Source organism: Mesoplodon bidens (assembly GCF_964165515.1).
Source record: "Mesoplodon bidens genome assembly, chromosome: 3".
Lineage (NCBI taxonomy): Eukaryota > Metazoa > Chordata > Mammalia > Artiodactyla > Ziphiidae > Mesoplodon > Mesoplodon bidens.
In genome coordinates, this window is record NC_138178.1 from 29,244,618 (window position 1) to 29,713,267 (window position 468,650).

General features: G+C 43.9%; 1 protein-coding gene across 4 annotated transcripts; it reads left to right on the forward strand.

Annotated features, from left to right (window-relative positions):
• Window positions 1-90,379: 90,379 nt before the first annotated feature.
• Window positions 90,380-449,668, forward strand: DIP2C (disco interacting protein 2 homolog C). 4 transcript variants are annotated; one of them, XM_081228458.1, is made up of 38 exons: window positions 90,380-90,615; window positions 262,131-262,202; window positions 263,781-263,948; window positions 273,164-273,274; window positions 300,930-301,055; window positions 311,912-312,121; window positions 323,088-323,222; window positions 325,730-325,849; window positions 327,010-327,207; window positions 333,662-333,753; window positions 340,549-340,659; window positions 346,435-346,558; window positions 346,864-346,973; window positions 347,096-347,198; window positions 348,970-349,034; window positions 351,765-351,858; window positions 351,942-352,061; window positions 353,342-353,456; window positions 373,551-373,690; window positions 375,867-376,003; window positions 377,181-377,389; window positions 378,413-378,530; window positions 378,999-379,200; window positions 381,150-381,259; window positions 382,564-382,644; window positions 388,898-389,021; window positions 389,566-389,687; window positions 390,562-390,673; window positions 390,762-390,871; window positions 402,735-402,865; window positions 414,273-414,441; window positions 416,687-416,857; window positions 431,810-431,871; window positions 440,137-440,194; window positions 441,619-441,693; window positions 443,524-443,698; window positions 445,314-445,437; window positions 448,085-449,668. In XM_081228458.1, exons 1-38 carry the CDS (start codon window positions 90,531-90,533, stop codon window positions 448,335-448,337), a joined length of 4,842 nt encoding a protein of 1,613 aa, XP_081084584.1. In that variant the 5' UTR covers window positions 90,380-90,530; the 3' UTR covers window positions 448,338-449,668. The 4 variants fall into 4 exon arrangements, with proteins under 4 accessions (XP_081084584.1, XP_081084585.1, XP_081084586.1 ...); XM_081228459.1 differs by having other exon boundaries at window positions 90,381-90,615; window positions 378,413-378,527; XM_081228460.1 differs by lacking the exon at window positions 263,781-263,948 and having other exon boundaries at window positions 90,381-90,615.
• The last annotated feature ends 18,982 nt before the right edge of the window (window positions 449,669-468,650 follow it).

Consider the following 468,650-nt stretch of genomic DNA (forward strand, 5'->3'; position numbering starts at 1 on the left):
TTGGAATTCCACTCACACACCATTCTGCCTTCCTAGGAATTTCCTTCGTAGGACTCATCACAAAAATAATTCGATGTGCTCCCTGAAGGTGGGAACCAAGCCCGTCTCTATCACCCTTGTATCCCCTGGTATCAGTACACTGTCTGCAACATAGTAGAGGCTCAGTAAATATCTGTGAAGTTGAAGCTTCTACTGACTCTGTGTTCTCCATGCACAGCCCTGGCGTAGGAAATTAGGGGAGAAATGGGGTGATGTGTTGATTTGCCTTTTCCAGATAACTCTTCACAAACTCAGTAGCTTGAAATGACAAGTCATACATCGGGACTGGCAGATGTAGGCCAAGCTTGGCAGCTCTGCCAGCCCTCGACCCCTCTTGCTCCCAGGTGCGCGTCAGCCGCTCTGGGCCTGGCCAGGGACACACAGCTCGTGGCCATGTGTGTCGTCCGCGGGCCAGCCGAGGCATGTTCTCTTGTGGCTGTGGAGTGGCACAGAGCTGAACCCCGAAGGACCCCAGATGTTTGCACCTCCCCCTCCACCAAGAAGTTGCAGTCGTTGCATTCCGTTCCTTGGCACGTGCATGTTTTTTTTTACTAACGTTAAAGCCCTCTGTTTATCTAAATCACCGGGTAAAACCAGCAGTCGGAGGAGCACCCGCAGCACCGAGGCAGCCGGGCCTGACGGGCCACTAGCGCTTCCTAATCCGGGTGAAGTGCTGGGCCACTTAGATTGAGGTGTGGGGGGCTCTTCCCCTTTACATACTGTGTTCCCAGTCCACCATGGGTGGTGGGTGGGGGAGATAAGAGAAAGACAGCACTGCAGGAGGGTTTGGGGGTTTTCACAAGACTTCCCACAGTTCTCAGAGCCTGAGCGCTATGGAGCGTGGCCAGCGTGGGTGCCCAGCTCAGTGGGCCTGGTCCGTGTCTTCCATGTCGGGGCTATGCCATCTGTGGGTCCCACTGAAGCTGAGGGAAAGGATGGTTAGCAGGACCCACCAGGTTCAGGATGGTGTTATGGAGGAGGCCGTCTGGTACCGACGGGGAAGGGCTGTCATGGCGGGAGCCACGGGGCAGGGATGCAGCCATGAGCTGGATCCCCTGCGAAGCCAGGGTCCACTGTGGTCAGACAACACGCTCTGTGTGATCTGTCCATTTACGTGTTAGGGCTTGTCTGTGACCCTGGATGTGGTCACCATGGTGACTGTTCCACGGGTGCTTGAAAAGAACATGCACCGGGTGCAGAGCTTGCTTGAGTGTGTGTAATGTGGGTCCAATCCTGGGGGGCGAGGTGCCGTCAGGTCCACACCCTGGCTGACATTCTGCCTGGTTCTCTCAGTCACATCCCTAACCAAAGTAACAGATTTGTCTTCCTGTGTTTCACTCTTTCTCATTCCCCTCAGTTTTTGCTTCGTGTATTTTGAAGCTGTGTTGGGTGCCTGCACTCTTAGGATGGCTGTGTCTTCTTGGGGGTGTATCCTTTAATGTCAGTAATCTCCCTTTTGGTCCCCAGTAACTGTCTTTGCTCTCAAGTTCTCCTGTATCTGACATTAATATACCCATTCCTGCTTTTCTTTTCCTTTATGTTTGGAGAGGCACCTTTTCGCACCTTTACTTTCAACCTGCCTCTGCCGTCATATTTAGAGCGAGTCCCTTGTAAGCAGCATATAGTTGGGTCTTGTTTTTCAATCCACTCGGCCAATCTCTGCTCACTAGTGTGTGCAGACCATTTACACGTAAAGTAACTATTGACTGGCCTACGCCGGCCAGTTTGTTTATTTTCCACTTGCTCCCTCTGTTTCTTGTTCCTCTGTTTCTTTTTTCTTGCCTTCCTGGGAGTTATAATTTGCTGATTCTTAACTCCCAGATCGGGAATTATTTTAAAAGACAATTCTATGCCTGAAGATGTGTTTGCTAGAGTGGGCTCTGCAGGAGGTCAGTCTCTCCTCCAGGGAATCCTCTCCTTACAGATAACTTGGGCGAGTTATGTAGTGTTGCTAAGCCTGGATCTTTATTTTTTAGTGTGACTCTCGCAGTGCCTACCTCCTCTGGTTGTTATGAAGACACAGCGAAGATTGAAAGTGCCACCCCCTGCACCTGAACGCATGCCCTAAGCAGCCAGGGCCCAGGAGTTAGAGAAACTGTCCCTCCTCCTTTCTCAGAGGCTTGGGTGGTATGATTCCCAAGTCTGGGTACTGGCATGTCCCCCTGTTGGCTAAACGAGAGGGCATACCACGCCCCTGGCCATGGAGATTGGCCTAAGGTGGACGTGTGACCAAGTGCAGGTGAGTGAGACCCTAGGCACTCCTGTGATAACCTGAAATTCCTCCTCTGCCTCTGGGTGCTCTGGGCTGAGGACGTGATGGAGCTGGCGGGAGGACAACACGAGGGGGAGCGGAGCCTGGAGGACCTGTATCCTTGGCATCACCCTGTTCTGCCACATCGGGGTCAGTGTCTTCCTTGGACAGAGAGCAAGAATGCTGTGGGCAGACCCATTAGCATCTGGGGGGATGTGTGGCCTTTAGGAATAATGTCAGAGCTGCCAGTAAATTTCACATCTCGGCCAGAGTTGGGACCCATTTCTATTCTTGACCCAGTGACTATCAAGGGAAATGGGCTTCCAGACCAGTTAGGTCACCCTTGGGGCTCTGGGGTGGGGCCCTGGACCCACCCAAACTCTGTTAGGAAAGACGAGGTGGCAGCCAGCTGCACCCACTGTTGACCCTGGAATGTACCCCAACCCCACTGCCCCTCAAAAGTCCAGACTTGTGGCGTGGAGTCAATATCTGAATTCCGTCAACATCTCAGACTTGATATGCCCAAAGTAGATCCAAAATAGGGCCCTTGTTACCTCCACAAAACACCATCTCCACTGGTACCACCATCCACCCAGTTATTCCAGTCAGAAAGCTGAGCCACCCTCCGTCCCCCATTTTCTCTCTCCCAGATCTAACCCATCAACAATGCTACCAGCCCTGCCTCCACATGCTCCCCAGCCCTCTCTCGCCCTGTCCAGCCATGGTTCTCTCTTACCAGTGCCTCATAGGGGGCTTCCTCTGGTCCCCCGATGCCCAGCTCTGGAGCCTTTCATGGTTCCCTGGCTCAAAACCCCATGATTGTTTCTCGGGAGACCGAATAAAGCCCGAGCACCAGTGTGGCCTCCAGGCCCCTCTCCAGGAGCTGTCCACCCCCCATCTGAGCACACCGGCCACTCCGCACACCCGGCTTGCTCTCAGCGCCTCCTGAGCTAGGAATCTCTTCTTCCTCATTTTTCCCGTTACTCGAGTTTCATTTCAGATCTTGACCCCTCGCAGGGCCTGTGCTGAGCACCCTCTCCGATAGCCCCACCCGGGGCCCCCTCTTATCTGGTCCCTCTTATTTTATTCCTATTCCTGCCTTTGGCCCCAATTCCTCAGACCTTGTCCGCGTCTACACCTCTGTCTCCCCAAGGCCGGGAGCACCGCCGGGCCCTGGAAGGATGGATCACAAACCCACTCACGTGTTGATTCAGCAGCCATGTAAGAAGACCTGCTTTGTCCCAATCACTGTCACCCACGGGGCCCCCCAGACCTCTCCTAACTGCCAGCTCGCCGGCACAGCTGCGGTTCGCATTTCTGTGAAAACCTCAATGCTTACATTTCAGATTTTTACTCTTTTTTTTTTGCTTTTTGGTCCTGTACTGCGGAGCCCGCAGACCTGGGACGGGGTCGGAGTTTCGGAGAGCGCAGGGGTGACCGCGGTGGGAAGGCGCCCCGCGGGGACCCCCAGACACCCCCCCGCCAAGTCTCCCGGAAGGAATCTTGTGGGCGCTTCAGTCGCGCGTCCAGAGCATCCTGGGCAGAGGGAGGAGGGGGGAGCCCCGCCGCGGCCACGAGCTTTGGGGGCGCTTTTGGCCTCTGCGCACAGGAGCCGAGGTCACAGTCCTGGGACCCGGAGATCTGACCTCCTGGGACCTCTTCGGGCCGGACACCAGCCTGTGGGGTCACCCCTGGAAGGTGGACCAGCCGGGGGGCTGGCCTCTGCGGACCCAGCCCGCGCCGCGCGTGTCGGCGGGGGCCTCTCGGCGGGTCCGGATCGTGCTGCGGCGCAGGTGCGGAGGCGTGGGGGAGAGACTGGGGCGGGGCCGGCAGGTGCCCTGACCTCCCGGAGGCGGTGTCGGCGTCTGGAGGAGTCAGGCGGTGGGGGGGAGGGGGGGCGGGGGCGAGTTCTCCCCGAGAAGAGCGGGGATCCCGGTGCCGTGAGTGTCGCACACGGGTCGCCTCCTTCCTCCTCCTGGGCCCCTTGTCTGCGGCGGCACCCGAGGTCCTGAAACAAAATGGGCTCCGCCCGGCTGGCTGGGCGCTCGCGGCTCGACACAAAGGGCACCTTTGAAGCCCCTTTCGGGTCAGAGACCCTAGACCGGAGTCAGGGTCGGGGTGGGGGGCACTTGTGCAGACGGGGCACCTGAGCAGGATCTGGGCGCCTCTGTCCGCGCCCCCCAGGATGGACACCTCGGGGCAGTGCTCGCGCCTCCGCGGCTGCGCCCCGGGAGTGTGTGTGGGTGTGTGTCGGTGAGAGTGTGTGTGAAGGAGGCAGGGGGAGGCGGCTTCTCTCGGCCTTTTCTACAGACCCTGCCCAGGCTTTTCGCCAGCTCCATAGGCCCAGCTCAGAGCCCCAGTGGAAGTGCCACGTGAGCCCCCCCGTGTTGTTTTTCTTGTGTTCGTGTGTGGAGTGGATGTGAACATTTATTTCTCCCGGTTCTGGAGCCTGGACGTCCAAGATCAAGGTGCCGGCGGATTCAGTGTCTGGTGAGGACCCTCTTCCTGTTTCACAGACGGGGTCTTCCTGCTGTGTCGTCACCTGGAGGAAGGGCTGGGAGCAGCCCCTGTAAGCCTTGACACCAGACAGAGGCCCCCACCAGATTGGGGGGGAGGGGCGTTGACAACCGCAAGCCCCAGGCCTGAGCTGCAGCCTTCGCTCCTGTGGACCCTGAGTCTGTCTGTGTTCTGCGTTCCGACCCTCTGCTGGATGGACCCACTGCAAATACTTCTCCGGCTGTCATTTGCCTTTTCAATCCTGGGTCTCTAAGAGTAGAACTTTGCCAAACCCAAGATCACAAAGGTTTCCTCCATGTTTTTCCTGGAAGTTCTACAGTTTTAGGTCTGTGACCCACTGTTTTTACTTTTTGCATATGGTGTGAGTGTGCAGTGGGTACTCCTGTGGACCTAGCATCAGTTCTTAAAAACATCTTTTTCGTGGTTTCTTTGGCACCTTTGTTGAAAGTCTGCTGTTGGGGTCTGTGTGGATCTGTTATGGATCGTTTGCGTCCCGTGGATCCATATTTCCATCTTCACGCCCTCTTGTTTACCATAGCTTTGAAACACATCTTGGAATCAGGTAGTGTTCGTCCTCCAACGGCATCCTTCATTTCCAAGGTTATTTCGGCTATTTGAGGCCCTTTGTATCTCCATGTAAATTTTAGGACCAGCTTGTCACTTTCTACAGAAAGCCTTGCTGGGATTTTGATTGGGATTCTGTTGGAGTTGTCAATCTCAACCATGTCAGGTCTCCTGACCCTTTACTGAATTCTTCTTGACTTCCCTCAGCGATGCTTTGTAGCTATGATGCACAGGTCCTGCATGTCACTTGTTAAGTTTCTCTCTCTATATTTCATATTTCGATGCTATTGTAAATGGTATTTTTCCAGTTTCTTATTGTTCCTTGATAGCACACAAAACTACAACTGGCTTCTATATATTGAACATATTTTCCTTCGACTGTCAGAGCTGATTCAAAGCCCAGCCCCACTACTTCCTGTCGCCCATTTTGACACTTGGGACAAATGTAATCTCGCTGAGCCCTTATGAATCTGTCTTTGAAGTGAACATAAGTGGCCACCCCTGCCCATTTTACAGAGTCAAATAAGCCCCCTGAAGAATGGACATGTCCCCAGAGACTGATGGATTAAATTGTGCACACACACAGCTGCGGACACTGCCCTGCCGTGAGCAGCCTGCCCGCAGCCCTCTCCCGTATCCCTCAGGAGCCTCCCCCTCAGCCCAGCTCAGGGATTTGAATATTAAAAATATTCAACAACACTGTTTAAAGTCTGAATAATGTGGCTTTCCCCAGTTTTCCCTCAGACTCATCCACTTTGAGGGAATGAAAGTGGAGCCAAATGAGAGCCAGTGAGGCCAAGCAGAAACACCAAAGAGAAACCACAGTTTTAGCTCAGTTTCTGAACATCTGGGTCCCACCATTTCCCCCCATCCCAGCCCCATCGCATCCCATTTGTGTGTTTCTCTGGAGTGTGTTGACGCACCAGAAATCCGTGAAAACACAGGCTGCCACTGTGCAGAGACCCTGCTCAACAGAGCGGCCTGGAGTCCAGGCTTTGGTGTGGCTCCCTCAACAGTAACCATGAAAAGAAACAGAGAGGTTTTTAGACTTTTTAAATGAAGTTTCAAATATGTAAAACATACTTTTACTTTTTCATACATATTCCAGGTGTGGATGGGCCACGCCTGCCTTCCAAGGGCTGCCCACAGGCTCCTGCCCAGCTAGCTTGAGGACCAGACCACGCATGTATCCTCCTCCTGGGTAGGGCTGCAGAGGCCAGACTCAGCCCAGCCCACAGCCAGCCAGCCTTGTGGAGTCAGCCAGCACCTGCTGGAGCACAGGCTCCTGGGCCTCACCCCGGAGTTCTGGCGCCGAGACCGTGGCTCCACCAAACGCGGGAATCCAGGTTTGTTGTTGTTTAGCATGGTAGGTGTTGTCCACAGTAGGTGTGTCCCCACCGAATTTGCCTGAGACGGCTGTGGAGCCTGCACACACACACGTGTGCACATGGGATGAACACAAATGCACACCTGCAGAATTCCAATGCCCTCCTCAGCAGCATCACCTGATTTCAAGCAGCTCAACATTCTCAGAAGCACCTGGGACTACTTTGAAGCTCCGCCCCATCCTGCGGAGCCTGATTTAATTGGTTCAGTGGGGCCAGATGGGTGAGGCTGCCTCCACAGCTTCTCTTTGGTCTGTGTATGTCTGCTGACCAGGTGAGCTCAGGGCTCTGGTCAGGATGGACTCGCCTGCCCCTAGCCCTTCATCTTTCTCTTCCTACCGTGGAGTGCTCACGTCCTTCTCAAAGTGGGGTCCCCAGGCTGGCTCCCCTGGAACCTGTAGAAATGCAAGTTCCCCAACCTGCTGGGTAGGACCTGTGGGCAGGCCCAGTGACCTGCAGGGTCAGCCCCCCACTGCCAGACCCACGGGCCAAAGGGCGACTGCTCAGGGCATAACGCCTGAGCCTAGAGAGAAGGGCATCCGGGAACACAGCTCCCAGCACCCACCAAGCAACGATGCTGGCAGGTGAGGAGCCATTTTTGGGCAAATGGTTCTTGTGGGGACTTCTCAGATGGCCCCCAGGGCAGCTGTGCACTCTGCCACCGCAGTGGGCAGGACTCGGGGACAGGATGCCCTAGGTCGTGGGCAGCTGGAGGAGACCCAACCCAGGTTCCCAAAATCACACCTCCCCAGAAGTGGGTGGAGGGTCCCGAGAGTCAGAAAAGAGAACACCAAAGATGGGGAGTAAAGAGGGCTGGCGTCGTGTTTGTGACTGCCGCGTGAGAAGGGGACAGGCTTTGTGCCTCTCGGGGAGAAGCATGAGGCCTCTGGTCTCCAGCCTTTTTGCTGACTCATATCGATGCCATGGCCAATGTCGGGTGTTTCTCCGGAGGATTACATTTCCTAAGAGGTGGAACTAAATGCTTTTTAAATTATTGAGATGTAATTCACAGTTAACATTATATTAGTGTCAGGCTTACAGCATAGTGATTAGATACATGTGTGTATTGTGAAATGATCACAGTAAGTCTCGTCAACATCCATCACCTCATATTGGTTCAACTTTTTTTTTTTTTTTTTTTTTTTTTTTGCGGTACGCGGGCCTCTCACCGTTGTGGCCTCTCCCGTTGCGGAGCACAGGCTCCGGACACACAGGCTCAGCGGCCATGGCTCACGGGCCCGGCCGCTCCGCGGCATGTGGGATCTTCCCGGACCGGGGCACGAACCCGTGTCCCCTGCATCAGCAGGCGGACTCTCAACCACTGCGCCACCAGGGAAGCCCCTGGTTCAACTTTTATATCTTTGTGATTAGAATATCTAATACTTACTCTCTTAGTAGCTTTCAAATACACAATACAGTATTGTTAACTATTGTCACCATGCTGTACATTACAACCCCAGGACTTAATTATTTTATTTTAACCTCCTTCACCCATTTCACCCACCCCTCACCCCCACCTCTTACAACCACCAATCTGTTCATTGTATCTATGAACTTGCTTTTTTTGTTTTTTGTTTTGTTTTTAGATTCCACATATAAATGAGATCATATGGTATTTGTCTTTCTCTGACTGACTTATTTCACTTAGTACAATGCCCTCAAGGTCCATCCATGTTGTCTCAATTGGCAAGATTTCATTCTCTTTTATGGCTGAATAATATTATCTTTATCCATTCACCCAATTTCTTTATCCATTTATACATCAATGGCCACTTACGTTGCTTCCATAACTTGGCTATTGTAATTAATGCTGCAGTGAACATGGGGGTGCAGATATCTTTTCGAGTTAGTGTTTTCATTTTCCTAAGATAAATACCCAGAAGTGGGATTGCTGGACCTTATGGTAGTTCTGTTTTAACGTTTTGTTTCCCATAGTAATTGCACCAATTTACATTCCCACAAACAGTGTATGAGGCTTCCCTTTCCTCCACATCCTCACTAGCACTTGTTATTTGTTATCTTTTTGATGATGGCCATCCCAGCAGGCGTGGGGTGATATCTCACTGTGGTTTTGATTTGCATTTACCCAATGCTTAGTGATATTGAGCATCTTTTCTTAGACCTGTTGGCCATCTATGTGTCTTCTTTGGAAAAATGTCTATTCAGATTCTTTGCTCAATTTTAAATTGGATTATTTGGGGTTTTTTGCTATTGAGTTGGATGAGTTACTTTATATTTTGGATATTAACCTCTTATCAGATATATGATTTGCAAATATTTTCCCCCATTCTGTAGGTTGCTGTTTCATTTTATTGATGGCTTACTTTTCTGTGCAGAAGCTTTTTAGTTTGATTTTGTCTTACTTTCGATGTCAGATCCATAAAATCATCAAGACTGATGTGAAGGAGCTTACTACTTATGTTTTCTTCTAGGAGTTTTATTGTTTCAGATCCTATGTTCAAGTCTTTAATCAATTTTTTTTTCTTTGCGGTACGTGGGCCTCTCACCGCTGTGGCCTCTCCCGCTGCGGAGCACAGGCTCCGGACGCGCAGGCCCAGCGGCCTTGGCTCACAGGCCCAGCCGCTCCGCGGCATGTGGGATCCTCCCGGACCGGGGCATGAACCTGCGTCCCCTGCATCGGCAGGCGGACTCCCAACCACTGCGCCACCAGGGAAGCCCCTTTCATCGATTTTGAGTTGATTTTTGTGTATGGTAAAAGAAAGTGGTCAAGTTTCATTCTTTTGCGTGTAGCTGTCCAGTTTTCCCAACACCATTTATTGAAGAGACTGTCCTTTCCCCATTGTATTTTCTTGGCTCCTTTGTCATAGATTAATTGGCCATGTATGCTTGGTTTATTTCTAGGCTATTCTGTTTCATTGATCTGTATGTCTGTTTTTATGCCAATACTATACTGTTTTGATTACTATAGCTTTGTAATATCAGGGAGCATGATGTCTCCAGCTTTGTTCTTCTTTCTCAAGATTGCTTTGGATATTTGGGGTCTTTGGTGGTTCCGTACAAATTTCAGGATTGTTTGTTCTACTTTGGTAAAAAATGCTATTGGTATTTTAATAGGGATTGCACTGAATCTGTAGATTGCTTTGGATAGTATGGACATTTAAACAATATTAATTCTTCCATCCATGAACACAGAATATCTTTGCATTTATTTGTGTCGTCTTCAATTTTTTTCATCAATGTTTTATAGTTTTCAGTGTACGGGTCTTTCACCTTGATTAAATTTATTCCTCGGTAATTTAGTCTTTCTGATGCAATTGTAAGTGAATTGTTTTCTTAATTTCTCATTCTGATAGTTTGTTATTAGTGTATACAGTATACTCCTGATTTTGTATATTGATTTTGTATAAACTTTACTGAATTTGGTTATTAATTCTAACAGTTTTTCTGGTGGAGTCTTTAAGGTTTTCTAAATATAAAATCATGTCATCTGCAAATAGAGACAGTCCTACTTCTTCTTTTCTGATTTAGATGCCTTTTATGTCTTTTTCTTGTCTAATCATTCTGGCTGGGACTTTCAATACTATCTTGAATAGGAGTGATAAGAGTGGGCACCCTTGTCTGTTCCTGATCTTAGAGGAAGGGCTTTCATCTTTTCACCATTGAGTATGTTAGCTGTGGGCTTGTCATATATGGTCTTTATTATGTTGAGGTATGTTTCCTCTGTACCCACTCTGTTGGAAGTTTTTATCATAAATGGATATTGAACTTTGTCAAATGCTTTCTGCATCTATTGAAATGATGATGATTGATTTTTATCCTTCATTTTCACATTCATTGTGTATCACTGATTGATTTGTTGATGTTGAGCCATCCTTGCATCCCAGGAATAAATCCCACTTGATCATGGTATATGATCCTTTTAAAGTATTGTTGGGGCTTCCCTGGTGGCGCAGTGGTTGAGAGTCCGCCTGCCGATGCAGGGGACACGGGTTCGTGCCCCGGTCTGGGAAGATCCCACATGCCGCGCAGCAGCTGGGCCCGTGAGCCATGGCTGTTGAGCCTGTGCGTCCGGAGCCTGTGCTCCGCAACGGGAGAGGCCACAACAGTGAGAGGCCCATGTAACGCAAAAAAAAAAAAAAAAAAAAAAAAAAAAAAAAAAAACCTGCAAAAGGGCCTCCCTGGTGGCGCAGTGGTTGAGAGTCCGCCTGCCGATGCAGGGGATACGGGTTCGTGCCCCGGTCTGGGAGGATCCCATATGCCGCGGAGCGGCTGGGCCCGTGAGCCATGGCCGCTGGGCCTGCGCATCCAGAGCCTGTGCTCCGCAACGGGAGAGGCCACAACAGTGAGAGGCCCGCATACCGCAAAAAGAAAAAAAAAAAAAAAAAAAAAAAAATAAAGTATTGTTGAATTTGGTTTGCTAGTATATATATATATATATATATATATATATATATACACACATATATATATATTTTTTGGCTGCTTTGGGTCTTTGTTACTGTGTGCAGGCTTTCTCTAGTTGCGGCGATTGGGGGCTACTCTTTGTTGCGTTGCACAGGCTTCTCATTGTCGTGGCTTCTCTTGTTGCAGAGCACGGGCTCTAGGCGCGCGGGCTTCAGTAGTTGTGGCACACGGGCTCAGTAGTTGTGGTGCATGGGCTTAGTTGCTCCACGGCATGTGGGATCTTCCCAGACCAGGGCTTGAACCCGTGTCCCCTGCATTGGCAGGTGGATTCTTAACCACTGTGCCATCAGGGAAGTATGGTTTGCTAATATTTTATTGAGGATTTTTGCATCTATATTCATCTGGGATATTGGCCTGTAATTTTCTTTTCTTGTTATGTTGTTGTTTGGTTTTGGTATCAGGGTAATGCCAGCCTTGTAAATAAGCTTGGAAATGTTCCTTCCTCTTCCATCCTGCCCCCCCCCAAATTCAGGTCCTTTTCAAATGCAAAATATGTTCACCCCATCCCAACAGCCCCCAAATCTTAGCTGGTTCCAGCACCAACTCTAAAGTCCACAGTCTCACAGAAACACCATCCATGTCAGGTCTGAGTGAGACTCCAGGTACCCTTCATCCAGATGCAAGATTCCCCTCCAGCTGTGAATACATTTAACCCAGTGAACTGTGTGCTTTTGAATTAGGATGATGGGCCAGGCATGGAATAGACGTTCCCATCAAGAAGGGAGAGATCAGAGGAAGGAAGGAAGGGCGACAGGTACCAAGCAAGTCCCACGCGAAGCAAAGAAATTCCATCAGATCTCAGAAATGGAGAATGCTCTGCCCTCCAGGCTGCTGGGGTACACCAGCCCCCTCAGCCCTGGGCAGTGGCATCCTGGCCTGTGAAACCAAGGATGAGGCAGCCTCGCCCTGTGCAACACTCTGGGCCTGTGGTGCCCGTCCCTGAACCGCCAGGGGTCACTCTCTTCTGGAAGGATGGAGCGTGTTTGTGGCTGTCTGGTCCTGGAGAATCTGAGAGCCTGCCTTGATCTTGTCCTGTCTTTGTCCCCTGGAGCTAAATCTGTCCGGGTCTCTGCTGGACGGGGGCGGGGGGGGGCGCGTTCAGCTCCCACCCTGGCTCCCTCTGGGGCATGGTTCATACTCAAAATCTCTGCCGGTCCAGCCACACCCTGGCTTCCCTCCACAACACACACTCTCATTTTTCGCAATGCAGACAGGTTGAGAGTTTTCCAAATCTCCAAGTTCTGATTCCTTTTTGCTGAGCAGCCCCTTCAGTTCAGCCTCCTCACATTTTACCACCACCAGAAGAGTCTGCCCCTCCCCTACCCGGGGAGACGCCCAGTCTCATCTCTGCAGGTCCACCTCCCACGAAGCTCTGGGGGGCCCAGCGGAGCTCTCTGCCACTTCCTTACGAGGACCGCCGTCCCTGGCTCCATGTGGCCTCCCCACTGCACCCGCCAGCATTCCCCTGTGCCCATCCCCTTCGTGGTGACACGTGCTCCCTAAGTGACGGACGCCACCTGTCCCCCTCCTCTGCTCTCCCGAGCTCCCACCTGAGCCGCCATTATTTCCACCAACAGTCCATTCTTGCCATCTGGGCTTCTCCTAATGAGCTCCCCAAGGTTCCGGCGTCCACACTCACCCAGGCCAGAGCCACTTCCTTGTGTTGAGGTATTTGTTACACAGCATCCATTCCAAAGTGTCTCAGGCAGCTCAGCTGCTGCAACAAAACACCACAGACACTGGCCTAAACAACAGATGTTTATTTCTCACGGTTCTGGAGGCTGGACTCTGAGGCCTCGGTGCTGGCTGGGCTGCTTCCTGTTCCACTGTCTCCCCAGTCTGAAGACGGTGTCTTTGTGCCGTGTCCCCCACTGCAGACAGCACGCAGCCCGTGGGACCTCAGAGTGCACATGGCGGGGGGGTGTCACCATCCAGCAGGTCATGTGGGGAGCCACCCCGGTCCTGGTCCCGGTGCAGTCGCTCAGGGAGATGGAAGCTGGCCAAAGACCAGCCCAGGCAGGTGCAGGCAGAGGGCCTGCGTAGATAAGAACATTCTGCACCCAGCAAGGTCTTGTGCTTGCTGGGAGAAAAGGAAGCCTCTCCTTCCTTCCACACCACGGGAGATGGAGCAGGACAGCAGAAACTGGCCCTGTGGTGGCTTTTGGGGAGGGGGCTGGAGGGCAGGGAGGGAGGGAGCCCCCCCTCTACCTGGGGTCCTTGGCACCTGCACACTTTTTCATCTATGAAAAGTAATTATGTTCTGTCTCAGTTTGTACAGGGAAGAGCCTGAGAACTGAGTTTTCACATTGAAGCATTCTAATCTGTGCTTTCAATTAAAAGCTCTTAAGTGCCACCCTCTGTGTTCCTCCGACCTCTGACCTCAACCACACCACACGATGCCCCGAGGCCCTGGATGGAGCTGGGAGCTCTGTCCCCCCATCTCTGGCTCCATGGGTGTCTCTGAACTGGGCATTAACTCTCTTCCCTGGTCAGGATCCACTGCCCGTTTGCTGTAAAGGCGCCCACAGTGTCCCCGATTATTCAAAGCCTATCCCGATGTTCTGCATGTCCTCTGTGGGGAAAAGCCTGACCTCTGTCTCCTCTCTATCCTCCTTCCACGCTGTCCCCAGGCCTGGACCCGCGGCATCCCTGCTCAGCGAAGTGTGCGTAACGAGCCGGTGGCTGCCGCTCGCCCTCCTTCCAGGTCAGCCCCGCCCCCATCCGGCTCCCGGGAGAACCCCCTCCCCGGCGCCCTTTGACCAGCATGAGGGAGCTGGGCGACGTTTCCCCAAGGGGGGTGTCTAAGAGCTGTATCCTGATTCTCAGGTTCCTCCTTGGCCCATGTGTGCACGTGCAGCCTCGGAGGTAAGACAGGTGAGCTCAGCTGCCCTGGAGTGCCACCCGTGTGAGCCAGCGGGAGAGCGGCCGAGTCCGGGGTGCTTGTGACGCAGCATAGCCGGCTGTCCTGGCAGCACACGTTGGCTCCCCCCTTCTCCCCACTCCCCCAGCGGCTCTGTCACACCGGGACCCTCCTGCCTCCTTCTGGAGAGACTCAGAAATGATGCTTGTGCAGGCGGAGGGCGGGCAGGGACCAGTGACGACACGGCCCTCCTCTGGACGGGAAGCCGTGTGCTGGGCGTGGGGCTGGGCTCGGAGCTACCCGTGCACTTGGGAATGCCGCTCTCGGGAGCCTCGGCTGACCACGCTGACAGCAGAAAGGACGCCCTGGAGCAGGTGCCGCAGCGGCAGGTCCTCGCGGAGCTGGGAGGGGTTCTGGTTTCTATAATTGGGAGAAAGCAGGAGCTGACGGGAAACAAGCGGCTGTTAGGATGAGGAGCCTGCACATTCCATCCGGTTTCAACCGGGTCGTGCGCTCAGAAGCGTCAGGTGCATTTCCTGGACGAGCGCCACCTGAATGCAACCGCTTCCAAGCACAGACAGCGTCATTCCCCCATTTATGGGTGATGAATTCCTCTAATGTTTTGCCAGTTACTCTCTGGTGCTCATTAGAGCTAATCAGCTGAGTACATAATAGAGAAGGAGAAAGGAGATCAGCAATGAAATACTAAAAAATAACTGCTTTGGTGCAGTGTTATAATTGCGTTCTCTGCTTTTTGAACACCCGCATTAGCTCTGGGGGAAGAAAACAGCCTAGTTCCATAAGTCAAACGATTTACTGCCAACCTGAAATGATTCAGGATTGGCTTCCAAAAGATGGAAAGCATCACAGCTGTGTACACAGCGTTGCAAGGTGAGTGGAGCTACAAGAGCGGCGAGGATGCGAAGGCAGGTGATTTCAGCCCCTGATCCTGCAGCAGAAGCTGACAAATGAAAATGCAGGAGCAGTGGCTCTGGAAGCGCAGAGGAACGCTACTCGGAGGCGCAGAGCTCCGGAGGGGAGGGAGCCGAGCCGAGCTGCGGTGTAGAGGTCACGTGGGGCGGGCAGGAGGGGCTGGACCCTCGCTCGCGGAAGGAGGCTGCTCCCGGCGCCCCTGGGCCGCAGCCCTTCTCTCTGCAGCGCCGGCGCCTTGGGAGTCGCGGGGGTGGGGGGGTGCTAGGTGACTCCGTGACTCAGCGCCTTCCTCGCACCTCTGGCTGAGGGCGGCTTCCCGCTGGAGGCATCTGTGCTCGGCGCCTGGCGACCGAGGAGGGCCGTGGGCTGGCTTTCGGGGGCCGTGAGGGCAGCAGCGGCCGCCTCCCCCTTTCTGCACGAGAGAGGGTCGGCCCACCGCCCAGCCCCTGCGTCTCGGCGCTGCTAAGGTTCTTTTCAGCTTCAACGATCGGCTCTGATTCTCGTCTGAGAAGCAGGGACAGGCTGACCGAGCGTGACGCCCTCTGTGGATCTGGGCAGGGGGCGGGCAGGGAGGCCAGAGGGTGCCACGCCGCCCCATCCTGGAGCCCCGCTTCCTGCACAGACGCACGCAAAGTGGCTGCAGCAAGTCCTCCCGCCAATCCCACGTCGGAGAGCTATTTCTGGAGCCTGGGCCCGCGCCCCCCAGTAGAAATGTAGTGCGAGGCATTGGTGTGGCTATAAACTGCCTCGGAGCCAGGCTACGCTGATTTTAATGAATTTTATTTACTCAGTACGCCCCAAACACCATCACTTCAACAGGTAGTGAGTATCACACTATCCACGAGGGCTCACGCTTACCTTGGGGAGCAGGTGTGTTTCACAACGGCCGGGCCCCGCCTCTTCTCAAGAGCCAGCAGCCCAGGGCCAGTGGCCACCCCTGGGCAGCGCTGGTCTTGCTCGCCCTGAGATTGTCTAAAACCACAAGTCAGGCATCTCACGGAGGTGCCCTCCCCACCACAGCCAGGTGTGGCTCCACCCAGAGCGGGGCTGCGGTAATGGGGCGGGGAGAGGCCAGTGCGGCCACCTGGGCTTTCAACGGAGCAGGGCCAGCCCACGAAGAAATACCCAAGGAGGAAGTAAAAAGCAAGCCTGAGCAGGCGACAGGCAAGTTATGGGCACAAATGGTTTTCTTTGTAGGTAAAGCTGTGTGTGTGCATGAGTGTGTATGTGTGCGTGTGCATGTGTGCCTGGGTGCGTGAGACAGAACAGGAGGTGAAGTGTGAGGGACTCGTGTTTGTTGCACTGTCTAATGATTTCTCCAAGGAGCTGCTTTGGGAGAAGGTGCTGCACTGGGTGGAGCTGCTTTGGGAGGGGGCACTGGAATGACAGCTCCCCGGGGAGCCTGTCCCCCTCCCTGGAGGATCTCTGGGGCTCGTCTGCGCAGTGAGACCACTTTGTCTCTGTGGGTGCAGGCCAAATGCCCCATTGTGCTGCGGGCCCTCTGCGAGACCCCTACCTGGGCTCTCTCCATCCAGACAGCCCGAGGTGCAGAGGGCTTGCAGCCACAGGCTGAGTCGCTCCCCTGAGTGGCTGCCTGTGGCCAGCCCGCTCCACCCACCACAGTCTGTCAGGCCTGGCACGTGGCTTCCCTCAGGCACTCACAAAAGCCCGTGACCTGTGCGCGGCAGTGCTTTGTCCTGACGGTGTGGACGGGAGGGCTCTGCACTTCTCTGAGCTCTCCTGGGCCAAAGACAGGGTAATCCGGGGGTATGAGCCCCTTCAAGGCGTGAGTGTCTCCAGTACCCACAGGGCCCCACTCTGATTAATCATCCCAGGGGCAGCCTTTACCGTCCCCTGCGTGATGGGGCATTTCCCCGGGAGGCCGAGTGCTTCAGGATGACAGAGGGAGCCCCAGCCTTTGTCCAGAGATTGCCCCGAGTCACCAGGCCACCAAGACCAACCTCGGACACCCGGCCAGTCCTTAGTGTGTCCTGGAGGGGACTCCCACTGAGACCCTGTCAAAGTGCAGTAACACTTCTCTTGGGAAATCAAGCCTCACGCTGTGGAGAGCACCCTTCTAAGTCCAGGTGTCACTTTGAGCCTTGTGAGTGCAGTGTGAGCTGCAGACGTGCCATGTCCCCTCCAGCCCGCTGACCAGGGCGGCAGGGCCTGGCTCCAAGTTCTCACCTGGCCTCACCCAGAAGACTTTGGTTGTTGGGGTCAATAGTCACCCACCAGTGTGCACACAGACACAGCTCAAACCGGGCTCTGCAGACCTGAGTCCCAACCCTCTGTGGAGACCTGGGTCCCGTCCCCGTGTGGACCCTCCTTCCATATGCTGGATCTAGTTGCAGGGCTGCAGGCCCTGACCCCCTTGGAAGAGGCTGGGTCCCAAAACCTGTGTGGGAGTCTTCATTCATCGCGTGGGCTCTTTCCCTTCCTGCTCTGCCTGCTGGGAAATAGCGCTTCTGCAAATTCTATTTCAATAGTGGAAATTCTGATTCACTGGCACTGAGCCCTCAGTGAGGCTCTAAAAACGGCATTTCCGAGCACCGACTCAGTGGTTAGGAGGCATTTGCCATGGAGGAAGGAATGACTCATCCTCCCTGCACGGGGACTGGGAGGGTCTTTTGACCCAACTCAGGAGTCTGATGCCAACTCTGGGCTGGTTCCCACCAGGTGAGGGCAGAGGAAACCCCACCACAGATCCGTGTGTGCAAAGGGGCGTCCCTGCCCCCAGGAGGGTTGGGATCCCTTCACTTCTCCCAGGTAGAAGGCAACCTTCCCCCAGAGGGGGTGACATCGGGCCAGCATCTGCAGGAGGTGCTCCTGGCCACAGGGGCTGTGATGTGTCGGGATGGATGCAGAGAGAGGGCAAGTCCTGGGCCCAAAACAAAACATGCTTAAGTTCTGGTTTCCAGCTTGACTCTCATTTGCTCTCTTGTCTTTTCTCCCCATGGCATTCGGACAACAGAGTTACAACTTCCCGAAAAAGTCTACTTAAGGTGAAGACCCTCCCATCCCCCAGGCCTCAGCCCATGTGTGGATCCCTGATTAACCCCGTTCCCCCGCTGCTGGCCCTCCCTGCTGCCCAGGCCTGTGGTGGGGCGGGGAGCCAGGGGGACTTGAAATAACCCACTTCTGTTGGGAGCCCATGTGCACGTGACTCAGGCTGGGGCTTCCCCGAAGAAGAGCTGAGGCGGGTGTTTGGGGGCCCGTAGTTTATTTGGGAGGTGGTCACAGAAGAGCCAGTCGGGGAGACGGGGAGGGGGACAGCAGAGCCCGGGAGACTTGTCCAGCCTCTGGACAGTCATGGGCAGGCCTGGGGTCCCTGGAAGAGAAATCTGAGATATTACCTCCACCTCCACACAGGAGCCCCTCCTACAGCCCAGGAAAGCCGGGCTGGGTCTCGGGTGATCAGAGGGGGATGCTGGCCAGCAGGTGGGACCCAGGTGGCCACAAGGCATCCAGCCTGTGCCTTTCAGCCATCTCAAGAGCCTCATGTCAGACGGTCCTCCTTTTCCCATCGAGGCAACGAGAGGGTGAGCTGACTAGACTTCTCAACACACTTGGCAAATGTCAAGGGCCCATCACTGCAGGATAAGTAGGACAAACGTCAGCGGGACGGTGAAGGCGGGGAAGCACGTCTCTGAAACCCTCCGGCCGCAGGTCTGCCCAAGGATGCTGGGGGGGGGCTCCATGGGGCACCCTCCTTCCACAGGGACAAAGTGCTCCCAGCTTCCAGCCTCCCTGGAAACGGTGGCCATGGCCTGAGTGTTTCCCTGGCCACCTGCCAGGCCCTGGAGAGGAGCTGCTGAGGGCTTAGTGGGGGGTCTGCACCTGACTTATCAATAACCCAGGAGAGCGAGCTGTCTCTGCAGGGCTGCCGGCAGCCTGGCCCAGGGTGGAGCTCTGCGGACTCTGGGCTTCGTCCTCAGAGAACAGGGCAAGCCTTCCCAGCTTCAGGGAAGGAGTCCTCGGCCGGGTGTGGATTTACAGCAGCTGCCTTGGAATTAGGTTGAAGGCAGAAAGCTGGTTTCAGACCAGGGCTTCTCCCTGACGACGCATTAGAATCTCCTGGAAGCTCTCTGCTCTGCGGCTCCTGGGCCTGGCCCTACAGGCCGAATGGAGCCCAGGGCACCTGGAGCTGGGGCCATGGGCTGCCCTCCCAGAAGCTGTGGAGCAGCTTCCTCTCTGGCGGCCAAGCTGTCAGGGAGGACGCAGGGCTCATGTGCAGGAAGTAGGGCCCTGGGGCCCCGGCCCAGCTCGTGGGGTGGCCTCCCCAGGTGAGCACTGGGTCTCCCGTGAGCCCCCAGGTCAGGGTCAGGGAGGCTTGGGGAACGTCCTGCAGCATCGCCCCCTCTAGCACATCCTGTGAGGGGCTGTGAGCTGCTCGCCTCCCTCGCAGCCCCTGGACACCCCCCACCCCACCCTCGGGCCACCCAGGGGCCTCGCCGTGGCCCGGCCGCCCCGCCTGAGGCCCGAGCCAGGTGGGCCTCGTCAGGCTCCCCCGGGTTCTCTCCTGGAAGCCTCACCAGGCCCCGGTTGTAGGTGGGCGGGAGCAGACACAGGTGGGAGGGAAATTAAAGCCTCGCCCGCTGCCTCTAAGCCCGCCTCCAACGCCAGCCCTCACAGGCCTGATTGTCTCCAGGTGGGGCGGAGGAGACGCCACTGCTCTGGAGACTGTCCTGGGGTCGCCCTGCAGGTAGGGAGCTGTCACTGCATTGGGTGGGGCGGGGTGTTGCTGACACGACAGCCTCTGGGGTGCGGGGGTCCCAGCGTGTAGGGGTGGCGCTGGCGGGGCAATGGAGAGGGGAGTGTCCCCTCCTTTACACCGACCAACCAACCCAACCGGCCGACTGACCGCAGGCCCAGGGGACGTGTCTTGCCCCGGGGGGTTGGGGAGGGGGCTTATGGGCCCAGGAGCTGCTGTGTGTGGGTTTCATTTCAGCAGCTCTTGTCCCAAGAGGCCCCACCAGCTGCTAAGATCAGAGCCCCCCGCCAAACCTGATGCTGTCCCCACCCTGTTTAGCGCCCTGAGGGCCTCCCAGTGCACCACCCCCCTCTCGGTTCCACCTCAGACAACAGACCCCTCTCCCTGCCCTTGGCGTCTGGGCTTATGGAGCTCTCTGACCTCAAAGCCTTTCCACCTGCTGTTTCCTCCGCTTGCAGCCCTCTTTGCTGGTTTTGGATTTCATCTCAAACGCTGCTTCTTTGGAAGCCTTCCCTGACTTCTCTGACTGGGGAAATCTCTACTTCCTGTGCTGAGAGAGCCGTCTTCTGCTCTTTCACATGATTAGTGCCATCACCTTTTACATTTGCTTGTGTGACTAGTTACTGCTTATTGATCACCATCAGACTTGCTTCGGTCACCAGTCACGGCAACACATCCACCTTCAAAACTCGTTCTAGTCTGCCCATGATTCTGTGGGTCAGGAATGCAGGCAGAGCAGAGGTGTCTTAGCGGGGGTAGCTTGGTCCTTGGGGCCAGCTGTCTGCCGGGTCCCTCCATCTTCTCCGTGTCACCTGTGCCGGGGCCCCCCTGTGTCCACACTGCCTCCACACAGCCAGCCTGGGTTTCCTCCCTGCCTGGGGCAGGCAGACTCGGGGTGGTGTCTGCCTTCCCCAGAGCAGGATGGCAGCTTCAGGGCTTCCAACCCATCTGGAAGTTTCCACTGTCTTCTGCTGGCCTCAGGGGGCTGGCCCAGTGTCAAGGGGAGGGACCACTTGGGGCACGTCCATCGGGGACATCTTTGCAGTCCAGCTGCCACAAAGCTCCGCGTGAGCACTGAGCTTCTCACTGTTAATTTTGCTTATGTGGGAGTCCTTCCTGCCTGTGGATTAGGGTTGGTGACTTGGGAAAACCACACAGGGATGAGACGCGAGTCCTCCTGAAAGTGCTCGGCCGTCACTGGCCCACTCCTGCCATCCTCCCAAGCAGCGCATGGATTCAGATTTGGGCCCCAAGCAAACATCTAGAAAGGCCACTCCAAACCTCCTGTCAGAGCCAGAATTTGTGAGGGCGCCCTGGGGTTTGCACAAAGCATCCCGAGGAGAAAAATAATACCACTCTGAAAAGATCGTGCACAATGTTCAGCTTCCTCGCTCTTCACAGCCACTCTCTAGGCCTCCCCTCCAGCTGCTGGATGACACAGAGTCCAGGTCACGTTGTTCTGCTCAGTTTGACCCACTCTGCAGCACAGGCATCGCCTGGGGTGGGGGAGGGGGTGTCGGAAATGCAGACTCTCAGGCCCCATGACCAGCTGGTCCACCACTACCTGGGCCAAGTCTTGTAGGGATGGGCCAGCACAGTGAAGTTTGAGGCAGGCTGGCTGGGTCTGGGCTCGTTCCCCTCCCTCCCCCTCCCCTCCCCTCCCCTCCTCCTCCTCCTCCTCCTCCCCTCCCTCCTCCTCCCCTCCTCCTCCTCCCCTCCTCCTCCCCTCCTCCTCCTCCCCTCTTCCTCCTCCCCTCCTCCTCCTCCCCTCCTCCTCCTCCCCTCCTCCTCCTCCCCTCCTCCTCCTCCCCTCCCTCCTCCTCCGCTCCTTCCTCCTCCCCTCCCCCTCCGCTCCCTTCTCCTCCCCTCCCCCTCCGCTCCCTTCTCCTCCCCTCCTCTCCTCCCCTCCTCTCCTCCTCCCCTCCTCCTCCCCTCCCTCCTCCTCCCCTCCTCCTCCTCCCCTCCCTCCTCCTCCGCTCCTTCCTCCTCCCCTCCCCCTCCGCTCCCTCCTCCTCCCCTCCTCTCCTCCCCTCCTCTCCTCCTCCCCTCCTCCTCCCCTCCCTCCTCCTCCCCTCCTCCTCCTCCCCTCCCTCCTCCTCCGCTCCTTCCTCCTCCCCTCCCCCTCCGCTCCCTCCTCCTCCCCTCCTCTCCTCCTCCCCTCCTCTCCTCCCCTCCTCTCCTCCTCCCCTCCTCTCCTCCCCTCCTCTCCTCCTCCCCTCCTCTCCTCCCCTCCTCTCCTCCTCCCCTCCTCTCCTCCCCCTCCTCTCCTCCTCCCCTCCTCTCCTCCCCTCCTCCTCCCCTCCTCTCCTCCCCTCCTCTCCTCCTCCCCTCCTCCTCCTCCTCCCCTCCCTCCTCCTCCGCTCCTTCCTCCTCCCCTCCCCCTCCGCTCCCTCCTCCTCCCCTCCTCCTCCCCTCCTCCTCCGCTCCTTCCTCCTCCCCTCCCCCTCCGCTCCCTCCTCCTCCCCTACTCTCCTCCTCCCCTCCTCTCCTCCCCTCCTCTCCTCCTCCCCTCCTCTCCTCCTCCCCTCCTCTCCTCCTCCCCTCCTCTCCTCCTCCCCTCCTCTCCTCCCCTCCTCCTCCTCCTCCCCTCCTCCTCCCCTCCTCCTCCCCTCCTCCTCAGCTGGTCCCACTTCAGAAGCCACCCCCCACACACACAACTCCTCATCCCTCTCCGTCCCCTCAAGCTCCACTCTCCTGGCCTCTCCCATGGGCTGTGTCCTTCCCCACATGCCAGGCCAGCCCATCACTCCTGACCCCTGGGCGCAGGCCGGGGTCCAGCACCTGGTGGTCGAATGAGGGAACGAACAGCAAATATATTTCAGCTACTGCCAAGGTGATTGGACTCTGGTCAAAACGACCCTCCCCTCCCCGCACCATAAGATCCCCAGCTTCTTGCCCATCGCCAGGAGCTGCGTCTCCTCCATCACCCACACCTGTGCTGTCTGGGGTTGGCTCAGTGCTGAGACTTGCCTGTGTCTCTTGAAATTAAATCTCTCCAGATTCAGGATCTTTTCAGAGATTGTGTCACCTGAGCAGGCTGACCCCGCCTCCGTTTCTGCCCTGACAGGTCCCAGGGGGTGTTCTCGTGTCACCTGGCTCCGACACAGTCACCTGAACGCTTGGCACGGGGCCCAGGGCTGCCCAGGCGATGGCAGCCTTTAATCAACGGGTGGCCAGCCAGGCAGCCTGGCGTGTGCAACGGGGACAGGACGTTTGCCCTCCGGACATTTAAAGTTCCCTAGTGGTCACATTTAGGAAGTTAAAAACAGGTAAAATTAATAAAATATTTTAGTTAAACATTGTATCCATTATATTGTTTCAACATGAAATCAGTATAAAAATTATTGTTGAGACAGTTCATGTTGTCTTTCTTGCGTGTCTGTGTGAGCCTGTCTCACCTGTCTTTTGCGGTGCTTTCTTCAGCCCTGGCGTCCCCCGAGTCCGGGTCCCAGTCTGTCACACCCGCCGTCTCCTCTCCCACAACGTGGCCGCGGCCCTGGGGCTCTGTCTCTGCTCCACCCCGCCCAGCCCTCCAGCCCGTCCTCCTCCGCCCACGTGCCTGGTGGGAACCGCCAGCACCTGATGCCAGAGCCTCAGGGGTGGCGTCTGGGAGGCCCTGGCCCTGTGGGTGGCGGGTACCAGAGTGACAGTCAGTCCTCCTGTCCACAGCAGAGCCACAGGGCTACCGGTCCCTGGCACCTGGGCAGAGCACGCCCCAAGTGGCCGAGGGCCTGTGGTGCTGCTGGGGGACTTGTGTCCTGTGGGGACGGGCGGCCGAGGTCTTGGGGCAGCCGCGCCCCTATTTCTCCACCTTTTCTCCTTCCACAGCTGCCCTCCCACCATTGCTGCCAGCCTCTGGGGACTGTTTAAAATGCACCTGCACATAGTAGAGGGGGCCTTCCACATCGAGGGAGTTTGACTGGTTTCCAGATCCATTCAGATGATAAGAAATACCAACCATTTGCATTGCCATCCCCAGTGTCCAGGGCTCCAATCCCCCACAGGCTGTACCACATGTGTAACAGCCCGGGCTTGGCAGCTAAAATCTAAGAGGACAGATCTTGTGTTAAGTGCTCTTACTACAGTAACATTTTTTTAAATAAAATTTTAAAAGATGCCCATGTTACAGGGAAAGGAAGGGAGGTACCAAAATCTTAGATGAAATTCCAACTTTTGACTTTTAGGTGGTTACAAAATTGGCTCGAAATTCTCCTTGTGCTTCTCACTTCAAGCGGGTGTCAAGACTTGGAAGAGCGCATCGTTAGAAGGTCTCGGTAAGGACTTACGTGTGGCCATTTCGAGGCTAAATCCTGCTGTGAGGAGGTTATGTTTTTCTAAATCAAGTTTTACAGGGTTTTTTGAAACGATTTCATTTGGAAGTTTTATGCAAAGTCAATATTTTTTCTTGTCACGTCCACATAATTACAAAGAAAATGCAGTGTATTTTTTTTTTGCCAAGCTCCATATCATGACACCAAAGTCCCCAATTCACCCCAGTTTGCCCCAAGTCACCTTGCCAACAATGCCATTGTCCACATCGGAAAATCGCTGGGCAGTGTGGTGCCAGGCCCAGGTCGGTACCTGCCCCTCAGGATCTTGAATCTGCCTTTTCACCCCTTCTGTCATGAATGCGCTTTTTGAACAAGTGCACTTTCCTCTCTGTCTGCCACGCAGCCAAGGGGGCTTTAGAGACCACCCAGCCAACATTCCTCTACCCTCTCCTGTTTGTTTCCCAAAATAGCCAGTACAGTGGAGACCCCGGGAAAGCCTGGCAGGGCTGTGATTTGCTCTGCATCTTAAGGGGGAGAGCCCAGGAGGTGTGAAATGGCCCTTCAGAGAGCCCACCAAGTGGGGCTACAGCAAGGCAGGGAAGGGAACTTTCAGTTTATTTGGGGGTGCTGTGAGCTTTGCAGTTGGGTGGTTACCGAGAGCACATGGCCCTCTGAATCTCCCGGGAAGCGCTGGAAGGGGATGACATGCCGAGATTGCTCAGGTCAGAGTTTCAAAGTTTGTCTGATATCTCACTGCACGTACAGACAAACGCTGCTACAGTGTGAAATTTAAGATCCATAAAGATGAAAAGAGGGAATCAAAGCCAAAATGAATTTCTGGGTGTAAAAATAGGAAAAGTGTTGGATGTGGGATGTCCTCTCTGAGCCACCAGATTGATTTCACCAGAGTCTACCATACTGTTAGCTGCGGTTTTTAAAGCTAATGATGAAATCAGAGATTTTACCAGTATCCACATTGTACAGAAAGTAATTTCCTTTTTGCAGGAAATTCAAGAGAGAATACCAGTTAAACTTCTAGTGGAAAGATGCTTCTGGGGGTGGTTCCAGATACCCAGGGCAAGCAGCTGCCTCAAATCCTTTTTCGGAAAGAGGCAGAGGAGAAATGCGTGAAGCACAGGACACATATGGGGCTCAACCAGGGAAGGGAAGGGAACTTGGACGGGACCCGGGCCAGAGCTGTAACTGATAGAAGCTCTCGCTCGGCACCAGCACCTTCCCGTAGATAACGATGAAGGCTTCCTTTAGTCTAACACTGGGCAGAGGAGGGGGCTGATGGTGGGTGTCCTGGCGCCCTGCATGCTCTGTCCACTGGGGCTTCTCCCTGAGTTCTCATCTTGACCCCAACTGGCCAAGCTGACCGGCCCCTGGGGACTCCAAAGGGGTCTGGGTGAGGTCTGGGAGAGAGAGGCCCGGGTGTTAGCTGGAGGGTCCAGGGCGTGACCCCTGCTGCTGGGCAGAGGCCCGGGTGAGCTGTTCATTCCTTGGGAAGAGTTGTCTGTGTGAGGGCTGGACGGCTGATGGACACTGGCTGCCTGGGCCGGGGACTGTGTCTCCAGCTTCTCAATGACACTGTCTTCTGACCTGTGCTTGTATGTGTGGGACCTGGAGCCACCTGCCCCTCTGCCCCCTTCCTGCATCCTCCCCGGCCCCCACTGCTGGAGCCTGGGCCCGGCTGAGCTGGGTCACACTGACCCCTGGTGTTGCCATCTGCCGTGGGCAGGGGCCCTTTTCTCCTTCCAGCCCTCCCCAAGTCTGGCCTGTTTTGTCTCTGCTGGTGGATGGAGGCATCGTCCAGGGTTGAGCCAACAAAGAGAATTGCGTCATTTCAGTGACTCTGCATGCAAGTTAAACACTCTGATGTTGGCATTTAAAACTGTATTGCACAACATAAAGATGAATAGTAAAATTCATGCTAATAATTGAAATTCTTAGATTTTCTTAGAACAGTGATGAATAGCAAATAAAAAATATAATAAGTCAAGAGAACAACCTTGGAAGAAAGAAAAGGCTCTAAATGTAGCTCTCACAGCACTTTCCCCTGGTGTTTTGGACGAGAGGCCTGTGTTTTCACCCTGGCCGAGGACGTTGTAACACAGAGCCCTGGCTTGTGTGTCTGTGATGGAGACACACACACAGCACACACTCACGCATGTGTGAAAGAGAGTGAAGACACTTTTCCAGAGCTGCATGTTAGTAAGAGCAGACACACAGAGAGAAAGCTCTCCAGGTGTCATCTCAAGCTTCCCAGCACCGAGGCAAGAATCGGAAGCATTTCAGAGCTCGATGCTTGACGCCATCAGAGCTAAAGGAATTTCTGAGAGATGAGATTAATGTTGTTTTCAACACTTAATGTTTTTCTTGATTCAAAAAGAAACACAGGGGGCTTCCCTGTGGCGCAGTGGTTGAGAGTCCGCCTGCCGATGCAGGGCACACGGGTTTGTGCCCCGGTCTGGGAGGATCCCACATGCCGCAGAGCGGCTGGGCCCGTGAGCCATGGCCGCTGAGCCTGCGTGTCCGGAGCCTGTGCTCCGCAACGGGAGAGGCCACAACGGTGAGAGGCCCGCATATCGCAAAAAAAAAAAAAGAAACACATCCCAAGTATCCATTGACGGTTGAAGGAGTAGACAGAACGTGGCCCATCCGTACAGGGAATATTATTCAGCCTTAAAAGGCTGCAATATGGATGAACCTTGAGGTTTTATTCTAAATGAAATAAGCCAGTCACAAAAGATAAATACTGTATAATTCCACTTCTATGAGATATCTAGGGCAAATCCATAAGGATAGAAAGTAGGATGGTGGGTGACAGGGGCCAAGAGAAGGGAGAATGGTGAGTTAGTGTTTAATGGGGACAGAGTTTGGGAAGATGAGAAAGTTCTGTAGATGGATGACAGTGATGTACATAATGCCATTGAACTGTGCACTTAAAGTGATTAATATGGGACTTCACTGGTGGTCCAGTGGGTATGACTCCAGCAGGGGGCCCAGGTTCGACCCCTGGTCGGGGAACTAGATCCCACATGCTGAAACTGAGAGTTTGCATGCTGCAGCTAAGACATCCACATACCACAACTAGGAAGTCTGCATGCCACAACTACAGATCCCGCATGCTGCAATGATGATCTCGTGTGCCACAACTAAGATCCGGTGCAGCCAAAATAAATAAATAAATATTTTAAAAAACAAAAAAAAAGGTTAAGATGGCAAATTTTACGGTATGTATATTTTACCACTATAGAAAACAGTACCGCATACTCATTGGAAGAATCAAAAGCAGACACCATAGGAGAAGCTGCAAGTGGAGGGCACAGGTGGGAAGGATGGGCAGGAAGGACCCACACAAACACATCCCATGTCTGGCTCACCAGGTCCCACCTGGACCAGCCAAGGCCCTGGACTCCATACAACACAGATCTGTCAGCCTTCATGGCTCAAGTCACTGCTCAGGAATAATTTACACAAGTCCATGAGCAAAGAAAAGTCCTGCTTCCAGCCTTGAGCTTTCTCGAAGGTGATTTCCTCACAGCCACTCTCTTTGGAAGGCAGCTTCCAGAAGACTTGGAAATTGGAGAAACGAGGGTCTTCAGAGGACAAGAGAAGAGCACGGCTAAGGTAATGTGCTGTGATATCCCAACTCCTCCTCTGGTCTCACAGTTTAACTTTATAGGAAACTGACAAATTGATTTCTAAAGTGTCTGCACCATTTTATTTCCCCACCAGCAACATACAAACGTTATAATTGTTCTGCATTCTCATCAACATTTGATGTTTTCAGCCTTTGAATTTTAGCCAATTAGTGGACACGTAGTAGCATCTCATTGTGGGTTTGACTTCCATGTGCTTAATTTGCACAATGTTAAGCATATTTTCTGGTACTTATTGGCAATTTGCATACTTTATTTTATGGACTGTCTGTCCAAACATTTTTCCCCATTTAAAAAATTGAGTTGTCTTATGAAACTGTAAGAGTTGTTTATATATTTAGGTGCAAGTCCTTTGAAAGATATATGTATTAAATATTTTCTCCCAGTCTGAGGCTTGCTTTTTCATTTTCTTTTTTAATAAATTTATTTATTTATTTATTTTTATTTTTGGCTGCATTGGGTGTTTGTTGCTGCACGCAGGCTCTTCTCTAGTTGTGGCAAGCAGGGGCTACTCTTCATCGCGGTGCACGGGCTTCTCATTGGGTGGCTTCTCATGGTAGAGCATGGGCTCTAGGCGCTCAGGCTTCAGTAGTTGTGCATTCGGGCTCAGTAGTTGTGGCTCATGGACTCTAGAGCGCAGGCTCAGTAGTTGTGGCACACAGGCTTAGTTGCTCCGCAGCATATGGGATCTTCCTGGACCAGGGCTCGAACCTGTGTCCCCTGCATTGGTAGGCGGATTCTTAACCACACGCCACCAGGGAAGCCCTTCATTTTCTTAATGGAGTCTTCAAAGTACAGAAGTTTTTATTTTGAAGACCTTTTTTTTAAATTGTCTTTCTGTAACTATTTTCTTTGGTTACTTTTAAGATTTTATATTATTGGTTTTAAGTATTTTCATTGTGATATGTCTCATGGTTTTGTTTGTGTTTATCTTTCTTGGGGATTCATTGAGTTTCTTGGATCTATAGGTTTATATATTTTATCAGATTTGGAAAATTGCATCATTAAATACTTTCTATGTCCCCCACCTTTTCACTGGGCTTCCAGCTGCACACGTTAGACCACTGGATGTTGCCCTTGGTGCAATAGGCTTATGCTCACTGTTTTTCAGTGTTTTTCTCTGTACTTTGTTTTGGATAGTCTTATTTGCTACATCTTCAAGCTCATTGACTTTTTTTCTTCAGTGTCTAATCAGATGTTAATGTCACATAATAAAATTTTTATTTTAGCTTTTGTATTTTTCATCTCTAGAATTTCCATTTTGTTCTTTTTATATCTTTTATATCTTCCATTTCCCTCCTCACTAGGTTCATGTGTTCCATTACATTCTTGATCATATTGAATGTATTTACATTAACTTTTATGCTTTTGTGTGAAAATTCCATCACCTCTATCATTTCTAGGTCTGTTTCTATTGACTAATTTTTCTTCTGATAATGTTTCACATTTACTTGCATTAGTGCATGTCTAGTAGTTTTTTTATTGGATGCCAGTCATTGTGAATTTTAGATTGTAGATACTACATTTTGCTGTATTCTTTAAAAAAGTATTGAAACTATTTTCAGTCCTGCTTTATCCTTTTAAGGCTTTTTTTTTGAGGTGATTTTAAGATGGGTATAGGTTAGTCTTTTCTATAGGGCTAGTTTAGCCTCACTACTAAGGCACTTACTGAATGCCCATGTACTCAACAAGGTCTGACTGTAGGGGATATGAACAGTTCCTTGTCCTGTATGAGCTCTGGAAATTGCTCTGCTTGTAGCTCCCCAACACCTCTTCTTTCCCTGGGATTTGCTCTTCATAAACCAAGGAGTTTTACCTTGATCATGAGCAAATGATTTCCAACTGAAGACTCAGAGAACCCCCGTGCAGATTTCTGAGCTCTTTGCCTACAACCCTTCCTCCTCTTTAGTACTCTGCCTCACATATTGTAGCTACTTCAGCCTCATCTGGCTCCCACCTCTGCCTCCTCAACTCAATGAAACCACCTGGCCCTACTTTCCCTACCTGTGCCAAGATCATAAATTGCCTTCAGGCAGAAATCTACGTTGCTTGAAGGGCTCATCCCCATTGGTTTCCCTCTCTTAGGGATCACAGTCCTGCACTGTCTGTTCTTTAACATCTAAAAGTAATTTTATGTACCCCGGCTATTTTGCAGATGGTTTGTTTAACATATTATGTCTATGTTTCAACAGAAAGACAAGTCTGGACACTGTTACTCCCTTATAGCCAGAAGTAGAAAATTTGGTTTTATATTTTTAGATAATTTTTTCTTAATTATAAAAATAACACATGCCCATTTTAGAAAATTTGAAATTACAAGTAGACACAAAAATGAAAATAGAAATCACACACACCACAAAAAATAGCCACTAATGTTGTGGTATATATCTTTCTGATAGGGTCCCTGTGAGTGTATGTGTGAGTGTGTATATGTAATTTTTTTTTACAAAAATAGGATGATAGGGCTTCCCTGGTGGTGCAGTGGTTGAGAGTCCACCTGCCAATGCAGGGGAGATGGGTTCGTGCCCTGGTCCGGGAAGATCCCACATGCCGCGGAGCGGCTGGGCCCGTGAGCCATGGCCACTGAGCCTGCGCGTCCAGGGTCTGTGCTCCGCATACGGGAGAGGCCACAACAGTGAGAGGCCCGCTTACCGCAAAAAAAAAAAAAAAAAAAAAAAAGGATGATATTGCACATACTATTTTATAATCTGATTTTTTTTTAAGATTTAATTTTATTTATTTTTGGCTGTGTCAGGTCTTCGTTGCTGCGTGTGGGGGCTTTCTCTAGTTGTGGTGAGCGGGGGCTACTCTTCATTGCAGTGCGTGGGCTTCTCATTGCGGTGGCTTCTCTTGTTGTGGAGCATGGGCTGTAGGCGTGCGAGCTTCAGTAGTTGTGCTGCGTGGGCTCAGTAGTTATGGCGCATGGGCTTAGTTGCTCCACGGCATGTGGGATCCTCCCGGACCAGGGCTCGAACCTGTGTCCCCTGCATTGGCAGGCTAATTCTTACCACTGTGCCACCAGGGAAGTCCCTAATCTGATTTTTTCATTTAATATTATGTCAGAGATATTTCCACTTTATCACAGTCCTGAGACTGTCTCATCTCCTTACTTATGAATACCCTCTTCATCTACCTTCCTTCCCTACTTCTGTCCTTTCCTCCAACTCTAATTCTTCCTCAAAGTTCTATAGAGTCTATTCCACTGCTAATACCATCCTAAACATTGCAGTGTACCCAAAAAATAGACATCATGGTCTCTACGCTTGAGGAATTTAGTATCACACTGGTAAGAGAGATAAATGCTGTGTCTATTTGGAGAGCAATAGCAAATCAATGCATAGACAAGTACCTTATAGACTGGGGTTAGCTGTGTAAATGTAGAATGAACAGAAATGGAAAAGATTGTTTTTTTAAAAAAAGAATCACAGACAAAAAAGAAATTAACTCTGAGCTCTCACAGAATTTACCTCTAGAAATTTTACAGTACTGGAGTGATGTCATGAGTCATCAGTTTTGTGGGGACTGGTTTGCGGGATAGTTTCCCTCTTTTTGTAAAAAAGATTGTTTTGCGGGCCTCCCTGGTGGCGCAGTGGTTGAGAGTCCGCCTGCCGATGCAGGGGATACGGGTTCGTGCCCCAGTCTGGGAGGATCCCATATGCCGCGGAGCGGCTGGGCCCGTGAGCCATGGCCGCTGGGCCTGCGCATCCGGAGCCTGTGCTCCGCAACGGGAGAGGCCACAAGAGTGAGAGGCCCGCATACCGCAAAAAGAAAAAAAAAAAGATTGTTTTGCTGAGCTTGAGTATCAAAATCTGCCATGATCCTGTTGATAAAACTAGCCAAAACAAATTTAAAATCCTACTAATAATTCATTCACTTAAAACAGAAGGCAGAAGACAGCCTATCCTTCTGCTATAGTATTTTGATAACACAGTTATTAGGACTCCTAGAAATGTGAATGTGAGAATTTTATTTATGGTTTGGTAATCACAAAGGGTAAGTTAATTATAAAAAGCAACCACCGAATTACGTGGGAGGTAAGGTAAGGTGAAAGGCTAGTATGTGGATGTCTTCTTTCCTTGGGGTATATTCTTTAATGTGCCAATTAAATTAAATTTCTGTTTTTTATGAGTCAGATAATTTTATATTTTTATCCTATTCAGCAATAGGTATTTGTATTTACAAATTATAAAAATTCAAATTTGCAAATATGCACATGTCTATTTCTGAACCATTGGTCCATCCATGAACCAGTATCACCACACTGGGTTGATTACTAAAACTACGTAAGTCTTGGTATTGGGCAAATCCCCCACTGTATTCCCTTCAGGAACGTCTTAGCTATCCTTGGCTCTTTGCCCTTCCATAGAAATTTTATAATTAGCTCATCAAGTTCCACAAAATCCCTCTAGGGCTTTCTATTAAAATCACATTGGATCTATATATCAACTGGGGGAAAAATAAAATCTTTATGATCTTGGGCCCTTCTATTCATAAATATATTTCTTTATTTTAAGGTCTTCTTTAATGGTTTTCAGATAAATTTCAACATTTTCTCCATAATAGTCTTGCAAATAATTTTTTACATATATTCAGAGTTGCTAGAGGCGCATCAAATACATTTTTGCCAAATACCAAATAGCCAAATGCCAAAGCAGATATTTGGCCAAAGCCATGGCAAAAACTGATTTCAGAAAACTAAATAAATGTCTGAAATACATCCATAAATACAAAATTTTATCAGGAAATTTATGTTATGAAAAATATTTCAATTTTTAAGTAAAATTTTTGTTTGAAAAGTTTGATATTGTGATGCAGAAACAATCAGTTCTCAGAACCGACAGTGGTTAGATTGCTCCCACAGCTACTAAATGGCACGTCAACAGCACTCTTGCCCTCAAATGAGGTGAAGGGAAAAGCAAGATGTTTTTGAGGATATCTTTTTCTTCTCTAAAAGTTTTATCTTCATATTTTTTGTGTGTTTTATTGGCTAGATCTTTTCTTCCTAGGGAAAATTTGAAGTGGCAAACATAACAATATACTTTTAATTTATCTTCATGAGATGTGAGAGATTGCCAAACAATAATTTTTCTCAAACATCTCATGGTTTAAATGAAATTAAGTAACTGAAAATTAAATGCAGGTTTTAAAGATTATTTTATTTAATGTAATGGGTGCTAGTATGCCAAACAATTCTATGATGACTAGAATAATTACATAATCTAATTCTTAGTACTGTGCTTGTATAATTACATAAAGTTTTAGGAACACTTCTTAGTTCAAAAATGATATAATGTTCATTCTGAATTTATCTAGCTAATACATTCTCTTAATATTCATATTAATCTGCAGTCTTTCCCCTTATTTATTTAGCTATTTGGAAGCTCTTGATTGTTGTTTTTCCACATAAAATTAACTGCTTTTGCAATCATCATTAATTATTGTGGAATTTTACTCCTGCAATAATAAATGCACAGTTATACTACAACCAGCATTTCAACATGGAAAGAACCTAAGATTTCCCCTCTAAGTTACATGTAGAATGTTTATCTATATTTATAAAGATTTAGATATTAGCAAAAAAATCTAATAACAGGCTTTGTATTACTAATACAGAGTCTATGATCACACACAGGTTCAGGGATACAAGAAATGACATTAAAGTAGACATTTGACCTTCTTGCATCCAAAGCTTACACCAAATACCAGATTTGGGCCAAAAACAGAGATTGAAGGCCAACTTCATTGATAGTAGTTCTAGATAACTTCTTCTTAATTGCTATTACAAATGGCATTTTAAATATGTTTCCTATATATTAATAGTATATAGAAATGCAGTTGAGTTTTGCATATTGATTTTAAACTTTTTATTTTTTTTATTTATTTAATTTATTTTTGACTGAGTTGGGTCTTCATTGCTGCGTGCTGGCTTTCTCTTTTTGTGGCAAGTGGGGGCTACTCTTTGTTGCGGTGTGCGGGCTTCTCATTGTGGTGGCTTTTGTTGTGGAGCACGGGCTCTAGGCATGTGGGCTTTAGTAGTTGCGGCACACGGGCTCAGTTGTTGTGGCACATGGGCTCTAGGGTGCAGGCTCAGTAGTTGTGGCACACGGGCTTAGCTGCTCCGTGGCATGTGGGATCTTCCTGGACCAGGGCTCGAACCCGTGTCCGCTGCATTGACAGATGGATTCTTAACCACTGCGCCACTAGGGAAGTCCCTGCATATTGATTTTACATCTATCAACTTTGTCAAAATTTCCCATTAATTTTAATACTTTGTCTATGTATTTTGGGGGTCATTTTGAAGACCACCATAACAGCTGTGAATAGTGACAATTGGTCTTTTACAATGGTAAAGCGTTCTTTATAATGCTTTTTCTTTAGTGTAAGAGCCTCAACAATGTTGAATAGAAGCAGAACTAGCAGGTATCTTCTTGTTTCTGATTTTTAAAGAGAACTCTTTTCAACACTACTTCATTCATAATGAAGTTTGCTGAGTTTTTTCAGAGATACTATGGAAACAAAATTTTAAACCCTGTATTCTTTGATTCAAATCACATATTCAGTGAGTTCCATAAGCTGAGATTCAGCCTGGCTTAAAAAAATCAAGCATATGCCAGAGATTAGGAGCCTCTTATTAGCATTTATTAGCAAGAACCTTGGGAAGATGAGGGCTATTGACTCAGAGAGGAGAAGAAATCAAAGATAAAGTTGGCAAATACTTGCAAGACATTTAAAGATGCCAAGAATGTAAATCTTTGTTTTTTAAAAAATTGTGGTGAAATATACATAAGGTAAAATTTGCCATCTTAATTGTTTTAAACTGTTCAGTTCATTCACATTAAATGCATTCACATAGTCGTACAACCATCACTACCATCCACATCTAGAACTCTTTTCATCTGAAGCTGTCCTCATTAAACAATAACTCCTCATTCTCTGCTGGCCTCAGGCCCTGGCAATTACCATTCTACTGTCTCCATGAGTTTGACCACCCTAGGTACCTCATATAAGTGGAAACTTACAATATCTGCCTTTTTGTGACTGACTTATTTCACTTTGCATAACATCATCAAGGTTCATCCATGTCGTAGCATGTATCATAATTTCATTCCTTTTTTTTTTTTTTTTTCTTTTTGCGGTATGCGGGCCTCTCACTCTTGTGGCCTCTCCCGTTGCGGAGCACAGGCTCCGGATGCGCAGGCCCAGCGGCCATGGCTCACGGGCCCAGCCGCTCCGCGGCATATGGGATCCTCCCAGACCGGGGCACGAACCCGTATCCCCTGCATCGGCAGGCGGACTCTCAACCACTGCACCACCAGGGAGGCCCAATTTCATTCCTTTTTAAGGCTGAGTAATATTCCATTTTATATATAATACCACATTTTGTTTATCCATTCATCCATTGATGGACACTTGGGTTGCTTTCAACTTCTGGCTATAGTGAATAATGTTGTTATAAACATGAGTGCACAAATATCTGTTTGAATCCCTGCTTTCAGTTCTTTAGGTGCATATCCAAAAACGGAATAGCTGGATCATATGCTAATTCTAAATGTTCTATTTTTTGAGGAACCATCATACTGTTTTCCACAGCAGCTGTGTCATTTTACATTCCCATCAAGAGTGCACAAGGATTCCAATTTCTCTGCATCTTTTTCAACATTAGTTATTTTGTTTTTGTGATGGTAGTCATCCTAATGGGTGTAAGGTGGTATCTTATTGTGGTTTTGATTTACATTCACCTAATAATTAGTAACACTGAGCATCTTTTAATGTGCTTTTTGGCCATTTATATATCTTCTTTGGGGAAGTGCCTTTTCAAGTCTTTGCCCATTTTTTAATTGGGTTGTTTTTTGTTGTTGTTACTGAGTTGTAGGAGTTCTTTATGTATCCTGGATATTAACCCCTTATCAGATATGTAATCTCCAAACATTTTCTTCCATTCCAGGTATTACCTTTATCACTCTGTTGATTGTGTCTTTTGATGTACAGAAGTTTTAAATTGTGATGTAGTCCACTTTATCTATTTTTCCTTTTGTTGCCTTTTGGTGTCATATCCAGAAATCATTGCCAAATTAAAAATTGAAAATTTGCTCTATGTTTTCTTCTAAGAGTTTTATAGTTTTAACTCTTCCATTTAGGTCTTTGATTCATTTTGAGTTAATTTTGTTTGTAATATATGTTAGGGTCCAATGTCATTCTTTCATTTGTGGATATCCAGTTTTCCCAACACCATTTGTTGAATATATTGTTCCTTCCCTTATTTAATGGTCTTGGCACCCTTGTTGAAAATCATTTGACTCTATATGCAAGGGTTTGTTTCTGGGCTGTCTATTCTATTCCACTGTTTTATTTGTCTTTTTGCCAGTACCACGTTGTTTTGATTACTGTAGCTTTGCAGTAAGTTCTGAAATCAGGAAGTTTGAGACCATCAGCTTTGTTCTTCTTTTTCAAGATTGTTTTGACTATCAGAGGTCCCTTGACATTTCCATATACATTTTAGGATGGATTTCTCTACTTCTGCAAAAAAAAAATGTCATGGAGATTTTGACAGAAATTGCATTGAATCTGTAAGAAAATAAATCTTAACTCAAGTTATGTTAAGGTCCTTTTGTGTCAACATTTATACCTGTTCTAGATCTTATCCTAGTGACTTGGAGAATTTATTTCCTAAAAGTTACTTTTTGTGTCATCTAGACTGTAAATATTTAATTGCAAATACTTAATATCCTGTGGAATATAATAACTTTGAGGCTATATACAGTAACTTGTCTTGGGAAACTGAGTTTTCTGTAACTCACTTGTCTATAGGGAGATTTGGAGTCTTTTGATAATGAGAAATGTTCAAGACCTTTGCCTGGCTTTCTCATTTCAAGCTTGATTGCAATAAATTGATAAATCTTGCAGATTCAGTATGTAAAAGCACAGGAAGTATGAGTCATTTAGCTTTGTTCTTTTGTCATTTAGCTGAAGTCTAAGTGGGTTGTTTTGGCCTTTCAGGGCCCATTACAATTGCATATTAATTTGAGGATCATCTTTTTCATTTCTGCAAGAAAGGTTGTTGGAATTTGATAGGGATTGCATTGAATCTGTAGATCACTTCAAGTAATATTGACATCTTACCCATATTGTCTTCCTACCCGTGGACAAGTGATGTATTTCCATTTATTTAGGTTTTCTTTAATTTATTTGAGCAATGCTTGTAGTTTTCAGTGTATAGATCTTTCACCACCTTGGTTAAGTTTATTGCTATGTATTTTATTCTTTTAGATGCTATTGCAAATTGAATTACTTTTTACATTTCCTTTTTAGATTGTACATTGCACATGTATAGAAATACAACTGTTTTTTCTGTGTTGACCTTATACCCTGTAATTTTGCTGAATTCCTTTATTAGCTTTAGTAGCTATCGTGTGGATACTTTGGGATTTTCTAAATATAAGACTATGTTGTCTATAAATAGATATAGTTTAACTTCTTTTCCAGTTGGGATACCTTTTATTTCTTTTTCTTTTCTAATTGTTCTGGCTAGAATTACTAGTACAATGCTGAATTGAAAGATTGAAAGTGAGCATCTTTGTCTTGTTTTTAATCTTGGGGGGAAATATTTTGATCTTTCACTATTGAGTATATTAGCTTGAGTTTTTCATAAATGTCTTTATCATGTTGAGGAAGTTCACTTATATCCCTAGTTTTTTTGTTTTTCTCATGAACGTGTGTTGTATTTTTTCAAATGCCTTTTTGTGTCAGTTTAGATGATCACATGGCTTATTCCCTTTGTTCTATTGATGTGATTTATTATATTGATTGATTTTCTTATGTTGAACCACTCTTACATTTCTTATCTAAATCCCACTTGGTCATGGTATATAATCCTTTCAATATGCTCTTAGATTTATTCTGCTAGTATTTTATTGAATATTTTAGTATTTTATAGTTTTAAAATCAATATTGATAATGGATATTGGTCTGTAGTTTTCTTTTCTCATGATGTCTTCATCTGGCTTTGGAATCAAGGTAATGCTAGGTTCATTAAATGAGTTAGGAAGTGTTCCCTCCTTTTTAATTTTCTGAACAAGTTTGAGAAGGATTGGTGCCAATATTTCCTTAAATGTTTGGTAGAATTTACAGTGAAGCCATCTGATCCTGGACTTTTCGTTGTTGGGAGATGTTTGATTACTGATTCAATGTCTACTTGTTATAGGTCTGTTGAGATTTTCCATTTCATATTGAGTCTGTTTAGGTAACCTGTGTGTTTCTAGGAATTTGTCCATTTCATTTAGGCAATTCAAGTTTTTGGCATATAATTGTTTATAGTGTTCTCTTATAATCCTTTTTATTTTTGTAAGGTCAGTAGTAATGTCCCACTTTCATTTCTGACTTTAGCTATTTGCATTCTATCTCTTTTTTCTTTGTTAAGTCTAGGTTTGTCAACTTTGTTGATTTTTTCAAAGAACCATCTTTTGGTTTTATTGATTCTGTTGTTTTACTATCCTCTAGTTTATTTATATCCTCTGTAATCTTTATTAGTTCCTTTCTTCTGCTAGCTTTGGGTTTAGTTTTCTCTTCTTTTACTAGTTCCTCAAAGTATAAAGTTAGGTTATTGATTTCAGATATTCTTTTTTATTTATTTATTTTTGGCGGTACGCGGGCCTCTCACTGCTGTGGCCCCTCCCGCCACGGAGCACAGGCTCCAGACGCGCAGGCTCAGTGGCCATGGCTCACGGGCCCAGCCGCTCCGCGGCATGTGGGATCCTCCCGGACCGTGGCACGAACCCGCGTCCCCTGTATCGGCAGGCGGACTCTCAACCACTGTGCCACCAGGGAAGCCCCAGATATTCTTTTTTAAACTTAGGCATTTACAGCTATAAATTTCCCTCTGAGCACTGGCTTCACTGCAGCCCATAAATTTTGGTTTGTTGGATTTTTTTTCATTCATCCCTGAGTATTTTCTCATTTCTCCTGTGATTTCTCTTTTGATGCATTTGTTGTTAAGACTGTGTTGTTTACCACATATTTGTGAATTTTCCAGTTTTCCTTTTGTTATTGATTTCTAGCTTTGTTTCACTGTGATCAGAAAAGATACTTTGTATGATTTCAGTTCTTCTAAATGTATTGAGACTTGTTTTGTGGCTTAACATATGCTCTATCCTGGAGAATGTTCTACTGCACTTGGGGAAAATGTGTATTCTGTTGTTGGGTAGAGTGTTCTATGTATGTCTGTTGCATATAGTTGGTTTAGAGTGTTGTTCAAGTTCTCTATTTCCTTATTGATCTTCTGTATAATTGGTCTATCCATTATTGCATCTGATATATTGAAGTCCCCAGCTCTTATTTGTAACTGTTCATCTCTCCCTTCAATTCTATCAAGTGCTCACTTCATGTTGGGGCTCTGTTATTTGATGCATGTATTAATATATAATGTCTTTCTTTGCCGCTTTTAACAGTTTTTTAATTTAGAGATTATTTTGTCTGACGTTAGAATAGCTACTCCATCTCCCTTTTGGGTACTAATTGTATGGAATATCTTTTCAATCTTTTCACTTTCAATCTGTTTGTGTTTTTGAATCTCAAGTGAGTCTCTTGTAGACGGCATATAGTTGGATCATGTTTTCTTTTTTAATATTTTATTTATTTATTTATTTTTGTCTAGGTTTGGTCTTTGTTGCTGTGTGCAGGCTTTCTCTAGTTAGGGTTAACCAGAGCCACTCTTCACTGCATTGCACAGACTTCTCATTGTGCTGGCTCCTCTCGTTGCAGAGCACAGACTCTAGACGCGTGGGCTTCAGTAGTTGTGACACACAGGCTCAGTAGTTGTGGCACATGGGCTTAGTTGCTCTGCAGCATGTGGGATCTTCCCGGACCAAGGCTTGAACTCATGTCCCCTGCATTGGCAGGCGAATTCTTAATGACTGTGCCACCAGGGAAGTCCTGGATCATGTTTTTTTTTTTTTTTTTTTTTAATTCATTCTACAATCTCTGACTTTTGATTGGACAGTTTAAAGTAATTACTGATAAGAAAGGACTTACTTCTGCCATCTTGCTGTTTGTTTTCTGTCTGTCATATCTTTTTTGTCCCTCATTTCCTCCATTACTGCCCTTGTGTTACATTTATTTATTTATTTTAATAGTAAACCATTTGACCCCCCTTTCATTTCCTTTTGTGTGTATATTTTTAAAGAGATCTTCTTTGTGGTACCCTGGAGATTATGTTTAACATCCTAAATTTAAAGTAATCTTTTATGAGCTATCACCAATTTATATTTAAAAGTATACAGAACTGCTCCTATACAATTCTGTCTTCCCTCTGTTCTGTTTATATTGTTGTTGTCACAAATTACATCTTTATACATTTGTGCCAAATAATATAGACTCATAAGTACATTTTTAAATGTTTTAGGAAAAACAGTAGAAATGTAAACCAAAATACCATAATACTTGCTTTTACATTTGTACATGTATTTACCTTCACTGGAAGTCTTCATTTCTTTATACAACTTTGAGTTGCTGTCTAGTATCCTTTTGTTTTGTTCTGAAGGACTATCTTTAACATTTCTTGTGGGCAAGTCTAGCAGTAATGAACTCCCTCAGATTTTGTTTTTCTGGGAATGTCTTATTTCTACCTCATTTTTTATGACAGTTTTGCCAGATATAGAACTCTCTGTTGACAGTTTTTTTTTTTCTTTCAGCACTTAAAATATGTCAACCCTCTGTCTTTTGGCTTCCAAGGTTTCTGATGTGAAATTGGCTGAGGAGTCCATGTACTTGATGAGTCACTCCTCTTTTCTTGCTTTCAGTGTTCTCTGTGTCCTTTCACAACTTAATTATAATGTGTCTCTTTGAGTTTAACCTAGTTAGAGTTCATTGAATATCCTGGATTTGTAGGTTCATGTCTTTCATCAAATTTGGGACATTTTTGACCATTTTTTCTTCAAATATTCTTGCCGCCCTTTCTCTTTCTCTCTCCTTCTGGGACTTCTATACATATGTGCTGGTTCACTTGATGGTGCTCCATCAGGTTCCTTGGGCTCTGTTCATTTTTCTTTATTCTTTTTTCTTTCTAGTCTTTCAGACAATAATTTTCATTGTCCTATCTTAAGTTTGATGATTTGTCTACCTGCTCAAACCTGCTGTTGAATCTCTCTAGTGAATTTTCATTTTAATTATATTCTGCTCCATTTCTTTTTGGTTCCTTTTTATGTTTTTTTAAATCTTTTTATTGATATTCTCATTTTGTTTACACATCACTTTCCTGATTTGCTTTAGTTCTTTGTCTATATTTTCCTTTAGGTCATTGAGAATATTTAAAACAGTTATTTTTAAATCTTTGTTAAGATTTCTGGACCTCCACAGAGATGATTTCTGTCATCTTTTGTTCCTTTGAATGGGCCATGCTCTGCTGTTTCTTTTCATGCCTTTTGTTGTTGTTGCTGCTGCTGCTAAAAAGGACATTTGAATATTACAAAGTGATAACACTGGAAATCAAACTCTCTGACTCTCTGCTTTCCCCAGGGCTTGCTAGGTTATTTGTTATTGTTGTTCTGTTTTGTTGTTGTTTTTGTTTGTTTGTTTGTTTTTGGTTGTTGGAAGTTGTCCATTTGTTTTGAGACTTCCCAAACTGTTATTTCAAAGACTGTATTCCCTGCTGATGCAGTCACTGAAGCCTCTGCTCCTCAGCTTGTGTTCAGCTAGTGTTTTGACAGAGATTTCCTGGAATGCCAGGAACTAAGAACACAAACAAACAAAAACAGAGAGAGATAGAGAGAGAAAGAGTGACAGAGACATATAGACAGAGATGGAGAGAGGGAGACAGAGAAGAGAGATAGAGTCAGAGAGAGAGAAAGACAGACCTTTCACAGTCTTTGAAAATTGGTGCTCTGTTAGGACTCTCCTTCAACTATTAGCCAGGCTTGCACTGTAAGCCCAAGTTGAAAATTTAGGGTTTTCTCAGGTCTCTTCTGAGCATGCATCTTCGCTGGGCATGTGTGTTTCATTCTAAATTCCTTAGTATACACAGTTGCTTTTCACTGTCCTTGTTTCCCTAAGAAACTCTCCCCAGTTTACGCTTTAGGAAGGTTGTTGTATGTTTACTGAAATCTTTTGTCTCAAATGTCTGAGTGTTGTTAGTCTGGCTTGTAGTGTTTTCAAGCCATTCTCCCCACTTTTCTAGCCTGGGTTCTGAGTTAGATGAAACTGACACAAGTACCTTGTATTAGTCCTTCAGGTAGACCCCAGAGAGATGAGCACAGACATACACAGTAATTTGCTATTAAAGTTTTCTCTGCCCCCATTCAGGACCAGGGAAGTAGTTGTGTAATGGGAGCAGGGGGTGTTGGGGTATCACTGTTTTAAAACTGCTATCACTTTAAGACTGCTGCCGCACCAGGGAGGGAGTGGGGCCAGGGAAAGGAACATCACCACAAAGGTTTCCTACCATTTTGAAGTGCCTTTTTCTTGACATGGCACTCACATATTGTAAACTTTTAACTATTTTCCAGGTTCTCAAAAAATTGGTCCTTACAGTATCTGCTGGTTTACAGTGTTTCTTTGGGAAGATGCACATGTGGAGCTGCCTACTTCACCATTTTGCTGATGTCACTTCTGAGCTTTATTTTTATTGAAATTTTTATACCAAATTTTTTCTATTCTTTCACCTTTAAACTGACTGTATCAGTATACTGGAAGTCAGTTTCTGGTAGGCAGCATATAATTAGGCCGTCTTTTCTGTATTCTAAAAATCTCTGTCTTTTAATTGGTGTGTTTAGATGATTTACATTTAATGTAATTATTGATATGCTTGGATTTAGGTCCATGATTTTATTGGTTGTTTCCTGCTTGTTCCCTCTGGTTTTTATTCCTCTATTTCCCCTTTCCTGCTTTCTTGCTTGTTATCTGAATATTTTAATATTTATTTTAATTTATCTGATGTGGTTGTATTTCTTTGTATAGTTTTTTTTTAAGCAATTCTCTAGGGACTAGAATACACATATTTAACTTTTCACAGTCAAGTTATAACCACCATTTTACCACTTCAAATAGAATGTAGAAACCTCATCACCACATAGGTTTCTTTATTCCCCCACCCCCTACCTTTACGTTACAATGGTCTTATATACTACATCTACAAACTGAGAAACGAGTCAGACAATGTTTTAATTTTTGCTTTCAACTGCCAAACATACTTCCAAGAACTCAAGAGGAGAATAGTTTATTATATTTACCCAGATGTTCCAGCGTTCTTTCTCATATCATTTTCCTTCTGTCTAAATAACCCCCCATTTAGAATTTCTTTTGTAAGAGTCACGTTGGCAATTAATTCTAATTTTGCTCCATCTGGGAATGTCTTTATTTTATCTTAATTCTTGAAGGATATTTTTCACTGGATATAGAATTCTGAATTGACAGTCCTTTCAGCACTTAAAAAATGCTTTGCTTTCTTCTGGCCTCCATGGTTTTTGATGAGAAATCTGCAGACATTTGAATCCTTGTTCCCCTATAAGTATTGTGTCATTTTATTCTGGTTGCTTTCAAAGTTTTTTCTTTGTCTTTAGATTTCAGCTGTGTAATTATGATGTGGTTGAGTGTGTATTTCTTTAGGTTTATCATGTTTTGCATTCACTGAGTTTCTTAAAACTTCAAAGATATGGAAGTTTCTGTCTTTTGTCAAATGTCATAATTTCCAGTCATGATTCTTCAACTATCTTTTTCTGCACTGCACTCTTTCATCTCTCCTGGGACTCTGGACATATGCCAACTCTCTCTGGCATAAATGTTGGACATATTGATGTCATCACACAAGTCCCTGAAACTGTCATTTTCTTCTCAATCTTTTTCCCTCCAGTGTTCAGATTGAATAATTTCTATTGATCCTTCTTTGACTTCACTGTCTCTTCCTCTGTCATCTCCATTCTGCTATTAAGACCACCCATTGAGTTTTAAAATTTTCCATGATTATATGTTTCAGTTATAAATTTTCCATTAGTTTTTACTTATTTCTTTGCTGTGACTCTCTGTCATTTCATTCATTTTAAGAGCATTAACCTTTACTTCTTGGAGCATTTTTATTGATTTAAAGTCTTGTCAGGTAATACCAACACCTGTGTCATCTCAGCACTATTGTCTGTTGATTGTCTTTTCCCATTCAACTTGAGATTTCACTGGTTCTTAGTCAAGCAATATTTAGATTGTATCCTGTATAATTTGAATATTATGTTATGAGACTCTAGGTCTTATTTAAATCCTCTGGAAATTGTATGCATGTTTAAGGGAACATCTATGTTCCTTTAAGGATGATCCCAGATATTCATAAGCAACTTTATGGATTCACTTTCCAAAGATCCCCCTTCTCCTCAATTTTCCTGTAATTTTCAAGTTCCCTGGAGCTTCCCACTTCAATCCTTCAGCCAGAAACTGGGACTTTACTTACCTTCCTCTGCTTACATTTCATGCTGCTGACCATGTGTGCAGGACCAACTGAAGAGAGGAGAGAAAGTAAGCAGTGATGTGTGCTACGCTCTTCCCATCATGGCTCCTCCAAGTGGAAAGGAAGGTTCTGCTCCCTCCAGTTTTAAGCTCCTGTAGGCAGGTCTTTATTATTGATGTTGCCACTGCCACCACCATAGAATTGCTTAGATTGGGATGTGTGTGACTAGATGAAAGAAAAAATGGGAGATTTCTGAGCATTAGGAAACTTTCCATCACTCAGTCCAGAACTATACAGCTTATTCTGGGGCCCTCTCTATTTGTACTCTGGATTTTAGGCTACATTGAGTCCAGGCTGGATGACACTGAAGGAAAAACATGGTAAACTCACTGCTAGTTTGGTGATATTTCAAATTCTTCTCTTCTTCCCTAGTCTGCCTGCTACTATTTATTTCCAGGGACCTCAATTAGTTGCTCCATGCATTGTATTCAGGTTTTGTTTCTATGTATATAGCTGCATTTAGTGGAGAGACAAGGTGCAGTGTGCTTACTCCATTAGAACAGAAACTTCTGTTTTACATTTGTAACTTTTCACATTCTAATTACAGTTACAAATTTAAAACTTTACATAAAATGCAGAAATCTTGCAATTATAAGCCAACATTTCTCCCACCCCACATTCTTTATGCTATTGCTGTTAAATATATTTTATCTGCACATATTATGATTTCCACAAGATACGTTATAGTATTTGCTTTAAATAGTCATAAGTAGTATAAAGAAATTAAAGGCAAATAAAGCATTATACCTTTTGTATTTGGTCAGATATATACCATTTCTCATGCTCTTCACTCACTTCCAACAATGCAGATTTCCACCTGACATGAACTCCTTTCATTCTGAAGAACTTACTTTCTCATTTCTTGTAGTGTTAATTTGCTTGTAACAAAGTATTTGTTACATGAGAAGGTATTTTGTTTTGATTCTTCTTTTTTTCTTAAAATATTTATTTATTTATTTATTTGGCTGCACCGGGTCTTAGTTGCGGTACACAGGATCTTTTAGTTGCGGCATGCAGGCTCTTAGTTGTGGCATGCAGGATCTAGTTCCCTGACCAGGGATTGAACCCGGGCCCACTGCATTGGGAATACAGGGTCTTAACTGCTGGACCACCAGGGAAGTCCCCTTGATTCTTCTTTTAACATTTTATTTTTTAGAGTAGTTTAAAGTTTACATTAAAATTGAGAGGAAGGTACAGAGATTTCCATATACCCCCTGACACCACACCTGCATGGTCTCCCCCATTATGAACATCTCTCACTAGAATGGTACTTTTCATTTATTATTTATTTATTTACCAAGGATGAACCTACATTGACACATCATAATCACCCAGAGTCCATAGTTTACATCAGGGTTCACTCTCAGTGGTGTACAGTCTATCGGTTTGGACAAATATATAAAGACATGTATCCATCATTATAGTGTCATACAGAGTAATTTCACTGCCCTAAAAATCCTCTGTGCTCCACCCACTCATCCCTCCCTGTTCCCATTCCCTGGAAACCACTGATATTTTTACTTTCTCCATAGTTATGCCTTTTCCAGAATGTCATTAAGTTGAAACCATGTAGTATGTAATCTTCCAGATTTCCCCATGTCTCTTTATGGCTTGATAGCACATTTCTTTTTAGCACTCAGTAGTATTCCATGTCTGTATGTGCCACAGTTTATTTATCCATCACCCACCGAAGGACATCTTGGTGGCTTCCTTGTTTTGGCAATTATGAATAAAGTTGCTATAAATCTGTGTGCGGGTTTTTGTGTGGACGTAATTTTTCAACTCCTTTGGGTAAATACCAAGGAGTGTGATTGCTGGATCATATGGTAAGAGTATGTTCAGTTTTGTAAGAAACTGCCAAATTGTCTTCCAAAGTGCCTATTTGAGTTTTGGCAACTATGAATAAAGCTACTATAAATCCATGTGCAGGTTTTTGTGAGGACATAAGTTTTCAACTCATTTGGGTAAATACCAAGGAGCACAATTGCTGAATTGTATGGTAAAAGTATGTTTAGTTTTGTAAGAAACTGCCAAATTGTCTTCCAAAGAGGCTGCACCATTTTGCATTCCCACCAGCAGTGAGTGAGGGTTTGTGTTGCTCCACATACTTGTCAGCATTTGGTGTTGTCAGTGTTCTGGATTTTGGCCATTCTAATAGGTATATAGTGTTATATCATTGTTGTTTTAATTTTCATTTCTCTGATGACATATGATGTGGAGCATATTTTCATGTGCTTTTTTGCCATCTGTGTATCTTATTTGGTGAGGTGTCTGTTCAGGTCTTTGTCCCATTTTTTAATCAGGTTGTTTGTTTTCTTATTGTCAAGTTTTAAGGGTTCTTGTATGTTTTGGATAACACTCTTTTATTAGATGCCTCTTTCACAAATATTTTCTCCCGGTCTGTGGCTTGTCTTCTAATTCTCTTGACATTGTCTTTCACAAAGCAGAAGTTTTTAATTTCGGTGAAGTCCAGCTTATCAATTCTTTCTTTGATGGATCATGTTTTGGTGGTATTGTATCAAAAAAGGCATCACCAGGCTTCCCAGGTGGCGCAGTGGTTAAGAATCTGCCTGCCAGTGCAGGGGACACAGGTTTGAGCCCTGGTCCGGAAAGATCCCACATGCCGCAGAGCAACTAAGCCTGTGCACCACAACTACTGAGCCTGCACTCTAGAGCCCACGCACCACAACTACTGAGCCCATGTTCCACAACTACTGAAGCCCACGTGCCTAGGGCCCATACTCCTCAACAAGAGAAGCCACTGCAATGAGAAGCCCGCGCACCGCAACAAAGAGTAGCCCCCACTTGCCACAACTAGGGAAAGCCTGCGCACAGCAACGAGGACCCAGAGCAGCCAAAAATAAATAAATAAAATAAATAAATTTATTTTAAAAAAAGCATCACCATATCCAAGGTCATCTAGGTTTTCTCATATGTTACCTTCTAGGAATTTTATAGTTTTACCATTTGCATTTAAGTCTATGATCCCTTCTGAATTATTTTTTTATGAAAGGTGTAAGATCTGTGTCTGGATTAAATTTTTTTGCATTTGTATGTCCAGTTGTTTTAGCACCATTTGTTGAAGATGCTGTGTTCACTGCATTGCATTGCCTTGCTCCTTTGTCAAACGTCAGTTGACTATATTTATGTGGGTCTACTTCTGGCCTCTCTGTTCTGTTCCACTGATCAATTTGTCCGTTCCTTCACCAATACACATTGTTTTGTAGTCTTGAGGTCTGGTAACATCAGTCCTATAACTTTTCTCTTCTTCTTCAATATTGTGTTGGCCTTTCTGGGGCTTTTTGCCACTTCAGGTACAATTTAGAATCAGTTTGTTGATATCCACAAAATAACTTGCTGGTATTTTGATTGGGATTGATTGAATCTGTAGATCAAGTTGGGAAGAACAGACGTCTTGACAATATTGAATCTTCCTATGAATATGGAATATCTATTTAGTTCTTCTTTGATTTAGTTCATCAGAGTTTTATAGTTTTCTTCATGTAAAATTCTTGTTATATTTATACCTAAGTATTTCAGTTTTGGTGGTTCTAATGTAAATGATATTATTGTTTAAATTTCAATTTCCACTTTTTCATTGTTGGTACATAGGAAAGCAACTGACTTTTGGTTTTTTGGTTTTTTTGTTTGTTTGTTTGTTTTGGTACGTGGGCCTCTCACTGTTGTGGCCTCTCCTGTTGTGGAGCACAGGCTCCGGACGTGCAGGCTCAGCGGCCATGGCTCACGGGCCCAGCCGCTCTGCGGCATGTGGGATCTTCCTGGACCGGGGCACCCGTGTGCCCTGCATCAGCAGGCGGACTCTCAACTACTGCGTCACCAGGGAAGCCCTGACTTTTGTATATTAACCTTGTATCCTACAACCTTGCTCTAATCACTTATTAGGTCCAGGAGATTTTTGTTGATTATTTTGGATTTTCTACATAGACAATTATGCCATCTGCAAACAAAGACAGTTTTGTTTCTTCCTTCTTAATCTGTATACCTTTTATTTTCTCTTTTTGATTTATTACATTTGCTTTCTATGAGGTGACAAAGGAGTGGTGGTGACAGTGGGGAGGTCCTGTTTTGTACCTGATCTTAGTGGGAAAGCTTCAAGTTTCTCACCATTAAGTATGATATTAGCTATAGGTCTTTGGTAGATAGTCTTTATCAAGTTAAGAAAGTTTCCCTCTATTTCTAGTTTACTGAGAGTTTTTATCATGAATGGGTGTTGGATTGTGTCAAATTCTTTTTCTATACCTATTGATCTGCTCAATGATTTTTCTTTTTTAAACTATTCATGTGATGGATTACATTAATTGATTTTTGAATGCTGAACCAGCCTTGCATACCTGAGATAAATCCCACTTGGTTATGGTGTAAATCGTTTTTTTGATTCAACTTGCTAACATTTTGTTGAGGATTTTTACATCACACATACGTGTGCACACACACACACACACACACACTAATGAGACTATCAAAGGCATTCTTCATTTCTGTTACAGCGTTTTTGATCTCTAGCATTTCTTCTTGGTTCTTTCTTAGGATTTACATCTCTCTGCTTACATTGCCTTTCTGTTCTTGCATGCTGTCTACTTTATCCATTAGAGCACTTAGCATACTAATCATAGTTGTTTTAAATTCCCAGTCTGATAGTTACAGCATTCTGCCATGTCTGGTTCTGATGCTTGCTCTATCTCTTCAAACTGTGTGTGTGTGTGTGTGTGTGTGTGTGTGTGCCTTTTGGTATGCCTTGTGTTTTTTTTCTTGGTATTTGGACATAATGTCCTGAGCAAAAGGAACTGCTATAAATAGGTCACTAGTGATGTGATGGTGAGGTGTGGAGGGAGAGGAAGTGTTTGATAGTCCTATCATTGGGTCTAGGTCCTTTAGTGAAGCCTGTTCCTCTGGATAAGTGTGTCTCAGTTTTTTCCTCCCTTAGGTGGCACAGAATGGGTAGAGTAGACTGCAGTGGGTTTTCCTGTCCCCTGGGTCAGTTAGGCTCTGATAACACCAGCAGGTTAGGCTCAGGTTAGCTAGTCTCCCCTGAGGCAGGCCTTGTTAAGAAGAACACAGTGCTCTAGAGTGTTTTTATTTAAAAAAATTTTTTAAAAGCTTGCAGGTCATTTTTATTTCTTATTTTATTTTATTGAGGTATAATTGACATCTAACATTATATTGGTTTCAGGTGTACAATATAACGATTTTTTTGTTAGTTTGTATTTTGCCTGCACTGCACGGCATGAGGGATCTTAGTTCCGCAACCAGGGATCGAACTTGCACCCCCTGCATTGGAAGCGAGGCATCTTAACAACTGGACCACCAGGGAATTCCCTCTAGAATTTTTTTAAATGGTTCTTTTCCTCTTTCTCTGCTGGAGACCTGAGGGGACTTTCCTCTGCTCCATATTCACTGTGGGAACCTGGTAGTGCTCCTGGAGGTAGATTTCATGAAGTATGTAGCCCCTATGACTGGATCCCCTGGAGTTTTTAGCTCTCAGAGTTGTCCCGACAGAGCCTCCAGCAATCCATCAATTACATTTAGGCTTTCCTACCCAGCACAGGTCCCTGCGTGGTGTCTGCCCCTGGGTTCCTGCTCCAGTAAGTTGCAATCTTTTATATTCAGTGTCGGTCAGTCTCTCCCATATTGGGGGCAGCGGTTTGCCCAGTGTTATTCCCTCTCTTATGGATCCAAGAAGAGTTGTTGATTTTTTATTCTGTTCAGTTTTATACTTTTTATTAAGACAGTATGGCAAATTTGAAGCAGAATTGGAAATCAGAAGTTCCCAGCTGCCTTTTTGCAAAAACAAACTTAACTTTGCCTTGATTCTTGAAGGTTATTTTCACTAGAGAATTCTGGGTCAACAGCTTCCTTTTCTCCAGCCTCATTCACATCTGATGAAACATCATCCAATAATTGAATTATCATCCCCATATTTAACACATTGTGTTTCTCCTTAGTTTCACTATTTAGTCTCCACATTTAGCTTCAGTAATTTGACTGTGATGTGCCTCTTCATATTTGTCCAGCTTGGTTTTTATTGAATGTCTTAAATCTACAAAGTTATGTCTTTTATAAGATGGAAACATTCAGCCATTATTTCTTCAAACACTTTTTCTGTCCCATCCTTTCTCCTCTCCTTCTAGGTCTTCAGTTATTCATACATTAAGATTGTTTGATCTTCCCTAATAGGTCCCTCAGGATTCCATCGTCTTTATCAACCTGTGTGCTCTTGGTTCTTCTCACTGGTCATTTCTATTTATTGACTAGGTTTAGTTATTCTTCTGTCATCTCCATTTGGCTATTAAGTCCATCCAGTGAATTTTTTGAGATATTAAGATTTTTCAGTTCTAGAAATTTTCTTTTGGCTCTTTTTTGGTCATTTCTATTTCTCTGTGAACATATTTTGTCTCACTGAGGTTAGATATAATATCCACTTTAAAATTTTTCCTGTTAGTTCTGAATCCAGGTCATCTCAGGCTTTATGTCAATTTCTTTTCTTTTATCTGGAGGGTGAGTTCCATTTCCCTGGGTTTTTGTTTGTCTATATGGTAATTTTGGAAATCCTGGACATTCAAAACATTAAGCTGGGAAGACTCAGGATTCTGTTCATTTCTTCTGGAGAGTGTTGTTTCTTGGTTTTAGAAGACAGTTATGTTGTTGGGCTTCAGAACCAGTCTCAGCTCAGATCATCTCTCCTGAGCAGATAATCTCAAGAGTCTGTCCAACACATGTGTAGTTCAGAAACAGATAGATAGATTTGGGGATCCCCTCTGGATTTACCTTCTCGGATTCTCTCTCTCTCTCCTTCAGGAGGTCACAGTCTCCCTGGATTCTGCTGTGTAGCTCTCCAAGACTAAAGAGTGGGGTTTTCCCACCAACACCCTCAGGGCCCTGGGCACATTGCTCATTGTGTCTGGCCCTGCCAAAAAGCTACAGAGACAGGCACTGACTCATACAAGTGTATGTGGACTCCTGCAGAATCTACATGCTTCTTTGGTCCTTCAGGCAGCTGACGTCTGAATGTTATAGTTGTTTCCTGTGAGCATGTGGTTCAGTAGTTATTATCACTATTAGTATTATTATTAGTCATTATTGAAAACAGGAGTCCTTCCTTTTGTTTTTGTGGCTGAACCACATGGCTTGTGGGATCTTAGTTCCCCAACCAGGGATTGAACCTGAGCCCTCAGCAGTGAGAGCATGGAGTCCTAATCACTGGACCACCAGAGAATTCCCAGAAGGCCTTCCTTATCTCATAAAAATACTGTGTAGTTTCTGTCACATATGCTATTCACCTTTTTCTTTAAACTTTTCAAATATATTTATATTTTTAGATCCTGTCAAGAATGGTAGCATGTGCGTGCATTCTCTCTGTCTAATTAGTCATTGTTGTTAGTATATATAGGCGTGCTATTGAAATTTAAAAATTAAATTTACATGCAGCCACTTTTCCAAAATTTTAATTTTAATTTTATTTCTTTTTTATTTCAATAGGGAAATTTGTAGCTCCTGTAAATAATGATTGTATCTTTATTATCTTTATTTCCCTTCTTATTGGAATAATCTGTCTTTTTGCTTTTTACCCTTGACTGGCATCCCACTGCCCCCCCCACCACACACCTCCTGACCTCTCCCAGGGTCATTCCTGACCCCCCAGAAGATGAGATAATGATTTGGAGGAGGTGGAACAGAGCTGAATTTAGACCCAACTTTTCTTCCACAACTTGACTCACTAGTTCAACCAAAATGGCCAAAAAGAATATGCCCAATTCAAAGCTTTAGAAGATTTTAGGTAAAAACAGTAAGAAAGGCTTTGTTAAAAACACCTACTGAAAATAGGAAGGTGGAATTGATTTCTAGTGTTAGATTGTTGTTTTGTTAAGGACAAAGTGGAGCCATATTTCATTTTTAAATTCTTCGAAGTACAGTGGAAATAATATAATTTTTCTTGTTTGAACTGCAAAGTAAAGCAGAGAACTCAAGAAATTATAGAGATAATTCATATCAAAATTTGCCCTTGGAATATCCAGATAATTGAGCACAAAGTACAGATTTCATTTGGTTGAATTACCTGCAAAGTTGTTTTATCCTCCATTTCACCTTTATGAATAAAAGAGCAGTCTAGGGAAGGAAAATTGAGACCTCTCTCTTTTGAAAAAATATTTAAACATTATCTTAAAAAGAAACCAATAGAGAAATAGAAAAAATATATGAAGAGGCAATTCACAGAAGAAATACAAATAGCCAGCATACACATGGAAATAAGATACACCTCACTAGCAGTGCAGGAAATAAAAATGAAAGCCATGATTAATATAATTTTTTTGCCTACCAAATAGCATAAACTTTCAAAATTCGTAATATCCAATGTTAGTAAGCCTTTGGTAAAACAAAGGTTCTTACCTGATATTGGTGTAACAAAAGTTCTTATCTGTTATTGGAAGGACTGTGGACGAACACACTACTTGGAGGGGCAATAGCTCAGGTGTCCTCAATTCTACACCCTCTGTAAACTGACGTCCCTTTCCTCCTGGCTTCATGGTACTTGCCCATTTGGATCCAGGCTCAGCTGTGTGACTTGCAGCAGCCCACCGGGTGATCGCAGAGTGCAAGCAGGGACTGGAAAGGCATGTGACTGGAGTTGGCCTCTCTCTTTGCACCTCTCTCTTTGCACCAGGAGAACATGCCCTGGCTACCCTGCTGGAGGGCAAGATACATGTGAGCAGAGCAGAGGACCCGGCATCCCAGCCAGGGCCACCCAACCTGTCTGCAGACATGCAGGCGAGCCAGCCAAGACCAACGAAGCAAGAGGTGATCACACGAGCAGGAGGTGCTTATTATTAGATCTTTAAATGTAAGGTTTGTGGTTATTTGTTATGTAGCATTATTGGGGAATGAGATAACTGAATCAGGAGATAGTAGGCTTAATATATCAAGATTTTAAAATGCATAACCCTCAACCCAGCAATTATATTTCTGGGGAAAAAACAGATGAACTGAAAGCCTTGCAAGAGGATGTCCATGAAGGCATTATTTATTATACAAAAATTGTTTAAATATTCTAAATTCTATCAGCAGGGAATGGCTAAATAAAGTAGGACATGTCTTATTAAGAGAATATTATGTAACTATTCAAAAGAATAAAGTAGATTTATATAAATTGGTGTGGAAAATGTTTATAATATCTTAAGCTAAAAAAATGTTATCAAGCAATAAGTGTAATAACATATGGAAAATTATAAATGTACAAGCATAGAAAGAGAAATGGACAGGAAAAAATTTATAATTTCTGAGAAGTTGCATTTAGGGGAGTGACTTTATCTGTATGTACAATTAGCATTTTTATAATGACCATGAATTACTATTATATTTCAAAACAAGTGGGAAAGATATCTATTAGATTTTTTCAGCTTATTTTTAGTTTTTTTCAATCTTACTGCAATATAATAGACATACAGCACTGTCTATGTTTAAGGTGTACAGCATAATGACTTGACATACATATATTGCAAAATGATTATCACAGTTAATTTAGTTAAATCCAATATCTTGTATAATTACACAACAATTTTTTTCTTTCTGATGAGAACTTTTAGAATCTACTCTCAATGACTTCCATTATAACATACTGGAGTGTTAATTATATTAATCATGTTGTACCTTACATCCCTAGTATTTATTTATCTTATAGCTGGAAGTTTGTACCTTTTGACAACCTTCCCCCTCCCCCCACCCTCCACCTCTGGTAACCACAGATCTGATATCTTTTTCTGTGAGTTTGGGTTTTTTATTTAATTACACATATAGTGAGATCATGCAGTATTTGTCTTTCTCTGTCTGACTTATTTCACTTACCATAATAGCTTCAGTGTCCACCTGTGTTGTTGCAAATGGCAAGATTTCATTCCATTCCTTCTTATGACCAAACCGTATCCCCCTTTATATATATACCACATCTTCTCATTTCCATATCTTGGCTATTGTGAATAATACGAACATGGGGGTGCAGATATGTCTTCAACATTGTGGTTTAGTTTCCTTTGGATAAATACCCAGAAGTAGAATTACTGGATTATATGGTAGTTCTATTTTTAAATTTTTGAGGAACCTGCATACTGTTTTCCATAGTGGCAGCACCAATTTATATTCCCACAAACAGTGCACAAGGGTTCCCTTTTCTCCTCATCCTCACCAGCACTTCTTATCTCTTGTCTTTAATGATGGCCATTCTGATAGGTGCGAGGTGATAGCTCATTGTGATTTTGATTTGCATTTCCTTGATGATTAGCGATGTTGAGCATCTTTTCATGTGCCTGTTAGTCATCTGTATGTCTTCTTTGGAAAAATGTCTATTCAGATCCTTTGCACATTTAAAAATTGGATTATTGGGGTTTTTTTGCTTTTGAGTTGTATGAGTTCTTATATATTTTGGATATTAACCCCTTATTAGATATATGATTTGCAAATATTTTCTCCCATTCCCTAAGTTGCCTTTTCATTTTGGTGATGGTTTCCTGTAATGTGAAAAAGCTTTTAGTGTGTTGTAGTCCCACTTTATGTTTTGTTTTCATTGCTTGTGCTTTAGGTATCACATCTAAAAAATCATTGCCAAGACCCAGGTCAAGGAGCTTTTTCCTGTTTTCTTCTAGCAGTTTAATGGTTTGAGGTCTTATGTTTAAGTCTTTAATCCCTTTTGAGTTAATTTTTGTGAATGGTGTAAGATAGGGATCTAGTTTCATTCTTTTACATGTGAATATTCATTTTCCTCAGCAGCATTATTGAAGAGACTGTCTTTTCTCCATTGAGTATTGTTAGCTTCCTTTTTAAATATTAGTTGAGCATATGTGTGGGTTTATTTCTGGGCTATTCTGTTCCCTTAATCTATGTGTCTGGTTTGTTTTTTGTTTTTTGTTTTTTTTGTGTGGTACACGGGCCTCTCAGTGTTGTGGCCTCTCCCATTGCGGAGCACAGGCTCTGGACGTGCAGGCTCAGTGGCCATGGCTCATGGGTCCAGCCGCTCCGTGGCATGTGGAATCTTCCTGGACCAGGGCACGAACCCGTGTCCCCTGCATCGGCAGGCAGACTCTCAACCACTGTGCCACCAGGGAAGCCCTCTATGTGTCTGTATTTACACTAGTACCGTACTGTTTTGATTACTATAGCTTGCAAACAGAAGAATGATGCCTCTTGCTTTGTTCTTCTTTCTCTGGATGGCTTTGGTTATTCGAGGTCTTTTGTGATTCCATATACGTTTTAGGATTATATTTTATACTTCTGTAAAAAATGCCATTGGGACCAGAGGGCAGAGAGCAGAAGCAAGAAGAACTACAATCCTGCAGCCTGTGGAACAAAAACCATATTCACAGAAAGATAGACAAGATGAAAAGGCAGAGGGCTATGTACCAGATGACAGAACAAGATAAAACCCCAGAAAACGACTAAATGAAGTGGAGATAGGAAACCTTCCAGAAAAAGAATTCCAAATAATGATAGTGAAGATGATCCAGGACCTCAGAAAAAAAAAATAAAGGCAAAGATCGAGAAGATGCAAGAAATGTATTAAAAAGACCTAGAAGAATTAAAGAACAAACAAACAGAGATGAACAATACAATAACTGAAATGAAAAATACACTAGAAGGAATCAATAGCAGAATAACTGAGGCAGAAGAACGGATAAGTGACCTGGAAGACAGAATGGTGGAATTCACTGCCGTGGAACAGAATAAAGAAAAAACAATGAAAAGAAATGAAGACAGCCTAAGAGACCTCTGGGACAACATTAAACACAACAACATTCACATTATAGGGGTCCCAGAAGGAGAAGAGAGAGAGAAAGGATCCGAGAAATTTTGAAGAGATTATAGTCGAAAACTTCCATAACATGGGAAAGGAAATAGCCACCCAAGTCCAGGAAGCACAGAGAGTCCCAGGCAGGATAAACCCAAGGAGAAACATGCTGAGACACATAGAAATCAAACTGACAAAAATTAAAGACAAAGAATAATTACCGAAAGCAACAAGGGAAAAACAACAAATAACATACAATGGAACTCCCATAAGATTAACAGCTGATTTCTCAGCAGAAACTCTACAAGCCAGGAGGGAGTGGCATGATATATTTAAAGTGATGAAAGGGAACAACCTACAACCAAGATTACTCTACCCAGCAAGGTTCACATTAAGATTCGACGGAGAAATCAAAAACTTTCCAGACAAGCAAAAAATAAGAGAATTCAGCACCACCAAACCAGCTCTACAACAAATGCTAAAGGAACTTCTCTAAGTGGGAAACACAAGAGAAGAAAAGGACCTACAAAAACAAACCCATAACAATTAAGAAAATGGTAATAGGAACATACATATCAATAATTACCTTAAGTGTGAATGGATTAAATGCTCCAACCAAAAGACACAGGCTTGCTGAATGGATACAAAAACAAGGCCCATATATATGCTGTCTGCAAGAGACCCACTTCAGACCTAGGGACACATACAGATTGAAAGTGAGGGGATGGAAGAAGATATTCCATGCAAATGGAAATCAAAAGAAAGCTGGAATAGCAATACTCATATCAGGTAAAATGGACATTAAAATAAAGAATGTTACAAGAGGCAAGGAAGGACACTACATAATGATCAAGGGATCAATCCAAGAAGAAGATATAACAATTATAAATATATATGCACCCAACATAGGAGCACCTCAATACATAAAGCAACTGATAACAGCTATAAAAGAGGAAATCGACAGTAACATAATAATAGTGGGGGACTTTAACACCTCACTTACACCAATGGACAGATCATCCAAACAGAAAATTAATAAGTAAACACAAGCTTTAAATGACACAATAGACCAGATAGATTTAATTGATATTTATCGGACATTCCATCCAAAAACAGCAGCTTACACTTTCTTCTCAAGTGCACACAGAACATTCTCCAGGATGGATCACATCTTGGGTCACAAATCAAGCCTCAGTAAATTTAAGAAAATTGAAATCATATCAAGCATCTTTTCTGACCACAACGCTATAAGATTAGAAATCAATTATATGGGAAAAAACGTGAAAAACACAAGCACATGGAAGCTAAACAATACGTTACTAAATAACCAAGAGATCACTGAAGAAATCAAAGAGGAAATCGAAAAATACTTAGAGACAAATGACAATGAAAACACGAGGATCCAAAACCTATGGGATGCAGCAAAAGCAGTTCTAAGAGGGAGGTTTATAGCAATACAAGCCTACCTCAAAAACAAGAAAAATCTCAAATAAACAATCCAACCTTACACCTAAAGGAACTAGAGAAAGAAGAACAAACAAAACCCAAAGTTAGCAGAAGGAAAGAAATCATAAAGATCACAGCAGAAATAAATGAAATAGAAACAAAGAAAACAATAGCTAGTATCAATAAAACCAAAAGCTTGTTCTTTGAGAAGATAAATAAAATCGATAAACCATTAGACAGACTCATCAAGAAAAAGAGGGAGAGGACTCAAATCAATAAAATTAGAAATGAAAAAGGAGACATTAAAACAGACACCACAGAAATACAAAACACCCTAAGAGACTACTACAAGCAACTCTATGCCAATAAGATGGACAACCTGGAAGAAACACACAAATTCTTAGAAAGGTATAACCTTCCAAGACTGAACCAGGAAGAAATAGAAAATATGAACAGATCAATCATAAGTAATGACATTGAAAATGTGATTAAAAATCTTCCAACAAACAAAAGTCCAGGACCAGATGGCTTCACACGTGAATTCTATCAAACATTTAGAGAAGAGCAAACACCCATCCTTCTCAAACTCTTCCAAAAAATTGCAGAGGAAGGAACACTCCAAAAGTCATTCTATGAGACCACCATCACCCTCATACCAAAACCAGGCAAAGATACTACAAAAAAAGAAAATTACAGACCAATATCACTGATGAATATAGATGCAAAAATCCTCAACAAAATAGTAGCAAACAGAATCCAGCAACACATTACAAGGATCATACACCATGATCAAGTGGGATTTATCCTAGGGATGCAAGGATTCTTCAATATATGCAAATCAATCAATGTGATACACCATATTAACAAATTGAAGAAGAAAAACCATATGATCATCTCAATAGATGCAGAAAAAGCTTTTGACAAAATTCAACACCCATTTATGATAAAAACTCTCCAGAAAGTGGGCATAGAGGGAACCTACCTCAACATAATAAAGGCCATATACGACAAACCCACAGCAAACATCATTCTCAATGGTGAAAAACTGAAAGCATTTCCTCTAAGATCAGGAACAAGACAAGGATGTTCACTCTTGCCACTATTATTCAACATAGTTTTGGAAGTCCTAGCCATGGCAGTCAGAGGAGAAAAAGAAATAAAAGGAATACAAACTGGAAAAGAAGAAGTAAAACTGTCACTGTTTGCAGATGACATGATACTATACATAGAGAATCCTAAAGATGCTACCAGAAAACTACTAGAGCTAATCAATGAATTTGGTAAAGTTGCAGGATACAAAATTAATGCACAGAAATCTCTTGTATTCCTATACACTAATGATGAAAAATCTGAAAGAGAAATTAAGGAAGCACTCTCATTTACCACTGCAACAAAAAGAATAAAATACCTAGGAATAAACCTACCTACGGAGACAAAAGACCTGTATGCAGAAAACTATAAGACTTTGATGAAAGAAATTAAAGATTATAGGAACAGATGGAGAGATATACCATGTTCTTGGATTGGAAGAATCAATATTGTGAAAATGACTATACTGCCCAAAGCAATCTACAGATTCAATGCAATCTCTATCAAATTATCAATGGCATTTTTTATAGGACTAGATCAAAAAATCTTAGAATTTGTTTGGATATGCAAAAGACCCCGAATAGCCAAAGCAGTTTTGAGGGAAAAAAAATGGAGCTAGAGGAATCAGACTCCCTGACTTCACACTATACTACAAAGCTACAGTAATCAAGACAATATGGTACTGGCGCAAAAACAGAAATATAGATCAATAAAACAGGATAGAAAGCCCAGAGATAAACCCACGCACCTACGGTCAACTAATCTATGACAAAGGAGACAAAGATATACAATGGAGAAAAGACAGTCTCTTCAATAAGTGGTGCTGGGAAAACTGGACAGATACATGTAAAACAATGAAATTAGAACACTCTCTAACACCATACACAAAAATAAAATGGATTAGAGACCTAAATGTAAGACGGGATACTATAAAACTCTTAGAGGAAAACATAGGAAGAACACTCTTTGACATAAATCACAGCAAGATCTTTTTTGATCCACCTCCTAGAATAATGGAAATAAAAACAAAAATAAACAAATGGGACCTAATGAAACTTAAAAGCTTTTGCATGCAAATGAAACTACAAACAAGATGAAATGACAACCCTCAGAATGGGAGAGAATATTTGCAAACGAATCAACGGACAAAGGATTAATCTCTAAAATATATACACAACTCATGCAGCTCAATATTAAAAAAACAAACAACCCAATCCAAAAATGGGCAGAAGACCGAAATAGACATTTCTCCAAAGAAGACATACAGATGGTCAAGAAGCACATGAAAAGATGCTCAACATCACTAATTATTAGAGAAATGCAAATCAAAACTACAATGAGGTGTCACCTCACACCAGTTAGAATGGGCATCATCAGAAAATCTACAAACAACAACTGCTGGAGAGGGTGTGGAGAAAAGGGAACCCTCTAGCACTGTTGGTGGGGATGTAAGTTGATACAGCCACTATGTAGAACAGTATGGAGGTTCCTTATAAAACTAAAAATAGAATTACCATATGACCCAGCAATCCCACTACTGGCTCTATACCCACAGAAAACCATAATTCAAAAAGACACATGCACCCCAATGTTCATTGCGGCACTATTTACAATAGCCAGGTCATGGAAGCACCTAAATGCCCACTGACAGATGAATGGATAAAGAAGATGTGGTACATATATACAATGGAATATTACTTAGCCATAAAAAGGAAGGAAATTGGGTCATTTCATTGTGGATGTTGTGGATGGATCTAGAGACTGTCATACAGAGTGAAGTAAGTCCAAAAGAGAAAAACAAATATCGTATATTGATGCATATATGTGGAACCTAGAAAAATGGTACAGATGAACTGGTTTGAAGGGCAGAAATAGAGACACAGATGTAGAGAACAAATGTGTAGACACCAAGGGGAGAAAGTGGCGGGGGTGATGGTGGTGTGATGAATTGGGAGATTGGGATTGACATATGTACACTAATATGTATAAAATGGATAACTAATAAGAACCTGCTGTCTAAAAAAATAAATAAAATTCAAAAAAAACCCTCATGGGTTATCAATTATTTAGTTTAAATTGTCTATTATGTAGGCAAAGTAATACAGAAAAAAATAATGCCATCGGAATTTTGATCAGGATTGCATCAAATCTATGGATGGCTTTGGTTAGTATGAGTATTTTAACAATATTAATACTTCCAATCTGTGAACATGGAATATCTTTCCATTTATTTGTGCATTTTTCAATTTCTTTCATCAGTGTCTTGTCATTTCCAGTGTAGAGATATTTCACCTTCTTGGTTAAATTTATTCATAAGTGTTTTATTGTTTTTGATACTATTCTAAATGCGATTGTTTTATTTCTTTTTCAGATAATCTGTTATTGGTATATAGAAATGCTACTAATTTTTGTATGTTAATTTTATATCCTGCAATCTTACTGAATTCATTAATTATATCTAACAGTTTTTTGGTGGAATCTTTAGGATTTTCTCTATATAAAATCATGTCATTTGCAAACTAAGACCATTTAACTTCTTCCTTTCCGGTTTAGATGCCTTTTATTTCTTTTTCTTGCCTTATTGTTCTGGCTAGGACTTTCATTACTATGTTGAATAAGGGTGATGAGAGTGGGTACCCTTTTCTTAGTGGAAAAGATTTTAGTTTTTCATCTTTGAGTGTGATATTAGCTGTGGGCCCAGCATATATGGACTTTATTATGATGGGGTACTTTCCTTTTGTAACTAATTTGTTGAGAGTTTTTATCATGAATGGATATTGAATTTTGTCAAGTGCATTTCCTGCATCAATTGAGATGATGATATGATTTTTGTATTTCATTCTATTAATTGGTGTATCACATTTATTGATTTGCATATATTGAACCACCTTGCATCTCAGGGATAAATCCCATTTGATCATGGTGAATGATCCTTTTAGTGTGCTGCTGAATTTCAGTTGCTAGTATTTTGTTGAGAATTTTTGTAGTATTTTGTTGAGAGTTTTTGTATCTATATTCATCAGGGATATTGGTCTGTGGAGTCCTTTTCTGGCTTGGGTATTGGGGTAATGCTGGCCTAGTAAAATGAGTTTGGGAATGTTCTTCCTCTTCAATTTTTTGGAAGAATTTGAGAAGTATTGGCATTAACTCTCTTCTAAATGTTTGATAAAATTCATCAGTGAAGCCATCTCGTCCTGAGCTTTGCTTTGTTGGGAGATTTTTAATTACTGATTCAGTCTTCTTAGTCCTTATTGATCTGTTCAGATTTTCTGTTTCTTTCTGATTCAGTCTTGCTAGGTTTTACGTTTCTAAGAATTTATCCATTTCTTCTAGGTTGTCCAATCTCTTGGCATGCAGTTGTTCATAGTAGCCTCTTATGATCCTTTGTATTTCCGTGTTATCAGTTGTAATCTCTCCTCTTTCATTTATAATTTTGTTGATTTGGATCCTCTCTTTTTTTCCTTGGTAGTGTACCTAAAAGTTTGTAAACTTTGTTTATCTTTTCAAAGATCCAACTCTTAGTTTTGTTGACCTTTTCTACTGTTCCTTTTCTCTACTTTATTTATTTTTGCTCTAATCTTTATAATTTCTTTCTTTCTGCTAACATTGGGCTCAATTTGTTCTTCTTTTTCTAGTTCCTTGACGTGTAGACTTTTTAGAGCATAAGAAACTTACAAATTATAAAAGTAGTAGATACCATACATCCAAGTAGATGGCTATTATTTAAACACGCACACACACACACATTTCGTTTTTTTTTTCAAAAATGAAGTTACATTAGCTATTATTTTACCAATTTGTTTTTACATAAAATACCATAAATATTTTCTGTCTTAGGCTAGCTCTCATTTAAAATTGTTTCCTTAACAGGTATCTAGTAGGGCCTAATCCCCAAATGCATCTCCTCAGAGCCTAGAACGGTGCCTGGCACACAATAGGTGATGGGGAAGCTGGATGAATGAGTGAATGTCAATTATAACAAAGGCGTCAAAGTGACTTTGTGTTAATTACTGTTTATAAATCACACAGTCCAACCACAATGCTAGCGTGTCCTTAGTGGAATAATTGAAACCCTGGTGTATTTCAGGTACTTTTAAAATTTTTTCTAAAAAGCTTAATTTAAAAGTATTCACTTTGGGCTTCCCTGGTGGCGCAGTGGTTGAGAGTCCGCCTGCCGATGCAGGGGACACGGGCTCGTGCCCCGGTCCGGGAGGATCCCACATGCCACGGAGCGGCTGGGCCCGTGAGCCATGGCCGCTGAGCCTGCGCGTCCGGAGCCTGTGCTCCGCAACGGGAGAGCCCACAACAGTGAGAGGCCCGCATACCGCAAAAAAAAAAAAAAAAAAAAAAAAAAAAAAAAAAGTATTCACTTAAAACCTATGGTTCACGCACATGGCATTTAGACTCTGAATGTACAATTCAATCTTATTTGGAAGGACTCACCGTGGTCTCCCCTTCCCTTCAGAACCCCAGAGGCCTCCTTTTGTTGGTCTGTGGATATTAAGAGAGAAAGTGACAACAGTGATCTAAAATCTGAGATCCTCATTCTATTCTGGGTCTGAGTGCCGATAAGGTTTTCAACTTTGGGGAAATTGCCATGTCCCTGTGTGTCTCCTCTTTTTCCGTTTAATGGTGGATGATGGGGATTCTCTCTGAAGAGCTCTGAGGTCCTGGGATGGAAGTGGAAGCCGCCTCTGGTCTGGGGCGCGTCCCAGCTCCTTCGAGACTTGGAGCCCTAGGTACCACATCCCCTGGGCTCTGCTCTCTGCTCCCCCTCCCTCTCCTGGGCTCCCCATCTCTCCAGCTCCCTCTCTTCCTCCTTCCATCTGTGTCCCTTTCTTTCTCCCTCTCTGTCTCTCTTTCCAGACAGTGGACACAACAATGTCTCTAGCAGGGTCTTGGGAGCCTCATGCTCCCAGGAACTCATGCTCCATCTTGGACTTCTGGAGTTCAGACACATGGGAAGAAGCCCAGACTAGCTTCTAGAGACACGTGGTCCCCCCAACAGCCAGAGCCACCTTCCAGCCAGGAACAAACCATCAGAGACCATGCAGCCACATCTCTGCCTGATGTCCAAATTACTGGTCATGGAATTGGGGCAAAGAAAGAGGCTGCTCAGCTCTGGAGGGATGGGGTAGTTTCTGTACAACAGCAGACAGGGACTCAGGTATGTTCCTCTAATTTGCATGTAGGTACTAATCGGGCTATACTTTAACATTCTCTGTATTTCCATCTCTGTCTCTTTATTTATTTATTTTTAATTTATTTTATTTTTGGCTGCATTGAGTCTTCGTTGCTGCATGTGGGCTTTCTCTAGTTGCGGCAAGTGTGGGCTACTCTTTGTTGTGGTGCGGGCTTCTCATTGCAGTGGCTTCTCTTGTTGCAGAGCACGGGCTGTAGGCGCGTGGGCTTCAGTAGTTGTGGCACACGGGCTCTAGAGTGCAGGCTCAGTAGTTGTGGCACGTGGGCTCAGTTGCTCAACGGCATGTGGGGTCTTCCTGGACCAGGGCTCGAACCTGTGTCCCCTGCATTGGCAGGCGGATTCTTTTTTTTTTTTTTTTTTTTTGCGGTACGCGGGCCTCTCACTGCTGTGGTCTCTCCCGTTGCGGAGCACAGGCTCCGGACACGCAGGCTCAGCGGCCATGTCTCACGGCCCCAGCCGCTCCGCAGCATGTGGGATCTTCCCAGACCGGGGCACGAACCCATGTCCCCTGCGTTGGCACGCGGACTCTCGACCACTGCGCCACCAGGGAAGCCCCTCTGTCTCTTTTTATTTACACAAAATGCCATGTCATCACTTAAGTGGTACTGAGAACGAAATATTTAAAAGCATGTACTTCTGATCACACTAGAAAGGCTTTTTCCTTTTTTTTTTTAGTATAAAAATGATTCTGATCTTTGAGTAGAAATTCATAGAATTAGTTCAAGACTCCCTAAGTTTATCAGTAAACATCATCTCTTTCAGTGGCTGTGGACACTGGTGCAGTGGACAGAGAGACAGTCGAGCCCATGTCTTCTTCAGCCACCAGACATCATCCTCTGAGCAACTTCATAGCTTCTCCACGTAGACCTGCATGTCTGCTCATCAGTGATAAAAGAAAAGGTAAATTCCAAATTTCATTCCTACTCATTGGTCCATTTGTCCTTTGCTCCCCAAGTATCTACCGGAACACCAGGGCATGTGAACTGATCTTTGCAACAGCTTCTGGAAGTGGAATTAAAAGTTAACGGTGAATGTCAAAGCTGTCAAGATGCTCTGGAATCTAGCCTGTCGACTTCCTGGGAAGTTTAGAAACTGAAACTTATCTTCTAGGCAGGACCACCGGCTAGTGGACAACAGGGCCCCTGGGCGTGGGTGCCTCCTGTTGGACCCGCTGCGCTCTAACCCTCCTCCTTGCAGCTGCCCTTTCGATCGTGTAACTCAGCCCATCACTCACAGCGAGCCGCCCTTGCTGGTGTCGGGGGAACAGGGCACTCTCCTGCCCAGATGAGTGTAGCCACCATGCTCCGACGGTCACCGGCTTCTTCCCTGTAGACCTGAGGATAGCAGAACAGCAGTTCACCTTCTGAAAGGTTCTTTTCCATGATACCAAGTCCTTAATGTTTACAAGTTGCCTTTTTCCTGGACACTCTTTCCTTAAGCTTATTTACAATAAGCACCCACCAAATGGGGCAATGCTCTCTGCAAACATCACGTGCTGTGAGGTAATCCCCATAGAAGAATGTCTGTGAGCAGTTTACACACCCAGACAACCTGCCTGTCCACCTACTCTGCACCAACACTTAACAGGAGTAGGATTTTGATTTACAAAATCCACTGCATATACTTTAGAGAATCTCTTTCCTCTCTCTCTCTCTCTTTTTTTTTTTTTTCGGTACGTGGGCCTCTCACTGTTGTGGCCTCTCCCGTTGCGGAGCACAGGCTCCGGACGCGCAGGCCCAGCGGCCATGGCTCACAGGCCTAGCTGTTCCACAGCCTGTGGCATCTTCCCAGACCGGGGCACGAACCAGTGTCCCCTGCATTGGCAGGTGGACTCTCAACCACTGCGCCACCAGGGAAGCCCTCTCTCTCTCTCTCTTTTTTTTTTTTTAAAGTAATAATGACTTTGGATCCAGACTGAGGGAAGTCTGTATTCCTTTGTAGTGGTAAAAAAAAATGATACCTACTCTTGTTGATCTATGCAGTGTTCCCACAGCAAAAAGCAACAGAGATTCAGAAACATCATCAGATTGCCTTTCTTTATTCAAAGAACATTGAAAATTGTGTATATTTACAGACACCAGACCCTAGAAATTGGAAAGAGATAAAATTTACTGGCATATTGTTGAAAGCCAAGCATAGCTGGAATTTTTCTTTCTTCTTGCAAACATGTAAGCATATATACAATCATAGATTTTGTTGGTGCTTCTGATTTATTCAACAGTGTTCCTGATTCCTATTCTATTACTCTTAGATGTGCATCTTGAAGACATTCATTATAAGACTTTCCTCAGATCAGAGAGATGAAAAACTGTTTCCATTTTTAGTCATTTAAAAAGGCCACTAAGACATGTGCTCACTCAAAAAATGTTTAAGTCTGAGCTTGTGTTAGTTTCGCAGCTGGGGCCCATCTGACTGGAATTTGTGATTGATTGTGAAGCCGCACCTCCCTCTAAGGCACTGCTGATGCTTTTCTGTAGAAAAGGAAGAAAGTTCCCTGCCACCTCTGTTGCGTCAGTGGTGAAAGCAGATGGCTTGGCTTTGCGGACGTGTCATCTGACGTGACCAACAAGAGTGTCTGACGTGCTGGTGTCTGTGATGTCAGTAGGCTAGACCATCCTGCCGAAGTGCAATGACACGAAAAAACTGCACTTAGGGAAAGAAAATGCCACGAAAGCACTAAAGATCTGAAGCAGGGGGACCTCTGGGTTCAGTGACAGGGTGGAGACAGAGAGGCACAAGGAAGCCAGCACGACACAGCTGTCCTGTCCCCAAGCAGCGAGTGCAGTGTCCCCCGTGGTGGGAAGTCTTGTGAGGGCCACACCGTGTGAAGACAGGCCCCTCGCCTGCTGAAGCCCTGGGGACGCCCAGAGAGGTGCCCTGGCACTGCATGGAGCAGAGAGGAACCGGAAGATGGGTCCTCCCTGAGAGCTGGACTCAGGACATGCTCGGTGGAGTGCCGGCAGGTGGTGATCCTGGTGAGGTCTCAGAGGCCTTTCAGGAGTAACACTGGTCTTACATAAGTGATTTCAGAAAACAGGAAAGAAAGAAACATCCCAACTTGTTGTATGAGACTGGCAGAACCTTGATACGAAAACCAGATAAGGACATCACCAGAAATGAAAATCACACGATGAACATGGATGCAGAAATCTTAGGCAAAATATTAGCAAACTGAAATCAGTAAAATGAGAAGGAAAAATACCATATTGTCAAGGTGGATGTGTTTTAGAAATAGATTATCATTAGAAAATCAATCACTAAAATTCAATGTATTTACATGTTAAATGAGAAAAATATTAGCTCACCTAAGTAGACTTATAAAATGCATTGGATGGAGTTCAGCATGCATTCATAATTTTAAAAAAAGCACACCTCTTACTTAGCAAACTAAAAATAGACAGGGACTCCCTTAATCTGATTAAGGATAGACCTGCAGCAAACACCGTACTCAATGGTGAAATGCAGAGAATTTGCCTGAGAGGTGAACAGAGGACAGGGCTGTCAGCTAACACCACTTCTATCAACTCTGTGTTGGATGGCTCCTCCAGAGCAATAAGGACTAAAAGAGTTAAAGTTATGGGCTTCCCTGGTGGCGCAGTGGTTGAGAGTCCGCCTGCCGATGCAGGGGACACGGGTTTGTGCCCCTGTCCGGGAAGATCCCACATGCCACGGAACGGCTGGGCCTGTGAGCCATGGCTGCTGAGCCTGCGCGACCGGAGCCTGTGCTCTGCAACGGGAGAGGCCACAACAGTGAGAGGCCCGCGTACCGCCAAAAAAAAAAAAAAAAAAAAGAGTTAAAGTTATAAAGACTGTAAAGGAATAAATAAAATTATCATTCCTCACAGATGAATGTGCACATAGAAAAACCAAAGTAAATCTATAAATAAGTTACTAGAATTAATAAGTGAGCTTTGCACTGTTTAATATACGAAAAATTGCACATTGTATTGCATTGTATTTCTTTATCCCCCCTTTTTATTTTTATTTATTTATTTATTATTTTTTATTTTTTGCGGTACGCGGGCCTCTCACTGCTGTGGCCTCTCCCGTTGCGGAGCACAGGCTCCGGATGCACGGCTCAGTGGCCATGGCTCACGGGCCTAGACGCTCCACAGCATGTGGGATCTTCCTGGACCAGGGCACGAACCCGTGTCCCCTGCGTCGGCAGGCGGACTGTCAACCACTGCGCCATCAGGGAAGTCCCCCGCCTTTTTATTTTTGAAAATTTTTTCTGAGTTTTTTTAAAATAAATTTATTTTATTTATTTATTATTTTTGGCTGCGTTGGGTCTTTGTTGCTGTACGTGGGCTTTCTCTAGTCGCAGCAAGCGGAGGCTACTCTTCGTTGCAGTGTGCAGGCTTCTCATTGCGGTGGCTTCTATTGTTGCAGAGCACAGGCTCTAGCACGCAGACTCAGTAGTTGTGGCACATGGGCTTAGTTGCTCTGTGGCATATGGGATCTTCCCAGACCAGGGCTTGAACCCGTGTCCCCTGCATTGGCAGGCAGATTCTTAACCACTGTGCCACCAGGGAAGCCCTTTTTGAGTTTTTTGCATTAATTTGTTTTATTGGAGTATAATTGCTTTACAATGTTGTGTTAGTTTCTACTGTACAATGAAGTGAATCAGCTATATGTATACATATGTTCCCTCCCTCTTGGACCTACCTCCATCCCACCCATCTAGGTCATCACAGAGCACTGAGGTGAGCTTCCTGTGCTTTATAGCATGTTCTCCCTAGCTACCTATTTTACACACAGTAGTGCATATATGTCAATCCTGATCTCCCAATTCGTCCCACCCTCCCCTTCCCCTCCCTGTGTCCACATGTCTATTCTCTGTATCTACATCTCTATTCTTGCCCTGCAAATAAGTTCATCTGTACCATTTTTCTAGATTCCACATATATGTGTTAATGTACGATATTTGTTTTTCTCTTTTTGGCTTACTTCACTCTGTATGACAGACTCTAGGTCCATCCACATCTCTACAAATGACCCAATTTCGTTCCTTTTTATGGTTGAGTAATATTCCATTCTATATATATACCACATCTTCTCTATCCATTCATCTGTTGTTGGACATTTAGGTTGTTTCCATGTCCTGGCAACTGTAAATAGTGCTGCAATGAACTTTGGGGTGCATGTGTCCTTTTGAATTATGGTTTTCTCAGGGTATATGCTCAGTAGTGGGATTGCTGGGTCATATGGTAGTTCTATTTTTAGTTTTTTAAGGAAACTCCATACTGTTCTACATAGTGGCTGTGTCAATTTACATTCCCACCAACAGTGCTAGAGGGTTCTCTTTTCTCCACACCCTCTCCAGCATTTATTGTTTGTAGATTTTTTGATGATGGTCATTCTGACTGGTGTGAGGTGATACCTCATTGTAGTTTTCATTTGCATTTCTCTAATAATTAGTGATGTTGAGCATCTTTTCATGTGCCTCTTGGCCATCTGTATGTCTTCTTTGGTGAAATGTCTATGCATTGTATTCCTACAGTCAAGAAAGAAAAAAAATAAACATTTGTAAAATATACCATTAAAGTAGCATCAAAAAATGTCAAACTCTCAGAAATCTAACAAAAGACCTCTACAGGCAAAATTATAAAACTTCTTTGTGAGACACCAAAAGAGCCTAAACAAATGGCAAGCTAGGGAGGCCCATGAATTGGTAGATGCAACACTGTGATATAAAGTCTTCCTGGGCTTCCCTGGTGGCACAGTGGTTAAGAATCTGCCTGCCACTGCAGGGGAAACGGGTTTGAGCCCTGATCAGGGAAGATCCCACATGCCACGGAGCAACTAAGCCCCTGCGCCACAACTACTGAGCCTGCGCTCTAGAGCCCGCGAGCCACAACTACTGAAGCCTGTGCACCTAGAGCCCGTGCTCCGTAACAAGAGAAGCTACCACAATGAGAATCCCGCGCACCACAACGAAGAGTAGCCCCCACTCACCGCAGCAAGAGAAAAGCCCGCACAGCAACAAAGACCCAACGCAGCCAAAAATAAATAAATAAAACAAAATAAAAAATTTATAAAAAAAAAGTCTTCCCAAATTGATGAGTGTTTCCAAGTAGACTCAATAACACTTCCAACAGGTTTTTGTTCATTTTATTCTTTTAGTGTAACTGGATAAGTTTCCTCTAGAATGTAGGTGGAGTTGCAGAATGAGGTGGGAAGGTTGCTGTGTCAGTGGTGCTGGGGGACAGGTGAGCCCACCAAGCAGAAGAGTGCAATGTAAATTCCAACATCTGGAACCAACCTTGGAGTCAGACTCAATGGTTTTCTTGTCCCTTGAGAATGTGTCCTATTGTCCTGGTTCTTCATGGGCTGGGTGGTTTGGGATTGTATCCTGGTCGTGTGGAAAGGAAGCTGCGCAGGTCAAAATTCTGGCATTTTTCTCCATAGGATTGTTTCCTTTGCTTGGTAGGTGTTTTCTTGGCTGGGCTGGAGCTGCAAACAGTTTCTTGGGTGGTGGTTTCAGTCCATTCAGATTTCTTGTCTTCAGCGGACTTTGAGCTGTCGCACGTATGTGAGATTTCCCTGCAGAGAAACGGTATTGTATAAGTTTTCTCCACAAACTTGATGAGTTGTCTGTTACATGCAGCTGTTAGGAGACAATGGCCTGGATGGAGAGGACCAGCCTCTCTTGAAGCTTTACAGTTTACCATTGCAGCCACGGGACTTCCCTGGTGGTCCAGTAGTTAAGACTTTGCCTTCCAATGCAGGGGGTGCGGGTTTGATCCCTGGTTGGGGAGCTAAGATCCCACATGCCTTGCGGCCAAAAAACCAAAATATAAAACAGAAGCAGTATTGTAACAAATTCAGTAAAGACTTAAAAAAAATTGTCCTCATCAAAAACACTAAAAGAAAAAAGAAAAACCCTAAGGGTCCTTCCAGCTGGAGTCTCTGATTGCACAGAGGTTCACATTTCCCCGTTCAATGTGAAGATGCTGTGCGGCAGCTGAAGGTGTTTACTGAAATCCAACTTAGTGACTGTTCTGTTTAAACTTGTATTATCCTCATTCCATGAACTATTTTAAAATAGAGTAGTAAAAAAAGCCAACTAGGATCTGGAGGCCTATCAAACAATACTTTTCACTTTTCTAACAGCGTTTATTCAAAGAGAAGAATATATTTTAATAGCTGTTGAACTGGGTTCTTGCAGACCTCAACCTTTTCTCCTGGAATAAGTTAGGCATTTTAAGAACCTGCATTAACTCCCACAGTCCGTAATCCAGAGCAAACAGAAGTGGTAATGCAGACCTTCTGCGGTGTCCAACATGTGATTTTCTTTCCTCTTCCTCTCACCACCCATTGAGTGTTGGCCTCCAGGTTCATTCCTGGATCATTGATCTCACTCTACCTGATTTAGCAGCCCAACCTCATCCTTTCCCAAGGTTTCAGTTACCACTTAGGTGCTAATTACTCTTAAATCTTTATCTCTAGTTCTACGTACCCTTCTAGTGCTGGACTTAGGTATCCAACAACCTACTGAAAATTTCAGTTTCTCAAACTCTACGTGCTTCATATTTAACTTATCATCTTCTCTCACAAACTGCTTCTCCTCCTTTCTCTGAATCTTGGCGATTAGCACCACCGGTTGTCACAGGAGGGGCCATAGTGATGCAGTATGGTTGGCATCAGGGCTTTAAATTTAGTTTGAAAACCAACTAAGGGAATCAGGACCAGAAAGAGCCAGAGGGTGAGTGAAAATCATGAGAGGTTCAGGACTGGTGCAGGAAAATGACTTCTCCCATCAAATCTGATGAGCAGGGGCAGGGCTGAAACTGGGAAATAATGTCAAGAGTCAGGTCAGTCAGAGGCAAGGAGGAAGTGACTTTAGTAGGATGAAGGAGAGAGTGAGGTTGGAAGGGCACCAGTGCTGCGGTGTGGGCATCTTGCCCTCTGGGCTGTTGGCTGCATGGTGATAGCCACACCGTGACACTTCCCTGAACACGCCGTGCTCTCTTACTCCTCTTGCTTTTGTACTTGCTGCTTACATTTCCTGATGTGCCCACATTTTTGTCTTTGTCTGAACTTTTCTTCTAATTGTTCAAGACTCAGCTGAAGTATCTTCTGTGTGAAACCTTACCTCGAACTCTAGACAGAGCCACTCTCAGCTCTGTGTCCATCTCGTACCTAGCTGTTTTTCTGCAGTCCCCACATTTTTTATGTCTGTTTATGTTTTTCTTTTACTTTACTTTTTTTTTTTTTTTTTTTTTTTTTTTTTGCGGTACGCGGGCCTCTCACTGTTGTGGCCTCTCCTGTTGCGGAGCACAGGCTCCGGACGTGCAGGCTCAGCGGCCATGGCTCATGGGCCCAGCTGCTCCGTGGCATGTGGGATCTTCCCGGACCGGGGCACAAACCCGTGTCCCCTGCATCGGCAGGCGGACTCTCAACCACTGCGCCACCAGGGAAGCCCTACTTTACTTTTATTTTAATAAAAGTAATATGTAAAAATATTTTGAAGTTAAATAGTGGTTTCTGATTTCCAGAAACAGCAGACTGGATTAGTCAGATTAACTCTCCATCTAAAGACTACGAAAAGTATTATATAACATAGCTTTATATAATAAAAAGTAACTTTAAAAGTATCAGAAATCTGAAAAGACAGTAGGAACTCCAAATTATGGTATGAGAGTCTGTAAAGAGAGTTATAAACATACATATATACTGTACGTGAGAGTGTACATGCTCATCAAACGTGTTCATGCCCTGAGGGCATTTCCTACAGGACTGGAGAGTTTTGGCTCTACATCCACAAAGGAGAAGAGGAACAGGGGCTTCCCTGGTGGCACAGTGGTTAAGAATCCACCTGCCAATGCAGGGGACATGGGTTCAAGCCCTGGTCCAAGAAGGTCCCACATGTTGCGGGGCAACTAAGCCCATGCACCACAACTACTGAGCCCGCATGCCACAGCTACTGAAGCCCGTGCACCTAGAGCCCATGCTCCACAGCAAGAGAAGCCACTGCAATGAGAAGCCCGTGGCAATGAAGAGTAGCCCCTGCTTGCCACAAGTGGAGAAAGCCCACGCGCAGCAACGAAGACCCAACGCAGCTAAAAATAAATAAATTAATTAAATTAAATTTAAAAATAAAGAGAGAAGAGGAACAGAAGTCAATCCCAGTATCCGAGGTCTTAAAGGAGACAGTCCTGACGTTAAGCTGGTTCCTGGAAAGGGAATCACACTCAGAGTAAGGGTGAATCATACCTAAATCCGCCCTCTACCCCAACCATGGGAGATTTTAAAGAAAGCTGCCTTGGAAAAAAAAAACAGAACAGGAGAAAAAAAAGAAAGAAAAAATTCCAGAGAGTCTGGGACCACAGATCAACTCTTACAAAGATTTGCACGTGGGCACACACAGTCTAGAACTCAGAGGCCAAGGAAGATCAAGCTATGGAATTGGTTTGAGATGGTTGCACCTGTTAGTATGCCCTAACATTTTTAGAAAGAAATACAAATGCTCTCCAAAGGAGGGCATATCCATCCTAGACTTTGGGTAACCAACAAGTTCAAGTAATTTTCAAGGACAGTGACAAGCAGGAAGTCAGAAATAACAAGGCACCAAAGTGAAAGTGGTGGCGGCTGGTAGGGAGACAACATGAATGAGAATTAGAAGAACACAAAAATAACAGAAACATAACTGTACAGATGTCAAAGAATGAAATTACCAAACACACATTTTGAAACAACTAAATATATCATGTTTAAAGAAATAAAATGAAAACTGGAAATATATCCAGGAACCATGAAACTCTGAAAATAGAACTTCCAGAAATAAATACAATAACCAAAATTTAAAACTTAATGGGTATCTTATAAGACAAAAAGAAAATTTTCAAATCAGCTAAAGAAAATGGACAGATCACCTTCAAATGATTGACAGTTACTCACATCTGGATTCTCAATTGCAACATTGAAAGCAGAAAACAGTTTATTGATATCTTCAACTGCCAACCTAGAATTCTATATTTAGTGAACCTGTATTTCATGAATGAGAGTGGAGTAAAGACATTATCACAAGTAAAAGCTGAAATAATCACCAATGAATTCCTCACTATAGGGAATTCTAAAGGAGATACTCAGGCAGAAGATAAGTGATCCCAAACGCAAGTTCTGAGATACAAAAATAGAATAACAGGGCTTCCCTGGTGGCGCAGTGGTTGAGTGTCCGCCTGCCGATGCAGGGGACATGGGTTTGTGTCCCAGTCCGGGAGGATCCCACATGCCACGGGGCAGCTAGGCCTGTGAGCCATGGCCACTGAGCTTGCGCGTCCGGAGCCTTTGCTCCGCAATGGGAGAGGCCACAACAGTGAGAGGCCCGCGTACCGCAAAAAAAAAAAAAGAATAACAAAGAGAGAAATGAACAAACAGGTAAATGTAAATGAACATTGACTGAATGCAATGTTAATAATAATATTTAGTGGGGCCTAAAAAGGAGAGATAAATTATGGGGTATACATGGAGTTAAAGTGTTCTAAAATCCTTGTATTATCCAAGAAAGTAATAAAGGTTTTTTTTTGATAATCTAATCATTGGTGCTATAATTTCTAGAGTAAGATAATTAGAATGCATAACTTCCAAACTAACAGAGGGAAAAATTGAATAATAAGGAATTCTTAGCCAATGAAAACACTACAGAAAAGGAAAGAAAAAATAGAAGACATGAAACAAGTAGAAATCACAAAATAAGATGGCAGATTTTAAAATATTATCTTAATAAGTACATTAAACATAATTCAATTCTATGGTTTAAATAAAGACAAATAGTGCTATACTGGATTTTTAAAAATTGAACTCTGTATATCATGAGAATAAAGGGAGAATAATAGTAAAAGGATGGGAAAGATGTCATTTGTATTTGCAAAGATATTTGGTATAAATAGATTAATACCAGACAAAATAGATTGTATCAGGCAAAAAGTATTGTGAGAGATAAAGAAGGATACTTCATGATGATAAAAATTTAGATAGGATTATCTAAATTTGTAGGTACCTCATAAAAATATATAAAGCAAAAATTTGATAGAGCTATAAGGAGAGATAGACAAATTCACAATTATAGAGGGAAACTTTATTCTTCTCATGGATTGATAGATATAATGAGACCAAATAAATAAATAAATAACCTGTTGGTTAAGATACAAAAGACTGAACAATGTAATTAACAAACTAGATTTATGGCATCTATTGAACACATATAACCAACCACAAACCTCCTCATATTATTTTAAAAAACACACAAATAATTTACAAATAATGAAAAAAGGCAAGAATTAAAATATTTCAAGGATTGAAAGAATCTTCAAATATTTTCTGGTCATAACATTAGGGAGAAATCAATAACAAAGAGTAGGTAGAAATTCGTATGTCTTTGGGAATGAGGAACAACATTCTAAAGCATATGTCAAGTAAGAAATTATAATGAAAATTAAATTTTGAACTGAATAATGAAAATGCTACATATTACAACTATAGATGAAGTCAAATAGAGAAAAATTTATAGGTTTGTATCCACATGTTAGAAAAGAAGACAGGTTAAAAATTAATGAGGTTAGTATGCATCAAAAAAATTTAAAAAGCAACTACAAAATAAACACCAAAAAATGAAGAATAAAGTAAATAATAAAGATAAAAACAGTAATTAAATTAAAAAAACAAACATACAGTAGGAAGGCTCTAGATGGCTAAAAGTTCTTTCATAAAACCAATAAAGTTGATAAAACCTCTTGTGAAATTGATAAAAAATAGAGAAGGTACAAATAAACAATACTGGAGTAAGAAAGAGAATATAACTACAGATGCCAGACATCTTAGAAAGGAAATATTATTATCAACTTTATACCAATACATTTGAAAATATAGATGAAGAAGATGAATTTTAGGGGAAGGATACCAAGACTGACTGGAGAAGAAACAGAAAACTGCAACAGTCCCAAGTCTTTAAAGAATTAAATCAGTAGTATGTGTGTAACCTGAAAGGAAAGCCCCAGGCCAGCTGGCTTCACTAGGTAGTTATTCTAGACATTCAAGGAAGAAACAGTTTCATTCTTACCTCACACCTCCAGACAACAAAAGAAGAAGAAACATTTTATGATAGAGCAAAACTTGAGACCAAGGACAAATAGGTAAGGAATATTTCCAGGCTAATTTCACTCATGGACATAGATGTAAAAATTTTCAAAATGTAGTAAAGCCCCATCACAATACAATAATGAGATTCAAATAAAATCAGTTGTGTAGACATAGGTCCCATGATTATGAAGTTCATGAGTGGCCACATCAGACTTGCACACATGCCTCAGGCCCTGATGTTGTTTCATATGTGTGTGCTGGGGGGGGTTCATATTTTTCCTTTATTTATTAAAAAGTTTTTTGATGTAGACCATTTTTAAAGTCTTTATTGAATTTGTTACAATATTGCTTCTTTTTTTTATGTTTCGGTTTTTTGGCTGTGAAGCATGTGGGATCCTAGCTCCCCAACCAGTTATCGAACCTCCACCCCCTGCATTGGAAGGCGAAGTCCCAACCACTGGACCACCAGGGAAGTCCCCCCCCCTTTTTTTGTCTTTTATTTTCCCCCCTTCACCTTTGTTTCTGGCTTTTGTTTGTCAAATTTTGGCTTCAATATCAGTGGAGAAAATTTTGATTTTTGTGGTGATGGGGCTGTCACAGACACTGACATAGATCTCAGAAACCCACTGATTAGGCTGGAAGAATACTGGGGATGCAGGGACCTGCCCTCTACTCCTCCATCTCCCAGGAAATAAATGATTACCTGCAACTGCCCTAGCCCCCTACACAACCCCTGAGGAGGTTAAGAACTTTAATCAGCCTCTGTTTGAGAAAAGGAAGGAAAATTGCCAATGTATTACTCTCAATTTCAGATTATTTTGGGGAAAATATTGATGAGTTTTACATAAAACTAATTCAGCAGTAAAAAGGATAATACATTTTGACTAAGTCAGATTCATTCAAGGAATGCAAGGTTGGTTTAACATTTTTTAAAAATCAGTTAATTATTTTCCATATTAGCTAGCTAATACAGGAAAAATTATATGATCATCCCAGTAGGTGCAAGAAAAACACTTGATAAAATTCAGTATCAGATTAAAAACTGAGTAAACTAGGGCTTTCTTAATCAGATAAAGAGAAGGTGCAAAAATCTACAATAAACACCAATTTAACAAATATGTTTTTAAAAAGTATGAAAAATTTCCATTTGAGATGATGAACAAGAAAAGGACACCTCCTATCACCACTATCAGCACTGTTGCTCAATACTGAACAGGAGGTCCTGGATGTACAATATGACAAGAAAAAAATCAAGACTAGTAACTTTAGAAAAGCAGAAACCAAGCTATAATTGTTTTCAGATAAAAAGATTCTATATGTATTAAATAAAACATTTTTACATATAAAATATTAGAACTAATAAGAAAGTTTATGGCAAGGTCACCAAAAAATGAAATCAGTATAAAAATTCCATTATTTTTCTATATAAGAGCAACAAATAGAAAATGTTAATTTTAAAATATACTACTTACAGAGCATCCAAAAATAGCAACTAGGATAAATATAAAAGAATGATGTGAGGAAAATTTTATGAGGAAAATTCTACAACTTTACTGAAAGACGTGTAAATGGAGAAATAGGCCATGTTACAGAATGGAAGATTCAAAATGCAGAGGTTATTCATCTCTGAATTGATCTCTGTATTCAGTGTACTCCCACTCCAGATCCCAATAGGTGTTTTGGGAAAATGACATGTGACAACATAATTCAAAATGTGAAACAATTCCAGGGAGAAAAATAGCTGAGGCAGTGAAGAAGGAGGAGAAGGAAGGATGGGAGGGAAGAGGTCAAAGAGGGAATGAGAAACCTCAGTTTGTCAAGTGTTCAGATATTGTAAAGCTATGTTAATCAATACCATGCTGTATTGGTGCAGAAATAGACAGATGAGTGAAACATACAGCCTGTATGTGCGTAGTCATATTCGGCATAGGGAGCAATTCAGAGCAGTGGGGGGAAAAGTTTCACTTATGTTCACCAAGATATCATATATGAGATTATATCAGATATGTATCAGATATAATCATATAATACTAAATGATATTATTGTATTTTCCCCATAATAACCCAAGTCTGGAAATAACTCAAATGTCCATCAACAGTGGAATGGTAGAATGGATCAATAAACTTTTTGGGGCTCCCCTTGTGGCACAGTGGTTGAAAGTCTGCCTGCCAATGCAGGGGACATGGGTTCGTGCCCCTGTCCGGGAAGATCCCACATGCCGCAGAGTGGCTGGGCCCATGAGCCATGGCTGCTGAGCCTGCGCGTTCGGAGCCTGTGCTCTGCAATGGGAGAGGCCACAACAGTGAGAGGCCTGCGTACTGCAAAAATAAATAAATAAATAAACTTTTTGATATAGTCATTCAAAAAATATTTACTTAGAACCAAAAAAAAAGAGTAGGTTGGTTACATGAAACAATATGAATGAATCTATAAACCTAAAGCTGAATGAATAAAAACTAAAACAAAAATTATACTTACAGTATAATGCTAATTATATAAAGTTCAAAAGTAAGCAAAATTAAAATATATTTTATAAGCATGCATTCAAGGATGCTTATGAAAAGCAAGGCTAGAATTACCATAGAAGACAGGAGGATGGTCTGCCTTGGTGGGAATGAGTGTATTGTAGTCAGAAAGGACCTTTGGGGTATAAATAATATTCAATTCCTTGACTTGGTTCATGGTTACTTGGCCTTATAACTGTTTGTTATGCACCTTTTGTATATTATATTTTGCAATAGAAATGTTTAAAATTAGAAAAATTAGACTTCCAATGAAAATTAATTTTCTGACATAGTTGAGAGTTAGTTGACTTTCTACATATTTGTCAAATGCTGAAACATTTATGTACATTCCTGTATATGTTATCTTTCACAATAAAAGTATATCCTTGTATAATTAGGCTTCTAATGAAAAATGGCAGTCGTCAGACCTAGCCCATCTTACTACCTAGAGGCAAGCATGGTCAGGTTTTCTTGTGTTTCTTTTGGTGTTTACCTCTATATTTCTAAATATAAGCTTACAGTTCTGTATCTTTAATTTTCATCTTTAGATACTATTTATTGGCTGTCTACATGATAAGATGTGGACATGGATTTCTTATCTACCGTTTTCTCTCTAGGCCCACACACACGTTTCTTATTTTCTTCCTCCCTAACTATATTGTTTTTCATTTATGTCAATATCCAGAATTTACCTTATTATGACTATGTAAATATCATTCATCACCAAAATAATTCAACTCCAAACTCCTCTCAGTGTGTTCATTCTGTTAGTTTCATTTTTTTTCTTGGAGACATCCCCCAGAAGCCCTCATTTTTCTCCAATTTGGACTGCTCTTTACATTATCATGCTTATGAAATAGTTTTCAGAGACTTCTACTACCAGCCATGAGAGAGTAAATGCTCTCCATTGCCAACAACTACAGTACTGGACAATACATGGTATGATTCTTTTCAGGCTTTGAAAAATGAGCATCACAGAAGAAGAGACACCCCTGAGGAGAGCACAATGTTGCCCCATGGCTGTTCTGCCCATCAACCTGGAGGTGGTCTCTCTGAACTGAGCAGGAAGATGCTGAAGTTCAGATCTTTGAAGTGGTTGGAATTTGTTTGGCAGGGTTTCTGAGGAATGAATGCTTCACAGAGAAGTGCTCCAAGAAGTCTGCATGAGGATTCTTTGTGAGTCTTTAGCTTAAGACTGGGGTGCACAGGCAAAGGGCGAAAATCCATGAGGCTTAATAGAGATCACCTGCAGGCTGAGAGCAAAACGGTGACAACAGACAGCACGCGGTTCTGGAAGACATTCACACACCAGCCAAGGCAGTGGAGAGACCTCACTGAAAAGTTTGGAACAGAACTGAGATTCCAGAAAGGCCAAAATGTAAGAGTAAGCTTCACACTCTACAGTATGGGACACTTCCTATACATGAGTTCTAAACCAAAGTAGGCCCACTCCAAGAAAGAATAAAACCAAGGCTGACAAGACCATAAGTAGGTACCAATGATTTCACTGTCTGCCTGAATAAACTGAACACCTATATAGGAAGAAGACATGACTTTGTCTCTCTCCAACACATCATACACAATGTCCAGCATACAATAAAAAAATTACTGCATATGCAAAGAAATGGGAAAATAGGAGCCATAAGAGAATATGCAGTTTTTGGAAACTCATTCTTGGTTTCCCAGATGTTGGAATTAGCAAGCTAGAACTTTCAAGCAGTGAACACAAATGTACACATTTATAACAGCTGTTTGAATACACGGCCATGATGAGTGAACAAATGGGGACTCTCAACAGAGAAATGTAAATTATAAAAAAAAAAGAACCAGAGGGAAGTTAGAAAAATGCAACATATGAAATGAAAAAGTAATAAGATGAGCTTAACAGTGGACTGAAGGAGTTAGAAGGAAGTGTCAATGAGCAGTTCAATCTGAAAAATAGAAAGAAAAAATATTGGGAAAAAAAAAAGAAACATGGACAGAGTCATATTGACCTGCAGGACCATATCAATCCATGCAACATAAGTGCAGAGGAACCCAGGAGAAGAGGACAGCAAGAAGGAGCAGGAACAATATGTTGGAAGAATAGCTGAGAATCACCCAAATTGTATGAAAAGTGTAAACTTATAGGTCAAAAAACTCAGCAAACTCTATGCAGGATGAATACAAGGAAAACAAGACACACTGTGGTCAAAATGTTGAAACCAAAGATAAAAATCTTTTTTTTTTTTTTTTTTTTTTTTTTTTTTGCAGTGCGCGGGCCTCTCACTGCTGTGGCCTCTCCCGTTGCGGAGCACAAGCTCCGGACGCGCAGGCTCAGTGGCCATGGCTCACGGGCCCAGCTGCTCCGTGGCATGTGGGATCTTCCTGGACCAGGGCACGAACCCGTATCCCCTGCATCGGCAGGCGGACTCTCAACCACTGCGCCACCAGGGAAGCCCAAAGATAAAGATCTTGAAAGCAGCCAGAGGAAAATGACAATTATATACAAGTGAGTGATGATAGAAACTATGGCTGATTTCTCATCGGAAGCAGTGGAGGCCAGAAGACAATAGAACAAGATTGTGAAATGCCAAAAGAAAAAAGCTGTCAACCTAAGATTCTAACTCCAGCAGATTTTCAAACATCATTCAAAATTGAAGATGCAGTGAAGATAATTTGTTGCCAGCATTATCACACTATAGGAATTCTAAAGGAAGTTCTTCATGACCCTAGATAGAAATTCAGATCTGCAAGAATAAATAAAGAGCATCAAAACTGGTAAATAGAAAAGACTACACACCTTCTAATTTTCTTCTCTTAAGAAGACATATAACTGGCAAAGCAAATATTGTCCCACTGCTTTGTGGCATTTGTAGTATATGTATATGTAATGTGTGTATATGACAGTGATACACAAAACAATGCAAAGATGTACAGGAAAGTGTCCGTGAAGGAGTTCAAACACAATACTAAGAAAATATTTGATTAATCCAAAATAAATCAGGAAAGGAGGAACAAAGGAATGAAAGACAGAAAACTAATTGCAAAATGATCGATCAAGTCCAACCACCCTAACATTCTATTACAAGCAGATATTGCCCACAATTCATCCTTATGGTGTACTGTGAACCTGGATCCTTTCTTTTTGTTTTTCCTAAAAATAACTGCCTTATTTCTTCTATCAGATTAGCTTTTTGGAGTAACCACTGGTAATTTTCCCCATCCCTTACAATAGTCTCTCACTAAAATTTTATGCAAGATCAATCACAGCAATTAATCTATCAATTCCATTTTTAACTTTTTTGCAGCGAAGACATCTCCACAAATCTTGTGTTTCCTCCATATGGCGTGGCTCTGTTCATGTAACATTCCTAGGCTTCCTGTATTTATAACCAGAAACACACACAGGTGGACACACAGGTGCACACATGCATGCACACACTCTGCGCCAGAGAGCGAAGTATCTTACCTGACTAGTGAGAACGAAGAAGACACAGCACAGCCTGGATGCTGGCTTCTGTTCCTCTTGTGGGTGAGCTCTGTGTGGAGGACACACACTGCATGCTGGTCAGCAAGGGCGGACTCTGCCTGCAGGAGGAGCCTGCCAGCCCCAGGCGGCTATAGGAGGACATTTCCAGGGCCCAGTACTGGGGAGCCCATTTGCCTGCAGGTGTAAGACACATTCACCAGCAACAGTGTTATTATAATAAAAGTGAATATTTGGTCTCCTAAAAGATTATAGAATCAGAGGCCCTATCAGAACAGGGATTCATCTACTAATGTGATTTAAGACATGCTGATATTAAAATGAAACTATTTTAGGTGACAAAGAAAAGTAGCTTATCAGTCAACTGAGTCAATTACTGAGTGCTACCCATTTCTCTTGTGCTAGACATAAAGCTAATCTCTTTTATAATCATCTTTTATTGCTTTTGTTTTAGTTTAGTATTTTTTGTTATTCAAAAAAAATTGAAGTTGTATATATATCCGTGCCACTAATGATTTCTTCTGCTGCTTCAATCCCAGTTCATGATTCTGGTCTGTTCATTTCATAATTTTCTCTTTAGTACTTAGTCCTTTGTAATTTCTTGGTGTTCGATTTCTTGGTAAGTTTCTATCTAGATTGGTTTTTTTCCCATATCAACAGCTATTATGTTCAGTTGAGTTGTGTCCCTCAAAAGAAGGTATGTTGACGTCCTGGCCACCAGTTCCTCAGAACGTGGCTTCATTTGGAAATAAGTTCTTTGCAGAGTCAACCAAGTGAAGGTGAGGTCACGAGGGTGGCCCTGATCTAGTGACTGGTGTCCTTATTAAGTGGGAAACTTGGAGACAGACACAGACGGAAGATGAGGTACAGAGGCCAGTGTGACAACGGAATCAGAGCCTGCAGTGATGCAGGACAAGCCAAGAACCGCCAGGCACCAGGAAGAGGCAAGGAGGGGTGCTTCCCCAGCTGACACCCTGATTTCAGACTTCCAGCCTCCAAATGTTGAGACAGCATGTTTCTCTGGCTTAAAGCCTCCCAGTTTGTGCCATGTTGTTACAGCAGCCCTAGGAATCCAAGGTCTAATTTCCACAGCAACATTTCAAAGTACCATTTTGCTTCCCTATTTTTAAAATTTGTATCTGGTTTATTATATCTTAAAAATTATTCATTTTCATTTGCCTGTATTTGTGTTTTGTTCCATGAGTCCTCTTTCCTGTTTTAACACTGTTCTTCTTCCTTGAGTGTATGTTCCTTGAAACGTTAACTTGTCTGTGTGTGCACCTTCCTCCTTCCTTGCTTGCAGCCTCCGTCTCTTTCTCGTACTCTTCCTCTGCTCATTGTCTTTCTCTTTCCATCTTCAATCTTTCTTGTGCTTAAGAGGATTTTCCTCTAGTTTTGTGGGGAATCGGGGTCAGAGAGAAAAGACCACGTTGCATCTGAACGAGAGCCGAGCAGCTCTTGTTGGACACAGCTTCCACAGTTAGAGATCAAAGCCACACCTGAAGATTAGTGAATTTTTCTAAATTAACTTCCTCATTCTTTACCTTCTTCAGAAACACACTGCCCATGTGGCACTCATTAAATTCCTCTTTGTTCTACTGTGACTTGCACCCACGTCCTCTTCTTCCCAAGGTCTGAAACCACTGCGAGAATTTGTGGAGCCTTTGGGAACAATGCCTGCTTGCATAGAGAGGATGCTACAAGGGACCACAGGTTTGGGAAGTCAGGTGGGTGAGAGAGCCACTCCAGCCCCTGCCCCTGCCAGCCTGGGTGTTTGGAGGTGGCTGGGGACAAACATTTGGTCTAGAACTTAGTCAGATTCTCAAGAGGGCCGAGGCCTCCATGCTGCTATTATGTGAGGGCTGAGTGGTGAGGCTTTCCCTGTTCACTCATCGAGAACTGGGGGCTCTGAGGGGCTCCCAGCTGGGGCCAGGGTGGCAGGCCGAGAGAGACTCGAAGGAGACAGATCTCAGGAACCTGTCCAGAGTGCATGACACCCCAGGGTCCCATTCCCCTCCACCTGGGGTCTTCCCACGCCGACGCCCGAGGTCAACGAGGTGGGGAAATGCCAGCTGCACAACATCTGGGAAGGGAATTGGGGCAGCTGGACGTGCAGCTGCCGGCAAGAGGCCTGCCTGTGCTTTGAAGGCTGAGGGAACTCGAGGTACAGCTGGGCAAGGTGCTTGGGATTCAGATCTTTGGAAGATATGGGATACTTCGTAAACTCTGTCAGGTGTTCCAGACCAGGACGGCCTGTGGAGACAGCTCCCGCCTACTCCGTTCACACCTGTGTCTCACTTGGCCCTGAGCCGGCCGGACAGTAAGTTCCTGGAAGTACGAGCAGCATCGTACATGGCGCCCGGCAGGGGCTTCATGCCCGTCGCTTTGTAAAACTTTCCATGAATGATGGACATCGTCTGAAATCCTTCATGACCCCATGTAAAGCAAATGCAGTCATTTTGAATGATTCTTTGTCTTATTAAAAAAAATCCTAAGAATATTAACATACAGAATAAATCCAAAACACTCAATCGCCCAAGTCCAATTTTCCCCCCTGAGATTCTCCAGGTTCCTGACTTTCTATCATCTGTCCGCCCAGACCAGCTTCAGGGTGGATGTAGCCACTATGGCTGAATCAGTGGTAACTCAAATGTCTGCCCCACAGATGTGCAGGAGGGGACATGTTGCCGACCTGGAGCCCTTTACGGGCTGAGTGTGCCAGTCCTTCGGGGCTGTAAGTGTTTGTGCTAATGGATCACAGCTACTCACTTTCCTGATGGGATAAACTGTTGGTGGGTCCCCAGTGGGGGCCAGCGACTGAGTGACACAGCTGTACAAAGGCTGGCCACCAGTTCTGTGGTGCCCCTGCCCCATCCGTCTGTGGACCGGGCCACTGAGGCCTGCTCTTTCCCTCCTGCCCTGATGTGCTCACTCCCGAAAGGCTCCATTTTTAAGAGGATGCCCTCAATAAAGCATGTGCCCTGAACCCTTGTCTCAGGCTCTGCTTCTTAGGAACCCACCCTGCATCACCCGGTCCATTTACACAACTGTGAGCATTGCAAGGAGTTGAAGCCCCAGTCCTGACTAAGGTAAAACCTCCCGGTAACTGGGATCTGGCTGTGCTGTGCTGGTCCATCCTCTCCTGTTCTGCCCTGTCACACAGTCAAAGCATGAGGTTTGTCTTCTGATTCGGGGGAGGGTGCCGGCTGGGATGCCGAGGCCCTGGAGTCGTTGGGACCTTCTCAGACCAGCTTGTGGTCAGTGGTGGACAGTGTCAACAGCTCAATCTTTATTTTTATTTACTTTCATTGAGTGTGTGTGTGAGCTCATACAGACTGACTGAAAAGCACTGCTTTTAATTAACTTCACAACAAGATTCTGCATGTTACACAATTAAATTTTTTAGACTCCACTTATGAACCTCATGGTGGAGTTTTTCTTGGCAGAGCAGATGCCCTTCAGGAATGTGCCTGACTCTCTCTATGTATCAATATATGCTTCCATTTTGAAGGGATGAGGTCAATTTTATAACTTTCTTTTATGATGCTATTCCACTTTGTGGATTTTTGATGGCAAAATTTTAGTCCTCAACCACTCCCTTCTTTTCTACTTCAAAAGCTTATGTTTTAACATCCAGTAAAATCTTATATCTTAGAATATTTGGTAAAATATTTTTTAAAAACCTATGTGTCACTTGTCTCAGCCATTAATTGATATGAGTTCTGGGAATGACAATTAATTTTAACATTACCTTAATTAAGCCAGAGTGTAGTCAATCATAATTGGCAAAGGAAATATACTGTAAAAATATGATGCAATCTAAGACCAAACAGGAGTAATTTTTGGCTAATTTGTTGTTTTGTGCTATTCACATCACCATTAGCATGAGTGATTAGAATTCACTAAAATGATCAGAAGTAATTACATTATTGGTAATTGTGTATTGATTTGTAATTACATATACAAGGATACACTCAGACTATTTGTCCAAGGTAAATTTCACACACTTGTTTTTCCATCAAGACACCTTTGACTCACAGTTGAATTCTCAGCACTTCCAGTAATGGTCTGGAAAATTAGACTAATTTGCCGTGGGATTCTGTGGGATTACTTCTTTTTATATATATAAATTTATTTATTTTATTTTTGGCTGCGTTGGGTCTTTGTTGCTGCACGTGGGCTTTCTCTAGTTGCGGTGAGTCGGGGCTACTCTGTTGCAGTGTGCAGGCTTCTCACTGCGGTGGCTTCTCTTGTTGCTGAGCACGGGCTCTAGGAGCGTGGGCTTCAGTAGTTGTGGCATGTGGGCTCAGTAGTTGTGGTGCATGGGCTTAGTTGCTCCTCGGCATGTGGGATCTTCCTGGACCAGGTCTCGACCCCATGTCCCCTGCATTGGCAGGCAGATTCTTAAGCACTGCGCCACCAGGGACGCCCTCTGTGGGATTACTTATTACTCCTCTTTTGTGGGTACACTTGTTCTTAGGTGAATAGGTTGGATAGCTCTTACTTCTAGAGGAAGACAGTAGCCATAACAGAAATGCAAACACAAGTGTGATTCAGTGAATTCAGTCACATACACATTGTTTAGTTAATTCTATAGTGATGTGAAAAAAAGTCACAAAAATGTTAACGATCTCTTTCATGCATAGAGTAGTTTCATTCAAGGGTTCACGCTGCTTTCTAAGTACTAATTCATTAAACCCAAACTTTCTGTGTCACATTGCTCACTTTTGCTCTTTCTTTAAACCTAACACTCTACCCAAGCTGAATTCCTGATAATATGTTAAGACCGAAATGAAACAGAACTAAAACATAAATTGCCAGGCATAGTTCTGTAGGGAAATTCCAGCTTAAGAAGGTTCTGTCGTAACAGGGGCGTGAGCCCCCTCTCCCTGGATTTACGATGTGCTCGGAGAATCCGAACAGAGTATTTGACAACCAGCTCTTCCTGGTCACTTCAGAAAAGGTATAAATTTCTCGGAACTGGGATCCATAGGAGAGAGCACAGCATGAACAAATTCTGTAGGAATCTGACTAGGAGTGAGAGGATCAACTCTCATCAGCAACAAGGCTTCGGGGCATCACCCGCGAGTTACCTGATTAATCAGCACCCCTTTACTACCCTCTTCCACCCCAACCAGGTTTTCTCAAGTCTAGAGCCCCAATACAGGTGAGTAATGAAGTTTTCATTCAGAATTCGCTTGGAATTCGGTGAGACAGAACAAAATAGAGGTGAGGTACTGCAGGTCGGCAGAGGGGTAACAAATCCCCCACAGCAGACAGTCAAGCAAGACAGCGACAGAGGTCCCCCAGTGCTGGCTGTCACGGGGTTAATTACTTAATTACTGTTCCGTCCCTGCCCCTCTGTGGAACTCTGTGGAACTCAAAACCGTGGAGGAGCAGAGGTAGCTCACGTATCCCGTGTCAGCGTCCCTCAAGTCCCGAGGCCTTGGGCTGGCTACCTCTCCAGCTTTTCTCTCCTGGACACCTACAGGTTTTGTACATGTCTCAGACCCTCTGGGATTTGTTATGTAAAAGCTGGCTTATTTCACAAATTAAACCATGCTAGTGTGTTGATACGTGCTAATGATGCCTAACTCTTCCCAAGTAGCAGTCATGAGATGTCACAGTGGCTTTCTGAAGATAAGTGACCATAGTTCACAGGTGTAGCTCTGAGGATGGAATTTCAGGGCTTTCGGAGAGCTTTGGAAGCAAACAGCCCTTAGCAGGTATTCAATTCATTCTAATAAACCTCTGTTGGGTATCGTTATGCCCACCTTGACATCCACTTGAACCAGGTTTTTATACATGTAAGCACACAAAGCATAACTGGGTTTTCACTGAGCGCCACTTTCATTGAGACTGGCCAGGACTGGAGCAAAAGGAGATGAAGGGAAATAGTCTTTCCCCTTTTCCAAGGCTGGATTGTACTTTGAGAAACAGTGTGCTGTTTATATGTCATTCAACACAGTGGGGGAATCACAGGTGGACTAGCTGCCCAGTAAGATGCACATGTTAACTACAAGCCCCAGGAAGAACAGGTGGGAAGAGAGGTGTGTAGTTCCAGGTGGAAGATTAGGAAGGAAGCCTTCATGGAAGAAGTGGCATTTGACCCTGGACTTGGATGGGTGAAATCCGACGTGTGGCCGTGACTTGGGTGGGGGAATAGGAAGAGGACAGGCACACGTCAGCAAAAGAGACACAAGAAGGGGAGATGCCCCACAGGCAAGTGAGAACTCCTCAGGTGACCGCAGGTGCATGCAGGGAGCGCAGGATAGAAAGTAGGGAAGGAAACTTTGTGTCTGTGAAGCCTTCGGTGTCAGATCAAGGAGTTCTTTGGTTTGTAGGCAGAGAACCATTGTAGACTGTAGAGCAAGGGGACCGTAACCCATGGCAGCCCCAGTAGGAAGATCAGAAGGGGAAAAACAGGGTAGGGGCTCTGAGGGCCTGAATTAGGCAGTGGCAGTGGGCCTGTCGGGTGGATGTTACTGAGCTTGACAACGGCGTGACTCAAAGCACAGAAACCAGGAGAAAGGGGGGCTGCTCTCGAGTAAGAACACAGTAAGGGTGGGAGGCAAGCGGAGTTTGATCTCAGACATAACGTGTTTTGAAGACGTGGCAGGACTTCCAGATAAAGATGTCTCTCAGGACATTGGAAATGCCATGAACACTCTCCCAAGTGTACTTAGTAGTCATACAGAGACCTGCCCAAATGAAGACGCATCTGCTTGGAATCCAAGTAGACATTTGATGTGTTTAGTGTAACGTAGTGGTTTTCTTTGGAACCAACCTCAGTTACAGCATCAGACGTGGATGATCAAGACCCACCCAGGAATTAAAACAGAATACATACTTTTATTCTGATACCATCTGGACCTAGACTGACTTGACACACTCGTTGTGTGGAATGCGCAGGCCCACTTTGCTGTAATGAAACGAGCGCAGAGATTTGGAGACTGGGGTTTGAATCCTGGTTCTGCTGCATTTTATTTCTCTAAGGCCTTCACCTGTAGCCCCAGATCCTCTTGAGGGCTCTCTACCTCAGTGGTCTGTTTATCTTGAAAGGGGGAGAGACTGTGGTGGAGCCAAACCGATGTGGCCCCCCACGTCCACTGGCTTTACGTCCAAGACCATAAAGCAGAGGCGTTTGGGGTTCACCCGTTTCAAGCTCATCATTGATCCGTATTAGATCAGTGAGACCTATGTAAGAAATACCCACAGCTCTCTAGTGGTCACTGTTGTCCTATCAGTGGGAAGAACAGAGAAGAAGAAGGCTTGGTCCTTGTCCCCAGAGCTGTCACTCAGACTAATGAGAAAGATAAAGGCCAAGGAGATAAGGGCAGAGACAAGTAGATAAGATAGTGGGAGCACAGTAAGGGGGAGGAGAGATTTTTCTGGAGTTGATGTTAGAGACGCTGTGGGAGCGTGTGGGCAGAGAAGGGGGGCACTCAGGGTGAAGGCCACTAGGTCTTCAGGAACCAGCTTGTGTGGGGTGCATGGTGTGACTGCAGATAGGGGTCAAGTGGTGGAGGGTCTGGAGTCTCCCATTAAGAGGTTGGACTTGTATTCAGTAGACAATGCAGGAAGTATTAAATTGCCTATTTTTGAAAGGGGAATAAATGCCACTGTGTTTCCGGAGCCAACTTCAGCCCCTCCTGCCACAGGGTCAAGCAGATGGTGGTGGTGGGGCCACCAGGAGGTCTGCGGTAGGGGCTGAACTGGGAGGAGTGGGTCCGGAATGAAAATGACATGCGAGAGCCTTGAGGGGACAGGGAAGCAGAGGGTGCGTGAAGACAGACAAACACTCCCAGGACCCTTCCCAGCCTGGATCATTAAGAAAATGGTGGAAGTTATTAGAAGCCAGGAGGAGGGGCTTTTTTGTGGAGTTCGGGGTTTGGGGGCATCTGGGTGATGTTATTCAGTTGGACAGTCGGAGGGGTGAGTTAGCCTCCCCAAACGGTCAGGACTGGAGGCCCAGGTTTGGTGATGCCCCCAGAGGTGACACCGGTGCGGTGGGGGCGGAAGAGAGAAGCGCGGAGGACGAGCCGTAGGGCCCTCGGGCGAGGGCGCGGGAAGACCTGCTGAGGACACGGAGCCCCGGGCTGAGGACGGGCCGGGGTATCGGGGCGAGCGTGGTCGGGCTGACCGGGAACGTGGAGATTCGGTGACCCATCTCTCCTCTAGCCGCCTTCACGGTGAGGAGACGGAGCCGAGAGGCACTGATTGTAGCCTCAGGGCCAGGCTGGCAGGTCCTACATCAACGCGAATTAGGAACTTCCAGCCTACTCCTCTTTCCACAGCCCACGCTGTCTTTTACACCTCCCGCCCCCAACAAACAACGCATTTATTAAAAAAAAAAAAATTCATCCCGCAAAGACCCGGAACGCCGAGGCCGGGGCTCCAGCAGGTATTTTTCTGCCTCAGGCCTGCGTAGGCGAGGGCCGGGCCGGGGTGGGGGAGGCCCCGCTGGGCCGGTGTGCGAGCCCCGCGCCCCCGGGAGCGCGCGCTGCGCCGGCCCGCCCTCCGTCCCCGGTGCGCGTCCCCGCCCGGCCCAGCCCCGGAGCGCGTGTCCACGCCGCCCCCGCCCCGTGCGCGCTCTTCGCCGTCACGCGCGCGCCGCGGAGCCGCCCGGTGGAGTGGCGGCGGGCGCGCTCCGGGCGGGACGGGGGCGCGGGCGCGGGCGCGAGGCCTTCGTGCCGGGGCCGCGCGGAGGAGGCACCGGGGAGGAGCGCGCTGCGCCGCCGCCCGGCCTGCCGCCGCTCGGTGCGGGTCCGCGGGGCGCGAGGAGCGGCGAGACCGCGGCCTGGAACAAAGGGAGGCCGGCTGGGGCGGGGGCGTCGCGAGCATGGCGGACCGCAGCCTGGAAGGCATGGCGCTGCCCCTGGAGGTGCGGGCCCGGCTGGCCGAGCTGGAGCTGGAGCTGTCGGAAGGTAACAGGCCCCGCGCTCAGCCGGCCGCGCTGTCACGGGGGCCGGGGCGCGGGCGGGCGGGCGGGGGTCTCGGCGCGGTGCGAGCGCGGCCCCCGCCCTGCGGCTCCGCGTCGTCGGCCGCGGCCCCGGCGCCGGGGCCCTGGGGAGCCGGACGGGGCCGCGGGGCCGGGGGCGCAGCCGGGGCGCAGGACGGGGCCGCGGGGCCCGGGGCGCAGCCGGGGCGCAGGACGGGGCCGCGGGGCCCGGGGCGCAGCCGGGGCGCAGGACGGGCCGCGGGGCCGGGGCGGCCTCGCGCGCGGCCTGGCGGACGGGGCCGTGTCCTTGGTGCGCGTCCGAGCGCTGCCCACCGCGGCCGGGCCGGGGGCGGTTCCGCGTTGCGCGGCCTGAGGCTCCGCGGGCCTCGTTCTAATGCGAAACTTGTCTTTGGACTTGAGGTTTGACCGCCGGTGTCCGAGGCATCCTGGCTGGACCGGGATAGTACTACTATTGTTCCCGTCCGCTGGGATGCGAAGGTTGGGTGAAATTGGAAAGCCTCCTCCCTCAGGCCAGGGTCTGTGCCGCGTTCCCATCGTCCCATACTTAGAATTTGTGACAGATTTTCCACAGTGATTTCATGGAGTGTTATATACGGTTTCTTATTTGCTCTTAATGGTGGGATCATGTGCTCAGCTGTCATAAGTTTCAGATCGGATTTTGCTATGTCTTAAAAAAAAAAAAAAAAAAACCACTGAAGTTCCGAAATGTTGAATGTTTAATATAGATTTAGAATTCACCCAGCTCACCCTGGGAAGGCCACTAATACACTGTGGGGTGGGGATAGGCCGGCTTGTCTCGAATTTATATTTGGAGCAGTTATAGTGGTGAACTTGTATGTGTGTGTGTGTAACGGTTTTGTGGGGCTGGCAGCCAGAAAGTAAATTCATTCGTGCCAGTTTTCATCAGCAGGGAGAAGCTGGTGTTGACCGTACGGTTTCCTTTTTAACACTTTCAGGGCGAAGAAGGGGGTACAGGTGGGGGCCTGGGGTGAAGTGTCTTTTCCGATGTCACAGACTGGAGATGTTTCTGTTTCACATTTGGGGTTCTGCAGGGTTCTGTAATGCTCAACTGTCCCATAGGAGGAGACTGTTTCCTGGACTCTGCTCAACAGACACTGTTCTGAAGGGTTGGAGATGATGAGGGTGTTGATGGTACCTCAGTGCAATTCCCAGCTGGGCGAACAGTACTTAGGTCTACACTGGTGGATAAGGTGTGCAGTGTGGACAGATTGCTTGGAGGGATGAAGTGCCCATTGGGAAATATTTGCCCAAGTTCTTTGATTTTGTCAACGTTCACATGGGTTTTTCTCCCTCACTTTACAGGCCCCCGTAGCTGTGCACCACAGTTGTGTTATTTACAACACCGTATCATTCATGCATTCTCTCCAGACAAGCACTTCTGCTATGTCTGTATTATACTGTTGTTAAGTGTCAGTACCCTACCTGTGTTGGCAAAGCAGGAAGCCGTCTGAACTCACCTCCACCTCTCCCGTCAGTCTGGGATGGGCTCACATTTGCTTCTGCACATCTGGGACAGTGCGTGGCCCCTGGTGGGAGGGGCTGCTTGTGGATGTGGACACTCACCTGCTAGATTGCACTCACCTGTCACCATCAGTCACTCCTAGAATGTGTCCCTGTTGACCAGGGTATGACAAACCACTTTAGACCAAGGTGTGCTCAGCCTAGTTCTCTGTGAATTCCTTGTGTCCCTACAGATTTTTAAAAAGGGTTTAATGAGTTTCTTATTGAGTGTCTGGGCAGAGAAAGGGGTGTGTGTTTGCATATGGGAATCACATTATTGTTTTTCTCTCTCTCTAAACTCTGCTAGGTCTGGCTGCCTCACCCAAGAGTAAGAGTCAGAGGGTTGTTGCTTTGGCCACCCAGCCTCAGCCTGCCTCTCCCCGCTTTAGCTGTGTCATCTTTGACTTGCTTTGTCCATGCTGAGTCGATTGGGTCTCTCTTTAAGGTCATTTGGAATTTTGTGTCTTGTGACTATGTAGAGTAGTTTTACTGTCTTAAATTAGATGTATCAACTTGTTTTCCAGTATTGCTTAATAGCAACCAAAGAATGGAGGGATCAGAAATCTGTGCCTCTTTACATTTTAGAACTTAAAATCCCCCAACATAGCCACTTTCAAAGTGAAAAGTTAAAACAGCTTTTAATGCCGAGTTATTTAAGCATATTGCTTTCATATTTTATCTTCAATCAGGATTCATGTGGAGAGAATTCTTTAAATTAGTCTTCATCGTTTTATTAAAATATCAGAACATACTGTGGAAACGTGTGGATGTTCCAGTGCTCAGTTCCTACAAAGGAGCATGGGAAAACAATTCCATTTTAAGCACATAATGTAGGTTGAAAAAAGAGTAGACTCTTCTTTCAAAGTTCCTATATGGCCTGCCAGCTGTTAATGGTTGTATATCTTATCTAGATTAGTAGACGCTGGTCCAGTTTTGGTTTGCACTGTCTGCTGGTGCTGCTAACAGACACTTAGGTTATTTTATTTTATGGGTCACTGTTTGGTAGAGGGTTGCAGATTGACTTCTTGGCTGCAGAAGTCAGATTTTCACTTTCCTGCCCTGCTGGTTGCCTCCTCTTTTCTTTCCACTGTCTGTTGCTACCCAATGCTTCCCTCTTGGGGGAAAACTGGGCTGCTCTCCCTGCAGAACTGGTGCCAGCAAAGAACAGGAGATTTCTGTGGGGAGATGTGGTGGCTGTCCCTCCTATGGGCAGTAATGGCCTCCAATCCACAGGTCTGGGTAAAGTCTTTGGTGTGGAGCCAGGGGTTGTCGGTCTGGTGAATTCTTGGGACTCGATGTGAAATGGAGAGGAAGCCAGTGAGCTGGCTGGTTGCTGGGTGCCAGGTGGGGTAGCGGTGGCTCTTTTCTTCACACACTTTTCCCTAAATCATTTTTTTCTTCCCTTCCCTTCCCTTCATTCTTGCCTTTTGGAATCATGCATTTTTCTGTTTGGCTTTCAGAGGGCCCCCAGGTAGTTTCATTAATATGTAAATAGACATTATTCGGCTTAAGGAAAAACTTTAAATGGAAACACTGGCAAAGCAGAGAGGAAACAAAATTTCTCAATAAAGACAGACTCATGTCTTATTAAAAAAAAATCAGTTGTTGATTGAACTTCAGCAGTAAGTTTCTGTGTTAACTGACGGCTTGTGTCCTGGGCTGTACACACCCTGGACTTGCAACTGTAGACGATATCGTCCCACTGTTTCAGGAGCGGTTGCATTCTTATTTTGGTAGGACTTTGGGAAATTGCCTTGTGATGTAGCCTGTGAAAACTGTTTGGTGTTTGCAGAAGAGAAGTCCGTTAGCTTTCTACTTTGTGCCTTTTAAATTGTGAGTGTGCTTACTAACTTCCTAACTCTTGCTTATGGGAGTTACTCAGTTTGTAAGGTACATAATTACTGCAACTATTAGTTATGTTCTGTAATCGAGTCCAACTTAACATTTTCTGGTTAGTGTGAAACTACTCAAGGAAGGAGGTGCATGCTCTCAGTTCTTTGTGTTGATCAAGGAACCAGTCATTTTTTTAATTGCAGATGAGCAATTCACACGCAGCTGGCATAATCCTGTCACCAGAGTAAAATCTTAAAGAGATGGCCAGTTGGAAGGTTTGTAGATTTGGGGGTGTGTGGCATTTTCAGGGCTGCCAGCACAATATAGCAGATACGCTTAGCCCTAGAACGTGAGTTCTGTCCCCATCAGCCCCTGTGCTGTTCTTGGAGGTCCCTGTGGCTGCAGAGGTGGCCACCCAAACTGAAGCCTGGGACCACCTTCCAGGGTCAGGGAGAGACCTGCTGTCTCTAATGCAGCCCAAATGTTCTCATTGAAAGGAAATAGTGGACGCTGGAGAGCAAATGTGTGAAAAGATGCTTTCTTCTAGAGTCTTGTTGATAATTTGTTGTCATTGGGAGGGGAGGAGGGAAGGGGTCAGCAGATTCAGGGAATAATAATAGCTGAGCCGCTTCACCGGGGATCAGACCTCACCATTGTTAACAAAACCTGTTCACTCTGCCACATCGTCTCAAAGCTGCCCCCAGTAGCTGTACGTATTGTGGTGAGTGAAATGGACTACTTGGCTTGATACATCTAAAAGATTGTTATCTGAATTAAAAATATGTACAAAATGGCAGCATTGATATGTGTGGGATGTGAAATGTGTGGACCTGAATTTTAAGAGTTCTTCAGAGTTATGAAAATAGTTAAATTTGAATGTTCTTTTCTTGATGAATAAATATAGATGTCAAATTTAGCCAGGAAATTAAAGGCACTGATGTGTAAGGTTGATCCCAATGCTCAAAAGATCTTTGTGGTGCTGTAGTCATGCTTAGAGCTGAATGTTGTGAGGTCACAGCTGTAACAACGACTCTATTTTGTTTCATTCTGGGCCCACTGGCTTTATATTCTTGTTATGGTTTAGAGGCTACAAGCTGTTGGATGATATGAGTCACTTTTTGCCTTCCTCCTCCCAGCCTTTTTCAAATGGGTTGTCTCTTTTTTTAGAGCTGATTTTTTTTTTTTTTTAAAGCAGTGATTTATGGGATGAGTTGTAGCATTCTTCTGAATTGCAAAGAGAATGTATTGGATAATCTTCATTTTGATGTCATGTATATAGACTGACTCACCAGTTCAAATCCTAGTCATATTAAGATTCTCATAATTACTCAGGTACCTTACTAAAAGCAGATGCTCACCTGCAGTTATTGGCTTGGTTTCGCACATCACTGTTTATCCTGGTACATGGAAGGCACCTCAGGGGATGCGATGGGCTCTGGCCACTGTTTACTGTTCCTGTTCTCTGGTCTCTCTGTCTGCATGCCTCTACTTCCAAGGTTGCCCGTGTTCATTTTCCTTCTTTCATGACCTGTTTGTGTGCCCTACGAACGTTACCTGCTAGCATTGCCAGTGCTCTGTTCTGCTGAGAGGGTCAAAACCTCGTCACGTCTCAGAAGAAGCAGTTGCATCCATTTGTTCTTGATAATAAATAGCGCTCTCAAAGGGGAGAATCTAATTGAGAATCCCAGCTGGCGGGGGTAAGAACATACGAGTCAGGTTGGTACGTATATGGCACTTTCTTCAGGACCCAACAGGGTGTTAATGTTCATAAGCCCTTAAGACAAATAAAGGCTAAGATATTGAGTGTAAAAGTCAACATGACAACAAGCAGCCTTCTTTTGTGGGGTGGGGGACTGGGGAGGTTGCTCTTTAGTTTTGTTGCTGTTGAATATCGTGGAGAATGAAAGGTGCTCTCTGTGCTGAGAATCACAAATTGAGGTGGTTCTTTACCAAATGCTTTGTGCCATAGGTATGAAAAATCCGGGAAAAAATGACCGAAGATAGTGAGGACTGAGAGATTCTGTGATTGATAGTGGCTTAAATAGATCTTTTTCTTCTGGGCTGCCGGTTTTAAATCTTTTTTTTTTTTTTTTGCTTATTAAGTTGGAAACTGTTTCTGTGTCCTCATGAAAAGATTGAAGACTGCGGGCCAGATCCAAACTAGTTCTCTCGGCACCAGCGAGAGCAATTCCTTAGATACTTGTCCGCAATTATGCACAATTAATTTTTTTTTTTACTGAATTATCTGGTTAGTCAAGTCACATATTCTTCTATTTTTTTAATTAGAGGAATACGCTAACATTTTAAAATTATGAAGTTAAAAAACTCATATGTAAATATGTCCCCTCTTCAATGTGGGCTGCTTCACACCCACCAGCCTCAGGTCTGAGGCTCTGGCCAAGGAGGAAGGCAGTTCCCTGCTGGACACTCGGTCCTGAGTGTCTAATTAAAACCAGAAAAGTGAGTCTCTCGTGTTCTGACCATGTGTCTTACCAGTGCAGCTTGCCATGTGTCAGGAGTTTATAAAACATGTTAAGCTTTAGTGGGGAGAGGCCCACACATCTCAGTTTCCGTGCGGCAGGTCTTAATCCGCCTTCGTGGCTTTGTTCCTGCCACTCCCTCGAGTTGGCAGAGCCACATGTCTGGACCGCTTCACTCTCAGGAAGAACACAGACCTCCACATCGAGCCCTGTCCCCTTCCTGGCCAAGCCCAGAGTCATGTCCTTGTGAAGATGCAGGTGGCGTCGGTCTAGCTGACTAGCTCTCTAAGGAGGCGCTTCCTGGCCAGCTTACCTGAAATGAAAACAGAAATGTAAACTGTGTTACTAATTAACCTTATCAGGAGATTCTGGGTCTTTATGAATACAGTAGTATAAATGGAGATTACATGCTTTATTGCAAGTAGAGCACATCCAGTTATGTCACTGTCACGATACCTGACAAAATATAGCTTATAAACCTTCACAGAAGGATAAGAGAAGTCGCAGAGCCTGATGTCGTCAGGGGACAGGAACGGGTGAAATCTGGAGTTGGCCAGATGCTTTAGGAAGGACAGGCTCACTCTGGAGCCATCGGTCTGAGGGGCTGGATTTGGTGCAGTGGGCACTGAAAGCACAAAAATCCATGCTTAACTTGTGTGTGACCTTCTTCTTTGCTTCTTGAACCTCTTTGGGTCTTTTTCTAAATCCTGTTTGGAGATTTATGTGAAGATCTTGAGAATTCTCATGCGAGTGTCCACTGAGAAGTCTTTCTATGGATTTTCCTACGTTGGGAGGGCCTGTCCAGGGCTCTGCAGTTGTGGCATCACCCCAGATAAACCACCAGGCTCTCCCAGTTTTGGTGTCCTCGGCTGTTAGATAGGGTTAAGAACTCTGCCTTTGGGATAGTAGTGGGGATCAGCAAGGCAGAGTCACAGTATCTGCTCCATAAATATCCAGCCCTGCAGTTTCCCTCTGAGGTGCTGTCCCTGGGACAGAGTTCCCTGCCCTCCCACCTCCCACTTTATCCAGGTGATTTGAGTTACAGTGGCCTTCGGAGAAAAGCAGTGGAGAGGAGGCATAGGCCCGGGTACGGGAAAGCACTTTCACTTTCCTGTGCTTGGAGGGTGCACCTCTTAATAGATGCTACCTGGGCACTTACCCTGTGCTAGGATAGCTTCAGAGCTGCAATGCCTCTTTTTTTTTTTTAAAGATAAAACTTCCTTTCTGGTGGACTCTTTGTGTCAATATTCCTGGAATCCCTTTTTTCAGCCCCTTTACTTTTCAAGAGAATAATTGGGGAAAGGTGTCCTAGGTTAGATTCAAGTCCAGGTGTGTCCGGGAAGGACGTCCTATTAGGCTGTAATCATCGAATCTCAGGACCATGTGTGGACCTCCAATCAGAGTCGTCCCAGCGCTTCGTGGAGGAAGGGCTTGACCATCTCCTGCAGTCCCCTCACCACAATGCCCCCAGGACAAAACACAGAGCTCCACCGCTGTGACTGTGGGAATTGTCCTCCTGGAGGTGTGTGTCCCCCTGCCCTCAGTGTGTGTGGAGAGGGACTGAACTGGCACCCCTCTCGTCATGCCCCCGTGTCCTGTCCCGAGACAAGTGCACGTGGATGCTACCCAACAGGCCACACAGGTAGGATTGCGTGAGCCTGGGCAGCTCTGAGAGGCCAGGTCAGAGCCAGGGCTCACAATGGCAGTGGACCCGGGGCTCTGTGCCCCCCCTCCCAACACCTGTAACAGGTCCTGGGCTTTTATCCTTTACGATCACCCTGGCAGTTATGTCGGTTGAGTGCCGTGTGGGTTTGTGAGTGAGTGGGATCTTTTTCTTATCGACTTTCATAAGCTGCTTCTTTTAAAATAAAAACCAGAGATAGTTTGAAGCACCCCCCCTGCCCCCGCTGTGAATTTAATGGTATCACAGAAGTTATGGCTTCAGTTATGTGTAAAAACAACTTAAGAGTAACACCAAGTACTAAGGTGGAGCTGTACTTCAGGATAGCTTAAGTGAGCATCATTGGGCTTCGAAACATCTTTTGTTTTTTCTTGTTTTGATGAACGTGATGGATGCTTGAAGGCTGTTGAGATTTAGTAATATAAAGTAGTGTTTAAGGAGCTCTTTAAGGAAGGGTGCAATTCCATTAAACTTAAGTCATTAAAATACACCTATTTAGGGACTTCCCTGGCGGTCCAGTGGTTAAGACTTAGCCTTCCAATGCAGGGGGTGCGGGTTCAATCCCTGGTCAGGGAGCTAAGATCCCACATGCCTTGCGGCCAAAAAACGAAAACATAAACAGAAACAATGTTGTAACAAATTCAATAAAGACTTTAAAAATGGTCCACATCAAAAAAAATCTTAAAAAAAAAAACACCTACTTAAACCCAAGGAAATAGTGTATCAACTTGCCAAGGTGGAAACTTTGTTAGTAATGTTACTAAGGTACATTATAATGTACCTCATGCTTACAAGTTACTGTTGCAGTGCCTGTCCTGTAGGGAAATTCTGTCAACCTGAGACTTGGTGTTTGGGTGGGTTTTGTTGTTTCATTGTGCTTTTATCTCAAGTGAATATAGTCTTATTGCAAATTGTGGGGCTAGGCTTCCCCCACGAAGCACAACATTGACCTGGGCCAAATGAGAAATAGCGCTTGGGGTTATTTTGCTGTTGATATCAGAGTTCAGACTTTGAGAATTTCTGTTACTTGTACATACATTAATATGAAAAGGAAGTAGAATTCTGCCTCCGTGTTTTAGATGGTAGCGAATTATTATTTAGCTATCATACCAGTAAAGGATTTTCTAATGGCTGTTGGTATTTTATAATTTCTTTCCTGTTATTAGGAAGATCTGGCCTGGGACATGGGGAAGAAAGTAGCCTTGATTTTGCTGTTTCCTTCATGACATGTTGAATTTGACACAAATAGGATTCTGGATGAAATCTGCCCTTTATGGAAAGTGTCTAAGTAAAACAGGCTTTCTGAAAGTGTTGTACAATATTCTGTCTCCCGTGGATACAGAGGAGCAAAGCCTTGGGGAAGGAATGTGGGCAGAGGTTCCTTGGATGAGCTGCCATTCCTCGGGTGATGGGGGTGCCTACCACAGATGGAAAGCTCACAGGCTGACTGTGTCATTGTGGTCGTAGGGCAGGTTTGATCCCTATCACTAATTCTTGAAAGATGATGTGGGGTGGGGAGCAGTATTTAGAACACTAGCATTCCTTGAAACAAAGATATGAAATAAAGCTTATCCATCTCATGGTGCCTTATAGCTTTTATCTGCTTTCATATTGACCTTTTTTAGTCCTTTGAAAATATTTTCTAGGGAAATGACATTAGCTTCTCTGTATAGATGAGGAGACTTCAAATGATCAGAAACTCATCACGAGCCTAGAATCTTGGCTTCCCGACACATTTTCACCATCACGAGTGAACTGAACCACCGAGCTGCTTTCTTTTTTTTTTTTTTTTTGTGGTACGCGGGCCTCTCACTGTTGTGGCCTCTCCCGTTGCGGAGCAAAGGCTCCAGACGCACAGGCTCAGCGGCCATGGCTCACGGGCCCAGCCGCTCCGCAGCATGTGGGATCTTCCCGGACCGGGGCACGGACCTGCGTCCTCTGCATCGGCAGGCGGACTGTCAACCACTGCGCCACCAGGGAAGCCCGAGCTGCTTTCTTTTGAAGCATGATGGGGATCCCGTCTTCTCCTGTGAGATCAGCAGCGGGAGCTCTGTGGAGTCCTGGGTGCTCACAGGAGTGTGGGCAGTGGGCAGTGGGCAGCGCCCTCCCCAGCAGCCTGTTCCAAGTCAGTGAGGAAATCGGACGAATTTCCCTTGCATGTGGTTGTAACGGGTGGAGGTTTATGCTGCATGTTTTCTTAGCTGGCTGCCCCTAAACTTTGCATTTAAGATCGAATCTGTCATCTAGGGGATGAATATATGGGTGTTCGCTGTACAACTCTGTTTGCTGTATGTTTGAAATTTTTTTGTTTCTCATGGAAGATGAACATCCTTTATTTATTAAAAAAATTTTTTTTGTGTGGCTGAGTTGGGTCTTTGTTGCTGCGCGCGGGCTTTCTCTAGTTGTGGTGAGTGGGGGCTGCTCTTCGTCGCGGTGCGCGGGCTTCTCATTGCGGTGGCTTCTCTTGTTGGGGAGCATGAGCCCTAGGTGTGCGAGCTCAGTAGTTGTGGCTCGCGGGCTCTAGAGTGCAGGCTCAGCAGTTGTGGCGCACGGGCTTAGTTGCCCCGCAGCATGTGGGAATCTTCCCAGACCAGGGCTCAAACCCATGTCCCTTGCTTTGGCAGGCGGATTCTTAACCACTGCGCCACCAGGGAAGCCCTGGAACAGCATCCTTTAGAATCAGGAGGCTGGATATGGTATGGCTTATCTGAAATCTTAATCGTTCTGGTCAGGAGACGATGCTGTTAGTTCTTATGTTGTTTCTGGGAAAAATATTCTACATGAGGTTCCAGGAATAACCTCTTCAGTGTCTCTGCAAGAGTGACCTCTCTCAAAGCTTCCTATTACTAACCAGGATGATGGCGATCATGTTTAAGCCGCCACCAATCACTTACAAGGCAATCAATCTTAGGTCTTTTATGTAGAGTGCTTTTATTCCAAGTGGAGTGCCTGTCTGACCTTCTCCAGGCCTTGCAGGGATGCAGGCCACATCTAATGGATGTGATCCACCCTCATCTCTGGTCCCCAGAGAACCGGAGTCTTGTCAGTAGGGGTGGACAGTGCATAACTCGGATTTTTAAATCAGACGTTGTAAATTGATGTCTTTTTTGGCGTGAACAAAGTCTGTTATCTCTGTTTATGGGGGAGGATGCTTACATGTCTCAGGCCACCACTCACTGATTGTTCACATGTGCTAAGCACTGCATTAGGTGTCTTACATAGATTACCTTTTTTTTTTTTTTTTTTTTTTGCATTACACGGGCCTCTCACTGTTGTGGCCTCTCCCGTTGCTGAGCACAGGCTCCGGGCGCGCAGGCTCAGCGGCCATGGCTCACGGGCCAGGCCGCTCCGCGGCATGTGGGATCTTCCCGGACCGGGGCACGAACCCGCTTCCCCTGCATCAGCAGGCGGACTCTCAACCACTGCGCCACCAGGGAAGCCCAGATTACCTTTTTTGAAGGACAGTTGTCTTACAAAAAGGGAAGCACGTTAGTGAGCTTGCCTGAGGTCACGTGCCTGAGTGGTGAGTGCGAGTCGGCCAGTTTGCCCCGGATGCTCTCCTGGCACCAGCCTCCTCCCTTCCAGCTCCCGACAGGACACCACCCTCATGTAGTGAGTTAGGAATCCAAGTCAGAAATGGAATGTTGAAAGAGATGCCAAGTTTCATGGTATGTGTGGTGACTTTTCTTTTTTACGTATTTACTTTCGCATACCTTAATGATGTGTTTTTTCACCTGATGTAACAATTAACTTAATTACCAGCCATTACTGGTACAGAGTTCCATGAAGGATATTTTAGGAACCTGTGGTCTCAAAAAAGAGCCTTTATTTTCATAACTATAATATGCTTAATTAAGTTGTTGGGATTGTGGCTTTCTTTTGTTATTTTATTTTTTGTTCCTTGAGTGGAAGCTATTTAGTGATAACGCATAATTGTGAAAATAATCTAGTGATTAGAGGATCTTGTTAGGACAAATCTATGTCTCCTTTCTTTTATGTAAATACAAAAATCTTAATCCAGGTAAATGTCGGCAGGAATGACCATGTATAAAGTGGATAAGATTTTTGTGTGACGTGGTCACCCTGGGATATTGTCTCAGGAATTTTCTAGAGCATCCATCTTTATTCTCACTAGTTTACACCCTCCCCGTTCCCTGATTATTTCCATTTGCACCAGAAATTTGAATACAAGTGTGTCCAAGATGGTACTTGTATGTGTGTGCATGTATCATGCCTTTTTGCTATAAGATGGACTGTTTGAATAGTGCTTTTGGACACTGACAACTTGGTCAGAAAACCGGTAGCTCCTCATTAATAAAGGTAGATATTCTAGTATCAGGAAGCCCTGAATACGTTCTGTGTTATATTAAATAAATCAATCCCAGAACAAAGATGGTTTTATGTACTGTGTATTTGCCATGTCTTTCTTGTAAGAAGTGTGAATGTTTCACCCACTTATCGGAAATCCCATGACTAGCTTAAACAGAGAACATGGATTATTCTGTCTCCAGATCATTTTCATGTATTTATGATCGCACCTGTTCTATTAGCTGTGAAAGCCATCAGTCTTGGCCTAGCTGGGCCCATGCTGATAGAATTAAGGGAAACAAGGTCATTTCCAGCTTGTTTTAAACCTAAAAGCTGCCCGTTATCTGCATAATAGCCCAATCTTTAAAAATGATACAATTTGACTTTTAGTGGATTATAATTAATTTGGTTATCTATGGCTGAATCATTTCACTGCATTGTGAATTAACTATTTTTTCATAATATGGATCCGATCCAGAAGATGGGCTGTAGGCTCGGAGTGATGACATTGTTACTTGTAACTTAGACTAACTCTTGGTTTCTCTGAGATGATAACCATACAGTCGTATATTTAATTCCCGTTTTTCACGTTGTTCTCAATTCTGAGTCCCTACTGGTCATCCCTTTCACTCACGTTCTTTCCTTTCTTCTCCCTTCATCCTTCTTCTATTTTGTTGTCTTTCACCCACAGACCCTCACTATATGGTGGATGTGTGTGTGTGGTGGGGTCCTGACTGCTGTGACTTTTTGATAACCTGTGGAAAGGACTTTTTTTTTTTGAGCAAGACACCTCTACACCTCTAAATGAACTTTCAGTTGCCTAAATATCACCTGTTTTGTGGACTGTCTGTGGAAATTTTAATTGTTTTTTGTGGGGTTTGGCTGACCTTTCTCTGCCCCACCAATTACTCCACCCAGCCCACGTGTACTCAAGCTCTGCAGGCCTAGTTCAACACTGCTTATATGCAAAATAATTAACAGAGCTCTATAAATAAGAAATCACATGTTGCCACATAAATAGTTTCCCTGTCATTTGAGTGTGGATTGTTTTTGCTCCTGTGGTGGCCCTGAGGATTCTGGCCTTTGTTTGGAAGCACCTCACATTGAGGTGGGTATGAAATGTAAAACTGATTACAGTATTATTATCACTCACAAGTGGACAACAAAGATGCTTTCATCTGAACAGCAGCTGAAAATTAGGGTGCGTTCGGTTTGGATGTTGGATGACCTTTTTGAAAAAAGCATCTGGCTTTTGTCATACTTTGAAAGCTGTGCTTATACTGTTTTCTGTGTTTTACTTAGAGTGTCTATAGTTCCTAAAGGAGATATTTGCTTATTTTAAGAGGATAAATTACTTTACAATAAAAATACTCTCTGGGGATTTAGATGGAATAGCTTTGCCATATTATTTGTTGTTCACTATTTAATACTAAATATAGTGGACTTTCAAGTGGCTGACATGCCCCACCCCCTTGCTGGTGTGTATTTAGGTGGAAGAGTGTATGTGCGTGCGTGTGTGTGTGTGTGTGTAGGTGCAAACATACACATGCATATCTAACTGGTTCAGTCACATTTGATTCCAAAGTTAGGGGTTGTTTTTGCCACATGAGAACTTTTGAATTGTTCTGTTCCTTAAGCATTTATTTCATTTGCAATTTATTGAGCGAGGGTCTCTTGGGAACTATGGGAGTGGTGACAGCTGTTTTTATAATCCAGGAGATAGGATGGAAGCCAGTGGGAAGCTCAGTGTCGATAGACAAATAATTAAGAAGGATCTACTTCGAGGCCATGTGCAGTCAGACACCCAGTGAGTGGTCTCAGCAAGGAGGGTTCTGAGTGCCGAGAAGGGAGCAACTGGATGCTGGGGGGCAGCCCTTCCCTCGTTGTGCCTGGAACACCTGTGTTTGGGGTGGGCCATTCTGACCCTGCTCCCAGCCTGGCTACTCCCGGCCTGACTGCTCTGGCTGAGCTGTGGGGCTGGGGCCAGGGGCTCGGGCACTGAGCCTAGTGGAATGATGGCACCGGGACCTTTCCTGCTTCTCAAAGGCACACGTGAGTGATTGTTTTTATTTCTGCATGCGTCCTGTCCCCCTCCCCATTTTTCCTTTGGGACCCTTGCCCACGGCCTGGGAGCGAGCCCCCTGCCTGTTTCCAATGTGGGGAGCACAGTGCTTCTCAGGCAGACATGACTGCAGGGGTGGTTCCTGGCTGGGGGCTTCCTCTTTGTCTTGTGGGCCTGGGGGAGCATGATGGCTCTGACCACGTGCCTTAGCCTAGGCACCTTCCCCCAGTCCCCCTGCCCAGACCGCAGCCAGCCAGCGTCCTGGCACCTGAGGCCATGGCCCTCGCACAGCCCGGCAGCCACCCGAGGAAAGCCAGTTCAGCTTGCGACTGTCACTGCCCTTGAAATTTGCACAGGTGTGGCCAGCACTCGGACGGCCAGGCTCTGTTTTACCATCTGTTGGTTCTTTCCTGCGGAAAACAGGCAGTTTATTGCAGTCACCTGGGAGGCTGACTCCCTGCCCCAGCTCCCACCTTCTGAATGACGGTCTTGGGCGGGGCAGGGGTGTGGGTCTCCAGGCAAGTCCAGGGCAGCTGGCCAACCTGTGGGACCCTGGGGCCTCTCCACCCACTCGAAGTTTATAGTACATTTCTTGGTACAGAGGTATCAGAGTGGAAGGAAAAGAAGTAGGCAGCAGGAAATTCTGGTTTAGTCTTGACTCTGGGAGCATTTGGGGTAGGTAATTGTGTCCTAGGCTTTATTTTCAACTTTCCCAGTAGGTACAAAAAGAATAATTGCACCCAGATGGCTGGTTTGAAGAAAAATGAAATCCAGAATTGTGTTATGTGAACTTTTATTTTAAATATATATTACCCCCCCCCATTAATGCAGAGGAGGAAGGATGCTAAGAGCTAGGCTTACCTCCCGCATCCCACCTGAAGTTGGGGTGCACATCAGCGATGGGGGCAGTGATGCCAGATGTCTGCCAGCCTCAGGTGGTAACTGCGGGTCCTTAAAAGTTCAAGCCCTGCGTCAAAGCTGAGGTGGAGCCCGAGCCTCTGCGGAGAGAGGAAAGTGGCTTCTGTGAGGGATTTGCATCCCACTGCTGACCTGTACCAGCAGATTGTGTTCAGGGACCAGGGATGCTGAGTCCAGGGTCAGCTTTATGGACTGTTCCTGGCATTAGATCCTGTAAGAGAGAAGCTCAGCTCCTGTTTTTATTTGACTCTCACACATTTTACCCGGTTCCTGTGGTTGATGGTTTTCCAGGGAAGTGGTGTGAGGCTTGCTCAGGGCTTCCTTGAGGGAGAGGCTGAGTTTCATGGGTGGTGGGCCATCATCCACGCCTTATCACACAGGGGTCAAGATGTAGACTCTACAGACTTTTTAGGAAAAACTCAGAATCTTCTGAGCAACTGTGTGTGTTTTTCTTCTGAAAAGCTTACTCATATACTGTAAAGTTTTCTGGAACTTTTAAAAATATTTTCCCTACTAGATGGTATCATTAGTGGACTTGTACAATTAAAAACCTTGTTCTAGATTACATAGTTACCATTTATCCCCTTCCCTCTTTTCTTTCCATGAAAAAAGTACCATTTAGCTTTGGAATTAAGTTAATAATGAAATAAAGGTCACAGATATGTAACATTATGTGTTAAAATATGTTAAAATATGTATGTATACTTTATATAAGTCATCAAAAGAAAAAAGGAAAAATAAAGATTGAGAGGACCCACTGGTGCAGAAACGTTACAGTGATTTTCTGTTGTATCCAGGAAACCTAAATTTTCAAAGCTCCGTGTTTACTTTTTCAACCTCAACTTCCCAGGCAGATCTGTCTTCACCAGCCCCAGGGTAAAGAGTGAAAGATGGAAAGATGATTTTGGCATTTGCCAGTCATAATTCAACAGACATTTTCTTATTAGTTGATAATTCAAAGCGTTTCACAGTTATAAAAATTTGCTAACATACTTTTTTTGAGTTTATTACTATATGTTTCTTCAGGAGTCTGTGAGAACTGTGTAACTTTTCTGCTATTCTGAATTATAATGTGTTGAATTAGGAGTTGTAATTCCTCTGCCATAATGTTTATTAAAAAGTTCCCTATGTATTTTTTTTTTTTTTGCGGTACGCGGGCCTCTCACTGTTGTGGCCTCTCCCGTTGCGGAGCACAGGCTCCGGATGCGCAGGCTCAGCGGCCATGGCTCACGGGCCCAGCCGCTCCGTGGCATATGGGATCCTCCCAGACCGGGGCACGAACCCGTATCCCCTGCATCGGCAGGCGGACTCTCAACCACTGCGCCACCAGGGAGGCCCCCTATGTATTTTTAGATGTATATTTGGAACAGTTTAAAATGCTTGATACACTACAGTTTTAATACATCACAAATATTATTTTAGAATATAAATTGATATTTAAAAAAAATCTGTAAGTAACACTATAAAAATTGGGGCAAAGATTTTTAAAAATCTGTAATTTTACAATTCAATGTAATACCAATACATTTTATGTCTCCATGTCATTTTAATTAGTCCAGAACTATAACAGTGGTGAAACAAGGTTGGTGCTGTCTAGTTTATAACAGTGTTTCACATGTATTGTTGTATTACTTTATGGGGGGGAATCCATTAACCACATGAAACAGGTTTTTGTTCTTTCTCAGTAAAAACAAGGTTCGAGGTTAAACATCTTGTCCAGGGCTCACAGTGGGTGAAGGTGGGCTAGGACCCACACTCAGGATTGCCGACTGGATAATTGCTAGTCAAGAAGTCACAGAAGTTCAGTGGACTTTCCCAAGGCGGTCCTCCCTTTCTCCCTCCTGGAGCAAAATAAACTTGATAGGTCCTATGTTGTATCATATAAAGGTTTATCTATTACAGGGCACCATACTTTGTTAAAGAAAAAAAAGGTAGAAGAAAGTTTACATGTTAAGATGACTCAGAATTGAACTATGTTGAAAACACAAAACTTAATCCTTTCTATTTTGGATATTAACCTCTTATCAGATAAAAGGACTGCAAATATTTTCTCTCACTCTGTAGGTTGCCTTTTTAATTCACTGATGGTTTTCCCTTGCCGTGCAGAAGCTCTTTAGATTAATGTATTCCCACTTGATTTTTGCTTATGCTGCCTGTGCTTTTGGTGTCTTATGTAAGAAATCATTGCCAAGACCTATGTCAAGGATCTTTTTTCCTCTGTTTCTTTTAGGAGTTTTATACTTTCAGATTTTTAATCCATTTCAGGTTAATTTTTGTGAGTGGTGTAAAATGGGGTCCAGTCCATTCTTCTGCTTCAGTAAGTGGTGTTGGGAAAACTGATCGTTTTCCAGTTTTCCCAACACCACTTATTGCAGAAACTGTTTTTTCCCTATTGTCCTCATATAGCAAAACAGCAAATAATCCAATTAAAAAATGAACAAAGGACCTGAATAGACATTTTTTCAAAGAAAACATACAAAGGGCCAACGGGTACATGAAAAGGTATTCAACATGACTAATCATCAGGGAAATGCAAATCAAACCACAATGAGATATCACCTCACACCTGCCAGAATGGCCATCATCAAAAAGACAACAAATAACAAGTGTTGGTGAGGATGTGGAGAAAAGGGAACCCTTGTGCACTGTTGGTGGGAATGTAAATTGGTGCAGCCACGATGGAAAACAGTATGGAGGTTCCACAAAACATTAAAAATAGAACTAGCATACCATCCAGCAGTTCCACTTCTGGGTATTTATCTGAAGAAAATGAAAACACTAACTTAAAAATTTATATACCGCCATGTTCATAGCAGCGTTATTTACAATAGCCAAGATATGGAAGCAACGTAAGTGTCCAGTGACGGATACATGGATAAAGAAGTTGTGGTGTGTATGTGTATACACACACACACACACACAATGGACTATTACTCAGCTATAAAAAGAATAGAATCCTGCTCTCTGTGACAACATGGATGGGCATTACACTAAGTGAAATTAGCCAAAAACAAATGTTTCATGGTATCATTGATATGTGGGATCTTACCAAAAAAAGCTGATTTTATAGAAACAAAGTGGAATGGGTGGTTGCTGGGGGTGGGGAAATGGGGAGGTGCTGGTCAAAGGATTCAAACTTCCAGTTATAAGATGAGTAAGGATCTGATGTACAGTGTGGCAACTGTACTTAACAATTAGGTATTATGTACTTGAAAGTTTCTGAGAGGAGATCTTAAACTTTCTCACGAGACACACACACACACACACTCTCTCTCTCTCTCTCTCTCTCTCTCTCTCCTGGAGTTAACAATGTGAGGTGAGGGATGTGTTAATTATCTTGACCTCGGTAGTTATTCCTCAATGTATATGTATGACAAATCATCACATGTACACTTTAAATATAGATAATTATATTTGTCAATTACACCTCGTAAAGTTGGGGCAAGGAACTTGATTCTTCGGGTCGGGCTTCTCAGCCTCGGTACAATTGAGTTCTTTGTGTGGCAGCCGCCCTGTGCATCTTAAGACACTTAGTATCATCACTGCCTTCTACCCATCTGATGCCACTAGCACCCTCACGCCCAGCAACGTTGCCCCCTGCGGAGAATCGCTGCTTTTGATGGCACAGTGAGACATGCACTTTGCATTGCTTGATTAATAGCTGTTTCTAGTTTTTGAAAATCTAGTTGTGTGACAGACCTGGTCGAATATCGGTGTTTGGTTAGACAGACATGTACACCTCACTGTCCAGACCTCAACTGGTGCACGGGTTTGTTTTACAGGAATGTGGCCCGTCTGATGCCTGGATCCTGAGGTGTTTGTGTGTCTGTGGACGTGTGTGCTTCTGTGCTTTTGCCTCACGTGTGTTGGAGCACATCTGACGTTCCTGTTGCCCAGGGTGCAAGATGCAGGGCTCTGGGGATTTCTGCTGTGTTCCATGGCAGGAGTTCTGGGGTTGGAGATTCCAATCCCTCTGTAAAGACTCTTCTCACCTTTTGGTTATGGTGGAGGGTGACACCCCCCACCCCCCGCCGTGTTCCTGGTCCCGTTGGCCTTTGCTGTCCCAAACCAGGTCCAGTCTGTGGACGGTTACCCTTCAGGCCTTTCTATTCGTTTATCAGTTCAGTTGCCTTCCTTTACCATACCTGAGTTTCCCACAGTTTAAGCTGGATGTAGAATTACAGCAGAAACGCGGCCCATGCCAGGGCAGTGAGGGGGTCACCCCCACGTTCCCCCCTGCCCCCCGCCCCCGGAGGGCAGTGCTGCCTAGTCGTGGTCAGCGTCCATCCTGATAGGGCCCAAGGTGTTTAAAAATCTTCCCTAGTGAGGAGAAACCCATTTGTCTGATCGGATCACAGTCTCCATTCAGTTCACCGAGGAGCCCTGAACCGGGACTCCTGGTGACAGCGTGTGGAGACGCGGACGCTCCCATCTCTGGACGTTGGGCGGGTCCTTGGAGTTGGTTCCTTGGTTTTGGGCGACTGTCTTGCCTGAACCACAGGCGCGACATGGTGCCTCTCACTGCCGAGTTGCGATTTCTCAGAAAGAGAGCAAGCCAACATTTGAGAGACAATCTCAGTTTAGAATCTCAGATTTAAAGCATTTATTATTTCGTGTAATATTTTTATCATTGCTTCACCCACACCTAATTTGAAGGCAACATTTGTTTTTCTATATCAAGTCTTTGTAAAACATTCCACTTAGTTTTCATGGAAGCAGTTCCTCTCTTCGAGTCCCATTTTATTTTTGGGGTGGAGTAACCCGTAACGGGTACACCGGCAGGGACAGACGTAGGGACAGATGCACCTGTTTTGTGATCTGCTGCCGCTCGGCTGGCGAACAGGAGCAGGGTGGCTTCGGCGGCCGTGGCCTCGTGAGCCTGTGGTGGGGACGGTGGGACGTAGCTCGTGGGGGGACAACGCCGGTCATGGTGGACCCTTCACGCTCGTGGGCCTGAGCTCTTGTTTGGCAGCCATTCATCGTGTCTTGCAATGTCACCAAATTATCAGGAAAGGTTTTTTTAAGAACATATGTTCGCTTAAAATGTGAAAGTTTTAGGTATTCCACACAGAGCTTGTAGGAGGAGCTGGGGCCTAAGATGAAGGCAGGTCTGATGCTTACAGCTTCCTGGGAGATAAAATGTGTGTGAGCACCACTGGGGCCAGAACGTGAAGTCCTCACCTGTCGGGTTACTGCGGAGCCAGGAAGGGTTCTGGGGGCATCATGGCTGATCCCAGCGGTGCGTCTGCCAGGGCAGCACGTGCAGGAGGGGGGCACGGCCTGGGTGGTGACGCACTGGCTGGCAGAGTGCATGCCAACAAGTGAACTGACAGCCTGACAACTGAGTTGGGGGAGGAAAGAGGAGAGGGAGGGGGAGTGGGGTTTGAAGCCGGGGTTGGTGGTACTTGGGGTAACAGGAGCAGGTCTGGGAGGAGGGTGACAAGTTCATTTCAGACTGGACTTTGAGATGCTCTGGACACCACGTGAGCTGAGAGTTTGGAAACGGGGAGCGAGGCCTGGGGAGGCACCTGGCCGGAGACGGGGTCGGCGGTCCCCCAGCGGAGGTGCAGTCAGTAGTGAGTGGAGGAGGGTGCAGGTGGGAAGCAGGGAGGCTGAGGAGGGTGCACGGCTGGTCGTTTAGAAGGAGAGTTGGGAGCAGTAGGGGCCATGGCGCCGGGGTGAGCCAGTCACAGCCCCGGGGAGACGGAGCCCCAGTGCTACTGGAGCAGGAGGCCAGGCCTTGGGCCATCGGTACCGAGAAGAACGGTCAGGATGGGAGGTGGGTCTGAGGGTGACAGCATTTCCCTGGGGAGGACATGCCTGCAGACTAGGGGGGCCGTGGAGGGAGAGGCCGAGACCATCAGGAAGGCGCCCAGTGGAGCCGGGTGCCCATGGAGGGCGTGGCCCCCGCCTTGTGGATGTTGTCTGTACCCGGTTCCTGGGGTGACCGCCTTACACAGTCGGTTCCAGGGCCCCTGGCGGCATCTCATGCTCTGGGACCCTGTGCGCTGAGGTCTGGCGCCCTTGGGACGCCTGAGCCCTCAGTCTCCGTTGGGAGCATGGTCCCCAAGTTGTCTAGTTCCATTTCCGAGGCAACCACATCCGGTGGGGGGCAGGTGCATGGCTCCCCTGGCCCTCCTTCAGTCCTGTGTGTCCCTTCCTCTCTGGTGACAAGTGACGAGTGGGAGTTAGCCGTGGAATCTGCAGAGCTCGCCCAGTCACACACGGCACCTGGATGAGAACTGGAGTCAGAGGTGGGGGGAGGGACGACGGGGAGAAACATGGAATTTTCACAGTGTGGACAGTGGGTCTTCATGGAAGAGAAGATCGTGGGATCTTTGCCAAATTATTTAAATATTCTGACTGATCATTTTCGTCATCATTATATGGGAGCTGGGGGTGAATATAGCTGAAGGAAGAAAAAAGGTTTAGGAGAAATTCAGGATAGAACTTGCATTCTTCTGATTCTGGGGTTTTGTCTGAAAATGCCACTTTTATTTTTGGTTGGATGCTTTTTAGCACTTGTGTTGCAGCATTTGGAACACTGTATTTTTGTGATATGTTCGCTGGGAGGCGTTTAAAATTAGATTCCTAGAAATTGGCTGTGGAAATCACGGCCACACTTCGTGGATCGTGTTCTGAGCACCTGGTCGTGAACCTGGCTGTGCAACTGTTTCTAGTGTTTTCAGGACGCCCGACACATGGGGTCTTCTCCCCAGGTCTAAGGACTTTGTAGCATCCTTATAGCTCCTCTCTGTCAAGCGCGAGCCTCACTGTCCTCATGGCCCTGTAAGGCAGACGTGCATTTTAAATGTCATCCTGCTTCCTCTCTCTGTCCGTTGAGTCTTCCCTGTAGCTGCGTCAATAGGAAGGTAGGAAGGTGGGATCTTCATGTAGACGCCAAGCTCCGAGCTGAATGTTCCCGGTCACATCTGTGTGTTTCTGGCGTGAGAGGAACCCAGGCCTTGGGTTCAGTTTTGTGCATTTTCCCCTCTGGTTCACTTTGCTGTGGTGTTATTTCTGAAGGCTGTTTCTTTGCCTTCAGTTTTGACAACTGTGGTTTAATGCCTGAGATGATGAAGGGTAGTGAACAGGGCGTGGAAGGAAGGAGCAGGAAGGGCAGGAATTCTCTCATGGTTTTGGTCAGAAGGAAATCAGTCCGAGAGAGAAAACATCGTAAGTGGGTCAGGCCCCAGGAAGTCCTGGGAGTAAGTGGCCCCACCTTCCACTGCTCCTTCCTACAAGCCTTGTCACCAGGGGCCCAAGAATGAGCACACTCAGTCTGAGGCCGAAGCCACGTCTCTGCTGCCTCTGACCATAACCTGCAGCTTAGCTCAGTTCAGGTTTGAGGTCACGGCAGGGCACGGGGCATGGTGAGGCTATGTCATTCCAGGTGAGAAACATGCAGTAAAGGGGGCTCATTAGCTTTAAGGAGGTGCATTTGGGGGATGGGAGTGAATGATTGGGCCCCCTGAGTGTGTGCATGTGTGTATGATTGTGTGCACATGTGTGTTTCTGTGTGTATGTGTCTGTAGGCATGAATGTGTGCAGATGCATGTGTATGTGTTTCTGCGTATAACGTGTGTGGTGTGTGCTTGTGTGTGAGCGTGCGTGTGCGTGTGCTCATTCTGTGCGTGTTGAGGGACTGGGAAGCCCTCTCTGGGGGCCGCATCACTGGACAGCCTCTCCCCTGATGCTGCAGCCCTCTCTCTGGCCGTCTGGCAGAAGCTCCTGAAGGTATAGAGACTTTGTCTATGCCCATCGCGGGAGTAAACGGTTTAAATGGGGGCAGCCGTTGAAATACAAATACCATCAGGGCCTGCTGGTTGTAACCTTTGCAGAGAATTTCCTGGATACGACAGAAGACAAACATGGGCCTGTTGATAGTGGTGTTTGGTTAATTGGGGGGGACTGGTTAATGGTTAGGGTTTCTGTAACAGAGGCCTTGTGGACTTTTGTAGGATGTGGGAGAGGCACCCGCCCCCTGCTGGTTTAGTGACACCAGGGCTCCGTTTCTCCTGGTGACTTTGGCCAGAGCTGGGACAGCTGCTCTCAGACCCGCTTTACTTTCTCCATGAACTTGAATGTGTCACTTAAAGACCAGTGGAGGTGGCGACCCCTCCATGTGGCCACGTGGAAGCCTGACTCCTCCCTCTTTAAAGCTACGGCTGTCAGGAGTGCAACTGTGTCAGCAAGGCTCCAGGTTCCTTAGGATGGCGCAGCTCTGTGCCCTTCTGTCTGAGGTGCCAGGCATCCCCCCGCCTCAGTTCTGCCGTCCTGGAGTCTGCTGTGTGTTTCATGCCTGCTGTCCCCTGATGGGAGTCCGGGGAGCCTCCTGCTATGCCGGTGACGTGAGGCCGGCGGGTGTGCCGGATGATGATTCTTTGTCGATGTCGGTTTTCCAGGATCCTGCTGTGGACCTTGCTCTTGTCTTCATAGGAAACCAGAGGCTCCAAAAGAAAAAGCCCAGAGAGGTCTGGCTATAAGATATGGTTAATTATGTAGAAGAGGTAATAACACTGGTTATAGCAAAATGTGCATTCACATATAGATAGACATTATTACTTTAAAACATGATGTTTATAAAATCACATTGGAGTATTGCACTTGAGAAGAGCTTGGAGAAGAGCTGCTGTGAAGTGTAACCGGCTTCTCTCTGGGGCGGTGTCTGTAACTGGTGGGACAGTGCGTGTAGCAGGCCGGGCGGAGCACCCACCTCGGGCCCTTGATGGTTCTTCTTTGCTTTACGATGAGAATCAGGACTGAGCCTGATGAGAGGGTGGAAAGGCGGTTTTCTCTTACTTCTAGGGCCCTTTATTCTCAGCAGCATTTGATGGCCCCTATTTGCTTTGTAGTATCTGTGGTGCTCTGTGCATGCTGTGTAGTAGGAAATGGATGTTTTGTGTAAACAGGTGCATCATGCCTGGTACATGTCAGCTGCTCAGTGGCTTTTAGCTGTTGTTAATATTCCAGTTATGTCTCTAAAGTACTTTCCCTCATTCGAAAAGAGACACGTATGTATAATACATACCAAACAATGTGGAAAAATCAGAGCCTTTTCATGAAGCGAGGTTTCATTTTAACAAAAGCAGAAATGTATTGGGAAAACCCCCCAAGGACTCAGGATGCAGGGCCCTCTGGACGTTTTGTACTGTGAATGGTTTTATGTGTCCAGCTGCTGTGGAAAGGACTTCTGATTGTTCTGCCTTTTCTCCCTTCTTTCATCTGTGGTCTTTTTAGGGAAACCCTTAGTTACCAGAGAGCACCAATGAGTGTGTGATTAAAGGCAGCTGTGATGAGGCAGCTTTGGGGAGGCGCTATGCTCTGCCAGCCCTGGGGCTGCTTCGGGCGCCATGCGGGGGCTGCCCTCATCTCTGGCCTGTCCCTCGGCTGTGGGGCTCCTTCGTGGGACCCTGGCCGGACACCTCCTTGCGGGAGAGTGAGTGGCACAGCCAGTGCTGGGTCTTCCCGAGGAGCGTGTGACGTGCGGCTGGCAGCTGTGACCTGGTCCAGAGAGACATGTCTGCAGGCATCTGCGAACCCAGACACACCAGCAGGAGCCCTTTCAGGAGGAACCAGGACCTTCTCTGCCGAGCTGTTCTGGTCTCATCCTTTCGGAAGTCCTTCACAAAGAGAACTTGGGTTTCTCAAGCTTAAGAATTAGTCACAGGACAGTTTAATGTCCTTTTGGAGTTGCTGGCCTTGCTGGGAACCCCATCCAGCTGTTGACCATTAGAGTCCTATGTTCCCCATCCCAGTGGAGGACTCTTAGCATTTCTGAGAGAATGCTGACTCTCATTTTAATTCATAACAGATGATCACTCTAGCAAGCTCCAGAGTCGGAGCTGTGACACGACGGGTATAAACCCCGAGTGTAAGCAGAGGACCGGGAGTGGATATACTTTGCCTTAAATCCCATTTGCCCCTCAAAGGCCCACCTCCCTTGCCAAGTCCTCTCTGATTGAGACGCTCCAGGTCACAGGATGTCCTGGAGTTTTCGATGACTTTTGTCCTCACACAGTTTAGATGGTGGTGCAGGACCTGGACCCACTAGAGGCAGAAATCCCATCTCCTCTGTCCGGGGCCCAGGGCGACTGTCCACCCTGGGGGCATGCTTGCTGATTTGGGGATCTCTTTAGGATTTCATGCAGCTGTCTTTGTGGGAAGCCCTGTTGCTTCTGCCCGGCCTGGAATGAAGAGGGATCAGGAGAGGGAGTGGCTGGGGCTCCGTGGAATTTCTCAGAGGCCTTTGGCTTAAGGGATGTACTTCAGTCAGAAGCTCGACTCGACACCCCAGTCTTTGTGTTCCCCCAGTAAAACAGTGGTTTAATGTAGCTTCTTTCCTGTCTCCTCGATTACGGTGTCCCTCACGTGTTTTACACGCTACTTTGCTCTTCTGTTAACTAGCTAGTCGGTAGGGAGATTCCTGCTCACAGTGGTCTGGTGACTGGTCTCTTGAACTGTTCCTGGAAAGATTGTGGATTCAACCGCAGCAGCGCCCTGGAGAGAGTGTCGTCCCAGGAGCAGTTCTCAGGCCGTGGAGAGGCGGTGTTTGTGCACAGGGTGGCCAGGCCGGGAGGATGCTGTCCAAGGACCCCGAGGCTTATCAGTGAGCCTTTAAGGGGATTGTTGATTTGCTAAGTGCACTGAGGATTTCTCAGCCATCAGGGCGTTTTAGGGGATCTTGGTGGGGTTGCTGGTGGAGGCCCCCAGGCCGGCCAGCATGTGTGTGTTTGTGGCTGAGGGCAGTGGGCCAGTCACATGCACTCAGGTGTGTCTCTTTTCTCCACAAACACTGTCCAGCCTGAATCCCTGTCCTTCCGAGTCCTCTGCAGGACACTCCTTCTGTCAGGAAATGTACCCCTTTCCAGCGGCACCCGGGGAGGGTGTGGGCATGGCCGGAGAGGACTCAGGGCTGCGTCGTGGCTGAGGGAGGGTGTCTCCTGAGCTCCAGCCCCGACAGCTGGGCGGGCAGTGGGAAGCGGGATGGGGTCACGGAGGGCAGCCTCTGCCTCTTTTCCTTCTTTACACGCTGCAGGCCCAGGAAGGTGGTGTCACGCCTGTCGGAGGTGGAGGGGAACCAGCGTCTCTGACGTGCATGCACACGGGGACCCCGCCCCAGGGCAGCACTCTGCCCTCATCCCTGCCCCCACCCCCACTGGTAACCAGCCCTACCAGTGGCCACACAGCCTGGCCAAGCTGGTGGCATAAAACTGAGGAACCGTGGTGCATCAGCCGTGTTCCCTACAGGGCTGCCCCGCAAAACCATGGGGTCGGGCGTGGTCCTCAGCCTCCAGCGTGATGTTGGCATTTTGGGTCTTAGCAACATTTTTCTTGGAAAATTTCAGTCTCTAGACATCCAGATGTTGTCTTCTAACCAGAAATGAGTGGTTTTCAGTAGGAGGAAACATGCACGATGGTTCTCAGTGACGTGCTTACATCCCGAATCTGGAAACACTTAGTATTGAACGGAGATGCCAGGGCCATCCTCCCACACGTTGGGAGACATCCCGCCGCAGGGGACTGAGTCTCGTGGCCCTGGGTTTTGGGTATTCAGCTCACACCCTGTGCAGGGGAGTAGGATGAACCGTTTGTGTTAGCAGACAAAAATTGCACGGCTCCAGAATGTGAGTGACGGACTGTGCCCACAGCTGGAAGACCCCCCTCCCACGTGTGATTGTCCATTTTACCACCTGAGGTTGTGGCTGGTAGATTTCCTCCTGCCCCACGTCAACTGCCCCTTTGGGCTCCATGCCGCCTGCCACTCATGGATGCACAGTGACAGATGAAGGCACCCTGTGGGCGAGGAAGTGGTGACCGTAACGTCAAATGCGTGCCTTTTTGTTCCTCACTGTCCAGGCTGTGCCGGGCTCTGGGGGACCTCCAGGTTGCCCCCGCTTGGCTGAGAAAGGTCTGGCTGTCCCAGCTTATGGCGGGGGGGCGCCCCAGGAGTCATGACCTGCTGTTACATGGCAAGGGTTTGAGGCGTCTAGGGAAATACCCGCAGTTTAGCAGGATGGAAATTACAGTGCAGCCTGCACCGCACCGGAGCAGCTAAGAAAGAAGGAGCAGGATCTGTGTTTGCTGGCTGGGAAAAGTGCCCAAGAAAGCAGAGAAACGGGACAAAAAGGGTCATCTCCCATGATCCCATTTCTGTCAAAAAAAAAAAAAAGATGCAATCTTTATGGGTTCATGTGAGTGGGGAAAATGTGCACTCACATTTTCCAAGATGCTTGGAAGTGGGGAGGGGGTTTGGGAGTGGGTGCGAAGGGGTGCCTACCTGTTACTTTTATGTGATTTTATTTTTCAAAGCAAATGATTGAAGTGGGATTTGAGTGGTGGGTCGGCCTGGCTGCGGTGACGAGTAGATGTGAGCGTGGAGCAGCTTCGACCGATGACGGTTTCTTGGTCACGAGAGGTTGGGGTCCCAGGTCTTGGGCAGAGGTGGCCGGGGCTCCTGGTGTGCCTCCTGCACAGCAGTTGTGGCTTCCCGAGGGGAGGCGCTGCTCCGGGCCCCAGCTCCCAGGGCCCCACCAGGGCTCACCCTGCGTGAGGAGGCAGATGAGCAGTGCAGGGCGGCGGTGGAAGTGGGGTGGTTGGCTGTGGCCTTTCCTTGGGGGGGGTCCCCCCGGGATGTACAGCAGTCGTTGAGATGCACCCCATTCCAGTTCTGGGATCTTGTTCATGTTATTATGGTGCCAGCTCTTGGAAAGTAGGGTTAATTGTATATTTCAGGACTGTTAATATGGTATTCCTCAGGAATGTCCTAATGTTTCCTTTTATTTTGTACCCTTGAGTTCTAGAGATTCCTTCCTTTCTGTAGTTTCCTTCATAAGTTACTCTTCACTCGTCCCTTCACCGTGGGGACAGATCTCGGGTGGGGATTGCCGTACTGCTTGTCTAGCAGCTACACGCCCCACGACGCTTAAATGGAGAGATTTTTTCTGTGCCAAGGATGGTATTTGGAAAACTCCCAGATTTTTGGATAAGGAAAAATTTTGAGGATGTGAATTCATTTGAATAAATGTTCCAAGTTGCTTTCAGGGGCATATACTCTTATAGTATAAAAGATACACCTTTTTGGGGAAATATTTTTTAAAAATATATTTTATTGGAAAGGCATTGAAACACAGTTAAAGACAAATTTAACTCTTTTGCATACTACCTTTCATATGGATCCTTATTGTATAATTGTAATGTTCACATACATTCTACCATGTCTTCTGTTTTTTACCGACCATTTTTATTTATTCAGTCCATCATTCCATCATTCCAGAGTTTTGTGGTGCAGTTCCTTGAGCTGAGTGCTGGGCCAGAGATAGAAATGAGAGACAGATGTGGCCCCTGATATAGTGGGGGATGGCGTGCCTGGGATGAAAGGGGCTGGTGGTGCTTGGGGGGCGGGGCAGAGGCGAAGGCTCCCAGTGTCTGGCGCCGAGCGGGAGGGCCTCTGGGTGGACCTGGAGGCGGCGGGCCCCCTCCCAGATGGAGAGTGAGGGCTCTGCCCATGAGGAAACCGTGTGCCCTGCTGGACGGCTGGGGTGGACCCGTGCTCGGGACCACAGGTGCCATCTCCACCCCCTCCCATGTGGCTGTGTTACTGGGGTGTGACAGGGCAGTGCCACACTGGAATGTTGGTGGCAAATGGTCACCTACGGGGGCCGTGAGCATGTTCGGTGTAAGCAGGGCATTCTCTTACCTCACATAAAAAGTTTAATGATTTTCTGCCAGAAAGAACCTGTTCTTTATTTAAAATAGAGGATCATTTGGCAAGTGATTTGGGATTTTGGTTTAAACTAAAAGTAAATTAATTTCATCTTATGGCCCTCTGAACATGATCTTTAACTTAATTATTCATGGAGAATTCGAATAACACTCACATGCTGTGTTCTCTGACTTCTGATTTCCCTCTAATTCATGGCATTTGCTCTAACATGACAAAACTCTAAATCTGAGAATTATTGGATAATGTGAGAAAAGAAAAAGTTGGTTCTCTGGTGTTTTGCTTTAAGGGAGTTGCATTATATTACATTTATTTAATTTTCTCCTTTTCAAGTAGGAAGACTTATTTCCTTATCAGATATAAACTTATCTGAAAATTAATAAAAATAAAGGTAACACACTTGGAAGTGCAGTATTTTAATTTAAAAGTATTTTTACTCACCTTTTTCCTGTCCTTCCCCACCTCTGGCCTCATTGCTTATGTTCAAGCTTGCTTATGAAAAACAAATATTATTATTCATAAGCATTAATAAAGTGGTTTTCAACCCAAGGAGTAGGATGTAATTCCAGTAATGGAAATTCTCAACCAAGAGGGTCTGTGGGAAGTTCGGAAGTAAAAAAAAGATACCTTAAACTTCTCCCTTGTGTTTGCGCCCACCTCGAGAATCAGACAAGAATCAGATTTAATTAGCTGAATTTCCAATTTAAAATAATTTGATAGTCTAACGTACACTATTACAAACATATAAAATTCTACTTGTGCGTTTTGGTTTTTTCAGTTGCTTGGCTTAATATGGCAAATGCATCATGAATCATTTTAGTAATTACTGTAAAAATTAATGTATGCTATAATCAAGTATTATAAAATTAACAGCAAAGATAAAATTGCACTTATTTCTTTTGTAACGAGGTTGTCTTTTCTTAGAATGTCTATGTGTGCTTAGAGAGTGGACAGACCACCCGGTGCCTTCTGGTCCCGGGGGTCCTCATCCCTACCGGGTGTAGAGGTGGGTGTGGGTGATTTGGGTTCGTTGCGATTATCAGCGGTCGAGTGGCTCCCGGGTGTCTGTAGGTGGCTGGCGTTCTGCTCTGTTCCCGGGTCCCCGTCAGGGCTGGGGAGGGTGCAGACGGGGCTCCTCTCCCTCATGGGCATCCAGCCCACACAGGGCCAGTGTCTCCTGGAGAACAAAAAGAGTGTCACCCCAGCTTTTACACATCCCCTTTCCAGAATGTATTTGAGTGAGCATGAATGTTAATTCACTTTAATTTAAAAAATAATTATACTATGTGCTACTTTCTAGGAAAAAAGTCCAGTTGATTTAAAACATGAAATCAGAGTGACAGGTGGGATAGCATTTTGAAGGAGGAGGGCTTATGTGCTGATTGCCAGTGTTTCCTAAACTGTGGAGTTTGTTTTACTTTGCATTTCAAAAGTAGCACACTTGTTAATATAGGAAAATAGAGGGAAAAACAGTCCTCCGCCTTCCCTCCATTGAGAGAGAAACATCATCAGCATGTTGATGTCCTGGTGTTTGCTGTTTATTTTTTATTGTACGGTGATCATATTGCATATATGTCACTGTCCACGATGACTTAAAAAACACTTTTACTGTTAAAAGTAGTATATGTTTTATCGTAGAAAATTGAGATGTTTTTGTTTAAAAATTACTCGTAATCCCACCAAGTCATTCATGCCCTATAATTTTTTTGGTTTTCTTATATACTTAAATATAAATTTTTGTAAAGAGTAAATAATTTCCTAAACACTTCTTTGATGTGGGGATGGGGCAGACAGGCACGCCGGGGAGAGACCTGGGGTCAGAGTCTGTCTGAGCTAATTTCTGAGTTTGGGGTCCCCTCGGGGAAAGGAGACCCCACAGTCATTTCTGAGCTTTGATTTCCTTTTTGATGAGAGCGTGTCCTTGGGTCAGTGTGGCAGGAAGGGAGCTCGGGTGACATGGGGCCGCTTTGCCAGCCCTCGCCCGTCAGAGCCTGTGCCTGCCACTTCTCTGGGGACTCAGTGTCGTGGAGGCGAAATATGAGGCGGCTCGACTCTTGTATCGTGGAAGAGAACCTCTGTTTTCCTCCTGACTGTTTTCAGTCTTTTCTCCCTTTGTCTTCATGATGACAGTGACGTTCGGCTCCGTCTTTCTGGATTGTGCTCCTCGCCAGCTGAAGCCCTTCCCTCTCCATCCTTGCCGTCAATCCGTCCCTACCATCACTTCACTGTCGCTCACGTTTCCAGGTGCATTTGGCCCGTGTCCCATGGACCCTGGGTCTTGCGACGCCGGGTTTCGCAGCTTGACTGTGTCCGAGGCATTGGTGGACGCGTTAGTTTACTTCCCTGTCTCCATCAGGACTTTTGAGAAGCAGCGGAGCTTATAGCGAAGCTGCCGTCTGGATGCCGTTTCTACCGAGCCGCCCGGCTCCCAGAAGCGAGGGGTCCTGCATGCGGTGCCCCTGTGGGGGTGGGGTGGCTGTCGCCCGGGCAGGAGCCGGTTCCAGTCCACCCTCTGGAGGTGAGTCTGCAGATCGTGTTCTTCACTAACACGTCTGGAACGCTGTCTGGAGGGGTAGGGTTTCACCAGTGAGTCTCACTCTTTTTAGAGCCCAGGACACAGGTAACTTTTTAAGACGGAATCGTTGTCAGCGTCTGGTTGTTAGGAATGTCCGGGAAAAGCTGCTGGATGGCTGCCTTCCCAGCACCCCTGCTGCTGCTCCTTGCCCTGGACCGAGTTCCCCGTCCTGTCCCTGAGGGTGGCACGTCCTTTGTCCTCTGAGGTGTGCCAAGGACTTTTTTACTACAGTGTCTTTTCTCATTTTAAATAACAAGTCAGCTTACATAATCAGTCTTTTAAATTGTTTTATCTTTTAAGACAGCGTCCTGCGCTGTCTCGTGCCTCCGCACTGTGTGAATTGCTTGTCCTTCTCCACTGTGAGTGGAGTTGGAGTCGTTGGATCCAGGTGGAGAGAGCAGTACAGCTGTTTCCCTGTTGCACGTCCTCCTTGTGTTTCTCTCAAGTAACACGTGTGCTTCGGCACGTTTCTCTCCAGTTCTGTGACCTTGCTCCACCCTCAAGTGAGCCTTCTACTTCTTATATTTACCCCCGACTTAAAAACATGAAGTAAGATGTAATAAAGCAAGTGCATCAAATGAGAGTTCTTTTGAAAACTGGGGGGATAAACGGTAAAAAGTATTGATACGTGTAACATCACAGAGCGGCCAGAATTCAGTACTGAATGGATAGCATTGGGTGGCCAGAAGGGATTCCCTGTGCATCATCGGTGCCTAATGTGTATATATTGATGAAAATGGACTTGGTGGAAGCGTCATGATGAAGACACATCCCTTCCAATTCAAATGGTCTGTGATCAGAATGATGAGTCTGGTGAATTAGGTCTGAGACCGTGACCTCAGCGCTCTGCTGTGACGTGTCGTGTGGGATGGCGGGCGGTTTATTCCATGGGCTCCCGTGTTGAGTGGTTAGATCTGTTTTTTACTTTCCTCCGTGGAGTCCGTGCAGAGTGTGGGGAAGGTGGAGTTCACACGTGTCTGTATTATGTTCCTGTCCTAAATTAGCCTCTGGGGAACACCAGCTGTGGTTTAGAGTAAAGGCAGAAGCGACTGTCCTGTCTCATGGAGACTTGGGAGGCCCTGCAGGCCCCACCCTGCGACGTGCCAGGCCTGAGGCTGTTACTCTGGACAAAGAGAGAAGCTGTTCTAGAGGGAGCTGGTACCAACATGTCATTAGGGACACAACCTGTTCAGGGAAACCTGCTTCTTTTTTTTTTTTTTTTTTTTGCGGTACGCGGGCCTCTCACTGTTGTGGCCTCTCCTGTTGCAGAGCACAGGCTCCGGGCGTGCAGGCTCAGCGGCCATGGCTCACGGGCCCAGCCGCTCCGCGGCATGTGGAATCTTCCCGGACCGGGGCACGAACTCGTGTCCCCTGCATCGGCAGGTGGACTCTCAACCACTGCGCCACCAGGGAAGCCCTGGGAAACCTGCTTCTTACTTTGGTGTTTAAATTGGCACCCGGTGGACATGGTCTTCGGACATTTGCCCTGTAAATGTGCCCACCTGGTTTGCTGCAGTGGTTCCAGGGCTCTTGTTAGAAATGCAAACTTTCTGGTCCCACCCAGGCCTTCAGAATCAGAAATTTGGGGGAGGGAGCCCCCTCCCGCCTTTGATACGCCTTTTGCCCTCTGGGCAATTCCAGTGAAGCTCAGGGTTCAGAAGCTCTGGTTTACTGGCTGCGAAGAACCAGGCTCCTGCTGAATTTCCAACATAAAGAGGCCAGGTTCTGAAACAGCTAGTTACAGTATTGTGCGGCAGAAAAATAGAAACGTTTTCTTAAAACAGGCATGGTAAGAAAAATGATTTCTTTCATCGTGTTTAGAAAAGATTTCTTGAATGGAAGTGGTGGGTGTGGATCATTGGCCCTTTGGGAAGATGCTTGCGTTCATGTGTCTGAAGCCTCTTTCTTTCCACGTCATCCTGAGCTGTCTCAGAAGCACAAGCACTGTCTTCTGCAGATCGGTGGCCTTTTTCGTCAGGTGATGACTTCGCTGTCACGTCTTGTTGCCTCAGCCATCCAGGAGGACTATGCCGCTTCCTTCCCTGTTTGGGAACCATCTAGAATCTGACGTAACAGTATGATCTGACCTGGTTCTTGCCCCGTCTTTGAAACTTGACACTTATTCCGATGGGCATCGTGTAATTTGTCATGGAGGAAAATTAAGGTAATATTGTATGAGGAATATAAAAGTATTTGGAGAAAAAAACATGTGGATGAAATCTGTGACCGTAGCCATTGAAGAATACTGAGAAGGTTGGAAGGAAATCTCGCAAATATCTGTGGGGGGCGGGAAACCTTGTGGAGAATGAAGACCCACACTGCTTGTGTGTCTTCCACATCAGCATCTGTGGTTGAGTGTCCTACAAATGCAGGTGAGGGGCCCTGCAGCCTTGGCTGTGCTCTCTTTTCAGGAGAGTTTTATGGCACGAGGGGAACGTTTACCAAATACTCAGATAAATGCCTCCCCCACGGGCCTTGGTGTGTTAGTGGTGTAGGAAATGGGTCTGGAAAAAACAGCCCTAAGTCCTGGAGAAATGCAGATTAGGATCACTTAAATCATCTTGTGATACCTAAAGCCTTGTAAATATGCCTTGTAAAAATAATGTACATATCACCTTATTACATGTTATGTTTTCACAGCAATACTTATACAAGAGCAGAAGTTAATGCCAAATTTTGTGTGTCAAAACAGTGATTATTACTCACCACATGGCACTGAAGAAATAAAAGTTCACAAGTTAAAAAAAACAAATAAAAGTCCACATTTAAAGCAAAAGGGAAGGGGTGAGCTGGGAAAGGATCTCTTATTTACTGAGGCTGGTCCAGGAGGAAGTGATGGAAGTGGTCAGTCAGCATCTTTAAGCCCAGCATGGCAGCTGATTCTGGTGAGGGTCTTCCCTGGATGCTGGAAGTGTGTGTGTGTGGTGGGTGGATAGGGGTGGTAGCTGGGAACTAACTGAAAAGAGGGAAATGCCCTTCTCAGTAAAGAGGCTGCTGACTACTGAGCAGGCAGCCCTGGTGCCCCGACGGGGCAGCGCCCATCTCCGGTGGGATGCAGCGTGAAGCACGCCTGAGCTTTTCAGACTTTGTGGGCAAGACACCCACCTAGCATCCCTTGAAAGCTATTTGTGATTTTTCAGGGTGGAGTGGCCATGATTCTGCACTGTGGTAGGCAGTACGTGACCCTAGTCAGCCAGGTTGCTCTGAAGAGTTTACCTGGATTCTTGTGAGCAGGAGGTGTGGGTGGGGAGAGGAACAGTGTGGTGACTTCTGAGGAAGAGACCATCTCGAGTAGTGACGTTCTTCGAGACACTGGGACTCATGAAAAAGTGAGGACCATGGGAAATAGAGAGTGTGGGGTGGGGTACGGGGAGGGGCGGGGACTGTTACCAGTGAAAAGAGAATAACCAAATGCAGCTGTGACCTGGGTTGCATTGGTTTGGAGAAGAAACAGCTGTAAGAGACACTTTTGGGTTAATTGAGCTAGTTTGATTATAAACTGGACAATGATAATATGAAATTATTGTTAATTGTCTTATGTGTGATGATGGTTTGTGGTTGTATAGTATCCTACTTCTTAGGAAATGTCTGGCTGAGGAGTTGGGGGTGAGCAGTTAGAAGTCTCCCACTTACCCTTCAGTGGGCCTGGGGGAAGGGGGATGCTGGTTGGATGGCGGGTGGGTGGGTGGGTCAGTAGATGACAAAGTAAACATAACTAAATAGTAACAGTTGTCGGATCTACGTGGAGAAAGTTTGGGTACTTTCATTGTAGCGTCCTTTCAATTTTTTAGTATGTTTAAAAGTAGGAGAAAATAAGAAATCTGGAAATTAAGAGAAAATATCAAGCTGCACTTTCGGATTGAGATATAGGGTATGTCTGTGTAAGTATTTGTGATGTGGTTCTCATGATTCATTGTAGGGTTTCTTCCCTTTGGGTTTCCCACGTAGTTTTCCTTTCTCATAAAGTTATTTTGTGCGTAGTTAAAAGTGTAAATGATACTAAAAATATCTATTTAGTGTGGATTGTCTTAAAAATTGGAGAATTGGTTAGAGAAACAATTTATAAAAATTTAAGCACTGCCTGTTTTAATGTCTATATTAACAGTTTTCCTCAGATACAGACATTTTGTTTGAGTTGTTCTGTGTTGACGGTCATCTTTACACCCTGGGCTAGAAACGACCGTGCTTGGCCCCTGAGTGTGGCCCTCTGTGTGCCCTCCCTGTGCCCTTCACGGTGCTGGTGTCTGTGCCTCGCTCCCCACTGGACTGTGCCTTCCTCAGGGTCAGCCAGAGCCGGGGTCACCCAGCTAGAGCATTGGCTGCAGTGAGTGCCCTGTAACCGTGCCCTGGATGGGTGACCGAAGGAACTGTCTGTTTCCTCCCCCAGGGGGCTCAGGACCCCCTCTCCCTGGGGGCTCTGAACCCCTCCTGGGCATGGCTCTCAGGACCCACTGGTTTGTGCAGCCCCCAAGGTGGCCTTGGCTCCAGACTCCAGGGAGGCGGAGGGTGATCCTGCTTGGTCTGTCTCTGTGCCTTTCCTGACAGCGGCAGGCCTATGTCCTGTGGTCACTTCCTCCCTGTTTGGAAGAACAGGAGATACCCGGGGCAGACATCTCCGTTCCAGCTCAGCTCACTCAGTGCTACAAGTGCTCCTTCCCTATTCACTGTGATCCTGCCACTCTGCTGCTGCTTGTTTTTGTCTGAGATAAACCACCGGCCCCTCTCCTCTGCCTGAGCCCTGGGTCTTTGTTCAGTGTCCGACTTGGACATCGGTCCAACCGTCCTAGACATGCTGCCCCAACGCTGGTGATGTTTTCTGTCTGTCAGGAAGAACAGAGACAATTTAGCCACCTAAGTGGGCCTTTGGGACAGGGTTTGTACCTGTAGAAAATCAGTCCCATAGCTGTAGTTCCTTTATATCAACAACCTGTTTATAAACAGCCAGGAAATTGTCAGACCTACTCCTGGTATGTGTATATAGTTTTTTTTCGGGGGAGTGAAGAGTAACCTCTTTTTATTACGTTAAATCAGGACCACTCAGCAATTTATATTGTGACTTTCTTCAGCATTAGTGATGATAAAAATCTGTGACATTCTCCCTGTCTCCCTGTTTCTCTCAGGTTGGAAAGGGGGGTGTCTGCTACCACCGTTTGTAAACTCCTCTTTGTGTGTTTTGTGCGTCAAGGGGACCACTCTTCTCAAGGTGAATTCCTGAGCTAGATTCAGTGAAACTGGAAAGTTTGCTTAAATCTTGCATGTTTATGATTGCTCCTAGAGACCATCATCGCAGGCTGTTTGAATCTTGAAGAGTTTGGGGCCAATTTGAAATAAAGATTTACGTAGGTGGATCGTTGAGGACGGACTTTTCATCAAATTTGCTTCACAATATGCAATGCTTCTGTGCTACTTTCAGAAGAGTTTAGTATGTTGACAGTTTCATGAGCATCTTTTCCTAAGGAACTTTAGTTTTTTGGTGGTTCATCATTTCTACATGAATGTTAAGCAGTGGCCTGGGCTAGATTGAAGGTTAGTTCAGTGCCGATACCCTCAACCACTGAAGAGGCTCACTTGGCATCCCTGGAAGAAAGGGAGGGGGGACATTTCCAACTAGGACCTTCCTACTCTCTGGTGTCACTTTGAATTTTCATGAGCTGCTACCACTGTGAGTAGAGGCTGGTTAGTGCAGCTGGTTCATACAGGCAGGTGGAAAATGACACATTGTGAAGCTCAGAGATACGATGCCAGGAGAGGTTAGAAGTGAAGGGGACAAAGCAATTCCCCTGGGTGTGCTGTGAGTGTGGGGTCTGAGTATCTAGAAGGAGGCATTATGTAGACACTGATATTTTTGTTGGTGTTTCTGCCAATGAAATACTGCTAATTTGGTTACTAAAACAAGATTTCCCAGATGGGAAGGCTTCATGTTCTTTGATTACTAGGGTTTATAAATGTAAGGCTCATCACCAGTGGAACTCAGGCCCGAGACAGTTTGAGATAGTGGAGACTATCTGGGGGGACCTTCTGGGAGGAGGTTGGTCTGCTGGGACCGTAGAATCGTCCTTACAAGAGGCGAAGCCAGGAGAGAGTCAAGGGTTTAAGGAGAAGAGCTGTGTATGTGCCTCTCTTTGGGGATTTGAACACATTTCTTCACATTGATTCACAGGTACCCTTTGTGGCTCCCTCCCCGTGTGCCAGCCACCTGCTTTGGGTGGGGTTTCCCAATGAGTAAGTCACAGTAAAATGTCCTGGTGGTGACGGTGGCATGGTTGTCGGTCAGAACATCAGCTCTTTTCATTTTACCAAGTGTCGAGAGAGATGCTGTCCCCCGGTGTCCCTCCTCCTGCCCAGTGTCTGCATCCCAGAGCACACATGGACCCAGGTCTCCCTTGAAAAGGCACCCAGGACAGGGATGTGACATGTGCCCAAACATTGAAGTAACACGAAGGAATGTAGAGTCATTTTAGGATAAAGTATTTTATTAAAAGTGTCCTAAAAACAGAGCCATCACCAGCTAGATCTCCACTGAAATGGAAGGACTGGGTGCTTGTCCCCTTGAAGGCGCTTCTGCAGAAAGTTTCGAGTTCAGTGTGATGATAGGTGACTAGGTTGAGCAGCTCCCAGGCAGAAGCCACCCAGCTGAGCTCTGGCCCTGCCCCGGGTGGTCCTGCCCCCGGTGGTGCCGAAGTTAGTGGGCTGGTCCTCACTACCTTTCTGAGATAAGAGTTATAACTCACCCAAATAACATTCTTCATCTTAATAGTTTATCTCATCTCAGACCTCAATAGAAAAGGGACCCTCCGTGTTTTTATGACCTCAGTCAGCCTTTTCTGAAACCTGCTTCAATGTTGCTTTATAGAATTACACCATCTCTTTTATTAATTCCATTATTTTAATTTACTCATGTGCTCTCAATTCTCCCCAACCCCAAAATTAAAAATAACATTTGATCCTACTTACTAGTTTCTAAAGGTTTCAAAAGTCCTTTGGAATATTGGTTATGGAATATTGGTGGTTTACTTATGGGAAAATTACATTTTAAGTAGAGTATTCGAGTGGAAGTGATGCTTTGTTTTCTATCCTGGATCTGTATAAAAATATTAAAATGCCTTCACTGAACTTCATACTTAGTGATGTGGAGGTGAAAAGCCCTCTGCCTCGGAATACATCACTGAAGTACATATTGAAAAGGTTACTCCTTTCCTGAATTTTAGATGCCTCTTAAGGGGTGGCTGGAGAAGGGGGTGTTTAGCATTGAGTGAACGTTTGATAAGATTTGTCTCAATGTAAAGTTAGTTTAAAAAAATCCTTAGCGTTCCCTCTAAAGGTCCACTCCTTAAGGAAGGCTCTTGTGAAAGTGTTTCAGGACCTTCTCTGTGGACTGTTCTACTCCTGGTGTAGCTGCTGGTTGTCACAAAGTGACACATTAAAACAGTATTAACATTGATCATTAACTGTGTTTCACATGTGATCATGGGTGTCACTCTTCTTGAATCAAAATAGAGTCCCTGCTGATGATATATTCTTATGCAGATGAAATTAAAATGGAGATTGCTACAAAGCTATAAATGCCCCAAGGGACAGAGAAAAGCCTGCGAAAATAAGATTCCAGAATACTCACTATGCTTCCCCTAGAAGATGTGAAATGCAACAAATAGAAAGTTCCAAAGAAAATGGTACTTTAAAAATTTGACTTATTTTACTACATTAATTAAATAATTGAAACAATTTGCATTAATTTTAATTACTTAAAATTAAATTAAATTCATAATTGAAATAATTTTAATAATGTGAATTATTTGAATTAATTTGTTACTTTAATTAAATTAATAATATATGAGATAATTTTAATTATTGATTTGAGTTACGTGAATTAATTATTTTACCCACTAAGAAGTCTTAATGTTCTTTGAGGGCAAGGTCCCTCCTTGCTGCTACTTTCATGTTTACCACATTGTCTGTTTCCTGAAGGTTTTCATGTCATGTGACGACCCTATAACACAGTCTAGCAGGATGTAGAAGGGAATCCTAGAACATCTGCCACAAATATATTGTCTTTGTTCTGTACCACAAGGTACGTTAGTCACCATGCCTCACTGTTGGGATATCTGTTTAAGTATGAAACAAATCAGAACTTCTTACCTTTATTTTTAAGACAAGGTTAAATGCTTATTATGAACTCCTGCTTTTGGTACCAGATATTTGATTTATGTAGTGAGATTGTCCCCATACCAAAGAGACAGAAGGAGCCTGTTAGCTCTGCAACCCTGGTCTGAACCAGATCAAAGAGGTCTTATTAATTATTCATTATGACATTTTATATGTTATTTTACTCTTCATAATTACCAGAGTCTGTATAATTAACCTCTCATTTAGTTGAAGTGCTTAACATGAAATAGGGCTATAATTACAACTATTAAAGAAAGTATATGGAAGAATTTAAAAATCTTTAATTAGAAAGAAAATTGTTTTTTTTTTGTTCAGCTCCATAGTGCAGTTTTTCCTTGTGTACAAGTATCTTTGATTATTTAAACAAAGAGAAACACCAGAAAAGCAAAGCAGTCAGTTCTGTTCTGATTGGTGCTAGTTGTGTGGTTTCATTAACCTCATGTTGTGTTTCTTGGGATAGAGATGTGGGCCGAGTCTGTGAGCACCTTTGATTTTACAACACAGATTTTTACAGTGCCAGGATAGTTGGGTCCAGCTTTGCTGTTTTATGGATGAGAAAGCAAACGCTCTTCAGCAGCCCCTTGGGGAGCAGGTGCCACCCCTGGAGATGGATGTGCCAGGGTCCACTTCCCAGCATGGAACCTGTCTCTTGCCCTCAGCTCAGGGTACCAAAACTTGGGAAGAATTTAGTGCAGATCTAGTTAGAATGAACTTAACACAGAACTGGTGGTTAGCTTTCCATAAAGCGCTCTGGTCTCAGCCCCTCCTTGAGGACACCTCCTGTGACTCACGTTTGGTGACCCCCAGGTGGCAGCCCAGCAACGACATTGAGTCTGATCCACAGGAACAGTGGACCCATTTTCCACATAGTCAGGCCTGAGCGTCATCCTTCAAGCCCAGGTCCATCTATGAAGTGTCTGATTGGCGGTGTCTGTGTGGGTAGCCACCCTCGACCTGGCCTCTGGCAGGTGGAGGGGGGTTGGATCTTGGACTTCCCACCTCCATTCTTGCAGCGCCAGGGGCAGGTCTGTGTCCAGGGTGGCCCTGATGCCCAGGAGGGACCCAGGCTTTGAGATGAACCCGTATCCTTGTGTTGATTTTGGACCAATTTCTTCCTCTGGAGAAAGGGACAGTCACAGCCACCTCTCAGGGTCACTGTAAGAATCCCCACACCAGGTGACCGAGGGCCCCTGGCATGCGCAGACCTGAGGGTCAGGCATGGTGGCTCCCACGGCCCGTGTGTTCTCTGGCTCCCCACTGTCATAATGTGTCGAGCCTCTGCCTCCTTTTCCGTGGACCCAGGCGATGAGGATCCAGATGGGCCATCTCTTCTGTAATCTCTTCCACCCACTGTCCTAAGGAGAGAGCTGATCATGCCATTCCTGGGAGCAAAACCCACAGAAACAAAAAACACATTTCTTGTTAAGCTGCTCAGAGCCCTCCAAGCCCACACTCCACGAATCCACCTCGTCCACCTGCTGGACCCAGTGGTTCCTGGCCTTGGCGACCTTGATGCCCAGGGCAGGGGACATGGGACGTTTCTGGAGGTATCTTTCTAAAAAATGTATTTATTTAATTAATTTATTTTTGGCTGCATTGGGTCTTCGTTGCCACGCGCAGGCTTTCTTTAGTTGCAGTGAGCGGGGGCTACTGTTCGTTGTGGTGCACGGGCTTCTAATTGTGGTGGCTTCTCTTGTTGTGGAGCACGGGCTCTAGGTGCTCAGGCTTCAGTAGTTGTGGCACGTGGGCTCAGTAGTTGTGGCTTGCGGGCTCTACAGCACAGGCTCAGTAGTTGTGGCACACAGGCTTAGCTGCTTCTTTGCATGTGGGATCTTCCCGGACCAGGGCTTGAACCCGTGCCCCCTGCATTGGCAGGCGTATTCTTAACCAGTGCTCCACCAGGGAAGCCCTGGAGGTATTTTTGATTGTTGGGGCTGCGGTTGGGGTGACGCTGGCACCTGTGGGAAGAGAGAGGGAAGCTGCTACACACCCTGCAGAGCAGAGGACGCCTCCACGGCAGGTGACCAGGTGTCGGTAGCCCTGAGGCTGAGGAACCCTGCAGGTTTGGCTGAAGGAAACTGTTGGTGGTTCCTGGAGACTCAGGATGCTCCCTTCCCCTCTCTTTAATCAGGCGCTTCCTTTTCTCTCACAGGGTCCCTGCTCTGCCCATTTTTGCTGGGTAACATTTTTCCACCCTGCAGGGCTCCTGAAGGCTGGCTGTGTGCCTTGGCCTGTCTGACCCTCCGGTTTGGACCTGCCCTGGACGAAGGGTGTGGTCCCCGTCTGCACCTCCATCCCGTCCCCACCTGGCACAGAGCCTGTTGCTGGGCAGAGCAGCAGGCTCTCAGTGGCTAGAATATGCTTGTTTGGGCTATTTAAACATTATTGGATGTGTGAAAAGTTTGAGTTTGGTGCTTGCAGACTTGAGCTAATGGGTCTCAGCCTGCAGTAAAGAAATAAGCCACGCCAGGTGTACTTAGAGGCCACCTTTGCTCTGTTTACGTAGTGATATTTTATCTTGTTAATTCTGGATGTTATTTCAGCCTAGAGAACGAGGTCAGCATGTGGTTAACATTGTCTTGAACCCCAGTTCTGCTACTTAGCAGTAGTGTAATTTCTTGCAGTTACTAAACCTTTTTGTGTCTTGGTTTCCTCCTCGATTAAGTAGCAATAAGTTATTACATGTGAGGGACTCAGAACTGTGCCTGGAATGTGGTTGAGGACGATGTTAACAAGCTTTCAGATTTCTGATTCTGCATGTTAGTATCTGGGTAAACCCCTAAGTCATGGGAAAAAACTGTGTGTGCAAAAAAGCTCCAGTCAGGTGGGGATGATACAGTGAGGTGGACCTGGTGGGCCCAGCCTGCGGTGCATCTGTGCACACGAGCGTTGCCCAGGAGGTGCTTCTGTGCCGGCTGCAAACGGTCGTGACCGAGAGACGCTGTCTTGTTTGTGCCCGGCAAGGGTGGACCAGGCCGGCGTTGCAGGCATCTTTGTTGGTGACCTCACTCTCTGTTCACCTGGCCTTAACGGAGGCTAAGGATTTCCAGTAGACCATGGCTAATATGTGAGGCAAACCCACCTTCCTCGGGGGCTGTGGAAGCGGAAGCAGCCAGTGCCCTCGGTTGGGGGGAAGATGAGATTCCTCGCAGGGGCTTCTCGGCTTCTGGCCGCCAAGAAGATGCCCATTTTCCCTTCTTCCTACGAACAAATCCCTGGTTTTGCTCGGGGAAGCTGTGGGCTCAGCTTAAAACTCAGTTTTGCAACGAGCAGTGGCTGGGAGACAGGTTCTAGGGAATGAGGCGTTTGTCAAGGTTCCTGGGGAGGGTGTCCCTTTTGGGATAAAAAACCAAACAACCCCCAGCCCTCTCACCCTCTCTTCTTGCCCGGGACATGCCCATGATGCCCAGTGGCAAAGCAGCTTCTTGGGGTGTAGGAGGAGAGCCACGTGAAGGCTGGTGGGTGACAGTGTGGCCCGTGAGGGTGTTGTGCGCGCTGCTCCCCGAGGCCCGCTCCCTCGTACCACAGGGCGAGGGCCCTTGTTACGTGAGCCACTGCCGGGTTTCCTCTTGAGCCAGAACTCCTGCCTCAGCGAGTGACGTGATGAGATCTGCCTTAATGACAGGAGGACAGAGCGATGAGCTTTGTATGATATAGAAGGCTTTTGATCTTATCAGTAACTCATAGGAGAATGGTGTCTGTAGCCAAAGAATAAATGCTAATGGTTCTTGGGGGAAATTAACAGATTGGCTCATGAATGGTCTAAAATGGGAGTTCTAGCGAAAAAGCAAAAACAGGTTTTAGTTCGACTCACGGTCTGTGACCTTGGCTGTTCTCCCCTGAGTGGGGCTCAGTAGGTGGTCTCGGACTCTTGTTCTGTGCTGGCACTTCCCCCCCTCTCCTATCCTGTCCCAAATAGGCCAGAGCATCTTTGGGGGCAGCGCTGAGCCTCTTTAAAGTGGTGGAGCCACTTCATGGGCCCTGGGTACAAAGGAGCGGAAAAATGAAATGTGTGGGGAGGAGAAAGAGACCAGAAGCGGAGGTGAGGTGGAGAGAGGAGGTGGCACTGTGACTGTTCCTCCAGGGGCTGCTAGTCAGGTGGTGTCCCCCGCACCCACTCCAGCCCCCTGTGTGGATGCACCTGATGGCAAGTGGTGGACACAACTGAGTTCCGTCGGGGGCGGTGGGTGGTTGGTTTAAAGGGATGCATGGGCCCAGGTCCTGGCAACCGTTGTGGCTGCTCTTTACCAGCTGTGTGGCTGTGGCAGGTTCTGTGACCTGTCCTTACCTCTGTTTTCCCATCTGTGAAATGGGGTCATAGTTCTACCTCAGTCATATGGTGGCTGTGAAGATCACAGGTACGCACGTCACAGGTTCTCAACTAGTGTGGCCATTGTTTTTGTTTTTTGGCCACACCGTGCGGCTCTTAGGATCTCAGTTCCCCAATCAGGAATTGACCCAGGCCCCAGCAGTGAAAGCCCGGAATCCTAACCACTAGGCCACCAGGGGACTCCCCATGGCCGTTTTTAATGAATGTTTATGGTGACAGGATTGAGGGTTAATTGAAATTTGGGAGCAGCATCCCATCAAAATCCTGGTTCCTTATTTGTTTTCATTTATTCACAGTGTATCAGCTTGCTTTACTTTTGAGTACAATTTGAGTAGTTTGTTAGTTTGGGATGAACCCAGCGGCTCATCATGTGTTTCATTAGATGCAGCTCTTCTCGAGTCCAGTTTATGGAAATCTTGGCATGTTGCTTAGAGTCCCTTTTCTGGGGGCTTCTATGGTAATTCATCTTCACTGTTTTATTCTATTACTGTCTAATGCAGTATCCTTCAGTATTTAATTCTTTTAAGCTGAAGGGTCGTCATTTAAAAATAAATTTTATTATATACAATTTCAGGTTAACTTTAATTTTGGGGGGAGGATTTTAGACAACTGTTTGCCATTTGTAAGTAATAAAAAATTCGGTGCAATTTGGGAAGGTGGCCTCTGTATTTATTTGGACACATTAGGAGCTACTGATGTCCCTGACCCGAAGGAGACAGCAGGATGTCTGGCAGGTATGTGTGAGGCCGTGCGCAGCTTCACATCTTCTGTCAATTCAGGAGCACTTTTTCCTATTTCCCTCCGAAACTCCTCCTCCTGTTCATAGCTCCCATGTACTTCGCCAGCCCTCGGAAGCTGTGGAAAGCGATGTCTTGTCGGCTGCTGGTGGCTCAACCTACAGGTCCAGGTGGAGCCCAGCTACGTTTCCTTCCCCACGGAGCCACGCCGGCCAAGGAAGCGCTCTGAGCCACATTTTTATTATTTTTTAATTTTTTATTATTTTTGGCTGCGTTGGGTCTTCGTTGCTGCACGCAGGCTTTCTCTAGTTGTGGCGAGCGGGGGCTACTCTTCGTTGCAGTGCGCGGGCTTCTTACTGCGGTGGCTTCTCTTGTTGCGGAGCATGGGATCTAGGCACCTGGGCTTCAGTAGTTGTGGCTCACGGGCTCTAGAGTGCAGGCTCAGTAGTTGTGGCGCACGGGCTTAGTTGCTCCGCAGCATGCGGGATCTTCCCAGACCAGGGCTTGAACCCATGTCCCCTGCATTGGCAGGTGGATTCTTAACCACTGCACCACCAGGGAAGCCCCTGAGCCACATTTAATCCAGGAATTGGCTGCAGCCAGCTGCCTGTTTTTAAGATGTATTTAACTGTTTACATGGTGTTTCCCGTGGGCTGAAGCTGGTGTGTGACTGTCTGTTAGTCATCGTCATGGGACTTCATGTCACTCTGACCAGCACGGGCAGGTGGAGGGATGCTGGGCAGGTCCACCAGGCTGGTGGGCCAGTGGATCATAGAAGGCTTGTTGTCCACCAGCTGCAGTGGAGTTCAGGTTGTTTTGTAATTATTAGTATAAATAATGGCCAGCTGAAAAAATGCCTGTAAATTAGGTTGACATTTTTATTTTCAGAGTTGTCATCTGGAGCCTGGATCTAAAATGCAGGAGATTATCTAGCAAAAGTACAGTTTGAGGTGATCTTTCCTGGGTGTCTGCTTTAAGATAGACAGTGAGTCCTAGTGGTGTTGGTTGTGCTGTTAGAAACCTCAGTGGGTGAAGGTGGGGGCTGCTGACCAGGCCTGCAGGGGTGTGGGTGCAGCCTAGTGCACCCAGAGAACATCGGAGGCTGGAGGGTCTTAGGGTTCTCTGGGCTCCTTGGGACCCAACTCTCTGGCTCAAGTGCAGTTGTTTCCGCCTCTGTGTTGTCATGGTGACGCAGGTGCATCTCCATCTTAGCACTGTTAACATTATTTTGTCATTTTCTTTGTGCCCACTAGGGTGAACGCTTGCTTAGGGTTTGCTCAGTAAATCCTTCCTGAATTAGTAAGTTACTTAGTTATGTATCTTGGATATTTAGTGTTTATAAATGGGCTTTGTCAAGGCTTCTGGCTGACTTTGGAAGGCAGTCCTGTACTAGGCTGGGTGCAGAGCTGGGCTTGCGTTGCTTTGCTCTTTGCTAGCAGGCGGGAACCGCATGCCTGCCTGGTGTTGGTTGGAGTGGATTCCAAATCACGCAAGGGTGTACTCCTTTTACATTCATATACTGTGAAAATGCAACTATATTAAAATTTAATACAGCATTTCCTGTGCCTTTTGGGTGAGGTACACATTAAGTGGGGAAGCAGCCGGGCCTCCAAGAGGAGCTGAGGAGCCAAATCTGTCCCTGTCTTTATGTCACGTTAGTGCTTTGAGGCCTCGGGAAGCTCCTCATGTGTGGTTTCATATGCTCTTCATGGCCCATTGGAGTAGAAAGGGGAGATGCTATCTCCGTTTTACAGATGTGAAGGCAGGACTAGGTTTTTGGACTCAAAAGATACACTTTCCCACTGTGTCACACTGACTCTGGGATAAATGAGAATGAGCATAACCAATAAAAAATATCTGATCAAGAAGCTTTAGGAAAGCATACATTTCCTAAAACATTTTCAAACAAACTAAAAACAACTGATTTTTTCCTGTTATTAAGTAGTATTAATTGAAAATTATTTGGCAAAAAATACAAATAATCTTACCGCCAGGAATAACCTCTTTTAATATTGTATCTCCTTCCAGGGATTTCTCAGTATCCACCTATCTACCCATCCACCCACCCACGCACCCATCCATCCATCCATCCACTCACCCACCCACCCACCCACCCATCCAACTACCCATCCTTCCATCCCCTTACCCATCCAACTGTCCATCCATCCACCCACTCACCCACCCACCCAACTATCCATCCATCCACCCACTCACCCACCCACCCAACTACCCATCCATCCATCCACTCACCCATCCAACTGCCTATCCATCCAGCCACCCATTTATCCATCCAACTACCCATCCATCCACCTATCTATACTTAAACCAATACTTCTGTATTCTGAAATAATAATTTAAATAATAAACTTTATTACTTGCTGTTTTTTCTACTAGTATCATATCATGAAAAATTTCCATGTTAACAAACATTCTTAACAAATGTCACTTTTAATGGCTGCATGCTATGTAGCAAACCTGAATCATGAGAGTATCTACGTTAGATCAGGTAGGTGGGACTTCATTGTTGGAAAGAGTGAGGGAGCCTCATCACACAGTTGGCACTACCCGTGCAGACTCAGGAGGGCATGAGAAAGAGCAGGAAGTAGCCAAACTAAAGCCGCAGTTTCATTCCTTGATGTCCTGCCAAGGGAGGGAATACCCCAGGAAGGTGGTTTGGAGATCAGCAGCGTTGCTGTCAGCTGGGAACTTGTCAGAAATCCTGATGCTGGACCCCACCCCAACCCTATTGAATCAGAAACTCTGGGGTGGGAGGAGCCCTCCCAATCTGTGTTTCATTAAGCCTTCTTGGGGGTTCTGTGCAGATGAAGTTTGAGAACCACTGCTGTAGGATTCAGCCAGTCAGGTTCAGACCTACCTGAGAATACCAGCTTGAGGTAGAAGGTTCCTGGACATCTTGCCATATCTGTAAAGCCTGCTGTAAGGAACTCTGGCAGCCACGGTGGCCCCCAACTATTTCAGAGAGCTAGCTGCATGGTTGGGAAAGTTGGGAACGTAGGGCATGAACCCAGAAAGGTAGATGTCGGTAAATGGAACCATGCACGAGCTTGAACAGGGCCAGAGGTCCACTGAGAGGGCTTATGGGCTTTGGGTCCAGATCTGCCAGCCAAAGGAACCAAGATTCAATTACTGCCTGCTGTGTTGTAGGTACTATGCTAGAAATTTAGACTAAAATAATTTGAATGGATTTTAAGGCTTTAATAATTAAAGAAGAATGTGTCAACTTTGATCTATTTCCTCGGGAGTTATTTCACCAATACCTTTATGTTTTGGGATAAATACTGTGATGTCAACCAGGATTATGAGAGATTTGCCCTTTAATGGAGTGATTGCATCCTTTCACTCACTGACGCAGGCAGGCAAATGCAAACCATGGGGTTTCAGACCTAGAGTCAGTCCTGGGTTTTATCTCATCAGCACGGGATTTTATAAGAAACTCATACAACTAAAGAGAAAAAAAATGAAAGAAAAAAGAAAACCAAAAACACAAACAATCCATTTTAAAAATGAGCAGAGGATGTGAATAAACATTTTTCCAAAGAAGACATACAAATGGCCATCAGGTACATGAAAATATGCTCAACATTACTAATCATCAGGGAAATGTAAATCAAACCACAATGAGATATCACCTCACACCTGCAGGAATGGCCATCATCAAAAAGACAAGATAACAAGGTTGGTGAGGATGTAGAGGAAAGGGAACCCTTGTGCACTGTTGATGGGAATGTAAATTGGTGCAGTCATGATGGAAAACAGTATGGAGGTTCCTCAAAAACATAAAAATAGGGCTACCATATGACCTAGCAAATTCTCTTCTGGGTATTTTTCCAAAGGAAATGAAATAAAAATCTCAAAGATATCTGCACCCTCATGTTCATTGCTGCGTTATTTGCAATAGTCAAGACATGGAAGCAAGCTAAGTGTGAAATCAGTGGATGAATGGATAAAGAAAATGTGAGGTATATATATTATTTAACCATAAAAAGAAGGAAATCCTGCCATTTGCAACATGGATGAACCTGAAGGACATATTGCTAAATGGAATAGGTCAGAGAATGGTAAATACTGCATGGTACAAACTGTTATATATAGGATGGATAAACAACAGGGACCTACTTTATAGCACCTGGAACTATATTCAATATTATGTGATAAACCATAATGGAAAAGAATATGAAAAAGAATATGTATATGCATAACTGAGTCACTTTGCTGTACAGCAGAAATTAACACTGTAGATCAACTATACTTGAAGAAAATAAATTTTAAAAAGACAAATACTGCATAATCCCTCTTATATGTGGAATTTAAAAATGCCAAACTCATAGAAGCAGAGAGTAGAATGGTGGTGCCAGAGGCTGAGGGAGGAGAAACGGGAGATGCTGGTCAAAGGGCACAGACTTCCATCGTAAGATGAGTAAGTTCTGGGGATGGAATGCAGTGACCATGGTTAACAACAACTTTCAAGTACTGTATTATGTACTTGAGAGTTGCTGAGAGAGTAGATCTTAAATGCTCTCATGGCAAAAAAAAGACAGAGTGAGACTGTGCGGTGGTAGAGGTCTTCAGCTGCCCAACTGTGGTGTCACACGTGATGCTGTTTAAATGTATCAGATTGTCAGGTCACCCTAAACTGACACGGCATCACACCTCAGTTACATCTCAATAAAGAGGGAAAAGAACTTTTGTATTTGTGTCCTAAGAAGGGCACCCAAATTCCAGTTTCCCATTTACCCACCTGCTGCTCCTGAAGGCATTGATTTGATGCCTTGTTCAGGCCCCTGGACGCCTGTTCCCGAGACCTGTCCCCATGGTGAACTGCTACGTCACAGGAGGGACATCCCACTGGCTGTGTATCCACTCTGGCCGGCTCAGCACTGCATCCTTCACGTGCGTGGTCACATCAATCCCCTGAGGGGCACCGCATGGGTGGGGAAACTCGGAGACGTTGTTTCTGTGCCCCAGGCTTGATTCCAGGCCTGTCCCTTGGTCCCATGTGTGGTTTTCTGTGCTGCTTCACTCTGGTGGGTGGGCTCACCAATGGGAGGCTTAGGAGAGTCTCACTGTGCCACCTTCTGAGAAGGAAGGACACAGACCTAGTCAGGAGGAATGTAGATTTATGGCATTTCCTCCTATGACCATAGGTTTAAAAATCCATACTGGCAAAGAAAAAGATCTTTTATAAGGGAAGCAAATTAATTTGCATTTGACTGAAGACACTCTCTTTGCTTGAATAGCTGGTTTGTTTATGAAATTGGTCCCACAAACAATATACACAGATTAGTTGAAGTTTTCATCTGTGTTCATCTGTAATGTAAATAGGAGCTGTTATTGCAGTCCAAATTGCTTGTGAATTTGCATCAGATTGTGGTCCAGATTACAAACTGCTGCTTGACAATTTAATTGATAGAATTGTTAGAAATTATGTACTTGTTTTGGAGCCCAAAGTAAAAAGAACTGATTTTTTTCCCACAAAAGCCTATAATCGAGGAGTAGACAGTGTCGGGGTGGGGGGGACGTAAGCCCGAGTTGTTATACTGAAGAGGGAGAAGGGCCCTATGCCATTTCTCAGGGGTCTTCAGGATGGCACTGGAAGAAAAGGGCGCTCGGTGTGCAAGAATTCCACCAGGAGTTTCTTCCCTCAGATCCTGAACCTCTCATGTGCTCATAAAATCTGACTCAGTTGGTCAGTGCAGCCTACTGGCAGACAAAAAGCAATTAGTTTGGAAGTAGGATATGTGGTAGCATTTGGTAGTGTTTCATTCCAAGAGCCCTTTTGGATCATCTGGTGTGAGCCACAGTTCCTACTGTTTGGAGGCTGTTGTAATCCAATGCGTGGTAGAGATTTTCAACACCATAGCCCAGGAACTTTTCCAAGTGGATGTTTGCTCCATTGGTTAAATCTGTCAGTGACATTGTTTCAGGTGAGTAAAGAGTTCCAGCGAAGAAAGAGCTCAGGACACCTGCCATTAGCCGTCTTCTTCCAGAATCCCAAGAAAGTGGACATTTTATAAACATTTATACGTTGGATAGGGGGTGTGTCTTAGAGAACTGAAGTTTGGTAATTCAGTGTCCTTACTTCCCTTCTGTAGTTGCAGATAAGTGACTATAAATGACCTTGAGGTCTCAGTGGTGAAATCTCGATGAGCTGAATGTATCCGAGGAGACAAAACCCTGTTAACAGGCACAGTAACCTCTTCCCTGTTATATACAACCCGGCCCCAATGAGAATATCTGCAAGTTTCTGGGCCCTGCAGAAGGGGCCATGTGGTCCGTGGGGTTAGATCGAAGACATACACCATTTGATATCTTCTTAACGGCTGTGCAAATGACTTCTCCTGAAACACAAAGCAAGTGGCATACACACGATTTCTATTTTTGTCACTTGAACGTTGGCAGAAGTGGCTGCTCAAACCTGACGCCCTCCACGGTAGGATTTCCACTCACGTCCCCTCGAGGAGCATGAGATGTGTCGTAGGAAGTGTCTCCTCATCACTCCTTTGTGGGAGGGCCCTCTTTCCAAAGGGTGACACCTGGCTGGCTGGGCCAGCCCATCTTCCCTGTCTTGCTACCTGTGCAGGTGGGTGTGATCACCACTTTCAGAAGAGGAGACATGCTGGGGATCAAAGCCAGGTCTGTCTGACTCCAGAGACCGAGTTCTTCTCATGGCCCCTGTTGTCCAGGTTACTGAGGAGATTTTATGATCACCTCTTGAATTACTTTGAAGAAACCGTAAGAGCTTGTGGTCACGCTGACTCCCTCAAGCTGTGACGTACACTCTGGTAGCCAGTAGCCACAGCTATTAGTCACATGAATTAAAGAAATACATTTGGAAAAGAAGTTTATTAATTGAAAGTTCTGTCCTTGAGTCACACTTGCAGCCTCTCAGGCGTTCAGCAGCCCCACGTGAGCATTGGCTTCTGTTTGAACCAAGAGGATCTGGGACGTTTCCATTTCCATGGAAGTTCTGCTGGCCAGGGCCGTCCCAGCGGGAGCACCTGGACAGGAGGGCCACGTGAGGTCCTGAGGTCTCTGTTGTCCATGAACCTCAAGGTTCGTGCAGGCCAGGGCGGCTGCCTGCTGCCTGGGCCGCTTTCTTAGTTGGTGCAGGGATCTGGTGGGGGCCACGGGCCGTGCCTGTGCTTCCCTGGCCAGGCCCCACCTCAGTGAGTCCTCGGGAGGCCCCACCTCAGTGAGTCCTCGGGAATATTGTGGCAGGTCCCACCATACACACAGAGGGCAAACACAGCAGAGTTCCCGGTCATGTGATCTCGAATTGTGGGCACAGGTGGGGCTGAGCATGGATTCCTGGTCAGGTGCAGAAGCTGCATCGTCGTTTGTGTTATTTGTGTGGCAAAAAGATGTGGTTGCTAATGTGAATACAGACATACGTGCATCCTGAAACGAGAGAGCCTGGGAACGGCTGCTGAGTTAGCTTTCCTGGTCCTCAGCAGCTGTCAGAGTGCTGTGGGCTGGTTTGAATGCAGTGGCTGGTCTGGATAACCCAGGCTCCCTGGCCATCTATGCTGAAAAAAAAATCCCTGAGTCTCTTAGGCTGGAGGAAGGTGGGGGCAGGGGACTGGTTTGGATGGGCGAAGGTCAGACATCAACACATCACAGAGTGGCGGTCCGGGCCTCTACCCTCCAGGGGCTGCAACCCGGGAGCCACAGGGAAGAGCCTCTTGGACTCCATTTCCAGGCCACAGTTCCTGGTATAAAGTCCACTTTTATTAGAAATGTGTGGCACGGTAATTCAGGAGCAGATGGTACAGTGGCTTTAATTACCTGCTGTTAAATTCCCCTTCCAATTATCATGAATTAGAAACAATAGTAATTATTAAAAGAAGTTGGAATCCAAGCCATCCAGGGTGGATGCTGACGTGGTGTTTGCCTGGTCCGGCCTTGCCAAGAATGTAAACCTGTGGAACCATTTGATGCCTTAACTTTCCTCCTAGTCGGTTCCTGGGCTGCTGGTGCCGGCCCCTCCAGGTCTGCCAGGCACATAACTCAAGTGCTAGGACAAGCGACTATTTATGGAAGTAACACCACATTATTTTATCAGTCGGGTTGGCATTTTATAGGTGTGGACACTGAGGCCGAGGGGAATTACATCTTCGGTTGTTTTTAATCTCTTCTGAGTGAGTGGTAAACACCTTCCATGGGAGCAGAGTGCACAGACCTCAAACAAGTCACAGGGGGTCCCTTCTTGAACCCTCTCCCACGCAAGATAAGCTGGCGGCCCCTGTGCTCGCTGATGTGTGGGCCTCGCCAGGAGAAGAGTCCAGTCAGGAGGCTGCGGGTTCCCACGGATGCTCTTTCCTGACACTCTGAAGTGTGGAGATGTTGGCACTGGGCAGTTGCGGGCCATCTGGGGGATGGACGGCGGCCTTTACCGGAGGCCTTCCATAACTGTTCTTGGCAGGGGAGCTAAGATTTCTTGCTGGTTTTCTAGTAGGTCCCACACTGGGATGTGCCCTGTCCGGGGAGAGGGTTTCTGGAACTGAGTGTCCACTCCGGGCTCAGCTGGAGCAGAATGGTGGTGAGGTGTTAAAAGGCGTTGTTTTCTCGTGATTGGCTTCTGGGGATCCATTGGCCCTGATGCTTGTCAGTCTTACACTTGAATGAGTTTGAGGATGGCCCCGGGCCCAGCTCCAAAGCTTCTGCGTCCCTGGATTTGGGTGGGGCTCAAGCGTGTGCCAGTTTCCAGCTCGGAGACGCCGGTGCCCTGCCTGCCTTTCTTGGCTCTGGCCCCCACCCCCACCCCCACCCCACCCTCTCATGGACTTGCCAGGAGCAGGGGTACTTCATTTCCTGCACACCTGCTCTATAAAGTTCTTACGGAACGGAATTAGAAATCTCCTGTGAACTCTTAACTCCTTTATTATAAATTTTTGCAGCCATTTCCTTAGAAATAGGAGCACTGTTCTTGCACATCTGAGACAGTCGGCACACATTTCTGCTGTCAACCCTCCGAAGCCACAGGCGCTCCTGTCCTTTGACCCCCATTTCACATGTGTGGGATGTTTCATTTTAGGCAAGATGAGGGAAGCATGTGGCTGAACCTTATCCCTACGACAACCAACGCCAAGTGCATGCCTGCTGAGAAGGGCTGTCCTTTAAACTTCTGAGTTTACTTAAGTATGAAACCAGAACGTAAGCATTTCTTTCGGTAACTAAAACGGCCCTTTTTGACTTGGAAGAGTGGACACTGGCTCCGTGAAGCACCAGCATCTGTTTTGTTTCTGGAAGCTGCACCTGTGCTAAAGCAGTGAGCAGACGTGTAAATCACGGTTCTTTCTATGGAGGACGTGCGTGGCCCCTCCGTACGGCTGCTGGTGTGGAGGAGTCAGGCTGAGAAGGGTGCTGCCTGAGCTCACATTTTAGGTGTCTCTGCTCTTTTGAAATCAAATTCAAAGCAAAATTGTTACCTAGGGGTCTTTCCTCATCCTTCTTCATTCTTTCTCCTTAAGGTTTTTAGATTATCTAATAACTGAAGTTTCCCCATCCTAGGATAACTTTCCATCTTCATATCCTCATTTAAAGATATCACTAAATGCTGTATTGGATTTATTAATTTAAAAAATAAATAAATAAATTTATTCATTTATTTATTTTTGGCTGCATTGGGTCTTTGTTGCTGCGCGTGGGCTTTCTCTAGTTGCGGTGAGCGGGGGCAACTCTGTTGCGGCGCGCGGGCTTCTCATTGCGGTGGCTTCTCTTGTTACGGAGCACGGGCTCTAGGCATGTGGGCTTCAGTAGTTGTGGCATGCGGGCTCAAAAGTTGTGGCACACAGGCTCAGTAGTTGTGGCTCGCGGGCTTAGTTGCTCCACGGCATGTGGGATCTTCCCAGACCAGGGATCGAACCTGTGTCCCCTGCATTGGCAGGCAGATTCTTAACCCTGCACCACCAGGGAAGCCCCATGGATTAAATAATAACTTTCCTATGATTTTTCATCTTCTTTTAACATATATTTGACATTTTATTTGCAAAAGTTAATTGGGTGAATTAGTTTATTCTTGGTTGTAACTGATGTAATAGATCCCCTAAAAAATAATAAAATACAGAAAAGGCAGCTGTGTTTGAAAAGTCCTGAAAATAAATGAATCACTTGGACAGGGATTTGGATGCCAGTTTAAAGTGGTTCCCGTACAAATACCAGTTGAGTGGGCCACCTGGAGAATCCAGCGGGGTTGAAGTCATAGAGATGCTTGTATTTCAACCTCTCGACGTAATGCCAGTCATATTAATTCAACTACTGTGTGTTGAGTGAGGAGGGACCAGGCCCTGTTCTAGGAGATGGGGATTTAGTCATGAATAAGAAACAGTCCCTGCCCTCAGGGGCCTTTCTTTTTTCTTTCTTCCTTTCTTTTCATTGAATAGAAAGCATAAAATCTTTTCTCATCCAGAATAAGTGAAGTCAAAGGACATGCTTAGCTTTTCTACTGCTAAATCCAGAAAGACTTTGTGGAGGGAAATATTAGAAATTGTTGGTGAGAGGGATGGCATTCCAGGCCCTGGGGCCTTTGGGAAGAGCTGTAGTGGACAAATAAGTTGGACAGACTGCCTGAGGTGGGACGGTAGGAAGACTGGGGGTGGACTCAGGAATTCTGGCAGAGGGCTTAAAAACTAGGCAGAACGTATTGAGCTGACATTCGTTGGCTGGTCCTGGGCCTTTGTGCCACCTCCTCCTGCATGGCGGCCTGTCTGGTTAGTTTTAGGCTCTCCACAGGAGCTCAGAGCGCCACGCACGCGAGACCCACGGGAAGTGAGGTGGTGGGGGGGAGCTGCAGGACACGCACTTTGGTTTCTGTCTTCCACTTGGGCGCCGGCTGGATCTGACCCAGGGGCAGATGAGGCGGAAACTGCACAGACAGAGCTTCATGTCAGCCCCAAATATGCAGGTAGATTTTTGCTCCCTTTAAAGTGCCTTCAAACCTGGCTATAAACTGTGGGGTTATCTGTTAAGGTTTTGGTATTGCAGATATTTTATTTTCTAAGAAGTCAAGGAACTTGAGAGTATCCTGGCAAATACTCTCAATCTTAGATTAAACTAAATCATTTGAAAGAAAGGGAAACTATTTTTGGGAAAAATCATCCTCTTATTTCAAAGATGAAAAGATGACTTATGTTGTTTCTGAATTGAGTTAATTATTAGGTGGTATGAAATAATTTTGAAAAGACCTATGGTGCTTAATTCCTTAAAGAAACTGCTTTGATACAATATGCTGCTGGTATTTACACTCGGCCTCAACATTGCTTGCTGGACTGGAAGTGAACGTAAAGAGCATGGGATGCTTCTCCCTCTGTGGTAGTTTGCAGAAGAAAAGTTCCTGACAGCTGAGAGAACAGCCTTCCACCAATTTCTTCCTGACTCCACCACCAGAAAAAGTTGTCATCTTGTTAATTCTGGAGTTTACTTTTGGAAAGTTCGTATAATGAGAGAAAAGGTCAAGTGCTTGAACAGAGACCTGAAGTTGGGGGAGGTTGTTAAATATGTTCTAATCGTTATTTGTTTCTTGATATTTTTAGCTATTGTACATTAAATTTAGAGCAGTGAGTCAGAACAGCTGGATGTGTCCTTACCTCTTCCCTTTGTGATACAGTATTCCTTTGTTTATGTGACTCTAACAGCAGAAAAATGATGATGGAGGAGTTACGCTCGTGACATAGGAGTTGGCTTTCTGCTGCGAATGTGTTAGGATTTTTAGGGGAACAAGTCAGTCATACTTTCAATGTTGTGCTGCACATTGGGGAAACCATTGCATTAATTGTTCCTGTAATGAAACGATTCTGGTTTTATCCAAAACACCCTTTGTGTTGTGTCACATGAGAACATGCAGCAGTTGGAGGAGAGGTTTATCTCCAGAAAGTCTGTCCTGAATGGGCAGAGTTGAAGGCAGTGTTAATAGCGTTTTGAGATGAACTGTGTTTGTATGCAACGGGTTCTTTTTCAGGCTGTGGGAGGGAGATCTGGGAGGCCTCTGTCAGATCTGCTGATGAGCATTTGTGTGTGTTCCAGTGAGACTCTGAGGATTTGGGTTTGCGCCCTGCAGGGGTGTCTGCGAGCCCAGCCTTTTCCTTTGGACCACTCACCCCACGGGATTGCACGAGAGTCACTGTCATCACCATAGATTCCCGTGTCTTAATGAGAATGGCACCAGTGGCTGACTAAACCTAGTTTGGTTTTGGTTTGGTTTTGTCTGACCCTGTAGAATGCTGAGAATTTTATCCCTTTTGAGGATTGTAGATTGTGATTCTTGTCTGAGAAGAGGTTACCCAAGTCTCTGTTGAAGACAGCAGCCATACTATTATTGTAAAATGATACCACAGGGGTGTGTGACCTGAAAAGTCACCTTCAATCTGAGCTGAACCAGAAGGGGATTGATGTGGGCGGCTCCTGGAACACGTGTTCCAGGGTCACCAGTTCTTGAACGTGTCCTTGCAGTAATCGCATCTACGTTTTTATCTTAGCTCAGTGAATTATTAACTGCTTTCAAGGGGCAAAATGGTCAAACAGGTTAGAGGTGAAGTCTTGCTGTGTCTGCGAGTCGTGCACATGCTCGACCGTCTACAAGAGGCGGGTTGGCCCTGACACTAGTGTCTTTAAGGCCTCCTGGTGCAGAGCCAAGTTCCAGAACTTTAAGTCTTAGGCTTGAGGCCCTCTTCCCTGGGGCGGAAGAGCCCATGTAGAGTAAAGAGGACATTGTAGGGCCTGCTCCGTGCTTGGCTCCACACTGGGCCTGTCACCTCTCCATGCACAGCGCGTGCGCGTGCGTGCGTGTGTGTGTGTGTGTGTGTTAGTAGCCCTGGCATGTCCCTGAATATGGAAGGTGGTGGTTTGGGCTTTTTTTGGTGCGTTCTGGCTGCCTGTCCAATAATTGCTAGAAACACCTCTTCAGACTGTAGTCTGACTCCCTGTGATAAAGCTTTCAGCTTTACGCCCCCAAATGGAGCAGACTGTGAGGATTTGACATGATTAACAGGTCAGGGATCCTACAAATGTGCCTCATGCATCTCCCAGGCTTTAGGGTGGGTCTGGTTTCTGAGATGGCAGAAACATTGTTCTTTAAGAGGGGTTTTGGGTGGAGTCCTTAGGCAGTGGGACCCTCGTCCTAATTAAGGAGAACTCCAGATCCCAGAAGAGAAGTGTGGAGGGTGGTGGCTGCTGGGGGGTCCCCTCCGCCCCACCCCCAGACAGGGGTGGAGCCCGAGGGGGCTGGGTGTGAGGTTCATTGGCCGAGTCCTTAAACGCTGAGGCTGCGATAGAGTGGGTCTGACTTCCTTACTTAAATGGAATTTATTCTGAAGAGACGCTTAGGAGTCAGAATGAAGCAGAGGGAAGGAAGGGGTTGTTGTTCGTGTGCTTTCACCCCACATTCATCCGTGCCTCCCAGACCCTGCGGCAGCTCGGGGCCCGACAACCCTGTCCCGGCATGCAGCCTCGAAGGGTGCCCTGGGGACCAGAAGTGGGGAGTTGAGTTTTCGTGCTGCGAGGAGTTTCACAAATGGAGACCCCCTAGAAAGACCCGTAGATGGTGCGTTCTTGGGAAGGGGGTGGCACAAGGGACTGTGTGTGGGCTCTGCGCCTTACAGCGACTCACCTCCTGTTTTCTTGGGTTTTGATTGGTTTGATGGAGGACCTTTCCCCTTTGTTAGCCTCATAGAGCATCCTCAGCTTCCTCGTTTAGTTACCATTGTGTCAGCATGAGAGTAGTTCCCGAGAAGGCATTTGTAGTGCATAGCCGTTGTTATTTTGTGGCTGGAGAAATGACCTGCAAGTATCAGTGACCTATTGTTAGTAGTTTTGAGGGGGATCAGTACCCTCATCAGGTGGACAGGGAAGTGAAACACACGTTCTACTTTAGAAACGTGAGGCCTGGTTCAGTGCAACCTGCACGTTCATTCCAAAATGGGGGTAATGAAGCTTCATGGTTTCTAGTTTCTGCTGAGAAGAGCAGTCTTGTATAAATTCAGTTTCTGTATTTAGGCGAGTGTATCAGTTGATCTTGTTCTCTGTGGTGTTAATGTTTTTTGGTAGGAAATTTAGACCTTATCAGATCCCTGAGTACAAATTGAAAGAATGTTTCAGGAGATTCTGGAATCTATTGTGATTTTAATAGATTGGGATTCTCATGATTTCCTAAGATCCCCCAAAAGCCAGTAGTTGAGATAGTTGTAGAAATCCAGTTGTGCTGCCCCAAATCCAATTCCCCATCTTAAGAGGAAACACGGCTTGAATCTAAAATGTTCCACGTTGAAGCCCTGATGAGTGATGCACCGGTGGCGGAGGTTGTGATTCCCAGGGAACATCACGAGGAGGGTCCTGGCCAGAAGGAGAGAGTGAAGACCACGCCCCACGCCAGGTGTAGGCAGTCCTCGCTGTTTTTTGTAAGCCTCAGGTGTGCAGCTTAAACCTTCCGAGTTATCTTAAACAATCTCATTGTTCATGGCTTTTGATTCACCTTGTAGTTTGTAGATTTTTCAGATGTTGATGGCCTTCTCTGCTTCCTTGAACTCTAGTTTTTGTAAGAGACTAGAATTGAGAATGTGTAGGAAAAGCAGCAAGCCAACATTTTGAGGAGAAAACCTGGAATATATGGCCTGATCCCAAGTGAAGATTCCCATTTTTCTCTCCCCCCAAATGTTAGCGCTGCTGCTCCCTAAATGGCCAGGAGTAAATCATGCTTGGCCGAGGCATAGGCAGCTCCCCTAATTAGCTAAATAGTTCTTGTTTTTTTTCTTTAGTGCACCTATTTGTGGAGGAAATTCATTTCTGTAATTATGGAGATACCTTTTTTTCGGGGGGGATAGTTACTTTGAAAAGAAACATGGAACCCCACACTATAAAAATTTATGTATTCAAGAGCCTGTTTTATTGTAATAAGATTTAGTTAGAATATTAAAGTTGAAAGCTCCTTATATTCGACTTTAAACTTTTGTGGGTGTGCACATGGGTCTGTGGGTTTCTCTGTGTGCATGTATGTGTGTGTCTGTGTGCATGTGTGTGTATCTCTGTGTGTGTTCCTGTGTGTGTGGGTCTGTGTGTGCGAACATGCTCATATTCTCCATCACACCATGCAGCTCTGGAAATACGTTGGCCCCTCAGTACTTGTTGGTTGGCTGATTTTTTTTGAAGTCATGTTGGTTGACATCCCATGACTGTGTGGTTAGTGATTAATATGGTTGTTGTGTGATGTAATACTTGGGTCCTAAATTTAAAAGTTAAATAGAAAATTAACCACAGACATTCTCTAAGTAATTTTTACTCATCAGCACTTGTGGTTGGCAGAATAATGGCCCCCCAGAGATGTCCACATCCTGATCCCCAGTGAGAATGTGTCACCTTCCATGGCAGAGGGGACCTTACAGATGTGACTAAATTAAGGATCTCAAAATGGGGAGATGATCTGGGTTATTGGGGTGGACCAGTGTCATCACAAGGGTCCTTATGGGAGGGAGGAGGGTCAGAGTCAGAAAAGGGGATATGATGGGGTCAGAGGTTGGGGTGGTGATGCGGTGCCTCCAGAAGCTGGAAAAGGATGAGGGACGGACTCTCCCCGGAGCCTCAGGAGGAGCCAGACCTGCCCACACCTCAAGGTTCGCCCGGTAAGACTTCTGACCTCCAGAACCTTAGGAGATAAATTTGTGGTGTCAGAAGCCACTAAATTTGTGATAATTTGTTACAACAGGAGTAGGAAATTAAAGCAGCGCTTCTGTTCATTGCCTCTGAGTGTTTTAGAAATGACCAGGTTGAATCAGCCTTTCAATGTGCCTTAAATTATAGTGAGAGGTGGTTTCTAGGAGATAATAGGTATTTAAACTACAGTGGAAAAGAAAATTGGACAGAAATAGTTATCTTCTCTGAATCTATTATTTGGGCCTTTAAAAATGACATTAGGATCACATAGTTTGTTCTTGTTAATAACATATTGTGTTGGAAACACTTGTTCAGATCTCACTGGGGAATTACTATGCATTGCTTTTGAGAATAAGGAAGGAAAGTAATATGAGAGGTAGAAAAAAGTTGTGGATCAGCATTAATCCGTGTTTGAGGACTGGGACGCAGTGAAACTGCGTACTTCGCTGAATGTTCTCACTCTGCAATTTTGTGTACTTTGTAATAAATAATGTTCACATAGATTTCATGTACTGATTGACGTGTTGGAACTTCAGTGTGAACATGGGACGTTTTCCCAAGCACAGTGGTGTGGTAGGGCATTCCTGGGGCAGGTTTGTTTGTTTTGTTTTGTGGGGTGTGGGGCAAGTTCTTGGCCAGTTGCCCCTGAGCAAACCATCCTTAGTGTGAGCACAGTGAGCTCTCCCGCAGACCGTCTGGTGGGTTGTATCGCCACTGCTGTCACGGGGGGCTTAGGAAGGCGGGCAGTGCCCCCACTTAGGAAGTGAGGGAATGCCTGGTTTGGGTGGGGGTCATCTTTGCTTACCCGTCTCACCCACCAGGGAGCTCTGCGAGCCTCTCTGTGGGGTTTCCGTTGGGGCCCATCGAGAGGCAGCGATTAGTGGTGTGCTGACCCGGGCTGCAGCGTCAGGGCTACTTTGGTCGTGTGTCTGTGCCAGAACCGAGCCCTTTGCCTCGCGTGTGCTGTGAGGACTCATGTGGGCCGGGGGTTAGTGCAGAAACCCTCTGGGAGCTTCGGCGGAAGGAGTGGAGCCAGGACTGCTGGGCTGTGCTCCAGGCCGTGGAGACCTCGGCTGACACCTGAGTAGTCCTGAGCCCTGCGTCTTGCCAGGCAGGGTGGCTGAGAGGTCCCCCTGCCCCTTTACTTACCTCAAAGAACACCCTTCCGATGAGACCTGGATGAGACCCCGATGCCCCCCGTGAGCCTGGAACAAGCCCTTGCAGACCGTCCCAGATCCCACCTTGTCTGCTAAACCATGAGCTGGGCTGCTCCCACCACTGGTCAGTGAGAAGAAAGTGTTAGCCTCTCTCCACCCCCAGGTCCTCGAACCCAAGCCCCTCTTCAGGGTCCCCCAGAGCAGCTGGCCTCAGTGAAACGCTCTCTGACCTGAGTCTGACCAGGCCCTTTGCATCCCATTCCCCACACTCATCCTTCCTGGCCTTGCTAACTCCTCCCTGTAAAGGAAACACCCTTCCCGCCTCACGCTTTAGGTGCTGGCCGATCTCGGGGTCGCAGTGTTCTGACCCCTGTTGTAGGAGTCTCCTCTCCCCGCAGCAATAACCCCTTTGAAGAAAGTCTCTCCTCCCCAAGTTCAGATTTGTTTTTCACCTGCCATGCGGCTTCAGCAGAGAATGGCTAGAGTGGGCGGGAAGGAATCCTCTGCCGTCTGCATTCCAGGCGTGTTTGAGCACATGGGGAACCCTTGTGTCTGGAAAACCTATTTTTAGTTTTCCAGCTTCAGATGGAATTGAAATTGAGTAAGCCAATCCTCAGCATCTGTCTGGAACCATGAACTATTGTAGTTATAAAAGGAGTTGTTTCTTAAAATAAAAAAAATTTTAAATAATAAAAGTGGTCATTTATAAGTAAGGTTTTTAAAATATTGAGGGTGTTTCTACTTCTCTTGTATGCATTTTGGTGTCTAAAATAGGAATGGTGATTTTTGAAGCACAGGTGTATCTTTAAACTACTGTTGAGTGTTATAAGCCTTAATTTTTTTTTTTTTTTTTTTTGCGGTACGCAGGCCTCTCACTGCCGTGGCCTCTCCCGTTGTGGAGCACAGGCTCCGGACGCGCAGGCTCAGCGGCCATGGCTCACGGGTCCAGCCGCTCCGCAGCACGTGGGATCTTCCTGGACTGGGGCACGAACCTGTGTCCCCTGCATTGGCAGGCGGACTCTCAACCACTGCGCCACCAGGGAAGCCCCTTAATATGGTTTTATTTTTGATTTTTGCCTCATTATCTGTGAAGCAGTCAAAGTGTTATAACTTAAAGTAGGTAACTGCCTGAAAAAAGCCATCTTTTTGGTTTTCTTTCCTTTGTAACCACGCGAGGAAGTACAGCGAGTGTAGACGGAGTGGTGAATTTATTTCAGGGCATGTGAGCAGACTGGAAGGGTACAGAAGCTTCCAGGAGTGCACTGTTTCGCATGTTAATCTGAAACACACCCTGCATTTTGGCAAAGCTGGTTACTGAGATGCTGTTTGTCATCACACATTGGAGAGAGATTTTAATGAGCCTTAGAAAACCTTGGTTCATTCCCCAACTTCGGTGTAGGAAGGGCTACGAGGAGGAGCTCAAAGCCTGGATCCTGTTGTGTCTTGACTCAGTTAGGGAACAGCTTTCCTGTGTGCCGTCAGAATCTGTACTAGTTTTTATTCTTCAGACTTCGCTGAGTAGTTGCAGGACCAGAGGGACACCAGGCCTGTGCTCCCCGGACACACGGCTTACTCCACGTGATCAAATGGTTCCCCTTTCAGTTCCAGGAACCTCCTCTAGTCCTGCACCTGCACCGAGGCTGGCTGTGTCCTTAGACACTCCTCTGGTGGTGACGGCACCATGGCCCCCGTGCGGCCTGCAGTGGAGCATAGACTGCATCTTGCCCCTTCGCTGGAACACCTTAGTTTTTATTTCAACTAAGGTGGTGGGGGTTATTCAATAATAACTTTTATTCATTATAATAAAAAGTTAAATTAAAAAAAATTCTGGAAAGGTTTAGAGAACTCATTCATAATAATTAAAGGCATTTTTTCTATCAGAGCCCACACTTGGATTCTAAAAATACGCAAACCATTTCTAAGTTTATAAACTCTTCAGCCTAATTTCAGTGGAATCAAAGGCTGAATGTGTTGAAATGATCTTGCAGCTTTCATTGGTCAACGGCAATAAGAGGGAAGCAGTTAAAAATAACTGCTCATCTGAGGGATACTTTTCTTTGTTTTTGGTGGACATGGCGGGGCATTTACTTGGCTTTTTCGCAGGATGAAGACAAAGAATCTTTAGGTGATCCACACCACTGTATCTTTTCCTCTTGCTGTTAAAATGTGTTCTGTGGGTTCTAAGAGCTCAGACCAAGTGTTTCATGATGTCCTCGTGTCTGTTCACATAAATGCTGTTTAACAAAAACTGTATTGTACACGCTTAAAGCTGAATACCCCTTTTATTATAAAACAGAGAGAGATGAACAATAAGCGTTTTGTGGGAGGGACTTTAAGAATGATTTTAGCCTTTTCCCTGAAATGAAATAACTTTTTCTTGGATTATTCATGTATTAAAAGGGAAGAAGGAACTAGATCACTCCAGATTCTCAGTGAAATTTAAGAAGTACTTAAATTCATCTGATCTCCTTTTGGAAGATGAGTTTTGAGTTTGGATATTCAGTAAACTGTATTGAGGTTAATTTCCAAAGTTTCCTACCATTCACCTTTCTGTTTTTAGCTCGCATTTCTTGCTCAGAATCCAAATGTTTTATTTGGAAACTCATGACTTTCATATTCAGTAAACACCATGAGATATGAAAGGACAGATGGGAGGGGGTGGTGAGCAGTTGGGACACGTGAGTTACAGGGCTCGGTTTGCCCCAGTTCACACTGAGCTCTGGGCTTTACGGGTCTGCAGTGTCAGCTGCGGCAGCTGGATGAGATGAGCTGGGAGGTTCCTTCAGCCCTTTTTAGGTGAGTACCTCAAGGTGCCCCTGGGTGACCCAAGGATGAGCAGCGCGCTGGCGGACGGCAGCTGCACTGCCCTCCCTTCAGCTGGAAAGCGGGTGGTCAGACTGTGCTTTGCTGTGGTTTTGTCTGTTCTTGACCTGTTGAGCCTTCCCTTTTCTCCCTGATCTTTATCATTCTGCAGTTTGGGAAGGGCCTTGTGATTCCAGGAGCTGGCTCACCAGATATGTTGCTAAATATCACACAGATAGTAGGAGCGGAATCACACTCAGATTAAGTTGACACTTCTGTGAATTCCTTTAACTTTTGTTTTTGCTGGGTATTGTGTTCAAATGGATGTCTTGGTTAAGTCTTTACCTTTTCTGTGTGCGTGGTTGACTACTTCTGACCTTTTCAGGGAAGTCTCACTTCTGCTGGAATCCGAGGAAGGGAGAGGCTGCCGTCTCCCCAGAATGAGGGGACATGGCCTTCATCTGTCCTCCTACGGAGCGGAGTCCAGATTCTGCTCTCCGAATGCGGTTCACAGCCAGGAGAGCTCGTGGTCTGTGGAGCCCGATTTGGGCTGACTTGTCCTTTCTTCTACTTTGTTTCCAAGATCCCGGTTTCACAGAGCCTTTGTGAAGCAGGACGAGGGTCCACATTTGTCTCTGATGCAGAAACTTTCAGGGCATGGGAAGGTGCCCGTGGGGGTGGCCTGTGGTGAAGTTTTCCCTGCTTTTGACAGAAAGGCAAACATCCATGGGCTTTTATTTTGCCAGTGACAGTTTAAAATAAAATAAAGTGCAAATTCACCAATGGTGCCGGGGTGCCTGCAGCCACTCCCTGCCTGGCTTCAGGTAGTTCACTCTGCTTCACATGCTGTCATGTGTGGGCAGCAGTGAAGGTTCTCACTTTGTTATTCTTGTGCTTAAGAAAATAAACCCTCGTGCCCTTCATGCTTTGGATTTGAGGAGCAAGTGCTTGGGACAGGTGGGGTCTTTGGCACAGCAGGGGGCAGGAGGGGATGAGGAGTCCAGGGCCAGCATTCCAGTGACTGTGTCCCCCTGGTGCCCGAGTGGGGTTTGGATTGTTTCCCATGGGAAATGCGTGTCTTAATTGTTGTATGTGTGCTTTGTGAGGGTGGCCTTTTGGATCAAGGGAGAGGAAGTCCATATTGTGATTCTTCATTGATTTAAAGCCTGAATTTATGATTTTTTGTGTATAGTATCATGTCATCTGCAAACAGTGACAGTTTTACTTCTTCTCTTCCAATTTGGATTCCCTTTATTTCTTTTTGTTCGCTGATTGCTTTGGCTAGGACTTCCAAAACTATGTTGAATAAAAGTGGCGAGAGTGGACATCCATGTCTTGTTCCTGATTTTAGAGGAAATGCTTTCAGCTTTTCACTATTGAGTATGATCATGTATGGCCTTTATTATGTTGAGGTATGTTCCCTCTCTGCCCACTTTTTGGAGAGTTTTTATCATAAATGAGTGTTGAATTTTGTCAGAAGCTTTTTTTGCTTCTACTGAGGTGATGATATGGTTTTTATTCTTCAGTTTGTTGATGTGGTGTATCACACTGATTGATTTGCGGATATTGAAAAACCTGCATCTCTGGGATAAATCCCACTTGATCATGGTGTATGATTCTTTTAATGTATTGTTGAATTCAGTTTGCTAGTATTTTGTTGAGGATTTTTGCATCTACGTTCATCAATGATATTGGCCTCTAATTTTCACTCTTTGTGGTATCTTTGGTTTTGGTATCAGGGTGATGGTGGCCTCATAGAATTGAGTTTGGGAGTGTTCCTTACTCTGCAATTTTTTGGAATAATTTCAGAAGATATGTGTTAACTCTTCTTTAAATGTTTGATAGAATCCACCTGTGAAGCATCTGGTCCTGGACTTCTGTTTGTTGGGAGTTTCTAAATCACAGTTTCAATTTCAGTACTTGTGATTGGTCTGTTCATACTTTCTATTTCTTCCTGGTTCAGTCTTAGGAGATTGTACCTTTCTAAGAATTTGTCCATTTATTCTAGGTTGTTCATTTTGCTGGTGTATAGTTGCTTGTAGTAGTCTCTTACGATCCTTTGTATTTCTGTGGTGTCCTTTGTAACTTCTCCTTTTTCATTTCTAATGTTATTGATTGGGGCCCTCTTTTTCTTGATGAGTCTGGCTAAAGGTTTATCAATTTTATTTATCTTTTCAAGGAACCAGCTTTTTGAGTTTCATTGATCTTTTCTATTATTTTCTTTGTCTCTATTTCATTTATTTCTGCTCTGATCTTTATGATTTCTGTCCTTCTACTAACTTTGGGTTTTGATTGTTCTTCTTTCTGTAGTTGCTTTAAGCATAAGGTTAGGTTGTTTATTGGAGATTTTTCTTGTTTCCTGAGGTAATATTTTATTGCTATAAACTACCCTCTTAGAACTGCTTTTGCTGTATCCCATAGGTTTTGGATCATTGTGCTTTCATTTTCATTTGTTTCTAGGTATTTTTTTATATCCTCTTTGATTTCTTCAGTGATCAATTGGTTGTTTAGTAGCATATTGTTCAGTCTCCTTAGTTCTCTAAGTCTCTAAGCCTCACAGACTTAGAGAATGAACTTATGGTTACCAGGGGGGAAGGGTGGGGGGGAAGGATAGATTGGGAGTTTGGGACTGACATGTATCACTGCTATATTTAAAATAGATAACCAACAAAATTTACTATATAACACAGGGAACCCTGCTCAATACTCTGTCATAACCTCAATGGGGAAAGAATTTGAAAAAGAATAGATACATGTATATGTATAACTGAATCACTCTACTGTACACTTGAAACTAACACAGCATTGTTAATCAACTATACTGCAATATAAAATAAAAATTTAAAAAAAGAATAGGCTGAATTCTTCTACTTTAAGAAAACTATTTGCCCATAAAACTCAACTATGAAAATTTATAATTGGCAGTCCCTCAGATAGTATCCTATTTACCGATAAAAATTATAATAATATAGTGTCCCAAATATTATATATGTCAAACTATTTACTAATGCAGACTAAGCTTTCTTCAAATTAGTTAGAATTAATGACCTTTGCTTATGAAGTCAAGAATCTTTTATTTGAAGAAATAAGTTGAAATCTTGTGATTCAGGGAAATTAAAAATTTCATGCTTAGCTAAACACATAGAAGTTAATTTTTAAAGTTGTAAAGTTTAGCAATAGAAAAGGTTGAGTCCTTTTTTTTTTTTTTAATAAAGCCTGAATTTATGCTCGATTTAGGAATCTTGCAAAGTAGGGATGGGACGGGAGGCCGCCCACGAGTGTCCTCAAGTAAACGCTGCTGTAATAACATTTTCGTTTTTGTGTAAGGACTAAACACTTTACCCCTGTGGTGATTCACTGGGCACCTTTGGTGCCTTGTCTGGAAAGACACGTGGAGTTTTCCTTGGGGATGACTGGTTATCCATCAGCTTCTTCCAGTGTTGACTTGACTGCAGCACTGATGGGGTCCAGGGCAGCTGCCGTGGGGTGAGGGCCGAAAGGAGGGCACCCCTGCCCTGTAGGGCGTGTGCAGGGGAGGCAGCAGTGACGCGTGGGGACATGGGGCGGGGGCAAGCTCAGTCCTGACTGATAGTTTCTTCTGTATTTTTATAAACAGAAAGGAGAGAAATTGGGGTCAGTCAGTACCTGTGGGTGTAAGTTCTGCCCTTGTGACGTCCCAGCTGTTGTCAGTAATATTATTTATATTCCTCTAACCTTAGGCTTCTTTGGTATAAAAATATGAGGGGACAGAAATAGTTCACGGGCATATAAAGACTTACATAATCATCAATAGGCCTCATTTTATCATGAATCATGTATTATGAGCAAATCATGAAACATTCATTTAAATTTAAAAAATATATTTACTGTTCTCATTTTTGTGGCAAACATTGATTATTGGTTGATACTCGGTAAAATGTTTCACATTTTTGTAACTAGGGCCATTCTGTCTCTGTGTGTCCTGGTCAGTAGGTGTCTATGCTCGAATTCTGCCTGTAGCCCAGGAAGGGTAGAGGGTGTTGGGTCTCAGGGCTGGGAGGAAACCTACAGGTCACTTCAAGGAAATAACCTGCCGGGCTTCCCTGGTGGCGCAGTGGTTGAGAGTCCGCCTGCCGATGCAGGGGACACAGGTTCATGCCCCGGTCCGGGAAGATCCCACATGCCGTGGAGCGGCTAGGCCTGTGAACCATGGCCGCTGAGCCTGTGCATCTGGAGCCTGTGCTCCGCAACAGGAGAGGCCACAACAGTGAGAGGCCTGCGTACGGCAAAAAAAAAAAAAAAAAAAAAAAGGAAATAACCTGTGGTTATGGAATAGCTTCCAAGTGTTGTCTGCTGTTCCTTTCCCTCTGTGTGTTTGTTCACCTGCTTCACTCTCATCTCTTCTCTTAGGTTGTGAACTTGTCTGAGTGGTTGCTTTGTGTCTTTATCAAGTGCTGGTAATGGTGGCTCATGAGCAGGAGCTGGCAGGGCTGTAGGTGGAGGCTGTCACCAAGGAGCTCAGACAGGGTAGCTGTGATGCCGCTGACACCTCTGCCGGGATCCCTTACACTGGTTCAGTTCCCAGCGTGTCCTTTCCGCCTGGACTCCCATCTTTCTTCAAGAAGAAATGGCTTACTTGTCTTTGTCTCCTGAAGTATAATTTTTAAAAATAGTTGAATAAATATATACAGAATAAATGGGTGAATAAATGATATGTTTCATAAGGAGGAAACTTAATATCAAGTATTACATGACTATCATGGACTTATTAAATATTTACATTAATATAATGAATTTCATTAAAAAAAATGAGGGTATTTTGTTTATGCGATCTTTCTGTTTTCCATCATGCTTATTACTTACGTCTCCTCCGTGCTCTTCAGAGTAGGGAAGGTATTATCGTGCCTTTGACAGGGAAACTGAGGAACAGGCCGTAACTGCACATCCAAGCAATTCGGCAGCCAGTGTAGGGCCTGTGACCCTCGGTTCTTGGAGTTTGTATTTGTGCCCCTTTTAACACAACAGGTCCAAATGTGTCAGGGTCCCCTTTTGATCAGGGGAGGATAGTTAATTTGTTTAGGTGTCAGAAATGATTGCTTTCAGACTTAATGATGTTCATAACACAAACAGTAAACAGTTATATAACAGTTAATATCCTGCCTGCAGGATGGTCCTGAATAGTAGATTTCTAAAATAAACTAGGCAAGAGATGATGAAAGCACTAGTTTGAAGGGCAGGGGATGCGCTGAGAGATACTTAGGAGGTGAAATGAATGGCAGTCGGTGGTGACTTGAGGGTCTTAGAAACGAACGGTGGAGAATCAATTTTCCTATTTGGGGCAGTTGGTTAGATGATAGGTATTATTTTCCAACAAGGAAGATAGGAGGAAATGGGGATGGGTTAGGTAGTGAAGGAGACAGGGAGTTTTGTTTGGGGGAAGTTGTGTTTGCGGTTGGGGGCATCCCCAGTAGGAATGTCCAGTGGGATGTGGGCAGAGTGACCAGAGTGGAAGAGGGTGCTATTGAAGTCATCTGGGAACACAACATAAATCAGGACACTGGGCAGACACGTTCTTACTATCACCCTAGGTGTGGGCATCTTGGGGTTTGAAGATGGAGATTTATGAATCCTTAGGGTGGAGTTGGGCCAAGACAAGGGTAAGACACCCAAGTGGAGTTGTCTGCTGAGGGAGGGCAAGGGATAGAAACCTGGATGAACATTATGGGCCAAGAAGGAAAATCGGCAGAGGACACAGAACCCCTTAAAGACCCCAGTAACTATGGGATTCAAAGGCTAAATAGCATAATTCAAAGTTGCTCTTAGATGTTTACAGGATTTATAGATACACACAGAGGCAAGAAGAGCTAGTCAGTTTATCACAACTTGGAAACTATAAGTTTTAAATCACAGGGTTAGCAATACTCTTTTTAAGCAAACATTTATGATAGATGCATTCCATCTAGTAATTTCCCTTAATGAACTTAAAACATGTTTTTCTTTATTCCAGTTAATATGATAACTCTAGTTTGTTTGGCTTTCACTGCTGTAGAAAATTCCATTATTTGAACATAATTCATCCATTTTCCTGTTGATGGGCATTTGGACTATTTGATGTGTGTGGGTCTATTTAGAACTTCAGGATTTCTTCGTAGACGCTAAGAATGTTATAATGTGATAACATTATCTGCCATTTAACCAGCATGAACTCTGATTGCAGCCATACAAAAAGACTGTTCTAGTTTATTGATAATACATAGAACCATTTTATATTCAAATACACACAAATGTGGAGTCTAACGTCATCCAAATGGCTCCTCAGATCTTAAGTTTGTTTATTTTGTTATTAAAAATTTCTGCTAATTCAGCAAATGTATTAATTATACAAAAATCTGAGAATGTGAAGTTATATATTTAGAACTGAAATAAACCGCATTTTGATTAATAATCCCAAATATATGGCCATGATGTTTTTTCTTTTTACATGACCAGTGTTCTTCAATTGAAAAGTGAAATTATATTTTAACGTATGTTTTCTATCTCCACACTTAGAATGGCACATAGTTGTTTAATGAAATGTAAAAATTTATTGCACAAGAATATTCCCATTTGTGGAACATAATTTCCCAATAACCAACTTGCTGTAGATCTACCTTAGATGCTTCAACTGTCATTGGATGACTTACCATTCACCTCACCTTTAACACATCGGGATTATTAAACAGAGTGGGTTTCTGACAGAGGTCCCTGTTTCATTGTCTTGAAGTCTTTAAGTGTGTGTTTGTGGGGAGGGAGTATGTAGGATATTGTAGCATCTTTCTGTTTACATGTGAAGTTTTTATTTGAAAGTTTTTTTTGCCTGATGTTTTCCCTATTTCTATTTCATGGACTTCATGCTTTCATCTAACTCATAAAGTAAATAAATGAAAAGGAAAATTTCATTTGGTCACCAGCATGACTTTATTTGCAAGGCTCAAATCAACTGGGTATTTGGAAGTTTCTGTGCAAATTGATAGTATTTTTTTGTTTTAAAAAATAATTGTGGTTATTTGTCCTCCAAATGAGCAACTGTCTGGTGGTTCTGTTGAGAAAAATGCAGCCATGAAACTGGTTTTAAAAGATGCGGGAGTGGGTGTGAGAGGTTGGCTTACAAATTATACCAGGATTGGAAAAGCTCCTGCATCATCTGTGGTAAATGGAGATAATTATTTCACATCTAGTGGTGATGTGCACGGAATCCCTGTTGCAGCATTGATCTTGACAAGTGAAAGGTAAGAACGGACACTTTGTTCAGCTCGAGCCTTACCGCTTGTAGATGGTTTTCGTGGGTCCCTTTGAGGACAGAGTAGGGATTCCGTGACTGAGGCGTAATTAGCGGGCAGTGAAGAGGGGACAACGGCTGCAGGTCCTGGTGGATCCAGCTGATCGAGAGCCGTTTCCTTCGGGCTCCTCAGGTCCTGTGTATGCGCTGACCCTCCTCACATGCCTGCAGATGACCTCGAGAGTGGGGGTGACTTGAGGGGAGAGAGCAGGGGGCTCATTCTGGTCACTGAGACCCCAGAATAGGACAGACAAGGTCTGGGGCCCTGAAAGCAGCCAGCCTTTGCTCCCGAGAATAGGGGAGTTTCCAGAAGAGTGCACTGTCCAAATGAGGCTGAGCAAGAGGAGGGGTGGGATGGCACTGGTTTTCCACCACCTCCCATCCTCCATGGTCCAGAGGGGTGACGAGGAGCCCCTCCCTGCAAAGATTGTCCCTCGGGCATCAGATTTGCACTCCCAGCCCTCAGGAGGATGGGCAGTGCTGGCCGAGCTCAGCCCCTTCCATGACACCCAACGTTTGCTCCATTTTTAAGTCCAGTTTCCCAAAGGTGTCAGATTCTTGGGTCACAGGACTCAGTTTCTTCCTGTCTGTCATCCCTTTCATTCAGTTTATCCACCATATGTGAAGAGCCAAACACATTAATTTGTATTCATACCTGGTGTTTAATTCACCAGAAATAGTTCTCTCTCACTCTGGACTATTTATAAAAATTTAATCCTTCATAGAATGAGGATTGCCATTACTAGACACAAGATACAACAGGTCATAAGACAACTGGTTTGGGAATCATTTACTTTACCTCATACCTGAGCAGAGAGTATTTATGGTTAAATAAGGAGATCTCTGAGGTCCTTGCCAGTTCAAAGAATTTTATGAATTTTGTTAGACCACTTTATTCTTTTTTTTTTTTTTTGCGGTACATGGGCCTCTCACTGTTGTGGCCTCTCCCGTTGTGGAGCACAGGCTCTGGACGCGCAGGCTCAGCGGCCATGGCTCACGGGCCCAGCCGCTCTGCGGCATGTGGGATCCTCCCAGACCAGGGCACGAACCCGTGTCCCCTGCATCGGCAGGCGGACTCTCAACCACTGCGCCACCAGGGAAGCCCTGGACCACTTTAGACAGAAGGAAATGTTGCATGAAGAACAGTCCAGAACTGTTTGGTGCCGTGCCATTAATTCATTGGAATGAATGTATACTTTTCTGTGGAGCCCTTTTGAAAGGGACAACACTTTGAATACATACCTTCCGGTATGTTTGTTACCGAAACGTGACCATCCCATGGGGTTTTGCACTGTATGGTTGGCATACCTTCTGTACTATTTTGTGATGGTGGGGTGAGGAGGGTTTAGCAGACTAGCATTTTGATAACAGTTAGTTGGTGTGGGTTGATGTGTGTGTATATTTCTGTCTTAAGGTGGGAATATTTCCCACCATCTGCCAGACATCTGATTCTTATTTCGTAGAGTTTCTAAGTTCCTTCTCCTTCTATTTTTAATTTGATTTCTAGTAATCTGAAGGCAAAGAAATGGAAAATAAGAACCATCTAACTCACAGGGACCGAACCCTATGGAGGAATAGACAGTAGCCTCTTTCTGGCTCTGTGTTTGTTTGAAGACTGCAGTAAACTCTTCTGTTCACCAGTCAGGGCATGAGTTGTCTTGTTTAACCTAGATGTGAGTCAATCAAAGCTGGCACGTGCCTTGTTTATGATGTCCCAGATTTAAAGGAGCGTGTGCTGCCAAAGGGGTCAGCATCCAAGTTCTTTACTGAACCTCTTGGGTTAAAAGGAGCTGTGGGGCCTTGAGTCACCCGAGGGTCATCACCAAGAGACGATGATCAGTGTGGGAGTTAATAATTCCAGCCTTTCCAGGGCTGAATAACAGAGCTTGCGTGTTTGTAAGAACCTTGTGCTTTGTATCACGGTGTGTTCCACTTGAGGCACTGTACTACTTAGCTCCTTATTTTGCACCATGCACAAACTATGCCTTCTTCCAATAATTACTTACCCTTTGCTCTTGTCCCAACATCGGGCCCTCTTGTTAATGGACCCAAGAGGCCATCTGGTCCGAGGCCTCCATGGGGCAGGCCCTGGGCTGCCAATCTGGTCCCCGGTTTAGTGCATCTCAGTGTGGTTGTGGCCTTGTTCTCAGGACCTGCCATTCAGAGAGAGTGTGTCTGTCGTTCCTGCAGGTTAGATAGCTGTGTAGGGCCACTCTACTGGAAACCACCTCCAGTTTTTCACCTGTTTGTGCTGCACCTTGAAGGTACTTATTATCTAGTCAGTGTTGATCCAACCATCTTAATGTGAGGATGTATTCATATTATAATTTTAATTAAAATATTTTCAGTAGTTGTTTATGAATGTCATTCTGTTGTTAAATTGTTGGAGTTTTTATGGAGAAATTGGTGCCATGTTGATAGCCTTTGGAAACTATTTTTAAATGAATTGCTTTCTCCCTAAACGTATTCAAGTTTTACATGTATATTTGCCTGGAAGCTGTTAAAGCATTGATCTGTTTACAGCTGTGCTGCCTCATACCTTCCTTACAAGAAGAATAACATCATATAGAGCATTATTAGTTTGTTTTGCTTCCAGACAAATTTTTTTTTCCACAAAGAAACATTTACTAAAGTAAGTAGTAAATTATAATATGCTCAGGATACAACATGGATCAATAGACAGAATAGAGGGTCTACAAATAGAACCACACAAATATGGCCATTGATTTTTGACAAGGTGCAAAACCAATTCAATGGAAAATGGATAATAGTATTTTCAACAGATGGTGCTGGAAGCACTGAGCATCCATACACAAAATAAATGAAAAACACCTTATACAAAAGTTAACTTTAAGTGGATTCAAACTCTCAATGTAAAACTCTGAAACTTCTAGAACTAAACATAGGAGAAACTCTTCTTGACCTGAAGTTAGACAAAGACATAATAGTATGATTCATAAAAGAAAAACATAAGTGGAATTCATCAAAATGAAAAACTTCTGCTCTGTGAAAGATACTGTTAAGGAAAATGCAGAGACATTACACATTGGGAGAAAATATTTACAAATCACGTATTCTACAAAGGACTTGTATCCAGAATATATAGAGGACTCTTCAAATTCAGTACTAAAAAATCAAACAATTTAAGTGGACAGAAGACCTGAACAGATATTTCATTGCAAAGGATATAAGGATGGCAAATAAGCACATGAAATGGTCAGCGTGACTAATCCTATTGAAAGGCAAATTATTATACAACCATGGTGAGATGCCCTAATAGAATGGCTAACATAAAAAACATTGACAACAGCAAGTGCTGGTGAGGATGGGAGACTGCAGCTCTCCTGCATTGCTGGTAGGTGTGGAATGGTCCACTCTGGAAAACAGCTTGGGGGTTTCTTACAAAAATAAACATACACTTAACACTTGACCCAGCAGTCCCACTCTGGATAGTTACCCGAGAAAATCAAAAGCTGAAGATCAACAAAAACTTGACCTTGAATGTTTATAGCAGCTCTATTCATAGTTCCCCCAAACAAATGAATAGTTAAACTGTGGTATATCCATAGCATGGAATGCTACTCAGCAGTAAAAATAAGCAAATTGTTGATCCACACAGCAACTTGGATGATCCTCCAGGGCCTTTTGCTGAGTAAAAGCAGCCAGTCTCAGAATATTACATTCTGTAAAATGCCATCTACATGATGTTCTGGAAAAGAGAAAACCATAGGAATGGAGAACAGATCACTGGTTGCCTCTGGCAATCATCATTCTACTCTATTTCTATGTGTTTTGCTTTTTTAGACTCCATATATAAGTGAGAATATACAGTATTTGCCTTCCTCTGTTGGCTTATTTCACTTGGCATAATGCTCTCAAGGTCCATCCATGTTGTTGCAAAAGACAGGATTTCCTTCTTTGCTATAACTAAAATTCCATTGTGTGTATATACCACATCTTCAGCTGTCAGTGAACATTTAGGTTATTTCCATGTCTTGGCTATTTTAAATAATGCAGTAATGAACACGGGGTTGCAGATATTTCTTTGAGAAAGTGATTTCATTTTCTTTAGATAAATACCAGCAGTGAAATTGCTGGATCATATGGTAGTTCTATTTTTAATTTTTTGAGGAGCCTCCATACTGTTTTCATAGTGGCTGCACCAATTTACATTCCCACCAACAGTGCATAAGAGTTCTTTTTTGTCCACATCCTCACCAACATTTGTTTTATATAATCTATAGATATATATTTTTTGATGATAGGCATTCTAACAGGTGTGAGGTGATATCTCATTGTGGCTTTAATTTGCGTTTTCCTCATGATTAGTGATGTGGAGCACCTTTTCATGTACCTGTTGGCTGTTTGTTCTCTTAGAAAAATGTCTATTCAGGTCCTTTGTCCATTTAAGTGGCTTATTTGCTAGTTTGCTATTGAGTTTTATGAGTTCCTTACGTATTTTGGATATTAGTTCCTTATCAGATAGATGGTTTGCAAATATTTTCTCCCATTCCATAGGTTACCTTTTCATTTTGCTGATTGTGTCTTTTGCTGTGCAGAAGACTTTTAGTTTGATATACTCCTACTTGTTTATTTTTGCTTTTGTTGCTTGTGCTTTTGGTGTCTTATCCAAAAGTTTGTTGCCAAGAACAACATCAAGAAACTTTCCCCCTGTGTTTTCTTCTAAGAGTTTTACAGTTTCCAGTCTTACATTTAAGTCTTTAATCCGTTTGAGTTGATTTTTGTGAGTGGTGTAAGATAGGGGTCCAAATTCATTACTCTGTGTGTGGTTATCCAGCTTTCCCAGCACCATTTGTTCCCAGCATACATTTCCCAGCACCATCTGTCTTTTCCCCATTTAGTGTTCTTGGCTCCCTTGTCAAATATTAGTTGACCGTATATGCATTCATTACCCTTCTCGGTTTTGAGGGCATTATCTCTTTGGAGCCTTCTGGGTCTCTTAAAGAGCTATGTTTCCTGGTTGAGCAAATTGCTTTTCCCTTTTATATGGCAGTTAGGAATGTTAATGCAAACAAGAACTCCCTCCCCCAACATTTTTGTGTGGTGATTAGTGTATTCAGGTGTAGATCAAGTTCATTCTTTAAGGGCCACAAGTTTTGCAGTTAGTGTTATTTTAATTATCCCTCACTTTTGAATGGCATTTTTCCAGTTGTGCCTTGAAAGGCATTGTAAGCCCAGAGGGAAGTTAGGGTATTGCTGGTTTAGAAGCATCTAGTTCAGCCAGTTTTCCTGTATCCCTGTGAACTGCACCAGGTTTTCACTGGCTCCACTTTGGCAAATAGAGTTTTAGGATGTGCATCATCTCAGCTGAAGCCTTGGTTTGTGGTTCTTGGTTTTATACAATTATTCACTCAAGTATTAAAAATAACAGTGCCTGAGAGACATTTGAATGCTATTTGCTGAACACAATCTATGTCCATTTCTTCAGGAACATTTCTAAGGTGACGTGTTAACCTGCCATTTTCTACACATGTGCTATTTAGTTACCTCTACATTTAGATTGGAAATTTCTAAGATGGTCTTGTCAGTCTCCTCCCAAGTTCTCTTATTGTCTGAAGCCAGAAGAAGATTTATTCTCATCCTCCCACTTCTCAGGCTCTCTATTTTCTCAGTCTGTTTGGGCTGCTGTAACAGAACACCATGGACCGGGGGCTTAAACAACAGACATTGATTTCTCAGGGTTCTAGAGGCTGGAAGTCCAAGATCAAGGCACTGGTAGATTCCGTCTGACGAGGACCCACTTCTGGTTCATAGGCGGCGTCTTCTATGCCCTCATAGGTGGAGGGAGGTCTGTGGGGTCCGTTCTGTAAGGGCACTAGTCCCATCATGGGGCTCCACCCTCATTACCTCATCATCTCCAAAGGTCCCGCCTCCTAATACCTTAAGGATTAGGGGTCAGCCTATTTGTTTGGGGGACGCACATTCAGTCCACAACAACTATAGTGCATGAGGCCTTTCCTCATCTGCGCTGGACCCCATACACCTGAAAGTCTGCAGAATTTCCTATCCAACCACCCACCTCTCAGGTGCTCCCTCTACTCTCCGGGCATGCCCTCTGTTTCTCAGGTGCAGCTTGTATTACCCCGAGCATGCGCTCTGGGGCTCACGTTCCCCTGTGCTCTCCCGGCATGCCCTCCGCCACTCATGTGCGCCTTGTTTTCTCGGAGCATGCGCACTGGGGCTCACGTGCCCACGTATTCTCAGTCGGCGTTGTGCGACCCTGCTGAGTGAACGCGGGATTGCTTGCTCCGCCATTGCAGCGCGGTACTCTGAGAGGAAGTAGGATCTTAATCCCCTGTGAGGACGTGTGGTGAGCCTTCTGGCCTCCCTGGAGGTGAAAGAACAAGGCCCACGCCTGCACCTTTCCTCAGAGTGGTCGGCGTCCGCGGGCCTCAACCGTCTGCCAAGACCACCGTCCGTCAGCAGTCTTCTGGCGCCCAGCTCCTCGCCCCCCGGGACATGGCCGGCTGAGGTCCGCAGACCCAGTGAGCCATGAGGAGACCCACCGTCAGGTCCCTGCGTAGGGACCTCCTTGGATGTGGGCTCAGGTGTCTGCCCTCCGGCGTGAGGGAGCCCAGTGGAGAGTTGGCGTCGTCGCCAGGTGAGCAGCTGCCCTGCTTCCCACCTTCCGCTTCTGCTTTCCTGGGGGGCACGGTGTGTGTGTGGGTGCGGGCCGTGGGGGGCGCGTGAGAGGGCCGGGCGCGCGGGCAGCGCCAGGTGTGTGTGGGGAGCGCCGGCGCTGGCGGCTGGGCGGCCCACACGAGGTGCTCTCGCAGCTCCTGCTGATTCCAAACCGAGAAAGGAGCCGGCAGCTTTGGGGGAAGGAATTTTGAGCCGTTATTTGACCTGGGTAATCAGAGGATAGCCTTTTGTGCTGCACCCGCCTCTGCCACGGGAGGCTGCATGCCTTTTTCAGGTTTGGGAACGCAACTTCATTCGTCTTAAAGTGTGTTATTAAATTTTAATGTTTAAATTGCGGAGTGTATTTTATGGCTTTTGTTTGATCTCTCTCTCAGTTGATTTTTCTTTTCGCCGTAAGACAGGAGGCGTTTTGAGGGAGATAGCTAGATGTAGTCCCCATTCTGAAGATTTAAAGTAAATTCTGAAAGTACTTTGTATAGGTCGTAAAATAATCAGTTGTGCCTGTGAACGTAAGGTGTATGTGACTCCTGAGCAGAAAAAGAGCCCAGCCACTGGAGGGAAAGTAGATGTTTGTGGCGTTTCTGCTTCCTTTCAGCCAAGAAGCTGGGCAGGAGGGAGTTACAGATAAGTAAGCTTTTCATAACCTTGCACGCCTCTTCCCCTGCGTTTAGTGCCCGGTGGTTCTGTCCTCTGGTTCTAAGTGGCCAGGATGGTTGTCTCTGACCTCGTGTTCCCAGACCGAAGACTCGGGGTGTTGAGGCGGGAAGTGTCTAGCAGGCCCTCGAGACCTGGTTCGTTATGAGCTGATTCAGCGGAAATAAGCCAGGGAACCTTTCTTGTCCTGCTTCTCATGGGCCTGGAGACTAGATCCTGACACACGCATGCATGTACATACTGCTTTCAATGGAATTTAAACAATAGCATTAAGTATAGAAAACATTAAATGGGTCAAACTTTGTTCTCACTTGTACTAAGTGTTGTGGGTGTTTTGCTTTCTCCCTAGAAAATCATCATCAGGGGCACCAGGTCCCCCTGCCGTGGTAGACGGGGTGGTCTTGGTGGAGGAGAAAGGTTTGCATAGAGCTGAGAACTGCAAACAAATCTCCTCCCAAATCTTTGAGGTGTGCTCCTGTGTTTAACACGACATTCAAACTGTGAAGTTGTAGAGGAGGAATTGTCACCACTGTTGAATGTTTGAGGTCTCACCCCCAGGTTGAAGGGGCGATGAATGGTTTGCCAAGTCTTCTTGTCAGGTCTGGGCACAACCGGGTCACATGCAGAGTTGTTGGGTTCTTAGATATGTGTGGCTCAAGTTTTGGTTTAGATGGCAATGTCTCAGACACATTTTAAAGTGCTCTCTTATCAGAAGGAGATGGATGATGAATCCAGCAAGTTTCTTTTATTCACAGGGGAAAAAACAGTTTGTTTTTCTCAGATGATTTGTGTGTGTGTGCTTTTTCAGCCTGAAATGTAACTCATTAAAACAGGCACATTTCTGAGAAATGACTATTTGTTTAAATTACAGGTAAGAACTTGCAGTTAAATTTTGTACAGTCTGTGTGGGTGTCCAGACTTCCTTCTTTGGTTGTATTGGAGCCTACATGACTTGTGGGTATTCCTGAATTAAGGAAATGTGACGTTCCCAGAGAGTGGGTTTTAGGATCGTGAAGCAGAGTTTAGGGTGGTAACTGTTTCGGAAGTGAATGTGTCATTGTGTCTCTGGTGCAGAGAGCAGCCTGGGTTGATTTCATTGTGATGTCCATAGAGACCAGAGAGAAGGAGAAGGAAAGGATGCTAACCAGTGCTTGTCCTGTGGCAGCAGGTGGGCAGGAGCATGCCTCCAACCCCCATCGCCATGTGACTGCTGACTCTGCTGGCAGCCACTGAGGACAGTGGGCCTTGGGAGTTGGGGCAGTTAAGAGTTGAGGAGGAGAAGGAAGTGGTACTTTTTCTGTTTTGGAGAGGCTGGCTGGTTAATTCACATGGGTCAGCTCAGGGAGCCCTGACTGTGGGAGTGAGGGGTCCCTGTTTGCTGGTCCGCAGTGAGTACCTGACCCCTAGTCCTCGAGGCAGATCCAATTGTTCTCCACTGGAAAATGGGTTGAAGTAGTTTTATAGAAATGCATTTACCACCATTTGGCTGCACTGTCTCTTTCCTGACAGAGCCTGGTGTGCTTATACTCACCACCAATGGGAGAGACTATGACAGTGGCTCTTCCTTGCAGAGTGAACTCAGTTTGTGCAGGTTTCAAAGCAGGTGATTTTGCGAATGTGAAGGGTGCTGGTGCTTAGGATGCTTACTCCTAAATTGTGGCACAGCATCAGTACAGCAACAGGTGCTCACACCACATGGCTAGCACTGCCTCAGTTTGTGGGAAGCCAGGCTGCCCCAGCTCTCAGAGTCTCTTCATTTAAGCGTATCTGTTAGCATCTAGTCTGATCAGCTTTGTACTTTGCTTATTCTCTGTTTTCTTTCCTACTTGTGCCTTTTCATAGAACACTAGGATGAATTCCACTTCACATTCTTTGTGGAGATGGAGCAGTCTATCTGGAAGCTCTTTATTACACAATGAAAAACAAACTTAGGTGAAATACTTCTTTATAAAACCCTCTGTGCATACAGGTTTCCCGCCCTCACCGCAGGCTTGTTTCCACAGTGATAATTCGTTGGGTCTCTACCAGCAAAACTGCAAAGGAGCAGTTGGTGTGAATTTTTTTTTTTTTTAAACTAGAGTAAACATAATGAAGGAACCATAACCTGTTGGACCCCTTTGTGAGATCTGATTTGAGGTATATCAGCTTTTTTTCTGTGCTATGGTAATAACCTTGTTTTTTTCATCTGAAGTGGTGCAAAGCTAGTGGGATGAATTTATTTTTATTTGAACTCCTAGGAAATGTTTAAATAAAACAGTTAACTAATTGTTACCATTTTCTTATCACATCAATATACTGCCTCATCAAGTTTATCCTTATAAATTATTCCCTCTACTTTTCTGAGTACTGTCATATTAGAGAATTCAGAAGAAGAATCTCCAGAAATATGTATGCTGTCATTTTATCTATTTCTTTTTTAATAATTTAAATAAACTGTAACTGACAGAAGACTTGTTGCATTGTATCCTTCCTTTTGAATATTCGCAGCGTTCTATCCATGATCTTCTCCTACTGTCATTTCCTTGTTGCAGAGCAGCAGTAGCTTGTACTCAGGTTGGTAATGTTTTTCTGTGCATTGCACCTTGCAAAACATGCTTCAGTAAACTTCTAGCTGGAATCGTGTAGTGTTGTAAGTCCCAATTAAAATCATCTCCAGAGATGCCTTTGTTTCTTCCTACTGTGGCAGGAGAACTCTCAAGTTGGTGTTTCAGCTGTAGGACGTAGCTACCAGCATCCACATCATGGGCTATTGTGGAAATCAGGCAGCTATGTGCCCATGCTAGCTGTCTCTGGTCACCAGTGTTAGGTTTCTTTTATTTCATTCAGAAGGTAAGATTTCAAGTGCTTTGCCCTCTGACGGCAAGATGTTTTACCTCCCAGAAACGTCCAACCGCTGCTTTCTACCTCATGATAGGTGGCATTATGGAAATAAGAGAAACGCACATTCCACGTGTCCTGAGCAGCCCTCCTGTTTTCTTCTGCAGCTGTGAGACCTGTTAGTTTTACTGGATTGCGAAACTTTGTCAGTGTAGACCGATGCACCATGAGGCAGAGACTGGCATTTAGGAGATTGTGAGGAACATCTAAATGAAACCGACTTGGGACTGCAGTTCTGCTTAAGAGATGGAGGCTTCCCTGGGTGTCAGACATTACCACGTTAGATGTCTCTCAGTGTTGATGTAACACGACAAGAGAAGTGATGTGAGAAAAACGCAAAGCTTGTGGTTGAAGGTTGACAATTTCTAGGCTGGTGTGTGTCTAGGTTATGCATGTGTGCATGTACTTGAAGGTGTGCAATTGATGTGTGTCTGGGGTGTGTGAGGGAATGTGCACATGTGTGGTGTGCACACACATGCATGCAGGAACCCCTCTGTGGTTTTCTGAGACACACATGTGCTGCCCATGGTGGCTATCTGACTGGCACCCTGGTGCCTCGGTGTCTGCATGGCCAGTTGCCAGCTTTCTTCCTCAGCTCAGCCTCTACCTCATATTTGCCCCACTTCTGTTGTACTGGCTTCTTGACAGCTTGATGTATTCTTGACTCTGAAAAAATCCTGCATTGGGGCCCTGAAGCAGTTACTATGGAACCTTACAGACCTGGAACAAGACTTGTTTGTGTCCTTTGGAGAAATGGGCTCCAGGGAGGTGGCATATGTTAGGGGAGCAGTCGGCGGTGTTCAGCCACCCCCCAGGATGGTCACTTGGATGGGTTCTCCTGAGACGGCTCCTCACTGCCCAAGAGCAGCACACGTCCAGTGGCCTGGTCAGTGGATGCTGAGCTCCGGGAGGGTCATCTTGCCTCCCCAGCTCCTTTCTTGACCTTCCTCCCGTTTTTCACGTTTGGGACACCTCCGAGAAGCAGAGCACAGGACAAGACCTTCCCCCCAGCTTCCTACTGGTGCACCACCAAGTGTGGTGGACAGGCTGGAGGAGTCCAGCTCTTGTCATTGGCTTATGACGGGCAGCCACCTCCAGCTGAAGTGCCTTCATTCCTCTGAAGTTTTGTTTTGTTTTGTTTTTTGTTTGTTTTGTTTTGTTTTTTTGATTAGATAGTGCTTCTTCCTAGAGTCATAGACATGGTTTCTCGGCACAGTCCTCTCCCCACTATGAAAGTATATCCATGGGCTCTTCTTCCACTTCTCTGCTGTTAAAAAAGTAACAGTGCTTCTCAATACTACAGTGAGTTTTTTGCTTATATTAACAACCTATAATCAAAGGTTGTTTGATTACAGTTTTTTGCTTATACTAACAACATGTAATCAAATATGCTTTTTTCCTATATTGCAGATGATTTCTTTGATAAAAATGATAGTATAATTACTGGTCTGGAAAGTATGCAGATTTTCAGGGCTCTTGGTACAGATATTTAATTCCTCCCCAGAGGAAGATATTTACTTCCTCACCTTCCACAGGTTCCTAATGAATCCGTTGTTGCTCCTTGTGTCATGGGGGAAGCTGGATGTGTAAAACAGCCTCTAAAAGCCTGAAAGGGTCTGGAGGAAGTGTTTTGCCCATACCTGGCTTTTCAGAAGCAAATAAGTAGTAGGTTTGTGATACACTTTTTTTTAATAACCATTTTTAAAAATTGAAGTAAAGATAATTTATAACGTTGTGTTTGTTTCAGATTACAGTAACGTGATTCATGTGTGTGTGTGTGTATACACACACATGTATTCTTTTTCAGGTTCTTTTCCATTATAGGTTATTACAAGATATTGAATATAGTTCCCTGTGCTATACAGTAGTGCCTTGTTGTTTATTTTATATACAGCAGTGTGTATATGTTAGTCCCAAACTCCTAATTTATCTCCCCGCCCCCACCACTATCCCCTTTGGTAACTATAAATTTGTTTTCTATGTCTGTGAGTCTATTTCTGTTTTGTAAATAAGTTCATTTGTATCATTTTTTTAAGATTCCACATATAAGTGATATTATGTGATATTTGTCTTTCTCTGTCTGACTAAATATAATCTCTAGGTCCAACCATGTTGCTGCAAATGGCATTATTTCATTTTTTTATGGCTGAGTAATACTCCATTGTGTGTGTGTGTGTGTGTGTTTATGTGTGTATCCTTTTTATCCATTCATCTGTCAGTGGACATTTAGGTTGCTTCCATGTCTTGGCTATTGTAAATAGTGCTGCAGTGAACTTTGGGGTATGTGTATCTTTTCAAATTAGAGTTTTCATCTTTTCCAGGTACGTGCCCAGGAGTGGGATTGCAGGATCATATGGTAACTCTATTTTTAGTTTTTTAAGGAACCTTCACACTGTTTTCCATAGTGGCTGCACCAATTTACATTCCCACCAACAGTGTAGGAGGGTTCCTTTTTCTCCACCCCCTCTCCAGCATTTATTATTGTAGACTTTTTCATAATGGCCATTCTGACTGGTGTGAGGTGATACCTCACTGTAGTTTTGGTTTGCATTTCTCTGATAATTAGCAATGTTGAGCATCTTTTCATGTGTCTGTTGGCCATCTGTATGTCTTCTTTGGAGAAATGTCTGTTTAGGTTTTCTGCCCATTTTTTGATTGGGTTTTTTTTTTATATTAAGCTGTATGACCTGTGTGTATATTTTGGAAATTAATCCCTTGTCAGTTGCATCATTTGCAAATATTTTCTCCCAGTCAGTAAGTTGTCTTTTTGTTTTGTTTATGGTTTCTTTTGCTCTGCAAAAGCTTAATGTTTAATTAGGTCCCATTTGTTTATTTTTGTATTTATTTCCATTATTCTAGGAGACAGATCCAAAAAGATATTGCTGCGATTTATGTCAAGGGGTGTTCAGCCCATGTTTTCCTGTAGGAGTTTTATGGTATCCAGTCTTACATTTAGATCTTTAATCCATTTTGAGTGTATTTTTGTATGTGGTGTTAAGAGAATGTTCTAATTTCATTCTTTTACACGTAGCTGTCTAGTTTTCCCAGCACCACTTTTTTTTTTTTTTTTTTTTTGTGGTAGGCGGGCCTCTCACTGTTGTGGCCTCTCCCCGTTGCGGAGCACAGGCTCCGGACACGCAGGCTCAACGGCCATGGCTCACGAGCCCAGCTGCTCCGAGGCATGTGGGATCTTCCCAGACCAGGGCACGAACCCGTGTCCCCTGCATCGGCAGGCGGACTCTCAACCACTGCACCACCAGGGAAGCCCCCAGTACCACTTATTGAAGAGACTGTCTTTTCTCCATTGTATATTCTTGCCTCCTTTTTCATAGATTAATTGACCACAAGTGTGTGGATTTATTTCTGGACTTTCTATCCTGTGCCATTGATCTGTATATCTGTTTTTGTGCCAGTACCATACTGTTTTGATGACTGTAACTTTGTAGTATAGTCTGAAGTCAGGGAGCATGATTCCTCCAACTCTGTTCTTCTTTCTCAAGATTGTTTTGGCTATTTGTGGTCTTTTATGTTTCCATTCAAATTAAAAAACAAATTTTGTTCTAGTTCTGTGAAAAATGCCATTGGCAATTTGATAGGGATTGCATTGAATCTATAGATTGCTTTGGTTAGTATGGTCATTTTAACAATATTAATTCTTCCAATCAAGAACACAGTATATCTTTCCATCTGTTTGCGTCATCTTCGATTTCTTTCATCAGTGTCTTATAGTTTTCAGAGTAGAGGATTTTTACCTCCTTAGGTAGGTTTATTCCTAGGTCTTTTATTCTTTTTGATGAAATAGTAAATGGGATTTTTCCTTAATTTCTTTTTCTGGTATTTTGTTGTTAGTGTATAGAAATGCAGCAGATTTCTGTATATTGTATCCAGCAACTTTACCGAATTCATTGATGAGCTCTAGTAGTTTTCTGGTAGTGTCTTTAGGATTTTCTATGTATAGTATCATGTCATCTGTAAACAGTGACAGTCTTACTTCTTCTTTTCCAATTTGGATTCCTTTTATTTCTTCTTCTTCGATTGCTGTGGCTAGGACTTCCAAAACTATGCTGAATGAAAGTGGCGAGAGTGGGCATCCTTGTCTTGTTCCTGATTTTAGAGGAAATGCTTTCAGCTTTTCACTATGAATTATGATGCTAGCTGTGAGTTTGTCATGTATGGCCTTTATTATGTTGAGGTATGTTCCTTCTATACCCACTTTCTGAAGAGTTTTTAAATCATAAATGGATGTTGAATTTTATCAAAACTTTTTCTGTATCTATTGAGATGATCATAAGGTTTTTAATTCTTCAATTTGTTAATGTGGTGTATCACATTGATTAATTTGCAGACATTGAAAAATCCTTGCATCCCTGGGATAAATCCCACTTGATCATGGTGTATGATTCTTTTAATGTATTGTTGGACTCAGTTTGCTAGTATTTTATTGAGGATTTTTGAATCTATTTTCCTCAGTGATATTGGCCTATTATTTTCTTTTTTGGTGATATCTTTGTCTGGTTTTGGTATCAGGGTGATGGTGGCCTTATAGAATGGGTTCATAGTGTTCCTTCCTATGTGGTGTTTTTGGAATAGTTTCAGATGGATAGGTGTTAACTCTTCTTTAAATGTTTGGTAGAATTCACCTGTGAAGCCATCTGGTCTTGGACTTTTGTTTGTTGGGAGTTTTTTAAATTACTGATTCAATTTCAGTACTAGTAATTGGTCTGTTCATATTTTCTGTTTTTTTCTGGTTCAGTCTTGGGAGATTGTACCTTTCTAAGAATTTGTTCACTTCTTCTAGGTTGTTCATTTTGCTGGTGTATAGTTGCTTGTAGTACTCTCTTATGATCCTTTGTATTTCTGTGGTGTCCATTGTAACTTCTCCTTTTTTTATTTCTGATTTTATCGATTGATTTGGGCCTTTCCACCCCTAATTTTTTGATGAGTCTGGCTAAAGGTTTATCATTTTCGTTTATGTTTTCAAAGAACCAGACTTTAGTTTCACTGATCTTTTCTATTGTTTTTTTTTTTTTTTTTTAGTCTCTATTTCATTTATTTCTGCTCTGATCTTTATGACTTCTTTCCTTCTACTAACTTTGGGTTTTGTTTGTTCTTTCTCTAGTTGCTTCAGGCATAAGTTTAGGTTGTTTGAGATTTTTCTTGTTTCCTGAGTTAAGCTTGTATCACTATAAACTTCCCTCTTAGAAATGCTTTTGCTGCATCCCATAGGTTTTGGATTGTTGTCTTTCATTTTCATTTGTCACTAGGTATTTTTTGATTTCCTCTTTGATTTCTTCAGTAATCAGTTGGTTGTTTAGTAGCATGTTGTTTAGCCTCTGCATGTTTATATTTTTTGCAGGTTTTTTTTTGTAGTTGATTTCTAGTATCATAGTGTTGTGGTCGGAAAAGATGCTTGATATGACTTCAGTTTTCTTAAATTTATGGAGGCTGGCTTTGTGGCCCAGCATGTGATCTATCCTGGAGAATGTTCCATGAGCACTTGAAAAGAATGTGTATTCTGTTGCCTTTAGATGGAATGCTCTATAAATATCCATTAAGTCCATCTGATCTAATGTGTCATTTAAGGCCTGTGTTTCCATATTGATTTTTCTCTCTGGATGAGAAGCATATACAGTTTGAGTTTGAGCAGTTTGAGAAGCATATACAATATCTGTGCATTGATATAAGTAGGGTGTTAAAGTCTCCTACTGTTATTGTGTTACTGTCACACGTTAACAGACATAAAAGGAGAAATTGACAGTAACACAATAACAGTACCTGGAAGGCAGGAGTTTGTTTTATACTTTTTGTAGCTACAGGGCTAATGGCTGTAAACCCTTTCAATGGCCGTTTATTCCTTGACAGACTTTCACAGAGTTTTGTCCCAAGCACGGTGTTAACAAAGATGAATCCAAGCTTCTTTAATTTGTGAAACTCTCACCACATTTGGAGAACACATTGGCAACTGGTGTGACAAAGTGTAAAAACAGGTGTACAGACTGTTAAGGGCACATAGAAAATGGAATTGACTTAATGTGATAAATTTTTCAAATTTACTTTTGCATTTATTAATTTCTACTTATAATCCTGATGGGTTTTTTTTTTTACCTTAAAAAAATCATTGCTAATCCTGATGAATTGGTGAGAAACTCTGTATGTGTTCTAAATCTAGTGATGTATTCATTTAACTGGAGACCATTCTCCTTGATAGGTACCAGTAATATGTCAAAAGATGGTTCGGTTTCACATTATCAAAGGATTCTTAAATACTACTGGGTGCATCCTTACTGGAATTTACTCATCTATGAAATGTAAGCATTTCATCTTTTGCTGATAGGTGCACCCAGGGTACAGGAGTGATTTGTTCAACTTTAAACATTTTGAGCAGTTTGAGAAGCATATACAATATCACAATCAATGAAAAAAATATAGATTATATATAGATCAAGTACCATTTAACAGTTTTTAAAATCTTACATAAATGGAACATAGACTTTAACTGGAAGTGGATCTCTATTTGTGATATTCTGTTCCATCGTATTTGTAATTATTTAGTCTCAATAATAGCATCTGGTTTTACTAAACTGGAAAGAAAGTAAAGTGAAACAAACACTTATCTGGTACATTCTGTTGGGTAATTTACATGCTAGCTCATTTAATTCTCATGGCAGCCTTATGAGGTAGAAGCATTATTATTGAAGAAGCTAGAGATGAGAAAACTGGGGTTAGAGAGAGTAGAAATTTGTGGACAGTCCCAGCCACTTCTTAACATTGCCTTTCAGCACACGAATAAACAGTCTTCAAAGTCATTTATGATTAAATACAGTTAGTACTAAAACATGATTTAATCTGTGGTGAATCAGCATCTGCTTTACAACCCTGTCATGGCTAGTGATGGTAATTATGAATAAATGCCTTCATAGCGTAGTGTATGGAGTCCATTTCACAAACTTATTGGATAAAACAAATGTTGAACACTGTTAGGTACTAGCATATTTGGAATAGAATAGCATAGTTAGACTATGGACCAACAAACGTATATGGCAATTAAATTTTAAAAATCTCCATTACTTTTGTATTAGACAAATGTGCATTCTGAAGTTGTCACAGCTGATGGCAGCTGGGCACATGGCTTGTGAGCCGTGTTGGGAATGAGCACATCTGCTTCCAGAAATAACATCCGTGTTAGGGGAGGGGAATGCTTGAAAGGACAAAAATGCAAAGTCGTTCAGAGTCTGATAAAGTGTGCCCGATAAAAATGCTAACTCAGCTTTTACTGCAGTAGAGATGAGGAATGGGTAGGAGAAGACTGTATTGTACTGTCGTGTATTTCTGAAAATGGCACTGGAGTTTGGTACATTTGTGCCGCAATTGAGTCCTCCCAGTACCGAGAACCTGCTGGGTGCACATTCTGAGTCTGTCATCAAGTTGGAGGGAAATGTGCCCTGCAGTGCCTTTGCCCCTGAGCCTCCCCTCAGCCTGGAGAGGGCGTGGCCTCTGCGTGGCAGTGCTTATGGGTAGAAAAGGATAAGTGTGCCCTTCGTTCCATGTTCTGACAGCTGGTCTTTCCCACCCTCATGGATTGCCCTTCGTGCATCATCCCTCTGGGACCCTCCTCCTCCTCTCAGATTTCAGGGCTCTAAGGCATGTGCTCTTTTCTCCTTTCTGAAGCTGCACACCTGTGTCATGTCATTGCAAGGTTCACATGTGCCCATGGGAAAGAGCATTGACCTTCTGAGACCCCTGCTGCTGTCTCTTAAGGAGAGGTCACTGTTTAAATCACCTTAGTCCTCTCTCTGTTTTGCAAACAGATTGACCTGGAGTCCTGGAAGAGTCTTAAGCACAAGTAGGTGCTGGTCCCAGTTCCCTCCCTTATGGCCACCTTCCTTTTTTTGTGATAAAGAACACTTAGCATAAAATTCACTATTCCCTTCCTTTTTAAAAAAAAGTCTGTCTTGATCAGGCCAAGAAGTTTGTACAGTTTGAGTTAGTGCTAATTATTGCTGGTATTTGGAAATGTCAGTTAATATATGTGGCCCTCAAATGATAATTTTATTTACTTTTTATAGAAGCAATCACAGTCTTGCTAATTGTTTTATATATAATGTGAATTGTACTCACTCAAACCTTGATACTATCTAAGTAATTCTGAGTTTCAAATTAGTATTTGCAACATTATGCTCTGGTGTTTTTTACAAGATAAAGTTGAGAACATGACAGTATGAGATGGAGTGAGTCCCTTTAGTTCCATTCTCATGTCTATCTTCTCTAAGCCAGGCCTGGCAAACAGATAATGTCGGTTTCTGAGCACCAGCAACAGACCAGCTCTCCTGAATCTTCCCTCCCTGTTCCATATATGGATGCCATTCCCACCATGATGGTGAAAGCAAAGAATTGGCATATTGAATTAAATGAATCTTTTCTGTGACAAATGGAATCATATCAAACAAATAAGATTTAGTAGCAGACTTTGCATGTATAAAGCATCACATACTGATAGAGGTCACTGAGCAGTGAGGCTTCCACTTTGTCTGCATGAAATGAAACCTCAGTATCGGAGCAACGTCAAGATACCTGGCTTTTGAGTGTTTCAAGAATTGTACATATAACACACTCCATGATTTTTGAGAGCCTGCATAAAAACCTCGGTGGTTATGCCAGATTTGTGTGTGTGTGTTTGTTAATAGGAGCCGAATTACGTTCATATTTGGGCAGATTTTGTGTTTTTTAATTAGCATTCCTTGAAAAGAATATATTGCTTATCCCATCAAGAAGATGAAACAAATGTCAGCTGTACTTTCCTGATGACAACTTGTTAGGATGGCCAATGCTTTTTTCCTATTTTTCAGTTAACAAGCTTGGCTTTGAGACAGAGAAATTTAGTTTGTCAGATGCTGTGTGAGGCTGTCACCTAAGGAATTACTTTCTATTTGACTGTTATCATTATTTGAAATATGTTTTCTAAAGCATCATCTACTAAATTTTTTCATTTGATTTTATGTGTACATAAAACAACAGAATAGTTATTTTTAATAAACAATATGCACTTCCCAATTTATTCTTGGCTATTTAGTTGTGGGAAGATAATAGTTGGTACCTTTCATTTATGGGTTGATTGTACCATTTTCTTTTCTTTTTTTTTTTTTTTTTTTGCGGTACGCGGGCCTCTCACTGTTGTGGCCTCTCCCGTTGCGGAGCACAGGCTCCGGATGCGCAGGCTCAGCGGCCATGGCTCACGGGCCCAGCTGCTCCGCAGCATATGGGATCCTCCCGGACCGGGGCACGAACCCGTGTCCCCTGCATCGGCAGGCGGACTCTCAACCACTGCGCCACCAGGGAGTCCCGATTGTACCATTTTCTGAAAACATTTCTTTCTACTTTTTCAATATTTGGACAGAATGGCCTATTTGTAGAAAATCCAGGGAGATAGGACATCTGGACTCTAGTGATTTTTCTGCTCTTAGAGACCTCAGTCTCTTGATTACTTATTTAGTCTTAATGTGATTGGCTGTTATTTAGTCTAACATTGGGGAGAGTAGTTTCCTGACTACGCTGGTCTTTGAGAGGGTAGCTCTCCAGATGTTTACCTGTGGAGCCTGAGGGAGCCATTTTTGTTTGTTTGTTTTGTTTTGTTGTTGTTGTTGTTTTCCATCTGAATTCACACATTTAACTCTCACCTACAGCCCTTTTGGAGTTTTATGGAAGAAAAAGTATATCTGTACCTATTAGATGAGTAGAAGTTATACTAAAAAGAGTGCTCATCTATGATCTGTCTTGGGGATTATTGGGAAGTTTTGTCCATGGTAAGCTGTGAGTCACTATGGTAAAAATTGATTTACAAAGTGTTCACTGTGTCAAAGTGTGATACTGTATACATTTAAACTCACATTCTTCACTGCTGTGATACTCAAAAAAGTGGCAAAGTGGCAAATAATGGAAAAACAGCTTTTCCTTCATTGAATTCTCGGTAAGAATCTGGCAGTACTCACTTTGGGCAGGAGAGTGCAGAAGAAATACTATAAAAGTGTTCCCAATTTGACTTGCCAAACTGTCATGAAAATGATGCCACCTTTCTTGTCTGATTAGACTATCTAAGAAAAAGCCATTGTTTGTTCTTGCCAGTCTGAGCTAGTGTGGTCTGGGCTATTATGGTCATCACTGGAAGCCATGCCTTCCAGAAAGAGCTGATCCCAGACAGTGTAAAAGCAGGGCAGATCCACTACTCTGAAACGGTCATTCCTGAGTGCCCATGCCATACAGAGCCCCAAGCTGGCTGAAATGGGAACCCTTGCCCTGATGGAGTTTGGGAATTTTAGTGGAGGGAAGGATGCATAGTTAACTGTGGTGTAGAGGCAGGGCGTGATATGCTGTGAAGTGTATTATAATGTTGCTGGATAACACTGTGAACATGGAACCAAATGTGTATCCCATAATGCTTGTAGCTCCTCTGTAACTATAGATCCAAAGCGAATTACAAGTTAGTAACAAAATTATGTAATCTGTGAATTTAAATGACATGTTGTGGAAAAAATGTGCTGCCTACACCTTGAATGTGGTAGCAGACATCCTCCTGTCCCCTATGCCTCGCTCCCTACCTGCCTTGGCAGGTGAAGCTGCTTGTGCAATTGTGCACACCTGATGTGGAAATCACAGGGCAGGAGATGGTTACAAGGTGGCCATCCAGGTGGGCTGGAACATAGTTATATTAATGTTAGAAATAATCATTGCAATGAAAACACAGAAGGAAGAAATTCCGCAGTGAACCTAATGGGCCCCGAAGATAAGTTGGCTAACTTGGACTGAGAAACCCCATCCCAGGACAGAAGATGAGAGAGAATGGTGAGGGACAGGGGAGCAGAGAGAGGAGGACAGGAAAAGAGGAAGGGGGAGAACAACTTGGAGAGGAGGGAGGGAGACTAAAGAGTTACTTCTATTGGGCAGCGATAAGCGCTGATTATAGCAGGTCTGTGGGAGCCCCCCTTCCAGCAGAGGCCAGCTTGAAATGACAGGCTGCCAGGGGAGGTGAAGGGAGGCATGCGATGATCATCTCCCCTTTGTCAGTGGGTCACTGATACGGATATTCAATGAGTATAAATCTTCACCAAAGAGATTATTGTCACAATTGTCATTTGTTATGTCCAACTACAAAGAAAAGCACTCCTCTCTTTGGATTCTTTTTATTTTATGATATTTATCATGGTTCAGTTGAAGGGTTTCTCCCTGGGAATGTTAGAGAATAATAACGTCTATTACTCTTCAGAGCAATTGGCTAGCTTCATATTCTTGAGTTGGTGGAGAAAATCTTGTCTGTGTTTTGTTGGTTAATGCAGTTCCATTGTGGCAAAACTGAGGCGATAGATGATGCCTTTGTTGTATAGGGGTTTTGATTAAAAGTTCTGTACTGAAAAATAATAGCCTCTTATTAAATAAAGCTAAACAAGGAATACTTTTTTAAAAAAATAAATACATTTATTTATTTTTGGCTGCGTTGGGTCTTCATTGCTGTGGGCGGGCTACTCTTCGTTGCGGTGCACAGGCTTCTCATTGCGGTGGCTTCTCTTGTTGCAGAGCACGGGCTCTAGGCGCATGGGCTTCAGTAGTTGCCCAGATTGCTCTAAAATGTCCAGCAGTCTAGAAGAATGGAACTATGGTAAATTTGTAAAATAAGGGACCTTGTCTGCTTCTGGATATTCCGTCTCCTCCCAAGTCCTGCCTTCTAGGGCAAGACCTCTGGGCTCATCTCGTGCAGGTTCTGGAGGACTCCTTTCAGGAGGCCCTGAGGGTATCAGAGACACAGTTTCACATTGATGATCGCTTAGTCTCTTAGAGCCTCTAGTTATGTCTCTTCACTTCATTTTGCAGTGATCTCCAAATAAAGTTGAGCAGTGATTATAAGGTGCTCATACTGTTAGTTATCATTAGCTGATTAACTGATTGCTTGGAGAGGCCAGACTACGCTTTGGCTGGTGGTGTTCTGAATTTGACTTTGGAGTTTATTTTCACACAGGAACACAGGTAGCTATTCTACCATCATAATCATTGTGTTTCTCTAGTTGTATTACTTCTTAGCTGAATTGCCTCCCTTGTTTCAGCTTTTACAAAAATCAGATCTGTTTCAAGCACATGATGTCCACTCCAGCCCTGAATGTCCCACGCTTAGTTTTAAAGAATTGGTGACTATTTTACAGAAAAACTCTGCAGCTGGAGCTAGGCTGGCCAACCTTCTGCTTTATCTTTGCCAGCCACATGAGTCTCTGTTGCATATTCTTCTTTGTTTTTTGTTATTTAAATCCTTTAAAAATGTAGCAATCACTTTTAGCTCACTGGGTCTCCCTCTGGGGCCGTTGTCTGCAGATTCCTGACTGAATTTTACTTATAAGTTTGATCTTTAATTTCACCACGAGTGGGAGTCCTGTTTAATTACTTCACTTCAGCTAAGAATGCTCAACTTGATGCTAAAACTTACTTCACAGTTTTTTAAAGATCTCTTCCCTTTCTGCAAGGCTAGTATCTCTCGGGAGTGGATGCTGTTGCTACACCGTCACCGTCACCGTCACAGGCCCAAGAAAATACAGAATGCATCTGGGTGTTTTTGTTCTGTCACTTCGCTAGAGAACAGCTCTGTGAGACATTTACTGCAGAAATGTTCTAGTAGATCCACAACTGTTGTCTAGATCAGAAAGAAGCTGTATTTGTTCCTAAACACATGTCACTGGGACATAATTTCTAATCTAATCCTGTGCAATTGGTTTATCTTCTGCTTTCACTTGAATCTATGAGACTTGTAGAAAAATCACTTTTCCTCCTAATTTAGAGCTTCAGCTCTGATTTCACAAGTGGATTATAATTCTTACTTTTGTTTCGGGTTCTAGGGAAAAAAAACCTCAAAAAGAAACCAATTTCTTTTTTTTTTCCTTTTTTTTTTAAATTTTATTTATTTATTTATGGCTGTGTTGGGTCTTTGTTTCTGTGCGAGGGCTTTCTCTAGTTGTGGCAAGCGGGGGCCACTCTTCATCGCGGTGCGCGGGCCTCTCACTATCGCGGCCTCTGTTGTTGCGGAGCACAGGCTCCAGACGCACAGGCTCAGGAATGGTGGCTCACGGGCCTAGTCGCTCCGCGGCACGTGGGATCTTCCCAGACCAGGGCTCGAACCCGTGTCCCCTGCATTGGCAGGCAGACTCTCAACCACTGCGCCACCAGGGAAGCCCAAGAAACCAATTTCAACATGTCTTCTGTTGTTTTCCTTCCTCTCCCTGCCTTCCCCCTTGCCCAGACGTGCAGAAGTTCCTGACCCTGGGCTTTGTTGACTGTTCCGCCCCAGATGGTCTTCCCCTTCTGGGTAGCAAGAGTGCTGTTTTGCTTGTGACACACATGCTTCCTCTTCCCTCACCTCAGAGGCTGCCTGGTGGCTCAGGGGTGTGACCATTCACACAATCATTCCACTTGTTTACAGGGTGCTGTCACTACTATGTCGTCCTCAATAAACTTGGAAGTTCAGGTGGTGACTGATTACCATGGCACCCTTCAGTGCTGCTCCAGAGCCTGCTCTGAGCCTTGATCAGAAATGCTTTTCTCCGTATCATGCTGATGCTCAAGGGGTAGCCAAGCTGAACATAATTTTCCCAGAAACATTCAGATGTATAGGAAGCACATTTGACAAAGAAAAACAGCAACCCGGGTAATATCTACTGTCTCTCTATTTTGGTGAGCATTATTGGGAGGATCACAATTGCCCGGAGGGCTGGTTAAAACCCTGGTTACTGTCCTTGGGCCAGTGTTTGAGTTTCTGATTTGGTGGGTCTGGGATAGGCGAATATGTGCATGTTCCCAGTCCGTGCTAAGAACCACAGATTCAGGCTTTGTGCAGCCCAGTGTATGTTAAATTCTATTTACCTAGAGTTACTTCGCCTGAATAGGTCCGTTATCAAAAGAGGTTTAAACCACTGGAACATCAGTTCTAAGCTTGCTTGGTGGTCATTTCATGGTTTATGGAATAGGATTTCTCTAACCTGAGTCTTGATTCAGAGACAGAGCATTGATGGAGAAGGGGCACAGGGGTGTAGAGACAGCCGTGTTCTCATCGAGGACTTGGGCAGCACTAGCTGTTGTGTCACGGGCGTTCCTTCAGATGCAGGATTAAGAGTTATAGGCCACTGCTACGCTCCTGTTTGAGTCACCCTCAGGAGTTGACTTTGTGGTGAGATCCTCACTGAATCCGAGTTGCCGCAAAGGCTCACGTTCTCTGCCTTCTGCTGGCCTGGGAGCCTTCATATGGATGCCTGCAGCTGGGCATGGGCTGTCTCATCCCTTCCACACCAGCTTTCCTCTTGTTTTCTGAACCTGTAAGCTTCGAAATCCAAGCGAACTCTGAAAACAGCAACAGTGCCAGAGTGTTAAGACCTTTTATTTTGGAATGGAATTTAACAGAAGGGAAAGGCAACCATAGAAGTGAAGGGTTTGGTTGTGTCTCCTTTTGGCTAATAATAGTTGTGTATAATGAACAGGTAAGTAATAGCCTTCTAAAGAAAAATGCACACATTTGCACTGTAAATACATTAAATGGAAAAGTGTATTTGTAAGAATCCTGACAGAGTAGGCTTTTAATAAATGGTAGTCATTACTATAGTTTTTAAATTGGCAGAAAATTATGTTAAAGCTCTTTAGATTAAGCTAAAATGTAAACTACTGCATTTCTTTTGGACTGAGGATTTTAATACAAAAACACCCTAAAAGGAAGTATTGAAAAACTTTTTATCCCTTAAAATGTGGTCCAGTTGTGAAACAGACTTTATTTCTGCTCCTTTGCTCCATCAAGAAGTTCCAAATGCATCAAGATGTAGGTCTTCACGGACAGTAATGAGAGCCCCTCCGCCCCCCAGGAGAATGCAAGATCATGTAAATATTTTAAATGATGACAACAAGTCAGAGACACGGTTCTTGTAAACGATTCTTCTGATGGATGGTTTCTTTCTTCTTTCTGATTCAGCAATACGATTACTGTTCCTAAACTATTCAACATCAGTGTGCCCAGTTGCAGTGTATATAACTCATGTGTTTAACTTCTCTTTGCTCTTGTCAGTTTATACAAGTATGGGTGTAACTGTGCTCCTGTCTTTTAGATTTGGAATGACTCCAGGAGTTTGAAATTTAAGTGCGTTTGATAATATGCTGTTAGAAACATAACTTGCTTGTAGCAAGTGGTAAAAGCACAATTTTACACCTTACTGCTTTAACACGTGTGAATTCCAAGGTTCTAAATTCTAGGTATTATCAGGGTAGTAGTCTGTGGAAAATGCCTTCTTTTAAACTTGGAAAAATTGATAAATCTTCATGCATTGTTTAAAAAGCTAGAACTAAGATGGAAAAGAAATCTTCTGGGCTGATTCTAGTTGAAGACAATTTCACTTCACAGTGAAGTGTAGACTATTTGAAAGTCCAAATAGTGACTTGTTGCGTGTTATTGGTACTGTTTTATATTTCAGGAGTGACACATTGTTTCCTTGAGTGGGTAAAACTTTTGGAAGGGCAGCACTCTTTTCATACTTGGAGATGTGCATACACTCGAATGTGCTGCTCTGCACAGAGGGTGTGATCATGACTGTTTATGCCTGGTCTGTTGACAGAGGACTTATTACTCCATCTGCTGTGGGCACTTGGGGCCCTGACGCTGACTAGGGACAAGTGCAGGCTTGAGCTGGCTCAGCTGCCCATGGTGAGGGTGTCCTTGGGCTCCCTCTCTCTGATGCTCCCCCCGGGAGTGATGATACAGTCCTACACCTGCAGGTACATCAGCTTCATGCCTTCTTTCAATAGAAGAAGGGAAATTTGTGGCAGGTAAGGGGACCAAAGAAGTTTTTTTATTCTGTTCATCCTTAAAAAGGCTTTGCTTTTTCAAGGTTTTGCAGTAGAATATTGAGCTTGCTGGGTTGTGATGCGGTTTTGCTTGAGTATGATAAAGCAGAAGGTCAGAAAGAGAAAAGAATGACTGTATTGTCTGGTTGTTTGAGTCTTCCAGCAAGTCAGGCTGGAAAATATCTGTTGTTTTCTAGTTTTTACCCATATGCTTGTGAAATGCTGAAGAAAACGGGTGGATGTCACCAGTGTTTGGTCCAAATACTATTATGTCAGGCACTGTTCTGAGTGCTTAGATGTATTGACTCACTGCATCCTCACAAAAACCCCAAGAGGCAAATACTGTTATTGCCCTCATTTTACAGATGAGGAAACTGAGGCTGAAAGGGCACTTGCAAAAGATGACAAAGTGAAGTGACAGGTTTTAACACAACTGTCTGCCTTCTGAGCTGATACCCTTGGCTCTAGGCTATGCTGTAGCTTAATGTGTTACCTGGATTTCACCTTGCAACCAAGGTGGAGTTACAGGGACGAGGTTCACCTTTGCACCTCAAAGAAAACACTAGACAAAATGTATGGACAGTCAGCATCCAAAGGAGGACTGTGACCTGAGAGCGGAAACAAGTGAGGGAGCCCTGTGATGGTCCCTTTACTGCCTGTGGGGCTTCCCAGGCCGTGGTTCAGGGAAGGGGAGCAGGTGGAGCCCAGCAAGATCCATGATCGAGGAGATAGAGCTGATGGTGGAGACCAAAGCATGGTCCCCCGTCTTCTTCAGGGGGTTGGAATCCCCCCTGGCCAGAGGCTGATCATTAGTCCTGTTTGGGGAGACTTTCGTCGAGCAGGATAATTATCTCCTTCTGTCAACTGTGAGCCTTCCTGCTTCCAAGAAAATGGACACACACATATGAAAAAATACCAGAAAGTGATTGGTGGTGGTTGTTGATGGTAACCAGTGTGGTAATTAATATTTTCTTCAATTAGCTGATCATTTTGGCAGTCATTGGGTGTTCAAGTATGTCAGTTATTGAGTTTATCAGCAAAGGGAAAGTTTACTGTGAAACCAGCCTGAGAACCAGTAGCGTTTCAAGGAAACAGTGGCACCTCTTCAGTAAGACTGATTCAAGGGCTTATTGCCAGGGAGTGGGACATTCGAGAAGCCTGCATGCTGGTATATCAAGTGGTTCAAGAACTTAAATCTTGATTGACTCTTAATTAACAGTGAGGTAGGTATTCTCCTTGAAAAGATCAGTGTGTACAGGACTCACATGTCACTGAGGCTTTTTATTTCTGTTTGTATCCAGTTCCAGCCACTGAATCCTTCTTAACTTTGTCCTCCAGCTGTCTCTCCCTTCCCTGAGTTCCTGCTCTGTCTCCTGGCATTCCCTCCAAGGGAATACCCTTCCTTTGTGCATGTGTGGTGTTTCCCCACAGACGTTAGTCTCAAAGAAGCCCTACCTGTGCCATGCATGCTGTAGGTGTATGTAACCAGTTGCTTTGCGTGGCTCTTTTTATTTATAACTCTCAGCTTCTAAAAACCATAATTGTCTGGATTCCAGAAGCCGTAGGCACAGCAGAGACGGGCACTGAGTGGACTGGGACTGAGAACAGGGAGGGGAGCTTAGTCAAGGGCAGAGATAAGAGTCTCAGGTTTTCTGTGTCTCCGGTTAAAAGACTGATGTCAGATGAGTAGCTGTTTCCTCTGGTGTGGCCAGGCTTCCATGTGGCACACCCAGGTCCCAGCTCCTGCAGGGATTGTAGCCACACCTGCTCCTCTGCTGCCTCCCTTCTGCAGGTTGTGAGGGAATCCCATAAGGTTGGGCTGAACATGCCAGAGGGTGTGGGGACAGGAGGATGCAGGGACCAGAAAGTGCAGGTACCAAGACAGGAGGGCCACCATGAGTCTCTTTGTGGGCAGAGTCGTGAGCTCATCTTGGTTAGAGGCTTTCCCATGCCAGAACTTTCCCCAAAGGGCAAAGAGGAATCTTGGCTTTTGGCCTGCTGCTGGAACTGTCCTACTATAGGATTTGCTGTTGTTACTGTGAAGGGTGCCAGTTAACCTGGCCGTGTCAGAGGCTCTGCGGATGTGGGGCTCTGGGGTAGTGACGCTTGTTTTGGGCTAATATGTTCCTTCCTGAATTAAAAAAAAGTCTGTGGCTGATGCTATAGGGGAGAAAAAGTAATTTTCCCTCTACCCTTCTGAGTTCTTAACTGAGGCTCCCATAATAAAGGACAGATTAACAAGAGAAAAACCTAAGTTTATTAACACACATATCTCATGTACACATGGGAGATGCCCAGGGGAAATAAGTAATTCCTGAGGTGGCTTAGAATTCAGACATGAAAACAATCCTGACAGGTGAAGGAGAAGTGGAAGGTAGCTCTTAGGAGAGGGGAAGGATTTTTAGGGAAGATGAGTGGGCCCTTAGAGGATGGATGGGAGGATGGCAGTTTGGTGACAGGGTCTGTCTGGGGGTGGGGCCCACTTCTGGGCTCCTCTCCTGTGACAAGAGTCAGTCTTCCTGGTGGTGAAGCTCCTGGGCAGGGGACCTGTGACCCCTGAGTTCCTGTGGAGGCTCTGTGTTCAGGCAGATGGTGGGGTTCAGAGGAAGCTCTCCCTGCATCTGCTGCCGTTCAAGTGCCTTCAGCTCAAGAGAGTCAATACACCAAAGTGGCACATTTTGGGGTGGCACGTCCTGAACTCCTGCAGTCTTGTTTTGGGGTGACGTGTTCTGCTGCCCTTCAGTGCTGATTACCTTTATGTAAGAAGCACAGTACTTGAGCTGGGTTTACCGTGGCCCTTTTCTGGCTCTTCCCTCTGAAGTTCCCCCGTAAAGACCAGACATTCTAGGCCAGGCTGTTTTCCCAGTTACACATCGTTTCCAGCATCTGGTGGTCCAGGACCAAGTGCCCAGGATCTTCCTTCATTATTAAAATCATTCATCTAAGGTACATCACTGCCTCAGAACTTCTGATCAGCATAAAATATGGCCAGTGCTCTCACACCCGGTTGATTATAATTCTAGAGAAGAGGAAAAATTTCACTCTTAATTAGTTTGTGTGATCTCGTAGATGCAAATATATAATTCCTATTAAACTTTCAAAATCTTGAAAGTCTCTTTCAGACTCTTTTGGAAATCTCAGGTCTGTTGCCACTACTTCACTCTCCTTCTTACCAAGGAAGAAATTGAAGAAAGACATAAGTGACTTCTTCAGGGTCACAGTGAAGGCTCCTGGCAGAGCTGGGGTTCTGCTCCTTCCTCTGGATTCTTCCCTTTACATCATTAATGAGACAGCCTTGGCGGGGGTGGTGGGGGGAGGGTTGTTACAGGGCCTAAACTGTTAAACTGGCCAAGTGGACTAACTGACATGTGTCATTATTTGGTCCATTGTTGCCTCAATTAACTTAGAAAAATAATATTTACCAGAAACAGGTAAAGTTAGGGCCCCACCTTTGCATTCCAGTGGAATTCTTTGTGCTGAAATACTTTCTGTAGAGTGACCATTTGTTGGTAGAGGAATAATCCCAGAGTTTCAAAGCTGGGAAAGACTTAACAGTCTTTAGGCTGTACAGATAACTATCTGACAAATTGTGGATTCCTGAAATGTTAACTTATGCTTACCCACACCTTAAGGTATCAGATTCACACTGAGGAAGAGCGACTTTTCCTTAACCATGACAGTCTGACAGACGATGGCCATACCCTGGCCCCTTGGCCCAACCAGGCTTGTTCCTGCCTCTGCCCCTTATCTGACTCTCTGGGCGTTTGTCTTTAAATTTCACCAACTCAAGAGTTGTCTTGAGGACTTAATCTGAAGTAGTAACTCCAGGGCACCATCCCCTTAACCCTAGCAGTAACCAGTATTGCTCTTTTATTGTTTCTTACTACTTCCTCCTCCTTCCTGGCTCCTTTCTTCCACCAGAACAGTGTCTCCCTGAGAGCTGGCCTCTATCCTGTAAACAGTGCTGGATTTGTGGGGTCATCTGATAAATATTTACAAGCAAATGAATGACATAGACATTTTTAAGTAAAGAAAAAACTGTTGTTTTCCAGAAGTCTTTGTGTGAGCTCAGGCTTTATTTGTATTTAGGCTGCCCTATTTCTGCTGGCTTGTAAGTAACCAAATTATGGATTGAGGACTTTTAAATGCACATGTGTGTCTGTGTGTGTGTGTTACGTGTTTGAGTGTATCTGAAAGGAATGAATACTCACTTTTAGAATGATGTAAATGATGGAAGGTGGACAAAACTGTTTTATAGGGGAAAAAACTGCCTTATAAACCCTCTGCAAAGGATATCTAGAGTAAACACTCGAAACAAATGTTTTCATAAAAAGCCATACCAAACACTGAGAACTTGTTGGAATTAAGTGTAAATAAAAAGCAGTACCAAGCAGAATCTTTGCATGAAGGCTAATTTCACAAAACACTAATAGTTTACCCTAATTTTATAAATAGCTGGAGAATGAGCCTGTGAAAACCACATTGAAGAACTAATTTATTTCATTAAAGTAGCATTTGTGGGCTTCCCTGGTGGCGCAGTGGTTGAGGGTCCGCCTGCTGATGCAGGGGACACGGGTTCGTGCCCCGGTCCGGGAGGATCCCACATGCTGCGGAGCTGCTGGGCCCGTGAGCCATGGCCGCTGAGCCTGCGCATCCGGAGCCTGTGCTCCGCAACGGGAGAGGCCACTGCAGTGAGAGGCCCGCGTACAGCAAAAAAAAAAAAAAAAAAAGTAGCATTTGTCATTTCCCATTGTCATTCATCGAGCAGTGACAAGTGGTTTAATTTACATGCTGACATTCATTATAATTTTTAATCTTACTTTAAGCTGGTTGGAACACGCCAGCAGTCCCAACTTTCAGGCATGTTTAGGTCAGTGTTTTGTACCTGACCGAGTCTCTCTGGGTGGGGTGGGGTGGGGTGGGGTGGGAAATGCCCTTGGTCGGGCCCCATGAGTGGGTGCAGACAGAGGTGCTCTTTGCATTCAGAATGGAGAAGGTTCTGGCTGTGCTGAGGTCAGTAACGAAGGTGTGTAGCTTCAAGAGACAACAAAGAAGATTCTTTTGTCTGTTTTGCAGCTCCCCTGTGCTACTACTTGATGAAACTCTTCCACCTAAATGTTGACAGATTGTAGTGGGCTTACCGTTACCCATCTCATCGTCACCCATGTCCTACTGACACGTTTGCTTCAGGGGCCAAATCTGGACTCCAGTTGCCCCGTCTCCCACCCCGCCTCCACAGCCTACCCACGGCCATATGGCCCTGTGTAGAGGGGCCTAAAGCCTCCCTGGATTTTCTATTGCTAGGAAGATTGTGGTGGTTCAGCTCTTTGAAATTAAAGATAGATAGACCAAGTGTAATACAAAGTCATGCAAATCAGTACTGCAATATGGTAGTTTACGAACACATAATTGTATCTTCCTTTACATATTTCTGAATGATACAGACTTTGAGATTTGGGGGTGAATTTTTAGAATTCTGCGAAGTATAACTGGTTAAATGACTTATGCAAATGACTCAGGTCTTCTCATGTCAGGTAAGAATAAGGAAGGTGCAGGATTTTGTGTTGGCTATGTACGCTGGGAATTTTCTTTGAACCTGTTTTTCGATTGAGAAAATGAGGGAAGATTTTCCTACCTGGAAGGGCTGTTGTTAGGGAGCCACAGCATCTGGCACCAAGTTCTCAAGTGATCTAGTTTTTATTATATTTAATATTTTGGTAACTGTGTGTCTCACAACAACATGCATTATCTTTGTATTAGGACAGGAGCAAACCAGGAACTACCTTAATCTAAAAAAATACTAGGCTGAAGTGCTCCTCTCTTTAAGCACTTTTGTTACTTCAGTCCTGGCATATAATCCAGCTGTGCTGGCGACGATGCCGGCTCTACACTACCACAGTGGAGTAGAGACATCTCAGTGTCACGAGGCAACACTTGCACTCCCCCGCCTCAGGCTTCTGCCTCTCTCCCCTGTCTCTCTTTCTCTCCCCCTCTGTCTCTTCCTTTTCATGTCTGTCTGTCTGTCTCTCTCCCCCTCTCTCCTTGACTCTCTCCCTCGCTGTCTCTCTTCATCTCTCTTTCTCTTTCTCTCCCTCGTCTTTCTCTCCCTCTCCATCTCTCTTAGTCTCTCTCAGTCTCCTTCCCACTACTCTGGCCCTCTTAACACTTGTCTGGGAAACCAGAGGGAAAGAGCCCAGTTACTACAGAAATACAGGGAATTTTATGTGGACTACTTTTGCATCTTGTTTTTCATTTTAATCTAAGTACAAAAGGCAAGTGTCAAAACAAAATCGTTGTTAATTACTGTCTGCATAGTCTGAGTCTGGAGCCTTCCATCAGAGCTCCAGTAGTTGCAAGTGTCTTGGCCTAAGCCCATTGGTATTCTTGGCGACACTCCTACGAAACGTTTAGAAGTACCACAGGATGCACGCAGGAAACGATAGTATAATCTCTGATAAAAACTGCAGAATCCTGTTTAACAACAATTTTTCAGATTTGTCCATGGGCAAGTCTTTGGTTTAATAAATATTTATTGCCAGTCTCTGCTGGTTGCTGGAAATGTGGAGAGAAGGCACAGCCTCTGCTCTGGGAGCAGCCAGTGTGCCAAGAGGCAGGTGGAGGGCTGGCATGTGTGCAGCATGCAGTGGGGACCCAACCCAGTCTTGGTAGAGTGAGCACCCAAATATAATGGTTAGAGTTTGGAGAATTTGCACACACACATGTGTGTGCTCCTGTGAGTACCTACCCATGTAGGATCATATGATGTACTTTGCACACTTTTTTTTACGTAACATTATATTGTGAACATTTTCTCATGCTTTAAAATATTCTGTGAACCACCCCCCGCCCCGGCAACCTTTGAGGTAGTGAGAGGAGTACAGTGTTGCTAGTATGTAAGAAGCCCAAAGGGTGACTCTGGATAAGACCAGGAAGGTGGGTAGAGGCCCATCACACAGGGTCTGGTACCTGTGTATATCAGTTACTTGTTGCTGTGTTTCAGATTGTCCCCGAGCAACCAACATTCATTATTATACAGTTTCTGTGGGTCATGGACTCAGGGCAGCTTTGCTGGGCGGTTCTGTCTATGGGCCTCTCATTGTGGTCAAGATTATGGTCAGGCTGCACTCATTTGAAGGCTTGACTGGGCCTGGAGATTCTGCTTCCAGGATGGTGCCCTCACATGGCTGTTGTGAGAGGCCTCAGGGCCTCGTACCTGGCCTTTCCCCAACCACATGGCAGCCGGCTTCTCCAGAGCTGAGATGTGAGAGGACTGGTCACACCAAGCAGCCCTGGCCCAGTGTGGGAGGGACTGTGCAAGAGCGTGAGCACCAGGGGGTGGGGTCATGAGGCCTTCTTGGAGCTGGCTCCCATGCCGTGTAGGATTTTGGACATTATCTTAAAATGGAGCCTCAAAAGGATTTTTTTTTAAATTTATTTATTTTTTTGCTTTTTAACAAATTTAATCAGTTATACATACACATATGTTCCCATATCCCCTCCCTTTTGCGTCTCCCTCCCACCCTCCCTATCCCACCCCTCCAGGCGGTCACAAAGCACCGAGCTGATCTCCCTGTGCTATGCGGCTGCTTCCCACTAGCTATCTACCGAAAGGATTTTTAAATAGGGAATTGATACAATCTGGCTGCAATGTGGAGAGCGACAGAGGAAAAGTGGACATGCGTTTGGGTGCTAACTGTAAAAATCAGATCAGGATACTTGTGGGGAAGGGCTGGTGCTGTCCTTCCCAGGGAAGGACTGGGACGGGCTGTGGGCGAGCTTCTGGGGTGGGTCACAGAGTTTTGTTTCTTGACTTGGTGGTGGTTAAAAGGTTCACCTTAAAGTAATTCATTAAGGCATACATTTGTTTTAGGTGGTCTTCTTTATTTTGTTTGATGTTACAATAAAAAGATGTTTTTTTAAAAAATTTTTTTTGATGTGGACCATTTTTAAAGGCTTCATTGAATTTGTTACAATGTTGCTTCTGTTTTATGTTTTGGTTTTTTGGCCTTGAGGCACGTGGGATCTTAGCTCCCTGACCAGGGATCGAACCTGCAACCCCTGCGTTGGAAGGTGAAGTCTTGACCACTGGACCGCCAGGGAAGCACCCCAAAAGATGGTTTTTAATAAAGTGGGAGTGGGGGATTGGTTAGCGGCTGTCCCAGTGACATGGCAAGAGCCAGGATGTCTTGAAGGGGAGTTGCAGCTGTAGGATTGCCCATGGAGCGGGCCGGTCAGAGAGAGAGGAGGGCCGTGGGTTGGGCAGATTTGTCCACTTACCTGATAGAGGGACAGCAGGGAGTTGGGGAGACTCCCAGGTTTGCTTTGGGCGCCAGCTGGATGGTGGTGTCATTTCTGAGCTGGTTTCGTGGAGCGCGAGGTTGACATCAGCTTGGGCAGGCTGAGTGTGTGAGTTCCTGGGGATTTCCCATGGAGATGTGCAGTGGCTGGTTGGTTATGGGGACCTTCTTCTCAGGGAGGGTCTGGGCTGGGGTGAGGACATGAATGGGGCTCGAGCTGGGGGAGAGAAGCGGAAGGGACGGGGACAGAGCCTGAGACTTAGTCACGAGTACAGAGTGGGTCGGGCTGGGCATGGGGGTGCTGACTGGCAAGTTGAAGTGCTGTTTCCTTCCGGAGTCTCATGTTTTCCTTGGCACCCTGCTCCTGAGTGTGCTCCAGTCGTGTGAGGGTGGCAAGGAGAGTTGACCCTTGACGGCTTCTAGGAGGAGGGGTGGGGAGCATGAAAGTGACTGCGACTTGTCGGCATCTTACCTTTATGTTTGTTTCTTTAATTACTTTGCATCTCTGATAAAAATGGTTGGTTATTGAAAACAAGTGAAACAGAAAAAATAAGAATGAGAAAGAATGTGGAGCAGGCTCATAAAAAGAATGAAAAAATCAGTTTTTAGAAGGGGAGTTAAAGATGGTAAATGGGTTTGCTAGAAGTAGGCATGAGGCAGAGGCGTATGGCACCAGCCTTAAGAAGAAACAAGCACTTGGGTTCAATGGTGAATGTGCTCAACGGTGAGTTCTTTCCGAAGCCGCCCACCAGGCTGTGGTGCAGGGATATCCCCGGGCCCCGGGTGCCCCTCATGTGGATTGATTTCCAGGAGCAGGTTAGAGGTAGAGAGGCCTCCCGAGGGGCCTGTTACACCCCAAAGACTCTAAGGTACGTTTGGTTATTGATTCCAGTGCTAGAGGTACTCTCAGCGTTGCCCTCCTTCCAAGCTTGTTGGGGGGCATCAGCTGTAAGCAGTAGCTTAATTTACTAGTTTTAGGCACAAAACATTCCAGAATCTTAATGAAAAACATTATTAGGACAGTAAGTAGGTTTGTTATACCCAATTGAGAAAAATGCTTTGAAATGAGCTTTGGGGAAGGCATGGTGACTGAAATGGTGAAAATAACGAGAATGTTGAATTTGAAGAAAATTGTTCTCAGGTCGGACCTATGACAGTATTCTGAGGAAGATTTGGGAGATAAAAGGATAGAAAATGGAGGGAACAGAGTGGAGAGCAGCTTGCCCGCCGCCATCCTATTTCCTGGCATCTCTCTGAGTGGACTTGCCTAGTTTTATTCTGTGCAGGAAACTGGGAGGCTCTTACCTTGCCAACCTTGGGTGGCAGCTGACCCTCTGCTCTCGGCAGCTGGGAGTCTGGAGTTGGGTGAGCACCTCCTTCTCTTTGCTGGGTTTCTGAGGAAGCTCCCCGAGGGCTGATGATGTTCACAGTTCGAGGGCCCTCACGCGTGCCTGTGTGTCCCTGTCATTCTGCCTCAGGCCACGCCCTGGACAGGTGGGGGCAGTGACAGTGGCCAGGGCCCGTGGAGCAGGAGGGCTGAGTGGTGTCCTTGGCCGAGTTGGTCTCAGTTGTGGAGTACGTCATCCACACGGCCCTGTGGTGCCCACGGCTTGGGGTGGGGAGGCCAGGCTGCACCCCCCCACTCCCTCACAGCGTTGTGGAGGACTTGTCCCGGAGGAGAAACCTCTGCTCCAAGTCATTCTGCTCAGCTGGACAGTGAAACGGTGTAGAAGTGCCCGAGTGGTAGGAAGTGTCAGCCATTCAGTCGTTGTTTGCCTGGATCATTTCCTAAGATGTGATTCTTGGCAGCGGCTGGGGTACGGGCGGGAGCCGGTACCAGTTCCTTTCGCTGGGCTGTGACCTGGGCACACAGGCACATAGCCTGGTCTGGGATTTCTTGTGTGTAAAAATGAGAGTTTTGACCTCAACAGTGATTCACAGGTGTCCAGAACATGACCTGTTTTATTAAAGAGCCTCTTCAAACAATTACAGTAACAGCAGTGTGCTTTTTTTTCTTTCTGACACATGTTTTTACTGTGGACCTAATATTGTGTCAGATACTCTGCTGATCGTGGGGCTACAGAGATGAATAAGGTACCGCCTCCAGGCCCCTGGGTGTTGCCATTCTTGGCCTCCCTCTGAGTTGAAGTTAGAATCTAGGGGTTGGAAGAGACAGCAAGCCTTCAGCCGAGCAGGGATATGCTGGGTGACAGTGTTCCTCCCACTTCTTGTAAGACTCGTGTTCTCACAGAGCTCTGCAGTGGGCACCGCCTCGCCCTGACTCCCTGGAGCCTCTCTGCTTTGCCTTCTCCACCAGCTCAGAGCAGTTCTGCGCTTTCTTCCCTCGACGCTCTTCATCATCAGAGCCAGCCATCACATCTCTCCGGCCTTCCCTCTGCCAGACAAATGGAGACTCTCTTCACCATTTAGCACGTGACACAGATTCCCCACACTTTACTGTCTTAGTCCTTCTTTAGGCAAAGTTCCTGCAAGGCAAGTTAACTAAAAATTAACATATAAAATACCTCATGCTCAAAATCCATTTTCTTTTTTGTTAGAAAGCCATTTAATTGTGCTGATTGGAGAGCAGTGAGGAGTGTGGACTTCTGAGCCTCTGCCTGGATGCAGACCTCAGCTCTGCCCCCTGCATGCTGTGTGCCTTCTGGCCGGTCGTTTACCTTTCTGGGCCTCAGTGTCCTCTCTTGTGCAGCGGATCACTAAATGGTACCTACCTCACAGGGCTTTATGAGGAGGAGTGACGCACTTGTCACATGGCAGTCCACTGCGAGACTGTTGAAATCCAGAGTCCTTCCGGTTAGTCACTGTTGAGCACAGAGTAAGATTGCTCCTCACTCTGTCTTCGTTCTCATCTCTCTGAGCTTCTTCTATTTGCCAGTGTAAGTACAGAGAGAGTGTCTCCCAGCTGGGCTGCGGCTGAGAGGGCAGAAATTCATGGACTGTTTTTAAGGTCAGAGCACAAGGAGCACAGGGAGAAATCCTAGGATAGAACAGAGGTCTAAGGCAGAAATGAAAGCACAATTGTAGGAGAATATCTCACTTTGTAAAAGCTGGGTGTCTTCAGACAAGCCAAGTTCCTTAACATTTATCTTAGCGTACCTGAAAGTTCTGCTGGTAGCCCTCTCTGGACCCTGTTTCACTGAGAATTCAGAGGACAGTTTTTTGAAAAATGGGCAAACACAATGGCCATCCTTAAAACAGAAGGGATTGATTGCAGTAAATTACAGTACAGTCCCATTATCTTTGAGGCCTGGGAAACACTGTAAAGTCTCACAGTCTATTTGTACTCACCGATTAGGGCACATGAAAGTGAGTTGTGAACACTCAATTTTGGAAAAGGAAATCAGGCCGGATCCATTTACTTTCGTCTTGTGATCAAGTGACTGTCCTTCTGTACAAGGAGAAAGCACAGGGAGAAGATCCCCCCAGACTTCAAGCATTTTGATGGTTTGCCAGCAGGGCAGGCCCTTTGGTGGGGGAGCAGGCATCACAGGTGGACCTTCCAGAATTGAGATCTGTGGGCCGGTGGGTGCCGAGCTGCCCAATCCCAGGGTCAGTGCAGGTACCACCCATCTGTAGACCCCACAAGTGTAGATGCCTGTCCTGTTTCTAAAAGTGCCTTTTTAGTTATTTAAAGAAATACGTTCATGATATTCCTCTTACAGTTTACACAGCTGTGAATTCTGCTTCGTAACTCTTGCTTGGGGTGGGATTAAGTTTTTGTTAACTGAAGGCTGACTTAAATCAGTTATTCATTGTTTAAACACCTTCTTTTTCCTGGGTGGGATCAGTGCTGCCTGCCGCCATCATTTCTCCAGCACTGGGGTTGTAGAGCTCCCTACTGTGGGCATGTCCGGAGAGGATCTGGTGGCTGAGGAGCTCTCTGTCCAGCATTTCCTCCTCCTCCTCACTTCTAACAATATTCATTCTGTTATTTGATTTTTGACACACACATGTCCTTACCCAGGGAAACAAACATAACTGCGGAAATAACGATGCTGTTTACACCTGAGAGACCCCAGAAAAGCAAGGAGCTTCAAGGAGCAGATGGATGCATCACAGGGGAGGGAAGAGAGAGCAGCCCGTTACGTGGCTAATGAGAGCGGCAGGAGCAGCAGTGAAATATTGATGAAATATCATGTGGGGAAAGAGGCCATGGTTTACTTCTAGTAGGCATGCATTTTTACATTTATTTATCCTTATTTTCTTTGTTGAATTTGCATTAGTTGATTGCAGTTCACATTATTTTTGAAAAATATGCAAAAAAAATCTCCCGGGATAAATGTATTAAGTATGATCCTGGAGGTATCTGTCTACAGTCTCTTTGTGACATTTCTATACCTTGATCTCCATGTTTATGTGGGAAGCCTAGAACAAGTGTCTTTAATGCATAAGAAGGGCCACCATGCCTGTGTGATAGCAAGAGAATGTCTGTGTGTGGATGTCATTCCCTGTCACCGTCATGGGATGAGGTGTCCAGGTACAACATCAGAGCTTTCCTAACACAACCCTGCCAGTAAGTTGTGTCCTGGTTTTAAGGCCTGAAGTAGTTGTCCAGTTAGGAAGGGGCAGAGTTGCTACCTCCCATGGGTGCTCCAGCCCTCCAGGGTGCCATCTCTTCTGGGGCTCTCATGTCATTTGTGCTTCCTCTCCACTGTCATCCCACTGTGCCCAGTTTTCAGGAATCACCAGATGGTTTGCTATCGGTTCCTACTTTGTCCTGCCTTCTGGAGGCACACGCTCTTCAGGGAAAGACTGTCTACCCACTGCCAGTCCACGGTGGTCTTTCCTCAAAGCTTTTGTTCCCTTCATGGGGTGGAAAGAGTCCGGCCTGTGCCCTGGGAACCCTGGCTCTGGCACCATTTCTAACGACACATCCTCTCTTCCCTTGCCTGGTTGTGGGGAGCAGGAAGGGGAAGGATGCACAGGGGCTTATGCCCTCCTGTTTCTCAAGAGCACAGGGCAAAGGTGAGGGAAACTCATGTCCCTGCTCCCCTGAGCCCCTGGCATGTCACATTGAGGTGGCATGAAGTATGTAAATTATTTAGTGATAACTTACAGTCTTCCCTAACAATGATGCATTTTATATAGATGACATTAGAATGAGGTTATTCAATATCTGATCAGACCAAAATTTAAACAGCAAAAAGCAGGCCTCACTGTAGATGTTACTTCCTCCAAGAAACAGTGCTCATCTGCTATGGATGGAAATGACCGCTTCCTCTTCTTCCTGGAGCTCTTCGTAAGTGACTCTTTCAAGGTTCTCTTTGGTTCTGCATTGTATTATAGTTACAAGTGTGTGTGTATATATAATTTTGTGTGCATGCTATCTATTTCTTGAAGGTATGGACTAAATCTTACTCCAGTTCCACAGCATTCAGTGCACATAAAAGAGACACTTGTTCAGTGAATGAACGGACAAATGAAAAATACAAGTAGTGACTTGAAATTTTATGTGAATTCTGAATGCATCATGCCATACTTGATATTTTGAACTCAAACTTCTGCAGTCCTCTGGGTAAACTGGGCTTTCACACAGGGTGGGTAAAGAATTGAACAACTAACGTGAGTGGTTTGTAGTTTGGGTTCACTAAATAAACAGAGCACCTGCATTGTTAAGTGTCTGCAAATCCATGCACATCAGGCCCCTGTCATGAACATGTAGCGCATTGCTTTGTGGACTGTTCTGCATGGGGGAGGGGGCCACATGTGAACTGACTGTGTGTCCAGCTGGCACCACTTGGCTCCCACAAGGAACCAGGAGCAGGATGGAAGGGAGAAGAAAGGCACTGCTGCCCCTCAGAGGGCCTTTCATAGCCTGGGCATCATGTGGAGGGAGACCTCTGGCCAGGCCCGTGTACCCCTGGATCCAGGGATTGGGAACAAGGAACTTGGTGGAAAGGACTTTCAATGCACCGAGCCCTCTGCTTGCAAATGGTTCCTAGCTCTGGATTGGAGGCAAAATGTAATGTCCTCTGAACTTCCCCCATAAAATAGCAAATTTGGGCTTCCTTGCTCTGTGACAGCAAGGCATATGGCAGCTGTAGAACAAAGGCCAGATCTGTGGAGGCTTCTGCACAACAGCCCCTGTTACCTTTATCACCTCACAGAGCATCTGGAGCCGGGCTGATTCAGGACATTGGGTCACCTCTCTCAAAGTTGGATTTAAGGAATGAAGTAGAACAAATGTAATTATTTATTTTTGAATACAGAATACATACATTCTTAATATATCAGAATAATAAGGAAAGACTTCCAAACTATTTCCAAAGCAAAAGCATAAACCATCCTTTTACTTGGCAGGGACTTTACTATGTTTCCAAAAAGCCAGCAAGCACTGTTCCTAAAATAGTCCCATCTGTTCCTCTGCATAGACCCTATTAAATTCCAGCTAAATTTTATCTCGATGTGACAGATTGTAGAATTTTTTTTTTTACTAGAACTTTATGATACTTTATTTCTAAATACTGAATAGAAAGTCTGGAGAGATCTCAGAAATTATAGAACTGCCATTGACAGCCTCCATCAGCCACAACAGAGAATGTGTGTCACCATAGCAACTGTCGTTAGATTACACACCTGAACCCAGGTCACTGAGACTAGTGCACCTTCCCAAAGCTGTAGAAGAAGCAGTCGTTCATTCTCTGAAGAGATGAAGGGACCTTCCCCCTAATTCCCATGTGTGGCTGTTCTCGGATAGAAGCAGCTGTGGCACATCTGTGAGGGATCTGGAGGGTCCTGCCTTCCTGGAGGCACAAGTAGGGTGGGTCTTCCCATGTGTTGTCGTCATGTCTGGATGAAGGGGCACTTCAGTCAGGTGGTCCAGTGTGGTGAACCTCAAACCTGGGACTGAAGAAGACTGCTCATTGAGAGAACTTTGGGGTTAATTCTGCTTCTGACAGTTAAACAGTGGTTATACATTTATACTTGACCCTTTCATAGGATGGAGAGTGGACAAATGTCTGGACAGTCATCAGGATCTTGAGTCTGTTCATATATTTTTGCTGAGTATTGTGCTAGGTAAGGAATATATACACTAACTTTTCTGTGCAGCCCACAGAAAACAGACATGCATGAATTTTCTCAGAAGATGCTCCTTATCAGTTGAGACTGAACTTTAACACTGGGAATGTTTTAGAAAAATTTGAAAGTGGTGCAGCAGGTGCTCAGCAGCAGTTCTGATTCCCTTCGCAGGTGCTACTGTGTGGATGTCGAGCTCACACTTTCTGTTGGTCCATACTGTTCTTGTTAGAGTTTTTGCCCCTGGAGGCGAGGGACATTCACGTTGAAGTGAATGTCCATTAGTACTTGACCTGATTCAGTCCACCAGGATGCAGGGGCTCTGGGTGTGGGACCATGAACCAAGGCCTCCTCCTTCCCTTTAAGAGAAGTTGATATGGGAACTTGGGATCTGCTCACCAAGAGCCACTCTTGCTCGAGAAAGGAGGCCAGACCCTGGCTGCAGAATGTTGTGATGTTACAGCCGGAGGCACGAGCCAGTGCTTGTGGACAGTGTTCCTGGGCAGTATTTGGGAACCGTGGGTCTGGGGCAGGGAAGGGCAGTGAGCCCCACGGTGTGCTGGCGGGGATGGTCTCGATGTCAAGAAAAGGCAGGTAAGCCCTTTGAGAAGGTGAAAGGAGGGAGGGGGGCAGAGGAAAGAGCCAGCACCTGAGCCAGGACTGTCGCTGAGGGGGCTGGAAGCCATGGGTGGGTTTGAGTCAAGGGCCTGAGTCATCTTCCTTCCCTGTTACCAAATGACCTGTGGGTGTTTGTTTACTGCTACTGTGGTGATTATCCTGAATATAAAAGGGATTAAAAAAATTATAGGAGAAGGAGCCTAGGGATTTGATTTCCTTCTGATTTTCCAGAAGTTCAGGTTTCTGCTAAGTGTGGGAGTGGAATGGGGGTGCCCTGTAGATACTTGTGTTACAGAGAAGACATCAGTACAGACCCGATGTTGTAATAGCCCTGATTATTTCATATGGGAAGAAGGCTCCCACCTACAGCAAATGGAATATCATTAGCTATAATATACAGATACTGAGAGGGTCCAGAACAACGCTGTTCAATAGAACTTTCTACAATGATGGAAATGTATTTCTGAGCTGTCCCCACATGGTACTGAGCACCTGAAATGCAGTTAGCACAGATGAGGAACCGAACTTTTAATTTTCATGAACTTATAGCTGCTTGTCATCAGTGGTTTCCACATGGGACAGCACGGTTCTGGAAGATAAACCTTGTGCGTGGATAAGGTCACAGTATTAAGTTTGGTATGTGAGTTCTTCTCTTGAATGGCATGTGCTCCTGTTGTGTCTGCCCACCTGTGGCTTGTGTTAGTGATCTGTCTCACTCACAGATGCTTAGTTTTGTGGTAAAGATCTGCACCTGCAGAGCGGGAGGGAGGAACAGTGAGAAGTGAAGAGCCCCAGCTCTGGGTCAGGCCCCTCAGTGTCTTCTGGGAGAGTTGGGGTGTTTGGTAGCAGGCTACCTGCTGCCCTGCGTCTTCCTTGGTGGTGCTGGGTGATGTCTGAGCGTCTTAGTTTCCCTTTCATGTGCCACATCTCCCCATCTGCTAGCATAGACAGTTCATTGGTAATAGTGGGGTCTTTGTCCATACATGTGTGTCATGCTTTCCAACAGGGTGACTTGCTCTTGGGGAGAATCTGAATCTAACAACAGTTGGTGCCCCTCTCAGCATGTGAATGGATAAAGTTTGTCTAGTGTTCAGATTTCCTGGGGGTGGGAGTGATAAGGACAAAGTCTAAGAAGGCTCATAGGGGATTGAGGAGCAATGATGCAAAACCTTCGTACACACACACACCCCTAAATGACTGACTTAACCTCACAAAGATGGATTTTTTAATTGGAGGATTGCTGAAATCATTGCTTGTGGTTTTCCTGATGGGTTTCTTGTTTTCCATCAAGTAGAAAGTAAAATTTTCGTTTCTAACTCTAAGTAGAATTTACATTCCTTTTTTCCATTCCCATGTGGGTGGGGACTGGCCGGATGAACTGTAAGGACTCTTGGTTTCTAATCCTAAATACTTTTTTTTTTTTTTACAACTTTATTGGAGTATAATTGCTTCACAATGGTGTGTTAGTTTCTGCTTTATAACAAAGTGAATCAGTTATACATATGTTCCCATATCCCTTCCTTCTTGTGTTTCCCTCCCTCCCACCCTCCCTATCCCACCCCTCCAGGCTGTCACAAAGCACCGATCTGATCTCCCTGTGCTATGCGGCTGCTTCCCACTAGCTATTCTACCTTATGTTTGGTAGTGTATATATGTCCATGCCTCTCTTTCGCTTTGTCACAGCTTACCCTTCCCCCTCCCCATATCCTCAAGTCCATTCTCAAGTAGGTCTGTGTCTTTATTCCTGTTTTACCCCTAGGTTCTTCATGACTTTTTTTTTTCCCTTAAATTCCATATATATGTGTTAGCATATGGTATTTGTCTTTCTCTTTCTGACTTACTTCACTCTGTATGATAGACTCTAGGTCTATCCACCTCATTATAAATAGCTCAGTTTCGTTTCTTTTTATGGCTGAGTAATATTCCATTGTATATATGTGCCACATCTTCTTTATCCATTCATCCGATGATGGACACTTAGGTTGTTTCCATCTCTGGGCTATTGTAAATAGAGCTGCAGTGAACATTTTGGTACATGACTCTTTTTGAATTATGGTTTTCTCAGGATATATGCCTAGTAGTGGGATTGCTGGGTCATATGGTAGTTCTATTTTTAGTTTTTTAAGGAACCTCCATACTGTTTTCCATAGTGGCTGTACCAATTCACATTCCCACCAGCAGTGCAAGAGTGTTCCCTTTTCTCCACACCCTCTCCAGCATTTATTGTTTCTAGATTTTTTGATGATGGCCATTCTGACTGGTGTGAGATGATATCTCATTGTAGTTTTGATTTGCATTTCTCTAATGATTAATGATGTTGAGTATTCTTTCATGTGTTTGTTGGCAGTCTGTATATCTTCTTTGGAGAAATGTCTATTCTAAATCACTTTTTGGATTGAGTTTTGGGGTGAGTTGAGCTGCCTGTATTTCTTCCTGCCAGTGTCCTCTTCTCTGATCTTAGAAGTGTGCTGTATCTGTATCATGCTTTAAGTGTACACAGTGGCCTAAGTTGCTACTTTTCTTTAAAGTCAGCTACAACATTTCAATTAAAATTTCATGCACAACTCAGCTCACAGCCCTGAGCTGTGCAGGTGTGGCGGGTCCATGGTCTGAGGATTTTGGAGGACACCTCACCTTTTCCTTCCCTGAGAAACCCCCCTCAAACATCTACCAACTGCCCATTCTCTCTCTTCCAGAGTGTGTTCTGGAAGCTCAGCATCCTGAAGTGTGCTCACAAATGGGTCTCAGAGCCTGGGTGTTTCAGGGCATGGCCTCTTTGGAAGCAGAGCACAACTTTCTCCTTCCCTCTCGCCCTGCTCCCTATGGAGGGCACAGACTGGCACACATAGATCAGAGAGGAGAGATGCCAGAGGTGTTGACAGCGTGTGTGGGCATGCAAGTGGGGAGAAGTGGGCCCTGGGTGTCATGACAGGAGGCAGCGTGTGTGAGAGCACTTTGTAAACCACAGTTATGCTCTGACACAGAGGAGGCTTCGCACACAGAGCACATTTGAAGGGAGAGTGAGTGTTCCAGGCCGAGGGAGCAACAGAAGCAAAGCAGGGAGGTATGAGGTGTTGGGTTCATCACGGAATGGAGGTGAGGTTGAAAGTAGGGGAAAGAGAGGGGTGTGTAAAATATGTGATTTTATTTATGTCATATATATGTATTTAATATATGTTATGTACATATATATACACACATGTGATTGAGATATATATATATATATATATATCTTTGAAAAATATTTCTGGGAGCCTGTTGGAAGAGCATATGATCATGAGTTCTCTGGATCTCAGTTTTCATATTTATAAAATGGTAAAAACAATAATGCCTTTTTATCTCATGAGTTGTTATCAGATTAAACAGTGTGTGTGGAAGTGCTAGGGGCCTATTGGTGTCAACTTGTGGGCCGAGACTACTCACTGCCCCCAACACCCACTCCACCTCTCCTCCTGAAGAGCAAGAACCCTGAGTGTTTGTGGGGCACCTGCTGTCCAGCCACAAAGCAGCATCATTTTCCTGTCCTACTGTACTGTGGCCAGTGACAGAGGTTTGGCTATTGAGAAGGAAGTGTGGTTTGCTAGTTCTAAGAGGCTTTTAAGTTGGGGACCTGCTTTCCCTCGTTGACTGGAGCTATAGTAGCTAGTCTGAGACCACAAGACTAAGGGTCATATTTGGGTATGGTGAGCTGGGAGGAACTTGGGCCCCACAGCTTGGTGGAGATACCCTAGTATTATCTGTGTGAGCAAGAAATATACTTGAGTATTGTTTAAGCCACTGGAAATTCGAGGTTTTCTATTGTGATCCTTTGAACCTAGTCTTAACAGACCCAGGTTATATGACATAGTAACATGAATTTGAAGTCATTACTGGTCTGATTTAATGAAAGCTTGTTAATAAAGTTAAAAATAATTTTGAGAATGAAATTTGCAAGTTAAGCTAATGAGTGTTGGTGACAGAGGGACATCTTCAGCAACATGCTTTAACAAGGAACCAGGAATGAATAGGTTTTATGTATTTGTGACTAGTTCAGTGTACATGGTGTTTAAATCCAAAAGCAGCCTGCTCTACAGGAAGGTAATTCTCTCTGAGCTCTTGATTATAGTTAATTTATTTATAGATTAAATTATTTCTTATTGATAAGTCATGAGTCATTCTCAGTTCTTATCTCAGTGGCCATAGTTGGAGGACACTGCACTGAGCCTTTTCTCTGGTTTAATTCTGAGTTCTTGGTGGTTTATAATTTTGAGTAAGTCTGAATACAAAAGTAAAAAAAAAGTAATAGTTCACAATTTTGTAAATACTTTCTCATGCACCACACATCATTGATCAGAGAGGTACAATACTGAATACAGTCTCTGAGAAATTCAGAAATTGTAGTTGTGCTATTTCTGCTTTCCTGGTCCCATATCATTATGGCCTAGCTGCTTCCTTGGGTTTAGACAGCACTTCTCAGAATGTGGTTTGTGGGCATGCCCAGACCCTCTCAGAAAATCCATGAGGTCAGAAAAAATTATAACAATTCTAAGATGCTATTTGTCTTCCTCACTGTATGGATGTTTACACTGATGACATGTAAGCAATGGTGGCAGAACTGCTGCCATCTTGGCCTGAATCACCAGCCTGTTCTGTTTGACTACATTCTTTGCTGTCACATACTCATGGGGAGGTGGTGGGGGGAAGGCCAGTTTCACTTGGGAATACACTAGATGAAACAGTAAAAGTTTCAGTTTCATTAAATCTTAACCCTTGGTAGACTTTCATTTAACATTCTGAGTTGATGAAATGGGAAGTGTGTGTAAGGTACTTCTGCCACATACTGCAGTGTGATGGTTTTCTCAAGGAAAAGCACTCAAGATGAGCTGAACCAGCCACTTTTTCCTGGGAACTTTTTTTTATTTTAAAGAATGACTTGCAAACTATGACTGTTCAGACTTAGGTATTTGCAGATGTTTTCTCAAAAACGAACAAATTTACTCTTTCACTTCATGGAAAATAACTTACATTTGTTCCCGATGATAAAATTTGAGCTTTCAAGTAGATATTAAACTTTTGGAAATGTTGTATTCACCACTGTTCCTGATGTGACCAATTGTGATTTTAATAGAAGTGATATTTTGATGTTATGTGAAGGACTGCATCAGCCTTTGGAAAGCTGTGCATTTCCTAAGTGACCAACGCGTGATTATGAAATCACATGTGAGTAAAAGCCGTTCACAATGCAAGAGGGCAACGCAACAAACATACAAGGAATTGAGTATGAAAGTTCATCAGTAAGATTTCGGATTCCACATTCCAGACAACCTGTAAAGAAGTGCCAGTTATTAAATTTGGTGCTGCATCAAAGAAGACCAAAAGTTACATGAAAAAACTGATTAAATGCTTCTTTTCCAACTGTCAGTGTGAGGCCATATTTAGAGCTACATCTTGCAACAGACTGATACAGAAGCAGACGTGAGAGTCCGCTGTCTTGTATCAAGCCAGACATTAGAAATTGCAACAAAGTAGCTCATTGCCACACTTTTTTTTGGGGAGGGAATAATGTTCTTTTTCTTTATGAATGTGTTTATTAACATATATTGAGTTTTTTAAAAAATGAATTAATACAAAATATATAAAATTTTCTCTTACAGTTTTTCATTTGGTAAATATTAATAGACATAACCCACATAAAAGCTGTTTGTGATCTTGAGCAACTTTTAAGAGTGCAAAGAGTTCCTGAGTCCCAGAAGTTTGGAAAACCACTGGTGTAGACTGATATCAAGTTGTCCACTATTCTTTATATCTTCCATTCTGTTGCTGGAGAAATGGTTGAAGGGATTGCTTTTTTCCTTTCACAATTCAGAATATTTCATATTCTGGACACATTTTGAAAAATAGTGCTAATCTCGTAAAGGTCCTTTGTGGAAGAAGTATTCTATTGAATGTGGTTTGGAAAATACTGGCTGACAGCCAAACCCTTTCCAGGCTTGCCTGCATCTAGATTACACTGTAAAACAGATAGGAGGACCCAGCAATTAGCCAGAAGGGGGCTTTTTTAGGTGCAAAAAATAGAACTTTTGAATAAAAGTTCATCAGTACCTGGAAAACTTTTCTTTGCTTTTCAATTTGTGCGAGTCGGGTGTCCCACAGACCGCCCTCAGGTTCAGTAATTTGCTAGAGGATCTCAGAAAAGCTGCTACATTCACAAATGATTTATTACAGTGAAAGGAAACATTAAAGTCATCAGAGCAGAGCACACAGGGCAGGGTCCGGGAGAGGTCCAGGCGTGGAGCCTCCAGTCCCCACCCCGGGGCGTCTGCGGATAGCACTCACCTCTTCTGGCAACATGCATGGAGCGTGGCCAACCAGAGGAGCTCTCTGGACCTTGGTGTCTGGAGTGTTTACTCTACCAGAGGTCGACCAAGTAGACGTGGCTGATGGCCCACATGCCTGACCTCTGTCTCCAGCCCCTTCAGGGATCAAGAGGAACCAAGGCCTCCACCATGACACACATCTGGTGTGACACAAGTCCAGGTAAACCAGGACACTTTTATCAGGTAAGACTTTCCAAGAAGCTAGAAGTTACCTCCCAGGAGCTTAAGTAAGGGCCAATCTTCCATTGGGCAAGGTTAATCCTTTACTGCCGTCTTTTAAATTCCCCATGGGATAAAAATGAAGTAAAAAGCCAACCAGTCTTGAAAAAGAACAAAACTGGAGGATTCACACTTTCCAGTTTCAGAACTTACTACAAAGCTGTGGTAGTCTAGACAGTACGGTGCTGGCATAAGAACAGACATCTACCAATACAATAGAACTGAGACTCCAGAAATAAACCCATACATCTGTGGTCAGCAGGCTTTTGACAAGGGTGCCAAGACCATTCAGTGGGGATAGAATGTTTTTATAAGAAATGGTGCTGGCAGAGCTGGATATCCACATGCACAGAATGAAGTTGGATCCTATCTCACACTGTACACAAAAAATTACTCAAAAAATGGATCAAGTGTAAGAGCAGAAACTCTGAAAACCCTTTGTATTAGTTTGCTCAGGCCACCATAACAAAGTACCACAGACATGAGCTTTAAACAGTAGGCATTCATTTTCTCACAGTCTGGAGGCTAGATGTCCAAGATCAAGACACCTGCAGGGCTGGTTTCTTTTGAGGCCTCTCTCCTTGGCTTGTAGATGGCTGTCTTCTCCCTGTGTCCTCACATGGTCCCCAGTGTCTTTGTGTGTCCAAATGTCCTTTTTATAAGGACACCAGTTAGATTGGATTAGGATCCACCCACATGACGTTATTTAATCTTACTTTTTTAAAGACCCCATCTCCAAATACAGTCAAATTTTGAAGTACTAGGGGTTAGAATTTCCACATATGAATTTTGGGGGGACACATCTCAGCCAATAACACCCTTAGAGTGGAACATAGGTGAAAATCTTTGACCTTAAGTTAGGCAATGGTTTCTCAGATATGACACCTAAAACACAAGAGACCAAAGAAAAAATAAATAGGACTTTATCAGAATTTAAAATGTCTGTGTTTCAAATGACACCATCAAGAAAGTGAAAAGACAACCCACAAAATGAAAGAAATTGTTTGCAAATTATGTATCTGATAAGGGTCCGATATTCAGAATATGTACAGAGCTCTTAAAACTGAGCAATAAAAAGAAAACTAACCCAATTTAGAAATAGGCAAAGGATTTGAATAGACATTCTCCAGAGAAGGTACATAGTTGGTTTAAAAAGCACATGAATCTTGGATAAAGGAGGCAAGAATATACAATGGAGAAAAGACAGCCTCTTCAATAAGTGGTGCTGGGAAAACTGGACAGCTACGTGTAAAATAATGAAATTAGTGGGCTTCCCTGGTGGCGCAGTGGTTAAGAATCCGCCTGCCAAGCCAGGGGAGACGGGTTTGAGCCCTGGGCCGGGAAGATCCCACGTGCCGCGGAGCAGCTAAGCCCGTGCGCCACAACTACTGAGCCTGCGCTCTAGAGCCCGTGAGCCACAACTACTGAAGTCTGTGCGCCACAACTACTGAAGTCCGTGCGCCACAACTACTGAAGCCCGTGCACCACAACTACTGAAGCCCGTGCGCCTAGAGCCTGTGCTCCGCAACAAGAGAAGCCACTGCAATGAGAAGCCCACGCACCACAACGAAGAGTAGCCCCCACTCACCTCAACCAGAGGAAAGCCTGCGCGCAGCAACCAAAGACCCAACACAGCCAAAAATAAAATAAATAAAAATTTAAAAAAAAAGAATGAATTTAGAACACTCCCTAATACCATCCACAAAAATAAACTCCAAATGGATTAAAGACCTAAATGTAAGTCCAGACACTATAAAATGCTTAGAGGAAAACATAGGCAGAACACTATGACATAAATCACAGCAAGATCCTTTTTGACCCACCTCCTAGAGAAATGGAAATAAAAACAAAAATAAACAAATGGGACCTAATGAAACTTCAAAGCTTTTGCACAGCAAAGGAAACCATAAAGACGAAATCACAACCCTCAGAATGGGAGAAAATATATGCAAATGAAGCAACTGAGAAAGGATTAATCTCCAAAATTTACAAGCAGCTCATGCAGCTCAATATCAAACAAACAACCCAATCCAAAAATGGGCAGAAGACCTAAATAGACATTTCTCCAAAGAAGATACACAGATGGCCAACAAACACATGAAAGGATGCTCAACATCACTAATCATTAGGGAAATGCAAATCAAAACTACAATGAGGTATCACCTCACACCAGTCAGAGTGGCCATCATCAAAAAAACCACTAACAATAAATGCTGGAGAGGGTGTGGAGAAAAGGGAACTCTCTTGCACTGTTGGTGGGAATGTAAATTGATACAGCCACTATGGAGAACAGTATGGAGGCTCCTTAAAAAACTAAAAATAGAACTACCATATGCCCCAGCAGTCCCACTACTGGGCACATACCCTGAGAAAACCATAATTCGAAAAGAGTCGTGTACCACAATGTTCATTGCAGCTCTATTTACAATAGCCAGGACATGGAAGCAACCTAAGTGTCCATCGACAGATGAATGGATAAAGAAGATGTGGCACATATATACAGTGGAATATTACTCAGCCATAAAAAGAAAACTGAGTTATGTGTAGTGAGGTGGACGGACCTAGAGTCTGTCATACAGAGTGAAGTAAGGCAGAAAGAAAAACAAATACCATATGCTAACACATATATATGGAAACTAGGGGGAAAAAAAGGTTCTGAAGAACCTAGGGGCAGGACAAGAATAAAGACACAGACGTAGAGAATGGACTTGAGGACACAGGGAGGGGGAAGGGTAAACTGGGATGAAGTGAGAGAGTGTCAGGGACATATATACACTACCAAATGTAAAACAGCTTTTGGGAAGCAGCCACATAGCACAGGGAGATCAGCTCTGTGCTTTGTGACCACCTAGAGGGGTGGGATAGGGAGAGTGGGAGGGGGAGACAAGAGAGAGGGCATATGGCAATATATGTATACGTATAGCTGATACACTTTTTTATACAGCAGAAACTAACACAACATTGTAAAGCAATTATACTCTAATAAATATGGTAGAAAAGCACATGAAAAGTCCAGCATAACTTGTCATTATAGAAATGCAATTCAAAACTACTATGAGATACTACTTCATACCTACTAGGATGGCTATAATCAAAGTATTGGACAGTGACAAATGTCGGAAGGGCTGTGGATAAATTGGAATCCTCATACATTGCTGTGGCATGTAAAATGGTGCAGCTGCCTTGGAAACGTTTGGCAGTTTCTCAGAAAGTTAAACAGAGAATTACCATATGACCCAGCAATTCTACTCCTAGGCATATAAGCCCAAGAAAATTAAAAACATATGTCCACACAAAAACTTGTGCAAGAAGGTTCATAGCACCATTATTCATAGTAGTGGAAAAGTATAGAAACAACCCAGATGTCCACCAGCTGACAGATGGATGAACTAAATGTGCTGTATCCATACAATGAAATAGTATTCAGCCTGGAAAAGGAATGAAGGAATACATGCTACAACATGGATGAACCGTGGAAGCATGCTAGGTGAAAGAAGCCAGACAGGAAAGGTCACATACTGTATGATCCCATTTAAATGAAATATCGAGAATTGGTAAATCTTTGGAAACAGAAAGCAGATGAGTGTTGCCAGGGGCTGGGGGAGGGAGGAATGAGAAGTGATGGTTAGGGGTTATGGGGTTTCTTTTTGGGGTGGTGAAAACATTCTGGAATTAGATATGGTGATGGTTGTAGCACCTTGAGAGTATACTAAGAACCACTGTACCATACACTGAAGAGATTTTGTGGTTTGTAGATTGTATTTCAATTTAAAAAGAAACTAAGTACTTCTTTGCTGGTATTGATACCTGGTATGGATATCTTAGAATGTGGAGGATACTGCCCCTAGTATGTGTTACCGTGTAACTTTCATCCTAAAAATTATCTGCCTTGCTCCATCTTCATAGGATCTTAAATTGCATATCCGAGCGTAATAGACACAGTACTGTGTCATAACCTGTATTCTTAATTTCTATATTACATAGCAACCTAACTGCTCTTCTTCCTACAGAGAAGGAGTGGACATGTAGGTGTGTGTGAGCTGAGTGCTATGCAAAAGAAAATTTCTTTTGCCCGAAAGCCCCTTGATAGAGCAGCAAGAAATGCAATCATAGTACATTAGTTTCATCTCCATGGCAACAAAAGTTTGGCACATTTAATTATTTAAGTCTTTGCTGCAAAGTTACTGTCAGGGCTACCCATCTCCATGTGTTGTGTGTACCCTCACCACGGAAATAGGTAGCAGGACCTGCACAGTTGCGCACCTAGAAAGGTGCATTGATCTGGCGAAGGCTGACAGGACAGGCATGTGGGAGTCGTGACTCCAGAGAGACGCCTAGAGGAGATTTTTTTTTTCCCCGTAAGTGGATATTCAGTCTTCTTTTTTTTTTTTAATTTTTATTGGAGTATAGTTGATTTACAATGTTGTGTTAGTTCCTGTTGTACAGCAGAGTGAATCAGTTATACATATTCATATATCCACTCTTTTTTAAGATTCTTTTCCCATTTAGGTCATTACAGAGTATTGAGTAGCATTCCCTGTGCTATACAGTAGGTCCTTATTAGTTATCTATTTTATGTACAGTAGTGTGTATATGTCGATCCCAGTCTCCCATTTATCCCTCCACCCTTCCCCCCGGTAACCATAAGATTGTTTTCTACATCTTTAACTCTATTTCTGTTTTGTAAATAAGTTCATTTGTACCACTTTTTAAGATTCCACATATAAGCGATATCATGTGATATTTGTCCTTCTCTGTCTGATTTACTTCACTCAGTATGACAAACTCTGGGTCCATCCATATTGCCACAAATGGAATTATTTCGTTCTTTTTTGTCTGTAATAGCTTAAGCTGTGGGCAAAATGGTCACAGTCCTCCACAGGTGTTCCTGGTATCTGAGCGTTTAGCCACCATTGCTCCTCACGGATGCACGTTAATGTCCCTGCCAGGATTGGCACCTGGCACGTTCTGAGCTCAGGTCACTGCCCTGTGCTTGACGGGGGCCCCTGCTGACTGAGCTGGCAGGGCAGCAGCATCTGATTTTCAGGGGTGAGGAGGTTTCTCATGCCTGGTTCCTCTGGCCTTTTGCACACTGGCCAGGGCAGGCCTTCTGAGTACTCTGCTGGAGCAGAGCTCGGCTTGTGCAGGGCACACTACTCCTGGTAGGAGTACACACCTGAACACCCCCTGATGCCTGTCCACCCACTTGAGCCCGGGGGTGATATGGAGGAAGGGGGGCATGTTGACGTCATGGAGCTGAAGCCCCTTCTAGAGGTTTCCAAACCTGGCTGCAATCAGAACCAACTGAGGGGCTGTCAAGAAGCCATATTTATGGCACTCCCCAGGATCTTAATTTCTAGGACACCTGTGCATTTTACAGAATGCCCTCCAGTTCTTCCTGCTGTAACCCGAGAGGGCCAACTCACTCACTGATCTATCTTCTAAAGCAAACACCATGTTGGGCAGGTTGTTGGGAAAACCCAGATTAGGTGGACCCAGCAGCGGAGGAAGATGATTTTTCAGGAGAAGGGTGTTCCCTGAGTTTCCTTCCTGTCACCTGGAAAGATCTCTTCTGTAGGTGAGGACATGAAGTTGCTTTTGAAAGTGCACAAATTGGTATGAGCTTATTTCTTGACTTACTCCTCCTACAGGCCCGTCCCTTTAATCTGTCACCTGCAGCGTTCACGTAAATTAGCATGTTAGTGAATGATATAGTTTGCTGTAGTTTCATTAGGCAGATTCCTGGTGAAGCATTGCTTAAAGAATAGCCTCTTCCTGTAAACCCTTTCAATGTTGGCATAGGTTTTCTTTCTGAGGATTTTGTGGCACTGAAGAATTTTTTTTTCCTTTTTGGAAATAAGGGCACAGCCTAATGATTGCAATATATTTAACCATGAGACTCACAACAGTTTAAAACTGGCTTGCAGAAAAATGCTGATTTTTAAAATGCATTTTATTTTTCAAAGTATTTTATTATCTGTGCTATTGAGACGGACAGCATTAGAACACCCACCCCTAGTCAGATTGTTTAAAAATGTCATTTACTTGACTTTGGAGCATTTTTACTACTTTTTAATTACTTTTAATTAAAATATTAAAATTACTTTGTGTTTCCTGAGCCTGGGTTGTCAGCAGTGGGTACTTTGGGAATGTTGGGTGTATGATTTCTGAAATGCTGAGGTGATCCAGGTGGTTGGCCATGCTGAAGAGTTGCCTCCTGATGATGCTGTTCATTCTGAAGTGTGTTTTTCCCAGTTTTAGAAGTAGGAATCCTGAGGAATCAGCCTTCTTTCTACACTATGCCTTTAGGAGAAGGGGAGAGGAAATGTTTGTTGAGGGGTGCAACGCTCTAGGCACTGCATTGTGTGATAACAATTCTGAAAATGCGCCTCTGTCAAAATCATTGTAATCTGGTAAAAGTTGGGAGGTTACGTAATTTGCCTGTTGTCACATAGATAAGTGGCAGAAGTGGAATTTGAATCCAGTGCTAATTGTGGCTCCAGAACTTATAAGCAAGGTTGGACTGGAAATGTGGACTTGACAGAGCAGAGATGGCATGGAGTGAGAGAGGAAGTGCGTATAGGCAAAACCTGTGATGTGTTTTCACAGGAATTTCAGAGGACGAGGAGGTCCTCAGGGAGTGGAGGGACCAGGGGAGGCCGGGCCTGGCAGGTGTGGTAAGGGCTGCAGGTGCCCACGGGGTTTGCCTAAGACATTCCTCTTCTTTAGGGCCGTTTCGCCGGAGCAGTGGGGCCGGCGCCAGCTCACACAGATGTAGAAGGCATGCGTCTTGTGGGAAGGTAGCGCACTGCACTGGAGGTCTCTAAACAGTCTTCCAGGCCAGCTGCCCCTGAGGTCATGGAGCCAGAAGGCTCGCAGACTGGACTCTTGCTCCCATCACACAGTTTATTAAATCTATTTAGGACACACATCGAGAAAGCAAAGGAAAGAGGTGGGATAATTCGTACACCTACTAGGTTAGGGCATAACCAGGCAGGGGGGCCGCTCTGCTTGGATCCCAGGTTGTGTTGTTTTTAGGACTGTCTCTGAGCAGCTGGGGTTCCAGCAGGGCCCACATGCTTGGCCACAGCTGCATTTGCCAATTAGCCTAATGGACAGTCATGGGTTTATTGGTGCTTCTCAGGCAGAGAGCACATGGGGCCAGGATGGTTGTCAGTGGTGGCAGCTGAGTGAGGCATCATGAATATTCAGTGATGGTGTTAGGTATTCATCCTTAATATTTCATATACAAGTGCCTTGGGGCATTAACATCTCCTGGTCCTTGCTGTCCGCGTATAGCTGTCACCATCTTCTTAGCACGGATTTGTCCTGTGACTTCTAACACACGTTTTCAAGCTGTATTTTGAACTTAAAAGATTCTACCTGTTTTACAAACCACAGCATATTCATTTCCACAATAGAAATGAATATTTTCAAAAGCAAATGGACGTTACAGGATGCAAGAAGTTGGAGACAGTAGTTACAGGTTACTTTTTATTCTTAAAAAATTAAAAATTTTTTTTTATTGTGGTAAAATTTACATTACTTAAATTTTACCATTTTCACCATTTAAAAATGTACAGTTTATTGGCATTACCTGAATTCACAATATTGGGCTGCCACCAACACCATCATTTATAGAACTTTCTCATCTTCCCAATCTGGAGCTCTGTCTTTGTTAAACCCTAACTCCCCATGCCCACCCCAGACCCTGGCCCCCATCATAGATTACTCATCAATAAGCTTTTCAGTAAGAGAGGGGCAGCAGGGAGCGGATGCAGGAAAGACTGTCTTTAGGTTTTAAGGTGTATTTTTAGGTCGTCTTCTCCTGTTTCTGTGGGAGATGGAGGGAAGCAGTGGTCATGCGGTGGTAAATCCCTGGGGCCGCAAGGTTTGTTTTCCTGCCGTGAACCAGGCATATGTCCTCAAACCCAGGTCCAAGATAATCATGGAGGGATGACGCCGTCATCGTTAGAATTCAGAACTTGCTCTCTGTACATGAGGTTTGATGACTAACATCTAATGTTTCAGGGAGACTTGAGAGTCTGAACGCTCATTGCTGATTCTAAGGCTCACGCATCACTTTTATAACTCTCTACCTGTCCTCATAAGTATGCCGTGTGTTGTGTCCTCAGTTTGTGTTGTTAACGTTCTTGTGGCTACCTGTGTTTGATCCGTGGTTTATTGCTGAGACCGTGAGGAGTAAAGGGACGTAGTGACAGGCAAGGGCTCTCTCCAGCCTGGGGTTGTTTCTGGGGTGTCTGTGGGTCACATATTTCAGTATTCATGTTTTTTTTTAATGTGTTTTACATTGTGCTTAGCTTTGAAATTACATATATTTGCATATTAAGGGTCTGCCTTATCCTGTTAAGTATAATATTGCTGCTTTTCAAAACTCTTGGTTACTTTACTTTAAAAACCAAAACATCTCTCTTAAAATATGAATGTGATTTCTGTAAGAATTTAGAAATTTAAAAATGGATGTGTATTCAGTAAATTGATTGGGATGATTACTTCAGTAATTGGACAAAATTAAATTTTCTATTGTTATTTTTTTAAAAAAACACAGAATACATATCAAGTGTTTGGACCAGGAAGGACTTCAAAATAGTATAAGTGACTTCTTAACACAAGATTAGCAAGATTTGTTACATAGAAACTTTTAAAAAACTTCTGTATTTCCAAATCTATACAAATTAAATTAAAAAAAATCAAATACAGTGAGGGATTGAAGGGCTAACATGATTACTATATGAAGGGCTTATTCCAGTTCGTAAGAAATGCTTTGAAACTAAAAGGTAGATGTGCAAAGATGAATGAGCAAACACTTCACAACTGGGGTAATATAGAAGATTAACAAACACTTGGAAAGAAGTTTTGTCTTATTAGTTTCACACAGGTACAAATTAACGATATGCTACTTTTTCCATTTCTAATTAGCAGTTTTTCAAAATCACATTACCCAGTGCTTGCATTGATACAGTTGTTGGTAGAAGTATGAATAGGTACAGGGGGGATTTTTGTTAAAAAACAAAAACAAGGGCTTCCCTGGTGGCGCACTGGTTGAGAGTCCGCCTGCCGATGCAGGGGACGCCGGTTCGTGCCCCGGTCCGGGAGGGTCCCACATGCCGCGGAGCGGCTGGGCCCGTGAGCCATGGCCGCTGAGCCTGCGTGTCCGGAGCCTGTGCTCCGCAACGGGAAGGCCACAACAGTGAGAGGCCCGCGTACAGCAAAAAAACAAACAAACAAACAAACAAAAAACAAAAACAAAAACAAAAAAAACTATAAATCAGAATCTTACAATGTTTATATCCTTTTCCGGATATTCTGAGGTTCTTAGACTTATACTTGAGGTCCTTAAGTTAGACTCGAGAACCAGAATAAAACAGGCTGACTGATGGCAACTTAGATCTGAGCGCACTGGCTAACCATCCTCATCGTCCCCACTCTGAGGTTTCTTAGCTTCAGCCTCCCAGTAATCATCCCCTTCTACTCACTGGAAGGGACCCTGTGATTGTGGCCTCATCTGAACCCCAGAGGACCCTCAGAAGGGGGACAGAGAGAGCTTAGAACTTGAAACTACTTCACGGACGGGAGGCCTGCCTGTTCGTTAAGGGGGACTGGGATGGGGGGAACGGGCTCTGTTGGGCCTGTCATGTTTCTTACTCTGTGTCTTGGAGAGTCATATTTGAGGGCAAAACAAGGAGCTTGGTTGGGTGGGGATGACGCCTGTGCTGGTGGGCTTCAGGAGCACCGTGCAAGCTTGAACAGGCTGCCCGCCACCCATGAGCGAGGCCCGTGGACCTGTCATTCCTCTGGCTTCCTGGGCGTTAGGAGGGAATGTGCTGGGCCTGAAAGGACCAGAAGTCTATGCCAGGGCCATAACTCCTGTTTGTTAACAATGGGAGTTTTAAGAGAGGTTTTACAGGGTGTTCTCAGTGGAGAGTATATACCTGACATAAATTTTCCAGAGCAGCCACAGGAGTCTCTGACTTCCTCTTACGTCCTACGTGTGGCCTTATGTTTAGTGTTATTTTGATTATCAACTCACTCTGTAGGCTTCCCCCACCCCATGGGGTAAATCAAACTTCAACAAAGGAGCCCCTCAGCAGGGCAAATTCCTCCAGGCCACGTGGTGAGCATTTAATGAAGACTGACTGCGCCTGTTATGCTCCATGCTGAGGATGAAAGGCTGAATTGGACAACACAGTGCTGATACCTAGATACTGAAAATGTTTAGTTTATCTCCTGTTATTACAAAACAAGTGGTATCATAGTGGCATGTGTAATGCATTCTGAGGGGAAAAAAGAATGAAAAACTAGTATGTGTTAGCTAATGATTTTTAAATGGGGCTTTGAAATACTTCAGAATTGAAAATGGGACCATGGTAACTCAAGAAAAAGAACGTGGTTTCAGATCTTAACCTTCTCCCTTCGAATTTCACACTTTCTTTGCTGTCCACGTAGAAACTACATGCTGGCAGGAAGGTTTAATCAGTAAAAACTGATGAGACTTTTAAAGGTAACTCAAAGCTGCTCTGTCTTCGCACCTTCTCACAGTGGCTTCTGCCTCCACAGCTCGCTGGGATTAGGATTACAAAATTTGTAATCCCTTTGGCTGTTTCAGCATCTGTCCTGTGTTAAACTGTGTCTTCCCAAAAGATAGGTTCAAGTTCCAGTACCTGTGAATGTTACCTTATTGGGAAACAGATAAGGATCGCAAATGAGATTATCCTGGTCTTAGAGTGGGCCCTCCATGTGATGAGTGGTGTCCTTGTACGAAAGGAGAGGGAGGTCTGAGACACAGAAACACAGACAAAAAGGCCACGTGAAGACAAGGCAGAGACTGGAGCGATGCAACCACAATCCCAGGAATGCCAGGGGACCCAGAGACCTGGAGAGTCAAGAAGGCTCCTCTGATAGAGCTTCCCGAGGGAGCAGCCCTGCCCACAGGGCCTCCAGATTTTGGACTGCAGGCCTCCAGAACTGGGGGAATAAACATCTGTCGTTTAAGCCATGCAGTTTGTGGTAATTGTCATGGCAAACCTAGGAAACTAAGGTAGCATCCATCTGACTGTTATTTGCACACCATCAGTGCCCAGGATGAAAGTTTACATGGGAATGGGAGATAGATGTTGAAAATACGGCACAAATATGTATGTACATGTACATATGCAGTGCACAGACATACACAGTGTCACACCTCCTGAATTAATGCAGTAACTGCTTGAGTGAATCCACATGCTCTCTGTGGCCATTTAGGTGGAAGGTTTGAGTTGAGGGTTTGTGACTTGGGGACCGCAGTCCATGTAAGCACCAGTGTTTGTGTTGTCAGACTTAACCGTTTTATCTTGAGCAGTAAAATAAGTAAGATAATTAAGTTTGTGGTCTGCTGTGAGTTCTGTGGTCGGGTCACGCTGACTCTTAGCACGCATCACAGAACATTAGCATGGTGGCCATTTGTAGCTCAGGGTGAAATATGTAAGAGAAAACCCATGGAGACCTGCAGGGACACACCTGTCACCAAGTGCTGGCCTTTTTGTGAAGAGTGTGCGCTACAGGGAATCCTGGATGTTGATGATTTAGTGTTTAACTTAAATACCCTCGAGGAATTTAGGTCAAATGACCAGTTAGAAATTTGAGTTTGGCAGGCACATTGGAGTAGATAATGGTTCGTGTCAGGATCAGTGATTTTTCTCAGCTCCTTTCTCTTAACCGGCTTATGTTTCCCTTCTCTCCAGGCCGGTCTCTTATCTGGGGGGACGGTTCTGGGGGCAGAAAGCTTTACTGCGGGACCAGGTGGCTTGTGACAAGGGCTGCCCTCAGGCAGAAGGTCTCTTTGAGCCATGGTGCCTTTTCCTCGTGAACATGCACAGTTGAAGGGTGGACTGCCTGTGCTGCAGGCTTGAAAGGTGCTCTGTGGACCTGCTCTGTGGACCCCAACATTCTGAGACGGCTTCAGATTGTCTGGGGAAGTGGGCATGGCTCTCTTCTCCCCACAACCAGAAACTAGTTTCTTACTTGTTCTTAGATTTGGCTTTTGAGAACAATTGTAATTTAAAGTCACTGATCATCCAGCAGATAAGAAATACTGTGAGATGAAATAACTAAGTATGTGAGGCCATGTGGCCCATTAGTGGTACATCGGGCTGGAATTTGGTCTCCTAAAACAGGGTTCTGTTTTTTCCTGTTATGGCTTTGTTTGATCCAAACCCCTAAATAATTAAGATGCTGTCATTCAGCAACACACCCGTTTCTTGTTTCTGAGTTTTTCAAAAGGAATGGAAGCAAACATGTTTTGTAATAGAGACCCTAGGTCGGGGTCTTTCTCTGTAAGGTAAAGGTCAGCAGGTGTGGGGTGGGTTGGTGGTCGCTGTCTGGGGTCTGCCAGGGACCAGGCTCCCCTCTCTCATTCCAGCCAGCAGGAAGGAGAGGAAGGAAGGGGGTGGACCGTGCCTTCCCCGTCCGAGTTGTGCCTGACCAGTTCACACCCATGGTTAATTCCTGATCACAAGGTCTCGCCCAATTCGAGGAGAAGCTGGTGAACATCATCTTTGTGTGGGAGGCATGTGCCCAGCTGAAGTTTGAGGTTTGTTACTTCAGGAAGAAGAGAATGGACATTGGGAAGGGGTAGCCAGCAGTCTTCTCTGCAGTCTATCAATATTGTATTATTGATCACTGAAGACGTGAGTTTGGGCATCATGGTGGAGTACCTATTAGAAAGGACTTTAAAAATGTTTTCAGTGTGTTGAACCCTCCATTTCTTTGGATGTCAGTAATATGCTATTTTGTAATTCCATGTGGTACCATCTCTGTTCCCGAGTAGAAGGAAACATTTGATAAACACGTTGGCACCATAAACAGTATTTTAGGAGGCTGTCTAACCTTGAAAAGAAGAGACTATTTTGAAGGAATGGAGCACTTCTTTGGTTTATTTTAAGTCGTGTTGTGTGTATCCAATTGCGATATCTACTCATCCTGATGCCTTTAGAAATCTGTGTCCCTCTGAGAATCTCCTCAAGGGGAAGAGGCGTGACCTTGTGGAATCTGGTAACTGCTTGCAGTTAATGTGCAAGCTAGATGCTTAAGAAAGTAAGGTGCCTCTTAAAAATACTGATTATGATTTGAGCATCAGAATTTCATTACATTTTTAGTTTCACTACCCTTTAAACCTGTCTCTCCTCAACCTTCATGGGATTTTACTGTGTTTACCATTAGAATTTACTAGAGGAGGGGTGGTCACTTCTGACCCATTTTTAGATATTGACCTTCAACAGACAGAATGAAAAACCAGAAAAATCTCTATAACCCTTAAGACTGGGCTACAGTCTACACAGTGAAGTTCACATGATCAAGTTCAATCATTTTAGTTTAAGAAATATCAGTTCTAAGTGGACAAAGACAACAAGATTTTTAAGTAAGAAAAAACTCTGTTTTGGTTGCTTGACGTAAGATGACAGTTTTGACTTGTTTGCTGATGAGAAATGCTGTGCAGTTTCCCCTAGTTGGATGGAGATTCTGGATTAAGCAGTTTTTCTGCTTGGGCCTTCCATGGAGGAAGGTTGTCCTGGGTTTCCCACTTTGAGAGGGGCCTTGTGTTGCGGAGGAGCGGTGAAGGACACAGGGCTCAGGGGAGGGGCAAGGGGAGGGGGGTGCCGGCTCCAGGACACGGTAGTACCACTTTCTTGGATTTGCATTTGTCCCACATCCAAGTCAGCACACTTGATACTAGAGCTTCCTGCCAGAGTAGGTGGACTGGCCCTTGGACGAGAATGTTTCAGAAGGTGCAACAGGAAGGCTCACGTTTCCTTCTGGTTTAAAAAGTGCATTTACTCATTTAGGTCAAGAATTACTTACCGTGCTGAGAGTGTCTAGCAATGCTCAGAGCGGCCGTCTGCATTTTAGACTGAGGTCCTGGGCTGATCCTTTTGGTGTCCAGGGGAACCCTGTGTTCACCCAGTTTGTCTATAAAATAAGTTACGGAATTATCACCAGTTACAGCCTGATCTTCAGATTCCGTCACGGAGTTTGGCACTTGTGCTTGAGTGTAGTGGGGAGCCCCATACCCTTAGGCTGCTGTCAGCATCGTCCTGTGACTGGCTGCTTCCTACAAAAAGTCCATTTTCCTGACCGGAGCACAGCAGGCTTTGCCCTTGGGACCTTTGCAGCCCTTTGTCTAACGAGCTTTCTGTGCCTCTGAAGTTTTCCAGACGTGTCCTCACAGACGATACAGTGATTTCCCCAGAGCCACTTGTCAGACCCAGAATTCCTCGGACACACTGTCAGGTTTCCTTTGGTCCAGACCCGCCCAGCCTCTCTGCGTTGGCTGGCGTTCCCAGGCTCCCCCGACCTCAGTTCAACAAGATCAGCAGCCCTTGGACTGGTTGCTCCACAAGCAGCTGTCACCTGGCTTCCAGCATGTGCAGCACTCTGCCTCTATGCACTCGTAAAAGCATCCATTTTATTATTAACTAATCTACTTATTTATTAACATTTTAGTCCTGGCATGACTTTTAACTCACGGGGAGGGGCGCCCTGCCTGTCCACCTGCTCAAGCAGCTGGTCAACCTCCTACAAATTCAGAGTCACTCCCTGCCCCCTGCTACTTTCCCCTTTTCTTTGGCCTCAAGTTCTGATGAGAATAGCAGTTATGAAATGGGCATTTGGTGACTCTTCTGTAAAGAAAGCAGAAACTTACCCGTTGGAGGTGCTTGGGTTCAGAAAGCTATTTTTTTTAACATCTTTATTGGAGTATAATTGCTTTACAATGTTGTGTTAGTTTCTGCTGTATAAAAAAGTGAATCAGCTATATGTATACACATATCCCCATATCCCCTCCATCTTGCATCTCCCTCCCACCCTCCCTCTAGGTGGTCACAAAGCACTGAGCTGATCTCCCTGTCCTATGCAGCTACTTCCCACTGGCTATCTAGTTTACATTTAGTATATATGTCAATGCCACTCTCTCACTTTGTCCCAGCTTACACTTCGTCTCCCCTCCCCATGTCCTCAAGTCCATTCTCTGCATCTGCATCTTTATTCCTGTCCTGACCCTAGGTTCATGAGAACCTTTTTTTTTTTTTTTTTTTTTAGATTCCATATATATGTGTTAGCATATGGTATTTGTTTTTCTCTTTCTGACTTACTTCACTCTGTATGACAGACTCTGGGTCCATCCATCTCACTACAAATAACTCAATTTCGTTTCTTTTTATGGCTGAGTAATATTCCATTGTATATATGTGCCACATCTTTATTCATTCATCTGTCGATGGACACTTAGTTTGCTTCCATGCCCTGGCTACTGTAAATAGTGCTGCAGTGAACAGTGGGGTACATGACTCTTTTTGAATTATGGTTTTCTCAGGGTATGTGCCCAGTAGTGGGATTGCTGGGTCGTATGGTAGTTCTATTTTTAGTTTTTTAAGGAACCTCCATACTGTTCTCCATAGCGGCTGTATCAATTTACATTCCCACCAACAGTGCAAGAGGGTTCCCTTTTCTCCACACCCTCTCCAGCATTTATTGTTAGTGGTTTCTTTGATGATGGCCATTCTGACCAGTGTGAGGTAATATCTCATTGTTGTTTTGATTTGCATTTCTCTAATGATTAGTGATGTGGAGCATCCTTTCATGTGTTTGTTGGCCACCTGTGTATCTTCTTTGGAGAAATGTCTATTTAGGTCTTCTGACCATTTTTGGATTGGGTTGTTTTTTATTTTGATATTGAGCTGCATGAGTTGCTTGTATGTTTTGGAGATGAATCCTTTGTCAGTTGCTTCATTTGCAAATATTTTCTCCCATTCTGAAGGTTGTCATTTCGTCTTGTTTATGGTTTCCTTTGCTGTGCAAAAGTTTTTAACTTTCATTAGGTCCCATTTGTTTATTTTTGTTTTTATTTCCATTTCTCTAGGAGGTGGGTCAAAAAGGATCTTGCTGTGATTTATGTCATAGAGCGTTCTGCCTGTGTTTTCCACAAAGCGTTTTATAGTGTCTGGCCTTACATTTAGGTCTTTAATCCATTTGGAGATTATTTTTGTGGATGGTGTTAGGGATTGTTTTAATTTCATTCTTTTACATGTAGCTGTCCAGTTTTCCCAGCACCACTTATTGAAGAGGCTGTCTTTTCTCCATTGTATATTCTTGCCTCCTTTATCAAGATAAGGTGACCATATCTGCCTGGGTTTATCTCTGGGCTTTCTGTTTTGTTCCATTGATCTGTATTTCTGTTTTTGTGCCAGTACCATACTGTCCTGATTGCTGATTTTTTTGTCCTGATTTTTTTTAGTATAGTCTGAAGTCAGGGAGCCAGATTCCTCCAGGCTCTTTTCTGTCTCAAGCTCTTTTCTGTCTCAAGCTCTTTTCTCTCTCAGGCTGTTTTCTTTCTCAAGATTGCTTTGGCTATACTACGGGGTCTTTTGTGTTTCCATACAAATTGTGAAATTTTTTGTTCTAGTTCTGTGAAAAATGCCATTGGTAGTTTGATAGGGATTGCATTGAATCTGTAGATTGCTCTGGGTAGTATAGTCATTTTCACAATGTTGATTCTTCCAATTCAAGAACATGGTATATCTCTCCATCTGTTTGTATCATCTTTAATATCTTTTATCAGTGTCTTATAGTTTTCTGCATACAGGTCTTTTGTTTCCTTAGGTAGGTTTTTCCCTAGGTATTTTATTCTTTTTGTTGCAGTGGTAAATGGGAGTGTTTCTGTAATTTATCTTTCAGATTTTTCTTCATTAGTGTATAGCAGTGCAAGAGATTTCTGTGCATTAATTTTGTATCCTGCTACTTTACCAAATTCATTGCTTAGCTCTAGTAGTTTTCTGGTAGCATCTTTAGGATTCTCTATGTACAGTATCATGTTACCTGCAAACAGTGACAGCTTTACTTCTCCTTTTCTGATTTGGATTCCTTTTATTTATTTTTCTTCTCTGATTGCTCTGGCTAAAACTTCCAAAACTATGTTGAATAATAGTGGTGAGAGTGGGCAGCCTTATCTTGTTCCTGATCTTAGAGGAAATGGTTTCAGTTTTTCACCACTGAGAATGGTGGTGGCTGTGGGTTTGTCATATATGACCTTCATTATGTTGAAGTAGGTTCTCTCTATGCCTACTTTCTGGAGAGTTTTTATCATAAATCGATGTTGAATTTTGTCAAAAGCTTTTTCTGCGTCTATTGAGATTATCACATGGTTTTTATCCTTCAGTTTGTTAATGTGGTGTATCACATTGATTGATTTGCATATGTTGAAGAATCCTTGCATTCCTGGGATAAACCCCACTTGATCATGGTGTATGATCCTTTTAATGTGCTGTTGGATTCTGTTTGCTAGTATTTGTTGAGGATTTTTGCATCTGTGTTCATCAGTGATATTGGCCTGTAGTTTTCTTTCTTTGTGACATCTTTGTCTGGGTTTGGTATCAGAGTGAGGGTGGCCTCGTAGAATGAGTTAGGGAGTGTTCCTTCCTCTGCTGTATTTTGGAAGAGTTTGAGAAGGATAGGTGTTAGCTCTTCTCTAAATGTTTGGTAGAATTCACCTTTGAAGCCATCTGGTCCTGGGCTTTTGTTTGTTGGAAGATTTTAAACCACAGTTTCAGTATCAGTGCTTGTGATTGGTCTGTTTATATTTTCTATTTCTTCCTGGTTCAGTTTCGGAAGTTTGTACTTTTCTAAGAATTTGTCTATTTCTTCTAGGTTGTCCATTTTATTGGCATATAGTTGCTTGTAGTGATCTCTCATGATCCTTTGTATTTCTGCAGAGTCAGTTGTTACTTCTCTTTTTTCATTTCTGTTTCTGTTGATTTGAGTCTTCTCCCTTTTTTTCTTGATGAGTCTGGCTAATGGTTTATCAATTTTGTTTATATTCTTAAAGAGCCAGCTTTTAGTTTTATCGATCTTTGCTATTGTTTACTTCATTTCTTTTTCATTTATTTCTGATCTATCTTTATGATTTCTTTCCTTCTGCTAACTTTGGGGGGTTTTTGTTCTTCTTTCTCTAATTGCTTTAGTTGTAAGTTTAGGTTGTTTATTTGAGATGTTTCTTGTTTCTTGAGGTAGGATTGTATTGCTATAAACTTCCCTCATAGAACTGCTTTTGCTGCATCCCATAGGTTTTGGGTCATCATGTTTTCATTGTCATTTGTTTCTAGGTATTTGTTGATTTCCTCTTTGATTTCTTCAGTGATCTCTTGGTTATTTAGTAGCATATTTTGTTTAGCCTCCCTGTGTTTGTATTTTTTACAGGTTTTTTCCTGTAATTGATACCTAGTCTCATAGTGTTGTGGTTGGAAAAGATACCTGATACAATTTCAGTTCTCTTAAATTTACCAAGGCTTGATTTGTGACCCAAGATGTGATCTGTCCTGGCGAATGTTCCATGAGCACTTGAGAAGAAAGTTTATTCTGTTGATTTTGGATGGAATGTCCTATAAATATCAATTAAGTCCATCTTGTTTAATATGTCATTTAAAGCTTGTGTTTCCTTATTTATTTTCATTTTGGGTGATCTCTCCATGAGTGAAAGTGGGGTGTTAAAGTCCACTACTCTGATTGTGGTACTGTCGATTTCCCCTTTTATGACTGTTAGCATTTGCCTTATGTATTGCGGTACTCCTACGTTGGGTGCATAATATTTACAATTGTTATGCCTTCTTCTTGGATTGATCCCTTGATCATTATGTAGTGTCCTTCTTTGTCTATTGTAATAGTCTTTATTTTAAAGTCTATTTTGTCTGATATGAGAATTGCTACTCCAGCTTTCTTTTGGTTTCCATTTGCATGGAATATCTTTTTCCATCCCCTCACCTTCAGTCTGTATGTGTCCCTTGGTCTGAAGTGGGTCTCTTGTAGACAGCATATATATGGGTCTTGTTTTTATATCTGTTCAGCCAGTCTGTGTCTTTTGGTTGGAGCATTTAATCCATTTACATTTAAGGTAATTATCGATATGTATGTTCCTATTACCTTTTTTTCTAATTGTTTTGTGTTTGTTTTTGTAGGTCTTTTCCTTCTCTTGTGTTGCCTGCCTAGAGAAGTTCCTGTAGCATTTGTTGTAAAGCTGGTTTGGTGGTGCTGAATTCTCTTAACTTTTGCTTGTCTGTAAAGGTTTTAATTTCTCTGTCGAATCTGAATGAGATCCTTGCTGGGTAGAGTAATCTTGGTTGTAGGTTTTTCCCTTTCATCACTATTTCCTTTACCATGTTAGGGAAGTTTTCAACTGTAATCTCTTCAAATATTTTCTCCGTCCCTTTCTCTTCTTCTTCTGGGACCCCTATAATTTGAATGTTGGTGTGTTTAATATTGTTGCAGAGGTCTCTGAACTTGTCCTCAATTCTTTTCATTCTTTTTTCTTTATTCTGCTCTGCGGTAGTTATTTCCACTGTTTTATCTTCCAGGTCACTTATCCGTTCTTCTGCCTCAGTTATTCTGCTATTGATTCCTTCTAGAGAATTTTAAATTTCATTTATGGTGTTGTTCATCATTGTTTCTTTGCTCTTTAGTTCTTCTGGGTCTTTGTTAAACATTTCTTGTATTTTCTCCATTTTATTTCCAAGATTTTGGATCATCTTTACGATCATTACTCTGATTTCGTTTTCAGGTAGACTGCCTATTTTCTCTTCATTTGTTTGGTCTGGCGGGTTTTTACCTTGCTCCTTCATCTGCTTCATATTTCTCTGTCTTCTCATTTTGTTTAACTTACTGTGTTTGGGGTCTCCTTTTTGTAGGCTGCATGTTCATACTTCCGTTGTTTTTGGTGCCTGCCCCCAGTGGGTGAGTTTGGTTCAGTGGCTTGTGTAGGCTTCCTGGTGGAGGGGACTGGTGCCAGTGTTCTCGTGGGTGGGGCTGGATCTTGTCTTTCTGGTGGGCAGTGCCGCGTCCGGTGGTTTGTTTTGGGGTGTCTGTGAACTTAGTATGATTTTAGGCAGCCTCTCTGCTAATGGGCGGGGTTGTGTTCCTGTCTTGCTAGTTGTTTGGCATGGGACGTCCAGCATTGGAACTTGCTGGCTGTTGGGTGGAGCTAGGTCTTAGCGATGAGATGGCGATCTCTGGGAGAGCTCTCGCCAATTGATATTATGTGGGGCTGGGAGGTCTCTGGTCATCCAGTGTCCTGAACTTGACTCTCCCACCTCAGAGGCTCAGCCCTGGCACCAGGCCAGAGCACCAAGACCCTGTTAACCACATGACTCAGAAGAAAAGGGAGAAAAAAAAGAAAGAAAAAAAATAATAAATAAAAAACTTTTTATTAATTATTAAAATAAAAAAATTTAAAAAATAATAAAGAGAACAACAAAACCAATAAACAAATCCACAAATGATAACAAGCGCTAAAAACTAATCTAAGGTAAACATAAAAATCAGAAACAAATCAGTTGCAGACAGCAAACCCCAAGTCTACAGTTGCTCCCAAAGTCCACCGCCTCAATTTTGGGATGATTCGTTGTCTCTTCAGGTATTTCACAGATGCAGGGTACATCAAGTTGATTGTGGGAGTTTAATCCGCTCCTCCTGAGGCTGCTGGGAGAGAAAGTCTACAGTTGCTCCCAAAGTCCACCGCCTCAATTTTGGGATGATTCGTTGTCTCTTCAGGTATTTCACAGATGCAGGGTACATCAGGTTGATTGTGGGAGTTTAATCCGCTGCTCCTGAGGCTGCTGGGAGAGATTTCCCTTTCTCTTCTTTGTTTGACAGCTCCTGGGGTTCAGCTTTGGTTTTGGCCCCACCTCTGTGTATAGGTGGACCTCAGGCATCTGTTCCCACCCAGACAGGAGGGGGTTAAAGCAGCGGCTGACTGAGGGCTCTGGCTTATTCAGGCCAGGGGGAGGGAAGGAGGCGCGCCGTGTGTTCTCCTGGGGAAGTCGTCCCTGGATCACGGGACCCTGGCAGTGGTGGGCTGCACAGGCTCCCCAGGGGGAGTGTGGATAGTGACCTGCGTTTGCACTTCGGATTCTTGGTGCCTGCAGCAGCAGCGTTAGCGTTTCATGCCCGTCTCTGGTGTCCGAGCTGATAGCCGTGGCTTGCGCCGTCTCTGGAGCTCGTTTAGGTGGTGCTCTGCTTTCTGTGGGCAGACGGGAAAGGAATCTCCTCTCCTCGTGCACCCCGAAACAGTGGTCTCTTGCCTCTTAGACAGGTCCAGACTTTTTCCCAGACTCCTTCCCTGCTAGCTGTGGTGGACTAGTCCCTTCAGGCTGCGTTCACGCAGCCAACCCCAGCCCTCTCCCTGGGGTCTGACCTCCGAAGCTGGAGCCTCAGCTCCCAGCCCCCGTCCGCCCTGGCAGCTGAGCAGACAAGCCTCTCGGGCTGGTGAGTGCTGGTCGGCACTGATCCTCTGTGCGGGAATCTCTCCTCTTTACCCTCTGCACCCCTGTGGCTGCGCCCTCCTCCATGGCTCAGAAGCTCCCCGCCTCTGCCACCCACAGTCTCCGCCAGTGAAGGGGCTTCCTAGTGTGTGGAAACCTTTCCTCTTTCACGGCTCCCCCCCACTGGTGCAGGTCCCGTCCCTATTCTTTTGTCTCTGTTTTTTCTTTTTTCTTTTGCCCTACCCAGGTACGTGGGGAGTTTCTTGCCTTTTGGGAAGTCTGAGGTCTTCTGCCAGCATTCAGCAGATGTTCTGTAGGAGTTGTTCCACATGTTGATGTATTTGTGGGGAGGAAGGTGATCTCCACGTCTTACTCCTCCACCATCTTGAAGGTCCCCCAGAAAGCTATTTTGAATTGAGTAGCAAATAACCAAGGAACGTAATCAGTCCTCCTCGTGCTACACTTGATATCTAACACCTTTTAAGCCTCTCTGACACTTCCTTTCTAATTGCAGGAGCAGTTTCACCATGCCATAAAATGCCATCCACGTTAGCAAGTCAGGCATTGCTTGGCCTGGCAGATATGCCAGCCTTGGCCACAGGGGCTCCTCAAGGTGAGAACCTGTCAAGTGGCAGTGTTTGTAGAGTGTGGAAGTTCTAAAGTGTAACTCTTGTCTTGGAATACTAACTGGTTAGTGCAGCCCAACCTGCCGGCCTTGCACTGGTAATGAAGAAGTTTTTGGTTAGCAAAAAATTGTAGCTGATTTTTCTCTCCCCAGCAAGGAGAACTTATCCACTTAAAATAATAGCCATAAAACCCCTGAAAGATATAACTTAAGAGGTAAAGTGTCATGCCTGAGGCTTCATGACTAGTTAATGAAGAAATAACTGAAGCATCTAGTTGTGGTCTCTGGTGCTCCTCCCACCATCCACATGTCCCCTTTTCATCGGTGTTTGTCTTCCTCCTGTCTCTTTTCCTGGAATCTCCCTTCTGGAGTAGGTAGTCGGCTACTTTAAACCTAAGCATGAGTGTAAAATACAATAAAATAGGCCTAAGCATGAGTGTAAAATACAATAAAATAGGCCTTTGGTGTTGAGAAACAGCTTTTGTGTCTTTTAAGGACAAAAAACAAAAATAAAGCAAAACAGGAGCCACACAAACGATAAGGATGCTGATCTCTTCGCAGTGACTCGACTTGTGGAGATACTAGGTACTACTAGGGCTTCATCTTCTCCCCTAATGACTACCCCGTCTCCTAGGATAAAAACTTTCTCAGGTGCTGTAATTGGAACCAAAAATAAACAGAAATGAGGAGTTTTAATGAAGCAGCATTACGTGTAGACACCTGCTCCGTGAATGCTCAGCAGACCCGGGCTGTGCCGTTGAGAGAGGGGAGTCAGGCCGCCTGTGAACAGGCAGTAGCATGAGTGGAGAAGAGCTCCTGGCCTGTAGAAATACACATTTGTGGGTTGAATTGGTGGGTCTGGCTCCCATGGAGCTTAGGACCCAGTCTGACTGGCAGATTTGAGGGCCATGCATCTCATTCCCTCCCAGTCTTTGCGAAGGTGTGTATGACGTGTATGAAAGTTTGTACCCCAGGAGCTGTCGCGGTGTTTTCGCTCCTGTTTCCAGAGTTTTAAGTAGGCTTTCTGTTCATTTGAACAGGAGGGTGTGCAGCCAGCTGAGCACAGCCCATGCGTGAGGGGATCCAAACCAGCAGTGAAGTCGTTTCCCAGCTGCCCTGAGTGGGACAGTGTCAGTATAGTGGGGCTTACCAAGCTCCTGAGGTGTCCACGTCGCCTTACCTCTCTGGGTCTGTGAGCTGGGAGTGGGGTCGATGCATGTGCTCGTGGACAGGAGGGGACTCTAGAGGGCTGAGGCTGGGTGTAAGCTGGGTACGTGGAACGGGGACTGGCAGAGAGCTAGCCTGCACCCCGCAGGGGGCCCCGTGACGCGTTACCAGTACCCACCTCCCAGGTCAGATGGTGTGCAGTAAATGCACAGTGTGTATCCCCAGCAAAAAGCCGAGTGTCACCTGAACCCCCAATATAATCCACAATGGATTGTGTGTGAAAGAAAATTAGTGTGAACAATGGATCCCCCCCTTTTTATTGTGGTGAAACATATATAATCTAAAATTTACTGTCTTAACGACTTTTAAGTGTCGAGTTCATTGGTATTAAAAACATTCACATTTTTGTGCAACTAACACTACCATCCATCCCCTTAACTCATTTCGTCTTGTAAAACTGAAACTCTGTCCATTAAACACTAACTCCCCATTCTTCCTTCCCTCTGACCCCTGAAAACCAGGATTTCTACTCTCTGTCTTTATGCCGTAACTACAGATATTTTCATCTCTAAGTGTTGTAAACCTAATTTTATTAAAATTGATTTTGAATTAAACCCCATGGCTTTTTAATTTTTTAGTGGGTAGGGTGGGACTATGATGGATGAGTACGGATATTAGACTCCAACTGTCACGTGTTGGTCCTGGGCATTGCGCGCAGGCACAGTTGAAGGAAGGAAACACAGTCACTTCATGGCGGTGTAAGTATAAACACCGGGATTACGTATGTAGCATAAAAACAGTTGCACGGTGCCTCCATCCCTGCAACCTGCTTTCCAAGTAGAAACGAGACTGCTTAGGGTTGATGCGACGGCTCAGGGCTGCTGGTTCACCTCCTTTCCTAAAAGAGGACTGGTGCACAGTGTGTTCTCCTGTGTTTTCTCTGTACTCGATGACTCAAACCCCATTTGATTCTAGTTCAGGTGAAGTCTTTCTCTTGCAGACTTTTGTACGCTCTTCAGTCTGCTCTCTGCCCTTCTCCTTTCCTTCTGTTTGTAAGTTCAGTGAAGACAGTTGGTGGTGGCAGGTGAGGAGAATCAGAGCCCAGGCCTCAGAAACGAGGGTGTGGAGCAGGGGTGTTCTCCCCCTGGCCACAGCAGGTGACGTGAGTGCAGCTGTGCCCTGGCAGCAGCTCACCCGCAGCTTCTTGGGAATGCACATTCCTGGACCCAGCCCTGACGGGTCAGGGTGTGGGTTCATCCAGACAGGTCATGTCAACCGTGAGCCTGGATCCCTCATCTAAATGCCTGACATCAGGTAGTTGTGAGGATTAAATATGTAAACAGCTCAGCTTGTAGTAGGTGCTAAACGTTCCTTCTTCTTTTTTTTTTTTTTTTTACTTACAAAGCATTTTCACTGTCTATCCTGCTGTAATTTACCGCTCGTAGGTAGGCAGGATAGGTGTCCATTCTCATTTACAGGTGAAGACGCTTCTGAAGGCTCATAAGCAGCCGCAGTCCCCTTCACAATGGTCAGTCTCCTTCTGTCAGCTCATCTTTATTTGGAAAGACTTCTCCCTGTTTGTATTCTTCTTCCTGTTTGTTCAGTGATTAGTAGCTCAACTGTAGTCCACCAGAATGCACTTGTGTTCATTCTGTTGTAGGTTGAATCAGCCTTTGTATTCCCCAAGGTATTTTGTCTCCTTTTGTAAAGATTTCCATCAGAAAGTGCATTTTCAATCACTTCTGATACACGTTTGTGATGTGGAGATTGTCGAAGTCAGACTCTATTTCAATTTGAGACTTTAGGAGCTTTAGAAATTCTGAAATGTAATATGAAAATGACAAAACTTGTTCAAATGGGTGTTTTAAATTTGATATGAAATGATTTGTCACTGAAATATTACTCTGGTTTTAAGGACCGTGGCTCATTAAGAATGCTTTTGTGTATTTTAGACGTGGTTGTCTTTCATGAGGATATTCCATTCAAATTACAGATAAATGAAATATTTTCAATATACATTAGTGCAGAGTGACCTTATTCACAATATCCTGGATTCACCCTTGACTTTCTGACTTTGGAAGTGCAACTGTCTTAAGCTCTATGTGTACGCCATCCAGATTGCTTTGAACACATCTGTACACAACCCTCCTTACTCCTGAGTAGAGGGAAATAGACAATACTATGCTTTAAAACGTTGAAGTTCCCTAAAGCAGTTTTTTCCTAATCAGTGTTTCCATTAAAATAAATAAACACACTAGTGCTTGAATTAATTAGCTTCTAGTAATGTTGGATGTCAGGTTAGCAAGTTGTACAGTTTCTAAGTAAAAGTGATCATTTAAAATAGAAACTCAGAGTGACAATGTGTCCTTTATTTTAAAAATAAATGCTGGCGCTTCAGAGAACCTTGTTTGCTAGGACTTAATTTTAATCTCCATATAGAAGTGGAGGATAATTAATAATCTGCTTCAGAGACCTCTTTTGTCAGTGAGATTAGTGTGACTGTCAGATTTGAAAGCTTGTTTATGGTTTATTTCCTATGTTATACATTTTTAAAAATTTATATTTCTGATTAGAGATATGTCTATTACAGTGATTTTAGTTATGACCATGAGGGTAATTAAAAGATTTTCCTATCTCCTCATACTTGACTTTTCAACTATTCTTTAAAATTTGATCAGGGACTGTCTTGAATTGCCTCCTTCCACATTCTTGGTTTTACACAGCACATTTCAGTTTTTGGAAACTGAAGTTTGTCTACAGCCACTTCTGGAAACACTTGGTTGCTCAGTGTAGCACCAAATGGGTCCCAGGAGGATCTGTGCTCCAGCCTCCCTGGGGTAGTAAAGGCTCCTCCTTCAGGAGTCTCAGCATGGAAGTTAAGTCCTGGGGCGAGGGGGTGGGGGCGTCGCACTGCTGGGTGAGACCCAGGAGAGCAGAGGAGAGGAGACGTGGCAAGCCCCAGGCCACACCCTAGCTGACTGACACTGACCACATGGTCAGTGCTTTTCCTCAGCTCCTGCGGGATCCCGTTGGCCCTACTCCTCAGATTCCTGAAATCGTTAGGCTCCCCTGAGCTTGAATTTTTAGTTCCAGACTCAGAAGTCGTGGTGTGTGCTCTCAGGTTCCTTACATAAGGTACAAAAAAAACACTGCAACCACGCAAACAATTCGAAGCAATTACTGTCTTCTCATTCAAGGCATTGCCTTTTAGTTTCGTTTTTTAAAAACATATTTTATTTATTTATTTATTTATGGCTGCATTGGGTCTTTGTTGCTGGGCACGGGCTTTCTCTAGTTGCAGTGAGCGGGGGCTACTCTTCATTGCAGTGCGCGGGCCTCTCACTGTGGTGGCTTCTCTTGTTGCAGAGCACAGGCTCTAGGCACATGGGCTTCAGGAGTTGTGGCTCGTGGGCTCTGGAGCACAGGCTCAGTAGTTGTGGCTCATGGGCTTAGTTGCTCCGCGGCGTGTGGGATCTTCCCGGACCAGGGCTCGAACCCATGTCCCCTGCATTGGCAGGCGGATTCTTAACCACTGTGCAAACAGGGAAGTCCGCCCTTTAGTTTCTTCATTGAAAGCCTTTGGCAGTGAAAGTTGTTTGCCCCATTTGGTGGGGTTTTGAGTTTCAGGTTACTTGCTTGGCTGGTACAGCAGGGAGCTCCCAGCCTGGGACATGGGCTCCTGCTCCTTGCTCAGGCTTTGGGAGTACTTTGCTTGGCGTGTGATTTGAGGGGTTTCCCAGTGTGATGTGTGCCTCCTGCCCCAAGGCTGCAAGCTCTTCTGCCTTTTGTTCCCTTCAGTAGAATGTTGTTACATGTTGAAAATCAAGAAAACTAGAGAAGCAAGGTCAGAAGAGGCCTGGGGAGGGAGGGAGGTCAACAAGAGTAGAAAGTGGTGAAAATTGAGGTGAACTGGGAAGTCCATATTCTGTGTAATTAAAAACATAGCATCAAGGGAAGGAGAAGGCAAACTACAGATGGGAGAGAATATTTGCAAAAGACGTCTGACAAAGGACTGTTATCCAAAATACACAATGAACTCTTTAGACTCAATAAGAAAATAAACAATCCAAATAAAAAATGGACAGGAGATCTGAAAAGACATCTCACCAAAGAAGATACAGATGGCAAATATGCTTATGAAAAGTTGCTCCACATTGTGTGTCATCAGGAAAATGCAAATTAAATCAATGAGATATCACTACACACCTATTAGCATGGCCAAAATCTGGAACACTGACAACACCAAATGCTGGTAAGGGTGTGGAGCAACCAGAACTCTCAGTCACTGCTGGTAGGAATGCAAAATGGTACAGCCAGTTTGGAAGACAGTTTGGTGGTTTCTTACAAAACTAAATGTACTCTTACCATGTGATCAGCAATCACGTTCCTTAGTGTTTACCCAAAGGAGTTGAAAACTTATGTCCACAAAAAAACCTTGCACACGGATGCTCACAGCAGCTTTATTCATAACTGTCAAAACTCGGAAGTTTTGTCCCTCAGTAGGTGAATAAACTGTGGTCCATCCAGACAGTAGAATATTATTCAGCTAAAAAAAGAGCTATCAAGCCATGAAGAGACATGGAGGAACCCTAAATGCACAGAATGTCCAAGACCAAGAGTGAACCCTAATGTCAACTGTGGACTCTGGGTGATGATGATGTGTCCCTGTAAGTTCACCAGTTCTAACAAATGTCCCATCTGGTGGGGGATCTTGATAGTGGAGGATGTTGAAGGTGGGGCAGGCTCTGCATGTATGGGGGCAGGGGATACATGGGGAATCTCTGTACCTTCCTCTCGATTTTCCTGTGAACCTAGAACTCTCTAAAAATAAAGCTAATTTAAAAGAAAAAAAGATAATAGTAAAGGCTGTGTGAGGGAGGTGGCCTGTGGTGTTGTGTGTCCAGGATTTCCCTGTTAATATACATATTGCCAAATTACTCAAAATGTAACTGTGACATTAGCTGATTCACTGAGAAGTTAATCACAGAATCAGTGATTAATTCCAGAACTGGCAGGATGCAGAGATCACCTTGCTCTGACTTCTCATCTTACAGGTAGTGACTCCAGCATTGTGACCAGGAATGCAGCCAGAGTGGCACAGATGGAATTAGACCTGGGATGGTTTTGCTCAGGGTTTGCAGGGTTATGTTTTTAACCTGTTTTTCTTTAGTTTAATGAGCTGATCCATCCTTTGGCACCAAAAGCAGCACAGCTGCTTCATAGATCTGTCTTTGACATAGAGAGTCAGAAACCAAAGGCTGTAATGTACAGTCTTCCCCCGAAAGCAGAATCACGATAAAGAATCCTCATGTTCAGCATCTTTGCTTAAATGTGAGATTGTGGGACTCATGAGTGCAGTGTCACCACTGGTACACTAATTAGGTTTGTCTGTAGGTAAGTAGACCTCATTTTGCGCTGCCTGGAGTCAGACTCAGTGGTTTTAAAGAGCCAGTGCTTTAACTTTACACTTACGTAGATGTTTATTCACCTGTAGTTGTGAAAACCAAGGAATTTGGGCTCAAAAATTTGTGAAAATGCTAAAGTTCGAGCGTTTATGTACTAGTATATCACAGTGCATGTGTGGAAATATTTAGAGCTCCACGATTTAAACACTTTTCTTGATTTTGTAATATTCAGGTGTAGCATCCTCAATTAACAGGTGTCGAATTAAATTTTGAGGCATATCTAAATTCACTGAATTTAAAGCTTTTCACTTAAAATGTTATCACAACTAAATGTAGCCAACAGTTTATGCCCTATGGATATTTACTGATTAAATGACATATCAGACAACACTTTATTTGTTATTAATTTTATTTATTTATTTGATTGATGTATAGTTGATTTACAATGCTGTGCCAGTCTCTGCTGTACAGCAAAGTGACTCAGTTATACACATTTTTTTTTATATTCTTTTCCATTACGGCTTATCACAGGATGCTGAAGATAGGTTCCTGTGCTATACAGTAGGACCTTGTTGTTTATTCATTCTAAATGTAATAGTTTGCATCTACCAACCTCAAACTCCCAGTCCATCCCTCTCCCCCCTCACCCTTAGCAACCAGAAGTCTGTTCTCTGTCTGTGAGTCTGTTTCTGTTTTGTACATAGGTTCATTGTGCCATATTTAGATTCCACATATAAGTGATATTATATGGTATTTGTCTTTAAAAATATGGACCGTTTCACGAATTTGAGTGTCATCCTTGAGGGGCCATGCTAATCTTCTCTGTATCGTTCCAATTTTAGTATATGTGCTGCCGAAGTGAGCACTCACTTTAATACACAGATGTAGGCAGTATATTAACAAACCTTGGAAGTACAGTCAGTGCTTAAGATCTGTTATGTTTTCAGATCATCTATATTATCTGAAAAGGCAACATTTTAGAAAGCTAAAACGTTTTGTAATTTTCCAGTTTTCTACTTATTTGCGCAGAAGTGAAAGTTCTGTGACTAATAGTTGATGGCAGCAGAACAGAAAGATAACAGAGTTTTGGGGTGTTGATAGCCCCAGGCTTTGAGCATAGAGGGAGGGTGCCAGGAAATGTGCAGGGCCAAGTGGTGGAGAGCAGAGAAAATGATGTGATGGACATCAGGAAGGCCCATGGGCCTCAGAGTCCAGTTAGGTTGAAAGAATTCATGTATTTCCCGGAGAGAGACACTGTCTCTTCCCATAGATACCCAAATTGTTTATAGTTGGGATATGCATCTTTATGTAAGCGTTCTTACTCAGAAAGCCGTTGTGGATATGGAAATACTTTTTTTGTGTAATGCCGAAGTCATTTAAAATTCATTTCTGACTTTCTTTTTTCTTCCGCATCCTAAATTAATCTCTAATAAGTCTCTGCATATACATACACGTCTTTAAAATATATAATGCACATTATGGCTGGTTTAAGCTCTGTATTACCATTACTTAAAAATTACATTTGATGTTTCACTTTTACTTCGGATAATTTTTTCAGTATGTCCATGTTTTAAATTCCACAGTGGAATTTCCAGCATCACCCCAGTTAGTGATGCTCCCTGATCTATATAAAAACTGTCCACTATCTTAGCTTACTAATTAGCAATCTTGTTTCAAAATCTTTGGATCTACTGAAATTTGACACAGCCTTCTAAATTTTGTTGCATGACTTTTTTGTTTTAGTACTATTCATTAATTCAGATATTTTTCAGGTGTAAGTAAAGTGAATTGTACCAGGAAGCAGTGAGCATGTCCTTGGTTATTCATGAGCTTGCATTGTGGGGAAGAGCATCGTTTTTCTCTGAGTTAAGCTTCATGTTTTCTCTGTTATCGCCAAGACTAGATCAAGGTTTTTGTGGAAGAAGCAGCTGTTTAAAGTACCTTGTCACCCTCAGCATTTGCACATCTGTATGTCGGTTTCCCTGGTGTCAGCATCGACCCCTTCCCTCTGCAGCGTCAGAAGCAGGAGCATGACTTCTAACCACATGGTGCATTTGTAACTGGATGCACGCGGGGAAGGAGTGTTACAGACAGTAAGAGACCGTGTCTGTCCTCCCTGTACTCAACTCAAGAGTCATGTTGGTGGGAGGGTTAGATTTCAGCCCAGTTTTGATGATGAAGGTGACGGATTGGGCCCTGAGAGAGGCTGTGCCACCGTCCTGCCTAAATGGCACCTCCTCTGGGACCTGTGGTGGGAATTTGGTCAGAGCGGCTTATCTGTCTGTCACATCTTCCTGCAGGAATGGAGGCCCCACTGGACGAATCGGTGACTGAGTGAGTGGGTTTGTGAGCCTGGAAAGTTCAGAAGTGGGACAGGCTTATGCTTTGCCTATTTATTGGCTTCGGTCCAGCCTGGGCTCTTGCTCCAGTTGGCCTCCCATGCACACGGCCTTATCCACAGTGTGCTCCCTGTGGCCACCGCACAATAGCAGTCCTGGAACATCATCCTCTGTGGGCCCCCTCAGAACCCAGGGGCAGCGGTGGGGAGGCTGAGTGCCAGCCTGAGGACCGGCCCAGACCCTATGGCCAGGAGAACGTCAGGCGCTGGTTAGCTCAGGCTTGGGCTACCTGAGCCAACCACCATGGCAGGGGCTGCAGGGGGAGGATGGATATCAAAGAAAAATCAGCCTGTTGTCAGCAAACAGATGGAAGTGGGTACTGGATGGGCAGCTTGAAAAGTTCATGCTAGTTCCATATGCAGAACCCAGGCTTGCAGATCTGACATAGGAATTCCCATACTGTTGAAGTGGGTTAAATAGTGAAGTGGTCTTTAGACATGCTTGGAGTGGGTTAATGTAAAACAGTCCTTCTCACTTCCTCCTAACAGTAAAACTGTTTTCTTGGAGAGTCAGAGGAGATGAGGAATGGGCTGCTGGGATTGTTGTCCGAGGGGAAGAGACCTGTTATTGCACCGTGCAGGAACTTTCGTCACGCCAGCTCTGGGGGCCTCTCTTGCCTCCCCTGTCCCATGAGGCAGTGACAGTTGCCCCATTGGTACATTCCCAGCTTACTGGACATTTAGGTTTCGTTTTCACCAAACTCAGTTCTCGAGGGGACAGAGCCTCTTGTGGACAGAGGAAGTGCCATGAAATCAGTGCTGCAGACCTGCACGCTCATCTAGGAGCAGGGGGCCGTGCTGCTACGAGTCTGCACTGGCTTTAGTGTCAAAGGGAAAGTGCTGCCTGGATAGAACAGTGTTAGTTCCTTAGTCACTTCTCCACGACTCAGCTGGGCAGCGTTCTTGGGCACTCGGAGCTGGAGCTGATGGGAGAACCATCATTTCCTGCTCAGTTAGGGCCCCAAGCCTGTCCCAGTGCTGCAGCCCATTATAAGACCACACATGGTTCCGAGGGGGAGCCTGATTCTGGAGTTGGTGCTTCTCCCAAGTTAGAGGGGAAGGTGGATATTAATGTTTCCTTTATCGGTAAAATTCCCTCAAACCCCACCCACCTGGCCAGCCATGCTCAGTGAAGCTCTGGCAGTCTCTCTGTGTTGTTTGAAGTGTGAACTTCACGTGGAAGTGGAAGAATAGGTGTAGGATTTCACTGACATAATATATTTCTTTCCAGTAGAATTGCACTGAAGAGGCTCCCAGATTTCCTCTGACTCTTAGATGGCACCTAAGTGTTGCCTGACCCTCTGGCTTGCTGCTGATATCAACAAGTGACATTTTATAGCAGCATAAATAGGGGTGCCTTGAGTTAAATTCAGTGTAACATAGGCGTGTTTGTAAAAGAAAGGGGCCATCTCTCTGCTACTGACACGTTTGCTTGGAGTATTGATCTTGTTCCAACTCTGATGGAAAATGATGAATGGCGTCCAGTCTAATCTTTCAAAAATTCATTAGAAGTCATTCACAGTTTGCTTTGTCTGCTTGTTTTTTTCCTCTCGTGATCTGAGTATAATGAGGAATTCCTTTTGTCATCATCACCAACAAGAAACTCGTATTGTGCAAGTCCTTGGGCGCTGTGGTGAGAGCAGGTGCCAGTGCCCTGTCCTCAGGGAGCTCTCAGGCCAGGTGTGACAAGTGTGGGCAGGTTCATGTGGTGGGAGGAAGCTTCAGGGGAGAAAAACTCCACAGATCCTGTGACTCCTCTCAACCCCTCTTCCTTTTGTTTGTTTTTCATTTACCGTCTCTGAAATGGGGATGCACTTTACAGTCGAGGGAGCAACCTAGTTTAATTAGCGTATTTTTACCTTGGTGGTAGGTAATGTAATTTGCCTTGGATTAGATTTGATGAATACAGTAGGTACTCAGAGAGGGAGGGGGAGGTGTTCCAGGGAAAGAGAATAGGCTTGGCAAGGTGGGGACTTGTGCGTGGAATAAAGAGCCGTAGGGATGGTGGTGGGAAGGGGCTTTAGCACCAAGCTGCAGCGTGGAGGCTGTGTGGACTGGGTGGGGCGGCGGAGTCCAGCATTAGAATGTTTTCATGGAGTCCGGCATCCACAGGTGTTCGTCCCATCGGACCTGAATTTCTGCATTCCTTTCTTAAAACCCACAAGGTGAGGAGAAAGCTCTGGCGCGGGTGAGTTGTTATATCCAACAGCCATCTCTGGAAAGAGTCTAGACAGCTCTTTCAGGTTGGTGATGGCCTTGGACCTGGGAGTTGGGTCCCTGTTGAGCCTTGTGTCCCTGCGTGGGCACCAGGCAGAGCGGGATGGATGAAGGATTCTGGGCTTAGTGCATATCACCTGCAAAGCAAGCTTTGTCAGGAAAGGCTTGATGCCACATCACCCTGCAGTACCCTCAGGGGGTCCTGTGTGAGTCTAGGCTGACTCCATGTCATCCTCAGACTTCTGAAATGTGGGGGTTAAGTGTGGTTCTGTATTATGCATAGGGTGACGACATGTACACCTGCTTACTCAAGGACCCATGGTGCTCGCTGCTGGTGGTCATTCCAGGAAAGGTTGTTTCCATACACCAGTGGATGTACTTCCCATCGACAGCAAGTAGTCAGTGGCCCAGGATTCCTTTTTTTGTATAAGTTGCCAAGAAAACCCCTAAAGCCATAGTTGCTGCCTCTTGGAGGAGCTGCCCTTCTCTGGTGTGTCTATCGCTTCTGCTGCTTCTGTTTCTCTTATCTTGAGATACTGAGTTAGTATAGTATCATTCATATTAACTTCAAATCTGAATTTGCTTCTGATTTTTAAAGAACAGGTACATCGATAAGCTTGTGTTGCTGTTTAACTGGAAAGCCAGGGTGTGCTGATGTATCTGGCAGGATGTGACAAGCAGAGTGACCAAGAATTCGCGTCCTATTTCTTGGGTTGGCTTTTCCCAATCTACAGGTGTGGGGTGAGAGTGACAGCCTGCTCGCCACCTGGTACTCTGTGCTCCTTGAAGAGGAAGGACTTTGAGCTGAAGCATGGTTAGTAATGTGTGCCGATTCTAAGTAGGGACAAGGGACAGCTACTCAGTGATTCAGCTGGCACTTTTACACACAGGAAATAGTCCGATGTTTAAAAATTCCTCCATGTGTGGTTGTCACTAAAATGGGCAAAATAATGTGTATTCACTGATTTCCAAAGAAAGAGGGTCTATAGGAAGGTTATTAAACTTGGAAGACTTTCTCTAACCCCTCCTATGATTGTGGTCGAATCCTGACATCACCAGTGGGGCTGGGGAACACCCCCCCCCCGCACCGTCACCCTCACGTACCTTCTCACACTGTTGTTCCATAACAGTGGGGAGTAGGGCGTGGGGTGGGTGGGAAGCTCCACCAGCATTTAGGATAAACACTCAGTTTCCTGTGGATCTTATGAGTACAAGCTATTCCACTGGGTGAGGAATTCCCTACAATGTATCCCCCAACCCAAATCAAAGAAATCTAGTTTTGAGCATAAACACGTTCTTAATGTCGTAGCTTTTACAGCTGAACCCTACTGTGGGGCCATTAGTTTTGTCTTAGTCCACCATTAGCAGATCCAGGAACTTCTTGTGTTGATGGTGAATGTTTACCGTCTTGTGTAAAGAAGGGAGTGAACCTTTATGTATATACTGAAATCAGATGAGAAACGATTGCTGTGCGATCCCCGCAGGGGTGCTTACAGCTTTTTTGAGGGCTAAATTCTTATTTTTAGATATCCTGACATCATTTAAAGCTGCCTTCACTTACTAAAAATCAGCATAAGTATAAAAATCAGTCTTGAAGTAGAAAGGGATATACTTCAACTGAGTAATAACTATGCATATGTTAAAATATCAGCTAAACATTACTCGAAGTGTTAACCATGAATGGATACAAAATGCAAGCTGGAAGAGTTATTCTTTCAGTATCAAAATTTTAAAAGGTTTTTGTGACACTTTTAACTATGGACAAATTACTAGTAAAACTGAGTTGCATTTATAACATTTTAAATAACTAATTTTATTACATTATTTGTTAACTGTTCCTGAGGCATTTTGCATAGTTACATAATTAATGTTTATCTCTTTGCCAGAATTCTGTTCGTTTATTTTTGGATCAGAAACCTAAAATGAAATGTTTCCTTTCCATTAAATTGTTATTGAACTATGTAACTATCAATTTGTGAATGTGAGAACAAGATTATCTTGTCTCTTTTGGGATAATTCTTGCTTAATAGTGATAATGCTAAATGTTAAAATTATAGAACAGCTTATTTCTTTGGAAATTAGTATTTGCATGCTTGCCAGGTGAGAAATGTTGAAAATGTGGACATGAAGAAATTAACTTGCATTCATTTTGTATAGAAAGAAGATGATAAAAACCCCTTTTGCCTTTTGCCACCACTATGTTTGCTTAGGTACAGAAATGAGGTCGTTGTAGGCACTTAGAATCTTATCTTTCACTTCCACAATACTAAGCAAGCATAGTCTCCTAATTCCAATACTCAGACTCCTGATTATCAGATCCAGGGGAAGAGATGATAATATACATGAGCGTTGGCATTTGGTATGTGCGAGTCCTAACCACACACAGGCTGCTGGAGTGGGAGCCACTGGGCCACCAGGGCCTGGAATGTGTGCATGGTTGGGAGCAATGAAGACAAGAAAAGAAAATGCTGGTGAGAAAGCAGCAGCAGTGCCCATGAGAGTTGGAGTCTGGGACCCTTAAGAATGAGGGGGAAGCAGACACCTCTAGACTAATCCCTGGGGCCTATCCCTGGAAGAAGCCATGGTCTGGAAGGACTGGGATAGCTTCTCCGGGTGGTGTGAGCTCAGCCCTCCCGGCTTGAGAACTCTCTTGGCAACAGCTGCCCCGGAGGCAGGCTGTGAAGATTCAGTGTACAGAGATGGAAAGATGCTAAGAACAGAGCTGATGCTCTCACGACCGTTGGGTGCCAGCAAGTGGGAAACACTTGACCAGCTCGGCTTCCTGAACTGAGCTGCAGGTCTGCTGCTTACACACTCCAAGCACATCAATAGAAACTCATATTTCGTGCGCAGCAGTGGTGAAGGGGACACTCCCTCCTGGTCGGAATGTCTGAGTAGAATAACGCGTAAGGAAACGGTGTAGTTCATCAGTGTGAGCAGGTGTCCATGGTGGGATCGAATAGACATCCCTCAGAGCCAGTGAGATAAGCGGGACCTTTTCTCACTCTGATGTGGCTGACATTCATGCTGTTCCTGCCCAGATGTGGACAAGAGAAGGTGTCACTGGGAGCTGGTTCATTTTCCTGTTTTCTGATTGGAAATTCATGGTTTAGGTTCAGCTGGCATCGGAGTCTACATCGTTGAGCTTGGAAGCTTTTCAAACACTCAACTGTATGAGCAAGGATCGTCTGCATCCTGTAGCCTCCACAATGGATAGCCGGGGTGTGAAGTCCTGTCTTCACCATTAGTGTTTGCAAATGCCTGTCTCTTTGCATAAAAGTTTGTTTTTCTTCAAGGTTCCAGTTGGATCCTTTTACTTAATGAAATGCTTAAGACTGTCATGAAAACGAATCTGCCAGCCACCATGAGTGAACGTGGGTGGGTTTTGTTTGTTTTCCTGTGGTGAATATTTTACTAGTGTAAATATTTGCATGAATGCTGAACACTGGGGATGGTGTCATCTTTCTGCTCATTCCCTCTTGGTTATAGTTAATGACTTCCACTTGGAGGGTGTGTCAGGCACAGTGAAGGGTGAGGATTACGGGCCACACTGAAGAGTAACCTTTGGTTCAAACCCTGCACAGGTGTCTGTTGCTTTTGAGTAAAATTAAGTGGAGATTTCCATTCTCAAGGGAAACATACACAAACACACAACAGAAATAACTTTAAAAAACAAACCTTTTAGTTTATGTGAGGTCCAGCAAATTTAGCTTGCAAAGTTTAACCTTTTTTTCCTAGAAGCCATTATTAATTCGGTGCCTTTTTTTCTAGAAGTCGTTAATTCAGTAGTATAAGTTAAATACATTTCTTTTGCCTGAAACTAATCACAGATTCTAAAACCAGTGACTAAAAATGGAATGTTAATTTAGGTATAGTGCCCCTGAAGGAAAATACCCAATATTGGGTACATGTATTTAGAAAGTGTAGGACTCTTAAAAGTCACGTGCTTTTGACATACACCTTGTTTACTAGTTTTGACCTACATTTGTAAGAACACATATCTTAAGTTGTTTGGATACAACTGCAGATATGTGTGCTCATGTATGTATAAATACTCAGTGTTTTTCTCCCTTTCCTTAAACAAAGAAGACATCAACACTCTTCTATATCAGTATTAATAGTAGAGAGCCATTTTTTCCCTCAAAATTAGAAGTCAGTTTTCAGGAAACCCTTATAATCTTTGTGAATTTGGTTTACCTTAATAATACGCCTCTAGGACAAAAACAAAAACAGAAACAAACCAAAACCACATATATTTGTGGGCTGCATTTTAAAATTTTCAGTACCACATGCCTTAGGAAGGTAAACATTTACGAACAGAAAATGTAAAAGGACCCATTAAGGGCAGTTGGTGAGAAAGCACTGGGGTAAAAAAGCAGTCTCTGGGTTACCCTGATGTGTCCAACACTTCAGTGGATGTGTTAAGTGGCTGACTGTACCCTGACTGCAGGGCCTATGGGAAGCCCAGGAATAATGGTCAGGAATGTTCCTGCTCCTTACCAGGTAGGCAGGACAGACAACAGTCTCAAAGTGGGTGGAAATTTGAGTTTAAGTGCCAAGGACTCCGAACAGTGTAGGCATGGAAGAGTTACTGCAGATGAGTGAACACTGTTGTTCATCCTTAACACTCGGCTTGCACACTGAGTTAAGTGTCATTTCACTTTCACCTGTGCTTTTCTACTCTGGTCCTTGGCTTGTCTGAATTGCTTTGCTATCCAAGCTAGTTTGCAACATGAGCACATTTTCACATTGTCTTTGCATGTTGATTTAAGCTTTGATTACTCATTATTTTTTCTTATTTCAAATGGAAGAGGGTTTTTTTTCTCATCCTGTGATTGTATGGAGCATATTTTGGAATATGCATACTTTGTAAAGATTACCTCTAAATACACACGTACTTGAAAATCCAGCAGAGATTATGGGTTCCAAAAATAAAGCAGAGATCTTTGTTTACAGTGCCTTCCACTTCTAATGACACATCAGTGGGTAGAGGATTGTATACATTATGCTTCATTATTTACCTTTTGAATAGATGTATTATTAATAATTGCCACGTGATCAAAGTTGGGCAAAATGTTTAGAAAGCATAATGTTTCCATAAGTTAGAAGTTTGTACTGTCATGGTTATTATTATTTAATATTAGTTAGTGGACTCATCTAAACTTTATCACACACATTATATGCCAAGATGGTCCAGATGTTTTATTCCCAGTAGTTCAGGGTAGTTTTGACTTTGAAAGTGATTTTGTGCACAGGAAGCCTCAGAGTGTTTGCTGGGGGAATTCCTGTAGCTCATCGGTCTCACAAAAAGAAGTAACCATTATACAAACTTACTCAAAATAACTAGCCTACTACATGTCTTCTAGTATGTTTTTTGCCCTCCTGCCCCCCAACCCCCCAAATCCTTTAACTGCAGGCCTTTTCAGGACAGAGCCATTATTTTAGAAACAAGGATTTTTAAGTTTATATGTATAAATATTTTAAAAAATATATATTTATACATATAATTATATAATATTTATATGTTATATATATTTATATATGTACAATTTGAAGATAAAATGGTATAAAAATCCTAGAATATTCTTCATCTTGCAAAACTATAAGAGGGAGATAATAATATTCAGTCATTTTTATCTTTCTAATAAAATCTTTGTCTCCGTTTTATTCCCATTACTTGCCCAGATGGGGCAATTTGTTTAAGAAAGTCACTGGACTCATTAATTTAGGCACCACTTTATGTACATTGTTAAACATGGTTTAAAAGTGAGAATGTAACTGTTATTTAATCTTTCATTCAGCAGTTGTTTAGTCATAGGGGTTGTGTCTGTTTCTGGCACATAGTAGGATCTCTTGGATGAATGAATGGGAAAATAAAAGTCAGGGTCACTTCCATGGTGTTTGGGAATTTTGAGTAGGAATGAGTATGAAGTTTATTTAATAAGGGCCAAGTGAAAGCTGTATTTTGTAGCCATTTCAGAGGTGATTCAGTCTTGGACAGTAGCAGTGTGCTCTTCAGATCCTGGATTTCCAGAAGGTCAGAGTGCCCCTTTGATGCAGTGTTCTATCCCGTCTGAGAGAAGAAACAGAGGGCTGTGGTGGCCCCTCATTTCAAAGAGGAAAACTAGGCTTACATCATCGTGCCTGTGACAGGCGGTCTCCTGGCCAGCATCTTGGGCTTCCTGAAGCTGCTCGGGGCCCTGCTGGTGGGAAAGGCAGGACAGCTGCAGGGAGCAGGGTGTGAGCCTACCTCTGACCCTGACCGCTGGCTGACCCGGGGCAGGGGGTGGTTTTTGAGGGAAGTGAGTACGTCTACCAGGGTGCTCCTAGTGTGTGGATTTGCGCAGAGGACCTGACCTGGCCCAAATCCCTGTAAACGTTTATAGGTGGTCTGTGCTTGCTGAGGGGGTCGCCAGTTTTATTTTCTGGGTCTAAACTTACTCTCTGTGGTGGCCCAGGAACCTTTCTGAGCAGGAGCTGACCAGCTTAGAGTTGGGGTCCATCCACCCCACTCCAACCATGGTGGTCTTGGGTCCCTAAGCTAGCACTTGGGTCATTATGAAGTTTCAGGGATTAGTGTGTCGATTCTGTAGGGTAACATGAACAGTTTGATGAATGACGACTAGAAGTCCCAGGTGTCCTTTGGAAAAGCCCAACAGTTCAAAAAGGGACACAGATGATAGATGTGGCCACCTTGGTTCCTGGGGCCACTGCTGGCAACCAGTCTGCAGGTGCACGTCCACCAGTCTTGCCGTCGAGGGGATCAGGTGGTGTCGTTCCCACTGAACAAGCTATTCTCAGTCCATTCACAGTAATCAAGAATGTTGAGGAGGGTCTGCCTGCTTAGGGGAGAAAATTATTTAGACTAAGTTTTTCAGAATTGGTTCCTTCCACGAAAACAGGAAGTCATTCTTCATATGGTCAACAGTTCTTTGTAAACTAGAGTAACATTGGTAAGAAATGTCAGTTTGCAAATAAATCATACAGTACAGAGAAACTTATATGTAAGTATTTACAGAGTTTTGAAATTTTTTATTAATTATTAGCCAGTAGGATTCAACATACTCTCATAGGTTCCTTAACTCAGTGGCACAGTGGAAGTTTTTTTGGGCTTCGGCTGTCCCTGGGGTAGAGTGTGAGTTGGCACTGAGGTGCTGTGTATGCTGATGGAAGATTATATACTCAAGGGAAGATACAGGGGAAGGTGAGCAGATTTCCTCCTTGAAGAATTTTACTTAGCTGAGAAGAAATGGGTAGAAATTGAATTTCAGGTAAATAAAATGTAAGTCAAACAGTCACTGATGGACAGAAAGTGCATTCCTAACAACCCCACTAAAGAAAGCTGCCTGGGGACCAGCAGAAGCAAGGATGACAGTGTCTGGACTGCTCATCTGTGGCAGATGCTGAGCCTGTCCCCATTCTGAGTCCTGGTGGAGTGGGAGTTGGCCGGGACTGGGAGAGAGGAGCATGCAAGGCTTGTGTAGCCCAGGTGGCTGGCTGTCAGAGACATCACGTTCCCCTAGAGTCACCTGCGCACAGCCAGCGAGGTTCAGGGGAAATGCTCCAAGCACTTTCCTTCAGTTGGTTATCTTATGTTCAGACCAATAATGCTTTCTTGGACACAACACTTTGTAGATATCTTATTCCTTTCTTTGCCCTTAGTGAAGCAAGAAGTGATCACAGGCCAGAAGAGTAATGGGGACAAGATCATTGTCGCCACAGAGAAGATTGCTAGGAAATAAGTCAACTGCATAGCGAATGTTGCAAAAACTGAAGTGTTTTTAAAACTCTTCACAGGTATCTTCCCTATCCCAGCCTATTCCAAAATAACTAATTTTGTGGCAGTTATGTTTTGAGATTCCACCTCCCAATGTATGATAGTTGCCTCAAGAAATTTCACTTCTGCCTCCCTCCATGTTCCCTGTATTCTGTAGCCCATGTCCTGGGGGACTGTCACAGTGAGGCGTCGGTCTTACCATTGTGCTCTTTAGACGAATGTTGAGCATCTGGCTTCCACAAATCAGGTTTGTCTAGATCTATGTAACTGATGTGCATCGTGGGATTGATCTTTACTGGATCACGTGTAAGTTTGTAGAGGATAAGCTTTTGGCAGAAGACAGAGTAGTCAGCTAATTGCAGCACCAAACGGGTGTTAGAAGTTGAGATGAAGGTTCTTCCCTTCCTCCTTACCATCGGTGAGGATTAATTCTGAAGTTGGTAAAAAGAAAAGTAGCTGCTACAGTGGAACAACCAGAAACTACTGGAGGAGATAAAGTGTGTGTACTTTCTCCTTGCCCGCTAATTTTTTTTAAATCTGCAAGATACACTTTAGCATCTTTTATATTTTTCTTCAGTGATTCATTTACTTGAAAAAACAGAAGTCTTCCCACACAGACCAATATTCAAAATCTATTAACAATTTGTGGGGGTGGGAAAGGAATCACAGGGTTGGGCTTTTCTGTTTTTTTTCATTTACTTCCACTTAAGCATTTAAGCTCATTGTGCCAGAAATGATTTTTTAAATTTAACTGTGGAGAAAATATGAGTGTGTGTGTGCTTAAATATTTCCTCACAAGAGAAGGGGTTCGTTGGGGTTCATCCAGCTGATGTGATGGGTTGATGTTTTCCTGCGTTTGGTCCATGCAAGTTCCTGTGACATGTAATTTACATAAATGCTCTGTAAATCTTGTTAAAAGGGCCTTGTTTTTGCTCAAAAACACAGTTTTTGCCTTGGTTCTGCCTCTAAACAAAAGAGCTGTCTGATTTTTGAGAGGGGCCCTTCCTCTGCCCCCTACACATGGAATCTCCAGCGGGGTGGTCCTCACGGCTTGAGGCTCCAAGTGGTGGATGTATTCGATTTGTGCCCTATCCAGTGATAATGGGATGGAGGGTGTTCTTACTGATGAGGAGTTTACAGTGTGAAAGGGGAACGTGGTTGCCTGAAGCCAGGAAGCTAGTGCACAGAACCTGGACCTTGTTTACCTGTGATGCGCTCACCTGGTGTGACGTGGCATCCTGGGACTGCGGGGCTCCCAGTGGGGGCAGTGAGACCCCACGGGTGGGCACAGGAGGAGAGTGGGCTTCTGAGTACGTGGAGGACTTGGTGCTGTGGGTTGAGGGTCTGCCTGGGATGCTGGGCGAGAACAGCAGCCCCTCCCCAAATGTCGGGAGAGCACGAGCACCCTTCAGTGTGGGCTGGATGCCCTAGTTACCAACCTACCGCTTCACATTCAAAGAGAAATTTTAAACCATGCTTCACTCCTAAACTGTGTTTTTAGGCTTAATTAAAATTACCTGATTTCCATAAGCCCTGTTTTCTTGTCTTAGGATCCTGTGGTGAATCCCCTGCTGTATTTCACGTTGAACTCCTGGGTTCTTGCGCGTTTTCTCTCGCACACGCTGCAGATGCTTGTCATGTTGCGCTTTGCCCAGTCTCCACAGAACCAAACCCCTGCTCCCCTCTGCCCCCTTCTCGCTTGCGCATTCCTGTCCTCCCTTACATCTCTCTGCCTCTCCGTAGTCTCACCTCTAAGAGGGGAGCCCTCTGGGTCTGCTCTGCACCCCTGCTTTCACTGCAGGGCTCTTGAGACTTTGTACATCTGAGTCTGGCTCCTCATTGTACAGATAGGAAAACTGAGGGCTGGGGAGGTTGTGCTCCTAGCCGACTTACAGCTGGGTAAGTGACCAGCTGGGAGCCAGTCCCCGCTTCCCGAATCCAGGTCTGTGCCTTCTCCTCACACAGGGTTATGGCTGCTTTTGCTGTGGTTTTTCTTACTGTCAGGTCACGTGTGGTCAGGGCTGGGCCCTCCCTTCTTCTTTCATCCTGGCTGATGGCTCAGAGGATATCGTCCGAAATGGTCAAAAGGGGATGAGCCCGGCACCTACACTCTAGAATTGACCTGGAGTTGGACTGTTTTCTTCGGGAACCTAAGGATAGAGGTTCCATATGGAAATGTGCGTTATCAAAGGATCAGGATGATGAAAATCACAAAATGCTTGTGAAAGAAATCAGAGTTAAATACCTTGTTCATGGATCAGATGATGCAATGTGTAAAGATGTCAGTTCTTCCTAAATTGATCTGTAGATTTAAGAGAACTCCTATCAAGTATCTCAGCTTTGTGGTAGACATAACAAACTTTTCCTAAAATTTATGTGGAAAGGGAAAGGCCCTTGAATAGCCAAAACAGCTTTGACAAAGAAGAATAAAGTAGGAGAAATCATTCTTCCCCATGCTAAGGCTTCCTGTGTAGCCACAGTTGTCAAGAGTGTGGGTTAGACCCACAGTGCAGTGGAATGGGGTGGGGAACTCAGACCTACACAAAATGCCCAATTAATTTTTGACCAAGGAGCAAAGCCAATTCAATGGCAGAGCGATGACCTGTTCCATAAATCATGTTGGAGGAATTGGACATCCATAGGCCAAAAAAAAAAAATCTAGACCTGAATCCCACACCTTATACAAAAATTAACTTAAGGATCATAGATCTCAGTGTAAAATGTAAAACTACAAAACATCTAGCAAAATAGAGAAGTCTTCAAATCTGAGGATGAGGCAAAGAGTTCTTAGATTGAAACTAAAAGCAGAGTCCCTAAAATGAAAAATGGATAAATTGGACTTCATCAAGATGAAAACTTCTGTTCTGTGGAAGACTCTGTAAGAAGATGAAAAGATCCTGGAACTGGGGGTGCCCCTGTGTTTGTGGACCTGCACTCACCCTTCCTGACTCTGACAGGTGTCAAAGTTAAGTGGTAACATCCGGACCTTACTGGCTAGAGTTAAGATTTCAACATAGTGCATATTTAAAATATATATTTTTCTTTCTGGTCATGCCGTTAACTGAATGTTTTGAGGAACTTTATGGTTATTCCCATAAATGTACAAATCCCAATCATGCTGAGAATTTTTTTCCCATCATCCTGAGCATTTGAATAAGCATTGGTGATTTTATAATCCTAGAGAAGGGTTTATATTTATCCTGATTATCTTACTTAAAATATCCTTATAGAACTCAGATTTCTAAATTTTACATTGGAAATACGGCATAAACCTGAGAAAAATGAAAGCGATAAATCCAGTAGTAAGATAGTAACAAAGGAAAACAAAACAATTGGGAAGTGGTGTGACATCTCGAGATGTGGGCCCAGGCTCTGGAAGGACGTGAAGGTGCTGCTGATGGGTTTGAGTGCAGTCCTGGAGCAGCCTTCGCCAGGCTCCAAGGGCGAGGCCCCACAGTCTCACCACCCTACTAGTGGTAGGTCAGTGGGTGGGGAGCGGGCGGGCGCTGGGGACTGAGATCCAGAGCTGCGAGCCCCTGTGTGGTCGACACAGGGAGAGCTGATGGCACCCCAGGTCCGGTTACCGTGGCGGGGATAAAAGAGAAGCGCGTGGATGCCTAAAAGGTTGGGATTTCAAGTTTCCTCAGGATTTCTGATACCTCTGTCATCTGCTGCCTTCGGCCTCTCTCCCCTGGAGCCATCTTGCTCTTTGCATGTACTGCTGGCTGGCACGCCCAGCATGGAATTCTTCCCGCCCAACTCGGAGCAGGAGCAGTGCCTGGGAGCCTGGTAGTGTCTCACAAGTTTGCACGTGTAATAGGTACCACATGAGTACTTGTTGGGTTTTTAAACTATGTTTTCTTCCCTATTTCATGCTTTCTGAGACGTTTCACGTTCTGTGTATTTGATCTTTTCAACTGTGGTGGAAGGTAATAGGTGTTATTACCAATATTTTATCACTGAGAAAGATGAGACCAGAGAAGTTAACTGACGTACGGTTTGTGTTCAGGGCGAGGAGAGGTTCCTCTCCTGCTTCTACTCCCCTGGACAGGTGGGTTCTTGCCAGGACAGCACAGTCTCTCTGCAGAAAAGAAAAACTTCCCACAGAGATGACAAATGTGCCTCCAGCAGCTGTGTGGGAGGGGGAAGGCCGTCAAGGGTGCTCCCTAAGCCTTATAAAGCCAGCGGCTTAGGAGAGAGGCGTTCTGAAGGTTCCTGACAGCCATAAAATTCCAAACATGGAAATGATTGCTTTGTTATATAAAGCATTCGTTCCAGCATTAAATAATAAACTCCTGACACCAAGAATGGAAACCATCCCTGTTAGGCTGGTCTGTTTACTCGGCGCTTACCCAGCTGTGGAGGTGGCTCTGGGGCACATACTCCCCTCTTGGGGGTATTCCTGGCTCTTCGGGTTGTCCTATTCTGGCCCGACACCCACAGGGCTCTGCAAATTCCTGCGGGGTCCAAGTTTGCCAGAATGAGGCCAGGATGGAAAAAGAGAGGAGCTGCAGTATCACCTCCCTTCTTGCATTTCCTAGGCTGGTTTTTCCTTCGCTTTTCTAAGACTCAGGGTTTACCTGGAAACTCTGGACTACAATATAAGTAAGAAAAAGAATTCTTCCCAGGGTGGGGGCGGGGCGGGGAGGGGGGAGAAGGGTCTCTGTCTTAGTGAGATTCAACCGTACATTGGGGGCTTTACTTGACTTGCATTTTCAGTTCAAATTTATGACTTGGCTGTAAATCTCTCTTTCCTTTGTTACAGAACACATGAGAACTTTAATTTCTACTGTTGTAATTCTTGGTCTTATGGAACTTCTTTGTCCAAGAATAATAATATGAATAACATTTTTGATAAAGTAGAAAGTGTCTCAGAAAATCACTTTTCTTTTCTCTTCACTGAAGTTACAAACGATTTATGTGTTTACTTTTCTGTCATACATTCTTATTCCTAAAATGAAAGGAGAGTTAGATGGGTGTCTTGAGTATCCAAGCACGGAAAATACACTCTTTGGAATTTTGTACGGGAAATTCTCAAGCAAGGGATCCTGTGGTCCATGTCCTTTAACATCAGCAACTGTTTGCTCCTTTTCAAGGAGCAAAATGTAGACGCAGCATGGGCGAAGCGATCTACATGTTTCCTTGATAGTGTTCTTTTAGCTTACAGGTTGAAAGAATACTAATGAACCTGCTGTAAACCATGGAATAGTCTTTATAGATTGATAGGTTTTAATAAAGTCTTGCTTAGAAATGTGATGTGGAGTAGGATTCCTCTCTCTCATAGCCTTTCTGCATTGAGTTTACAAAGTTTCATCCTGAAGACTGTGTGCTCATTACAGATCCAAAGTGAGGAGCAGCGGGGAGGAACAGCCAAAGTTAGATATTAAAGCGTCCAACTTTAGCCTGAATGGATGTAAAGTGAAGAGAAACACTGTGTGTTTCCATGGTGATACCATGGCACTGATTGTAGGTCAACCTCAGCTAGAAACCAAGGAGGGGCTCTGGGTGGATGGAGTTGTGTGTAAAGCTAGCGAGCTTCTGTCTGTCCTACCCATCTTTCATCCATCTTCCTTCCTTCTATCAGTCATCTATCTATCCTTTCAATTTATTTTTTCTATCTCCATTCATCTACCTCTCTATCTGTCTTACTATATTATCCTCATTGGTTGCTTCAGAACAGAAGATCCCCCTACTTATATAAATTTGCAGTGAGTTTGACATAGATAGTCTGTTGGACGTCAGTCTACCAGATGCTAAAGTAGCTCCAGAGTTAAAAATAACTGGACTTTCTGCGTGGAAAAGGAAACACAGTGAGGACATTTTAGCCCTGATGCTTGGGACGCCCGAGGAACCTGCTCCTGCCACAGACGCTGGATCCTTTACGTAACACATGAGCCAGGCTGGTGTTTCACACACTGTAATAATGGAATAATCATCGATTTCCCTCTGTCCTTTCCCCACATGGCCACTAAACAGTTAAATAATCACCAGGCATTTTCCCTGATTATGAATGCAGCATCTGTCCAGTCACTTATTTGAAGTCATTCTGTATGTTGGTGTCTGCTGCTCATTTGTGATTAACTCCATCAGTACATAGTCCTGGTCTGTAAAACAGAGGGGTCATACTCGGTTCTGTAGGACACTGACCCGTGAAGGTGTCACAGCCTGGCTTTGAAGATAAGCCACTCGTATATGTTACAAAAACAAACTGTAAGCAGCTATCTGAGGCCTCATGAGACTTGTGCAGAAATCTGTGTGGCCAGAGTGCAAGGCTGGGATGTCACTGAGACAGGGCAGGGGCTGGGGGCATGGAAACAGGCAGTGGGGTGTGAGGTTGTCCCTGAGGAGGGTGTCCGGCTCAGGCGGAGAGCTGGGCAGGACATCAGGTGGCAAGAATGCTGACCAGTGGTCACAGAATGGAGGCTTGAGACTCTTAAGTGTGGCTTTCATGGGAAAAGTTTTGGACTTGGACAGAGGTGGTTTTCTTCTTAGATCTGGGGGCCTGGGCGAGAAACATAACCATTATTTGCACCTCGACTTCTTACCTGTAAAATCAGTTGTTAAAAGGATTAAAAGAGATTATTTAGGACGCATAGGACAGGACCGTGTAGTTAATACTTCTAGCTATGCAGGCTGCGCACTGTGTGTTGTGGTGCTTACCAGGGAGTATGGCTGTGTGCTGGTAAAACTTTATTTCCAAAAACAGCCCACAGGCTGGATTTGTAGTTTTCCAACCTGTGATTTAGATAAAATTCGTGGGGTGTGGAAGTTATTCAATAAGTAGTGTCTCCCTTTCCCTCTTCTAGGTTTCGAGAGATGATAGCAGCCTGGGATTTCTGAGTCGTATCTGGAGGTTCTCCAAGCTGACTGCTTAGTGGCATGGTTTAGTAGTGGAGCTGAAATAGAACACCTGCGTGGAGGTACTGACTCCGCCTCCCATCCAGCCTTTCTGAGTCTGTGGGGTCAGGAACCTGAGTGGACACCCCTGTGAGGCCGACATTAACATCTCCCCTTAAAAGAGGAGCTGTGGCTTCATGTGGAAAGCGCCTGTGTTCCTTTAGGCCAGGATCTTAACAAATGGAGCTTTCCAAAGTAAGACCACATTTAAAATGAGAGTGAATAGTGAGTGTCCTTTGAGGTTGGCTTCAAGGGAGCGACCCCCCCCCAATACTTAAATGTTCATCTGAGAAATTTTTAAAACTTGAGCTGAACTTTGTCTTTTAATCTTTCTACTAGCTTAAATGGTTGATCCTCAGCCTTTACTATATGTCTGCCTTTACTAGTGGGATTTTTCTTTTCCTATAGATTGTTCTTGTTGTAGCCTTTTCTTTTCCACTTAGAGAAGATACCTTTAACATTCCTTTTAGGGTAGGTTCAGTATTGATGAAGTCTTGTAGTTTTTGCTTGTCTGAGAAGTTCTTTATCTCTTCTTCAATTCTGAACGGTAACCTTGCTGGGTAGAGTATTCTAGGTTGCAGGTTTTTACCTTTCAGCACTTTAAATGTATCATGCCATTCCCTTCTAGCCTGCAATATTTCTGCTGAAAAATCAGCTGATAGCCTTATGGGGGTTCCCTTGAATGTGACTCTTTGTTTCTCTCTTGCTGCCATTAGAATCCTCTGTCTGTAACTTTTGCCATTTTAATTATGATATGTCTTGGTGTGGGTCTCTTTGAGTTCATCTTGTTTGGGATGGGACTCTCTGTGCTTCCTGTACCTGGATATCTGTTTCCTTCTTTAGGTTTGTAAAGTTTTCAGCCATAATTTCATCAAATACATTTTTATCCTCTTCTCTCTCTCTTCTCCTACTGGAACCTCATAATGTGGTTGTTAGTGTGCTTGATGTTGTCCCAGAGATCGTTTAAACTGTTCTCATTTTTAAATTTGCTTTTCTTTTTACTGTTCTTCTTGTGTGATTTCCATTATTCTATCTTCCAAATCACTTATGTGTTCTTCACTATCACCTAATCTGCTTTTCCTTCCTTCTAGTGTGTTTTTCATTTCACTTATTGTATTCTTCAATTCTGACTGGTTCTTTTTTAAAAAAATATTTTCTAGTTTCTTACTAAAATTCTCACCATGTTCATCTATTCCTTTCCCACGTTTAGTTAGCATCCTTATTACTAATGCTTTGAATTCTTTATCTGGTAAATTGTTTATTTTTGCTTCACTATCTGTCGTGAGCACAAGTCAGGTATTACCCCAGGGTGTGCTGCCAGCTCTCAACTTTTAGGAGGAGGGGCTGACGATGGAGGGGTGAGGGCTGGAGCCAGGTGTGAGCTGGGCTGCCCCTCTGCTCGATGGCGTCAACACCCTGTCGGGGCCGGGCCAGGTCCCAAGTTGCTGGAGCAGAAGCCCTGAGGGTCAGGTCCAAGCCGGCTCCATTCCCTTTAAGTGTATATTTTCCACGCTCCCCGCACCAGTCCCTTCGCCCCAGCAGTGCTGAAGCAAGAGGTGCCTGTGTGGGCTCTCAGCGGGGTTGGGGGGTTTGGCTGCTGACAGAGGTCAGGGCTGCTTCTGACTCACCACCTGTGTAAGCGCTGCTAGTGGTTGCCGCCACCCCAGTCAGTCACTGCTTTGGGTCTGAACTGCTCTGAGTCTCACAGCTGGGCCCTCTCCCCATCATGAAGCAAGCGGGACTGGAGCGGTCGCTTGGCTCAGGCTATGGGAAACCAGCAGCCCTCACTCCACCCTGCATGGGAGCAAGCCGGCGTGCACACTGCTCACCGTGGAGCCCAGACTTCCCACAGCCCTCCTGTTAGTCCATGTGCCCTACAACCAGCCAAGGGCACTCATCTTCACTGTGTCAGACCCCAGGACCAGGGAGCCTGATCTGTGGCCAAACCGCTCACTCCCCAGGGCAGATCTCTGCTCCTGTGATCTCCCTCTTCCTCTGAGTCCCCTCTGTGGGGCACAGCTCCTGACCTGATCACTTCTCTTCCTGCCCTATTCCATGTGGCTCTTTCTTATAGCCTCAGTTGTACAGGAGTCTTTCTGCCAGTCTCCAGTTAGTTTTCAGTGAGAATTGTTCCACACGTAGATGTAGTTTAGATTTGTTCATGGGGGGAGGTGAGCTGCACATCTTCCTTCTCTGCCATCTTGATCTCCTCAAAACTTAAGCTGAACTTTGGGTGAAGAGCAAGCTGGAAGGGGCTGGTTCATCAGGCTAGGATTTGATGGCAGGACTGTGCAGAGCAGCTGTGGGGTTGGCTGGGAAAGGGAGAGCACCGGAGGGAAATACCCGGTAAACAGTAGGTGTCTACCCTGTGCTCAGGTGGTCTCCCAACAGGCCAGTATGTGCTTTTCCCACCAACACACCCTCACTCAACATGCTCCTTTCCCTGTCTCGTGCTTCTGTTTTCCTCTAGGCATCCCCTCAGGGAGCAAACTGGTTTTGAGTTTATAAAATGCTGAGCAGCTGCACAATGAGCACAAAAAATACCTTTCTCGTAGTTTTATTATTTTCAAGGAGCAGTCAGTTTGTTTTAGCACCAAAAACGCTCAGTAGTCAATAGCGGGATGTGTTTTCATATATTTATGTTGTTTACAGCTCCATGTGCATAAACTAGTCATGTGTTTCGTGGGCTGGACAAGACTGCAGTGAGCTGTGAGCTGGTTGGGTCAGGGTGCCCTCTGGTTTGATCAAATGTAGCGAGCACCACCACCAGGAAAAGCGGACTTAGCAACTCGTGTGTGACTCATTATAACTTTTCACTTGTTTGCTGTATTTTATTAAAACTTCAGTATTTAGCTCTTTTAGGAATGATGGCTTGGTCAGAATATTAGGAAAACAACAGTTTCAGAAAATTCAAGGGCACAAATCAGCATTTTGGGTACGTTCGAGCTTGTAATTTGGAAAGGCTGTTGCACGTCATAAAGGTTATTTGTCCGAGGTACTTGGCACTTGGGGAAAATGCCAGCCTAGCAATGGCTCTTGAATCTCTGACATCAGCAATTTAATTCCTGTTTTAGTGATAAGCTTCTTTCTCATATATTTTGGATTCTATAGGTCCTATGTTCTCTTGCTTTGTTTTATCTACTGTTTCATTTCGTCTTAGACACTTATTTTCAAAAATACGCTAGCAGTAAGTATAGTCCTTGGGGGCTTCCCTGGTTGCGCAGTGGTTGAGGGTCCGCCTGCCGATGCAGGGGACACGGGTTCGTGCCCCGGTCCGGGAAGATCCCACATGCCATGGAGCGGCTGGGCCTGTGAGCCATGGCCACTGAGCTTGTGCGTCCAGAACCTGTGCTCCGCAATGGGAGAGGCCACAACAGTGAGAGGCCCGCGTACCACCAAAAAAAAAAAAAAAAAAAAGTATAGTCCTTGGGACCGACACGCCTGATAAGAAAAAATGTCTCATTAATGGAGGAAGATGCTAATCAGTGGTGGTCTTGGCCAGCTCTCACTGGGGTAGACACCTGCAGAATCTGTTGTTGATTGAGTTAATGAGAGCCATGTAGATCGGGGAGGTTTCCTGCCCCACAGGTGTGAATAAGATTGCAAGAATCTAATTCTGGACCCAGTCAGAGCCAAAACCTTGTGAGAAGGGGCCGGGGACAAGCATGTGTGCGCGTAGTGAAGGATTTTATATTACTTAAATGAGTATTTATTTGTGAGCAGAGGAAACGTCAAGGTGAATGATACGAAGTGCTTTCTTCTTAAATTATAATTATAAGGAAATAGAAGACACACACAGATGCGACTGTGTCTTCACAGTTGAGTGTTCAGCTCTACCTGTGAAAGCATTCTGAACTTCCCTTTCCTTCTCTTACAGGCGACATCACACAAAAAGGATATGAAAAGAAGAGATCGAAATTGATTGGAGCCTACCTGCCCCAGCCTCCAAGTACGTAAACCTTGATGGGTAGCATAATGCATCCCATTTTAAGAGTTAACTGCAATACACGAGAGAACAGCTGAGCACAAGTCCTCCCTCAGTCCCCAGTCTGCATGCAGATCATGCCATTGAGGTGGCACTAGGCACATCCTACTCCTTTGTGTGACTGCAGGATATTTTGTGAATTTAGAAGATACATACGACTTTTCTATAAATGTGCCTAATAAATTTAATAGGTACTGTATTCATAGAGCTGCAGTAGTATGTTTGATTACTTTAAAATGGCTATAATCATAATAAATATGAGAGCATTTATGGTTTAAACATGACTTTTGTCTTAGTTAAATTTATTGATAATGGTTTAAATTAATCCAAGGTTTTCGTTGACGTCATTGGTTGGGGGTGGAGGGCCAATCTAGAAATCTAGAAAATGATGTAACATCCTGCCTGGTATTATAAAATCGTAAAGGTTCGTTGTTTTTTGAAACGTGATTGTCAACGTAATGGATTCTTCCCCAAGTACAAATTCTGTTTAATTCCAGCGTTTTCACGTGTGCAAGTGTGTAGAATTTCTGCCCTCGAGCTGGGTTCTGTACATTTCAGGGAAAGGAAGATGATACTGGGCTGCAGTTGTAACACTCCGTTCTGATGTAAGCTCAGTTCAGCCCGAGGGCAACCTTGAGAATTTTCTGGGCATCAGGAAAGGCTTAAAGCTAACACAAGTCCTCCAGGAGGAAGGACAGCAACAGAAATGGACTCTCCAGTGTTCACTGTTGGAACAAATGTGAAGCTCTGCTGAGCCGCTTTTGCTAGAAGAGGTTCAAGTCTGCATGTGCAGGCCCAGCGCAGGCCCACCGGCTCTCCGGGCTGTGACACAGCCTCCAGTGCTGTGGGCGCAGAAGGAGTGTCCCCACCTGTGGCTCACATTCCAGGACACTTAACTTGTGTGTTGAGTTTCTGCTGCTTTTTTAGCTTTGTTTGGTTTTGTGTGATTTCTTTCTTTTCTCGGTACTTAAGAAAGTTAACATAAAGATGGACCAGCTGTGCAGGCCTGCCTTAGCTGACGGCCTGGTTTTTCCTGCTGTCTAGTCTGTAAAAGGAAGAAGCTCTGCGCTGTCTGAGTGGATGGAAAATAAGTGTGTTGTCTAGCTGACCCCATGTGTGAGAGACTTCAGAGCACACGTGGGCAGACGACTAGATGTGGTCTCCCCACTTTCCCCCTCTCGTGCTCCAGCAGAGCTGTTGTGATGAAATCCTGTCTGCACGTGGCCCCTCCTGGTCTTGGAGGAAGGCTGGTGGGGAGACTGTAGGCCCTTTGGGTTGCTAGATTTTATTGTCCGTGCCTTACCAAACAAAAGTGAAACAGAAGCAGTTCTGCACCTTCCCAGAAGATGGCTCTGGAGCTGCGACAGTGCCAGGAACATGGCTGACCCATGCTGCTGAGCGCTGAGGGTGGCCCTGTGTGGCGTGGTCCCTTTGATGTTCTTTGTGCTGTTCTGCATGGGGTCGGCCGCTCTGCTCGGTGCTGTAACAAATTTAAAAAAAACTAAAGTTTGAATTAATTAGTTTTTTTTCAACTTGTTACAGCAGCGAATGGAGCTGCCGTGGTCCGGTGTAGACTGCAGCACAGTGAAGGAGCCCCGAGAAGAATGCTGCAGGCTGGCAACATCGGGGTGTGTGACATCCGAGACGCCGCGGTCAGAGAGCGGGCGGCCAGCACCGCAGGAAACCGGCCACTGTTTTACTTTCGTTTCGGTGAGCGCACTTAACTGAGAGAGAGAGAGAGAGAGAGAGAGACACACACACACACACACACACACCCCACACGGCAGGACACGTTTGCAATGGACTGTCCACCTAATGCCTTTCTAAACAGAAGTGAGGGCTCAGCCTTGGGGCAACATAGGAGGTCCTGTTTCTGAGCCCCTGTTCTCCATTTGAACTTGTGCGACTTATCGAGGCCACAGTGCTCCTTGGGCAAAGGGCTTGTCACAGACCCCGGACTGTGATCATCCTGCTGACTTCAGGGCCCAGTTTTTGAGTGTTTTCTATTAAAATATAATACTCGGTTTTTACAACCGTATTTTTGCATTTGGAGCACCACTTACAAAACACTTAAGAAAGAAGAATGCATGACAGATCATACAGTTCTTCCTAAAATTGTTGATATTCCGCTAAACTTTGTCTCATAGCCAGAGACCTGGGTGAAGGATGAACTCTAATGAATCCTGGCCTCTGAGATCTGCTTCAGGGAGTAAGGTCTGTAGCTCCATGGTATTCCTATCTCCAGAGGGCAGTTACGGAGTTTTGAAATTGAAAAATTGAACCAGTTAATCGTAGAGTGTATTCTTAGAGGTCGTGATCCTATTCAGAGGTCAAAATTATTTTAGTGAGCGATATTTTGAATATAAGAAGCCCAAAAAGGTGAGTTCAGTGCACCTTTTAGTACAATAAGGAATAAGCATTTATAAGCTTCAGGGTTTTACCTCAAATAAAAGGCATTGTTTGAGAATCAGGTACAGACACTAAGCTGTTATGTCACAGTTGGCCCCCAGGATCTTAGCGGAGGGAACCCAGCCAGGTCTCTCCGCTGTGGCTCTGCCCTCCTCTCCATGCCAGCCTGCTGACTGGGCGTGATGCCTGTCTGTGTGGGGAAGAGCGGAACGGTGGTAGGCGGGCGGTGGAGTTGGGCATTAGCTGCAGGGGCCCCGTCGCAATTTCTGTATGCTTCACTGCTGCACCTGTGGATGTGTGAGGCTGTGAGAGCTGCTTGGGAACACTGCTCCCTGGCCCTTGTGGCCACGCCATTCCCACTGGGAAGGAGAAGGCAGGTTCACCCATGATGCTGGGATTGGGCAACCAGATGCCCAGGTAGTTTTGCATTTCTTATTGCTGATCTGTATTTCTGAGAAGTTGCCCTGGGTGAATGGTCACTCGTATAAGACTGTCTCTGGGAAGCAGTAAGGAGAGCACGTGGATCTAAATCAGAGAATTCTTTCTTGACTAGGTCAGTCTTAGACATGATTCTTTTGGTGTAGGATCTTTATGAGAAATATCTTGTTTTCCTTTTTAGTTACCCTTATCCTGCCATACACTTTTCTAAAAGTAGTTTGTGTTTTGATGAACTTTACTTCCTTTTTTTTTTTAACATTATTTTTATTTATCAGAGAAAAAGTTAAGACTTCTCTAGAGGGACTTCCATGGTGGCACAGTGGTTAAGAATCCGCCTGCCAGTGCAGGGGACATGGGTTCGAGCTGTGGCCCAGGAAGATCCTACATGCCACAGAGCAACTAAGCCCGTACAGCACAACTACTGAGCCTGTGCTTTAGAGCCCATGCTCCACAACAAGAGAACCCACCACAATGAGAAGCCTGCACACCGCAACGAAGAGTAACCCCCATTCAACACAACTAGGGAAAGTCTGCACACAGCAACAAAGACCCAACGCAGCCATAAATAAATAAATAAATTTATATATTTAAAAAAAATTAAGACTTCTCTAGAAAGTATTCTAAAGATATTTCAAAGATACTTTGGAGATTTGTTTGGGACACACGATTATGAATTAGGATGGCTTCCACAGCCTTCAGCAACAGCTGAGCACCGTAGTCTGAGCTCCCAAGCATTACCCCATCCCAGGCAAAGCGCTGGGGAAGCAGGTTTTTTCCTGGTTTTCTTCTCTGCACAGAAGTGAGTGACTGGGGAACCCAGTCAAAGATACGCTGTCTTCAGGGAGCACAGTGTTGAATGCTCACCTGAAGCTGGATGAGGGAAAGTGTGCCAGAGCTAGAAAGAAAAAAGAAAATTATGTATTTAATGAAGTAAGGGGTCAGAATATATAGAAAATCATTATCAAAGAGAAAATATTATTCAGGAGAACTTATTTGGTTCTAGTTCTCTTGCAGTTTTTCATTAGTCTTTGAAACTATGTATTTTTCATTAGTTTCTGAACCTGATAAAATTTGTGAAAATAGAAGATAAAATCCACTCTCTACCACTCTCTCCAGGGATATCTTAATCACGTGGTGTTAGCGTCTATATGAGTCTTCACTGCTTTCATGACAAGGCCATGGTGATGTGAGGTAGTAACATTCCAACATTACCATAAATAGTGAAACTTCCTTGACCAAATAGTCCCTCTATTCTCATGACGCATGTATTGGCTAGATATTACTTTCCACGTGATTGGCATCAAATGTTTCTGAGTGGTGAGTGATTTGTGTATAGATCCAGTCTTCTCCAAGCCCAGCTCGCCTTTCATCCAACAGCAAGCGGCTTGTGCTCAGTTACAAGGACTTACTGTGACTGTGTAGTTGAGAAAATCTTGGTGAATTCGGCTTCCGTGGCCAGAGGTCAAGTCTGTCTGTTTCCTTCCTGCTCTCTGGGGATCAGTTGTGGGATCCATGTGAACAGCCTCCTCAGAGAGGAGCCTCTTTTGGTTAGGACGAGTTTATTGTCCACTTCTGCTCTTCTGGAGAAGGCAGACGGCCCCACCCGGAGTACAGACTCGTCTGCATCAGAAGAGCTTTACGGATAGCAGCCTGACCTCCCTTCACCTCCTCCAGCCTACATCCGATGTCACACTGCATGTGAGGCATTCTGTACGTGCTTGTGCCCTCTGCCTGTACCTGTGCATCTTTTAAAGCTCAGTGTGGTGTCACTTCGACAAGGATTTCTTCCCTGATCCCTGGGGTTAGGACAGGCCATTGTGTTTTATATTCTCCAGAAAGTGAAGCTTACTGGCACTGCTGTGGTTGATCGGTTCTGCTTCTTCACATTAACAACTGCTCTGCTTCTCTGTGCCAGGTGCACAGTTTGGTCTATATTTTCATCCTGCCACAGAGTTTGTCTCCCAAAGTGCAGCCCTCACTTCCCTGGGCACAGAAGTGTGTTGCCTATCTGACCTGGGTTGTAGGGACACAGAGCTGGTCCTGGGGGACTTCTTCGGCCGTGCCATTTGTTCATGATGGATGGGGTATAGCCTGCAAGGTTAAATGCCAGAAAAGGAGAAATATGAGTAGTTAAATCAGGGTGGCCTGCGACTTAGCATGAATTCTTTCCAGACTGAGTTGCTACAGGAAATGAACTTTCATCACCTAAAGGTAAATGACCTGTATCCTAGGTAAGCCCTGGTCATGATCTTGATACACAGCTTGCTACTCTCAGTTGTCTAAGAAGTATTCTTATTTTATCACACACAGCTGGTGATTATTGATGGGTTTCTTGTTCTTTTTGGTGGTATGAACCAATCAGATTCCTCCCCCAGACACCAGTAGTTAACGGGGAACAGCTGAGCCTCTCTGGAAGGCAGAGCTGGGCATGGAACAGTGAGAGTGGTGTCTACTTTGGATCTGGCTCATATGCGTTTTTGTGGACAATCTATAAGGAAGACGCAGAAATCTGAAGCCCTGTTCCTGACCATATACTCTCATTGCCTCCGAACTTACCTGCTGAGCAAAGCCAAGTGCTGGGATGTGGGGATGAGACATAGGTGCACGATGGTAGGGGCTCTCGTGAAACCCTGAACTCCAGGTCATCTATACTTTTCCAGGCGTGAGTCCCTACGAAAATTCAAAAATGAATAGGAAAATGGTTTGCAAATTTATACTGATTTATTGCAAGGCTTCATGCTAATGGAGGGTAAGGTAGATGCAAGAGTGACAGTAATGTAAGAATCAGGCCAGCATGGTCGGGGAGATGTTACAGTGCTGATGGGGAAATTTCTGTCTATTTTGTGCTGTTCTCATTTGTGTCAGTATGAGGTGAAAGTAGTAAATTTCTCACCTGTACTGCCGTTGTTTATTTTCTGGCAAACTCCTTGATGGCACTTAGTTAGAAATGAGGGCTGTTGCTCGAAGGAAAGCATAATTAGGTGCTAGAAGAGAATGGGACAATTCAAAAATGGTTTTTGTACAAACTTGAAATATGGAAAAATCCTTGTCAGTTTTACCAGCTGCCTAAAGCATGTTTTCACTTAAGTGAGAGCCCTTTGGGTGCCCAGTGAGGTCGAGGGACCCTGAGATCCACAAATGCTGTGTGCAGGGAGCAGAGAGCCTTGAGTCACAGTGAGGGTCCTGGGAGTAGCACTCACTCCTGTATTAATGTGTCCATGTCTGCACCCCAACACATGTGGGAACCGAGGTTCAGAGGCTGAGCGATTTGTCCCATTATGCAATTAGTAAAAATAAGACCAGAATTTGAATCAAGATGTTTGTTTTAAATCTTATATACATTTTTATGCAGGTTATCTTGTATACATCCTTCATAATTTCTTTTAAAAAATATGTTGAAAACCAAGGTTTTTCAGTATATTTCCCTTACTGTCTGAATTTAGAAATACTTTTTCTAGAAGGTGTCTATACTGCAGGTCTTCTGGCCTGTAGTGCACCATTGTGTCTGGGTGAATGGACCAGCCCCTGTGGGCCTTATTCTTAGGTTAATAGGAGGATTATTGTGATGTCTAGTATCTAGTTTACCATAGCGTTAATGAAATAACTGCATTTATTTAATAATCTGAAATTGGTGGATTGTTTAGGTGCCAGAACTATATTGTTAGGATTTTCTTTGGGGAACCTTTCTTTTTTTACTGAAGTAAAGTTGATTTACAGTATTATGTTAGTTTTGGAGAACCTTTCTTAAACATGTGTTAGAAGTAATTGATTGAAGTTCTAATAAAAATGGCTTATTTCTCTGCTTTCTCTACCTTGGGCTTAAACAAAGTTTTTACATATGGAGGGGAAAAAAGCATTTGGAGGAGTGAAAAACGATAGGACAGGGCAAAAACTTGCGAAGAGTGTTTCTGTGTGACAGGAACCTGGAGGCATGAGTGGGAGGTGGCTGGCGAGGAGGGTGTGGTGGAGGGAGGTTGGCAGTCAGGGAAGGAGCCTAGGGCTCGGTTCTGTGGTCCACAGGGTGCAGACACATGAACCAGTCAGAACCCTGCTTGGATTGAAGAGAGAAACTGACATTCCGGGCTGTAGTGGCCCTGGTGGCAGAGAGGGTGCTGGGAGTTGCAGGTGGCGTGTGACTGTGAAGGCGCCCGGGCAGGGCTGAGCGCTAACCCTGGTGACCTTTCTAATCTTGAGGATAAAGTGTAGGGTGGAGAAGAGAGGAGTCCCGGGGGATGGAGATGTTTGAGGAAGTGGAGAGGTGGGGTGCCATGTGCAGAAGTGTGAGGTCCCAGGAAGGTGCCCACTCAGCAGCGGGACGAGGTGTGTTTTACTCTCTCCTGTGCTGTCCTTTTGTTTCCTCTTTTCCTCTTATGTACCTCTGGTCTCCTTCCTCTGATGAGGAGTTTTATTTACAATCCCTGTGGCAATTCTAGAGGAAACAAAAGCTCACTGAGATCGTCATATATGAATTGATGAGTTGCAGCACTCTGCACGAGCCTTGAAAATTTCACTTACTGGTCCAGCAGTGCTTCCTGAGACCCTCCTGTGAGCCAGGGGCAGCACTTGGCCAGAGGCAGACAGCCAGTCAGTCATTGCCTTCTCTGGGCTCTTAACCTGCCCCTGTTCCAAGCAAGGATCGATGTGTGCACACCTTCATGTCACACAACCTCAGCAGTTTTCAGCTGCTCTGAGTTTGTTCCTGGGCAGCAGTCTGGAATTGTAGCAGTTTCCATCTCTCTTTATAAGAATGCTCTTGAACAGTAGTTTTGTGGTGAGATCACAAAAATACCTCTTCATGGATTCAAAGTACCAGCTGGACTTGGTCCATGTGACCAGTGATCATTGCACCTGGAATGCAGCACTGAACAGCACGTAGCCTCCGCTTCAAGGGCCTGACCTCTGCTTGGGCTCTGAGTGACAGCAGGTGCCCAGGAGCACCAGGAAGGGATGCCCATCACAAATGGAAGGGCACTAGTGAGAGTGGCACACACTGCTTGAGTTCCAAGACCCAGTTTTGGGCCTGCATTTTCTCTCAGTGAAATGGCAGAAACTTATCTCATATGCCTATGTTAATAAATCAGTAAATATAAAGTGCTTGCACCAGTGCTGTAAAGCGTCGGCTGTTCCTGTCAGTCCTGCCTAAAGATGGGAAACTGAGGCTCAGGGTCAGATCGTGATGGCAGCAGGTGGGGCTCCAGCTCCAGAGCATGGCGGTGACCCCAGTGCATTTCCCCTCAATTTGTGTGAGATCTGAAGCTAGTGGTGCTTAATAGATGTTTGTCGGAGAAGAGATCCAGTCTTGATCTCTGTCTCATTTTTGCCTGAGGAGAATTTTTTATCCTCCTTGCATTGCGTGTTTCTGGACAGTTACCCCACCTTTCTTGGGACGCCTCACCTTGTGTCATAGACACACTGGTCATCTTGTGGCTTTCCTTTGAGCTAGTTTTCAATCGTGCCTGAATGTGAGACCTCAGCAGTGCTGAGTACTGTGTTGTAATTATGTGTTTCACTAATTATTTGTGATTAGCCTTACTAGGAGGGAGCCCGTCCCAGCAGCAGCATGTGGTCAGCTCCTCTTACTGTGGGTCATGGGCCGTGGGTTACTACCCCGGCCTCTCTTGTGGTACCAGGTCATTCTACTTTGGAGTTACATATGTGACTGAGGTACCTTTAAGCTACCTCAAATTTCATTTAGTGAGGTCAGATAAAAACTAATGATTGAAATGTGCACACTTCTATTTTAGTCTCTTTTCATGTCCTATTGCTGGTGACCTGTTGAAGCTATTCTCCTTTTGTCTAATTTATTCATTTCTTTTTAAAACTTGGGTTGTAAACTCTATTTTTCAGCCTATGAGAGTAAATGTTCACAGTGCTTGTATGCAGACTTAGCTTTCTGAGGACAGATGTGTAGGGACTGCAACAGGTGAGCACTAACCTACAACTCTGTATAGCTGGTGTGTAAGTGCTATGACTACACTTCCCAGAGGAAGTATATGACAACCTAGGGACCTGGAAGGGGTCAAGGTTGAAATTAATTCTAAAAAGCATATTTGAAAGAACTAGATGGGTAACTACTGAGATTGAAAGCTAAATGTGTGTGTGTGTGTGTATCAGGCACTGTTTAACCTCAGCAGCTCAAAGGTGTACATTTTAGCTCTGCTTCTTCCCAGAGCTGCACTACGATGTCAGTAAATGGATAAATTATAAGTCCCCAGGACAAGAGAATGGGAGAAATAGTGATGTGTTTTTAAGCTGTATAAAGTAGATAATTAGAGGGACCTTATTTAGCCAAGGGGAGGAAGGCAGCAGATGAAGGTGCTGATGAAACCACAGCGGGGGGTGGGGGTAGGCATGGCATCTAGGGAACAGGCGATCCACATCCTCCCCGTTCTGCCAGAGATGTTTGCTCTCTGGAGAAAGGGAACTAAGAGCCTCTGGAGTTGGGGACACCTGGCAGTACTGCACCCAGAGGCCCTCAATCAGAGCGCATGTGCTGGAGAGTGAGAATAGCTCCAGCTAAACACTGAACACTGTGTTTAGTCACAATACAGGAGACCAGTCCGTCTCTTCTTTGGGTAAATGGAACAGCCCAGGTAAAAGACCTACTGGAAGTAGATCTGGTGATGCCCCTGCCATAGGAAGAAATGCTTGCTTGCACCTCCTTCAGTGGGATTAAAGAAAAAGTTATAAAAGTTGACACAGGAGGAAAGAAAAAAAATAAACAGATTTTACATAAAGATTATAGTATCAGAATGACATTTAATAATTTAACTTCTTGACAGTAATTGACAGGAAAGGCAATGAATATAAATACTTTTCAAATAAATATATTTATACAAATAAATTAAAAATTTTTAAATTTACGAATAATTTTGCTTAAAATTCTAAGGTTCAATATGAATGTAAATACCAGGTAACTACTGTTTTCATTATGAGACTTAATAGTAGTCTTTGATTTCATAAATTCTGTGCATCTGTTTGATAAAAATACAAAGTAATTTTTTAAAAGATAGATTTGAGACAATAGCTGGAGGAGACTTGGAGCTGTGAACAGTTCAGTGACAAGGACTGTTAATTAGCAATGTTAATACGCTTGCTAGATGAAAAACCATGGAACCTAACCCAGGCCTGCAGTGCAGGTGTCTTTTGTACAGTTCTAACATAGCAAACGTAATATGTAGGGCCCACAAACATTCCATTAAAAAGTGAGGTTCAAAAATCACCAGCGTAAGAGGGATATTAAATCTCAGGGATAAACAGCTAACTCTCATGGAGCCATCACAGAAGACCAGGGACCAGACAGTTTTTTGCTAAAACTGCTCTTTCTGGTTTACTTTCTATTGAGCATTACTAACCCTTTTCTGAAGAAGCAACAATTAATCTTTATACTCAGGGCTCAGAATTACTTTATTTCTGAACTGTAGTGATTACATCTTTCCCGTAGTACCTAGATTTATCTAAATTGTGCCTCTGACTACTCTAGTTCTGAATAGGTATCAAGATTGTTAAAGTTAGGTCAGCTTTTGGCCAGTATCATTGAATCATTTTTATCTGACCATGTAAACAGTTTTGGTAATTCTTCAAAGCCATATTGAAATACAACTTGTTCAGTTGTTTAGCATCAAATAGAGTCAGATTGCAGAGAATTTGAAATTTTGAATGAACAAAGATGAAAGTTTATGCTCCATCCTGGCTACCTGGATTATATTATTAAATATCCTTTAAGACTTATTTGCAGTTGCTTTTAATGATAAATGTAATTTAAAGAATTATTGCTTGTAGCTTACTCTACATCACGGCACATGACATAACAGGCATTTGTGATGTGAAGGAGCCTGTTTCTAAAGGCTGTAGTGTTGGGGCTCTGAGTCGTGCCCTATCCCGGATACTTCTTCCTTTCCTGTTCATTGTCCAGGATGTCCCAGCCCTCCATGCCCACTCCCCTGTGTGCTTCAGCTTGGCTGTGGGAAAGCAGAGAGTCAGAGATTTATTCTACCAAATGATTTGTTTTGCAAAGTAAGTTAACTCCAGCTGCCAGTAAACCTCTCCTTACTTTGCCGTTTTCTTCATTAACCCAGGAGTGGATCAAGCTTTGCCTCCAGAGCGCCGGGCTCCAGTTACTCCTTCCTCTGCCTCTCGCTATCACCGCCGAAGGTCCTCAGGGTCACGAGATGAGCGCTATCGGTCGGGTAAGGCACCATGTGTGGGGTCTGTAATATGGGTGATGGTGAAATGAACGAGTGGGCACATGTCTGCAGAAGCTGTGTGAGTACGAGGCAGTGAGTTTGGATGTCCTTGTGGTTGGTCATGTGGCCCACAGATGACACCTTATCTCAGACACAAATATACCCTCTAGGGTAAACATTAAAATTCAGTTAATAGTAATTCTTTATGTTTTTAAGATAGTTTCCATTATTTAGAATTTCACAAGAACTTAAAAAGTAACCTCTCATAAGCCAAATTTGGCTTATTTTTTTTAGGTGTTACTGTTTAAAAGTTTGGTTTTACTTTTCATAATCTTGGTTGCTAGTATTTTTTCCTTCTCTTTTAACCTCAGTGATTTCTGTTTTTCAAGTACAATTTTCAAAAAAGTAATAAAATTCTTAATAATTTGTATGTTCTCTGTTTATTATTTCCTTTGTGTTTTATGATGTTGTGTATAAGAATGCTATCTTCATAATTCCGTTTTATTGCAGTCATCACCTGGGCTTGACTGGCTTAAATTTCTTTCATTAATTGAGCATCAGGAAACTTGTATTGTGATTAATGTTTTACTTTTTGAAAAAAGTTTTTTTTCCCCCAACATCTGGATTAAAGTTGCGTTTTCCTGCTTCCCTAATTTTTTAAAAGAAAATTATCAGTAAGTGTTGTTGCTGGGACACCAGTTCAGGGTACATGTGGATTGCTCATGATGACAACCCAAATTATAACATTTATATATACCACTTTATATTTTGCAAAGTACTTGCAAAGGCATTATCTCACTTGGTTTTTATAACAGAAAGGTGAAGTACTTATGACTGTTTCATGTTGCAGAAGAGGAAGCTGAGACTGCAAGAGGAGAAGTAGCTCAGCCAGTTCATACCAAGGTGGGTGGGTCAACCCTGTGAGCCTCTCAGCGTTGTGAATTTTTCCATTAATGGGGGCTTGCAAGATAAACCACCACCCTTCCCACTAAGGAGCTGTGTGCCTGACTGCCTGGCCCTGCTCTCCTTTCTGGAAGGGAAGAAGGAGTAAGACAGATTTTATGGCATCAGAAATCTTCATCTGCGGAAGCAAGAAGAATGGTCTTGAGAAACTAGGAAGAAGCCCAGTGCAGCTTCACTGCTGGTCCTGACTTCTTGGCCCCCTCAGGCCTGGTGCCTGGGACAGTATGTGGGGGTGGAGTGAGGGCAGGAATTTGTTCCCAAATCCACCTTCTTTTTTTCACAGGTATTTTAACTCCTAGCACATACCAAGAGCACATTGTACTCATTCGGGCATCTCAAAGGCCCCTTTCAAATAATTAGGAGGGTAGCACACACATACGTGCTGTCGACTTGCTATGGAATGTTTCCATTTTTTCCTTTGTCTTGAGTGTGTTGTTCATTTTATATATCACACACACGTAGACACACACAGGTGGATACACATACATAGTCACACATACAGGAGACATACAGGTAGATAGCCACATGTAGACATACACAAAGATATATATGTAGACATGCACTTAGACACACAGGTAGACATATGTTTACTATCATCCGTATCTTCATTTCTCAGAGAAACTAGTCAAGTTCTTATTTCCATTTTATAGATGAGAAAATTGAAGTTCAGTGATTGTTAATGATAACTAATTCACCAAATTAGGATGCAAATCTAGCTTTGTCTGACCCTGTAATCTAACTTCTTACCAGATAGAAGATTATATCTCCGGTCCATTTCTAACCTGTATTTTTTGTGTTAATTTTTTTAATTTAGATGGAAATTAAATCATAGTACAATCTATGTCCTACATTATATGTCTTTCCTAACGATGAAGGTGGAGGATGATATACCGTAAAAACTTTATATGGCCTTTGGTAAGGTATATTGTCTTGTTCAAATCCTCCTAGTTATTTTGGGAAATCAGTAGGACAGGTGGTGGTGGTGTCACTGTTTTTCTTTTCAAGTAAAAGTCTGAGAGAGGTGAACCACAGTACAGTAGGAGGTGGTGATCTCTGGGCCTCAGGTGCATCTCCACTCACCTGTGCACACTACCACCCCTCTTTGTGGGCGGAGGGGAAGACTCGATGGAGGGTGGTGCTAAGGAGGAGAATGGAGGGCGACGTCAGGGGATTGATTGTCACCAGTCCATAGGGTCATGGCCAGCACAGCCCTCTGCAGAGGAAACCAGACCCCATCCTGTCCAGCCCCTACCTCAGGCTTTAACTTTAAATCACTTAGTTCTCGTGAGCATCATCGTGAGGCAGGGGAAGCTCCAGTTTGCGTTAGTCCTTCCCAATTAGAACTCCAGACTTGGAACTCTCCCCACTTTGGAGGAAGCTGCAGAGAATTCCAGCAGCTCCTGTCCCTGCGACTTCGTTTCCTATGGGCGTCTCTCCAGGCACCCTCGTCCCACTTCCTCTACTTCTTTCTGGTTCCCTTCACTTGGTTGCCCTCAGAGGCTGTCTTCAACATAACGGCGCCCTGATTCTAAACGCATGTTAGCTGGCAACACTCCTCTGCTCAAAAATTCTAGCAACTCCTGTTGCTCTCAGAGTAAGTCATGTGGCAACAGTGACCCACCATGTGCATGGTCTGGCCTCCTGTCACTCCACACTCTCGTCTTGCACGTCGCCCTCCTCTGCAGCCACACTGGTTCCCTGAGTGTTCCCTGTTTTTGTGAGGCATTCTCTGACCACCCAGTTAAAATGGTAAAGCACCATGCCATCTCATAGACAGTCCCTTCCCTTTCCATCCTGATTTGTTTGCATCCACTGCATCTGTTACCCCTGGCATGCTCTCAGTCATCTGTCTGTCCATCTACCTATCTGTCAATCATCTCACTATCTATCTGTATCTGTAATCTATCATCTGCCTTCCTACCTGCCTATATCAGTCATCTGTCTAGCTAGTTAGCTGTCTATTGATCATCTGTCTACCAACTTGTCTTATCAGTCAACCATCTATTAGCTATCTATCATCTACCAATAATCTGTCTATCTGTAAACACCATCTATTTATCTACGTACCATCTGTCATCCGTCTACCCACATCTCTCTCCATCTGTCAGTCAGCTCTCTACCTACCATAAGAATGTAAGGTCCACCAGGGCAAGGATCTTTGCTTTGTTCATTTGTGTATGCCAGGCACCTAAAATATTGCCTAGTTAATGGTTTTTGAAGGAAAGAAGGGTGATGAAGGGAGAAGAGTACATTTGGGGAAAAGCAAGAAATTAGGTAGGAGGGGCCAGATTTTAAGGTATTTTGTATATGTGCTCAAGCATTGGACTTTATCCTGAAGATGCTAGGGTACCATTTGAAGATTTTAGGCAAAGTCATGTTTGGAGTAGTTGTGGGGTTTGAAGAGTACTTTGGTGGCCTTGTGGAGTATGGATTAGAAGTGGAGTATTTGGAAAGACCCTGAATACCTGAGATATTTGTTTAGATCAGTCAGTGCCAGTGAGACTTGAGATGTCTTTAGAAGATAGTAGCTTGAGGACGTGAAGGCTGAGTTAAGGCAGGGGTGTGTGAGAGAGGGGATTGGGGGTGACCCCAAGATGTCTGGGTTGTACAGTTGTATAGATGATGGTCTCTGGGTCTGCCTTTAGAGAATTAAGTTTTTCATTCGTAGGTTAAAGATGGTGGAATTCGCTTCAGCTATTCACTTACTAAGTAGAGAATACATGAAAAATTGTGCAGACATCCCTTGAAGTGTCATGTAAGATGTGAAAAATATTATGCCATATATACTGTTTTAATTTTTTTTTAATTTACACTCCTCTCAATTTTGGATAAATAATGACTGCTTAATTTACATAAGGAGCAAACATACCCAGAGGATCTTTCCATATGCTTTTGAAAGCTCAGTTGGGTTCTCGTTTTCTATAACTGACACACAGCACCACCCCTCGTATAGGATGTCATCCGCCCTAAAGGAAAGCTAAGGAGGACCTTTGGGTCATTCCCAGGGCTCATTTGGTAGTCTCATTTGCCAAGTTGTTATCTGCTATTTCCTGTTTTTAAATACTCTACTCAGTTTTCTTAATTTAGACATTTCACTGATGTACTATATGTTACTTTCTCTTGGAGTTTATGCTCATATATTTTTTAAACTGTGGTTATGAAATCTTAAAAGCTTGTTTTGGTCTGTTGCCAGTGTCCATGTTTCAGGATTTTCTGGTTTATTTTCTCCTGAGCCAGCACAGAAGATTTAAGACATTTAAGAGAAAAAGTTTTGTGACTTTCAGGAGATTTTGCTTTCTAAAATTCTTTGACCACTCAATTTGCAGTGGAGTTACTTTGGTTGCTTCAGTGACCAAATATATCAGCCAAGAAGTAATTCTCTTATCTTTTAGACAATTGACCTAAGTAACAGTCGATCTAGTCAGCCATATAGCCACAGATTTAATCTCTCTTGGCTATATGTTTTCATTTCATTTCTAAACCCATGACCTTACACGGTAAGGAACTCCTACTAGAATTCTTTAGAATAGTGTGCACCTCTCTTCTTTTTAAATAATTTTCTTTGGAAACTAAAATTTGATTTGGAAAGTGAATGAATAGGCATTTACTGAATACCTAGAAAATGTCAAACTCTATATTGGATACTTTATTACTTTCACTTGACAAAGTCTAACTTGAGCTTTAAAAGATTCTAGCTGTTTTTTTTTAACACCTTTTTCCCTCAACCAAAAACCCTGGAAAAGAAAAGCTTGAGACTTGAGTTGTTTGTATTCCAACCAAGACTGATTATGACAAGGAAGAATATATTAAAACTAAAATATAGCATATGATTTCCTAATATGTTTTAAATGATTGTTTTGTCTATTTATGGGCTTAGGAACAGTTTGAAAAAAACCACATCTCATAATTTGTGTGCAGACATGGATAAGAGCAGCTGCCTTCTCTGAGTGCTGAGGTGTCCTGATCCACCCTTGTGCTCATTCCTGGTAGAATGTCATGGAGCCCTGTCTTCCTCTAGGACGAGGAGCTGAAACAGAATCCAGGGACCCTTGGGGGATTCAAGACCCTTTCAGGGATGTCTGTGAGGTCAAACCCTTTTCAGGATAACACTAACACATTACTTGCCTTTTTCATTCTCACTGTTTTCATGAATGTACGATGGATTTTTCCAGAGGCTCCCTGACATGTGGTGATGTCATCATTCTGACCGCCACTGGAATCTGTGATTGTGAAGTCTTGTGTTTTAAAAAGTTTTTCCATTTCCTTTCTAATATAGTAAATATCAAAGTATTAATCCCATAAGTAAAACTTTTAAAGGTTTGCAGCAGTTTTTGAGTTTAAAGTGTTGAACCATTACTACGAGACTTGTAAAAATGGCTTTTTTTTTTTTGCGGCATGTGGGCCTCTCACTGTTGTGGCCTCTCCCGTTGCGGAGCACAGGCTCAGCGGCCATGGTTCACGGGCCCAGCCGCCCCGCAGCATGTGGGATCTTCCTGGACCGGGGCACGAACCCTTGTCCCCTGCATCGGCAGGCAGACTCTCAACCACTGCGCCACCAGGGAAGCCCCAAAAATGGAATTTTTTAAATAGAAAATTGAGAGATAGTGTGAACTAGAAACTTCATCTTCTGAACCCATCCTTGAGACTGATTTTATGCTGATGACGAAGTCTGATTCATAGCAATGATCAGTTTCCGCGACTAAGGACTTTATCCTAGTATTCATTCATTCACAAACATGCAAATAGTTTTGTGTACTGAGCATTCTGCTGAGGACTAAACGTGAGGCAAAAATACAGAAAACATGTTTGCTTCCAGAGTTTATTTACCCTATAGTGAGTTCTTCCTTGACGCTGAAGTTTAATTTTCTAGATTGAGAAGTTTTCTCTTTCTCTAGTAAACTTGACAAGATTTACTGATTTTAATGTGGTTCCTAGTTCTGTGATGACCTGTGTTCTCTCTGAACAACTAAATGTTTCATTAGTTAATTTATTTTAGTAAAAATCAGGAAGTAACATTTTCTTACTTAAATTAGAGTAAAAGAGAAGACTTAAATCAGACTGCATACTAAACTAAATATTCCCAGTGAAGGACAGGCTCTGTCTCTGCAGAACTGCACCACCCAGCATGGTGGTCAGTATCCACAAGGGACCTTTTAAATTTAAATTAATAAAATTAAATAAAATTTAAATTTCTGTTTTTGTGCTTTACCAGCCACATTTTAAGGCATGTGGCTACTATACTGGGAAGTGCAGATATGGAAAATCATCACCACAGCAGAAAGTTCTCTTTCATAATGCTGTACTAGGCCCAAGGTTGTGTAAGAATGGAGAAGGCAGAAGATGCAGCTGAAGAGAGTTTTTTTTTTTTTAACGTCTTTATTGGAGTATAATTGCTTTACAATGGTGTGTTAGTTTCTGCTTTATAACAAAGTGAATTAGCTATACATATACATATATCCCCATATCTCCTCCCTCTCGCCTCTCCCTATCCCACCCTCCCTATCCCACCCCTCTAGGTGGTCACAAAGCACTGAGCTGATCTCCCTGTGCTATGCGGCTGCTTCCCACTAGCTATCTGTTTCACATTTGGTAGTGTATATATGTCCATGCCACTCTTTCACTTCGGCCCAGCTTACCCTTCCCCCTGCCCCATGTCCTCAAGTCCATTGTCTACATCTGTGTCTTTATTCCTGTCCTGCCCCTAGGTTCTTCAGAACCATTTTTATTTTTTATTCTTTTTTAGGTTCCATATACATGTCTTAGCATACAGTATTTGGTTTTCTCTTTCTGTCTTACTTCACTCTGTATGACAGACTCTAGGTCCATTCCCCTCACTACAAAAAACTCAATTTCGTTTCTTTTTATGGCTGAGTAATATTCCATTGTATATATGTGCCACATCTTCTTTATCCATTCATCTGTCGATGGACACTTAAGATGCTTCCACGTCCTGGCTATTGTAAATAGAGCTGCAGTGAAGATTGGGGTACATGACTCTTTTTGAATTATGGTTTTCTCAGGGTATATGCCCAGTAGTGGGATTGCTGGGTCGTATGGTAGTTCTATTTTTAGTTTTCTAAGGAACCTCCATACTGTTCTCCATAGTGGCTGTATCAATTTACATTCCCACCAACAGTGCAAGAGGGTTCCCTTTTCTCCACACCCTCTCCAGCATTTATTGTTTGTAGATTTTTTGATGATGGCCATTCTGACCAGTATGAGGTGATACCTCATTGTAGTTTTGATTTGCATTTCTCTAATGATTAGTGATGTTGAGCATCCTTTCATGTGTTTGTTGGCAATGTGTATATCTTCTTTGGAGAAATGTCTATTTAGGTCTTCTGCCAATTTTTGGATTGGATTGTTTGTTGTTTTGATATTGAGCTGCATGAGTTGATTGTATGTTTTGGAGATTAATCCTTTGTCAGTTGCTTCGTTTGCAAATATTTTCTCCCATTCTGAGGGCTGTCTTTTCGTCTTGTTTATGGTTTCCTTTGCTGTGCAAAAGCTTTTAAGTTTCATTAGGTCCCATTTGTTTATTTTTGTTTTTATTTCCATTTCTCTAGGAGGTGAGTCAGAAAGGATCTTGCTGTGATTTATGTCAAAGAGTGTTCTGCCTATGTTTTCCTCTAAGAGTTTTATAGTGTCTGGCCTTACATTTAGGTCTTTAATCCATTTTGAGTTTATTTTTGTGTATGGTGTTAAGGAATGTTCTAATTTCATTCTTTTACATGTAGCTGTTCAGTTTTCCCAGCACCACTTATGAAGAGGCTGTCTTTTCTCCATTGTATATTCTTGCCTTCTTTATCAAAGATAAGGTGACCATATGTGCGTGGGTTTATCTCTGGGCTTTCTATCCTGTTCCATTGATCTATATTTCTGTTTTTGTGCCAGTACCATACTATCTTGATTACTGTAGCTTTGTAGTATAGCAGCTGAAGACAGTTCTTAAAGGCCTGTTCGTCCAAAACAAATCAAGCTTGATAGCTTTGCCTAGTCATTTAAACAGAAAATGACACAGTCAGGTTTGCATTTTAGAAATATCAGTGTAGCAGGAATGTATAGCTAGTTGGGTTGGGATGGGTTCCTGGTTGAAGCAGGGGCATGTTAAGAGGATGTTGTATTTCAGGTAAAAAAAAAAGTGAATCAATTTATGGGATGTACCAAAAGTGTACTTAGAAAGAAATTGATATAATAGTTACAAAATTAAAACTACTTATATTAGGTAAGCAGAGATCCTAGAAATTGAAGAAATAAGGATTTAACTTTATAAGTTAGAAAAGGAAAACTGAATGAGTTCACAAAAAGAAGAAATGAGAAAACAATGAAGAGAATAAAACGGAATAGAGGATATAGACTTGGTTTCCACCCTGGCCTGTAGTAGAAGCACAGAGTCATCATACACATCCTCACAAGAAAAAGCTTTACAAATGGAAAATCAGGAACCCTTCTTTGAACCATCAAAGATCTGAGGTCACTGGGCAAACTGCTGCCCCAGAATTGGGGATGGATAATGGAAACTTTGAGAGAAAGGCTAAAGACAGTGCTAGAAATCAAAAACACTGTAGCAGAAATGAAGAATGAACTGATTGATAGACTGAAGGTAGAGAAGTCAGAAACTGAGACCTACATAAAGAAAGGAAGAATGTTGGAGAAGGAATAGATGATAAAATAAAATCTTTTGGTTTTTGTATTCTTAACTGATATTACAGATAAACATTTGTTCAAAGTAATAATAGAAACAATGTATTCAGTGATTATAGCCTGTGGATTAGTGAATGAATGACAGCAGTGTTACAGGCAGGAGGAATTGGGAATACTCTGTTATAAGGTATTCATAGTACCCTTGAGGTGGTATAGTGTTATTTGAAAGTGGACTTGGATTAATTATGAATGTATATTGTGAATTTAAGGACAACCACTAAGAACAGTTTAAAAATCAAATATAATTGATATGCCAAGAGAGAAGAAAAAGTGGGATTCTATAAAATGCTCAATTAAAACTAGAAAAGACAGAAAAAGAGTGGAAGACAAAGAAAGAACAAATGCAACAAACAGAAAACAGTAACAAACATGGGTAAATAGCAATCCAAATATATCAATAATCACTTTGAATGTAAGTGGTCTAAGTGCACCAATGAAAAGATGGAGACTGTCAGTGGGTAGAAAGCATAGCCCACTATATGTTGTCTACAGGAAACCCCCTTTAAATATAAAGACATGGATGGAGACAGATACGCAGTACTAACACTAATCTAAAACCATGAGTAGCTATATTAATTTCATGTGGTGCCAACTTCAGAACAAGGAAAGTTATCAGAGATAAAGAGGAACATTATGTAATGAAAAAGGGGTCCATTCTTTAAGAAGATACAACAACCCTTAATGTGTACATGCCCAACAACAAAACATCAAAACACGTGAGACAAGAACCAGTAAAACAGCAAGAATAAATGGACAAATCCACTGTTACAATGGGAGACTTGAACATCTCTGTCAGTAACTGACAGATCCAGCAAGGACATCAATCAACTGCATTTAACTGACAGTTATAGATTACTGCATCCAACAACAGCAGAATACACATTCTCAAGCTAAATACACCAAAATAGAACATATTAGGGGCCATAAAACACCTTGTAACAGTGAAAGCAGTAGGAATCAAACAAAGTATGTGCTCAGACCACAATGGAATTAAACTAGAAATCAGTAACAGAAAGGTAGCTGGAAAACCCCCACATACTTGGAGATTAAATAGCACACTTCTAAAAAACACATGGGTCAAAGAAGAAATATAAGCAAAATTTTAAAAATATCTTGAACTGAAAAGAAAATGAAAAAATACAGGGATCAAAATTTGTGGGATGTAGCAAAAGCAGTGCTTAGAGGCATATGTATAGCATTGAATGTGTATAGTAGAAAAGAAGAAGGATCTAAAAACAGTAATCTAAGCTTCAACCTTAGGAAACTAAGAAAAGGAGCAAAGTTAATCCAAAGAAGAAGGAAATAAATAAAAGGAGAAATAATGAAATTGAAAATGAGAAATCAATAGAAAAAATCAAGCCTAAATCTGGTTCTTTGCAAAGATCAATAAAATTGATAATCTTCTAGCCAAGTTAAGAAAAAAATAGAGAACACACAAATTACTAGTATCAGAAATGAAAAAGTGACCATCACTATTTATCCCATAAAAGGATAATAAGGGAGTATTACAAACAACTCTGTGCCTACAGATTTGAAAACCTAGATGAAAATGACCCATTCCTTGAAAGACACAATCAGCCAAAACTTACCCAAGAAGAAATAGGTGACCTGAATAGGCCTGTGTCTATTAAAAACACTGAAACAATGCTAACCTTCCAGAACACCAGGCCCAGACGGGTTCACTGGTGAACCTACCAAACATTTATGGAAGCAATTATACCTATTTTCTATATCCTCTTTCTGCAGATAAAAGCAGAGGGAATACTTCCTAATTCGTTCTATGTGGCAAGCATTAATCTAATACCAAAACTAAACAAAGGCATTACAAGGAAGAAAATCTACAGACTAGTACCTCTCATGAACATAGATGCAAAATTCCTCAACAAAATATTAGCAAGTCAAATCCAGTAATGGATAGAAATAATTACACAACACATCCAAGTGGGATTTATTCCAGGTATGCAAGGCTGGTTTAACATTTGAAAATCAGTTAATGTAATCTATCGTATCAACAGGCTAAAGAAAAAAAAAAAAATGACCCTGTCAGTAGATGCAGGAAAAGCATTTCACAAAATCCAATACCCATTTTTGACAAAAATTCTCAGCGAACTAGGAGTAGGGGAGAACATCCTCAATTTGATAAAGAACATCTATGAAAAAAACCTACAGTTAACATAATATTTAGTGGTGAGATTTCCCACTAAGATCAAGAACATGGCAAAAATGTCCCCTCTCATCATTACTTTTCAACATCATACTGAAAGTCTTGGCTAGTGCAATAGGACAAGTAAAGGAAATTAAAAGTATACATACTGGGGGTGATATGATTGTCTATGTAGAAAATCCCAAAGAATCAAGAAAAAATCTGGAACTAATAAGTGATTATAGCAAGGTTGTGGAATATAAGGTTAATATTAAAAAAGCCACTTTCTAGGGACTTCCTTGGTGGCACAGTGGTTAAGAAACGTCCTGCCAATGCATGGGACATGAGTTTGATCCCTGGTCTAGGAAGATCCCCCGTGCCGCGGAGCAAATAAGCCCGTGTGCCACAACTACTGAGCCTGCACTCTAGAGCCTGCGAGCCATAACTACTGAAGCCTGTGCGCCTAGATCCTGTGCTCCGCAACAAGAGAAGCCATGCAATGAGAAGCTCACACACAACAAAGGGCAGCCCCCGCTCACCGCAACTAGAGAAAGCCTGCACGCAACAACGAAGACCCAGTGCAGCCAAAAATAAATAAATTTATTTTTTTAAAAGCCACTTCCTTATATACCAGCAATAAACAATTGAAATTTGAAATTAAAAACACAAGGTCATTAAACTATAATTCAAAAGAATACATGCACCACCCCTATGTTCATAGCAGCACTATTTACAATAGCAGAGACATGGAAATAACCTAAATGTCCGTCAACAGATGAATGGATAAAGAACTATAACAAATGTACTACACTAATGCAAGATTTTAATAATAGGAGAAACTGTGTGTGTGCACACACGCGTGTGCGCTCACGCCTTGCCTATGCGTGTAGGGGAGAGGGTATATGGATGGGAGCATGATGTACTTTCCACTCAGTTTTTCTGTAAACCTAAAATTGCCTTAAAAAATAAAGTCTGTTAGGGCTTCCCTGGTGGTGCAGTGGTTGAGAGTCAGCTTGCCGATGCAGGGAACACAGGTTCGTGCCCCGGTCCGGGAAGATCCCACATGCTGCGGAGCGGCTAGGCCCGTGAGCCATGGCTGCTGAGCCTGCGCATCCGGAGCCTGTGCTCCGCAACGGGAGAGGCCACAACAGTGAGAGGCCTGCGGACCGCAAAAAAATAAATAAATAAAGTCTGTTAATTAAAAAAAGAAATAAAGGGCAATGATAAAATTTAGAAGATCAACAAAGATGATTCTTAGAAAATACAAATAGCATTGAAAAACCTCCAGTGAGAATGATAAAGCAGAGAGAAAGCAGAAATAAATGATATAAGGAATTTAAAATGGGACATTACTACAGATACACAAGAAGAAAAAAGATAATTGGAATATGGTGAATAACCATATGACGATAAATTTGAAAACTTAATTAAATGGATAAATTCCTAGTTTAAAAACTTAAAAAATGGAAACCTTAAGTAATCCTATGACCAATAAATAAATGGAAACAGTAGCTAAAAATCTCACAAAAAATATACCAGGCTCCGAAGGTTTTTATATTACGTTACACCCAATGTTCAAGAAATGAACCAGTTTGATTCTAAACAAACAATTTCAGAGAATGGAAAGAGAAAAAAGCCTTTTCTGTTCATGTTCATTCTAGGACAGAGGCCTGTGTCAGTAACGGAAAAGGACAGTGATGAGAAAGGAAAGCTACAGGACATTATCTACAGAGAAACCCCCAACTAATCTATAGATTAATTACTAGAAATAATGAGGATTTAGCATAATGTCTGGATATAATATGAACAGACAAAAATTAATAATATTTCTATACACTGGCAACAAATGTAATTTAAATTTTTATGTACAGTAGCAATAAACTTTATGAGGAACCTGATGAAAAATCAAACAAAAGATGGGCCAGACTTCCATGGTAAAAACTGTGAAACTTTATATGAAAGACATTAATGCCAAAATGAATAGATACCCTGTGATAATGGATCCTGCAGAGATATCAGCTCTCTTAATTTATATTTAATTCTAATAAAAGTCCCCACAGGGTCCTCTGTGGGACTTAAACTGATTGTAGAATTTATGTGGAAGAGCCAAGGGCTAAGAACAGGCAAGATGCAATACAGAACTGCATAGGCGCCGTGGGTGAATCTCAAAGCATCATGCCGATAGAAAGAAGCCTGGCATAAGAGACTGATGTTACAATACATTTGTATGAAGTTCTAGAAAATGCATAATAGTAGCAACAGCTAGCACTCTGGTACTTAACTGTGGCCTCCTCCAAGATGCACAGTGAAACCTCAACAGCCATGATCCAAGCAGCAGTCAGCATTTATCCAGCACTTCCTTTGAACCAGACACTGCTCTAAACGCTTTTTGTTTAACTCATGTAATTTGTCTATCACATGTTTCAAGAGTGTCTCACTAGATCGTTTCATGGTGAAGAGTCATTGCCTTTGTTTTTCTAATTAACTTTTGGTGTGCTTCCTGTGTACTTAGTTTATAGCTGTTATAAAATTTTATCCCCCTTATTGTCCATTAAGGACAAAAGCATTAGTTAAAAGTGGTGGTTAAAAATGGGCTGAGTTAGGGCTTCCCTGGTGGCGCAGTGGTTGAGAGTCCGCCTGCCGATGCAGGGGACACGGGTTCGTGCCCCGATCCCGGAAGATCCCACATGCCGCGGAGCGGCTGGGCCCGCGAGCCATGGCCGCGGAGCCTGTGTGTCCGGAGCCTGTGCTCCGCAACGGGAGAGGCCACAGCAGTGAGAGGCCCGCGTACCGCAAAAAAAAAAAAAAAAAAATGGGCTGAGTTTATGATGAAAAAAAAGTGAAGATAATTTATGCCTAGAGCAGAGCCTGGCACAGCAAAGGCATCAATCCGCATTCACTCAGTTGTTGAAGAGCGACATTCTTCATTCTCCATTGGAAACAGTTCTGAAGCCCAAAGACGCAGCAGGTGGAGTGGAGTGCAAGAGGTGGAGTGTCTGTGTAGCCTCGATGTAAAGAGAGAGAGGAAGAGCACTGGTTGAGGAAGTGCATGGGACCTGTGTACGTGTCCTGAGAGAGCCTCTGCATCTGACGTGACTCAGGAGGGCCAGGAACCAGTGAAAGGGTTTAAGGAACAAGCAAGGTCAGTTGCTGTGCAGATGAATCTCTGTCACACGTCCTTGTTGATTGGACAGGCTGAGTACCCACTGTTCTGCTAGGTCCTCTCTGCATGTCACTTCCTGCCCAGGCCTCTCCTGGCGGCCTGGGCCAGATGCCCATCTTCTGCACTCTCAGGTCCCACACTCTTCACACGTTGTATCCATCCCATCCTCCTGTCTGGTTGGTTTACTGGTCTCCATCCCCAAACAGCCTTCTGTGAGAGCAGGGACTAGGTATACAGTAGGTGCTCAGTGAATAATTGAACGCATGAGTGCAGTGGTCAGTACATGCCCCTCTGTACAGTCATGTACCTACATGTTTTTCCTGAGGCCTAAGAAATGGAGGGAATGGAACTGAAACAGCAAGTAGGTGGAACCAAATGGTGGCCCTGGCTCCACTTCTGACCAATGACAGTGCTCGCTGGAAACATGCTTTCTTACCTACCATTCCTTTTCTTGTCGCCTCCGCTCTGCTCACCTGTACACACTCCCTGCCCCTGTACTTTTTTTTAAATCAGTAGTTGCACTTTTATTACAAACAGTAACAAATTATTACTGAAAATAGTGTTTTCCCAAAAGATTGCATCAGTTAATCCTCTACCTATTTTATATAGGTTCTCTTTAACTTTTTTGTTCTCAGAATCTTGGCTTTTATTGTCAAGTACATGATAGTCAATTATTTTTTGTTATTATCTGTTTTATACATATTAGTGTATACGTGTCAATCCCAATCTCCCAATTCATCCCACCACCACCACCCCCCACCGCTTTCCACCCCTGGTATCCATACGTTTGTTCTCTACATCTGTGCCTCTATTTCTGCCTTGCAGACCTGTTCACCTGTACCATTTTTCTAGATTCCACATATATGCGTTAATATACGATAATTTGTTTTTCTCTTTCTGACTTACTTCACTCTGTCTGACAGTCTCTAGGTCCACCCAAGTCTCTACAAAGGACCCAGTTTTGTTCCTTTTTATGGCTGAGTAATATTCCATTGTATATATGTACCACATCTTGTTTATCCATTCGTCTGTCGATGGGCATTTAGGTTGCTTCCATGACCTGGCTATTGTAAATAGTGCTGCAGTGAACAATGGGCATGTGTCTTTTTGAATTATGGTTTACTCTGCCTATATTCCCAGTAGTAGGATTGCTGGGTTATATGGTAATTCTATTTGTAGTTTTTTAAGGAACTTCCATACTGTCCTCCATAGTGTCTCTATCAATTTACATTCCCACCAACAGTGCAAGAGGGTTCCCTTGCCTCCACACCCTCTCCACCATTTGTTGTTTGTAGATTTTCTGAGGATGCCCATTCTGACCAGTTTGAGGTGATACCTCATTGTAGTTTTGATTTGCATTTCTCTAATAATTAGTGATGTTGAGCAGCTTTTCATGTGCCTCTTGGCCATCTGTATGTCTTCTTTGGAGAAATGTCTATTTAGGTCTTCTGCCCATTTTTGGATTGGGTTGTTTGTTTTTTTAATACTGAGTTGCATGAGTTGTTTATATATTTTGGAGATTAATCCTTTGTCCGTTGATTCGTTTGCAAATATTTTCTCCCAGTCTGAGGGTTGTCTTTTTGTTGTGTTTATGGTTTCCTTTGCTGTGCAAAAGCCTTTAAGTTTCATTAGGTCCCATTTGTTTATTTTTGTTTTTATTTCCATTACTCTAGGAGGTGGGTCAAAAAAGATCTTGTTGTGATTTACATCAAAGAGTGTTCTTCCTATGTTTTCCTTTAAGAGTTTTATAGTGTCCAGTCTTATATGTAGGTCTTTTATCCATTTTGAGTTTATTTTTGTGTATGGTGTTAGGGAGTGTTTTAATTTCATTCTTTTACATGTATCTGTCCAGTTTTCCCAGCACCACTTATTGAAGAGACTGTCTTTTCTCCATAGTATATCCTTGCCTCCTTTGTCATAGATTAGTTGGCCATAGATGCGTGGGTTTATCTCTGAGCTTTCTATCCTGTTCCATTAATGTGTATTTCTGTTTTTGTGCCAGTACCATATTGTCTTGATTACTGTAGCTTTGTATTATAGTCTGAAGTCAGGAAGTCTGATTCCTCCAGCTCTTTTTTTTCCCTCAAGATTGCTTTGGCTATTTGGGATCTTTTGTGTCTCCATACAGATTTTAAGATTTTTTTGTTCTAGTTCTGTAAACAATGCTATTGGTAATTTGATAGCACAACTATACTTCTATGTGCATATTTTGCTCAAAGAACAAAAACAGTACGACCACAGAAGAAACTCTGGTGGAATTGAGCCTGGACAGGCCCTGGTTGGTGGTGGGGCTGGGGAGTGGCAGTAGTCAGAATCCAAGAAGCTCAGTTTCTCGCACACTTGTTTCTTCTCTGTCTTCTCTCTCCAGCTTAGAGTCACGTTAATAGTGGACACATCATGTTATGATCCGACTACAGTATAGTGTTCTCGGTACCGTGAGCCAGACTCTGCCCTGAGTCCTGTAATGAACTGACTTATGTAGTCCTTGTAGCCACCCCAGTGGGCAGGCACTCTCCTTGCTTCATTTTTTTGCACATGAGGAAATTGAGGCACAGATAGGTTAAGTAATGTGTCTGAAGTCTTGCAGAGGGACTGGGATGTGAACCCATGCAGTCTGGCTTGGATCGTGGTCTCAGTTGTTACACTATTGGAAACAAATAAGCTTCCTTACAGAAAACATTCTCTTCTGTTGATTCACTTTTGCCTTTCTTCGACGTGGGAGGGGCATCCCCCCTCTGTCTACATACCTACTGTTAATTGTATCGATATAATGTGGACTCTGAGAGCAGCACGAGCAAAATGGGTCATGGCTTTTGACTTCAGGAGGGAGAAGTGAGGCAGGCAAGCATCAGTTTTTCTTAAGATTTAAACCCTGATGGAGAAAAGACAGCCTCTTCAATAAGTGGTGATGGGAAAACTGGACAGGTACATGTAAAAGAATGAAATTAGAACACTCCCTAACACCATACACAAAAATAAACTCAAAATGGATTAAAGACCTAAATGTAGGGCCAGCCACTATAAAACTCTTAGAGGAAAACAGGCAGAACAAACACTCTCTGACATACATCACAGCAAGATCCTTTTTGGCCCACCTCCTAGAAAAATGGAAATAAAAACAAAAATAAACAAATGGGACCTAATGAAACTTAAAAGCTTTTGCACAGCAAAGGAAACCATAAACAAGATGAAAAGACAGCCCTCAGAATGGGAGAAAATATTTGCAAATGAAGCAACTGACAAAGGATTAATCTCCAAAACATACAATCAACTCATGCAGCTCAATATCAAAACAACAAACAATCCAATCCCAAAATGGGCAGAAGACCTAAACAGACATTTCTCCAAAGAAGATATACACATTGCCAACAAACACATGAAAGGATGCTCAGCATCACTAATCATTAGAGAAATGCAAATCAAAACTACAATGAGGTATCACCTCACACCAGTCAGAATGGCCATCATCAAAAAATCTACAAACAATAAATGCTGGAGAGAGTGTGGAGAAAAGGGAACACTCTTGCCCTGTTGGTGGGAATGTAAATTGATACAGCCACTATGGAGAACAGTATGGAGCTTCCTTAAAAAACTAAAAATAGAACTACCATACGACCCAGCAATCCCACTACTGGGCATATACCCTGAGAAAACCATAATTCAAAAAGAGTCATGTACCACAATGTTCATTGCAGCTCTATTTACAATAGCCAGGACGTGGAAGCAACCTAAGTGTCCATCGACAGATGAATGGATAAAGATGTGGCACTTATATACAATGGAATATTACTCAGCCATAAAAAGAAACGAAATTGAGTTATTTGTAGTGAGGGGGATGGACCTAGAGTCTGTCATACAGAGGGAAGTAAGTCAGAAAGAGTTAAATACCGTATGCTAACACATATATATGGAATCTAAAAAAGAAAAAAGAATGGTTCTGAAGAACCTAGGGGCAGGACAGGAATAAAGACGCAGACGTAGAGAATGGACTTGAGGACATGGGGAGGGGGAAGGGTAAGCTGGGACAAAGTGAGAGAGTGGCATGGACATATATACACTACCAAATGTAAAATAGGTAGCTAGTGGTAAGCAGCCACATAGCACAGGGAGATCAGCTCAGTGCTTTGTGACCACCTAGAGGGGTGGGATAGGGAGGGTGGGAGGGAGACACGAGAGGGAGGAGATATGGGGATATATGTATATGTATAGCTGATTCACTTTGTTATAAAGCAGAAACTAACACACCACTGTAAAGCATTTATACTCCAGTAAAGATATTAAATAAATAAATAAATAAATAAATAAATAAATAAATAAATAAATAAATAAATAAATAAATAGGATATAAACCCATAGTTACACAGAGATACGCCCTTGCTCTGAGGCGGGTAAAGGTGTCTGGTTATTTATAATTTATTCTTCAAATATCCCACTGCTTACTGTGTTGCAGGATAGTAGTTTCTTACTGCGAAAATCAAAGTACAGTCTGTTTTAAAGAAACCAAAAGGAAAACAGAGCTTCTGTTCAGGATATTAAGAACTTATATCTGTTCAAAGACCCTGTTGAGACTGTTGACGCAGGGGTCAAAAATATGGAAGTCTTGTGAAGAGTAAGAGCCTTCGACCGAGTGCGTGCCCTCTGGGGTTGACCTCTGAGCTGCAGACCTGAGGCTGCAGCAACGGGAGCCCTTGCTCAGAGGCGTCAGCATTTAGTGCCTATCTTCCTTCCTTTTGTGCCGAGTATAATTCGTAGGTTTACTCCGTGGTCTGTGATGTGTGCCTGGCAAGAACACCATCGTTGTGGTGGTGTCACCTCAAGAAGTCAGGCTATCAGTGCTGATTCCTTGGGCCTTTTCAGTTGATCAAACCCACTGTACCAAACCATTGCTTCAAAATATTAATAAAAGCAGCTGTCATTAATGAGTGCTGCTAGGTAACAGGTACCTAGTGGCTTGCTTTGTATATTTTAACTTACGTAATTCTCACAGCAACTCTATGATTTTTGTTTCCATTTTACAGATGATCAAAGTGAGGCCTAGAGGGATTTAAAATTTTATTCAGTATTTTACAGTTAGTAGGTGGCAGAACCAGCATTCTGATTCCAAAGCCTGGACTCTCACTTCAGTATTCTTGTGTTTTCCTAGAACTTTGGGCATATTTTATATTGCTGCATCCCTTGTAGCTTCCTGCCAGTAAGACAGAATTTCAGCTTGTGAAATTAACTGGAAATATAAACTTTGCAAGTTTCTTTCCAGAACAGTAGACGGAAAAGTTGTCAGAAGTCAGAAAGTAGGGTCAGGTCCATCTTTCAAGCCAAGAGAGGAGAATGAGTGGATTTACAAACTTACTATCCGTAGTGCTTAGTTTAGGAAGAGGTATTTGCAAAACATAGAGATACACAAGGAATGGCTGCATGATGCTTATGCTGTGGTATTAGGCTTTTAATAAGCTCTTCTAAGGAGGTAATATTTTCTGTTTCTGCAGCACTGTATGACATAGTAAGTGGTTTATTACCATTTTCACTATTTTTGAAACTCTGCTGAAGAAGTACATGTTATTAGCATGTCAATTTGTCTAACACTATAAATGTAAGTACCCCAAAAATTCTTTACTAGCCAGAGTGATCTGTTTATTCCATGCTACGTGAAGCTGACCGTAAATATCTCCTTTCTCTGAATAGATGGATACTTTGAGAATGTTTGAATGAAAGACCTAGGCTGAATAAGCTGTGAATGCTGCCACAGAGGAAGGAAGGGCAGATGAGAGGATTTTACTTAGTTTTGCTTCCTGCTTTCAAACGTGGCATAATCAATTTATCGCCTCTCAGACCTGAATCCACCTTCATGGCCTTCTCAGGGAAGAATGGATCTAGGCCCTTGCATTGTCTTTGTCAGCTGACTTGATGTGCAGCTGTTAGCAGAGGAGGTGGAGGCCTTTCAGCAGGAGTGGTTCTTGGTTCTTGCATGTTGCTGGCTTCTGTGGCCCCTTCACTGTGCACCAGCCAGCAGTTCACCCAGCATGCCCTGTACAGCTCTGTAGGGATAACTCTGTGATACACCCCTGCCCTGGAGGGCGGAGGTCACATTTGGTTTCCTGGCAGCACGGTGCCTTTCATTATGCTATGAAAGCTTTCAAATCTCTGCCTTTTTTCCTACACCCTTGCCATGTTTGCCCTGCCTAATTCAGTGCTTCTTGATCAGACTGGCTTCTTTCCTCTGTGCTTTGGTAACATCAATGCCACCGTGGAATCCGAAACTAAAATCATGTTCTGTGTCCATGGACTTGCAGTCTGCCACTTCCCAGCCCCGTCGTGGGAAGTGTGGGATGTCTTTGACCACTTTTTGGTACTTGTCTCCATTGACGTTAGAAATACTAGAAAATAGCAGTTCCCTTTCCTGTAAAACTAAATGTACAGCTCTTGAGGCATATTGTTTCCTCCTGGTATTTAGTTTCATCTTTTTCTGTCCATTTGTGCTTCAGACCTTCCCTGGACCTCAGGGCTCATAATGATCAGCAGCTCTTGTTGACGCCTTGTGTGGCCGGGAGCTCGACTGCTCTGTCACCCTGCCCAGCACCTCAAACGAGTGGGAGACTCCACTTCTTATTATTTCCCTTCCTCAGCTTTCATCTAGTTCCTAATTCACATGGCTGGGTAAGAACTGCATCCAAGACACTTGTAATTAAGGTTTTGTGACACTTAATCAAATGCCTTCGTGGTTCCTGCATCAGAGCTACTGATGTCACTCGTGGATGCGTCCCGTCAATGATGCTGAGCTTTCAAGGGAAGATTTGCTGTGTAGCAACCTGCTTATCCACATTTTCCTAAAAGTTTTTAGTTTCGTGAGGTCTTGTAGGATTGATCTGGGTTTTAGGCTAAGAGCTGTGAACGTATTCTCAGCTAATACCCCTTTTCCAGTCTTCTTAATTGTTGATCCAGACGCCCCTTCCTGGAATCCAGGGCACTTGGAACTGCCGAGGGGCCTCCCCATGGCACCCGATGACACGTGTTAGTTCTCACAGAAGATAGACTTCATTGTGTCCCCTTTGCCGTGTGGTCCAGTCTTACTCTCTCCTCTCTTCCTGCAGCTGTTAGACATGTACAACTGGCAACAGGGGGAACTAGGAGAGCTCCCAGCCTTGTTGAGGATGGAAGGGAGAAGCCACATTAGAAGAACCAGGAGAGTCGCACGGTGACATGGGTTGGTTTTCTCCCCCGACTAATCATCATATTTCGAAACATCTTTCCAAAAAGATCTCTCCATCTAGTCACTCTCCAGAGATGTTAGTGGTCCTTTTTTGGTTTGGATATTTGGGTTGGGAGTGGGGAGTGTTGAGCACTGAAAAGCTTACAATGTGGAGGTAATTCTGATCCTAACATTTCATTCAACATTGCAGTGAATGCTTTTTGCCCTAATTACACTGTGCACCCCAGAGGCAGCTCTTCAACTTCAGGGCCGCGCATCTCTTTCCATATCTTTGCCTTGTTTTGACTGGGTGAGCATGCTCTCTAGGGGTCTTCAGTGATCACGCCAGCACTGCTCTCTGGGGAGGGTCATCCTGGTATTCCACCTACCATCATTATTCACCATGTTGTGTTATGGACTCTTCAGGGTGCTATTTATAGATGTTTTAAATGTTTCTTATGCCATTGTTTTGCAGTTAAAATAAGACATAGAGTTGGCTTTTGAAAAGAATTAGTTACTTTATCAGTTTATGTGTTGTTCAATTTTGCTGTACAGTAAGCTATCCAACATCTTAGTGACTTAACAGCAACAAGCACTTATTTCTGACTCATGGCCAACTGTGGGTAAACTCTTTACCTTCTGGGGCACAGGCCAGTAGTGACTCCTAGTTTGGGCATGTGAGTGTCTTTGTGATTGAAAATATTCTTGTTTTACTATTTTCTTTCAATTTTGTGAAGAAAATTTAGCACACTTGTGTTTGGTTTTAGCAGTTTTTTTAAATGTGGGGAAAAATCCACACTTCTTTAAGATGTACCTTTCTTATCCATATTTTCTAAAATGATTGTTTTATGTTAAAAATATAACTTTTATCTGATTGCAAAAGTAATTTATACTCAAGACAAAAAACCTTGCATATATCTAAAAGAATGAACAAAAAACAATACATTGTAATTTTGTCACCCTTACATGACTGCTCAATATTTTGGTGTAGTTCACTGAACTGGAAAGGAAGGGGTAAAACTATATTTACAGACACCATGATGGTTTATTTTGAACATTTTAAGAAATTTACAAAACTAGTAGAAATAATGTGAATTTTGCAAGGGCGGAAGGGAGAAATTCAGTATATAAAAACTAATTGTATTTGTATATACTAGCAACAAAAATTGTAAGTGAAATAAAAAAACAGTGCTTTTTATAATAACATCAATAACATCCAGCATTTAGGAAGACTTCCTCAGTGAAAGTTACAGAACATTGTTGGTAGAAATTAAAGGAGAAAAAAAATGGAGAGATCCACTGTGTGTTCATGGATTGGAAGACTCAGTATTAAGATAGTCTCTCTACATTGATTTATAGATTTAACATGAGTCTAATCAAAATCCCAACAGAGTTTTTGTAGAAATTGACAGAGTGTTTCTAAAATTTCCATGAAAATGAGATCAAATCTGGATAGCCAGAACAAACTTGAAAAGAACAAAGTTGGAGGACTTGCACTACCTAATTTCAAAATTTATGATAAAACTACAATAATCTTCCTTATCAATATCCCAATGGCATTTTTTGCAGAAATGAAAAAATTCTAAAATTCATATGGAATCTCAAAGGACCTCAGATAAGCAAAACAATCTTGAGAAAGAACAACAAAATGGAGGCCTCACAATTCCTGATTTCAATATAAATTACAAAGGTACAGTAATCAAAACACTGTGGTACAGGCATAAAGACAGGCATGTAGAATAATGGAATAGAATAGAAAGCCCGGAAATACACTCTATGTATATGGTCAGATGATCTTGGACAAGGCTGCCAAAGCTGCACAGTGGGGAAAGGATAGTCTCTTCAACGAACAGTGTTGGGAAAATTGGATTTTGTTTTGCAAAAGAAAGAGGTTGGACCATTATCTTACACCATATACAAAAATTAACTCAAAATAGATTGTAGACCTAAATGTAAGACCTGACACTGTAGAATTCTTAGAAGAAAACATAGGGGGAAAGCTTCATGACATTGGATTTGGCAGTGATTTCTTGAATATGACACCGAAAGCACAGGCAACAAAAGCAAAATTAGACAAGTGAGATTGCATCATACTTAAAACTTCTTTGCAGCAAAGAAACAATAGAGGGAAAAGGCAACCTATGAAATTGAAGAACATATCCTCTTGTATACATCTGATCATGGGTTAATATCCAGAATATATAAATAACTCCTACAACTCAATAACATTAAATAACCCAATTTAATAATGGGCAAAAAACTTTAATAGACATTTCTCCAAGGAAGATGTACAAATGGCCAATAAGTCCATTAAAAGATGTTCAACATTGCTAATTACCAGGAAAATGCAACTCAAAACCACAGTGAGATACCACTCACACCCATTAGGATGGCTATTATAAAAAATTTTCTTAAACAGAAAACACATGTTGGTGAGTTTGTAGATAAATTGTAACACTTGTGCACTGTTGGTAGGAATGTAAAATGGTGCAGCAGCTATGGAACACAGTATGGAGCTTCCTCAAAAAATAAAAAATAGAACCACCATATGATTTATGAATTCTATTTGGATATATATCCAAAATAATTAAAGCAGGGATGCAAACATATTTCTACACCAATAGTCATAGCAGCATTATTCACAATAGCCAGGAGGTCAGAGCAACTTAAATATCCATCAGTGGATGAATGGATAAAGAAAATATGGTGTGTATATATAGTGGAATACTACTGAGCCTTAAAAGGAAAGGAAATTATGACATTCTACAGCATATTCTTTTTTTTTTTTTTTTTTTTTGTGGTACGTGGGCCTCTCACTGTTGTGGCCTCTCCCGTTGCGGAGCACAGGCTCCGGACGCACAGGCTCAGCGGCCACGGCTCACGGGCCCAGCTGCTCTATGGCATGTGGGATCTTCCCGGACCGGGGCACGAACCCCTGTCCCCTGCATCAGCAAGCGGACTCTCAACCACTGTGCCACCAGGGAAGCCCCCTACAGCATATTCTTGAGGACATTTTGCTGTGAGAAATAAGCCAGTCACAGAAAGACAAATACTGTGTGATTCCACTTATATGAGGTGTCTAAAATAGTAAACTCATAGAAACAGAAAATAGAATGGTGGTTGCTCAGGATTGGGGGCAGGGAGGTGGTGAGTTGCTGTTAGGTGGGTGTAGAGTTTTAGTCATACAGGATGGATGGGGACTTCTGGGGTTTGTTGCACAATAATGTACTTGTGGTTGACAGTATTGTGCTGACCACCTGAAAATTGTTGGGAGGGTGAATCTTATATGTTTTTTTTGTAAATACTCTAACTGAAAAAAATATATAACTAATCAACATAGCAGAAGGATAGACAAATGGATTTACTGTACCAGATGGAGAGTTCAAAATTATACCCATACACACATGGTCAGGTGATACTTGACAAAGGAGCTAGGGCAATTTAATAAGGAAAGGAAAATTTTACAACAAATGGTACTTGAAAAATTAGATAAGCATGTGGGAAAATGTGAACACAAACCTCCACTTCCACTACTTAGAAAAATTAACTTGAGATGGTACCTAGACCTAAAAGTAAAAGGTAAAAGTATAAAGCTTCCCAAAGAAAACAAAGGAGTGTATTTTTTGAAACTTGGGGTAGGTAGAAATTTATAGGCAGGATTCAAAAAGCACTAGCTAGAGAGGAAAAGATAACAAAATGAATCTCATGAAAATGAAAAATTTCTCCTCATCAAGCACACTATTAAGGGTTTGAAAGTTGAGCCATAGACTTGGGATGAGTATTTTCAAAACATATATCTTAAAAAAAAGCTTGTATCCATAATATATAAAGAACTAGTATAAATCAGTAATAAAAAGGCAGCTCAAAAACTTGGACATATACTTCACAACAGATGATATGCAAATGTCCAAGAAGTCCAGGAAAGGTGCTCAACATAAGCCATCAGGTAAATGTAAATTAAACTTCATGATTCTCCTTCACAACCATAAGAACAGCTACTATAGAAAAGATTGTACCAAGTGCTGGTGGCAGGATTAGAATCTCATGTGTTGGTGATGTGGATGTTAAATATTATAATCACTTTGGCAGTTTCTTTGAAATTTAAACAGAATCTTACATAGTGGGAAAAGTAACATCTTTACTTTGGAAGAACTTGATGGGCACCATCTTAATCAAGGACCAAAGTTAACACCATCAGTAGAGGACAGACTTCTCTGGAACCCCCACTGAAATGCATGGTCTGAATCTAATCATGAGGAAACATCAGAAAATCCAAGTTGAAGACAATCTACAAAATAACTGGCCTGTATTCTTTAAAATGGTTTCACGAGAGGCAGAAGCTGGGAAACTGGTCCAGATCTAGGAGGGCAAAGAAAATCTGATAAATGCACGCATCCGTGGTCCTGGACTGGATCATAGACTAGGAAGACAAAATAACTGCAAAGGAAGTTACTGGGCTAATTGGCACTATTTGAACATGGACTTTGAATTAGATAATAGTACATCATTGTTAAATTTCCTGATTTTGAGAATTTACATTATGTAAGAGAATATCTCTGTTTTTAGGAAATACTTTGAAATATTTAGGTATAGAGGAACATGGTACCTGCAATTTATTTTCAAATGATTAGGAAAAAACACACTTACATAAAGAAAGCAATGGGGTCAAATGTAAGTGGTGAGTTTGGGTAAAAGTTATACGGGAGTTCTGTACTATTCTTGCAGATTTTCTGTAAATTTGAAGTTACATCCAAAAAATTCAAAAGGAGAAATATATAAAACAAAGTATTTGATATGTGGGGAATTAGTGTACTCTCACCTCATTGATGAGCCCTTTAGTTTTATTCAGTAATGTGAATACAAGTCATTCAGTCATCAGTTTTTAGTCTAGGAGTTTAAGAAAAAGAATGACCAGAAACTAGGTTTTTGTCTTAAAGTACTTTGAGTCCAGTTGAGGAGAAAAGAGCAGTGCATACACAATCTGAACAAAATAAAATAATAAATAAATTCATTGTGTTTGGTATGTGATATGCTCTAAAACACGTGTTGGCAGATACTTTCTGTAAAGGGCCAGATAGAAAATATTTTTAGCCATCATGGTCTCTCACAACTGCTTAGCCCTGCTTTTATAGTATGGAAGCAGCCATAGACAATACACATATAAATGAGTGTGTCTCTGTTCCAGTGAACATTATTACAAAGAGACTGCAGACTTCATCTGGCCCAAGGGCTGGCCTATATTTACCCCCACTCTCAAATGTTAACAGGGTGGAGTTTTCGTAGGAACAGCTAGAGAATAGGGTGGTTAGTGGTGAAGGGTGTGGGCTCTGGAGGTACTCACACCTGGGTTCAAACCCTGTCAATGCTACTCACCAGTTACATGACACTGGGGGGAGCTTCATACCTTTGCTTTCTCATTTGTGAAATGGGAATAATAAGAGTGGCTCCTCCCACAGAGCGTGTAGAAGATTGTGGGTGTAGTAGTATCCTGACTGCAGACTTCTAACTGGTTTCCTGGCTCCTACTCTGATTCTCCTGCAGTCTCCTTCACAACATCCAGAATGAGCCCTCCAAAACGGAATCAGATCATGTCATCCATGCTCACCCTTCTTCCCTCATGCTTCCCTGTCAAAGTTAGAATGGGAGCCAAGCTCTGTAGGATTCCTGTAAAGCCCTCATCCTGGTGAGTTCCTCTGCTGGTGTTGTGTGCATTGTGCCAGCACCATCCTCATTCACAGTGCAGGGCCTTTGAGCTGGCTTTTCCCTCTGTCTTGGAGATTCTCATCTTACTATTCAGATTTCACAGTAAGAGAGAGCTCTTCCCTGGCTTCACAGTTAAAGTAGGTACTCAATCTTTTTATCTTATTTTCAGTCTTACCCCGTTTGATTGTTGTCTGTCTTTAACCCTTTAGAAAGTGAGCTGCATGAGACACAGTACCTTGTCCACCTGATTCTCCACGCCAAGCCCTGAGGACACCACCTTACAAAATAGGCAGTAAAAAATCATTTGTGGAGTTAACATAATGGGTTAATATACACAAAATACCTAACATAGTGAGTGCCCCATAACTGATGTTTGGAAAGTGTTAGCTAAAATCATTACCATACAGCCTGTAAGGTGTACATACTTACCTTAACAGAACATTAAAATGAATTAAGAAGCTTGAAAATGTGACCCGTGAAGAAATATTTGAAGATCAATGTCCTTTCACTCTAAGAAAAGAAAAATCACAACGATTTACATCCAGTATCTGATTATTTATACAGATGTAGGGTAATAAAATGAACAGTTAAAAGTCTGTGAATGAATTTGAATGCCTTTTTCCTGGAGCTTTCAAACTAGCAGGTTTACACTTATTTTCCTTCCTTCCCCACTCATCCATTTGTGATAGTTTCTGTAGGATGATAAACTCTTTCACAGGACCAGAAAGAAAGCAGAAAAGCTTGGGGCCTTCGGGCTGTCCCTGAACAATGGAGTGATTGAGCTCTCGCTTTGTTTCAGACGTCCATACAGAGGCTGTCCAGGCTGCGCTCGCTAAACACAAAGAAAGGAAGATGGCAGTGCCTATGCCTTCCAAACGCAGGTCCTTGGTTGTGCAGACCTCGATGGACGCCTACACACCCCCAGGTGAGCCGCAGGCCCCGTCTGCTTCATGAAGTCAGTGCCAGCAACTGCGATCTTTTTAACTTTCAAAATCATGGTGCTATAATTCAGATTTTGAGAACCAGAAGTCCAGAAATAGTAAATACGCTCTAAATAAAACTTGGAAGGAAAATTGGCATGATTATGTATATGTCTATATAAATAAGTGTTTTTAAACTTTTCATTTAGACTCATAAATATGATAGACTTTTTTTTTAAATCCTATAAAATTTTATTTAATTCTTCACAAAGCAAGAGAAGAGTTTGTACATCCATCCTTCTAACCGAAGCTGGATTTCTCTTCTGCTTAGACTGGTGTATGCATATTCTCAAGTCTTTAAAATGTCAGTAGGTTGTAATGTTCTGTTAATAAATTGAATGAATTGAAAAATTTAGGCAGTTACTTAAACTGGTGTCATCAATTTTTCCTGTGAAGTGCAGGTAGTATTTTGGGGTATCACAGCTGCTTGCTCTGCTATTGTGGTGCTGAAGCAGCCATGGGCAACATGTCAGTGAAAGGCATGGCTATGTGTCAATAAAACTTTAGTCACAAAAACAGGCAGAGGGTTTGGCCCACAGGCCTGCCAACCCCTGATCTAAATGGTTGAAGGTAATATCCCATTTATATTTCTGCTTTTGTTTAATCTTGAATTTTATATAACTACCTAAGATCTCTACTTAACTCTACCCAAATAATTGTAATCTGTATCTCATGATCTTCAAAACTGAAGTGAAACATGAAGTTAAACATCCAGGTATCTATTAGAAACATGAAAGATTGAACCTAATTTCCTTGATTTTTTTCTGTATGTGTTTCTGGTTCCAACATTATTCATGTCGTTGTTGCCACTCTGTCTTTTCTGCAGATCTAAGTTACCTGGCACACCCCTTTGTTCATAAGAGAAATTTAAGGTGCAGTAAGAATAGTTGAACATACATAGCATTTTTTGGAGTCTTTTGAAGTTAGTCATGAGTGTTTGCAAACAGTGAGGGTAATAGAAGCACACACTTCAACTCACAGATGTGGTCAAGTATATCCAATACTGCTTCAAACAACTCTTAAGTCTTCAACTTTACATGCCTTTAAAAGTGAAAGTACTGAGCTTTGTAAGACAAAACTTAAATAATATAAAACTTAGTTGTTTTGTTTTGTCGTAACAGATAATACCACAAATGTTCTTTATCTCAAGAATATAATATTCTAATAGGAAAGGGTGTCCTTTTTGCCAATTTCCTTCCTTTTTGTTGAGCCACAGCATGTATTTTGGACTCTTTTTAAATCAGCATAATTAATATACTTAATGCTATTTAGTTTATGGTTGTAATTTGCCAAAATTTATAAGTGGCGAAAAATTTTATTTTGTATGTGTTTATACAACAAACAGAATGGACTTACAAGAATAACAAACCCCACTTGAAATATATTTTAGCCAACTCTTTGAAACTAGACAGTATTCAGGGAGATGGACATTTTTCTGAGCCACTTTTTATGGGAAATGTTGAGTCTGAAGTACAAGGTGCAATGTGATTATTTGTGTATGTGCTTTCTCACATGTTGAATCCATCCTCGTGAGTGTTGTGTCATGTGTGATGAAAGACAAAACTTTCAGGAGAACGAACCTTGTACAAAGGTCTTTGCAAAATATAAAAGAATGTTATTGGAAATGAATGTCATTTTTGGTGCAACATTTGCATTTAATTGTTTAGTTAGCATTTTCATGTACACCATATAATACATTTTGTAAACTGTCATTCAGGAGTCCTAGTAACAGTATCACATGGGATAGTTTTGTACAATCATAAATGCCAACACCATCATCATAAAATTTTTCATTCATAACCTATTTTGTGCTTATCAGTAATCTGCATATTTGTAACTGTACTTGCTTGAACAAAATCGTGGCTCAGCTTCACTTTCTCTCACTCTGTTTTCCATGGTTGCTGATAGCATTTGTTAGAACTAATTTTGTGTCCAGTTTTCTTCAGAGAATATTCCTGAAGTTTATATTCTCTGCATGAAGTGACTGGTTGCTGACTAGTATCATAGTTTCTGGAAAAGATATGGTTAGGATTGTTGCAATGCCAGTCTTCTACAGATGAAACTTTGCTTTATTTTTCACATACAAAAATACAAGAAGGGGCTTCCCTGGTGGCGCAGTGGTTGGGAGTCCGCCTGCCAATGCGGGGGACACGGGTTCGTGCCCCGGTCCGGGAAGATCCCACATGCCGCGGAGCGGCTGGGCCCGTGAGCCATGGCCGCTGAGCCTGCGCGTCCGGAGCCTGTGCTCCGCAACGGGAGAGGCCACAACAGTGAGAGACCCGCGTACTGCAAAAAAAAAAAAATACAAGAAGAATTTGTCAGTACTTTCGCTTCCAGCCATAATGAAATAACTTACCAGACTAACCCATACACCATACACAACTATAAAGCTGCACAAAACAAATGAGATGACTGCTTTTAGGCAGTGGACCTCATTCAGGGAATCAAATGAAAATATGTCAAAGAAATAAATGAAAATATTACCTTAATACTTGAGCTGATCAGAGAAAGGAAAAAAATATTTTAAAAATTAATAGAAACTCTAGAAATGAAAAATATAATACAGAAATGATATTTTACTAGATCAGCTTAGCATCAGATTGGAGAAGTAGGATAAAAGAGTCTGTGAACTTAGAGAGATAAAGAGAAATTAACCAAACTGAAGAATGAGGAGTCAAAAGATAAAAGAAAAATTAACAGAACCTCAAGCATCTGTGATACAATGTTAACATACTTATCATTGGAATCCAAGAAGGAAAAGAGAGTGAGAAAAGGGAAGAAAAACTACTTAAGGAAATAAGGGTCACAAACTTCTCAGATTGATGTAAGACACCACCTCACAGATCCCAGAAGCTCAGTGAACGCCATGCAGATTATGTATGAAAAGAATCATCCCTAAGTTAATAATAGTCCAAGTGCTGAAATCCAAAGATTAAGAGGAAATCTTGAAAGTCATCAAAGGAAAACAGATATATTGCATTCAGAAGAACAGTCATATGAATTATGAATACTTATGTGAAGATGCAGTAAAGGCCAGAAGACAATGAAAAGACATTTTTATAAAGTACCAAAAGGAAAAAACTGAAACTGTCAATTCACATTCAGTGAAAATATCCTTCATAAATGAGGGTGAAAAAAAGGCATAATGAGACACATGAAAGCTCAGAGAATATGGTGCCAGCAGAACAGCAAACACACTAACAGATGTCATTTAGGCTGATGGGAGATGATCCCAGATAAAAATTTACATCTATGAAAAGGAAAGAAGAACACTGGAAACAGTAAATAGCTGGGTAAACATAAAATTCTGTGCTTTTTCATGTAATTTTCTTTAAACCAACAATTGCACAAAAGACAAGGCAATGTGAATGGAATTATACTGTTGTATGGTTATGAAGTAGGAAGCAGAAAATGGAAAGAATGAAATGAATAGTGTCAGGTGTGATGTGAGATGTGAGAGAAAGTTTGTAGTGTCAGATTTGAAGAGCAAACATTTACAGTATTGATCTCATATGGACCCATTGAGGATTCATATTCTTAGCCCTAAAGTAACCACTAAAAAAAATGAGAAGAGGTATAGGTAAGAATTTAATAGAGAACATAAAATGAAACTCTTAAAAAGTATTTGGGGGGCTTCCCTGGTGGTGCAGTGGTTGAGGGTCCGCCTGCCGATGCAGGGAACACGGGTTCGTGCCCCGGTCCGGGAAGATCCCACATGCCGTGGAGCGGTTAGGCCTGTGAGCCATGGCCACTGAGCCTGCGCGTTCAGAGCCTGTGCTCCGCAACGGGAGAGGCCACAACAGTGAGAGGCCAGTGTACTGGAAAAAAAAAAAAAAAAAAATTTAGTTAATAGAAACAAAGGTGGGAAAAATCAACAGAGATTAAAATAGGAGGAATGAATGGAAAACAAATAGCAAAATGTTAGATGTAAACTCACTCGTATCAATTATTACAATAAATGTAAATGGACCAAACGCCCACTTAAAAGATAGAGATTGTCAGACTGAATAAAAAAGGAAGATACATCTATATGTTGTCTACAAGAGACACATTTGAATATAAAAACAAGGATAGTTAAAAATAAAACGAAAAAATATACAACGCAAACATAAAGCATAGGAAGGTGAACAAGTCTACATTAATATCAGACAAAGTAGACAGCAGGACAAAGTAGTACCAGATATAAAGAGGAACATTGCATATTGAAAAATGAGCGATTCACCAGGAAGTTATAACAATGAATATTTATATACCTAAAAACAGAGCATTATAATTTATAAGGCAGAAACTGGCATAATGAAGGGAAAAATAGAAAAAACAAAAATAATAATTGGAGATTCTTAAAATATTCTTCTTAAATAATCATAAGGAAGTTGTCAAAACAACACTATCAACCAACTTGATGCAGTTGGTACTTATAGAATATTATGCCCAACTATTGCGGAAAACACATTCCTTTTTAATACCATTCTTGGGGTATAATTTACATCCCATAAAATTAGCACATTGTAAGTGTATAATTTAATGACTTGTAGTAAATATATAGATTGTGCAGCTATTGGTGCAGTCCAGTTTTAAAGCATTTCCATCCCCCCAGAAAGTTTCCTTGTGCCCATTTGCAGTTAATTCCCATTCTCACACCCAGGCCTAGGGAGCATTTGATCTGATTTATACACCTCTAAGAATATTTTAGACATTTTGTAAATGAATTAATAAAATATATCCTTCTGTATCTTCTTTAACATGTTTTTGAGCATCCATTTTGTAGCATCAGTAGTTCATTCATTCTTATTGCAGAATTGTATTCTATTAGATAGATATGCCACATTTTGTTTATCCAGTCACTAGTGGATGGATATTTAGCTTGTGTCCACTTTTCAGCTATTATGAATAATGCTGCTATCAACATTTATATGCATATATTTGTGTATATATATATAATTTCATTTATCTTGGGTAGATTCTTAGGAGTGGAATTCATGAGTCTTATGGTAAGTTTATGTTTGACTTTTAAGAAACTGTCACATTGTTTCCATAATGGCTATACCATGTTATATTCCGACCAGCAATGTATAAAGATTCCAGTTTCTCAGCATCCTCACCAACACTTGGTATTGCCCTTATTTTTTTAAGTCATTCTAGTGGATATGAAATCATATTTCATTATGGTTTTAATTTTCATTTCCCTAATGACTAATGACGCTAAGCATCTTTTTGTGTGCTTGTTAGCCATTTGTATATATTCACTGGTGAAATGTCCCGATTTTTTGCCCATTTTTATTTTTTTTTATTTTTTATTTATTTTTTAAAATTTTATTTATTTATTTTTGGCTGTGTTGGGTCTTCGTTGCTGCACGCGGGCTTTCTCTAGTTGCGGCGAGCAGGGGCTACTCTTCGTTGCGGTGCGCGGGCTTCTCATTGCAGTGGCTTCCCTCATCGTGGAGCACGGGCTCTAGGCGTGCAGGCTTCAGTAGTTGCGGCACGGGGGCTCATTAGTTGTGGCTCATGGGCTCTAGAGCACAGGCTGAGTAGTTGTGGCACACGAGCTTAGTTGCTCTGCGGCATGTGGGATCTTCCCAGGCCAGGGATTGAACCTGTGTCCCCTGCATTGGCAGGCAGATTCTCAACCACTGCACTACCGGGGAAGCCCTTTTGCCCATATTTAAAATGAGTTGTCTGTCTTCTCACTGGTTAAGAGTTCTTTATATAATCTGAATACAAGTTCTTTATCAGGTATACAATTTGCAAACTGTAGTTTGTCTTTTCTTAATGTTGTCTGCGGTGGAGAGAATTATGGCCCCCTCCAAAGATATCCATGTCCTAATTTCTAGAACTTGTGAATATATTACCTTACATTGTAAAAAAGACTTTGCAGTTATGATTAAGTTAAGCATCTTGAGATAGGGCAGTTATCCTGGATTAACCAGGTGGGCCCACTGTAATCAAAGAAGTCTCTGTTCAGGCAGAGAATGATAAATACAATACTATGTAATCTCAGTCACATGTGGAATCTTAAAAAAAAAAAAATCACAGAAAAAGAGATCAGATTTGTGGTTACCAGAGGCAGGGAGTGGTGGGAGAGGGAATTGGAAGAAGGTGGTCAAAAGGCAAAAACTTCTTGTTATGAGTACTAGGGATGTGATGTACAATATAACTATAGTTAACGCTGCTATATGATCTATGTGAAAGTTGTTAAGAGAGTAAAATTTAAGAGTTCTCATCACAAGGAAGAAATTTTTTTGTTTTTTCTATTTATATTATATGAGATGATGGATGCTAACTAAACTTACTGTGGTAATTATTTTCTAGTATAGGTAAGTCAAACGATTATGCTGTACACTTTAAACTTATACTGTGATATATATCAATTATATTTCAATAAAACTGGAGGAAAAAAAATGTCCTTAGGGAAGAGTATCAAAGTAAAAAAAACAAACAAAAAAAAGATAATGAACCAGAGGTTGGAGGGATACACTTTAAAGATCGATGAAGGGGCCATGAGCTAGTGACACAGGTGGGCTCTAAGAAGGTAGGAAAGGTAAAGGAGTGGGTTCTCCCTTGAAGCCTCCAGAAGGAATAAAACCCTGCCAACACTTTGATCTTAGACTTCTGACCTCCAGAACTGTTAAGATAATAAATATGTGCAGTGTTATAAGCCACTGAATTAGTGGTGACTTGTTATGTTACCCATGGCTTAAGAGTTTTCCATTTTGATGAAGTTCAGTTCATCAGTTATTTTATGGATTGTGCTTTGGGAAGTTTCAGAAATTTTATAGTTTTAGTTCTTTCACTTAGGCCTGTGATGCATTTTGAATTAATTTTTATTTATGGCCTGAGGTAAGGATCTGTGTTTTTTATTTTGGTTTGGTTTTTTGATACGTAAATATTCAGTTGCCCAGCCCATTTGTTGAAAAGGTGATCTTCTTCTCATTGAATTGTCTTGGAACCTTCATCAAAAGTAAATGGACCATGACCATAAATGTAAGACTATATTTCTGGGTTCAGTTCTGTTCCATTGAAATATATGCCTATTCTTGTGCTAATATCACTATCTTGATTACTGTAACTTCATAGTAAGTTTTAATATCAGGTAATGAAGTCCTCCATCTTCCTCAAAATTATTTTGGCTATTCTCAGGCCTTTGCATTTCCAAATAAATTTTAAAATAAGCTTTCAATTTCTTAAAGAAAGCCTTCTGGGATTTTACTAGGTATTGTCTTAATTTTTTGTTAGATATATTGCTAAGTGTTTTATCCTTTTTGATGCTGTCATGATGGAATTGTTTTCTTAATTTCATTCCCTTATTGTTCAGTGCTAGTATCTTATAAAGATATTTCATATCTTTTTTTGGTGGTCCTGTGAATTTAAGAAGTCAGATGTATAACTATGCAACTCTTATCACCTGCCACAGTGACAACGCATGCTAACTGATTGGATGGCTGGATTTTGACTTCTGACTACTAGATCAACGTGTGCTTGTTCCCTGGGAGGTGGGAATAATTTGCAGTCTGTCCAGCCAGAAAAGGGTGTGGGGGAGCATTGATGCCTCTCTGCTTTGATAAGAGATATCTTGGTTCTCTCACTCTGTGTGTGCTTGACCCACTGCAGAAATTCATCTTGTCCCATTGTCTTTTAGTCCTCTCAGCAGAGGCAGTCCCCATTAAAGAACTTTCTTGTAAGCTCCACTCAACAAATTTTGATTAAGTCCCCCCACACCCCCCACTTCAAGGATAACTGGAAAATTAGCTGGGCACATTGATGACTTTGTCAATGCAAAGGTAGTTCTGGATGCTGAGAATATCTGGTGCTGGCAGATTCAGTGTCTGGTGAGAGCCTTCTTCCTCATAGTCATCCATGTTCTCACTGTGTCCTTACATGGCAGAAGGGGCTAGCTCATTTATTAATTAAAGAATTTTCCCATGTGTTCCTTAGAATTTCCTGCATATAAGATCATGTCATCTGTGAATAAAGACCATTTTACAACTTCCTTTCTAATCTAGATGGCTTTAATTTTTTCTTTTCCCTGTAGTTCACTGGCCAGAACCTGCTGAATAACATTGAATAGAAGTGGCAAGAGGGGACATTCTTGCCTTGTTCTTATCTTAGGGGAAATGTATTCAGTCTTTTACCAGTATATACAGTGTTAGCTGTGGGTTTTCATGAATGCCTTTCATCAGGTTGAGGAAGTTTCCTTCCATTCCTGCATTGTTGAGAGGCTTTATCATGAGTGGGTGTTAGGTTTTGTGAAATACCTTTTCTGACTTTTAAGGTTAACATACTTTTTTTTTTCTCTTTATTCTACTAATATGGTATATAACATTAATTCATTTTTGAATGTCATATTAACCTTAATTCATGTTCATATGTGTAATCCTGGTTACCACTTGGTCATTTTATATGTTGCTTGATAATGTTTGCTAATATTTTTGAGGATTCTAGTGTCTATATCATGAATGATATTGTTCTATAGTTTTCTTATGAAAAGATGGGGTGGGAAATGAAAGATTGATTTGTAAAGGGGCATGAGAAAACTTTTGGGGAGGTGGTAATGTTCTGTGTGGATATACGGGTGTATACATTTCTCAGAAGTCTTAAGTCTGAGGACTTGAATAGATATTTTTCCAAAGAAGATATACAAATGGCCAATAATTACACTTAAAGATACTCAACATCGCTGATCATTAGGGAAATGCAAATCAAAATTACAAAGAGATACAACTTCACACCCATGAGGATGGTTACTACCAAGAAAAACAAAAGGAACAGAAAATTACAAGTGTTGGTAAGGATGTGAAGAAATTGGAACCCTTGTGCACTCTTGGTGGAAATGAGGTGCATAGAGGTACAGCCTCTATGGAGAACAGAATGGCAGTTCCTCAAAAAATTAAAAATAGAATTTACTGTATGATCCAGTAATTCCACTTCAGAGTACATACCCAAAAGAATTTAAAGGAGACTCTCAAAGAGATATTTATATACCTATGTTCACAGCAGCATTATTCACAACAGCGAAAACATGGAAGCAACCCAAGTGTCCACAGCAGATGAATGGATAACAACAACATGTGGTCTGTACATATCATGGAATGTTATTCAGCCTTAAGAAGGAAGGAAATTCTGACACATGCTGCAAAGTGGATGAACCTTGAGGACATTATGCCAAGTGAAATAAGCCAGTCACAGAAAGACAAAAGTGCGATTCCACTTACATGAGGTACTTAGAGTAGTCAGAATTACACAGAGAGGAAGTAGAGTGGTGGTTGTCAGGGCATGCGGGGGGAAGGGGCAATGGAGAGTTACTGTTTAATGGGGACAGAGTTTCAGTTTTACAAGATGAAATGAGTTATGTGGATGGATGGTGGTGAAATGAGTTATGGGGAGGGTTGTCCAACATTATGAATGTACTTAATATCACTGAACTGTACACTTAAAATGGTTAAAATGGTAAAATTTATGTTATGTATATTTTACCACAATTTCAAAAAAAATTGAAAAAATTCTTAGGTCTGAATTCCAAAAATATAAATTTTATTTTTATGTAAATTATAATTCTAAGTTATTTTAAAAGGAAGGACAAGGGAAGAGAATCTGTTGGCCTTCTAATATTACTGTTGCTTCTGTAACAAATTTCTAATGGATAAACTTTTTAAAAATTTCTAGACAGCCTAGGTCACATCACAGTGATAATAAAATACAATGTAAATATCCTTTACAAATATTGCCGTGTTAAAGAAAAAGTCCTTGTAAATCAACCGTACTCCAATAAAAATTAATTTAAAAAAAGAACAGTAACTAATACATTAGTAGGTGCTTAATAAGTATTGATGAATGAATGAGTGAATAAACAGCAAAATTAACATTAAAAAAAGAAAAAGTCCTATGTCTTGATTTAAGGCAAATTACCCTTTCACTTATTCTCAGTGAATGTTCTAGAGCTACTCTCATCCTTTTTCCCTCCTGGCATCTCACATAACTCACCTATATGTACGATCATAAATGTCATTCTTACATTGAAGTTTAAGTAACAAGTATACAACAATTCATTCTTGAAAACCTTGCTTCTAGGTGAAAAGTTATTAAATGAATACTATTTCCATTAATTTTAATGCAAAAAGTGACATGTTTTTGCTCAATCCAAGATACACAGTTTTCATACATAGCAAAATAAATCAAGTAAACAATGAAAAAATTTTATATGGAACAAATATAAAAGTAAATGCATTTAGTTTGATCACAGAATGTAGTGTGGTGATTTACTGTCCTCCCGAAAGGAGGAGGCAGAGTCTTTAGATGTAGGTTGGTAGAGAAGTCCAGATCATTCGTTGGGAGAGGCAGGAGGATGAGACCTGCCACACTCACATGGAACTTAAAATAGCACATGACTCAGAGAAACACCTCGGTATAAAGAAGGGCTACAGAGCATCACACTTCGAAACGCTTGAAAGTTCAGTGTCTTTTAGAAAACGCCACCTTGACCTTCTCGCTTGGTGTCTGAGTACACAGAAAACATTTGGTTTCTCCCCCAAACTCTTGAGTGGAGGAAATTGGTGAGTATGTCTTTGTCTGAGATTGTAATGTCAAAACTTTCTGTAGCATATATATGTAAGGTGTTTTGGATGAAGACTTCACTACAGTGAAAAATAATTTGTCATCTGAAAAGTGTGTAATTTTTCAAGAGTGTTCAAAGGTCGTCGATCAGTTAGTGTGGGAGGTAGGTCTGTGTTCGCAGTGTTTGGAGAGGGACTAAGCCTGGGGGGGGCTTCTTTGCTGTGATACACGGCTGATCACCTCCCTCCCACAGATACCTCCTCTGGCTCAGAAGACGAAGGCTCGGTGCAGGGCGACTCCCAGGGGACCCCCACCTCCAGCCAGGGCAGCATCAACATGGAGCACTGGATCAGCCAGGCCATCCACGGCTCCACCACCTCCACCACCTCCTCCTCTTCCACCCAGAGTGGGGGGAGTGGCGCCGCCCACAGGCTGGCTGACGTCATGGCTCAGACGCACCTAGGTGAGTGCCCTGCTGGGCAGTCGTCTGCGTTATTCTCGTTGTCCTTACGTCTGAGTGGCTGCTGAGTAACCCTGCCCTTTTTATTTTGGAATTTCTCTATTTGCACATCTCGGCCATGGAATCCATCTGAGGGACAGAACAGAGCCCCACTCTCGCTTCTGGGCTGCTTTGTTGTGTTGGTTTTACTGTTTTGTGAAACCCTTGGTTTTACTATTCTTTACATCCCAGACGTCTCCTACAGCTATAATTTCAAGAGTTTTCTGCTTGTAGGGGAATGCGTTCTTGTTCATTAGAGAAATTTGCAGCCGTATCTGGTTACATACTTTCTTCTCCTCATGCTAAAATATGCTCCTAAATGAAATTTTAATTATGCTAATAAACAAGGCTGGGGACTTCAGAGTGAGTTTGCCCTTACTTTGGAAGTCACTTAAGAAGGGGAGGCTTTCATCACTACTGCTTATATGGTTTTCTGCCATAGGCGTTCAGCTTTCCGGGGTGGTTCACGTTACTTTGTGTGTAGGTTCCATGGTACATGGGATCCTCTGTATTTAAAAAAGCACAGAGTTAGGAAGCATTGGTAAGATGTTCGGAAATAGTGTAAAACAGGAGATGAAGTGAGAATTGTTAGAGGAAAGGAGCATATTGGATGAGCAGGGGGTTGCGTGGAGGGGGTAAGGGTCCTGTTTCTCTGCCTGCACCCTAGCCCCCCACTCACTGCGCCACATTCGTCTGGTGTGGAAGACACAGCATGAGGTCCAGATCTGTCTGATCCATTTTCAGCTGTGGATTGAGATTTTTAAACATTTCAATAAAAAATTATTCACAAAGTAAATTACTTGCTTTGAATGTGGTGCCAAGATGGTTCAGTATGTTCTCTATTCAAATGGGGTGGACCAGAGTCAGCCGCATCCAGGGACGTGGAAGCTGCACCTCCCTGTGCAGTGGTTGATCATCGAGCACAGGGCAGGTGCACGGCATCCTCCCACATCTATCTTCTTATCCAAAAAATCCACGTTTAGAAAATAGGTAAGTGAAATGAATGAATGAAATACTCTGCCAGCTTCTCAAACTCAGAAAGTATTTCTAGATTATTGGCTACTTGACAGAGTCAGAGGAATTCCAAACTGACTTCTCAGGACTTGGCCCCAGTGGCACTTGCTCAGCATGAAGTTGAGGTTAAGAGCAACAGCCTTTTCAGAATCAGCAGTGAGACTGGTTGTCTACCAGCAGGACACAGGCAGCCGGTTGGGAGGGCTGGGTCTGGTCCCAGTTCTCACGTTAACAGCTGCTGGCTTCTTCAGAAGTCAGTATTCCCTGCTCTACTTTTTTAGTGGGAGAAAAGGAATGATACTGTCTTTCCTTTGTACCCATTGCGAGTAAAAAGGAGAAAATAGGAAAATTCTCCACAGTTTTTAAAGTAACACTCACATGCAAAGTAGTAGTATTAAATTTCAGTTTAAAACGTTTTCAGGAACATACACTGGTTAATGTGTACTGAGAACCTCTATTTGAAATCATAGATAAGAATTAAACAGAAATTTATATGACCATTAAAGATTTTTAGATGCTAAAATTTCTTCCTGTGTATTTTGGAACCTGAGATAGCCCCGAGGCTCAGTCAGTGTGCTTTGTCTGGCAGCCACATGGGCAGGGGAGACATGGAACTCCCTCCACCTCTGCCCCTCGCTGTTACCTTAGGAATGTGTGTTTTCTGATTGAGTGCACTTCTAAGGAAATATCAGGAATCTTACCAAGAGAAACACATAATTTTGAACAGATTACTCCCTGCATTTGTTTCTCCCTTTATGTAGTTACATGTGGAATATTGGAGGAAATTATAGCATGGAGAATTAAATTTATCCAAACTATAAAATGTTGCATTACTCAGGTACGTTAAGTCTCAGTGTAACCTAAATATAGCTTCTCAGTGTGTGACATTTCAGTAATTTCTAATTTGGCACATAGATAAGTTCCTAGAGTATCCAGGAATTTTCTGTAAATATGAAAAAAAATTTTTGAAAGAAAGCAGAGGCAAAATAATAAAATAAGAAAAAGAGAATTAAAATATTTTACTCCAGGGATTCCCTGGTGGTGCAGTGGTTGAGAGCCTGCCTGCCGATGCAGGGGACACGGGTTCGTGCCTCGGTCCAGGAAGATCCCACATGCCGCAGAGTGGCTAGGCCCGTGAGCCATGGCTGCTGAGCCTGTGCGTCCGGAGCCTGTGCTCCGCAACGGGAGAGGCCACAACAGTGAGAGGCCCGCGTACCACCAAAAAAAATATATATATATATATACATATATATATAATATATATATAATATATATATATATATATATATATTTTACTCCTGTGGCAAAAGCAAAAGAAGTAAAAAGTCAGAATTGGCAGTGTTCAACCTTTTGTTGAGGCCATCAGAAGCCTACAAATAAGAAAATATCGTGTGTATGTCTGTGTTTTAAGGAATTTAGGGTCAAATAAACCACCAACTTGTAGTACCTCTGGTCCCTCAAGGTGAAGTACTTGGATAGAGTCTGTAGAAACCTCTTTTGCCCAAAGGGTAGAGGAAAGACAAGTGGTTAAAGACTATGAAGAGGCTGTAACAAGTGGATGGTACTTCTGCTTTGTGGTTGTTGGAATGAAATCCTGCGTCCTTGTGAGTCCATCCTGACAGCATGACAGGGACACTGCACGTGCATCTCCCATCAGGCTGGCTTAGCATACCATGCGGTCCCTGTCCAGGTGGTTTTTCCTCCTATGGCTCTGCTTGTTGTTATTCACACTTAAAACACTGACAATGAGGGCTCAAGACGTTCCCCATCCTGAGATGCTAAGGCCTGAGATGTGCACATTTGTGACACAAGAAGATGGACGTGCCATGCGACGGCTCCCTGCAGCTCAGACAGAACAGGGCCTGCACATCATTAAGGGCCCTCTCTTCACAATGACAGAGAACCAGAAGGTGTTTATTTAGAACCTCTGTGCATGTCGTGTTCTTAAGACAGTTGGAAAGGAAAGGATCAACACCTCTGAAATATCTTATCATTATCAAAAGTCAAGGAGCATAATTTAGAGTAACCAGGAGAATTAAAGCAACACTTTGAAACTTCAAGAGGCATGTAAAAGGTACTAGAGTAACATATTATAGGAATTAGTAAGCTACATAGAAATGGATAAGCTGAAGAGAAACTATTAATACATTTCTAGATTAAGAAATAAGAACAAAGCATAATAGATAACATTGTTGTATATTCAGAATCAAAATTTGTATATTCAGGGAATTAAAGAGACTTCTATATGAGCTGTTCTCTTATTTTGTAGCTCCAGATGTATAGGTAAGGTCTGTGTCCCCTTTGTAACGGACACATCTGAGATGTTATCACATTCGGGTTTCATCTGCATGTGTTGGGGGTGTATTGTCATTAGCCAGATATTCATAGAAGTTATTGCCATTTCCAGACTATCTTAGAATTCATCAGCATGAATGCTGCTTTTGGTGTGTGTGGTTTGTATCAGCAAGGAAATTCTCATCAGATTTCTTGCATCTGATCCTGGTAAGCAGATAGATGTGCCCCCATGTGCTTCATGCATAGTTAGCCTGGAGCCTGGCAGCTGTTGTCTGGACCTAGATTCTGGTGTTCTAGGGAATTTGTTCAGAGGGCTGCATAGCCACCGTTGTGATAAATTACCCTAACTTATTTATGTATAATCATCCACAGTATCAAAGAATTCTTTTATAATCTCTTTATCAATACTTTTCAGACATTTACACTCTTAAAATATTAACTACACACCGAGGATGGTGATATTAGCAAAGCCTGCACACTTGGGGCTGGGGTATCCCTGCAGCTAGAGCTTCATAATTCGAAGGCAGGGTCAGTGAATTTTTCCAGGAAAGGACCAGAGAGTGGATATTAGGCTTTGTGGGCCATGCAGTCCCTGTGGCTGCTGCTGAACTCCGCTGGCTCAAGAGCAGAAGACAGCGCATGAACCATAGGCATGGCTGTACCCCCGCAAAACTTCCTTTATAAACGCGGCTGACAGACCACCCTGTGAGCCACAGTTTGCCAACTCCTGTTTTAGAGAGTTTTAAGCCACGCTATTGAAAAAGTAAGCAGGAAAGGAAAATTTGCATTAGGTAACACAAAGCCGATGAGACTCTTCCGTCAATTACTGCGTGTTTCTTGTGGCTCTTTGGGTGATACAGTACTAAGAGAGAGAGGGATCTCTCACTGGCCGACATGACTGTGGGAATTTTTAGTTAGGTCCTAGGTCTGGCTTCTAATCCTGCATTGTCTTGCTTAGTTTGTAATAAAGCTGAGATCTGCACAGATACTGAAATTGAGTGAATGTCACCATGGATCTTTTTCTGTCCCCTTGTCGAACATCTTTAACCACTGATCCTTTTCCAGCTGAGATTTTTCTATATCTTTCTCCATTCATTTTTTGCTATGTTTCCTTTTCTGGGGAAGAAAGCTCCTTCTTTCCAAGGCTCATCTTTTTTTTTTTTTTTTTTTTTTTTTTGCGGTACGCGGGCTTCTCACTGCCGTGGCCTCTCCCGTTGCAGAGCACAGGCTCCGGATGCGCAGGCTCAGCGGCCATGGCTCCCGGGCCCAGCCGCTCCGCGGCATGTGGGATCTTCCCAGACCGGGGCACGAACCCGTGTCCCCTGCATCAGCAGGCGGACTCTCAACCACTGCGCCACCAGGGAAGCCCCCAAGGCTCATCTTTTCATCCTCATTCTGGATTCTGGCTCCTCCCAAATCTGCTAGCTCAGCTCTTTTCTCTTTTGTATCTTAGCTTCCCCCACCGGTGAACCGGAGCTTTGGCTGTGATGATCACTCATTCCCTCCTCTCCCGGCCTGCACCACACCCTGGTTCTCCTTCCCGCTCTGTCCTTTCCTCTCCTCTGGTGGCTCCTCTCCCTGCCCCGTCTCTCTGTGTTCTTGCCCATTTCATCCACTCCCACAGTTTTCGAGGCCATCTGCTCTTTCACGATCTTCAGATCTGTACTTCCTTCACCCGTCCACATTTCAGAGTGCCTCTTGACCCTGCACCTCAGCCCTACGCTGTGTCCCCAGGTCGGCTCATCTGACAAGGTCCTGCACTCCCAGGAGCGGGCTCCAGACCTCGCCATCCTTGGCTCCTCCTTCCACAGACCAGCAGAGGCCCTGTTGCGTAGCGTTTGGCTACCCTGTGTCTTGCAGGCCTCCTTCCTCTCCATTACTGCTCCCAGGACCCTGCATCCAGGCACCTCACCTCCCATCTCAGTGCTGCAGCCCCTTCCAGCCTCATATCTGTCCTGTTCATATTGTCCTTGTTGCACTGTTGATGTTGTTAGGGCACAGATCTGCTCCGGTTTCTTGTCTCCAAAAATGCTTTGGGATTTTTGCCACTCGAAACTGATTTTGTTTATTTGGATTTTATACTTAGAATCAAAGTAATGATTTTTGACCCACAAGTATCCTAACCCTTCATCCAGTGCCTGCTCCATGCTGCAGGAATACCTCGGAGCCTGCCGCTCACACTTTGGTGCACAAAACCAACCAAATAGAAGGATGTCTATTCAGTTCTTCTCTTTCTCCCAGTGTTCAAATGCAGTCATTTACACTTAATGCCATGAGTTTCACAGACTCTTTCTTGGAACTCATGAGAGGAAAGGATTCCCACGCAAGGGGAGAAATGGCAGAGCAGGAGCCTTTGGGCCTGAGAGTGAGGATGGCAGTGTCACCGTCACTGCAGAATGTCACGGTATAGTGTCGCTTGTGCCCTCAGACTTGGTGAGGAGCGAGTAGCAGCACTCTTGTTCCACAGGTGAGAAGACCCAGGCTTAGGAAGGTGGATGTGATGCCAAGGGCACCCAGCTAGTGAGTGGTCAGCAGGAACCAGACTCCTATCTGTTGGGTGTAGGAGCACCTGCTCGTGACACTCCAGTCTTGCTCCCTCCTCAGTGTCTGTGTTCCAGCTTGGCCCTGCTTGTTGAAAACAGAACAAGAGCTCCTTGCAGACAGAAATGCAATTAAACTTTGCATAAACAGTAAAAGTTCCAGCATCCCCATCACAATCCTACTGGGTCTGTGGTCTGTACAGGCTTGTGATGATTGGAGCCCTTCAGCATGAATTTGAATTTGCAGATATAAAAGTCAAGAAGCTATTGTCTGAAGTTAAAGATTTTTGTTCTGATATTAGAACATCCCGAGATTTGTCTAAGGGTAACTATCCCATCTTTATGGATTTTTGTGGCATAAATGTGGGAGGTAGGCCGTTCCAGTTCTGAGAACCTATGTAATGCTTCTAAAGTCAACCTCTGAGAGCCTTGGCTGAGAGAAATGTTTGAATATAGAACCACTGAGCCCTTTCTAACTATCTCCAGGTTTAGTCTGCAAATTTGAAAAGCAACTGTGAATCACCATTAGCAGTATCACACACACTCTCACAGGTAACCAGAGTATACTGTTCTGTCCTTGAGTGATTATTAAAGGATTAAGGAGATAAATCCTCACTTATATTGTCATGTGTCAATATGACATATGGGTGAGACACAAGTAGAGCTCTCCTGTTGGGGGCTTCTGTCAGAGCCAGGGAGGTTGGACATTCCTGGGGAAACCAAGGAGGAAGTCCTGCTCTTCTCATGAGCTGCGTGTGGAAGATGGGTCGGTGCGGTAGGCAGCTGAGCAGCGTCTCCAGCAGCCAAGCTGGATGCTCTGCCATGAGGCCAGCTCCTTCCCTCAGCATCGTTGCAGGTGCCTTTCACCACGTGTCACCTCCATATTTTCATTGAGGAACCTGGTTTTCTGCTGCCATGTGGAGGGCACAGCCATGTCATCTTAGGAAGCCAGGGCAGCTGGGTGGACGGGTGGTCTGAGGGCCTGTATCGCTTTCTGCTCAGTGACTGTAGAGGTTGGATGGACCGTAGGAGACACAGGAGGGGCCTTGTTGATGGATGGAAGGCTGGGTCCCTCTGAAGTCGTTTCTCCTTATCTATCGTCAGTTAGTGGACCACGAGCACATTGCTTTCTACATGTGAAAACCAGATTTTCTCTTTTTCTTCTCTTCATTTAGAAGTTATTTGGGGACTGAAAAATAACAGGTTGGGAGATAGGATCTCTGACCACTGATCCCTGAGGTTCCCAGTCATATAGTTAGAATTAAAGAAAGCTGCTTTTCAGTGCTGTGAGAACCATAAGCATGTTATCTCTAGTCATCAAGTGCTCCAGTGTATTCATTCTTATGTTCATTCATTCTTTGAACTTTTACTCCAACATTTGCTGAGTGCAAACAACATGAGCTGGGTGTTGTACAACTTCAGCATCTGAGTAGGACACAGGAGCTGGGCTGAGCTGGATGCCTGCAAGAGCAGGAGATGAGGAAGGAGTTAGTTCAAGGAAGCAGGGAATTTCTAATGCAGAGCTGAGCAGGAAGACCAGCTAGTAACCTGAAACGGTCATGGCCAAAACAGCTGTCCAAAGCGGGTGTATAGTTGGCAAGAGTAACAGACTAAAATCCGGAGTGGGAGGGGGATGCAGTGAGATGGGACCCCTGGTACTGATGGCTCCAAAACAGAGATACTATCATGGAAGACGGGTGAATTACACTTCCCTCCCACCTGCCCCTTGTGCCTTGATTCCAGATTCTTAAGGAACCCATGTCAGCTGCTGGGAGCAAAAGCCATAGAGAGGTGAATGAGACAGGACCCACCTGTCAGGGAGCAGATGCAAAGATGTCACAGTAGCTCTGGGGCAGTCACGGTGGAGGTGACACCTGATAGGTGGCTGGAAGGTTGGCCACCATTTTTCTGTTGATTTTGAAAGTATTGGGAAATTGATCTAAGGAACAGTGGGTCATCTGGCTCAGAAGATACGAACCCGCTCTGATGAGAGTTCTTAATCTTTGAAATGCTCCTGTTGCATATGGACCTGATTGGCCTCATGCCTGGGGCTGATGAGCACTTTAGACCTTTGACCCTGCACCTTCAACCAGACCCTACTTTTTCTGACCCGTCAGGAAGTGTTTCTTGAGCATCTGTTACATACAAAGGTCTTTTCAATATTCGCAAAAGATAGGTAACAGAGTTAAATACTTGGAGTCCTGATGTTTATTAAAATAAAATAGGGCACCATATATCACTGCAATGGAAGAATGTTCTTTGGCTTCCTAACAGAAGCGCGCTGCTGGGCTTATAATCCTACAGTGACAGCATATGTGGGGAGTTTGAAAGGGAGGGGGAGAGGAGCTAACATAAATTTGGAAAGCACTTTGAAGTCATGCAGCTGTCACTGTTCCTATTTTTTAATCACCAGATGTATTGGAATCGTTATTTTTCCCAACTTCAAAGTGGAAGTGAGTACGTCTGCTGCCCAACACAAAGACTCAGTGGCTGCCACCAATGATGCAGCTACAGCGTAACATAAACACAAGTAAACCTGAGTAAAACGGAACGCAGTGAACTTACATTTTAGCTGCTTTTGTTTTATGTGGCTAATTTGAAATGTTGCTCATCATACATTGGCATCTATTATATTTTTGTTTGAAATATGGGGCCCCGGGGAGTTAACTGCTCAGCCATGGAGAATTAGATCATTTTGAAACATGAAATAAAGTCTATTTGGCAAAAGCACAGGTAGAGGAGATGAGAAGAATGAATGCAGTGTTTGAAATATTAAAGAGGTCATTTGAACGGTCCTCTTCTCTCCCTCTTGCTCGTCCCCTCAGTGATCTGATAAAGCATCCCAGCCGCACCCTCCTCCCTCTCACAGGTACTCTTTTTCTGGGCTAAGATCTAAGAAATTGCCCTTAAGGGTGTGTGTCAGTTGGCTCAGGCGGCCATAACAAAGCACCTTAAACACGGCTTAAACAAGAGACATTCAGTGGCTCACAATCCTGGAGGCAGTAAGTCTGAGCTCACGGTGTTGGCAGTTTCTCCTGAGGCCTCTCTCCTGGGCGTGTAGACAGCCGTCTTCTCTGGGCATCTCTGTCCTCATCTCTTCTTATAAGGCACCAGTCAGATTGAATTAGGGCCCATCCTAGTGGCTTTGTTTTGCCTTAATCATCTCTTTAAAGACCTGCATCTCCAAACACAGTCACCTTCTGAGGTCCTGGAGATTAGGACTCAGCGTGTGAATTTTGAGGAGACATAGTTCAGTCCATAACAGGCTGGACACTCCTGGAACAGGGAGTTGAGGAATGGGGAGCTGGACTCTGCTGATGGCCTGTGTTTAGGGGCTGATGCCGATTGTTATCTTCACAGAGATCTCCAGGCTCAGACCCTGGAAGAGTAGTTGTTGGTGCAGAGAGCTGCCCATGTGTTCCTCTCCTAGCATGTCTTTCTGTGTGCCTGGTGACGCCAGTGCTTGTATCTGTTTATCTATGTAATCCCCACTGTAACTCAGAGGTAGGCATTGTCATTGTCACCCCCTTTTACAGGATGGGGAACCGAGGCATAGGAAGGTCAGTAACCAGTCCCAGGTGATCAGCTCTGAGACGCGGACCTGAGGACCAGTTGGGCAACTGCTGGCGGCCCAGCCCTCAGCCCCCGTGCACATTTCCACACACTTACTGGTCAGTGTGCCTAGGACTGAGGGTCTCCCGAGTCCAAGCACCTGCATTGGTCACGCTGATTGCTATGTTTGAAGCTTGCTTAGGAATTCAGATTAATATTCCTTGGCCTCAAGTCTTACTCAGTGTAATGTCCCTTAACTTACGCAGGCTCACTGACACAGAAGTCAGTCTTCACTTCTGGCGGATTGGGTACTTGCCAATCTGCCTACTTGTTAAAATTACCTGCACCCTCAAATGAGTACCTGTGGGCTTCTCGAGGTCGTTTCTAGACATTTGCAGAACGGCTAAAATTTGAGTCCCCAACGTGTATGTTCCCAGCGGAGTCGACAGGCCACGCCCCGGCTTCTAGTTTAGAGCAGTCTGTAAACAGCGTCCTTTATGATCTCTTCGGTGCTCTGTTTTACCTCACTCTTGTGCTTTATGTTAGTGATTTCACAGTTTAAACTGGCCCTCACGTGTAGTGCCAAGGTGGGCAGTGTACAGAGGAGAAAGGCCTTCCAGTACCTGCTCCCCTTTTAACAGCATAAAATATTGTGCTTCTGTCACGTGGAACTATAGACTCTTGACAAGTTTTTATCTAGTAAGGATCAACAAATCAAAATTAATAGTATAATACTCATTATTAGAACTTAGTATGTATAAAATGACATGGACATTCTCATTTGACATGCTCTCCTTAATGTCTTATTTAATAAATACAAAGTCATGCTTTCCCCATTTAACCATTTAAGTGCTTAACTTTATCATCAAATAATGTTATGGGGAAGGCCTGCTGTACGTTTCATTGTGCAGAACACGGAACCCCATACACATTAGATGTAAACAGGTGTTTTCTGAATGACTGGACTGTTCAGTATTATTCATGCTAAGACAAATAATAAAATAGCTACTATTTCCTAAATGTTCACCTTCTATCAAGAAATGTTCTAAGTACTTTACATATGTTAACTCATTTAATCTACCCAACAAGGAGGTAGTTGCCATTGTTCCCATTTGATGGATGAAGAAACCAAGGTATAGAGATCAGGATGCTTCCAAGGTCTCAAGAATTTGCAGAACTGGGATTCAAACCCCAGGCTCTCTGCATCTAAAGCTTGAGCTCTTAACTGCCTCTACTATGACTGACAAGAAAATTACTCTTTTATGAACACATAACTTACAGTGTCTTTTTCCTTTGGCCAGTTGAAGACATTATTTTAATTAAAGTGCTACAGTGATTCGTTGATGTGACACCTGTAGTGATGTTATTATTGTAAAGATCATCTTTATGCTGAGATTTTTATAGTAGTTTTTGATTCAGAATCTTTTTCTCTTCTTAGGATGTGGCATTTTTGAAACCTTATTGCTTACGTAGCCTTCACAATAACTGTATCATGATAACCAGAAAACTTACAATTTGCTTCTTTACAGAAAATCACTCTGCACCTCCCGATGTAACCACTTACACCTCAGAACACTCAATACAAGTAGAAAGGCCGCAGGGCTCTATGACGTCAAGAACAGCCCCAAAGTATGGCAATGCCGAGCTCATGGAGACTGGCGATGGTATGTCTTCCAGCAAGTTTTTCCTCCTTTGTAAATTCTAAGTTCTGCTAACATGCTTTCTGTGCCCTGACTGGATGTGTTTCTTCTAGTGACACAGTCGGCTCATTGACTCATCAGGTTCTTTATGAGCCTCCCTAGAAGGTGGCATAGTTACAGGAAGTGCAAAATGTCTCCAAGGGGGCCAAGAATTATTCCTTGTAGGAAAAATGTCAACGTTGTAGGAATTTTGTCATGAGAAGAAAAAGATTTGATAAAATTCTGATGTTTTTGCTAATGAATAATGTTGATTCCACAATTAGAAAATTAGTGCAGGTATTAAGACTGTGAATGGTTACTTGGAAGGGCAAGATGGAGCTAAACGCAACCAAAATAATGGACAAAGATGGGCAGAATGGTGCTTTAGACTTTGGAAGAAAGACGGTCCTTTTTCCTCCAGGTTGGAAAAAGTATTGGTGATTTGATAAATACAGCCATTCGGGTTCTCTCTTGTTCCTTGAATCTTTCATCTTGGTATGCTCTGACATATTCCTGTTACCCATTCTAAAGTGACAGACTTGAACATGAACTTCATGCTTTATTCTGCTTTCCTTGACCTTCCAGAGTCATGAAAGTTAGACTGGAACCCAATGATGATATAAAGCATTATTTTCTTGGAAGATGGCCAAAATAGCCTCTGTGTGCCATCCATCCCACTATGCTTGTGTCCGTGACACTGTGACGCGGGGGTGATGAGGAGGCCTGGACCCAGCCTCTAACAGGCAGATGCCTCTTCACTGTGGTCAGATGAGGTGATGAGGAGGCCTGGACCCAGCCTCTAAAAGGCAGATGCCTCTTCAGTGTGGTCAGAGCCCAAGGTCGCTGGGTTCTGAGTTCTCTGTTAGTACATTTGAAGTCACTCCAGTTTCCAGTATGATTGGTTTCCCTGGAATGCTTCTCAGTATCAAGGTTTGCTTTAGTCCTCTACTAAGTTCATTGTTTATTGAATTGGTCATTACTGTTACTCTTCTCATCACCATTTTAGTAACTTTGTTGTCTTTAAAGTTCATCATCTTCACCTGCTCCCCCAGGTAAATTCATGTATTGTCCAGTCCAGTGCTGTGATGGTGTCTCGTACCAGAACCACATGGGGCACTTGTTGGAAAACAGATTCTGGGCCACACCCCAGACCTAACACATCAGAAGCTCTGGGCTGGGTCCTAGGATGATTTGTGTGTGTTCTAAATTAAGCTGGAGCACCAGTGGCCTTGTGAAATGATCTCTGGTTCATCCAAACCAGATTAACGGGGACTATTTAATGGGGAAATTTTGTGTTTAGATATTGAGAATTCTGGGTTGTATATTTTTATATATTTTCAAGATTGTAAAATATTTAATGTCTCAATTCTGAAAGTGCCCATAGTGTATTTTGAGACTGTCTATTAAAATGGTTTTTATTTGATAGAAAAATTTCCTTGAATTCTGTCATACTCGTTCCAAAAGCTGAGTTCTGTTCTTGTGACACTGTGCCGTGGAGGAAGGGCTTTGCCTCGGTCAGCATGGGAAAGACCCTCTCTGGTCGTGGTTCTTCTGTCTGAGAACTGTGAAGGTTCCAGGCCTTCGTATTTACCAGGTTCAGGTTTCCAAGCACTTTTCAGCAGGAATGAAATCTGCCTGCAGAGAGTGCATGTGATCCAGTTACGGATTTAGCATCTTGGTGCTCCATTTTTTCATTTATTTGGGTTATGTAAAGTTTTTTAAATTTCATGCCTTTTTCATTGATCATTTCACTTATTCAGTTTTGAAAACGATGTCACATTGTCATGAGAAATGTATTATACGGTTGGGTCTATTTTTCTCAGTACACATGGATAAATATATGTAAGTTCTGTATTATGTCAGAAACTGAATTTAGAGACTTTTAATTGCTCTGCTTCTAGAATGCATTGCCTAAATGTTCACTCAGGAGAGTGGGTCTGAAAGACATATAGGAGGGACCTGGCCATTACCTGCAAGAGGACAAGGCCTGCCAGCGGCACTTGTAGAACCTGAGTCCCCTTACTTTCAGGGGCGGCAGCTGGAGGCTGAGCACAGTGGACTCAGGGGAGATTGGAACTTGGGGAGGGTCTCACTGCTTAATCAGCTCTCTGACCCCCAAGGACACAGGGGACCCTGAGACGGTATTAATAAGGAGATGACAGACCCTGTTTTAGGAATAGAGGCGGGACCGAGCCCAGTCTATTGTCCGGAGTTTTTCCCAAGGTCACCAGAGCAGGACAGTTCACAGTGTAAAAGGGAATCATTTCTGCTACATCTTTATGCTCTCTCGAGGCTTCCTAGCAAGGTCACATGCTAAGACTGTCCACCTAGGAATGTTCTCGTTGAGCAGCAGTCGTCTTAGGTGACACTGAGGGGCTCCCAGCCCTGAGATGGGGCAGGGTGTGCTGTCACGGCTGTTTTTACTGTGGCTGCTTGTTTACGCTGGTTCATGCTCACAGTCAGTCCACCTGCCCCATGGTTCTGTTTTTCAGGAGTGCCTGTAAGTAGCCGGGTATCAGCAAAAATCCAGCAGCTTGTCAACACCCTCAAACGACCCAAACGACCACCATTGCGGGAATTCTTCGTCGATGACTTTGAAGAACTGCTGGAAGGTGAAAGAACCCATTCCTACCCGCTCTTCCGGTGTTTCTGTGACCCTATAGAGTATAGTGTTTTTCTACCAAGGCTGTTAGACTTTTTAAGAACAGTAATCTTGGTGTTCCTGGGAAGACAGGGATCCTGCCTAGAAACTGTAGGTACTATTCCCCAAGGTCCCTTTAAAGATACGCCAGTCCCGGCACAGTTGGGTTGATACCATTTGTGTGTCACTCTCAGCAGAATGCGATTTTGTCCCGTGAGCCAGGCCTGTTTCTAAGGACTCCTTGAGGCTACAGGAATGCTGGTGTTGATAAATCATAGACAACCTGAGCTTGCAGCAGCGCGTTCTCTCTGAATAGGCTTTAGAGGAATGCAGAGTGAGCCGTGGCAGATCTCACCTTCCTCGTGACAGCTTCAGGAGCTGGTGTTCTTAACCCCTGAACAGTCCTGAGCCTTTTAACACAAACAACTTAAAATTGAAACAAAGTACTGCTTGTTGTATCAAACCCAAACTGCTTATTTTCTTGCTCTTTATACCACAAGTAAGACATAGCTGATTTTCTAGCCAGCAGGTGGAAATTGTGAATCATCAACTATAAGAGAAACCTTTCCCAGAAGTGGGAATAATCTCTCAGATTCTTACCTATGTAAAGAGTTGGGCAAATGGTTTTTATTATGGGGCGTTTATTTTTGTTATACTTAAGAAAATATGTGCTGTACTAGTTATTCATAGTAGCTGTAGCAAATTCAGATTTACATCTCAGTATTTAAGGGAAAAATATAATTCAGCAAGATTTGAGCTCTTTGGAGTCAATTATTACTAGTGTATGTCGATAACCGATGTTTTAAACATGGCTATTGCAATCCTAGACTCTAGGCATGTTAAAATGCATAGTTTTACTTGTCAGTTTATAAATGCATTCAGGTCTCCCTAAGTTCCACACCCTGACTTTGCCTTGGAAATTGTAAGAATTAAGTGCTTTTGTTACATCCATGAGGCTCATGTGTCAGTCATAGCTCTAATTCTAGAAAAACACCTGTGCATGTTTCCTGTCCTCTAATAAATTTCTAACTCAAGTGTAAGTCTTCTAGCTTCCTTAAAAGGAATAAAAAAGTGATTGTGCTAATATGGATGTGTTTTTCTTGAAAACCTTTTGTGTTCAAATGTATTTAGTTCAACAACCAGATCCAAACCAGCCAAAGCCAGAGGGAGCCCAAATGTTGGCGATGCGTGGGGAACAGCTGGGTGTGGTTACAAATTGGCCCCCATCTTTAGAAGCAGCGTTACAGCGATGGGGGACCATCTCACCAAAGGCCCCGTGCTTGACCACGATGGACACGAATGGGAAACCTCTGTACATCCTCACTTACGGTAATCCTGTGAGGCTTATCCACCTTTTGTTTGCTTGTGCCTGCACATAACTGTCACTTTCAGGGTGGCCGATTCATATTTGTGTTGCCTTATGTTTCTAATACAGAAATAAATGGAACCTGAAAGGAATATTATAGGAAAATTATTTGGTTTGAATATGAAAAGTTACTATTTGTTAAATGTTTTTGAGTAAAAACCAGAAAGTGATATAAAAAATTAGTGACTATAACTCTAAGATGTTAGATTTTACCTCTTGGAATGTATATTAATTAAATTAATGCTTTCAAGAAGGATTGGTAGTTAAAGAATGTATATCAGAACTCTTTGACATGCGTCACTCAGAAGGAACAGAATCTGTTTCCAAAGTGCTTTTTCAGAAAGCAAGAGAAACAAACTTTTCTTTAATTCTTTATTCAGTACCATTAATGTAGTCCATAAACTTGGAAATAGTTAACTGTACCAGAGAGTTCCTTTCTCTTTGCTCCACGGATTAGAGACAGAGAAAGCAAATTTTCAGGTCATTTTCACACTCTCTGTTACAGTTTTGCAAAGAAACAAGCTTCATAACAAAAACACCAAAATGGCTTATATTATGTCTGCATGTATGAGGTTAGATTACCTTTTTTTAACTTTCAGTTTAGTTTTTATGATGATAATGCTCTTCTAATTGCAGGTAGGAAAGAAAGTGTTTTCTCCATTAGCAATGGAGGTCAAGAGCCAGGTGTTAAGTATTATAGCCCAGCCTTTTAGTGGGTGTGGGGCCTGTGAGGCACCCACTGTGCCTCAGTCATTATCCTGTGCATCTCATGGAAGGAAATGGGATTTAGGAGCATATGTTTTCATAGTCTGATTTTTTTTTCTGGCTTTGTTGGGAAATTCTGAGTGGATAGAGGGTATTTCACCCATCATGAGGCATAAGATTCATTTTTTAAAAGTTATACTCTTGGAAATAGATTTTAGTCAGTCAAAAAGAGGACTTTCCTGTCTGACCTTCATCTCTTGCCAGATTCAGCCATGGAGCTGATTGTGTACTGTTTTCCAAGCATCATTTATTGAAAGACTGTCCGTTCCCCTTTCTTGGCTCCTTTGTCATAAATTAGTTGACATACATGTGTGGGTTTATTTTGGGGCTATTCTGTTTCATTGATCTATGTGTCTGTTTTTGTGCCAGTATCATACAGTTTTTCATTACTGGTAATTTTGTAATGTCAGGGAGTATGATGTCTCTAGCTTTGTTTTTCTTTCTCAAGATGGCTTTGGCTATTTGGGGTCCTTCATGGTTTCATACAAATTTTAGAATTGTTTGTTCTATTTCTGTGAAAAATGCCATTGGAATTTTGATAAGGATTGGATTGAATCTATAGATTGCTTTGGGTAGTACAGACATTTTAACAATATTAATTCTTCTGATCCACGAGCAGAGAATATCTTTCTATTTATTTGTGTCATCTTTAATTTCTTTCATTAAAGTCATAATTTTTAACATACAGGTCTTTTACCTCCTTGATTAAATTCATTCCTAGGTATTTTATTCCTTTTGATGCAGTTGTAAATGGGATTGTTTTCTTGATTTCTCTTTCTGATAGATTATTATTAGTGTATAGACAGAACAGTTTTCTGTGTATTGATTTTGTATCTGCTACTTTACTGAATTCATTTATTACTCTGTTTTTCTGTATAGTCTTTAAGTTTGTCTATATATAATGTCATGTTATCTGCAAGTAGTGACAGTTTTTCTTCTTCCTTTCCAGTTTGGATGCTTTTTATTTCTTTTTCTTACCTTATTATTCTGACTAGGACTTACAATGCTATGTTGAATAAGCATGGCAAAAGTGTCTTGTTCCTGAATCTTAGAGGAAAAGCTTCCAGCTTTTTACTGTTGAGTATGCTGTTAGCTCTGAGCTTGTAAACATATGACTTTTATTTTGTTGAGAATTTTTATCATAAATGGATGTTGAATTTTGTCAAATGTTTTTTCTGCATCTGCTGAGATGATCATATGATTTTTATCCTTCATTATGTTATTAATGTGCTGTGTCACATTCATTGATTTGCGGATGTTGAACCATCCTTGCATCTCTGGAATAAATCCCACTTGATCATGGTGTATGAGCATTTTAACATATTATTAAATTTGGTTTGCTAATGTTTTGTTGAAGATTTGTGCATCTGTGTTCTTCAGGCCTGTAATTTTCTTTTCTCATGGTGTCCTTGTCTTGTTTTGATAACAGGGTAATGCAGGCCTTGTAAAATGAGTTTGGAAGTGTTTTCTCATCTTTTGTTTTTTGGAAGAACTTGAGAAGGATTGGTATTAATTCTTCTTTGAATGTTTGGTAGAATACACCAGTGAAGCTATTTAGTCCTGGACTTTTGTTTGTGGAGAGGGTTTTGGTTACTGATTCAATCTCCTTACTAGTAAACGGTCTGTTTAGATTTTCTGTTTTTTCATCATTCAGTCTTGGAAGGTTGTATGCTTCTAGGAATTTATTTCTTCGAGGTTGTCCAGTTTGTTGGTATGTAATTGTTCATAGTAATCTCTTATGATCATTTGTATTTCTTTAATACCAATTGTAATGTCTCTCATTTCTGATTTTATTTATGAGTCCTCTTTTTTCCCTGGGTGAGTCTAGCCAGAGGTTTGTTAATTTTGTTTAAAGAACCAGCTCTTGATTTCATTGATCTTTTCTATTGTCTTTTTAATCTATTTCATTTATTTCCGCTCTGATCTTTGTCATGTTCTTCCTTCTACTAACTTTGGGCCTCATTTGTTCTTCTTTTTCTAGTTATTTGAGATGTAAAGTTAGGTTGAGATTTTTCTTGTTTCTCGAGATAGACGTTCTGTGAATTTCCCTCTTAGAATTGCTTTCGCTGTATCCCATGTTTTAGCATGTTATATTTTCATTTTCATTTGTCTCAAGGTGTTTTTTACTTTCTCTTTTGATTTCTTTGTTCTGTTGGTTGTTGGATAGCATGTTTTTTAATCTCCACATACATGTAAATTTATCAGTTCTCGTAATTGATTTGTGGTTTAATAACATTGTGGTCAGAAAAGATGCTCAATATGATTTATTTTCTTAAATTTAAGACTCATTTTGTGGCCTAAGATATGATCTATCCTGGAGAATGTTCCATATGAGCTTGAGAAGAATGTGTATTCTGCTGCTTTTCGATAGAGTGTTCTTTATATATCTATCTGGTGTAATGTGTAATTTAAGGCTGATGTTTCCTTATTGATTTTCTGTCTGGCTGGTCTGTTCATTGATGTAAATCGGGTATTAAAATCCTCTACTCATGTTATATTGCTGTTGTTTCCCTCTTTATGTCTGTTAACGTTTGCTTAATATATTTAGGTGCTTCTATACTGGGTGCATAAATATATCCAAATGTTATATTTGCTTGTTGGATTTACCCTTTATCATTACGTAATGTCCTTTGTCTTGTTACAGTCTTTGTTTTAAAGTTGATGTTATCTGTTATAAGTATAGCTACCCCAGCTTTCTTTTGGTTTCCATTTACATGGAATATCTTTTTCTATCTGTTCACTTTCATTTTGTGTGTGTCTTTATACTTGAAGTGGGTCTATTGTAGAAGTATGTAGGTGAGTCTTGTGTTGTTGGGTTTTTTTTTTTTTTTTTTGCTGTATGCGGGCCTCTCACTGTTGTGGCCTCTCCCATTGCGGAGCACAGGCTCCAGACGCGCAGGCTCAGCGGCCATGGCTCACGGGCCCAGCCGCTCCACGGCATGTGGGATCCTCCTGGACCGGGGCACGAACTTGTGTCCCCTGCATCGGCAGGCATACTCTCAACCACTGCGCCACCAGGGAAGCCCTGTTGGGGTTTTTTTTTAATTCATTCACCTGCTGTGTCTTTTGACTGGAGAATTTAGTCTGTTTACATTTAAAGTAGTTATTGATAGGTATGACCTTATTGCCGTTTTGTTAATTGCTTTCTGGCTCTTTTGTAGTTCCTCTGTTCCTTTAGTCTTCTCTTACTCTCTTCCTTTGTGGTTTGATGACTTTCTTTAGTGATGTGCTTAGATTCCTTTCACATTATTTTTTGTGTATCTACTATAGGTTTTTGCTTGATGGTTACCATGAGGCTTACATATAACATATTTATAATAGTCTGTTTTAAGTTGATTAAAAACTTAAGTTTGAGTACATTCTCAAGCCCTACATTTTTAGTCTTCCCCTGTTTTATGTTTTTGATGTCACATTTTACATCTTTTTATCTTGTGTATTCCTGAACTAACTGTTGTAGTTATTTTTACTACTTTTTTCTTTCAACCTAATACTAGGTTTATAAATGTATAATCTACTACCTTTACTAAATATTTACCTTTACCAGTGAGACACATATTTTCTTGTTACAAATTAGTGCCCTTTCTTTTCAGCTTAAATAAGTTCCTTTAACACTTCTTTTGTAAGGCTGCTTTAGTGGTGATGAACTCCTTTAACTTTTTACTTGTCTGGAAAACTTTATCTGTCCTTCAATTCTTTTTTTTTTGGCGGTACGCAGGCCTCTCACCGTTGTGGCCTCTCCCGTTGCGGAGCACAGGCTCCGGATGCGCTCAGTGGCCATGGCTCACGGGCCCAGCCGCTCTGCGGCATGTGGGATCTTCCCGGACCGGGGCAGGAACCCGTGTCCCCTGCATCGGCAGGTGGACTCTCAGCCACTGCGCCACCAGGGAAGCCCTATCTTCTTTAATTTAAATCATCAATTTACACTTTATTTTTTTCTATTTGAAAAATATTTCTAGACCTTGCCAAAAGTGTGTTGTTTCCTTTTTCAAACTCTCTGTTGTAAATTGGCTTTTGTATGAATTTATGATGATCTCAACTTTAATATTCCAAACTGAGAATGAAGTTGAAACTTTAACAAAATATAATGGTGCTAATTGTGTGATTGTAATTGATTTGTTTGTTTACAATGCATTGATTTTTTTTCACTTACAACAAGTTGATTGTAATTGTTTATTCAACTATAATACTTTCCTAACATTTTCTCATTAAATCTGAAGGCACAAAATATTTGTGATTTCTTTAGGAAAAAAATAACTCCCTGCATTATTTCTAATGGCTAGTGACTATTTAGGGCAAAAATATAATCATCAAATAATTGTAATGTAGCCAGTCTTGAGGAGGTGGAGTTAAGGAAGGTGGAGGAGGGACATGAATAAAACATCACACCTAGTAGCTACTCTCAGTGATCAAGAAGTAGGCTAAAATGTATACTGCGATTTTGTTTTTTATAGCTTGCTTTATTATGATGTTAATAAAACAAACATTTGTTGAGCATGTACTATGAGCGAGGAATGTCCTAGGAATTATAGGAATCAGAGATAATGGAAAAATCCTCCTTGTCCCCCTAATCACTAAGGAAGAGACAAATTGATAAATCCATTGATAGGAAAACAGTAAGAACCCTATTTTGGGTTGCTGCAAAATCCAGTATGAAATCAATTCAGATTTTTTTCATTTCATAATTTAATTTCATAATTAAAGTGTATATTAATTTAGCTTTTACATTTAAAATAGGAAAAAGATTAGAAAAGTGATTGCATTTATAGGAAATAGTTCAAATTGTTGTTATCTTTATTATACTGTTATTGCATTAATATAATTTCTAACACCTTGACTGCTTCTGAAAGCTTATAGAAGCTAAAGTTGTAAAAGGCCTTTATGTGTCCAAGAATTCATGTTAGATTTTCAAGTCATTTTGGTTTGTACTCAGACTGTTTGCTATCACCTGGGTATGCTGAGGAAATATCTGGCACTGGGATGAAGGCAGGGATTTGAATCTGCAAGTTCTTCAAAACTGGTTATTTTTCTCATGTTTTTTTGATCTTTATAATCCTGCTTTGTGGTGATTTTTTCTAGAGTTCAAAACTTTAAAATAATTCAAAAATTTTACCATAATCTTTATCTAAATTCAGGGATTAGGATTCCAAAATCCTAAAAGTTAGGAAAAGTTGAAGTTGAGAAACTTAGGATGTGGGGAAGGAGAGGGATCAGGCCCTCCAAAGCCTGTCTTAAGTGCCCTTTACATTCATTGCAATCACACAAGACAGGACTCATTAATAGAGAAAATAGGTGTCATTTTGCACAACATAAATTAGCATTAACTTACTAATGCCGTGGTCCCTGCCCTATTTTACTCCCTAGAAATCCTCCCTACTTCTGTGATGGTAATTAAGTTCTCTATGGCTTTGCTCTAGGTTCTTAGCATCCTAGATGTATTTGTATTTAATACCTTATTCCAGTGTTCAGGCTTCTCAGATTTTGTAAGTCAGATTTGCTGGCTTTTGTTTTGCATCTTGATTCCAGGGACTCGGAATAACTTGAAAGGCTTAAAGTAAAAAAGTAATACTCTCTATATAGGTTAATGTGCACACATATACGCAACAGAAAATGCATGTGTACAATTAATTGTGTTTTTATAATTTGTATTGATAGGCAAACTGTGGACAAGAAGTATGAAGGTTGCTTACAACATTCTGCATAAATTAGGTACAAAACAAGAACCTATGGTGCGACCTGGAGATAGGGTAAGTGCAATTTAAATTATCACATCTGCAAGACATGTTGTCTGAGGTGGAGAAGACACCCACTTTTTTAAAGTTGCAAAGTTCAGTGCCTCCATACTACTAAATCAGGCTTTCTTAACATTTACTGTGAACCAGAAGCAGTTATTCAGCAGGATTAATCTTCACAGTAACTCAGCGAGTTTAACTGTAGTAGTTCTCACGTTTTATCCATGAGGATATTAGGACTTGAGAGGGTAAGAATCGTATCAGCTGAAGGCACATAGCTAGAAAGTGGTATAGCCAGTGCTCATATCCATTTCTGTCCAACCACAAAACCTGTGTTCCTAACCCCTGACATATGTGGTCTCCTAGTTTGGAATGTACTTGCACTGTCTTCCTGAGTAGGCAGGACAATTGTGTTTAGAACTTTTTTATGTCAGTGATATCGAAAATCCTGGCAGCAAACTGCTGGTATGTTCCTTTCCTGGTGTTAAATTTCTTGATATAGGCTACTGTCTTTCATTGAAAAGCACAATTTTATTCTTACTGCAATCTGCTAAGTTACTGAGAACAGATATTAGTATTTCCTTTTTAATGTTACACCCAGAGCAGTAAATAATCTTGCCCAAGCTTTACACCCCAATTAAGATGTGGGGCTGAGAGTAGAACCTAGTTTTCTTGCCTTAAATGGAGTGATTTTTTTCCATATGTTGCTATGTACCTCAGAATGCCCAAGACTGGGTTACCCATCTGCACCCAAAGGACTCCAAATTAATTTTATAAAAATATCATTTTAGAGCACCATAAACCAACAAGAATACAGGCTGTGATTTACTTAAGAGATATTATAAAAACATGGGCCCATTATGGGGAATTTTTTTTTTTTTTTTTTTTTTTTGCTGTATGCGGGCCTCTCACTGTTGTGGCCTCTCCCGTTGCGGAGCACAGGCTCCGGACGCGCAGGCCCAACGGCCATGGCTCACGGGCCCAACCGCTCCGCGGCATGTGGGATCCTCCCAGACCGGGGCACGAACCCGTGTCCCCTGCATCGGCAGGCGGACTCTCAACCACTGCGCCACCAGGGAAGCCCTATGGGGAATTTTTAATAAGATTGCTGCAGCCCCAGGATTCTGTGGTAGGCTATGATTCTTTCCAGTTTAATGAAAAAGTTTGACCTTTAGCTTTTAAAAGTCAATTATAGGTCTCACACTTCCTCATTATAAAACTTACTGTAAAGCTACGGCAATCAAAGCTGTGTGGTATTAACACAAAGACAGATATAGACCAAAGGAATAGAATAGAAAACCCAGAAATAAATCCTTACATGTAGGGTCAAGGGGCTTTCAAGAAGGATGCTAAGACATTAAATGGGGGAAAGGATAGTCTACTCAACAAATGGTGCTTGGAAAATTGGATATGCATAAGCAAAAACCCAAAATTGAACCTTTATACCATATATTAAAAAATTAACTCAAAATGGATTAAAGACCTAAACTCTTAGAATAAAACATAGGGGAAATGTTTCATGACATTGGATTTGGCAATGATTTCTTGGATATGGCACCAAAAGCACAGGGAACAAAAAAATTGATAAGTTGCACTTCATCAAAATTTAAAAATTCTGGGCTTCCCTGGTGGTGCAGTGGTTAAGAATCTGCCTGCCAGTGCAGGGGACCATGGGTTCAAGCCCTGGTCTGGGAAGATCTCACATGCCACAGAGCAACTAAGCCCGTGTGCCACAACTACTGAGCCTGTGTGCCACAACTACTGAAGCCCGTGAGCCTAGAGCCCGTGCTCTGCAACAAGAGAAGCCACTGCAATGAGAAGCTCACGCACCACAACATAGTAGCCCCCACTTTCTGCAACTAAAGCGCACGCACAGCAACGAAGACCCAACGCAGCCAAAAATAAATAAATAAAATAAATGTATAAAATTTAAAACTTCTGTGTACCAAAAGACACTTTTGAGAGTGAAAAAGAAACATATAGAATGGGAGAAAATGTTTACAAATCATATATCTGATAAAAGATCAGTATCCAGAATATATAAAGAAGTTCTACAACTCAACAACAACAACCAAAAAAAAAAGTTTACAGAACAGGCAAAGGACTTGAATAGACCTTTTTCCAGGGAAGATTTACAAATAGTCAGATAAGCCCATGAATCACTAATCATTAGGGAAATATACGTCAAAACCACATGAGCTACCACTTCACCATCATTAGGATGGCTGCTATCAAAAACAGAAAATAGTAGGTGATGGCAAGAATGTGAAGAAATTGGAACCCTTGTGCATTGCTGGTAGGAATATACAGTGGTGTAGCCACTGTGGAAAACAGTACTGTGGTGGTTCCTTAAAAAATTAAACATCTGATCCGATAATTCCACTTCAGTTTCAAAAGAATTGAAAGCAAGGACTTGAACAGATATATCTACGCCAATGTTCATAGCAGCACTATTCGCGAAAACCAAAAGGAGGAAGCAACTCAAGCATCCATGATCGGGTGAATGAATAAACAGAAGGTGGTATATTCGTACGGTGTAGTACTATTCAGCCTTAAAAAGGAAGGAAATTCTGACACATTCTACAACATGGATGTACCTTGAGGACATTATGCTCAGTATAATAAGCCAGTCACAAGGGATAAATATTGTATGGTTCCATTTATATGAGGTACTTAGAGTACTTAAATTCCTAGAGACAGAAGAATGATGGTTACCAGGGGCTGTGGGAAGCGGGAAATGGGGAGTTATTGTTTAATAGGGCCAGAGTTACAATTTAGGAAAATGAAAATGTTCTGGAAATGGATGGTTGATGATGGTTTTACAACAGTGTAAATGTACTCAATGCCACTGAATTGTATAGTTGAAAATGGTCAAGATGGTAAACTTTGTTATATTTATTTTATCACGATAAAAAAAGTCAGTTGTAATATATCTCCCTTATCTATAATTTGGTTAATGGTCTTAGTAGTTTTTTAAAAAAAAAGTCTTTGGCCTTCAAACTCTTGAAGTTCCTTTACAATAGCAGTTATAAAATAAACCATCTCTGTTCTGCTAAGAAGTCAGTAGGAATGTGGGGTCAAGTTTTGATAGAACAAAATATGTAAAAAGATTTTCTTTAGCAGTGGGTGGTTTGAATTGTATGAGGTGGGACTACTTTTCTAAATTATTCCTTTAAAAAGTTTTCATATGGCTGGCACCTGGCATGTGCGTATAAATACTTATTACATAAGCATATGTGATTGTAGTATTCAATTGATAATAACCTTCTGTCACCATAAACAGGATTCTTTACCTCTTTGGAAATCATTTTTTTTTTTTTTTTTTTTTTTTGCGGTACGTGGGCCTCTCACTGTTGTGGCCTCTCCCGTTGTGGAGCACAGGCTCCGGACGCGCAGGCCCAGCGGCCATGGCTCACGGGCCCAGCCGCTCCACGGCATGTGGGATCCTCCCGGACCGGGGCACGAACCCGTGTCCCCTGCATCGGCAGGCGGACTCTCAACCACTGCGCCACCAGGGAAGCCCGGAAATCATTTTTAATTAAATATAATTTTCAGAGGATAATGAACATTCTGTCCTTAGCATAAGAATTATAGACGCTTTTCATGTGGGTGACCCTATTAATGCACTTTGGGGAGTCCTGCTTGGGCTTTGAAAAGGCATTTATGTGCCTAAGCTGAATAGGTTTTCAGGATATTGCAGTGGGAGCTGTGGAACAAACAAAGATGCATCATATGTGAAGCCTGCCTTCAGGGAGCTTGCAGAGTTAAAAAATAAATAAATAAAGACATTGATAATTGGCTATCTGTAAATTGGAAAATGATACAGGTCCCCAAAATAGGTGGTGAGAGATACAGCTGAACTCTTTGGGAAGGACGGAGAATATTCTCATTTTGGGAGCTTCTGGAATCTGAGAAGACTTCTTGAGAAAAAGCAAGCCCGTGGCTTTTGGTCAGGTTGTAGGACAGAGTGTGGAAGGGAGCTGAGGGGGGATGTGTGGTATGTGGACAGAAGAAGCCGGGCACTGGGACAGCAAGGCTGTTACAGGAAGACCAGCGGAGGAGCTGTTGACGCTCTGGGCATAGTTAAGTGTGATGAAATATCAGAGAACACATAGGGAATTGAATGAAAAGAAACCGTGTGGGTTTATGAAAATGAAGCATCTGTATATTTGTACAGTATTGCACTGGAATCACTGTGCTGTCACCAAAAAACAGGACTTGTGACTGATTGAGATAGAAAAGGAAAGTTTGGTGAGAATGATACAAATACAGTCTTCCCTTCCTTAAAACAAATATTTTAAAAATTCAGTTTTGATTCTAAATGAGCCTTTAGCTATTTGACCATTTTCTATTTGTTACTTTTATACTTTTGAGAGCATATAATGCACAATTTTATATTCTGCTTTCATTCACTTTACATTAATATAACATTTCATCCTGTTTTAACCCAACTCTGCAAGGTTGTATAATATGGCATTATCAGCATGAACTTTAGTGATCGAGCAGTGGGAATTTTAAATCCTGGATCAAGTTGCCCTTCCCTGGAACAGAGCTGGGGTAGGAGCCAGACCAGAAGCTCCTCTTGGAAATATGTTGATCCACAGTCTGGCTCTGGAAGCAGTACCTTCTTTCTCTCGGTTCTATGCTCTTGAAGACTGCTGCGTGTGGAATAGGTTAGTCCTAGGAGGACTAACAAGTCCGAATTTAACTAGTCCTCTCTGAGTGGGTGCAGCCATTAGTTTTGGGTGGAACTTCAACATCTGCATTTTCTTAACATCCTCTGTTTTGGTTCAAGGGCAGCAGTCTTGCAGCAGTGGTGCCTTGGAAGCTCTGCAAGCATTTGATTGAATGTTGTTGCTTTGCCAGATCCAGGACTAAAAACAGATGCTGTCAGCTCTCAGACCACCAGTTGAAGGCAGAACACCTGAGGCCAGTGCAAACCTCAGATCACTTTTTAAATAATTGTTTATGGTTCATATGCAGAGACATGTAAATAAATCCTTTTATTCCTCCTTTGAAGTCCTACTGATAGTAGCCTGGCATCTGTCTGGGTGCTTTTGGGACAAAATAAGGATTAACATCCAATCAAAAGTTATTTCACAGGGTTTCTTAAAATTCTTCAGTAGTGCAGAAGGGCGTTTATTGGCCTTAACGGTTTCATTTGTCTCTCGTTTGGCTGATTTTAGTAAACTACAGGAATGCCATATAGAAAGGCAATCTTCACATAATTCCAAACTTAATTTTATTTCCATCAACTATCCTGTGTTGCTAACAGAGCCAAATTTAAGATGCAGCCTGCTCCATCCTCAGCTGTCATCTGAGTCCTTTATGCCAACCTGCTTACTTAGATATTGAGGTAATTAGGATGTCTTATCCAACTGTTCGTGACAAAGTTAATAACTTCTAGTTAGGGCATTTTTAAAGGAAAAAATGTGTTAAATTCCTGAATGAGGTAATACAAAAATCATATACATCTGCTAAATCATGGGATTTATGTGCTTAATTATCAACAAAGAAGAGCAGTGCCGATGCTGGAGCAACACATGGGAGAAGCTTGTGTTAAAGTGGAAGCAGAGTCCTGCAGAGCTCAGTGGGGATCCAGAAATAGGACTGCCTGTTGTATCCTGAAGACAGCTCCTAGAGCTAGAGTAGGAAGGGCCACTCCAGAAGGAGCATCGGGCAACAGGAGAGCAAGCGGATCGACATTGTGTTAGCTCCACGGCAGATGCTAACCTGAGCGCCAGGTGGATGTAAATGGGATGAAGCTGACAACATAAAGGAAAAACTTGACAAGTTTACATGCAACATTAAATACACTAATAAAAATAAAACAATATTATATTGAGAAGTCTGCGTCAAATATAAGAGTTAATACTATGAAATATATTTAAAGATTTTATGGGAAACGTCAAAACACTAGCACATAAATAGGCAAAGGAAATGAAACACAGTTCATACAAGGATGAATAATTATAAGCCATCTGATGGAAAATTGTTCTTCATTAAGATTCCCTTCAGGACTATCAGAAAACATTTGAAAAATCATACTATCCATTATTGGGTTATTAGGATAGTAATTTAAATTTACCTTTTAGAACTCCATGATTATTTTACTCCTGGTTCTTCAGAGGCTGAACTGGAGAGGCGATGGGCAGCTGGAGATGTGTGGCCAGGTGTTCACGGAAACCTTCCCCGGGAGGGCAGAAAGCCAGATGCCGCAGGTGCGGGCTGACCGAGCACCGGCTCTCGGGGCCGGGGCCTGGTGGGCAGTTGTGGTTCACGGCTGCCTGCTTTGTGTCAGGCACGGTGTGAGCTCTTGCATACATTTTCTCATTTGATCTTTACTACAACGCTAGGACACTAGTATTCTCAATTTTCAGGTAAGTAAAGGCTTGGGGAGCTAAATCTGAGCTGGGATCAGAGTAGAGTCAGCTGTGAGCCCAGCACCTTAGGGAGGAAGTGCACAGCGTTCAGTTACGATGGTGAAGACTGTGTGGACGTACAAGGACGCACTTCAGAGCCCAGTGAGAATAGCAAGAGACAAATAGTATATGCACTGTGGTTTCACCTGTGGAAAAATAGGTGCCGATGGGGGAGATAACGTGTAAACAGCAAGGGTAGTTGCATTCTGGTGCGGTGTCAGAGATGACCCGGATAATCTGTTTGCCTTCCATGTGAGATCAAGGAAAAGCATCTGATAACTTATTAAAATGCATCTTACTAATATGCATTTTTCAAGCAGGGCATCTAAATTTTTTCCAGTGGCCTCGTGTTAGTGGTTAATCCCTCTCTCTCTCTGTGCTGGTCCAGGTGGCACTGGTGTTCCCCAACAATGACCCTGCTGCCTCCATGGTGGCTTTCTATGGCTGCCTGCTGGCTGAAGTTGTGCCTGTGCCCATCGAGGTGCCCCTCACAAGAAAGGTAAATAACGTATCTTTCTGTTCAAGCCTGTTGGCTGGGAAGGTCGGTTCTGCTGCCCTGGAAGGTTCTGTCATGGGGTCAGAATGTGCAGACAGCCATCTTCAAGAGCTTTCATCTCAGCAGGATGTGGATCAGGAAGCGCAGGGCTGTTTGCCTTGTCTCTGAGGCTCTGCGCAGGTTGTCGTTGGCTGTCCCGGACAAGGGAGCAGCATTGACGCTGCAGCTCCACTCAGCGGCCGGATTGAGCTGCTGCCCTGAGGTGGCGCCTTCTGTGCGTTGAGCAGGGTGATATGCCAGCAAAGCAGGTGTTCCAGTATCTCGTTCCTCAGTGTCACTGCACTAGAAACCTGGGTAAATGATAGATTTTTCACTTATTTTTATTTCAGGGGTGGCAGTTGTTGCATTTGTGCAGGTGTTTGGACATGAACAAGTTCCAGGTTCACCTACGATTTGTTGGATCTTATTCTATGATTAGAATAACTAATCTTGCTGTTACAGTTGTAGTGTAGTCCAGTGTCGGAACCCTACACAGCAGTGTGTGTGTCTTTGTCCACGTAAATGATTGGCTTCTTGCACCACAGACCTGTGGTAACTTTGGAAGGGAAGGCAGAGGGAGGAGACTGTGCTGGGGTTCACCCTGATGGTCCCCTGAGAGGTGCTCTGATGCTGTCGAAGGAGACGGGGCCGACGGCTGTGGGGTAGGCCCCCTGCCACTGGTTGTGTTATGTGTCGTGCCCTTGGGCTCCACCCTGGATTCACCGGGCTGTCACTTAGCACATCATCATGAGCAGACTGTGTGGGGTGACTCTTCCAGCTCCAAAATGCTAAGGTTTTCATGTGCCCAAGCTCAGAGTTTCCAGAGGATCTTCAAGCTGTCTTTGTGGCTACTCACTATGAAAATGGGGAAATGCCTCAAGGTCTTTTCACGGTGTGTGGGTACCTCTGAAACTCTGCTCCTTGGGTCGGAGGAGAGAACGTGGGGATCCTTTAGAAAAAGGTTGGGGAATGCTTGCTGTTTCTGTTTTCCTGGGTACAAAATCTGCAAGTTCCCTCCTGGGCCTCCTAGGCACCTGCAAGTGTCAGGCGGGGCGGCAGGTGGCCCTGGAAGGGGGGTGAGCCCTGCAGCCACTGACATCAGAGCCCCCTCCAGTGGCCTGAGGAGAACCCTGATTTCTGCGAGGGTTTGCCTCTAGCTTTCCTGGTGTACAGTACACACCCCATAAAGTGCTTCCTCATCTTCCCGAGCCCTATGACCTTCACAATTGACGAGAAATGTAGAAGGGTTTGGGGATTTACTGAGCAGGTAGCCACGTTCTCCTATGTGATTCTTTGGTGCTGTGACTAACCTGGAAAGCCTCTCAGGGGATGTGTGATGCTCCTCTTTAATTGATATCTAATTCAGTGGGTTGAGGTCCTCTGGAAATAGAAAAGAAAACCCTCTGGATTTTCTAGTCAATGACATCAGGATGCTAATTTGGAGAAATTCATAGGCTAATGGGTGAAGAAACTGATTCTCTGTCAGCACTGCACTAAGCAGACTCCAGAACATTTGTTATTGTTGTTATGAGTAGCAGTTATTGTTTACTCATCACATATAGAATTTAGATTTGTCTACTCTACATCTGTAGCCTGGTGTCTTCCAGACCAGGTCTGGTTTGCAGAGGAAAATCATTTGAATGAAGAGGCACCTGTCTCTGCCACTTCCTGACCAGGCATTGTCGAGCGGGGCCAGGGGTCTCACCTGCAACTCCTCTGGGTCTCCTGACACGTGCCTGCCAGCCGTCTCAGGCATTGCAGGCTGTGACCTGCCAGGTGGCTCTGTCTCACTCACCTCTCAGGCCCATTCAGACCTTCATATTGTCACCATGTACCTCAGGACCAGGAACCCTCTCTCAGAAGAAAAAGCTGAAGTTTCTTCTTGGCCCTCTCTCCCTCAGAACATTTCTCAGGGGAACAGAACCAGCAGATGACTCACAGGTTATTGTTAAACCAGAAGCTGTGCATTGGGCCTCAGTCTGTGGTTTCAGAATGTAATGTTCATTCTTAGAAAACTTTACTTTTTTTTTTTTTGCGGTACGCAGGCCTCTCATTGTTGTGGCCTCTCCCGTTGTGGAGCACAGGCTCCGGACGCGCAGGCTCAGCGGCCATGGCTCACGGGCCCAGCCGCTCCGCGGCATGTGGGATCTTCCCGGACCGGGGCACGAACCCGTGTCCCCTGCATCGGCAGGCAGACTCTCAAACCACTGCACCACCAGGGAAGCCCAACTTTACTTATTTTTAAATAAAAGAATCCACTGGCTCGGTTGCCATTCAGCACAGGATAAGATGTGCACAGGGGTGTAGGTGATGAAGTTTGTGAATCCTCTGTCCACCAGTCCTGTGCACGCTAGTCTTGTCTTAAAATAAAGGGCCTAATGAGAACTAAATTTTCAGAATCATCAATGTTGATTAGCCTCACTGAACGATTTAGTCCCATGTACATTTATTTATTCTCTGTTCTAGTTCTTGGGGTGAAGGGAGAAGGCTCATTTTTCACTTGAAGAGTTCATAGTGGGAGAAATGGGTGTCCCTCTGATGGTTTGGCCATGGAGTGGGCAGGGGCAAGAGAGGAGCCTCCAGAAGTCTGTGCCACGATGGGCAGATCTAGACAGTGGCTGTCCTCCTCGCCCTCTTGAGGTGGCTGAGCTGGTCTGTGAAGGCCAGATGCCAGCAAAGTGGGCCTTTGGGCTGGCGGAGACCACTGAGCCGCATTTCCCTTCTGCCAGCGTGGGAAGTAGCAAGGCTGTAGCGAGGGTGGAATTGTGCATATTCTAAGTGCCATAGGGCCAGAGACCAAGTGGGCCCCAGAGGCCACAGGAGTCCAGCCAAGCAGGGCCTGGCCCATCAGCACTTGCCTCTGGGCTCAGAGGGGCTCACTGTCCTGCATGATGCAAACTGTTCTTTCCTTAGAATCTAGCACACGCCCCACTTGTTTGCTTTAACCAAGGTTAAAATGTCCTGTTAAAATGAAACATCTCTGGAAGGAAAAACATTGACATCTTGTCACATACTTACAATCTCACGTGAACCATCACATGATCCTTCCCTTGGGAGTGCATTTTGCTGGAAGAAATCACAGGGAGTTGGGGTGGGGAGGGAGGGAAATGGGGCAGCCCGAGGGTGACACCCACCCAACGGAAGTGTTTGTGGGTAGAAGGTTATGCCCCGCGTCTGGGATTTGTTTTAAAATAATAAATCTGCATGTGTGCATGTGTTTGAGGTAAGAGATGAGACCAGATTTGCCAGCGTTGATAATCGTTGGTGCTGGATGACAGGAACATAGGATTTCTTTCTCCTTTTCTTTGTATCTATGTGTCTGCTTGGAAATTTCCAGTCTAAATAAAAAGTTAAAAATTAATTGGCAAAAAAACAATACATTAATGACATGTTTCTCTTAGTATTGATAAGGAAAATTTCTTGGGTCAGGTTTCTTGGATCCCTTGGTTGTATGACCATAATAATCTTTAAACTAATGGGTCTGCAGCCTGTCCTGTGTTGACTCTGCAGAGTAATGCATCGAGAGCCCCTCACTCGGTTTTGTCTTTGCGTTGTTGTCTCACCTCCTGAGGCAGCTGAGAAGCCAGTGGTTTGGGCAGGCAAGCATCAGAATTGGAAAAGCACCAGCTAGTAGTTGCAGGTCCACAAATCCAGAGCGAGTTCATGAGAGACGCTTTCCGTGAACTCACCTCACATTTACCGGAGAGAGAGTCCTTCTCATAGGTATGGCTGATGCTTTCTGACCTGGAGACCGAGACGGGACGGGGTGGGGATGGTCGAGTGCGTGTTTACTGCTTGAGAAGTGACTTGTCAGAGACCGTGGGCGTGGAGAGACTGCCGGGGAAGGGACATGCTTCGTCAGCTCTCTATGTTGGAGAAAGATTGAAAGTGAGGGAAAGGTTTGAACTCAGGTGTGGGTCAACTTTTCTTGCACAGCGAAAGAGAGTCATTTGTGAGATTCTGTGGTCCTGGACAGCTCAACTCTACAGAGGAAGGGCCCCTGAGCCCAGCTGCAGGCCAGAAACAGCCATTCCAGGGAAAAGCGCTCAGGAAACACGGGAGGCGGTGTCAGGGCCTGAGTGCTCTGGCCGGCAGGGCAGTGGTTCACGTGCCTCCTCAGTAGCTTCCTGTGGAGCCTTTCTGGACAGTGGTGTGGGGTGTCGGGGGGCTCCCAAGCATCGGGGCTCAGGGCCCTGTCCCCAGGTCTAGGAGAGATGGCCCATGGAGACCACGGATGGCTCTGTGGTCTCTGTCAGAGGCTCTGGGATCAAGCTAGGCTTAATTTCAGGGATCCCAGTGCATGAAAGAGACAGAGTGCTCTGAGAGCAGGTGGAGGGGTCTCATCTCAGACCAATGGGGTGCTTGAGTGGGGCTGTTTCTGCGAAGCTGGCTTTTGGCTGGACCCCTGAGTAGGAATTTCCAGACCAAGAAGATGGGGGAGGAGCAGGCATGGAAGCTGAATTTCATGGTAACTACGGATTCTGTTTACGGTTACTCTCAACCCTTCCTCTGTATTTTAGCGTCTTTAGGAGCAGATGCTAGGAAGACAGGGCCCAGGGGACAGCGGACCTCCACTGTGAACCCTGACAGGTCTTGCAGTTGGCCCTGGTGCTCCCTCTCCTGAGCCATTCTGAGCCTGTCTGTAGGCGGTCCCAGCAAGTTCACGCTCATAAAGAAACGCCCTTCTGCTCCTAAACCCGGCTTCAGAACCTATCTCCCCACCCCTTTACCCGGTCACAGCTTTTGGCCATGTGATACCCAAATTCACGTTGAAGTGACTGATTATAATTCTCCTTGGAAAAGCACTGCTTGAAGGAACAGTCCCACAGGGTCCCCGAAATGGGAAGGTCCCCATCCACGGAGCACCAGGCCTCCTCCCGCTTGTCGGGGCTGCAAGGGCGTTGGGAGGCTGGCTGTGCGTGATGCTGTGTAAAGAGACGCGACTTTTAAATCTGCAGTGAGGAGTAGGAACTAGGCACTTGGAAGACGTAGTTTTGAGATGTCGATGTTGCCGATTTTACTGGGGTGAGAATGTTGTCTCACGTGGGAAGGAAGGAGGTGACAGCCTCACCACAGTCCTGACGTTTCCCTTCTAGGAATGCCGGCTGCTTCACGGCTGTATTTTCTGAATCATAGCTGGTGGGAGTAAGGAAAGCGAATTGAACTGACTGGCGGGGTGGCTGGACACTCAGGGTGGTGGCGCCCGGGGCTGCCCCTCCCGTAGCATCTGCTCCCAAGTCCTGGCAGTCAGTCTGTGGGGCGGCGCCCCTCTACGCACACGCCCTTACTCTGTGGTCGGCATGGGTGTCCAGTCCACCACGCCGGATGTGATCAAAGACCGCTTGGGGTTAGTGTCCTGAGTGCAGAGCTGTGTTCTTGGACCCTCTCTGTGTCCCGAGGTCATGGTCTTGTACAACCAGAGGGGAACAGAACGAGACCCCCTGAGCGCAGCACACTCTGTGCTCCCCGTGTGCATCCCTTACAGCCAGCCAAGGACATGGCGCAGATGACGAGACTGAGGCCAAGCTAGTGCCCTGTTTAAGGTCAGGCAGCTGGCAAGTGGCAGCGTGAGATTTGACCCCAGCTGTGCAGACACCAGCCCGTGCCCTGGCACTCTGGTTGAACCTCTGCTCAGGGAGGTTGGTGCCATCCCAGGGCCCGAGGGCGAGACCATGTTTTGTTAGGAGAGCGGCCATCACCTCTGCTCATGACCCTTCTCTCGTTGCTGCCGTCTCCCAGGACGCAGGAAGCCAGCAGATCGGGTTCTTGCTTGGAAGCTGTGGAGTGACTGTAGCCTTGACGAGCGACGCTTGCCACAAAGGGCTGCCGAAGAGCCCGACGGGGGAGATCCCACAGTTCAAAGGTGAGCCTCAGTGCCGGGCGGGGAGGATGTGCTCCGAGGCATCTGTGCCAACACACCGTCCACACACGAGGTTTCAGATAGCACCCCACGTGCTCTCAGCCTGCACGTGATGTGCTGTAACTGCAGGAGGCTTACAGCACCTTAGCCATGGCCTTAGACTTGATGGAAACACCAGAGATTTGGTCTGGCTTGTGGTGTTGTGAAGCGTGCCACCAACGGGAAGATGGTGTCACACCTGTCTTCTGGGGGATGTTTGCCTGAAAGGAATTTGTTTGCCTGAAAGGAATTTGTCCTTTATTTCCAAGGTTGGCCAAAGCTATTATGGTTTGTCACAGAGTCAAAACATCTCTCTAAACCTCCTCGAGATTGGTTCCCGCACATTAAGGACGCAAATAATGACACTGCGTATATCGAGGTGAGTTGCTGGGTCTGGATGAGGTTGGGGAACTGAGTGACACGCACTGCAACCCTTACACAGCTCAGGGTCAGAGGTGGATGTGGGCCCAGAGCTCTACCCTCGGCACCTTCTCATTGCAGTACAAGACGTGCAAGGATGGGAGCGTGCTTGGGGTGACCGTGACGAGGATCGCGCTTCTGACCCACTGTCAGGCCCTCACACAGGCGTGTGGCTACACAGAAGGTATGGGCAAACCATTCCTGGGGGACCCTGACCCCAGACCCCAGCCCTGTGAGATGAGTGTTGTTCCCACTAGTCACTCGGAGAGTCGTGCGGCTCCACCGAAGGTCTGTGTGTTGGATTGTTTAGTTGGCGTCTTAGTCTGCTCTGGCAGCCAAAACAGACACCACAGACTGGGGCTTAAACAACAGATGTTGACGTCTCACAGTCTGGAGGCTGAAGTCTGAAATCCGGTGCCAGAGGGTTGGTTCCTGGGAGACCCCCTTCCAGGCCTGCAGACACACCTTCTGGCTGTGTCTTCATACGGCCTCTCCTCTGTGTGCAGAGGGAGCTCTGGTGTGTCTTCCTCTTCTTATAAGGACACCGTTCCTATTGGATCAGGCCCCACCCTATGACTTCATCTAACTTTAATTATCTCCTTAGAGCTCCATCTCCAGGCACATTTATACTTGGTGTTAGGGCTTCAACATAGGAATTTGAGAGAAAACAGTCTAGGCCATAACAGATAGTTGACACCATTGACGTGTATTCATTCCTGGCTGCACAGTAGAACCTCTTTGGGAGCTTTAAAAAAAGTGCCCATGCTACAGTGTACCCCACTTCCCGCAACTGACTTGGATTCGGGGGCTGCGTTTCACAGTCAAAGAGTTGGTTTCCACGATGTGCTTTCTTTGCCCTGTTTGGGGTCATCCTGGAGGCACAGAGTTAGGGTCACTGGAGGTAACCATGTTGGCAGCGCTGACGGGCTCATGGTAGGAAGGATCAGACCCCATATACCCACAGCTCCCTCCGCTGGAGTGTCTGCCATCAGGTCCCCGCACTGGCCATGTCGCAGGCACCCGTCACACTAGAGTCTCTTCCCAGTACCCAAGCGTCTGTCACGAGCCATGGATGAGACAGTTTTCTCTTTTTGCTGTTCTCATTTGCTTTCTCTCTCTCCCCATCCTTCTGGCAGTCTCCCTTTTTAAGAACAGTTCACTTGTCTCATGGAGATGTTCCACTGATGTTTGGTCCCTGGACAAGTTTCCCAGACATTTTCACACGTGGAGACACATTGCCTCTAATGATCACCACCCTGTTTGTCACTGTTTTCAGTTTTAGTTCTGGTTTTTCTCACAACCTCATGACCCGTATTCCTTACCCTAATTTCCTAAAGGTCCAGGGCCATCACTCTTGCAGGGATTGGGGAAGGTAGATACATACTTGCTTCCTGATTCTCCACTTTTAAAATCTTGCATAAGATAGAATACAAGCTGTGTATTTTGAATGTCCCTTTTTGAAAGGGGGTGAGGCACTCGGTACTGAAGTGTTGGTGAGCATTCTAGTGGCAGGTTTGCTGGAAATTGCCTCCTCCTGCAAGTACACAGCATTTCCCTCTCTTGGGAGAACATGTGATGGAAATGAAAAGAATCTTTTAAGAAAGAAAAAGGCAGGGAGAGGGAAAACAAATACTGGGTTGGCCAAATAGTTCATTAAAACCCAAACGAACTTTTTGGCCAACCCAGTATATAAAAGGAGAAGGAATAAGGCGTTTTAAGTGATGCTGTGAAGAGCTCTTGCTGTTAAGTTGTGTGTCCGAATACTCATCTAGAAACACTTTCCAGGCAGGCCAGCATTTTAAATGTGTCTGATTGGAGGCTGCGGCATTTCTGTAAAGACCGTGAAATTATGTTTTTCTAAGACCCATTACTTCCCACTGATGTGATATTGGATTTCTTTTGTCCTTTGGCCTGTGACCGTCTTTCATTAAAATCTTTGACTCTTTATTTTATAGCTGAAACAATTGTGAATGTGTTGGATTTCAAGAAAGACGTTGGGCTTTGGCACGGAATCCTAACAGTAAGTGAGACGCCCCTTGCTCTGCAGTGTCCTGTTTAACTTTGAATGTGCTCAGTGTTGGGATTAGAATGATGATCTATGTACACAGCGGCTTGGGTAAGCCCCTTCCTCCCACATTATAAAGAAAAGTTACCATTTTTAGAAGTCTTAAGTTAATGTAACTTCCAGGAGCTCAGCAAACCAGTGGGTCAGTAGCTGCTTGCCTGCATCGTGGGCCCACGCTCTGAGGCTGCAGCTGTGAGAGAGAGCAGCCTTTTTAGGCTCAGGGAAGTTCAGGATCTTTCTTCCCACGGTTGGCATTTCAGATTGTGCAGAAACGTTGATGTCTTGCATTTGGGTCACTTTGTCCATACATCTGATTTGGCTACAAAATTCTTTTTATCTTTCTGTGAATCATTGTTTAATGAACGTTTCGGGAATTATGCTGCAGGGGGAGAAGTACTTTGAGATTTCCCCTTGGCCAAAAATTCAACACGAGTTGCAGAGAATGTATGTCTCATTTTTGTTAGTGCCACTTGAGAAGTGATGACCATTCAAAGCCGTAGGCACTTTTAATAGAGGGATAACCTTATTATTAAGATATGCTCAGCACTTAAGAAATATGTGTAGCATCACTGCTTCGAATCTCCCTATGTCTGTTTCATATGTGATGATTTCCACTCACCCGTTTTTCTTTTTAAGTTTCTTATGCTGAAACTTTATATCTTTTCAGAAGCAAAAAACTCTAGTAGTTTTACATGAGTGATAGGAACATAACTATAAAAAGAGGGATTTGTTGTTTCTTGATAAACCAGAATTTATGCAGACATCATATAGACAAAGGTTTGGGGCTCCGGCCCAGCCAGCTTCCTTCTGTTACCGTCCGGACATTAGTCGGTGCGACAGAAACACAGCCCCACACACGCATTCCCCATGGCCTGCTGGTGTCATGGGAAGAGCACAGCCTCAGAGAACCCAGGTTGGACGTTGGTCCTTCCTTCTGTAGCTTGTGACTCTGGGCACGTCACCTGCTCCTGTGCCCAAGAATTGTCTGTTGCCTGAGTCACTCTGCACCTCGGTTTTCCTATCTGTCCAATGGGAATGTTGACCGTATGAGAACCATGTGGCTTAATGTTCAGTGAGTGCCTGGCCCATCTACTTGCTTGATGACCGTTGCCATCAGAGTTCTCTCGTGACAGTCTTGCTTTCAAGAGCTCTGTGATAGATCTTGTTGACGTGGTCACCGCCTGCTTATTGATGCTCTGGATTACTGCCTCCGGAATTGGTGGTTTCCAAGTCTGTCTCTGGCTGCCATCTTCTAGAGTGAGACAGGTCTCTGGCTAGGCAGCACGCACTCTTCCAAGGCATCTTATCTTCTTTATGGTGAAAGATGCTCCCACCCCCAGTATGGAATGGGGAGCAAGCGCGAGGTGAGGGAGGTGGATGCTAGCGGTGAGCAGGCTCACCCTTGTGGGGGAGGGTGCACGTGGTCATCTTCCTGCAGAGCTTCTGAGCTAGACCAGTGCTCTGCCGAGTGTCCGTGCCCTCTCTCTCCACCTCCACCCACAGCGGGGGCCGAGCCAACCGGGGGGATCTTGTCCAGTGCTCCCCATGTTGTGGTCCCTTCCTGCCAGGTCTGTGCGTGCAGCCACTCAGGTGTATGAGTCCTAGCTGCAATGTGTGAGGACTGACCATTTACTTAAAAAGTTAGTTTTTGTCATCCATTTTAAAGAAAGAAACCTTTTACAGGTCCTGGTCTACATGAGCCAGGCTAGATGGAAGATTGAGGGCGTTAAGACAACTTTCCACTGCTCCTTGGATTTAAGTGTAACATTTAATAAAGGAAATTAACTTTGTGAATAAAAATGAGTAGAATACACCAGAGAGAATTAAGCGTCAAGACTGAAAGGCCAATAAAAAAATGATCGTTCAACTTAAGTTTTTATAAGAAAAGGATTTGGACTTAGATTTTTTTTATATCTTTATTGGAGTATAATTGCTTTACAATGGTGTGTTAGTTTCTGCTGTGTAACAGAGTGAATCAGCTATACATATATATACATCCCCATATCTCCTCCCTCTTGCATCTCCCTCCCACCCTCCCTATCCCACCCCTCTGGGTGGACACAAAGCACCAAGCTGATCTCCCTGTGCTATGCGGCTGCTTCCCACTAGCTGGCTGTTTTACATTTGGTAGTGTGTATATGTCCATGCCACTCTCTCACTTCGTCCCAGCTCACCCTTCCCCCTCCCCGTGTCCTCAAGTCCATTCTCTATGTCTGCATCTTTATTCCTGTCCTGCCCCTAGGTTCTTCAGAACCTTTTTTTTTTTTTAGATTCCATATATATGTGTTAGCATACGGTATTTGTTTTTCTCTTTCTGACTTACTTCACTCTGTATGACAGTGTCTAGGTCCGTCTACCTCACTACAAATAACTCAATTTCGTTTCTTTTTATGGCTGAGTAATATTCCATTGTATATATGTGCCACATCTCTTTATCCATTCATCTGTTGATGGACACTTAGGTTGCTTCCATTGGACTTAGATTCTTGAGTTGTATCAGTAGAAGCAGGAGTCGGGAGGACTAGACAAGCTTTGAGAAGTCGCCTCCACTCCCACAGCCTCTTAAAGGATCATCCCCAGTGAGATGCCCATGTGGTCCCCACCCCCCCGCCAGGGAGCCCCTGGCTGCAGGGTGAGTCCCACATGGAGCCCTCCCCTACTCACTGCCCAGTGTCGTGCTTTCAGAGCGTCATGAACATGATGCACGTGATCAGCATCCCGTACTCGCTGATGAAGGTGAACCCGCTGTCCTGGATTCAGAAGGTCTGCCAGTACAAAGGTGCGTTGCGGAGGCTGCCCCTTTAATGTCACGCCATCCTGCGGCACAGGCGGTGACTCACTTCCCCCCTGCTTCTCCTTCAGCAAAAGTGGCCTGTGTCAAATCCAGGGACATGCACTGGGCATTGGTGGCACACAGGGACCAGAGAGACATCAACCTCTCCTCTCTCCGGATGCTGATAGTGGCCGACGGCGCAAATCCCTGTAAGTGAAGGCACCAGGCAGTCAGGAGGGGGCCTCAGTCTCCAGGTTTCATTCTCTGGGGTTTGATTTTTCCCTTTTCTAGTCTTTACCTTAGTGAAGAAGTGGTCTTAAGATAATAGCCAAACAGTATTACTCAGCATAGCCTATGGGCACCAGGACCTGAAGGTCCAGACACAGCCCTGGGGTTGAGTCCTAGCCCTTCCACTTCCTGATTCTGAAGAGAACATAACTTACTTGTTAAAATTCTTCTCCTTTTTTTAGCTGCAAGATGGTACCCAGTCATCAGATTTTATGAGAATTAAATGAAGCAGTCCCTGTGTACAGTTCCTTGGGATATAATAAGTGCTCAAGAAATATTAACTATTATTATTTTATGGTCCATAGTAGTTTTATTGATCAGGAAATTTGATTTGTCATTTTTAATGGAATTTTATTATCAAATCCTGTAGCAGAAATTACCTAGGTAAAATAAATGAGCAGTTCCACAGAATACTGTTAATATATCTTGAGAAATATTTCAGTCAGTTGAAACAAAAACCCATCTAGCTTGTTTTTTATGAGAAGAGTATATAAGTGAGAAGCAAAGTGAATGAAGTGAATTGAATGAACAATGTATGTTTCTGACCACATTTGTAAACTCTGCAGCATATATATTTGTAAATTAAAGCAGTATATACTTTCTTAAAGAACATCTGATATGCAAAAGTGGACTTGGAAACAGATGATTTTGTATTAGTTTTATAAATGATTCTTCCATTTACAAAGTAACTCCATAAATTGTGGGCTGTTTAGTACACAATTGATTTTGCCCATAACTCTTCAGAGTAATATGTCTTACAGGAAGCAAGGTAAACTTGTATTAGGAGCTAGTTTAGCTGATAGGTTCCTAGTAATTATACCTTGATCTCATCACTCATATTAATATAGAGAAATGTTTTCTTCATTTAGTTGGGTTTAGATTTACTCATTTCTTGGAACATGCATGTTGAAAATGGTAGAACGTGTCTCAGGAAAGTTATTAAAGTTAAGTTCTTCAGTCAGCAAAAAGGTTTTAAGTGTAGAAGTTGCATTTTTTAAATTCTTGAGTTCTTTGTTTGAGAATAATATTGTCTTTCATTGTAACACAAGTAGTAAGTTGTATATTAAATGAAGTATTTTTCCATGCTGCCTAACTCCACATGTGCCTAAATCCTAACTTCAAAAGCATTTTATATTATGGGATACTTTTAATTGTCCACATTGCTTCGCCTGTCTGATTATCATCCCCCCTTTCCCTCTAGGGTCTATTTCTTCCTGTGACGCGTTTCTCAACGTCTTCCAAAGTAAAGGTCTACGCCAGGAGGTCATCTGTCCGTGCGCCAGCTCACCAGAGGCTCTCACCGTGGCCATCAGGAGGTACTGCTGTGTTAACTCAAGTGGGCAGCCTGGGGAGGGGTCTCATTCAGCAGCTAACAGAGACCCGGAGCCATCGCAGTTCATCTTAGTGTGAGAATAAAAACAGGACCCAGATTTTCCAGACGAGGTTTTATTCTTGTGTATTCTAGAATGGATTCTCTTAAATAGTCTAGATTTGTTAGTTAGAAACTCACTTTTCACTCTGGAGGTTCGCTGTAATTCCCGAGTGAGTGGAAGTCTGTCCATAGGCACGTTGAGCAGTGAAGCTTGTCCTGGCAGGTTATGCACATTTTCATTTGCTTGTATTAGGCTCAGGTTTAACTTGAGGATAGAACAGACTAAATGTTGGATGAAACGAAATTTTTGTGGCCACCCCTGTGCCCTTGGACATGCGGGTTTTATGTCATCTTCATTTTCTGCAATACTGCACATACTGCACTTTAAAAACTGGTTTTCTGAGCTTTTGAGCAGCTCAGCAGCACATCAGAGGGCTCTGGGGCCTGGAATCTCCCGCTGTGTGGGGCTGGGCTTCTGGAGCTCTTGCTAAGGCCAGCAAGCACAGTGAGTGTGCTTGGTCCTAGGTCACTCCTGCATCACTGCCTGCTTCAGAGCCATTGGGGCCTGTCAGGGACAGGCCGTGGTTACGGCTCATAAGAGCTCACCCTGCCCAGGGTGAGAAGGGCCAGAGCGGCCTGTCTGACCGTCAGCAGCCACACTAATATGAGAAAGGAGGGTTTGCATCACCCAGACGTTTGCAGCCTATACGTGACTAATTCGCCAACATCTTTGGGTTCTGTCTCTATGTTTTATTTCGTGTCACGCCAGTGTGCTCTGTTGTAGCAGTGGATGACAGAGCTTTCGGTGCACAAAGTGCATGAGTTCTGCTCTTCTTACTGAAAGGTTGGGATTTGCAAAAATATTCATGAAAAGATTGCCCTTAAAAGAGACACCTTCTGATGCTTTTAGGAGTTTGTTAATGTGAAATTAACCAGGCCGCCTAACAGGTTGAGAAATTGAAAATCATTAAAGTATCAGAAGGAACTTTTTAAAAATAAATTTATTTATTTATTTATTTATTTATTTTTGGCTGTGTTGGGTCTTCGTTGTTGTGCGCAGACTTTCTCTAGTTGCGGCAAGCAGGGGCTACTCTTCGGTGCAGTGCGCAGGCTTCTCATCGCGGTGGCTTCTTTTGTTGCGAAGCATGGGCTCTAGGCACGAGGGCTTCGGTAGTTTTGGCACGTGGGCTTGGTAGTTGTGGCACGCAGGCTCAGTAATTGTGGCTCGCGGGCTCTAGAGCACAGGCTCAGTAGTTGTGGTGCACGGACTTAGTTGCTCCACAGCATGTGGGATCTTCCTGGGCCAGGGCCCAAACCTGTGTCCCCTGCATTGGCAGGTGGATTCTTAACCACTGTGCCACCAGGGAAGCCCTCAGAAGCAACTACTAATTTTGAGTGAACCAGAAATTAAAAGTCTGTAACGTAATTTAAATTGATGAGGAAATATGGCACCATTAACCAGAATCCAGTCTTCATTTTTTCAAGGATGGCATTGTCGTCCCCAAAAGAGAAGGTTTGCAACAAATAATCTTCTGACATTTATGTCCGACCTTGGAGTACAAAACACATCAGGATTGCAGTAGCAGATTTGCCATCACGTTGTCCTGCAGAAATCAGTATTCAAGTATGTGTCTAATTTGACTCTAAGGGGACTCAGCCTCCGGAAGCCTGTTGGGGCCAGGAGTCCCAGTTTGAGCCCCGCCTGCTGGTGGCTGGCCACATGATCCTGGACACATTCCTTCTCTCCAGGGCCTCCGTTTCCTCCACCAAGAAACAAGGGGCTTGGACTCAGTAATCTCTCAATTTCCTTCTACCTGTAAATTTTTAAGATTCCACAGTTCTGTGAAATAGTACCATTGCCACAGATGATTCACAGAATGAATGATTCATTCATGTAGACTTGTTATGATCAAATGATTTGCTCTTTTGCTTTTCCTAAAAGTGTATTCTCTGTGCCTTTAAGATATGTTGTATAGATTATGCCAGAGTTGATTGGCAGAGGTGAAGGAATGAGCAAAGGAGTTTTTTTTGAAGATGACATGAAAAAAAATGATATTTAATTTGTTCAAATTCAGATTTTTGTTGTTTGATTTACATTCTTATAAGGTTCATAAGAACATACTCAATAGAGCTGACCATAACCTGCTATTCCATAGAACTGTAGTTCCCAGCCAAGGCAATTTAGAAGTGCTGGCAAGACCTCATTTTAACACAGCCTCCTGACTGACGTCTGAGAATGTCATTAGAATGAAATGCCGCTTATTTAAATTAAAAAGTAGGTCTTGAGAATTGGCATTTCTTACAGCTTTAGACCAAAAAAAAAAAAAATGATGTTTATAGGCGCTGCCTCACATCTGACTCATATCTACCTGATATAAGTGCAGTCCACGCTGTTAACAGTCTATACAAAAAGCTTTCAAACTTGTAAAAGCTATCTTCATATGGGAGTAACCATTTATAACATTGTATCAGTTATATTTTCCTAATAAGTTTTTTAACCTTTAAAAAACTTTAAGTTATTTTTTAGGGACAAGGATACTCATAGCAAGGACAAGTGAAGAAAAAGTAGGCTTCTTAGTTTCAAACGGTGGACAAGTGAATTATTGTTTTTACAGAAAAAAAAAAGGATCTTTTAAACCTTCTTCATGATCTTCCTGTTGTATCTGCCGTTACTCAGTTTGTCAGGTTATGTGCCATTATCAGGAAGCCAATACTGTCAGCTCATCAGCATCAAATAAGTTAATAAATAGTTTGAGATCTCCATCAGTTTATGGAATGTTATCCCTGCCCTTCAGTAATAAATGATGTGCATGAATTGAATGAGACCCAACATCAGGTCTTATTTTCTTCAAATAAATTTTCTTCTTTAAGAGGACTTTATCTGTGGGCCAAAGTAATGAATGGAATTTTTATTGTCTAGTGGTAGAGCTCTTATTTTCAGAGAAAAAGGTAAGACGCATATACTGCACTTACATGTAGTCAGCCTAGAGCTTTAGTGCTAGAAGGATGTTCATCTGGTTTCATTTTATACATGAAGAAAAAGAGGTGCTTTTCTAGTCTGATAAATAGTTCCAAACAGACAAAATATAGACAATAGGAGATTCAGAGCTTTGGAAATTTGTGGTTTATATAAACAGGGTATTGTAAGTTTCAGTAGAAAGCTCTCCAGAAAGCAAGGTAAACCTGAGGTCTTCAGCCTATTCTCAGACCAGCACATGTGCCTCTGCTATGTGGATCAGTAGGCAGGAAGAAGCAAAGGATTTTTAATTGTTTCTCTAAACATGTTTAAAAATCTTTTATAAAAATCTTTCTTTGAAAAGATTAAAAGTTTCTTAGCAAAACTAGGCAAATTAGCCAGGCAATAAACCCATACACCTTTTGTCAGTTAATCTATGACAAAGGAGGCAAGAATATACAATGGAGAAAAGACAGTCTCTTCAGTAAGTGGTGCTGGGAAAACTGGACAGCTACATGTAAAAGAATGAAATTAGAACATTCTCTAACACCATATACAAAAATAAACTCAAAATGGATCAAAGACCTAAATGTAAGACCAGATACTATAAAACTCCTAGAGGAAAACATGGGCAGAACATTCTTTGATATAAATTGCAGCAATATCTTTTTGGATCCATCTCCTAGAGTAGTGGAAATAGAAACAAAAATAAGCAAATGGGACCTAATTAAACTTAAAAGCTTTGGCACAGCAAAGGAAGCCATAAACAAGACAAAAAGACAACCTACTGACTGGGAGAAAATGTTTGCAAATGATGCAACTGACAAGAGATTAATTTCCAAAATAAACAAACAGCTCATACAGCTCAATATCAAAAAAATGAACAACCTAATCAAAAAATAGGTAGAAGACCTAAATAGACACTTCTCCAAAGAAGGCATACAGATGGCCAACAGGCACGTGAAAAGATGCTCAACATCGCTAATTATCAGAGAAATGCAAACCAAAACTACAATGAAGTATCACCTCATACTGGTCAGAATGGCCATCATCAAAAAGTCTACAAATAATAAATGCTGGAGAGGGTGTGGAGAAAAGGGAACCCTCCTACACTGTTGGTGGGAATGTAAATTGGTGCAGCCACTATGGAGAACAGTATGGAGGTTCCTTAAGAAACTAAAAATAGAATTAATCCCACTCCTGGACATATATCTGGAAAAGACAAAAACTCTAACTTGAAAAGATTCATGCACCCCAATGTTCATTGCAGCACTATTTATAATAACCAAGACATGAAAGCAACCTAAGTGTCCACTGACAGATGAATGGATAAAGAAGATGTGGTACATATATACACAGTGAAATACTACTCGGCCATAAAAAAAGAATGAAGTAATGCCATTTGCAGCAACACGGATGGACCTAGAGATTATCATACTAAGTGAAGTAAGTCAGAGAAAGACAAACACCATATGATATCACTTAAATGTGGAATCTTAAAAAATGCTAAAAATGAACGTATTTAAACACAGAAACAGACTCAGACATAGAAAACAAACTTACTGTTACCAAAGGGTAAGGGGGTGGGGGAGGGATAAATCAGGATTTGGGGATTAACAGATACGCTCTACTATACGTAAAATAAATAGCAAAACCTACTGTATAGCACAGGGAACTGTATTCAGTATCTTGTAATAACCTAAAATGGAAAAGAACCTGAAAAAGAATAGGGGTGGGTGTGGGTGTGTGTGGGGGTGTGTGGGGGTGTGTGTGTGTTTATATCTCTGAATCACTTTGCTATACACTAGAAACTAACACAATATTGTAAATCAACTATACTTCAATAAAAAAGAGAAAAATATCCAGATTTCTAAAGCAGAGATATTGAGTTGTGATCACTCACTTCATAAAAAGGATTATTCCTTTTGGGGAGACATACCAGCATTCTTTCCAACTTTGTTTCTTTTTAATTTGAAGGTCCAGTTGGCTTTATTAAGCAATTCATGAATTGGGCTGCATCCCATTTAGCAAGTGGAAAGACGCTCCTAGGGGTTGTACAAAATGGAAGGTTTCTATAGGCAGGAGGTGGGTAGGGTAAGAAGGTATTAGCCAAAGAATTGTTTCAGTGTGGTATGTTTCATTCCTTTCTCCTTATTCTCCTGTCTGTTACAGGTTTTTGGTTTGTGGGTGCCATGAGGTTCATATATTTCAACCTGTGTATATATGCGTCTGTTTTAAGTTAATGGTCACTTAAGTTTGAGCACATTCTAAAAGCACTCCATTTTTACTCCCCCCCCCATTTTGTTTTTGATGTCATATTTTACATTTTTTTAATTTTGTGTGTTGCTTAACTATTTATTGTGGATATAGATGATTTTACTACTTTTGTCTTTGAATCTTCCTACTAGCTTCACAGGTGGTTGATCCATTACCTTTACTGTATGTTTGCCTTTACCAATGAGATTTTTCCTTTCATAATTTGTTGTTTCTAGTTATGGCCTAGAAACCATAAACCGTTTCTTGTAAGAATAGTTTAGTGGCGATGAACTCCTGTAACTTTGCTTGTCTGTAAAATTCTTCTCTCTCCTTCAAGTCTGAATAAGAACTTTGTGGGTACAGTCTTCTTGGTTCTGAGTGTTTCCTTTTAGCACTCTGAATATATCTTGCCAGACCCCTGGGCTGCAGAGTTTCTGCTGACAAGTCAGCTGATAGTCTATATTGGTTCCCGTGCATGTAAATAGTTGCTTTTCTCTTTCTGATTTTAAGATTCTCTCTTTGTCTTTAACCTTTGCCATTTTAATTATAGTGTGTCTTGGTGTGGGTCTCTTTGAATTCATCTTGACACCCTCTGTGCTTCCTGGACTAGGATGTCTGTTTCCTTTCCCAAATTAGGGAAGTTCTCGTCCATTATTTCTTCAGCTAGGTTTTCTGTCTCTTCTCCTTCTGGGACCCCATAGTGTGAATGTTCATGCGCTTGATGTTGTCCCAGAGGCCCCTTAAACCATCTTCATGTTTTTTCTTTCTTTTTCCTTTTTGCTGTTCCTTTCGGATGATTTCTACTACCCAGTTTTCCAGATGACTGATCCATTCCGCATCCTCTGATCTGCTTTTGAGTCCCTCTACTGTTGTTTTGATTTCTGTTATTTTTCAGTTCTGTTTGGTTCTTTTTATATTTTCTGGGTCCTTATTGAAATTCCCACTGAGTTCCTCCATTCTTCTCCTGAGTTCAGTGAGCATCTTCTTGACCATTCGTTTGAGCTCTGTCTGGTAAATTGCTTACCTCTGCTTCATGTAGTTCTTTTTCTGAGGTTTTGTCTTGTTCTTTTGTGGCTTTGGCCAGGCGTTGTCGTGTCCTAGAGGTGCCCTTTGGTTCTGGAGACCTGGCGCCTGCAGGCGGCACAGATCTGCCTGGAGTGCCTCAGGAAGTGGTACTTCACTTCGTTGCAGTAAAATGAACAGAGCATCACTGATGACTGGCCCAAAACAGCCGGAGAGTTCCCACATGCAGAGATTCTCACGGTGGCTAATACTCCATTGTGCTACCCACCAATCCATTTTGGGTTTTGATGTGACTTGAAATGACAAACTTCATGCTCACCATATCCAATAGGAAAAAGGTCCTAGGAGCAGAGTTCAGGGTGCATTTCAAGACCGGCAAGTGCTTGCCAAGTGTTCGCCGTGGTGTTGTTTACCTTGAGTTTGTCCAGAACTGTGTACATTTGAAAGAGTGCTTTTCAGTCTTCTCATCTTGATTTTCACAACCACCTTATCTGATAGAAAAGGCAGATTGTAGACTTACTTTCTAATGGACCAGTTAGCCTCTGAGACACTGTTTCTTCACCTGTAAACGAGGCCGTGGATATCTGTGCCTCCTACCTGTGTCTGACACACCAGGCCCTGGTGCCCACACCCATGTCTGCTCCAGGCTGTGTGTAACCACTGTCCCTCTTGCTACTCCCACCCCCCACCCCCCCAAGGCTTCACATCTGTTCACTGTCCCTGAGAAGTTCAGGTTAGACCCAGGGGCATGCAAAGACCGAGGGCTGGTCTTCATCTCTTAGATCTTGGCCACTGTTTGTGGACTCAGTTCTCCTTTCACGTGGGGAGGAGAGTGGGGGACAGAGTGGTCACGATTTTTAGTTTAAGCATCCACCCCCGTGATCATCCTCTCTTACTTACCATTCAGGGAAGCCATGTGTAAACATACCCCACACCTCCCGCCGGCCTCCAGCCTCCTTGTTCTCACATCCCATCCGATTCACCAGGGAACATCCAAGCCCACCTGTTTCTCCTGCCTTCTCACCGGGGTTCCCAGCCTTCTGCCTGCTCTCCTTCCTGACCAGAGCCTGCAGGAGCCACAAGGCCATGCAGTCTGGCCACACCCCCTCTTGGCCCCTTCTCCCACTGCCCCATCCTCCCTCCCCACAACGAGACCTCCTGGTCTCTGCTGCCCGCTCTACCTGGTGTGCCCCCATGGTAGCATGGCCAGAGCTCTGTCTTTGCTCACCTTGGCGAGGCCTGCTCTGACCAGCTCCCCACCCCGCAGAGTGAACGCACCCCTCCCATGCTTGTGTGACTCATTGTGATGCCCTCTCTCAGCATTTGCCACTTTCTCATGCGCTGTGTGATTTACTGGTGTATTATTTATTCTCTGTCTCTGTCTGGTTAATAGTTGGTGCTTAGTATATATTTTCTTAATAGATGAATGAAAGAAAAATTTTAAATATGTAAAGTGAGAAGTAAAAGTCCCTTGCCAGACACTTACGATGACCCTTCGTAATTTACCAGCAGCAAGTGCTGTGAAGAGTTGAGCCTTTTCCTGCATGTCTGTGTACAGGATGTGCACACCCACCTAAGCAGGAAAATGCTACCTTGCAGTTTTACCTGAGAGTAGTCATGTGGGGTTTTGTTTGCTTTCATTTTACTTGATGATCTAGGTGCAGCTAACAGCCTAGAGTTATGGTATCATAATCTGGTCTCCTGAGAAAACAGCACCAGCAGAAAGCTGTGTCCTTACCCTCCACGGCCCCCATGAGGCTGGTCATGAGAAAGGCTGAGATGAGGGAGGAATGGGGGAGGGGGGAAAAGGGGTGGGAGAAAGGAGGAGGAAATGGAGGGGAGAGGAGGAGGGAGAGAGATGGGGAGAAGGCGTGGACGCAGGTGGGGTCTGGGGCAGCAGTCTGAGGCTGTCAGGGTGATGTTCTACTGGCAGGGAAAGAAGGGGCTTCATCCGTTCCACAGGAGCAGGCTCTGGACCCCAGAGTTTGTGCAGGAAACTTGCTTCTGCTCAGGCTCCCTGGAGCCATGTGTGGGCTTTATATGCTGTATGCACAGCCGTGGAGAGTCAGGAGTTGAGTGGAACACAGACATAAATAAACATAGGAGGACATGGGTTCTGCCACCTCACTTTCTGCACTGAGCACATACGGTACAATCTCCCCCGGCCCGCGTGCACAGCTCTCAGGCTCCAGTCATCTGGCTTCCACAGCCCCTCCCCAGAGCTGCCCGCCCTGGTTGGCTGGGGTGTCTTCTCAGACCACCAGTTTTGTGACTGGCGTCTCTCAGGTTCCTGAGTAAACCAAGGGACAGGGGTGAAAAGATGAAAAAAAGGTACAATTTTAGTCTTCTAAGTAGAAATAGGCATAACGGTGTGATCAAAATTTAAATAGCCCCCTGGTTGCTTCTTATTTCATGTTCCGTTCCCTCGCCTTGATCATGTTTCTCAGTCTCACTGAGATGGTTGTCATCTTTTTATCTCATTATTATGCACGTGCTGCATGTTGGAGCTACTGAGTGCTGGTTGTGCAGAGCATGGCCTCTGCACCCGGCTGTCGCTCTCAGGCTCTGCGTGGAGGTGAAGCAGGTGACAGGGGCTCTGTTTCAGGGGTGAATATCTTTAGGAGAGAAACACATGCTAGACTCCTGTTTAGAACCTGTTTCTTTCATTGTCCTTGTTTCTTACATGCTTACATCATTTTCAAGCAAACTTGATGAAAACACTCACACTTACATTTTTGTGAACCTCCTCCTCTGCGGGCTGTTCTCTGTGACCTGTGAATAGAGGGCAAATTCCCCATTCCTGGTGTTCATATACACGACTGTGTCCACAGAAAGGTTGGAAAAAGTCTTGCTTTTGGAAAATGAGCCTGTGTGTTTACACCCATTTTGTAATACTTTGTGCTTATTTTCTTCCTAAAACTTGAAGTGAACTTACCACACATAAGAAGTCAGAGGCCAGGTTATTAAGTAAAAATAGCTTTGATCCATTCTATTCAAGCCGTTTTGACTGGGGGTCCAGGAGGCCTAGTCATTGCTTCTGTGGATTTTGATGTGAGGACAAAATGGACGCTTTCGTAAATGTTATAAAGTCAGCATGGGAAGCATTGCAGTCCTCACTTTGTCTACTACTCAAAGGATGATCTTTAAAGGAAAAAGGAAAAAAAAACAAAAAATGAGTGGTTGGCTGCCACGTCACCCTATTTTGTGGCTGATCCCTTCACTCAAATGGGATTGGGGGCTGATGTTTTCTTCCTGTGCACTATCATCTGAGCGTTTGTGTCCTGTGCTTGAATAACCTTCCCAGGACAGCTTGTTTTGCCCTGCGTCGAAGAAGAGATTGAACTTGCGGTAAGGAGCTGGGAGCAGATGATTGCCTGCTCGGCTTTTATCCACTTAAGTAGAAAATGACACTCAGTTGTTGCCTATGGTCCTCAGTGAAGAAAAATTGCAGATGCATCTCCACTGCTCAGATTTACAGGGCCTTGGCCCTTCTGAACATGTATCACACGTATCACTCTGTGATTCTCTTGTGTTATAATGTTTGTAAATCTGCAAGCTGAATTGTTACAAGAGAGCTGCATAGGCAGTCGGTGGGTTTGCGTGGAAGCCCGCAGTGCTGTGCAAGGCCAGCCTTCTCGAGCTGGTCCTGCCAGAGTGGACGCCGGGCCTGGTGGGTTGGTGCCTGTGGCCATGGCCATTAAGTGTCTTGATGTCGCTCTTCTTGAAGACAACAGAACACCTCTCACCTACATGAAAGGGAATGTGGAAGGCTCTGGGGTGCATAGAGACCATGGTCATCTTAGGCCTCCTGCTTGAAAATGGGCAGGACGTGCAGGGACCCTGGATAGCTGGCAACAGGAGCCCGGCCGAGGTCTGGGCCCCCAGGTGTGCTGCCCAGGCTGTGTCTGACACCAAGACTTGCCCCGTCAGCGTTCCCCTCAGGAAAGATGCTCCCCAGGAGGAAACAAAGGTCAGCCCAGGAAATGAGTGGGGTTTATGCAGGATGTTTGAGTCAGAGAACTTGATGGAACAAGGACAGGAGACATGCCTGTCTTCACACGTGTGCATCTTGGTGAGTGTCTGTCGCCATGCATGTCTGAGTGCACGTGTGTCTGTCTTCATGCATATGTCTTGTGTGTCTGAATTTACGTGTGTTTGTCTTCCTGTGTGCCCTTGTTCACGCGTATCTAAAGTGTCCTCCTGCACACGTGTCCACCGGGAGATGACAAGAAGCCATGCTGCTCTCTGAAGTCTGTTCTGACTTCCTGTGGGAGGCTTATTTTTACCCAGGTATTTAATCTGCTTCCATCTTTTTAAAATTGTCATCGTCCAGGTAAATGTTTTGTATTTTCTTTTTCTCTGAAGATTAGTTGTAGAATAAAAACTATTGGAGACATATGGATTCGTGATGCCTAAACTCATCAGTAGAATTATAAAACTGGGGGGTTTCTCCTTGGTCACTGTCTGATTATGTCTCTGTCTCTAGAATATAGATGAAAGAGTCCATTTTTTTAAATCTACATTGTGATAATGTTGATTGAACTAAAATAAAACTTCATGTAGCCCTTTCAACTGCAAGGTATTATTTCAATACCTTGACACTTTGGTGATAAAAAAGGTAATAATTATATAACACAGTAATTAAAACAGTAATTCCAAAGAATGGTGAAGATACCCCCTTGCCACCATAAATATTTTCCACTTTGAAAACAGCTAACCCAGAAGTTAGAAAGCTGGGCAAAAACCATGCATGGGCAAAGACACCAAACATGGCACTGTACTCAGCATATAGCACCCATCTGACACTGAAGTTTGATGGTTTCTGACAGGGGCAAACCAACCAGTGATCCAGAGTGAAAAAACAGTTAACACAGCCTATGAATTGAAGTGGGGTTTTCAAAAATGTTTTTGACTGCCCAGAAAAGTCAGAATTTGGAGATCCATAATCTTATTTTTAAAACACAAGAAGATAAAAATATGTTGTTTGTCATTTTATCTAAAAATTTAGATAAAATTTTAAAACTTCTCTAACACAAAATAGTTTGGAGATGATAACCATCTAAATTAAATTACTTAATGAAGTAGCAGTAAAGAGCAGAGTAACAGTGTTATCTTGTCCTGACCACGTGTGTTTGAGTCTGTTCTGCTGTGTTTGGTGTTGGACTGAATTGCGCACAGAAGTTTGCTTTGGTGGAGACTGAGATGCACAGAGAGTGGACTCTGGGAAGCAGCCTCCCGGACTTGCAGGCTGTTTCCCTGCTGGTTCTGACTGATTGCCCTCTGACGTGGAAAAGTAACCAGGACAGATGGAAAACACAGCTTGTAAACAATTTGTATGGTGTGATCCCTTTTCTGGCTGGGAGAAAATTAAGCCTCTTTAAATAATATATTTAGCAGGAAGAAAATCTGATAACTGCATACTTACTGGGTAGGTGAGGATGTGATACAGGGAAAATGTTCCTTTCTATGTTATATAGCTCTTAAAATGGGTTGATTTTTTTTAATGCTTTCATCAGAGAAAAGGGAGAACATTACGTTAAAATAACTCATAACCTGGGGAGTACTGTGTTTCAACCTTGTATCTTTGTTGTCCTGCCTGTCCGAGGGCCTGGAGGATGGCAGTGACACTAAAGAGGTGTAGTTACCCTGTTGAATCCTGGCAGCGGAAATACTCGTAACCCTTGTTGCTGACTTGACCCCACTTACTTGGCATCGATGCACATTTGAGTCTGGCCAGCTGTTTGCAAACTGCTGATGTGTTCATTGCGTGTATAGGAGCTCTTTCTTCAGGCATTGGCAGAAGCATGATCAGCTCAAGGCACATCGAGCGTGTTACAGAGGCTGGAAATGGCATGACAAGTGGACAGTGGGTACAAACTGCCCAACTGAAGGCCATCCCCGTCAGCTCGTTCTTTGTGAGGCTGAGCGCTGAGCTGACTCCCCTCTTCCTTGGCTGCAGCTTGGTCTTTTCCCCTTTAGCCGCCACGGCAGTGTCGGCCGTTCCTAGCTGTGTGCTTTCTCAGAGTGTGAAGACCAGTTCTGCATAGTCCTGAGATTGCCGGGATGATTCCTCCTGTAATTCGTGTTCTCTGTGAGACACAAGCACACCGTTCACCTTGGAATTGAACCTGAAAGTTGACACATGGGTCTGTGGCTCTCTTGGCCATTATTTAATCTACTGTTTTTGATCATGAAAGTGGATGTTCTGAAATTCCTAGGAATTTTGCTTGTTGGGATTGGTTTTTCCTCCCTCACCTAGTTTATCTCCTCGGACTTTTTATTTCCTAGGAAGGTGTTAATGGAGAAAAAGATCATCTGACTTGGTTAATAACCCTGGAAATACAAATTGAAACAACAATGAGGAATGCATTTTGCTCACCATATTGGGAACAGTTATAAGGTTGGTGATCAGTGTCGGCACGAGTGTGTGGAAACGGGTAAGGCTGAGGGCAGCTTAGCACTGAGGTGGAAGGCACGGGTATTCTGAAGCCATTCTGAGCATGCTGCCTGGCCAGCCCCACCGCTGTTGCCTTGGCGATGCCCTTCCTGCCTGTGAGTGGGGGACAGTTGTGTCTGTCCCACAGGGTCGCTGTAAAGAGATCAGTTAACACTCGTAACACTCGTAAATGTCCACGGCGCAATAGACATGTCTAGTAAGTGAAAAAGTAATGATACTCATCCACTCTTAGTGGGATTGCAAAATGACCTAGTCTTTTGGGAAGGTACTTAGGCTTTATTAAAATTTTAAATATATATGCTCTTTAATTCCTCCATCCCCTTTCTAGATATGTATCTTACAGAAATTATTTCCAAATGCATACAAATTAAATGAAATAAAATAAACATATATTCATATTACTGAACACCATCTAATAATTAAAACAAGTCAATTCATTGATGTGTCCAGTACGCATACTATATATGTTCACATGCACACACTCCTGTGGGAAGATCTGCAAGGTATTTGGTGACAAAAGCAAGTTGCAGAAGAATGTGCATGTTGTGGTTCTGCTTCTCTATGGATGTAAATACATTTGTGTATGCACGTATTTTATAGGTAAATGGGTATTAAAGAGGCTGGAACTTCATATTTAGTGTGGGTAGTGGCTGCCTAGGGGAGGGAGTGGGTCTGGAGGGGCTGGAGGATAAGCAGGGTCTTTCACCTTTTGCTGTATGTTCTTGTGCAGTGCTTGCTTTGTCCATCCGAAGGGTGTGCTCACATGTTACTCATATCGCTGTTTTAAAAGTTCACAAAAAGAAAACTTCCAGTGAACTAAAAAGTGCTTGGTCTCCTAGGCCAGAGGCAGGGTAAGTGTTGGGAAAGGAGACAGGATGGTTGGGCAGGGGCTCTGCTGTGGGTCTGAATCCCCCGAAGCCCCACCACTCACACAGGCAACTAAGTTAGCATTTCTGTGCCTTGGTTTTCTAATCTGTGAAATGGGAGAATAGTAGTGCCTGTGCAGGTTCGTGGTAGTGAGTAAGTCGGTGTGTAAAGGGCTCAGGACTGTTCCGGCACATGAAACAAAAACTGAGCACAGCTCCCCCATCAGGAGGGAGGGGCTGTCAGCAAGCAGGTCCTGAAGAGAGGTTGGGGGACAGAACCGGGAATGCAGTTGTCTGAGTGAGCGGGGCAACGAGGGCGAGTACTGTGCCTAGGAATTCAGGTGCTTCTGTTCTGCCTTCTTGCATGTGTTTTGCAAATCTGCCAAGGGAGAACCCAGGTGTCTGAGTGTCTCTGACTAGCAGGGGACTCTAATAAATATAAACACACAGCGTAGGTTACAGTAATGCCAGATTAGTGCCATCGGTTTACATTTTAGGTGAGTAAACTCAGTCTTCCATAACTACCATTTTACAGATGTAATTGAAAATTTCTGGTAGCAAATGGAGTTCATGATTTTAAGGTATTTAAATATTGATTCTTACTGTTATTAAACATAGGAATATGGATCTCGTAACTAAGACAAACTGTACACTCTTGGGTCGTAAAGGAACTTCTCCCTCCAGCTTCTCGTGTGCGGTACTTGCTGATCACCACAGATCAGTTCTTCAGTCTTCCCGTACTTGGGATATGTCTGGGCTGATCAAGCATTTTGCTATCATGTGGCTTTTTAAAATGAAAACAGGTGCACTTTTTTGTTCTTTTTAACATCTGTATTGGAGTATAATTGCTTTACAATGGTGTGTTAGTTTCTGCTGTATAACAAAGTGAATCAGCTATACATATACATATATACCCATACCTCCTCCCTCTTGCGTCTCCTTCCCACCCTCCCTATCCCACCCCTCTAGGTGGACACAGAGCACCGAGCTGATCTCCCTGTGCTATGAGGCTGCTTCCCAAAAGCTATTTTACGTTTGGTAGTGTATATATGTCCCTGACACTCTCTCACTTCGTCCCAGCTTACCCTTCCCCCTCCCAGTGTCCTCAAGTCCATTCTCTACGTCTGCACCTTTATTCCTGTCCTTCTCCTAGGTTCTTCAGAACCTTTTTTTTTTTTTTAGATTCCATATATATGTGTTAGCATACGGTATTTGTTTTTCTCTTTCTGACTTACTTCACTCTATGACAGACTCTAGGTCCATCCACCTCACTACAAATAACTCAGTTTTGTTTCTTTTTATGGCTGAGTAATATTCCATTGTATATATGTGCCACATCTTCTCTATCCATTCATCTGTGGATGGACCCTTAGGTTGCTTCCACGTCCTGGCTATTGTAAATAGAGCTGCAGTGAACATTGGGGTACATGACTCTTTTTGAATTATGGTTTTCTCAGGGTATATGCCCGGTAGTGGGATTGCTGGGTCGTATGGTAGTTTTATTTTTAGTTATTTAAGGAATCTCCATACTGTTCTCCATAGTGGCTGTATCAATTTACATTCCCACCAGCAGTGTATGAGGATTCTCTTTTTTCCACACCCTCTCCAGCACTTATTGTTTGTAGACTTTTTTATGATGGCCATTCTGACTGGTGTAAGGTGATGCCTCATTGTAGTTTTGATTTGCATTTCTCTAATGATTAGTGATGTTGAGCATCCTCTCGTGTTTGTTGGCAATCTGTATATCTTCTTTGGAGAAATGTCTGTTTAGGTCTTCTGCCCATTTTTGGATTGGGTTGTTTGTTATTTTGATATTGAGCCGCATGAGCTGCTTGTAAATTTTGGAGATGAATCCTTTGTCAGTTGCTTCATTTGCAAAATATTCTCCCATTCTGAGGGTTGTCTTTTCATCTTGTTTATGTTTTCCTTTGCTGTGCAAAAGCTTTTAAGTTTCATTAGGTCCCATTTGTTTATTTTTGTTTTTATTTCCATTTCTCGAGGAGGTGGGTCAAAAAGGATCTTGCTGTGATTTATGTCATAGAGTGTTCTGCCTATGTTTCCCTCTGAGAGTTTTATAGTGTCTGGCCTTACATTTAGGTCTTTAATCCATTTTGAGTTTATTTTTGTGTATGGTGTTAGGGAGTGTTCTAATTTCATTCTTTTACACATAGCTGTCTAGTTTTCCCAGCACCACTTATTGAAGAGGCTGTCTTTTCTCCATTGTATATTCTTGCCTCCTTTATCAAAGATAAGGTGACCCTATGTGCATGGGTCTATCTCTGGGCTTTCTATCCTGTTCCATTAATGTATATTTCTGTTTTTATGCCAGTACCATACTGTCTTGATTACTGTAGCTTTGTAGTATAGTCTGAAGTCAGGGAGCCTGATTCCTCCGGGTCCGTTTTTCTTTCTCAAGATTGCTTGGGCTGTTCGGGGTCTTTTGTGTTTCCATACAAATTGTGAAATTTTTTGTTCTAGTTCTGTGAAAAATGCCATTGGGAGTTTGATAGGGATTGCATTAAATCTGTAGATTGCTTTGGGTAGTATAGTCATTTTCACAGTGTTGATTCTTCCAATCCAAGAACATGGTATCTCTCTCCATCTGTTTGTGTCATCTTTAATTTCTTTCATCAGTGTCTTGTAGTTTTCTGCATACTGGTCTTTTGTCTCCTTAGGTAGGTTTATTCCTAGGTATTTTATTCTCTTTGTTGCAATGGTAAATGGGACTGTTTCCTTAATTTCTCTTTCAGATTTTTCATCCGTAGTGTATAGGAATGCAAGAGATTTCTGTGCATTAATTTTGTATCCTGCAACTTTACCAAATTCATTGATTAGCTCTAGTAGTTTTCTGGTAGCATCTTTAGGATTCTCTATGTATAGTATCATGTCATCTGCAAACAGTGACAGCTTTACTTCTTCTTTCCCAATTTGGATTCCTTTTATTTCTTTTTCTTCTCTGATTGCTGTGGCTAAAACTTTCAAAATTAAGTAATAGTAGTGAGAGTAGACAACCTTGTTTTGTTCCTGATCTCAGAGGAAATGGTTTCAGCTTTTCACAGTTGAGAATGATGTTCGCTGTGGGTTTGTCATATATGGCCTTTACTATGTTGAGGTAAGTTCCCTCTGTGCCTACTTCCTGGAGGGTTTTTATCATAAACGGGTATTGAATTTTGTCGAAAGCTTCTTCATCTATTGAGATGATCATACGGTTTTCCTCCTTCAATTTGTTAATATGGTTTATCACATTGATTGCGTATATTGAAGAATCCTTGCTTTCCTGGGATAAACCCCACTTGATCATGGTGTATGATCCTTTTAACGTGCTCTTGGATTCTGTTTGCTAATATTTTGTTGCAGATTTTTGCATCTATGTTCGGTGATATTGGCCTGTGGTTTTTTTGTGACATCTTTGGTTTTGGTATCAGGGTGAGGGTGGCCTCATAAAATGAGTTTGGGAGTGTTCCTCCCTCTGCTATATTTTGGAAGAGTTTGAGAAGGATAGGTGTTAGCTCTTCTCTAAATGTTGGATAGAATTCGCCTGTGAAGCTATCTCGTCCTGGGCTTTTGCTTGTTGGAAGATTTTTAATCATAGTCTCTATTTCAGTGCTTGTGATTGGTCTGTTTATATTTTCTATTTCTTCCTGGTTCAGTCTTGGAAGGTTGTGCTTTTCTAAGAATTTGTCCATTTCTTCCAGGTTGTCCATTTTATTGGCACATAGTTGCTTATAGTAATCTCTCATGATCCTTTGCATTTCTGCAGTGTCAGTTGTTACTTCTCCTTTTTCATTTCTAATTCTATTGATTTGAGTCTTCTCTCTTTTTTTCTGGATGAGTCTGGCTAATGGTTTATCAATTTTGTTTATCTTCTCAAAGAACCAGCTTTTAGTTTTATTGATCTTTGCTATCATTTCCTTCATTTCTTTTTCATTTCTTTCTGATCTGATCTTTATGATTTCTTTCCTTCTGCTAACTTTGGGGGTTTTTTTGTTCTTCTTTCTCTAATTGCTTTACATGTAAGGTTAGGTTGTTTATTTGAGATGTAAGAGGTGCACTTTTAAATTTATTTATTTATTTATTTTTGGCTGTGTTGGATCTTCATTGCTGCGCGCGGGCTTTCTCTAGTTGTGGCAAGCGGGGGCTACTCTTCATTGTGGTGTGCGGGCTTCTCATTGCGGTGGCTTCTACAGCGTGGGCTTTAGGCACACGGGCTTCGGTAGTTGTGACTCACGGGCTCTAGAGCGCAGGCTCAGTAGTTGTGGCGCACGGGCTTAGTTGCTCTGTGGCATGTGGGATCTTCCCGGACCAGGGCTCGAACCCATGTTCCCTGCATTGGCAGGTGGATTCTTAACCACCGCGCCACCAGGGAAGTCCTAAAACAGGTGCACTTTTAAATTATATTACTTAGCTGGAGAATTCATTTGCTAGGGCTGTTATAACAAAGTACCTCAAACTGGGTGGCTGTAAACAATAGAAATTTATTCTCATAATTGTGGAGTTTGGAATTCTGAAATTAGGGTGTCAGTAGGGTTATTTCCTTCTGGGGGCTCTGATGGGGAATCTGTTCTGTGCCTCCCTCCGGCTTCTGGTGGTACCAGCAACCCTTGGCTTGCAGACCCATAGTCTCTTCCTAACTAACTACTTCTGCAAAGACGCTGTTTCCCAGTAAGGTCACATTCAAGGTTCAGAGGGTTAAGACGGGGACATGTCTTTTGGGGGGACACAGTTCAACCTACAGCAGTTACTTAGGCTTATGATTTCTGACTCTCATGTGGGGTCTTGACCGAGGACGAGGGTGAGGGAGCCCTGGCCACAGAGGGTTCCTGCAGGACTCCTCTGTCTTTCGTTTCAAAGTGTTGATTTGTTGGGATCTTTGGAAAAGAAAAAAGCCAGGAGATCAGTATCAATTCCAGTGTTTGGGGCTCATTTCCAGGTGGTTTCATGTGGGTCTTATTATTTGAGCGACTTTCCTTTTATATCCTTTTAGTACTACTCTTTTTGATTGTTACAGATGGAATAGTTTGATTTTCAGACTCTTCTTTATTTTTTTAATTGAGATATAATTGACATATAACATATGCTTCTTTTTTAAATACACCAGTTACTTGATTCAAATTAGATCTCTTTTTGCAAATTTTAACTTCTTTGTTTCCCCATTTATGGTTTTAGTTTCATTATAAACTTTGATGATACTTTAAGGCCGTATAGGAAACTTTTTTTTTTTTTTTTTGTGGTACGCGGGCCTCTCACTGTTGTGGCCTCTCCTGTTGCGGAGCACAGGCTCCGGACGGGCAGGCTCAGCGGCTGTGGCTCACGGGCCCAGCCGCTCCGCAGCATGTGGGATCTTCTTGGACCAGAGCACGAACCCGTGTCCCCTGCATCGGCAGGCGGACTCTCAACCACTGCGCCACCAGGGAAGCCCCAAACTTCTATTTATAGTCCATATTTTAGATCCTAAAACTACCTTAAGCATTTGTATGGAAAATTAGAGAAACAAATGTGATGTTTACCTAAACTGCACTCTCTCACTTTGCTTACATTGAAGAATCTTTAGCTTGCAGGGGTAAAATCCATGACCTTGGAAATGTTTTAATTTATTTGTTCCCTGATCTAGTCAGCAGACGTTTATTGCTGTACACTACTCCGGGGGTGGGGGCTCTGCATTGACCAAAAGAAAACCCTCCTGCCCTCCTGGAGGAGGCATGGACAGATAGTTAGATGGTACCTGCTATGGAGATGGGACCACCCTGGAGGACAGTGAGGGAGAGGGCCACGAGGCCATCTGCCAGAGGCAAGAAGGAGTCCAGGGCCCCGGAGGGAGTGGGCTGGGGTTTGGAGGGAGAGCAGGGCTGGATGCTGCGTGGAAGCAGGGAGAACAAGAGCAGAAGTGAGGCCGGGGCAACCTCAGAGCCCATGGACGGTGGCGAAGGCAGACCGTGGATGTGGTGAAGCTGTACTTTCCCCCAGCCATCAAGCACTTTATATGTGGTCTCTCATCCAAATAATTGCCGATTTTTACAAGTACTGAGCCTGTGCCCACACAGTGCATGTCTGGCCTGGAGGCCACACAGGCGGTCTAGCATTTCTGCTCACTCCTGTCATCGTCCTTCTTGGAGACGTGACTCTCCCTTCTTAGCCGTTTTCAAACCTGGGAAATCCAACCTTGTGGAGAGAGGAGTGGGTGTGAAAAGGAGTTGGTCGGTCTCTGGTGGACACATGTAAGGGGAGGGTAGGGGGACACAGGAGTGCCTTGGCGTCTCTACACTTCTCAGGAGCCCAGAAGTAGAAGGAGCAGACATTGGTGTCTCCTGGACAGAGAAAACAGGTGCTGAGAAGAGCACAGGGACGTGTGGCAGCCACACCTGCCTTCAGAGGCCTTCAGGGCCCAAAGGTGCAACCTTGGTGTGCATGCAGCACATTTACATGCATATCTGTGTTCAGACAGCTGACGTGCTTCTAACTAGACACAAACTGCCATTACAGGCCCACAGATGACAGCAACCAGCCCCCAGGCCGCGGCGTCCTCTCCATGCACGGGCTGACCTATGGGGTCATCCGGGTGGACTCGGAGGAAAAGCTGTCTGTACTCACCGTGCAGGACGTCGGCCTCGTGATGCCTGGAGGTGAGTGCGGGTACAGGCGCAGAGTCAAAGCCCAGCCAGGGACCAGCTGCCAGTGCTGCCCTGGCTGGCATCCCTGTCCCTGGCTGTGAGCATGCCCACCTCGGCCTGACCTCCAGTCTGGTCCCGTGTTCGCCAAGCTTCAGCCCAGGAGGTGCGGTAACACGGCCTCTCCTGATAAAAGAAAACCCAAAATGTTCATGAAGCTGAGGAAAGGCCTCTATGTCACATGCGCCCTGGGACCCCAGGAGGCACCCGGGGCTGCTCTGCACCCCTAGCGGCACCTGGGCAACTTCTCCCCGTACAAAGGTCAGCTTCCTGCTGGTTGTCCTGGTGCACTGGGGGCCAAACCCTTATGGAAGCTTGCCTGCAGCACAAGAGCCCTTGTTTAAGTCACAGAAATCATTTCCGCGTTGCATACAGACAAGCTCCCAGCAGAAGGACCTGCCTTGATGAAGCCCTCTTGCCTCTCCACCCCTGCCCTGTGCTGGGACACCTCCTGAGGCCTCACAGGGGCCCCAGGGAGTGCAGCAGGAACGGCTCTGCTGGCAGGAGGGAGCCCCGGTCTGATTTCTAGGGCTCCCTCCCTGGCCCTGCATCTCCACACTCTTCACATGGCGTCCCCGGGGAGTGGGCCCCCTTTCCTGGGGCAGTTCCTCCAGAGTCTGGACCTTCTCCTGATGAGCCTCCATGCACACGGGTGTTGTCTCGCCTCATCAGGGGCGGTCACATCCACATACAACCTAACCCCAAAGCCAGGCACATGCTCAGCTCAGCTGCAGCTTCAGCCAGGCCTCCTGGCTGCATTCCTTTCTTGCTTTTTCAAATAAATAAATTCCCCATGGTTCCAACCGCAAAAGATGAGAAAACTGTACAGTGAAAAGCCTCCTTTCCAGGCATTGGAGGCAACCACAGTGGGACATGCAGGCAACACACACACACACACACACACACAGGCATAATTCTTTTTCCTGTTTTTTTAAAATTTCACGTAACAATAGAGCCCTTTGTGCCTGCTCGTATCTTGAATCTTGAAGCTCGTTTGTTAGCAGCACGTGAAGAGCTCACACATTCCCTTCCAGGCTGAGGAGCGTTATGGTGTTTGAACACATAATAGTTTATCCAAACCCTTCCCATTGGGCGATTTTCCACTTTTTGCCCCTGCAGTGTGGTTGATACAGTAACTCCTCTGTGCTCCAGCCTGCAGAGGTGTGAGGAAGAGCTAACAGGGAGAGTTCTAGAAATGCGCAGTGTGAAGGGCACACACCCAAGTAACTGATGAGGCTGTCCTTCAGAAGGGTCATAAGGACTGATATTCCTGCTGCTAGCGGGGGACACCCCTCTTTCTCCACTCCCTCATGCCCAGTGTATTTTCAGACTTTCTAATTTTTACCAGTTTGAGGGGTAAAGAATACTTTGGTGTCATTTTAATTTGAACTTTTCTTACCATGAGTGAGCTGAACATCTTCCCGCGTTTTGAGTGGCTCTGTTTTTAGACACAGCACTTCCTGTCACCTAACACCAACCTGGGGGTGAGTGGCAGCCTTATGACTCTTTCTGCCCAGCTCAGCTGTCATTCGGTGCACCCACCACCTCCCTGAAACACCAGCTTCAGCCCTGATCGCTGGCTCTCTGCAAACAGGAAAATTAGCATCCACCAGCCTTCCCTGAAGGGCACACCTTGACGGGGAATCTGAGGTCAAAGATTGAGATTCCCGTGGGACGGGGGAGGCGTTCTGTTTAGAAAAGCCTGAGAGGCTGTTGAGCAAGTGTCTCACGCTCTTTGGTTTCAGGGCTCAGGCTGCATCTTGGAGACTGTGTGGGCTGGCCGATGACACTCAGCATGCGGCAGTGACACTTAGGCTTGTTCTAAGTGTCGTCCTCATGTCTGGATGGCAGAAACGGTTACTCCCTTTAAATGCCATTTACACACTAAAATTAAAGCAATTGGAATTATTTGCTGATGTCACAACTATAAAATGTGAGGTTTTGGTGCAACATGGAAACTCACTTGCCTCGGGGACTGTGAGGACCTGCTCGCTTTCACCTGTGGTTTTGCTGCAGACGCTGCTTCCGCTCGTTTGTGTTCTTTTTCATATTCATTCATTTCTTCTCTCTGACTCCCTCCCTCCCTCCCTCCCTCCCTCTCTAATGTCACTGTGCTTCGTTTTGCGTTCAGCCATCATGTGTTCGGTGAAGCCGGACGGGGTTCCCCAGCTGTGCAGGACGGACGAAGTCGGGGAGCTCTGCATGTGCGCAGTTGCCACGGGCACATCCTACTATGGCCTCTCGGGTATGACCAAGAACACCTTCGAGGTAGGTGGGAGGTGAGCCCCGTCAGACAGCCATTGTCAGGTGCGTGGAATAGACGTGAAAGAGAAGATGGTAATTTCTCAATAGAACGTATTCATAGTAATTAAAATGGTTGCACTTTCTCCTGACGTTTTTTTAATAGTTTTCAATAAATTTGGCTTAGCAGCATTGTTTTCACCTCATAACCAGAGTTGAGAAAGAGCAAGTACAGTTTTTTTAAAGGGGGCCTTTTTTTTCATTGCCGTTCTCACCCGTTTAGGAAGAGCAGCAGCTGACAGGTGGGGGCTGGAGAGTGTGCACGGCCGTGCTGGGGGAGGGAGCAGTGGCCCCCTTGGGGCCTGTCAGCCTCGGCCAGACATGCACACTGCACATCTACCTCTACCACACGAGTGTGTGTCCGTGCCGTGTGCACACGGGTGTGGCATGCAGTTAGCACACACGTGGACACGCTGCCCAGTAAACCCAGCATTCTCAGAATTCGTATCATTTCACCAAGTGTGCCTGACCTTAGAAGGAACACACTTTGACTAAGTTGTATGTCAGCAAATATGAGTTGTTTGGGGATAAATTTATTAACATGTAGAACTTCAGATGTGAACACATGTGATGTGGTGCCTTGTACAGGCAGCTTTGCTGAATGTAGATTCAGGTTTCTAAGTGCCCCTGAAACTGAGCCAAACACAGTCTAAATAAAACTTACCTCCTTTTCTTTCCGACTTATCTGTCGGGTGGGTTGAGGAAACTAGGGGTCGAGTTTGGACTCGTGGTGGGGCTTGCTTCCTCTGTATTTTTCTTTTGAGTGTATTTCCAATAAGGAAAAATAGCATTTTAATGAACAGGGATTACTTTACAACTAACAGCTGTTATTTAAAATGCACCTTGCTTCTCCACTTACCATTTTTATGCTGTGGTTTTATAAGCAGAAGGATGAATTAGTGTTTGTGAGACTGTGGCAGGCCTCTTCAGAGGCCCCTGCGCATGGGCCAGTGGGACAAGCTGTGAGAGCTGGGGAGGGAGGGGAGGTGCCCGCAGGCTGGCGCTCACAGCAGCTATGCGGACCTGGGCTTCTCCAGCCAGGGTCAGGTGAGGAGACGCAGCTGGGGGGAAGCAGGACCAGTGGGCTCCAAGGAGGAGGGTGGAGGCCGGGCCCTGCTGGGCACTCAGAACTCCTTGTCCCCAGGTGTTCCCGGTGACAAGCTCGGGGGCCCCTGTCAGCGAGTACCCCTTCGTGAGGACGGGCCTGCTGGGCTTCGTCGGCCCTGGGGGCCTCGTGTTCGTGGTGGGCAAGATGGACGGGCTCATGGTGGTCAGTGGGCGCAGACACAACGCCGATGACATCGTGGCCACAGCACTGGCCGTGGAGCCCATGAAGTTCGTGTACAGGGGAAGGTGAGCGCCCTCTGTGGTTGGCACAGTTCTCCGCAGACTACACTTTCTGTGTAAAACTGCAAAAAATTGCTTAAACTAACGGGACTTGGTGTCCTCCTCTGTAAAATGAAGCCACTGGACTCTGTTACTTCTGAGATTCCATGCAGTTCTGAATGTCCTATTTTATGAAACTTTTCTGAGCCCCATAAATATACTTTCACTAAATTCTCTTCCAAGTTAAATAAGAATGTCCATTTGAAAATCTTACTTTTAATAAGTAACTACACAGAGAAAAGAGCCAAGCATTTATCTTGCTGCAGCTCATTCACCCAGAGGTAACAGTTGAGCCACAAACTGCCTGGAAACTGGCTCCCATGGGTTTCTTCCCAGTGGTGCCCCCAACCCCAGCTTGGCACAAAACTGACACTGGATCGCTGACCACGGCTCCTGAGGTTTTGGTGATTTGGAGGAAGTCAGCTGCTTTGGATCTCACCCTGAGTTGCCGAGCTAGTGGGAGCAGGAGGAAGCCGAGCTTGGGGTTGGGGGTAGCCAAGCCACCTTCGTGCACAGAGCACCCTGGAGGGCCATTCGCCACATTTTGTGCTTCCCGTGAGAGGCAGACGCAGCTAGCAGAAAACCATTAGCTCCCAAATGGCAAATTTCTGCTGATTGGGAGAATATAGCTTCACAGGTGCAAACTTAAGATGCAAGTAGCACGGCTCAGTAAATTTCAGCAGTTCTGATACCTGCGCTTGACTCCTCTGTCCCGAGGCATGAGGCCCATCACCCAAAGCCACGGGCTACCTCCACAGGAAGTGTGGTGGTTCTGCCCTCTGGCTTTGCCAGGCTTCTCCCCCAAAGCCGCACTTCAGTGGGTGAGCACCTGGGAGTTGGAAGCTGCAATTTCCCTTCAAGGTGGTAGTTGGCACTGGGAACCCCTGAGCTCTGCAGTCGTAACAGCTGCGAAGCACTTTATGGCAGGGCCAATCCCTTCGTGAGCCTCTCCAGCACGTGATCACCATGATTTCCTGTCTGTCCCCACAGAATAGCCGTGTTTTCGGTGACCGTCCTGCACGACGAGAGGATCGTGATCGTGGCTGAGCAGAGGCCGGACTCCACGGAGGAGGACAGCTTCCAGTGGATGAGCAGGGTGCTGCAGGTAGCTCGCTCCTGCCCCGAGCCCCTCTCCTGGGCTCACATCAGCTTCCCTGCACCATTGTGCTCTCTGATCATCCCTCCTTTTGACCAGAGATTGCATCAGCCATGAAACTTACAGTTGCCTTCTAGGGAAGGAGCTAAACAGACCAGGCTTAGGGTTCAGAGGTTTGCAGAACTGGCTCCGCTCGCTTGTGGAGGTCGCAGCAGGACCTTTTGGTTATGACCTTGAGAGCATGCTTTCTTTTCTCCCAGTGTGTGTTCTTGTGTGTGTGGTGTCCCACAAGTGCTATGAAAACTGTATTCTGCTCAGTTTGGCGAACCTGCCCTCCTCTGACCTCAGCGTCTCCATGCCAGGAGCATCATGGGTGCTGCACCTGCTTCTATGTGTTGTGATTTGCACAGTCTGAGTATTTGCTCCATGCCTGTTCACGATACCTATTTTAACATGGTTCCCTCTCTCACGACCTTCCAGGCAATCGACAGTATACATCAAGTTGGGGTTTATTGTCTGGCATTGGTTCCAGCAAACACCCTCCCCAAAACCCCACTTGGTGGCATCCATTTGTCAGAAACGAAGCAGCTTTTCCTGGAGGGCTCACTTCACCCCTGCAATGTCCTGATGTGCCCCCACACGTGCGTCACAAACCTGCCCAAGCCTCGGCAGAAGCAACCAGGTACATCTGGAGGGCCGTGCAGGCCCGGGGTGGCCCTGGAGCTGGGTGGGGGCCACGCTGACCACGGTTCTCAGCCTCCCTCCCCTCCCGTCTCCCATCACACACTCCCAGGCAAGTCAGCCTCCCCCTAAGCCGTGTCTTTCTACCAAGCATGGGATAGAATGCAGCAGAGTCCAGGCAGCAGGGGGTGTAGACCACTTGGATGGAGAGGTGTTGGCGGTGCCTGAGCCTAGCCTTCTTGGCGGTTGTCAAACCTCCTGGGTGGCCTTTAACAGAGAACCTCTCAGGGTCACGGCTTCCTGTTGCACAAATTAGAATAAGGCTTCCATACCTGTTTCATGAGTCACAACAGCTGGAAGCCTGTGAGGAATCGTACAGATCTACTCGTGACGTTGTCATGATGGTAAACCTTTGTCTGCTGCTTTGCAATTTGGGGAACACGTAATTATCTACTATCTGACTTGATCCTCCTAGCAGCTAATTGATCATACTCTTTAAGGCTGCACGCAGTTACCAGTGAAAACAAATTCATTGCAAGAATATGGTGGTGAGGAATCAACTCTTCTGCCAGTGTAGTGATGGAAGGTCCCCAGGCCACCAGGCTTGATGTGCAGACAGACCTCGGAGACAGCCAGGATGAGCTCGGGCTGGGCTATTAGGACAACCACCAACAGTGCCTGGCACAGTCAGGCTGCTTGTCCACACGTTACATGTATTAACTCATTTCATCCTCATGGATTTCGTCCTCTTATCTCCATTTTACAAGGAAATGAGGAAATTGTACCACAGAGGGGTTCAGGAACTGCCTAAGGCTGTGGGTCCAGAGTGTAGGAGAGACAGACCCAGCCCTGACAATTTTTCACTCCACCAATGAAGAGTAGCAGCAGGGGCAGAGTTCCTGGCGAGTCAGCTAGTGGTGGCTGGTGGGCACTGGGCGCAGCACAGTTGGCAGTAGATATAGGAACCAGCCCGCCCCCAGGCCACCCCCAGAAGTGAGCTTGATGAGATGGGGGTGAGCGGTCTCTCCAGATTCAGGTGAGGACGCTGATACTGCAGGAGGAAAGCAGGTCCCAGGCTCGCCGACTTTGCCCCTCTATGCAAGCAGCAGCACCGGGATTGCCACAGCGTGGCTCGTGCCATGTTCTTATGGAATCGACAGGAGTGTCTCGGCTCCCCGGGGTGTCCTCACTCACTGTCCCAACCTCCTTCTCCCACCTTTAACCTTGGTCCATCATCAGATGCCTCGACCCGGTGGCCAGTGGGCCCAGGTGTTTCAGACGCAGTTTGTGACAGCAGAATTTAGGACAGACATTTATGATGAGGGATCATTGACAGATGCATGACCGTTGCAGGGCTGCAGGGCTCAGACACCTGTCAGACATCTAGGAACCCATGACAGGGACGCGTGGCCCAGTGAACAGGCTCTGAGAGCCAAGTTGGGCGCCTTCCTCCTCAGGGCGCACATGGTGGGTACCAGGATCTGCACTGCTCTTACATGCAGCACAGAAAATGCAGCTTCGTGTGATTGGCAATTGTAAGGAAAGGATTCTCTAATGGTACCTGGTTATCTCATCCATTCTTTTTAAATATTGGAGGTTATATAACTCTGTCTTCAAAAAACTGTTGTTTGTTTGTTTGTTTGTTTTTTAACAAATACTAAATGAATAGATGTCAGCAGCTCCCTAACTGGAGAACAAAGGCAGCGGCCTGGGAGAACACTTACGGGAATTTGGTGAAAGCATTATTTCTGTGTACCCTTACTTGAGGCTTGTTCATATTTGCTGTCATTTTCATGGTAGTGACTTACTTGAAATCCTGTTCTAATTATTTTTCAAAGCTACGTCTTTGAAAGGATTTCCCCAGAGTAAGCTTCTTCCCAAAGTGAGAAGTCATGTTCTCAGGAACTTCACTTGTGTTTTCCTCACGTGTGTGCCGCTGCTTCTTTGCAGAGATCGGCCCTGCCTCTGTGATGGTGGGGAACCTGGTGTCTGGGAAGAGGATCGCACAGGCCAGTGGCAGAGACCTGGGCCAGATAGAAGACAACGACCAGGCCCGGAAGGTGAGAGCAGAGGGTCAGACATCTGCCTGGGCTCCTCTCCACTCCTGCCCAGATGCTGTATCACAGGCATCACCAACTCTCACTTGCCCTCTCTGGCAGCCCAGTATCTACCATTGATGACCTTTCTTCCTACCTGCCCTCTTGGTCCTGCAAGAGATGTCTGTGTAATTTTATAAGGAAAACGTGTTTGCTGAGGATGCAGTGTTGTAGGACTACGTGGGTAGGTGATGCAGTCCCATGACTAGTAGGCCTGAGGCCAGTGTCTGCAATCCCTGTCGTGTCCTAGCATCCCCTAAGCACTTGTTCTGGTTCTCCCTCCAGCCCTGATTTGACACTCACACTGCCTCACAGCCACCTTACAGTGAGGCTTCAGTCCTTTGATTGTTGGAATTCAAGAAAACGTCAATGCAAAACCCAGGTTTGGGAACCAGACATTCTTAAAGCAGCCTTGGGAGCTGTAGGAGGAATCCTTGGGCCCCACTCCACTTAAACATCAGACACACAGTTTGTCACGCATAGCTACAAGTCCCCATTAGAACATTCAGCCTTGAGAACTCTCATGATTCACCAAAAGGTGGTCCCACTATAAATGGGCTCCCAGGAAATGTGACAAAATCAACCATTTAAGATATTGCCAATTTGGTAACATGTAATAACACATTCACTGAAAGCACTTGATCACCATGTTCCCCCCCTCACAGTACATTTCCATCATAAAATGGATTAAGGTGAAGATGTGGGCATTTCCTGTATCCTGACACTAGTGCTGTGTCCTGACATTAAACAGGGCCGTCCTTGTTACTACAGACTGAGTCAGTGGGTATGTGTCACCTGTGTGATCTGCAGAGCTATTGAATGACTTCAGGGATGGCCATTGTAAATGCAACAAATTTAAGAGAGCCTGTTTTTGAAACAGGGTAGCTCTGATTCTGTCATCGCAACCCCCAGAAATCACTGCTGCATCTTCTGGAAGCCCCAGGAGACAGGATTTTTCTGTGTCGGCTACTCTGTCTATAAGGGGAATAGAGTCTTCCCATCCTTGGGCAGGTTTCAGAAAACTTCCCTCATGGTGGCATGGCACCAGCCCTCTGACTCCTGGGTCTGAATCAAGCACAGTGAATTCCAAATCACTGTCAGGAAAGCACTGTGAGCACCTGCTTATTCTGTCAATTATATTTATATGGGATTATCCTCTCGCTGTCTTAAGCCACCTTAAAAGCACCCAGACAGACTAAACTTATAGATGTTGAGGCCAGCCCAACCCCCCAGGACAGTCTAGACCTAATGGCTGTGCTCTGTTCCAGTTCCTGTTCCTCTCGGAGGTCCTGCAGTGGAGGGCGCAGACCACCCCTGATCACGTGCTGTATACGCTGCTCAACTGTAGGGTGAGGCCCCACCCGTGTGCCCTGGTCGTTCCCTGTGTGGTCCCCAATTTCATGCTTCTGTATCATATTCTCCACTCAGAGCTTTCTCCTCAGTCTTACCTGAATCCTTTTATTTATTTGTTTGTTGCTGTTTTGACTGAGACCTTTTCACCTAAGAAAGGTTGCTTTAAATATAAGGGTTTGAGCATATGTATATGTGTGTGTGTGTGTGTGTGTGTATACACATATATTTTTGCGTGTATTTTAGCAATATTTTTTTGCAATATTTCCCCTCCCCTCAAAATGAGTGATGAATGTCTACAACAGAACAGTTGCAGATCTATGAGGTATTTATGTCTTTATTTTTATTACTCCTTTTTTTTTAATAAGTCATGTTTTAGTTATAGGCTTTCATTCTTAGGAATGAAAATAATTTCTATTTTATAATTAAAGTTCATATTTGCATCTCATATTAGAAAAGCAAACTCCTCAGATAGTGTTCCATAATAGTACTTAAGAGTAAGGCCTTAAACATGCAAGAAATAGTATAACAATAAACATTAAATGCAGACGTCTTTAATACATTTGTTAACTGTGTGTTTGCTTTGGAAATAAGGCCTGAAAAATAGATTTAACAGTAGGTCGTCTTGACAAGCATGGGTACTTGCAACTTTAAGAAGTTCTTCAGAGTCAAAATCTTAGTGCGAGAAGGCACCTCTTGTCATTTAAAGCAGTAGATTAAGGACAAGTGAAAGGAAATGCCAACAATGTAAGTTACTCCCTGAACCTCTAATTTGGATATCCAGCTACAGACCAGTTTTGCGGTGATTTAGTTGGTAGAAGTAACCTCTGGTCCTCCTCTGACACAGCTTGTCTTGAATTGCCTTGCATGCTGAGTTGACCTCAGCAGTTTCTTGTTCACTGTGTCTGTTCAAGACCGACCCCAGCAAGAGTCTTAGAAAGCACTCCCGCACCCAAGCCTCTGTGAGGAACGCTTGCTACCCTTACCTTTTGGTGCCTATGCTTGGGCCTAGTGGACCCTCTTCCCAGGATAAATGCTCTTGCGCTCAGGGCGCACAGATGCATGGGGGTGAGACGCAGGGCAAGCCCGATGGTCGTGTGGTTACCAGGAGGCCCTGCGTCGCATCTGAAACATGCCTGCCCTGCTGCTCTCGTCCGTCTCTTTCCTCTGGCTCCTCCTCAGCCTGTAAACACAGATAAGACTCTCCTTTCCTGGCACCATCGCTGGTTGGTGCTGTCCTGTCTCTCTAATTGCTTCTTCTGACTTGCTTTGTCCTGTGCACGTGGCATGTCTCCTGGAGACTGTTGGGGACTTTCCCTTCTTTCTCCAGAGTCTCTCGGGCCTCTAGAGGTTTCCAACAGCACCTCCAGAGGGGCAGCTGGAGCTGGAGCCACACTGCAGCCTGTCCCCCAGCCCCTGGGAAGGATTCCTACTCAGAGCCCCTTCGCTCAGCTCCCTGAGTGGAGCCGTGGTGCTGATGTGACGAGGTAGGACAGGACGTCCCCAGGATAGGCCTGCCATCCCCCGTGAACTGTGGACAACAAGGGGGCGAGAGTTGGGTCAGCATCCCTTTTCCCTCCCCTGCAGCTTGACCCCTCCAGAGCTCTGGGTAAGAGGAAATTTCTTATCTGTCCCAGACACAAAAATTCAAAAATGATTCAGGCATGTTCATAGACTATAGTCCTGTCAGCGGGAGGAAAACAGCCATGCTAACTGCATCTCGCTTGGGGACTGGCAATGTGCGGGGCAGATCAACCCCATTCCCAGACCCTGAGTTCACAGTCCTTTTCTGTGGCTAGACATTGGATCATTAGGAGAAATGTGTTCACCAGAAATGACTCGTATTCTAGAAGGGCTTTGTCAGCAGCCACAGAAGGTCTGATGGGGTGAGCTGTGGAGGTCAAGGCCATGAGTAAGTTTACTTCAGGTCAGCACAGGGACAGCGTGGTCTACAACAGCCTCCCTTCAGACATGACCTTATCTCCTGAGGCTCTCCTGACGTGGAGGCAGCTACATCCAAACAGCTGGAAGGGTCGTATCGGAGCCAGGCATCTGTGTTCATTCCCAGCCTCTCCAACCCCATGTGCACACTTATGACAAGTGTTCAACCTGAACCAAAGGTCAAGAGCATCATTTCCATGGTGGTTACAGTGTCATTTCCACTCACTCAACCTTCTAGTTCAGCACTGTCCAATAGAAATACAACACAAGCCACACATACAATTTAATGTTTTCTAAAAGCAATATTTTAAAAAAGTAAAAAGAAACAGGTGAAATTCATTCTAATAATGTGTTTTATTCAATCTACCCAAGCACCGTCCTTCCAGCATAGGGCCCCAACCTGCTTCCAGGCTTCCTCTGTCCTGGACAGCCCCTTCCGTTGGTTGTGAATTCCCCAACTTGGTCGTGGCTCCCTTAAAATGGTTACCCGTTGGCTTCCTGTCTGTTGCACACAGTATTCACTCATATGCCCTCCTCCACGGCAACGCAGGAGATAGGATCAGAGTTGTTATGAGAGGTTTATAGTAGGAAGTGAGGATGTGATTCACTGCATATTGTGGAAGACTTACATTCTTGGAACTTACATACAGAAGAGCATCTGTTTTTTTGTTTTTTTGCGGTACGTGTGCCTCTCACTGTTGCGGCCTCTCCCATTGCAGAGCACAGGCTCCAGACGCGCAGCCTCAGCGGCCATGGCTCACGGGCCCAGCCGCTCCGCGGCATGTGGGATCCTCCCGGACCAGGGCACGAACCCACGTCCCCTGCATCGGCAGGCAGACTCTCAACCACTGTGCCACCAGGGAAGCCCTGTTATTTTTTTTTTTTTTTTTTTTTTTTTTTTTTTTTTTGCTGTACGCGGGCCTCTCACTGTTGTGGCCTCTCCCGTTGCGGAGCACAGGCTCCGGACGCGCAGGCTCAGCGGCCATGGCTCACGGGCCTAGCCACTCCGCAGCATGTGGGATCCTCCCGGACCGGGGCACGAACCCATGTCCCCTGCATCGGCAGGCAGACTCTCAACCACTGTGCCACCAGGGAAGCCCTGTTATTTTTTTAAAGAGAAACACCAGGGCAACTCTTTTAACCTTTTTTTTTTTTTTTTTTACTTTTTGAGAATTTTTAAATGTGAATCCTGTTTGGCTTTTTCTTCATTCCTCAATATGTTTTTTACTTGTCATTATTTAATTTAATGTAAAACTTTAAAATGGTGCCACATTTACAGTCATTGACACTGAAATCTGTTGTCTTTAGAATAGGGATTGGGTGGTGGGTTACCCTGCATTGCCATTCTGTCATGATACCGGCCGAGGCTTCTTTTAGGAAAAGTTAGCCTTAATTTAGTGTGAGGTACTTTTTCCTAGAACATTCTTCTTAGGCAGTGGGTTTCTGTACTGAAAACCCAACTTTTCCCATGAATGTTGATGAGGATGCCAGGTAACCATAGACCTGAGGATAAACAGTATGTCATGTTTTTATGACAGCAAGCACTTTGGAAAATGAAATGTGTGATTGAAAATCAGTGGTGTTTCTCCCAAGGTGAAAGGCTATGTTGAGACTCCCCATAACCAGTGGTGGTGCACAGTCCAGGGCTGGATGAGGCCTGTATCCCATTTGGCTCCCTCAACGTGGAGCCTGCCGGGAGCTACAGTGAAGCCAGTGGAGCCTGCAGGCTGGGGTGGAGGAGAGAGGCTGGGGTGGAGGAGAGAGCCTGGGCTGGGCTCGTTGGCACCGACTGCCCAGAGGGGCCCTCCTCCCGTCTGGTGTAAAGCCCATAGGGTGGCAAAGGGTATTGCAAAGCATTCACAGAGATTCCTAAAGGACAGAATGCCAATTAAATTTCACCATTTTAAAGTACCTGTAGGTGGAAATTTCATAAACAGAGTCAAAACATATGGCTGCTGGTTGTGAGTCACTGGTGCCTCTCAAATTTCATAGGCTTTGTTGTGTGACAGAAAAGCTGGTTATGATAGGGGATCAGTGTTGGCTCTCTGGATAATGGAGAGAACATCGTCCCAGAAGTTGAACAACTCAGTCAGAGAATGCTTGCTGCTTAAGATAAGACTAGCTAACGACCAGCGGGCAGCAGGGTGGTGGCGGGACTCCCCTGTGGCATACTGCCGCCCCACCAGCAGCACAGCTGGTCCCCAGCAACAACCAGGAGCACAGTGCTGGCTTCCCTCCAGGACAGCTGGTGTGTGCATGTCAGGAGGCCTGGCATGGGCCTCACCTTAGCTGTGCTGGGGGCTGGTACCCCATCTTCACTTAGAAGAGCTCACAGGACTTTTGGGTCCTTTTGAGTGTGTGTTTTGGTTCATGCGTCAGGTGTGTTCCCCAGTAGTAACTGCTCAGAGGAACGGTCCAGTTGAGAAGGCACCAAGTTCTCAGGTTTGGGCTGGGTTTCTAGACGCCAGTCTCGTGGATCTTTCTGTATTTACCCAGCTTTGCCACATTCTGCTCTCTGGCTCTTCCATTTCATGTATCTTTTTCTATTACTTTTTAACCTTTCTTAGAAGGAAGGTAATTAAGGAAAATATGTACGATGATAAGGTTCAAATCAGAGAAATGTAAGCTAATCCTGTCCACTGTGGGAGAAGCCAGTGCCAGCACAGCAGGAAGGGACCGGAACCTGCTGGCAGCTGCCTGGGCAGCCTCCCTTTGCCGGGCTTCTGCGGTCCTGGGCCCTGGTTATAGAGAGAGCCTGATGCTTCCCAGGGTAGATACGGCCATCAGTGATCTCGTGAGTGTTTTAGGCAAACACCAGCTGCTGGTATATACATCCTGATGCCTTTTAAATGGTTTTCACTCCCATCGGTTCCCGCCCACCTTGTGCACATGTTCCAGTTGGGTGGGAATTCTAATGTCTCTTCCTACACCTCAAGTCACCAGGTCACCAGTGTCCTTTAACGGCCCCAAAGGTTCTGGTCTCTCCTGTCCACGTTTCTCTTCCCACACAGCCGGCTGCTCACACCACCTTCCTGTGGACTTCTTTCTGCTCAGGCGACAGTCTTTTCCGTGTCACCCACCAGCTCATTTACCCTCCTTGGAAGCTCCCCACCTAAATAAAAGCATCTGGCCCAAGTGTCCACCATCATTTCCTCAGGTGCAGGGTCTTCCTCACCTGACACTCCTGGCCAGTTTGCCTGTTGCTTAAGGAAAGGTCCTTCACCCTGTTCATCCCTTTAAAGTAGGAATTGATAATAAAGAAGCAGTTTTTAAATAGCTGTAGGCAGTGATCTCTTCTCACCTGGGAATAAGTGCAAATGAAAAGTGCATTCTCAAGAGAAACTTTTTTTGGATAGTTGTATGTTTATAATTTGTAGTTCATTCTTGCTTTTCTTTAAAGAGTAAACATCATGTATTTTGATATCTCTTAGTACCTACTTTGCTACTGATTTTCGCCTACAAAGCTTTTTTAAGGTACTTTTCAATCCAAGTGTGTTTTACATTTGCTCCTGCAGTCTCCACTAAATGAATTTGACAATGCCCTTTTCTTCTTTTGTGTTTTTTGGGGGTTTTTTTGACTTTTTTTTATGTGTGTGTGGTACGCGGGCCTCTCACTGTTGTGGCCTCTCCCATTGCGGAGCACAGGCTCCGGACGCGCAGGCTCAGCGGCCATGGCTCACGGGCCCAGCCGCTCCGCAGCATGTGGGATCCTCCCGGACCGGGGCATGAACCCATGTCCCCCTGTATCGGCAGGCGGACTCTCAACCACTGCGCCACCAGGGAAGCCCCTGACTTTTTTTTTTTTTTTTGACTATTGCTTTTCTGGGGGTTTGTTTGTTTTCTGACCTCTCTGACTTTTGATGTGGTCTTTCTTAAAAACAGTTTCAATTAGTCTTACTTTTCATAGTGTGAGTCCTGCAGATTTACGACTAATTCTTATTGCCCATGACAATTACATTTAAGTCCCAGAATTACTAGATTGATTTTTTTTGTGATTTTAGCTATTTTTTCAAGTCAAGTCATTGTTTTTTAAATATTTATTTTTAATACAAACATATCTAGATGCCTCTTTGGTGTTGTACTTCTTAGCCAGTAGGGAGGAAAGGAGAGTGAATGCTAACAGTGGGGGGGGGTCTTCTGAGGGGGTGACAAAAACATTCTGAAGCTGACTGTGGTGGTGGTTGCCCAACTCTGCAGATACAGCCATTTAACTGCACATTTTAAATAAGTGAGTTGTATGGTATATGAACTGCACCTCAAAGCTGTCATATTAAAAAAAAAATCTTACCCGCTTGTTCTTGTGCTACTCAGGGCACAATAGCGAACTCGCTGACGTGTGTCCAGCTGCACAAGCGGGCTGAGAAGATAGCCGTGATGCTGATGGAGAGAGGGCACCTGCAGGATGGGGACCACGTTGCTCTGGTCTACCCACCGGGTAAGAAGCAGGGCCATGCAAGACCAGCCCTTGCCCAAGAGACCCTTCATTGCACATGTTGGTGCTCGATGACCTTGTGTGTTACCACCAAAAATGGGCACTGTCTCTCCTGCCTGGCTCACTTGTACGGACTGTGCTATGTGCTATACCACTAATAGTAGGGGCACAGATAAAGTGGTAGTTCACAACGACTTTTGTATCTAAATTTGTTTTTTCAGCTATCTGAGGTAGTTCATTTAATCAATAGTAGTTAAATCCTTGACTACTGAACTGATAATCAGAAAGTTGAGTAATTCCTTAGAGAAATGAGAGCAATCAAGCTTCTGGGCTACTTTGGCTTCCTGTGCCTAAAAGAATGGGCCAAGTGGGAGTTACCCCTGAAGTTTAACAGACCCACAGGGAGGAGGACAGGTCTGTTCAAGGTCTCAGTTACTGCCGTACCCGTCTGACTGTTTCCAGGCTGGTGATTCTGCTGACAGGGATGATGGCCATTAAGCAGCTTGTTTTGTTTCAAGTGAGAACTTTTGCTTTTCTCCCCATGTAGGAATAGACCTTATCGCAGCATTTTATGGTTGCCTGTATGCAGGCTGTGTGCCAATAACCGTCCGTCCTCCACACCCACAGAACATTGCAACCACGCTGCCAACCGTGAAGATGATCGTGGAGGTAACGCTGCCTGCGGGTGTCTGCCCCTGAGTGTTGGGCTTGCAGATCACAGAGCCTGGGCTCCCGGGGAAGGGCTGGGTGCAGGCATGGGATTGCATGGGAGTCGGCGGTCCCAGCGGTGGAGTGGGACTCAGCCTCTTCCCTCTAGGATTGGCCATCTCATTCTGGAAGGAAGATAGCAGCTTGTGCGTAGAATTAGGGGCTAGAGAGCAGATTTTCCACAATGCATGGGAATTGGTGCAACTCCCCAGAGAGGGCATCTCTCTGGACACTGGGAGCTTCCCTACCAAGCCCAAGGAGCAAACCAAAACAAGTGGGAAAGTCATACATTTTTAAAGGTTCTTTCCTCAAGATTGAGAAGCATCCTGTTCCTTTTTGAAAGTATAGATTTGATTTAATGTTTTTTTGCCTGGGGAAGTTTAAAAGGATTAGGATATGTTTTTCCCTTGGAGGAGGAACCACGAGGGACATCACAAATGAATACTTCTTTGTAGTTGTGTTGGAGGACCCTCAAGGTTGTCACTCTGGTAGATGGTACTGAGGCTGTGTGTATAAATGTGTGCATTTCTGGGGGACGGAGCTAACAGTGAGAGCAGGTAGTTTGGATGCTGCTTTCTGAGTGTGACCATCACACAGGGGAGACTGCCAGGGACCTCAGTCCCCACAAGGTCTGTTTGTGTGCTCTGTGGTCAGATTCCTGGTCATGTGGAACTCCATTGGCCAACACAGCCCCTTGTGAGGCAGCTGTGCTCCTTGTGCCCAGCCTGTGCTGCGAGCTTCATGGCCTCCACGTGGTGCACAGCTGGCACATGAGTATGTGTCCATCCCTGTCCTTTGCCCTCCTCCTCTCCATTCCTTGTTCTCTGACCCTCAGGTGAGCCGCTCCGCCTGTTTGATGACAACACAACTGATCTGTAAATTGTTGCGGTCCAGGGAGGCAGCTGCAGCTGTAGACGTCAGGGCCTGGCCCCCGATACTGGACACAGGTTCGTCCTCCAACTCGCTGGTATGTTTGTTTGCTTATCTGCTTTTCCATTAAGTCAGAGATGCTAACAGCTTTGTTTTGCTCTCCAGATGATTTGCCAAAGAAGCGGCCTGCCCAGATCTACAAACCTTCCAACCCAGACACGCTAGCCTATCTTGATTTTAGTGTGTCCACGACTGGGATGCTAGCTGGAGTGAAGGTGAGAAACACAGTCTGCATAATAGTAGTTAGCAAGCCACAAAGCAATGATCAGTTTTCATTCTTACGGGTATAGGGCTCTGGTGGGGCCTGGCAGCAAAACACGGAGAGAGGGATATGTGTGCATTTTGTTCAAGCTATAAAATGCGTGACCATTTCAACAGTTAGCTAGGCTGACTGATTATTCCCAGATGTTCCAGTTACTTTTTTATGTAAACAGAGCTTCCCTAACCTCTAATTAAAAAACTGCCTATGTTTTTGTTTTTTGCTGGTTCTCAAATCCCAGTGTTCTATTATAAAACTCTGTGCACTGGAGTTTCTCACTTGTTTAACATGGGTCTCATTATAACTTGCCAGCACACTGCTCATTGCCTCTGAAATGATGCTTTTTCCTATCAAAGAATGGTGGAACTACTATGTGTGTCACCAGAATTAGGACCCTCACAGCTCAGGCAATGTCCTTGTCAAGATACCGTTAAGCCTGAGAAAACCATAATTCAAAAAGAGTCATGTACCACAATGTTCATTGAAGCTCTGTTTGCAATAGCCAGGACATGGAAGCAACCTAAGTGTCCATCGACAGATGAATAGATAAAGAAGATGTGGCACATACATACAATGGAATATTACTCAGCCATAAAGAGAAACGAAATTGAGTTATTTGTAGTGAGGTGGGTGGACCTAGAGTCTGTCATACAGAGTGAAGTAAGTCAGAAAGAAAAAAACAAATACCGTATGCTAACACATATATATGGAATCTTAAAAAAAAGGTTCTGAAGAACCTAGGGGCAGGACAGGAATAAAGACACAGATGTAGAGAATGGACTTGAGGACACGGGGAGGGAGAAGGGTAAGCTGGGACAAGTGGCATGGACATATATACACTACCAATGTAAAATAGATGGCTAGTGAGAAGCAGCTGCATAGCACCAGGAGATAAGCTCGATGCTTTGTGACCACCTAGAGGGGATAGGGAGGGTGGTAGGGAGATGCAAAAGGGAGGAGATATGGGGATATATGTATAGGTATAGCTGATTCATTTTGTTACAAAGCAGATACTAATACACCGTTGTAAAGCAATTATACTCTAATAAAGATGTTAAAAAAAAAAGACACAGTTAAGTCCTCTGGCCTCAGGAAGCCCTTCACCTATTATCCACCTGACTGCTGGGTTTGCATAATTTTCATTTAGTTCTCTTACTCCATTTACTTTTTTTTCCAATTTTTAATTGTGGTAAAATACATATACCACAAATTTACCATTTACCCAGTTCAAGTGTACAGCTCAGTGGTGTTAAACACGTTCAGATCTGTGCTGCTCTCATCACCACTCATCTTCATAAGTCCTTTCATCTCACAAAACTGAAACCACCCCTGCCCGCAGCAACTCCCACTCTACTTTCTGTCTTTATGATTTTGACTATTTTAGGTACCATGTTTATGTGGAATCATACAGTATATGTCTTCTTGCGTTTGGCTTATTTTCACTTAGCATAGTGTCTTCAGGGTTCATCCATGTTGAAGTATATATCAGAATTCTTTTTTAAGGCTGAGTTAATATTTCATTGTATGTATTTACCACATTTTGCTTTTCCATTCGTTTATCAATGGACACTTGAGTTGCTTTCACATTTTAGCTATTGTGAATAATGCTGCAGTGAGCATGGGTGTATAAATATCTCTTCAAGACATTGCCTTCAGCAATTTTAAGTATGTATCCAGAAGGTGAATTGTTGGGTCATATGGTAATTATATTTTTAATTTTCTGGGGAATTGCTGTACTATTTTCCACAGTAGCTGTTCCATTTTACCTTCTCACCAACAGTGCACAAAGTTTCCAATTTCTCCACATCCTTGCCAACACTTGTATTTTATTTTCCATTGGGTTTTGTTTTTTTTTTTTCTTTTGAATGTCCTCTTTTTTTGGCGGGGGAAGAGCTGCGCCGCATGGCTTGTGGGATCTTGGTTTCCTGACCAGGGATTGAACCCAGGCCACTGCAGTGAAAGACTGGAATCCTAACCATTAGGCCACCAGGGAACTCCCTGTTGGTTTGTTTGTTTTTTTTTAATAGTAGCCTTCCTAATGGATGTGAGGTGGTATCACATTGTAATTTTGATTTGCATTTCCCTGAAGATTAATGATGTTGAGCATCTTTTCATGGAATTATTGGCCATTTGTATATATTCTTTGAAGAAATGTTTATTCAAGTCCTTTGCCGATTTTGAATTTTCTTGTTGAGTTCTAGATGTTCTCTATATATTATGAATATTAATCCCTTATCAGATATATGATTTGCAAATATTTTCTCCCATTCTTTGGATTGCCTTTTTACTCTATGGATAGTGTCTTTTGATGCACAAAATTTTAAGATTTCTGTGAAGTCTCATTTTTTTTGCCTGTGCCTTCAGTGTCATATCCAAGAAAACATTTCCAAATCCAATGTTGTGAACTTTTGTCCCATATTTTCACCTAAAAGTTTTATTTTTTAGATCTTATATTTAGATCTTTGATCCATTTTGTTTATGGTATTAGGTAAGAGTCCAACGTAATTCTTTTGCATGTGGATATCCAGTTTTCCAAGCACCATTTGTTGAAAAGACTCTCCTTTCCCCATTGAATGGTCTTGGCACCCATATCAAAAATCATTTGATCACCCACAGTTAACATCATACTCAACAGTGAAAAGCTGAAGCTTTTCTCTAAGATCAGGAACAAGGCAAGGATGCTCACTTGTACCACTCTTATTTAATATAGTACTGGAAGTCCTAACAGAGAAATTAGGCAAGAAAAAGAAATAAAAAGCATCCAAACTGGAAAGGAAGAAGTAAAATTGTCACTATTTGCAGATGACATGATGCTATGTATAGAAAACACTAAAAACTCCACCAAAAACTGTTAGAATAAATGACTCAGTAAAGTGCAGGATATCAAAATTAATACAGAGAAATCTGTTGTGTTTCTGTACACTAATAATGAAATATCAGAAAGAGAAATTAAGGAAACAATCTTATTTACAACTGCATCAAAAGAATAAAATACCTAGGAATAAATTTAACCAAGGAGGTGAAAGACCTGTACACTGAAAACTATAAAATATTGATGACATAAATTGAAGAAGACACAAATAAATGGATATTCCATACTCTTGGTTAGAATAATTAATATTGTTAAAATAGCCATACTACCCAAAGCAATCTACAGATTGATTGCAATCCTTATCAAAATTCTAATGGCATTTTTCACAGAAATAGAACAAACAATTCTAAAATACGTATGAAACCACAAAAGACCCCAAATAGCCAAAGCCATCTTGAAAAAGATCAAAGCTGGAGACATCATGCTCCCTGATATTACAAAGCTACAGTAATGCAAACGCTATTATTATACTGGCACAAAAACAGACACATAGATCAATGAAACAGAATAGCCCCAAAATTAACCCACGCATATATGTCAGCTAATTTATGACAGAGGAGCCAAGAATATATGGTGGGGAAAGGACAGTCTTTAAATAAACGGTACTTGGAACACTGGACAGCCACATGGAAAAGAATGAAACTGGACCAATTTTCTACACCACACATAAAAATGAACTCAAAGTGAATTAAAGACTTGAATGTAAGACCTGCAACCATAAAAGTCCTAGAAGAAAACATAGGGGTAAGCTCCTAGACATTGGTCTTGTCAGTTTTTTGAGTTTGACATCAAAAGCAAAGGGAACAAAAGTTAAGCAAGTGGGATTACATCAAACCGAAAAGCTTCTGCACAGCAAAGGAAACCATTAACAAATGAAAAGGCAACCTACTGAATGGGAGAAAATATTTACAAATCATATATCTGTTAATGGGTTAATATCTAAAATATATGAAGAACTCATACAACTTAATAGCAGAAAAACAATTATTTCTTAAAAATGGGCAGAGGATCTGAATAGACATTTTTCTGAAAGAGACATACAGATGGACAGCAGGTACATGAAAATATGCTCAACATCACTAATCACCAGAGGAATGCAAATCAGAACCACAATAAGCTATCACTTCACACCTGTCAGGATGACCATCATCAAAAAGACAAGAGATAACATGTGTCCGTGAGGGCGTAGAGAAAAGGGAACCCTTGTGCAGTGCTGGTGGGAATGTAAAGTGGTGCAGCCACTATGGAAAACAGTATGAAGGTTCCTCAAAAAATTAAAAATAAAACTACCGTATTATCCAGCAATTCCACTTCTTGGTATTGATCTGAAGAAAATAAAAACACTAACTCGAAAAGATATCTGCACCCCCGTGTTCATAGCAGCATTGTTTACAATAGCCAAGATATGGAAACAACATCAGTGTCCATTGGCAGATGAATGGATAAGTAAAATGTGATATGCCCACCCACTTACCCACAGCCTCCCCCATACACACACAGTGGAATATAATTCAGCCATAAAAAAGAAGGAAATCGTACCATTTCAGACAACATGAATGAACCTGAAGGACATTATGCTAAGTGAAATAAGACAGAGAAAGACAAATACTGTATGATTTTACTTATATGTGGAATCTTAAAAAAAAAAAAGAAAAGAAAACCAAGCTCATAGATACAGAGAACAGATTGGTGATGGGCAAAATGGGTGAAGGGAATGAAAAGGTACAGACTTCCAATTATAAATAAGGCCTGCGGATGTAGTGTACAACATGGAAACTATAGTTAATGATATACCGTACTGCGTATTTGGAAGTTGCTAAGAGAATAAATCTTAGTAGCTGTCTTCACTAGACTTATTGTGGTGGTCATTTTGCAATACATATACATATGTATGTTATATTGTATACCTGAAACTAATATAATGTATGTCAATTATACCTCAATGAGTCAATCAATCGAATCAATTGCATGTGAAGTCTAGGTAAAAACAAATAAATTAGTGAAAAAATTTTTTAAAAAATCATTTGACCATATATGTGAGGGTTTATTTCTAGGTTCTATATTCTGTTCTGTTTTTCTCTATGTCTGTCTTTATGCCAGTACTACACTGCTTTGATTATTGTAGCTTTGTACTAAGTTTTTAAATCAGGAAGTGTGAGTCCTCTGACTTTTGTTCTTTTTCAAGATTGTTTTGGCTGCTCAGGTTTCTTTGAGATTTCGTATGAATGTTACAATAGGCTTTTCTATTTCTGCAAAAAATATCATTGAGATTTTGATAGAGATTGCATTGAATCAGTATAGTCTTGGGTAGTATTGACATCTGTGAATAAGGGATGTGTTTCCATTTATTTATTTATTCTTTAATTTCTTTCAGCAGTGTTTTATAGTTTTCATTGTACAAGTTTCTCACGTCCTTGGTTAATTCCTAGGTTTTTTATTCTTTTTGATGCTATTGTAAATGGAATTGCTCTAATTTCCTTTTCAGATTTTTCTTTTAGTGTATAGAAATGCAACTTACTTTTTGCATGTTGACTTTTTATCCTGCTACTTTGCTGAATTCACTTATGATTTATTAACAGTTTTTTGTGGAATTGTTAGGGTTTGCTACATATACGATCACATCATCTGTGAACAGAGATAATTTTACTTCTTCCTTTCCAATTTGGATGCCTTTTATATCTTTTTCATGCCTAATTGCTCTGGCTAGAACTTCCAGTACTATGTTGAATAGAAGTACTGAAAGTGGACAGCCTTGTCTTGTTCCTGATCTTATAGAAAAAGCTTTTAGTCTATCACAGTTGTGTATGATGTTCACTGTGGGTTTTTGTATATTGCTTTTACTGTGTTGAGAACTGTTCTTCTATTTCTAGTCTATTGATTGTTTTTATCATGAAAGGATGTTGAATTTTGTTAGATGCTTTTTCTGCATTGACCAAGATGATCATCTGGGGTTTTTCTCTTCGTTCTCTTAATGTGATGTTTTATATTGCTTGATTTTCATATGTAGAGCCATCCTTGCATTCCAGGAATAAATCCAACTTGGTCATGATGTATAAGCCTTTCAATATGCTACTGAATTTGGTTTGCTAGTATTTTGTTGAGGATTTTTGCACCAGTGTTCAAAAGGGATATTGGTCTGTAGTTTTTTGTACTTATAGCATCCTTGTCTGGCTTTGGTATCAGGATTTTGGTGACCTCCAAAAATGAATTAGAAAGTGTTCCCTCCTCTTCAATTTTTGGAGAAGTTTGAGAAGGATTGGTATTATTTCATCTTTAAACATTTGATAGAATTCAGCAGTGAAGCCATCAGATCCAGGGCCTTTTTTGGTTGGGATTTTTTTTTTAACCTGATTTGTCTTTCTTGCCAGTTACAGGTTTATTCAGATTTTCTATTTTTTGTGATTTAGTCTTCATAGAGTTCGTGTTCCTTCTTGATAGCTTGTGTTTCAAATTCCATGAAATAGAACTTTTCCATTTCTTGCTGGTTGTGCAGTTTGTTGTATAGTTGTTCATAGTACTCTCTTATAATTTTTTTTTGATTTCTGTAGAATCAGTAGTAAATGTCCCCACTTCCATTTCTGATTTTAGTAATCTGATACTTCCCTCTTTTTTCTTAGGCCGTCTAGCCAGAGGTTTGTCAATTTTGTTGGTCTTTTCAAAGAATCAACTTCTGGTTTCATTGTTTATCTCTGCTATTTTTCTATTCTCTACTTATTTATCTCTGCTCTAATCTTTAATATTTCCTTCTGCTACCTTTGGGTTTAGTCTGTCCTTTGTTTTCTGATTCCTTAAGTTGTAAAGTTAAGTTGTTGGCATGAGACCTTTCTTGTTTGTTAATATAAGCATTTATAGCTATAAATTTCTGCCTTAACACTGCTTTGGCAGTATCCCCTTAGGTTTGGTTATATTGTCTTTTCATTTTCATTTGTGTCTAAATATTCTCTGATTTTCCTTGTAGTTTCTTCTTTGATCTGTTGGTTAAGAGGGCACTGTTTAAATTCCACAGATTTGTAGGTTTTCCAGTTTTTCTTCTATTCATCCTGTTGTGCTTGGAGAAGATACTTTGTATGTTATCTATCTTTTAAAATCTATTGAGACTTAATTTGTGGCCTAAAATATGGTCTGCCCTGGAACATGACCCAAGTGCTCTTGAGAAGAGTGTGTATTCTGTTGTGGTTGTATATTGCTCTGTGTGTTTCTTAGAGCTCTTTGCTTTATTGTGTTAAGTCCTCTCTTTCCATACTTATCTTCTGTCTGGTTGTTTTGCCCGTTATTTAAAAGGGAATATCAAAGTCTCCTATTATTGTTGTAGAGCTGTCTGTTTTTGTTTCATATATTTTGATGGTTTGCTTTTAGGTTTGTAGATGTTTATAATTGTTATGTCTTCTTGCCGTAATGAACCTTTTATTAATATATAATGCCCTTCTTTGTTTCTTGTATCTGTTTTGATTTAAATTTTATTTGTCTGATATTAATATAGCTACCTCTGCTCTCTTTTGGTTACTGTTTGCGTGGAATATCTTTATCCATCTTTTCATGTTCAAACTATTTGTGTCTTTTGATCTAAAATGAATCTCCTGTGGACAGCAGTAGTTGGAGCATTTCTTTCATCCATTCTGCTGATTTCTGTCATTGATTGGAGAGTTAATCCATTTGTATTTGAAGTAATTACTGATAAGAAGGAACTTCTCTCATCTCTCTTATTTTCCATATGTCTTATAGCTTTTTTGTTCCTCATTTCCTGCTTTACTGTCTTATTTTGTGCTCAGTTGATCTTTTGTAGTGATACTTTAAAATTCCTATCTCATTTCCTTTTGTATATATTCTATAGCTATTTTCTTTGTGGTTACCATGGGATTCCATTTGATATCTTAAAGTTATTATGCTCTAATTTGTACGCCAGCCTAATTTCAATAATATACAAAACTGCTTCTGTGCAGCTCAGTCCCACCATTTTTTCGGTTGTTGATGTCCCAATATTATATCTTTATACATTGTATGACCCAAAACATATAGTAATAAACATTTTTTAATACATTTATTTATTTGTTTGTTTTTGGCTGCATTGGGTCTTCGTTGCTGTGCACGGGCTTTTTCTAGTTGCAGCAAGCGGGGGCTGTTCTTCGTTGTGGTGCACAGCCTTCTTATTGTGGTGGCTTCTTTTGTTGTGGAGCCACGGGCTCTAAGCACATGGGCTTCAGTAGTTGTGGCATTCAGGCTTCAGTAGTTATGGCTCATGGGCTCTAGAGCGCAGGCTCAGTAGTTGGGGTGCATGGGCTTAGTTGCTCCGCAACATATGGGACCTTCCTGGACCAGGGCTCGAACCCATGTCCCCTACATTGGCAGGCAGATTCTTAACCACTGTGCCACCAGGGAAGTCCCAGTAATAAACGTTTAAATGCATTGGTCTCTTAATTTATGTAGGAAAAGTGTGGAATTGAAACCCAAAGTTACAGTAACACTAGTTTTTAGGCCAATAACCGTTTTGTTTTAGTATGTTCGTTTTTTAAATCATGTAGAAAACAAAAAGAGTTTTTAAGCAATTGTTCAATTATACTGGCTTTTTTTTTTTTTTTTTTTGCGGTACGCGGGCCTCTCACTGTTGTGGCCTCTCCCATTGCGGAGCACAGGCTCCAGACACGCAGGCTCAGTGGCCATGGCTTACGGGCCCAGCCACTCCGTGGCATGTGGGATCCTCCCGGACCGGGGCACGAACCCATGTCCCCTGCATCGGCAGGCGGACTCTCAACTACTGTGCCACCAGGGAAGCCCCTATACTGGCTTTTGTAATTGTCTTGTGTTTACCTTTACTGAGACCTTTACTTCTTCAAATGAAATCGAGTTACAATGTTCTTCTATTGCAACCTGAAGGATTCCCTTGAGCATTTCTTGCACAGCAGGTCTAAATGTAATGAATTCCCTTAACTTTTTTTTTTAACCTGGGAATGTCTTAATTTCTCCAAAATTGATTGCGGTTCACTGTCCAAGCTTTCCCCTGCCCCCCTGGAAGTTGCAAGCCATCAACTGACTCCAGAGCTCCACTGTAGTTATATCAGATTCTGCCTGTGCGGATACTGTCCAAGTAGGACAGGGATTCCTGTTCTGCCATCTTCCCTGAACCCTCTCCTCTGCTTTTTATAGAATTTGAGGTGGTACACCAATAAAGTACATTATAAAATAAAATAATTTTTGAAATGATTTTTAAAATAAAGATATATTTTCAGACCAAGATGAATTATTTACTAAGTATGAAAATTGGGTTGGCCTCCTACTGTCACAGCCACAAGAGAAGCACACACTTGTGATCGTACCATTTTCATGATCTACAGAAGTGGGAACTATAATATTAAATCTTGATTCTATAAAGATATTACTACTTGAAACAGGGCCATAGTGATCTATGTTCTTACTTCCTAATGATTCCTCTTAATGTAAGTATAGACTCTGGAAATCCCAGAGAGATGAATAACTAGACTTTCTCTCAGATTTTTAAGTTTTTTCTTAAACCTTTGACTGTTTAATTTGTTTGACGAGTACCTGAAATGAAGTGTATTGTGATGTTGTTTAGTGAAAAACCCACATGCTTCAAATACTGAGAGGCATAAATAGAGTTGAAATTATCTGCCTTAACAGTCTGCTCCAAATGGAAACTCCCACCTCTGTGGTTGCTCAGGTCACCATTTTTCTCAGAAATAAATTTTGATTCACTTTTTGGACAAAAATATCATTGAGTGTCCAATACACACCAAAAGATGACAGAGAAAAGCCTTTCCAGTAAAGTGTTTTCCCTATAAAGGGCGTTACAGAATGTCCGATTTAGTATAAAATGTACAAGTATAAGTTCAGATGTTCAATTTAAGTTGTTCATGCTCCCTGTTTAGAAGTGTGATTTGAACTCTGAAGGTACCTAATAGATAGATCCTAGGTCTGCATTTGCCCCACTCCGCAGCCGTCCTATGGAGCGCCTGCCCAGCACCTACATGTGCTTTAGCTGGGCTTCCCTGCAGGATGTTTTAGAGCTGACACCAGTTTGCTTCTGGAGCACTCTCCTGCTCACTGCAGTTGATGTGTGAGCTGATGTGTGCCCCAGGAATGGACACTTATTCTAACGTGAGCCAAAGCAAAACTTCGCTGGAAGGTAAACTTGCTGAAGATGTCATAAGATACATCCTTAAAATAAATACCCTTGGCCTTATCCCCAATTCCTCCACGTTGATGTATCTGCTCTCAATGTCCCTTTTAGAATAGAGCATTAGAGTTTGATGTTTGGGGCTTTGAGAAAACTACTTCTTTATTCAAGTACAAGTTTGCAGGAGTTTTTCTTACTAAAAGGTTCTGGTAAAGCATTCGAGCATGGTCTCTGGGTTTGTGATGTTGGCAGGGTCCAAGTTTGGAATGCGCTTAGGGATAGACAGTCCCCATTCCTAGTTATGTTTTCTTAACCTGTTGGCTTCCTGGTCACTGTGTTGAACTCTGTTAACTCACCCTCTGAGCCCACAGAGGGGTGTGAGGATCATCATCTGCTTTCTCTAAGCTCTATGCACACTTTGTCAAAGTGCTTGCAGCCCCTGCAGTTACCAAGTTTCTGAACTTCCCACTACGTGGCCAGCTCCTGAGGGCAGAGGCTGTGTGTTCTTTTTTATATCCCAAGTACAAGTCCTCTGTTAACAAATTAGCATCTGCCAAGCTAAGCTGAGAGCTCGGTTCTCAAGCTGTATATGACACCTGCACAGAGCGGGGGTTCTGTGAAGGTCTGTTTTAGTTGCTAATCTGAGAATGTGGGTGATTTTGGTAGCTGTGATCTTACTATCTCCTGATGCAGCAGGCAGGGGGTTGAAGGCATGTTTCATAAATCCAGCTTCATTTCCTCTTTAAACAAATGTTGTGGTTTTAAAAACAAACTGCGAAGAACTGCTTGTGTGTTAGATTCTAGAGTAATTCTACATTGCTTTGTATGAATTCAGTAAAATATCCACAATGAAATCTTCTTCTGTGCAGAACTTCTGACAGGGATCCTCTGTGGTGGGATGGAAACCCCCGCTCCTGGTTTCTCTCCTCTCTTCCCTGGAGTGGCTAACGAATGCTTTTCCCAGGCATTTGACTGGACTTCCCTGAATATTATGATGCTCTGCACTGGTCCCTTTTACAGTTCAGCTCTGGGTGACATGCACTCCACGGTAACTTGAGACATGTTTAAGACCACGAACTTGGTAAAGTTTTCTGGGCTGCTTTTACTTTCCTTTTCCTCTTAGATTTCTTTGGCTAGAAGGCTTCTGTGAGAAAATTGATGTTACTAGATATAATTTCCAGTACTTTAAAAGAATTCACATTCCATACTGACTGTCGTGGGACTGGTTGCTGACTTTGGAGAAGCTCTTTACTGTAGCTGCACTGAGATTGGATTTGGGCTGCCGTCAAATGACGAGCATGTCTTACTGCACAAATGTGTGTGGCCTTCTGAGCCACATTTCCTGATCATTGAGACAGGAGTCGTGCGTCCAGTGTGCTCTGCTGGTCCCCCGTTGCACGACAGGTGTGGTGTTGGGCCTAGAGATGAATCACAAGTCAGGTGTCGTCCCTGCCTGGAGAGGGGATGTGAGGAGTCGCAAGTCCCCACCTACTGTACAGGGCTGCAGTGGGGATCGCAGTTGAACCCGCCATTCAGATGCAAGACGTCCTGACTTCATGGGCCAGAGTTACTAAGTCCTGGGGGACCAGGAAGTTTTGCTTGTGGTTTACTCTTGAAAATAGGAAGACTCATGAGAACATCAGCAGGCTGCTCTCTCCTAACAAAACCCAAGCTTGGCTACAGTTGTTCTCTGCTATAAAACCACCCTTGTGCATCAGATGTCAGGTCCCGTGCATTTCATGCGGCCTTGTTCTGTTGCAGGAGTCCTTAGGATGGGCTCAGGCTCCATGCACTTAACGCAACCTTGCTGTCTTGCAGATGTCTCACGCAGCCACCAGTGCCTTCTGCCGTTCTATTAAGCTGCAGTGTGAGCTCTACCCCTCTAGAGAAGTGGCCATCTGCCTGGACCCTTACTGTGGACTTGGGTTTGTCCTGTGGTGCCTCTGTAGGTGAGTTTCGTCTTTGCACCTTTAGGATACAAGTAAGTAAATCACACACGCGTTTTCAGACCACTTGCGAGAACTGCTAACGGGAGGGGGCCGCCTGCAGGGTGCGGCTCCTTCTCAGCCCAGCTCCAGGTGCCACAGGGACACCTGCCCTGGTAGCCACTCTCTCCAGCATCTGAAAAATTAGTCTCCGTAAAGTTTGCTGAAACCAACAGAGACAGATTCTGGGGCCATTCTCAGAAGCCGTCTGTTGGGAATCCATTTTCCAAGCGACTCCCAGGCCATGGGCTTGCTTCTTATGCCTCTAAATCTTCGCAGGTGTCCCAGGCCTGGGATTGTGTTCACCGGGGGCATCCAGGCTCTTTACTCCTCAGGCTTCTCCCTGACTTCAGCTGCGGGAGGCCGGAAGGAAGCTCTACAAGCTCCCCTCCCCTCCCCTCCCCTCCCCTGCGTGGTCCCCACTCCACAGCTGGCAGCCCCCGGACCCAGCTCCTGGTAGCTGCCAACAAGTATTAATGGAGAGGATGAAAGTTTATTGTCATTTTTCTCTAATTGTACATGGATGTTCATTGTAGAAACTTTAGAAAATACAAAATAATATAAAGAAGAAAAGCCATCCATAAGTATACTACCCAGAGATACTAGTAAATACTCACTAGTAGCATTTTGGCATATAGTCTTATGGAGTTTATTTTCTAATGTAGTATTTCTAATGTAGTACTATTTTTTATTATTAACATTTTCAAACGTATACAAGTGTATATGTTTAAGTGTATAAAGAACACTGTAACAAATACCAGGGCCCAACAACCAGCTTCACGTGGATCTTATTTTACCAGTTTGATTTCATCCAGCCTTCTGATTATTTCTGTCCCTTTTCCATATGGGCATTTTAAAGCAAACACCAAAAAACATACGGTTTCACCCATAAACCTTTAAGTACACATACAATTTTGTAAATGTACATTAATATATTTATAAAACTGAGATGCTACAGTGTGAAATTGCTTATAATTGCCTTCTTTTTCATAATAGTAGATATTTTCTCATCTTTAAACATTCTCCTAAAACAATTATTTTAATGCATTTATAATATTCAATTGGGTCAAATTGAACTAAATCCAATTACATATTTTTTAAAAACACTATCATTCTAATCACCACAATTAAACTTTTTGAGGAAGCAAATATAATTGAACAGTTGAAATATTTTAATGATTTTTGCCTCAATTCAGAATGCAATAGCATTGTGGGTAATTTTTTCTTGGAAAATAGTTGAGAATATACCATTCCAACAGTAGGGCCAAAGTGACTTTAGACATATCTGGCCAGCTAAGAAGGAAACCTGTTCTGAACTACAGCTTTATAGGCAACTGTCTCTTGTTACTTGGCAAAAGTGCCTTCTAGTTCTGCAGGCTCACCCAGCCAAGCCCCATGAAATCCACAGAGAAGGTGCTGGTTGGAGTGAGTCCTGCTGCATGTCACCAGCAGCAATGGGACTCTCTAGAGGACCTGTACAGAGAGGGTGGCGGTGACCCTTTGCTTAATGTCTTACCTGCAAATTCAGAAGTCACAAAATCAGCTATGACCCCTGCAGCACTAAAATTAAATACATAACAGCTGTAAACCTCTTCATTCTGAAATCCATTATAGAAACAGATCCCAATGGACTTGCTTAAAAAACTGGACCTCTTTTAAAAAGCACGTCAGACAGTTGGTATTCATAGATTAGGAAATTCAATATTGTTAAGATGAAAATTCTCCCCAGCCTGGATAAACTTCAAAAACATATGCCAAGTCTGAAAGAAGCCAGACTCAAAAGACCACTTATTATATGATTGTATCATATGATACCATTTGTTGGAAATGTTCAGAAAGGGCAAATCTATAGAGACAGAAAGTAGAATAATGATTAACTGGGGCTAGAGCTGAAAACAGGATTGACTACAAATGAATACAAGGCATGCCTTTAGGGTGATGGAAGTGTTCTAGAACTGCATTGTGGTGATAATTATACACTCTGCAAAACTGTCAAAGTTCTTTTAATTCTATACTGCAAATGGATAGATTTATGATATGCAAATTATACCTAAGTAAAACTTTTTTAAAAAGGAAAACAACTTTCCTTGGAGTAACTGAAGTGCGTGGTACAGACCCTACCCTGCCAGTTCAGTAGGCTCACCCACGTGACACCACAGGGTGACATGTGTTGTCGTGAGTTGTGTGGCTGCCTTGCTCAGGGTGCCCACATTGTGAGAGTTATCAATTCTTTGTATGTTTTATCAAGTTAATAATATGAAATCATTGAATTACAAATGTACAAATTTATATTAGTTACCAAAATGTCTTTTTTTCTCTCTCTCTCCTGTTCAGACATTTTTTATTTTTGTTTTTTAATCTAGATTTTATTTTTCAGAGTATTGTTAGTTTCACAGCAAAATTGAGTGGAAGGTACAAAGATTTCCCATGCACACCCCACTCCCACATGCACAGCTTCCCCTGTTATCAGCATCTCCCACCAGAGTAGTACATTTTTTACAAACTAGGAACCTACCTTTGACACATTGTTATCCCAGAGTCTATAATTTACATCAGGGTTCACTCTTGGTATTGTAGAGAGCCCAGAAATAGACCCACATAAGTATAGTCCGTCGGTCTTTGACAAAAGTACAAAGGCAATACAGTGATACAGTGGAACAAAGGTGGTCTTTTCAACTAATGGTACTGGAATAACTGGACATCCACAGACCAAAAAAAAAAAAAAAAGAATCTAGACACAGGTGTTAACAGCCTTCACAAAAGTTAGCTCAAAATAGATCATAGACCTAAATGTGAAACATAAAACTATAAAACTCCTAGAAGAAAGCTTAGGAGAATATCTAGATGATCTTGGGTTTGTTGATGACTTTTAGATACACCACCAAAGGCATGATGCATGAAAGAAATAATTGATAGGCTGACTTTATTAAAATTAATCATCTCTGCTCTGCAAAAGATACTGTCGAGAGAATGGGAGCAGGCCAGAGACTGAGAGAAAATATTCCCAAAATGTTTTTTAAATTGTTTTGTTCTTTTTGAAGTTAAGATCTAAACTAGAATAGTTCAGGTTCCAGAAATTCACAGGAAATAATCTTCTTCCCTATAAGCAACCTGCTATTAAGTAGGGAAGTATTGATAGCCAGTGCCAAGAAATCAGTGTTGGTTAATAAATGAAACAACAAATCGACTTTCGTTGGATTGAGCAAAAAAAAAGAGCAAGTAGAAAATTGGTGAATCAGGTTTTCTGTTTTTCCTCTACTAGGATTTAATAACCTTTTTCTTAATGTTGCCTTCTATTTATAGGAATGAGGACAGAGGTGAAGCTATGTTTAATTTTCACAAGTATGCTTATATTCTCTAGCCTTGAACTCCACACTGGACCCTACCCTTTCATGTGCTAGCAGTCTGAGCAAGCAGGTCATTATCCTGGTGTATATTCTTGAGAAAGCTAGCAGTGGGTGATTTGTATTTCTTTTTCTTCATTTCTGGTCTCCTTATGATAGCATGTAAAAGGAAAATGCTGGGAACAATATGGGTAGATTGTCATAATTAAGCGGATCATCATAAGGTTTTTACCTGCATTTTGATTCCCTAAGACATGGGGCTCCAGTGTCATTAACTGTGTTTGGTACCTGCCAGAAAATGTAAAAGTCCTCAGTGTCAGAGAAGTGGTGTAAATTTGAGCTGGAATAAAAGTTATGCAGGGGAATCTAATTAAGGTTGTCTCGTTAACCCTGATTCACGAATGGGTTGAATAACATTTGGTGCTAACGGAAAACTGTGCACCATCACTTTTCAAAGAGGGAAAAGGCATGTTTCCTAGTGGATAATTAACGATTTACATGGTGCATGATGTGCAAGGGTGTTAGATCTTGGGCTGTTACCTGGTGTATGATCCCATTTTTGGCCGAGATTGTCCTTTTAATATCCATTCAGCAGAGGTAAATTTTCCATTATTTTTATTTCTTCCTGCTTAATGTTGCCTTGAGGCTTCTCATTGGAGTTGGTACATGAGCTACAAAGAAAGCTCTAATTCAAGGTAACGCCAGACGTGGTGTGGGGGCTGATCCTTGAGCGCTGCGTCGCAAAGGGCAGAGGGTGCAACGGTGCCTGTGGCACAAAACACCGGTGTCCAACAAGTCTCCCTTGTGGGTGTCTGCCACTTGTATCGGTGGCCTCAGGGGCAGGGGTCTCCCTTAGCTCTCGTGGCCCCTGGAAAGAAGACAAGGGCTCAGGAACAGCCCGCAGGATCTCCGGGTGTGAGGGGAGCAGCCCTGATGCGCGGCGGGATCCGAGGAGGTGTTTGGCTCGACTTCAGACCCCCAGTGCGTATTCTTGGAAGGTTGTTGGTTCAGAAGTGAGAAAACAAAACATGCCGGATTCTCAACCAGATGGAAACTCTGATTTTTAAAGCACCACAGTGTTGGCTACAGGGACTTCCAGATGAAAGCGTGTTTTCACAAACTCAGATAAATTTGTACAGAAGTGTTGCTGGATAGATGCTACTTGCAGTAAGTAGTTGACCAAGGTGTCAGTATTGTAATGCAGGTATATTGTCGTGCTGTTTGATCTCTTAAATAGCCGCACTGTAAAGTGATCTTTAAAGTCCTAAATCAATTTCCCAAGGACAAATCTTAAAGAAAAACTGACAGAATGTTGAGTGTTATAATTATTGGAATGGGATCTTATTGATTTTTGTATATTGACTATAGAAATAATTTTTATACTTTGCCACAGGGCTCCACTGGAATGTGTAGTTTTGCATGTTTTGTGCGTAACAAAACTTTCACGTCAGCAGGAATTCGAAGGAAATATTTGAAAACTTTCAAAGGAAAGTTTTGGGCATAATAATCCTTTCTCCTGGTTACTGAGAGCAGTCAGCACATCCTCAGAGCTCTTTAAAGTTCATCTAAACTCAACTTGGAGCAAGTTCTTATTCTATTCTGAGTTTCATTTAATTCTTTAAATACAGAGGGCTCTGTTCATTATCAGATTTCCTTGCTCAGAAGGATTAAGTAAAATTCAAAAAATCTAAAAACCACCACCGGAAAAATTCCCACCTGATTATCAAACATTCATCCTAGAATAACACCTACATTTTATCCCCACACATTGGTTGTTGGTTGTCTGATGTTTTGATGTATTAAACTCCAATAGGAGAATCTAAAGCAATCATCAACTTGTAGCATTTTGTTATCCTGATAAGAAATGTGTGATAGAGGTATTCCAGGATAGAAATGTGTGTGTTTTTGAACGTGTTTATGGGTCATATTCTATGGAAATGAATGAGTGCCCTAAGAACTGACAAATGGGCAGAGAAACGCCTGGGGTCCCTCTGCCCTACCCTAGCCCCCGTTAGTATCCTGCTGTGTTTGTTCCTGTGCTCTTGCCCTTCTTCACAGCTATAATCGTAGTTTGTATGTGGTTCCATATCCCACTTCCTTCCTTTAATATTAAAAATGGGAAGTTTTTAACCGTGTGTCTTGGATTTAAGTTCTGTGGAATCCATCTTTAGAAGCCAAGTTAGAACACATCTGCCAACAAATCACTTTCATTCCTTAAAAAGACCGTTCTTCATAGTGCTCCACATTGGGAGTGTGTGATCCCTGGGAGCCAGTGTTTCCACTACAAACAGAAAAGGTTCTCTGAAAGCCGTCATGAGCTGGAGTTGGGAGTAGGAGGGCTTTATGTGGAGGTCATACCTGTCCAAGTAAAAAGGTGGCCAGAGGACTGGACAGGGCAACTGGCACCACCGGGAGCTTCCTGAGCTCCCCCCACCCCCCGCACCATATCACAGGCTTGTTCCTTTCTGAAGGGACATCCAAGGGGCACACCCAGCCCACCTCATCAGGCTAAGGCTTTTTTATGAAGCAAAAACAGATTCTTTAAATGGTGCTTATTCTAATATGTCCAAAGAGCATGTCAGTTATTTGTACATGACAGACTTAGTCTAAGAACCTTCTTTTTAAAGTTCTTGCTTATGATTTTCACTTGCTCAGCTGGGATCCCCAGGGTGGTCTAGGGAAGGTGGGTGGAACCTCAGAGGGCCTTCAGCTCACGGGGGTGCCTCCTCTGAGCCCTAACTCTCAGCTCATTATTTACTCCTCCCTTGAAGAAGCACTGTCCTTTAAAAGGAGACATTGGTTTAAATGAAACTTCTGTTGTTCTACAATAACTGTGGCATTTGAGTGTGCTCTGAGATGCTTGAGTAGATTTAATACAGCCTGTGCATTGAATCCTGACTGGCATAGAATTGTTGAAATAAAGTGTGAGTGTCTTCTTTTACTTATTCTGATATTCCTTCAGAGGAGATCAGATTAATTAACATGCCTGGCTTACACGTTAACTTCAAGTAATAACACAAAAGAAAAACCAGTGCAGCATTTCAATGCCGTATCGTAAAACATTGTGTGTGTGTGTGTGTGTGTGTGTGTGTGTGTGTGTGAATACAGCTCTAGTGATGAACTACTCACTATTGGGTAACTTTCACACTTTTGAATCTTTGTTTTCAGCAGACAGGGGCTTAAAATTCCTCAATCAGTGATATAATAAAAGCCAATTACATTTTTAAAATGGGCAAAGGACTTGATTAGACTTTCATCCAAAGAAAACATACAAATGGCCAATAAGCACATGAAAAAGGTGCTCAACATCATGAGTCATTAGGGAAAGGCAAGTCAAAACCACCATGAGGTACCACTTCACACCCACTGGGATGGCTAAACTAAAAAAAATGGAAAGTAACAAGTACGGGGAGAATTTGGAAAAACTGGAGTCTTCGTACCTTGCTGGTAGGAATGCAAAATTGTGCAGCCTTTGGGAAACAGTTTGGCAGTTCCTCGGCAAATTAAACATAGAGTTACCATGTGGTCTAACAATTCCACTTTGGGGTACATACCCAAAAGAATTGAAAACAGGGACTTAAACAGATACTTGTACATGCTATTCATAGCAGCATTATTCACAGTAACCAAAAGGTAGAAACCCCCCAAGCATCCATCGATGGATGAATGAACAAATAAAATGTGGTCTATCCATACAGTGGGATGTTATTCAGCCTTGAAGACACATGCTACAACATGGAAGAATGTTGAAGACAATATGCTAAGTGAAATAATCCAGGCAGAAGAAGACAAATATTGTGTGATTTCACTTAAATGAAATATCTGGAATAGGCAATTCAGAAATAGAAAGTAGGTTAGAGGTTACCATTCCCTGGGAGGTGGAAGTGGTGATGGGTTAGGTACAGAGCTTCTGTTTGGGATAGTGAAAAATTTTGGACATAAATAGCAGTAATGGTTGCACAACATTGTAAACATAATTAATGCCACTGGAGTGTCATTTTTAAATGGCTGAATGGTAAATCTTATGCATATTTTATCACAAGACTTTTAAAACTAAGACCAAAAAAACCCATTTGGTAGCATCTTTTAGGAATTTTTCTGTATAGTATCATGTCGTCTGCAAACAGTGACAGTTTTACTTCTTCAATTTGGATTCCTTTTATTTCTTTTTCTTTTCTGATTGCTGTGACTAAGATTTCCAAAACTGTGTTGAATAAAAATGGTGAGAGTGGGCATCCTTTTTGCCTTGTTCCTGATCTTAGAGGAAATGCTTTCAGCTCTTCACTGTTGAGTATGTTAGCTGTGGGTTTGTCATATATGGCCTTTATTATATTGAGGTATGTTTCCTCCATGCCCACTTTCTGGAGAGTTTTTCTCATAAATAGATGTTGAATTTTATGAAAAGCTTTTTTGGCATCTATTGAGATAATCATATGGTTTTTATTCTTCAATTTGTTAATATGGTATACCACACTGATTTGCAAATATTGAAAAATCCTTGCATCCCTGGGATAAATTTCACTTGATTGTGGTGTATGATCCTTTTAACGTGTTGTTGGATTCAGTTTGCTACTACTAGAGCGGGTCAATTAATTCAGTAAATTGGCAGGATACAAAATTAATAGAGAAATTTGTTGCATTTCTATACATTAACAACAGAAGAGCAGAAAGAGAAATTAAGGAAACAACCCCATTTACCACCACATCAAAAAGAATAAGATACTTAGGAATAAACCTACCTAAGGAGGCAGAAGACCTGTACTCTGAAAACTGTAAGATGCTGATGAAAGAAATTGAAGAGGACACAAATAGATGGAAAGATATACCATGTTCCTGGATTGGAAGAATCAATATTGTTAAAATGACTGTACTACCCCAGACAATCTACAGATTCAGTGCAATGCCTATCAAATTACCAATGGCATTTTTCCCAGAACTAGAACAAAAAATTTCACAATTTGTATGGAAACACAAAAGACCCCGAATAGGCAAAGCAATCTTGAGAAAGTAGAATGGAGCCAGAGGAATCAGGCCTCCTGACCTCAGACTATACTACAAAGCTACAGTCATCAAAACAGTATGCTTCTGGCACGGAAACAGAAATACAGATCAGTGGAACAGGATAGAAAGTCCAGCGATAAACCCATGCACCTATGGTTAATTAATCTACAACAAAGGAGGGAAGAATAATACAATGGAGAGAAGACAATCTCTTCAATAAGTGGTGCTGGGGGGCTTCCCTGGTGGTGCAGTGGTTAAGAATCTGCCTGCCAATGCAGGGGACACGGGTTTGAGCCCTGGTCCGGGAAGATCCCACATGCTGTGGAGCAACTAAGCCCATGCACCACAACTACTGAGCCTGCACTGTAGATCCCGCGAGCCACAACTACTGAAGCTGCACGCCACAACTACCAAAGCCCGTGTGCCTAGAGCCCATGCTCTGCAACAAGGAGAAGCCACCGCAATGAGAAGCCCGCTCACCACAATGAAGAGTAGCCCCTGCTCACCACAACTAGAGAAAGCCCGTGCGCAGCAACGAAGGCCCAACGCAGCCAAAAATAAAATAAATAAATTTTAAAAAAATAAGTGGTGCTGGGAAAACTGGACAGCTACATGTAAAAGAATGAAATGAGAACATCCTTTAACACCATAAACAAAAATAAACTCAAAGTGGATTAAAGACCTAAATGTAAGACTGCATACTATAAAACTCCTAGAGGAAAACATAGACAGAACATTGACATAAATCTCAGCAATATCTTTTTGGATCCGTCTCCTAGAGTAATGGAAATAAAAACAAAAATAAATGAATGGGACTTAATTAAACTTAAGCTTTGGCACAGCAAAGGAAATCATAAACAAAACAGACAACCTACGGACTGGGAGAAAGTATTTGCAAATGATGCAGCCAACAAAGGATTAATCTCCAAAATACACAAATAGTGCATGCAGCTCAATATCAAAAAAACAACCCAATCAAAAAATGGGCAGAAGATCTAGGAAGACATTTCTCCAGAGAAAACATAAGATGGCCAACAGGCACATGCAAAGATGCTCAACTTTGCTAATTATTAGAGAAATGCAAACCAAAATTGCAATGAGGTATCGCTTCATACCAGTCAGAATGGCCATCATCAAAAAGTCTACAAGTAATAAATGCTGGAGAGGGTGTGGAGAAAAAGGAACCCTCCTACACTGTTGATGGGAATGTAAATTGGTGCAGCCACTATGGAAAACAGTGTGGAGGTTCCTTAAAAAACTAAAAATAGGGGCTTCCCTGGTGGCGCAGTTGTTGAGAGTCCGCCTGCCAATGCAGGGGACATGGGTTCGTGCCCCGGTCCGGGAAGATCCCACATGCCGCGGAGCGGCTGGGCCTGTGAGCCATGGCCGCTGAGCCTGCGCGTCCGGAGCCTGTGCTCCGCAATGGGAGAGGCTGCAGCAGTGAGAGGCCCACGTACCGAAAAAAAAAAAAAAAAAACTAAAAATAGAATTACCGCATGATCCTGCAGTCCCACTCCTGGACATCTGTCTGGCGAAAAGTCTTAATTTGAAAAGATGCATGCACCCCAGTGTTCATTGCAGCACTATTTACAGTAGCATGGAAATTGACAAAGACATGGAAGCAACCTAAATGTCCATCAACAGATGAATAGATAAAGAAGATGTGGTATATATATACAATGGAATATTACTCAACTATAATAAAGAATGAAATGATGCCATTTGCAGCAACATAGATGGACCTAGAGATTATCATACTAAGTGAAGTAAGCCAGGGAGAAACAAATACCATATGGTATCACTTATATGTGGAATCTAAAAAAAAAAAATACAAATGAACTTATTTACAAAACAGAAATAGACCCACAGACATAGAAAACAAACTTATGGTTACCAAAGGGGAAAGTGGTGGGGAGAGAGATTAACATATACACACTACTATATATAAAATAGCCAAAAAGGAAGGACCTACTGTGTAGTACAGGGAGCTATACTCAGTATTTTGTAATAACCTATAAGGGAAAATAATCTGAAAAAGAATATATTATATATATATATATGTGTGTGTATAACTGAATCACTGTGCTGTACACCTGAAACTAACACAACATTGTAAATCAACTACAATTTTAAAAATAAAATCTCTTTTACTTAAATCTTAGAACATAGTTTATCTAGGATGTTGTTATAGCATATGATATCTATTACTGTTGATTTGTAGCCATAAACCAAACAAAATTAATACCATTGAAAATGTAGTTTGGCAAATACTTCGTTATTTTAAAATCACACTTGCCCCATTAATTGTGAAACAAAATACGTAGCCTCTTGTTTCTCTCCCCGTGCTCTCTAACGTAAAGGTAAAATTAGAGAATGATTGTATTTTCTTTAGTTCTGTTTGGTAATCCAATTGGATCATTCTGAAGTAAAATTATAATCCTAATTCTTCTAATTGTCTTAGTTTCCTTTTATTTACTCTGGATGTCAGTTTTCTGAATCAGGGTTGGGCACGCTTTTCCTCAAGTGGCTGTTTAGTAAATATTCAGTCTCCACGGTCTCTGTCGCAACCCTCAGCTCTGCCCGTTGGTGTGAAAGCCACTGCAGGTGGTACTGCAAGGACTGAGGGCCGTGTCCCAATAAAACTTTATTTACAAAACCAGGCAGCATCTAGTTTGCTAACTCCTGTTCTGAACTTCCAGATCTTTTTACCAAAATTCAGTCCTGGGTCTCCCACTGTGAGAGTCCCTTCTGTGAATATAGCAGCTTTGAGAGAAACCTAATAGCATCAGAGCTTTGAGATCTTTCAATGAGTGCTCAAAATGGCAGTAACTGCGGATCATAATCCCATAGTTCTTTTGTATTTTTCAGAATGTTTTTGTAAACACGCTTTTGTTTTATATTTACAAATACCAGAGAGTAGAGTTGGTGTGACTGTCCCCTCTTGCAAATGGACAGTAGGTGTTTCTCAGAGGCTGGCTGGTCCCCCCTTCTCCATCCTCACTGAGCCCTCCCATCTCTCTGTGCAGCGTGTATTCCGGGCACCAGTCCATCCTCATCCCGCCTGCAGAGCTGGAGACCAACCCTGCCTTGTGGCTGCTTGCCGTGAGTCAGTACAAAGTCCGGGATACATTTTGCTCCTACTCAGTGATGGAACTGTGTACCAAGGGGCTGGGCTCGCAGACAGAATCGCTCAAGGTAAGCAGCCCTCAGAGTGCCTGGGGGACACTTGCCAGCATCCTAGGAAAGCACCAGTGTCAGAGGGTGTGGAGTAGGTGTGGTGAGGCTAAATGATCCTTCAGAAAGGCTGACATAAGGTCTGCTGTCACCTGAGGTAGACGAAGTTGTTTTCACATGAAAACCTTGTTTTATAACGTGAGTATTTTCCTACTGCCAGAGTTAGAGGTCAGAGTGTATGTTATTGATGTCTTTAATTCTGTTAGGGCTACTTGGAGGGTCCTGAATTGCCTTTTGATTTGTTGGTGGATTCAGTTCTTGAGTGCAGTTAGTTTTATTCCAAAGCTGGGGTTCGAGTCATATGTCTAAACTTAGCTGCTCATTTCATTTTCCTTGAGGACCCTGATGGGTAGATCTGGGTCCTAACCAAAATTCAATTTTACAATCCAGTGAACAGTGGCTTGGTTTTATTTTTTAATATTCAATTACCATTATGTGACAATAACAACATTTCCCTTCATTTAAGCCGAGGACTTTTTTTTTTTTTTTTTTTTTTTTGCCGTACACAGGCCTCTCACTGTTGTGGCCTCTCCCGTTGCGGAGCACAGGCTCCGGACGCGCAGGCTCAGCGGCCATCGCTCACGGGCCCAGCCGCTCGGCGGCACGTGGAATCTTCCCAGACCAGGGCACAAACCCGTGTCCCCTGCATGATGCAGGCAGACTCCCAACCACTGTGCCACCAGGGAAGCCCCAAGGACTTTTTGATAGACGTATTTTCATAGTAAATTATGTAGTCCTTATTCAAGTAACTAGGAGAGAATAATCATATGACCTCTTTTGGTTAATATTCCAACTATTCACTGTTTATATGCTCAGATATGTGTGAGTGTGTATGTATAGATACATACACAGATTATATTTATGTGTATATATGCACACATACAAATTATCTATACACTTGCCATTAGTAAAGCAATATATTTCTCTCTGCTGAATTTTGTTTTCCTATTCAGACCTAGTGCATTAAGCTTGAACAAGAAAGCAAAATGCAAGATAACTTTGATATTAAGCTACATAAATAAATATTACTTGAAGTTATATGTTTATACAGCAAAGGAAATTTATAAAATATTATTATTCATGTCCACCTATATTATGCTATAAAATGATTGAGTATGTTTCATGAACTTTACCTATAGGTGCATTTATAAATAACCAAATGAAATAATAAGTGATTTCTAAGCACTTTACATATTGATTAATTTAACCTTTACAATAGTTCTCTGAAATAGGTCCATTATTGTTTCCATTTTAAAGATGAGGAAACTTAGGTTACAGAGAAATTAAGCACCTTCTCCAAGTTCTTACATTTAGTAAACTTTGAAGCCAAATTTTGAATCTGTGGCTCCAGGAGCACCATCTCAAAGCCCAGGGTGCACTGCCTCCCAAAACACACATGTGTCGAGGGTCATTGGTGTTACACAGACTTAATTTTCCCTGTGTAACTGCACGTATGGAAGATTGTCGTTATCTTGACTCATGTCCCTCCTCAGCTCAGGTGCCCTTGTCAGCTCTCCAGGACGCTGATGGCTCCTGGTGACTGTCCTGTGTGGGGATGGAGACCCTGTCGCTCCCTCGCCCCCTGTTTCATTGCCACTCCCGTTGCGCGTTTTGCTGTTCCTCGGCTCCGCTTGGGAGTGTTGTGCTTTTAGGGCACTTCATTTCCTGCCCCGGGTGTTGCCATTTCGTTCATTTGATGGAATTTGGGCAGAACTGAGCTGTGTTTCCTTGTGACAGTTTATCTGGGACCTTTTATGTCTCAAGACATGAAAGGAGAGCTGTGTTTAAGAAGCTGCCCAGATGTTTTCATTTTCCATTCCTATATTAAAAGCAGGTTTCTCATTTCTCTCCGATGGATGTTCCTGTGTATCCATGCTGGCAGGAGTGTATATAAGTGCTTCTGTTCTTCCCCAAACCCTGTCCTTTAATTATTTTATCCACACCTTGTTTTTCTTCAACTTTTCTCCTCATTATGCTTCTTGAATTATTTAAAATGTGTTTGTAATGGCATCCTTGATTACCGATATGGGCGTTTTTTTATTTACACATGTTCTACAGCATTTTGGTTAATGGTGCAGACACAGAGAGCCCTGGGAATGAATATCTGTGTGGAGTTTCTGTTGTTGTACAGATCTGGGTAAGGAGCCTGCAGGTCACACCCCTAACACTGGCAAGGCTGACCTCCTACTGCTGTCATTATTTCTAGGCACGAGGACTGGACTTGTCCCGCGTGCGGACCTGTGTAGTGGTGGCAGAAGAACGGCCCCGAATAGCACTCACCCAGTCATTCTCAAAACTGTTTAAAGACCTGGGCCTCCATCCACGGGCCGTTAGCACCTCGTTTGGCTGTAGAGTGAACCTGGCGATTTGCTTGCAGGTGAGTTTCCTTGATGCCAGTAAGTGTGTGAGTCAGAGAGTAACTTTTAAAGACAGGCATACAGCGCCACACTGCTCAACATGGTTTCCCCTGCTGATGCTTACCCACATTTAGAAGGTATCTTTCAGTCAAATGCATGTGGTTGGTATACACTTTTTGTTTGTTTGTTTTGTTTTTAATTATACTCTGCATTTGTCAGTAACCAGTATTCATAATTAGCATTCACAGGCTTATTCTGTCCTGGGGCATTTTAAGTTTTGTAACATGAGTAGCAGTTTGTCAAGACCTGTGAAAGCAGGCTCTTTAAAGATGAGATACTAAACAAATGTTTCATTGTGGCAAGAAATCCTGTCTCTTGAAGTACTTAGTCTCTTGTATGCAGACAGTAACTTCTGTAGGAAGAATTCCAGGACATTAAGCAGGTTCATGAATTTGTGGCTGTGATGACATTGAAGTATATACTTTTTGCTGCATTTCTAAGGCAGAGCTGTAAGTGAGGCTGCCCTCGTAAGATAGCCTTGCATTATATGTGGCAAAAAAAAAATGCTTGTTTTCTTTCTTTCTCTTCATTAGCCCACTTCAGACCATCTTCACTATTCCTTTCCGTCTCTGAACTCTTAACATGAGATCTAGTCCATGAAGGAAAGGAAAGTCCTATGGGAATCTGTTCCCAGTGCCCTTTGGGCAGCCTCATCCAAAACAAGCCAGCCCAGGACTCAGCTTCAGGCTTTGTTCCTGGAACATATTAAAAGGACAAGAACTTTGCTCACAGCAGGTGCTGGAGTGGAGGACAGTGGACACAAGCTGGCTCCTGATCTCGCCTCCCTGACCACCCACTGTCTCTCCCATTTACGACCCAGAGATGCTGCTTACAGTTCCCCTTGGGAGACCTTGGGAAGCTCCTGGTCAGCTGTCTCCCGGCCAGTGCTCTCAGTATCTGGACTCAGCGTGGACTTTGGAGAGGAAGGACTCTCCCCATGTGACCAGTTTGCTGAGCTCACTTCAGAAAAATTAGCTACAGGAAGGTGTTCTGATTTTCACTGGTGTTCCTTTGCCTCTGTCTTCCTTCTCTTTGAATTAGCTCCATTTTTAAAAATTTATAACTACCAGGGTCCTCTCAAGAGTCAGTTGAACCTTGTTCTATGATTGAAATTAATTCCCTTTTCTAAGAGGTAATCTGAAGAATTGGATTTATCTTGCCAAACTAGTTCTTTAAATATTGAAGTTTCTTTTCCTATTCACCTTGATCTGTTCTGCTTAAATGTTTCTAGCCATCTGTTCCATAAGGAGAAATGAGAAATACAGAAATCCACTTCTTAAGTAAATTCAGCCATAGGATGATGTAATGCTTCCCTTCTCCTGCAAGTAGTGGGGAAAAAATCAGGGATCCATGAGAGACAGGCTCTTGGCCACAATATTTCTTCTTCTTTCTCTCTCTCTCAGAATGTTGGCAGATGAAGGGAGAAGGGCATAGAATAGATCCCATATTAACATAATATCACTTAGCACTTGTCCACTTCATACAGGCAACAAAGCAAGTTCTACTACACTTTATTATACAGAATTAAAACTTTGTAGATACTAGAAATAGAGCACTTATGGTTATTTACCTCTTTATTTTTCATTTATTTCCATCTACTTGATCCAAAATGTTTTAAGAAGTTTTATAGGGAAGCAGTAGATTAAGTAGGGAAAATAAAATACACTAAAAATAATTGAAAAGATAGAGGTGACCGAAAATAAGGGTAAGAAGCCAAAAATGAAGTTGGCACACAGGTGTTCACCACCTCTGTGGCCTAAAATATGAACTCCATCATTCCAGTGTCCTTAGCACCTAGAACTGTACCTGGTGCTTTGTAAATATTTAATAAATATGTGTTGTAAGAGTGTTGAATAAATTAAGTTCTATACTCCTAATAAAAAGAATAAATATTCTTTTTCTAGAAAACAATTCTGTCAGTATGACCCCCACATCAGAGCTGACATCCCCAGTCACAGGTCATGGTGCTGTTCTGGAATGTTGACAGCATCTTTAAGTGTTTTTGTACATTTTAAGTTTTTCTACTTGGGTGCTTTACTCTCAACTAATTTTCAGCCAGTTTTTCTTTTTCTGAATGGTCAGCATTAGAAAATAGCTGAAAATATCAGTGTGTCTGATAGTAGAGCTAAATCAAATAAATTAAGTGTATCATACTAAGGAATGCAGACTCTCTACCCTTGCCAACCCCGGGGCCAGGTGTGCGTCGGGATTATGGAGTTTTCTGGCATTGGGGAGGCAGGACCCAGCAGGCTGTGAGCAGAACCCCATAACCGCACACATGGTATCTCTCGGTGACGCTCCATCCTGTGAGTAGCTCGTGTCAGCCTAAGTCAGAGTTTACTCAGATGAGTGCAAGACACGGTTCTGGCCCTCATGGAACCAGATGGACAGTAAACACAGATGATTTTTTCAGTAAATGAGTAAAATATTCGTAGTAAAGATAAAGTAAGAAGGTAAAGGAGACACACAGGAGGCAATTTTAGGAGGGGTAGCCAAGAAAGGCCCCTCTATGAGGTGACATTTCAGCAAAGCGCCCTCTGAGGTGAACGTACAAAACTCTGGGCAAAGGCAGCATCAAGTGCAGAAGCTTGAGGCAGGGCTGGTCAGTGGAAATGTTTGTTTTCTATTAATTTTTGCAGAAATTAAAAAATATGTGATTATGGTCCCAAGCAAACAGAGCAGGCATAGCTTGAGGTCTGAGGGCAGAAATCCCATGTCTCTTGTTCCCATTGTGTTTCTACAGGGCCTGACACATAATAAATGCCTAACAAAGATGTTAAATATACTAAAACTGAATTTTTAAGAATGTTTAGACAAAGAAATGAGGAAAACAATCTGAAAAGTTAGGAATTTTTTATAGATTATTTTTACAAAAGAATATTTATTTTAGGAAACAAAATCAGAAAATACAGACTAGCCAATAAATAAATAACATTCATAAGTCATACCCAGAGATAATCACCATTACTCCCTTGATGTAAAAAAAATTTTTTAAATGCTAAGATAGTTCCTAAATTCCAAACCCATCCTAAATGTTTAAAGACATTGAGAAGTTTACACCATTTTCCTTATGGAACACCAGGATTACCAATATATGTGAAATCAGTTAGTGGGCATATTTGTTTTCGGTTTGTTGTTGTTTGAGGAGATGTTTTCTCAGCTGGCTCGCCTGTCGTCCTTCCTCAGGGCCCTTGACTGGACCCCGAGTGCTCAGGTAGAGGGCAGCCCTTCAGGAGGAGGGCAGGTTTCCATCTCCACGAGGTACGTGGGTAGGGACGCGAAGGACGCTGTCCAGACGAGGAATGGAGCCTCATCCGAGCCGTGTGGGGTTTACAAGCTGCTCTCGCTGGGGACCACAATTTTAGCGTCTGTGGGTCCCCTTCCAGAAGTGCCCCCTGGCCTTGGGGAGGCTGGGCTGTGCAGCGGGCAGTGTGCTGTGACTGCAGAATGAGATGCATCTGATGCACTAGGTTCTGAACTTACGTGAGATAAATCAGGGCTGTGTTTACTTCATCAATGGCACGCCGACCAATCCAGCCTGAGCATCTGTCTCCCCTTTGTACAATTTTACGCTAAATGACATTCTCTACCGTAGAGTCTTTCATGCTTTTACTTCCTGATGCCACAACTCAGGCTGTTCTCTGCCTGAAATGGGCTTCCACCTTCTTCATGTGGCAAAAGCCTGCTTCTCTTTCCAGGTGTCATGTTTCGATTCCTCCAGCTAGAAATACTTTCCTTCCTCTGAATTCCCATGGCAGGTCATCCCTCCCACTTAATGTTGTTTGCCATAGTTCACAATTATGTACATAAACAATTTCTATCCCCTTGCTCTGTGAAAAACTGTCTTAGACAACCCAGTACACAACTCACATAGTCACACAGTCACTTCCTGAGACTGAATTTTATGAAAGTACTGGGTGTCGACTCCTCTGACTGCAAATATGCTTCACATTTGAGAAATTCAGCATGTTTTTTATTAGCCTCAAGCCTCCTGAGGGAAGTAAGTAAATAGCATTCCTGAAATTTCTCTGAAATGAACTCATGTGAATCTTCATCAGGTAAAAGCTCACAGCATCATTTGTAAGTTATCATGAAATGAAGTGAAATGAAATGAAATGAAATGAAAATCAAAGGTTTGCTGCTCTTCAAGCTTCTAGCAGCATTTTCATCTCAAACAGTAGCTCCAGGGCCTGCACCATCAGAAAAAAGACTCCATGCCCAAAAAAGAAAAAAAAAAAAAATTCTCTCACAAATGTGTCACACCACTCAATTCCAGGCAGCATCTGGCTAGAGCTTCCTACAACTCACAGAGAGCAAGCTCGGTCGTTTCGTTTAAGAGGAGAGAAACTGAGGCTCAGAGAAGTTAAGTGAGGTTTCCTGACAAAGCAGGGAAATAAAAACAGCTGCCGGAAACAGAACTGGCATTGCTACTGACTGTGTCATCTAAACAGAGCAACATGTTAAAGAAATCTCACATTTTGCAATTTTGTCAGGTGCCAATTCCATGTTGTGGTTTATTATGCAAGTGAAATAACAGCCTTGTAAACTGTTTACAAAATTGAACTGTATACAGGCAGGATATCCTGCCTTCGGTTTTTGACTGTTTTCCTGGAACATTTTAAATCAGACCCCCTATTTCCCTGTGACCTAAATCAAACAGCTCAGGAGACATGCATCTGTGTGCTAGATGCTGTTCTTCAGTCTGTTTTAACCAGGGGGTGGGGAGGCAGGTAGGGGTGTACTAGGAACAGAGTCAGGGCCACCACAAAGGACCTCCGCAATGCCTGCTTTCATGGGCTGTGACATGAAACCCTAGTTTCTTGTAATATGAGAGAAAATCATGAAAATTGACAAATACATCATTGTCAAGTACACAAATGAGCAATTTAAAAAATTTACATATGAGGCAATCACAAGAGTAGAATAACAGAAAATTGAGACAGTCATCATTTCTGTGATGCTGTTGTTTCGGCTTCTATATCTTAGAAACCGAGTGACTTGTTTACCCATTTATCATTTTGAGGCAGGAATTGACACATTAATTATTTTGAAATTGTCCTTCTGACATAGTTCAATGGCAAAAGAATGGACTCATAAAATTCAGTGTGGATGACTCTGGTTTTACATGACTCTGATTTCTGCAGAGTATTTTAGACTCTGCAGAAGAAAGAAATTTAGAAGTATGAGCCATTTGTTATACTTAGGAATGACATTTCCCAGAATCTTTAGCTGTAAAAATGACTTTAAAACACTTTTGATTTATTGAACTTATGACAAAAGTGGGCATTAGAAAGATCAAATTACAACTTGTGAGATTGGCTTTAACATAAACTGCCTTAGTTCTGTTAGGAAGTGCCACTTGTTTATTAACCTACATCAAAAGAGATGTTGTGCTTCATCCACAATTACTCTTTTCAAAAGTATAAGCTGAAAGGTCTTTGGATGTATTAGATTTAGAAATTTAGCTCTTGGTAACAAAAATTAGCATCCTTCTCACCAGCTGAAGAAGGGAGGGGAAAATGAGGTCTTCTGCTTTCCAAAAGAAATCTCAATTTTTGTTTTATTAGGAAAAAACTTTTAAGCCACTTTAAACAGAAACTTTGATCTTTATTATATAGAAAAATAACAATTTATCTGAGGAAAGCTTTATTATAAATAGCTGTGTGGAATTAAATCAGTATTAACAGTTATGGTCTTAAATCTTGAAACCTTAAGGTCTTAAACCTTAAATCTTGAAACTCACACAATGAAAGAGAAATACAGCCACCCTGATGATGAGAAGTAGAGTCATTGATTGTTGAAAAGGAAAAAAAAAAGTGGAAGGCTCAGGGTGACATAGATCTTAAGTAATTCTCAAGATAAAATTAATAGTTACAATAAGACTCATTCATTTGAGCCCCCAATTCATTTTCTCCCAACACTGCTTTTAGACGAGGGAAGTGAACATAAGTGAGGCGGCTCTGGGGTTTTCCCATGCTCCAGGGAATTTGTCACATCCACAGAACTTCCACATCCTCTCCTGCTGATGTATGTTGTCCCAGATAATGAAAATTAACATTTGAGGTCATGGGACCTGTATTCTCAATTACCCGTTTATCAGTCAGGGTTCTAATTTGTAGGCAGCAGAAACCTTTGGTAACTTAAAATGTCGCTGGGTGGTGTCGCAGACGCGTCCGCCGCCAAGGGCAAGAACATTTGTGCTTCCTCTTGCTGTGAATAGATGCAGCTACCTGGCAGGCTGGTAATCCACAGGCTGTCTTCCAGGAAAGCTGAGCAGGAGAGTGGCAGATGTTTTTAGTTACTACAGAGGGACAGAGGCTTTGTATCCAACAAGGTTCCAAAAGTGGAGGACTTGCCCAAATACAGAAAGAGTTCTGATGCCTGATGACCAAAAAAGGAGTGACCAAAGGCTACATTCATCCCGTTCTTACCCATCACCCCTCCCCCACAAAACCCCACCGCAATGCAGTTTTCACTCTTGCAACCAATACCATACCCTTCCTCTGTCCAGAAGAGACACCTGTGGCCAGGTCCAGGGTTTCCAGCTGGTGGCCCTTCTGTCACTGATCCTCTGTAAGCCATAGACTCGATTGTCAAGTTCACCACCACAGATGTCTGATGTGTGCTGGGCACGGGGACACCGCATGGAATAGAGAATCAGTGCTGGAACTGCCGTAGCCAAGCATGTCTCTCCATCTGAACATTCAGGGGCTTCAGAAATAACCACATGAGGAGTTCAGGGTCCTAGTAGACTGTGATGTTGAACCCACAAGCTTCTCAGTCAGATGTTCCCTCTGGTTTGGGTTGTCTCACTATGTTTTCACGTTGTTCTGTGGATCAGCTGTCCCCAAGACAAGCCTTTGGGGCACTTTTTCTTGGCAGGCCAGAGAGTGAAGAGCTGAGCCTGCAGTCTGTAGTCTCTTCTCAGGGACCTTCAGCTCTGTAGCTCAAGGCAGAAACAGATAATGTTTAAATGAATGGGTGAGGCTGTGTTCCTGGAAAACTTTGCAAAAACGGGTTTGCTGACCCCTGTGAAAGTGGTTTAATTACCATTTTGCCAGGGCATGGCATGGACATCTGCAGAGTCCAGCCTGGCAGATGAGCTGGATTTTCTCTGCCCTTTGGCTTTTACCAAACCAACTAATCAATTTCAGATCCCTATTTCCCTGACAACCACTCCTGATACCAGTTTCTAAATCAATCAGTATGCTTAATACTAACCACAATTTTAGCAAAAAATACATTCATTAAAAAGGATTCTGGACTTCCCTTTTTTCCCTTAGATATTGAATATATAGTTCCCTGCTGGACTTCCATTTTTGATTAGGATGTATAAGTCACAAGAGACTGTTGTTCCAGCCCTAACTATTGAAACCATCTGGTTAATACACAAAATCATAGCTTTTAAAATTCAGCAGAGAGCCAAGATTCAAAGAAATCTAAATGAACTAAATCTTTCAGAGAGAAGAGACCTACAATTGTTTTCACCCCTTACAGGGGAGCAGGAACCAGCCAAACTTTTTTGAGAATGTTAACAGCAGTAAATAGCTTGGCAAGAGGATGACAATCCCAGGGACCCCCAACCCAGTCATTCTGCATACCCCCCACCAACTCCCCACAGACCTCACCTACTCCAGAGGGCAGTATGCAAAAGCCAGGAACAGAGCAGGAGCTGAGAGAATCCAGCTGCAGTTCTGTGGGCCTCTGGTGAGTCAAAGCAACAGGTCTCTGAAGTCTGAGGAGGGGCCCTGGAAGTGAAAAAATTTCCACAGTGAGTGGAAAGCAGAGGTCCTGAAGGCTGGAAGGAGAGCAGAAAAGCTGAGAGCCCCTCTCTAGAGAGCCTCAGATCATCTGGTATACCACCCTTGCACTCCAAAGACGGAGGTGGGACAGGGAGGCCAGGCACATCTCTCTCAGGCCCCCAGGGCCTTCACCAAGTGCAGATTTTGCCTTCCAAAGGCTAGGGGTTGGGCAGCAGAATGGAGAGGAAAGAGAAGCAGCCAGTCATGCAAAAAGCTGACAGCCAAGCTGTGAAGAAGAAAGAGATCTCCCACAGTTTGGAAAGCAAGTCTCTACGCTATAAAGCATAAAGAAGTATCCAGAATCTTACTAGTGCTCAGGTCCAAAGTCCTCATTATGCTCACAGGCATGGGAAGCCAGCATGAATGAAATCTAATGTTGCCACAAATCCCAGACCAAGCTCACTCAGACATACAAACTAGTGGGCTGACAGGAGAGAGAGTGCCCTTTTCTGGGGGTAAATGTTTTTACTTCAGTCTTCACTGTGCTTTTAAACACAGTGTTCGCTTTACAATCAAAATCTAAAAGACGTGCAATGAAGAAAGAAAATAGGATACATGGCCAGGAAAGGACACAGTCAATAGAGTCAGTAGAATAGACATGTTGGATTTATCAGAGATTTTAAAATAGCTATGATAAATATGTTAAAGAATCTAGTTGGAAAGGTATACACCTTGCATGGAGAGATGAGGAATATCACAGAAAGATAAAAACCACAAAAAAGAGCCAAATGGAAATGCTAGAAATGAAAATCACAGTCTTAAAAATAAAAATTCCTCATGGTTTAATAGCAGACTGAATGCAGCAGGGAAAGGGTCAGTGAGTGAACTTGAAATCCAATCAATAGAAATTATCCAAACTGAAACACAAGAGGAACAGGAATGAAAATAAAATGGGATAGTCTCTGAGATCTGTGGAATAGCAGGTTGTCTAACATGCATGTAATAGGAGTCCAAGAAGGAGGGGATGAGGGAAAATGGGACAGAAAAACAATTTAAAGACACAATGGCCAAAACTGATGAGAGATATCAACACACAGATTCAAGAATCTCAGTGAACACCAAGCACAGTAGCTTAAAAAAACACACCTACACACATCGTCACCAAAGTGCTGAAAGCCAACAGCAGAGACGATCTTAAAGCAGCTGCAAAATAAAGATGTATTATGTAAGGGGGACAATAATAAAAATGATGCTGAACTCTCATCAGATACAGGGGAAGCCAGAACATAGTGGGGTGAGTGACCAGCAAGGTCAAATTTACAGTGTTTGACATCTTATAAAAAATTACCAGGCAGGGACTTCCCTGGCGGTCCAGTGGTTAAGACTCTGTACTTCCACAGCAGGGGGCGTGGGTTCGATCCTTGATCAGTGAACTAATATCCCATATGCCACGCAGTGCAGCCAAAATATATATATATTACCAGGCATACCAAGAAGCAGGTACAGATCCACAATGAGGAGAAATATTAGTCAATCAAAACTGAACCATACTGACACAGATGTTGAATTTATAGACAAGGACACTAAAAGTTATTTTAACTGTATTCCACATATTCAGAAAGTTAAGACATGGAAAGTTTTAAAAAAAACCTCAAATTGAACTTCTAGAAATGTAAACTGTAATATGTGAGATGAAAAATACACTGGATGGAATCAATGGCAGAAGAAAAGATTAGTGAACTTGAACAGATAGAAACTTTCCAAAATGAAACATGAAAAAATTATTTTTTAATGGAAAGTGTGTCAGTGAAATCTGGGGAAACTTCAAGGGACTTATTATACATATAATAGGAGTTCCCATGAAAGAGGAAAAAGAAGAGTGCAGTCTAGAAAAAAATACATGAAGAAATATATCAAATTTGATGGAACTATAAACCCACAAATCCCACTGCTCTAATGTAACATGAAGGAAACTGCTTAACTAAATTGCCCAAAACCAGTGATACAGGGAAAATCTTAAAAGCAGACAGATGGAAAAAAAAACAAGTTACAGAGGAACAGTGATGAGAATGACATCAGACTTCTCATCAGAAATGTAAGCAAAGAGACAGTGGAAAACAGCTTTTAAATACTAAAAGAAAAATACTGTCGGGGCTTCCCTGGTGGCGCAGTGGTTGAGAGTCTGCCTGCCGATGCAGAGGACACGGGTTCGTGCCCCTATCCGGGAAGATCCCACATGCCGCGGAGCGCCTGGGCCCGTGAGCCATGGCCGCTGAGCCTGCGCGTCCAGAGCCTGTGCTCTGCAACGGGAGAGGCCACAACAGTGAGAGGCCCGTGTACTCCAAAAAAAAAAAAAAAAATACTGTCAACCTAGAATTTCATAGTAGTCAATGGAAATATCTTTCAAGAGCAAACTTGAAATAAAAACTTCTTTTAGCCATAGAAAAGCTGAGAATCAGCTACTAGCAGGCCCACAGAGCAAGAAATATTAAAGGAAATCCTTTAGGCAGAAGGGAAATGGTACCAGTTTGAAATCTGGGTCTATACAAAAGAATGAATAATGCTGGAAACGGCAAGTGCATAGGTAAACATATAAGACTTTTTCTTATTAAGTCTCTTTAGAAGGTAATTCACTGCCTTTACAAAACTTGTAATATACTGTAGGGTTTATATCATCTATAAAAGTCAACTGATGACAGCAACTGCCCAGAGTTTGGGAGGGAAAAATGGAAGTATCCTATCATACGGTTCTTCCAACATGTGAATTGGTATAATATCACTTGAAGGTAGACTGGAAAATTAAAGATGTATGCTATAAGCCATAAAATAACCACTAAAATTAGAAAAACAAAGAGTTGTAGCTAATAAGCCAACAGAGGAGAGAGAATGGATCTATAAAAGAAGGCAGAGAAAAGGTGGGGGGGATAGATGGGATGAATTATAAACAACAAAAAATAGATTTAAACATAATCACATCAATAATAAATATAAATTCTCTACCCCTTCATTTAAGATGCAGAGATCATGAGGTTGCATTTTTAAAAAGCAAGACCCAGTTATGTATAGCCTAAAACAAACATGGTTTAAAAATAAAGACACAGGGCCTCGCTGGTGGCGCAGTGGTTGAGAGTCCGCCTGCCGATGCAGGGGATACGGGTTCGTGCCCCGGTCTGGGAGGATCCCATATGCCGCGGAGCGGCTGGGCCCGTGAGCCATGGCTGCTGAGCCTGCGCATCCAGAGCCTGTGCTCCGCAACGGGAGAGGCCACAACAGTGAGAAGCCCACGTACCGCAAAAAAAAAAAAAAAAAAAAAAAAAAAAGACACAAATAGATTAAAGGTATAAGCGTGGAAAAGTTGCACCATACTAGTGCTTATCAAAAGAAAGCTGAAATCTCAGTTAAAATAGTGAAAAGATCATTATTAATACACAGATCTGCTAGGAGGACCAAAGAATGTGCCTTGGGGTCATGCAGGCAGAAACACTGCTTAAAGTTCAGGGGGGAGGAGCCCACTGATGAACCACTTTGCTGTGCCCATACCCTGCTGGAATCCAGTCCTGCAGAGCTGCCTCCTATGCCCCCAGTTATGGGAAACTCCCTCACCTCCTCAAACACCAGCACAGTAGATATGCCAATGTCAGTACTCTGGAACTGTGTCTTTATATCACGTTTCTGCTTAAAATTTGCTATTTAGGCTTAAGGAGTTATGTGCTAATACTAGATTGTACTAATGCTATAGTATGTGAGTTGCTGAATAGAAAAGTACCACTCAGCCGAGGTGTTCAGATAAGTACTGTGTTGAATTGGCTGTGCTGTGTTTGGTATGTGAGTCTGTATATCTACAGCTGAGATTTAAGTATAACTCATTTGTTCAATAAGTGCTTAATACCTAACTGATACACTTTTATGACAATAAGAAAAAATGATTTTTACTGTATGTCCATATGTAACTTTTTATTATACAACTGAACATTAAAGTTAATCCTCTTTTCTGATTAATATAACTTGCAGTTTCAAACATGTTTCGTCTTCATTTCTGATAAACTTTGGTTGGAATAGACAGCTTTGCTTTCTTGCTGGTCCCTTCTGGAAGTATTCCATTATCTTTAAATACTTAAGAGCATACTCCTTAGTTAAAGGAACTCCAGCTTGCATTCTTGGGCAAAGTAAAGATTTTGTTAAATATGCACTCCCTACTATTTATCTTGAAATCTCAGAGTTTTCTACCTTAGGGTTTTTGAAACTTGGAAACACCTGTACATTAACTCTTTGTTCATGTCTCCCTCATTAGTCAGTAGACCGATTTTGCTCCAGATGTTATCTCCTCCACACATTTACAAGATAGGAAACTCATTCCCAGTCTTGTGTATTTTTTTTCTGAGATACTACTTTGAGTCCTTATTTTTAAATATTGTGAATTAGAATAATTTAGAGAGAGAACATGGATTTAGTTTTGTTCCAATTAATGTTTGGGATTCAAAGAATCATGAGAGAAATTATTTAAATTATTGCATTCAGCTTGAAGAGACCCAGTGACAGTCGTGTGTGCCGTCCAGGTGCACACACCTTTCCTGGCCCTCTTCTCTTTCCTTGAGTCCTGCCTCAGTTTTCCAAACATAGAGATGCTGAGAGAAAGCAGTAGCCATGGTTACCACAGTGAAGGAAGTCTCAGAGAGAAGGATGGAATCGTAATTTTTAAATCTGGAACCATTGCTTTTTTTTTTTAATAGATTTTCTCCAAGTTGAGTGATGATAGTTTTTCAGTCTGGCCTTCTTTATTCACAAATTGCAGCCTCAGGAAACCGAGTGAAGAGCTCCTTCTTTGTTGCTGCTTCTGTTGTCTCTGGAGCCCATCTAGTGGCTGTGATCACGGGGTCAGGACCGCACCCAAGGGAGAACTTGGCCCTGTTCTCGTTTTCTAGGAGTGTTTGGGAAAGACACCGGGTCAGCCAGGGAATACACAACATCAGAGAAGTTTGCCCATGTTGCTTTCTGGAGTCTTTCCCCCGTGGGTATAGATGCTTTAACAGGGGTAGAGGTGGGCACCAAAACCGTGGAAGACAAGAGGGAAATGGAGGCAGCGTCTCTGAGGACAGAGCTGAGGGTGAAGCAGGGTGCTCACTGGGGGGTCCCTCCCCGCACTGCTGAGCTAGACCACCTAGGAGCCCAAGGTTTGATTCACGCTTCACTCGTACTCTGACCTCTTTTCTTATCCTAATCTTGTAGGTGAGTAGGGCTAGACACCCTGATTTTAGATCCACAAACTTCCAGGCTCCCCTTCATTGTTGTAGTAAGAAACTTGAAACTATTTCAATGAGGAACACTTGACAGATTTGGCCAATAAAATTCATACTCCCAACTTTCTAGGAAAAGAAAAGAAATTAGAGAAAGGTACCATAAAATCAAAACCCACTGACCCTATGTATTAAAAGCAATTACTCAGGTCCACCTTCCCGCGGCTAGTCATCTGTTACTCTCCTCTGTTGCTCTGTGGATATGTGGACATCTTTTTAGATTTTTTTTAACCTTTAATGGTACAGTGATTGATTTTAACGACTTCCATATTTGACATTGTTTTTGATCTTCTTTTTACTTTGTTCCCTGCTTTTTGCATTTTCCTCCCCACCCCTCTCTCTTCTTCATCCCACTTTTACTGTTGGGTTGTTTGTTTATGTGTCTGCGTGTGTCCTGGATTTTCGGTGTCTGTTGGTCTGGTGTCCTCACCTCTCCTCTGCTCCCACCTCCTGCTGCTGTAGCCCCACCGGCTGTGGAAGCTGGCTGAGAAGGTAGGGATTTCCCGCTCATCCACACCAGTGCCTGCTAACCACCACCGTCTCGTCAGCTCCCAGCAGTGGGCAGACTAGGAGTTGAGTGCAGAGATGGGCTGGGCTTCTAGACCCGTGGTCAGGAGGGCTGACGGCCAGCGCGGTGTCACTTCTCAGATCTTGTCAGACGTCTCGCGTTTGTGACAAACGCTGTGCCTCCATTTATACCATCAGTTTGGGGTCATCTCCATTTTATTTCATTTTCCACTTCTAGTGACCTGTTTTCTGATTTGTTTGTTTTTAATTGGCCTCTTATGGTTATGTGCTTTGCATTACTCAGACCACAAACCGCTTCTCCACTCAGCGCTGGTCTGTAACACGGCTCCCCCAAGCAGTCACAGATCAGCGAGGGCGCCGTGGCCACACGGCAGTGCAGCTCCTCCTCCAGGCTGATTGCATGTGCTTTCTCTGTGGGGAGGATTATCAGGGGGTCCAGTATGGTACAACGAAGGTGTCTTTATTTTTATCTTTTTCTTATATTTAAACGTGCCTTTGGTATAAGATTAAGATTCTCTCATGAAGAATTTTAGTTGTAGTTCTTCAAATAAATTCTGAGAGGCTCCCTTATTTTTTGGCAGATTTTTCTTAGGTTCTGTCTTTTTCTACCCAAGGTATTGCATTACTTTCCCAATAAATGTATGTAGAATTTTGGTTTGTAATGTAGCTTTAATGCCATTGCTCTTACATAAGCAGAGATCACTGTTCAGAAGTCAACTCAGCATATATTTTGAAGAGATTTATGATGCCAAGGTAAGGTTTCTGGACCCTGTGTTAAATGAATAGTTCAGAACACAGGGTGCTGCCCAGATGACCAGTGGTAAACACACAATCTCCCTGACTTATGTCCTGGGCAAAAATGGCCTCCCGCATTGGAGGAAAACCAAGGCACAATTAGAACTAGAAGGAACAAGGTCATTATCTTTTATCTCTTCTTCCTTAATCTGTCAGCTCATGTCACGTGTTCTACTTCAATATCTTGAGCCCTAAAAATACACCTTTTGGGATGCATGTGGTGAAAATCTCTCAGCAAATGATTCCTCACGTCCTCAGCGACCTGCTTTTGCCAAATGCTGCCTCTGTAGTTTCAGCCTTCTTTTATTTGGCAAGATGCCCCTTTTCTTTCTAATTTTCATAAATGTGATTGACAGTCAAGCTGTGTAAAAGTCCAGTATTATCTTAATAAGGTGTTCCTTTCGGCGTTGGGTTATCAGTTGAGAGGTGTGGTTTTAGTGCTTTTGGGTTTTGTTCAGACTTTGCCAGAGAAATGCTCCCTAGCCAGTAGGAAGCACAGACCCAGCTCCTCCAAGGCAAACTCATGCTAACCTCACTGTGTCCTTGCTTGCAGGGAACCTCGGGGCCCGATCCCACCACCGTCTACGTGGACATGAGAGCTCTGAGACACGACAGGTATTGTGATTTTGTCTTCTTGGTGCCTGGCATGCAGGGTTCCTTCTAGAAGGAGGAGGAGTACAGAATCATCTGCTCCAAACAAGGTGGTTCATTGAGTGAGCTTTCACAGCTCTCCACATTCACTGCATGAGGTACCCAGTGGAGCAACCAAATTCTTGTTTTCAGACACAAATGACAACAGTTGGCCCAGAGCCGTTGCAACCAGAGTTGCTTTTTCTCACAGTCTGCCCAGAAGACTTGGTCCTTTACTTGAACACTCTAGTCAGGCACCATTTTGCACCTGATAAAATATCAACACTGCCCACATTTCTTTACATGAATTGAAAATTTGTGTCCAGGCATTTCCATGAAAAACTAAAATATAAGTCAGGTGACCTTTCTGTGCAGCTTCCTAAGCAACCTTGAGCAAGAACGAAAGGGGGTGTTGCTGGTGAGTGCTTGTGAGTTCACCTTGAGGGAGGGAAGGTGGAGACAAGATGAGGAATCTTTAGCAGAACTTCTACTCCCAAAGGGGTCCCTCCTGACATGCGTGAGGGGGAAGAGAGAATTCTATCATTTTCCTGTAGACTTCCCCATTGATTAGGTCATTTCTTTGGGGTAGTTGTGGAGATGCCCATTCATTGATGTTTCTATGACGTGTTAATAGTAAGCGTGAACTCTAGTAGAAGGTGTCCTTTTGTAAATTACTAGAGGTGCTTGTGGACGCGTTGTGAGGGCCAGATACTGGGCTGCTATCTGCATGTCCTCACGTGGTGCCTACTGACGTGTGCATTGTGCTCACAACACCTGGGAGAGCAGAGTGAAAGCTGTGGGTGGGAAACCAGGAGCCCCCGGCCTGGTCTGGCTGAGCGTGTTCTTCCATGATACTGAGTCCCGTGTGTGAGTGAGTGTGTCAGGGGCAGAGCTGCAGGGGCTGAGAAGAGGCCGGGTGTGCCATGCAGGCTCAGGTATCCTGGGGAATGCCAGCCCCCACTCACACTAGGGGTTCCCAGCCAGGTGCTTGTACCCCCAGCGGACGAGTTGCCATGTTGCCATGTCTGATTAGCGTAATTTGGGGAGTGTTACTGCTGGTATGTGGGGGGACGGAGGCCAGGGATGCAGCTAAACATCCTACAGTGCACAAGACAGACTCCTGCCGCACAGCAAATGACCAGAATGGCAGCAGTGCCGAGACTAAGAAACGCTGCATTCACCTAAACACATCACACTTAGAGGTGCTTCCCGGCCCCTGTAACCCTCATTTTAGACCCTGCTATTCACAGGGAATCACAGGATACAGCCCATCTGGTGGCAGAGAGAACCACTGGCCCACCAAGGGCATACGGGCCCACTAGAGCAGAGCTCCGTCCAGAACATTTTCAAAATGCAGACACGTAGCTCTGAAGAGATTAAGTAACAGTGTTTCAGGGGCATAAATTCCAAATACAACTTCTGGGCTTTAAAAAGGAATCTGCTTTACTCCCTATAAAAATTATTTGAAAAAAACTTTATAACTTCAGAAGGTGAGCAACAGCTCATCAAAGAATCGCCGTTTGAGTAATATTTATGCAGTTCTGTCTGTGACCTGACCCTCAAAACACATGAAGATCAAATTTGTAAGACCATTTAGATTAAAACTGCTGATCTTTGGGGCCTAAGAGGGTAGGTTACAGTCTGAAACGGACTTACAAGAATAGTAATCAGGAAAGGACAGTTGGTCCCATTGTGTGTTAAAAATCTCCTGGAGTACCAGGGATGGTTGGGAGTGGGGTTCAGGGAGTTTTCTTTCCTGGAAAAGGAAAGAAATCTAGAAACTCCTTTCTAACAGCTTTGTGACCTACCTTCTTAACTATCTTCAGTGTGGCAAATCTTCCTATTGAGAAAAGTTGTGATTTAGGAAAAGTGAAATTGGAACCCGTACAGTGTATCATGGTAAAGTAATAAAAGTCCAGTATCAGATTGATTTCACTGTTCTAGAAAGAGCCAGGAGACCTGAGTCATAGTAGGAGTTTCTTTTCCTAATCTTTTGACCTTGGGAAGTCTGTATCCTTTTAAGTGACACTTTTGTCCGAATCTGTAAAATAATCTCTTATACATACATTTCCTGACTTGGTCATTCAAAACTGAAGTAAAAGTGCTTTGTGAACTGAAAATTGCTATGCAGTCATACGTTAGTGACACTGTCAGGAATGTCATCCACCTTTACAATTAAGGGTAACATTGCTCAGTGTCAGAGGGATCCCACACCCGCCCTGTCCAGGCCTCATGAGAAAGTCTCAGAGTCGTACCCGCCTCTGTCCCTGTGGCGCTCTCCAGGCTCACATTTCACATTCTCAGCTTTGTCCTGCATCAGAGGACAGGCATGGCTGGGAGCTGAGGGGCTGTCAGACACCAGAAACACGTGCACTGGACTTGTCCCTTCCTCGTCTTCGTCAGGATTTGACTTAAGAAACCAAAGCAAAGTCCTGCCCTTGAACGTGGTTTTCTGCTGGTTTCTGTCCCTGGAGGCACCCTCTCACAGTCACAGCAGGGAGCCTTGCTCTCCAGGCTGGCTTGGTGCTGCCACACGCAGCTCCTCCAAGCTGAGGTCCTGCCACACGCCCGGGCTCATCGCCGCTCTCTCCTGCTGGGCCCCTTCTTCTGAAGGGGGCAGAAACCCAAATAGGTGTCTTACGTTAAGGAATAATTACCGTGTCCCTTCCTGGAAGGCACTGTCCTCCCCCTGCTGCCCAGGGACATGGGAGACTCGGCCCAGGGCCACCCCGGACGCAGGAATGCCATGCACACTCGTCCTGGCTGCCCAGTGCACACCGCTGGGCCCTGTCAGCTCCTCTTCCTGTGTGTCTGGGCTGGCCGCTGGGCAGTCCGGCACCCGTCCTCTTGACCTGCTCTGTCAGGACATGCCCACGCTGGGCTCTTGTCCGTGGTTCTGAAGTGACTGGCTCCTGACAGCAGCTGTGGCACTGCCAGCCCTCCTGTGGGGAAGGTGCTGTGGTTTCCTGGTTGTGGCTCATCTCCAGAGCCACTGGGTTTCGGTGTGTGGGCAGGCGCATTCCCGGGGGGAGAGAGCCTCCCCACCCGACCCCGTGGTGCCAGCCTGGGAAGGTCTCCTACTGAGTCTCCTGTATTTCTGTGAGTCACTCGCCCTCCTGTGTGTGCTGCCTGTGTGTGTGTAGCTCCCAGCTCTTTCAAAAGACACATCTCTGTCTCCTCCTGTAAGGGGTGGTTTTCTCTTTGCTCTGTGGATATTTTTAAGTGGAGGAACGGCCACCCGTGTGGCATTTGCTGGCAGGACAGGACCACCCCTGAGTGATTCCAGCGCCCCCTTCCTGCTTGCCTGTGAATCGCTGACAGCACCGTTTCATACTGACCAGAGAAGAAATTCTTTGTTCTGTCCTTACGTTTGCCCTCCGTGCTTGCCCAGGCCCCTGCCACCACTCAGCAGCCCAGCCAGGAGGCCGTGAGGAAGTTCTTATTGGTAGGGTTTCCCACATTTCAGGTGAGATCCTCAGGTGACATCCCATTTGCCTGCCTTTCTCAGAGGCTTCAGCTCAGCAGGGAGGGTCAGGAGACAAGATAAACTCCTAAACTCCGAGAGCAGGGGAGGCCTGCTGGCCAGAGAGGCAGAGACCGGCCAGTGTGCGTGGCCAGCAGTCCCACTGCTGAAGGAGGACCGGGCCGTGGACTCAGTCCCCATGTTGGCAGGAACCTTGGGGTCTAAGAGGAGGAGAAGCACAACGTCTGGGCTCGAGTTGCAGGCCAGGGCACTTGCTCCCACTCTTGGCTCAAGTGGCCTGGTTCCATTCATGACACCAGGTGCCCCGCTCAGAAGTCATCCCTGTCATAGTGCCACGGCTGGAGCTACCTGAGTGGTGGCTGTAAGTGGACAAACAGCAGAGCATAGCTTATCCAGAACAGCCCTCATTTTTGGCAAAGGTTTTGCTCCCTTCCCTTGCCTGATGGTGTGGCCTTTGTAGGACACCCAGCCTACTCGCTGGCCAGCTGCCCCACCCATAGCAGCAGCCAGACTAGGTGGACTGAGCCAGCCGTTACCTCGGCCCCTTTCTCTTTCATTCTTTCCCTCTTTCCTCACCCCTGCTTCTGCCCACTCATAATCTTCCCAGCCAATTTGGCCTCTTTCTTTATTGCTTTCTCCATCTGTAGCCAGTTGCCAATATCCAGACTCCACAGCTGGCCAGCCAGCACTTGGACACAGGCTTCTTCTCACTTAACCTAACTACTCAAATTGGCCTAGTTTAGTTCAGTGTAACAGACTGCAGCCTCCTGACCCAGCAGGCTATAAAAAGTTATCATTCCCAGCACTGATATTTCCTGCAAGCATCACATCTGTCTGAAAGCTGCTACAGGTGAAGTTCCATAGATTCTTAGTGCTCTAATGGTAACTTTTAATTATAACCCACCCTAAATTAGCATAATGCTGCCTGGGTCCTAGAAGAGTTTTAGTCCCTTTTAATTCTGTCTTAATGCAGCCAGTAGTTTATTTTTGAAGGATGGCATCATTAAGCCTATTGGCATACAGGCAGACCTCAGAGATTCTGTGGGTTTGATTCCAGACCACCACAGTAAAGGGAAAATCACAATAAAGCAAGTCACACGAATTTTTTGGTTTCCCAATGCATATAAAAGTTATGTTTACACTATACTGTAGTCGATTAAGTGTGCAATAGCATTGTGTCTGAAAAAACTAAGTGTACATACCTTAATTTTAAAATATTTTGTTGCTAATAAATGCTTACCGTCATCTGAGCCTTCAGTGGGTTATAATCTTTTTGCTGGTGCAGGGTCTCAGTGTGGCTGGCTGCTGACTGAACAGGGTGGTCCTTACTGAAGGTTGGGGCGGCTGTGGCAGTTTCTTAAAATAGGACAGCCATGAAGTTCGCCACATTAACTGACTCGTCAGGAACGATTTCTCTGTAACACGAAATGCTGATGATAGCATTTTACCCACAGCGGAACTTCTTTCAAAATTTGGATCAATCTTCTCCAACCCTGCCCCTGTTTTATCTACTAAGTTTATGCCATATTCTAAATCCTTTGTTGTCATTCCAACAATCTTCACAGAATCTTCACCAGGGTAGATTCCATCTCAAGAAACCACTTTCTTTGCTCATCCATAAAGTAACTCTTCATCTGTCCAAGTTTTCTCATGAGATTGCAGAAATTCACTCACATCTCAGGCTCTACTTCTAATTCTAGTTTTTTTGCTGTTTCTACCACATCTGCAGTTACTTCTTCCACTGAAATCTTGAACCCCTCAAAGTCGTCCAGGAGGGTTGAAATCAACTTCTTCTGAACTCCTGTTAATGTTGATATTTTGGCCTCTTCCCATGAATCATGAATATACTTAATGGCATCTAGAATAGTAAATCCTTTCCCGAAGGTTTTCAATTACCTTTGCCCAGATCCATCAGGGAAATCACTATCTATGGAAGCTATATGGCCTTATAAAATGTATTTCTTAAATAATAAGAATTAAAAGTCAAAATTAGTACTTGATCCAGGGACTGTAGAATGGATATCATGTTAGCAGACATGAAAACAACCTGTATCTCATTGTCCATTTCCATCAGAGCCCTTGGGTGACCAGATGCATTGTCAATGAGCAGTAGTGTTTTGAAAGGAGTTTTTTTTCCTGAGCACATCTCAACAGTGGGCTTAAAATATTCAGTAAACCATGTTGTAACCAGATGTGCTGTCATCTAGGCTTTGTTGTTCCATTTACAGAGCACAGGCAGAGTAGATTTAGCATAATTCTTACAGGCCTTAGGATTTTCAGAATGGTAGATGACCATTGGCTCAACTTCAAGTCACCAGGTGTTGTAGCCCCTAACAAGAGTCATCCTGTCCTTTGAAGCTTTGAAGCCAGGCATTGGCCTCTCCTCTCTTGCTATCAAAGTCCTAGATGGCATCTTCTTCCAATAGAAGGCTGTTTAATCTACACTGAAAATCTTTTGTTCGGTGGAGCCACCTTCATGAATGATCTTAGCTAGATCTTCTGGATAACTTGCTGCAGCTTCTTCATCAGCACTTGCTGCTTCACCTTTACCTTTATGTAATGGAAAAGGCTTCTTTCCTTAAACCTCAGGAACCAACCTCTGCTAGCTTCTAACTTTCTTCTGCAGCTTCCTCACCTCTCTTAGCCTTCATAGAGTTCGAGAGAGTCACGGCCTTGCTTTGGGTTAGGCTTTGGCTTAAGGAAATATTGTGGCTATTTTGATCTTCTATCCAGACCACTAAAACTTTCTCCATATCAGCAATAAGGCTGTTTCATATGTTCACTTTTAATTTCCTTCAAGAACTTTCCCTTGGCATATACAACTTGGCTAGCTATCTGGTGGTGCAAAGAGGCCTAGCTTTCAGCCCATCTTAGCTTTTGACCTGCCTTCCTCACCAAGCTTAATCATTTCTACTATTTCATTTAAAGTGAGAAATGCGTGACTTTTCCTTGAGAAGAATGTCACTTGAACACTAAGGCCATTGTAGGGTTATTAATTGGCTTAATTTCAGTATCATTGTGTCTCAGGGAATAAGGAGGGGGAGAAAGACGGGGAATGGCCAGTCAGTGGAGCAGTCAGAACACACAGCATTTATTAAGTTCACCATCTTATAAGGGCAAATTCGTGGCACCCCAAAACAATTAAAATAGTAACATCAAAGATCACAGATCATCATAATAAATGCAATAGTAATAATGAAAAAGTTTGAAATATTACAAGAATTACTACCATAATGTGACAGAGACATGAAGTGAGCAAATGCTGTTGGAAAAATGACACTGATAGACTTGCTTGATGCAGGGTTGCCACAAACCTTCAATTTGTAAAAAAAAAAAAAAAACAAAAACAAACAGTATCTGCGAAGTGCAGTAAAGCAAACAAAGTGCAATAAAAGGAGGTGTGCCCACATTCTGGAAGGCTTAAGTAGTGTAAGATCTAGGTGGTTTTTCTTTGATAGCCCTCATCTCTTGCTGTCAGCATCAGGGTCTTCCTAGAGACAAATACCAAAGCACGCCAGAATTGCTGCAGTGACTTCTTCCACTCATTACGTCGTTGCTGCAGCTACTCAGGTACCTCCAGCCCTCCCAGGGTCTCCCCTGCTCCTTTTGTCTGCAGCAACACGAGACACCACACCAAAGGCTAGCTGGAAGGCAGGGCATCCTTTGCCTGAAAGTAAGAGCTTTTCAGCTGCTTTTCAGAGGCCTGCAGCCCCAGGATGCCTGCCGGCACGGGAGCCCTACCCACACCCCTCTCCGTTGGGACCTTGTCTGTCTGCCCTCCTCCTGCTCATGTTGTCATCCGCGCCCTGGACCCTCACTCTGGGCGACCAGAGCAAAGCCTGCGAAGGAGCCCCTCCAAGCTGTGACTCTCAGGGTCCTTCCTTCATTGCCCATCCGCCTTCAGCAACACTTATCAGTTATGGGGGCAGATCTGTGCTGATACAAAGAATGGGTCATGCTGGTGAATTTGACAATCCCGCATTCCCTGGCCCCATCCTCCTGCTGACGCCCTCCTTGGTCTGCAGTCAAGCATCCCAGCAGGTTCCCCTTCACTCCGTTTTCCTTAAATAAAAGTTGCTTTTAGATGAATGATCAGCATCACAGTCTCAAAGTAACATGGAGAGATGTAAAACCAGTCATAGAATAGTTAAAATAACGCAGCTGGGAAGGACTTAGCGAGCTCAGGTTGTGACTGGCACCAAAGTCCTCCACAGTTTTAAGATTAAATCACCAGTGAATAGTTTTTAAATGGAAAAGAGCTTCTTTTCTAAAAGGAGCGTTTGCTGTCTGAACTGGCCGGTCCTCTCTAGTGCGCCTGTTTGAAGAGGTGGGTTCTGTGCTGCTGTGTCTGAGGCCCTGCCTGTGGTCTGCAGGGGCAGGGCCGTGAGTGTTTCTGGACCAGGCATCGCTGTCACAGGGGTGGCAGCTCTTTGAGGAATGCAGTTTAATCCTTATTCTTTCCCTTTTCTGCAAGTGCTACGTCGACCCCCGTTTACTTTAAATGCAGAATCGTTCCCAGTCATTTTTCGGGTTGGTAGGTGGGACTGCATCTCCATTCTCCATGGCCTTTGTGGTGGCCCTCGCTGTATCCTCTCTACTATCGACTGCTTTTTCTTTGACTTCTAGACTATCTTTGCGTTGGGTAATGCTCATCAGCAGAGTTAATGTCCCCCATCAAACTGCCAGGCATTGACCAAGTGCTGGATGTGGAGGAAGGGAACCACTGGTACAGAAAACACAGTAACACCTTCCGTTTCTCTTTGTAGAGTCCGTTTAGTAGAAAGAGGATCTCCTCATAGTTTGCCCCTAATGGAATCAGGAAAAGTAAGTATTGAAGGAAGGCGTATGCATGTCCATATAAACACGAGTCTCAGTTTATGGGCTTTGAAAATTCAAGAAATAGACGATAGATTTTTTTTTTTCAAAAAAGTTTTCTTGAATGTAGTATATCAGGACTGGTTTTGGCCATGAGCACAGAAACTCAAAATGACAGTGTTTTAAATGAGTTAGGTTTTTTTCTCATATAGAAGAAACCACCAGGGACCGTGGCATCTTATGTCTTGGCCTCCCCTCCCAAGGGTGCCTCAGGGTCTAGAGTGGTTTTTCCAGCTCCAGCCTTCCTTTGCACATTCCAGCCAGAGGAGGAGAAGCAGAAAAAAAGGCCAAAGGTGCAGACTGTAAGGACAGCTCCTCAGCTGCCTCACTCACACTTAAGTATCACTGGGCATTGTCGCCCACAGCTGAAAGGCAGGTTGGCAGCACTGCATTGGTTTTGAATGTCTACGGGCCTGGCTAACAATTGGGGCTTGTTTACTGTGGAGCTGGACAAAGAATGGTTATCAGGGGACAGCTAGTTGTTCCTGCAACGGTGGTTATCTTGTTTATAGAACTAAATGCAAGAAACATATTTAAACCTAATTGAGGACATTTTTTTTCTTTTTTGGCCCCAATCGTCAGATCTCTTCTCCATTTAACATAATTCTAAAAACATATTGTTTTTGGACCTTTTACAATCTGTGTCTACATGACTGCCCATTAGAATTCTTGGTACTAAGTTGGCTCTAAGGTGGGACACAGCACTACCCACCCACCCAAGTCGGTCTGGCGGGCCGTTCGTCACACGTGTTCCAGGAGCGTTCACCACAGATAAGATGCCTTATCTCAACCGCACAGTGTTAATTAGCTGAACTGAGATGGGTTCTGTTCTAAATTTCCAGAATCAGCTTTTGCTTCATTACGTGGTTTCAGTGGAATGTGGAGCATTTCTGAGCTAAACGTCCATTAAGAAGGAGGTGCTTCATATCGACATTGTCCTAGAAGATGTTTACCAGCAGGAAAAGTGGGCGGTGTGGTGGAGGAGAGGGGCAGAGCCCCAGGCGCGGTGTCCTCGTGGCTCAGCAGATGCATGGGTGGTGACGGCCGTCTCTTCTGGACACCACAAAGCAGCTCCACTAAATCCTATTTTGCGAGCATTGAGCCTGTTAAATCATATCATTTATCATGTTTTTGTTCAAATTCTTAATTTTAGGATCACTTTAACACAGGCTCTGTCACTGTAATAATTACAATGAAATGTAATTGTTTTGCTGTAATTATATAATGCTGTGGTATATAATTTTGATTTAAAGCGATCCACTTTCTAAACCATTTAATCAGGAAAATAGGCACATGGCATGAAAGCAAGGTCAAGGTTGATTGTGCAGTATCTACCTGTCTGTCCACTGATGAGACTCTTCTTTCCAACATAGATACTTCCAGGGGTTCGGATCATAATTGCCAATCCAGAAACAAAAGGACCGTTGGGAGACTCACACCTGGGTGAGGTGAGTTCTGGGGACTCACACCTGGGTGAGGTGAGGTACAGGGTGTCCATGAAAGTTCAGGATTACAAAGTGGGATTTCCTTAAGGGAGTATCATAGATTCTCTTCAAAAAGTTTAGAAAAGAGGAAACTTCATGTGAGTGGACTGAGTTTCCTTGTTTCCCAGCCCTTGGTTTGTCTTCCACGTGTCTGCTGCCTTCACAGCAGGGAAGTCCTTCATTAGGAACATGATGGAGAACATGCAGAGGGAATCTTGCGAACCCCAGAATCATAACAGCACCAACAACTGTGGCAGGCGGGCTGGGGACACGACAGGTGTTTATCTGGGTCAGAAAGTCACTTCCGCTCCCTTGTGTTGACGACGAACCTGGCCAGTGACTCCCTGCCCGCCCCCTCATCCTGCGCGCTGCTGGCTGCGTGTGGCTGCAGGAGACCCTTCCTGGGCTGTCATCCCCGCAGCTTGCCCTGCTCGGCTGGCCAGGTGTGCCCACCTCTGCCTTACACTGTCCTTCTCTCTCCCTGATGGACTTGTTTCTTCTGACATGTCTGCCTCCCCTCCCCACCCCCCCGTTTTCCTCTCCAAGGCCAAGCCGACAGTGACCCTGTCCTGCCCTCTAGGACCCTCTTGGAGGTGCCGCCCACTGTTCGGTCAGCTTCCCCCCTTCCTCTGACCCATTCTGGCCGCACAGAAAAGGCTGCCACAGCTGGCACCCGACCATCACACCAACCCCGCCACTCTCCTAGAGTGGTGCCCTGGGCACACATGTGTACCTCGTAAAGGGTTGAATAGTGATGAGGTGTGAGTCCTAACCACTGCTCACTCCCCAAACCTTTTTTCTTCTTGGACGGTTTTTGGCCCCTCACTCGTCTGTCTCTATGTGAAGATCAGAACTAGTCTGTGAGCTGCACAATATTTTAGGAATTTCATTTAAATATATGTCTAGGAATGAAATTGGGATGTAGCACCCGCCATCTCGGGCACCTGGAGATGCTCCCGGTGGGTGCTGTCCTCACAGGGGGCGGCCTTGCTTGGAGCTGAGCGGGTGCGCTGGGCGGAGGGGCAGGGACCACTGCACCTTGATGTTCTACTGGGAACATGTCTTAACAGAGATGGTTTTCCTTCCCCTTGCTCGACGGGGTGCCCTCCATCTCTGGTCTGCTTCCTCGTTGCTCAGCAGGTGTGACTGAGGGCCTCTGGCTAGACCCCGGCTCCTCCGGGCCTCATCTGTGCAGACTTGATGGGCTCCTCTGCCTTGTCCCTGGCTCTGCTCAGCCCACGTGGTCGGCACCGTGTCAGCAGGTCTTTCTTTCCCATTTCCACACTCAGGCACTTTTGTCCCCCATTTTTTGATGTTACAATGCCTTTCCCTCCTAGAGTTCATTTTGTGTTGTTTTGTGTTGTGTTGTTTTATTACAATGTAATATTCCCAAAATATGCAAACCAGGTGAAAGGGAAAATAAATCACAAAGCTTTTTATCATTTTTCCAGCTTGCTTTTTAGAAACAGTCAGTACATTTGAATAAATACAAGGAAACTCATACAACCTCGTTCATTTGATGTTTATTTCAAAAGCCCTCAATCCATCTGCTTTAATAGAATTCTCAACAGATGATGGCTTGGTTGTTTGCTCAGCCATGAGCTTGCTGTCATGCCTTCGTTTCAGTAAACTTTGTGGCATCTGTGTCTCCCCAGAAACTGGAATCATCTTGTTTTTGCAGGGCAAGGACAGTTTCAATAGCACGGAATATAATCTATTGAACTGTAAAAGTAGCTTCTGCCCTGGAGATCATCTCAAGTTAACTTATCCAGTTATATTTTGCTTCCTTAACAGATCTGGGTTCACAGTGCCCACAATGCCAGTGGTTATTTCACTATTTACGGAGATGAGTCCCTCCAGTCAGATCACTTCAACTCAAGATTAAGTTTTGGAGACACACAGACCGTCTGGGCACGAACAGGCTATTTGGGGTTCCTGCGGAGAACTGAACTCACTGATGCAAACGGAGGTGAGAGTCCCGACAGGCGGCACGAAGGTCCTCAGACCCCGGAAACCCGTCTGGGGTTTGGGATCCCAATCCCGGGAGAATGTGCATGCGTGCATGCTTGCTGCAAGCCAGCCTGAAAACAGCCGGGGGTGTGAGAGACTGCCAGCTCAGGGCAAGTGCATCCAGCAGTGGAAGCTGCATGTCACGTGCTCTGTGCTCCCATGTGAGCCAGGAACACATTTAAAACCAGGGGCCAGAGCCAGGTGCCGTGTTGTCCACAACGAGTGCCTGTAAGTGCAGCTCACAGACTTGTTGCCAATCTTGGAGCCACCAGCCCAGCCCAGGCCCTCCTGAAGCCCTGCTGCTCTCTTCCAGGGCGGGAGGCGCTGGCCTCGGGTACTCTGCATTTCTGCACCTGTCCAGCAGGCCTGCTGCCGCAAGGTGCCCGAGCGGAGCAGCAGCTCTGAGGGGCTGGCGCTGGGCATGGGTGTTACACAGAACTAACATGTTAAGAGCCTGCCTGCTCTTAAGGTCTTCGCTGATCCTGGAATCCTTTCTCCACTCTTTATTTCACTAAAAACAAAGATAGGACTTGGGTATTACATAGAGATGGGGCCTGAGCTTTCTTGGTGAGATCCTGCCAGACTCAAAGCCAGAAGTCAGCGAGCCTTCCTGACCCACCTGTCTGATGGGAGCTGTGCCAACCTGGCTGAACCAGCATGAATTTAGGGGAAAAGTACAAGATATTTTGGTGTTGCATTTTCAATTTGGGAAAATCATAGACTGTTTTACTTGAGGGTGCTATCTGGGGTTCCTTGAAGAACTAAGCTTAGCAACACCCAGGCCTCCCAGGAGGCAGGGCAGGTCCCATCCTGCAGAGCCCGGGGGCTGGGACAGTGGGATACCCCACGGCAGCTGTGGTTAGAAGCCAGCAAGTAACTACCTCCATCTCATCTGACTTAAACTGGAGAAGATTTATTTTCTGGTATTTTATATGTCAGTCACTTCTCTCAAACTCACCGTGGTATGTTTACTAGTCTAAAGATTAAAGATGTCTCCTTGTTTTTAAGGAAAGATGGACAGACTGCATGTTGTCATTATCCCAAGGTTTGCACAGCTGATGAGAATAAATTTAACAATTACACGAGCTAAGGAAATTTTTGTTCATGAACATTCTCAGAAACTATGCTTCCTCTTCCCGCTCAGACGTGCTTGTAATAAGAGAGTTAAGAGCTCATATGCTGGCACCAGAGGGAACTGGGCATAACTTGGGCTGTGCTGGGTCCTCACCATGTGACTCCAGGGAGCAGGTCTGCTGGCCCGTGTCCCGGCAGTGCTGATGCTGCTGAGGGCTGTGTGATAACGCACTTGACGGCGTGTGGAGGCTACTCCTGTGGGATGAGGGGAGGGACGTGCAGGCGTGCGGCCAGCGCTGAGCCAGGCGGCACCTCCGCCTGCACCTTTTCCCTGAAAGCCTCGGGCTGCAGAGTTTCCCTGGTAGAAGGGAGACAGCATCTCTTGCTCAGTGATCTTTTCTTCGCATCTCTTTCGCATGCAGGGGTAGAGTCTTTTTTCTTTTTTAAGCGGCTTGAGCGGCATTGCGGTGAAGCTCACATGGTTTCCATTCCCTGTACAGAGCGCCACGACGCCCTCTACGTGGTGGGGGCCCTAGATGAGGCCATGGAGCTGCGCGGCATGAGGTATCACCCGATAGACATCGAGACCTCCGTCATCAGAGCCCACAAAAGCGTCACGGAATGGTGAGGAGGGGGCGGCAGCCTGAGGGCACGGGGTCCTGGGCAGAGTCAGCTTTCCAGGGTGAATCTGAACCTCTGAAGAGCACTCCTAGTGCAGAGTTGTTGCTTTTCCCGAGAGTGACATACAGATGGCTGGGCGGTGTTTCCAGGGAGCCGTTTATTATTTGGTTTTTTGTTAAGGAAGGCGTGATGTAGGGGAAATAGACTGTCCGTGGGAGCCTAAACGCAGCATGCCTGTGGGAAGACCCTAGGCTCCAGGAGAGGCCGCGTTTGCCAGCGTCACTGGGTTATCAGTGACAAGTCACCCACCCCAGCCACCCTTGGGGGTGAGGGGCCTTGCAGGCCATGCTTCTCTCTGGCCGTTTGGTTGGCTGTGACGTGTGAGTGTGCCCAGATCACCACCTGGCCTGGGGGCTGCAGCACTGACCACCTCCTCAGGGCCTTTACGTGGCATTTGAGAGTGAAAAGTGGCTTCAGCACCTTTGGCTGTAGGTCTGCTCATTCCCTTAGTCCCTGAACTGGCAGAGGCCCAATGGAGCCGGTCTGGAAGCTCAGGGCAGGAGCCCCAGGGGAGGCTTGTTCCAAAGCCACTCGGGAGCAGTTTTCTCGGCAGGTGGGTTGGTCTGAGATTGTCGGCTGCCTCTTGTTAGCTGACGCAGGCTGGTGTTCTTGGCCACGCACTGCACTGCACAGAGGACTTGGCAGATACAAGAGTCGGGTGGACGGGAGCGCCTCGTCCCCACTTGGTGGCGCATTTCAGGGCAAGCAGTGACGGAGCCCGTCTGAAGCACAAGTCCTCCGCCTGCCAAAGCTGCCTGTCCACTCGTGTGTCGAGGAGGGCAGAAACCCCAGAAAGGTATCAGCCCAGAAACTGGCAGGGACCCACCTTAGTTTCCATCTAAATAGCTATAAATACCAATCACAGCCTTCCATTTTTGTATTTTTAAGAAAATAATTTTGACTGGCTTGTATTGCCTCCCTCGAGTATTTTCTATCTAGTTGAAAAGGTGCCGTTTCCACTTAAAAGTGTGTGGCAGGGGTGCCCCTCATGGGTTTCTCCTTTCTGTTCTGAGCATTGCTTAGATGCTGTGACGTGGAACAAAGCTGCGTTTTATTCCGAAGGGTTTCTCTCTGTTGGAGTCTGTGCAGCACAACTGTTCTGTTATTTCCCTCCCCCCTGCCTGTGCCCCCGCCGCCGCAGGGTGCCCCCATCAGTCACTTCATGCAGAGAAAGAAGGATGTGATGCCAGGTCACACCTGTGACTGCCTCACTGAGTACGGTCCAGCCCCCCGACCCTCTCAGCCACTGCAGCCCCAGGAGAGCTCCGGCGGAAGGAGAGTAGCTGGCAGCAGCCCGCGGCCTCCTGGCAAACCCCCTCCCCAGTTAACTGTGGAGTCTGAGCTGGTCCTAATGCTGCGCCATCGACTTCAAATGCCAGGATAAGATTGTCCCCAGCACACATCACAGTAGTCACATGTGATTCATGGACTCAAGGCGCGGCCCTTGTGGAGCGGTGCCTGGTGCCTGGGAGTTGTGCCCTGGGACTTGGCACTGGCACTTCTTCTCGGGAACAGCTCCCCACAAGTTTGTTCCCTTAGATGTACACGTTCATCACAAAGCAAAATCCAGAAGGAGGGGTCTGCTAAACACATTCTCCAACCCAGAAGGAAGGGTCTGCTAAACACATTCTCCAATGCTAAACACATTCTCCAATGTTTCCCTTTCATTTTCATGTATTCATTGGCCATACTGAACAAAATATTCATTTTTTCAAATAGGCATACTCTATGCTTTCAGGAAACAACAGTGAATGTTCCCAGATACTTCTTGCCTCACAACTGAGATAGAACCTTCTCTGTGTCTGGCAAGAGAAAGATCCCCGCAGCCCACTGCAGGGCCCCAGAGCCTAGCCTGTCCTCCACGCGGCTCTGGTGGCCAGGGGCAGTATATGTTAAGGTTCTTAAACAACCACGTTTTAAAAGCCCAATTATATGGTGTTAAAGTGTAAAATACTGTTCTTAGGCTTTTACAAATTGGGCAGACAAAATACTCTGGGTGGCCCTCCTGTTGAAAGATCCAAAATAAGACACTTCTGGGTAAATCTCTGGAGTTCTCCTAGAATTACCTCACATGAGTCAGGTCTCACTGCATTGCCCTCATCCTAAACTCAGTACTTTAAACAGGAATCAGTTAATGTGCCCTGGGTCTGCAGTTGACTGCTGAGGTATCTGACCCCAGCGTGGCTGGAGCCCACAGGTCAGCTGGGCCAGGGCCTGGCAGCTCGTCTGCACATGTTTTTCATCCCCCTGGTGGCAGAGGCAAGTCAGGACCAGCCCCAGTGCCCCCGCTGTCCTAGCCTCAGCGACAAGCCCACAGACCATGTTGCAGGCTGACCCAATCACCTGGCGGGACAGACTCCACCCTTAGGGGTGCGTGGATCCAGGGAGCGCAGGGGCGCGGCTGCCACCACGAGAGCAGGTCGGTAGGAGGTGCGGATGACTGGAGTATGAGAGCCGGTCAGGGACCAACAGGCCTGAAGAGGCTTAACGCCCAGGCAGGTCCACAAAGAACCCAGTGGAACGTCTGGAAAAGAAAACAAGATCGTTAAGTTCAAGCCCCGCTGTACAGTGATGCTTCTCTCTCTTCCAGTGCTGTGTTCACCTGGACAAACTTGCTGGTGGTTGTGGTTGAGCTCGACGGGTCCGAGCAGGAAGCCCTGGACCTGGTCCCCCTGGTGACCAACGTGGTCCTGGAGGAGCACTACCTGGTGGTTGGGGTGGTGGTGGTGGTGGACATCGGCGTCATCCCCATCAACTCCCGGGGGGAGAAGCAGCGCATGCACCTCCGCGACGGCTTCCTGGCCGACCAGCTGGACCCCATTTACGTGGCCTACAACATGTAGACGCTCCCAGAGGCGGGCCATCTGCTCAGTGTCGCGAGTGTGCAGACGCCAGGGCGAGTTCCCGAGCAGAGCTTTTGCCAAGTGGTGGGGAGGAGACTTTCCACTCGTCCTGATCGGCACGGGGATGAGATGAGAAATGTGAAGTTTGCTCAGAAGGACTTTGCGTTACTGCCTTCAGTTTGTTGGAAAAGCCCATTTCAAAAACTTTTTCTTTTTTTTTAATTATTGGATAAGTGCTTTCTTCGTAAATGTGGTATTTTGTTAAGCCAAAATAGCAATTAAAAAAATATTCTGCCCTCCAGATGGGTTCTTTTAAACAGTTTATGTAGTGTGACAAAGAATTGTTTTCTCTGTTTTAATGTGTCATGAAATCTTAATGCCATGGACCTGCTACTAATTTAAGCCATTGCTGGAGCTCATCCTTTTAGGACAGTTTGTTGAGGTACGAGAAAACCTTCCAAATAGCACCTTCCAATTAGATTTTAGCAGCTTTCTTTGTCAGAAATGTGCTGAAGAAACAGGCTAATAAATCGGCCTTTGAATTTTAGCATGGAATGAGAAGAAATTATAAATAAGGTGTATTTCGGCAATTACCTTGCAGATATCTTTGTACTAAACTAAAATGATAAAATAAGTTAACTTCTTATGTAATTATGTACAAAACGTTTAATTTATTTTGATCTCTCTAGAAGTATAACAGAGAAAACATTCAAGAATATTAAAGTCTTGTAATGTTTGCTAATATAAAAAGTGTTGTATTATCTTGCGTGGATAGCATCACAACAAATATATATATATGAAATATAAATTCACTAAGAACAAAGGAGATTTTAAAGTTTAAAACGCAGAACCTGTCACTTGCATGGCGTCCCCTCCACTGCACTGTAGATAGACTCTCGCCCGTTGCTGGTGTGCGCGGCCAGACAGCCAGCAGCACAGTCGGAACCTCTGGAACCAGAGACCAGCAAGTGGCGCTGTCGCCTCAGAGGTGGCGGATCGGAGCTGGACGTGCACTTTTCCCTCTGCTGCGGGGTCTCGGCGGATTGTCAGTGCCGCGTGCCCACCGCACTGCACGGCCTGGGGAGCAGCTGGCCCACAGCACGCGCTCTCTCAGCCGCAAGAATTCACTGCACAATGTTCCCATCATTTTTGTTTGTGTCACCTTTTTTTGGTCCTCGGTATGAAAAGGAATGTCGTTCTGTGGTCATTTGCAGCGGGTTGTGCTGACTCCCTCAGCGGCTTTAAGGGAAGAGACTCACCAGGAGGGGGTCGTGCCTGGGGAGCCGCCCCCGCTGCCGGGACAACAGAGCCACTGGCTGGGGCAGGAGGCCCCCACCTCTCCCCCCCGCCCCCCCCACCCCCGTCACCGCACCTCCTGCGAGGACACGCTTCTGATTTCCATCTCTTGCTGCTGCTGCTGCTGCCGCCTCACACGCCTTGGAACTCTCAGAGCTCCTCGCACACTCCCAGACTGAATCAGCCCGTCTGCGTCCAGCCAGGAAGAATTATCAGCTGTCCAAGCAAGATTCACTTTGTAATTGCCCCAGTGCGCCCCACGGGGGCTGTGTCAGGTCTGCATGACTAAGATTGCTGCTGGCGAGACTGAGACCCTTTCTGTGAGGTTGTCTTATCTGCCTTTGCTCTGTGTGCTGGCAGTGAGCCCTTTGCTACAAGAGAGTTTTGTTTGACTTCTGAGATCCAAGGCTAATTGCTGTTAAAATTTTAAGTGGCATTTTAAAAAAATTTGTCTGCATGTGGGGTGCATTGTTCCATCTCCACAAGTTACTTGATTTTTAAAATATTGTTTGACTTCATTGCTGTGTATGAATATTTCTCTACATGCTTCAGATACACATTCCCACAGTCTTTCGCTTCCTAAGGGGGAAAAAACCCCACCACACACAGGAAAGACACACATGCCCACCTTGTGTAGGGGGAGGGGTTTAAGGTTTCGGGTCCGACACTGATGAGGAAGCAGGACTGCAGGTGACTCGCGAGGCCCAGCGAGGTGGGGTGAGGTCGGTCCTGCTGTCCTGTGTCATCGTCGAGGGTCAGAGGGCTCAGGGCTGGGATCCAAGTTCTGTTGTGCAAGAAAAAGGAAAGGAGACACTAAGTACCACCCGTTTAGCAATAAAGGAAGATCGTTCTGTACTAGGAATTGTGCTGTGGATGAGTCATTCATGAGAACGTAACCAGTGTTTGTCTTGTGACCTTGTGCTTTTGAAGTCAGACAAAACCGTGTGATCACCTTGCACACAGGAGGGTACACAGTGATCACTGAGACTCAGACCAACCCGACAGGGCGGCTTCCTCATGGTGCTTGTTTATTATATCTATTTAATCCTGCTTGACACTTTACCCAAGGGAAATGGTCCCTTTTACCAGTTGGATGCTAGCAGCGTTATTTCATAGTGTGGTGACTGGTTAGAGAAATTCATGTACTCAACCAATCACGGTTTCAAACAAAATTTTTATGTGCAAAGGACGGCAACCTTCTCGTATGTTAAACCACCAGTAAGCTTTGTACATCTGTGATAACGCCTGTTTTATATTCAAATGAACAAATAAAAGCTTTTATTTTTGTTGCTCTGAAAATAGCAGTTTCTTAATTGGTCCCCTGGAAAACTGGGCCAGCTTCCATCCTAGGAAGGAAGTGACTCCTACCAGGAATGTATCTGACTCTGTTTACATAATTTGTTGCATTACTTATCAGTATAGATAATCATACTTTGAACAATGTTTAAATTTTGATGTGGGCATTTATTGCTAAAAATATTCCTATGGCAACAAATGTTTTGTGAAATGTTTTTTTTAATTCTTTTAAATATATCTAAATATATTTGTTCATATTTTGCTCCAAGTGTACAGATTATTGGTAACTTTTAGGAACAAGGAGTGTGCGTCTGTGTGCACATACTCTCTGCTGCTCTTTGGCAGGAAGCTTTGCCAGGACATAGGTCTCGCTGACGATTCCAACCCAAATTATCTTTGTTTTGATCTTGGCTTCATCTCTTGGAAAGAGCGGGATACTCCAATAAAGATGTTTAAAAAAAAAACAAAAAAAGTAGTAGCGGGTTAACTGACCTCCAGCCTAATGGTTACAAAAGCTTAAGTTTAATACACGTGAAAATCAGTAGAACTGATTCTGCACATAGATCAACAGGCTTCACCCGAGTGCCTTTGTGTTAGAATTCCACTTGTACCAGGACCGTCCCGCGCTAATTGGGGGTATAAAAGTGGGTGGCTGGTGCAGACCACCTGCATTGGGTGACTCAGAACGTTGCTGACACAGAACCGCCCCGTGTGGCCGTGCTTTGTGCAGAGTGTGTGTTCCTGTGCGTGCGTAGAGTTTCTTCTGATGCCTTTCTGCGTCCTCCAGCACAATGCTGAGGTCTGGGGACACAGTCAGGAGTTTAATCAGCTGGTCAATCATCATTCTGGGTCTTACCGTCCTCGTTGATGTCTTGGTGTCCCACGTCGGGTGGTGTGTCCACCTCAAGGGACGTGGTGTCACTGCTTCCGAGGAGAGAGGTTCCGTTTCCTTGGCACCCACGTCTTTTGTGACTTGTAGTCTTGACTTACGACATCTTCTCAGCAGAACCCACAGCCCTGGTCCCCACCGGTGGGCCAGCCCTTTCTCTCCTGCCGGCCCCCAGGCGGGCGCTGGGTCCCGAGAGGACATCTTTCCCATCACGGCCTCTCTGGCTCCAGTCCAGTGGGCCCCTCAGTTCACCTCTTATTGTCTTTCCGTTTTTAAGGTTAATCCATGAACAAAATAGCTGGACAAGACCAAGTCAGTACGATACCTTAGCGAGAGACTTGGGTCGGCCGTGCTGCCTCGGGTGGTGGTTGGCGGTGGTGACCCCTCGAGGTGGTCCACGCATCAGCTTCTCTGGCTGGGGTGGATCCCCCGTGTCTCGGTGACCCCTCGGCTCCCCCCTTTCCCTCCCCTCCCCCCTCCATCCTGCACGTCACTGTCACCCCCGACTCGGTCGTTCATGGGGGGAGAGTTGGAGGCCCACCCAGGGCTGGCACAGAGGCCTGTAGCAGATGGACGGCATCTGCGGCTGGGCCCGTCGCTCTGGTCGTCGGGGCAGGAGGCCGGCAGGTGGCTCAGCTCCGCGGCTCCTCACTCGTCACCTGTGAAGAGAGCGCGGAGCCCCATGTGGGGCTGTCGGGCTTGGGGGACAGACTGACTAGGGGAAAAGCAAAGGAGCAGAAATGGAAAGTGAGAAGGAGGAAGGGAAGCCCGACAGTGTGGGCGCAGAGGATCCAGGCTTGGCCTCAGCTCCCCTCGTGTTGCTTGGTTTCCCTACCTCGTGTTGGTGTTGACACGTGTTGACAGATATCTCTTGGCCTGTCCAGCTTCCCTGGGGGGACCAGGGCGTGTGTTCTCTGCGGTCCAGACCAGCCCGAGCAGACGTTCAGGAGATGCGGGGGAGCCGCTGAGGGGCAGAGGTAACTTGATGCGTCCCCGCTCTGCTGACCGTCAGGAGGACGAGGACCGCGTGGGGACCCGCACTTCGGTGGAGCCCGGGACGGAGCAGTGAGGTGAGGGCCACGGGCGGCCACAGCTGCCCCCTCCCTGCATTCCCGTGGGACGTTTTCCGAGGGACCGGATGCACCCACGCGTCTTGTCAAGTCACCCTTGGCGGTCCCTGAGCCCTGTCCATGCTCCCTGAAGCTGGGGGGCAAGGGGCAGCATTGCTGTGCATCCCATTCCTCAGCCTCCCGTGAGAGGGCAGAGGCCACCTGTCCTGACCACTGTCCAATGGGTTTTCCCACAGGTCAGGCAGCATCAAAAGCATCCGAAGCTGAGGGCCAGGGGGTGAATCCTCAAAGACAGATGCTCTCCTCGCGGAGCAAAGCTCCTAGCCACCAAGGGGGCAGCGCGGCTTTCAGGTCAGCGTCACCTGGACAATGGCTGCAGGGTGTCCTAGCTGGGAAGTGGCGGCAGCGTGTCACCGGCTGGGGTTTCTGGAGGTAGGAGTGGGCTGTGAGGTGAGTTGGCCGGTCTTGATGGGTCTTAGGGGGATGCTTTTGGTTAAGGTTAAACCGTTGGTCATTAGCGGGCAGTTACACCTGGACGGGCAATGGCACACTGATTATGCTGCATCTGGGCAACAGCTCCAGTGAGGGTTGAACCAGATCCTCACCAGCCTGCTGAGGCTGGGGTGGCGGACATGTTTGTAAAGGGCCAGGTGGCTTCTGTCTGAACCACTCAAGTCCTGATGTTGTGACCCAGGTGCAGCCCTCAGATCTGTGGGAAAGGATCTGGTCCAACAGAACTGTATTTAAGAACACAGAAACGTAAACTTCATATCATTCTCCCATCATGAAATATTATTCTGTGGATTTTTTGCAAGTATAAATGCTACTTTTAGCCTGTGGGCCCTACAAAAATAGATAGTAGCTGGATTTGGCCAGATCTGGGGTTGCAGTTTGCTGATTCCTGTTGTAAGACACACAAGTAATAAGGCAAACTTTTGAGAATTACCTTCTGTTTCTGGTTTTTGTTTCAAAAGCAATTAGTTTCTGAGTCTGATAGTTTGGGCTTTAAATGTTTTAATTTTCCAACTTCTGTCTCTTTCACTTATTCAGTCAATAAACATTTGAGCACCAACCATGGGTTGTTGCTGGGTTGAAGTCGGGGAGGAGCCCACCCTCCTCCGAGTCCGTGTCCAGCAGGGACAGCAAGGCCTGAGCCAGAGACTGAGGGTCAGTCTTGGCTCTGCCAACACAGGGGATCATGTAAGCTTTCCCATCTTTACAAAGAAGGGTGAGACTAGATGGTCTTGAAGATCCTGTTTCCCTCACACATGCTATTCTTCAGACTAATCCTCTACCCAAAATATGGTAATGAGGCCAGTGCCTCGTCTCACCATCAAGCAGCTGGTGCTCCTCGGAAGTAACCTGCTCCAACCGGGACTGCACAGGGAGGAAGGGACTCGTGTGTTTCTCAGAGTAGAGCCGGGGTGAACTGGCCACATGCCTCAGGGCGTCTGGGGCGTCGGCAAGTAATACCAGAACGGCCTCTCCCGCCTCCCTTCGTGGTATAGGAGTTAGGGCGCCTGGTATCCTGCACTGAACAACAGGGAAGTCCCCAAAATGTCAGGATTCTTTTTAAACAGCCAAGTTCAGAATTTTATATCTCAGTGCCTGATTGATAATCTATCAGCAGAGGCTAACACTTTACTATTAGTTTCTAACTCTATCAAATGTTTCAGGATATAAGGAGAAACATTTGAGAAGTTGTTTACAGAGACCCCATGGTCCTTTGTCATGTGAACAATTAAAGCCTCCATTTGGTCTGCTTAAAATTCAAGTCAAATGTTCAAGTTTTCACATGTTAAATATTTCGTTTAGTCATGCAAGAGGGTGGTCTGTGGAGGATAATTTGCTGCAGGAAGGTCCTTCTCCCCATGGGCACCTCTCTGCTTTTCCAGCCTGTCCTTCGTCCAGACATCTCTGCTACATAATCCTCGATTCACTCAGCCATGGGTTCCCGTGGCTCCTTGAGGTTCAGGGAACAAGGACAATAAGTCAGTTTAATGGCTGTAAGGAGCTCCTACTATGTTTAAAGCACTTAATGAGGATAAGGGAGGAGGTTCCAGGAGGCACGAGATCATCAGGGACAACAGTCTAGTTATGGAAAATGAAGCTAGAAAGCACGAGTGGGCGGGCGCAGTGTGTGTGTGAAGGTGTCCAGACCTCTCCAGTTAGACACAATGCAGTTAGACAAGAGGAAAAAGAGAAAAATATCACTGTTACCTGCCATCACCACCTCACCATTTACAGCCTGGGTTGTTAGGAAAACCCAAATCGTCATTTTGAAAAAGAGGTAACATTTTGAATAGGTAATCCAGTCACATGGTCCAAATATGGAAAGTACAGGAAGAGGTTCAGTCTTGTCCTGGCACCATCCACCTCCACACAGTCCGTGAAAGGTGGCCATTTATACTCGTTTCTGGTGTATCATTTCTGTGTTTCTTTATGTGAATACAAGTCAGTTATGAATACATATCCTATCATCCCTTGGTTCTAACCCAAAGGTAGTCTACCATACACTCTGCTCTGTAATGTTGGTGCCGAGAGCTGCTATTTTTTAAAAAGTGGCACAGCATTCCATCTTCCCTAATTCCATTCCTGTCAGTGGACACTTAGCCTTTTCCAATCAACTTTTTTTTTGGTTTTTTTTGCGGTATGCGGGCCTCACTGTTGTGGCCTCTCCCGTTGCAGAGCACAGGCTCCGGACGCGCAGGCTCAGCGGCCCTGGGTCACGGGCCCAGCTGCTCCGCGGCATGTGGGATCTTCCCGGACCGGGGCATGGACCCGCGTCCCCTGCATTGGCAGGTGGACTCTCAACCGCTGCTCCACCAGGGAAGCCCTCCAATCAACTTTTGTTATGATAAAAACAGTTCATTTTACATGTGGGCGAGCGTATCTGATGGGTAGATTTCTGGACATAGGATTGATGAGTCATCGGGTAAATGCATCTGTAACTTTGACCGATGTTGCCAGAGAGCCCCATAGTGGTTTCACTTTGATTTTTCACTTTCACCAGCAACTCTTCAACAACAGAAAGTATCGATTTAATTAGCATTTATCTCGTTATAAGTAAGTTTGAATATTTTTAAAATATCTTAAAGGCTACTTGTATTTCTCTTTCTGTGGACTGTTTGTTCTTGTCCCTTGAACTACTGACTTGTCAGGAAATGTGAAAGTTTTTAAAAGGCAAAAAAAAAAAAAAGATTATTGGAAGTCCTGTTTAACTCACCTATCCAGGTTCTCTGCCTTTTACTGTCTTTGAGCTACTTTACAATCTATAAATTGTGGAAGACTGATAATAATACTAATTATTCTTGTCCATAGAAATGCAGATTGTGTCCCTGTAGACAGACCTGTTTCACATCTATTTGTAAATTCACTTCAGAATTCCTTGTTTTCTGTATCTGTGGCGTTCTTGGAATCCTCCTTTGAACCAGTTGTAAAATCTTTGAAACGTGTTTATATCGGCATGGGAGTTGTGACTGTTCCTCTTTAGCATTGTCCTTGTACACACTTTTTCCTCTTGATTGCTGTGACTTCTGTTAGTTGGGGAGATTGGCCCTTTGTGATGAGTTGAAATTTTTTTTCCCTCTTTGTGTCACTTTTTTTTTAATTCACTTTTTTTGCCATGCTGAACTTTCTTATGTTTATGTGGTTGAATTTATCCACCTTGTGTGGCTTTGGAGTTTGTTGTGCTTGAGCACATGATGCTTTCAGTCCATGTTACTTCTCCTGCTTAGTTGGCTTTTTCCACGAGCCTCACTCATCTTAGGCTCCAGACTTTCTGGAACCTAAGACGAGTGAGGGCCTGGAGATAGTCATTCTGATAAGTGTATGTTGCTACTGATCAGGCACTTTCCTTGTACTTATTAATATTACAAGACCAGAAAAGATTCTGCTTTGCATTCCAATTGTGCATAAACTTATTTACTTTTAAAAAATCTCATCTCTTATTGTATGCTCTCAAACAGAATTCCGGAGGAACCAGCTGCTTTCTAGGAGACCAGAGGAATGTGTATAGCGTCAAGATACTATGCCATTTCTGCGGATAAAAGGAACCAGTCCTAATTATTACATCAGACCAGAGGGAAAGGACTGATTTGCAAAGAAAAGTTCGGTATGGGACCTGAGCTGGATGCTTAAAAAAAGAAAAAAAAAAAAAAATGCGTGTGGACAGGTAGGGGCTTGGAGACATCTGTTACTCCCAGAGCTGCAGGAAAGGTTTTAGAGACAGAGGTAAAGGATGCAAAGACAGGCTTGGGAGAAAAGTTAGCTTCCACATGGATAAGGGACCTGAAATGGCAGGTCTCACTGACAGCTGCTCTCCCAAGGGGCACGGTTAGCACAAAAGGCGGTGAGACGTAACTTGTACGTGGGACCTTCCGCCAGGTAAACTTCCCCTCCTGCCCTTCCACTCTTCCCTCATCCTTTTTTCTGAGCCCTTCTTAATTATGTATTTTCTCTGTTCAGACCCAGGCTCAGGGCAGCCAGGATAAGGACCAAGAGCAGAGCAGATGCAGCTCTCGGCCCAAAGGCCAGGTGAGGAGCACCCCACACACACACATGCCCAGATGAAGAGCACCCCACGCAGGCCCAGGTGAGGAGTCCCCCCGCAATGTGAGGGGCATGTCACAGCCACTCTCCAAGAAGGTGCCTGGGCCTAGGGAGGCCCTCTGGGATTCTCGGGCAGTGCCTAAGACCATTCTTTATGCTTCTGAAAAACTTACTGCAAACTCTTGTAAAATCCAGAATAAAATGCTTGGAAGTGATTTATTTATAAGAAGAGCTCCCACTCTCTGGCCTAAAGATCAACAGTGGAAAGAAACTGAACACAAATCGCAGGATTTAAACTGGAGGCAAACAAATGGAGAAGGTGTGCTCCATGGCGTGTCTTTACTCTCCAGCAGCAGGTACTCGGTGGCTGGAATTACTAAAAGGTTATAAGAATTATAGCTTGATCTTTCTTAATCTTTATGATCCTCTTTAAAATGAATTAGAAAAGAGTAGATTGTCATTTCTTTTTTTTTTTAAACAAAGAATGTGTAATAATATGTTTTGTTTAAACCTAATCTTGCCTACTACCTGAGACCTCACTCACTGAACAGACCTGGTTCAAAGGAAAGCTTGGTGTAAACTGTTTATAGAATTGGTCCTCTCAGGTCATGTGCAGTCTCTCATGGACAATAACACTGGGTCTTTGAGCTAACTTCCCGTCTCCTGCTCTTCCCCTCAAGGGTTTTTAGAGTAGGGGGAGAAGTGTGTCTTCTGCAGGTGGATAAAGGCGAGGGGTCTTTGGATCCATGCAGTGACCTTTGTCTTCTGATCTCTCAAAGACATGCCTTGCTGCCTGGTTTCTGGATGTCCCGTTGGCCTTCAGAGTTGAAATTTTGAGCTTCAGGAACTCAGGGTCTGTTACTGGGGCATTGCTCCCTATCTACCGTGACTGACACTACTCGGATGTCTCTGACGTCTGACTGCCTTTTGTTACTCATTCGGTTATTGATGGACACTTGGGTTGCTTCCATGGTTTAGCTATTGTTGAAGAATGCTGCTATGAACATGGGTGTACAAATATCTCTTCAGGACACTGCTTTCAGTTCTTTTGGGTTTATACCCAGAGAGGAAGTGCTGGGTCATATGAAAATTCTGTTTTTAATTTTTAGGGGGAACCGCCATACTGTTTTCCACAGTGGCTGCACCATTTTACATTCCCACCAACAGTGCACAAGAGTTCTGATTTCTCCACATCCTTACCAACACTTACTTTCTCTTTTGTTTTGTTTTGATAGTAACCATTCTAATAGATGTAAGGTTGTATCTCATAGGTTTGATTTGCATTTCCCCAGTAGCTAGTGATGTTGAACATCTTTTCATTTGATTATTGACAGTCTGTAGCTCTTCATTGGAGATATGTCTGTTCAAGTCCTTTGCCCATTTTTTTTTTCTTTTTTTTTTTTTTTTTTTTTTTTTGCAGCATGCGGGCCTCTCACTGTTGTGGCCTCTCCTGTCGCGGAGCACAGGCTCCGGACGCGCAGGCCCAGCGGCCATGGCTCACGGGCCTAGCCGCTCCACGGCATGTGGGATCTTCCCAGACCGGGGTACGAACCCGTGTCCCCTGCATCGGCAGACGGACTCTCAACCACTGAGCCACCAGGGAAGCCCCCTTTTGCCCATTTTTGAATTGAGTTGTTTGTTTGTTTTGAGTTTTAGGAGTTCTCTGTGTATTCTGGATATAAATCCCTTATCAGATACATGGTTTGCAGATATATTCTCCCATTCTGTGGGTTGCCTTCTGTAGAGAGTGTCTTTCAATGCACAAAATTTAAAAATTTTCATGACGCCAAGTTTTTCTACTTGTTTTTTTGGTTGCCTGTGCCTTTGGTGTCGTATTTAAGAAGTCATTGTCAAATCTAATATGGGAAGTTTTGGCCCTATGTTTTCTTCTAAGAGTTTTATAGAGTTAGGGCTTATGTTGAGGTCTTTGATCCATTCTGAGGTATTTTTTGTATATGGTGTTGGCAAGGCTCCAACTTCATTCTTTTGCATGTGGATATCATTTTCTAGCACCATTTGTTGAAAAACCTGTCCTATCTGCATTGAATGGTCTTAACACCATTGGCAAAAACTATTTGAAAATATATGCTAGGGTTGATTACCAGGCTCTCTATGTGATTCCTATGTCAGTATTATGTCAATACCATGTCATTTTGATTACTGTAGCTTTGTAGTAGGTTTTAAAATCAGGAAGTGTGAATCCTTCCACTTTAATCTTATTTTTCAAGGTTGTTTTGGATATTTGAGGTCCTTTAAGATTTCATTTGAATTTTAGGATGGGGTTTTCTTTTTGTGCAAAAACGTCTTTGGAATTTGGATAGGTATTACATTGGATCTGTAGATCACTTTGGGTATAATGAAAACTATAAAGCATTGCTGAAAGAAATTAAAGAAGATATAAGTAAAAGAAAATGCATCCTATGTTCATAGATTTGAAGACAGTATTGCTACTTTGTTGATGCTCTTGTTGTTAGTAAACTAGGAACAGAGGATAATTTCTTCAACTTGATAAAGAACATCTACAAAAAACCTACAGCTGAAATCATACTTCATGGTGAGAAACTCAAAGCTTTCCCACTAAGATTAGGCACAATGCAGAGACATTCCCCTCTCACCACTCCTTTTCAGCGTTGTACTGGAAGTACTTGCTAATGCAACAACGCAAGAAAAGGTAATAAAAGATACATAGATTAGGAAGGAAGACATAAAACTGCTTTGTGTGTAGATGACGTGATTGTCTATGGAGAAAATCCAAAAGAATCAATGAAACAACTCCTGGGCCTAATAAGTGACTACAGTAAGGTGGTTGCAGGGTACAAGGTTAACATACAAAAGCCAATCATTTTCCTATATACCAGTAATGAGCAAGTGGAATTTGAAATTAAAAGCACAATGCCATTTACTTTAGCACTCCCAAAATGAAATACTTAGGTATAAATCTAAAATACATATAAAAACTACATGAGAACTACACAACTCTGATGAACAAAATCAAAGAATACATGGAGAGATATTCCTCATTCATGGGTAGGAAGACTTAATATTATCAAGATGTCAATTCCTCCTACCTTGACTCAATGCAATCCCAATAAGATCCCAGCAAATTATTTTGTAGATACTGACAAACTGATTCTAAAATTTATATGGAGAGTCATAAGACCTAGAACAGCCAACACAATATTGAAGGAAAAGAGCAAATTTGGGGGACTTATGCACCTTGACTTTAAGATTTACTATAAAGCCTTGGTAATCATGACAGTGTGGTATTGGAAAAAGAATAGATAATAGGTTAGTGGGACAGAGTAGAGAGGCAAGAAATAGGTCCTCATAAATATAGCCAACTGATCTTTTACAAAGGAACAAAAGCAATACAATGGAGCAAAGATAGTATCTTCAACAAATGGTGCTGAAATGACTAGACATTCACATGCAAAAATATGAATCTAGACACAGACCTTAACACCCTTCACTAAAATTAACTCAGAATGATCTTACACCAAAGTGTAAAACACAAAACTGTAAAACTCCTAAAAGATAACATAAGGGAAAACGTAGATGATCTTCAGTATAGTGATGCCTTTTTAGATATAACATTAAAGGCATGATCCATGAAAAAAAAATTGATAAACTGGACTTCATTAAAATTAAAAACTTCTCTGTGAAAGACAGTGTTAAGAGAATGAAATGACAAGCCACAGACTGGGAGAAAATATTTGCAAAAGGCACATCTGATAAAGGACTCTTATCTAAAATATACAAAGAATTATTAAAAATCAACAATAAGAAAATGGACAACCCAAATAAAAAGAGGACCAATGGCCTGATGAGGTATGCCACCAAAGAAGATATACAGATGGCAATTAAGCATATGAAAAGATGTTCCACATCATATTTCATCAGGAAAATGAAAATTAAAACAGCAATGAGATAACACTACACAACTTACTTAGAATGATCAAAAACCAAAGCACTGATAACACCAAATGCCAGCGAGGATATGAAGCAACAAAAACTCTCATATGTTGCTGGTGGGAATGCAAAATGATGCAACCGCTTTGGAAGACAATTTGGTAGTTTCTTACGAAGTGAAACGTACTCTTACCATACAATCCAACAATCACGTTCCTTGGTGTTTACCCAAAGGAAAACTTATGTCCATACAAAAACCTCCACACAGATGTTTATAGCAGCTTGCTTCATAGTTGCCTTCAGTAGGTGAGTGGATAAATAAATTGAAGTATATCCAGACAGTGGAATATTATTCAGTGCTAAAGAAATAAGTTCTCAGATAATGAGAAGACATGGAAGAACCTTAAATGATAAATTACGAAGTGCAAGAAGCCAATCAGAAAAAGCTAAATACTGTATGATTCCACCAATATGACGTTCAGTAAAAGACAAATCTATGGAGACAATTTTAAGATTAGTGGTTGCCAGGGATGGTGGTGGGGAGAGATGACTAGACAGAGCACAGAGGATTTTTAGGATAATGAAAACATTCTATATGATACTATGATGGATATATGTCATTACACATTTGTGCAAACCCTTAAAATGTACAACAGCAAGAGTGAACTCTGATGTCAACTACGAACTTTAGGTGATTAATGTGTTCATGTAGGCTCATCCTTGGTAAAAAATTTTAAAAACTTCTGGTGAGTGATGTCTATAATGGGTGAGGCTGTGTATGTGTGGTGGAAGGGGACATATGGGAAATCTTGGTCCCTGCTTCTCAATTTTGTTGTAAAACTAAAACTGTTCTAAAAATATTTTTAAATGCAATAAAACCTTTTTTTAAGATAGATGGTTCAGTGGAATAAAAGTTCTTTGGCTAAAAGAATAAAGAAAAAAGAGCTATGTGGTGAATATACAGAAACTCTTATGAAGTTATATTCCATAAATAATAGAATTTGGACCACAGTCTATAGTCAGATGTTGTACTATTATCATAATTTCTATTTAATAATTATTTTTGAACCACCAGAAAGAGCTAAACAAAAGATAATTTTAAAAAATTCTACATTGTAAAAGACTCGCACCTTTGCTCCCTCTCTCAATCAGCTCTCCTTGTTAAATTATAGATGTAGTCTTCTTTTTTTAAATTTATTTTTATTGAGATGTAACTGGAATATAACATGGTATAAGTTTAAGGTATACATGTTGATTTAGTACATCTATATATTGCAATATGAGTACCATTGTAGTGTTAGCTAACACCTCCGTCACATCACATAATTGTTTGTGGTGGAAATTAAGACCTAGTCTCTTAGCAAAAGTTTAAAATATAGTATTGTTGTCTGTAATCACTATGTTGCATACTAGTTTTCCAAAACTTATTTGCCTATTGGTTGCAAGTTTTTTCCCAATTCCCCCACCCCTCAGTCCCTGGTGACCACCATTCTACTGTCTGTTTTTATGAGTTTGGCTCTTTTAGATTCCACACTTAAATGAGACCATGCAGTATTTGTCTTTCTCTGTCTGACTTATCTCACTTAGCATAATGACCGCAGGGTCCATCCATGTTGTCACAAATGTCAGCATTTCCTTCTTTCTCATGGCTAAATAATATTGCACTGTGTATTAAGTACCGCAACTTCTTTATCCATCCACCATCCACTGACAGACACCTGGGTAGTTTCCATATCTTGGCTGTTGTGAATACTGCAGTAAACATGGGAATGCATATATCTCTTTGATATCCTGTTTTCACTTCCTTTGGCTATATACCCAGGAGTGGAATTGCTGGATCAGATGGTAGTTCTATTTTTAATTTTGGGGGAACCTCCCTATTGTTTTCCATAGTAGCTAAACCAATTTACATTTCCAACAACAGTACATAAGTTTTCCCTTTCTCCACATCCTGGTCAACACTTGTTTTCTTGTGTCTTTTTGATGATGGCCATTCTAACGGTGTGAGGTGACATTTCATTGTGGTTTTGATTTGCATTTCCTGGTGACTGATGATGTTGAGCATGTTTTCATGTACCTGTTAGCCAGCCACCTGCATGTCTTTGAAAAAAATTTTTATTTGGTTCTTCTGCTCATTTTTAAATCAGATTGTTTGCTTTTATGTTATTGAGTTGTATGAGTTGTTTATATTTTGGATATTAAATCCTTATCCAATATGTGTTTTGCATATATTTTCCCCTATTTCATAGTTTGCCTTTTCATTTTATATTGGCTCTTTTGCTGTGCAGAAGCTTTTTAGTTTGATGTAGTCCCACTTGTTGAATTTTGCTTTTGTTGCTTGTGCATTTGGTGTCATATCTAGAAAATCATTGCCAAAATTAATGTTAAGGAGTTTCTTTCCTATGTTTTCTTCTAGGAGTTTTATCATCAGGTCTCATGCTTACGTCTTTAATCCACTACAAGTTAATTTATGTAAGTAGTGTAAGATAGGGGTCCAATTTCATTACTCTTTGTGTGGTTATTCAAGCTTTCCCAGCTCCATTTGTGGAAGAGACTGTCCTTTTCCCATTGAGTGTTCTTGGCTCTCTAGTCAAATATTACGGTCTAGTTGACCGTAAATGGGGGAGGCGGATATTTCTGGGCTATCTAGTCTGTTCAATTGACCTCTCTATGTCTCTTTTTATGATAGCACCATACTTTTTAAATTACTCTAACTTTGTAATATAGATTGAAATCAGGAAGTGTGACACCTCTGTCTTTGTTATTCTTTCTTAAGATTGCTTTGGCTATTAAGGGTCTTTGTGGTTCCAGACAAATTTTAGAATTGTTTTTTTCTTTTTCTTTCTTTTTTCTTGTTGAATGAAAGATTCTTTAAATTCTATAATGCTTTACAGTTTTCAGAAGTTTTATACACATGATTTCATGTATCCCATAATAACCCTTTTTCCCCCTTTGCTCTCCCTACTGGTAACCACTAGTTTGTTCTCTATATCTGTGAATCTGCTTCAGTGTTGACTATTGATTCAATCTCCGTACTCGTTACTAGTCTGTTCAGATTCCTGATTCAGTCTTGACAGGTTGTATGTTTCTAGGAGTTTATCCACTTCTTCTGAGTTATCTAATTTACTGGTGTATAATTGTTTATGATAGTTTCATGATCCTTTGTATTTCTGTAGTACCAGTTGTAACCTCTTCCCTTTCATTTTTGATTTTATTTACTTGTGTATTCATTCTCTCTTTTTTTCTTGTTATTCTCAATAAAGATTTGTAAATTTTGTTTATCTTTTCAAAAAAACAGCTCTGAGTTTCATTGATTTTTTTTCTATTGTTTTTCTTGTCTCTATTTCATTTATTACAGCTCTGATCTTTATTTCCTTTCACTAAGTTTGGGGTTCATTTTTCCTTCTTTTTCTAGTTCCTTGAGGTGTAAAGTTATGTTATTTGAGATCTTCCCATTTTCTTAATATATGCATTTATTGGTATAAAATTCCCTCTCAGAACTGCATTTGCAGCATCCCATAGGTTTTGGTATGTTTTGTTTCCATTTTCATTTGTTTTGCTGTATTTTCTCATTTCTCTTTTGATTTCTTCTTTGACCCATTGGTGATTCTGGAGTGTGTTAATTTCCACATATTTGTAGATTTTTCAGCATTCCTCTGTTATTGATATCTAGTTTCATATCATTGTGGTTAGAAAAGATACTTGCTATGATTTCAATCTTTTAAATTTGCTGAGACATTTTTTGTGTCATATCATATGATCTGTCCTGGAGAATGTTCTGTATGCACTTGAGAAGAATGTGTGTTCTCCTTCTGTTGGGTGGAATGTCTATAAACGCCCATTAGTTCAGTTCAGTCTAATGTATCTTTCAAACTCAACATTTCCTGGTATTTTCTGCCCAGATAATCTAACAATTGCTGAATGTGGGGTATTGGATCCCCCAACTATTTTATTTTTTTCCATTTTTCCCTTCAGTTCTGTTACTATTGCTTAATATATTTAGGTGCTGTGATGTTGCATGCATATATATTTTATATTTTAAAGTTGTTTTTATCTTCCTGATGAATTGACCCCTTTATCATTAAATATTGACTTTCTTTCTTATTACTGTTTTTGGCTTAAAGTCTGTTTTGTCTGACATAAGTATAGCTATTCCTGCTCTTTTTTTTGCTTTCCACTTGCATGCAATATCTTTTTCTATCCCTTCACTTTGAGCTTATGTGTCTTTAAACCTGAAGTGGGTCTTTTGTGGGCAGCATATTGTTGGGTCTTGTGTGGCTTTTTTGTTTTTTTCAATCCATCTAGCCACTCTAGCTTTTGATTGGTGAATTCAACCCATTTACATTTAGCATCAAGGACTTGCTAATGTCATCCTACTAATTATTTTCTGGTTGTTTTGCATTTCCAATGTTTCCTTTCCCTCTGTTTCTGCCCACCTTCGTAAATTTGTGATTTTTTTGTGGTGGTTCTGTTTCCCCCTTTTTAATCTACTCTAGGTTTTTGCTTTGTGATTCCCATGAGGTTTACATAAGAACTCTCATAGATAAAACAGTCCATTTTAAGTTGATAGCAACTTAACTTTGATCAGCTATAAAATCTTCACTTATTGACTCCCCCTTTTAAAATTTTGTATATCATTATTTAACTCTTTTATATTGTGTATGCAGTAACAAATTGTAGTATCTATATTTAAATACCTTTCCTTTGATCTTTACACTACAGTTAAATGATTAACATACCATCCTATTACAGAATTAGAGTTTTCTAAGTCTGACTATGTATTTGCCTTAACCAGTATGTTGTATATTTTCTTATGTTTTCATGTCACTGATTAGCATCTTTTCATTTCAGCTGGAGGAACTCTTTTCAGCATTTCTTGAAGTGCAGATCTAGGATGATGAACTCCCTCTGCTTTTGTTTGTCTACGAAGATCTTTATTTTTCCTTCATATCTGAGGGGTAACTTGGCCTGAGAGAGCATTTTTGGCTGGCAACGTTGTTTTTTTTTTTCCAAAACTCTGAATATGTTATTCCACTCTCTCCTGACCAATAAGGTTTCTGCTGAGAAATCTGCTGATAGCCTAATGAGGATTCCTTTGTAGATTATAGTCTTTTTTTCCTTTGGCTGCTTTCAGGATTCTTTATCTTTGATTTTGATAGTTTTGTTATAATGTGTCTTGAAGAAGGTCTTTTTTGCGCTGAGAAAATAGGGTGATCTATTAACTTTGTGAATTTAGACTTCCAGTTCATTCCCTCCCCAGGTTTGGGAAGTTCTCAACTATTATTTCTTTAAATAAACTTTCTGCTCCCTTCTCCCTCTCCTCCTTCTGAAACCCCAATTATTCTATTTATTCTTGTGATGGAATCCTATAGGTCATGTAGGTTTTCTTCACTCTTTTTCATTCTTTCTCTTTTTCTTTGTTCTCCTCTAACTGGATTATTTCAAATTCCCATCACCTAACACACTTATTCTGTCTCCTCTTTGCTGGACTCCACTGCAGATGCTCTCTGCTGCATTTTTCATTTCATTCATTGACTTATTCAGCTCCAGAATTTCTCCTTGGTTCTTTTTTATTATTTCTATTTCTTTGGTAAATACCATTTTGAACCAGTATTTTTCTTTTCATGATTTCATTGAATTGTCGTTCTGAGCTTTCTTATAGCTTGCTGAGTTTCTTCAAAACAGCTATTTTGAATTCTTTATCAACTAGATCACAAAATTCCATGACATTAAGCTTGGTTATTGGAGAATTATTATCTTTTAACGATGACATGGTTCCTTGATTTTTCATGTTTCTTGTAGTTTTGTGTTGCTGCTGTTGCATTTGAAGTAGCAGACACCTCCTCAAATCTTTGCTAGTTGTCTTCAAATGGGGCATTCTGTTTGTTGGTATTGTCATTAATTCTGCCTTTTTCTGGGTACCCTTGTTTCACTCTGCTTGTTCCCTTTTGTGGCAAACTTTTAAACCTTTTGTATCTTTTTTCATTCTTACAACTCCCCAGACTGGCCACTGGCTTCTTTGTTTTCGAGAAGGTGATGCTACAGCCCAAGTTTCTGGCTTCTCCTTTGCCCACAGACCCTGGCCAGTTCTCTGATCACACACTCTGTCTACTGGAGCTTGCTTTTGCTGCTGTACTCAGGAGCCATGCACAAGATGCTGGCTGCAAAGTGGGGGAAGGTGTGGGCTTAGCTCTTAGGGCACTGGGGATGCCCATGGACCTGGTAAGAGGATCCCCAGGAGTGGCACTCCCAGAGGCTCATGGGTGAACTTCTTGCTGAGTTCAGTTAGCAGGAACTGCATCCCTTTAAAGACCTTCTATAGTTTTATCTGCTTCTTTCCTGATCTCCTCCCTCTTGGCAGTCATGGAAGTCCTGCTTCAGTACTCTGGGTGCTGCTGGAGAGAAACAGGTTCTCCAGCTGCTTCCCAGGTACTGCTTCCCAGTACCTGGCTAACTAGGTACTCACTCATTGCTCTCCTTGTCTCTTGTGAAGGAGGTCACCACTGTCAGATAGATCCTCTGTATGCAGTGATTCCCTGTGTGTGGGGGGTGTGTGCAGTGCTGAGAAAGTCCTTCTAGATCCACTGCATCCAAACTTTCTCCCTCTCCAATGACATGCTGGAATCTCCCCTAGGAAAGGCTGGGTTTCTGCAACTTCTCGATCTTCTGTGGGTGTCTGCCCAGGTCAACACTCCCCAGGTTTTTTCCCAACTGCAGCCAGCAGGGTCAGGCAAGTTTATTGCCCCATGGGCTCCACAGCCCATATCAAGGTCTAACCCTTGCCCTATTACCAGGTGCAGAGGTGGGCAAGACCCCTTACAGGTCCCCTGGCATATGGTGCTGGTTCCCACAGCAACCACAGAGGTGCTTGTGTTCATGAAAGATGCCCTAATTCTTTGTTGAAAAAGGACAAAAGGAGGAACACCCTACACCACCGCGATGCTGATATCACTTGTTTATGCCTCTTTTTGTCCTAAGTATAATTTCCCTCCCATTCACGAGCAGTTTTCAAGAGTAGGCTTCTCTCATCTTCACTTCTTTATCATCTGTTGTTTTGAACCATCTCGTCTTCCGCAGTCACTGTGAGGTTACCCTCTAGTTGTTCTCTCGTGGCATCACCCTCATTCCTGCTTCCTGTCTGATGGCTTCCTTAACCATGTCAAATCTCTCTCATTGCTTAAAAAAAATGACTCTCCTGTAACCTTTAACCCTGCAGACCGCTCTAGCCAAGAATTTTGTTTCTTCTGTAATTTTTTTTCCTGGTTTTAAAAGTTATGTTCATAGTAAAACTATGAAGGAAAA

Excerpts from the sequence above, each read along its gene's own strand:
- DIP2C (XM_081228458.1), top strand. The coding sequence starts at position 90,531 with ATGGCGGACCGCAGCCTGGAAGGCATGGCGCTGCCCCTGGAGGTGCGG. Across the intron at positions 301,056-311,911 it reads GGACGCCTACACACCCCCAG|ATACCTCCTCTGGCTCAGAA; the intron begins GTGAGCCGCAGG and ends TCCCTCCCACAG. Across the intron at positions 346,974-347,095 it reads ATGACACTGCGTATATCGAG|TACAAGACGTGCAAGGATGG; the intron begins GTGAGTTGCTGG and ends TTCTCATTGCAG.